General features: G+C 39.8%; 3 protein-coding genes, 1 non-coding gene and 1 pseudogene across 6 annotated transcripts; 3 read left to right on the forward strand and 2 right to left on the reverse strand.

The window, feature by feature from the left end:
- Positions 1-92,200: 92,200 nt before the first annotated feature.
- Positions 92,201-93,057, reverse strand: LOC124606346 (histone-lysine N-methyltransferase, H3 lysine-79 specific-like). Its single transcript, XM_047138329.1, has 2 exons — positions 92,814-93,057; positions 92,201-92,766 (listed from the first exon to the last, which is right to left on the reverse strand). The coding sequence occupies exons 1-2, from the start codon at positions 93,055-93,057 to the stop codon at positions 92,201-92,203; spliced, it is 810 nt and encodes a 269-aa protein (XP_046994285.1).
- Positions 93,058-94,905: 1,848 nt separating this feature from the next.
- On the forward strand, positions 94,906-94,977 carry Trnav-gac. The gene has a single exon. It is a non-coding gene; the product is annotated as a tRNA-Val (tRNA).
- A 72,579-nt stretch (positions 94,978-167,556) lies between these two features.
- Positions 167,557-434,870, forward strand: LOC124605601 (breast cancer type 1 susceptibility protein homolog). Of its 3 annotated transcripts, none has more exons than XR_006978661.1 (16): positions 167,557-167,750; positions 192,480-192,697; positions 217,665-217,962; positions 251,897-252,221; positions 263,842-264,777; positions 306,826-307,739; positions 325,244-325,314; positions 335,551-335,634; positions 336,207-337,007; positions 343,934-344,301; positions 356,768-356,910; positions 362,921-363,421; positions 367,990-368,257; positions 375,696-375,811; positions 385,614-385,734; positions 434,132-434,261. XR_006978661.1 is itself a non-coding variant. In XM_047137393.1 (16 exons), the coding sequence occupies exons 1-16, from the start codon at positions 167,671-167,673 to the stop codon at positions 434,347-434,349; spliced, it is 5,481 nt and encodes a 1,826-aa protein (XP_046993349.1). In that variant the 5' UTR covers positions 167,557-167,670; the 3' UTR covers positions 434,350-434,870. The 3 variants fall into 3 exon arrangements, 2 of the variants coding, with proteins under 2 accessions (XP_046993349.1, XP_046993350.1); XM_047137393.1 differs by having other exon boundaries at positions 375,677-375,811; positions 434,132-434,870; XM_047137394.1 differs by lacking the exon at positions 335,551-335,634 and having other exon boundaries at positions 375,677-375,811; positions 434,132-434,870.
- On the forward strand, positions 383,519-383,636 carry LOC124607934 (annotated as a pseudogene).
- A 30,804-nt stretch (positions 434,871-465,674) lies between the features above and the next one.
- LOC124607123 (THO complex subunit 1) lies at positions 465,675-558,125 on the reverse strand. Its single transcript, XM_047139329.1, has 13 exons — positions 557,958-558,125; positions 555,384-555,460; positions 555,007-555,302; positions 541,309-541,404; positions 541,012-541,138; positions 540,828-540,933; positions 537,050-537,312; positions 517,842-517,971; positions 501,923-502,161; positions 478,602-478,751; positions 471,078-471,225; positions 467,955-468,233; positions 465,675-466,238 (listed from the first exon to the last, which is right to left on the reverse strand). Exons 1-13 carry the CDS (start codon positions 557,991-557,993, stop codon positions 466,071-466,073), a joined length of 2,115 nt encoding a protein of 704 aa, XP_046995285.1. The 5' UTR covers positions 557,994-558,125; the 3' UTR covers positions 465,675-466,070.
- Between the last annotated feature and the right edge of the window lie 18,591 nt (positions 558,126-576,716).

Raw genomic sequence — 576,716 nt, forward strand, 5'->3', positions numbered from 1 at the left:
TTAGTAGTTGCTACAGAGCTGCCCAACCGAAAGCATGGAGTAACATGGAGTGTATCGAGACTACGTGTCAATATCACTTTTGTCTGCATTCTGAAAAATATCTGAATCAATCATGAAAGACTAAATGAGTTTCATAAATAAATACAAACATTTTAACAAAGTACATTTTAGCTTCTACAGTTGGAAGAGGTACAATATCGCCCACTATAAAGTTAAAAAAATTGGTAGCCCTTGACAAGGATGACAGCCTGCATGCATATTCTGAGACTTGTCCAAAGCTTCTGACATTACTAAGAAAGCTAGAAGCAAAAGGTGTAGGTTGAATAGCAAACATGTGGTCTGTCTTACCTGGAAAATGGATGCAAAAATTAGAGAAGTTCAACATCTGCTGACGATAAATTTTTAGTAAAACAACTGTCAGCCAAGGAACATGAAACATAGGTTTGTGTCAAGGTAGTGTATTGCGCCCAGGTCTATTGTTATACTGCTTGTCCACGATAGCTTGATGATTTAACTGGTGCTGATAGAAGTGGAGAAATTCGACACTAGTTGAAAGCTATTAGTTTATTTCTGAGCCTTTTCAATGTTAAGTTGCCCCTAGAAGCGAACTAATACTGTGCATGTTGTTAAGGGTAATCGCGCCAGGACTGTGGCAAGAATCCGACACTGCCTTCCGCTCGCCCTCCCCTTGGCAGTCCTAATGCAGGGGCAAAGCATGCCTCTTGCCATTTCTGACAGCCAACACACGAACTGTCAACTTATTGTGGACAAAGAACACACAAGTGTGCGCGCCTACACATGAGCCCACGCCCCTCCCCACATACACAATATGACTCTCCAGACAGTATAAAAGATGGAGGATTTTTTTTTTTTTTTTTTCAGCTGGGCAGTAACATTGATCATAAAGAAAAACAGTACACACTTCAGCATTAATGAGGGAAAACAATTGAGTCACATTAGGCGTAGATGATAAATCTATAGATTGTGTAACAAACAAAAGGTTTTACAGATGAACAGTGAGTGTCAATTAACATGGAATGAACACACGCAAAGACACTGGCAACAAGAATATCATCAGCACTTTGCACTTTCAGCGTTCTATTATCAATTTGTAACAGCATTTACAAATACATTCATTTCTCTCTGAGATTTTATATGGATGAAAGGTGTAAAAACATGAACATAGTTTCTAAACTGTGGAAAAGGACCACACGAATAATCAACTGGATGTACTAGTTTGGTTCATTGTAAAGAACTATTTAAAAATTGGTGACCCTTACTGAACCGAGTAAATGCATCTTGCATTCCATTCGTCTTATTAAGGTAAACATTATGTCTCCCACTAATATTTCTACATATAATCACAGAAGTCTATCTTCTGTACTCACTTGAGGGAGTGAAAGGGATACAGCATCACATTTGTGGTCCATGATTCATCACCAGATATCCTTAATCGAAAAACACTGTAGAATAGGGACAAACCAAATGAAGCCGTGCTATTGTTAAGACAATGACCTCATCTTCAGGAAGACAGAATTTGCTCTGTCTGGCCATTCTAATTTAGGTTTTCCTAAATAATTTCAGGCAACTGCTAGGATGGTTCCAGGCCACAACTGATCAGGGTAATTTCATGTGAAATCACCCAGTGGCCATTGCCCTTATGTCAGAGATTTTTCTGAAAATGTGGCATAAGAATGTACATAATGAGTTAGGGTTAAAATATTTTTTCTGGAATTTTTTGACCAAAATTGTAATCAGGGGACCATTTTGAAATGTGGGCCCCTTCTACCAACTGGCGTTGAGAAACGAAGTGCCTTGTAAGTTTGTTTAACCACTACAACTTTTTTTATTCATGAATCAATTTTATTCAATTTGGTGTCAATGGAAACTAAAAGAATAGACTTAAAATATAAAAATTATTAAAGTGCTGTGTCTCAGCAACAAATGTTTGAAAATTTGTAACCAATGTAATTTCTCACATTTGATTTAATAGACATGTCAAGCCTGAATCGAGCTGATATTGAATTACTGAAGCTAAGAAACACCTGTGAAAATATTGAGTGTGTTTTCTCTTCTCACAAAAGGCTCTATTTGGTAAAAAGACTGCTATGAAATCTTTGAAACCTATTTCTTTAACCATGGCAAGGAAATAAAAACACTTGGACTTATCCCAGGTACCAAGTTGTGCATAATATACCGTAAGGACGTTTATCTCCTATGGGGGATAACCTTCCAGGGATGGATGAATGTGAAGTTGAAGATCAAGAATATACACCAGATCCATCTACAGCTCTTCAAAAACTTAATGAAAGTTGTGAATTAGGGTCAACAGAAGCGTCCGATCCAACGCGTCGGCTTTGACCCGTGACGTAAGGGTGTTGTCGTGTGTGAAGTCATGACGGCGCGGAGTTTGGTTCGAGTGTGGCTGTCTCCAGTTCTGTTTTATCTTATTTTATTTACTTTTCTGACCTGTTCGTTCTATCTCGTGAGATTATTTTTTTTTAAATTTAAAAACACTTATTACTTATTTTAATTATCTGTTTCCTCGAATTTCTGTTTTAGTTTATTATACTTATCTTTCTGATCTGTTCATTCTATCCCATGAGATTTTTTTTTAAAAAAGACAAAAAACACTAATCAGCTACTGAAGCATCTTTATCTTCTATGGGTTGCAGGGGTTACGACCCCTGGGGAGGTGGGTGGGTATTCATGCATGGCTGTCTTCACTTACACGTTGTAGCTACGCAAGGCGTCTAAATTTGTTTATATTTAGTTTGCCCCCCACCCAAAACACCACATTTCCCGCGCTTGTCCCGTTAGTGTCATTAGGCTTCTTGTGGAAAGTGTGTGTGTTTGTTTTTGTTTCCGCCATATTTGTGACGTCATGGGTCAAAGCAGACGGGTGGGATCGGACGCTTCCGTATTTCCGTGAATTACTTGAAATTTAACCATTTAAGGTTACCAAGAGAGCACAAGACAGGTGTCTGAATACATTTGAACCAAATCTCATCGCTTAGCTTTAAAATTCCAGCAAACAGCATCAGAAGTGCTACATGTTCCAGTAAAAAATGTGTCTGAAGAAACTGGCAGTGCTGAATGTACAGACTGTAATATTTTAATGCAAAAACTTAAAGAGAAATTCAGCAGAAGTTCTGTTAAAGAAAAACTACAAATACTTACCTTAGCACCAGCTTCATGGCGTAAAGAAAAAATCCAAATTTTTTTTAACACTACCAAATACATGGTAAAGAAATCAAGGGTACTGCTACAAGAAGATGGTATTTTGTCAAAAGGGAGTTATAAAGTGGGAAACAGAATAGGTGAGGATGTGGAAAAATGTGTCCAGAATTTTTACTGTAAAGATGATATAAACGTGTGTGTATGCACGTATCACCAAAATGTAAAACTGTTAATGCACACTGCACATGTGAAAGAACCGTGTGCAATCAGGAAAACCAGGAGTGCATGCTGCATCGCTGTTCTCTGTGTCCTGACGAATATGAACTGAGCAAATTTTTAATGGAGCTGGAGTCCTTACAAGATTGTGAAAATGTTGTATTCAAACAATGGATGCAAATTGATCGACCTACACTGGAGACATTAATGAAGATGACTGATGAATTTGTTGAGTATCTCATACAAAAACATCAAAACTTAACACAGCATCATCATGTATCAAAATCTCAGAGTCACTACTTCAAATCAAGCAAAGAAACCCTCCCTGATACTACATGCATCATCACAGTGGATTTTGCAGAGAAGTATACCTGTTTGCTTCTGGATGCTCCACAAGGATTTCACTGGTAGAACATTCAAGTCACCCTTCATCCTTTTGTGGCATACTTTAAAACAGATGATTGCATTAAGTCAATGTCATTGTGATGTATAAGTGACTGTTTGCAGCGTGATACAAACACATTCTATGTTTTCCAGAAAACTGATCTCACTTATGTATTGGAACAATTACCACACATCCAGCATGTTATGTACTTCAGTGATGGCAGTTCTGCACAATATAAAAACTTTAAGAACCTTTCAAATTTGTGCCATCATAAGCAAGATCATGGAGTAACTGCAGAATGGAATTTTTTTGCCACTAGTCAAGGCAAAAATGTACATGATGGAGTTGGTGGTACTATTAAACGTTTAGCAACAAGATCAAGTTTACAGTATCCATATGACAGTACCATTTTAAGTCCAAAATATCTGTTTACATTTGCCAAAACTCATGTTCCAGGAACAGAAACCTCGTATGTTACAACAGAGGAGATAAAGTTCAGAAAAATGTTACAAAAACAATATGAGACTGGTTGTACCATTCCTGGGACAAGTGTGAATCATTTTTTCAAACCACTGAAAGAAAACAAATTGCTGATAAAGTGTGTTTCATCATCTACTAAATTCATTCAAGTTCCTCTTGGAATTCAAAACACTGCCTCTAACACAATTAACGAAGAAACATTTGTCGCAGCTATCTACAATAACCAGTGGTGGCTTGAAAAAATTCTATTCTAGAGATAAGTGAAGAACACAGATATGCAAGAGTCAAGTTCATGACTCCAAGTGGCCCTTCCTCAAGTTATTCATGGCCACTTCACACAGATGTTTGCTGGATACCTTATGAAAACATTTTATTGACTTTGCCTGGTCCTAGTGCAAACACAAGTACTGGTCATTTACATACTTTTGAATCAGACATAATATTGTCTGTTGCAAATGGCTCTGAGCACTATGTGTCTTAACGTCTGAGGTTATCAGTCTCCTAGAACTTAGAACTAATTAAACCTAACTAACCTAAGGACATCACACACATCCATGCCGGAGGCAGGATTCGAACCTGCAACCGTAGCGATCGCTCGGCTCCAGACTGTAGCACCTAGAACAGCACACCCACTTAGGCAGGCTGTCTATTGCAAACATGTTTGAAAGAATGAATGCTTTTTAGAATTTTATGAATGTGTTTTATAAGAACTGATCATCATTTGTGACCACTAGGTAAGAGTCACAAAATGAAACATGTATATTATTATTTATTTTCTTTCTGTTTTAAATGATTAAACAGCACGAACACCCTTCTGATTGTGTTCATGTTGAATTGTATGACAATAGGAATTCTTTGAGACAAAATTAAAAAGGACAATCTGAAAATAACTAATTACAGATTTACACGTATTTATATGCACAGTTGCAACATTTTTATAGTTTAGTGATATAGTTGGTCCTTTTTATCTTTCTAATGACACCAAATTGAATAAATTTGATTTATAAATAAGGGAGTTATAGAAGTTAAAAGCTTTCAACCTACCTTTCGTACTGATGCCACATGAAGAAAATGCTAAACATTTCAAAATGGCCCACTGACTAGTTTTGATCTAAAACAATTCCGAAAAAAATTATTTTATCAATTTCTATTTACGTACTTTCTTATACCAAATTTTCACAAATAGGTCTATCTGTGACATGATGGCAACGAGATTTCTTTATTTTCGGTGATTTTAAATGAAATGAGCCATCACCTGTCCTATCCTCGCAAACACGCGTTTATATTTCTATGTATATGTACATTCGAGTTATTTATTTTCATTGTGCTGTGATGACAAATCCTTTATTGTTGGGAGATGATTCTTGGATGAATGGCCCTAAATGCATCAACAACAGTTGGAGAAACTCCTATTATAAGCTCCACTACACATAAATTTAGAAAATGTAAACCAAGAAGCTTTTCTATGCAGGCTATTTATTACATACCTTATTAATAGATGGTATGCTGTGACACTATGCAAGGCACACCAACACGCACAGGAAACGAGCTAAAGTTCTAACACCTCACACAATAAGCGTATATAGTCAGGAATTTTTTAAAAGATCGTGCACATATGCATAAACGATACTATTTCGTAAACTGTTGGCAAATGAATTTTAAATGTCTTAGATGCAACGTCAATTCTTTTATTTAATCTGAAAATGGACATTAACATTCCTTACTTAACATATCTTACACGATTGATGTAAACAATATTGCTGTTGATAAAATTTACACCAGTATTCTACTTAATTCCAGCAGCAGAACTCTTAACTGAAATAGTGACATAAGTACAAAAGAAAGAACTTACAAAATCTGACATATCAGTCCGTATAAACAACAAATATTACACCCAGCACATTCATCGGCGGGTAAATAATGTCAAATCATGAAGATTTCATGTCTGTCCTTGAGTAACATCTCATAGTTATTCTCATAAACACATTTATCTGGCAAAAATACCCGATAAATACATGAAATAATAAAGATCTTCAAGGAAGATGTGTACCACGACCATTGTATGACATTAGCAAACTTCCTCAATTGCTATTGATAGTACAGTTCCAAGTTCATACCATCGTGAATCTCGTAGTCTTGAAGTTTGATGTGATCTTTGAAGATGGTATACCATTTCTTCAGCACTATTTTGTCCCATCTTGTACCCGTCTGAGCTGCAATAAGTTTTTTAAGGTCGCCTATAGTATCATCCGGATTGCACTTCACTCGAACTTTCTTGCCCAACCGATCATTGCACGTTACTTCCAGCATTTTGTGCAAAACACTAAACCAAATAACAAGTGATCTTCGTTTCACTTGATGTGTTCTGCTGCACAATATGTCAATTTACCTCACTTCAATCGCTTTAGACGGCCAATCAATTCACAAACTACTCACAACTCGCCAATGGTAAGTTTGCAACACCATCACAAACAATAAAAGCAAAGATATCTTCTTTGAAGATAACTTCTGCACAATTTCAGTGCAGTAATGTGTTCACTGAAAATTTGTGTGTGTGTGTGTGTGTGTAAGTATAATCTAACTTCTGCACCATTTCAGTGCAGTAATGTGTTCATTGTAAATAAGTATTACAGTAGTTGTATTACATATTTCTTACCTTATAAATAAATATAAAACTTTTTTATTTTAAATTCAGTGCAATAGTATTTGTAAAATGACTCTTAGTGTTCATTAAAAAATGACGATCATTCCACTTGGGACCTGTGGAATGGTACATTAGCTTATTTGTTTTAGTTTAAATATTTGTCATGTATTGTTGTTTTTCTGACATGTTCCACATCCTGGAGGACCTCCTCACTACGGATCAATTGGAATGAAAGTAAATCTAATCTAATCTAAAAGCACACAAGGATGACAAGTTCATAAAGATGGCTTCCATAGGCAACGAAAACTTGCATATCACAGTCTAATATAACAGTCGCGACACTTCGCCTCGATTTTGTTGCCTACAGCGCCAGCAGCGCCCCAAGCGGCTGGTAGGTTACACTGTGAGTTCGGCGCGATCGTGAAGGAGAATAGTGGTTGTTTATTTTGATTTTTACAATGGCTTTTACTGGCGGGAGCGTTTGTAGCGCAATAAATTGCACCAACAACAGAAAGAAGACACCAAAGCTGTCTTTTTTTTAGGTTTCCTAAGGATCCTGAGAGGTATAACCATCATGTTACTAAACTGTATCGTCAGGATTCACTTGCAAACTATATGTGTATAAATGATGAATGTTTCGTTTTAGGAGCAGAAAATGGCTTGTTAATAGCAGGCGAGAAGACCTCATGAAGAAAGACCCAGTGTACCTGTATAGTAATATTAGGTTTTGTTCGCTACATTTCGAACAAAACCAGTTCATGAACGCAGACGACAACAAACTCGTGTGGAATGCAGTACCCACCCTGTTTGACATTCCAAATAAGCCACCTCAGCTGACGATGAAGAGGAAACTGCCACAAAGATTCGACAGTCAATCTAAAGCAGTAAAACAGTCCTATGACACAGAAGCAGCTGGTTCAGCTCACCATGTATCAGTGCCAGATTCGTGTGAATCGTCAACACAGACCTGCTTTGACGATGAAGTGGTTAGATTAAGTGCAGCTGTTCGTGTCTTGCAAAAGCGTGTGAAGTGTCAGAATGTGCAAATCGCTAGACTTCGAGCGAAACTGCTGTTAATCAAGTTATTTGTTAAAGTGAGACTCGTTTACAGGCTGAAATATTGGAATCAAGACGTAGTTTCTAACAACAAGAAAGCAAATAAGAAACTGAAGAAGTTGGCTCATTTGGGCTGCTGATTTCTTTGGTATGTATTTCGTTCACTTCTGTTGTTAGTCACTTAATTTCCCTTGCTTCTTTCGTGTGATGACATTATTTTGTCAGCACCTTCTTCACTGACAGATTGTTTGAAAATTATACAAATATTTGGTTTTTCGTGAAATGTAGTGTAATCAGCTCATTATAGTGTTTTCAGCATATTCTTCCCACTATTTGGCAGTTGCTTGTCCCACTTAGAATAATAAAAAGATGAAGGTCGTACTTGTGGCAACAGGCGAAAATGACAAACAAACGCAGTAGGCCTACAGAACGATAAACGAGCTGTCGATCGTTTTTGCAAGTAGAGGTACATGTCTGTGCTTCTGACATGTGAATCTGTGTGTTTATATTCTTTTGATATGAACGTGGTAAGCTGCAATTCTGTCCAATGTCACAAGTGTTTCTTCACGAATGTGTTGTAGCTTGCCACTCTATTCATGATTTTTGTCCGTGCTGGCGCTTATTTTAGAATCATTTTTAGAAACATATATGCCTTCTGATACCACACAAACCCTTGGAGGCAAGAAAATAACTCAAATAATGCGGAAATTACGTAGGAAATGGATGTAAACAAACATTATGCTTACGACGCGTCTGACGTTCACCTTACCTACCGCTTGGAGCGCTAGTGTCGCTCCATCTGTCAAACGGCAACAACTTTTACAGCAGTGAGTGTCGCGACTGTTATATTAGACTGTGTTGCATATGCTAACCTCCCCTCCTCCTCCTCCCCCCGCCGACACCAAACACCCCGCGGGATCGCAGTTCACACGTAAAATCCAGTAAATTGTCGGCCTATTGGCCTGGCTTTAAGCCACATTTTCACAGACAACGAAAAATTGCATATAAATGTACAGCGGAGACCAGGAAGTGCTTCCACACGGGGAATTTGACTTTATACTGGATATACCATCAGCTGAAATAAATCGAACGCCCATTGATGTTCATTCAAATTACATTGGGCAGACCGGTAGAAAAATAGGTACATGGTACAAAGAACACCACAGTCTAACATAACAGTCACGACACTTGGCCTCGATTTTGTTGCCTAGCGCACCAGTAGCGCCCCAAGTGGCCAGTAACTTAAACTGTGAGTTCGGCGCGATCGTGAAAGCGAATAGTAGTTGTTTATTTTGATTTCTACAACGGTTTTTACAAGCTGGAGCGTTTGTAGCGCAAGAAATTGCAGCAACAACAAGAAGAAGACACCACAGCTGTCTTTTTTCCTAAGGATCGTGATAGGTATATACCATCATGTTACTAAATTGTATCGTCAGGATTCACTTACATGATTCATATGTTTTAATGATTAATGTTTCGTTTTAGGAGCAGAAAATTGTTAGTTAGTAGCAGACGAGACCTTATGAAAAAAGATCCTGTTTACATGTATAATAATATTAGGTTTTGGTCGCTACATGTCGAACAAAACCAGTTCATGAACGCAGACAATAATAAACTCGTGTAGAATGCAGTACCCACACTGTTTGGCATCCCAAAGAAGCGACCTCAACTGACGATGAAGATGAAACTACCACAAAGATTCGACAATCCATCTAAAGCTGTAAAACAGTCCTATGACACGGAAGCAGCCAGTTCAACTCCCCATGTATCAGTGCCAAATTCGTGTGAATCGCCAACACAGACATGCTTTGACGATGAAGTGGTTAGATTAAGTGGAGTTATTCGTGTCTTACAAAAGCGTTTGGCATGTATTTCATTCACTTCTGTTGTTAGTCACTTAATTTTCCTTGCTTCCTTCGTGTGTTGACATTATTTTGTTAGCACCTTATTCACTGACAGATTGTTTGAAAATAATTCAAATATTTGGTTTTACGTGAAATGTAATGTAATCAACTCATTATAATGTTTTCAACATATTTCTCCCACTATTTGGCAGTTGCATGTCCCACTTAGAATAATATAAAGATGAGGGTCGTACATGTGGCAACAGGCGACAACAATGACAAATACAGTAGGCCTACAGAACGATAATTGAGCTGTCGATCGCTTTTGCGTGTAGAGGTACATGTCTGTGATTCTTACGTGTGAATCTGTGTGTTCATATTCTTTTGATATCAACATGGTAAACTGCAGTTCTATCCAATGTCACAAGTGTTTCTTCACGAATGTGTTGGAGCTTACCACTCGATTCACGGTTTTTGTCCATACTTGCGCTCATTTTAGAATCATTTTTAGAAACATATATGCCTTGTGATACTACACAAACCCTTAGAGGAAAGAAAATAACTCAAATATTTCGTATATTACGTAGGAAATGGATGCAAAACAAACATTATGCTTACGACACGTCTGACGTTCATCTTACTCGCCGCTAGGAGCGCTAGTGTCGCTCCATCTGTCAAACGGTAACAACTTTTACAGCAGTGAGTGTCGCTACTGTTATGTTAGACTGTGGTAAGACCGACAAAAACAATCCAACAATATTTGGTATACATTTAATAGATGAAAAGCATGTGGTAGATAAAATTGATTATTATCTTACGTAAAGGGTTCTAATGTAGATGGATGGATCTGTTAAGCAGTGTGATTAATTGTGATCATTATAATCTTGTGATTTCTATTTGCAGATGCACAATATCTTAATCTTGCGTCTAATGTTTTTATATCTTTGCTGCTTCTGACTGACAGACATCCATTCATTCCTATGGATACTTTTTTGTCTTCCTATCAATGTTAATGGAAATCGTTCTGTACCTTGTGTCTGTAGTGATTTATTCCCCCCAGACTGTAATAACTTGGTAACAGGTTGAGGCAAAACAAGCGCTGTGTCAGTGTAAAGGGTACAGAGGCCAGCGAGTGTACTGGGGCTTACACCAGTTCACTAGTACCAGCCCCACCTCATCATAATGCCCCTGTACTTAATGTATGAAGGACTGCAGCATTATCTAAGAATGTAATTAAAAAATTAAAATAACTTTTCCAAACTCAGTCTGTGTATGCTTAAGTAAATTAACATTGTGAAGTCTCAGACTGATCAGCTGAACATATTAGGCAAAATATATGATCTTATGAAAAAATACGTGGCAGTAAATAATAAAACTAGAAAGCTAAAAATTGGTCAGAATACGCAAAAGTATATCACAGTTAAAACTTACAAGTCTCAACTTGGTCAGAGTAGTAATTTGGTCAGAATTGGTGTTTTTACGAAAAACTGAAGACTCAGGAAGGTGAGAATTCGCATGTAGTCTCAGTTTGATATAAAAATATTAATGAAGTAGCACCAATGAGCTACCTTAATTGGTTTTCAATTTATTTACTAAAAACCAAATTTGGACCGAAAGCACCCTAATTCATGATAGATTAAGTATCATTTCATTTATATTTACAACAAAGAGTTCTAATAACAGCACTTGATTACAAAAATACTATAATACAGCTGTTTCAAGAAGGTATTGCTAATAACTATTAGTACAAGTAATCTTAAAGAGGCAGTTCAGAGGTCATTTTCTACATCAGTTCTGTCCTAAAAATTGTAGCCAGCAAAGGTTAAAGACAGTTGAGCTAAAACTTTTACAATAACTAAAGCAAACTCAACTCAGTTTAATATAAATATTAAGAAGATTGTAAATTGTTAAACCACATAGATACTAATAATTGCGTTTGCGAGTAAGATGCTGCTACCTGTGCCTAGGAGGTTGACAGCAGATGTCCCATTTGGCAATCTGCTGTGCCATATATAAATACGGCCAGAGAAGCTGTAGAAGAGACACCTTGCACCGAGATATCAATCTGTCTATGCTAGTCAAAAGCCTGTGTGCGCTGTGCCTTGGATGACAACAGAACTGGGCAGCTACCAAAAGCGTTTACAGTAAAAGTGGGACTGTACACTGCCATGGATCACTTAGATGTCACAGAAGTAACTGTTCACGTGCCGCTCGCAATGTTGACAAAGTCGAGTGGCAAGTGGCGAGATTATTTTCCCACATTAAAGGTAAACAATTAACTTTTGGTGATTAGAAGACCATTTTACTTGGAACTTCCCATGGATGTCGCCTCTGAACTGTTAATAGTACTGTTACTGAAAGAGATAGTATTATTATTATTATTATTAGGGATTTCATTATATTTTGTACAGTGAACTTTTACAGAATATATCATCAGTTAAAACTCAAAACTTTTATTTGTAGCCATAGTTCGTGACCCTGTTTAGTAAATAGCAGGTAGGAACATTTTCTTTCAGCGAACACAAAGAGTAATGTGGACTTGCTAAATGGGAATTACGGTCAGTATGTTCTCCATCACCTTCTGGCTGACCACAAAAATGGTTTCCAGGCTCTTCTGAACAGCGATGTTAGATGTAAAGCATGCACAGACCATTTAAGTGACATAACGAAAAACACATTTAATTTTTTATCCACCACCCCACAAGGTTATTGGCCCAGAAAACGTTGTAGTGGTTGCATAGTGTTTGTACAGTGTACTGTATCAAGGTGTACAAGTGTGCGAGTTACAAAGTGATTACATGCAGATGTAATATCTTTGGCTTTGGGTTTATTCTTTGCTTGTGATGTGCATTCTAATCCTAGGCCTAAGTCGATAGTTCGAATGGCAGTTTATCACAGCAAATGTGACACATCCCATAATAGGAGCAGACTCTGTCATTTTATGGTCTGCTATCCGATGTCAGATATCGTCGACTACTCGATACCACCACCAATCTCGCCAGACAAGTTAGTGTACGTTTTATAGATGGTACAGCTGTTTGGATGATTGCAGGTGACTCGTCCCACATCGCATTGCTTAGACAGTTCCAAGAGATCACCAGTCAGCTACCAACCCTAGCACCTGTACACCATTAGACAGTGCACTACATCCTCACAAGTCCCAGACTGCCGATCCATCCCCTACCACACTGCTTGGGAGCTGAGAATAGCTAAGCATGAATTCTCTTCCATGCTTGTGCAGGGCGTCTGCAGACTGTCAAGTGGGAATTGGGCATCACCGCCACATGTGATGCCTAGAAGAACAATGGAAGGTGTCCATGCAGTGATTATCATCAGTTAAATGCAAGGACAGTCCGAGATCAATACACATCCCTGTACATTGAGGACTTCCCACTTAATGTCTATGGTAGCACGCCAGTTCCACCTTGGACTTCCTGTATGCATATTATCAGATACCAGTTTCCCCAGAACATATAGCCAAAACCGCTGTCACCACTCTGTTTGGCCTCTTTGAGTTTACAAGAATTCAATTCGGTTGTATAATGCCTCACAAACATTCCAATGTTCCATACGCAACTGGAACAGGAAAGGGAGATAATGACAGTGACACGTAAAGTGCCCTCCGCCACACACCGTTGGGTGGCTTGCGGAGTATAAATGTAGATGTAGAAGTGATGAGAGACCTGGATTTCTGTTATATGTACATTGATGATGTAAAAGTTATGACCAGCTCTGAAGCTGAGCATGTGGAACATTTATGCCAGATATTCACACCTTTGTTGACATGAACTTCTTGCCAACCCCTCTAAACGTGTCTTTGGAGGTTCAGAAGTTCACTTGCTGGACTACACATCAATGTGCTGGGAATCTGCCCATCACAAGACAGGATAGACACCAGTGGCGGCTCGTGACCAAAGAAGATGGTGGAGCACTTTGCTCACGAAGGAAAACATCAACAAAACAGAGAAAACCACTACACTGCTCATGTTTTTGTAATGTCTGATATAAACAGACCGCTCGCTCGTGTCACTCCTGCATCTACTCATAATAAAACCAAAAGATGTACACAGAAAAAAATATTACTTTTGCAGAATAAAAGAAATTGAAATCAACTGCAGCACTATGTACTCAAAAATTTGTAGGTATGCCTTACTAACCTTTATCAGCAGGACTGATATTAACGCCGTTCGATTTTATCTCTGAATTTGGATGTGGTGGTGATCATTTTTACAGGAACTCTATTCTTCTTTCCTTCATATTTGCAAATCTTTCAATCACTCTTTGATTGAAGTCTGCAATTCATGAAACGAGATCTCGTTCAATAGAGAGCATCCCGAGTGCTGATAGTCTTTCTTGGTCCATAGTATTCCGCAAGAAGGTTGTGATGCGTTTCGGAGAAGAAAAACAACGTTCTACTTCTGATGTGGTCATTGTAATTGTAATTATCACTCTCAGGAGCTTCACATATTCGCTCAGTGTACCACAAAGATTATTGTCTGTTATGTAATCCAGAAAGCTCAAAGCTCCACACATGCTTTTGAACTCCTCTCTTCCATAAATAACAGAGTGTTCTGTTCGAAGTTTCTTTGCTTCCAAAAACGAGTAGCATTCAATAGCAGCTCTGAAAGAAGTTTCTGGAAAACTGGAAGAATAAGTTGCGAATTTCACTGGTAAAAAGAGAGAGGCTGCAACTAGGTGTCCAGTGAACTTGAATCTTTCTTTTGCCTCGTAACTTGTGACATCACATACTTCTTTTGCCTCCCACAATAGATTACACATAGCTGCACCATCTTCAGTTTTCCCTCTTTTATCGTACTCTCGTAAACCTGTTCAATTTTCACTCACTCCTTCGCTAATGTTTGCAATTTCACGTTCAAAAGCTGTCAGCTGATTTTGTGCATAAGTTGGGCCAATATCCCTTTTTTGTAGCTGGATATACAATATATGCACATCGATAATGATTTTATGAAAAAATGAAAACCGAAAATGAACATTTAATCCTTCAAAATTGTTACTAAGCCACAAGCTTGCAGGATCGTGGTCCCATTACACAGTTTTCCCCCCTGGCTCATATTATTCATGCACGTGATAGTATCTTCCCTATATTCGAAAACGGTATTGATGCTCCCTGACTGAAAATTCCAACGAGTAGGCACTGAACGTGGCAGTCGTTTTCGTACTGTTTCGTCGAGAACTGCTGTTCTTTGGGGAGATACTGAAAAGAAGTTACAAAGTCCCCGAAGTTTAGTGAAGAACATTCGTACATTTTTACTAATGGAAGCGGCTTTAAGCATAATGAGGTTCAACTGGTGGGCATAACAATGAATGTATGAAGCATTGGGAAACTTTTCCTTAACAACTCCCCCATGTGACGAACCACTCATACTCCTGCACCATTATATGTTTGCACTGTTAGCTTATGTGGACAATTCCCCAAATGATTATTTATCTGTTAGATGATGGACACCATCATATGTTTGCGCTATCAGCTTATGTGGATAATTCCTCAAATGATTATTTATCTGTTAGCTGATGGACTATACCAAAGACTGGGCATCATGCTTTTCTGATACTATGAAGTCCCAAAATCTTTCAACTAGTTTTCACTTAATGATGTACCTATATACTATAACCATTTGGAAAGCACAGGCTATATCACTGCTTTCATCAGCTATTACGGCCAAAAACTCAGCACTATTAATTTGCTTTCTAATTTCCTCTTGGCAGACTTGAAGCATGCACTGGAGGAGATGTTTCTGGATGGTTTTTGAGGTTCCTTTGAAAACTGTAGCTTTCTCTAAATGCGATCTTAATACAGAGTCTAATTCTGTACTAAAATTAATCAATGAACGAAAAACACAAGGACTGGAAGATGATTCAGTCTCATCATGTCCTCTAAGGGCAAGTTCCAACGTTCCACAGAGACGAACACAGTTAATAATTAGATTCAATATGTACCTATTATCGATAACTTTTTAGTTGTGTAATGCCACGGACCTTCTGTATCCACTGTCTAATTGGGTAGCTATATTTACATTGCCTAGACTTTCCATATTCAAAACGTTATTTACATGGACCGAAAAAAGTTGGTGTTTTGTAATTTTGTCATGGAGGTGTTGAATGTCACAGTCTCTGTGTTTAGACCATGAAAGATCTCCCCCAAATAATGAACAAGGAAAACAAAATATGACATTTTTCATGTCACAACCACACAGCCATTCATGCTTGTTGTACAATTCAGAGTTAAATTTCCTATTAAATTGGTTACTTTTCGTTTTAACTGTCTGCAAAATTGTTAAAGGAGGAGTCGGCCTACCTAGCCTCAGATTTCTAATTTTTCTTCAAACTTTCGTGAACTGAACGGTTCAGAGAGCAATGAAATTACCTGATTCATTATTTCACGTATTCACTTGTCATTTTAGCCTCAAAATTCGCTGTAGCACACGCTAAAATGACTAACACAACGCACAGGAAATAGCTAGCTCGCTCGCAGCTACACCTGAACTGGTAAGGTGACACGAGAATCCCACTTTGTTCGAAGATCCGATAGTTCCGTTTCTCTTCGGAAGAATTCAGGCCCTCTTCCGGCGGCTGGCAGGGTGGCGTGGGTGAGGTGTTTGTACACACAAGGCCCGCATAGGAGGACATTGTTGCCAAGCGTTGCCCCCGCACCCCGCACCCCCTCTGAGACACCCACGTCCGCGTTTGCAGCCACAGTGCAAACCCGCTGTCGCTGTCGGCACGTTCCTCCAACTCCGCTGCATTCGGCGTTTGGAGTCCGGGCATTTCAAAAGAGATAAACGGCGCGCTTCTTCTCCACTAGTAGAAAACGCTCAGAAGGCAAACACAGTTGAACAGAATTATTCCTTGGGGGGTAGCGCAAACCTGCAAACCTATACAGGAGCTGCCCCTGGTGGACACAACACTTAATTATCCACAACTGCTGACTGTTCATGTATTGCTCCGTGTTCTAGGCGTCATCGACTTCTATCGCCATTGTGTGCGGAACCATGCACTGTTAGTTGCCCTGCTGAACCACCTACTACATGGTTTGCATAGACCAGGTGACACACTGCAGTGGAATAGTGAAGCTGAGACAGCTTTCAACAATGTAATGTCCGCTAATTCTGAGGCCATTCTGTTGGCACATCCAGTCCCACAGTGCAACTCCACTTGATAGTTGACGCGTCAGGGGTGGCAAGATGGGCTGTGCCCAATAGCAGCTGAGTCATCAGTGGCGTCCTTTGGCATTCTATAGCAAAAAGCTGTTTCCTTCATAACACAAGTGGTCTACTTATGACCGCGAACTGTATGCGACATATGTTTCACTAAAAAAAATTCAGGCACGTGCTCGAAGGCAGACACTTCACTCTTGTAACAGACCACAAACTGCTGACATGCATTTCATCAATGCTCGGACAAACCGTCGCCACACTAACTTCGTTATCTAGACTTCATAGGACAGTTTACAATCAACATTGTCCACGTGGAGGGAGAATGTCCCAGTCGGTGCTCTCTCGCGCATTGAGATGATTTAAAAGGCAGTCGATTACAAGGCGCTAGCTGTGGCACAACATTCCGACAGCAAACTGCGGGATTCCTTGGTCAAGTCACCTAGCCTTCAGCTACATTGCATTCAGGTGCCTCCAGAAAACGTGCTTTTGTATTGTGACGTTTCTGCGTCGAAGCCACAACACTTCATTACTCAAAGTTTTCGACAGGGAGCAGTTGCTTCACTACACAACCTCTCTCACCCTGGTATTCATGCTAGAGCACAATTGTTGAAAAGAACTTTTGTATGGCCTAATATCGTCAGGGACTGTAAGACCTTTGTCCACTAGGGCATGGACTGTCAACATAACAAGAGCACTCGTCAAACTAGTGCAGCCTTCAGCATGTTTGTTCCACCTAATCAATGGTTCAAAGATGTCCACACTGACATCGTAGGACTGTTGCCACCATCAGAAGGATGTACTTACTGTGTGACTATCATAGATCGATTTATTTGCTAGCCAGAGGTATTCCACAAGTCAGATATCACCTCCGAAACTGTCGCCAGTACATTTCTCCAGGGATGGATTGCCCACTTTAGCATACCATTACGCATCACTACAGACCAGAGCAGGCAATTCGAATCTTATCTATTCAAGTCACTTGCCACCCTGTCAGGTATGAAACGCATCCGAAGAGCTGCTTACCACCTGGCAGTGAATGATTTGATAGAACGCTAGAATGCTTACACAGTCTGCTCAGAGCATCTCTTCAGTGTCATGAGTCACAGCGTTGGACTGAGAGACTACCGATTGTGCTGCTGGGCCTCTGCACAGCCATCAAAGACAGTCTGAACACAACCGCAGCTGAGCTGGTCTATGGACAGCCAATTAGACTACATGGCGAGTTCCTGTGCAGCATGCAGGATACTGTCATCAATGCATCTGCAAATTTCGCTCTCAGATTCGACAACTCAGTCCTATTGCAGCAAGAGAGCAAGTGACTCATTGCCCATTCTACTTTGCCAGTTTGATGAGCTGCAAACAAGTATCATTTGGCATGACACAGTACATAAATCTCTACAGCTACAGTGCGATGGACCTTATACTATATTGAGCAGGGAGGGTAAAATGTTTAGAGACAACGTAATGAGAACGCCAACAACAGTTTCCATTGACTGCCTATGGATATGTCTCAACCACCCATTACCCCGCCACATGCCGCTGATAACCAGCTATAGACATCAAATTTTACAACTGACGACTTCACAACAACAACACCAGTCATCATGTGATCCAAATGCCAGGTCAAGTTTAACTAGAGATAACGTTAACAGTTGGGGAGGGTGAGGGGGAGTGATGTAATATGGCATAGTGTCTGTGCAGTGTAGTAGTGCATCTAGGTGTAGAAGTGCTCAAGTTGTAAAGTGATTACATTTAGATGTAATATCTTTGACTCTGGGTTTATTCTTTGTTTCTTTTTGTTTATGTATTTGTCCCCCCCCCCCCCCATGAACCATTGACCTTGCTGTTGGTGGGGAGACTTGCATGCCTCAGTCATACAGATAGCCATACCATAGGTGCATCCACAACAGAGGGGTATCTCTTGAGAGGCCAGACAATCATGTGGTTCCTGAAGAGGGGCAGCAGCCTTTTCAGTAGTTTCAGGGGCAACAGTCTGGATGATTGACTGATCTGGCCTTGGAACACTAACCAAAACGGGCTTGCTGTGCTGGTACTGCAAAAGGCTGAAAGCAAGGGGAAACTACAGCCTTAAATTTTCCCAAGGGCATGCAGGTTTACTGTATGGTTAAATGATGATGGCGTCCGCTTGAGTAAAATATTCCGAAGGTAAAATAGTCCCCCATTCGAATCTCTGGGCTGGGACTACACAAGACGACGTTGTTATCAGGGGAAAGACAACTGGCGTTATAAGGATTGGAGCGTGGTATGTCAGATCCCTTAATCGGGCAGGTAGGTTAGAAAATTTAAAAAGGAAAATAGATAGGTTTAAGTTAGATATAGTGGGAATTAGTGAAGTTCGGTGGCGGGATGGACAAGACTTTTGGTCAGGTGAATACAAGGTTATAAATACAAAATCAAATAGGGGTAATGCAGGAGTAGGTTTAATAATGAATAAAAAAATAGGAGTGCAGGTAAGCTACTACGAATAGCATAGTGAACGCATTATTGTGGCCAAGATAGACATGAAGCCCTTGCCTGCTACAGTAGTGCAAGTTTATATGCCAACTAGCTCTGTAGATGAAGAAATTGAAGAAATGTATGATGAGATAAAAGAAATTATTCAGGTAGTGAAGGGAGACGAAAATTTAATAGTCATTGGTGACTGGGATTCGAGAGTAGTAAATGGGAGAGAAGGAAACATAGTAGGTGAATATGGATTGGGGTTAAGAAATGAAAGAGGAAGCCACCTGGTAGAATTTTACACAGAGCACAACTTAATCATAGCTGGATAAACTGGCTAAACCAGAGGTTGTACACAGTTTCAGGAAGAGCATAAGGGAATAATTGACAGGAATGGAGGAAAGAAACGCAGTAGAAGAAGAATGGGTAGCTTTGAGGGATGAAGAACTGAAGGCAGCAGAGGATCAAGTAGGTAAAAATACGAGTAGAAATCCTTGGGCAACAGAAGAAACACTGAATTTAATTGATGAAAGGAGAAAATATAAAAATTCAGTAAATGAAGCAGGCAAAAAGGGATACAAACGTTCCAAAAATGAGATCGACAGGAAGTGCAAAATGGCTAAGCAGAGATGGCTAGAGGACAAATGTAAGGATGTAGAGGCTTATTTCATGCATGAATATCAAGAGCTCAGATGGAAACCCAGCTCTTAGCAAAGAAGGGAAAGCAGAAAGGTGGAACGAGTACTAGAGGGCCTATACAAGGGAGATGTAATTGAGGGAAATACTATTGAAATGGAAGAGGACGTGGATGAAGATGAAATGGAAGATATGATACTGCGTGAATAGTTTGATAGAGCACTGAAAGACCTAAATCGAAACAAGGCCCTGGGAGTAGACAGCATTCCATTAGAATTACTGATAGCCTTGGGAGAACCAGCCCTGACAAAACTCTACCATCTGGTGAGCAAGATGTGTGAAATACCCTCACATTTCAAGTACAATATAATAATGCCAATCTCAAAGAAAGCAGACGTTTACATGTGTGAAAATTACTTAACTATCAGTTTAATAAGTCACAGCTGCAAAATACTAACGCGAATTCTTTACAGACGAATGGAAAAACTGGTAGAAGCCAACCTCAGGGAAGATCAGTTTGGATTCCGTAGAAATGTTGTAACACGTGAGGCAATACTGACCCTACTTATCTTAGAAGATAGATTAACGAAAGGCAGACCTATGTTTCTAGCGTTTGTAATTTAGAGTAAGCTTTTGACAGTGTTGACTGGAATACTCTCTTTCAAATTCTGAAGGTTTTAGTGGTAAAATACAGGGAGTGAAAGGCTATTTACAATTTGTACAGAAAGCAGATGGCAGTTATACGAGTCGAGGGGTATGATGGGAAGCAGCAGTAGGGAAGGGAGTGGGACAGGGTTGTAGCCTCTCCCCGATGTTATTCAATCTGTATATTGAGTGAGCAGCGAAGGAAACAAAAGAAAAATTTGGAGTTAAATCCATGGAGAAGAAATAAAAACTTTGAGGTTCGCCGATGACATTGTAATTCTGTCAGAGACAGCAAAGGACTTGGAAGAGTAGTTGAACGGAATGGACAGTGTCTTGAAAGGAGGATAAAAGATGAACATCAACAAAAGCAAAACTAGGATAATTGAATGTAGCCGAATTAACTCGGTTGATGCTGGAGGAATTAGATTACGAATTGAGACACTTAAAGTAGTAAAGGAGTTTTGCTATTTGGGGAGCAAAATAACTGGTGATGGTTGAAGTAGAGAGGATATAAAATGTAGACTGGCAATGGCAAGGAAAGCGTTTCTGAAGAAGAGGAATTTGATAACATCGAGTATAGATTTAAGTGTCAGGAAGTCGTTTCTGAAAGTATTTGTATGGAATGTAGCCGTGTATGGAAGTGAAACATGGACGATAAATAGTTTGGACAAGAGAAGAATAGAAGCTTTCGAAATGTGGTGCTACAGAAGAATGCTGAAGATTAGATGGGTGGACTACATAACTAATGAGGAGGTATTGAATAGAATTGGGGAGAAGAGGAGCTTGTGGCACAACTTGACTAGAAGAAGGGATCGGTTGGTAGGACATGTTCTGTGACATCGAGGGATCACCAATTTAGTAATGGAGGGCAGCATGGAGGGTAAAAATCGTAGAGGGCGACCAAGAGATGAATACACCAAGTAGATTCAGAAGGATGTAGGTTGCAGTAGGTACTGGGAGATGAAGAAGCTTGCACAGGATAGAGTAGCATGGAGAGCTGCATCAAGCCAGTCTCAGGACAACAACAACAACAACATGCCTTTGTCGAATTTTGTCGTTTATAGAGTATTTTCAGAATGCATTGCGTGAACATGTCAGATAATAAATGTTGCTCCAAAGTTAATTTCACACTTGGCGCAACAACGTGTTTACTAACTGTGGTAAGTTTTAAGTGTCCCACACATGAGTGATGAATCACTGCAGTCACTCGCATGGATGACCTATCACTTTGTAGATCGTACTCAAGTGGACATATTCCAATGATCAGTCGTTGAGTGCATGGAAATCTCATTCAGTCTGATGGATTGCATGCAATTCGTCCTTGCAAGATGCCTGCCTGGCTGGTTAGCAGCGAAGTGTTGTAATATGGTTGCGACTCATTTCTTTAATTACTAAGCGTGTTTGTACAGTTTTGTTTCATCTCGTTTTGCCCACACCGAATAAGAAGTATACAGTAGAATTCATAGCTATTCAGAGACCATGAGCTATTCTGAGAAGTGGAGGAGCTTGTGCTGTAGAATTTGGGATGTCTGTAGTAACCATGATACAGTGGGCTCCGTCTGATGATTGAGTTATTTCTGAAACAATTACGTGCATTATTAAAGTTTTTAACTTGAAAACAGTATGATGTACCACAAGTGGACATTTTAATGTAGATATTCAGGGCACATCTATTAAACAGCTATATTTAAGCCTATTGTCATGTCAAATAATCTAATTTTTCCTTATACAGTTTATAATAAGTATTATGGTTATCCGTAGTGAAAATTCTTAGTTTAATTAAATTTTTACTTACTTGGGCTGAAATAACTGAGATGGTGAAAATTCTACATCATATGATTCTGAAACTGCTGAGTGAAATTGAATGCAAGTGAATGTTCTTAAACTGGTGACTGAAACTAAACATACTGATCCTACTTTCGCTTTACTCATTCTTATCATTTCAACACTGACCCACAATATCCTAGCACAACGCAATCTGACTGCTCAAAACTGATAACCAGACTTCAAATAATTAATACAAAAGAATAATCCTGAATTAGATGAAATCCTAAAAATAAACCATATGTAAGTTACTTTCCTCACAGAAAATCTTCCTTACATGAGTTACAGCGATACAACCACCAATACTGCTGGCTAAATAAGAGATTCTAACTACTAAAGGCTCTAAATACTAATAGGCATGTGATTAGCATAGGAAAGATTTTGTTGTAGAGCAAGCAATGTATTTAGCAGATTTTACCTTAATCAAGTAACAACCAGTTCAAAAAATACATATAATCATCAGTAATAAATCTGCATGATGGATACAAATTCAGACTGTCCGCTTGCGCTAATACTGCAAACCTCCAACACTGCTAACTATTAACCTCTAACCTCCATCACTGCTGACTACTCACTCCCAACTTCCATCACAGGTGGTTCTTCACCTCCAAGTGCTATCACTGCTGACTATTCACCTCTAACAGCATGTCCGACCAGCCACAGTGTCTTACAGAGTGCACACAGCGCTGTCAGAATTATTAATGCAGAGCGCTACATAATGCTGCCAAAATAAACAGCCTACTTACATTGGCCCCCCTGCTCCTCTCAAAAAATTTTACAGAATACTTCGGGCAGTGCCCAAGACTAATTTGTTAAAAAAAATTCATATTAATAATATCAAATAGATCAAATGCATACAATTAGTAATATAGTCTTGGTCAAAAGCAAAAATTGTCTGTACAGTCCCTAAAGACAGTCCTAATCATTCATCAGAAGAGTAGTCTATAGTTTTATGCACAAAGTCTAAGCAATAAAAGAAAATGCCTGCACAAGTAGTGGACCTCCATGCAGTTTTGAAGTATTGTTGTCCCCCCGACAGAAACACAGTGCTGACTCTTGACATGAAGACTGGTGATGGGCCACAACAGGGCAAACCCGCAGCAGAGTCAGTCGAAGTCTTGAAGAATATTGGTAGGTAGGTCACCACAGAGCACACCCATAGTATGCCTTGTATAAATTATGGTAATAATGGGCCACCAAAGGTGCAGACCCACTGTAGTCCTTGAAGAGATAGCCAGCAGCCATCTGTTGCGACTGTGTGGGTACACAATCACAATTGAAGAGTCTTGCGGATAATATAGCAAGTCCATAAGCCACCATTTGTGCACCCACTAATTTTTTGCAGTATCCTTTCAGACATGCTATACAAATAGTTTGACCAACAGAAGTGTGCAGTAAAATGAATTTCTACCATTTATTTAACTTAAAGAGCTGGTGTCTATACAATTTCAATTTTACAGCATAAGAATACAATTACAAAGCTACAGAAAACATCATTACAGTCAAGAACATGATAATACCGATAACATTTGTAGTAATACAAGCTTTAAAAAACGAACAGACGTAAGTGTATGCATGAGTATTACAGGAATTGTGACATAAGTAAATAAATGAAAAATGAGAATATCCTTTCAGACATTAACATGACACAGAAGCATTAAAGAAAACATAACAGGATAAATAATGTCCAAACATCTTCTCAAAGTAAAGAACATATTTCAAAACAAAATTAGATTTGAGGATAACAGTACTCCTGATCATGGTGAATGCAGCTTAGTATTAGAAAAAAATTCTATCAAATTTATCTTATAGGTAAACATACAGAGACAGGAAGAACACAGACACACAAGGATATCCAAACACATAGCGGAATAACACAAAAGGAAAGACAGGTTCTGTTTTTAGTGTAACATTTAGTACTGCAATACTCGTGGAACCTCATTAGCAAATCAAAATTTTCTTCTTATTTCAACGTTTGTTCCCACAAAAAAGTCTATCTAAGAATGCTTTCTGGAGTTATACTTTCACAAATATTTCTTACCTGATCATTCTTTCCCAAGAAAATCCTTTCTAAACCTGTTGTCATCACACCCTACATATCTCTGTTCATTTCCTCTTTCAAAATAATTGTTCCTCATTACATAATACTCTTTGGCCAAGCCTTTTCCATATAGCTTCTCAATGCATTTCTTACCAGCTCATCATAACTCATTATATAGCATACCCCCTTTTAAACTAAATTTACTGAGCTCAGATACATAAACTAGAGAATGAGGCAATGCAGCTGCACAAAACTATTAACACAAGCAGCAATGACAAAAAATGCAAATTGGCAAAGCAACTAGCAGTATATTTAAATTAGCGAAGCAAATCCAACATTAGAACTATTATAAGGCAATATGCAGCAAACAAGAAAAATAAAGCATTGGTAAAACTGACTTAATACATTTATACAAAGTAAAATTCAGTAGAACAATGCCTGAAAATAGCAGTAGCAAATGCAATAACTTATACCTAAACATGAGAAAGCACAAGCAGAAAAAATATTATAGTAAAGACAGTAATGCAGATAAGGGGAATGTCTATTCACATCTTAATGTCAATGGCACACCTCAACACTAGACTGATGCACCACTACAAATCATTCTACCAAAAGAATTGTCAAGTCCTTGAAAAGAAAATTATGTATGCAATTCCAGTTACTAGTCACTTCCCCTTCTCATAAGTGCTCCCCTTTTCTTAGGAATGTGGATCATAAAATTACTATTTACTGGATCTGTAGACAGAAAGTGTTTACATTAGCATATGTATTTAATTTTATTTTATAAAACCAATGCTACACCGCAGCTAGAAACCAAATATCAAATAAAATAAACAAACATGTATAAAGCAAAGCATAAAAACATCATTCACCAGCCATATGGCTTTTCATAAGTCAGTAAAAATTCTCTCAACTCTCACAGAAAGACACTTGTCATAAACAGGTGTGTAGACATAAAAATATTTCTCATCATTTGATAAGCATTTCAGTAAGTAGCACAAAGTACGAGCTCCAAAGTGTACTCATATGATTCCAAGTAATAATGTGTCATGTTTGTGGTGCATTCTGCAATGAAATGTCAATAGCGAGGTCAATGGCCTCTGTTTTCTGCAGCGGGAGTGCGGCAAGCTTCAAAGTTGCTGAAGAGGCACAAGAAAAGTTGGAAGTCCACACAACAATAGGTATATTTCGAAGCGGGTAACGCACAGCTGGGCGCATTCGAGCGTTACGTCAAGGTCACATACACTTTTTACCAACATATTTACGACAGCAATTTCCTCTACAGTGATAGTTTCATATAAATGTAAAATTTCACAGGTTGAAAATTTACGTTACAAGAGTGTAGAAACGAAATCTCATGAATAACACTGTCCAATAATTTCCGTCATTGTGGTACTCATATTCACATATACACTCACCTTTCATAACTCTTAAAGTGCGATTCTTAGTTTTCAACATTCTTTTTCACAAACCAGAGTCCCTAACCCCTACTCATTATTCATTATACATATACAAATTCGTCGATACTTCTTCAATACTTCATCGTCATAAAGATGTAGCACACTCATATGCCGCATATAGCATCATCTTATTGATCATAAACGTATCTCAACTTCATAATACACATCGTCGTCGTAATAACATCATCATAACATATCAATCAAATCTCAAAATCGTCATAGCTTCTTTCAATAATCTCAAAACCTCGAAAAAAATTCTCTGCTCGTTTCAGTAGTGTCATCCACCTCAAACATACTTAAAAAATCATGATCGCATACAAAATACATCACTAAAATTTCTCACACTATCACAATGATTACGACAATATATGAACAGATACCAAAATGCAGACAAGGTACGATTTCATAAATGCAAACTAATCCAATTGTGTAATTATGTAGACCTGTGTCAGTGACGTAAAGAGAAGTTTATTCCTCTCAGTTAAGTGATCAGATAGCTGTGTAACTCTGTGTTAGAGAAATATGGTACTGATATGTAAAATTGTATAAGCAAATACCATATTAGCTAGGGCTCCTTGCGCTTGCCACACACATGGTACACAAAGTAGGCGTACCCCCATGAAGGAGTTCATTCCTCTCAGTTAAGTGATCAGTTAGCTGTGTAATTCTGTGTTAGTGAAATATGGTACTGACGTGTAAAATTGTATAAGCAAATACCATGTTAGCTAGGGCTCCTTGCGCTTGCCATAGGCACGGTACACAAAGTAGGGGTACCTCCATGAGGGATAATGTAATTATACCCTCAGATATTACAAATTAAACTGCGGAATGAAATGTATCACCAAAAACCTTCTCTGTATGACTGTAATTCAAAAATATTTCTAGAAATGTTCCAAGTACAAAAATTAATCACTCACATCCGTGCCCTGTAGCACTAAACTGTGCTTCTTGCTGTAAGATAATTTCTGTCATTGCTTAACGGTAAAAATGTACCACATGTCGTAGTTATCGTCGTCCATAAGCCAAGTTCTCCAAAAAATCAATGTACTTACTTTGACATATACAATAGTAAAGTGCTATGCATATAAATGTGGTAGTTATTACACTCATTGCTGTGACCTTGAAAGTACTGTACTGTAACGTATTTTTGTGTTATGAAAATAACTGTCTCTCTGTAGCCATCCCACAAAAGCTATCACCAAAACATATTTACTTTCAGGCAAATGCCGGGATGGTTCCTCTGAAAGGGCACGGCCAACTTCCTTCCCCGTCCTTCCCTGATCCGACGAGACCGATGACCTCGCAGTTTGGTCTCTTCCCACAAACAACCCAACCCCATATTTACTTTCCAGAAGAACGTAGAAAAACTGTGCAGACTTAAAACAGATACAGCGCAAAAGAAATAATGTAGACTGTGTCACTCATAAGTAGCATCGTAGTATAATCGCTTGGCTGTCAAACAAACCAAATACTGTGTCATCTTTGATCCCCAGAAAGTACTTTAAATAATTATGTCTTTTCAAGTAAACCAAAATGTAGCACTAAAACCTCATTATCAGTATATGTTCCAACAATGTGGACTTTATAGTCGTGTCGTAATCGTGCAACCAACAAGCAAAAATGTACACACCATGAGACTGTATCATCCGTTTCCTATAAAAGTGAACTCATAAAATAATTTTCTTAATAAATTCCATAGGTTTTTGACTGGATAGTTGACTTCAAAACATCGCTGCATCCGAAATGTGAAAAAGCGTAATAGTAACCTGAAGTGAAAAGTTTAATGGCAAAAAATAAGTCAGAAAGCAAGTTGTTTCTCAATAATCGGTTTTACACAAGAAATGTGGTATAATCTTTTGTATTTTTTTACTTTAATGACCAATTAGGAGGAAAGCAATTAGAAAATTGATGGAGCCAAGTCTGTGAATGTATATCATTACTAGAATTCTTGAATGTTCTGAATTTACACATGTGGTGAAGAGCTTATAGTGAAAGTCATCATGACGACGAATCGCTAATCTGTCATTCTTACGTCTTGCCGGCGGTTCCTTCTCAAGGCTCGCTGCACCTTCCTTGCGGACTCCTTTCAAGATCTCCCAAATACCAAGTGTTATTACTTAGTGACTCTTCTGTATTTCTAAGTCCTTCTTCCCGTGTCGTAACGGAAGTATCCCTGAAATGTGTAGTTCTTGTATCACGTGTACCAACTGATCTTGTACTTCCCGCATTTCACTTTTATGATGCGTATTAATTTGATTCTGATTTTGTTTAATTTTTCTAATTTCCTCATACTCTTCTGTGTCAGTAAAGGCTATCAGTCTTGTATCATTCAAATCATAACCTACCTTCGTAGATATATTTGTTAACTGCTCCGAAAGTTAGGGCCGCTACGGTTGCAAGTTCGAATCCTGCCTCGGACATGGATGTGTGTGATGTCCTTAGGTTAGTTAGATTTAAGTAGTTCTAAGTTCTAGGGGACTGACGACCTTAGAAGTTAAATCCCATAGTGCTCAGAGCCATTTTTGAACCGAAAGTTCGGGTACTTTTTCCGATAATGAGCTAATTTCCTCCCTGTGTTTTTATGAACAAAATATTAGAGTGTCCATTTGTGTCGAAGTTGTATCTACTGTGTCCTTTAAGATTTCCTATTTTTTTGCAAGTTGTGTAACCGTATCAGCAGATGCAACTAAGTCAGTTTTAGCCTGCTAGGTGTCGTGAATTTCGTGAACAATAATCTGCAGTCCTTTGGTGCCAACTTCATGATTCTGTAATGTGTCTTCATCTCGCGTAAAGATAGGCTAAAAATGTTCACAAATTTGTGTTTTTACATCTTCAGAAACTTTTTGATGTTTCGATTCGATTTCAGATGTCTTAGCAGTTAAATCTTCACGTATTTGTTCAACTGGTTGTTAAATTGTGTTAAATTTTTAGAACCATTGTCCCATTTGATTAGCTTTTTGAATTAATAGCAATAACAATGCATGAGTGACTGAGACGTGTCCCAACGCGCTTTTTGGCAATGCATTCACACCGGCAATACTTATGATGTGCAACAATAAAGTAATGAGTGTGATGTGAAAAAAATGTTGCTTACTGTATTAGTCAAGTTCAGTGTTGTCTCCTTCAAAATAGTTCCTTCTGAATGCACACACTTTTCCAGCGCTTCTGCCATTGATGGTAACATTTCTGGAACTCATCTTCTGCAATATCCTCCAAGACCCTCGTCACAGCTTTTTGGACATCTTGTGTTGTTTGAAAATGGTGTTCCTTGACCGCCGTTTTGGCTCTTGGAAATAGAAAAAAGTCGCATGGAGCGATATCTGGTGAATAAGCTGGCTGTGGTAGTACTTAAATTTGTATTGAGGTTAAAAATTGCTGTACTGACAGAGCAGTATGGGATGGCACATTATCGTGATGCAGAATTCAATTATCAGCAATGTTGGCATGGACACGAAGAACTCTTTTACGAAGTCTTTCTAAAATTTGTTTGTAGTAATATTGGTTAACTGTTTGTCCAGGAGGCACCCACTCTTTATGAACAATACCCTTGGAATCAAAGAAGCACACAAGCATGCATTTCACTTTCGACATTGACATGCGAGTATTTTTGGTCCGGGTGATCCCTTTGAGCTCCATTGCGAACTTTTGCATTTTGTCTCTTGATCGCACTGGAACAAAAAGTGCCATCGCCAGTGATAATACAGCTCAACAATTCTGGATTGGTTTCCCATTTGCTCTAAAAGATCGGCTGCCACATTTTTCGGTGTTTCTCGCTGTTGTGGTGTGAGGTTTCTGGGGATCATTTTTGCACAAATCGATGTTCAATTCTTCTGCAATCATTTTCATGGATAATATTCGATCAGATCGTAGAAGTTCACACACCCTGGCCAGGTTGACACCCGTCTGTGAGGCTGATGGTCGTCCACTGCGGTCTTCATCTTCAGCATTCGTTCTGCCCTCACTAAACATTTTGTGCCAACAAAAAACTTGAGATTTTGACGTAACCTCCTCTACAAATGCCTTCTGAAGCTTACCGTAAGTTGTCGTCTCGTTTTCACCCAATTTAACGCATAAAGAAATCACATACTGTTGCGCAATATTATGCGTTTCCATTTCCGTGACGAGAGACACAAACATGTGTTAACTTATCACAGCACAACTCATTACTGAGCAGTTGCATCGATGTGCCACTTGGACTAGAAGTAGCTTATAGACCAAGGCCAAGGATACTGTGCCTATGCAATCCTGCAGGGTTACCACATTTTGCAAAGAAAATCAGTCTCATTACTTTATTGTCGCACCTCATATATATCGAAAAACAGAAAGCATGTCTCGAGTAAATTGAGAAATGGGTAATGACACAAAAGCTAAATCTGTGGAATTTGCAAGATTTCGTTCTGTTATTCTGCATTCCTGAGACGAAGACTACTGATCGACCGATCAACAATACTTCTCTGTTGACTGATTGTTCCCATTTCTACACCATCATTTACTACCTGATCCATGTCCCTATACACAATTACCAAATCATTGTCTTGAACGTTTATCACTTTGTTACTAGATGGTGCTAACAAGCTACACTCGTCATCACTGTCATTTCTCAATTTACTTTCAGCCTAGTATTACATTTGTCACATGTCATGTTTATCACTCTATTTCACACAATAACACACAAAAAACAATTTGAAAGGCAAACATGAGAAGACACACTAAAATAACACTAATAATAATAAATATCTAATATGTTGCAAAAGTGACTGTGAGATACTTATGCAGATCGACATCCATGCCACAACTGCTTTCCTCATTACAACTTATTACAATGCAGTACAACAATCAGAAACTACAGCTACAAAGGAAATTCTCTAAGCAATTAAGCACTAGCAGTAAACATTAATACTTTCCAATCATGCACTAATTATTCAAACTACAAGAAAATCAGAAGATTCCAGTGAAGTGTCCTCAACTAATGGTCGACAGGTGAAAGTTCTTTATTACATTTTTACTTAAACTGCTGAGTGAATGAAACCTGGTAGTGAAGGGGAGGCAGGATTCGGTTGCGATTGTGGACGGGGCCGTAATCAATTACTATTGGTTGCCTTTTGCAGTTTCACACAATTTATTTTAAACCAGTAATTCCAGACTCAACAATAAATAAAAATACCATACATTATTAATGAAGGAATAAACAACTGTGTAAATAATAGTTTTTTCAGTGAGTTACAATTCAGCAAATCACCATTAAATACAGATACAGCAGATAATGTTATAAAAGCAAGCCACTGAGATAGCAGAAGATCTTACACGCCAGGAATGGCAATAAATTAAGAATTGTTTAAAATACGCAGCAACTTACAAATTACAGGTATTGAAATACTAAAGGCAAGTTGCGGCAAACACAGCAGAAGGCATCAGATGCCAGGAATGGCATTAAATAAGGTCTTAAGGCTTACTGCTAAAATAAAAATACCAAATTAAAATTTTAAGACAAATGACCATAATCACAGCTGAAGGCCTTACACGCGAGGAACGGCAATAATACAAAAAATTTAGAAACTTGCTGTAGAACAGCAAATACAATAGCAAAGGTTAATTAAAAAACAAGCAACTGATCACCAAACGGGTGAAATAAGATGATAGTAAACTTTGTAACACAACCCTTAACATCTACTGAACACTACACTGCTAGATTTATTCCAGAAGGCGACCATTAACTAGACACATAAACCGTTAATGTAGGCATTACAAGGTGTTGTAATAAATAATACAATAATAAAACACAAGGACCAGTACATAAGTTCCTTAAAGGGTACTGATGCAGATTATAGCCGCAGAAAGCGTGGGCTGGAGTGTTACACTGAACTACTGGCCATCAGACCTCCTTTTAGAATACACATGTCTTACAAGAACCAAGGGACCACAGACAGTGCTGCAGGAACCGACCTCTGAGAATGTCTGGCAACAAACACTTTCACGAGCGATGAGATAGGCAGCTATGAGTTGCCTTCACTTCACAAGATGGTAACTCAGACTAGTGGCAGTCTAACGAATGACTAATGATAATCTTGCTGAAGCTACCTGACGTCCGATAAACCAAATGCAACGATGGAACAATACGCCAAAGCTGGAACCAGCGGTCTGCACTACGTCTCCAGAATACTGTGTTTAGAGTGCCCGGAACAAGAAAGGAACCACTAATACCATAGTACAAGAATTACCGAACGGCCTACAATCAAGAAAGCTGCCAAAGCTACACGCCTTACTGGACAGCAGCGACAAGGCGAAGAAACATACACTGCCATTACATACATTAACCCCCAGGGCAGGTAACTGGGGCGTTAGCGGCCACCAGGCAAGAAAAATTACCACTGGTTGAACTTAACAAACTGTAACAAGTTGAACGCAGTAAATAGTAATAAGAAGTCGAGGGAAGCTAATTAGATCCGCCTTACCCAAGCACTCCACTCGCTGGTCTTCGCCTCGGCGACACTACGAGCAGCAACACGAAACCAAGTCACTGGAGAATCGCGAGATGTCACAATGGTGGAGGTTCCTCTACTTGAATTGAAGTGCACTCATCTTAAAGCTTGCTGTTGCTATAGGTACACTTTTCTTCATAAGTAAGAGAGACTGTTCGATGAATTTTGCACAGCATACAAACCATACTTATAGGTGATTTGAGACTTTCTCGGCGTATTCCATTCGTGAAATCTTCTCGGGTGATCAGCCGAGTAAAGGCGTCGTCTTCTCGCAACGTTTCTAAGGGTTTCGTACCCATCATCTTCGCTTGAAGATGATGGGTACGAAACCCTTCGAAACGTTGCGAGAAGACGACGCCTTTACTCGGCTGATCACCCGAGAAGATTTCACGCATACTTATAGGTGTCTGAAACTCTAGAATCTATTTAATTTATGAAAAAATGAATGAGCTCTTACGTTTTAAACTTTATGTTTAGAAAAAAATCAAATTTTGTAGATAATTATCTAAATTTTTACCACAGTTTTTAATAGATTTGGAAACTTCTAGAGTTTCATACGCCTGTAAATATGGTTTGTATGCTGCGCCAAATTCGTCAAATAATCTCTGTTACTTGTGAAGAAAAATGTACCTATAGCAACAAATGCAGCCAATAGTTAGCGAAAAAATGATGAAATTTCACATGTAATAAAATTTATTTTGTTATGTTTTTGAACTTCCACTGCTATGAGTGTGAATCCCGAATCCTTCCTGGTCATGTTGACAAAGCTTTATGAATTGACCACAAAAAGGATAGAAGTCAATTTCAGCATAAATTCTGTGAACAAAGAGGATTGTGAGTGCTATTATTGTAAGAAGAATGATCATTATAAGGCTAAGTACAAAAAAGGGCGTTTAAATTGTCAAGAGTAAGTCTAGAAACTCAACATGCAGCTCTGAGTGCAGAAATTAGAAACAGTTTGGTTACTAAGTGTAATAACCTTTGACTTGCTAATAATGATGCATCAAAACTGATGACTTCATACAAGGAATTGTGTTCAACATTTAAACCACTAGGGAATCAGTTCGCTATGCTGACGCTGTTAGATCAGTCAAGTTAAATGTACTAGTAAATGTTAGATGGGAACTTTGGACACTCAAGGATACGTAATATGTACCTGGTTTGAAGAAAAATCTTTTTCAGTGAAACAAACAGGCAATAAGTTATCAGAACTGATAATAGAACAGAGTCTGTTAATGATCAACTTTATAATCACTTCAGTCATGAAACCAGTTCACCATATATACCAGAGCAGAATGGAAACATTCTCTGATATTTCCTCTCGTATTTTAAGTTAATTTTCTGTGGGACATTGTAGTGAAAATAGAAACAAAATGCGTCTGTTGACAACGAGAGAAAATAACTGATATCCGAACCCTAAACAATGATGTACCATAAACGAACTGACTGTATAAGCAAGGGGAAGTCTAACAGCAGTGTGGTGGTGCGTGGCTCTAACGAATATTAGACATAGCTGTTGGTTCTGCATCTTCGAAGTTCAACTGGAGTTTCTTGACCTGTTTATCTTAACTTACCTTACTTGCAGTGCTGCTGCTAATACACTGCACTCGATTATACGAACTAAAGAAAAGTTTTTTATTGACAGTAATACGGGGTGTTCAAAAAGTCTCTCCACAGTGCCATATGATTGCTAGCCGCGCGTGCCATCTGCCGCAGTGAATATACCGAAATGAAACTCAGTGAAATACAAGTTATTAATTGATTGAATATTCATTTTTACTTACAAATTTTCACATTAAATGTTGAAAGTGTCCCCCCTGATGTTGAATACACAATTCAATTCGTCTAATCATGTTTCCAAATACAAGCTGTAACATTTCTCCTGTAACAGAAGTAGTGAAAGTGGATATTGCAGTTTTCAATTCATCAATGGATTTTGGACGGTTCTTATAGACAGTTGCTTTCGCTGCACCCCAGAAGAAAAAGTCAGGTGGTGTTAGGTCAAGCGATCGTGGAGGCCAAAGTCCCTGTGAAATTATGCGATCATCAAAAACATCAGCAAGCAGTGACACTAAAACGCGAGCTGTATGCGTGGTTGCACCATATTGTTGAAAATAACCGTTCAGTATTTCCTTTAACACAAGTTCTCCTACGAATGGGTATAGAATATCAATGCAGTATCGTTGTGCGTTTATTATTTCGTCGAAAAATATGGGACCCACAATCCGACGCCTAGAAATTGCAATTCAAACTCCTATTTTCACAGAATGAAGTGGTTCCTCATGAATACACAATGGATTTGCAGTACTCGACATACGAGAATTTAGCGAGTTCATGTACCCAGATAAATGAAACCACGCCTCATCAGTGAAAAAAGTTTCATTAAGAATATCCCTTCCATTTTGTTGAACGAAATTTTTCAACCAATGACAATAATGCAATCTCTTGCCATGATCAGTATTTTTCAGTTCTTGCATGACTGTCACTTTGTATGGGAAAAGTTTTAATTTTTTCCTTACAGCTATGTGGGCCATTCCAACACTAACATCGATTTCCTGGGCGAGTTTTCTTACTGACTTGTTCGGACTCATGGACATTTTATCGGAAATATCGAGTAGTTTATTCTCAGACAAAACTCTAGGACGACCAGTTTACGGTGCATCTGTCACTGAAACCGTACTTCGAAATTTGTTAATCAGATCTCGCACAGTATCGCGATGTGAGAGTGTTGTCTCCGGGAAAACTGAATTAAATGTTTGACGAACTGAAACTGTGTATTTACCGCCAGCTTTGAGTACTTATTCGACTAAAAACACGCGTTCTTCAATGGTTAGCATTTTAACAGTGCCAAAAACGAAATAAACCAACAAAGGAACTAAACTTAAACGTTCACGTCAACAAGTAACGACACACACCAACGATACTACTTACGCTGGCTGAGATAAACGAAACAGTAGAAAGTTGGGAGAGTCCACTTGAAGGTAAGTAACCCAGGCAGGCGAACAATCATAGGGCACTGCGGAGAGATTTTTTGAACACCCCATATTTTACTGCATGTCTGCTTTACCCATCCACATAATCGCCGTTCACATCTATACACTTTTTGTAATGCTATACCAGATTCTTTAACCTGTCTGCATATAAGTCTGCCGCCTGGGAATTGAACCATTTGGTAACATCAGCCTTGATTTCATCGTCGTTTTGAAATCGTTGTTCACCCAATCATTTTTTCAATTGCAACAAGAGGAATCAGCCGCTTGGTGCAAGTTCAGGACTGTATGGACGGTGATCAAAATTTTACCCAATGGAAATCTTGATTCTTCTCCTTGGTGTTACGGTGTGCGTTGTCGTAAAGGATTATGCTAGAAGACCGTTTCCCGCAGCGTCCATTCTGGATCCCAACTCTCAGTTTGGTTATAGTTTCACAGTATATGTCAGCGGTAATTGTTGACCCATGGTTCATGAAATCAATAAAAAGAGCACCCTTTTCGTCCCAAAAAACGGTAGCCATCATTTTTCAATTTGGAAACGGAGATTTCTTAAACTTTTTTGGTTTTGGTGACGTGAATGGCGCCACTGCATGACTGTTGTTTCGATTCTGTAGCGGAATACGATATCCACGTCTCATCGCCCATAACAACATGGGAAAACAAATCATCTCCATGTTGTCTATAGTGCCCCAAAAACTGCTTAGCACTACGCTTTTTTTGCTCTTTGTGTCGATCAGTGGGTATTTTTGAAGCCAACGTTGCACACAGTTTGTGATCTACTAGCTGTTCAGTGACACTTTTGTAAACTGAGGTTCGAGCAAAATTTTGGAATTCATTAGCCCGAGCACTAATAGTCAATCGCCCATCATTGGTTCACTTGATCAACGATGTCGTTGACCGGAATACCGAGCCAGCCACTCTGTTGTTCATCGTGAACATTTGTTCAGCTATTTTGAAATTCTCGATACCATTTCCGAACACGTTTGTCACTCATTATTTCAGATACATATACTAAAATAGGCACAACTAACGATGGATTTCTGGTGTTGAAGATACTTTTGCCAGCAAAAATGGAATCACACCACGCATTTCACAACTGGCATGACCTGCGATTATCTCAACCATTGTGACCTGCTCTCACCGACTGGCAAACGACTGCTGAATTGAATCAATATTGCAGTCCTTTTCTAAAGAGCCGGTAGAAAGCGCTGCATGTGTGACACATCAGTTAAATATTGGTCACCGGACCTTAGTTTTGGAATTCGCCTCATACATCGTTGTGGACATACATTAAGTTATATCAGTTCCATAGAGTTGCAAGTGCTTTTATCAGAATTCATGGAACTCACCCGGATATGTCTTCCTCTCGACACCATTTTACCAGTGGGGAAGAAGAAGTTAGTCACACATGAATTCACGATTCTCAGTTCCCTCAATTCTGCGACTTGTATGGCATATGGTTTATGCTCTTTGTGATGTGGGCTTCAAACTACAACACCAGGGCAGTTTAGGATATGCTGGCAATTAATAACCTGATATTTTCCAAGAACTCAATAAATTAACCCCACGGCCACTACCAAGTTGTCATCAGCAATGATAAAATCACAACACTGAGACTGTGACACACTGGAATAGTTAAAGCATCCTACTTACCAACACGAGCTGGAGTAATGGTGGCTTGCCTGGCTTAAGCTTGCCCATTATCTACTGTCATCTAAATCTGTGTCGACTGTCATGAATCAAAATATTTCTTTGTCAACATCAAGTAAGTTCAATTCCTATGAGTCTCGAAATAATTACATATTGCTGACTCAATAAGAGCAAAAATAAAGCGTATTACGCCATTACTAAGTAGCTGACATCAGGCAAATGTATGAACTCATTTGACTTTAGCCACATTAACATTTATGAATGACTCATCGCTCCCAGTGCTGCCTGTCCTGGGCATTGGTAGCACTACACCAACCACTTTAAGAATTATTGATGCTTTGAGTATTATAATTGCTTAAAACGATTACTCTAGCAAAAACAATATCAGAATTAGATATTCCATCATTTCTCCTTACGACTACACTCCATAACTTAAGCATGTACTACTTTATGTTTTCCCATTTTCTCTTCCTTGTACTCATCCACCAAGCTTTAGTGAAGGGGTATTGGTCTATGCAAACTTAGTAGTATTATTATCCAAGTTTCTGTTAGTGTTCCTCTGACAGCCTTTGAGACCTTTTGACACCATAGTCTGAATGTCGGTCCCACTGACTGGTATTTTTGTGGGCACCAGTGCCTTTCTCTGAGACAATGGCTGTCTGTACTCGCTGCTGGTTCTCGTGAATTCCGATCATAAAGCCAAATTAAAATTCAAATACCTTCTGATACTTTAAGTGGATTACAATGTAGTTTACACCAAACTTACTCTAACAAAATTTGCCGTATCTCTTCATAATATTCCGTCTAATTATTTCTCTTCTCCATTATGTTAAGGTACAAACTAATTAACGATAAGAATGAGCATGCACAGTGGGGTAACATACCACTGCAATCTTTCACCCTACACCCTTGGTTTTAAAAACTTTCATGAGTTTTGATGAACAGTATTATAGACTCCACTTTCTGTTATTCCTTTGCAGTGTAGATATGAATGGTACAGTCACGTTAATGTGATCTCCTTTGAATAACTTGAATAACCACATTTTGTAGAGTGAGATGTGCAGGAAGAGAGTTAAGTAGCTTCTGGAAGGTAGTGACGGGGATGTGGAACCATCCCGACTCTAGTGCTGTGGCCAGCTTCGCTAGGTTTCTCTGTTGAGTATCCATGGAATGATCAGCCCAGTTGAGGTGGTCGCATATACTCTCGATTGGATTTAAATCTGGAGAGATGGTGGCTAGAGTAGTATGGTGCTCTCTGAATCATGCACATGCAGTGTGAAATGTGTGACAGGTTGCATTGTCCTGGTGGTAGAAGCCATCATGCTGTTGGAAAAACATAACACTCCCTTCTCTGAGTGTGGCTTTTCCAACAATTGTTGCAGTGCCATACATGTCAACAGCCATCCATCTGGTGGAGTATAAAACGTGAGTCATCTGAATGCTTATAGAGAAGACACTGTTGGTGTCTCCTTGGTTCATCTGGGTGTTCAGTTGCTTAACACTTGCACATCTATTCGCTCATACACATCTCAGCAATTATCGGCCGTCCCTGTCATCTATGGTCCATGGTACACCACAGTTGCGTTAGCATCAGTTTTGGACAGCGTCATTTTGCTAAGCACGGTATACTGTAACTATGACAGCACACGAACAGTTTAGAGACTTAGCCATATCAACCCTGGCCCAAAAGCGATTGGTCATGACCTTTTATACATCAAATAAATCACTCTGTTTCCACATTACCGCAATGACTGCACGTTTTCCATGTCCCCCACACATGTTGTATACACCCTCCATCGCTAGTGCTGCCGTCTGCCGTCTATGAGTATTATTGGACATTGGTTTCGAACATACACTGCTGGCCACCGTACATGCAACACCAAGAAAGACAAGAGGTAGCACAACAAAATTTATTTTGTAGATAACATGTTGACCAAGTATCAAATGATTACGCGTTACAGACGTCTGTGACATGTGGTTCCTGCCAGAATCAGTAGCCAGAATAGCCGCCATTGTTGGAGATCACCGCTGCCACACGTCTCGGCATTGAGTCAAAGAGACGTTGGATGTGTTCCTGGGGTACAGCAGCCCAAGCAGCTTCCACACGTTGCCAAAGATCATCTGGTGTGGCAGCTGGGGGTGTAATCTGGGTCACTCGTTGAGCAACCATGGACCACATGTTTTCTATCGGCGAAAGATCCGAAGAGCGAGCCGGCCAGGGAAGCAATTCAATCTGGTTATTGACGAAGAACCTTTGGACAATGCGTGCCACGTGTAGTCGCGCATTATCCTGTTGAAATATGGCTGTGGCCGAGCCCTGAAGGTAAGGAAGGACAACTGGCTCCAGCACCTCGGATATGTAGCGCCGGCTATTTAAAGTACCGGCAATGCGTACTAGAGGCGTGCGAGAGTAATATCCAATACCGCCTCATACCATAATACCCGATGCAAGACCAGTGTGGCGGTGCATAATGCAGCTGTCCAGCATCCTCTCTCCACGGTGTCTCCACACTCGAATACGACCATCGTGGTGCTGCAGACAGAAGCATGCCTCGTCAGTAAAGACAACGTCATTCCATTCTGCCGTCCACATCCGTCTGTCATCACAGTATTGGCGACGGAGACGTCTGTGGTTCTGCGTCAATGGTAGACGAAGCAATGGACGTCTTGCGGACAGACCACTCTGCTGTAAACGGCGTCGAATGGTACGCGCAGACACTGGATGATGCGTTACAGACGCAATGTGCTGTGCTATGGTTCGGGATGTCACTGAGCGATCCGTCACTGCCATGCGCACAATTTGCCTATCAGCACGTGCAGTGGTGCACCGAGGTGAATGCGATCGACCACGTCGGTCCGTCGTACCCTCCTGCATCCAACGGTCACATATCCGCATTACAGTTGTTTGGTTTCGTCCAAGACGACTAGCGATTTCTCTGTATGATAATCCACAATCTCGGTAAGCCACTATCCTTCCTCTGTCGAACTCGGATACTTGATCAAACGATGTTCGCTGTTGTCTACGAGGCATAACTGATCGTCTTGTGAAACAACCACAAGGTAAACATACGTGCCGAACGTACACTCGTCGAAATCGCCAAGCCTTAAATGGCGCTATGAGGTGGCGCCACAGGCGCGCGTGATGTGCGTCTGCGCTGAAATTCTAATCAGTTGCATATCTCATCGCTGCAAACCCATGGTGTAAATTTCACTTGATTCGGATGCTTCCTTCAGGGTGTTGCATTTACGGTGGCCAGCAGTGTAGGTGTGATCACATTAATGAGACTGGACTGTGAATTTCATTTTTAAACACATTCTAGATCATCTCTTTATGCAGTGTAGGTACTGTTTTTGCAGTGTCACACTACTACCTACACACTTACACACTTTCTCAGGCTAGTATTGGTATGGTAAACGAAAAGACAGGGGAAGTGACTCTGATTCTCCACAATGAGGTCAAACAATAGGAACAAGACAAAGGAGGTTATTGCTGCATCCTGCATCTGCGATGAGTCGCCTCCTTTCTTATAAATGTCTCTGTCTTCTACAATCATCACTCCATACCTCTCTTTCTCAACTGTGATCTAGGTTCACAAATCTCAAATGCAAATGCCTTATTGCATAACAACGTTTGTTTTCGACCTAGACCCAGACTCCTCCGTTATACTACTTTGTCTAAATAGCTTCGCAATGTCTTTACTCGTCATTGGAAAAACATTGGAAGGTTACCGTTTTAATTCAATACAGTTTACTGTAGTCAAAGACTTCCACTCACTGCCTCATCTACTTTCATTGGTCAACTACTGTACTGTCCTATTTTAACAGTCTGAATATCACATCTGTTGGTTGCATACGCTATGTTTACTTAATCACTAGATCTTTATGTATATACACGATTTAGCCCATCTTTTCTGGTGCTCATGTCTGCTCAGTATTTATTTCGTCGTAACACTATCCTGAGGCTTGACGTTTATTATTCTGCCGTTCTACTCACTCTCTGTTTCGTTAACCTATTGCATAATATTTGTAGATGAATCACTTGTTTGTGACACAAAGCACTGATCTCCTAGACACCAGACCCTCGCCCTCGTACATAGTCTACATTTGGTACTGCTACCTTAGTTCCAATTACATTTCTTTTATACTTAGTCCACTTCTAACTTTCTTGACTTAAATGACAAAAGCACTACTCATACATAAATATTTCAGAAAATTACTTCCAGTATCCTGGTTCACCTGGAATAATGCTTTGTTTCTACTTCACCTCAACTCAATAATTTTCCTATCTTTAGAATCTTCATTCGCATTGCCCTAAGTTTGGAGCCTTAAAGTTCTCATACTACCTACTCAACAGTCTATATCCACCTTTTATTTACTTCATATATTTGAAAGAAGATTACTGTTAATGAAGTAAAAGATCCACGCAGTGGACACCAAATGAAAAAGCTGCTCCACATGTTTCTGATCTAGACTGCCGTAAAAATGCGAAGGAACTGTTAATCAGAACTCAGGGAGAAGTTGTAGTCTAATTCACAATCGATTTATTGATTTTAAAAATGACAAGACAACAAAATTATTAAAGAAACAACATATAAAAAATATTTGTTTCACAAATGCCTTACTAAAATGGGATCTATGGTGGACAAATTGATCTGCTGGAGATCGCCGCACGACACTAACCAGAAGACTACTCGCTCTATCTCACTTCACACACATGAATCCAAGTTATGGCATCAAACTACGCCACCACCAAGCATCTATATTCTACCATACAAAAAAAGGAAAAATACGGTTCGAAAGAATAGGGTGCTGAGAAATAGATATTATAGGTCTACGTCAAAGCAGCGAATACTTTACCATCCTACTGGTGAAGGCGGCACACTACGATGCGTTCAGCGACTGAAGTCATGGACGGTGGCAATCTGTTATTAAATGCGCGTTCCCGAAAAATGCAAGTACGCGGTCTCGCATTCGGTTAATTCAGAGTGCAGGTACTTCTCTAAGAGCCTCTGAAACTCCGACGGATTCCAGTGTGCAGGTGGACCCGTTTGCTGGTCTGCCAAACCAATTTGACTTCGTGCCACGACTGTGCGTCTGGGAACACGTCAAATGCTTAGACGACCAACTCATGACAAATAAGTACACCCATGCGGCATTCATTGTGAAATATGGCTTTTTACCAATTTACTGCTCTTCCCAGTAGCACCTTCTATCTTTACCCCAACAACTGGCATTTCAACATAATCTTTCCCCACTTTCAATTTCTTGCTTAACCTTTCAGATATTCCTGAGATCTCACTTCCTGTATCAATTAAACATTTACCAATCCATGACCCAATTTGAACTTTTATATAAGGACTGCAAAATTGATCACTTTTCTCAGAACCTGTATCCTCATGTAATAAATCACTTTCAATTTCCCCAAACCTATACTTATCAGAATCATATGGTATATCATTACATGTATTATTTGTCACAGTTATAAAATTTGCACAAGACACAAAATTGTCATGAGTACTCTCTATTATCTCAAATAGCCAAGAATTTTCATCCAAATCACATTGTATACTACTGAAGTACTTATCCTTCAGCTTTTCAAAAATAAAATATCTCATCTTTTTCCACCACTCAGGACATACAGTTTCACATACATTAATAAGCATCTTTCTAAAGTTCTTGTCAAAAGAAATAGTTTCACTGTTCAGCCATATATTCATAAGAAATGTGTGTGTATCATTAGTATCTGTAAAAGTTTCACTTGGGTTAGAAGTTATACATGTGTCATCGTTATTTGTGTAGTCAGATTCTTTACCAACAACATCAAAATTCACACTTTCACATACATCCAGCTTGTGAGCTTTATTCATCCTGGTAACATCCCTGGGAATTTCTATAATATTCTCACTATTTAATCCATTTTCAACCATGTGTATACCCAACTCCCTATTTAAACTAATGAAATACCTTTCCTCAACATCATCATCAATGCCATTACCATCATTATCAACTTTATCAACAACATCATTATCATTACACATATTCAGGTCATACACATTCAAATTATCCCCCAAAATATTATTTCCCCTTTCTAAAGTTATCAGATCCCTTTCACCAACATTTTCATTCTGACAGCATGCATTCTCTCTTTCATTCACACACATCTCTGAACTACTACAAATTACATCATCTGACAAAGTGTTGTTCTTTTCTGCCCAAGTGTAAAACTCTGTTAAATTAAATGAATCACAATTACCTTTATCTACTGTGTGTTCTTGTGTACTGAAAATGTTATCTTTATCATCATTATTTTCCTCTTGAAATTTCTTCAATAAGTAACAACTAATAACCTCATATGATAGCTTAGGTTTGGAACTGACCTGTTTGGGTTTATGATAGTCACATCCATTGGTCCTTTCATCATGCTCACTTTCTGCCTCAACCTTGCGGACCTTCAAGGGGGCGTCTACTCGTTTTTTATTTCCGGTTCCTGTTTGAACTGCTGATTGTGGTTCTGCCAATGTCTCTGATCAACATTTCTGATCCCATTCCTACGCCAAACATTACCTGATTCTTGGTAGTTTCTATTGTACTGACCTCTATCAAAATTTCTGTGATTTTGATCCCTAAACTGTTCTCTATTTTGTTGATTATTAACGCGAAAATGTTGTTCTTGTTTTGGATAAAAATTATGGTCCTTCTTTTCAAAATTGTTATATCCCCCTGAATTTTGACTGACACCATGATAATTGTTTTGTTCCCTTTTTTGAAAGTTATCATTTCCCCAGTTTTGACCATTACCTTTCTGAGTAAACCCATTGTGTGTTCTTGTTGTTACCCTATCCAACTTTTCAATATAATTGAGAAACTGCTCTACATTACTATCAGGACAATGAACTAAACTCAACTGCATTGCTGATGGCAATCTTCTCTTTAAGGTATCAATTTTGATCAAGTCATCCAAAGGTTTTGTTAAATGAATAAGTTTTTGAAGTTCAATTTTGCAAAATTGTTTCATGTTCCCATCTGATTCTCTATAGTTTCGCCCATTCAAAAATTCACTTTCGATTCTAGTTTGTTTAAGATCATCCCAAAATTTTTCCAGAAATTTTGATTCAAATTCTGAAAAGGTCATCCCCAAAGTTACAATCTGGTTTGCCCAAGTCAAAGCTTCCCCTTCCAAGAATTTTTTCACAAATTTAATTTTTATTTCATCTGGTGAGTGAGGTAAAAAACAATCCTTACAATACTGCATAAAATCAACGGGATGTAAGGGTCCATCTACCGAAAAGTGCTTCACTGGAATATTAGATACAAGATTACATGTGTTGACATTGTAATTTTTGCTTTGAATTTCAATGTCAAAACTTTCAATGTTTTCGCTACGTTCTTTGACAGATTTTTTGTTTTCTAAATCATTGCATTCTACTTTTTCTTCTAGAGTAACCAAACGATTGTCAGTTTTTTGTTCTACATTTTTTACTAAAACTTTTGTATTCTCATCCAAATATTTAATTTCCCCTTTTATCTCATTAAAATCAATTAAATTTCTTTCCCTATCTACCAGTAACTCATTTTTTACAGTATTAATTTCACCGCTCAATTTAACATCAATTTCATTTACTTTTGCTTCCACAGATTCAATTTTTTCCTCAACACTGCCAACTCTGTTCGAAAGCTCACCCACTTGGGTATTGACTGCTTGGACTTGCAACAAAATGTTATCAATTTTTTCATCCCAGTAAGTCTTATTGTCGTCAACTGATTGTTTAATTTCTTTCGTGAAATTTACAAGAAAACTTTTTAAATCAAATTGATCGGTTATTTCTGTTTCATTTGACCTGTCCTGATGTTCGAAGTCTATTAATTACTACTTTCTACTTTAGGCACAATACTCCCGAAAATCTCATAAGTCATTGTGAAGAACAAAAATTTATACACAACAATACAAAACAAGATAAAAATATTGTTTTAACAAAATACGAGGGTTTCGTGACTTATCTGGAACACTCTTCTACTGTTGCAAAACCACGTTTTCCATCCATGTGATTGTTGACCAAAATTCTTGAAGTATTTTCTTCTTTCGAAAATTATATTTTTTGCCAAAACATTTCTCCTCCAAAACTTTTACTTCCCGATGAACACAAACACTGTAACACACATTCTGAAGAAACTGGTATTAACACACAAAAATTTTCTTCCTCGTAGCACTGTTGAAGATCTCGTGAACACAATATCCCAGCTACAGTCCCCAGTTGAAATATGGCTTCCCGGCTAAGACACAAGTTGAAAATATGGTCACTATTTTTTTATTTACTTAAACTTGCCATATTTCATGACAGTACCTTTTCCGTTAGACGTTTGCAAGGTGATATTAGTCTTGGTTTCAGTTGTCTAAGTATGATTCCACAATGCATATATGTCAGCTGCAGAAATGATGTGGTTCAATGTGTTTCTCTCATTTTGGTGTTTCAAATACAGTTTCTTCAAATGTAGTTTCTTCTTTTTAGTTAACACAAAAATAATAGTAACATAATTCAAAATTATTTATGACTGCGACCTTCACATGGTTCTTCCGTCAACACACACCAAGAGTTAGCTGCCGACTGACTATAGTCAAAGACGACTCCAACGTCAAATATATTTTACACAATTCACAAGTTTCCACTTGTAATCAGTCTCTTTGCTATTCTTCGATACATTTTCTAATAGTAATCAATATGCTTTTACTCTCAAAAACAGAAGTAAATTAACATATAATAAGACAAATTATAATAAATTCTGACAAAAATATAAGAAAACATTTACAATTCGGTATCGACAAATACGGTAAAAAAATAACATCTCCCAGATCCATTACAATTGTGACCGTGATGATATAAGCAGTACCTCTGATTGTTCAGAAGGTGACTAGCACAGGCTCTAAGTCGCACCCTAGCAAAGGACACAAGTCTCACAGTTTAGGTAGAGATCTTCAGTTCTTTATTGGCGAAGCGCCAGTACAAGAGACTTGTACCAGAGTGCCTATCTCCCTTTCTCTGTGTTGCCTCCTCAACTTGGTTCCAAAAGCTCATTTCTCTTTTTTGACTTGCGCCAATTTCGCACAAGCCAATCACGAGCTGGAGCCCGGCATTCTATACTCAGAGAATGGCCTTTGCACTGCTAACCAATTTGACCAATCAGGGACTTAAAGTTAATTGGCAGAACACGGAAAAAAATCAGTTTTGCAGCCTCTTTTCCACACGTTTGCCATGTCGTTTGCTAACACAATACAGGGTGGAAGCACAGCCCTCCATAAACAGCTTGTTATCTCCCCTGTTGCGTCCATTTCAAAGTTTGCAAAGAACGGCCATAAATTTGCATTGACAAAACACGTTTTGAAACAGGGTTTGCACGTTTGGGCGCCAGTTTTCCTGTCCCACGGACATTTGCAGAGCATTTACATTTCTTTTGGCGGCTTGCTCGCTAACAAGGCCTACAATGCGCTGTCGGCAACTTTTCGGCGCTAGGCCGTATACCTGGACGTCTGGAGCCAAAGCATAATGTGCTTCTGCACAATGCGACTGTGGCACGGCCCTTCTGGAAATGTCTCCTCACCGTTCTCCAGAAAAAAACGCGCTTTGTCGCCCCACCAACGCCATGCTTTTACTGAAGTCGTTTAAGTCAGCACCCTGTACCTTTGAGCACAGGTGAAGCTTACCATATTTCTTTGCCTAGAGCACGCAAACAAGACCATAAACTGCTGCCAACCATTTCATCACAATGTATGAAGTCAAATCGCCGTATGTCGTATTCCCTACACCAAATCAGAAGTGAGAGTGCCCTGCAAACTCTCACGATCTCCCCGTTCCGCTCCAATTTATTCATGGGGAGTGTTGCACTTTAAGAGGTTAGTGTGACACGGAACAGAATGACTTGTAACACTTAGTAGAAACATTATCCAAGAAATGAACATGAATCAATGTTTCTACACCATAAATCTCAGCACAGTGTTATACCCTTTCTTATCCACATTCAACCAGGGGTCATCCATACTCTCTCTGCCGCATGGCCACAAAAATAAATGAAAAACAAAGTGTGATGGGTATACCATCAGGTCATATTCTTGAAGACCCAGATTTAAATAACAACTATTAAACGGTTATAGGGCCATGCAGACATTTATCTACTCATTAATCCTGAATTTGGGGTCAGAGAAGGTTATTCCTTAACTTGGATATAATATTTCGGTCTCGTGGATTCTCTGCCCCTTGGAAAAATTACTACCCCTGCCCAATTATACATATGGCTACATTCATTCCTTGACAGAACATTGATTACACATGCACTCACATTCATCCGAAAAGAAACTATTACTATGTTAAATTTGGCGAGTTATCTGTGCTTCTTATTTATCTAAAATGTGTAAATCTGTTCCTTAAATGCAAAAATATAAGTGTCAACACAACCATACAACATATGAGTGTCATAAAACAAGTGAAACTTTACACCAAATGCCAAAAATAATACATGAGTCCATTAATAAAAATAAAACTTGATAATAAAACATAGAGAAAACATGTAAATGTGTAAGATGGAAACAGTAAGGCACATATCAGACACGTAAAAATAAAAAAAGGAAACATACATAAAGCAACGATCAGAACCAAGCTTCCTACAGCTCCCTTCTCAAAGGTTTTAGGGAGCCCAAAATATTTTTTTTATAAATTTATAATTGTCACACGAAAACACACGTCAGACAACAGATTGTATGAGGCAGCTATGTGGGATGAGTTTGCCAAGGTGAGTTACAGCTTTTTTTGTTTTGTGTCGTACAGTAAAGTACAGGCAGCCCCGCTGTGTAGCAGGACCTTGTCTCTGGCAACAATCATTGGCGCTTCGTTTACTGACCATCTTGGATGACGTGGTGGTCGGCAATGTGTGGCCGCTGTCGAAGACGTTCATGGAAAGACCAGTGCAGCATTTGGACACCAGGTTTGAGGTGAATCACCTCCCGCCGTCGCCGTCGAGCGTGTCTCCAGACATGTAATACCTCTATTCAGTGGACCTCAAGTGCGTCCTGCTGGCTCCGGTCTCGGGCTTCCATTCATTGGGAGGGTCACTCGGGACCTTGTAATGGCACTGGCAGTGAAAGTGCTCCATTGTCGCCCGTGCCAGGCCCCTTTTGACAGCTGGAGGTCCGAAGGGGCTCGCCCACTTAGGACCCTTATTCACGCAGTCGATGACGTCATGTCGAGCAGCTGCTTGCCGGTCGCAAAGTCGGTCACCGCCTGCAGCGTCTGTCATCCTCGCAGAACTGCCGTGTGGCCTTGACCATCCAGCATGTGTGCCAGCCCTTCTGCCCACCGCTCTGCAGTACAGCAACCTCTCCAAAACGCCTCACACATCCCCGTCAACTCAGCCACAAATAGTCTGCACAATCCTTCCAAGGCGATTCAGTGCCTTGTTTTTACAAATGTGTTTACAACATATATACAATGAATTATAATGAAAGATTACACCCAGAATAAAAAGGATTGACAATGCCTAATATATAATCCTATTCTATTACATAAATAATTTGATATTATTACAGCGATAATTTTAAATGATGAAATTTCTTTATAATCTCAAGTAGTGGTGAGGTGTTGTACTGTATGGTAGTGTAGTGTTAATTTCCCATAACCTTTAACGCACAAAAATACTAAGCTGGCTTACACTACACATTCACTTCAGTCATACTCATCCCATCTAAGTCTACTACTTATTCATGCTACCCAATACTACTAAAGGTAAGCAAGTTAGTAAGCTTTCGTTCTTGTGGACGTTAAGGTGGCACTAACGCTGGTGTATGGCATGAATCTGGATGAGAACCGATGTCACCAATCTGCTCGCTGTTCTTTCCTAAAACAGTGGCTGCGAAATTCTCCTTTTTTTTCTTTTGCTGAAACTGACACAAATTTTTCTCAGGTTGGTGTACAACATTTTCTACTCCAGCTCCTGAAACAACATAAAGCACAAGATATTAACGACAATTGACTACCAACCTACCATCTTCCGTTCATCTCTTTCTCACAAATTGATCTATGCCTCGCTCACTCTGCCTAAACATACCAGTGTGACTTGCACATTCCGTACTCACGCCACATAGTACAAACTATCGCCCAAGATCAACCACTCAGGCGTTCGCGAACTTACTCGAAAAAACCTATATGAATATCATCGCACAATAGTGTGGAAACCACATGCGACAACCACAAGCGAAAAAAAATCGCAATGGACCACAACCGCATTAGATGCGAGAGCTCATCTGTGTAATCACACTCGAATAAAATATCCAATTCGCGAGAAACATCCCACCAAAGGCGGCATCAACAGACAGAAACATTCCATAAATACATCGCGCCACTGGCAATAACAATAAAAAGCCCACAGCAAAGACACATTGCACTGGGCACTAGTCACAAACCACAGCGAAACACGCAAGAAAGTCTTCACGCATTTAGCGTGGACATTACACGACCATCCTCCAAAATACCTCCAAGAATCTTGCAAACTAATCTCAACGACGCCCCTCTCACACACAATACTATGAGTTATATACCGGATCGTTCAAGGGCGTGTACTGTGATGCATACACAATGAACAGAAGAAATATGCTAGTAGCTGATCTCTAAGATGTTCTGAGAAGGTTTCCGTCCCCAATACTTTTGCTCTTTTTGTACTCGATCATTGTTGTTGTGACACCTGATTCTGTCGTTCCGTGCAGACTGCAAAACTCCTAAGATAACATATTACTCACGCGAAATAGGGCACAAATAAACAACGAAGTTTCCATCGTGAAATCGCTACACCTCTACTCTCAACAACTCTAATTGATTCAGCTCTGGGATGACCAACTGTACATCTATAAACTTGCTACATGTTACAAAGAAATACTTGTAAAGTGAAATTTTAACAATGCCAACTCTTACACCTAGCAGTAATGGGAGAAGTTTCTATGTTAATTACCATGGTGAATCACAAAAGATCTAAAGAAATGATTGTTATCTTTAAAATTATTATAACTACACAAACTTATGCTACAATGCTCATGTTCGGCTATCCCCGAGCATTAAACTATATGTGGCTTGTCCAGCATGAGATAATTGCCATCGTATGTCCCCCTTTTCTATTTTCGTCTCTACTCCTTCCTCCTGCTGTAACTGCTACTGTCGTGACCGCCAGCTTCATTCAATAAAGGGTTTAATGCGCGAAATGTGATGCACTCCTGCCGATCTTCCAGATATCAGGAACTCCAGCTCATACGCAACCTCGTGCGCGACACGGCGTATCCGAAGCGGTCCATTATATACATTGAAGATCTTTTGGCACTGTCCCTTCTGTTTGTTTGAGAGACTAAACGATTTGACGAGAACCTTCTGTCCAACGTGAAATTCACGGACCCGAGCCTTCTTATGTTCTCGCTCCTTCCTTCTCTTGCCAGCTTCCCGAATCCTTTCCAGCGCCATCCCAATTATTGTTTTCGGGAAATTCCACTAGCTCCCATACTTTCCCTGCTGGATTTCTGTTCTTCAATACAGTTATCGGTGCCAAGAGAGTGGAACCATGTGGAAGTTCATTCACAACATTTTGGAAATCCCGCAACATCACGTCCCATGTGCTGTGCTGTCGATGACAGTAGATACGACACAGATTTCCCAGGTCCTTCATCCATCGTTCGGCGGGGTTCGAACTCGGGTGATATCCCAATATGTAGATGGGTGCCATCCTATATCTCTCCAGAGTGTCCTTCCATCGTTTTGACCTGAACTGAGCCCCGTTATCTGTAATAATTTTGTCCACCCTGCCTACTTGCGCTCGGAAGTCTTTTGTTAATGCTTTGCAAACAGTGACTGCCGTGGCTCGTCGTAACGGAGTAAATGTAGCAAACGTCGATGTTAATTCAACGACTACTAAAATGTATCAGAAACCACGCCGAGTGACCGGGAGCGGTCCCATCAAGTCTGCGGTCACCATGTGTCGCAATTTGTTTGGAACGTTTGGATGGAGGGGTGCCTTCCTTGTCTGGCTGTCAGGTTTTGCCTTCTGACAGGTCTTGCATACTGATAGAACCTGCCGTATGCGTCTTTCCATATGTTTAAAATGACACAGGTCCTTCAATTTTAGGAAGCATTTCCGTGGTCCGAAGTGACAATAACTTAAGTGTGTGTACCAGATTACCTTATTGACTAGCTCGTCCGGTATACAAAGGCTCCATATCGTGCTGGTTGTGTTGCGTCAGTGGAATAAAATCCCCTTCCCTACGAGGTAGAACATTCGTAATTCGACTTCCTGGCGGTCCTTCCAACGTTCTTTCAGCTGCTTCAGTTCCGGATCTTTATCCTGCTCTCTTCTTATATCACGTAATGATGCAGTCATGAAGTTCTCGAAAGCGACTTCCCGCAGATAGAATAGACTAAAGTGACTATCCTCCACATCTTGTCCCTTTTCATCTGGTCTCTCAATCGGTGAACGTGAAAGTGCGTCCGCAATCACATTTGTTTTTCCCGGGACATGTGTGACGCTGAAGTCAAAGTGTTGTAGGAATAAAATCCACTGTGTCAGCCTGTCGTGTCCCAATTTTGCCGACAGCAAAAATTCCAACGCTCTGTGGTCTGTAAAGACATGGGTCTTGTGTCGAAGCAGGAAATATTTGAATTTTTTGAAAGCCCACACGATAGTCAGTGCCTCCAACTCAGTTACTGAATAATTCCTTTCGCATTTTGTAAGGACTCGGCTCCCAAATGCTATGCTCTTGTTTACTAATGTCCCCTCTTCCATGATGTGCTGGAATATTACTACGCCAATACCTGTTTTCGCTGCACCAGTCCACACGCAAAAATCCGCTGTTAGGTCAGGGTGAGCTTGGATAGGTGCCTCCACAAGAGCCTTTTTTAGCGAATTGAATTCATGATCTGCTGCCTCGTCCCATAGCCACGGTGTCTTCTTTCCTGTTAAGGCACAAAGCCTTGGTGCACCATTCTCTTCCGTTCTAATGAATTTCTTATAAATATTTACGACGCCCATGAACCCTCTGAGGTCCTTCCTGGTCCGTGGTCTCGGGAACTGTGCTATAACTGCGAGTTTTTCCGGATTAGGTGCAATTCCTTCTGCTGAAATTACATGCCCAAGAAAATCCACCTTCCTAGTTCCCAAACATGATTTTTCTAAATTAATTGTGACACCATGTTGCCTTAGTGTTCCTAGTAGTTCGCCAAGGACCTTGTTGTGTTCGTCCCAGGAGGGCTTTACGACGAGGATATCATCAACGTAGGACGTGATGTCGTTCTTCAGACTCTCCGACAAAATTCCGTTCAACCCTCTGATAAATGCTGCGGACGATATATTGAGGCCAAAGGGCAACCGCTGGAACTGACAGCAGTGTCCTTCAACTTGGAAAGCCGTGTATTGACGACACGAAGGGTGTAACTCAATTTGCCAGAAACTTGAACGGAGGTCAATGGACGAAAACACTTTGACACCATGAAATCTTTGCAAGAGATCTTCCAGCTTCTCCGGATGGTCTGTTTCCGGCAAGATTATCATATTGATCTGCCTCGAATCAAGCACCAGATGTATCGATCCAATTTGATTTTCATCTACTCGCAATGGGTTATTGTATGTGGACACGCCGGTTTCAATGATTCCTTCTTGCAGCATCCTCCATACTTCTGTTCGGACTCTCTCTCTGTATCCGACTGGAATGGGATAGGGTGGGACGAAGAACTACTGATGTTCTTTGACACAGAATACATACTGGAAATTATTGATCACTCCTGTCTTAGGTCGGAACACTTCCATGTTGTTCAGTAGCACGAACCCTCTCCTCATCGGTAATATTGTCAATACCACAAACTCTCTCTTGTACCGCATGTATCGGTGTCGTCTCGGTCATAGCGGTAATTCCTATCATCTCTCGGCACTGTTTTCCCCTTCACTAAATGCCAGTCATCTGAACCTGTGCAGCTCTTATGGCACCTCGTCGGGACTTGCGCTCGTATTGCCCGATCAATGAAACGAAGCATGATGTTTTTATCCTTATTTAATGTCACTGTACCACGTCCTAGATCCAGTTTTGCATGATACTCGCGTAGAAAATCGGTTCCGATAATCAACTCAGTTGTCAGTTTTGGGACGATCAGGAAGTTTCCCACCAGCAGGTGACCTTGACAAAGAAACTCTAGTGTTGTCTGCATGTTTACTTCAGTTGCCTTCTCCACTATTGCTCCTTTTATTCTTAGTTTCCTTACCGATAGTTCCGCCCAGTCTATAAGTCTCTTCCGCAACGGCCGAAATCTCACTACCACTATCCAGGATTGCTCTAACTTCCTTCCCCCCTATGGTTACCATAACAATTGGATGCACGTCATTTTGAGTGAACTCCGCTCTTTCTTCCAGCAACGTTTCTTCAATATCGTCGTATCTAATAACATTGATGAGGCTGGGTCCGAATTTAGTTGCAGATGCATTTTGCGCCTCTTCTCCATTCTTAACTAGTCATTGACCTTGGTTGTCATTTCCTTGCGCACTTCGACCTGGGTTCGGCCCCCGAACTTCAATTTCCTCGATCTGAACTCTGTTTCCGTTTACTCCGTTGTTCAATTGCGCCCATCTTCAATTGTCATTGAAACTGGAGTCATGGCTCCGCCACCCATTGCTTTGTGGTCAGTAGCCTTCATTCCTCCTTCCATTCCAGCCTCCGTTCCGCAGTACATAGTTATTGCGGTTCCCATTCCAGTCTCTTCGTTGTTCAACTTCGAAATTTCCCGACCATGAATGGTTTCCGTAAGGCGCTCCATTCCGTCCATTTCCGTTCCAGTTATTGAAATGGTAATATTGTGGACGCGACATATGGTCTGCGACGTATCTGTCAGACTTTCCTCTGTGTTCTTTGATGCTCTCTGCTCGGAATGCGTACTTTAATTCTTAAAGTGTGTTACGGTAAGTACTGAGTCCGCATTACACCTGCCAGCTAGTACTTGTTGATATGCTGACGGAAGTTTGGTGTAACAGTGACGAATGATTTCACCGGTAGAGCATGGTACGTCAAGGTGTTGATTCCTGTCAATCATTGCATCGAGGGCTTTTGTAGCCTGAACTCTCGAAATCTTTCCCAACAATCATCTCGTATTTTACGCGCTCTTGCGTCTCCTTGGACCAGTAGATATTTAGGAAGCTGTCCTTGAACTCCTGGTAACTTCTACACGTTGCCGATATTCCGCGCATTTTCTCCGCAACTGACCCTTGCAAGTGTCCGCAAATAAAGCCCAGCTTGTATTTTAATTGCCAATTTGGTGGTAAAGAAATGTCAAATTGTGATATCCAAGTGCGTGGATGAGTAAAATTACCCTCATCTCGGAAAATTTCGAATTTTCGGACTTGTAGTAAGTGTTGAAAATCAAATGGCGTTTCATCAACAACGTCTGTCCTTCGGAAAATATCTGACCTTTGGTTGCCCTCGTTCGACGTACCCTCATTTGTTCTCTTCTCGGTTTCGTCTCACCATATCCTCTGCTTGCCGCTAACGGTATACAGTTATCCGTCCCGACTGAATTTATTTCAGGTGCTGTTGCGTTCGCGCTTGGCCGCATTTGAATTTGTTTCCTTAGCGCCTCCTCCAATTTCTTCTCTATGCGCGTGTTGATCGCTTCCTGTTGCGCTTTGAACGAAAGGAGAGTACGGACCTCTTCGGTCTCGCTTACTGGATTTGCAGTTGTTACCTCCGAACCTGTCCCTAATTTGCGCAGCTCAGATTCTAATTTGTCCGTTGCCGCTGTCGCATGAACATCAGTGGCTTCACGTATTTTTGTGTCGATGCGCTGCTCTGCGTCATTTTGTCGCTTTTCTACGCTTTCGACCTTCTTGTTCAAATTGATCATCGCCTCTCGTCCTTACGACCCTATCCGTTTAATCGCCTTCGATGCTTCAGTTGCTTCCCGCCTTGCGAAACTTGCAACTGTCTTGGCACTCTCTGCCGTCTTCTTAGCATGATGTGCAATCTTTAAATCTTTAATTGGCTTGGTGTTTTCTTTCCGTAGGTCTTCCTGGAGTTTATTTGCCCATGACTTGCGTTCCCCTCGCATCTGATTTACCTGAGCATCGATATTTTTTATGTCCGTCCTCGTCTCGTTAATTTTCTCCTCCATTCCTTTTAGACTATCAAGTTTCTTCTCCATTCCCATTAAAAATGCCACTAGATTGAAGTCCTCTTCGCTTCCCACCGTATCGTGATCACTAGAACTCATACAGGAATTCTCTGGTGTTGTGTCCACATCATTGCGTTCTGATACCTCCCTGTCTTCCCTGTCCAGATTTCTAACAATCACATCTGCCTCGATATGTTGTGGTACGCTAACATCTTCTACCACACGCGATCTGACATTGTCTCCTTGATTTCCTTGTTGTGCGACCTCGTTGTTGCCAATTCCGTTCAACAGCAACGCCTCCCTACGTTCAAACTGTGCCTCAACCGTTTCATTGCGCTATTCCTCCGTTACTTATGCTTTATTTTCCCGCTCACAGTCTACTTGTCTAGCCCTGCTTCTCGTTATCATTCAGAATCTCTGTTAACATCAACTTCACTTATCTGTGCAACACGTGGACAACCTATTATCTAACTCACAAGATATACGCAGTATAATACAATGGCAGTAGTCCCTTAGATTCAGAAAAAACGACCAAATACAATAGTAAACACCACAAAAATAATACGACAACGCCGTTAGAAACGACGGAAAGTCGGTCGAAAAAATGAGACAGAAGTCGCTGACACAAATGCACTATAATAAATCAAGTAAACACATAAACAACATAATCAGAGCATTAAATATCTACAGCATACTAATGTATCATATTTTTCTTAACAATGCGCAACTGATCGGCAAATACGCAAACTGACAGCATCACAGAAGTGCCAAGGACCGAGATCCTAGCAGCGGTTCGCCAAATGAAAGAAGATTACCGTTAATGAAGTAAAAGATCCACGCAGTGGACACCAAATGTAAAAGCCACTCCTTACGTTTCTGATCTAGACTGCCATAAAAATGCGAAGAAACTGTTAATCAGAACTCAGGGAGAAGTTGTAGTCTAATTCACAATCGATTTATTGATTTTAAATAAGACAATACAGCCGCGCGGGATTAGCCGAGCGGTCTAGGCGCTGCAGTCATGGATTGTGCGGCTGGTCCCGGCAGAGGTTCGAGTACTCCCTCAGGGATGGGTGTGTGTGTTTGTCCTTAGGGTAATTTAAGTTAAGTAGTGCGTAAGCTTAGGGACTGATGACCTTAGTAGTTAAGTCCCATAAGATTTCACACACATTTGAACTCATAAGACAATACAACAAAATTATTAAAGAAACATCATACAAAAAATATTTATTTAACAAGAGCCTTACTAAAATGGGATCTATGGTGGACAAAGTGATCTGCTGGGTATCGCCACACGACACTAACCAGAAGACTACTCGCTCTATCTCACTTCAAACACATGAATCCAGGTTATGGCATCAAACTACGCCTCCACCAAGCATCTATATTCTACCATACGAAAAAAAAAAAAAAAAAACGGTTCAGGAGGTGACTAGCACAGGCAAGTTGCACACTAGCAAAGGACACAAGTTGCACCGTTCTTTACTAGCAAAGCGTGTAATGGTATTTGAATTACGTAACCATTATGGTACCTCACCTGAACCTCTCGACACCAGTAATATTCTACTGTGTTCCTGCAAAGTAGCTGACATATTTCTGAGACAACATTCAGATTTGATTTCATTTGTGATACATCGATATGTTTATATTGCAATGATATTATTCTTATGTGTAATCTTTCTTTCGTCACTATGATCTTAGACGTACTTGTAACTCTGATTTTTGGGCGCGTAAACGATTATTAGTTGGTTGTTAACTTGTTAGAAAGTCGGACCTTGAGAAAGTTAAGTCTTGGACGTCAAGTTGGAAAGACGCTTAACGTAGTCAGCTTATAAAATGTGAACTTTAACAGTGACTGTGAGGAAGATGTTTTCAAGTATGTTTTGTATTGTGAAGTGATGGAAGTGTGTCACTTGATATTGCAATAAAAGCAATTAAAAGGAAGAGTAACTTAATTTTGCAGTGCTGATTATTTTTTTACATCACCATTGTCCAGCAAAAGTGTAATCTTCAAGGATGGTTTGTGAAGCGCATCTACATAACTTTTGAATATAGCAGAATAAAGCCTAGGCCTCTTTGCATCCGAGCTTGGAATCATAACCACCTAGATTTTCAACGATTGAACCATGATTTTACGACGAGACCAGCGTGGGAAACACAAAAAGATGAGTGCCTGGTTTTTTGATTATTACATGAAATGACTTTATTAACTGTGCTCTAATGACACCTGCCACATAATATGACTGTTGTTGCCCGAAAATGCAGTATTTAGCAGCGTGAGCAACACCACAATAGTTATTAAAATTTTGACCTTTGTTGTGGTAGGGTTGTTATAAGCGCCAGCACAAGAGACTTGTACCAGAGTGCTGATCTCCCTTTCTCTGTGTTGCCTCTTCAGCTCAGTTCCAAAACCTCATTTCCCTTTTTTGACTTCCCCCAATTTCGCACAAGCCAATCACGAGCTGGAGCCCGGCATTCTAAGCTCAGTGAATGGTCTTTGCACTGCTAACCGATTTAACCAATCAGAGACTTAAAGTTAATTGGCAGAACACGGAAAAAAACGCAGCTTCGCAGCCTCTTTCCCACACGTTTGCCATGTCTTTTGCTAACACAATACAAGGTGGAAGCACAGCCCTCCATAAACAGCTTGTTATCTCCCCTGTTGCGCCCATTTCAAAGTTTGCAAAGAACAGCCATAAATTCGCATTGACAAAACATGTTTTGAAACAGGGTCTGCACGTCAGGGCGCCAGTTTTCCTGTCCCACGGACATTTGCAGAACGTTTACATTTCTTTTGACAGCTTGCTGGCTAACAAGGCCTACAATGCGCTGTCGGCTACTTTTCGGCGCTAGGCCATATACCTCGACGTCTGGCGCCAAGGCTTAATGTGTTTCTGCACAATGCGACTGTGGCATGGCCCTTCTGGAAATTTCTCCTCACCGTTCTCCAGAAAAAAACGCGCTTTGTCGCCCCACCAATGCCGTGCTTTTACTGCAGCCGTTTAAGTCGGCACCCTGTTCCTTTGAACGTAGCTAAAGCGTACTGTATTTCTTTCCCTAGAGCACGCAAACAAGACCATAAACTGCTGCCAACCATTTCATCACAATGTATGAAGTCAAATCGCCGTAGATCATATTCCCTACACCAAATCATAAGTGAGAGTGCCCTGCAATCTCTCATATTCCATTGACATTTCAGTAGCTTCCTAACTAATTACTTCATAAAAATTTCTCTCACACCTACCAGAGATGGAGAGAACAGAGCATGGAAGGGGAGAATTGTTCTGTTCAGTTTACATGCACACAGTTCTCAAGAGTTTGAGAAACCTCCTACACTTTTCCACTAAGAAAACGCTGTTTCCATCATCATCAATTCATTTCACACATCTGTTCCTGGTTCTCTTTCTGTATGATAGTTCTCACCTCCATTTCACGCTATCGTTTGAACTCTAAAATCATATAAACTTATATTTCATACACGTCTTTCGTTATTGATTTGGTCCCTACTCTAAATTTCAGAGGTTCCTATAACTGGTTCCTTCTGCAGAAGAAACAGTACCCCCATTGCCATTCTTTTGACATAGTTTTTATGTAACACAATTCACAATTTACGTCTAGTAATACAAAGTCAAGAAAGCTGCATCCGTAACCATGTTAAACGAGTTCAGAATGATCAAAAACATGTGATCTAGACGAGATACTTAAATTTCACAGGCAGTGTTGCGTCATGCCATATTTTTTTTGAACACCTTCCCTGTAGACTTAAGCTTTTAACATTAGAGACCACCAATACTTCCATGTCTATTTTGCTTGGAAAGTCTGTAAAAAATTCTTGTAAAATCGCTAAAACCTCTGAACAACTGTCTACTAATAACTCATTCTGCATACCACCTACTACTACTGTTACAACAGGATATAGATCAGCTGGAATGTTTACTGGCTCTTCCTCATGTAACAAGTCTTTAATTGTGGCTTTTATATCAAACTCAGGCATAGCTATCGAATTTTCTGTCTTTACTCTTCCTGCATACATACATTTAACTCTCTAAGTATACTTCCAGGAAGCAACAGTTCCCAAAGACTTCGTCCCCCTCGACCTGGTAGTCTAAAAGCATTACACGATCGTTATCCAACGTAAAGGGCAGTTCACATTTGGAATCTCTATCGAATAAAAATTTGTACAGGGTGGTCCCCTGATGATGTTACAAACTATCAGGAGTAATGGAGAACGTTAACTGTATCAATTTGATGTAAGGGGTCCTGGTCTGTAAAGGACCGAGTCGAAAGTCATAAGCATAAGCAAAAATCGTTCTGATATCTCTGACAGTAGAATACATGAACTGAGTTGTTTCTTGGGTTGCAGTGAAGGAAATTTCTAGAGCTGGTAGTATGGACCAAAACACGAAAGAAACCAAACATTGGTCCTAAAATGCATACGTCAAGAGCTATGGTCACTTATTCAATAGAAGAGATGTATTTCCCGGTAGCGAAATAAAAATATGCAAATAGTTTTAGAGCCCATGTTTACTAGAGTTCGTCTGTATAACCACCTCTGAAAGTTACCTGTCCTACAACCTTAGTAGCATGATTACTGGCACAGATACTCATTGTCAGTGGGATCAGAAGATTTCCGCTTACAACTTCCGATTCGATCGTTTCTGGCCCAGGACCGCTTAACTCATATTAATACATTTACCCTTCTCCATTATCTCTGAAATTTTGTAACACCATCACGTAAATACGATGTAGATAACGTCGCTTCCCTCCAGAGGCACTGCTGCACTGTCTAAAGATAATTATAAGTGTTGTGTATGGTTCTTATTTAGTAAGTCTATGTCTTCAAAAGAGTAGATGCTTAGGTGGTCAATATGGCGGCAAGCAGAATGAGCTACTGCAACGTAAGCATTGTGGAAGGCTGGTACACCTTCTCCACAGTCAATGCTGCATGCCAAACCCATGCAACAGCCAACAGAGTAGCAGCCATTGTGACATCAGTGTGTAATGTGACAATGACCGTATTCCACATGACCTCGTTCGAGTTCCCTCACATGCCATTCGTAAGTGCTTGCACCGTTATGTTCTTTAATATGCTGTTTTGGATACCAACGTTTCCACACTTTCCAGCTCAATGAATTGTTATTTTCTATTGTACCTGCTCCATTCGGTTCCTGTCTGTCAAACAGTCACACTATTCTGAAAGTATCAGACAAGAATGTAATGACGGTTAGATCCACTGTGAAGGTAACGCCACACTGCACTCATACTCGGTGCTGCAAGTATGCCTCTTTTCCACTCCTGAGGCTACCGGTCTCCTCTCTCCTACCAAGATCACTAGAACACCCCAGCAACTATCTGACCAAGCTAGTTGTCGAACCTACTGCCCTCACCAACCTCCCCTCTGTGACACCAAAGTCAGCTGTAGAGTCTGCTTTCTACACTCCGTTTATACTCATTACTTGAACATTGTCGGCCAGTTTTCCAATTAGAATTGGGATCTCAGACCTCACTGTCTCTGGCTGATCCTGCACTGAGACATTGGCCAATTTAACAGGTCATGTGGAATACAGTCATTGTCATATTCCACCTGATGTCACAATGGCTGTTACTCTGTTGCCTGTTACATGGGTTTGGCATGCAGCACTGATTGTGCATAAGATGCACCAACCTCCTACCATGCTGACATTGCTGTAGCACATTCTGCTTGCCGCCATATTAACCACCAAGAAATTCTACTCTTTTGAAGAACCTTACATAACACTCATAATTATCTGCCAGTGCTGCAACCAATTCCCAATGAATATACAGCAATAGGTATGTTCTGTATCCATGGCAAACAATTTTGTACCTAAGCCCATGTCCAGGTAGTTAATTTGCTTCCAACAGTATTTTTACAGAACTCTTTCAACGTGCTGTGACATGGATGATACTTGTTTCTGCCCCAGAAATCTACTAGCAATTCTTGCTGAATGTCTGCAGGCCACTACTGTTTCATAAATTTGTCCTCAAATTTGTCCAGGCCTGAAGACAGTTCTACTCTAACCAATGAGATTCCAGGCCGAAGACAAGCCTGGATATGCGCTGGACAGCACTGGAATACCAACCTGACTGTCACCTGCCATACTGCCCAACTACCAGGAGTGGTGGTCTGGGGTGCCATTTCTTTTCATATAAGGACCTCTTTGGTTGTCATCTGCGGCACCCTTACAGCGCAGCGGTGCGTCAAGGGTATTCTGCACCCTGTTTTGTTGCCCTTCAAGAAAACCACCCTAGCCTTACATTTCAGCGAAATAATGGCCAGCCGCTCACGGCGAAAGTCTCTACTGTTTCCCTTCGTGCTTACCAAGCCCTACCTTGGCCAGGGTCTCCGGACCTCTCCCCATGGAGAACGTTTGGATCATTATGGGCTGAACCCATCCAACTAGTACGGGATATATTGACGATCCAACGCACCTACTGCACGGAATTTTGCACGATATGTGTCAGGATGACATACAACAACTGTATCAATCAATGCCAAGCCAAAAAACTGCTTGCGTAACTACCAGAGGCTGACCAAAGCATTATTGACTTGCTCGTTTAGTCAAGCTCTTTCTCTTGAATAAATTATCCAATTTTTCTGAAATTGTAGCCATTTGTTAGTCTGTGCACGTAACTCACAATTACTGTTTTCAGTTACAGTCGGATAATTCCTTCGTGGTGCTTCGTTTTTTTTTTTTTTTTTTTTTTTTTTTTTTTTGTCTTACAGTGTACTACAACAAATTATTTAAGAAGGCAGTTAAAAAAGTAGTTGCTAAGCAATATATTCTAAACATTGAAGATTATTTAGATAATACAGAGCATGCCACTCCCATGAACCATGGACCTTGCCGTTGGTGGGGAGGCTTGCGTGCTTCAGCGATACAGATAGACGTACCGTAGATGCAACCACAATGGAGGGGTATCTCTTGAGAGGCCAGACCAACATGTGGTTCCTGAAGAGGGGCAGCAGCCTTTTCAGTAGTTGCAGGAGCAACAGTCTGGATGATTGACTGATCTGGCCTTGTAACACTACCCAAAACTGCTTTTCTGTGCTGGTGCTGCGAACGGCTGAAAGCAAGGTGAAACTAGAGTCGTAATTTTTCCCAAGGGTGCAATTCCTTCTGCTGAAATTACCCTCTTGGGTAAAATATTCTGGAGGTAAAATAGTCCCCCATTCGGATCACTGGGCTGGGACTACTGAGGAGGACATCGTTATCAGGAGAAAGAAAACTGGCGTTCTACGGATCGGAGCGTGGAATGTCAGATCCCTCAAATGGGCAGGTAGGTTAGAAAATTTAAAAAGGTAAATGGATAGGTTAAAGTTATATATAGTGGGAATTAGTGAAGTTCGGTGGTAGGAGGAACAAGACTTCTGGTCAGGTGAATACAGAGTTATAAATACAAATCAAATAGGGGTAATGCAGAAGTAGGTACAATAATGAATAAAAAATAGGAGCGCGGGTAAGCTACTACAAACAGCAAAGTGAATGCATTATTGTGGCCAAGATAGACACGAAGCCCTTGCCTACTACAGTAGTGCAAGTTTATATGCCAACAAGCTCCACAGATGACGAAGAGATTGATGAAATGTATGATGAGATAAAAGAAATTATACAGATAGTGAACGAAGATGAAAATTTAATAGTCGTGGGTGACTGGAATTCGATAGTAGGAAATGGAAGGGAAGGAAACATAGTAGGTGATTATGGAATGGGGGTAAGAAATGAAAGAGGAAGCTGCCTGGTAGAATTTTGCACAGAGCATAATTTAATCATAGCTAACACTTGGTTCAAGAGTCATAAAACAGGGTTGTATACATGGAAGAGGCCTGGAGATACTCGAAGGTTTCAGATAGGTTATATAATTATAAGACAGAGATTTACGAACCAGGTTTTAAGTTGTAAGACATTTCCAGGTGCAGATGTGGACTTTGACCACAAACTATTGGTTATGAATTGTAGATTAAAACTTAAGAAACTGCAAAAAGGTGGGAATTGAAGGAGATGGGATCTGGATAAACTGACAGAACCAGAGGTTGTAGACAGTATCAGGGAGAGCATTAGGGAACGATTGAGAGGAATGGGGGAAAGAAATAGAGTAGAAGAAGAATGGGTAGCTTTGAGGGACGAAATAGTGAAGGCAGCAGAGGATCAAGTAGGTAAAAAGAAGAGGGCTAGTAGAAATCCTTGGGTAACAGAAGAAATATTGAATTTAATTTATGAAAGGAGAAAATATAAAAATTCAGTAAGCGAAGCAGGCAAAAAGGAATACAAACGTCTCAAAAATGAGATGGACAGGAAGTGCAAAATGGCTAAGCAGGGATAGCTAAAGGACAAATGTAAGGATGTAGAGGCATATCTCACTAGGGGTAAGATAAATACTGCCTACAGGAAAATTAAAGAGACTTTTGAAGAAAAGAGAACCACTTGTATGAATATCAAGAGTTCAGATGGAAACCCAGTTCTAAGCAAAGAAGAAAAAGCAGAATGGCGGAAGGAGTATATAGAGGATCTGTACCAGGGTGATGTGCTTGAGGACAATATTAGAAATGGAAGAGGATGTAGATGAAGATGAAATGGGAGATATGATACTGCATGAAGAGTTTGACAGAGCACTGAAAGACCTAAGGCAAAACAAGGCCCCAGGAATAGACAACATTCCATTAGAACTACTGATAGCCTTGGGAGAGCCAGCACTGACAAGACTCTACCATCTGTTGAACAAGATGTATGAGACAGGCGAAACACCTTCAGACTTCAACAAGAATATAATAGTTCCAATCCCAAAGAAAGCAGGTGTTGACATGTGTGAAAATTACCGAACTATCAGTTTAATAAGCCACGGCTGCAAAATACTAACGAATTCTTTGCAGACGAATGGAAAAACTGGTAGAAGCCGACCTCAGGGAAGATCAATTTGGGTTCCGTAGAAATGTTGGAACACGTGAGGCAATACTGACCCTACGACTTATCTTAGAAAATAGATTAAGGAAAGGCGAACCTCCGTTTCTAGCTTTTGTAGATTTAGAGAAAGCTTTTGATAATGTTGACTGAAATACTCTCTTTCAAATTCTTAAGGTGGCAGGGGTAAAATACAGGGAGCGAAAGGCTATTTACAGTTTGTACAGAAACCAGATGGCAGTTATAAGAGTCGAGGGGCATGAAAGGGAAGCAGTGGTTGGGAAGGGAGTGAGACAGGGTTGTAGACTATCGCTGATGTTATTCAATCTGTATATTGAACAAGCAGTAAAGGAAACAAAAGACGAATTCGGAGGAGGACTTAAAATCCAATGTAGAAGAAATAAAAACTTTGAGGTTCGCCGATGACATTGTAATTCTGTCAGAGACAGCAAAGGACCTGGAAGAGCAGCTGAACGGAATGGACAGTCTCTTGAAAGTAGGAAATAAGATGAACATCAACAAAAGCAAAACGAGGATAATGGAATGTAGTCGAATTAAACCGGGTGATGCTGAGGGCATTAGATTGGGAAATGAAACGCTTAAAGTAGTAAGTGAGTTTTGCTATTTGGGGAGCAAAATAACTGATGATGGTCGAAGTAGAGAGGATATAAAATGTAGACTGGCAATGGTAAGGAAAGTTTTCTGAAGAAGAGAAATTTGTTAACATCGAGTATGGATTTTAGTGTCAGGAAGTCGTTTCTGAAAGTATTTGTATGGAGTGTGGCCATGTATGGAAGTGAAATGCGGACGATAAATAGTTTGGACAAGAAGAGAATAGAAGCTTTCGAAATGTGGTGCTACAGAAGAATGCTGAAGATTAGATGGGTGGACTACATAACTAATGAGGAGGTATTGAATGGAATTGGGGAGAAGAGGAGCTTGTGGCACAACTTGGCTAGAAGAAGGGATCGGTTGGTAGGACATGTTCTGTGACATCGAGGGATCACCAATTTAGTATTGGAGGGCAGCATGGAGGGTAAAAATCGTAGAGGGCGACCAAGAGATGAATACACCAAGCAGGTTCAGAAGGATGTAGGTTGCAGTAGGTACTGGGAGATGAAGAAGCTTGCACAGAATAGAGTATCATGGAGAGTTGCATCAAACCAGTCTCTGGACTGAAGACCACAACAACAACAACAACAGAGTCATAGTTAGTAAAACATACAACGTATGTTTTCTATGCCTGATGTTTGAAGTCCTTTCTTCTTTAGTCAAGTAATAAAACTTATTCACCGTAATCTGTAATAATTTGATTAAATTCTGTGCAATATGATCTCATGGAACAGATAGCTATTTTCCCACATTATGCAAAACAAGTTAATTCTGTTTTGTTTGAACATCTCGAACTGAAAAATAAAATATACATTAAAAAGTTTGGTGATATCTTGTTACAAAGGTGATACAGGTCTTGATGGTCAGTTAATTTGAACTAAATCTGTGGCACTGATGGATAAGTGATGTTTTATGTCAGCAGTTGTTCATGATTCTTCGCCATTTTCTTTTGGGTATTCCAGGGATAGTCGTCGCTAATTGACACTCCATGTAGCTACATAGCTACATGTGCGTGACTCACATTTATTTATAAATATTATGTTTTTATGTATGCAATTCGTGTGTATCAAAAATCTGTAAATTTTGCTTGTATTTTCACCACATTATCCAAACATTCTTTTCAACTGAAATTTTCAGGAATCCATGAGGTGCGTACAACAGGCATTGGCTAATGGTCATTCACCAAAACCAGTCGCACAATAAAGAATAAATCGAACAGCAGCTTAATGTGTTACACGATGTCATTTCTACAATACTATCACAAACATTTAGCCATTTCACATAATGTTATGTACTTCACTTAATACAGAGTCCATTTTTTGGGACTGGGCTAACAATGTATGTGCACTAACTATCTATATGTTACGAGATATGTGTTGTTGAAATTCCTAAAAAGATTTACTTCTTAACCAAGTTCCTTTTATTGTATCTTGAGTACACTGTGTTCTATCACACAATATTTTACAATAGGTTTACACCCAAGGCCATTAGGATATTATGTGTTCCAGCCATAGAGTAGAGATGTCTACAGAGTAGCATTCAGATGTGTAGAACAGAACTTTTGTCACCAACGTACAAATGCATTGTCTCCAAAGTTATATTGCTATAGTACAGTGTAACGTTTGCCCTTAAGTGCTATTCAGATTTTGAATGTCATTACATCGAAGATAGAGACAGACCATATTTAAAAGTACTGTTGAAATTGCATGTGGATTTCAAAGGTATCTTAATAATTTATGCTCTGTATTAGAACTCAACTTTGTTTAAAACTTTACAGAAATAAATAAAGAGCATAACAAATGTCACATCTCAGATGTCGCAAATTTCATTGTTAAAAGAAAAGAATCGATATTCAGCATGATTTTTGGCTTCTGTAAAAAGCCCTTTTAGGAGACATTCATAATTATCTTGTCGTCCAGACCTACTCTACATCCACAGTCTGCAAACTGCTATGAAGTGCACAGCACTTCCCACTGTACCACTTATTAGGGCCTCTTCCCATTCAATCACTTATGGAAAGTGGGAAGAATGACCATTGAAATGACACTGTGTGTGCTGTAAGTAATCTAATCTTTACAGGAGTGACATTAAGGAGTTGTAGTATATTCCTAGAGTTATAATTTAAAGCTGTTCTGGAAACTTTGTAAGTAGGCTTTCTCAGGATATTTTGCAGCTTTCTTCAAGTGCATTTATTCATTTTTTATTTATTTATTTATTGTTCCATGGGACCAAATTAAGGAGAAGTCTCCATGGTCATGGAACGAGTCAATACATGAAATTATAACACGATAGTAGAAACAGATAAAATGCAATACAAGAAATATATTCAGCCAACAATTCATAAGTTTAAATAAAGAAAATCAACAATGTAACACTGGAATTTGCTTAATTTTTCAGCTCTTCCCGGAGCTCCTCGACAGAATAGAAGGAGTAAGCCATGAGGAAACTCGTCAGTTTAGACTTAAAAGTGTTTGGGCTACTGCTAAGATTTTTGAGTTCTTGTGGTAGCTTATTGAAAATGGATGCAGCAGAATACTGCACTCCTTTCTGCACAAGAGTCAAGGAAGTGCATTCCACAAGCAGATTTGATTTCTGCCTAATATTAACTGAGTGAAAGCTGCTAACTCTTGGGAATAAGCTAATATTGCTAACAACAAACGACATTAAAGAAAATATGTACTGTGAGGGCAATGTCAGAATTCCCAGACTATTGAATAGGAGTCGACAAGAGGTTCTCGAACTTACACCACACATAACTCGAACAGCCCGTATTTGAGCCAAAAATACCCTTTTTGAATCAGAAGAATTACCCCAAAAAATAATACCATATGACATAAGCGTATGAAAATATGCAAAGTAGGCTACTTTTCGTGTTGAAATGTCACTTATTTCAGATACTGTTCTAATGGTAAATAAAGCAGCATTTAGTTTCTGAACAAGATCCTGAATATGGGCTTTCCTCAACAGCTTACTATCTATCCGAACGCCTAGGAACTTGAACTGTTCCGTCTCGCTTATAATATGCCCATTCCGTCTGATCAAAATATCAGTTCTTGTTGAATTGTGAGTTAGAAACTGTAAAAACTGAGTCTTACTGTGATTTAGCATCAAATTATTTTCCACAAGCCACGAACTTATTTCATGAACTACATTATTTGATAATGTTTCAATATTACACACAAGATCCTTCACTACCAAGCTGGTGTCATCAGCAAACAGAAATATTTTTGAATCACCTGTAATACTAGAAGGCATATCATTTATATAAATAAGGAACAGCAGTGGCCCCAGTACCGATCCCTGGGGAACGCCCCACTTAACAGTGCCCCATTGGGACTGAACATCACTACCACTCTCAATATTGTGGAAATTACCTTCTGCTTTCTGTTCTTAAAGTAAGAGGTGAACCAATTGTAAGCTACTCCCCTTACTCCATAATGGTCCAACTTATGCAGTAATATTTTGTGGTCAACACAGTCAAAAGCCTTCGTTAAATCAAAGAAAACACCTAGCGTTCGCAACTTTTTATTTAATCCGTCCAAAACCTCACAGAGAAAAGAGAATATAGCATTTTCAGTTGTTAAACCATTTCTAAAACCAAACTGTACATTTGATAGCAAATTATGTGAATTTAAATGCTCCAGTAACCTTGTATATACAACCCTCTCGATAACTTTAGCAAACACCGATGGCATAGAAATAGGTCTATAATTGTCAACATTATCCCTGTCTCCCTTTTTATAAAGTGGCTTCACTACCGAGTACTGTAATCGGTCGGGATACTGTCCACTCCTAAAGGAAAAGTTACAGATATGTCTAAGTACTGGGCTAAAATACATAGAACAATACTTCAGTATTCTGCTAGATACCCCGTCATATCCATGAGAGTTCTTGGTCTTTAGTGATTTAATTATTAACTCAATCTCCCTCTTGTCAGTATCATGGAGGAGCATTTCAGGTAACAGTCTCGGAACACTTTTTTCTGCGAGTCCCTGTTGGGACTAGGTTTCTATTTAGTTCACCTGCTATATTCAGAAAGTGATTATCAAATACTGTACATATATGCGACTTATCAGTAACATGGACATTCCCACTACGCACTGATTCTACATCCTCGACCTGTCTCTGCAGACCAGCCACTTACTTTACGAGTGACCATATGGTTTTAATTTTATCCTGAGACTTAGCTGTTCTATCTGCATACCACATCTTTTTGCCTTCCTAATAACTTTTTTAAGCACCTTACAGCTCTGTTTGTAATGGGTTGCTGCATTTAGATTTTGACTGTTTCTAACGTTTTGATATAATCGCCATGCAGGCCATGTCTAGTGAAACCCGTCCTGCTGATAGACTCCACCAACACCACTGAAATGTGACTCATGCCTTCTGTCATCAGCGCACCCCCAAGTCTCATGTTATTACACCTGACAGCTGGATTAAGATGAGGCCGATCGTGACACTGAAATAGTTCCACGAAATGCACATTTGTGTTGCCAGTCTGAGTGGCTATCTTTTCCAGGTCACCATCTATGTCATACTCCCCATCCCTATCAATACTATTACCAGCCCCACCCACAATCATTATTTGATCCTCTTTAGTAAAACCCTACATAACCCCCCTATGTTAACAGTTACCTGAGCCCATCCTGCATTACGCTTCACAATGCTGGTGACCTGGTACTCACTCCCCAACACTTCCTGCAACTGCAGGCCTACACCTCTACCATGAGAACTACCTAACAGCAGAACCTTCTTCTTTCTCTTAGACTTTGCAACTGTCCTAGCCACCGTAACTGCTGAGGTCTGCTGCATACCTCCTACATCTACAGCTACTAGAGATTCCTCTCCACTAGACTCTGACAGTTGGTCATATCTATTGCAAACACCAATAGTAAAACTTCAGCATCTGTGTCACTTTCTCCCATACATCAAACAAAACTGTGACCATTTGCGCTGTCCTTTACTGTATACATTCATTATACCTTGTTAGTCCTATTTTGTATGGGTCCCCCACATTTGACCAATATTCTAGGATGATGTAATATAAATATTTGTCTATACTACCTGTCGATTTATATAAATAGAATGAAAATGATTACATTGTAGGTTCAAATTAAAATAATCTTGAAGAAATCTGACAAGATTAAGGTTCATAAAATAATGAAATGAATAATCAAAGAATGAGGAATTAGCGTCTTGATTGGTTTCAGTGTTTTGATTGGTTTTATTGCCTAGTATACAAGAATTATACAACACTAGTACTTTGAACATTGACTGTGAAACAGAAAAAGCGTGTGTAGTAATGTCAATTGAATCAGATAAGTGAAATAATAAGATTGTTAATTAATTTATTTATCTCATTACAATATGATGTATGATGGTGCCAATTATGTGTACATCTAGCCTCTCTAACTCAACAAGACAAAATGGGCATTTTTTCAGATAAAATTTACTTTAATGTTTAGCGTTAGGAACGAGTGGAAAAGAAGGCTAACAAAGATTCAAAACTCATGCACAAAGCGTCGGTATATTATTATGAACGCTTTAGCAATTATTACTACTGCAAGATTCTGAGATTCTCCTTGTAAGGATACAATACCCTTACATCTAATGAATGCAATATTATGGCTTCGTCAATAATGCTTTTCAGCTGACTGGGTAACAAAGGGAACAAATGAGCCACTGTATTCTATCATTATTTTTCGTTCTTTTCTTATATATGAGCTATATGTAAACTGAATGAGTTATAGACACCGCCAAAGATAAATTAACGAGTTATTTTGTGGTAAGGATAATGTTTTGATACCTCATTAAATATACATATGAAACAAAGTAAGAAATGCGCTCTTCAGTTTATTAATTCATGTATTTTTACAATTCTTTTTCGAGAAGTGGTGGTGTACAGACGTATGCTTGGGTCCATTATACCAGCATTGTTTAAAATGTGTATTTTAACCGTTCATTAAAAGACTTTTTATAAAAGTTATTAGAAAAGCAATATTTATTCGCATGGTTAAGAGGTCAACTCCTATCTGTTCATCATTTCACTCGTAGCTGAGATCCCATCAAGAGGTTCTATGCAGACAAGAAGGATTGACATGGTATCCAGAGGATCGTTCCTGCATCAAGATTAAACACAATGGAATTAATGTGAAGCATTTCATAATGCAAATCATGTTTATTGAGCTTGTATGTACTGATATTATAGGCCTATTGATATTGGTATCAGTTAAAGTTCACCCAGGGTTGTGCACAGATTCATAAATTACCTTCAAATTTCTTTCAACTTGTAAGAGGTCTGAGCAGATGTAATTTCGATGTATTGCTCATGCGCTGCCTGTGATATGCAAGGAATAAGAAAATCTCTGACCAGAGAGCAGTGTTGACTGCAGTAGGAACTGTGTCGCTGTAGCAGTAAGCTGTTGCTAGTCTGGAGTCTGCTCTGGTCTGGTATGGTGTATGGTGTTGGCTGGCCCGGTCACGGTGCAGCGATGCTGGAGTCTGAGTATTATTGTATAAGGTAAAAAGCAGCCTCGCGCACATGTAGTAATGTTATCTCAAGTCGCGTGTAAATGTTTTAAAACTCTCGTAATAATAATCTTCCTCATAAAAAGTAACTTTTAACAACCATTCATTTCAAATTAAAGAATTTACTAATTTCTCCCATCCATTATCATCCCGATTATTGCAATAGAAAAATCAGTTGCTTCCTTTCATAAATGACAGATAGGTCGGCCAGCATTGCACAGAGCAGTGCCGGAAAAATTTATTGTAAGAGCAGATATATCCGGCGACTTCATTGAGGTAAGAATTTTTCCTTTTTTAATTCAGAATGATCTTACAGGGCCATGACGCAGCACTGCTGTCGTCCAAAATTTACCAGGTTAAATTCACAGTGAATTATTGAAAAGTCGTAAGTGAGTGACAATTTAATTGAGAGGTTAGTTACATTGTTTTATTACCAGGTTACTGAATTTATTTTTTAATTGGGACATTACACTGAATGTGAACGACATAATTATAATTTTTACTGTTGAGAGGTTTAGGAATTTTTCTGTTTTGAGGTTACAGTAAATGTGAATGAATTTTGAGCTTAGATTAAATCAGAAAGAATGTTGTGGGTAGATTAAATGTAAATGAATTTTGTTTTTGAGGTTACACTAAATTAGAATCATACTCATATTATTTATTTTATTTTGTGGGGAGGTTACACTTGGCGACAACTGGCCAGGATCGTATTTCTTTGTGAATTTCTGAGAAGTAGTCATACATCTCTTCTTATTTACTTAAATGTAGTTTGCATCTGGTGCAACGCATTTACTAATTTGTCACTCTCTCTTTCATCGGCAATTTATTGTTCTTTGTTGTAATTGTGTTTGTTCCATTTTTGCTTTGTCTTTGTTTCATTTTTGTGCTTAATTTTGATTTGTGAAAAATGACGCGAAAAACTGTTAACAGTATATCGCGATGTGCAATGAGTAAAATAGCCAACTCGATTAATTTGACCGATAATACTTGCGACACTCAGTGTAATAGCGATAATCCTCCACTTACAATCAGTGCGTACCGATCACTAGTAATGATTTTAATGCTAATGATGAGCAAACAAATTCAATAGTGTCCTCTGTTAATTCAACGACAATTGATGATGTGGCACGTTCCGTTACAATGAACGCTGCCCAGTTTGACACACCTAATTTGCAAAATTCACATAGCGAACAGATAATTGTTTCTAACGAAGGTGAACAAAGTACTCAAAGTACGTCAGATTTATTTGATTCCAGTGTAGTGACCAACAGTGCACATTCAATTGGCAAACCTTTTCAAGAATTACAGAATGACCAAATGGTTACACAAAGCGTGACAAATACAGATACGTCATCAAATAGCACAGAGAATAGAGTAGATAATATTGGCTGGGATCAAGTTATGTCAGTATTGCTACAAATTAAAGAATCGTACAAACAACTTAATGAAAAACTAGACAACAATTATAAACAACTTACTGAATCGTGCAACAATTTAATGAAAGTTTCAAACAGTCGAATGAAAAACACGACAACCTTAATGAACAGAACAAACAACTTAGTGAACAGATTACAGCCGTTACCGTGCAACGTTATGACATTAAAGAACAATTATGTGAGGAAATTAAGGCTTGTGCTAGGAACAGTATTGAAGAAATTAGATCTGTTGCACCAGAATTAAGTAATACGCAAGCAGCCACAACGAAATTACTTAGAGATGAAAGTAGTGCAGTCACTGAACAATGTTCTGAAAAAGCAACACAGTTACGCGACGAGTTTAAACTAATGTCAGCAGAACTTGCACACAGTCTGGATGCGAAAGTTGATAAGAAATTTGAAAAACAGAACAGCCAAATTGACGAATGTTTTAAAGTGACAGAGACGAAAATGTTGCAGCCTCTAACACGGCACAGCATATGCCACGTTCTGAACATTTCTCACGCTCACACAGCCTGTATAATTTAGGTAATTTACAGAGAGTACTTGGCTTGGATTCCGGCAGACACAGACAAACGGATTATCATACAATCCTGAACCAGTTCAGACATTCAGATAAGACAATTTTGATTATAAGCCATTTCTAACCGTGAGAAAATTTAAGGTACTTAATAATGACAAACCATAGAGCCATGCTTTGGACTGGATACTGTAATCTCCCCACGGAAAATTACCCTCTACCACGCAATAATTAATAATGGTCAATCAAATCATCCACATGTATTTACGTTTGAAAAGTATCTGATCAGATTTTCTAGTAATATATGCGCCGACAGCTCGTCGACGCCAAGGTATTTTTCTAGTACGTTTATTCTCTGGAACAACAGAGGTACAGAAATGTATGCTCCATGGTTATTATAGTGGGGGAGAGGAACAGCTTCGGAAGTATCGGTTGGAAGATTGTCGGATTGCTAAAGGCGATTTATTTACTCTTCTTCGCGCTAAAGCGAGCTAGGAAAGTTTGTGCCGCTAGCGTGATAGATAAAAAGAGAAAAAAAAACCCGTAAAAGAAAATTACATGAGACTTGGAACCAACAGAAAACGGAACATGTACGGAAATGGATTCAATATACAATTTTCCTCAGAAATAAGGTTTGTGACCATTTTATTCTAGAGTGAATGACGAATGAGTTCTCTGTCTGAACCATTGATGATTGTCTGGGCCCTGTAATTAATTGGGAAGTTTCAGCTGTGACGAAGAAAGCCTGCAATCTCTGAGTTTTTTGAAATCGTCCAAAAAAGGCTTCGTCCACATCTGAAATTTTAGGTCTGTCGTAAACTGAACGAATTGTTCAAACGATCGATTTTCCCAACTGAATGCAGCGCTTAATAATAATAACAAATGTAAAGATCTTTTCCAGCAAGCCAGCCGCTGAACATTAAGACGAAGTGCTCCACCCGAGATTCTACTAGGCTGATTTCACGTAAATAATATAGTTAAACTGTACACAGATAAAGGACAGAGAGAGAGAGAGAGAGAGAGAGAGAGAGAGAGCGAATGAAATTCGAGAAATTACTCAGAATCCTCCATTAGCATAATTGTTTGTCTGTCTTTTCACGGATCAGCCTAATAAGAAAACACGAAGCCCTGACTTTATTGTACCGATTTATGTGTGAGGGTGGAAGAGCGATAAAGGCGACAGATACACTGCTGTACAGACAAAACATTACACCAAGTTAGCGGCAAGCTGCATTCATATAGACTTTCATCATTTACAGAGTAGAATTCATTATAATGGCCAATCCGTGACAGGACACGTTTCTGGACGTTGTTAAAATAATTTTGTTCTCTGTTTCATGTGAACTACGACAAGACAACTTAACTTGGAAAAGAGAAGAAATACTCGCAGTCATATAAAGTGCATCTACAAATAAAAGCAGCACGCTGGGCGCATTAAACCAAGGCCAAATCTATAATTTTTTATTAAAGCTTGCGAGTATTGAGGGAGTAGACGTAGATTCGAACATTTACTAATTGTGTTCATGCCATATGTAGTTTGATTAAAGCTTGCGAGTATTGAGGGAGTAGACGTAGATTTGAACATTTACTAATTGTGTTCATGCCATATGTAGTTTGATTGACCTGCCCTAGTTGCATTTGCCTGTATAAGTACTATAAGAAAGTAAACACAGAAGTATTCTTGTGTGAAGGGAGAGATATATACACTCCTGGAAATTGAAATAAGAACACCGTGAATTCATTGTCCCAGGAAGGGGAAACTTTATTGACACATTCCTGGGGTCAGATACATCACATGATCACACTGACAGAGCCACAGGCACATAGACACAGGCAACAGAGCATGCACAATGTCGGCACTAGTACAGTGTATATCCACCTTTCGCAGCAATGCAGGCTGCTATTCTCCCATGGAGACGATCGTAGAGATGCTGGATGTAGTCCTGTGGAACGGCTTGCCATGCCATTTCCACCTGGCGCCTCAGTTGGACCAGCGTTCGTGCTGGACGTGCAGACCGCGTGAGACGACGCTTCATCCAGTCCCAAACATGCTCAATGGGGGACAGATCCGGAGATCTTGCTGGTCAGGGTAGTTGACTTACACCTTCTAGAGCACGTTGGGTGGCACGGGATACATGCGGACGTGCATTGTCCTGTTGGAACAGCAAGTTCGCTTGCCGGTCTAGGAATGGTAGAACGATGGGTTCGATGACGGTTTGGATGTACCGTGCACTATTCAGTGTCCCCTCGACGATCACCAGTGGTGTACGGCCAGTGTAGGAGATCGCTCCCCACACCATGATGCCGGGTGTTGGCCCTGTGTGCCTCGGTCGTTTGCAGTCCTGATTGTGGCGCTCACCTGCACGATGCCAAACACGCATACGACCATCATTGGCACCAAGGCAGAAGCGACTCTCATCGCTGAAGACGACACGTCTCCATTCGTCCCTCCATTCACGCCTGTCGCGACACCACTGGAGGCGGGCTGCACGATGTTGGGGCGTGAGCGGAAGATGGCCTAACGGTGTGCGGGACCGTAGGCCAGCTTCATGGAGACGGTTGCGAATGGTCCTCGCCGATACCCCAGGAGCAACAGTGTCCCTAATTTGCTGGGAAGTGGCGGCGCGGTCCCCTACGGCACTGCGTAGGATCCTACGGTCTTGGCGTGTATCCGTGTGCCGCTGCGGTCCGGTCCCAGGTCGACGGGCACGTGCACCTTCCGCCGACCACTGGCGACAACATCGATGTACTGTGGAGACCTCACGCCCCACGTGTTGAGCAATTCGGCGGTACGTCAACCCGGCCTCCCGCATGCCCACTATACGCCCTCGCTCAAAGTCCGTCAACTGCACATACGGTTCACGTCCACGCTGTCGCGGCATGCTACCAGTGTTAAAGACTGCGATGGAGCTCCGTATGCCACGGCAAACTGGCTGACACTGACGGCGGCGGTGCACAAATGCTGCGCAGCTAGCGCCATTCGACGGCCAACACCGCGGTTCCTGGTGTGTCCGCTGTGCCGTGCGTGTGATCATTGCTTGTACAGCCCTCTCGCAGTGTCCGGAGCAAGTATGGTGGGTCTGACACACCGGTGTCAATGTGTTCTGTTTTCCATTTCCAGGAGTGTACATATTGACTGTAGGACATTTATATGGTTTTAACTAGGGCAATGTTTAAGATGAGTCAAGCAGAGCAGAGCAACACGCAACAGCCTTCAGTTGTTAGCACTGATGATAATGATGTAGTAAGAAGTGTTGTAGAACAGCCTTCAGCTGTTAGCACTGATGATAATGATGTAGTAAGAAGTGTTGTAGAACCGATCGCTACAGATAGTGCAATAGAACGCCCGGTAGACACGGCTTTAGATGTAACAGCAGGTATGCAACATGGATTAGATCCATTAGTAATTATCATGAGACAGATGCAAATGATAACCGAGAGTATGAATAATATGAAAACCGACATTAACGCGAAATTAGCCTCAGTTACTGAAGGGCAAAATCATTTGAATACAAAATTAGCCTCAGTTACTGAAGGGCAAGAAAATCTGAAAATTGACATTAATGCGAAGTTAGCCTCAGTTACTGAAGGGCAAAACCATTTGAATACAAAATTAGCCTCAGTTACTGAAGGGCAAGAAAATCTGAAAATTGACATTAATGCGAAGTTAGCCTCAGTTACCGAGGGGCAAAATGATTTGAATTCGAAGTTAGCCTCAGTTACTGAGGGCCAAAATGATTTGAACGCGAAATTAGCCTCAGTTAATGAGGGGCAGGAAAATCTGAAAGCTGAGATTAAGCAGCAGTTACACGACAGTTTTTCCGAATTAGAGCAGCAGATAGAGGCCAAGGCAAAGGAACTTAAAGATCAGGCCGAAGAGACGGAACGAAAATTAACTGCACAAATAGAATTGGTTAAAGCTCAATGTGAGGAATCTACTCAACGCGTACGCGTAGAAATGAAGGAGTATGTGGCTATTAAGATAGATACCGTACAGGAACAGGTGGAAATGGTTCCGCAATTAGTAAAAAAGCAAGATGCCATGTCATGTGCAATTGCGCAACTTCCTGAATTGGCACGTACGCAGACGAACCTAAAGGAAAGTGTTAAACATCTGACAGAACGTCAAGACGTTATAGACCACCAAATTAATGTATTAACGGGTAAATTATCCGAAATCACATTAGAAAACAAATGGCTAATGTGTGAAAACGTTGAGCAAAATGTTAAAGCAGCATTCCAGAGTCTATGCGGCAAACAGGAAGAGAATTTGTTTGCGAAAGGACTTGAGGAAGTACGACAGCAGTTAGGTGCTGATTTCGAGCATTGGAAACAAACGATAGAAGAGTCGATACGCGTTTCACAACAAGTCTCAGAACAAATGAATACCGGCCAGCAGCAGAAGTTGGCAGCGTCTGTAGAGCCAGTTACTGCACATTCGCACACGATACCGACTTGTGTGAGTAACTCGAATATTAAATTGCCACGAGCTAGTTGTTCGCGTTAAGTTTTATCTGACGGAGATTACGAAAGCCTTTGCCATGCCGAAGAAAAAATGATAAAGCATCGGCAATTCCAGATTTTTAACACTGACAAAAGGGGGGTCCATCCGATTGTTTTTATCCGAAGTTTTAGAGGAGTGCTACCCAGAAATTGGTCGGAGTGGCAGAAGATCAGTTTCGTTACGGGGTATATACAAGGTTTGGGGGCGATCTGGGCCTCGGACATGACTTCTGTTTGCTCGACATATGACGATTTTGAGAAAGCGTTTTTAGCAAAATTCTGGTCAGAAGGGGTACAGGAACGCCTAAGGCAGGAGGTGCTCTACCCAGAGCCTTTCTCTTTTTCAAAAGGAAGCCTTAGGAAGTATTTTGAAAAATATATAAATAAAACTAGATATTGGGACAGACCTATGCCTTTGCCAGACATAATAAACATACTTAAGGCAAGATTACCAACTAACATCCGGAATCAATTAATTTACGGCAACGATAAAGACCTGGAGTCGTTCCTCACGACGTTAGATCATATAGACATTATAGAAGAGAACAACCAGAAAGCCCGTAACAACAGATTCCAATATAGGGAGATAGAACCTCCGCCAAATGGTAGGCAAGGGAACGCACAGAGATCGATAAATAGTGGAGAAACCCCTCAAAATCTCAACAATAATACCGGCAATAGTCTTGCGAGGGGCTATCCAAGGAACAACAGGAATGGGAAAAGATACAATCCCGTATGGGGAAACGAAAGGAATTTCAGACCGCAAGCCTGTAACAATAACGGTAATAGAAAGTGGAATCAACCGGGGGGAATAGATTCAAATAACCAACATCAGTGGGGACGGACATCTACGAATCAACCGGTAATTACCGAAGTCACGGACGATGTCAACCACCAGGCGAATCAAAATCCAACAAAATTTTAAGGACCCACTCGTGCCCCGGAGGAGCGGTCAACAATTGGTTGAGGGGCAACAGGATATGTGTACCCATGCTAACGTATAATGATGGACGATTACTGGCAGATGAATTGACCGAGGACTTCGAACTCCAAGATGAGGATAAGGAACACGTGGCAGTAGCCGAAGTGCAAGTCATTTTGGAGACTGTACCTATAGTGGCGGTTTTAGACACAGCTGCAACCACAAATGTTATTTCGGAGGCTCTATTCAACAAGATCAGAAATATAAGACGAGTACCAATTTTTCCAGTTCAAAATTGTAGAATAATAGGCGCCGTTGGGGCTAGATCGGCTAATGTAAAAGTGCAGTCACTACTTAGTGTAGAAGTCGGAAATGTAGCAATATTAAGCACATTCCTTGTTGTGAAAAATTTGGTGGTAGACTGCATTATCGGAGTCGACAGCCTATGTCAATACGGATGCAGAATAGATTTTAAAACAGGAAAAATTTGGTTAAATGTAAATAAACAAGAAATTGAGTTGGACTTGTTGAAAAAGGAAAGCCTTACCAGAAAATATAATAGTGGGATCAGTGTGCAAGTAATCAGGACTGCACAAAATTCTAAACAGCACGTAAATAATGAGTTCCAAGTCAAAGAAGATTTCGGTCAATTAGTGTATGAGAAGTTAAATTAATCCGACTGTATTACTGAAGAACAGAAGAAGCAGCTCAAAGAATTATTATTAGTGTATGAAAACGTGTTTGATGAGAGGCCAGGAGTTATTAAGGGATACATATCCCATCTCTACGTTAAGCCGCACGAAACATATTGTAGAACTTTCTATCCTGTTCCCTGGAGGTTAAAGGCTCAAGTTCAGAAAGAAATAGATCGCATGTTGAAATGGGGTTTGATCGAACCCTCTACAAGCCCATACTGCTCCCCATTGTTGGTCGTGCCAAAAGCAAATGGAACTGTGAGACTGGTACTCGACGCCAGGGAAATAAATAAAATCATAATTCCAGTGAGAACACATCCGGAAAACATAGACGAATTGATACAACGGTTCCAGGATGTCAAATATTTGACGAGCATCGATTTGCGGAGTTCGTATTGGCAGGTCAAGCTGGATGAGTTATCAAGGAAATATACAGCTTTCATTTATGCTGGATGAAGTTACCAATTTACTGTAGTTCCTTTCGGACTCAACATTAGTGCTGGAATCTTTATAGCAGCTCTAGATTATGCACTAGGCCCAGAGCTAAGAAGCAGGATAACAGTATTTGTTGATGATATGCTTATTGCATCGAAGACCTGGGAGGAGCATATTACCTTACTGAGTCGGGTGTTGGACGTGTTCAAAACCATGGGAATAACTGCTAACCTACAGAAATCACATTTTGCACTAAACAGAATCAAGTTCCTGGGGCATATAATTGACGCAAAGGGAATTTTACCAACCAAGGAGAAGCTAATTGCGATTAGTAAGTTTCCAACACCAAGAAATAGGAGGCAATTAAAAGGGTTTATGGGTCTTGCCTCATTTTTTAGAAGATTTATAACGAATCAGGCCATGAATGCAGCAGCTCTAAATAGTTTGCTGAAGAAGGATGTGCCCTGGCTCTGGACATTAGAGTGTCAAGAAGCATTCGAAGAGATAAAGAAGCAACTGGTAAATGCACCGCTTTTGTACCATCCGGACATGCAAGAGGAATTCTACTTGTCAACAGATTCGTCAAATGTGGGTCTTGGAGTGTGCCTTTTCCAAGTACGCAAGATAAATGGACAGCTTACCTTTTGTCCTATTGCGTTTGCTAGCCGTGTTTTGTCCAACTGTGAACGAACGTACACGACGACAGAATTAGAGGCTCTTGCGGTCGTCTGGGGATTTAAAAAATTTCATTATTATTTATATGGGTCGAAGACTATCGTATATTGCGATCACCAATCATTAACGTTTTTACAAACGTGTAAACTGTTACACCCCAGACTGGCTAGATGGATGCTCGCTCTGCAACAATACCAGTTTAAGATCGTACATGTCTCAGGGCAGCAAAACATTATTGCTGACGCTCTATCAAGGTCACCGCAGGGTTTAACAAAAGAGGTTGAAGTAAATAATTCCGCAGAATTCCCTGTATTGCTGTTGCAGGAAAATCCATTTAAGACGTACTACGTCAATTTGTGTGTGCATATGGCCCAGTTACAGAAAAAGGATGCTCAATGGAGAACTGTCATTCAAAGGTTACAACAGCAACCTTCGGATCAGATGGCAAAGTATTACAAGCTGGTTAATGGCGTATTATTTTTCCGCTGTGGAAGGCCAAACAAAGCCCGTTGGTGTGTTTGTATACCTGACGCGCAAATAGAGAAACTTGTATGGTTCACTCATTTAACCTGGGGACATTTCGGTGCGACAAAATGTGCAGACAAAATAAGTGGGTACTGTTATTTTCCCAACATAAAGCGCAGAGTGCATGAGGTCTTAAAGAGATGCATAATATGTCAAAAAACAAAGCCGGATTCAAAAGGGACTAAGCACCGATTATGCTCAATATTAGTACAAGAACCAAAAGAATTAATTTCATGCGATCTGTGTGGACCGTTACCTACTTCAAGAGGTGGTGTTAAATATGTGTTGGCATTTCTCGATGTGTGTACGAAATACGTAAAGCTGTACCCGATAAAGGCGGCTACAGCCAAAGTAATTGTATTGAGATTGATAAGGGATTATCTTCCACATGTTGGTACACCTAAGGCGATCATAACAGACAATGCTAAAATATTCACGGGACTCCGATGGAAGCAGACTTTGTCTCAAGTCGGTGTGAAACACATATTAACATCATTTTACCACCCACAAGGCAATTTGGTTGAGAGGATTTTTAGAGAATTCAATCGATTTATGAGGACGTATTGTCATAATAAGCAAACTGCGTGGGCAAATTATGTGGAAGAGTTTGAGCAAATATACAATAACATGCCCCACTCCTCAACGGGATATACACCTAGTGAATTGATGTTCGAAACAAAAGAGGAAAACTTCTGGACTGACCATATCCCCAAAACTCAGGAAACTGAGATCCCTTGGGAAGAAAAAATAAGACAAGCTATCATAAATATGACGAAAAAGGCTGATCAAAGTAGACAACGATATGACAAATTAATCAAAAGGGTCCAGACATACCATGTCGGAGAGAAGGTACTAATCAAACGACATACCAAATCATCCGTAATAAAGAAAAGTATCAAGAAATGGGAGTTACTATATACTGGACCATACATTATCCTACAAATTCCGAATCCGGGGGCTTATCTGTTAGCATACACGGGATCGAACAAAATAAAAGGGTTATTTTCTCATAACGACTTAAAAAAGTATAATGAAGATTAGAAGATAGGGAGGAATGGTGTTCCGAGTGACAGAAATGAACGCTCGTAAAAAACATAACAATAAAATGTGTGTGTAGTGATAGAAACCTTTAAATTGAAATAGTTAATCAGTGACATAGAGTATAGAAATAGTGACTAACTATTATTATCGAGTGTTGTAAAGAAGATAGTGGAGATCGGCTTCACCTGTGGTTTGGGTGAACATAGAACTTTAGCATTGCTAATGTCATCAAGAATGATTAAGGATCTAACTGACCTTCAAGAAGAATGAACTGTTTCCCGCAAATGACGCGGAATAGTCAAAAGAGGTTCTGAGTGAATATTCATATATAATCTCATGTGAACGCTTAGATGTGTAAACGTGTGAAGGGATGTGTTGTGGCAGTGAATTGTGAGTGACGGTTAACGCTGCAAAGATAATTTCCCGCGCAAAACAGTTGACGTCCGCACGAGAATTAAAATCGATATAGACGATACAGATATGCTTTGTAAAAGACTCGCACCAAACGCGAGGATAAACTGATTCATGTTGAACTCTAAAAGGAATAGGTGTTATAATTAGAAGTTAAGAGTTTTTAATTTATTAATGAATGATTAAAGAAAGTAATATTCATAGATTCAGTAGTAATTTAATGGTTCGTGTTCGTTTGGGAATTTTGTGTGAAAAATCCATTTCCATATATGAGCATGGATGAACGCCGTATGAATCAGAGAGTAAATGAAAGAAGTGAATCCGCATTCCTCAATGCTAATAAATTTTACATTTCAGCACTCAAGCGTAAAAATATATGTATTTAGAATAAAAAGTTTTGAGTATAGCTAAATTATATGACTTATCAAGGAAATATGGATGATGTCTTGGTAGAAAATGAACTACACTTTCCATTATTCGATGATTTGAATCCAAAATCTATAGTAAGTTACATGAATCCTTCAAATTACGAAGAACAAATCATTGATAGAAAATGTGTTAGAACTTTTGGACTTATAAGCACAAGTGGGGAGGCAAAGTCAAAAGGAGTATTCAAAAGGGAGTAAATCGGATGATGCTTTTGGCAACATCATTAGTTAATGGCTGACTTCCTTGAAGTACGTCGTAACAAAAAGGATCCATGAAGCCATAAGGATTTTGCTTTCAAAAAGGAGAATCTTGGACGGTGCAACCTAATCAGTTCTCTTACAGGAAGAGTTTTCGTTTTGGTCATTGCTAATTCTTTTGGAATGAATGTTGCATGTGAATTCGAGTATCCCTATTCCTTCTACTCTTCCCATTGTGGGCCGCGTAGAAGATCAACTCCAAAGGGGGCTGCGTAGAAGACCGACTACAAATGTGGACGTCGGGGACATGCAAGACCCGGGGGAGTTAGCACCGCAAGATATTGTACCAGGAGCAAGATTGTAAAACGAGAATTCACGTTATTTATTGTAAAACGTTTTTTTTTGCTAGAGGCACAAACCACTCTTCTCCAAATCGTGATACAAATTGATCCCTGTCTTTCCGTTAGAGATCTATTTCAAAATTATATTTTTTTCTTCTATAGGCTTTCCTATCTTCTATGTACCGTAGGCTAGGGGTCTAGGCTTAAGAGGTTTTCCAAGGTTTCCCGGCTTAAGAAAGTTCCCGAATGGGTAGACCCTGACATCAGTTCATGAAAGATCATCTTCCTTGGTTGTGCACAGCAAATATAACACCTAGATGCACATAAAAGCAATACAGCCGCGGTACCTGTCTCTTCATTTCTTCTGTCTTCAACATTTCTTTTCTTCGTCTGTCTCAAATATAATATTCTTTTTCAGTCGGAGGACTGACAATCATCACTTCCGGGTTATCCACGCTAATAGATAGCTCGCGAAGTGTGTTCGGTGAATCAAAATTGAGCTCACAAACTTCGCTCGCTGCGAGGGGCATTGTAATCTCCCCACGGAAAATTACCCTCTACCACGCAATAATTAATAATGGTCAATCAAATCATCCACATGTATTTACGTTTGAAAAGTATCTGATCAGATTTTCTAGTAATATATGCGCCGACAGCTCGTCGACGCCAAGGTATTTTTCTAGTACGTTTATTCTCTGGAACAACAGAGGTACAGAAATGTATGCTCCATGGTTATTATAGTGGGGGAGAGGAACAGCTTCGGAAGTATCGGTTGGAAGATTGTCGGATTGCTAAAGGAGATTTATTTACTCTTCTTCGCGCTAAAGCGAGCTAGGAAAGTTTGTGCCGCTAGCGTGATAGATAAAAAGAGAAAAAAAACCCGTAAAAGAAAATTACATGAGACTTGGAACCAACAGAAAACGGAACATGTACGGAAATGGATTCAATATACAATTTTCCTCAGAAATAAGGTTTGTGACCATTTTATTCTAGAGTGAATGACGAATGAGTTCTCTGTCTGAACCATTGATGATTGTCTGGGCCCTGTAATTAATTGGGAAGTTTCAGCTGTGACGAAGAAAGCCTGCAATCTCTGAGTTTTTTGAAATCGTCCAAAAAAGGCTTCGTCCACATCTGAAATTTTAGGTCTGTCGTAAACTGAACGAATTGTTCAAACGATCGATTTTCCCAACTGAATGCAGCGCTTAATAATAATAACAAATGTAAAGATCTTTTCCAGCAAGCCAGCCGCTGAACATTAAGACGAAGTGCTCCACCCGAGATTCTACTAGGCTGATTTCACGTAAATAATATAGTTAAACTGTACACAGATAAAGGACAGAGAGAGAGAGAGAGAGAGAGAGAGAGCGAATGAAATTCGAGAAATTACTCAGAATCCTCCATTAGCATAATTGTTTGTCTGTCTTTTCACGGATCAGCCTAATAAGAAAACACGAAGCCCTGACTTTATTGTACCGATTTATGTGTGAGGGTGGAAGAGCGATAAAGGCGACAGATACACTTCTGTACAGACAAAACATTACACCAAGTTAGCGGCAAGCTGCATTCATATAGACTTTCATCATTTACAGAGTAGAATTCATTATAATACGACAATTTGCTTTTGTATTTTCTCCAGCTTGGCTTGTAGTGCAGAAACTAGAAATGGACTAGATACAACAATTTACTTTTGAATTTTCACCGGCATTGCCTGTAATGAAGAAACTAAAATTTATTTGCAGCATGTAAGTGACCTCAGGGGATTCATTACGCTTTGATGAATATGTGCCGTAGCATGCACAGGGCCCCGAGCCATAGTAGTGCTATTTCATCTTTAGTTTTCTGCACTGCTGCCTTCTCTTTTACTATCCTTTATATCTGTCAAAACAGCTCTTCAACTATCGATCTATCTAGGATTAAGAAAGAGTAAAGAAAACCTGATGTGACAAGTTTTACCAAAAGTGACTTTTCTTTAGACACTCCCAAAATGACAACTATTGGCATAATTTTAATAGCAGATAAAATTGTAATCATCAGTATGTACAACATTTACAGCAATTGTCAAAATTATCAGCAATAGCATTTTGGTAACAATAGAGGCTTTTCCCCGCAACAGCATCAAAACCAGCCGGTTAGCATACCTAACCAACAATGTAATGTGCAAGGTCAACCAAGCTTTAATGCTTCGCCGCCTACACGTATAGCGTCGGCTCTGCCAAATAGTGAGGCACAGCAACAAGGAAATCACTACATACAGAAAACACATCATTTCAACTCATATCGTAATGCACTGTATAGAAATGACTATCATGACAGACGTAAAAGTAATGAGCACATTTTCAGCGTACGTTTAATAACAGTCGGTCTTACCAGCAACAAAATCATCCGCAACAACAAATTATCATGAATGAACCAGACAGTCGGTATCATCCCGAACCTAATGCGTCAGGACGAAATAACAGAACAGCACAAATAGTCGAAATGTCACAGCATCCTCCCGCAAATAATAGCACGTCAGATAGAATTTGACTAGATACAGTACAGGTTGCATCTTCCAGCAACGCAAGCAATACTTCAGATACACAGATCTTGTTCACGAAAATGTTATTTGAAACATGCCTTGTTGAATGCACCTCTTTTATCACACCCAGATCTTACTAGAAATTTTTCCACTGCCACTGACAGTTCTAACACCGCTTTAGGCGTACACATTTTTCAGGAAATTGAAGAAGATGGTACTACAGTTATTAAAAACATCACCTTTGCGAGTCGCATTCTGTCACCTGCTGAACGCAATTATTCTGTTACAGAACTTGAAACATTGTGTGTTGTATGGGCATTTACGAGATTTAGGCATTTTCTTTATGGAAGACACACTACCGTTTACACAGATCATAGAGCTATACAGTTTTTACTTTCCGCTAAATTTACACACGACAGGTTGTAACACCTCCGTTTATTTATCCCGATCTGATCTGATCGAATAGCAGCCCAATAATTATTATTAATGTGACCGTGTACCTAATGGGGCTGGCAATCGGAATTGACTGCTACGGAAGTTGTTACTTTCCAGTTTGTCCTTCTCAACACTGTAATAATGAAATGTCTGGTAACAAGAAAAACACCAACACAGTTTCACTAATTGCGAATCTAAATTCGTCTAAAAAAAAAAAACACAAAAAGGAGGAGACAGCCACTGCCTTCGTCATACATATCTAATTACGGCTAATCTCAGCACAGGCTTCTTCATTTTCCATTATCGTCACACGCTAATCCATCACTGCATCCAACACTGCATTCCAACACTGCAATCCAAAGTGATGGCGGCGCGGTAGACGCGAAACCAAATATCGGCCCTAGAAATGTCACTGATCACTTTCGTAATAATACTTCTTCACTTTCCCGGTATTATTCTAGTAGAAAGGGGTCTAACCACGGCGATGGCGACTCCCTTCAGCGTTAAAGCCTTGCATTACAACAACTGGCCTCCACACACCGCTACCCGCAACATGGCACTGCCTCAACTCCACACTCGCTCTCGCAACACGACACTATCGATTGTTCGCCCTATCGACCTGTGCCAAGTGCAAATTTATAGTAAGAGCCTACGGACCTCTTACATCCCCGCCCTCGAAAACTTCTTTGGAGCCTCTGGCGTAAAAGAATCGGCAGGGAAATTAGATATCATTACATCTGAACAAAACACACAGTGTAAATAATTAATGAAGTTACAATTCACCAAATAATCCCTCGACTCCGGTAGTGGGCTGCCTCCACAATAATATTCTACAAAAGGTTATTACATCTCACCAACATGGCATTGTCCAAATCACAATTTTTTATCAAGCAGCAATAATCAGAAATTATTACGTGAACACATGACATATGAATTATTATATTACAAATTAGTTGTTACAGGTTTTACACCCATTCTCAGGTAATCGTCGATATGAAATATGAAGTTCTAGTTATAATACATCAGAAAATACAATGCAAATAAACATTCCCCTTTTTCAAATGTCCATTTAACAACCAAATGTTCTAAACATGTCTTACCCAACTACATCAAGGAGCTTGAACACTCTCATTTCAGACATTCGCCCCAATCGAGTTCCCCTTCCTCATCTGGGTTATCCCTGTTCTCGTGTGAGTAGTACCTTTTTATGTTTTCCACATGCTCCTTACCATGCACTCTCTTTGTCCGTGAATATTCCAACTCCACCGTGTTAGGATGACCAATTTTTATAATCCTGTATGGTCCATTATAAACGTGGTTGAATTTGTCTATTTCAGAGTTTATTTTCCTTGATTTTGCATGAACCTTTACTAGTACCAAGTCTCCCACTCGGTAAGTTATCGGTTTCACTAGCTTGTCGTGTCTTTCCTGTCTTTTCCTAGCCTTCTCCTTCATACTTAATTCCACTAGCTCTAATTTCCTTTCCCAGGTCAATGAACTTCCTGGTGGGTAGACTAGCAACTCGCGAAAAATACTGTCGGGTTCTTGATTGAGCAATACTTCACATGGTGCAAACCCTGTAGAATTATGTGGGAGGTGATTCCTGACCCGCTCACATTCTTCCAGATATTCTTTCCATGAACCATGCTTCCTATGACAGTATGTTCAGCATAAACGGTTCAATTGCTTCATTGTTCGTTCTGCAGGGTTAGAAGCTGGCCTATGTCTAGAAATGGCAATTTGCTCTATTCTGTGTTCATTTAGCATCTCTGTCCACTCCTTTGACCTAAATTGTTACCCATTATCACTCAAAATTCGCTTAGGAAGACACCTTTCGAAAATAGTCTTTCTCAAACTGGTTAATGATGGCTCTACTAGTGGCTTTCTTTAACGGGTAAAATTTTATGTACTTGGAAACCAGTTCTTCCACTACTAAGATTTGTGTGTAATTCCCTCGTGAGGCAGGAAGTGGCCCAAAGAGATCCACTGCAACTATGTCCTTAATTGCTGTTGGTGCAATTGGATGCATATATCCTTTGTGCTGTACTGTAGTCGTTTAAGATTTTTGACAAGTGTCACATGTACTCAGTATCTTACGTATACGCCTTCCCATGTTGTTGAATGCACAATCTAACTTCAACTTTTCCAGACACTTCTTCGGTCCATAATGCGCATTACTATAGTGCGCACACCAAATTAATTTTTCTACCGCATGCTCAGGCACACAGAGTTTCCAGTTCTCCTCACTCTCCTTGTTTCTTTTATAAAGTATCCTATTATGAATATAATAAAATGTGCGAATTCTTTCCTCTCCTGCACACCTGTATTTGTTTTTAATTGTCTTTAATTTCTCGTCCTCGTTCTGTTCCCTGCGCACATTCTTCAGGAACTTTTTTATGAATTCTTCATACTGTACTCCTTTCATCAGGTTAATTCTAACTCCTTCTCCTTCTGGTCTGCCCACCAACATTCCTCTCGAGTCAGCTGGTAATCTTGACAAGGCATTAGGTATTATATGGGTTGCTCCTGGCTCATAAATTATCTCAAAGTCATAGTCCTGTAATGCCAGGGCCCATCGCATTAGTTTGCTATGCCTCGACTTGCTTGTGGTCATGGTCAGTCACTACTTTCACATGCCTCCCGGCCAAAAAATAACGGAAACACTTAAACCCCCACACAATTGCCAATGCCTCCCTTTCAGTAATCGAATATTTCCTCTCCCAAGCATTTAAACTCCTGCTACCGAACGCTATTGTTCTTACACTCTCACCATTTTCGCTCCTCTCCATTTGATACAAATGTATTCCCAGTCTATAGTCAGAGCTGTCTGCTCCCAAATAAAAATCCTTGGAAAAATCCGGGTGGTACACTATGTCTGCGCTATATAGTGCTTCCTTGATATTCTCAAACTCGGTTTGGTACTCTGCACTCCAATGCCACGTCATCCTCAAAAATGGCTCTGAGCACTATGGGACTCAACTTCTGAGGTCATTAGTCCCCTAGAACTTAGAACTAGTTAAACCTAACTAACCTAAGGACATCACAAACATCCATGCCCGAGGCAGGATTCGAACCTGCGACCGTAGCAGTCTTGCGGTTCCAGACTGCAGCGCCTTTAACCGCACGGCCACTTCGGCCGGCTACGTCATCCTCGCCTTGGTCAATTCCCTCATACTCGGGGCATTAAGTACGGATCCTTTTACAAATTTTCTATAAAACTCACAAACCCCAAAGAATGCTCGCAACTGCTTCTTACTATGGGGGGGTCGGAAAATTTCTAATAGCCTCCATTTTACTAGGATCAGGATAGATACCCTCCTCTGATATTATATGGCCCAGGAATGTTATCTTTGATTTGCCAAATTCCAACTTGTCCAGGTTTACAGTTACCCCTGCGGTTTCAAAAGCTGCCAAGACTGCATACACTCTGTTCAAATGTTCTTCCCATGATTCACTTGCTATCAAGAGGTCATCCACATAGACGGTGACCTTTTTAAGTAACTCCTCGCCCAGTATCTTATCCATCGCTCTTATGAATTCAGACACTGACACATTAAGCCCAAACAGCAACACTCTAAAATGATAGCACCTCCCTCCATAAGTAAATGCTGTATACTGGCGGGACTCTGTGGCCAATGGTATTTGCCAGTAACCAGCAGTTAAGTCGATACTACTAAGTGCCTTCGCTCCTCGGAATTTTTGAATCAGTTCTTCTATAGTCTCAGGCTTGTCCCACTCCAGCTCGATGATCTTGTTCACTGTTCGTGCATCCAAAACTATCCTCACCTTTCCATCCTTCTTATCAAAAACAAATAGGGGGTTGTTACATGACTGTTGGACCTTTCTATAACACCAAGGTCCATCATCCTCTGTATATCTTCATCTACTGCTCTTCTTTTCGCCTGGGGAATGGAATACTGTTTTATATTGAATGGTTTATGGTTCTTTATCTTTAGCTTACACTCCACCTGTTTCATGATACCTGGCCGTTGAGAAAATACCTTATGACACCTGTATAACACTGTGGCTAATTTCCTCTTAATCTCCCCATCTAGGTGTGTCATTTCCTCCAACTTTTTATTGATCTTATCCTCTTTACGTCGATCCTCTCGTGCTAATCTCTCAAGGTATATCAACACTTCTTCTTCTAGTTCCTCTTCCCCGTATCCTATTGTGGGTTCCTCTTCATAACACAAATTTATCCTTTTAAATTCTTCCTCTTCTTTTATTGCACTACCCTCAGCAAACTTTAACCTCTTCTCTTCTCCCTTTCTTCCTTTGACCTTGATAGTGCCTTCATCAAAACTCACTGCTGCATCAACTTCATTCAACCAATCTATTCCTAAAATAATTGATGTGTTCAGTCCAGCCACCACCAAAAATGTTGCTTCGTATTCTTCTCCTTCTATCTCGAAGGTAATCAACACTTGTTCTTTAATAGGTTTACTCCTTGCACCCAACACATTCACAATTCTCACTCCACTCACTGGGAAACTAGGCAAGCTACTGTTTGCTTTCAGTACCTGTTCGTATAACCTCTTGGATATTGCACATGCTTCACTTCCTGTATCGACTAATGCCTCGATATTCAGTCCACATAGTTTGATCCCTATCATGGGTAGTATGGGTTCTTTGGGAATCCTACTTCTTTCCTCCAGTAGCTCTCCTCTTAGATCTCCACCATTGTCGTGTCTTAGTAGGTTTATTCTGGTCCTTGTAGCTCTCACTCCTGACTGGACCTCATCTGGAGTGTCATTCAGTTTTCCGGTCTCTCCGCCTCTTCTATGTGCACTGTGTCATTCATTCGCCTATCCCTTCCTCTCTCATGATCTCTTGGTTCTTAACTCCTTCTCCGATCATTTCTCCATTGCCGTTCACCACCATGGTTCCTATATCTATGGCCACCACCTCTTCCTCTATAATTAGACGAATTATTAAAATGATTCCTTTGGTCACTACTTCCCTCTCGGTTTTGATCATTAGCTAATTGTGTTCCTGTGATCGAACAGATTCCAACTGTTTCAGTATCTCCATCAAGGCCTCCCTATCTTTAATTAGGCTCCCGGATACCGTTTCTTGCATTCTCCGGCTCAATCTTCTTTTTATCGCTGATATCATTATGTCATCACTCAGGGGTTGTTCCAAGGTCTCATTCAATTCCCACAAATGTTTGGCAAACTCTCAGAACGTTCCTCTCCACGTATTAAGTGACTTGCGGTGTAGTAGGTCCTCAATTGCTGCACACTGATGACTTTTGGACCAGTATTTCTTCAAGAATTCCCCTTCAAACTGATCAAAACTAGTAGTCCCTTCCTTCTTCCTGACTCCCCAAGTGAAGGCCTCACCTTCCATCCTATCTATTGCAAATTGAATCTTGTCTGAGTCTTTAAAATGTGCTGGGAAAACTCCTTTTAACCATTTCATAAATATCATTGGGTGCAACCCTCCTTTCGGTTTAAATTTCTGCCCTGTATTATTTTGGACGTACCGATTATCACTGCTTATCAAAGTAACGACTCTACCTTCCCCAACGGTTAAAGTGGCATTGCTAATTCGTTTATCAATTTCTTCGGTTTTGCTCTCCAATTGTTGCACTCCCTGTTGTAAATGCCTGACCTCCATTGCAACCCTCTTGTTATCCTCTTCTCGTTGCACAGCTATAGCATTTCTCAGATTGACAGCGAGTTGGTTTTGCCTATCTCCTATCCCCTTAACCGCATCATTGCATTATTTCTGCATCTGCGTCACCTTGGCGATTCGATGATTGCAATTTGTTTCCACTTCGGTGATCCTTTCTCCCAATTCGGCTTTAGTTTCTTCAATATCGTCTTCTATCTCTTTTGTTAACTTTCCTTCCATCTTCTCCACGTCTCCCTGGACTTGGTCTATATTCTTCTGTAGCTTACTCTCTCTCTCGTTGATGTCCATCTTCAATCGTTCTTGTAACTCCTGCATTTCCTTCTTCAGATTATATTCTATCTTCATTTGCGATGTTTTGATCTCTTGTGCTATAGTTTCCTTAAATGATTTTTCTAAACTTTCTTTAGTTTCTTGTAGATCTTCCTTTAATGATTTGCGGAATACTTCTCCCCTTTCTCTAGTTTCTTGTAAATCTTCCTTTAATGATTCTCTAGTTTCTTGTAAATCTTCCTTTAATGATTCTTTAGTTTCTTGTAAACCTTTCTCTAATGATTTGCGGAATATTTCTTCCCTTTCTCTAGTTTCTTGTAAATCGTTCTCTAATGATTTGCAGAATATTTCTTCCCTTTCTCTAGTTTCTTGTAAAACTTTCTCTAATGATTTGCAGAATATTTCTTCCTTTCTCTAGTTTCTTGTAAACCTTTCTCTAATGCTGCCTTGGTTTCCTTTAGCAAGTCTGCCAACAGCGACCACATATCTGCACCCTCTGAAACTGACTTATTTCTCGTCGTTTGTCCCGGTGTATCGGGATAACTAGTTGAATGTGCTAATGGGCTTTCTAATGACAATCCATAATCACTGATTCCTGAATCATCTCTGTCTTCCTGTCCTATCCCTTTCCTTTCAACTACTGCCTCACAAACCTGCTTATCTTCAGTAGACATGTTTGGTTTATTTTTAATGCACAGGCAAGTAATATAAACTAACCTCTAGTAACCCAAAACACTCCTAATTACCGCGAAACTAATCAAACAGTAAGTGCAGTATCTTCAGTTAATCCCAAAACACAATACATATGAATACTGAACATAACGACTCTCAAAACCTAATAATTTCAAATATCGATTTTCACATACACAGTTTATGTAAAATGTTTTAAATAAGATAAATCACAGCATTCATTAAATCTATAAATGTAAAATCCCCAAAAACAATGAGCATATCTGTATAATCACCATTTAGACAGCGTAGCATGCATCAGTAAGTATGCTATATTTCAGAGTATATTTCGCAAACCTTTCGGAAATTACTGTAATTGGGCACTTTTCCTAAGGTGAAACACAGTTTAAAACTGTTTATTTATCGTGAAGACAGTACACTGCAATTTAATGTTTGCTAACCAGTCGTCTTCACTCACCAATTCACGTTACCCCGAGTCGCGATGTTTTGATGTTTGAAGTGGGCGTGGCGCTGCACTGTCGCCGGAGCCGCGTGAAGTCGCGCTAAAGATCTGTGGCGAGTTGTCGTAGTTCTCAGTCGGCCGCTCCGTTGCGCTGCAGGCGGGCGTAGTTTGTAATTCGGCCGCTAGATGCCGGGTTGGTGCTCGGTGTCTCGAAGTCGCGCTGAAGATCCGTGGCGAGTCGTCGTAGTTCTCAGTTGGCCGCTCCGTGGCGCTGCAGGCGGGCGTAGCTTGTAGTTCGGCCGCTAGATGCCGAGTTGGCGCTCGGTGTCAGTGTAGTGCGTCTGCGCCTGACCTACTCCTTGCACAGGTAGTTGGGATGACGTGTGAAATCACCTCGCGGATCGAAGCTCTTTGGCGCAGCTGCTGCTTGGGTCTGCGTGACGTCCCTCAACAATTGCGTCGCCACATATATTGTCGCCTGCATAGCAGTTTATGGGTCCACTTGAAGTTGCTCGATTTTCACTATTCAAAAAGCAATTTCGGTCATAATATTACTACTAAACACTTCTTTAAAAGCTTCCGTGACGAAATCTTAGTTCGTTTTGCTGTTGTAATGTTCACACGTGTCTTTCTTTGGTGTTCACTTTTCACAGTTTTTCGTGCGGATTTACGCGTTCGCACATTATAACACAATTTATCGACACTATAACTCTTATCTAATATGGCAACAAAAAACAGTTTATTCACAATCGTAAGATGCTATTACTTCGTATTGTTCAAAATGCACTGTTTCTTGTCGCGATTTTAAAGTTTATGGTCTGTCTTGATCCGAAACTGAAACATATTTTCTCGCGTTAAGCAAGATTACATTACCTATTCTTCTTTACGATTCGTCCGAAGATTGCACTTGTCCTTTCACAGTAAGCTAAGGTGTAACACCTCCGTTTATTTATCCCGATCTGATCTGATCGAATAGCAGCCCAATAATTATTATTAATGTGACCGTGTACCTAATGGGGCTGGCAATCGGAATTGACTGCTACGGAAGTTGTTACTTTCCAGTTCGTCCTTCTCAACACTGTAATAATGAAATGTCTGGTAACAAGAAAAACACCAACACAGTTTCACTAATTACGAATCTATATTCGTCTAAAAAAAAACACAAAAAGGAGGAGACAGCCACTGCCTTCGTCATACATATCTAATTACGGCTAATCTCAGCACAGGCTTCTTCATTTTCCATTATCGTCACACACTAATCCATCACTGCATCCAACACTGCATTCCAACACTGCAATCCAAGGTGATGCCGGCGCAGTAGACGCGAAACCAAATATCGTGGTTCCGGTACCGGGAATCGATCCCGAGCCTCCTGGGTGAGAGCCAGGTATCCTCGGTAGTATAGTGGTTAGTATCCCCGCCTGACACGCGGGAGACCCCGGTTCGATTCCCGGCCGGGGAGCTAAGGTGTAACACCTCTGTTTATTTATCCCGACCTGATCTGATCGAATAGCAGCCCAATAATTATTATTAATGTGACCGTGTACCTAATGGGGCTGGCAATTGGAACTGACTGCTATGGAAGTTGTTACTTTCCAGTTCGTCCTTCTCAACACTGTAATAATGAAATGTCTGGTAACAAGAAAAACACCAACACAGTTTCACTAATTACGAATCTATATTCGTCTAAAAAAAACACAAAAAGGAGGAGACAGCCACTGCCTTCGTCATACATATCTAATTACGGCTAATCTCAGCACAGGCTTCTTCATTTTCCATTATCGTCACACGCTAATCCATCACTGCATCCAACACTGCATTCCAACACTGCAATCCAAGGTGATGCCGGCACGGTAGACGCGAAACCAAATATCGGCCCTAGAAATGTCACTGATCACTTTCATAATAATACTTCTTCCCTTTCCCGGTATTATTCCAGTACAAAGGGGTCTAACCACGGCGATGGCGACTCCCTTCAGCGTTAAAGCCTTGCATTACAACAACTGGCCTCCACACACCGCTACCCGCAACATGGCACTGCCTCAACTCCACACTCGCTCTCGCAACACGACACTATCGATTGTTCGCCCTATCGACCTGTGCCGACTGCAAATTTATAGTAAGGGCCTACGGACCCCTTACAAGGTTTAGCAGATGGAAACTTTATTTACAGGAATTTAATTTTACAATTGTTCACATTCCCGGTACACAAAATATTGTAGCAGATGCACTATCCCTGTTCTCTCAGCTACAATCAGCAAGATATCACAACCAACTTCTGCCAATTTCATTTGGGTGTAATTACGAGACATAGCACAAGAGCAGATTAAAGACAACGTATGGAAAGAAATTAAACACCTTTGGCAAGATAGGAATAATGTTACCATTAGAAACCATTACACTGTACGCAATAATATTCTGTTATTTTGCGAACATGGAGAAACGTATACGACGAGTTTTAGCGTCATGTAAAATCTGCCAGAAAGCTAAGTCAGACACGACTTCACATATTCCTCCGTAAAATCCCATTATACCTGTTAAATTGAGACACATGGGCGCTGTAGACATTTTTGGTCCGATCCCCAGATCTAATAGAGGTTTTTGTTACGTCTTTGTCGCTGTTGAACTCACTTCGAAATTTGTTACCTTCGCTCCGTTACGCAAAGCTATTGCTAAATCTGTTTCGAATTCATTTGTAAAACATTTTCTATTTCATGTAGGGCATGTACTGAAAGTAATTTCCGACAATGGACCACAATTTCGATCTGCTATATGGACACGTATGTTACGAGCAAGAAACATTTCTCCGATCTATATATCCAAGTATCACGCTTCTTCGAACCCTTGTGAACGACTAATGAAAGAACTTGGTAAACTATGTAGAATATACTGCTATAAAAAACATATTGATTGGGATACACACATACTGTCATTCCAGGATGTAATTAACTCCATACCAAATGAATCTACTATGTTATATCCGACTGTTATACTGAAAAATGTTGAACCACCCAACAAAATTAAAGAATTAGTATCCTTTTCTACATCTCGTCGACTACGACACCATGAAATAATTGACATTGCGCTGAACAACATCAAACGTGCCGCAGAGCGCCGCAGAAGACAGCAAAAACAGGTTTGTACACGCCGTGACTTTCACATTGGACAGAAGATATTAGTACGCACACATTATTTATCCAACAGAGGAAAGACTAGATGCAGTAAATTTGAGCTTCTATATGCAGGTCCATACAGAATTCGCAGCATTCCTCACCCCAATGTAGTACACGTCGAAACTCTGAGAACCAAAAAAAGGCAATCACCATGTCTCCAATATTAAACCCTTCATTGAACGAACATACTTTATGATTTATCACACTGTAATCCCATTTTCTGATTTTTAAATGACCACTTATGCAATTATATTTATATGAACAATTACTAAGGATTATCATATTTTTTCTTGGCAACTGCCTGGCAAGGTAAGGTTAGCAGGTCACTTTTCTTGTCGTTACACATCAGACCGTGCACATTTTTGCAGATAAACTTACATATTTTATGACCAATTATGCAATTCTGTCTATGTGACTACTTACTGATGATTATCAAATTTTTTCTTGGCACGTGCCCGGCAAGGTAAGGTTAGCAAGTCGCTTTTATTGTCGTTATATATCAGGCCGAGCACATTTTCCATTTTTCGTGTATGTATGATTGTTTTCCTGTTTTGTTTCTATGCACTACGAAATCTTTAAGATATAACAAACACCAGTTGACTTTAACATTTTTCCTTATGATATCTCAACATCGTGACTATTTTACATTTTTTTTGCTACTACATTATGATATTTTGTGTACATTTTTTGCACTTGAAAACTGTCTATGTTCTTGACATAATACGTTTTCTGTCATGCTATGCTGTATGCTTAATTATATCACTAGAAACCAGTTTTTATTTAATGGGTATATGATTTAAATGCAAGATATTAATCCTTATTCATCATTTTCAGAAAGCAATAACGTGTAAAAGGAATAAATTAAGCAAACCACAGTGGATTACTATGAAATGGGAATTTCACCTTCGGAATGAACGAAATAAAATGGAATACCTTGTGATGAAGAGTAATTGGATCAGAATTAACAAGCATTAACAAGAATATACTATATACATCGTATGATAGCAGTCTTAACTAATTATTTTTCTTTCAGAATACGAGGCGATTGATGCAGGCTGTCAGACAGAACTACACATCTTAGTTTTAGTGATGAAATATGGTAGAAATAAGAAACTCTATACTATGAATAGTTGTATGAAGTAAATGGTAATATGAATAATGAATAATGAAGTGTCTTTTTTGTAGATTATAATGAATAATGATGAATAGTTATATGAAGAATATGCTAATATGAATAATGAGGTTTTTCTTTGCAGCTGATGATAGTGACGAAGTTATGGTAATATAATAATGAAATTTTTCTTTGCAGATGAGGATAATGATGAAGTTTATATATTTACTGTTAGTTAAGAAATGCTATGTAGTTATTTAAGTATTTGTTGCAGTTCATTTTGACAGTATGTCTTATATCGCATGGTATAATGACTGAATGTTTTGGAAAGGACAGCTAGAGTACATACATCTTGAGTACACGTTTCAATACCTGTTAATTCGAAGTTCACTACTTTTCAGCATAATATGCATTTCTTCTTTCAGCTGAATAATCCATTTTGTATTTTTTCCAGGAGAAGCTATTCATGAAATTAATGTGCTATAAGCAGTTAGTCATTAAACCTGCTCTAGTACTTGCATTTTCTTTACCCATTTGTGTGTGTCAGTCATGAATGTGATCACATATACTCTACTTGTTTCATAACCTTGCTACAGCTGACTCATGACAAATGACGTTACTAATCCTTATTTGGAGCAATAAGTCAAAAGCAAATATTTTCATGCCCCAGCAACTAATTATCGATCCCAACGCAATGCAAAAAAAATGTATTACCAGTCCCAAATAATGCTACTAGTTTAAGAGATATTTATAGTACTAAATATAATGCAGATTTGTCAGATGTATTGAATCCATTATATCTATGTATTATTGGGCCATGGACCATGAACCATGGACCTTGAGTGATAGTTGCAGTGTGTTGCATTTTGGATGTGTCCTATGTCACTTGAATGATGAGCTCTGAGTAATACTGAATGATGTTTTCTAACCACAGACCTTGAGTAATAGTTACAGTGTGTTAGATTTTAAATATGTCGTATGTCACTTGAATGATGAGTTCTGAGTAATACTGAATGACGTTTTGTAATAATGCATAAATGCTATGCCAATAATTTCTGTAAATAATATTTTTGTTATACTCTATAAATGCTATGCCAATAATTAACTCTCATTTTGAATGATGACTTCTGAATAATACTGAATAATGTTTTATAAAACTATATGGATACTTTGTAACTGGCCAATGAATGCCACTGTTTCTTATATTTTAAATTTGTCTTATGTCACTTACATGATAAAACTATGTGAATACTTTGTAACTGGCCAATGAATGCCACTGTTTCTTATATTTTAAATTTGTCTTATGTCACTTACATGCTATTATATATGAATACCAGTAGCTTGATGCTACACTCATTAACTTGTGTTTTGAATGATGACTTCTGAGCAATGCATAAATATGGTTTGTAACTGGCCAGTGAGTGCCAATATTTAGTGTAATCAGATGACTTATGAATGATCTTCTGTAATACTCCGTACTTAGTACAGAAATGTTTAGTAACTAGGCAATGAGTGCCAACAATTACTCAAATTGGTTAATAGACTAGTGTAATTCTCAATGATGACTAGGATAAGACTTAATGTCCTTCACCTTCTGACCTAATTACCAGAAATTATTGCAATATCCGTTTGTCCTGTCTATCCTCATGATCATGGAGCACTATATTTGGTTTTTGCACTAATTCTACGTTGGTGTACACATCATGCTGTGCACCACCTTGAACGATGGAGATGTTATTATGGTCCCACTGTTTGGTGTACCTAATGTACTACCAGAATGATAACATTGAATATTAATACGACATTTCAGTGTCTTGGCTACACTGATTAATACTTCAGGGTAGAGAACTTCAGATTGTCTCACTTGGTGTTGTGCTTCTGTAGAAAGATATGGACTTTCAGTGCAGCTACGTGCAACCTACTGTGCTACAACCATGATGCAATCCTTCCCTTTCCTTTCCTAGTTCTTATAAAATGGTAAATATATATACAGTGTGTGTGCACTTTATGTCATTTATTAATATGTCATGTACTCATTGTGTATCCTAGTTCTTGTAAAATGGTAAAAAAATGTATACAGTGCATGTGCACTTTATGTCATTTATTAATATGTTTTGTACTCATTGCATATGCTAGTTCTTGTAAAATGGTAAAAAAATGTATACAGTGCGTGTGCACTTTATGTCATTTATTAAAAGGTTTTGTACTCATTGAGTATCCTAGTTCTTGTAAAATTGTAAAAAATATATACAGTGCGTGTGCACTTTATGTCATTTGTTAATGTGTTTTGTACTCATTGTGTATACATTTTGTCATTGCTTGATATGTTCTGTACTCAGTGCATGTGCACTTTATTTCATTTCATGTTCTGCACTTATATATATATATGTATATACGCTGTGTCTGTAAACTTAGTTAATTAAGTAGATTTTAGAAAAAAGTTTTTGCTCATGGCAAGTCCAATTGACTCACCATCGCTGCCAAATTTTTGCCCCCCGCCCCCCCCCCCCCCCCCCCCCCCCCCAGTGGAGGGTTATATAGGAGGTCTGAGGTTACAAACTATTCTTTCCAACCAATTTTTCCAATTATTCAAGCAATTATTATTCAGTGTCCGTTCCGAATATACCTATTCACCACTGTGGTGTGAGTCACTGTCTACATAGACTGCAAAGTCAGTTTTGGGTACACAGAGTGCATTTGTGACACACAGTATTAGCAAAAAATGTGTATTTTGAATTATTTGTACAATGGACAATTGATATACATTAACAAATCTTATTCAAGTTTCACTCAAGTTGAATTTTCGTAATTTACAAGTTTTGACTGGATTGGTTTAACCAGGGAGATAGAAAAAGAAAAAAAGGAAAACCAGCAGTCTTAGCCCTCTGTTGCCTGCACCGAAACAAAGTTTATTGTGTGGTTTCCCCTTCATTCTAGTAAGGCCAGCCAATACTCTTCAAGAGAATTAGGAGGCCCTTTGCTAGGTCTTTGTTAGTCTCAACCTCTTCAGGCATTTCTGACTCAAATATTATGTGTCTTATTTTGCCTCTAGTGCCTCACATTGGGAGATTAAGTGTGGTACGGTTTCATCTCCTACACCGCACAGTCTGAATTTATGAGTTTCTTTCTGTGTACCCTTTGTGTGTCAAGTGTTTCTTAAAGTTTTCATGGCCAGACATTAGGCCTACCATGAGTTTACTCTGCTTCTCTTTGTGCCCAATATTGCAGAACTTACTTTAAAACATAATTTTGGCATCATTAGTTTGCCATGTTTTTGTTTTTGGATTTCAGTTCAGTATTCTATATGCTATCTCCTGACCAAGCTACGTCGTTCCCCAGTGATTAAGACAGGTTCTGGTCCAACAAATGGAATTGTCAACCCTGCCTTGGCCAGCCTATTTGCTTGTTCATTGTCACCGATTCTCGAATGTCTAGGGACCAGTTCGTCTTGTTGCTTTCCCCTACGCTCATCACGGATTCACAGCACTCTACGACGATTGTTTTCCTTGTTGCATGGGCTGATAGAGATTTCAGAGCTAGCTGGCTGCCTGAATGAATATAGATACTGTACCATGAGCCTCGTAGCAACTACATAGATTCTACTCAGCCCACACACTGATAGCGACTACCTCTGCCTGGAATATCATAGCCAACTTCTCTAGAGAGATTTTACTCTCTTGTCTTGGCTGTACAGCACCTGGCTTTGTTTTCATCCCACCAGTAAACCCAACTATGTGTCCTGAACAGTACCATGCTTCATTTTTTTCTCTGGTCCATATTTCCAGTTCTTGCACTGGAAGGGTTGTGAAGCAGATGCAAGCTGTTGTATAGTCAGCCAGCATATCTATATCTACATTATATATCTGCAAGCCATCTTGCCGTGTGTGGTGAAGGGTACTTTGTGTACTATTGTACTTCTCATCCCTCCCTGTTCCAGTAGCGATTAGTTCACAGGGAGAACGACTGCCAGTAAGCCACTGCGTGGACTCGAATGTATATAATTTTATCTTAATTGTCTTTTCGTGACATGTATGTAGGAGGAAGCAATATACTTGATGCCTCATCTAGGAATGTACCCCGGCCTGTGGTGGCCAAGCGGTTCTAGGCGCTACAGTCTGGAACCGCGTGACCGCTACGGTCGCAGGTTCGAATCCTGCCTCGGTCATGGGTTTGTGTGACGCCCTTCGGTTAGTTAGGTTTAAGTAGTTCTAAGTTCTAGGGGACTGATGACCTTAGAAGTTAAGTCCCATAGTGCTCAGAGCCAATTTAGGACTGTACACTCTTGGAACTTTAACAGTAATCCATACCGTGATGCACAGAACGCCTCTCTTGCAGTGTCTGCTACTGCACTTGGTTGATCATCTCTGTGACACTTTGGTGCTTACTAAATGAACCCATAATGAAAAATTTTGCTCTTTTTTGGATCTTCTCTATTTCCTTTATCAATTCTATCTGATAGGGATCTCACACTGAAGAGCAATATTCAAGTACTAGTCGATCGTGTGTTTTGTGAGTTACTTCCTTTGTAGACCACTGCATTTGCTGAGGAGTCTTCCAGTGAATCTCAGTCTGGCATCTGCCTTACTCACGATTCGTCCCATACACATACCCCTCATATTTTGTGGAAGTATCTGCTTCCAGTGATTGTTCTGCAGTTGTGTTATCACACAATAAAGGATCTTTCCGTCTATGTATTTACTATTCGTTACATTTGTTTACGTCGAGGGTCATTTGCTATTTCCTGCACCAAGCGTCGATCCTCTGCGTGTCTTCCTCCATTTCGCAATTTTCTAGCATCATGACTTCTCTGTATGCAACGTCATCTGCGAAAATCTCATGGAACTTCCGACGTTATACACTAGCTTATTCGCAAATATTGTGAAAAGTAACTGTTCTATAACTCTTCCCTGGGGCACACCCGAAGTTTCTTTTATGTCTGAATACTTCTCTCCATTCAGAATGACCTGCTGTGTTCTGCTTGATGGAAAATCTTCAGCAATCACACAGTTGCTCTGATTTACGTACTCTCATATTTTTTTCATTAGGCAACTGTGCGGAACTGTGTCGATTGCATTCCGGAGGTCAAGGAAAACGGCTTCTACCTGAGCGCTTGTATCTACTGATTTCTGGGTCTCGTGGACGAACAAGGCTACCTGAGTTTCACACGATGAATGTCTTTGGAACCCATATTGGTTCTTACGGAAGAGATTTTTGGCCTCCAGAAATGTCATAATAACGATCATAAAACATGTTCCAAAACTCAACAACTGACCGACCTGAGAGGCCTACAGTTTTTGTGCCTGTTCATCTACATCTACATGATTACCTTGCGTTTCACAAGTAAGTGCTTGGCAGAGAGTTCGAAGAACCATTGTCTATCGTTCCACTCTCGAATGGGGCGCTGGAAAAACGAGCACATAAATCTTTCTGTACGAGCTTTGATTTCTCTTATTTTGTCATGATGATCATTTCTTCCTATGTAGATGGTATGAACAGAATATTTTCTCAATTGGAGGAAAAAGCTGATGACTGGAGCTTCACGAGAAGATGCTGCCACAGAGAAAGACGCCTTTGTTTTAATGATTGCCACACCAGTGCCCGTAGCACTCTCTCCCCTACTTCGCGATAAATCCAAATGTGCTGCCCTGACTTGAACTCTTTAAATGTCCTCCATCAGTCCCATCAGATGTGAATCTCACACCACACATCAATACTTCAGAAGAGGATGCACAAGAGTGGTGTAAGCAGTCTCTTTAATAGACCTCTTGCATTTTCTAAGTGTTCTGCCAATAAATCACAGTCTTTGGTTTGCTACACCCACAACATTATCTACGCGATCGTTCGAATTTAAGTTATTTGTAACTGTAATCCCTAAGTATCTAGTTGAATTTACATCATTTAGATTTGTGTGATTTATCATGTAACCGAAATTTATTGGATTTCTTTTCGTACTCATGTATACGATTTCACTCTTTTTATTATTTAAAGCCAGCTGAACTTTTCGCACCATACAGATATCTTGTCTAAATCATTTTCCAATTGGTTTTGATCATATGATAATTTTACAAGACGGTAAATGACAGCAGCATCTGCAAACAATCTAAGAGGGCTGCTCAGATTGGCTCCTATGTCGTTTATGTAGACTAGAGGGCCTACAACACTTCATAGTGGAACGTCAGATGTTACTTCTGTTTTACTCTATGACTTTTCGTCAGTTACTAAGAACTGTGACCTATCTGACAGGAAATCAGGAATCCAGCCGTGCAACTAAGGCAGTACTCTGATTAGAAGATGCTTGTGAGGAACAGTGTCAAAAGCCAAGTTAAAATCTAAAAACAAGGAATTGGTTTAACATCCCCTTGTTGATAGCACTCGTTACTTCATGAGAATAAAGAGCTAGTTGTGTTTGACAAGAACGATAACTCCAGAATCTGTGCTGCCTGTTTGTCAATAAATCGTTGTCTTCGAGGTACAACAATACGGGAATTGTGAGTCCCCCTTGATGCAAAACAATGTGTTATTTGTTTACTTATTTATTCCTCAAACTAGTTTCAGCTACAAATATCCCCATCATAAGTGGGTGCTCAAAATCTTACATATTGTACGTTATGGCAGGTTTTAAGAGTTGTCGCTGAAACTAGTTTGGGGAATAAATAAGTAAACAAATAACAACGTGTGTTGCATCGACGGGGACACACAATTCCCATACTGGAAGAGTTCCAAGATAGAGTTATTCTTTGTGGTAATTCATAATGCTCGAACACAGTACATGTTCCAAAATCCTACCGCAAATCGACGTTAGTGATACATGTCTGTAATTCATCAGATTACTCCTATTTTCTTTTTTGGATATTCGTGTGACCTGTGCAACTTTTCAGTCTTTAGTTATGGGCCTCTCGACGAGCGAGCAGTTGTATATGACTGCTTTGTATGGAGCTATTGCACCAGCATACTCTGAAAGAAAGCTAATTAGTATACAACCTGTACCGGAGGCTTTGCCTTCGCCACAACGAGGATATCTATTGTTCATGTTGGCAATTGTTTTAGATTCGATTTCCGGAACATTTACTTCGTTTTCTTTGGTGAAGAAGTTTCGGAGAACCGTGTTTAGTTACCCATCTTGTGAACTTTTATCATCTTATTTTCAGTTTAATGGTGAACTTTACGAGCAAATTGACGGTGTTGCCATGGGAAGCCCCCTCTCCCTTCTGGTAGCTAATTTATTCATGGAAGACTTCGAGGACAAGGCACTGGACTCAGCATGTTTTAAACCTACGGTCTTCTGGAGGTACGTGGACGACACATTCGTGGTATGGCCCTATGGTATGGATAAATTACATTGATTTATTGAGCATTTGAATTCCATCCATGCTAGCATTAAATTTACAATGGAAATAGAAAAAGACGGCTGCCTCCCCTTTTTGGATGTTGTCGTTCGCCGTAAAAGTTATGGCACATTAGGACATGCCGTATATCGGAAACCAATGCACACAAATCTATATCTTCATGCCAGTAGATGCCATCACCCTTCACAGACCATGGGTATCGTTAAGACCTTAGTGCATCGGGCGCGCTGTATATCCGATAAAGACAATTTGCAAGGAGAGCTAACATACCTCAAGAGCATTTTTAAATCGAATGGATATTCTCCGCAACAAATTCGTAGAACTTTCGATGCAAAACCCAAAAAGCAGGTATGTGATGGGGAAGAAGATAGTAATTTCTTCAGATCTAGTGCGTTTTTGCCCTATGTGGGTGCTCTTTCTTCTAAGATAGGCCGCATTCTTGAGAAACACTGTGTTCAGGCGATTTTCCGGCCCCCCACGAAGATTGCGGCTTTACTCGGCTCTGTGAAGGACGATTTACTGCTTCGTAAGGCGGGTGTGTACCAGATTACTTCCGGAAATTGTGAGCAGTCATACATAGGTCAAACAACACGCACCGTTCATGAGAGGTGTGTGGAGCACCAAAGATACACACGCTTATTACAACCAGACAAATCAGCTGTGGCCGAACATTGTATTGATACGGGTCATTCCATGAATTACAGTGATGTGAAGATTTTAACATCCACCTCTTCTTTTTGGGAATCTATATTCAAGGAAGCTATAGAAATTCGATTAGCCAACAATTTAATAAACAGAGATAATGGTTTTAATTTGAAGAAAGCATGGAACCCGGCTCTTGGAGTAATTAAATTGCAGAGAAGTCCTCATCGTGTCACCACCGCCGATCAAACATCGATAAGCAAATCGAATGTCTGTACGCCTTCGCCACAGGCGACGCATGTGTAAGCGTATGTCTCTGCCGCCGACCAGCATCTGTGACCCGCATGCGCAGTACCGCCGCGGTGGAGCATATAAGGCGGCGCTTGGCACCTTGTCGTCAGTCTTGTGTCTCGCTCTGAAGATGGCCGGACGATACGCGGCCGAAATATCAGTAGAAGAAATTTTATTTGCGCGGCTGCATGCCCGAAATTTAATGGATTATTCATTACGCCGCGAGAAGTTGAAAATGGACATCACCGTAGTTTGCACTCATTGAATATATTGATTGCGTATTGCCTCTGACATACTTTACATATGACCAGAAGTTCTTTTGGTTTACTGCCAGACGTCGAGACAGAATTGTATTGTGGAAATGAAATTAAATTAAAAGCTTCTCGCATTGGAGTTCACGCTAAATTTCGAGTTTCTGTATAATCTCACTAATCTTGGGAATTTTGTGTTCTTTTAAATTTCGGATGCTTTCTTCAGTTGCTTTTGCGACAGTGTTCATAATAGACGTAAAACAGGCTTTGACATCGCGTAAATTACAGTTATCGAGTGTAATAATTAGGATACGAAATTTTTAACATTTTTGTTAAAACTTCATTTTTGAATATTCATGTATCGTGGCCGAAGAGTATATGCCCATTGTTAACAGCGATAGCGAAAACGCAATCAGCCAAGATGGCACAGAATTACGTGATCGAACAGTTGAAGTTCAGGCGCCACGCATGCCTACTGCAGAAGGTTTAAGCAGGTTAGAGATCAGTGTCGCAGTTGTGACAGATGATGGCGACACTCCACAGCAGAATAACCTTGATGACACACTGTTTACCACTGATGAGACAATGTCAGGCATCTCCCAGAGCGACATACCACTCTTGGATGAAACATTTGAGAGCGATTCCAATATGAACTTTGACAACACAATACAAACACCGTTTGGTCACAACACAAACATTAACTTGGAAAGGACAGCTGACAGCAACCAAAGTAGTACAACGAATGCACTGCTATGGCAGTTATTATCTAATATAACACGAAATTAGACAGCATCAATACAAGTTTCAGTGATATGATACAAGATATTAACATGGTAAAACAGCAACAAAACACTATTACACAAGATCTAAATACAATCAAACAGAATAAAAACAAATATTCAAGGATTTGCAAGAAACAATCCCACAGAAGTTCGATGACTTAGCAAAAAATTTTCGCTCTGAAATCGATGAAAAATTGAATGATATGAAAAAAAACAAGTAAAGCATGAAGTACTTTCTGAAGTTAACGGCAATATTACAGAGTTAAAACAGAAGGTAGATTCTTTTAATGACTATCATGATCTAGTAGAGCAACAGATAAAGAAAATCACGGATGCAAACACAAACATTGAAGCCTCGCAAAACCAATTGCGTTTAACAGTAAACAAGGTAACCACTGTAGTTAAAAAACTAAATAAAGACTATGAAGGTGTACCTCTAGCTGTATAAGAGCTTACTTTAAGAGTAGCAACATTAGAAGTTGACTCAGCATGTGCTAAGAAGGCTAGAGAGAAGATCAATGAAAATCTGAGTGATATCATTAGACAAGCTGAACCAGGTACGTTAAATAAGGGTAATACCACTGCAGAGAAGTTAGTAACCGATTGTAAATTATACACAGATGTAGACGGTAGCCTATGTGGATACTTTGAAAAATACCTGAACAAGACACACTACTGGATGAACCCAATATCACAGGCAGACATGTTAAAAATTTTGAAAAGTCGTTTATCATCGCACATTAGAGAAAATTAGTCACAACACCAAAGCACGACACTTAATGTTTTCTGTTAGTGCTTGATTCTATCGACTGAATCTATGAGGAAAGAACTGCACCCAATAGAGCAACAGAAAATCAGGCAAAACAACAACATAGTTATGTAAATCAGTCAATAAAACGTAATCCACGCACACAGTAAGGATGATGTGCACAACAACAAAGTTACATACCCAGAGGTAGTAGTAGGTGTAGTAATAGTGGTAGTAGTTTTATTCATCCGTAGATCTCTTTAACAAGGATATAGGACTGTCAAAGTATTTACAAATTTAGATCAATTTAAATTATGCTAATTCGTTTACACATGTATTTGCAGACTTCTAGTTAGAGACAATCATTAGATTTACTTCTGGTATACAATACTTTTTTTTTTTACAAATAACTTATTAAATAATGTAATGCCACATTGTTCACTCATAAATCACTATTAGTCACTGCACACACACACACACACACACATTGTTTCATAACACTTCACTCTCTCTCTCTCTCTCACACACACACAGACACACACACACACACACACACACACACACACACACACACAAACACACACACACTGGTGATCTCTGGGTCATTTTCTGTACTGCAACATCCCATTTCCTATCCTCAAAAACTGAGTCAGCATCCCATTCTCAGAAAGAGAAAGAGGTGTTAGTATTGTGCTATACATAGCTTGGGAGTAAGTATTTCTAGAAAGGGGTAAGTATTTCTAGAAAGGAAAAAAAAGAAGGAAAAAAACATAAAGTGAAGGTGTTATGTGGAATGTTGGATATTTTATAATCATTATTATTATTATTTATTTGTATAACATTTTTTTATCAAACCCCTTCTCTGTTTTAGCTAAGTAATCCTTCGATGTATAAAATGTATTGCATAACAGGTACTTTTTAGCTGCCTTTTTAAATAATTTTTGCAATTTCTTTAATCACTTTAGGTACTTGATTGTGCAGTTTTATTCCTTCGTAGAAAATGCTGTTTTGAGTTTTACATTTATTTTTTCTTGGTAAATGTAAGTTGAGTCTATCTCTTCTTGCATGATCGTGGACAGAGCTGTTTGTGCAGTAATTACCAATGTCATTTTTTATGTGTACAACTGACTGGTACATGTATTCACATGGAGCAGTTAAAACCCTAGTTTTTTGAACAGATCTTTACAGTGAGCTCGGCTACTGTTTTCGGTTATTACTCTTATAGCTCTTTTCTGGAGTTTGGAAATTGTTCATATTGTGTGCATTTGTTCCCCAAAAAAAGCATGCCTCAGCTAAGAATTGAGTGTACATATGAATAGTATGTAACTAAAAGACACTGCATGTTACACACTGATAATATAATTCTAAGGGCATAACATGCTGATAACATTCTATTTGCAAGTACCTTTGTGTGTTCACATCACTTCAACTGAGAATCAGCATTCATTCCTAGAAATTTTACATTTGTAACACAATCTATAGAGGTGCCATCTACATTTAATTTGACACTATCATTTTCCCTCTTCAAACTGAAAGTTATGGCATTAGTTTTCTTTATGTTCGATATCACTTTATTGCTTATTGATCAATCGTAAACTTCCTTGAGAGTTTCATTTGCTTTCTCTGCAAGGAGTTCTCTTGTTTCCTCAGTGTCTATAATATTGCTGTCATTAGCGAAGAGAATTTTTGCAGCATGAGTAATAATATTGGGAAAGTTATTGATGTATATCAGGAATGGTATTGGCCCTAATATGCTACCTTGCAGAACCCTTATATTAACGTATCTTGGGTCTGAGAAGTGTTTTACCAAATGTTTAGATCTATTTGAAGTTCGTGCTATCGATGCTCTTTGTACCCTATCTGCTACGTGTGATCGAACCCAGTCATTAGCTACCCCTCTTATACCTAATGCTTCTAATTTATTTAATAGAATCTTGTGGTTGACTGTATCAAACACCTTAGAAAGATCAAAAATATGCCTGTGACTCACTCATCTTTATCAGGAGCATCAAGTACAACTTTTCTGAATTCTACTATGGCTGATTCCGTTTTTTTTGGCACTTTGGAAACCAAACTGTGATTCGCTTAAAAGATTGTATTTATTCAGGTAATTCATTAATCTGTCTTTCATAATTGCTTCTATTATTTTTGAGGATGCTGACAACAGGGAAATCGGCTGTAATCTTCTATGTCTTCTGCATTACCTTTATTAAGCAAAGGTACAACTCTTGCCTGTTTTAACTGCTCTGGAAATGTCCCTGAAGTGAAGGATTCATTTATTATATTTGTTAGGGGGCCTTGTATAATCCCTATGCACTGTTTCAGTACACACATTGGTACTTCATCTAAGCCTACTGACTTTTTTTTAGTTTTTGAATTGTTTTACTGACTTCATTCTCTGTGGTTGGAAGTAACATCATTGTAGTTAGTGCAACATTTTTTACAGATGTTATATTTATTTGGGGGAATTTTTGCTGTAACTTCTCTGCAATACTTGAAAAATGCTCGTTTACATAGTTTGCCAAGTGCTGTGGATCATTTATTACTTTATCCCCCTCCCTTAGCAGTATGTTATTCTGTGATAGTTTGCCTCTCCCCATTTCCTTTTTTATATCATCGCAGACTGCTTTGCTTCTATTCTCTGCATTATATATAGTTTTGTCATTAAATGACTTTTTTGCAACGCCTTCCTATAGATCTTTATGTAATTCTGGGTCATTGCGAATATTTTTCATGAAAGTGAGGTGTTTAAGTGTTTGGGAGGACTTCTCAGTACCTGCTGTTATCCATCTGTTTTTGTGAGATGTTGATACTGACATGCATACTTTTGGAAATGCTTTTTCAAAGTTCAATTTAAACAATGTGGAGAATTTAGAGAATTTCATGTTCACATTGGTCTCCTTATACACTTCTTTCCAGCTTTGTTATTCTAGTTATTTTGAAAAATCTTTTATTTTGATTTCTGATAGATGTCGTTTGTAGGCTTGTAGTTTAGGGAATGATTCTATGCCTGACTTTACTGTTGTTATTTGACAGAGATGGTCTGATGGTTAGAGATCTTTTACAGCTACATCACATTTTTCCTTGTCCGTATTTGTTTCCGCATGGTCAATTACTGATGAAGTCGTTATGGTAACCCTTAATGCACTATTGACCAACAGGGACATGCCAAAACTTTGGAGGATGTTTATGAAGATGCTGCTGGATTCATTTATGATGTAGTGTTGATGTTAATGTCCCCACACAGGATTATGTTGACCTTTGTCTATATCTAGACTATATGTAGAACTTCTGTTAATTTATTGAAAAAAGTTTCCACATTACCACTGGGTAATCCAAACACACACAAAATGATTAATTTCTTGGTGATATAAAGCCCTGTTAATTCAATAGCTGATATTTCAAAGTGTTTGTCTTCACTTACTGTACTGAGGTCATGTCTTGATTTGAACTGTGGTCCTTTTCTGATATAAATGCATGATCCTCCACCCCTTGAAGTAGTTCTGCAGTAAGAATTTGCCTTTTCATACGTGATAATACCTCATGTTGGATTTCTGTGTCTTTACACCAGTGCTCAGTAATACAAACTACTGTGCAGTTCAAAGACTGGAGCTCAGCTTCTAATAGTGGTATTTTATTTTTTATTGATTGCATGTTTTGATGGAGGATTGTTAAATCTGTGAAATGTCCCATGTTACTCTTTCCAGTGGTTCGTTTTTCTTTGTGACATCTGGTATATATGATATTTGAGGTGTTAAAATCAGTCTTGTGAGTGATTGTTCCAGTATTTTTTTAAGAGCTGGAGATACTCTCTAGGCAGGGGAACCTGTTATCTGGATTTATCCTAAAAAAGAACTACTTTTCCTACCTATGACAACAGTTATTTGACCATGTATGGCCTGAGATCCACCCCCTATGCTTTCATGAATCAGCTGTACCAATCTTCCCTTCCCAGTCCTGTTTAGGTGTAGGCCATGCCTATGAAACCCCATCTGTTGATAGTCACGACGGGCACCAGAAAAACATGAGCAAAGTTGGCTGTCCTCAGAGCCAGCGCTAACCCCACATTGATTCGCCTCAGAGCTCCATCAATGTGTGATCAGTCATGACGCTGGAACAGCTCAACACTTGTCAAGGTCACCACCTACATCATATACACCATCCCCGTCCAAACTGTTTCCCACCCCACCCACTATCACTAAATGTCCTCTTTTGTAAAGTCCTTACAAAAAGACCCTAGGTCCTCTATCACATGACTTAGCCCTGCATTTGGCTTGAAGATACTGGTGGCCTGGTGCGCTGCCCCTAAACTTTTCTTTAACTGAGGGTCTACACCTCGCCCATGGCTACTACCTAGCAGCAGCACTTTCTTCTTCCTTACACTCTGTACATTCCTAGGCTTCTTGGCCTCGGTTGAAGTGTGCTGCACATTTCCTGCTCTTCGTTCTACCTGAGACTCTTCTCACATTTAACTCTGGCAGTGGTAGATACCTGTTTTTGGTGTTGATGATAAAACTGTCAGATCGCATTCTCTTTCTTCCTATCCTCCTTCCAGCTGCCAGTTCCCGACCACCCTCCTCCCTCCATCTCCCTTGATCCTTACGAGTACGATAACGGGAACAGAAAAAACAAACGGTTTAAAAGATATTTTCAAAACAACAGGAATAATTTCACTGCACGAGCAAATTACAATCCGCCATCACAAGGCCCTATGCCGAACATGAACAGAAACAGTCAGCCGCAGCAGTGGCTGACGTGCGGCAACAATGCCATGCCTTACACTATACTGCAGCTGACCTTTAGCCAGCAAAATAATGCCACAGCAGCTATCGACACGAATTGGCGAAATACCCACACTGTGCATCTAACTGAAATTACTCCAGGCTATTGAGCTCTCTGGGAGTGGGGGCAAAGTAAAACTACAAACATGTTTTATAAGGTTTGACAAACAAAGTGACATCAAGTTAGGTGCAATAGAAAAAATCTGGGAAGAACAAATACAAGCAATCATTAAGGTGCAAATATTTGATATTGACACACAGTTAATTTAAGATACAGGTTCAACAACTGACCTAATGTCAAGTACGTTTTTCTGTGAACTGAATAAGAGAGGCAAATTCCCAACATTACCTGTCCAAAACTGCAACGTACAAACTGCTACAGGCAGTAAGACTAAATTGGTTAAACATCAGGCATTTATTCCATTAAAAACTGAACATTTCACAGTAAAGTGCAATTTTCTCATAATTGATGAACTTATAGTTAATTGTCTTATTAGCATGGACATGTTTAGAACATACAGAACACTATTGGTACAGGTAATGGTAAATGCCACTTTTATGTAAAGGATCAGATTTTTTTCTATTGGTTTAGTCAAAACACCTGATGAAAGTAACAAGAACAAACCAGAGTCAAATCTAAGAGTACAGTATTCCTTTCCAGCTGTATATTTCACAAACAAATTTTATACTGAACAAGAAGCATACACTGAGGTTAGTTACGAAATGGTGGAGTAGAAACTAAGCTAATCACAGATACTAAATGATGTGCAATGTCAAGAACTTTCTAACTCGTTATTTAAGAATGCAAATGTTTTCAGTAGCAAGCCAGAAGTAATCAAAGACTATGTATATAAATTTGAAGTCCATCCACATGAAACATTTTGTGTAATGTCATACCCTATTCCACAGACAAAACAAGAGGGAAGAGATCAATCATATGATTAAATGGTGATTATGCAACCTTCATTTTCACCCTGTTGTAGTCCTATATCACCAGTAAGCAAAACAGACGGTTCTGTACGATTAGTTCTCGATGCTAGAGGTATCAATAAGATTATAGTGGCAGTATGCATAACACCAGACAACTTGGACAAACAGCTTCTAAAGTTTTACAGTACAAAATATTTCAATATACTCGATCTCAATATGTCTTACTGGCAAATAAAGCTTCATGAAGAAAGTTGAAAATATATAGCATTTGTCTGTGGCGGCGGAAGTTACGAATCCCTTGTTCTACCTTTTGGACTGAACATTAGTGCAGGCATGTTTATATCTGCTTTGGACAAGGTTTTAGGACCAGAACTGCTTAGCAAATTTACTGTCTGTGTAGACGACTTGCTAATAGCCACACCCACTTGGTTATAACATATCAGGCTCATTAAACAGGTGCGTCAACGATTTGCAGATTATGGAGTAACAGCCAATTTAAAAAAAAGTCTAGTTTTGGTAGAGAGTAAGTCAAATTTTTAGGACATGTCTGTCAGAACAATGTATATTACCTGATCAAAAAAACGTGATGCCATACGCAATTGTCCAGCTCCAAGGAATGAAATACAACTAAAAGCTTTTTTGGACTAGCATTTTTTTCGTAAATTCGTAACGCAGCAAGTGATGAACATTTTGGCATTGCTCAACTTGTTACGAAAATATAGGCTTTGGTTACAGGATGATAAGTGTCAACAGGACTTAAATACATTAAGCAGGCATTAGTCAATGCAAACATTCTTAGCCACCCTGATATGTCCAAGGATTTTTGTCTATGCACAGGTGCCTCATCTCAGGGGCTGGGGGCACCTTTGTTCCAGATGCGAGAAGAAGGAGGTAAAGAAGTACCCAAGGTCATCAGTTTTGCTAGTTGCACATCAGAAGCATAAGCAGAAAGATCGTACTCTGTGTCAGAATTGGAAAGTTTAGCTGTAATATGGGCATTTAAAAAGGTTGAATATCTTTTGTGGCTTAAGGATACCAACGTTTACTGTGAGCCTCAGTCACTGTCATTTCTCTTAACATCTAAACTATTGCGCCATAAATTAGCTAGGTGGTGTCCATATTTACAAGAATCCAATTTCGAGATCATTTATATTGAAGGAAGTCAGAATGTTATTGCAGATGCTTTGTCTAGGTAATCACAAGGTTTAGAGGAATTTGGTGAATTAAGAGAGCAAGACGCAGAACTCAGAACGTTATTAATGCAAGGTACAACACAACACTCTGATTACCTCAAGTTTTGTAAGCAAATGAAAATTATACAACAGCAAGATCGCAAATGGAGGAAAGTTATGCAAAACTTTAAGCAGGATGAAGGTAGAAAGGTAAGTAAATGATATCAGGAGTAGAAGTGTTTTGTTTCATAGGAAACATGAAAAATCTGATCAATGGTGTGTGTATTCCTGAAGATTATGCCGACGAATTTATAAGACACACACATGAATTATGGGAACATTATGAAGTAGGAAAATGTACTGAAAAAATTACAACACTTTGTTATTTCCAAATTTGAGTAGGCGAGTCCCACAGGTATTAAGAAAATGTGCAATATGTCAAAAATGAAAACAGTCCAGTGTGTCAAAATATACTGAGTTACACCTAATACTCACAAAGATATATACTCTAGATATAGTATCCCTGTATATAGCTAGTCCATGTCCAGAAAGTAAAGGAGGAGTAAGATACGTAGTAGCACTATATATTTTCTCGGAACATATCAGAAAGTATGCCATTAGAAAGGCAACAGCCACAAATATCAGAAGAAGAATTGAGGGAGACTATTTGAGAAGAGTAGGTAACCCAAAGGTACTACTAACTGATAATACTTCATATTTCGTTGGGCAAAAGTGGAAACAGTTTATGACCTCACAGAGCATAAAGCACATATTAGTCAGTAAGACTCAGCACAGCCAGAAGCACATCCGAAGATGTCCAACTTAGCTTTGGACGAAACCTCAGGGATAGAAGAGTTCCAGGGACCACGGCCATGTAACCCAGAAGAACTCCCGGCAGCTGAAACATCCGGTAGTGTAAGCCTTCATTGTATGATATATTAGTAAGCTTTTTTCACCCACAAGCGAGGCCAGTAGAACGAGTCTTTAAAGAATTTCACCGGTTTATTAGGACATACACCCCTCACAAACACATCCGGTGGTTATTACCTTGTGATAGAATGAAGAAAAGCTACCTAGCTTCATCATTCTAAAAGGCTTTTGTATCTTTGTGAGGATGGAGACCCTTGTCTCTCCATGTTTTCACATAGACTAATCTGTTCGTCCCAGGGAATGGTATTTTGGAAATTACATATGGTACTGAATAGAGTAATTGCCACTTTTTGTTCAGTTTGCCAAATTTCGTGCGCACATAAGAGGACTCATTCCCCTTTCAAAAGTTGTGTAACACGTTTCAGTTTCTTATTATAAATTTTCTTTCTACACACGGCCCTGTTTTCTAGTGTAATCATGGCTTGTTTGATTTTGTCTCGTAGTGTCAATTCTGTAGTGGGTACCTTTGGTATGGGCAATTCCCATTCATTCGTTTGTTTTGTCCGGAACATCAATTCGTTAGGTGTGAAACCTGTTGAAGAATGTGGAAGCTTATCATGTTCGTAGTATAAGCTATGGATGGAATGCTACGTATAAGCTATCATGTCATGTATATTGTTGTAACTCAATACTTGTATGAATTTTCATTGGAACTCAAACTCCATATGAAGAAATGAACTTTGAAGGCAAGCAATTTATATTATGTTTTGGACGGCTGTATGTGTCTTTCAACAAGTGGATGGTCAAGTGGGTGACATGAACATGCGTGTGCAATGAATTAATTTCTGAGTATCGTTGCCCACAACACTTGACACATTAACACAGTTGTTCGAGCTGGTACTTACCTCATCGACGGATGCTGATGGTCGGGGTTCTGTCCACTGAAAATGCGAGTACGATGAGTAATAATGACGCCGTGGCCATAAAAATGAGGATCTGACACAGCGTCGGATTTTGAACAATAAGAACACGCCCACTGCACCCAGAATGAAAACAAACGACACGGCAATTCTTCAATATGTGACACTCAGGTGAAAGTGTGACACTCAATGTGAACTAATCGCTAAGAAAACGAGTGCATGCACGTGCGACGGTAGCAGCTAACATGTTGACCGTTGGCGACTAGTTTTTAGCCGCCAAATCTACCCGTGCGCAAGCGTGAAACCCGGCAGCAAGAATGAAGCAAACTGAACATTATTGTTATCGCACTAAATTCAAATATGTAATGGACTATCATATTATGTATATAACCATTTAATTTCTTGTAGAACTCTAACATACATAGGATAAGGTGACATATCCATTCCATTAAACAAAAGAGAAGCCGACAAATAAAGGTTATTGACCCCTGTCGGCAATTTTAAACACTTACAAGCAAAAAACACTGTTGACCTCCATACCAGGTCAACGTACAGTGTGGGGGCAATTGTGTAGGTACATGATGAAAGACCCCATGGATATCGTAAAGTTAAAATTTATTTTAAAAAAAATGAAACACCGATCAGCCATAAGCGTTGGCAAAGAGGTTTATTATGAATGCGCGGTAATTCGCAGACAAATGAAAAAACTATTATTAATTTTTTTGTACACGATTTTGTTTCTCACTCTCTTGTATGTTAAGAAGTGCCGTTCGGAGGATGACAGGCTACGAGTGTTTTGTATCATACATGTTTCGAAATAAGAAAAAACTTTGATACCAGTATTAAGTATTTTTTATCCAAGTGAAGTGAAACCAAGGAAGGAGAATTTACTTAATTGTGACACACACCGGTGTACTTCGAATTCGCTGTCTGCATCTACAATTGCAATGTAAGAGAAGAAGTCCGATAGCCTAAAACATCGTACAAGTGCAGAACACTTCCAATTACGCAATTATATTATCCTTCTAATTGTCTGTCATACGTATATGAATATTATTTTATTTTTTATTTTTAGAACACACTGTGTAGCCGCTTTCTGTGTTTAGGAGTTCGACAACCATTCTTGAAAATGGAAATGACTTGTGTTTTTTTCCAGTCATCACGAACACTTCGCTTCTCCAAAGACCTTGGGCCATTTTGTCATTCGTGTGACGATTTAAAGGCACTCCAATGTGATCTTCCTCTGTCGAACAGTTTTGGAAAAGATGTTTAGTATTTCGACACACTTTTGTCATCTTGTGTTTAAATGCCATTATGGTCACAGAGTTTCTGGACAGATCGCTTTGATCCGTTTATTGACTTAATTTATTTATTTTATTTATTTATTTATTGTTCCGTGGGACCAAATTAAGGTGAAGTCTCCATGGTCATGGAACGAGTCAATACATGAAATTATAACACGATACTAGAAACAGATAAAATGAAATATAAAAAAACACGTAACGTGATACCAAAGCTTTTAAGGATTTTCTGGCAAGTCGTTAAACAGAATTTTGCTTCCGAAATCGTTGAACGCTTCACGTATGGCTCTCCTTAAGCTAACTTTGGCTTCTTTTAATTTTTGTTAATCTGTGAGGCTTTGAGTACTTTTAAACTTCAAGTGAAGCTCTCCTTGCTTTCGTAATAGTTTTCTAACATGGCCTTGGAACCACAGAGGGTCTTTTCCATCCCTCACAACTTTCCTCAGCACATACCTGTATTGTACAATGATCTTGAATTTTGTCCATTGGTACTCTACGTTGTAAACGTTGGAAACGAAAATTTCGTGCTGTCCACCCGGTGTCATAATCTGAACCCTGTATCTTGTCGCTCTAGCAAAGAAGAAAGATCTTCCTGCCTTTCTTTGAATTTTTCGCTGAAATCGTCCACTTACATATTTCAGAGGTTAATATAGGCATTCCCTTGATCAAGTAGTCGTTCAGTACACTGCTCTGAAATTTCATATCTAGATTACTATTGCCAGTGGCTGTTTTTTGCTTCACTTCTGCGTTTCTTATGTAGATGGTGGTGGTTCCAAAAACTGGAAAGCTCACAAGATGGATGTGCGAGATAAATCTCTGTTAAGAGGAATTTACCACTATAAAACTGTAGCAATTTGGCGAATAGCTCATCGGCAGATAGTGAGCCTAGCGTTCTTGACCCCGAGCACGCTCTTTGGAAGGGATGAGGAGAACACATTCCTGCATCAAAGGAGACTTCATATTCTTCACTGAATCACTTTTAGTCAGATCTAGGCAGATGTGATACTCTCTGGCTTTGTGAATGTTCCTTATGTTGCATGGGAATAAAGACCAGTTTAAATTTTAGAACACAGCCTCCCGATTGGCTCACACTGTCATTTTCAGCAGCGCTCATGCGCTGTGCAGATCTTCTCATTTATCCACTTCAGAATCGCATCATGGAGTGGGAGAAACGTTTTGGTTCTAATTCCCTGTTTTTGAACGATTATACGAAATATAATGAGATATAAAAGAGTAGGACATTGTTTAACGTGTTTAAGCATTTTCCAATCATTGGAACTCAGAATCACCATACTAGTAGTGGGACAAGCTATGTTTCAGTCCATTTTGTTAGTGTGGTTTGCCTACATCAGGGACAGGTATGCACTCAGGGACAAACCTATTGTCCTCCTTTGATTGACAGGTACTTAACCTATTGTTCTGTTACGTGGTTTTTCATGTCACCCCCATTTCCTTTTGATTGACAGGCACTTATCCTATTGCCCCCCCCCCCCCGCTCCCTCCCCCAACAGCAGTCGCCCCCCCTCACTGCTACAAGTACACTTTCAGGCTGAGTTATTATAATAGGCCCCCTTCTCACACTTATCAATTTGATTGACTACTTAATTAAATGGATCAATTAATTAACCTGTCACCTACTGATAAATCCCCTCCCATCCTCCTCCCCTTTCCTCCCCCAGAAAATAGTGGGAAGTTCCATCAGGACAGTGCAACATACCATGGCTACCTCCACTAACCTACGAAAATGGCGGGAAAAAAGGGCACTTGGGCTACATCCACTAACCTAAGTCATCTGACCGCCAACTCTTCCTAGGAATTGGCTGGAAAAGGATTCAGTCTGTGCTCGATAGGATGGACATAACTCTTACTTAATCTATTGTTCTGTTAAGTGATTTTCCACGTCATCCCCACTTCCTTTAACTATTGTACCACCTTTGATGCCATATTAAGTAATTTGTAATGACTTACCACCATTTTCTGGTTCACTTTTCGAATTTCACATGCTGTTGAACGCCATTTCTAGCGCATTCTTCTTTGTCACCCATCCCCTTAAAATATTGTACTGCATTTTAAATAAAAATTTTGCAAATTAACCTAGTGCTATGCACTTAACCTGCTGTTCTGTTCCATGTCACCCACTGACACCCCCCCCTCCCCCCTTAACTATTGTACAGCTAACACCACATTGATAAAAAAAAAATTATGCAAATTAATTAAATCGATATTTTTGACATGTTTGGGGTAGTTTCTCTTAATTTTCAACATCCTAATTGCCAGTGAAATCGATGGAATACACTTTAAACAAAAGATCGCTAGTAAACCCCCCCCCCCCACTCGACACCCAACGCCGCCACCGCCGCCACCGCCGTCAGTTGCCAAGTGATATGTAGGGGTCAGTTTGGGTCCCACAAGGATGAGGTGGTGACATCTCTCCCATACATTACACCCGAGAAATTCCTGTCGAGACACGTGTTCACCTAGGTACTGTTGCTGCCACAATGACACATAACTGTGGTGTGGGTCTAGTGCCGAGATAGATGCCCCAATGCTTCCCAGAATAGCACAGGGTGCATTCTTCCTAGCGATTGTCACTGAATCTACCCGTCAAACTGCTGTTGCTGCCGGTGTGGGAGCACTGTCACAAATGACATTAGTTTTTACTGAAGGTGAGTGCTATTAAGAAGATGAAGTTTAAGATGGAAAATAACAAAATATACATAATGGTTGCATGGAATTACGCCTGTCATGCAGAACGAATTGGGTTATGGGAGCAGGGGGCACGTGACTGTGTCCACTTCCAAAGATATTCAGCAGACATGTCTAAAACTATATCTCCTGTACTTGAAGAAAACCACAGACATAGCATGTGGTTAAGAAACTGTACGCTGTCACAGTGGGAGTAGGGTTGAGAAAAAACAACACAGAGGTTGTGAGGTAAAAATTCATTTATTTCTGATCCAACTTAGAAGTAATTTTACATTTTCATAAGCAGACACAGCAACACTTTTTTCATACATGTTCTTGAGTCGATTGAGAAAAGGACATCCGTTGAATTCCACATCTTGAATAGCACAAAACTTAAAGCTTCGACGCATCCATGAGCTCTTCTCCTTCCCCTTCATGTGCACGATGGTATCCGTGTGATCGAATAATTTAAGCGCCATCACCATATCTTTAGAGGGTATGCCAGGATCATTCCAGTGAATTTCATGGCAAAAATGTGTTAACCACTTTGCACATTTCTGTGTTTTAGCACACTTCACGTACTTGAAAGACCTCATTTATGCAATGTTTGCTGAGAATGTCTCTATTATTTCAGCATATTACGTGTACACTTCAAATGCAACATCTTCAAATATGAACTGTCTACGCTCACCATCACAAAAACCCTGAGCATCTGGAATGGTGTTCACACCTTGAGACGCCATTGTTAATTGCTCTAGGTACAGTGCAGCACCTATTCATTCATACAGCTCGTTGCACAACACTGGGGAGCGGGCAGTAGTTGATCACACAGTCATGTAGAACTAGAGCATACACAACCGTGTGTTCTGGGTAATTTTTCGAAGATTCAAATTCAATTCGCTCATCTATAGGTTCAGACTTAATTATCTATTTCTGTTTCGAGCAGTCTATTACGATGGTTGGTGAAAGCTCCTTCAACTTACATGGACACCCTCCTCCCTCTCCTTTGGCAATTTCATAGTAAGAATCATGAAACCTTGCATACATGTCTTAAGCTAGACTATATACATTTTGATTCCAATGCAGACGTAAATTGTCATATGGGTAGAATTCTGAATTGAGGTAAACTTTGGCATTAGTTAGCTTGCAGTTATCGAACACGGTGGAATCATTTGCTATATTACCTCTTCTATCAGTCTGAAATGCAAGTATGATGAATCTAGGTCTCTCTAGCTGCGAAGAGGTTTTAATAGTCCATGTTTGTCTGCTCGCAGTCGGTAGGGTACTCAAAAACCTCCCATGAGCGAAATGTGAGTGACTGAATTGTTCCAGAATTCAGGACTTTTAAAAGCTTCAAATGCTCCTCATCAGATACACTGATATGAGGCATTTTCCATATTATCTTGATGATTGTGATCATATTCTCCCCTTGAGCTCCTTGAATGTATGAGTTATTGTCCGTCGCACACCGCACCAGAATGAGCTCCTGTTTAGCATTCATAATAATCTGTCTCATGTCCTCAAAGTACCCTATAAGCATTTCTAGAGGTGTGCATGCAGTAAATCGCTTGTAGTCTGCAACTGTTCTATCCTCTGGATCGTCTATGAACCATACTGCATTTTCTAAACTATGCAAATCTGCGGGTGATGCAGAGACATATATTTTAAGGGTCGATGTTATGCCGACATTGCGTGTATGGTTGATCTCAGACCCACTGAGTTCATAGCGTACCTCTTGGAACAGGAATGCTAAAGCATTACATGTAAGCTTGGATCCCACTGTATCACTGTCGTCGGTTTTCTAGAATGACCCCTCTAGATGTATGAAACTCTTGCATGGAAGCATGAGTGCATCTTGGTGCTGGATTTCAATCCTAATTTCATCGTTCTTGTTAAATGTGGTTGAAGCATAAGGTTTATGCGAGGAATATTCCTGACGTGTAATTCTCTCATCATACTCGACTGGACTGGTTATAATGCGTGAGGACGTCATTGCACGGTTTCAAGCCAACTGATTTAAAAAACTTGTAGTTCGCACGTGTTATCACTTTGCTGTTCGGTAGCGAAGTGACATACTGTGGATTGTGTGCACTTGTTTTATACCGTTCGCCTATCCCGCCTTAGATGTAATCGCACAATGATCTCCACACCATGAAACTCAACAAGTTGGTTATTCTGGTCCACAATATGCAGCTCCAAATAATCCAGTGTCTGAGCTGTCACTGGATGGTATATTGCATTGGCAGGGGTCTCAACAATCTGATATCCCATTGCAGCTGAGGGGAAGAATCCATTAATAGTATGAATCAGACTACTGTTGAGATAGGAGTTCACTGCAATATTACACTCGACTCGGATCGTGCTGACAGGAAGTATGTCCACAGTCTGATCTGCTTTGTAAAATTTACTTGGATCCTTCTTCAGAAGCTGCCCTTTTGTGAAACCCAGCAGGCGCCCTATTGAACCTTTCTGGTTAAAGTCAATCGATGCATTTACAGTCCTTATTTCAGATTTAAGTCTATTGATGTTTGCACGTAGTTCAATATCTTTTCCAGAACGTTTAAAGACTTAATTTAAATCGTCGATATCGTATGCACCCGGTTGTATTTCCATGACATCTTTTTCACCATTAATATCCAGATGCAGTTTGTTGTTAGTCTCAGTGATATCTGGGATGCTGTTGTACATCTCGAGTCCAATCAATGCAATACTCCATTCACCAACCCTAAAATCAATTAGTGGGAAGTAATTTGCATGCAATAATTATGATTATTCTGTGAACGTTAAAGTGTACGACATTGCATCTGAACCTCAACTGATGAAGGAATGTTTAAAGCTCCTCCTTATATAGCATACTTCTTCTTCTTTACTAAGATCAAGAGAAACATGCCGCATAGATGTCGACAGAGGTATGTGTTGAAGTTCTGATAGCGCCGATAATTTTAGAACACACGTCTTCTGTGAGTGAAGTATCGTTGTAATTCTTCTAGCGGTTGCAGGTCACTAAATGAGTCGAAATAGTAGACAGTATCCGCATTTTTCATAACATATGATACTCAGGGGTGCTGGGGCCTCCAGCTACACCTAAATTCTCAATGCCACATTCACCAGTTTTCCACATAGTCTTCGGTAATGTATCCCACATAAACACACCCAGAACCTTTGTATTTTGAATTTGTTTCTAACAAACTTAAGAAGATCAGTATTTGTGAGTGGCCGATCTGGTAGGACCGGCAATGGGCTTTTTTTATTTATAAATAGACGAATCCCTTTCCTGTACAGTTTCAAGTACAGTCCTTTTCCTATGGCTGCAGCTTCCATCATGCGATTAAATCCTCTTGCCTTTTCTAACTGCACTTGGGTGTTATGCGCGTTCTTGACCGTTCGAGCGATAGCTGCAGCACCACCAGCGAGTGACCCTACTGCTGAGAGTGCGGAGAGGGCCGAGATGAGAAATGGAAGAAAACCGCCAGATGTCTTGGTTACTGGAAGAACTCGAGGTGCTTCAACCGATCCCCTTCTTCTTCTTCTTCTTCCCGCATCTTTCTCCTTCAGTGCGTTTTCAGCTGCATACATCGCTGTCAGGATATAGTTCTTCAAACAGCTCTGCTTCCCGCCTCTGTCCTTCTTCTTGTTTAGTGCACAACGTGCAGAATTAATAACTCGCTTGAAATTCATCACTCCTGAACCAAACTTAATTTTTCCTCGCATGGTTTTATCAACGGCAAATGCTGTGATGCGTCGACCTACACCAATATCCTTTCTTCTCCGTATCCCATTAGCTTTGTCAGCTAAAATCCTATCTGCAATGTGACGATTTGATGGATCTTTGATTGCAGCGTATGCAATGTCACGTTCCATACACGCTTCGTCGAGCAGACTAACCCCCTCATTACCTCATGCCAAGCGTTTCTGGAGTTTTGTCCCAGGTCCACAGTCGTTATACCCAGGGATGTGTAATTTCACTGGCAGTTTGTCTAGAATACCACCACCTCCTCTAATGCGTCTCCTAGCATGCATGTTATGCTACTGTGGTGGTTGTGAATTATGCGCCTCCATTATATAGCAAATCGTTAGCATCAATACAGCACTTTTGTGCAGCAGGAAAACCAAGCCACTTGACTAGTGCAATATTTCCACGACGTCTTATGACTCTCTCCACGAGAAAAACATCCGATTCTGAGCTTTCCAGCAGCTCTTCAGTGTAGAAGCAGTCTGCAATTTCTTCGCCCTTACTATCCTTCAATATATAACTTCTAGGATTCGTTCTTTGCACCTTTGAAACTGCAAATATCTCTGTTGATCAGTTCGGTAGGTATGATTTCTCAAATGCCGTCTTGTTTATTGAGATATGTACCAAATCACCTACAATAAATTTCTGTCTGCGTGGATCCAGCATTTTAATGCTATAGTACACCGTATCCATGACTCCATTATCATGAACATCGATTGATCTCATTTTTATTGTGGTATGTTTGGTTCGATTATACTAACCAATTATTTCTGGGAGAATATCTGTCCACTTGTATGAACCGCGAAGGTTAAAATGCATATACATTCGACCTTCTATTGTTCTGTTCATATGCTCCATGATACTTGCCTTCAGGTGAGTGAATGCTGAGTAGTGATGTATTCTGTACCACTAAATCACGGTCTTGAAATACCTATTGTAGAACTCTCCGCCGTCATCGGTTTGGAGGTTGTCTGGGCATCGATTCGTCCCTGTCTGTAACAAACGCTCAACAATATCCTCGACATTTCTACCCATTTTTGATTTTTGTTTTAACAGGTAATGCCCAATAACCATTAAAATATATTTGAATCCATTATTCTCTTGTGCATATTCCCTCATATCTACAAGATCAGCTTGCCATAAGTCATCCAAACCTTCAATCATAAAATGCCTACGAGGGTACGTTTTGCATGCTGGTTTGTGCAGTTCTCGAACTACTGTCTCCATACTTATTAGATGATACCTCTCTCTCTAAGCTCAGAGATTACTGAAACAACCTCATTCGAATGAGCTCTATTACCTGCAGCAGTTGATGCCATGAGCAGCCATAGTCGATCTATTAGCTCGTTGGGCTCGTCATAATATATATACTGCGGAATTCGATTGTTCACTGGTTTATGCTCAATGTCAGTACCATCACCGCTGCTGCTGCTGCTGTTGTTGTTGTTGCCGTTTTCGCCTTCAAGTATTAATTTTATAATGGTTTTATATTTCTTGTTGCTCAGGCTTTTCGCGATCTCATGTACATTAGTCATGTGCAGTATTATATGGTACGTTTCTATATCATTAACTGAATAATTTATAGCTTTTTCTTAGGTCTTAGGAAAATAAGATTCATTAAATCAGACGTTCTCTCAAACCATCTATCACCAATCTGTATTGTGTCATCAGTTACAGTTATAGGCTGCAAACCCAAGATGTATGGTCTTCCTCTGCTAACGCCAAATGTTCTATCTATCTCACCAGGGGAGGGACGGATAATGAGTTTGTCAGTGTCAACGCCATCGTTATCGTGTGTTTTTGTTTTTGCTGAGAGCTGTCAGAGGGATTCAATAACTGGCTTAAAGGTCTCTCTTAGTGTTTTCTGTCGATCCATATCCCCTAACCTCAGCAACCGTAATTTCTCACGAACTGCTTTCCTCGCTAGAATCACATTCTGCTTCGTTGACATCTTGGTGTATATTAATCAAACATCTCTGCAGCGTTAGGCTTAATATATCCGCTCATTTTCTTCTTCCTCTTACTATCTACCTGTTCTGCCTTCTCAATAACAAGGAACTCTACATCTATTTTCCTCTCAATAGCCTAGACCTTTTCAGTTAAGTCTGCTACTTTCTTACCGAAGTCATTAACTAACTCATTTAATGCATTCACCATTCACAGAATAGTCTGGTAATACGTCTGTAGTTCCCTGCACATACCTCCAACTCTATCCACAATAGCCTGAATTTTCGCATCCATGTACAGGCGAATGTTCTGTCTGTGTGCACCTATTCTCTCGGGTTGAGAGCAAGACATATTAGCGAATTTGTCCATGGTGCAGCATATACTGATGTACTATCCTCTCTTACCATGCTACATATGCAGAAACTCTTGAAAGTTTCATCTGTACCTACCATCACTCAGTTTTCTTGTTTTATCAATAACTAGAAACCCATACAGTGAATGATTCCAGCAATCAGCACGTATCTTTACAAAATCATTGAACGACATAACCACGAGCAAACATTCATATGTTTACCATATTTATTACACTAGTGTGGGATTCTAGATATCGGAAATACTGCCAATTTTTTCCCAGTTTTTAGTCTATATGCCACTGCCTCTGGTGTTAGCCAAAGATGTAATGAGCACATGTCCAGAATGGTCTCTATCCCAGCAGTGGATGTGCTGCCAATTCCATCTGTTATTCCTCTAGCTCCTTGACTGCCACTTTTTGTTTTACCTTATTCTGTCAGACTGTAGCCCTATAAACTAATATAGATTTACACCCAGTATATGTCCTGGGACTTAGCCCCCCAGTTTTTAGCAGATGTCTTCTACTGCAGATGAAAGCATCTTTTGCCTTGTAACTTATATTCCTTACTTGACTAGTCCATGTTTGCTTCGCGTGCAGGGTTACCCAATAGGTATTTCACTACCCTATCTACTGGTAGAATTTCGTCAAAAAGCTCAAGATTCCAGTACATGTTGTGGATACACTTCCCCTTGAACAGAAATACAGTGGTTTTCCTACGACTGTCCCTTAGATCTTGTTTCTAGTAATAGGGCAAAGACAACACGGCCCCATGTTGCACTTTTGCCAAAATTATTCATGACGGAGAATCCACATTGATGGAGATAGATGTGGCAACATCGCTATGACGTTATGGTGGGAACTTCAAATTTTGGTGGTAAAATAGGTCAACTGGCCTATCTCCACTAACTTAACATCCCCCCCTCCCCTAACCATCCCCTCCTACTCCCGCCTATCCCCTTATCTCCCCTCCCCTCCCCAAGAGAAGGGCAGGAAAAATTTGGCGGGAAAAAGGCACTTGCGCTACCTCCAATAACATAAGAAAATGTCGAGACAATTCTGGACAGAAGTGCACATTTTGGTGGGAGAATCAGTTCAAAATGGTTCAAATGGCTTTGAGCACTATGGGACTTAACATCTGAAGTCATCACTCCCCTAGAATTTAGAACTACTTAAACCTAACTAACCTAAAGACATCACACACAGCCATGCCTGAGGCAGGATTCGAACCTGCGACCGTAGCGGTGGCGTGGTTCGAGACTGAAGCGCCTAGAACCACTGGGTCACAGCGGCCGGCCGGAGAATCAGTCAATTGGACTACCTCCACTAACCTAAGTCATCCAACCACCACCTCTTCCTGGGAATTCGTGGAAACAGTCTGTCTCTGTTCAGCTGATGGAGGGGAAGAAATTTACTTTATTTATTTTCAGTTGGGGGACTGCAACAATATGTACAAGGGCTGAATTTCACGTAGTTTATTTATTAAGCTGATACAAAACACTTGCCCTGACGTGCTTCGGGTCACAATACATAGCTTACAAATCTGCAAATTATTGATGCAGTACACTGATATAACGATACGAAAAACTCATAAATTGTCAAATTAATGCATGTAAAACGCTCTTCAAACACTCTCACTAATTGTAAACTGTCGAAATAATGCAATGCACAGCCTACAGACATGTGCACAAAATAAACCAGTACGCTGATGTACAGACACGTTCACCACGTGTAAAATTGTCAAAATAATACGTGTACAACGCCCTGAAAACGCGCTAACAACGCTAAAACAGCCAAAATAACGCAATGCACAATCACTCTTTGCACGTAAAAACTCTTTCGAACTAAAGTTACGAAATTCGACTGCAATGTATCAGCGATCTGTTCCCTACAGAGGCCAAGATGATATGATGACTGGCTGTGTTGGGCATGCACGCCAGTCCAGCCTGTCCCACATGTAAGACGTGTCTGGATGCGCATGCCTGGGGAGAGCGATAACGTGTTTACCTCGCCACCATGAATGGTTCACGGATGTGTCGCCTTTGTACCTGCAGGGCAGCGCAGGCCTAATTGCCAAGCGATACGTTTTCCTAGCTACCCTCTCTCACAGGCGCAGCTAAGAGGTTGTCAGTGTTAGACTGACATCTCACGTCTATGTAAATGACAGCCAAGTTCCCCTCTGGACACGCTGTGGAGGTCTTTTGCACTGCTTTTAGAAACTGATTACGAAAATATCCCAGAATAACGCAGGATGCATTCTTCCTACCAATCCTAATGAGACAGCTCATCCATTGCATATCAACCCTTCCATGAGATTGTAAATTGTCGTAGAAATAGTTAATGATCGCTTTTGTTGTAATAACTTTCATGATGTCTCAACTTCTCTGCATGGAATTTCTTGTTCCGACAGGACAGCCTGTTCAAAATATGGGTCACCACACACTATTAACATCTATGGCGACCTGTCTTCGAGGAACAAAAGCATGGCACAGCTAATAGGTAGTCAGTGTTATGCAGACGTTTCATGTCGATGTAGCTGACAGCCAAATCTCCCTCTGGACAGATGCATACTATAGAAATCTTTTGCACTGCTTTCAGAAACTGTTTACGAAAATATCCCAGAATCACACCAAATGCATTCTTCCTGATGGTGCTAATGAGGCACCCCACTAATCACATGTTACCCTTCCTGAAAATCGTGGCATCCTGCTTTCAATGTACATCTCAGAAACGGTAAACGTTCGCTCTTGTTCTCACCACAAAAAGCCTTCATCATGTCTGTGCATGCTTGCAAAAACACTGTTAGTCATAAAAGCATTCTTGTTGTTTGGAGGGACAGTATCCCTCCAGAGCTGGATGGTCTGCTTGAACATGTCTTTGAACACTGAAATAAAGAAGACATCACATTACTCTGAGAACTTTCCGTAGATACCTTCCCCATCTTGTTCGAACCAATCTGTAGAGCCCCCTATGCCCCACACAAAGGATGTCTTCTGAATGAATTGAGCATTGTGACTGACTCTTACTGAATTTACTTGCCAAACGGCCGATGTGGAAGCACTGTCCACCATTTTTTTCTGCAGACAGACAAATTACGAGACTTTCCACAGCAAAACTATTTTGTACAGATCGAAAAAAAACATACAGCAGTCATACCGCACTGACAGTTAAACCCTGCAAAAGTGATCTACAGATCGTGAAATACAGAAAGATACTTCCTCAATTACAGTGCTCTGCTATTGTCGAGCAAAAATTGAATTTTTTTTTCAGTCTGAAACCAGCCAAGCTGCTGATGCTGAAGACGTGGGATCACTTTCCGCCATTTTCTGCAGACGATACTTTCAGCAGCAAACTATTTTGTACAGATGGCCATATCGAACTAACAGTTAAATCCGGTACAAGTGATCTACAGATCATGAAATTCAGAAAGACACTTGCTCATTTACACTGCTCTGCCTTTGATGACGAAAGCTTGAATATTTCAGCGTGAAACCGATCTCCAACCTGGTTATATATCAGCACATACTATAACAATGTAGTAAACACACAATTTGTATCCTGCATCATACAGAATCATCTCTTCTGCATCCTTCATATAGCTGTCGAACATCAGACACTCATACACATACTGTGAAGACAGGCAGGATAAGCACACGCACCATATATAGTCCTCGCAGCACTAGATATTTCCCGGGAGCTCATGGGTCATCCACCACAAACGATGGTCACAAGTCATCTGCCCCCACACACACACTGGCCCTACGTGTGACCAGAGAACCCTTAGCGGACCAAGGTTCATTTCAGTTTAGAACCTGACACAGACCTCGAAGTCGTGGGGGAAAAAATAAAATGTATGGCAGTGTACAAAGCGTGATACAGCAAAAAAGTATCAAACAACATAAAAGGGGCCCTCTCTCGTAACTGATAGTCTGTGGAATACGGTCGTTCCACAGTATAGGCGATGAAACTTTACACTCGTCTGTGAAAGCGACTTCGATCATTGCTGCTTGCTCCAATGGATCAATACCTGTAGGTTTAATAGGATCGCCACAAATGCTTGGTGACAGCATGCAGACGGTATTTGTTTTCGATATTTCAGAAGAGAGAGATGCGGTAAAAATCTTATCGAGTTCTGTATTGGATGAAGCTAGCGGAGCTTTTATGGTTCATAATTTTTCTCCGTTGGATGGTACAGAATAACAGTGATAGAATGTTGGAGTGGTAGAGGTGAATGGACCCTGAGGGAGGTGGATGCACTTCGGACTGCAGTTCCTGCATAATGTTGAGTCTTCCTAACTTTCCCGATAAAAAACACCACCGTAACTGTTCGTATTGTTTTTTATACTATCTCGTGTTGCAGAAACAAGCTACGTTTGGTACTGGCCTTACACATCATACATGGTTGTTGAAGCTATGACAAAATGTTCCCATTTCCACCCAGCGGTCGAAACGCAGTCCTGTCGCATCAATTCATCTCGTTATGTTTCTACGCGGGTTGCAGAATGTGGTAGATAAAGCTCTCTCCGTCTTCTGCTCAGTTCTCAAGTATATATACTTGAGTATTTCTGGTATCTCAACTGCAGATTATTCAGCGCTCATTTAACTTTAGGACTCTGTATCTCAGAATGAACAAAAATGGACTTGTACCACTATTGGAATAAGCCCATCATATGTAAGCCAACATCCGGAATTTCCGTTGTCTTGCGGAGATTGAAACCAAGTATGTTACACAGATTCACTTTGGAAATTTAGGTGCAAAAAACTTGACGTAAAATTTAAACGTGCTTTACGTGATGATTTTTTTTCAAAACTCGTGTAGGTTCGAGAAGTATGGTGTAATATTAAATCGTCAGCTGTAACTACAACCGGTATAGTATTAAATCGTAAATTGTAAACATAACCTGTACTTTTCAGGTACATGTTATATTGTGTGGGCAATGGCTTTGCCATAGTGGTAACATCAGTTCCCATGAGATCACCGAAGTTACATACTGTCGGGCTTGGCTAGCACTTGGCTGGGTGACCATGAGAGTCTGTCGAGTGCTGTTGGCAAGCGAGGTACACTTAGCCCTTGTGAGTCTAATTAAGGAGCAACCTGACTGGGGAGTACCGATTCCGATAAAGGAAACTGACAACGGGCAGGAGTGCAATGTGTTGACCACAGGCCCCTCCACATCCGTATCCTGTGACGCCTATCGGCTGAGGATGATACGGTGGTAGATCGGTACCATTGGCCCTTCTGAGGCCTGTCCGGACTCAGTTTAGTTTTATTCACATTGTGTAGTGTTATGTAGTCAGCTGTAAGGTTTACTGTGCTCTTCATAAATCTTGGTCATAATCCTCATTTACAACTAACAATTCCCAAAACTTTGAGAAGTTTCGGACGCTTTCGAAGATATTCGCAGTTTACGAATGTTTTGTGTAACATATCTCGTAATAAATCTGTATTTCTGACCTGCAGTTACTGCGAATAAGTAACATATCGTGTCACATGAGTTTTCTCTTTTAATAGGAGTGTATATTGTCTGCATCTATCGTATAATAACCCTAATGTCGAACTTTCTTAGTAACCATAACATGAAAACGCCTCAAAGAAGCAGCAAAACTTTTACAAAGTTTTCTGTTGTAATAGATACGTTGTTTTTGGTTGCAATTTATTTAAATTCCAGAAAGCTGGTGACAATATTTTTAGCATATCAAATTCATAAATTAAAAGAGGATCAGGAAGGTTAGTATAAAGTTCTTTGTTTACTATTCTGATTTATACTGAATCACACACAAATTCTTTTTCTGTCCTGTAAAATATTGCACCAGGCGTAATGCAGCCCCACTGTGTTTGCTGCTTCAGCCAGGGGATAAATATGTTACTATTCATAAGCAGCTGGAAATCGCCCTTACGACTGGCAACTCATTGAAATGTGCTGCGATCGTGTGTTGGGAGGGTTACCAAGAGTTGCGTACTATAGGTACCAAAGGTGCCTAAAGTACTATTCTTCCCTGTGGAAACTGTCTCTTTTGCAGGAAATAAAAGCCCATCATTACCCATCAACTTAGTAGTGTGTCAATGCTGGGTCTTGGCGTCCTGTACAGGGTAGATAGTGACCGAGGAGGACTCATGGTGCTACACCGATCACTCAAACGAACAAGTTCCAGGTGCCGTCTTTCGGTGAAACTGAGCCAGTGGGACTCACTTCACCTGTATTGGAGAAATGTGCTTTGCCCTGTGTCAAGAGGAAAAAAGTAAAAGCGATTAGGGGCCTATTAATAGTCGATAGTTCAAACTTATGGCAAATGGTTATTGTTAGCCAGGGCCATTCTTTTGTAGGGATTACTGAAAGTCAGATTGCGTTCCGCGGAAAATATTGTGTGTCAGTTTAGTGATGATCAAAGAGAAATGTCTGAGTACGTTCAGTTTTGCTCAGCTTTTTGAAAATCAAATAGCGTAAGAGGTTTATCAGCACAGTAATTCATAAATTTTTAAGGAGACGTTACATACGTCGACCCGTAGCCAAGGATACCTCACTGGAATCTTCTGATTTTTTCTTGTAGTTTGTGTAATTAGTGTAGCTACTGTTTATTGCTAGCGCGTAGTTGTAGAGAGAATTTCCTTTTTAGTTGTAGTTTTTCATTGTTGTACAGTAAAACAGTTGTGGCATGCTTGTAGGTTTGCATCAAGTATTTCACAGCTGCGCTTGCAATTAACTACATATTAGTTTCAGTGCTATGTTAATGCGTTTTCTTATTTTACTCTTCAAATTGTGCTTTTCTGTGTTATCGTGTGAAATATTGTGACAATTATGGCGTGTGAAAAACGAAATACTACGCTCCAAAGGCCGGCCGGTGTGGCCGAGCGGTTCTAGGCGTTTCAGTCTGAAACCGTGCGACCACTACGGTCGCAGGTTCGAATCCTGCCTCGGGCATGGATGTGTGTGATATCCTTAGGTTAGTTAGGTTTAAGTAGTTCTAAGTTCTAGCGGACTGATGACCTCAGAAGTTAAGTCCCATAGCGCTCAGAGCCATTTGAACCATATTTTAGGCTCCAAGGTAAACTGAGAAATGACAGTGAAGACGAAAGCAGTGTGTTAGCGCCACCGTGTAATGCATTAACTAATGTTCAACATAGTAATTTGGTAATTGTGCATAGGGAAATGGACCAGGTGGCAAATAATGATGTTGACAGTGAAACAACTAGTGAACAGGGAAGCATTATTGATCGATCGGTCAGCAAAAGCTCGCCTCAGGAATCCGAAATGACAGGACATAATCTTGCAAATACTGTCGATTCAGGTTTAGCGTCCTTACCGTTTTCTCAAATAAGTCAAGACACATTTTCTGCTTTTCAAGATGCGGATATTGTCGGTTGAAATGCACTGCCGAATAGCACTGAGGAACATGTTTCAGACACCAGTGCATTGTTATCACAATTAATACAACAAATGTGACAAAGGCTTCAAAAGTTAGATACAACACTTGAACAAAATCAGAAACAAATGGGACAAAAGTTTCAAAAGTTAGACACTACACTTGAACAAACACGTGAAGGTTTAACTGCTGAGATTCTTAAAATCGAATCGAAATGTCAAAAAGTCTGTAATGACGTAAAAACACAAATTTGCGAGCATTTCCAACCTATTTTTTCGCGTCATGAAATTGCATTACAGAATAACGAAGCAGGCATAAAGGAACTGCAAACTATTGTTCAGGGAAATCACGACACTTTGCAAGCTAAAATTGACTCAGTTGCATCTACCGATTCGGTTACGCAACTTGCAAAAACTCAAGAAAACTTAAAAGGACACAGTAGATACGTTTTCAACACAAATGGACACTCTGAAACTTGGTTCAGAAAAACACACTGAGGAAAACAGTTCATTATCGGAGAAAGTAGCCGAACTTTCGGATCAGTACACTAACTTATCTACAAAGGTAGATGATGATCTTAATGACACAAGACCCGTACCCTTCACTGACACAGAAGAATATGAACAAATTAAGAAATTTAAACAAAATCAAAATCAAATTAATATGCAACACAAAAGAGAAATCCGGGAAGTAAAAGATCAGTTGGCACAAGTAATACAAGAATTACATATTTCAGAAGACACTCGCGCTCCAACACCGGAAGAGGGACTTAGAAATACGGAAAAGCCACAAAATAATAACACAGGGCATTTCGGAAATTATGAAAGAAATTGCAAAGTGCACCGAATTTTGAGATGGAACCGCCGACACGACGTAACAATGGCCGATATGCGACTCGCTGACACGATGACTTTGACTATAAGCTGTTCATTATTACACGTAAATTCAAAACATTTAAGAACTCTGGCAACGACATTCATCCACAAGCGTGGCTTCATCAATTCTCTCATTGTTTTCCTCCCAACTGGTCATTAGAGCACAGATTAGAATTTATGTGTGGCTACTTAGAGAATGAACCAGCTGTAAGAATGCGATCGGTCATTCACGATTGTCACAGTGAAGGAGAATTTACCATGCCCTCCTTCAGCATATTGGTCTCAAGCTACACAAGACCGAGTAAAACATAGCATCATAATGATGAAACATTTCGAACAATCTGAATTTTCCAGTCTTGTGAAATATTTTGGAGACATGCTGCATAAGAATCAGTACCTGTCAAACCCATACAGCCCCTCAGAACTCATCCGCATTTGCTTAATCAAATTGCCTGAACATTTACGACATATTATTTTGGCAGGACGTTGCAAAGACGACATTGAAGCTTTTCAGGGACTGTTAAAGAATTGGAAATTGACACTGACAATCGTGGTACGCGAAAACAAGTACACAACAGTTACAGGTCACATCCGTCACAATTCCACGATGACAGAAATAATAACTGGACACGACAAGGCTATTCGTATCAGGCAAATCGTGACCAAAACAGACACCACCCGTATGACAACCGTTGGCAGAATAATAGTTACAGAGAAAGATCGCATTTCCGTAGTAATGAATATGACAGAGATAACCATAGAAACAGAAAATATGGGAACCAAAACAATTATTATCAAGGGAGACAGAGTAACTTCAGACGCAACAGGTCAGCGCGCAGCTACGATTCAGGGAGAAATTCTCCACCACGTGACCAACAAGAAAAAACTATGGAATCTACGGACATGACGACAGACGATACAATCGTAACGACAGACCTGAATTTCATTAGAACTGGCGGGATTATAACAGGGCAGGGCCTTCTCGACAAGGTGAGTTTGTAGAAGTTAGGTCTCCTAATCCTAATAACGACGCGCGCCAACAAAGAGACATACAATGACTCGCACCGCAGGCAGCCACGTGCGCCAGCTGGCTCAGAGAAAACTAACATAGACGCTAACCTTGAGAAAAATTTTAGCATTCCTTACTGACGTATACAACATGATGATTACTTTGAAGTTGAAACTCTGCGTACTAGGAAGGGTAAAGGATTGTACCACATTTCATATGTAAAACCGTTTATTGAAAGATTATCTGCTTTTTAACTTAAGTCTTTGCCATAATATCTTTAACTTCACGTTACTAGTACGCTTTGTCACACTTCGAAACTGTTAACATGCAACTATGTTTTAAAGTTAACTATCCAGTCAAGAACCTAGGGAACTTATTTAGACAGTAATTACGAATGCATTTTTATAGTGAACAGACGACACAGTGTTATTGTGTGTGTACATTCTTGCTTGTTAGTTGCACAATTATGTAACGACTATAAGGCTCACATACTTAGAATATATACCGGTACTGCTAACGAGATTTTAATGCAACATTTTGGTTTACTTCTGGATTTAAAGTACTTTCTGAGAGATACCAGATGACACATTGGTTAGTTTATTTGACAGCTACACGATTATATCACGATGGTACTAATGAGTGACACAATTTATATTATTACTTTTGCGCTGTATCTGTTTTATATCTGCACACTTTTTCTGAATTCTTCTGGAAAGTAAAACATGTTTTAGTAGTAACTTTTGTCGTATAGCTACAATGAGACAGCCTTTTTCGTAGCACAACAATAGGTTTCAGTATAGTACTTTCTTGATCACAGTACTGTACGTAATAACTACGATATCTATACGCATAGCATTTCACTTTTGTTTATTACGAGGTAAGTACATTGACTTCTACAGAACTTTGCTTAAGGACGACGATAATTACAACACTTAGCACATTTTTTACCCTTATGTAATGGCAGAGATTATCTTACAACAAGACGCACAGTTTAGTGCTACAGTACCCGTATTTGAGTGATTAATTTTGTACTTAAAACATTTATTTTTAAAGATTTTTGAATGACAAATATACAAAGAAGGTTTTCGGTGATACATCTCATTCGATTGCTGTAATCTGTAACATCTGAGGGTATAATTACATTTATCCTCAGGGGGTACACGCCTACTTTGTGTGCTAAGTGTGTAACGAGCGCTGGGAGCCCTAGCTAATATGGTATTTGCTTATACAACTTTACACATCGGTACCATATTTCTCTAACACAGAATTACACAGCTATCTGATTATTTAACAGAGAAACAACATTTTTTTCATATGTCAGTGACAGATGTTTACGCAATTACACAGTTGGCTAACTTCACACTTATGAAATTGTATTTTGTCTGTACTTTGTAAACTGATCATATTTTTTTCGGAACCATTGTGACACTATGAGAGCTTTGAATGTTGTATTTGGCAAGGGATCATGATTTTTGAAGTACGTTTGAGGTAGATGACTTTATAGAAGATTTTGAAGTTATTGAAAGAAGCTGCGACGATTTTGAGATGTGATCGATCTGTTATGATGTTATTATTATGATGACGATGTGTATTATGCTGTTGAGGTGCGTTTCTGATCAATAAGCTGATGCTATATGAGGAATTTGATTATGCTATGTATTTATTATGATGAAATATTGAAGAAGTGTCGACGAATATGTATATGTTTAATAAGGTAAGGAATAATGAGTAGTGGTTAGGGACTCTGATTTGTGAAAAAGGATGTTGGAAACCAAGAATCGTACTTTAAGAATTATGAAATGTGTGTACATATGTGAATGTATCACAACACTGCTATTCATGAGATTTCGTTTCTACACATTTCTACTATAATTTTTCGGCCTGTGAAATCCTATTGGTATCAAACTGTCACTGTAGCGGAGACCGCTGTCGTAAATGTTACAGTAAGGACGTTACATGCACTTGACGTAATGCATTGTGGGCGCCCAGCTGCGCCAGTCACCTGGAGGAAAAGCCATTAGGTGGAGAAAAAAGAGGCCACTAACCTCGCTATTGACATTCATTTTTAGAAAGCATCGCAAATATGACACGCTATTACTTGGAAACATATGATTATACTGTGGAGCTCGTACTTTGTGCTACTTACTGAAATGCTTATGAATTGAGAGTAAATATTCTTACATCTGCACACCTGATTATGACAAGTGTCTTTCTATGAGAGTTGAGAGAATTTCTACTGACTTATGAAATGCCACATGGCTATTGAATGATGTTCTTATGCTTTACTTTGTACATAGTTGCTTACTTCATTTGATATCTGGTTTCCAGCTTTGTTGCAGCATTGGTTTTATAAAATAAAATTAAATGCATTTGCTAATGTGAACACTTTCTGTCAACAGATCTATTAAATAATAGTTTTATGATCCACATTCTTCGAAAAAGGAGCACTTGGAAAGGAAAGAACAATACGATGGGACTAATAACAGTAACTGCATACATAATTTTCTTTTCAAGTACCTGGTAATTTTTTTTTTGTAGAATAAGTTGTTGTGGTGCACCACTTTAATGACATAGACATTAAGATGTGAATAGACATTTCCCTTATCTGCATTATTGTCTTTAGTGTACAAATTTTTTCTGCTTGTGGGTTTGTCATGTTTAGATATAAGTTATTGCATTTTCTGCTGCTGTTTGCCAGGCATAGTGCTACTGAATTTCACTTTGTATTACTCTGTTAAGCCAGTTTTACTACTGATTTATGTTTCTTCTTTGCTGCACATTGCCTTATATTAGTTGTAATATTGCATTTGCTTTGCTAATTTAGATATACTGCTGCATACTTTGCCAATTTGCATTTTTTTGTCATTGCTGTTCGTGTTAATTTTTTTTGCTGCTGCATTGCGTCATCCCTTAGTATATATATATCTGAGCTCAGTAGATTTAAGTTAACTTAAGAGGGGATAGGCTATATAAGAGAATGAGTTATGAAGAATAGGAAAAGAATGCATTGAGAAGTTATATGAAAAAGATTTGGGCCAAAATGAGTATTGTACAATGAGAAATAATTATTTTGAAAGAGGATATGAACAAAACAGTAGGCTTTAGGAACAACAGGTTTGGATAGGATTTTTTTTTTGCTGGAACAAATTTTGAAATCAGAGGAAAGATCTATGGAACGAAGTTTTGGTTTGGACCGCACCACCAAATGTTACACTGAAAACGAACCCTGTCCTTTCCTTTTGTGTTATTCCGCTATGTGTTTGTGTACCCTTGTGTATTTGTGTTTTTCCTGTCTTGGTGTGTTTAGCTAATAAGATTTATCTTGTAGAATTTTTCTAATACTAAGCTAAATTCAGTATGATGAGGAATACTGTTATCCTCAAATATAATTTGTATTAATAATATGTTACTTACTTTGTAAAGATGTTTAGACGTTATTTTCGAAAGCTATTCTGTTCTTTTATGTATTTACTTATGTCATAATTGCTGTAACACTGATGTATATGTTTATTTCTATTCTTTTGTAAAGCCTGTATTACTACAAACGTTATCTGTATTATTATGTTTTTTAATGAATGTAATTGCATTCTCATGTTATAAAATTGTAACTGACACCAGTTCATCAAATTAAGTAACTCGTAAGCATTCATTTCAGTGCACACATTTCTGTTGGTCATAGTATAAGCACAATATGTGAGAAATTGGGACTGTTAGTGTTTGCAGGTGTGTTAATAATTCAGCAAGGGACTGGTTAACAGCATTGCTGGTTCTAAGGACAATTCCAAAAACTTTGTGAGTGCACAAGTGGTGGTTTATGGACTTGCTGTATAGTCTGCAAGACTCTTCGATTGTGATTGTGCACCTGCACAGTCGCAACAGATGGCTGCTGGCCATCTCTGCAAGGACTGCAGTGGCTCTGCACCTTTGATGGTTCACCAATACCATACTCTCTACCAGGACTACAGTGGGTCTGCTCTGTGATGACCTATTTACCAATATTCTTCAAAACTTCGACTGACTCTGTTGTGGGTTTGCTCTGTTGTGGCCCATTACCTGACTACATATCAAGAGACAGCACTGTCTTTCTGTTGGAAGGAAAACACTACTTCTTCAAGACCGCATGGAAATCCACTACTTCTGTGTGCATTTTCTTTTACTGCTCAGACTTTGAGAAAAAAAGGAAAACTGTAATTACTATTGTGATGAATGATCAGGACTGTCTTTATGAGAACCAGTTTTGATTTTGACCAACATTGCATGAATAAGTATGTGCATTTGATATCTTTGTTATTGTAATTATGAAAAATTTTATCAAATCATTATTGGCCACTGTCCACAACAATTTGTAAATTTTTTTGTGGTGAGCATGGGGGCTACGTAAGTAGGCTGTTTAGTTTTTTATGTTGGTAACGCCACATAGCACTCTATATGAAAATCACTGACTGCGCTGTGTGATGTCTGTAGCTGGATAGCATTGTTGGAATATTTGCTATTGTAGTGTAGGGCAGTTGGATGTGAACTGTGCATAGCGTTGTGCAGTTGGAGGTGAGCTGCCAGCAGTGGTGGATGTGGGGAGAGAGATGGCAGAATTTTAAGAGCAGACAATCTGGATGTGTGTCCATCAGAAAGAGTAAATTTGTAATACTGGATACCATGAACTGATATATATATATATATATATATATATATATATATATATATATATATATATATATGATGACTCTTGAACATTATTAAGGTAAAGACACTATTTGTTCTCTATCAAAATCTTTCATTTGCTAACTATGCCTGTCAGTAGTTAATGCCTTCAGTAGTTAGAATCTTTTATTTAGCTGACAGTATTGACACTCACTGTATTGCAGTAGTTCGAGTAACAAAGATTTTTGTGAGGTAAGTGATTCATGAAAGGTATAGGTTATTGTTATCCAGGGCCATTCTTTTGTAGGGATTACTGAAAGTCAGATCGCATTGCGCTAAAAATATTGTTTGTCAGATTACTGTTGATCAGAATAAGTAAAGAGAGAAATGTCTGAGTATGTTCAGTTTTGCTCAGCTGTTTGAATATCAAATAACGTAAGAGGTTTATCAGCATAGTAATTCATAATTTTTTCTAAGGGGACGTTACAACTTTAGGGAAATGGCAGCAAGGAATGGGAAGCAACACCAGATAAACTCAGTATGCTTGCCTGGCGGCTTCATTCCACATGTTTAGTTGACTGTTCTGGCCACCATCAAGGGAACAGGATGCAACTAACTAAATATTGTGATGCACGTGGGAACAAATGATGCATGTCGTCTAGGATCCAAGGTCATATTTGAATCATTTTAGCGAATAGTAGAGAGGGTTAAGATTACCAACCTTGCTCACATAGTTTCAACAAAGCTCGCAATCTGTAGCACTCTCCACAGAGCAGATAGTGGACACCTGGTTCTCAGTTGGGTGGAAAGCTTGAACCAGAAATTCTGAGGGTTCTGTGACAAGCTAGGCTGTGACTTCCTAGACTTTTGCCATGGGGTTGAGAGTCAAGTCAGGTGTCCACTACACGTCAGAGGCAGCTAGCCAAGTAGCTGACTGCATATGGGGGGTACACAAGCGTTTCTTAGACTAGACGACTCTCCATCCAATCCAGATACTGATAGCTGTGGGAAACCGAGAAGTATCAGTGTAAGATCCAAAGAAATGCTTCCTGTAGATGAGAGTATCAACATCCTAGTGGCTAATGGGCGAAGCATACATAACAAAGTGCCAGAGTTCAAACCGCTTCTAGAAAACACCGAAGCTCACATAATATTAGGCACAGAAAGCTGGTTAAAAACCTGAAGTTGAAGGAGTGAGATCTTAAGGGGAATGCATGTGTATTTTTTGGGCAAGATTCAGTATCAAGAGTGGGCAAAGAATTATAATAGGGTCCTTCTACTGACCACCAGATTCTCCTCCTGATGAAACCAGAAACTTCAGAGAAAACCTCAGTTCGCTTGTACATAAGTTACCTGATGATATTATAATCATTGAAGGAGACTTTAATCGCCAACAATCGGTTGGAATATTTATAGTTTTGTTAGTGACACATGTGACGAAACATCCTGTGAGTGCTAGTGACACCAAAGTGTCCAGTCACTAATGGACGAGGCTGGAACAAAATTTGAGAGCAGCAAAACAAATGCAGGAATGTTTAACTCTGTTTTCAAATGTTCCTTTACAAAAGAAAACCCAGGAGTATTGCCCATCTTTGTTCTCGTAACACTGAAAAGATGGGTGAAACAGACATCAGTGTCAGTGGCACTGAGAAATGGCTGAAATCGTTAATTGGTCAAAGCTCCAGGGCCCATTGGAATTCCTGTCAGGTTCTATACCCAATTCGCAGCTGAGTTATCCCCCTCTGTTGACTATAATCTATCGTAGTGTGACACGACAGTCATATGTTGTCATTTGGAGTTAGAAGTTTTATCGCGGGTCGCGCTTAAAGGGCGCACACAGCAGACAGTGAGGCCGTGGAAGGAAGACGACGGCGAGCAAGTGGCCAGCGGCAGATCGCTTCACGTGGACCTATCAGTTTCAAGCGGCTGGAGGTTACGTGAGGTCACGAGGGTTTAACCCATTCCAGTGCACAGCTTTAAGGCAATGTTTTATTCACTTTTGCATTGATTACACACAGACGCAAATCAGTACAGCAAAGTACATTACAATGTCTCGGCTCCTCTTTAATTTGATAATGAAAGAGGAGTTGAGACGAATCAGCTGAGACCCTGATACGATTTGTATGAATTTTACATCAGAGGATATCAAATAAACAGGGCTATAACATGTGCTAATAACTGAATGATTTATATCTTTTGAACCAATGCAGGTACAGAGTAGACCGTGTGCTCATTTTAAAGGTCTTGTCGAAACGCAACGACTGATATGCTTGTATGATTTTCAGGGTTAATATATCACTGGTAAATTACCAATTCTATTCATTGGTTGCTAATAATTGATTAAAACAAATGCCACAAGACAGATACGCCAATAGCAAGGCAATGTATGACAGCGAGCATCGTTATACACATTTCAATATGATATACTGTCTCTGTTTAAAATAATTTTCGCTTAGTTTTGCCCATATTTATTTAATCTTTGTATACACATAAGTTCTGATCAGCGCATCAGAAAGAGCGCTTCAAATCCATATGGAAAGTGGTGGCTTATGAAGAACTGCAATGTTATTTAGTGGTACAAGTGGACAGAAACTATTTACGCACTCTGTAAGGATAATTGCGAAACATTAAATCATTAATTCTGGGCAGACAACTGCAGCTACAAATCAGTGTTATATTGTCGCGAAGGGGTCGCGGATGTGAGTAGAAATGCATAAGACTGCATAAGATGAACCTGTAGGAAAGCAACCTAACGTCAGCCAGGGCGCTGGGAAGCAGGAGATGCTCCGTTTTTGTAGCAAGAAACACTGGAGCTTCGTGACCAGCTACGCCGGAAGGACGACTGAACACGGGAGACGCGCGTGATCGCGGGGGATTGCATCAGACGAGCCTATATAAGCAGGGCCGCTGGTGTAGCTACGAGATTCCTTCGACAGTTGCTTCATACGCTGGACCTGAGTTACTCTGCCCTCAGGATAGGACTTAGTTTCTCGTGGCACTTAGCTGCACAGGGTACAAACAGGATTGCACAAATTACATTCATTGTGTTTGTGCCTCTTGGGGTTCGACAGTGGTCTTATCCTAACTCGTGTTTCGTCTCAGTTATTTCACCAGAAGTACACGTCCTTTATCCCACCGAGTTCCCTAATCTGCAAAGAATTTCGAGCTTGTTTTCCAGCACCATGACTTCGAATTGGACGAGCCACCTCATTACTGGATTTAACGTCTAGCTTCCATCCTGATTCGCTCACAGGAAACTAAGGACGCGACAGACGATCCACACTTTTTGGTGCCAGGTGTGGGGTTGGCACAAATCAGGCATCCCTTCTAATAGGTGTTGGCTTTTTGTGGAAGCCTTAGCCTTACTGTTCTTACACACAGTACCGGGATTAGCAAGGTCACGGATTTGAGGAATAGATGTAGGAGGACTTTAATTTTTGACAGTACTCTGCGCGAAGTCAGGAAAAGACTGACGGCTTTGAGCAATCTAACTGAGACGAGGTGTGTACTCAGGCGAAGAAAGAAGAAGACGACTTTGACAGGCTGGGAAGATCCGTCACGGCGCAGGTTCGACACGCGGGAAGCGGTCGACGGCAAGAAGAAAGAAGAAGACGACTTTGACGGGCTAGGAAGGTCCGTCATGGCGCGGGTTCGACACGCAACAAGTGGTCGACGGCAAGAAGAAAGAAGAAGACGACTTTGACGGGCTGGGAAGGTCTGACACGGCACGGGTTCGACACGCGGGAAGTGGTCGACGGCAAGAAGAAAGAAGAAGACGACTTTGACGGGCTGGGAAGGTCCGTCACAGCACGGGTTCGACACGCTGGAAGCGGTCGACGGCAAGAAGAAAGAAGAAGAGGACTTTGACGGGCTGGGAAGATCCGTCACGGCACGGGTTCGACACGTGTGAAGCAGTCACCGGCGAGGCGTAAACAGTACGCAGCTCCAGAGAGGGAGGCGGCGTTATCGGTCTTCGGGAGGGCCGCAGAGGCCTGTCAGCTGCTGGAAATAGATAACTAGGTTCCTGGCTGCCGAGCGAGGCAGGCGGCAAAGGAGGCGTGGCGGCGAGCCGACGCGAGCGACGAGAAGCGGCGCACAGATCAGCGCAGACCACAAAGACTCTTAGTAAGGCAAGACAGATCTTGTTGGCACAAAATGCCGTAGTCAGGGCTGGTTGACATTTGTACTTGTCGGTCAGCAGCATCGAGAGTATTTTATTTATGCAGCTTAACAGGTGTTAAGCGCACATTTCTGGCAGTAGAAAGGGTGGGAGATCAGCTCCAATGTAGACGACGAGAGCCAGCGAGCAGAATCATCTGCAGTGCATCCCATTCCTCCTACAAAAAACTGTTTCCAGTAGTTGGAAGAAAGCTCAGGTCATACTTCTCTACAAGAAGAGCAGCAGAAGTCGTCCACAAAACTATCTTCCAATATCCTTGACATCCATTTCTTGTAGAACATTAGCACCTATTTTGAGCTCAAAGATAATCAGTGTATGGTATATCGAACAGAATGGCCACTTCCTTCCCAGCCAACATGGCTTTCTAATACATGGATCATGTGAAATCCAACTCTCACTTTACTCTCGTGACATCCTAAAAGCAGTAGATCAAAGCAGTCAAATAGATGCAATATTTCTCTATTTCCGAAAAGCATTTGACTCAGTACCACACCTACAGTTACTATCAAAAGTACGAATACATGGGGTATCAGACGAAATATGTGAGTGCATTGAAAATTTCTTGATAGGGACGATGCAGCACGTTATCTTTGATGGAGAGTCATTGTCAAATGTGTACCCCAGTGAAACATGTTGGGTCCTTTGCTGCTCATGTTGTATATTAATGATCTTGTGGGCAATATTAACAGTAACTTCAGACTTTTCGCAGATGATGGAGTTATCTACAATGAAATACAGTCTGAACGAAGCTGCAAAATATTCAGTCAGATCTTGATAAGATTTCAAAGTGGTGCAGTGGTGATTGGCAACTTTCTTTAAATATTTAAAAATGTATTATTGTACACTTCACAAAACAATAAAACTCAGTTCCTGATTAATATAATATTAGTGAGTCGCAGTTGGACTCTGTAAATCCATACACAGACTTGGGTGTAATACTTAGTAGGGACATGAAGTGAAATGATCACATACACTCAGTCGTTGGTAAAGCATGTAACAGACTTTGTTTTATTGATAGGATACAAGGAAATGAAAACTGTCTACAAAGGAGATTGCTTACAAATCACTCATGTGACCCAGCCTGGAATATTGCTCTTTTGTGTGGGATGGATACCAAATGAGGCTGGCATGGGATGTTGAACTTATACAGAGAAGGACAGCAGGTTTGTTTGACCTTAGGAAGAGTTTGTATGAGATGTTGAAAGGACTGAACTGACAGACTCTTGAAGACAGATGGAATGTATTCTGAGAAAGTCTGCTAACAAAGTTTCAATAACTGGCTTTAAATGACTCTAGGAATACACTACAAACCCCCACATACCGCTCCCACAGGATTGTGAGGATACAACTAGACGAATTATAGCACTCACAGAGTTGCTTAAACAGTGATGCTTCTCACACTCCATACTTGAATGGAATGGAAGAAAGCCCTAAGTTGGATGTACATTCTGCTATGTAATTCACTGTTGTTTTAGAATTGGTGTAGATACAGATGGCGAGGAAAACAATGTGGGTACAAAATGACTATGACTTACTTTCAGGAACCCCCTCCACTCTCCCCCACCCGAACGATAAGCAGATGATTTTCAGTCTTTCTTAGGGTTCTTCTTATTTCCCCAATATTTCTTGATTTTCTCCCCAAAGGTCTTTTTTCGTTCTACAGTTCACTTTGGTCGGAACGGTTTTGGTTCCATCTCTGGAATGAACTTCTACTTATCAATTTTGCTTCTGAATATATCCCTGTCTGATGTGTTTGTTACATCAATTGTTGCTTTTGTCCAATCCTTCTGAACTTCAGTTATCTAAGTACTCATGGTTTAAGGGATGCCATGAAGTCCAATAGACGTTTAGCTATTCTGCTTCCAGGTGATCTGCCTAGGCGTCTGTAGAACTTCATTCGTCACTTTCTGATGTCGATTTCGATGTTTGATACTTTTTCTGTAGTCTTGATGGTGTGCAGTCTGTATCCATCTTGTGTGTATCGAGGTCCCAGAATTTTTCTAAGAACTTTCTGTCTACTTACTTAATTTCTTGTAAATCTAATTTTAGATTCAATGGGAGTGTTTCACTTGCATATGTGACTCTCTGTATTGTAGAGTCTGGTTTTAATCTCTTTTGACAGGCAGTTTTTGTCATAGAAATTTGAAACAAATCTGGACACTTCCTTGATTTTCTGCAATCTGTTTTTTGTGCTAGTTTTTCAGGTCCTGTTGGATCAATATTTTCAACAAGGTACTTAAAGTATTTGTCTTCTGTTGATTTCACCATAATTTGTTCTAAATTTCGGAATATCTAACATGGAACACATGAATTAAGTTTTCTCAAAGGAGATTTGCAGGCCAACCTTCTCCACACATTCTTTGAGGGTTTTGATTTGTTTTATTGCTGTTTCTTCACTATTGGCTAGAATCGCCAACTCATCTGCAAAATCTAAGTGTGGAACGTTCAATTTTCCTTGATCCCTTCTCAGTTCGATTGGCTTCCAAAAGTTTTGTTTTCTTAGTTCCATTTCCCATTCTTTCATTACTTTGTCTAAAACTATGTTGAATAATAGTGGTGAGATCCCATCTCCTTGTCTTACTCCTGTTTTAACTAAGAGTGGTTCAGAAATTTCAGCTATGAATTTAATTTTTTATTTGGTTTCTGACAGGGTTTGTTTGATCAGTTTTCGAGTTTTGGTGTGTAATCCTTATTCTTCTAGAATATTGCATAAAGATTGTCGATATGTAGAAGCGTATGCTTTTTTAAACTCAACAAATGTGTGGACTATTGGTTTTGAACTGATTGCTTTAATTTTTAAAATAGTTTTAAGATTAAATATCTATTCGGGGAATGACCTATTTGGTCGAAAGCCTGCTTGGTAATCTGAAATTCTGTGTTCTAGCTGTTCTTGTGCTCTCTTTAGAAGACACATGGATAAAATTTTGTAAGTGACCAGCAAAAGTGAATTGCCTCGGTAGTTGTTTACATCTGATCTATCTCCCTTTTTGTGCAATGGATGAAATAGCGCACATTTCCAATCCTCTGGAAGTTTTTCTGTCTGCCAAATTTGTTGGATGATTTGACTGATCTCTTTTAAGGAATTTTGACCAAGGCTCTTCAGTAGTTCAGCTACAATTCCATCTTCCTGAGTTGATGGTAGTGAAGTTTCGTTTGTGTGTTCTCGTTGTGATCTGGGAAATCTCGTACTTGCTTGTGAGCAATTTAGAAGCTGTGAGAAAAAGTTGGCTAATTCTCGACAATTTTCTTTGTTAGTTAGTATCTGTTTTCCATTTAGTTTCCTGAAACAGGGATTTCATGGAGTGTATCTCTTGATTTGATTTGCAAACGTTTTGTAAAAGTTGTGTGTTTTGTGGTTCCTAAAGACGTCTTCAATTAAGTTCAGTTGTTCATTAAGATATTTTTTTCGGTTTGTCTAAGTATTTTAGCTGTTTGCTTTTTTTTTACTTTAAAAATTTCTCTTGCGTGGTTTCTGATTTGTCACAGTTATAGTTTAAGAAGGATCATTGTCTCTTTTCTATTGCATTATCACAATTTGAATTCCATCATGGGTGCTTGGATTTTTTCTTTAATGGCATCAGTTCTCTTGCTTTCTGTATAATTTTAGTTTGGAAATCTTTCCAGTTGCTTGTAAGTTGTTTTTATCACATTTCTATAATTTTTGATTCTTGGATTTTTCAAATCAAATTTGGGAATTAGTGTTTTCCTGCGGCATTTCCTTTCTGGTGCGAATTTAATTTTGACTCTGGTAAGGTAGTGGTCAGAATCTGTATTTGCCGCTCTGTGGACTTGAACGTCATGTATTTTTTTTTTTTTTTTGGAAATCATAGGAGATCGCAACATGGTCTATTTGAAATCCATCTAGCTGAAGGATTGGGGATCACCACATTTTTTGCTCCTTAGGCTTTTTTCGAAGTGATGTTGACATGATTGTTAGATTGTTTTGTTGACACAGCTCGATGAACCAGACGCTATTCTCGTTCATTAATTTGTGTGCAGGGTAATTGCTGACTGTTTTTTTTTATATTTCCTCTCTTTGCCAATTTGTGCGTTGAAATCGCCAGGAAGAATGTTTACGTCCTCCTTCGGAATTTTGGACACCTCAGTTTCAAATTTTTCTCGAAAATTTTCTGTCTTCTCTACATCTACATCTACATTGATACTCCGCAAGCCACCCAACGGTGTGTGGCGGAGGGCACTTTACGTGCCACTGTCATTACCTCCCTTTCCTGTTCCAGTCGCGTATGGTTCGCGGGAAGAACGACTGTCTGAAAGCCTCCGTGCGCGCTCTAATCTCTCTAATTTTACATTCGTGATCTCCTCGGGAGGTATAAGTAGGTGGAAGCAATATATTCGATACCTCATCCAGAAACGCACCCTCTCGAAACCTGGCGAGCAAGCTACACCGCGATGCAGAGCGCCTCTCTTGCAGAGTCTGCCACTTGAGTTTATTAAACATCTCCGTAACGCTATCACGGTTACCAAATAACCCAGTGACGAAACGCGCCGCTCTTCTTTGGATCTTCTCTATCTCCTCCGTCAACCCGACCTGGTACGGATCCCACACTGATGAGCAATACTCAAGTATAGGTCGAACGAGTGTTTTGTAAGCCACCTCCTTTGTTGATGGACCACATTTTCTAAGCACTCTCCCAATGAATCTCAACCTGGTACCCGCCTTACCAACAATTAGTTTTATATGATCATTCCACTTCAAATCGTTCCGTACGCATACTCCCAGATATTTTACAGAAGTAACTGCTACCAGTGTTTGTTCCGCTATCATATAATCATACAATAAAGGATCCTTCTTTCTATGTATTCGCAATACATTAGTTCTTTTTTGTTGTCAGTGCTTGTAGGTGCATGAATTTTAATAATTGTATACGTTTTGTTGGTGTGCTTAATTCACATAGTCATTAGTCTGCTGCTGATTTGATTTACTTCTGTAACAGTCAAGGATGGCCTTACTCACAATAAAGGCCATTCCAAATAATGCAGCTCCTTTGCATATTTCCTTGTCTCTTTTGCTTTAAGGATACTGTAGTTGCTGTAGTCCATTGTTTCCGGATCGGTGAATCTAGTCTCTTGAAGTTCCAGGACTTGGATTTTCTGTCTGTTGAGTTCAGTAGTAAGATTCTGTAAATTGCCAGTCTGAATAAGTGTTTGGATGTTAAAAGTGCCAATATATGTGTGAGATTTTCGTGGACGTTTACCACAGAACTCCGACTTTCTCTGTCATACGAGCCCAAGCTCCCCAGAATCCGACAGCTTGGTTGTCGCCACAGAGCGAGTGGAATGACCACCTCAGGTAATTTAAATATTATTTGTACGAAACATTCTAATTGTAATTAGGTTCCAGCTAATGCTGGTTGGATAGAACTGTGGCTTGTTAGTTCCTGGAGCTCAGTGTTCAGCCGCACCTCACATGGTGAACAGATGCTTTATCTTCTTTAGAAAGCTTGACTCTTCTGCCAGTTCCACAGTTCCAATGATCTGCATTTCCACTTTCACTGCCGCTGAGGTCTTCGCCGTTATCCCAGCAAGAAACCATTACAAGGTTCTATCACCTGGGTTAGGCAAACCAAGGTTTTTTAACAAGTGCTACTCCTCCCTCTCCCCCTTTTTCAATCGGGCTTGGTACCAGCTTAGGCAGCGTTATATATCTGTGTGTGTGCATGTGTGTATAAGTGCCTGTATTCATCCAATATCGAAGTACAACAGTTGACTGCATGAGTAGAAAATCTGTAGAAGTGGAACATACAGATGAGATACTCATGTATATTGTCGCTACTATTGGGTTCAACATAATTCAGGTCGATTTTAAGGCCTAAAGAAACCAATTACTTGCAAAATATTATAGAACAGACTGAGTGAAAAAAATTTTTGACAATATGTGTATGTAAAAAAACAATACTTCCTGCAAAACTAAACTTTCTCCCCCACTCCCTCATCCTATCATTCAAATGTTTTATACCTCATTGGAGAGAGCTGAGTTGTCCGAATAAGAGGCATGTGAAAAAATCAAATACCATACTGACTATTGCTATGTACCAAGTGTCATTGTCTGCAGTGTCTCCACCTCTTCAACTGTCGACTGTCGCCATTGCCGCCACCACCACCACCAACCTGCATTGAGCAGTGAGATCCATATGCCTCAGCACATGGAGTGCTACTGAATAGTACTCAGACTCACCACCACGCAGCACTACTATTGCGTTGCTGCCGCAACAAACTTCCGTGGACAGGGTAGGCCTGTGGGTAATTCCTGCCAATCCACCCTGCCAGCCACCTGCCTGACGACCCAAATGCCAGACATAATGCAATGACCACCACCCCAACAAACGTTGCTGGCATTGCCGCCATCACCACCATCACCACTGCTGCCACCACCACCACCACCACCGCCACTGTGCTCACCTCTGCCACAGCCAGCAGGAGCTACCTAAGGCAGCAGAGCTGGCAGAGATGAGAGGTGAAAACACCACACCTGGACAAGAGGAGACAACATTCGCATCATTTCCTTCCTTCAGGAGCAAACAGTATTCAAATGTGAATTAACAGTCTATAAAAAATCTGTAGCCACCATAGCTGAGAGGGTATGGTGCTCCCTGCATAAACAGAAAAATAATCCAAGCCACTTGCTAAGCTGCAGTGACTAATGCAATTTTTTTAGGTTGCTAACCCTGCTGATAATATTATATATATATATATATATATATATATATATATATATATACTTTTGATCACATAGTGTATATATATAATGTGATAAAAAGTATCCGGACACCCCCAGAAACATACATTTTTCATATTAAATGCATTGTGCTGCCACCTACCGCCAGGTACTCCGTATCAGCCACCTCAAAAGTCATAAGACATCATGAGAGAACTGAATGGGGCGCTCCGCAGAACTCACAGACTTCGATCGTGGTCAGGTGATTGGATGTCACTTGTGTCATACATCTGTACGCGAGACTTCCACACTCCTAAACATCCCTAGGTCCACTGTTTCCGATGTGACAGTGAAGTGGAAACGTGAAGGGACATGTACAGGACAAAAGCGTACAGGCCGACCTCATCTGTTGACTGACAGAGAACGCCAACAGTTGAAGAGAGTCGTAATGTGTAATAGGCAGATATCTATCCAGACAATCACGCAGGAATTCCAAACTACATCAGGATCCATTGCAAATACAATGACAGTTAGTCAGGAGGTGAGAAAACTTGAATTGCATGATCGAGCGGCTGCTCATAAGCCACACATCACGCCGGTAAATGCCAAACGACGCCTCACTTGGTGTAAGGAGCTTAAACATTGGATGATTGAACAGTGAAAAAACGTTGTGTGGAGCGACGAATCATGGTACACTATGTGGCGGTCGGATGGCAGGCTATGGGTATGGCGAATGCCTGGTGAACGTCATCTGCCAGTGTGTGTAGTGCCAACTCGGAGGCGGTAATGTTCTGGTGTGATCGTGTTTTTAATGGAGGGGGCTTGCTCCCCTTGTTGTTTTGCCTGGCACTATCATAGCACAGGCCTACACTGATGTTTCAAGTACCTTCTTCCTTCCCACTGTTGAAGAGCAATTCAGGGATGGTGATTGCATCTTTCAACACGATCGAGCAGTTGTTCATAATGCACAGCCCCTGGCGCAGTGGTTACAGGACAGTAACATCCCTGTAATGGAGTGGCCTGATCTGAATCCTATGGAACACCTTTGGTATGTTTTGGAACGCCGACTCCGTGCCAGGCCTCGTGGACCGAAATCGATACCTCTCCTCAGTGCAGCACCCCATGAAGAATGGGCTGCCATTCCCCAAGAAACCTTCCAGCACCTGATTGAACGTATGCCTGCGAGAGTGGAAGCTGTCATCAAGGCTAAGGGTGGGCCAACACCATACTGAATTCCAGCATTACCGATAGAGGGTGCCACGAACTTTTAAGTCGTTTTCAGCCGGGTGTCCAGATACTTTTGATCACATAGTGTAAATATGAATGTTTGATTTGGAACATTTGCTTTGCTTTGTGATGGATGGCGCTGTAGTATTCTCACAAATGTACCAGTGCACCCGATAGCACTGAGTGTAATTCATTACTTAAATTAGGTATGATAACACTTTTGTCCAGTCGTAATAATTACGTGGAGAACATAATCTTGTTAAAATGGAACATTTAACAGTCGTAGAAAAGGTAAATATGGTGTTTATTTATAGCTATTGTGATCAAAATGCCCAACAGCATCCAAGTATTCGGAAGTGTTTAACCAAAGAAGAAGACACAACCAAGAACTGCAACAAATGAAGATGCCCAAATAAGTATTTTAGTTGCACATCAGTAGGAGACAAACTGAGCGGCAATCGAGAATTTCAAAAACGTCGATTTTGAGAATTCTACACCATCATACATTTCATTCTTACCATATTTCTGTGCACCAGGAATTGCATGGCAATTATTTTGAATGTCATGTACATTTTTGCCACTGGGCACAAAATAAATTACTAGACGATAACAGGTTTTTTCAAGACTTCTATTTAGTGACGAAGTGTCATTATATATAGAGGATAATGTAAACCGGCATAATATGCACAATTGGGCAATGGAAAATCTACGATGCCTGCGACAAACAAGTGAAACAACAGCGACTCTGGCGGGTTAATGTATAGTGCAGAATTATGGGAGGGCATTTAATTGGCCCTTATTTTATTGGTGACAGTGTAAATGGTGCAATGTATGCTGATTTCTTAATTAATGTTTTACCTATTCTACTACAAGATGTTTCACTTCATGACACAATGTCAATGTACTTTAAACATGATGGATGTCCGGCACATAGTACGCGTGCAGTTGAAATGGTATTAAATAGAACACTTAATGACAAGTGGATTGGTTGTAGAAGCACCATATAATGTCCTGCACATTCACTGGACCTTACATCTCTGGCCTTCTTTCTTTGGGGAAAATTGAAAGATATTTGTTATCGTGATCCACTGACAATGCCTGAAGACATGCATTACCGCATTGTCAATGCATCTACAACAATTACTGAAGGTAATCTACTCGCTGTTGAGAGGAATTTCGTTACACGTATTGCACGTATTGCCCAATGCATTGAAGATGAAGGACATCATTCTGAGCATTTATTTCATTAATGATCTTATTCTGGTTGCTCACACAGTAACACCATACGTTCCCATAATTTATGATAAGGTCACAAAAGTAAGTATATCACATTGGAATAACAGAAATAAAGTCCAAACGTAACTACTTTTAGTGTTTTAATTTAAAAAACCACATTGTTACCAACTATTCATCTATGAGTAAAATGGGTGAGGCATATTATAAGTGTTAGAATTTTACAGTGCCATCCATCACAAAGCGAAACAAATGTTCCAACTCAAACATTCATATTTATTTATGTACTATACGAATATGTGATAAAAATGGGGGTACCCATTATAAAAAATGGAATTTCTATCAATTTGACATATGGCAGTGCTGTCTAGTGGGCCATCCATAGGGCTATCTGTTTTCCCCCATCACCCTCAGATTTGTTCTTCTTATTTTTTCGTTTGATTCTAATTTCGTGAGTTATTTGGCCCAGTCACTATCAATCGACCAGCCTGTGCCTATATATATATATATATATATATATATATATATATATATATATATATATATATATATATATACATATCTGTGTGTGTGTACAACAGCCAACAATTTATTCATCTAGTCATGTGAAAACTCTCAAAGGGTAAGCATGTCGAAATCTACAGCAAGACAACCTCATATGGGGGGATGCTACCTGAAGTGAAATTAATGCATCACTGTAGGAAAAGATGTCACTTCGTGAGTTATCTCTGGTAGTGGGTGTCGAAAATCCAAAATATAGTGATACTGGGAGCGAAAATTATGTACAGTTTGTATGGAATACAATCATAACAGTTGAGGGACACGAAAGAGAAGTACTGCTTGAGAAGGGAGTGAGACAGTGTTGTGGACTTTCCCTGATGTTATTTAATCTGTATATCAAGCTAGGAATAAACGAAACCAAAGAAAAACTTGGAGAAGAAATTAAAGTTCAAGGAAAGAAATAAAAAATTTGAGATTTGTGAGTGACATTGAAATTGTGTCAGGGACACAAAATACGAGCAGCTGAATGGAATGGACAGTTTTTTTTATATAAAATATAAGCTGAAAATCAAGAAAAGCAAAATAACGTAATGGAATGTAGTCAGATTAAATCAGGCAATGCTGAGGGAATTAGATCAGTAAACTAGACACTAAAAGTAGTAGATGAATTTTTCTATTTGGGCAGTAAAATAACTGATGATGGCAAAAGCGGAAAAAATGTAAAATGTAGTCTGGCAATGCCAAGAAAAGCATTTCTGATGAAGAGAAATTTGTTAACACAGAGTATAGATTTAAGTGTTAGAAAATCTTTTCTGAAGTTGTTTGTCAGGTGTGTACTCATACATAAAAGTAAAAAATGTGCATGATGAACAGTTAAGACAAGAGGAAACAGAAGCATTGGAAATGTGGTACTACAGAAGAATGATGATTAAATGGGTACATCATGTAACTAATGAGGAGGAACTGTATAGAATTAGGGAGAAAAGAAGTTTGTGTCGTAACTTGACTAAAAGAAAGGATAGGTTGATAGGAAACATTCTGTGACATCAAGGGATCACCAGTTCGGTAGGGGAAAGGGAAGGGGGGAGATAGAAATTGTAGAGGGAGACCAGGAGATGAATACTATAAGTAAGTAAGATCCAAAGGATGTAGGATGCAGTGTTTATTTGGAGATGAAAAGGCTTGCACAGGATAGAGTAGTGTGGAGAACTGCATGAAACCAATCTTTGGACACTGAAGACCACAGCAACAACAACAGTGATACCAAAGTTGTGATATCTGTGGATGGGTGGATATGCCTATGCAACACATCAATGTGTAATTGTCTTGTTCCATGGAAATGCCCACTCTCCATCACTGATACTGGGTGATCATGCAATATCTTAAGGGACTTTCTATGAACAATTAAACCGTACAACAAGACAAAATGCACCCATATACATTTTTAAAAATTTAACATATGCCAGTTACATGATCCAGAATGCTCTAGAGTGTCAACCAAGCTGGAAACTGTATGTCTGTCGATTCTAAAAGAGAATATAGAGCAATATGTGGGAGTCAGCACAAAAAACTCCTCACCCATGGGTAGAACTTGTCACGCAACTATATATTACATTTTTGCATCAAAACAAGCCAGTGTATATGTACCAACCAACCAACAGAACTATGCTCATATCCAAGTATGTACATATACCATGCTATACTGAAAGGATTATAAAACTGAAAAGACTGTAACGGCTACATGTGTTACATGTGTCTTCACTGTAAAATCCCCTGTATACTAGTGTAAGTGCATGATCTTCATCATGACTGAATGGACAAAACGCCCTTATCACAGACACTTGCAGCAACTGACTTGTCCTACAATGATACTGAAATCACAAGAAGAAGAGAATGGATCAGTATTCCTAATAAAATACGTGTTTTAATTGTTGGACCATCTGACTGCGGGATGGCCAATGCTGTTTTTACATAGTTAACACAACGTGAGGGAATGTTCCTCAGCCTAAGTACCAGTCGTTACAGGAGATTTTGAGTGGTATCGATCCAGTAACCACTCAGACATTCAGCAAAAGCAGTGATATTGTGCAACTGAGAAATAAAAGCCCAACAGTATTTTCATATTTTAAAATATTGCAGTGGATAACCAGGATCAGCTATGGAAATATTATTGTTTTGACGGTTATATGAAGGTTGATGTCCTTTATTTGAGTCAAACATATTCCAGGACTCCAAAGCAGTTATTATGGGATAATGCAAGGCTTATTGAAGCTTTCAAACAGGACAATATCGATTAAAAACATATTTACCAAGCACATGTAGTACGGACCTGACATTCAATGAATGTATTACCATATGCAGGGATTGCTGGAATCACATGCAGGACGACTTTCTAGTCATTGACAAAACGATAAAACAGAATGATGGACGATGCAGCTGAACCTTCCAGGGCTTTTCCTTTAAACGATAGTGTGCCAATGTGTAACTGTCAGTGTATTATAGGTTCTGGACAAATTCACATGAATGTAATGCACTCATTCCGAGAAGTTGGTGCATGGGCCAAACATTCATTTTTACACTGAAAGAAAAACTGAAGCTTTAACACAAGGTTAATGGAATTGAGTGGCATAATTAGGGCAACGGATACAATAAGCGAGGCATTTGGAGATTGAACAGCTGAATGATGGAATCCAGTGACATGAGGGATGTGTCAAAGCAATCAACATATGGTTAACAAAATTGGACATCATTATCATGGTAACAACTATGAAAGGCGAGATGTATGAATCTAAGACAGAAGAGTACTGGTATATAAGTTATATATCACATCAAAATCTGTTTAGTATACAGCATCACATCCACAAAACGTAAAATAATAGAGGTGCAGAAGGCTATTCGTTGGAAACTACGACTGCTTAAATTACGAGTCATACAGCTGGGGCAAGATCATTTTCTTCGTGAAGTGTATAGATCAGTAATAGTATTTAACAGCTCTCACACACAGTACATGGACGTAGAGCAAAAGAAATGTGACATACAAGTTGAGCCACACATGCTTGGAAAGCATCCTATATGCTTAACCAAGCGTGTATTACATGTTGGTGGCACTAATGTTCTTAAAAAGTAATATTCTTAAAAACTGTAAACCCCACCAAGTGTTTCGCAAAAGAGACAGAAATGTCTGCTGAACTATTATCTATGACTTTTGCACACAGGCGAGACAACATCCCAAAGGGACGAATAAAAGCCCCAAAACGTAGGACTGCATTAGCTAGTGTACATGGTACAGGTGGTGGCATTGGCATTCAGCACAAAAGACTCAACAACCTACCTCTGGAGCATGATTACTATGATTACCCACACAAAATAACAGAATGGCTGCAAATTCTCGCAGCCAAAGGTAATGGGGAAATTTAAAGAATGTGAGGTTGTAAGTAAAGATGTTGGGTTGCTCATTAACAGAAGTTTATATCTTGATCCCACTACAGGGAAGAATTTGTGAACCATTTGAGTTAATCGATTGTTGAGATATGAATTAGTTGTGATATACAACCAACACAAATTGTGCTCACTGGCAGTATATCCACTGCTTGATCTGTCACACAAATTTTCTCAGTATTGTTCTCCAAAACTTGTCTCCACAAGAAACCCACTAGTGCCCCAGTTGAACCTTCCTGACTAAACGATATGGTCTGTTTTGTCGTTTGTATTTCTGTTTTAAACACCTTAATATCTGCAAATAAGTCAATCTCTTTTGCAGATCTTTTTATAACTGCTCTTAAATCGTCAATATCATATGAGCCAAGGGTATTTCCACAACTTCTTTTTTACCACCGGCTTCTAGATGTAGGTAGTTTCTCATTCATTTTGCTGATACTAGGAATGCTCTTCCATGACTCCAGACCGATGAATGCAATATCTAATTTCGTCTTGCTTAGCTTTATTTTCAGAAAATAATTTGCATTTCGCGTTCATTGCATTGCGACTCCTGTTACCTTCATTTTCTGTTGGTATATAGCCTACTGGAATTTTTTCGTGGACAGGTTTCCATCACAAAGTTGTATACGGTGTTTAGTGTACATTTTCATACGCTATGACTAATGTTTTGAGACGAATTTGTTGCATAAAGGGTAGTTTATAACATTATTTGTGGTGTTGTTGTTCTGATACAGAAAGCAATGGCCAGGAGACAGAGAAGTAACTAGAACTAAAAGAAAGGAAAAGAAAAACTGGCTTGCGATCTGACACTTTGTACTTTTATTCCAATTTTTTAACTTTTTAGAGAAATACACTGTTAATAAACGCCACCCTCACTGCCTTGTGACCTCTGTTGACTTCATGTGCCGCAGGTACTGGAATTTCTGCGTACAGTCTTCTTCCATCAGATACACTGACGTCAGTTTCAGGCTCTACATGCGATGCATTGGCAGACTATTATAACTGATGCACGATTTACGTTCAGTCTAAGTCCTCAACTGAAACAGGGAAACTATCCTTTTATTATCCCCAACATGTCTCCACTGCCGATCTTGTTTCCTTGTGGGCACTGTTATAGATTCGCCAAGCCGCCGTTTCTTCATGAAGTACCAGCGTCATCAAATATCTGCAACACTGATAGCCACTGTCTCCCAGAAGTATGGATTTCGGAATTTCTCCTGTTTCGAACTGAGCACGTACACGTGAGTTTCTGGAAATATTGCTGTCATGGGCAATTCTGGCCATGTAACTACGATATTTAAACGTCGCAGCTTAACGTCTGAGATCGCTTGTACATTTAAAGAAAAATCACCAGTGACGATTTCTAAATATATCATCATTGTCGCTTTCAGGCTATTTGATGGGGATATGAGTGCAATCAATAGCGTCTAAAACGCCAGTAACATACGATATATGATAATAATCACGCTGGGTGTCCCTAATGTCTGAAGTAATTTTCTGTCTTCACCTATGTTTAAATGCTTTATACGATCGGTCCTCAGTGTGATAGTGCCTGAAAATTGTCATGCTATCTGTGAGGTGTTCAAAAGCAATTTCTTAAAGGTAATTGCTCAAAGGTAATTGCATTTTTCTAAAAAAAAGTAACAGCTGTATTCGTCCATGATCTCTATTTCATATTTAAATTGTCTTTACACTTTCCTACAAGCTTTAAGAGGAGGCTAATACACTACCATTATGAAGGTCTACTGCAGGAAATATTCCACCTGATGTTAAAGATGTGAGAGAGCGATCTATGAACTATTTTGTTAATGAAGGACAAGTTCCTTGGTAACAAAAATTTGTGCATTAACATATGTAAAAAACAATGTGCAGTGAAACATTGCATACAGAACTAAATGAAAGTATTTTAACTCTAACAGTGCTACTGAAAACAAATATTACTGACAACCTCACGCCTCTGTTTCTTCTAAATTACCAGAAGAGTACTGTTGAGTGCCCTGCTCTTTTAAAAACTGGAACAAATCAAAATACCACAAAACGGGTTAGTGGGTCTCCTCAGTACCAGTCCCTGATTTAAAACTTTGTCTTTTTTTCTTTTCTCTTCTGTAATCAGTTCTTGATGAATTTAGCTTCTACATGACAGAATCTTTTGTTGCTGTTGGATCTAACTGTTGGCACTTCACAAGAAGTGCATCATAGGCAGCGTTCCTCTTCGTTTTATTGTGATAATCCTTGCATTTAATGTTCCACAAATATGGGACGATTTTCATAAAGACTGTAACACGTCACAGTTAACTTTTCTTAGCTGTGACATCGTTATGGAACGAAAGCAAACGAAAAGACAAGATGCTCACGCTATACAGACTGACTCAGGACTGATGATTGTTTGTACAAGCCGCCTTATTTACAAAATTCTCGGATGTCCAGCCAGGTGACGTAATTTTTCCACGATATTTAAGCAAACAGACATGTTGCCATCTTCAAGGAGTCCCTCAACAACGCTGCGCTGCTTCTCTTGGTGTCCTATACACATGCTGGTAATTACACCCTCCACCATCTGTGAAAGGAAAAGGGAAATATATCTTTTCGCAAGAGTAAGTAGGGATCTGCAGTAGTTGCACACTACAAAAAATACTCCAAATTTCTAGGAAAATTCAATGAACATGCACATAATGTCAGAAATCAGTACTTCTGATGACAGACTTATGGCAATATGGAATATAGTAAAGTGAGAGACAGGACAGCTGGCCACAGAACAACACAACAGCACCACAGATCTGAATGGATGGGCTGTAAATGATGAGTCACAAGAAGCAAATGCATTTAATAAACGTTTCTTAAATACAGTAGAAAGCATAGGGGCAAACAGTTCAAGAGAAAAATAAAACCAGTATGTTGAAAATGTAAATCATATGAATGTATCACCAACTTCTCCTTTTGAAATTAAGAAAATTATACATTCTCTCAAAAATAAAATCATAACTGGTTTTGATGGTGTTTCCAATAGAATACTAAAAATTTGGTCCCTTGTAATAAGCTCAGTATTGTATGACATATGTAATGCATCACTAACTCAATCCATTTTTCCAGAGAAACTGAAATATGCCATTGTTAAACCCACCTTTAAGAAACGTGTAAGAGAGAAGTCAATAATTACCGACATGTTTCACTGCAGACATCATTTTCCAAAATTTTTGAAAATATGATTTATTCCAGACTTGTAACACCACTTAGCTAATCATAGTTTATGTTTCCGGAGGATTGCTCTACTGAGAATGCCATTTACATGCTCACTTACCAGATTTTACAAGCATTAAATAATAAAATAGCACCATTTGTTATTTTGTGCATATGGGGTTCCCTAAGGATTAATCTTAACTACAATACTGTCTCTCACATATGTAAATCACCTTCCATCTAGCATGCAACAAGCAGAATTAATTATTTTTGCAGATGAACACTACTATTGTAATCAATCCAAACATATATACAGTAACATCATGTTCAGTTCTGCACATCTAGAGGTAATACACCAATAATAAATGTAACATAAATAGGGTTTAAACTTCAAAATCCTTAGGAGACCATGTTGATAAGAATTTACATTGGAAAAAACACATTTCGGAACTACTAAAGCAACTTGGTTCAACCATATGTGCGATTAGAATCACTACAAATCTTGGAGAGAGACAAATCAGTAAGTTGACATATTTTGTATATTTCCATTCAATAATGTCATATGGAATAATGTTCTGGGATAACTCGTCTTTAAGAAAGAAAATCTTCATTCTGCAAAAACGTGCTGTGAGAATAACACTTGGTACTCACCCACGATCATCTTATAGAGATCTGTTTAAAGAGTTGGGTATTCTGGATACTTCTTCATACCATATTTGTTCTCTCATGGAGTTTGTTGTAAACTACAGTTCAAGCGAAACAATGAAGTGCATAATTACGATACCAGAACGAAAAATGGCATTTAGTACTCCACATTAAGGTTGTTTTTAGCACAAAAAGGCGTGCACGAGGCTGCAACAAAATTTTTTGATCGTTTACTTAGTGATATAAAATGTCTGACAGACAGCAAAGTAAAATTTAATAACAAACTGAGAAAACTTTGACAACTTCATCTACTCTGTAGAAGAATTCCTGTTATTGTAATGTGTAAAAGGTGATGGGTAGGAATTACTAGTTCATATCTGAATATCTATTTTTCTTTTTGTGGAAGACATAGGAATGTTTAGATTGTACCATACGTACAAATTAATTTGCGATGTGAATGTATAATGACATACTGCATATCATTATGATGAATTGTACAAAATGATCCCTGGAACATGTTCCTAACTAACTAACTCTGCTCGCTGTCAGTGCAGTCATCCCAGTGAATGGTGGCGGTGGTGGGGGGAAGTCCTGCTTGAGCATGTGCAGTCACCTTCGGAAACGAAATTCAGTTATCAATTAATCAGCGATATGGCTCCATTTTCCCTGTAATTCATTAGTGTGAGCAAAGTAACTAATTTTTTGTGTTTGAATTTTCTCAATATGTCTTTTTTACCTCTTTCTTCTTACATTTTAAGCCAACATGCTACTCACAATTACGCCAACGATAACTTAAAGTCACTGACCATTTATGTGTATCATTATTTTCTTTCTTTCTTTCTTTCAATATGTAATGATAGTTGATTTCTAAAGTTGTTACTTCTCTTTAAAGACAATCACTGAAAGTGAGCTAACTTGTGAATGCAAAAGTATTCGCGAAATATTAAGATTTTTTATTTCTTATATTTCGTGTTTACTTTTTCTCCTTTTCTTTAATTCAGATCTTTGAAATGATTTTACCAATATATTTCTTTATTTGGAGAAAATAATAAGAAAACAGAACACTAAATTTTCGTTTTTTTCTTTAGTGTCCGTTCTCCCAAACCTATTACTCAATTATAATTATATATTAATACCTTCAGCTGCTGAAGGGCGTTGACGTGCATCAATGGGGACATGTGAAAATGTGTGCCCCGACCGGAACTCGAACCTGGTATCTCCTGCTTACCTGGCAGGTGCTCTATCCATCTGAGCCACCGAGGGCACAGAGGATAGTGCGACTGCAGGGACTATCTCGCGCATTCCTCCTGCAAGACCAACATTCTCACCTTGTATGTCCACACATTACGTTCGTAGTGTCCCACCCCAACACACTCATTACTCATGGAAGACATTCTTACCAAGTCCCGTAAGAGTTTGGAGAATATGTGTGCATCCGTACAGAAGATGAAGGTCATGGTCGGTATTGCCAGAAGTATATACTTATATTGATGTGGTATCCTTTCTTTCAGACATGTCTGAAAGGACAGACACTATTGATGACCTGCAGCCATCTAGAATGGAATTAGAATAATATATAAATAACTTCAGCTGCTGACGGACGTTAATATGTATCAATGGAGACCCATGAAAATACGTGCCCTGATAGGGACTTGAACCCAGGATCTCCTGCTTACATGGCAGACACTATAGCCATCTGAGCCACCAAGGGCACAGAGGAGAGCGTGACTGCAGGAACTATCTCAAGCACCCCTCCCTCGAGACCCACATTCTCACCTTGTATGTCCACACACTACATTTGTAGTGTCGCACCCCAACACACTCATTACTCGTGGAAGACATTCTTACCAAGTCCCGTAAGAGTTCGGTGAACATGTGTGCATCCACACAGAAGAACGTCATGGCCACTATTGCCAGAACTATATACTTATATGGATATGGTGTCTGTTCTTCCAGACATGTCAACAATATTTGAAATGGTTGTGTTCAAGCACCTTCTTAGCATCTGACTGCCAATAAAATATTGTTCGAGTCACAGTTTGGGTTCCTTAAGGGTGTCGATATAGAGAAGGCTAGTTACATGCACTGTTAGAATGTATTTTATCTTTCGTTTACATAATAGAGGCTAGTGGCATTTCGTGCAACCTGTCAAAAACATTTGACTGTGTGGTTCACAGCATTTTATTAGTTAAATTTGAATATCATGGTGTCACTGGCAGTGCTGCAAAATGGTTCGAGTTTTACATAATTAACAGGAAACAGAGGGTGACAAATGATCAGGGAACTGATTTTTATATTCATCAGTTCTATATTTATAATGTTATACTTTCTAACATCTTCCACATCCACAAGACACATCTCACTTTTGGTTCTATTGAACGAAGAGTGAATCTAATCTTACAGAACAGTCACTAATCAGTGACAATAGCAGTACTGTACTTTGCTATTATATTTCCACAGAATTTTAATGAGGGTTAACCAAAATATTGGTGGATTAAAGAAAAAAGTAGATTTTCACAAAAATAAAGTAAAAAATAATGTTACCATTTTTCATTAAACTATTCTGGGATTGAAGAACAAAGTAGATGAGCTCCTGGTTTGTTTAGATGACACTGAATCTGATAATGTAATAGATATACTATACCTGTCTGAGCATCACATTGTGTCTGATATGGAAAAGGTAAATATCAGTGGTTACAAACTAGCTGCACATATGAGTAGAGAGAATAAGGTGAGAGGAGGAGTTGCCATGTATGTCAAAAATTATCACTGTGTAAAAAGCTTTGATACAAAAAGGTTTTGTCTAGAGCAACATATAGAAGCATGTGCCTGTCAACTTAAATTGAAGGAGGGCTCTTTTATAATTGTAACAGTATATAGATCGCCCTTCATTTATTCCTGGGAAACTTGGATCCCTTGTTGTGCTGTCAGATAGGGGAAAGCAAATTATTACTTGTGGGGAATTCAATGTTGATTCACTGAAAGAGTGTAATAGGAAGAATGATCTGGAAGTCTTGCTTAGTTCTTTCAAATTGACATCTGTCATTAATTTTCCCACTCGGGAAGTAAAGGACAGCAGCACATTGATAGATAATACTTTTATAAACCAAGATAAGTTTAAAAACATAAATTCTTGTCCTGTTGAGAATGGCCTTTCTGATCGTGGTGTTCAGCTAGTTACAGTTATGTCATAGCTCCATTCAGTAATTCAAAACTACCCTCCAGAGTTGTGCAGTCAATTAATGACTCAATAATTAGAAATTTCAAAGAAAATTTTCAGCAATTAGACTGGGATGAGATGTACAAGGAACCTGATGCTAATTTAAAATATAACTTATTTCATGACACAGTTGTAAGAGAATTTGAAAACTGTTACCCCAAGAAAGCAGTTAAATCTAATTATAAGAAACCATGCAAAAATCCTTGGCTTTCTAAAGGAATAAAAATATCATGTAACCACAAAAGGGAACCGTATCTCACAACAAGAAAGAGTAATGAACCAGAAACAGCCAAATATTATAAAAACTACATTGCTACATTAAGAAAGGTTATTAAAAAGTCCAGAAGGATCTGCATCATGTCTGAGATTAAATACCTCTGATAACAAAATCAAAACAATTTGGAATATTATTACAAGGGAGACAGGGCAACCAAGAGTACAGGATGACAGCATTACCATCAAAGCGAATGGAAACTTGACAAACAACAAGCTGGAAGTCGAAAACATTTTGAATTATCATTTTTTAAATGTTGTAGAGGAAATAGGATCTAAATGTTAATTAGAAGAAGTAGGGCAGATAATGGAAGAGGCCTTAGCCACACCATTTGAAACAATTGAAATTCCACCCACCTCTTCTTCTGAAATTAGGAAGATAATAAACTCTGTCAAGAATAAAAGCTCACATGGAATTGATGGGATTTCGAGCAGGATAATAAAAGCTTGTTCCCAAGAGATAATTGGGATTCTTAGCCACATATGTAATAGCTTTCTGAAACAGGGTATTTTCCCAGATAGACTGAGGTATGCCATTGTTAAACCACTGCATGAAAAAGGGGATACATCTGATGTCAACAACTACCGTACAATCTCTCTTCTGACTGTCTTATCTAAAATTCTTGAAAAAGTAATGTATTGTAGAGTAGCTTCAAACCTTTGTAAAAATTAAGTTTTAACAAAATGTCAGTTTGGTTTCCAGAAAGGTTTTTCATCGGAAAACTCTATATATTCTTTCGCTAATGAAATATTAAATGCTCTAAGTAACCGGAAGTCACCCTTTGGGATTTTTTGTGATCTCTCAAAGGCTTTTGATTGTGTACATCGTTGAATGCTTCTAGATAAGCTCAAGTACTGTGGTATGAATGGGACAGCGCTCAAATGGTTTAAATCCTACCTAACAGGAAGTGTGCAGAAAGTTGAAATAAGCAGTTCATATAATATGCAAAAAACTGGTGATTTCTCAAACTGGGGAACAATGAAGAATGGGGTGCCACAAGGTTTGGTCTTGGGTCCTCTGCTGTTCTTAATACATATTAATGACTTGCCATTCTATAGTCACGAACATGCAAAGCTGGTACTTTTTGCCGATGATACAAGTATAGCTACCACACCCAGCAGACAAGAATTAACTGGTGAAATTGGAAATGATGTTTTTCAGAAAACATTAAGTGGTTCTCTGCAAATGGGCTCTCATTAAACTTTGACAAAACACAGTACATACAGTTCCACACAGTAAATGGAATGACACCATTAATAAATATAGACTTCGATTAGAAATGGGTAGCTAAGGTAGAATATTCAAAATTTCTAGGTGTATGAATTGATGAGGGGTTGAACTGGAAAAAACACACTGAAGATCTGTTGAAACGTTTGAGTTCAGCTACTTATGCTATTAGGTTCATTGAAAATTTGGTGATATACATCTCACTTACCACGACAATTTTCATTCTCTACTTTCGTATGGCATCATATTCTGGGGTAACTCACCATTGAGTAAAAGAGTGTTCATTGCACAAAAGCGTGTAATCAGAATAACTGCTGGAGCTCATCCAAGATCATCCTGCAGACACTTATTTAAAGAGCTAGAGATCTTCACTGTAGCCTCACAATATATATATTCACTTATGAAATTTTTTTAACAATCCAAACGTATTCAAAAGTAATAGCAGTGTACATCGCTACAACACTAGGAGAAACGATGATCTTCATTACTCAAGGTTAAATGTAACTTTGGCTCAGAAGGGGGCAAATTATGCTGCCACTAAAGTCTTTGATTACTTACCTAATAGCATCAAAAGTCTGGCAGATAGCCATATAGCATTTAAAAGGAAATTAAAAGAATTTCTTAATGGCAACTCCTTCTACTCATTAGATGAATTTTTGGATATAGTAAGTGGAAAATATCCCAATCCCCACAAAAAATTAAAAATATTAAGTGTCATGTAATATTTTGTGTAATGTAATATCTGGTATAGACACCTTTTCTTAACCTGACACGTTCCACATCATTACGAAGTGTCGTATTCATGGTCTATGAAACAAGTACTAATCTAATCTAATCTAGTAGCTTTAAGTCTCTAAGGCCAGGAATGAACTTCCATTTCTTGGTAATGTTTACATTCAAAGACAAAAGCAAAAAATTATTATCAGTATGCTGAAATAAGAGATATCTTTATAGTATCGAGTGTTCTGAGGTAGTAAGAACCTCACCAAGTCCATACTCTCGGTTTAAGTACTGTTTAATCCATTTCGTCGCTCTTATTCTATTGCAGAAAAGTAATTATAAGGAATTACTGAACTCTAGAATGATGTTCCTATCACATTCTTTAGGGACATTTTGCTACTTTCGAAAGTATTTACTTAATTGAACACTAAGCCCATCCCTTTGGTATGAAAGCAATTAATAGCTGTGGAAGCCCGCCTTTGGATGATCCATGGTACCCATTTCTGCTGGGGCTAGACACCGTCATCCTGGATTTTACCTCCACGGCTTCCGTGAACTCTCTATTTACATCTCTGATTATTGTATCTCTGATTGTTTTCGCGCCAAGCTTGTGTGTTAATTGTGCGAGTTTGTGAATGATATGTGAAATTATCGAAGAGACGGCAGTAAAAAAGACAGCTAGCATTCTTTGTGTTAATTTTGCTCACAGAGATTGCTCAAGATGGCTGTTACATTAGATAAGATACAGAAAATATCTTGTACATTAGATAAACTGAGAAAGAATTTACAGTGTGTAATATGGTGAGTTATACCATTGGTCAGCAGCAAGAAATTGTTTGTTGCGTGTTGAAAAGACGCGTTACTAATGAGGTTTCGAGACTAGTTGGAAAAAAAAGCAATGTTATTATCAGTATTGAGTGTTCATACCTAGGTTGTCCTAGGCCTGTTTCCAAATTGTGCTGATGCATGAAATGTGTATTTTGACGTTTAGAGAGATTCTGTTGGAGTAACTGGCCCTCGATTCCTTGTGCCTATTATCTTTCTAAGTATCATTAGTGTTATTGGGGTGCGTACTTTACAGCTGTCTTTTAGTGTTGGAATCTGCTTTCCACGCATAGGCAGCGAGTGTCGCAGATAAGCCTTCGTGGTAACAACCCTACCGGATGAAAGAAATATATGCGAAGAATCACTAGACGTTATGAGGACATGTTTCTCAACACTGACATGATTGTTGCGTGTAATTGATGAATATCATTGTGACATGATACACGCTTCTTAATTATATTGTTCTATTGGAACATGACGTGCCAGAGTGTACTGTGGCACTAATTTTAATAGATAACAGCTTCAGTCGCATACAATAATTTTGTATGTCGACCACTTTTGGTTTGGCAAAACCATTAAGATCCATGAGAGAGTTCCGAGTAATGACCTTGAAGGGCTTAATGTAGCCCCTCTAATTTTGAATTGTAGTTTTAGTTATTGTAAATGAAAAATTGTTAAATATGGAGTGAACGTAGATCTTGGGCTAACCTGTAGATGGATATGTTTTGATGTCACCATCTGTCAACCAAACTTGCACCTTCCGTCTAACACAGACCTCGTGTTCTACTGCAGATCGGTCTATCACCATATCTTTCATTTTGAATGTAGATACTGTCATACTCAATTGTAGTGAGGAATCGCCCTGAATGTATAGCCATGTTATGTTAACCGGGGATCTAGAAACGATGGAGAGGCTCCGTCCCCGCCACAGCCGCAGTGGTCTGCAACCCCTTGACGACTATCGCAGTCCACTTCATGCCTCCGCCGCCCCACGCCAAACCCAGGGTTATTGTGCCGTTCGGCCCCCGGTGGACCCCCGAGGGAACATCTCGCACCAGAAGAGTGTAACCCCTATGTTTGCATGGTAGAGTAATGGTGGTGTACGCGTACGTGGAGAACTTGTTTGCACAGCAATCGCCGACATAGTGTAGCTGAGGCGGAATAAGGGGAACCAGCCCGCATTTGCCAAGGCAGATGGAAAACCTCCTAAAAACCATCCACAGACTGACCGGCTCACTGGACCTCAGCACAAATCCACCGGGCGGATTCGTACCAGGGGCTGGCGCTCCTTCCTGTCCGGAAAGCTGTGCGTTAGACCGCACAGCCAACCGGGCGGGCATGTATAGCCTTTTTCCATGTGTAAGTTCTTGTGTGTGTGTGTGTGTGTGTGTGTGACATTTAATTAAGTTGACTGCTGTGGGTTATTTTCATTGTGTGTCACTTGTTTTAAGTATCTGTTGAAAGTCGGGTTATTGGCTCAGTTTATCAAACATGGGAACAAAATGTTCAACATAGAAGTGAAACTGCAGAGTTATCTATTCCTTCAAGTGTGTGTTAAGTCCACATCCTTAGCTGAGTGGTAAGTGTGGCAATGCCATGCGATGGACCCAGGTTCGATTCCCTGCTGTGTTGGAGATTTTCTCTGGTCGGGGGCCTGTTTATTGTGTTGTCTTCATCACATCAACCTCATCGACAAGCAGGTTTCCGAAGTGGCGTCACTTAAAAAGACTTGCATCAGGTGGCTGTTCTACTTTATGGGAGGCCCTTGTCACATGACATTTCATTTCTTATGTGCCAAAACATTTGTGATGTAGGTGCACAGTGTAGAGGTGTCACTCATTTCAGCAATACTCTAATGAACTACAAGGCTTGCATTAAACTATTAGATTGCCATGTTGTAAATGATTATGATATATAGACAGTATAGGGGCCTACTGAGTTAGATGATGAAGAGCTTAAGACATCAGATAAGTGCCCAATAGGAGCAGGGTTAAAATCCCTGTCTTGACATCAGAGTTTGGATTTTATGTGGTATCATGGCAAAATCAAAGTGCAATTCCACCAATCTGGTTTGACCCGTGATGTCGTCAAGATGACAGACACCCCTGTTTCAAGCGTTTACGATATGGTGACCACGAAGTCACTCATTATACCCCAAACCAAACATCAATACACAGGAAATATTTAACTCTAGCAATAAAATGAAACCAATGGCACAAATGAGGGAAGTAGGGAGTTTTGGGTTGTCACAAGCTAAATATACGATAATAACACCACCATTCCAAAATATGTATTAACAAAAAAATCAAGCACACAGGTTTTTGAAGTTTCAACAAAACCGAAAAAAGAGCAAAAATGATGCCATTGGTATCATAAAATTCACTTGAGCTACATAGCTTAAACGAACCCTTTAATACAAGGAGTCCACATAAAACTTGAAAACCAGGTATTGCAGATGTCACTGGGGCTTTATAATTCAGACGAAGCCACCGAGTGTAGCAGTGCTGTGGTTAGTGCACTGGACTTGCATTTGGGAGGACAACAGATGAAATCCATGTCCGACTGTCCCGATTTAGATTTTCCATGATTCTTTAAATTGATCCAGGCAGATTTTGGGATGATTCCTTTGAAAGGGTGTGATGTTCATTCCTTCTGACAAAGCCCTTGATACCAGGAACACACATACAACTCCAGAACCTGACACTGCAAATTACACTTGACTTCCATGCCAGCTGAAACAAGCCTGCAGTACTGAAAACCAGCACACTCAAATCATCAGATCCATTATTCAAACTTTCACTTACTCTATGTACCTAAAACGAAGTCCACAGTACAACAAACACAACAAACCAGAACTTGTATACTGCAATTAATATAAAAAATATAACCCAACCAGTGATGATAAACTGCTATTCTACCACTGCAATTGCCAGACAAAATTAAGAAAAACTCTAAAATCCATGAAAACGCGAATAGTCACCCATTTCAGTATCGTAAGCAACTGTATACTCACAAACCGTACATATTACTATAAAAGAATAGAACCTCCACCCCCCACCCCAAAAAATAAGCGTGCGCACGCGCGCAAACAAAAACACACACACACACACAAAATCTTAAAATCTTCCACAGTTGGTTCAGATAACTGTAAGAACTTGATCATAGACAACATATCTTTGGCCATTGCAATAAGCAGTAACCTGCTAATAAGTTTCTGTCATATCCATTAATGGCGAATAAAAAAAGAAAATAAAAAATACTTCTATTAAATTTCTGACCATAATAAACTCACAGCCGAGCACAAGCACTAATCCATCACCTGGAGTATGCTAAAACAAATTAACTCACTAGGGAGCATGTAAAAACTCTTGAAATGACACTCATACATTTGCCCAACATCAAGGGACACACTAATGTGCGTGACAAACAACTTTTCAAACAAGAGAGTGCCACCAATTACAACATGTTACCTACACAAGCGGACTTAAAATATAAAAAAATAAAATAAAATGAGTGGGCCTGACATTGTACAACAAAACACTGTTGTCACAAGTTGAAGGATAAATGGAATCGCAACTCAGATTATGCAGGGATCGGGTTAACAGAGTCTGCTGATACCTGGGTGTCAGCTTCATCCCGTAATGTAATGTTAATGTGACAGTGATGCCATATGTGTGCAGAGAACAGTACATTGACAATTTTTTTTTCGGTTGGCTTAGATACTGTAATGCCATTTGTAGTGGAAGTGAGATTTGTTGTGTTGCTCAAGGTCTAAGTTAGGTTTAAAGAGGACAGTTTGGTTATGAGTTGGTGGCGTGGTATGAAATACTTCACTTCACCACCCTTCAATAAAGTGGTATCGAACGTTTCAGTTAATCACCCTTCAGTAGGTCCTGGCTAACCTTTTGCATTATCCTTACAATCAACCTTATGCTCTCCCTCCTGACTATCTCTTTATGGGCAGAACATGAAAGCTGTATCTTCCCTCTGTCCTTCACGACTGTGTTACCTCATGGATGTGAAAGCTAGTATTAGTGGAGTAAGATATTTATTGATGCTTATCTTTTTTCATATATTACCATCAGGGAGATTCTATGGTGACTCACGTTACATTTTGAAATCTGTGTTTTATTATGTTGAATTGTTACAAACTATAAACCCATATTTTCTTTTGTAAATCAGTATAAATTGTGTTATTTAGGCAAAGATTTTGAAGTGTTTTTAAGCAGGGAAGAGCGCTAAAATTAAAGAACAAGAATATAATTATGTTGTACCGTAACTCATGTTACAAATTTGGGACATCCTATTCCTAATGTGCATTTTAGGTCAAAAGTATCCTCAAACTATTAGGAATATGGATTGGGTTTTTATCACAGAAAATGTATATTAGGTTGGCATTTATATGTTAGAGTTACAGATTTCTATACATATTTATACCATGTGAAATATTGTAATATATTGCGAAAAGGTGCGTGACTCAATGTTACGTGGCTCATGTTACTTGCTACTTCTTGTTGAAAAAACTTTTTTCCTGCAAGCAAAGAAATGAAAATATGACATCATGTGCCAAATGAGGTAAACTTAACATTAACATTTCACTTTTCAAACACTATGAAAAATTATAAGAGCATGACATCTGTTGTTGTTGTTGTTGTTGTTGTGTTCTTCAGTCCTGAGACTGGTTTGATGCAGCTCTCCATGCTACTCTATCCTGTGCAAGCTTCTTCATCTCCCAGTACCTACTGCAACCTACATCTTTCTGAATCTGCTTGGTGTATTCATCTCTTGGTCTCTCTCTACGAGCCGGCCGCGGTGGTCTAGCGGTTCTAGGCGCTCAGTCCGGAACCGTGGGACTGCTACGGTCGGAGGTTCGAATCCTGCCTCGGGCATGGATGTGTGTGATGTCCTTAGGTTACTTAGGTTTAAGTAGTTCTAAGTTCTAGGGGACTGATGACCACAGATGTTAAGTCCCATAGTGCTCAGAGCCATTTGAACCAATCTCTCTACGATTTTTACTCTCCACGCTGCCCTCCAATACCTAATTGGCGACCCCTTGATGCCTCAGAACATGTGTCCTACCAACCAATCCCTTCTTCTAGTGAATTTGTGCCACAAACTCCTCTTCTCCCCAATTCTGTTCAATACCTCCTCGTTAGTTATGTGATCTACCCATCTAACCTTCAGCATTCTTCTGTAGCACCACATTTCGAAAGCTTCTGCTCTCTTCTTGTCCAAACTATTTATCTTCCATGTTTCACTTCCATACATGGCTACACTCAATACAAATACTTTCAGAAATGACTTCCTGGTACTTAAATCTATACTTGATGTTAACAAATTTATCTTCTTCAGAAACGCTTTCCTGCCAGTCTACATTTTATATCCTCTACTTCATCAGTTATTTTGCTCCCCAAATAGCAAAACTCCTTTACTACTTTAAGTGTCTCATTACCTAATCTAATACCCTCAGCATCACCCGATTTAATTCGACTACATTCCATTATCCTTGTTTTGCTTTTGTTTATGTTCATCTTATATCCTCCTTTCAAGACACTGTCAACTGCTCTTCCAAATCCGTTGCTGTCTCTGACAGAATTGCATGACATCTAGGAAAATGAATTCTAAATTCAGTTAAAAGTCAGAGAACCGAAAATATCCTCTAGCATTGATGACATGAAGTGGATTAATTTTCTTCATAATTTCATCATACACTCCTGGAAATTGAAATAAGAACACCGTGAATTCATTGTCCCAGGAAGGGGAAACTTTATTGACACATTCCTGGGGTCAGATACATCACATGATCACACTGACAGAACCACAGGCACATAGACACAGGCAACAGAGCATGCACAATGTCGGCACTAGTACAGTGTATATCCACCTTTCGCAGCAATGCAGGCTGCTATTCTCCCATGGAGACGATCATAGAGATGCTGGATGTAGTCCTGTGGAACGGCTTGCCATGCCATTTCCACCTGGCGCCTCAGTTGGACCAGCGTTCGTGCTGGACGTGCAGACCGCGTGAGACGACGCTTCATCCAGTCCCAAACATGCTCAATGGGGGACAGATCCGGAGATCTTGCTGGCCAGGGTAGTTGACTTACACCTTCTAGAGCACGTTGGGTGGCACGGGATACATGCGGACGTGCATTGTCCTGTTGGAACAGCAAGTTCCCTTGCTGGTCTAGGAATGGTAGAACGATGGGTTCGATGACGGTTTGGATGTACCGTGCACTATTCAGTGTCCCCTCGACGATCACCAGTGGTGTACGGCCAGTGTAGGAGATCGCTCCCCACACCATGATGCCGGGTGTTGGCCCTGTGTGCCTCGGTCGTATGCAGTCCTGATTGTGGCGCTCACCTGCACGGCGCCAAACACGCATACGACCATCATTGGCACCAAGGCAGAAGCGACTCTCATCGCTGAAGACGACACGTCTCCATTCGTCCCTCCATTCACGCCTGTCGCGACACCACTGGAGGTGGGCTGCACGATGTTGGGGCGTGAGCGGAAGACGGCCTAACGGTGTGCGGGACCGTAGCCCAGCTTCATGGAGACGGTTGCGAATGGTCCTCGCCGATACCCCAGGAGCAACAGTGTCCCTAATTTGCTGGGAAGTGGCGGTGCGGTCCCCTACGGCACTGCGTAGGATCCTACGGTCTTGGCGTGCATCCGTGCGTCGCTGCGGTCCGGTCCCAGGTCGACGGGCACGTGCACCTTCCGCCGACCACTGGCGACAACATCGATGTACTGTGGAGACCTCACGCCCCACGTGTTGAGCAATTCGGCGGTACGTCCACCCGGCCTCCCGCATGCCCACTATACGCCCTCGCTCAAAGTCCGTCAACTGCACATACAGTTCACGTCCACGCTGTCGCGGCATGCTACCAGTGTTAAAGACTGCGATGGAGCTCCGTATGCCACGGCAAACTGGCTGACACTGACGGCGGCGGTGCACAAATGCTGCGCAGCTAGCGCCATTCGACGGCCAACACCGCGGTTCCTGGTGTGTCCGCTGTGCCGTGCGTGTGATCATTGCTTGTACAGCCCTCTCGCAGTGTCCGGAGCAAGTATGGTGGGTCTGAGACACCGGTGTCAATGTGTTCTTTTTTCCATTTCCAGGAGTGTATTTTACAGGCCATTTCCAATAGTGACCAGCATACTCTATTGCCCTGATTAAGTAAGAATTTCAAAAAACTGCATGTATTTTTCCAGCCTTGAATTTACCGTGATATTCTACTTTGTACCAGTCTCCAATTCTCACACTTTCTATAGTTTTTTCAGTATGATGATCTGCAGCAGCAAAATGCTTGGGAGACAGCAGCTATGTTTGTAGTACTCCTTTCTTGTAGTGAAAGCAGTGAATGCCTTTTTATGTTTGGTATTGACAGTACTGGAGAAAATATTTGAGCCAGATTAAGTTTCACATTGATTCCTTGACTTTCATCTTAGACACATGTAAAACCTGCGTAGTTGTGGTACTTGCAGCTACCTGAGCAAAAGTTGATGAATCGCCTACTATGAATATTCACTTTTTTACTGCATTCCCCATTAGCTGTTCCGCAACTGCACCAATTCCATCTACAGCTCCTTTACCATGGGATGTAACAAATAAGTTCCAACAGATTTCCACATTATGAAATGATTGAAACTGAGGTACAGCAGCAGTAATACATTTGTTTTTAAATTGTGAGGCAGGTCCGTCTGACCAGATTGAAACTACCCTCACATTTTCAGGTATAGTTGACAGTACCTTGCTAATGTAAGCAATTGCAGCACTCGAGTCATGGCTTTATCCAGAGTGTTACATTACATATACTGTGACAAACTTGCTTTACTAGGTTGTTGATCTTCCATCTTATGTTGCGTATGTTTTCAAACTCTCTCTCTATTTTAGCTCTTCTTTCTTCTAATAATAGTGCTTGCTTATGTTGACTCAACTGTAGAAACTTTTGTTTCGGCTTCTGCTGGCTTTTTTGAGCTTCTTCCAGATGCTTCTTCCTAAATTGTTCATATTTTCCTTCACTCTTTAACTTTTCCCATTTCCTGCTCTTGTCTTTCTGCTGCTGCTAAGGGCACCCTCTTCTTCTAATTTTAAAATAATACAACTGTGACTCGGATTACGCAACTCACGTTACACATTTAATTTTCTGTTTTTACGATATTGTTTGAAATTGGGAAACTTTTAGTAGTGATATTAGCTACACATTCACACTAAGAAATAAATTGCTGAACAAGATAAAGTTATATTTAATATCTCTCTTGCTATAAAAACTTAATTACATGAAAGTGACTCATGTTACATGAAAGTTCATGCTGTTGTATTACATTGTTTGCTCCAACCTATAATATACCTACTTCAGTTTTATACTCTTTATGCACTACATTAGGGTATGTAACAGTAATACAACTAATGATATGCTAATTCTTACCTGCCAGTTAGTTGAAATGAAGGTCCAAAATCTCCAATAATTCACACACTCATCACACGAAAAACATATGCCGCTACAAAAATGGCTATGGATTATGAAGATAAGCAATAATGGGCCACAAACCATTGTTGCCATACAGTAAAAAGCCCAGCATTTTAAAAAAAAATATATAAAAAGTACCAAATTTTAAACCTTTAGGCTAAGTATCGTGTCTCCTACTTTACATGGAATATCCCGTCAAGTGCAAACTTATCAAATAGCTGCTGTTGTAACACTATATCATTATAGAAAAAGAATGACGCTCTTAATATCTTCTGTCACCAAATGAAATCTCGTTGCGCTCACCTTTCACTGACTTTTAATGACTTTTTGAATTTGCTCCTTTTGAGTTAAAAAACCCAATTACAGCTGTTACCTTATAATCAAGTTTCACGAAAGGATAAATCTGTATCTCTTCAATAAAGGCAAATTTTCAGAACTTACAGGCTTTAATTACTATTAGCTGAAGCAAAAGATTTTTATCATACATTAACTAAACAATTTTAAAGATTTGCCTTCACTAATGCCCTTGTTTTGAGATCTCTCTCTCAACCATATGTTTCAAGTAGGATTGTTTCAATGTCAGCCCACTAGGAGTCTTCTGATTGGTTGCTCAGCAGTCTTTCCTTATAGCGTCTCCAGAATTTGCCTGCTGGAACAACTAACAAATGATGCTGCTGAAGTATACAGAGTCTTCATTGCCCTGGAGCAGGTGAGATACTTTATGATCTGAGTTCACTCACTCATTGCCTTACAGTCTGTACAAAAAAAGAATCCTGCAGGAAAAAAAAATATTCGAACTGTCCAAGATATATTTTACGGGAGGTCCAGAAATAAAGCAAAGAGTTGATATTTTGCTGGGTATTGGGACACATTGAGATATGAGGAAATGATGCAGTCAACACATCAGCCGAAAAAGCATGTAGAAAAGGCATTGTGATTAAGTGTTCCATATTCCTACATACTATTATCTCAATGTTGGCCAGAAGGATCGTGCATCAGTGGGAAGAAGTAGTGTTACAGGTGTTAAACAACAAACTGCACTCAATCACATTGGCCACCAAAGTGTGGCAAATCTTACACCAGTCACATCAGTGGAAGGAAGTGATGCTCATTTGGTTAAGAATATAATGATGTCCATTGACACATGGTTTCCTTTTCTGGCAGGATTATCCACCAATATGTGAAACCTGTGGAATACCACTTCTGATGCAGAGTATTTTATCTAGATAATTTAAAACTTTTGTGCAGTGTCAGGCTTCCTGCCTAAAGTACTATGGATAGTTAGTCGACAAGTTCTGATTGAATGGCTTGACTCTGGATTTTGTTTAAGTAGTCCACAACCCACATAACATACAGTGTGTATAAGGACATTTTTCAAAATGAGGGAAGGATTTTGATATATACGAACCACATATTTATGTAGCTGGACTTTCTGGGGGTGGAGGGAGGGGGGGATGCTAATGTGTGCTCCTCGGCAGTCGTCAGGGCTTTCACTTGTGAGAACAAACATCGTTCAAACTGCTAGATGTCCAGTTAGGATGCTGATGGCTGTGCTGTTGAATGCCGTAAGTACATCATCATTGTGTCAGAGTACCCCTACATATGCTTGTGGCAGCTCATATGGTAAATGGCATAAAACGTTCATTTTTTGTACTTATTTAAAGTATGTGGTATCATATAAGCTTCTTGTTACTCAGTTTAATATTGCGAATGCCAAATCTTGTAATATGTACAGAAATTAGTATGATGTGAGTTTACTACTGCCATGTTAGTTATAAATCATCATGGTCTATCCAGTGATGATTATATGATTACAACTCAGTGGTAGTTTTGGGTGAAGTGTACAATGTAGTCGAGTATGATTCATATGTCTGAGAGAGGCATTGAGCTTATGGCCCACTTAGTGCTATTCACAAAGAGTAAATTTACTGAACACACTGTGTGTAAGGTCTGGATCGGGGGCAGTGCTCTCACTTACTTCTTTATGGGACAACATTGCCTGCTCTCTGTGAGCTGTGATAGAAATGCAAGAAAACGCATAAGCAGCTGGTTGTTGAGTAACGAATGAGAGAGCAGCAGACAGATGACATATCGTGTGATAATAAATGGAAGAAATTGCGTAAAACTTTGTTATGAAAATAAGATGAAATGCACAGCATATTAAAAAAACAGCAGTTATGATCACAAAAGTTATCAAGATAATTGCATAAAAATTAAAAATAAATTGTGGCACATATAGACAGACAGATGACAATGAAAAGTAATGGGAGACATACATAATACGTGACCACTGATGGTCTTTTGAATAACAGCTTGAACTATTCGATACATGTACTTCTTGTCATATCATAGTCATTGACTTTGAGAACTTACAACCAAATTTTTCACTTTTCAACCTAATCTAGAGCTTGGGCTACGCTATAGATCAGCCACACTCCACAACCTTTGTTCCAGTAAATTGCTTGTTTTCACATCATTGCTCATAACCAAACTGTTGCCTTTAAAACTAACCTAGACGTCATGATACACTGCGATCAGTCTGTCACCAAAATCTTCATTCCAGAAAAAGTTATAAAATGTGTTGAAACTGTGTCAGCAAAAATTTAAGGAAACTAACACTGCGATCAGTCTGTCACCACAACCTTCATTCCAAAAAAGTTATAAAATGTGTTGAAACCGTGTCAGCAAAAATTTAAGGAAACATCCAGTTCTTTCAGTTCAGTCACTCATAACACTTAGCTACTTTTCTCACCTTCCATTGCTTACTTTAAACAGTTGTTCCATTGGCTGCCTGAAACTGATGCATTGCCATATTGTTTGGGCTTGTTCTGGAGTTTAGGCTCCTAGGTGAATGTACTGTTCATACAATTAATCTGCAGAGAATATAATGCAATATTCATATTTGCAAAGGAAAGGTGTCATCGTATTCAAGGAAATGAAAAATCTTTGCAGGTTATTTCTTACTGCATCCACAGCATTCGATAATCCACACGTCCCATGAGTTGTGCCAGATTTGTGAGCACCTCATGGAGCTTGTCTTCATTGGCTGGTTACAGGTTTGACAATACCGTGGGTACTGCACTGGGGCTAGTAAGGACAGTTGTTCATGCTTCGGTGACCATTGTTTGTTGTTGCGGTGGAATGTTCTTTGACACGGTATGAGGATCTTGCTTAAACATCAAAATGATGTATGTGCCAGTGGGTTGGATGGCTGTTGAGACAAAACAGTTGCTAGCTGGCGAATTCTTGGAAACTGCTGCACTTCAGTTGTATGAGGTTTATGCAGGTGAGTAAATTTCTGTCAGGGTGCACTCTTTGTTTCCCCAGCTGCTAGGTAGAAAACCATGATGAACTGTTCCACCAGAAACACTGTGTGAGATGGGTGCAATGTCTGGTACAAAACACTAACTCATAGCCCAGTGAAAACTGCTTAAAACTGAAAAGCTTATGGGTAACAGGACACTTAACATGTCTCAAAATGTGTTTACGATTATTGAAAAGCATATGAAAAAGTATCACCTTTTGTGTACATTAATGAGTGCAATGTATAGCAGGTATACTGAAATCAGTGAGTGCTCGAAGATGGGAACAGCAGCAACACGGCAAGCTGAACTTATATAGATAGCAGAAGTGCTAGGTGACTACCCATTTGTGATGAAATTGCATAATAATACAAACTCGACAACCTCCATGAATATCAACGCCAAACCATAGTACAGGGTCCGGCATAAAAAACTCCCCGATTACAAAGTAACGTGCAGCGGACAGTAGGAGGAGCAGAGTGGTGGGGGGCGCGTCGTTAAGTAGCTGCCTACGTGCCGTTTTCAGTGTACGCCATGGCGTGGTCTGGTGAACATCGTGCCTTCGTAGTGGAAGATTTTATTCAAAATGGCGAATCGCCTATTAATACTCAACGTGCTTTTCGCGTTTGCTTTGCGCTCGGACGACGGGACCCTGTTCCCGATAAGAAAACAATTTATTCTTGGGTTGCTAACTTTCGTGAGACAGGTTCCGCATTAAAAAGGAAACCACCTGGACGACCACGGACTGCAACAGGCCCCGGAAATGTTGATGCAGTTAGAGCTTCAGTTCAACAATCTCCTCGACGATCCGCTAAAAAGCATGCGGCAGCATTACGGATATCTGATCGAAGTGTGAGAAGAATCTTGCGTCGAGATCTTAAAATGCATCCTTACAAAATTGTAACTACGCAGGAACTGAGTGAACGAGACTGTGGTGTCCGTGTAAGTTTGTGCCAAGACCTTCTTCGGAACATTCGTCCCAACGATATTGTGATTTTTTCTGATGAAGCACACTTTCACCTTGCCGGAACAGTGAACAGCCAAAATTGCAGGTACTGGTGTGAACACAATCCCCAAGAACTTCATCAACGACCACTTCATAGCCCTAAAGTAACAGTATGGTGTGCTGTTTACAATTCCGGAGTGATCGGTCCTTACTTTTTCGAAGAAAATGACAGGAATTTAACCGTCAACAGTGAACGCTATTGTGCCATGCTCCGCGACTTTCTCCAACCGCAACTAAGGGAGCTTTTTGGTGAAATAGAGAACGTGTGGTTCCAGCAAGATGGTGCTACTGCCCACACAGCGTGGCAGTCACTGGCATTGGTGAAGGAAATGTTTCCTGGACATGTGATCTCGTTGCGTGGAGACATTGGCTGGCCCCCACGATCGCCGGACTTAACGCCCTGTGATTTCTTTCTTTGGGGCTATTTAAAAGCAAAAGTTTATGAACAACGTCCACAATCTTTACGAGCCCTGAAAGAAGCAATTACACAAGAGGTTGAAGCTATTCCACCTGAAATGACTCAAAGAGTAATGAATAACTTCAGGGAAAGACTCAAACAGTGTGTCGACAGTGCAGGAAGCCATTTAAGGGATGTTTTATTTAAAAAGTAAGACCATAAGAGTATTTTCTAAAATGGCATAATATGTACTTTTATTTAGTATAAATAAAATTGTTCTACCTTATTTGGTTTTGTTTTTATTAGCTTTCCTTAAAGGGGAGGTTTTTCTGCCGGACCTTGTATAAGACAGTGACTCGCCTGATTTTGAGTGATTTTGTCAGTGTAATGGCATTAAATACCGGACAATATGTCCATTACACCAAGCATTCAACACAGAGGTTAAGCAGCTGATCAGGAATTCGAAACTCAGATATGAAAAAGGTACTGATGATGTCTTGTGTGGAAGCATTAATGAGATTCCTCCAAGTTATCGATCCAGCCCACAGCCCAGCAGAGTGTTGCATGGACACAGCCCTGTTTGCTGCTGATTGTTTACATCTGGCACAGAAAATTCAGGGCCAGCACTCTAAGACAGGGTTTCCACATGGTGGGATGGCAGATTAAGCCCTTCACTGTAATGTGTATGAGGCAACATTGTGGGATATAGGGAGCATCAGTTATTCAAAGTCACAGAGGCCCAGAGTCAGCAGGTTTAACATCATAACCACCTGCAGCTGCAAAGCAGGTCAACACTGCGCCCCCTGACGGTCACCACATAAGACCTGTGACAGCCGTGCGCATGGCCAGCCACCATCAATTATACCTGTATCCTTCTCGTATGTAGCATTAAGACCTTCACCATCTACGCTCGCAACTCAGAACTACCAAGTGTCACCCATTTCCTCTCCCCTTTACACAGCTCCACGATCTGCCTCCACTATAACTTGTGGCCAGGTGAACTCGTAGAGATGAGTCGCTCACTAATGCCCATGATTGAGACAAATGTAATGATACGTGTTTAGTTACCAGCAGCACCGGCACCCTTTTGCAACCATGCAAAGCACAGCCTATACCATTTCAGGTCCTGCCTGCCATTTGCAGTGTGGAGGGATATATATCCCAATCCAATAGTGACAAATATAAACTCCTGCCAGATGGGAATAACGACAAAAGCCCACAGGCCATAGTGAGCAGTAGGTTTCATGGGGTAATAGATGCTTCTCTGTAAGTGTTTGCCAATTTAGTGTTTTTCAATATATATGGAACATTCTTATGTGAGTAAAACAAACCCTTGAACACTCCTGACAATCTCTTTGTATACATTCAGTACCCTCTGTAATTCTATTTGGTATGAGTTCCACACACATGAACATATTCTAAGGTAAGACATACAAATGATTTGTAAGTAGTATCCTTTTTATACTGACTACAGTTTTCCGGTACCCAGTATGACAAGGAAACATCACTGACTTTACTACATATTTTAAGGAAGAAAAAAGCCCCAGTAACTGATCCCATGTGAAAATCTGGGCCATAATTTGGAAAGTACAAAATTATGATCCTTTGAACGTACAGCTTTTAAACTTCGCAGGCTCCGACTGCTTGTAAATCACTCTGTCCTGCAAATGTGTAATGCATGAACATAAAGTACCGTACAGTGGAGTGAGTAAGAGCTTAGTGTTCAAAATGTTGATGAACAAACAAGCAACACTGCTTTGTTCATTGTTTCCAAGTGTACTGTTTCTAACCTGTAATTGGCGCCAGAGATCTCTTTGTAGTGAACACTTTCGTGTTGCGATTCACAAATGCAGTGTAAATTAATGAAATAAGTAAGTCATTAAGAAGCAGTGTATCACTATTTAACTATTAACATTGCTGTTGTGCTTTAGTTTCTTTGCATTGAAGAGCTGACACTGTTGAACTGCAGTACTTTTGCAGGAGTTGTGCTATTCTTCAATGTGATTGGTGTGATTAAATTGTAAATAAAAAAAATCATTAGCTCCATTTCATAATAATGCGCATGCATGTGTGTGAAGCTGACAGGAGCTTGACTACTCTTTTTGCATAAAACAATGACCGGCCGGAGTGGCCGAGCGGTTCTAGGCACTTCAGTCTGGAACAGCGCAACCGCTACGGTTGCAGGTTCGAACTCTGCCTCGGGCATGGATGTGTGTGATGTCCTTAGGTTAGTTAGGTTTAAGTAGTTCTAAGTTCTAGGGGACTGATGACTTCAGCTGTTAAGTCCCATAGTGCTCAGAGCCATTTGAACCATAAAACAATGTGTTCTCGGACAAGATTTCAAAACATGTTTGTCGGAAGTGATCCCCTCCTCTTCCCTTATCGTCAACATTCCCTAATAGGATGGCTCTGCTTGTTACTCCACTGTACAGTACTTTGCACTCAAGCATTCAGTGACTGCAGGAGCAAGTAACAAACGACTGGTGCAGGCTAAGTTTAATAGCTCTACTTTCAGAACGGTCATAACTATGTGCTATCATAATTGTGGCCAAAATTTTCATGCAGGATCAATTATGTGGCTGACATCTTGCATTTGTGCTTTTTTGTCCTTAACCCTTTCTAATCTAGTTTTTGTGCTTGCAGTGTTCTCCCCAACTCTTATTTATTTTATGTGGATAGGTATGTAAGAGATTACTGATTATTATGCTATTGTTGTAAAAAAATTAAATGCACTGTGAGGTTACTTACAACTTTATTTCCTTTTACACTAGTTTTTTAAACTACATATGGTGTATTTGTTTGTGGTGATTTCTAATTTTTTTCTGTATGGTGCTTCTCCAACATTCTTCCGGATGATATTCAGGCTTCCTCTTGCATGTTTTGTGGTAGAAAATTGTTTCTCTTCTTCCTCTTTTCTCCTTGTGTTTGCTGCAAACCACACAATCCTTTTTCTTTTACTTTATAAAGTTCATCTTCCCTTTTAGTCACCTCTCGATGGTGTCCTCTCTTCTTTGAATTTGTATTTCTTACCTGATGGACTAGCTGTCTGATTAGATCTCTTGTATAAGAGTGATGAGTTTGTAGCTGTTCTCCATGTGTGTTTTTGTCTGTTGAGTAAAGAACATAACTGTTCACTACAGCAAGTTCAATCAGACAGAAGAATAATTTTTTCCACAACTTGAATGATCATTTCGTAAAACCATAGCAAGCGCAGTAGTGATCAGCCCTGTCCTCTCCTCCCATAAACTTTGTGTATTCCAAAGTAACAGTGGATTTCAGGAACTGCACAGGCTCTTTCTTCGTGTACCCAATGATCAGTTGAGTATGAGGACCGAATAATGTACTCAGCATTGTCACTAGCCTCTTGTCATGGAATGAAAGACATATAATTTTCATCTCACTTTGATAGGCACATAACTTATATGCAGCAATTTTCTTCGTCTACAAATCATGTAGAAAATCGTTTCTGCAAGACATGACTGTACTGCCATAAAAAGTTCTTGGTTTACTCACCGGATCAAATTGGAATAAAATTGCAAGCTTTCGATGATTGCCTCCATCATCATTGTCAGGGGTTAAAATTGATTATTGTGAACTGGCAAGGCTCCCACTTTTATCCTCAAAGAATGCCATCTCTTTGGCTGTATTCCATCATTATGTCGACATGGAAGTGCCCCAGATGTCCATAGATTTTGTTTGTGCTCTCAATCTAGCATTGCTTGCAGTACCGTCCCTCACATCAGGCAGTAAACTGCTAGAAGTCTTGCTCTGCGCTTTTTATTTATCAACTGCCCACTTCCATGCATTGCTAAGTGCATAGCCAATTTGTGTATTGAAGTTGTTTTCACAAAGTCTACTTTCAGCTGCATCCCTGATCGCAGAGACCAAATAGGTTAATGCATGAACAAATATTCTCGTTTGTCCAAACAAAATCTTGTGCTTATTTGGAATAGGCTGTGCTTTGCCACGCCTGATTTATCCAAATACCTGTATTTGAGACGATATTGATGCATGCTGTTTCCTTGCTGTTGTGGATAATCTTGGCCTGAGAGTGTTGGGAATTTATAGTGTTCCTTGCAAGTGTGGTGAGAGTTATGTGGGCCAGTCTCTATGCACTGTCAATCATCACTGCATCGAGCATCAGCATCATTTTAAATACAGATATTTTGATAAATCAGGTGTGTCAGAGGGACAGCCTATTAACAGGCTATACACACAGCATTGCACGGAAGCATGCACTTGATAAATAAAAATCACAGTAGAAGACTTCTCACCGTTGACCACCTGATGCAAGGGATGGTGTTGCAGGCAACACTAGATGGAGAGCTCAAACAAAATCTATGGACATTGAGGGCACCAACTTGGTATGCATCATTTCTGTGTTGTTATCATGATGTAATACAGCAGATTAATGTCATTCTGTTGGTATAAAAAAGTCATCCTCGCCAGTTCACAACAGTCAGTTTTAGCCCCTGATGGTGATGGGGCAGTTGTTGTAGCTCAGAATTTTATCCTAATTTGACATGGCAAGTAAACTGAGAACCTTTTATGCAGGGACTCTGTCATGAAAAACTTTCATGCCCATAACTGTTCTTGTTAATGAAATTTCATTTTGTGCAATTCAAAAGCAAGTTGATGGCTTGTGTGCAACCTTTCAGTAAAGATGTGATAGCCTGAATCACTTGCATAAGCTAGCAACTGCTGTGCCAAATGAACCACTATGTGGATTGCAAAGGTAAATCAGAATGAATTAGACTTCCTGTAGTTGTCTTTCCATAATATGTAAAGTGAGAAAAACAGTTAACCATTTTCTGAATCACACAGACAGAAAACTCAAACCACACTTCATAGGCATCTTTGGATTATAGCAACTGAATTGAATTCTTTCTTTGAATCTCATCTATAGCCTTTTTTTTGTACATAATGTTCTTTGAATTTACTGTCAATATACTCGCTAATGTTCGTCACATTGCTCCCACTCGTAAGTTAACTCCCCTGAGCTGTGACAGGTGGGAAAAATGACTATTAGAGAAAACATCCTTGGAAAATCAAGTTCATTCTAGCCAGTCCTCTGTAAAGTAGTCAGCTAACCCTGCCTTAAAATTCAAGGCCATGTTCAGTATTACACCAAGGAAAGCCTCCAGTTCTTCTATTGAAACATCCCTCTTTGGGTGTGAAATTTGGCCTCTTGTAAGTTGATTTACTTTCTGTATTTTTTTCTTAGCATACAAATTTGTAGCATTGACAGTTTCACTGATGAGATTGTCAGTGAAGAATAGTTGGAAATATTCAAGGTTAAAGTTTGGTCAAACACCGTGAGGTATGATGAAACCTCATTGCGTAACAGAAAAAGGAAACTTTGTGAGATAACCGTTGCCATCATGATAAACCTTCCAGCTTTTTGCTACAGGTTCTCTCTCTTCAGTTTCCATTCTGCCAGTAGATTCTGATTCACTAGAACTGACATACAGCACACAACGGAAGTTTCTTCCTGATCACTTTAATCACTAAATTCTCCTTTGTCCTCAGTGTTGTTGAAAAGTCAGCTGGCAATATCATGACCATTTACACATTTTCTGCTGGCCATTATCCTACTAGAAACGTGCAAATGCAACACGTTTTGAGTGTTTCGATCTTTGTACTAAGTGCTGCCATGTGCCTTACGAGTTCCAACAATGGAATGGACAGAAAGCACAATAATGGAAACTTGTCGGACATTGTCCAACACCGGAGCTGTTGTGGAAAATCATAGTCAGACATAGTCCAACAGTTGATCTGAAAGGGTTAAAATAAGAGGTGGTGTTAGTGACGTTTCATTGTGAGTTTACTATTAATATTGTCTGCCAGATTATTAATATGCAGTATGAACAGCAAGGGTTCCAACACACTTCCCTGGAGCATGCCTGAAATTGCTTTTACTCCTGTTGATGATTCTCCATCCAAGACTAAATGCTGCATCCTCTATACCAACAAATCCTAATCCAGCCACAAGTTTATTTTGATACACCAATAACAGTACTTTTGTTAACAAACATTGATGTAGCCCAGAGTCAAATGCTTTTCAGAAGTCAAGTAATACAGTACTGTGTCCACACTTTATCTATAACTTTAAGGATGTCACGAGACAGAAGTGCAAGTTGGCTGGGCATTCTTTTTTAGATATCTCATTATGTTTCAGCTCAGAATTATTCTATGGTTCTACAATAGTAATGATGTTGAACTGTAGTTTATGGATAACTTCTGCTACCTTTCTTGTAGTTGGGTATGACGGCGTAAGAAGTCAGGCTCATTCTGCCAACGGCCTTGTCAAAGAGGGCGGAGGAGCGGATAGAGGTTCAGGGCACTCTCTTGTCCTAGGGGTGGGAAATTGCCCCTAAAGGCGGAAGAATCAGCAATGATCAATGACATGAGGATGCAGAAGGCAATGGAAACCACTGCATTAAAGACACGTAACGTGTATCCACAGGACATGTGGCCTGTAATTGAAGAAGTGTCATGATGATCTCTCCATTGGAAAAAGATTCCGGAATAGTCCCCCATTCGGATCTCTGGGAGGGGACTGCCAAGGGGGAGGTTACCATGAGAAAAAGATTGAATAATCAACGAAAGGATAACGTTGTACGAGTCGGGGCGTGGAATGTCAGAAGCTTGAACGTGGTAGGGAAACTAGAAAATCTGAAAAGGGAAATGCAAAGGCTCAATCTAGATATAGTAGGGGTCAGTGAAGTGAAGTGGAAGGAAGACAGGGATTTCTGGTCAGATGAGTATCGGGTAATATCAACAGCAGCAGAAAATAGTATAACAGGTGTAGGATTCGTTCTGAATAGGAAGGTAGGGCAGAGGGTGTGTTACTGTGAACAGTTCAGTGACCGGGTTGTTCTAATCAGAATCGACAGCAGACCAACACCGACAACGATAGTTCAAGTATACATGCCGACGTCGCAAGCTTAAGATGAACAGATGGAGAAAGTGTATGAGGATATTGAAAGGGTAATTCAGTATGTAAAGGGGGACGAAAATCTAATAGTCATGGGCGACTGGAATGCAGTTGTAGGGGAAGGAGTAGAAGAAAAGGTTACAGGAGAATATGGGCTTGGGACAAGGAATGAAAGAGGAGAAAGACTAATTGAGTTCTGTAACAAGTTTCAGCTAGTAATAGCGAATACCCTGTTCAAGAATCACAGGAGGAGGAGGTATACTTGGAAAAGGCCGGGAGGTACGGGAAGATTTCAATTAGATTACATCATGGTCAGACAGAGATTCCGAAATCAGATACTGGATTGTAAGGCATACCCAGGAGCAGATATAGACTCAGATCACAATATAGTAGTGATGAAGAGTAGGCTGAAGTTCAAGACATTAGTCAGGAAGAATCAATACGCAAAGAAGTGGGATATGGAAGTACTAAGGAATGAAGAGATACGTTTGAAGTTCTCTAACGCTATAGATACAGCAATAAGGAATAGCGCAGTAGGCAGTACAGTTGAAGAGGAATAGACATCTCTAAAAAGGGCCATCACAGAAGTTGGGAAGGAAAACATAGGTACAAAGAAGGTAGCTGCGAAGAAACCATGGGTAACAGAAGAAATACTTCAGTTGATTGATGAAAGGAGGAAGTATAAACATGTTCCGGGAAAATCAGGAATACAGAAATACAAGTTGCTGACGAATGAAATAAATAGGAAGTGCAAGGAAGCTAAGACGAAATGGGTGCGATGGGGAGGTTCCCTTGTAAGAATATTGCTGATGTCAGCCAGGATCCGGCATTTTGCTACTGCCATGCAACTTCAGAGAAGGGCATGTTGGACTTCAGATCTCACAGTTCTGAGTCTTACAACTGCCAATTCTCCATGGGGTAACTGGAATTGGCATTGTCTGACACTTTTGATACTGCATCCAGTCACGGCAAAATCTGGTACTGCGAGCTTCAGTATTTGCCAGCAGCATCAAAGTAATTCATCCTTGAATGTTTTAATCTTATATGGAAGACAAGCAACTTTCTCAACTCATGGAGAGAGGCAATTCCAGTACCTCTTCTAAAACCGGGAAGGACCCCACATTGTCCCAGAAGTATCGCATTAACGAACTGTGGAGGAAAGACCCTGGGGCAAATAGTTAACCGTTGTGTGCTGTGATTGCTAGAGACCAAGCAACTCCGTAGCTGCTGTCAGTGTGGATTCTGGAGATTTCAGTCCACTGTCAACAACCTGACTGTAGTAGAGGTGGCGATTCATCAGGCTTTCCTAGAAAGCATGTGACACTACTTGAAGACACATTATTCTTGTCCAGCCCCATCTGGGACTTCTATAGTCATCTCCACATCTTCATATGGTCCTTCTTGTCTAAACACGTTTTTAGGTCCCAAGTTGGTGGCGTACTGTTGGAGCATTTTGAGCAGGAGAATGGTGTCCTCAGGGCATTGTTTTGAGTGTTACCTTGTTTGCCATATCCATAAACAGTATCATGTGTACAATAAGGAGTCCTGTACAGTGTTTCTTATGTGTGATTGATTTTGCTGTTTTCTATTCCTCTTCTGCCATTGCAACAGCGACCTGTCAGTGGCAACTTACAGTGTGGAGGTTAGAGGTGGGTAGCAAAGATGGGCTTTCAATTTTCTCCAGATGAGAGAGAGAGAGAGAGAGAGAGAGAGAGAGAGAGTGTTCATTTTAATAGTTTTCATGGTGGTATTTTTGACTTGCATTTGAGGGACACCATTCTACATTTTAGAGATGCAGTGAGATTTCTGAGCCTCATTTTTGATTCAAATTGTCATGGTCACCACACCTGAGAGACCCTGAAGCCAGAACCATGAAGGCACTGAACATCATAGAGTCTGAGCCACAGGTCTTAGAGAGCAGACAAGGGACATCTGGTCTGGTTTAAAGGCTTTCATGCATTCACGGCTAGGTTGTGGATGCACAGGGTATGGATCGGCGAGGCCTTCTTATTTGAAGATCATTGACACTGTCCACCATGAGTGAATTAGGCTGGCCATGGGTGCTTATAGGACCAGGCCCGTACCCAGTCTCTGTGCTGAGGCTGGTGAACTGCCACTTACAATCTGACAGCAACTCCTCATGGTGAGTCAAGCATGTAAGTTTCTCACAGCTCTGAATTCACCTGCGTATGATACTGTTGCTCATCAACCTGTGGTATGCCTTTTCTCCAATCATCCATTAATAACAAGGCTATTTGGGATCGTCACGCGGCGTTTGCTGGAGTCATGACGAGGAGCAAGTACAACCCCAAACCCAGGGTTTTAACCATCTACCACCCAGATTACTGCAGAGGCCCAGAGTAATTTTAGGTGTTGTGCAGTACAGGAGAGATTGTATTCCTGCGTATGTTTTTAATACTTTATTTTCTGCCATCTTAACTGAACATTGCTACTCTACAGCTGTCTTTATGGATGAGTTGAAACAGGGGAACTCTGTTGGTTACTTCATTATATTCCCCGATCTTATCCTCAAGGTCAGACTGCCTCAAGACTTTACTGTCTTTGATGTGGAACTGTATGTGATCTTGCGGGAACTGGAGTGGATGAGACGTGATTCAATTACTAAATTCCCGTCTATTCTTATTCTCTGAGTGCCCTTCACTCTCGACAATGCTTGTATCCATCAGTAAAGTAGTTCAGAGTATCCATAATGCCCTTCTCCAACTACAGTGGCTGGGGAAAGAAATGTCCTTCTGCTGAGCGCCAGGGCACTTGGGTATTGTGGGGAATGAAGGACAGATGTAGCAGCCAAGGAGATGTGTCACGATGCTCAGTTAGCTTGGTGTGCCATCCCCCTGCATGTTGTTGCCTCACTGTTGAGACATAGTCTTGTGTTAATGGGGGGATGGGTGGCTGGAAGTGACAGACAGTATTATCTGTCTAGTAAAGCCCACAACATGGCCGTGAGGTCCTTCCTTCCAGCCATTCACGAGATGAGGTTCTCCTTACTTGTCCCTGCATGGGGCACAGCCCTATGATGCATGGTTTCTTGCTCCAGCAAGAGGAATCTTCAGTGTGTGGTGCTTGTGGCATACAGATAAGTGTGCACCACATTTTGTTAGACTGTGCTTTATTTTCTAACTAGCAGGCAATGGTGGATTTGCCAACGGATCCACCATCTATTTTAGGTAACAATCAAACAAATATGGTGAGAGTTTTAAGGTTTTGTGATTTGTCTAACGTATTTCCGAAAATTTAAGGGAAATGTTTGCAACATGTTAACTGGACGACTGGCTCAACCATTTTTTGTGAGTGGTCAGACAGTCACATTGCCCTTTGCCTCCTCTTCTTCTTTTTTAGCTGCTCTGTTGTGTTATTTCTGTTTTAATCCCATGAATAGCACCTTTTTTCCTTTCTCCATTGGTCTTAGGGTATGTGAGATAGAGTAATTGCGAGGTCAATGCGAATAGAGTAATTGTGAGGTCAATGTGAGTGAGTGTTATTTTATAGGATTCCTCTTCACAGTATAACATTTTTGTAATTTCAGCCACATTCATTTCTTTTAATGTGTGTAAGGGCACTGATAACCTTGCTGTTTGTCTAATCCACCAGTAGTCTACAATGACTTTCCAGTGTAGCCTTTCTGGTGATGACGTCTGCTTTTGTGTGCTGTATTTGCCAGATACTACTCCACAGAGTGGCCCTAATCAATGTCCGTTTCCAGTGGGTGTTTGAACATCCTTGTGTTTTCATTGTTGCTGAGTGGGGATTGCAACTGTCTCCATAAAGATCTACAAATGACTCTGTCACCAGGGCATCCACAGTGGTAGTACATTTTATAGCAAGAATTCCACAAACAGCTCTATCTTGAACCAATTTTATTAAGGCACTATGAGTTTCATGGTCTATAACCACATCATCAAGTGCATATCTAAACAATGAGAAGTAAAAAATGATTACTGAACCCCTATATATGAAGTAATACCAGAACCATAAGCATCCAATTGTGAGAACAGATAAAAACACAAGTAAACTTACAAAAATTAAAACATGTTAAACCGTATGGCAACGAATATAGAAGGCTCAACCATCATTGTTAAAACTATAATATTCATAGGGTGGATAGTAGTCAATTAATAAAAAGTTGAGTGACAGAAAATATCCTATGCTATGTAACAAGAATGTGCCTAAAAACAATGAGCTAATTTGAGATGTTAGACCAAATGCAACATATTACTGAGACGAGAAGCACAAAGCGTACCAGTAAGTAAGCACTGCACAGAACCACCCAGGTGAACCTCTGCAACCACCTGCTGCACTGCATGCACAGAGTGCCTTTGTAGAGTCTGATGCAGGAGTCACCGGCGCAAAGAGTGGTACCATAATGTAGGGCAGGAAAAATCGGAACCATGTCCTCTGTTTGCTAAGCTTTGCTTTGTTACTCTTATTTTATTAAAATTGATCTATCAAATTTCCAACTTTAATATGGTCTTAGTTATGGGTATGAAATATTATGTAATTTGCCATTTAATGAGAAAAATGAAAAGTATTCAGAATGCTATCATATATTGTATGGGTTTTGCAGCTTGGAGCTGCTTAAGGATCCAGTGCAGACACGATGTCGTCATTCCTTTTGTCAAGACTGTGTAAGCACCCTTCTCCAGAAGTCACGTCATCCACAGTGTCCTTTATGTAATACTGCTCTTGGGCGTCGTGGTATCAGTGAGGACCCAAAGAAAGCTGCTCTAGTGGACATCTGTCAGCGTCTTACCATTGCTGTGCAGCTTGATCTTGGCATTGATGGTGAGTATTGAGTTAATGTTTTGTGTTAATAATGATACTATTTTAGACAACTTTTTCCTTTTTAGTCCTCCACCATTAAAATCAGAAGCAATAGAGATTCGTCAGTACCTTATCTAGAACCAGAATAGACTTACTCTGTGCACTATATGGTTACTTGAACTCGTAAAAGTTTGAATGTAGCTAGAATGAGTTGAATTAATATTATTTGAATGAACAATAACAGACTGTGTAATGTGAACAGAAAGTGCCTGGAAGCAAAGAGAGTGAGATACAGAAGAGAATATAAGATATAAAACAGTTGTTCTTAGGTGACTGAGCAACAATTGTGATAAGCTTAAATCAGAGATATTTCTTAAAAGAATGTGATATTCCATGAAACATATGTCATTGCTTTTGTATTCAAGAACTTCTTGGTTTGCAAAGAAAAAGATTTCTCTTTATAAATTGTGTGGTAGATTCAGAATTGATTGAACCTTTGTCTTTTATGGGCAGTATTTTAATCAACTTGACCATCTGAACATAAATCACAATGGAAAATCCAGGATGGAATGTGAAAAGGAAAGTTGCTACCCACCATATAGTGGAGATGATGAGTGGCAGATAGGCACAACAAGAAGACTGTCACAATATAAGCTTTCGGCCCACAAGGCCTTTGTTGAAAACAAACACACACACACACACACACACACACACACACACACACACGTGCACGCACAAACATAACTCACACATATAACTTCAGCCCCTAATGGCTAAAGCCACATTGCGTGTGTGTGTGTGTGTGTGTGTGTGTGTGTGTGTGTCATCTATTTTTGACAAAGGCCTTGTTTCATAATATTGAACATAACTCACAGCTTGGGGTGAACCCCACATGACCAGCATCTTTCTCCTACTTTGCTTGTAGTGTCGTAGTATTTTTCTCGAGAAGGAAATGTATGATAAACAGCATTGCTTGTTACAGTTGCATTTGTATTCCTCAAAATACAACAGTGTGTGTGGCACACAGTGCTTAGTTTGTGGGTATCATTAGTCCTCTTATCTACTTGTGAGTCGTAAGAATAATGGTTGTTCATGAGTTTATGTGACTCTTAAATTTTTCGATTTAAGAATAAGGGTGCACATAGAATGTTAGAACCAGATGTCATTCGAATATTTGATTATTACTTATTTAGCGTATGGCTCGTAACATCACAGTAAAAATTACAGTAACAACACGATTAAAAAAAAAAAAAAAACCACATAGGTATAAACAGAACAATAAATAACAGTTTGTATATCAGGACACCACCAATTGTAAATTTACACTCACAGAAGAGCAATTGATGTTTTGATAAAATTGCATAGCAGTTATTTGTGTATACTGTTGCAAATGACATGCTCACAGCTGAGTTTCAAGATGGAACTTTCTAGTTTTTAAACTACAAGTAATAGCTCACAACTCTTGATAATCAGTTCTTTCTCATGCGAGCTGTTGTCATATTGTAATTCCTTGATGGTACATCTTTCAAAAGTTTACCATAAGCTACTGTAACAGAAAACTGACTTAATCAACTAGTTACCATCCTTAAGTTCATTTGCTGCAGATAGTATCCACAAAGAAAGCTAATCTGACTGAAACGATTCATTCACTTCACGTATCTTGTTATGTGTTTGAAGAAAATTACTGAACCAAATTTTAAAAGCTGTTCTTGGGTACATCCTTACTGGCATACTAATGTAAAATCTGTCACTTTTATGGTGTTTAAAGAGTTGAAAATGTACCCTGCTTTCCTTCATTTCTTTTCTGAGGACATCATTTGAAAACTTGGGGCTGAAATGTCAAAGGGAATGGGGAAAATTTGCAGTGTGAATATTTGATTTCCCAACACCATCTCAATAAATCTGAAAGAAAACAACTGATCATTACTGGGAATTATGAATTGTACTGAATTATACTGATAGCTTAGACAGAAAGCATACCAGAGTGGCGAATCTGGATCAGTATTTTATAATTGCAATTCATAATATTAGCTGTTTCAGGTAAACATCGATTGTTGTTGTTGTTGTTGTTGTTGTGGTCTTCAGTCCTGAGACTGGTTTGATGCAGCTCTCCATGCTACTCTATCCTGTGCAAGCTTCTTCATCTCCCAGTAACTACTGCAGCCTACATCCTTCTGAACCTGTTTAGTGTATTCATCTCTTGCTCTCCCTCTACGATTTTTACCCTCCACGCTGCCCTCCAACACTAAATTGGTGATCCCTCGATGTCTCAGAACATGTCCTACCAACCGATCCCTTCTTCTAGTCAAGTTATGCCACAAGCTCCTCTTCTCCCCAATTCTATTCAATACCTCCTCATTAGTTATGTGATCTACCCATCTAATCTTCAGCATTCTTCTGTAGCACCACATTTCGAAAGCTTCTATTCTCTTCTTGTCTAAAGTATTTATCGTCCACGTTTCACTTCCATACATGGCTACACTCCATACAAATACTTTCAGAAACGACTTCCTGACACTTAACTCTACACTAGATGTTAACAAATTTTGCTTCTTCAGAAACGCTTTCCTTTCCATTGCCAGTCTACATTTTATATCCTCTCTACTTCGACCATCATCCGTTATTTTGCTCCCCAAATAGCAAAACTCCTTTACTACTTTAAGTATCTCATTTCCTAATCTAATTCCCTCAGCATCACCCAACTTAATTAGACTACATTCCATTATCCTAGTTTTGCTTTTGTTGATGTTCATCTTATACCCTCCTTTCAAGACACTGTCCATTTCGTTCAACTGCTTTTCCAAGTCCTTTGCTGTCTCTGACAGAATTATAATGTCATCGGCGAACCTCAAAGTTTTTATTTCTTCTCCATGGATTTTAATTCCTACTCCATACTTTTCTTTTGTTTCCTTTATTGCTTGCTCAATATACAGATTGAATAACATCGGGGATAGGCTACAACCCTGTCTCACTCCCTTCCCAACCACTGCTTCCCTTTCATACCCCTCGACTCTTATAACTGCCATCTGCTTTCTGTACAAATTGTAAATAGACTTTCGCTCCCTGTATTTTACCCCTGCCACCTTCAGAATTTGAAAGAGAGTATTCCAATCAACATTGTCAAAAGCTTTCTCTAAGTCTACAAATGCTAGAAACGTAGGTTTGCCTTTGCTTAATCTATTTTCTAAGATAAGTCGTAAGGTCAGTATTGCCTCACGTGTTCCAACATTTCTACGGAATCAAAACTGATCTTCCGCGAGGTCGGCTTCTATCAGTTTTTCCATTCGTCTGTAAAGAATTCACGTTAGTATTTTGCAGCTGTGACTTATTAAACTGATAGTTCGGTAATTTTCACATCTGTCAACACCTGCTTTCTTTGGGATTGAAGTTATTATATTCTTTGTTAAATCTGAGGGTATTTCGCCTGTCTCATACATCTTGCTCACCAGATGGTAGAGTTTTGTCAGGACTGACTCTCCCAAGGCTGTCAGTAGTTCTAATGGAATGTTGTCTACTCCGGGGGCCTTGTTTCGACTCAGGTCTTTCAGTGCTCTGTCAAACTCTTCACGCAGTATCGTATCTCCCATTTCATCTTCATCTACATCCTCTTCCATTTCCATAATATTGTCGTCAAGTACCTCGCCCTTGTGTAGACCCTCTATATACTCCTTCCACCTTTCTGCTTTCCCTTCTTTGCTTAGAACTGGGTTTCCATCTGAGCTCTTGATATTCATACAAGTCGTTCTCTTTTCTCCAAAGGTCTCTTTAATTTTCCTATACGCAGTATTTATCTTACCCCTTGTGAGATAAGCCTCTACATCCTTACATTTGTCCTCTAGCCATCCCTGCTTAGCCATTTTGCACTTCCTGTCAATCTCATTTTTGAGACTTTTGTATTCCTTTTTGCCTGCTTCATTTACTGCATTTTTATATTTTCTCCTTTCATCAATTAAATTCAATATATCTTCTGTTGCCCAGGAATTTCTACTAGCCCTTGTCTTTTTACCTACTTGTTCCTCTGCTGCCTTCACTACTTCATCCCTCTAAGCTACCCATCCTTCTTCTACTGTATTTCTTTCCCCCATTCGTGTCAACTGTTCCCTTATGCTGTCCCTGAAACTCTGTACAACCTCTGGTTTAGTCAGTTTATCCAGGTCCCATCTCCTTGAATTCCCACCTTTTTGCAGTTTCTTCAGTTTTAATCTACAGTTCATAACCAATAGATTGTGGTCAGAGTCCACATCTGCCCCTGGAAATGTCTTACAATTTAAAACCTGGTTCCTAAATCTCTGTCTTACCATTATATAATCTATCTGATACCTTTTAGTATCTCCAGGGTTCTTCCATGTATACAACCTTCTTTCATGATTCTTAAACCAAGTGTTAGCTATGATTAAGTTATGCTCTGCACAAAATTCTACCAGACGGCTTCCTCTTTCATTTCGTAGCCGTAATCCATATTCACCTACTATGTTTCCTTCTCTCCCTTTTCCTACGCCTTAATTCCAGTCACCCATGACTTTTAAATTTTCGCCTCCCTTCACTATTTGAATAATTTATTTTATCTCCTCATACATTTCATCAATTTCTTCATTATCTGCAGAGCTAGTTGGCATATAAACTTGTACTACTGTAGTAGGCGTGGGCTTCGTGTCTATCTTGACCACAATAATGCGTTCACTATGCTGTTTGTAGTAGCTTACCTGTACTCCTATTTTTTATTCATTATTAAACCTACTCCTCCATCTGGCCTCTCAACAGATACCCCTCCGTTGTGGTTGCACCTAAGGTATGGAAGTGAAACATGAACGATAAATAGTTTAGAGAAGAAGAGAATAGAAGCTTTCGAAATGTGGTGCTACAGAAGAATGCTGAAGATTAGATGGGTAGATCACATAACTAATGAGGAGGTATTGAATAGGATTGGGGAGAAGAGAAGTTTGTGGCACAACTTGACTAGAAGGAGGGATCGATTGGTAGGACATGTTCTGAGGCATCAAGGGATCACCAATTTAGCATTGGAGGGCAGCGTGGAGGGTAAAAATCGTAGAGGGAGACCAAGAGATGAATACACCAAGCAGATTCAGAAGGATGTAGGTTGCAGTAGGTACTGGGAGATGAAGAAGCTTGCACAGGACAGAGTAGCATGGAGAGCTGCATCAAACCAGTCTCAGGACTGAAGACCACAACAACAACAACAACAACAACAACATGCCTACACTCCATACAAATACTTTCAGAAACGACTTCCTGACACTTAAATCTATACTCGATGTTAACAAATTTCTCTTCTTCAGAAACGCTTTCCTTGCCATTGCCAGTCTACATTTTATATCCTCTCTACTTCGACCATCATCAATTATTTTGCTCCCCAAATAGCAAAACTCCTTTACTACTTTAAGTGTCTCATTTCCAAATCTAATTCCCTCAGCATCACCCAACTTAATTAGACTACATTCCATTATCCTTGTTTTGCTTTTGTTGATGTTCATCTTATACCCTCCTTTCAAGACACTGTCCATTCCGTTCAACTGCTCTTCCAAGTCCTTTGCTGTCTCTGACAGAATTACAATGTCATCGGCAAACCTCAAAGTTTTTATTTCTTCTCCATGGATTTTAATACCTACTCCGAACTTTTCTTTTGTTTCCTTTATTGCTTGCTCAATGTACAGATTGAATAACATCGGGAATAGGCTACAACCCTCTCTCACTCCCATCCCAACCACTGCTTCCCTTTCATACCCCTCGACTCTTATAACGGCCATCTGCTTTCTGTACAAATTGTAAATAACCTTTTGCTCCCTGTATTTTACCCCTGCCACCTTCAGAATTTGAAAGAGAGTATGCCAATCAACATTGTCAAAAGCTTTCTCTAAGTCTACAAATGCTAGAAACGTAGGTTTGCCTTTCCTTAATCTTTCTTCTAAGATAAGTCGTAAGGTCAGTATTGCCTCACATGTTCCAACATTTCTACGGAATCCAAACTGATCTTCCTCGAGGTCAGCTTCTACCAGTTTTTCCATTTGTCTGTAAAGAATTCGCATTAGTATTTTGCAGCCGTGACTTATTAAACTGATAGTTCGATAATTTTCACATCTGTCAACACCTTCTTTCTTTGGGATTGGATTCTTCTTGAAGTCTGAGGGTATTTCGCCTGTCTCATACATCTTGCTCACCAGATGGTAGAGTTTTGTCAGGACTGGCTCTCCCAAGGGTGTCAGTAGTTCTAATGGAATGTGGTCTACTCCCGGGGCCTTGTTTCGACTCAGTCTTTCAGTGCTCTGTCAAACTCTTCACGCAATATCATATTTTCCATTTCATCTTCATCTACCCCTTCTTCCATTTCCATAATATTGTCCTCAAGTACATTGCCCTTGTACAAAACACATAATGAGATCATATCCATGTACCAATACACAGTTAACTAGTGAGAAACATGTATTTAATTACACATTATCTAAGGGAGGAAGATCTGTACAATATTTTTTTTGTATATTATGAGTGAATAAAATTGGTGTGATGGTTCCAGCTATTTATTTGTTTCATAACTTCGTACATATTCATGGTTACTCACATTTTAAATCATCTGTGCAGCACAGTGTAGACCAGCCTATTGAGAACTCACAACAAAAGCCAGAAAACCAGTAGTGAGCTACAAACTATGCTACGGTGTTGACAAATCGGATCTATATTTCTTTCTTATTCCCATTCCTGCTGCTTGTGTCTTGAGTGTTCCTGCTGCTGTATTCAGCAAGGCTGTAATAGTAAATACATGGCTATTTCTCCACAAGACCAACAATATTACTATTGAACGTGGAATCATTTCTTATTTTCATGGGTACAGGAAACAACAAAAGCAGGCACTTTCATAAACTGTCACTAGCACAGACATGACATGTGGCAAAAGTGGAGAATGCCACATTCATCTGGCAGTGACGTGGCATGCCACACAAGTCAGCTGTGTTGTGTCAGTTCAGCAGCCACTTCTCCATTGGACTGTGTTTGTTCCAGCTCAAGTTGCAAGCTAGGTGCATACCTTGTGCCTCTCGATGCCCAAGTCCTCTTGCTACCTCCCTCTGGTGGGTGACCTACCTACGAGCAAAGTCGAGAGTTCAGGTCTACTCCTCCTTTTATTTTGTAAACGACATACCATATGTATGCTAAAAGTATCACTCTGATGGAAGTGTGAAGATAAGAACTCGTGGACGTCTGCCCGGCTCAGATTATCATCTACACGAGAGTCTGCTCTTTTTCCACACTTATCACCACTAGCCCCTTGACGTCACTTGACAGTGATGTGTATCTGCCCAGATGATCCCCTATGTTGCTCTTGCTTTGTCAGGTATAATTATTATTGTAGTGTTAGTTCCCCTCTGAAGTAAATTCAATAAACTGAGTGAAGACCATGCAATAATATTAATAGCTACTTAACCATTACTTATTCAGCATACACTGTGAGCAATAATGATGCGTGTAATCTACCATCACAGTTAAAAAAATACGTGGGGGGAAAAAACTAGTGCATGTAACTTCTTGCTGTGGCATATTGGCTCGCAGGTGCAAGCGTGTATGTCTGCCGTGTTTTATTTGGTCCATGTTGAAGTGAAGACCATGCAATAATATTAACAGCTACTTAACCATTACTTATTCAGCATACACTGTGAGCAATAATGATGCGTGTAATCTACCATCACAGTTAAAAAATGCCTGGGGGGGAAAAAACTAGTGCATGTAACTTCTTGCTGTGGCATATTGGCTCGCAGGTGCAAGCGTGTATGTCTGCCGTGTTTTATTTGGGCCATGTTGAAGTTCCACGATGTTTCGATGAACTGTCTCTCGTCACCTTCTGGCAGGCCGAGGATTGCTTCGTCATTGCCACTAACAATGTCTTTTGACTCTTAGCAGATCATTTTGAGCCCAAAACAGAGAAGTTGTTTGAACGTATACTCAGTACAACTTCTTCAGATGTAGTGGGGAATTCTGAACAAGTTGATGGAATAGCCGTGGGTTCACCACTTGCCCCTGGGATTGCCAATATCTTTGTGGATCACTTTGAAAAGATGGCACTAAAAACTGCGCAGCTCGAACATTAATACTTGTTTCATTATTCGGATGACACTTTTATTTTGTGGAAACATGTCAGACTGTTCTGGATGAGTTCCTGGTATTCTAATAAAAAGAAAATCAGACGGTACTGTAGGACACACAGTTTACAGATCTGTACCTACATGCAACAACCTGTTATCATCTGCACCAGTGGTGCACTATTGTAACAACTCTACTTCACAGGACATTGTGACAAAGTCAGTCGCCCAGCTGAACTGCAACACCTTACAGATGTAATTTGCCAAAATGGGTACACTGAAGTGCAGATTAGACGTGCATTCAAGAAAACAATCGACACAGCTGCCTGCAAAGAATGCTTTGTTGTGAAGAAGCTATACAGAGCCTATGGTTCCTTAGCCAGGTTACAAGGCCACTCAATAAATGCATGCTGTGAAAGTGTCTAGCGGCGGCAGTGTAATGACCCACTTTTTAAGAATGTATGGTGTAGCCTTCACCTCGTAGCTGGCTGCAGGTGGTGACTGATACTGCTTGTCTAAACTGGACAGTGTATGTTTGAGCCAAGCTCATCATTGTTTCTGAAACTTCAGCACTTCTGTCTCCTAAGTCACAACAGAACGAGTTGCAAGGCATGGGCATTGGGCAACCACGACATCACTGTCTCGGTGATCCAATCTTTTCTCCGTCAATGATTTCACAGTCCTGGCTGTGCCCTAATGGTGTAGCAATTTTGCCATCCAGAATCTGTGGGCGACTACTACTTCCTTGGTGTCAGCATAATCTGCATATAGCTTCTTACACAAGAACATATAACTGTCCCTGTTACTCAGGTATATTGTGTCACCCATGTTACACCACCACCTGCTAAGGTGGTCATGAGATTTTGCCAGCAGCCACTGCTCCATTGGAGCACCTCAAATTGCAAGCTATTTCTGAGATATAGCAGTGTACCTATGTTTCATCAGTGATCACAAACTGGTACGAAAAATCTTGTTGGTTGCTCTCAACCTGCATTAGACAAGTCCATTCTGATGTGTTTCTGATCCTGTGTTAAAGAGTCACAGCTCCCATATAGAAGATAATTTTCTCATATCCAACTCAACTGTTAAAATGTGATATAGCTGTTCAGATAACACCCGTACAGTTTCAGAAGTTTCTCGCATTTTATCGGTGATCCTCTATGACCATTTTATGTACTTTTGCAATAATTTCCGGGATAATAACACATCTTGTGCAACCACTACGTGGATCATCGTCTAATATACCCTGACCAAATTTAAACACGTTGGTCCACTTGACAACAGTTGAACATGAAGGAACAGATCCCTCAGTGTGTCCTGAAAATCAAAATGAATTTTCTTTGCTTTTGAGTCATCCCATGTCAAATCAGCGCAGGTGCCGACCTGACCCTCTTCAATTTTCATAAAATTTGGTGTGTTTATTGCGTATGACAAGAGAATGAAAAATACCAAATTACAGAATTGTAGTGCAAGTATGACAAGAGTAAAAAATACCAAATTACAGAATTGTAGTGCACGTATGACAAGAGTAATGGCCACTCAAAGTTCTAAAAATGTGTGGAATATTCACAAAAATGGCCATAACTTCTGTTCTAATAAAGCTTTAACTGTGAAACATGTAATTTTGGAAAGGTATTGAAACAAGCTTTCCATTGATATACAAGTTTGTCATATTCGAAGAATGTACACAATTAAGGTCAGTGACCTAGACCTTGAATATCTGAAAACGCCGTCTTCAAAATTGACGAACAAAAGATATTAGCTTCTTTATGTTACATTATACAACACAGTAAAAAATAAAGTTGGAATGATAATGGGATTAGGAGATATAAATTAATATGTATGGCCATGTGCTGTGTTAATGCAAAATAAATTGTGTTCAGATTGCAACAATATGACACAAAGCACTGAAAAACATGTTTATTGCTAAAAACGTTGTGTTGTAACATAGCTTAGTAATTTAGTACAGTCAACAGGCCAATAGCAAGTGTTTATAATATATGCAAGATCACACACCACAGCACCTGGCCTTCAATAATGCAAAAATATGACACAGCGATCACAGTTTAACACAGGTATGGAAGGTGTGGTAAACAGGTTCAGATTTACAGAAACAAATATGATAAATGTATCATCTAGACTTACTATACCTCAATACTGTGAAGCAACATATAACAGTTGTTGTGCATTTTTTGGTGAAAGGAAATACGTTCACCCTGTTGCCGTTCTCACATCAATCTTTGTAAGAATGTCCTCCTTGTACACAGTTAAGATGGCAGGTTTCTCGGGGTGTACATATGAAGGGGAAGGCCCTTGAGGATGTAGGAAGCTAACTGAAACCCATTGGTATCTTCATTAATATTCAAAACACCAGTGACCTCCGTACAGGCATGCAACAAATCCTGTGATATCACCGGCAAATGCTAGTTAGAGATTCATTTCTGATGTCAGGGAAACTGGAGAAAGCTTTCATTTGGATATTGTAATGGCCAGTGGGACTAAACACTGTAACTTGTGGGTACCTGCAATTGTGTGAATTTGTGCAAACTGCTCTTGAAGGAGAGATACTTCTTCATTATACTCAAATTGTTCTTCGTCATACTCACTGTTAGCTGTATAATGAAAGTGATGCGTTGCAATGTTCTTGGGGTACCATTCAAACAACTGTCTGGCTGCCATTATCTTAAGAGTTGTAGTTGCACTGCAGACTGGTACGGACAGCAAGTCTCTTATGATACCAGCAATACCATCACAAGGTTCTCTGCCATGTGATATGCCAAAGAAATGCCACTCTGCAGAGACATTGAAATCAGCCTGATGAAAAGTTATGTTGGCAAAATTATTGTGTTTCTTATAGTGGGCTGCAGCATTATCTGAGAAGTAGTACACATACTAGTGTGTTGTATGGAAATGGGATCTCATAAAACTAACCCAGTGACGTTGAAAAAGTGAATAATCACTCTGTCATGTTTAAGGCATTCTGATATTATAGCAAAGGAAAAGTGATCAATTGTGTGATTTTCTGGATGTTTATAACAAACAACAAATGGATGAATAGTGGCCTGTTCCAATGAAGCCTCTACACCTCTTTTTGCAGGACAAATGCGTAATTTTCTGCAAAATCACTTATTACAATTTATTCATTATTGCCAAGTGTGTCTTTCAGGTGCTGTAGAAATTCAGACTGGTGGGTGACTGTGAAGGATAGCAACAGAAGCTTTTTTCTTTTTTAATTTGTCTGCAAGGTTTTCCAAGAAGTTTTCCACAGATGATAAACATGTCTGTAGAGTTGTTCCATCTGTACATGTGCACAGTTTATATGTTATTTTATCAATTTCATTAATGTCAAACAATTCTTGTAGGTGCGTCATAAACCTGGGCAGTTTTCACATTTTGACATATAGCATTTTGGCTGTGCAAGGTTACAAATGATACGAGCTAGACAGTGTTTGTGGGTGCTAGATTGATAGTCTAACGTGTCAACTCTTTCAGTCTGGAACCTTCTGACATGAGCTTCACATTTTGGTGAATACTGCAAACACACACACACACACACACACACACACACACACACCATGTGTACCAAGCAGATTAAAACTGCGTGCCGAACTGAGATGTGAACTCAGGCCATTTGTCTTTCATGGGTGTTTCATTCTGGAAACATCCCCCGGGCTGTGGCTCAGCCATGTCTCCACGACATCCATTCTTCCAGGAGTGCTAGCTCTGCAAGTTTCACAGGAAAGTCATTCCATGTCGAATCAACACACTTTAAATAAAAATTTTACCTCACCCTCTTAGATTTTGCTGAAAGTTGGTATACTTATAGCGGGTGCTGAAACTAAGAAAAATACCAAATTTCAATTTTTTACCTCAAAACATTCCTGAAATATGGTCATGTAAACTTTTCAAAAACTGGCCAAAAATGTGTGAATGGACTTTTTTTAAATTGCCCTAGGAGCTGCCCTAATTGAGCTAGAGAACTGGGAAAGGTGTCATTTTGCAGCATTTTTCATGCTCTTTCCAGTGATAGACAAAAAACATAGCTTCTAATTAATAACCTTATTCAAAATTGTAATTAATATTTTGATTTAATTTTTTTTACAAAAAGTACATAATTGAAAATTTTCAAAATATTTCCACAACTACTTCATTCTGTTGTAAATCACATGGCAAAATATAAATGTGGGATGATGATGGGTTCATTGTAAAAAAAAATAAATTATTACGGACTCTTTGTTTTTCACTAATGGCCCTTGTTTGACCAAACTGACCTTTACGGTAGTACGTCAGTAGAGGACCGTATACATAGGGCTTGATGTCTGTACAATAATTCAGAAACTGGAGCCATTGTTGAGATGATGTAGTCTGCATTGTTACCTTCTAAGGCTTTGTGTGCCTACAGCATTAATGTGCACTGTGGTTTTAGTGCAAATCAGTTGTTTCCTCTGTTGACCAGTCTGTATCTATTATATTTAATAGTTCATTTTCAAGTAAATCTATACATTGCAGGACGGTTTATAAGTGGTTTTTGTATAAATATGGAACCAAGTAAAAAGTGCAGTACTGTAAGAGTGCAGTGTTGTAATCCATTGAAGAAGTCAAATCATTTTATTAGAGACAGAAAAAGACTGAGAAATGTCACAACATGGATGCCCAAATTATTTCCTCAAATACCATGTGGTGCCAAGATTTGTGATAAATGTAGGAAAGATGTAACCAAATTGAAAAATACACCAGAGCCCATCGGTGATGAAAGTGTTGAAGAAGAATCTTCTGAATCAGAGATAATCATCTGAGACCAAGACCCTGACTTCACTCCAACTTCAGTAGCTGTTAAAACATTTAACACAACACTTCAAGAACTAGGTGAGTCCCCAATTGACAAGAGAAAACTAACGTCTAGGCATTACGCCAAATCAAAAGTGAAGAAAATCTCATTAATGACACGTAAACTTTTTGTTGCTCCTGAAACTACTTCGTCAGATACTGATACTGATGAATCCGTTCTTGAAAATCTTAAAAGAAACTTTAAAAATTCTATAAGTAGAGCAAAAAAACTAATGATTCTTACAAGTTTACCTGAAAAGTGGAGTCAGGAAAATAATGAGGGAATTTAATGCTCCTAATTACATTGTTCGGCAGGCCACAAAAATTTTGAAAGAGAAAGGATTCATGGAAGGTCCAAACTCAAAACCAGGGAAGTGTTTACCAACAGAAACTGTCAAAACTGTACATTCATTTTATGAAAATGATGAAGTTAGCAGGGCAATGCCGGGTATTAAAGATTGTGTGACAATTACAGAAACAAGTGGAAATAAAACAAAAATATCAAAAAGACTTATTTTGTGTAACCTTAAAGAAGGTTACGAGCATTTTAAAGAGAAGTTTCCTAACATAACAATAGGTTTATCTAAATTTGCTGAGTTGAGACCAAAACATTGTGTATTAGCTGGCCGGAGTGGCACACACACTGTCTGCGTGTGCACAACTCACCAAAACATAAAATTAATGATAAAAAATGCCAAACTAAATACAGTAACAAACAGCAGCTTAGACAGTTATAAGCAGTGCATTGCAAAAATGCTTTGCAACCCATCATCAGTTGATTGCAACATGGGAAACTGAATACTGCCCAGGAGAAACTGCCATACGTAAAATTTTAAAAGACTCTTTTCATGAAAACTTAATTGAACAAGTTCAGTTCCGACAGTGGATGTCAGTTGACCAATGTAATCTGGAAATTGTTCAGAAAACTTCTGAAGAATTCATAGATTTATTTTGTAGTAAGATGTCGACTTTGATTCGGCATGACTTCATTGCCAAGCAACAACAAACATTCCTTAACTCCACAAGAGAAAACCTTATGGAATCTGAATTTGTTGTCATATGTGATTTTTCAGAAAATTATAGTATAGTTCTACAGGATGAAGCTCAGAGTTTCCACTGGACAAGACAACAGATTACCATTCATCCTTTTGTCATATATTACAAACAGGGAGACAAAATTGAGCATATGAGCTTTGTCATTGTTTCTGATTGCCTGGAGCACAATACAACTGTGATTTACACCTTTCAAAAGAAGCTAATTTCATATCTAACAGATAAATTTCAAAAGATTCCAAAAAAGATATACTATTATTCTGACCGTTCTGCTGCTCAGTGTAAAAATAAGAAAAACTTCCTGAACCTTTGCCTTTATGAGGAAGACTTCAACATAAAAGCTGAGTGGCACTTTTCAGCCACAGCACATGGGAAAGGGCCTTGTGATGGAGTAGGGGGTTCAGTAAAGAGACTGGCAGCTCGTGCAAATTTCCAAAGGCCATACCAAAGTCAGATCCAAACTGCACGAGGTCTATTTGAGTGGGCAGTAGATAATATCACAAATGTTGACTTTGTATATTCCACTCAAGAAAACTACGCTGCTTCAGAAATATTCTTAAAAAGCCGACTTGAAGAGTCATTGACATTCAAAGGAACACAGCAATTTCACACTTTCATTTCCAACACTACATCAAAATTAATAGTCAAATACTTCTCAGGTGATATGCAGAGTTGGGAGAGGGATGTAACTACATGACCAGATAAACTGAAGTTACAAGATGTATCAGGCTATGTCACCACTGTATATGGCAGAAAGTGGTGGCTTGGGTACATTTTAGAAAAAAATGAAGAACTTGATGAAGTGAAAACAACTTTTCTTCATCCATGTGGACCAGCTAAGTCCTTCTCTTATCCTGCACATGCAGATGTCCTGTGGGTGTAGTTGTGGATGTTCTCACAAAAGTGAATCCATTTACTCTGACAGGGAGAACATACATTCTTAATGAAAGTGATGTAAACCAAACCCAGTCAGCTTTATTAAAATGTAATATGTGAAGTTCCAAGACAATTTATTGGGAAACTACTTTCAACTCAAAACTTAATTTTTGTCTCAGGTTAGTGAATGTATATTTTATTGAAAGTTGTTTCAGAATTATTGTTAGTACCTATTGTGTTAAATTTAGCTATGTACAGATACCTGTTGCTCAAAAACAAGCATTACGTATTTAATTTGTTTAATAGTTTAATTTCAAACATCATGGACCAGAACTATTGTGTATATACTTGTACTTATTCATACTTTATTTCAGTTTGTAGTTAAATGCTCAATTTCTTTTTTTGTTATATCGGTTAATATACTGTTAGTGAAGTTGTATTAATAAGCAATCAACTTAATTATAAAATTTGCTGATTAGTTTTGGTTTAATAAGGTGATGTTTTGATATTTCTAATACTTTTTTTGCTTACCTTTCAGTATATTTTAAAGAAATTCCTGTTTGTTAAAGGTCAATTTGGTCAAACTAGGGCCGTTAGTGAAAAACAAGAGTCCAGAATAATTTTTTTTAACAATGAACCCATCATCATCCCATATTTATATTTTGCCATGTGATTTACAATAGTATGAAGTAGTTATGGAAATATTTTGAAAATTTTCAATTATGTACTTTTTGTAAAAAAATTAAAATTAAATAAAAATATTAATTAGTATTTTGAAAAAGATTATTAATTAGAAGCTATGTTTTGTTTTATATCCCTGGAAAAAGCATGCAAAATGCTGCAAAATGACACCTTTCCCAGTTCTCTAGCTCAATTAGGGCAGCTCCTAGGACAATTTAAAAAAGTCCATTCACACATTTCTGGCTGGTTTTTGAAAAGTTTACATAGCCATATTTCGGGAATGGTTTGAGATAAAAAATTGAAATTTGGTATTTTTCTTAGTCTCAGTGCCCACTATAAGTATACCAACTTTCAGAAAAATCTAATAGGGTGAGGTAAAATAGGTGTGTTGATTTGACATGGAATGACACAGGAGAGCTTCTGTGAAGTTTGGAAGGAAGGAGATACGGTACCGGTGGGATGAAAGCTGTGAGAAGAGCGCGTGAGTTGTCCTTGGGGTAGTTCAGTCGGTAGAGCACTTGCCCGCGAGAGGCAAAGGTCCCATGTTCAAGTCTCAGTCCGTCACGCATTTTAATCTGCCAGGAAGTTTCGTATCAGTAACATTCTGCTGCAGAGTGCAACTTTCACTTTGTGTACCAGTTGCACCAGCCAAAACACAGTTCTTTGGTTACAACTGGCAGAATTTTGATAATCCTATTTTTAGTCCTGGGTGTTCATCTTTAAAAGCCTGATGCAGTTTGTGCTGGTTTCCCAACACTAGTCGTTTTTGTTTATGAGTCGTGGAATCATTTTCCTTCAACAAAATCTTTCTTACCAGGCAAACTGGAGCTTATATTGTCTTTGTTGTTGAATTCTGTTACACCATTCACAATTTGTTCATTTAAGACATGTTTACATTTTGGGCTGGTAGTTGCTAAAATACCACATTCTTTGACTAATTGTTTCGCTTTTCTCACGAAATAGTTAGAGGCTCCAAATTCATTTTCAGTCCTTTGAATGCTGCCACTTTTTGGAAGAAGTGTCAGAATTTGGATCTTCTCACTGTTTGTCATACTGTTACTAAACTTCTTTTTCAATTGCATGATCATTTCAGATTCAACATTTGTTTCATAATCTGCATTTTCTTCCACAACAGGTATGTATTTCCTTCCGAATTCCTCATAAAGTTGTTCAAACTTATTCTGCGGGTCCCCATCTTTTTCACTGAGGACTCGCTAAGAGGTACCAAACTATCATCTAATGCATCTAAAGCAACTTTTAAGGCTACAGAAGTGTCTCAAGCAGCATTTCACGTGGAGTACTTGGATGGTGTCTCTGAACTTTTTTCTTGTTGATGAGGGGTCATAGTTCTCGACTTCATATGTGATGTCTGACAAGTGACAAGATGTATGATACAGACCAAAAAGCTCTATATTAACTTTTCAAATAGTCCAGCATTCTGCACTGGTGCAAAAATCTCTACCAAGTGTTGCGGGCCGTTATCTCACTGACCGCTACTTGGCGTTATAGTGCATTTGGTCCTTCTTCTTGGCATCCACAGTCCATATGTGAGCCAGCTGTTTTGCATCTTTGCTCCTGGTGATCGGATGTTTTACATAGTCATTCTGAGTATTGTTCGGTTGAAACTGGAGAAGTGTATCCATTGTCGTTTTGACCTAGTCACTGGTGTCTTTCTTTGCTATACCCAAATGTCGCAGTGAACAGAATTCTCTATCAATTTCTGTTCAGCATCAACATTCATCCATAGAATATCTTCCTGTGTCTTATTTAAGAGTTCTATAAGGCCATTTGTCTGTGGGTGGTAGGCCGTTGCCACCTGTGGGTGATATCGCAACATGAAATTACCTCTGATACTAGTATGCACTGGAAAACTTTTCCACGATCAGAGATCATTACATAGGGTGCTCTGTATTTCAGAATGATTTCTTCTGCAAGGAAACTTGCAATTTCAATAGCTTTGGTGTGCAGCCCAGCTTTAGTGACATTGTAGCAGGTGAAGTAGTCAGTGCTGGCTATTATCCATTGATTCCCGTTTGTCAACTGTGGTAACTTCCCACAAGAGGTTGATTCAACAGTGGAATGGCACTGCTACAGGCAGAATTGGTATCAGCTGCGTCAAAGGTAATTGCGCCACTTGCTTCAGTTTTTGGCGTTTCTTACAGTGGCTTACAAAGTCTAATGGATTGGTAGAGACCTGGTCAGTGACACCTGCATCTGATTTTGTGTACAGTCTTCACGAATGAGATGATGAGCAACCATCTTTGCCCTATTGGATCATACTTCTTTTATATAATGTTGTGATTATTAATTGGAGTTCTCCTTTGGTTGGTTCCTACTTCAAGGCCTCAGTGGTTTTTAGCAATGCTGGATCTTCCCTCTATTCAGCAGCACTGTCATTTAATGCAGCGGTGACTGACATTTCATTCATACTACTGTGTTCTGCCAAAGGATTCCTCGAAACATAGTCAGTGTCCTTGTGTTTGCATCCACTTTTCTATACTACTGTGGCCTTGTGAACCTGAAGCCTCAGTAGTCATCTTGCCAGTCCCCATTATCAGCCAGCATAGGAGACTTGTGGTCTATAACAACAGTGGATGGTTTGCCAGGTAGATACAGCCACATCTTGTTGATTGTCCAAGAAAAAACGGGACGCTCTTTCTCGGTTGTAGAGTAGTTCCTCTTGGATGGACTCCAGCACCATGAGCTAAGGTGCCCCAGGAGTTTTATTTGATGGGAGCGAAAAGTCACTTTCCAGATTTGGGGGAGAGCTGCTACCTGCATGCACTCCATCATGGTTTCATGTGGCTTAGATGTTGTCCAAAGGTCTTTAAAAATGATGTCATCCAGTTAGTGAAGACATATCATCAATTTGAGGTGGTGAAGCAAGTTGTCCATTGTATGCTCGAAAGTGGCTGGATCATTACATAGTCCAAATGGTGTAATTTAAACTCATAGAGGCCATCAGGTGTTCTGTAGGGAGTCTTTTTTTGCTGGTCAGCCATGATTTACCGCTAGCCTCCTCTTCAACCTCGATTTGCCACTAGCATGTCTGCATGTCCAAAATTGAGAGAAGACTGCTGCTTTCAAGGAGTCTAGGGTTTCATTATTGCATGGGAATAGATGGACATCTTTTTTGTGATTTTGTTCATTTGTTAATAGTTGATGCGGTAAGGCAATATGCCATCCTTCTTCTTCACAAGGACTGCAGGAGAGGACCAAAGACCATCAGTGACATCACCTTCACTTGCTACTTAATTGTGTGTTGTTCACCAGATAACAGCCTGTAAGAGTGCTGGCTAATTGAGATATGATTCCCAGTGTCGATACAGTGTTTTACCATGGTCTGCTTGGCCTGTTCTTTTCTCTCCTTTAGATTTAATAGCATCCAAAAATTGGCACAAAGTGGCTAACACTTGCCAGTGTCATTCCTTGGTCAGACCAGATCCTTTTGGTAGTTTGATAGTAGCTTCCTCCACTGTGTTGTCTATAATGGAAATGTAGCAAAACTCTTTGTTGATGGCACTGAGCTGCACATCCTGGACTGGTCTGGTTGTTCCTATGCATATGCCTTTAGGGGTGCATTGCGACTGCTTGTGACAGTTAGTGATCCAAAGTTTTCCTTGACCACTTGAGGTGCTTATCATCACATGACTACAGTCTATTAAAATGACAAAATCAAAGGACTGTGTTCAGTAATTTATAGTTATTCGTGCAATAGATGTTCCTGTCAGCTGGACACATTTCCCATTTTTGACTTTCAGCTCAATCATTTTGTGTCACTAAATATAGTCTTCTTTAGCTGGTGACGGTAAGCATTCAACATTACACAGGAAAAGAAGCCCCTGAGTCGACTAGTACCAGGACAGGATGGGTGTCAACAGTGATGTTGAATAGAGTCCAGATGTCCTGGTAACTGTCACCCCAGAAAAATTTTCATCTGTGGTGTCTCACCTCCATAGATGGCCACCTTGCTTAGTTTTCCTGCGTTTGGCAGCCAGGCAAGTAGCTGGTATCTCTATATTGTGACAGGAGGGAATGGGTGCAATGTGTTGTGGAGCAAGTGCGTCCAGAGTGTGGCGATGGGCTTCATCCCACAGGTTGATTAATCGTCTGCAGTTTGCTATTGTGAATAGGATTGTTGTGATGGTTCTGGAGAAATGTATTTATTTATTTAAATGTCAAGTTCCGTAGGACCAAATTGAGGAGCAAATCTCCAAGGTCATGGAACGTGTCAGTATGTGAAACTACAATATAAAAGTAATAACAGATAAAAATAAAATGTTTATGAACCCAAAAAAGTCAAGCCATAAGTTTAAGTAAACGCAATCAACAGCATAAGAATTAGCTTAATTTTTCAAGGAACTCCTGAATGGAATTGAAGGAGTGACCCATAAGGAAACTCTTCAGTTTTGATTTGAAAGCATGTGGATTACTGCTAAGATTTTTGAATTCTTGTGATAGCTTATTGAAAATGGATGCAGCAGTATACTGCACACGTTTCTGCACAAGAGTTAAGAAAGTCCGATCCAAATGCAGGTTGGATCTCTGCTGAGTATTAACTGAGTGAAAGCTGCTTATTCTTGGGAATAAGCTGATATTGTTAACAAGCGGCAACAGTAAAGAATATACAACTCAAGAGGCTAATGTCAAAATACCCAGACTTGTGAACAGGGGTTGACAAGAGATTCGCGAACTCACATTACTTATTGCCCGAATCACCTGTTTCTGAGCCAAAAATATCGTTTTAGAATGGCAAGAGTTACCCCAAAATCTAATACCATACAACATAAGTGAATGAAAATAAGCAAAGTAGACTAAGAGTACATATGGCAATACTGACCCTATGACATCGAGGAAGGGGAATCCTAGGTTTATTGCTTATAGATTAGGTTCAAAATTTTCATAGTTCATACTGGACTAAACTCTTCAAAATTCTGAAAGTAGCAGGAATAAAATACAGAGAGCAGAAGGTTATTTGTGTCTTGTACAAAAAGCAGAATGCAAATATGACAGTTGATGGGCATGAATAAGATAAAATAGTTGAGAAGAGAGTGAGACAGGGTTGTAGCCTACTCCCAATGTCATTCAATCTGTACATTGAGCAAGCTGTGAAGGAAACCAAGGGGAAATTTGATAAGATAATTAAAAGTAGGGGACGACGACAACTTTGAGCTTTGCCAATGTCATTGTAATTTTGTCAGTAACTGGAAAGAACTTAGAAAATCAATTGAATGAAATGGATAGTGTCTTGAAAAGAGGTTATAAGTAAAACAAGGGTAATGGTTTGTACTTGAGGTAAATCTATCAATGCCGAAGGCATTAGATTCGGAAATGGGACATTAAAAATAATAGATGGATTTTTACTATTTGGGCACCAAGATAAAAAAGAATAGTGTTCAAAGTAATGGACATATAAAATAGATACTGCTTATGTGAAAAAGAAATTTGTTAACATTGGATATAAAGGAAGTCATTTCTGAAGGTATTTGTCTGGAATGTAGCCTTGTATGTAAGTAAAATTTGGACGATAAACTGGTCAGACGAGAAGAAAATAGGAATTTTTGAAATGTTATACTGAAGATGTATTGGACAGATTAGATAACTAATGGAGGTGTACTCATTCAAACCTGGGAGGTAAGAACATTCTGGTATACTTTATAAAAAGAAGGGGTCATTGATTGGACACATCCTGAGAGATCAAGGGATTGTCAGTTTGCTAATGGAGGGGTGTGTGGGAAAAATTGTAGACGGAGACCAAGGCCTGAGCACAGTATGCTGCTTTATATGTATGTAGGTTGCAGTAGTAATCCAAGATGAAGAGGCTTGCAAAGGTTAGGCTAGTGTGGAGAGCTGCAGTAAAACAGTCTTTGGCCTGAAGATCACAACATATTTTACAAAATATGGAGATGATTGCAAGTCCGAGTTCTGCACCTCTTTCTGCTGAGAGTTTCAAAGACAGAGGTAGCATTGATTGTAAAATTCCAGAAGAGTAGTTCACTGTTCAAAAATTAGGTGAGAAGATGAGAAAGCCAATGACTCATAAATAATGTAGTGTTGCAGTGAATGTTTTCATTTACTCCTGATGTGTACTTATTTTTGTAACAGAGTATCACAGATTTCACTTGACCTACATATAGTCCAGCGATATAAGTTTTTTACGTTATTTAATTTTTTCCAATAAAATGGTTATTTATTTTTGCAATAACCAGTTTGATTTTGTCTTGAAATAGAATTACATTTGTAACTGTAGATACATTCTCTCTTCATTACAGATTTATTTTATTAATCTGTAATTGAATATTGTAGTTTTAACGTGTTTTCTTTCCCCCCTCTCCATTGTGAAAACTGTCAGGTTAATCCAGTTTAAAATATGGGTGAACATTATAGTCACCATTGTAATTACACAATGTGATACATACGTGCTTGTTCACTATTTCACTGGTCAAAGTAGATGCAATGTATTACTGTCTCCAATTTGTCCCATTTCTTGTCACACCATGATAGGAATTGTCCTGCTGAAATGCAGCATTTGAAGTTCCCAGAAGGATTGCATGTGCCTCAAAAAATTGATGGCGTGCATTCTGCCATTCAGGTGGTTCCCAGTAAATAGAAATTCAGACCAAATTACACCCCAAACCATCACTCAAATTATTTTTTATGTGTACACTCAACAGTAAAAGCTGCCAGATTAAGGCCAGCATCATATCTCAGTAGAACTCAAAAACACTGTGTTTGATGCTCAGCCTGGTAGTAACTGTGCGAATGTGCCCATTGATCTGGGACCACTGGACAATGGAAACTGATGTGGTACAATCTAGCTCTCGACAGACGGGATGGTATTTAACTATCGGTGCAGACTGGATCACATCTGTTGCAATGCTTCAGAGTTGAGCTAACACTCGACTAAGATGTATAGCCAAGCTGACAAAGGTAGCACTCATCCTGTACTGTAGCTACATTCATAGTCCTGTACCTTTTAATTGCTATATACGATTTTCTTCAATCATCTGGTTCTGCTGATGGATAACTGTGAAGGCTGGTCAAGTTGAAATGTCATGGTAGGACACCAGTTTCCCAGAGACCAAGCAGTCTGCCTTGGTCAAACTCATTGATATGATGATATTTTGTTCTTTGATGTCAGTGAGGAATATGTTCAGTGACCTTTTTTTCTCTCATTGCATGATGACCCTTGACTCTTCAGGCACTGACCTTACCAAAACATAAATTTCAAAGTCACATAAGAGAGGGCCTGCTGGCCCAAAAGTATACTACCTCTCTGCAGTTAGTAAATATTGAAAATGCTGTGGTAGTATAATGTAATGTCTTACTCTTCACTAACAAGTACCATGATTTTGTTAGGAATGCCTTTCATGCTACATGCTGACAGAAAAAAATCACAATCCGAAAAAATAATTAACCCTTTAATTGCTCTGGACGTGTTAACGCTTGCACACAGGGGTGTGCTCTGAACGTTTTTACGCGTAGACACGTTCAGAGTACCAGGTAGAAGGACTGGTGGTGTGCGTAAACACGTTCAGAGGACACAGGGACAGGTACAAAGGTGCACGCGTTAACACGTCCAGAGCAGTTAAAGGGTTAACATAGAGTAATGGAATTTTGTGAATACATTTTTATGGCGAGTGGGTGAGTGTTATCCTGTTGGAAAGCAGTCCCTGGAATGCTGTTCATGAATGGTTACAGGCCCGAACTGGCCTCGTCCTAACTGACACACGACCATCATTGTCACCATGGCAGAACCAGATTTCGTCATAAAACACAACAGATCTCCACCCTTCCCTGCAATGAGCTCTTGCTTAAGACCATTGAAGTCACATGTGTTGATGGTTTGAGGTCAGTGAAATGCAGCCTACAGTGTGTCTGGCTCGGAGCTGTCCTTGAGGTAACCAATTGTTCATTGTGTCGCTCTGGTGCCAACTGCTGCTTCAATATCTGCTGCAGATGCAGTAAAATTTGCCAGAGCAGTATGCTGAACACAATGGTCTTCCCTCTCACTAGTGCCATGTGCCCATCCAGAGCCCAGTCTTCTTGCGACTACATTCTCATGACCATGGCTTTCAGCAATCTTATACAGTGCCTACATTCCTGCAAGTCTGTCTGCAGTATTATGGAAGGAATATCCAGACTTTTATAGATTCACCAAGGCACGAAAAGTTTACTTTATTGGACAATAACAAGGGAAATAACATCCTAACTGATTTTCTCAAATTGGGAACAGAGCCAAGTAGTCATAAAACTTCTACAGTGCAAAGCTATGGAAAGCCATATTACATGTCCTCGTTTAAACTCAGTGAGGTGTTGATAATGGTGTCTTTGTCATCTTAAAGGTATTTTTGACTCAGCTCACAACATACAATCTCAACTTCACAACAGTTACAATATGTATTTAAAACAATCCTGATTTGCGTACTCATAGCGCTACTAGCGACAGGTGCAAAATCTAAACAGGCATCATCATTCAGAGGTAGGAATACGCCTACCAACTTTTGTTGATAACTCCTTATTGGTGATGCCTTTCCTTTTGCCATCAGTGTACTTTAGAAATGACATTTTATTTATATTCTTCCTTAAAATTCCTTATCCGTGTTATTCACCTCTAAATATATCCGTGTGCTAACTATAGTTAAGTGAGCAGGGCCGTGCAAATAATGATGTAAATGTGGCACACATCTTCCACATTTACAGAAACCAATAAGTCATGGCCCTTAGGAGAGGGTTTGAGTTTTTAAGTATGAAAGCCTCATACATTTTCATCTGGAATACATTCTTGCCAAGAAACATATTTGAAACAAAAGTATAGAGCATTTATATTTTTTCCTAATGTCTTAATGTGAATGGGAATAATTACCAGTATTAACTCTCAGTCCTAATAGTTTCTGTGTGTTGACATTTCCTGTCAAACAGTTTCAATCTTTGTGTTGTTAGTTTTTCTCACAAACATATAGGACAGCTCTTTGTCTAGAATAACAGCAATTGTTAGAAGTTCATGTAAATTGGTAATGCAAGACTAGAAAATGTAGTGAAAAATCATTGGACAAGTGATACATTAGAGTAACAGTCAAATTTGTGGGATAATTTTAGGAGCCTACTTGTATGAGTCTTTCAGTAAACCCACAATCTTTTCCTTCTTCTGTCCTTGTCAAAATCATGCTATTTAAAAATGGCCTTGATGTTGTCATGAAACTCAAATCGAAAGAGGAAATATCCAGTAGGATGGGTAACATATGCATTTTGTGTGTGTGTGTGTGTGTGTGTGTGTGTGTGTGTGTGTGTGCGTGCGTGCGTGCTTGCGTGCCTGTGTAATAATTTTGTAAATTGATTTGAGATTAATTTAGGAAATTGAAAAGTGCATCTTGCCACGAGTGTTGAATACAAGAGTAACTGTTTTATAACTGTTTTACCAGAAGCTGCTTTACAGTGTGTGTGTGTGTGTTGTAATTTGTTCACAGTGGAATCGTACATAGCTGCCAATTCCAGTTCACGTGAGGCTTTTATAGATTCACCAAGGCACAAAAAGTTTGGTTTATCAGACAGTAACAAGGAAAATAACAACCTAAATGATTTTCTCAAATTGGGAACGGAGCCAAGTAGCCATAAAACTTCTACAGTGCAAAGCTCAGTGTCTGCCAGCAAAGTAAATGGGAATGTAGCTTCCAAAAGTAACAGCTGGTCTAAGGTGAAAGAAAGCATTATTAGCAGTGATACACCAGGCCAAGCAGAAGCTGGACAGGATGGTCGAAACACATGGTAACAATATCAAAGTAGTATTTATTTTTTCACCTGCCTTTATAATTTTGTTTGATTTGCATTGTTAAATAGTTTTTAGATAATATTTAAATTAAAAAAATGCTGTATTTAATTTTATTTTATTTGTAATTTTTATTTTCTTCTTCTTCTTCTTGTTTCTTACATGTTTCCAGTTCTCTTCAATAAAAAATTGAAATAAATAAAAATCCATTTATATGGCAGTTTTCTCCGAATTAGTACACACACATATTTACATCAGAATGTAAGAAGTGCAAATGTTTGTATATATATATAGTTTGTTTCGTACCTAGAAAGAAGGGTCCAGATCTCTCAGCCAAGTGAGACACTGAAGTATGGGATGAGACTAAAACCCAGACAACACGCACTGATCAGCCAAAACATTATGACCACTGCCAACCATGGTGTTGGATGCCGTCTGGTGGCGTTACAGTCACGTGACATGGTGACAACAGTATGTAAGGGGAGCAGATATGGATGGGGATCACCCTAGCAAAGATATGGGCTGCAAATGGGAAAATCCATTGACATAAGTGATGTTGACAAAGGCCAGATTATTATTACACAGAACCTGTGAACGAGCTTATAGAAAATGTCGAAGCTGGTCGAATGTTCACATGCTATTGTCGTGAGCATCTATGGGAAGAGGTAGGAGGACGGTGAAACTACTACAAGGCACTGAATTTCTGGATGTCCAGGGCTCTTCACAAAAAGTAGGGTTTGAAGGCTTGTCTGCTCTGTGAAATAGGATAGATGGTGATCTGTGGCATCTTTGCTGAAAGATATCACAATTCTGGTGCAGGCACAAGTGATTCAGAATGCACCGTTCAATGATGTCTCTCCCGACAGCTATGTCATCTTTCAGCAGTATAATTGTCCATGTCTCAGAGCCAGAACCATGCTGCAATGGTTTGAGGAGCATTATAGTGAACTCATGTTGATGTTTCGTCGACCAGATTCACCTGATGTAAATCCTATGGAACCCACCTGGGTTGCTGTCAGGCAGCATCACCACATTCACAAATCAGAGGCCCATCATTTACGTGAATTACACGAACTGTCCGTAGGCATCTAATGCCACCTCCACAAACCTACCAACAAACTGTCAAATCCCTGAAACACAGAATCAACAATGGATTTCATTTTAAATATGGGCAGCTGTGTTATTAAGCAGGTGGTCATAATGTTTCGGCTCTTGAGTGTAAGTCTCACATATTGTGATCCACCGTTAAACTTCATTTCACATGAGACCTAGTCCTGCAAGACATGTAGGAGACATACTGCCTTTAATTTTGTGCTTCCAGGTATTTTGCTGATTCTTTTTTTTTCCCACTTTATGCACACTATTTCAACAACCGACCCAGTCGTTTTCTTCAGTTTCTGTGGGTTGCTGTTATGTGTTCTCGCTGTTTGGATTCCAACCAGACTGTGAACTATTATTGGTCTCACGCCAGTATTTATAACCGAGTTTGACTCTCAATGCCCAATATACTCATTGATGCTCTTGTTTTTTCAGAGCTTGCACTGATATTGTGTGTCTTGCAAATTCTATCAGCGTTTTCCAACTCTAGTGGGTGCGAATGCCGGCAAGATTTTAATAAACTGAGTGCCGGAATTGAGTACTGCAACAGCGTAACTATGCAGGCGCATTTGTCCATGCATAATTTCCTGGAAATGGAGGCCATGCATAGAGTGCATTGCTCCCCTGTTTGGTGGGAATTTTTGCACTTTTTTGTAGACAACAGACAGCTGGGGCCCATAAGTGTTTGAGTGTGAAGTGTGTTGAGTTATGCTGTAAAGCAATTTATGTGCAATAATGTCTGTTGACTTGAGAGGAAGCACATTTAAGTTTATAGACAATTACAGACAAAGGAAAAGTCATTTGGAATGCCGCTTCTGAAGAGCATTTGAATAAAAATTTGAGATGTGTTCTGCTAAGCATCGCATATTAAATAAAAAGTCTCTGATCATATTTCTGTAAAGAATAAGATACCATAAGTTTCGAGGTAGAAGAACTGAAATGAATAAGCCAAAAATTTATGAAAAGTTTATCTGAGAACTGTGGATGAATATTCATGTTATAGCGACTTAAAAGTACAACTGAGGAGCTTGAATCTGAACAAAAGATAAAAATAGAAATGGAGCTCATTGAAAGCTTCCTCCTAATGGATTCTGGTATCTATGAAATTCCCAAATTTGTTGGTTACAAGGATGGTAATCTACGTATCATATTTCATGATCACAATGTTTTGAAAAGGATAGTTGCTACACACCATATAGCAGAGATTGTGAGTCGCAGATAGGCAAACAAAAAAGAACTATCAGAAAGTGAGCTTTTGACCAACAAGCCCTTCATTGGAAATAGTCTTTTTCCAATGGAGGTCTTGTTGGCCGAAAGCTCACTTTCTGATGGTCTTTTTGTTGTGCGTGTCTATAATTCAGCATCTCCGTTATATTGTGAGTAGCAATTATCCTTTTCATAATATTGTTACATTCCATCCTGATTTTCCATATTTCGTGATTAAATACAAATGGCACACTGAAAGTAAATTAACCTTCACGAAACAATTAAGAATGTCCCTTAAGTATTTCTCAGTTTCAGGAATAATCAGTTTCATTTGTATTTAATTGTTCACGTTCCATTGATCCAGTATGCAAGAGAATTGAATGGGTATGGAAACGAGTCATAATTATACATTAGAACTGTACTTACAGATGCTAACAGATACAAATTGTAATATTGTAAAGGAACAAAATATGTTAATAGTTACAAGCTTAGGCAATTCCTACAGTAAAAAGAAGTATAAAACAATCAAATAGAAAATTGTAATCATTCCACATTACAAGTTACAAATTTGGTAGAATTGAAATGCTTTGTTTTGAAATGAAGATAAATAATTTGAATGAGTATATAAGTTTCTAGATAACCAAATTTTATTGCCAGCCTTATCACTGCAATTTCCGAAGCAAAAAATCTAAAATCTCGTTTTGGTCTACTGAAATTTGAGGACAAAATGTTGACATCGCTTTGTATTTCTTATACTTATGTTATTTATATACTTCTTTACGTACAGTTGCTTTTGTGTATTCTTTTTCTGTCATCTTTTCATCACAATAACGCATCACAAGCTCCCGAGCAAAGAAGGGAATTCATAGCAGACTGCTTGTGCAATGAGGCAACGTGTGGACATGAGAATGCACACGCATACATACGATAGTCATTGAAGGCATCACACATTGCTCTCTTGGCAGCCAAATGTGTTTCATTCAGCATCTGACTCATATGCTTCATTTTACACCTGTTATGCAATAATCTCTGTTTCTTTAGAAGTTTCCTTACAGTGGCTGTGTACCATGGAGATTCCCTTCCATTACGAACTGTTCTGCTAGGTACCTATCTATCCGATACAGGATCAACTACTCTTTTAAACTTGATCCGTAGTTCCTCTACATGCTCCAGCCTTGTGCTGAAAGTTTCAGGTTCCTCTTTCAGATATGACACTACTGAATTTTTACCTGCTATAGTGAACATATAAATATATCTTTCAGTTTGTTTTAGTTGTCCTTTGTACTTTGCTAATCACTGTTACCACAACCACATCGTGATCATGATACCACTTTTGATATGGATATCCTCAAAGAAGTCAGGCCTGTCTGTTACCATTAGAACCAATGTACTTTTATCATGAGTGGGGATCATAATTATCTGCTGTAGGTAGTTTTCAGAGAAGGCATTTAATAATGTTTCACAGGATGTCTTATCGTGTCCACCACTGACAAAACTGTAATTTTACCAGTTAATGATTACAGTATGGCTTGGGAACTTAAATACAAATGAACTGAGGTTTTCTATAAAGTTTTCTGTTACATCAGGAGATGAGTCTGGTGGACAATAGAAGGATCCAATTATCATTTTATGCCTACCCATGATACTGAGTCTTGCCTGAACAATCTCACATACAGCTTCAATTTTTGTCTTGGTAGATTTGAGTTTCTTGTCTGCCGTGACAAATACACCACCTCCATTTCCCGCTATCCTATGCATTCTATATACACTCAAATATTCCCCTAAAATCTCACTGCTATCAATTTCAGGTTTCAACCTGGTTTCTGTATCTAGTGTTATGTGAGCTTCACTGTGTTTCAGGAGTGCTTCAAACTTGGGCTCTTAGTTGCAATTGCTTTGGCAGTTAACCATTAGGATTTTAATACAGTCAGTTTACCTGAGTAGTAACCTCTCATGTGTAGTGCACAATTGACCTATTCAGGGGGACCCTACAGTTCTGAACCTTATGACACAGGTCCAGGAAGTCACAGCCTAACTTGGCACAGAACCTTCAAAGTCTCTGGTTGAGTCCTTCCACTTGACTCGGTACCAAAGGGTTGTGATCAGTTCTGGGGATAATGCAAATTGTGAACTTCGTTGAAACTCCATGCACAAGGCTGGACTGCTCAGTCTTCTCTGCCAGTTGCTGGAATGACCCAAGTATGACCTTGGGGCCGGGCCTCAACCTTGTTGCTTAGGGGGATCAGTACAACACCTTAAGTCCTCCCTAGCCCCCATCTGCTCTGCACACGTCATAATTTGTTCCAACGTGCACCACAATCTGCAGTTGGTTGTACCCAGTTTCGTCAGTGGCTGCAGGACTAGCCTCTTTGACATATTGAATGAGGCCCCCATGCATACACACTGAGTGCATCTGGTGTCCATTTCTGTCCCTTGCTGCCATTTCCCTAAGGGGTACCATCATTCACCATGTGTTTGAACTGTCAATGATCAATAGACCCCTAGTCCTTTGTGTTTGCCTCCTGTTGCCAGCAGACAGAACAAGTTTCGCCAAAACAGATGAAGTGAGTCCCACTGGCTCAGTTTCACTTCCAGTGAAAGACAGCACCCAAACTTGTTGGTTAGGGGGATCGGTACCACACCCTAAGTCTTCTCTGGTCCCCATCCACTTGTACAGAATGCCAAGATCTATCATTGGCAAACCAATCATTGTCATTAAGTGGACGAGTAATAACAGAACCTGTACTTTCTGCAGAGGAGATAGGATCCGCAGGAGATGATAGTACTTGAGGTACCTCTGGAACCGGTATCGCAGATACGTAACTCTTGAGAGCTCTTTCAACACACCGATTCGCAGCAGCTGCCAATTGTTTGAGAGTAGTTGGCTCTTGGGAGCTCTTTCGACACACCGATTCGCAGCAGTTGCCAGTTGTTTGAGAGTAGTTGAGGCAACTTCCAGCTGCTAATGAATGTCAACTGACTCATCCTGCGTTTGAGAACAGCATTCACAGTGGGGCTGCATTTTGGCTGGTGCAATATGTAATAAGGCAGTGATCAAGTAACTTTAAATTAAGCCCAGTGATTATCTTTCAGTATGTTGAGCCTTTCAATCCGCCAAGTGTTTCAGTCTGTTGAGCTATAAAGTTGACAGTTCCCTATAAGAATTAAAGAAAATGTACAAAACAAAATTTCTGTTAAGGTAACACACAAACCTGTGGTAGAGATTAGTTTCCTAAAACGATTTAATTATAGTTGTTAGCAAACTCGAAAAGTGTTAATTTATGTTAAATGTAGGTAGTATAGAGGGCTGCTACTCTTTAAGTGAAAACTGGATGTAACACAATATGTTAGATAGAATATCTGATACAGTAATTAAATCGCAAAAACTGATTTACTACAGATTAGTCATAGATTATGCAAAGGACAATGGTAGCTTTCAGAAATTCTCAGAAACACATGTTTTTTTGCATTGATATACAGTGAAATGTTGAGTGATATATTCTTTGACAGTAACACTGAACCACAAACTCTTATATACTGTGAAATAGGTTACGTATCCAAAACACTGGTACCAGCAAATTTTCGAAGTATTCAAAAATTCTTAAAAATAACCAATTTCTCACATAACTACACAATAAAATTAGAGAACAATCATTTTGAACAATGATAGGCCTACTGTCCTCAAAAATTTTGAAAGAACGCTATTAAGTATAAGCCTATAGTTGACAATAACAGTAAGAGTTTATTGCAACATTTGTGAATGTTCGAAGTTTCACAGTATATCACAATATAAATGGGTATTGATACAATAAATAAAAGATTATACAGAAGCAATGCGAACAGTAAAATATGTGAATCTAGAACTTCAAATCGCATATGAATGTGTTACACATGGTCTTACATAAAGGAAAATCCCAAAGTCATCTTTTATATATAAATAAATGTGTATGTTGCATGGATTTTTCACTTAGCTGTTTCTGTGTACATTTCTACGCTGACATTCCCCAAGAATAATTTGCAGCGTGAGTTTATCTCGGTCAAAACCGCTAAAATGTGTGGCACCAACAAAACATGTCTTCTGCCTGTTGCAGCTTACAGTCACCAATATAAGTGATCAAACCGTGGAAAATCTAGCATGGAATGTAACAATCGTACGAAAAGGAAAGTTGCTACTCACCACATATCAGAGCTGCTGAGTTGCAGATAGGCACAACAAAAAGACTGTCACAAATAATAGCTTTCGGACAGTAAGGTCTTCTTCAGAATTGGATGGCAAACACACACATACACACTCATGCAAACGCAACTCTCACACACATGACTGTAATCTCAGGCAGTGGATCATAATAATGACGAAGTACAGCAACTTCACCTTCAGTGAGCTACCTCACTGATAAGATTACATGGTTGATCTTAATCACAAGTAGTGTATTTTTAGCTTAAAATTCTTTAGGCCTAACATTGTTGTCAGACATTTTCACTCTTAGTGTATCTTTCCTCACAGCTTCAATTTTTCTGCTATCAGCCAAAATATATTATCAGCCAAAATATTTTTATCAATAACTGAAAAATTATTTTTCGTTTGGAACCATGTGATTTGTTGCCTTGGGATTCACTATCCAGTGATCACTATTCAAAGTAACTGTGCCACAGGAAGCACTCTTGCTATCAGCACCTCATTACTCTTTCCCTTTTTTAAATTTCAATCTTTTCAGGGCAGTTTCTGGATTTGTGACTGGCTTTGTGACAGTTGTAACAAACAAAAGTACCTTTTCATATTGCTTCTTTCTTCATTTGTTCCTGCCCTGACACATTGTTCTGTAGGTGATGTTTTTTTGACACGTTTGATTACCAGTAGTAATTTTAAAGGACATTGTGTGATGTTTATCTTCATTATATTTATGATATGTAGCATATTCAGCAAGCAGATGCCTTTTAATTTTAGCACACATAAAATCACTGTCTGGCAAATTGCACAAAGCTGCAACTGCTGCCTCCCCTTTGTGTGGAAATCCACATGGAACGGTCATTGCTAGATCTCCATTTTCAGTTTTGTCACCAGCTTTCACTAGATCTGCTACAGTTTTGTTTATCAGTCATAAATAATTTTCCTTAGATTCACAATTTTTCTTTTTTTTTGGTAGTATAATTTTTAAAGTTATTCTCATGTAGTTTTTCTATTTGTCAAATTTTGTATATTCATTTGATACTTTGTTCCATACAGAAAAGTACAGTTTTTGCTAGTACCTTATGTAGGCAAGATATATATGCTTTTCTATCAGCAACAGATGCACCTTCACCAGGTTCTGTATTGCCAGGCTCAGTATAGTCCATAAATCAGCATCTGTTAGCATTGATGTCATTTGGTACAACTAGGAAGTGTAATTCATTCCATTTAGTTTTTCAATGCTGTGCCTGTTCTCAGTCAACTTCATATTTTTCTAATCATATCACTGTTGTTAAGAGAAGATGTCTTCTTTTCCGTGAGATTGACAAAAACAGCTTGGCTTCAGCAAGCTTTTTCTATACGTATTACACAAAAATACTTTTGGTATCGGCATATTTGTTGTCTTTGCCACACCCATGAGTTTTAGATAGGCCAATTGACACTAAATAGTTTCCTGTTTTCATTATTTATTTTTTATTATTATTAGCGCTCCTGGGGCCATAACCATTGTTGCAGTAGAATAAAATGGCCATATCACACACACTAATATTTACTGAGAGAAAAATACAATGTACATCATCAAAGCAGAGAAAAATAAATATATTTTTAGCAGGACAAACTTTGATTGCTTTTTAACAAACATCTTGTCACAAAAACGAAATTAATAAAGGTGATCTTGTCCATCTTGTTAACTCTGTTTAATTGAAACAGCCAGCTAAAGATTCCTGTTCCTTTTTCCTGTCAGGGTATTTTAGGAAGTCTTCACTGAAATCTCCATAAACTACAGTTTTTTTTCCCCAACAGATAGCTTAGTAATGCATCTACATTTCTCACATACAGCTGAAGGTTTCCTAAAGAGGGTCTGTAGACTGTTACAATTACAAGAGAGGTATTCTGCAATAACCTTCTAGGTTTTGATCTTCACAAAAATTGCGTTTCATTATTTTTGACGTGGTGTCCCACTTTTAGGTATATTGCAATTCCACCTTTCTCCATATTAATTCTACATGGAATTGATGGTAGTCTATAATGCCGTATATTTAACTTCCCTATTCCTGTGGTTAAGTGGTGTTCAGAGAAGCACAGATCCCCTGTCACTTCAGAATTTTACACATCTTCTAGATGTACAAGAAGCTCCTAATCTACCTTTTTTTCTGGAACACTCATGTTCTGATGCAACAAACTAATTTTACTTTTCTGAAGACTGGACTGGCTGCCACACCTACTAACTGCCAGCTCTCTTGAGAACTTATGATCATATGTGTCATTTACTGAAACATTACAGGAATTATTCAAAGCCATAAATTTGAAAGTTGATTATCCCAAATGTTTGATTTTAGTCATCTCTGCCAAATCTGGTGACAAATGATATTGCTCCCTTTGTTTGAATGACTTTTCAGATTTATTGTTTGTGCCATCACATTTATTATTAAAGCTTTCATGGCTGTTGTTCAAGCTTTAGGACAAGTTCTAATTGCAAACAGTTAATGTGTTGTCTCATGTTTGATAGATTTCCATCTTTGTGGTCAAATCTAACAACCACCTCACCAATATAAGGCATACAGCATCACACACTTACTCCACTAATGATGATTTAAAAATTGTGTTTCATTATTTTTGATGTGGTGTCCCACTTTTAGGTATATTGCAATTCCACATTTCTCCACCTTTCCTGGGCAAACCCTTCAATCACACCTAAGCCAGCCAGCTACCAAGAGAGACAAATTCCAACAATCAGGAATATATAAACTTGAATGTCAAAGTTGTGATGCAGTATACATAGGCATGACATGCAGGAATTTTCAAACAAGATACAAAGAACATATCAGGAAGTATGAAACAAACCATTCCACATTTGCAGAGCATTTAAAACACTGTAACCATCATCCTACAAACATGGAACAAGAAATGAAAATAATGAGAATAAGCAACCATGACAGACATCTTATACAAATCCAAGAAAACTTCCACATCCAGAAAGCCATAGCAGAAAACAAACGTGATAAATGAACAAACACCCATCACTTCACTTTTGAAGCCCAGACATACCAACAATTAAAGGGAACAGCCATGGGTACCAGGATGGCCCCCTCGTACACCAACCTATTCATGGGTCGCTTAGAGGATGCCTTCTTGGTTACCCAAGCCTGCCAACCCAAAGTTTGGTACAGATTTATTGATGACATCTCCATGATCTGGACTCACAGTGAAGAAGAACTCCAGATTTTCCTCTCCAACCTCAGCTCCTTTGGTTCCATCAGATTCACCTGGTCCTACTCCAAATCCCATGCCACTTTCCTTGATGTTGACCTCCATCTGTCCAATGGCCAGCTTCACACATCCGTCCACATCAAACCCACCAACAAGCAACAGTACCTCCATTATGACAGCTGCCACCCATTCCACATCAAACGGTCCCTTCCCTACAGCCTAGGTCTTCGTGGCAAACGAATCTGCTCCAGTCCGGAATCCCTGAACCATTACACCAACAACCTGACAACAGCTTTCGCATCCCGCAACTACCCTCTCGACCTGGTACAGAAGCAAATAACCAGAGCCACTTCCTCATCCTCTCAAACCCAGAACCTCCCACAGAAGAAACACAAAAGTGCCCCACTTGTGACAGGATACTTTCCGGGACTGGATCAGACTCTGAATGTGGCTCTCCAGCAGGGATACGACTTCCTCAAATCCTGCCCTGAAATGAGATCCATCCTTCATGAAATCCTCCCCACTCCACCAAGAGTGTCTTTCCGCCGTCCACCTAACCTTCGTAACCTCTTAGTTCATCCCTATGAAATCCCCAAACCACCTTCCCTACCCTCTGGCTCCTACCCTTGTAACCGCCCCCGGTGTAAAACCTGTCCCATGCACCCTCCCACCACCACCTACTCCAGTCCTGTAACCCGGAAGGTGTACACGATCAAAGGCAGAGCCACGTGTGAAAGCACCCAAGTGATTTACCAACTGACCTGCCTACACTGTGATGCATTCTATGTGGGAATGACCAGCAACAAACTGCCCATTCGCATGAATGGACACAGGCAGACAGTGTTTGTTGGTAATGAGGATCACCCTGTGGCTAAACATGCCTTGGTGCACGGCCAGCACATCTTGGCACAGTGTTACACCGTCCGGGTTATCTGGATACTTCCCACTAACATCAACCTATCCGAACTCCGGAGATGGGAACTTGCTCTTCAATATATATTCTCTCTTCCCATTATCCACCAGGCCTCAATCTCCGCTAATTTCAAGTTGCCGCCACTCATACCTCACCTGTCATTCAACATCATCTTTCCCTCTGCACTTCCAACTCGACTGACATCTCTGCCCAAACTCTTTGCCTTTACAAATGTCTGCTTGTGTCTGTGTATGTGCGGATGGATATGAGTGTGTGTGCGAGTGTATACCTCTCCTTTTTTCCCCCTAAGGTAAGTCTTTCCGCTCCCAGGATTGGAATGACTCCTTACCCTCTCCCTTAAAACCCACATCCTTTCGTCTTTCCCTCTCCTTCCCTCTTTCCTGATGAGGCAACAGTTTGTTGCGAAAGCTTGAATTTTGTGTGTATGTTTGTGTTTGTTTGTGTGTCTATCGACGTGCCAGCGCTTTTGTTTGGTAAGTCACATCATCTTTGTTTTTAGGTATATATTTATATATATATATATAATAGAGGGAAACATTCCACGCGGGAAAAATATATTTAAAAACAAAGATGATGTGACTTACCATACGAAAGCATTGGCAGGTCGATAGAAACACAAACATACACACAAAATTCAAGCTTTCGCAACAAACTGTTGCCTCATCAGGAAAGAGGGAAGGAGAGGGAAAGACTAAAGGAAGTGGGTTTAAGGGAGAGGGTAAGGAGTCATTCCAATCCCGGGAGCGGAAAGACTTACCTTAGGGGGAAAAAGGACGGGTATACACTCGCGCGCGCGCGCGCACACACACACACACACACACACAAATGCATACACGAAAAGACCACAGATACTTCAATAGTTACACTCATAAGTTTGGCAATAACATTTGATCTTCGGCAAAAACATTTGACAGTCGGCAACAGAAACCAAAACATTGCTTTAAAACAAGCGTTCAGTGCATAGTGTTGTGGAATGGGGAAAAAAACCGCAAATTGGCGTTCATAAGAAGAAGAACAACACCAAAAATGAAACAGGAGCGTAATATGTAGGAAATTGTCCGCGCAACCTGTAAGTACAGTTCAAAACATTACTACTTAATAGGAAATACCAACCACCAGAACTGTTTATAACCTATAGGCACAATGACAAAAATGTAAATAAAATAGCTAACATATGTACATATTCCAGGCCACTGATGATGCCTTGCAGAAAATAAAGGCGAAACGCGTATGGCACTAAAATTGTGTTTTATTCAGTTGCTGTCAGACGGTCCATAAGTAAAAAATTATTAATATACCGTAATGATTTAAAAACATTAAACTTATCCTTGCACTGGCTCATATAGTCTCTTTGACATACCAACTGTGTTTCTTCTGCCATACACCATTGTCTTTTTGATCCTGTGGCAACTGCTGCAATAGAACCTGATATGTCTGCATTGAAGCCACTGCCAACATATAAGTCCACTATAGTGTGTCTTCACTATTGTAAGCACTGTACAGGCACTCCGACTCATCATTGCGCTGTGGAGCATCAACAGAGTTCATTAACAAGAATCAACCTCTATTTTATACTGATTCGACAAAAGTCATAGGATAGCGACACGCACAAATACAGAGGGTGGTAGCTTCGCATACACAAGGTACAAAAGGGCAGTGCATTGAAAGAGCCGGCATTTGTACTCAGGTGATTCATGTGAAAAGGTTTCCGATGTGACTATGGCCACACAACGGCAATTAACAGACTTTGAATGTGGAATGGTAATTGGAGCTAGACCCCTGAGACACTCCACGTCAGAAATCGTTAGACAAGTCAGCATTCCACAATCCACAGTGTCGAGTGTGCCAAGAATACCAAATTTCAGGCATTACCTCTCACTACGGACAACGCAGTGCCAATGGCCTTCACTTAACATCCTAAAACAGTGGCATTTACACAGAGTTGTCAGTGCTAACAGACAAGCAATAACACATGAAATATCTGTAGAAATCAATGTGGGATGTACAATGAACGTATCAGTTAGCATAGTGTGGTGAAATTTGGCATTAATTGGCTATGGCAGCCAGTGACCGATGCGAGTGCCTTTGCTAACAGCACGAAATGCCTGCAGCATCTCTCCTGGGCTCGTGACCATGTCAGTTGGACCCCAGATGGCTGGAAAACCATGGCCTGGTCAACTGAGTCTCAATTTCATTTGGTAAGAGCTTATGGTAGGGTTCAAGTGTGGCAGAGACCCCATGATACCATGGGCCCAAGTTGTCAGCAAGGCACTGTGCGAGTTGGTAGTGGCTGCATAATGGTGTGGGCTGTGTTTACATGGAATAGACTGTATCCCCTGGTCCAGCTGAACTACTTGGAGACTATTTGCAGCCATTCATGGACTTCATGTTCCCAAAAGACGATAGAATTTCTATGGATGACAATGCACGATGTCACCATGCCATAGTTGTTCAAGATTGGTTTGAAGAACATTCTAGGCAATTGGAGTGAATGATTTGGCCAACCAGATCACCTGATATGAAGCTGATTGAACATTTATGGATGTAATTTGAGAGGTCAGTTCATGCTCAAAAACCTGCACCGGTCACACTTTTGGAATTATGGATGGCTATAGAGGCAGCATATATCAATATTTCGCACAGGGGCTTCCGACAACTTGTTGGGTCCATGTAGTGTCAAGTTGGTGCCCTACGCTGGGCAGAAGGAGGTTCAACAATATATTAGGAAGTATCCCATTTATTTTGTCAACTCAATTCAATAATTTTGTGTGGTTAGATTTTGGTTCACAATAACACCCACCTCATAAACTTGGTCACAGTTTACCTCCTAACAATTTTACTGAATTGCAGTAGCAAAAAGAAGTGTTGGTTGTTTTGACGGAATTGTGACGTCATAGACTGCAGTAGAAGACTTAAAGTTTAACTTTAGTTTCCAAATTTGTATACAAGTCTCTTTTGTATTTTATATGTTTCTTTATATTAATGTTATTTTTACAAGGTCTCATAAACCTTTTGGGGCGAAAATTATACAGGTGGTAGAGAATGATAATTTGAGGATTTAAACTAAAGACTCACTGGTAGGAAAAAAATATATCAGTGGTACGAGGCCTTGAAATAGCAATGTCTGTGAGGCTTATGTTTGTAACTGCTCATGTTTGTAAAAAACAACTACCCTCTGCGTTGACATTGGTCATACTGCCTTGAGAAACGGTATGAAATCATCTGTGATGTGTCCATGCTGGAGTGTACCAACATTTAAATTCGTGTCAGATTGTTGACCATGAAGAAATTTGTTCTTGACAGAGAATCGTTCACACTGTGATTTATTTGTGGGAAAAAGAGTCATTAAGCAACCACCAACTTGCCCATGGAACGCTCACATCAGAGAATACTGTGTGCAGACAATTGGTGGACCAGCAGTTACACTCTTGTCACAAACAACATAAACAAAGGACCAAATGATTTGATCCTAAATTTCAGTTTTAGCCATGACGGAATGTAACAATACCAGAGAAGGAAAGTTGCTACTCACCATATAGCGGAGATGCTAAGTTGCGATAGGCACAATAAAAAGATTCACACAATCATAGCTTTCGGCCATTAAGACCTTTGTCAGCACTAGACACACACACACACACACACACACGCAAACACTCATGCAAACGCAACTTGCACACATGTCTGCAGTCTTAGAGAGCTGAAACTACACTGTGAGCAGCAGCACCAGTGCATGAGGGGAGTGGCGACTGGGTGGGGGTAAGGAGGAGGCTGGGGCAGGGAGGGGCAGGGATAGTATGGCGGGAGTGGCTGACAGTGAAGTGTTGCGGATTAGATGGAGGGCAGGAGAGAAGGTGCAGAGGGGGGAAGGGGTAAGTAGCGGAAAGGAGAGAAATAAAAAGAAATTAAAAGGCTGGATGTAGAGGTGAAATGACACTGTGTAGTGCTGGAATGGGAACAGGGAGGGGGCTGGATGGGTGAGGACAGTGACTAACGAAGTTTGAGGCCAGGAGGGTTACAGGAACGTAGGATGTGTTGCAGGGAAAGTTCCCGCCTGCGCAATTCAGAAAGGCTGATGTTGGTGGGAATGATCCATATGGCACAGGCCGTGAAGCACTCATTGAGATGAGGGGTATTATGTTTGGCAGCGTGTTCAGCAACAGGGTTGTCCACTGGTTTTTTATTGTGCCTATCGCAACTCAGCATCTCTGCTATATGGTGAGTAGCAACTTTCCTTCTCTGGTATTGTTACATTGAATCCTGGATTTTCCATTGTTTGATTTTTGCCTGACAGCTTTTCTTCGATCCTAACCCTGTGCTGTTTTCCTTTGTAACTATTTTCTTTTGCATCACTATAGCCTGTGTCCATCCATCTTTCTTTTCTTTCCTGTGTTTCTCCTGTTGCCTTACGAACCGCACTGCATGCTCTACTAATGAGTCACACTGTATCAACGACTCGGCCACGCGCAACAGACGGCCTCAAGACCCTGCTGATTGTTGGTGCAGCAGCTTATGTCCCACATTACTCCCGCCGATATAATTAAGCTTATACCTTCTAACTGATCATGCTCCCTGTGTCAGTTCCCGTATTTTTGCCTGTTATCTCCCGCATTTTTCCGGTGCCACATGATCTTACATCTCTAACTACGAACCCCTCCCCACCCCCCACACTTTCTCCGTTCTATCCCTGTTCGCATCCACTAAATCCACCTCGTCCAGTCACATTTGCCATCCTCCTCCTTTATGCTTATCCACCCTCAAACCTGCGATCCACAGTAATATATATATTGGTCTTTAAATATGTCTGCTTGTGTCTGTATATGTGTGGATGGATATGTGTGTGTGTGCGAGTGTATACCCGTCCTTTTTTCCCCCTAAGGTAAGTCTTTCCGCTCCCGGGATTGGAATGACTCCTTACCCTCTCCCTTAAAACCCACATCCTTTCGTCTTTCCCTCTCCTTCCTTCTTTCCTGATGAGGCAACAGTTTGTTGCGAAAGCTTGAATTTTGTGTGTATGTTTGTGTTTGTTTGTGTATCTGTCGACCTGCCAGCACTTTCATTTGGTAAGTCACATCATCTTTGTTTTTAGATATATTTTTCCTACGTGGAATGTTTCCCTCTATTATATATATACACTCCTGGAAATTGAAATAAGAACACCGTGAATTCATTGTCCCAGGAAGGGGAAACTTTATTGACACATTCCTGGGGTCAGATACATCACATGATCACACTGACAGAACCACAGGCACATGGACACAGGCAACAGAGCATGCACAATGTCGGCACTAGTACAGTGTATATCCACCTTTCGCAGCAATGCAGGCTGCTATTCTCCCATGGAGACGGTCGTAGAGATGCTGGATGTAGTCCTGTGGAACGGCTTGCCATGCCATTTCCACCTGGCGCCTCAGTTGGACCAGCGTTCGTGCTGGGCATGCAGACCGTGTGAGACGACGCTTCATCCAGTCCCAAACATGCTCAATGGGGGACAGATCCGGAGATCTTGCTGGCCAGGGTAGTTGACGTACACCTTCTAGAGCACGTTGGATGGCACGGGATACATGTGGACGTGCATTGTCCTGTTGGAACAGCAAGTTCCCTTCCCGGTCTAGGAATGGTAGAACGATGGGTTCGATGACGGTTTGGATGTACCGTGCACTATTCAGTGTCCCCTCGACGATCACCAGTGGTGTACGGCCAGTGTAGGAGATCGCTCCCCACACCATGATGCCGGGTGTTGGCCCTGTGTGCCTCGGTCGTATGCAGTCCTGATTGTGGCGCTCACCTGCACGGCGCCAAACACGCATATGACCATCATTGGCGCCAAGGCAGAAGCGACTCTCATCGCTGAAGACGACACGTCTCCATTCGTCCCTCCATTCACCCCTGTCGCGACACCACTGGAGGCGGGCTGCACGATGTTGGGGCGTGAGCGGAAGACGGCCTAACGGTGTGCGGGACCGTAGCCCAGCTTCATGGAGACGGTTGCGAATGGTCCTCGCCGATACCCCAGGAGCAACAGTGTCCCTAATTTGCTGGGAAGTGGCGGTGCGGTCCCCTATGGCACTGCGTAGGATCCTACGGTCTTGGCGTGCATCCGTGCGTCGCTGCGGTCCGGTCCCAGGTTGACGGGCACGTGCACCTTCCCCTGACCACTGGCGACAACATCGATGTACTGTGGAGACCTCACGCCCCACGTGTTGAGCAATTCGGTGGTACGTCAACCCGGCCTCCCGCATGCCCACTATACGCCCTCGCTCAAAGTCCGTCAACTGCACATACGGTTCACGTCCACGCTGTCGCGGCATGCTACCAGTGTTAAAGACTGCGATGGAGCTCCGTATGCCACGGCAAACTGGCTGACACTGACGGCGGCGGTGCACAAATGCTGCGCAGCTAGCGCCATTCGACGGCCAACACCGCGGTTCCTGGTGTGTCCGCTGTGCCGTGCGTGTGATCATTGCTTGTACAGCCCTCTCGCAGTGTCCGGAGCAAGTATGGTGGGTCTGACACACCGGTGTCAATGTGTTCTTTTTTCCATGATTAGTTATTCACTACTTTGACCCTTGTGACTTCTCGCCAATTTTAGTGAGTTTTCGTCTTCCACTATCGTCATGAAATCCCCGTTAATGGCCTTACCATCAAATTACCCATCTCTGGTTGCCACCCCTCCTTCCACAATGACCTCCACCTGTTCAGATTCCACCAATCCTTAGTGCTCACCAACATAGTTCTGCAAAACCATATCAACCAAGCCTAATCCTCCTTGCAGTACCTTATCTCCATCCGCAAAATTCTCCTGCTATGTAATCCCAAATTCTTGGAGCTCATAACACACATTGAAACTCTTGCCCTGCAGGAACTTGAGCAACATGCACAACGCCACCTCAAAAAGCTCTCCATCCTGCTCACTTCCTACTCCTGCCTCAGATTACCACTGTCCACCACTTCTACAACAACCTCCAAACCTCCCCCACGCCCCCTCATAGCTGACAAACCCTGTCTCGCAGGCCTACTATGCTTACCCCACCCTCCAAAACTCCCTCCCACCACCACACAGATCCTAAAACCTAAACAGACCTGCAACACAGCCATGAACTTTTCCTCCAGAAGCCTTAGTCCCACAGAAATATTAGTCCTTTCCAAAGGCCTCACCTTTTGCCCCACTCCCAAATTCAACCATGCAGGACTAGTTAATGACCTTCTCTCCTTCTCACAGTCCCTACAGTGGAAACACTTTTTCGCCACCAACCCAACCAATCAGACTCAACCAAAAACCAATATTGAACCTTGCCTAACTCAGTTCACTCCTCCATCCAACCGTGATCCACCCCCACTGCCTCCAAACCACCACCTGTTAACTTTCCAGAATTTCTTATCCTCAAACATTGCCTCACCGTCATTCCCCAAGTCCCTCAACATGCATACTAACCTTACATCCGCAGAAAGAACCGCAGTCCACCATCTAAAAACTGATCCTGATCTTAGAATTCTACCTGCAGACAAAGGCTCTACCACTGTTGTTTTGAAACGCAGGGATTACATGGCAGAAGGACTCTGTCAGCTGTCAGATACTTCCACCTACAAACCATGCCACAGTGATCCCATTCCAGCAATCCAGCAGGATCTCCAGTCACTACTCAAATCCTTAGGCCCATCCCAGAACCTCTCCCCAGAGTCCATCTCTCTACTTACTCCTACCACTCCCCACACTCCCACCTTCTACATGCTTCCTAAAGTCCATAATCCCAACCACCCAGGACGCCCCATTGTGGCCGGTTACTGTGCCTCCACTGAGAGAATCTCTGCTCTCATAGACCAACACCTTCAACCTATTACCCAGAACCTATCGTCCTATATAAAAGATACCAACCATTTCCTCGACCAACTCTCCACAGTTCGTTTTCCTTTACCACATGGTGCCCTGCCCGTCACTATTGATTCCACCTCCCTGTACACTAACATTCCTAATGCCCATGCCCTTACTGCTATCGAACACTACCTTTCCAGACGTCCTATGAATTCCACACCAACAGCCTCCTTCCTAGTCTCCATGACCAACTATATCCTCACCCACAATTACTTCTCCTTTGAAGGGATTACCTACAAACAAATCCACGGTACTGCTAAGGTCACCTGCATGGCACCATCATATGCTAACCTATTCATGGGCCATTTAGAGGAATCCTTCCTAAAAACCCAGAATCCTAAACCCCTCACCTGGTTCAGATTCATTGATGACATCTTTGCTATCTGGATTGAAGGTGATGACACCTTATTCACATTCCTCCAGAACCTCAACAACTTCTCCCCCATTTGCTTCACCTGGTCCTACTCATCCCAACAAGCGACCTTCCTAGATGTTGACCTCCACCTCAGAGATGGCTGCATCAGTACCTCCGTCCATATCAAACCTACTAACCACCAGCAATACCTCCACTTCGACAGCTGCCACCAAGAAGTCCCTTCCGTACAGCCTAGCCACCCATGGTCATCGAATCTGCAATGAGGAGCAGTCCTTCTCTAAATATACCGAGGGCCTCATTGAAGACTTCACTGACCGTAATTATCCTCCCATCCTTGTACAAAAACAAGTCTCCCATGCCTTGTCTTTCCAGTCTCCCACCACCTCCCAAAGTCCCACAGTCCGGCCACAACGGAGCATTCCCCTCATAACTCAGTACCATTCGGGACTGGAGCAACTGAATTACATTCTCTGTCAGGGTTTCGATTACCTCTCGTCGTGCTCTGAAATGAGAAATGTCCTACCCACTATCCTTCCCACCCCTCCTACCGTGGTATTCCGCCGTCCACCGAACCTATACAATATACTCGTCTATCCTTACACAACCCCTGCTCCCAGTCCCTTACCTCATGGCTCATACCCCTGTAATAAACCTAGTTGCAAGACCTGTCCCATACATCCTACCTCCACCACCTACTCCAGTCCGGTCACTAACATCACCTATCCCTTCAAAGGCCGGGCTACCTGTGAAACCAGTCATGTGATTTACAAGCTAAGCTGCAACCACTGTGCTGCATTCTATGTAGGCATGACAACGAACAAGCTGTCTGTCCGCATGAACGGCCACCGACAAACTGTGGCCAAAAAACAAGTGGACAACCCTGTTGCTGAACATGCTGCCAAACATAATACCCCTCATCTCATCAAAGGCCAGGCTACCTGTGAAACCAGTCATGTGATTTACAAGCTAAGCTGCAACCACTGTGCTGCATTCTATGTAGGCATGACAATGAACAAGCTGTCTGTCCGCATGAACGGCCACCGACAAACTGTGGCCAAAAAACAAGTGGACAACCCTGTTGCTGAACATGCTGCCAAACATAATACCCCTCATCTCAATGACTGCTTCACAGCCTGTGCCATATGGATTCTTCCCACCAACACCAGCTTTTCTGCATTGCGCAAGTGGGAACTTTCCCTGCAATACATCCTACGTTCCCGTAACCCTCTTGGCCTCAACCTTCGTTAGTCACTGTCCTCACCCATCCAGCCCCCTCCCTGTTCCCATTCCAGCACTACACAGCCGTCATTTCACCCCTACATCCAGCCTTTTAATTTCTTTTTATTTCTCTCCTTTCCGCTACTTACCCCTTCCCCCCTCCGCACCTTCGCTCCTGCCCTCCGTCTAAACTGCAACACTTCACTGTCCGCCACTCCCACCATACTATCCCCCCCCCCCCCCCCCCTTCCTGACCCAGCCTCCTCTTTACCCCCACCCAGTCGCCACTCCCCTGATGCACTGGTGCTGCTGCTCACAGTGTAGTTTCAGCTCTCTAAGACTGCAAGTGTGTGTGTGTGTGTGTGTGTGTGTGTGTGTGTGTGTGTACTGCTGACAAAGGCCTTAATGGCTAAAAGCTATGATTGTGTGAATCTTTTTATTGTGCCTATCACGACTCAGCATTTCCGCTATATGGTGAGCGGCAGCTTCCCTTCTCTGGTATTGTTACATTCCATCCTGGACTTTCCATTGTTTGATTCAGTTTTAGCCATGATGTACCCAGTACTTTGCAGCAGTGCCATTCTTCCTTAGTCTTCATAAATGATGCTTCTTGCAATCATTGTGGTGTGTACAGCTGCCGCAGTAACCATACCAAAAATGATAAAAGTTTGTTTGCCACAATTGTCTCAGATAACAGTGATTCCCTATTTAAGTTGGGGCTGGAACTGTACAAGATCAGCTATAAAGATCTGTTTTGTGCCACCTCGTTTGAATGGTGCATATCACCTGTGTTTCTTTGAGATGCATTGCCACATTTGTTTGAGAGTGTACGTCTTACGTGTTAGAAATGTTGTTTCAGCTTGATTGTGCACCACTCCAATTTCATCACACAAGTTGCAGATATTCTCAATGTTGGAATGGAGAGAGTGGTCCTGTGCCATGGCCAGAGTGATTACCAGATTCCAGTCCTCTAAATTATTTCCTGTGGGGTACATAAAATCCTTTCCATATGTACCACTTGTAGGGTGTTAGCTGTATTCCTCTTTTTATAACAGACAGCAGGGATATTTGAGAAATTGACACAAAATTTTATGTGCCATGTTAATAAGCGTGTTGAGACTGGCAGTTGTAGCTTCTAACAATTACTGTGAGCTTGCAGGTTAGCTATAAGGTGTAAGTCAATTATGTCAATAAAAAACTAAACATTCATTTAAAGTGTTTAGTTCCTTATCTCAAAATACTCATAATTAATGCCATGTCTTAGGAACCATCTGTTATAATGAAGAAACAATCACTGCCCAGAGCACAACTTTTTATTACCGACGACCTATTCCAATCTGTGCCACAGGTCATCTTCAGGTCTGGTGCAGTGAAGTGCAGTTAGTCAACAGTGATGTAAAGATCACCTGCAGCAATTCAGACTGTGTTTATTTATTACAATCAAGGTACTCACTTCAAAATCCTGTATCGACAGAACAATGTGGACACTAAAGGCTTTAGATGATGATGTCTATTGAGAAGCACTCACACTGAATTAGGTAATGAAATATTAAAGGTAATATTTCATTATCTTCTGTCAGTGTGAGTGTTTCTCAGTTCAACACCGAAAATAACTTTTTCCAAATAAAATAACAATCAAGTCTGATACATCAAGTCAACAGATTGTATTTACAGTGTGTGTTTATAGAAAAAATCACAACTTCCCCCAAATGTTGTTGCACCCATACAACTTTACAAAAAACACTACATCTCTGGCAAAAATACAAAAGTGAGTTGTAAACTGCAGCAAAAGATTTTAATATGCTATCTTCGGGTATGAAACAAGCTGTTTATAATTTAATAGCTTTGTGACCATGACACTCCCACACAAAAAATATTAAGCCATAAGCTAGTCCAATGTATCAATTACTATGAGCAGAAAAAATTGACTAAAATCTAAGGTAAAGTTAATACTTATTAAAGTATGATAATCATAGACAAAGTTAGTATATATGCATCACATGCAGCTAAGTGAGGGCTTACATAATATGTGGCGTATACTATTAATGATTTTATTTATATTATTACTGTTTAGTCAAGACATATCAAGATCCTGGGCAGTGAACTTGGTGGCAGGCAGGGCAAAGAGGCTACCGGTAAACCAACCTAGAGATGGCACACTGGAGACTGATCTCTGATTGGTCTTACACCGTAAAGTTTTCGAGATCGGGGATACTGAATAGTGCACCCTCAGTATACTAAATAAACTACCTGTTGTCAAGGAGACAATGAATGTGTGAAGGTCATCCTTGTGAGCCACTTGCAGGGACTCTATTTTCCTTTGCTGGCTCCACATCGTCATTACATAGCTGTCTCACAGTCACCTCCTACGTCGTGAGGACCCACCTCAGTGTCGCTGTGATTCCCACTTGATCACATCATGTAGGACTCCCCAGTGTTAGCTGCCCTGAGGTGGACTTTTAACCTTCCCGCCACACTGCCAACAGTGTTAGGCGACAGTGCCTCAATGGCTGATTTAGTTTTACGTTTTCTTACATATCGGTTTTATCGTTTAATCTCGTTCAATTTAAGTGTCGGCATCAGGCCTTCTCTCCCAGGCCTTCACCCTCCATCTTTTTTAATGTTCCTCACTCTTTCTTTGCTGTTTGTTTGCCTTGATGTTCGTCTTTTCCCTATTTGTGATACTCTAGCCTTGTGTTTTTTGACTGGAGATTGTAATGTGGCTGGCTCATCCTTCTTTATTTTGCAGTTAGCGAGCTCAGGCCATCTGCTATATTATTTTAATATCTTCCCAACTTTTTCCTTTTAGTGTACATTTTCCCCTCTTGGTTACCTTTTTTTACTTCCTTCTGGGAATGGTTTTAACCCGAGACCGTTTTTCATGAGGGAAGAGACTGATGACCCTGTAGTTAGGCCTCTCTACTCACCAAGCCACCCAACCTTATATGTGGTACTGGATTCACACAAAAAGGAATCAAAATTAAGGATAAATAACTATTTATGGATAAATAACTATATAATTTGCAGTGGAAGTGTGTCTCAGTGGTTCAGTGCTGGACTACAAATTCAAAAATCTGGTGTCCGGTCTCTACTCAGTGCTAGGAACAGCTTATGATGATAATATAATACAAATTGTTGTTGTTGTTGTTGTTGTAGTGGTGGTGGTCTTCAGTCCTGAGACTGATTTGATGCAGCTCTCCAAGCTACTCTATCCTGTGCAAGCGTCTTCATCTCCCAGTACCTACTGCAACCTACATCCTTCTGAATCTGCTTAGTGTATTCATCTCTTGGTTTCCCTCTACAGTTTTTACTCTCCACGCTGCCCTCCAATACTAAATTGGTGATCCCTTGATGCCTCAGAATATGTCCTACCAAGCGATCCCTTCTTCTAGTCAAGTTGTGCCACAATCACCTCTTCTCCCCAATTCTATTCAATACCTCCTCATTAGTTATGTGATCTACCCATCTAATCTTCAGCATTCTTCTGTAGCACCACATTTTGAAAGCTCCTATTCTTTTCTTGTCTAAAGTATTTATCGTCCACATTTCACTTCCATACATGTCTACACTCCACACAAATACTTTCAGAAACAACTTCCTGACATTTAAATCTATACTCGATGTTAACAACTTCCTCTTCTTCAGAAACACTTTCCTTGCCATTGCCAGCCTACATTTTACATCCTCTCTACTTCGACCGTCATCAGTTATTTTGCTCCCCAAATAGCAAAACTCATTTACTACTTTAAGCATCTCATTTCCTAATCTAATTCCCTCTGCATCACCTGATTTAATTCGACTACATTCCATTATCTTCATTTTGCTTTTGTTGATGTTCATCTTATATCCTCCTTTCAAGACACTGTTCATTTCATTCAACTGCTCTTCCAAGTCCTTTGCTGTCTCTGTCAGATTAAGATAATGAAATTTACTAACATACCCACACTCTTTATACATACACTTAATCTTATACAATAAAGTCAGTGTGTTGGCTGATTGACTCCCTCACTGATTCATTGCCTAGCGCAAACCACTAAGGACAGAAAGTTGAAACTTGCAGTGGGTGTCGATCTTATTGTGTAGGTGTCACTTTAGAAAGGATTTGATGTTCCATCCCTAAGAGGTGAAATATGGGATGAGAGGCTTAGTGAAAATAAACTATGTGATCAAAAGTATTTGGACATGTGGCTGAAAATGACTTTCAAGTTTGTGGCGCCCTCTGTCGGTAATGCTGGAATTCAATATGGTGTTGGCACACCCTTAGCCTTGATGACAGCTTCCACTCTCCTAGGCATGTGTTCAGTCAGGTGCTGGAAGGTTTTTTGGGGAATGGCAGCCCATTCTTCACGGAGTGATGCACTGAGGAGAGGTATCGATGTCGATCGGTGAGCCCTGACATGAAGTCGGTGTTCCAAAACACCATAAAGGTATTCTACAGGATTCAGGTCAGGACTCTGTACATGCCAGTCCATTACAGGGACGTTATTGTCGTGTAACCACTCCGCCACAGGCCATGCATTATGAACAGGTGCTTGATTATGTTGAAAGATGCAGCCGCCATCCCCGAATTGCAAGAAGGTGCTTAAAACATCAGTGTAGGCCTGTGCTGTGATAGTGCCATGCAAAACAACAAGGGGTGCAAGCCCCCTCCATGAAAAACGCGACCACACCAGAACACCCATGCCTCCTAATTTTACTGTTTGCACTACACACACTGGCAGATGACGTTCACCTGGCATTCACCATACCCACACCCTGCCATTGGATCGCCACATTGTGTACTGTGATTCTTCATTCCACACAATGTTTTTCCACTGTTCAGTCATCCAATGTTTCTACGCTCCTTACACCAAGTGAGGCGTCGTTTGGCATTTATTGGTGTGACGTTTGGCTTACAAGCAGCCGCTTAACCATGAAATCCAAGTTTTCTCACCTCCCGCCTAACTGTCATAGTATTTGCAATGGATCCTGGTGCAGTTTGGAATTCTTGTGTGATGGTCTGGACAGAAGTCTGCCTATTACACATTACGACCCTCTTCAACTGTTGGTGGTCTCTGTCAGTCAGCAGATGAGGTTGGCCTGTACGCTTTTGTGCTGTACGCATCCCTTCTTGTTTCCACTTCACTATCACATTGGAAACGGTGGACCTAGGGATGTTTAGGAGTGTGGAAGTCTCGCGTACAGATGTATGACACAAGTGACATCCAATCACCTGACCACGATCGAAGTCTGTGAGTTCTGCGGAGCGCCCCATTCTGCTCTCTCATGATGTCTAATGACTACTGAGGTTACTGATATGGAGTACCTGGTGGTAGGTGCAGCACAATGCACCTAATATGAAAAACATATGTTTCTGGGGGTGTCCGGATACTTTTGATCACATAGTGTATGTTGCTATTAAGGTTATTTTTGAAGCTAGAATAACAATAATTGGTATTTCATCTCTTGCTCAGAAATAAAAAATAAGCATTTTGGCATGGAAATTCAGCCCCTTAGGAGCGAAATAAGAGATCAAAAGTTTTACAAAATTATTTTATTATGAAAACATTTTCAGGGACAGATATATGAAAATTTGTATTCAGTTTCTCTGTTACAATTTTTTTTTAAATTGTTTCACTGTTTTCACAAATTCAACCCCTAAGTGGTGAAATAGGCATTGACAATGCTTCAGAAAATAATTCGTTCTATTAAAAAAAAATTAAAGCTAAATCTATGAAAATTGGTATTTCACTTCTTGGTTACATATTAAGAAATATGTGTGTGTGTGCGAGTGTATACCCGTCCTTTTTTCCCCCTAAGGTAAGTCTTTCCGCGCCTGAGATTGGAATGACTCCTTACCCTCTCCCTTAAAACCCACATCCTTTTGTCTTTCCCTCTCCTTCCCTCTTCCCTGATGAAGCAACGGTTGGTTGGGAAAGCTAGAATTTTGTGTGTATTTTTGTGTTTGTTTGTGTGTCTATCGACGTGCCAGCGCTTTCATTTGGTAAGTCACATCATCTTTGTTTTTAGATATATTTTTCCCATGTGGAATGTTTCTCTCTATTATATTCATATCATTAATTTGAACCCAACAATTACGTTTGTTATTGTCACTGTTGCATTTCGAAATCTTTTCTGTCGTCTTATTTTCTCTTTCTGTTTTTGCCAGTAGTTTCACTTTGTATTCACCTTCTCCTTTTTACCGTAATCTACTATACAATTTTATTCCGCCTATATATACTCAATAATACGTCACCCACTTCCAAACCATAACCAAAAAAAATTTTTTTCCGCTTTCAACACTACCGCTGCTATAAAATCCAACGTTTCTAGTTCACAAACAGTTCCTGTCATCTATTAAACAACCATTTTGGCTAATTCTGATAACTTTCACTTTATTTCCATTTCCGTTTTTCCCACATCACTGATAATTTTAAGCCGCTTCCCATAGGTTTTAACGTCATTATTTCTTCGCCAGACAATTGTTAACCTCATTTTCATAATCTGCCACCACAAAACCACTCCTTTTAATACATTTACACACAGTTTTTTCGAAATTTTCCCGAATTTCTCCATCCTTTAACGTGTTTTGGCGGCAACACAACCACCTAACCTTTGTGCACATCGTTGTCTACCAACCCAAGTTCACCACAGGATCAACACAACCCAGCTTTAACCAACACTTTTTCGCCTTTTTTCACAACAGATCTCCAGTTACTTTCTAGTTCACCTTTATCTCTCCCCATATATTTTTATTTTCATTTTCATTTCAGCCTCATGTTACACTTTCCACCTTCTAATACCATGCCACCCTCACAACACCCCCACAACGACCCCATTAAGTTTTATTTACATTCCCTCCACAAACATGCCTTCACCCTAGCCAGATTACGCTCGCATATTTTATTTTCTCAGGCTTGTCTGACATTTGGCATTACCCCCAAAGGCCTCACACTTAAAGTTCCCATCTCTGGCTGCAACCCTTCTTTCCATCAGTCCCTATACCAGTTCCAAACTGAACAACCCATTGCCCTCACCCACCTAATCCTTCACCTACACATCAACTCAGCCAATGAACACACCCGTCAACTCCTATCCTTAATAAAAGTCCTCAATCTTTCCTCTCCCACATCCACACCAGCTGTTCAGAGCATCCTCCTACAGGCCAACCGCAAATTAGAACAGCATGCCACCCTCCACCTTAAAAAACTATCCAATCTCCTGGTTTCCCACCTCCGGAAAGGCAACTCACTCACCCTTCACAACCTTTCCAGCAAACCTCAACCTCCTCTTATTGCACACAAACCCAGTCTATCCCATCTACTCAATCTCCCACTTCCAGCTCCACTCCCTCCAAAACCTCAAAATTCCAGTCAACACAATCTGGAACCACAACACCCTAATTCAGTAGTTAACCTTTCCTCAAAACCTCTCTCCCAATCCGAAACCTCTGTCCTATCCAAAGGCCTCACCTTCAGCCCCACTCCCAGATTCAACCAAACAGCCCTCGTCAAAGATTTACTGTCCTACACTCGTACTCTCTGCTGGAAATATCACTTTGCCATGAAGAAAAATGATCCTAATCCTACTCTTAATGATCCAACTCCCCAAGACACTATCCAAATTGAACCCTGCCTGGAACAGTTCCGTCCTCCGTCACAGCGGGACCCACCTCCTCTTCCTCAAAGTCACCCTCTTCAAACCTTCCAGGAATTTCTGTCTTCCAGCCTTGCCTCTCAATCCTTCTTAAAAAACCTTAATCCTACTCCCAACATCACCACTGCTGAAGCCCAGGCTATCCGTGATCTGAAGGCTGACCGATCCATCGTCATTCTTCCAGCGGACAAGGGTTCCACGACCGTGATACTTGATCGTCGGGAGTATGTGGCTGAGGGACTGCGTCAGCTTTCAGACAACACCACATACAAAGTTTGCCAAGGTAATCCCATTCCTGATGTCCAGGCGGAGCTTCAAGGAATCCTCAGAACCTTAGGCCCCCTACAAAACCTTTCACCTGACTCCATCAACCTCCTGACCCCACCGACACCCCGCATCCCTACCTTCTACCTTCTTCCTAAAATTCACAAACCCAATCATCCCGGCTGCCCCATTGTAGCTGGTTACCAAGCCCCCACAGAACGTATCTCTGCCTACGCAGATCAACACCTTCAACCCATTACATGCAGTCTCCCATCCTTCATCAAAGACACCAACCACTTTCTCGAACGCCTGGAATCCTTACCCAATCTTTTACCCCCGGAAACCATCCTTGTAACCATTGATGCCACTTCCTTATACACAAAAGTCCCGCACGTCCAGGGCCTCGCTGCGACGGAGCACTTCTCTTCACGCCGATCACTTGCCACCCTACCTAAAACCTCTTTCCTCATTACCTTAGCCAGCTTTATCCTGACCCACAACTTCTTCACTTTTGAAGGCCAGACATACCAACAATTAAAGGGAACAGCCATGGGTACCAGGATGGCCCCCTCGTATGCCAACCTATTCATGGGTCGCTTAGAGGAAGCCTTCTTGGTTATCCAGGCCTGCCAACCCAAAGTTTGGTACAGATTTATTGATGACATCTTCATGATCTGGACTCACAGTGAAGAAGAACTCCAGATTTTCCTCTCCAACCTCAACTCCTTTGGTTCCATCAGATTCACCTGGTCCTACTCCAAGATTGACCTCCACCTGTCGAATGGCCAGCTTCACACGTCCGTCAACATCAAACCCACCAACAAGCAACAGTACCTCCATTATGACAGCTGCCACCCATTCCACATCAAACGGCCCCTTCCCTACAGCCTAGGTCTTCGTGGCAGCAAATCTACTCCAGTCCGGACAACAGCTTTCGCATCCCGCAACTACCCTCCCGACCTGGTACAGAAGCAAATAACCAGAGCCACTTCCTCATCCCCTCAAACCCAGAACCTCCCACAGAAGAACCCCAAAAGTGCCCCACTTGTGACAGGATACTTTCCGGGACTGGATCAGACTCTGAATGTGGCTCTCCAGCAGGGATACAACTTCCTCAAATCCTGCCCTGAAATGAGATCCATCCTTCATGAAATCCTCCCCACTCCACCAAGAGTGTCTTTCCGCCGTCCACCTAACCTTCGTTACCTCTTAGTTCATCCCTATGAAATCCCCAAACCACCTTCCCTACCCTCTGGCTCCTACCCTTGTAACCGCCCCCGGTGTAAAACCTGTCCCATGCACCCTCCCACCACCACCTACTCCAGTCCTGTAACCCAGAAGGTGTACACGATCAAGGGCAGAGCCACGTGTGAAAGCACCCAAGTGATTTACCAACTGACCTGCCTACACTGTGATGCATTCTATGTGGGGAATGACCAGCAACAAACTGTCCATTCGCATGAATGGACACAGGCAGACAGTGTTTGTTGGTAATGAGGATCACCCTGTGGCTAAACATGCCTTGGTGCACGGCCAGCACATCTTGGCACAGTGTTACACCGTCCGGGTTATCTGGATACTTCCCACTAACACCAACCCATCCGAACTCCGGAGATGGGAACTTGCTCTTCAATATATATTCTCTCTTCCCATTATCCACCAGGCTTCAATCTCCGCTAATTTCAAGTTGCCGCCACTCATACCTCACGTGTCATTCAACAACATCTTTGCCTCTGCACTTCCGCCTCGACTGACATCTCTGCCCAAACTCTTTGCCTTTGAATATGTCTGCTTGTGTCTGTATATGTGTGTATGGATATGTGTGTGTGCAAGTGTATACCCGTCCTTTTTTCCCCCTATGGTAAGTCTTTCCGCTCCCGGGATTGGAATGACTCCTTACCCTCTCCCTTAAAACCCACATCCTTTCGTCTTTCCCTCTCCTTCCCTCTTTCCTGACGAAGCAACTGTTGGTTGCGAAAGCTAGAATTTTGTGTGTATGTTTGTGTTTGTTTGTGTGTCTATCGACGTGCCAGCGCTTTCGTTTGGTAAGTCACATCATCTTTGTTTTTAGATATATTAAGAAATATGTGTTAGAGATAAACATGAAAATGTCATCCTAATAATTCAAAATGCATGATTGGTAAAAGTCTGGGATTACAGATACCAGAATCACTTTTTGGTCAGATGTACATTCAGAAAAGACAATGCTTCTGTGGCCTTAATTTGTATGAAAAGTTTGGAAGGTGTTGCAGTTTGTTAACAATTTAAAAATTCAGTGAAATAAAAACAAAAGAAATCTGTGCAGACCATACAGTTTACGTGAGCAAAGCAATGGATGCTAAGCTACTGTTACATTTATGGATGAGTTGTGCGCTACTGGACATCTAAACTAAGAAATCTATAAATATCCTACTTGGTACACCACTACAGGTGTCTAGGTGCATCACAACTGCTGTCTGGAAGCATCACTACCCTTAAATACCTATCCTGTCCCAAATGGACCGCCTCCCCCTCCCAGTCAACTCTGGTATGGTTATCTTTCCCATCTGCCACATCCTCCGAAACTAGTTTCCGTCCTTATGCCAGGAAATTCTATGTAATCACATAGTTTCAGCCCTGTCCACCTATCCAGAGGCCTTACCTGTAGCCCCACACCAAAGTTCAACCATGCTGGACCCTCAAAGACCTATTTTTCTTTGCCCAATCCCTGCTGTGGAAACACTTCTTTGCTACTGATCCCTTCAACTGAAACCAACATAACCCCTGAACTGAACCTTGCCTCCCAGTTCATACTACCATCCAATCTTGACCCTCCTTGCCACCTTCTAAGAATTTCTGATCTTTAACTTGCCCTCACCATCCTTCCTCAGTCCTTCCCAAGAATATACAGTAAACCTTTCAGCAGAAGAAAGAACAGCTCATTTGCAGCCTAAGGGCAGACTTTGATTTAATCATACTCAGTGCAGTCTGACTCCACTGCTGTTGGGATGAATCACAGTAACTAGCTGACAGGAGACCCTACTACAAGCTCTGCCATGGTGATACAATCCGAGAAGCCCAACATGGCCTGCAATTCCTACTCAAATCCTTAGGCCCATCATGGAAGATCTTGCCTCTATCCATCTCTCATCAACATTCCATGGTGACATGGTCAATGGCTTTCTTAAGCAAATGTTGCTGATCTGTAATTATGGATCTGTAACTTACGGATGTGACCTTGTGGCCCATTTTTTGCAACTACACAGTCTAGTTCAAAATGGTTTGTAGTGATGTGTGCAGTACTTGGATTCTTACAACATATTTCCATTGTGTATCAACCTGACTTTTAAATATTTTCTCTCCTAATCACTGTGAAATTTCTTCCTTCTGTTTATTTCAATTAGAAATTTTATCCCTCTTTTTTAAATGATAGCTGATACTATCCATGGTAATGACTTATCCCTTCTGTAAGCTATAAATCAGGGGGAATTGAATGAAAACCTTGAGAATGTGATAAACATTTGACTTCTCATGCCACTGTTCTATAATTTGGTAATACAATTATCATCATTTTGAAGAATGTCCAATGTATGAAATCAATTGAAATATGTCGACCATTGAAAGTTCTGTGTGATGCGGTATGTTTATTACTGCAGCAAGTGTACAAGTGGATGAAGTAGATCTAAAATAGCATAGCAGATGCTTCCAATCCAGGTTAGGCACACCATGATGTAACATCAGAGTCTGTAGCAGCATGCAAAGCCATTGTCATGGACTATTTTTTGTGACAGTGAATGAAACAGCTACAAATCTGGACATTAATTGTGGCTCAGTACCTCACATTAGTAGGTTTCACAAAGTGTCTTCAAGGTGGGTGCCTTAGCATTTCATTCCAGAATTTTAAGAGTGATGTATTGATATCTGTGAAGAACTTTTGCAATACTTTGAAGCAGAAGCTGGTGGCTTCCTTGCGAGAATTATTACAGAAGATGAAACCTGGGTCCACGTCTACTAATCGAAACCAAGATTCCTTTTCACCAAAACGCAAGAAGCTCCAGGCTCAGCCATGTGCAGGGAAAGGTTATGCTGACACTTTTTTGAGATGACATAGTTAGCAGCCATGTGCAGGGAAAGGTTATGCTGACACTTTTTTGAGATGACATACTTAGGGCAAACACTATCACTAGCACATCTTACTCAGAATTGTTGAAAAGTCATCTTTGGCATGCAGTCTGATCAAATTGATGTGGACGTCTGACTGCAGCTGTCATTTTGCAACAAGGAATGCCTGACCTCATACTGCCCGGTGCCACATTTACAACCATCACTGATCTTCACTTTGATACTGTTATATACCCAGTGTACTCAGTACACACATGACCTTGTGCCAAGTGGTGCAATATGATTGCACAATTCAAAGAGCTGACTGGAAGAAAGAAATTTCAGTCTGGTGCAGATGTATGAGGCGGTGCACAAATGACTTCACACACAACTGCAAGAACTTTTTTCCAGTGAAACCTGTACACCTTCTCTTGGCCAGAGATTTTGTCAAAAAATGACACACTTGTGTTCAATAATTCACATATAAAAAAAGTGTTTAAGGTTTTCGTTTGGTTTACTGAAGTATATCCAACAATATTAACTAAACATGTTACTATTTACATACTCATGATGATTGGTAGATTTGTTGGATAGAATATTAACATTGAAATTTTCATCTGGCATTATTTCAATGTGAAAGACAAAAATAAGTGTCCTTTTATAGTTTTCACTTTCTAGCTGCTAATACCCTCATGTCCTTTCAGATGTATACCTGTCTCTTTTTGGTTGAGCTAGATCTTGTACAAATAAGTTTAATAACTGGCGGACAATGATTTTCTTCCTTGGTCTCCCCCCTCCATACCTTGGAATAGTTTACCTACGTGCTCTTTGCAGTTTTTGTTATCTGAATGCAAAAAATCTGCACATGTTCTCTTTGCTGTTCAAAATGTGCAGTGCACAGGGTTTTGTTTTTTTCTGATATTATCATAAAGATAACAAAGAAATCCGTATACTCTGTGTACGACTCCTTTCATTTGGTCTCGTGTGTCTTAGAACTGAGCCACAAACACAAATAGAAGATTACTTTAGGAAAATCAAAAGGCTATCAGCAAACAGCATTTTCCAATTGCAAAGACATGGGTAACCACTAGATCAAAATTGAATGTTAAACCTGGGCCTGCAGCACCTTGTAAGTAATAGGTTTCTGTTCGCATCTAATAAAACAATATGGATGGTAGCCATGGGAGAAATGATACTGTTACAGTCACTTCTCATTGGTGGTTAGAGAAGAAGGGAACTTAAGAGGTGGGAGAACAGATGTTTTCTTCTGGGCTGTCAGATTTGTTGCTCAGTTGTAGAGTAATCATCTGCAAGCAACGCTGTCTCTACTAATGACAAGAGGTGTGGTAAATTAGATACAAAAGTGTCAATGTATGTGTGTCAAGGTATGTGTCACACAAAATATTATTTGTTATCTTTACTGGTGAAATTTACACTTAAACAGCTGCAAATTTCATTGTAAAAACACCATCATTTGCAAGCCATGTGCACTGTAATCATCCATTATGTAATATACTGTCACATATCACAAAAGAATGTTTTATTTTGTCATCATTCCATATCCTGTAAGGTTCTTCCTGATGGTACACTCATAGAAAAGTTAATAATAATTTGCTAGAATATGTTGATGACAAACACAGCTTTGAAATTATGACTTACAAGTAACAATATCATGGCAAATGTTATACTCACTGAGATGAGATATCATCTTTCAAATGAAGCCTTAACTATAAGTTGTTTTGAAATACATTTAAGGCCTTCATATTCACTCTCAGTGGATTTGTTTTTGCAAATGTATGTGTGAATTTTTTGACTTCATGTTTTTATTTTCTATTTGTGAGCTCAGAGCTTAATAAATGTGCTCCTTTTCTTAGGAAAAATTCTCCCTGTGATCAGCCCTCATCTTCAAGATCGAACAACAAAGTCTACAAGAATAAAAAGGAAAATTCAAAAAAGCTGGATAATTTTTTATTGCCTGCCCCAGTTGACAGACCTAAGGGACAGGATGCCGGCCATCTAGGCAGAAACAGATTATCTATGACACGTGGAGTCCAGAGTGGAGGAAGTGATGATAAATGCTTTAGCAGTGCTGTAGTAGAACAGACATCCAGTGAGGCTGCTACTGCTGGACAAAGCTCTGGTGGAACCAGTGAGAAATATTGTAAGAGCTATAAGGGACCAAAGACAGCAAACAGTAAGGTATATCTTGGCAAAGATTATTTAAATTTTCTGTTTGGCCAATGTTTGTACTAGTGAAATGAGACTACAAACAGACTTTACAAGTCATGTCCTTAAATAAATTTGTGTAATAGAATAATTTAAGTCTAAAAATTGCATTATGCAATGAAATGTTGTGCTGATGAACTGAGTGTTTTTCTTGTGACATTATTAATGGTGTGAAGGCATCGGTGTTATTTATTGATCACTGTTTTCCTCCAAAGGTGTGAGGTCACCTTCGTGTTACGGTAGTTGACTGTGCTAGCTACTCACACAGAGGTCTGGAAAAGGATCCAGTTAGCTTCATGAGCCTGAGTCTGCAGCTCGTGGTCTAGTGGCTAGCATTGCTACCTCTGGATCACAGGCTCCTGGGTTCAGTTCCCTGCTGGATTCAGGATCTTCTCTGCCTGGGGACTGTGTGTTTGTGTTGTCCGTAGTGGCTAGATTGGATTGTGTACAGATTGCGAATTTGTACAGGCGCTGATGACTGCGCAGTTGAGCGCCCCACAAACCAATTGTCATCTCCATGAGCTTAAATGTGAAGTACTGAAATAAATAAGTAGTGAAATTGACATGCAAGCCCTTGAAGTGCCATGACATTTTATTTATTTTTTCATTAGGTGCCTATCATTTCTCCATTATCTCCACAACAATCACAGGGTTGTGATAGCTAGCAATTGACTTAGTCTTGGAGTGTGGAATGATGTGTTAATGTTAATCCAAGCACAAATTTGTGATTGTGAATACACACTGTTATGATAATGAAAATTCTAGGATGATTATTTACGCGCATCATTTTACGTGAAATTCTTAAACGAGATAAATAAGTGCATCTCAGTAAGATATGTCTAACTAACGGAATGTATTTCAGTGAACTTCTATTGTTGGAAAATAACCTACTTATTTTGATAACAAGCTACGAGTTCCTAATGTAGAAATATTTGACTTATACAATTCATACATTTATTGTTATGTAGAGTCAGTTCAGTACACCTACGTACAGAATTATGATTTCGAATGTAACGAGTCTGTGAGGACAGAAAAAAAAGTATGAGGTTCATTAAACCTTTGTTATTAGGGGATATTTGTTGTGAGTTGTAGCTTTGGTTCTCAGCTCACCAGCTTGTCCCCTTGTATTCTAATACTTCCGAGCATGTTTGACTCTTCCTTCTCACAATGGAATATTTGCAGTAGAAAATAGATCTTGTAAGGTCTTTTACTTTCTCTAATAACTACTAAAAATATTTATTAGTTCATTACTTATGAAGGGATGATTAAAGATGCTGCATTAGCACATTTACATTTTTGTTGCCCATTTGCTGGAACATGCCATTTTTTAGTTGTAATTATGAGAAACAAGATGTGCACAGCTCTTATAAAAGAAAGAAGCATAAGTTCACTGTATTTGAGAGGCGAAAGTCAAAATTTGGAAAAGGTCTATTTAGGCCACTGTTGCTTTGAACACTTTGTTTTTCCCTTTGCCTGTAGGTATTGAGCTACATGCCTTTTCAGTTTAGCCGTGTATTGCAAATATTTTTAGTGAGACAGATAATTTATGTAATTCATTCCTATCTGGACTTATACTCATTAATGATTATAAAAAAAAGAGTGGGCCAAGCTTATAATATATTTAATTCATAGCAGTTGTGGTGTCAGCTGTTTCTCGCAATGCTCCAAGAAGCTGCATAAGATTTTTAACTTGTTTATTAATCCCTTGACTGTGTTGGACTGCAATAGCAATTCATTACTGACTTGTCAATCATTTTTCATTCATTTGTATATTGTGTCCTGCAAATCCCAATATAAGATGCGCCTGCATGGATATGAAACAAGTCAAGCTAAACATTAACAGCAGGATCAAACATGGCGTGCTACCTTTGTAAAGCATACTAACAAGTTGTGACCAGCCTGTTACATACTTTTGCACCAGAGTGTAAAACTCCATTCTGAACTTCTGAACCCCAGTTAGTCTAACTGTAAATGATAGTTAGTTCTAGTATTGTTGGTTTTGAGTTGCACAGTTCATCCTTAATTCACCCTTGTTATTAAGTGGAAATACCATCAGGAAGTACTTCTGTTGGCATGTTAAGTGGAAGAATTTCTGGTCCCCTGAAGAAGTTTCTGCAAGATGTTCATTACAAACTCTTACTGTACACTTTTGTAGAACAAATACTTCTTTGACCCTAGCTGCATGACCACAGAAGATTATACCCTAGCACATTATTGACTGAAAGCATGCGAAAGTTTACTAATATTCTCATCTGTAGAGCAACACAATGAGGGAGATTTCTAAGTGCAAAAAAGCCAGAATGAAGCTTTTTCGTTAACTTATCAAAATATTGGTGCAGTTTATTATCCATCTGGATGCCCACGAACTTCACACATGGAGTCTTCCAGTGTGCAGCCTTTGAACTGTGCTTCTGGTATCTGGAGGTAATTTTTAATTGTTTGAGATGGAATAATATGAGCTTTGCAAGATCAGGGGTTAAAGTTTTGACTGTGAATCACTTGTAAGACTGCTTTGTCCGTTATTGACCTTGTGTGTATGTGTTTGGGGGGCAGGGGGGGGGGGGGCAGTTATCAACATAATTGTGTCATCGGGAAACACAACAGTTTTCGGAGACTCCTCCAGTTTCATGGGTAAATAGTTTAGTTTCAGCAAGAACACGAGTGGACCATGTACCAAATCTTGCAGCACCCAATATTTTCACAGTCTAAATTTAAATTTATTTTTGTTGTATCATTAGTTAATATGACCCTCTGTTTTCTATTCCAAAGACATTTATACATAGTAAAGGCTTTTGTGGCATGCTGTTTTGGTCTCCCTTGTAGAAATGGTAATCTACTGAATCACGTTTTGGTCTCCCTTGTGGAAATGGTAATCTACGGAAACAAAATGTCTCAGCAAAATAACAGAAAATGCCAAGGGGGAATTTTTCTTGTTCAGCTGTGCCATAACTGAGTTCTGTGTATATCTTAAGTCGTATCTGGTATCATTCGTGTTGACATGGCTGGTACATACATGTAAACATGAAATGTAGGAAGGAGAAGGAAAGGAAAAGAATGGATGGGAAATCGTGCAATTTCCTTAACTGCTTCGGTCATCAGGACATAGTCCCTGACTGGCTAAAATTTCCAACTTATTGCACGCTGCAATGCAGCATCCCTGATCCATGAAACTTGCTACTCGCAAATTCTGATTATCTTAGGAGTTCGTACAATATTTGTGCATCTGCACTGAAACAAATGTGGCAGAGCCATTACCCTTTTTTTTTGTTTCAGAAATGTTTATTGGAGCGTGAGTGAAAATCTGTGTCATACTGAAAAATTTCATTTTTGTTCTAAGTGTACATATCGTATCGTATAAGGCCTCAAAATTTGAAATTGCTGAGGTGTATACCTGTTCCAAGGTTAGCTGTACCACTGCTGCTGCAAAATATTGTGTTGTCACCATAATCCAAAGTCCAGGTCTCCTTCCACATAATCTCCTGTATTGCTGTTATTCCTATTTGGTACTTTCTGAATGCCCCTACTCTGTTAAGACTCATTACATTCCAAGTAGCCATTTTTAGTTCACCCATGTTGTTTCTAGGTTGTCATAGAGGGTGTGTTGTTTCCACATGCGCTCGACATTTTCGTGTCTAGATTGACAATGGAAGAGTTCAATGCAACAACACATCAACTGTGTGTGGATTATAAAGCAGTTTATGGCAGTGTCAACAGAAATCGTCTTTTTAAGCCATTACGGGAGCTGGTGATACTACCAAAGCTAAAAAGACTCTTATAAACGACCCTCAACAACACTAATTACAAAATAAAACTTAATGGTAAATATTCCAATAATTTTCCGGTCTTTCAAGGACTAAAGCGAGGAGATTCTGTATAACTGACATTATGTAAATTGGCTCTGAAGGCAGTCATGCGAAAACTGTAAAGTGAAACGGATATTACTATTTCCAACAAGATAATTAAGCCTATTGGCATTTGCAAACAACATAGCCGTGCTTGCGAGACATAGAGAGTATTTGCTGGAAAACTATGTAGCTTTGGAACACAAAGTGGCTTCACTGAGCTTGGTCACAAGTAAGGAAAAAACTAAGTATATGATCAAAACCAGAAACAAAACAAGGTGGAGAGGTATTGTCCTGTTTGAAGGGTTTGAAAGAGTAAAGCGGTTTAAATATTTGGGAGGTATGATTATGGAAGATACTATGGTACCAACAGAGATAAAGGCAATAGTAACTGCAGATAACAGGGCGGATACAACTTCCTTAACATTTTGCAATCCTCCAGGATTTCAAGACAGCTGAAGATGACAGTTTGCAAAACAATTATAAGACCAGTTTTTAAGTATGGATCTGAAATGTGGACAATAACACAACAGGTCAGAAATGCTTCAGATGCATGGGAACAGGAAGTACTGCACAAGATATAAGGAGGAGTATGTAAAAATGGTGCTTGGATAATTCAGACCAATGCAGAACTGTATGAACTCTTTATAAAATCCTCCAATCACAATGGAATGAATTCTATAAAAATCCACCAATCTCCGTAGATATAAAGGCACGAAGGTTACCGTGGTGTAATAGCAAAAGAAAATACCTTACTTTTGATGAACTCCATTCCTGTAACAGTTTTAGTCATTGATGTTACATTTACTGGTACTTTTGCACAGTGTATCATATAAGATGTGATGCATTTTGAAGATATGTTTATTTTGGTACACCAGCTAAACTGCATACTTTCGTAGTACACAAGTATAAATACAGAAACTGCCAAGCATGGCATCGCTTTAGTTTTGCAGACATGTAAATCAACATGGTATCTCTTCAGTTTACTTGTATCAGTCAATCTCAGAACAGGACATACAACATCATGCAAACATCACAGTCATCACATATGACAGACAGAAGAATTTAAATCATCCAGAGGGAGATTTTCACTCTGCAGCGGAGTGTGCACTCATATGAAACTTCCGAGCAGATTAAAACTGTGAGCTGAACTGAGACTCAAACTTGGGACCTTTGTCTTTCGCGTTCAAGTGCTCTACCATTTGAGCTACCGAAGTACGACTCACGCCCTGTCCCCACAGCTTTACTTCTGACAGTAACTCGTCTCCTACCTTCCAAACTTTACAGAAGCTTTCCTACGAAACTTGCTGAACTAGCACTCCTGGAAGGAAGGATTTGCAGAGACATGGCTTAGACACAGCCTGGGGGATGTTTACTCTGCAGTGGAGTGTGTGGTGATATGAAACTTCCTGGCAGATTAAAACTGTGGGCTGGACCGAGACTCAAACTCAGGACCTTTGCCTTTCGCAGGCAAGTGCTCTACCATCTGAGCTACCCAGGCACGAATCACACCGCATCATCACAGCTTTACTTCTGCCAGTTCTTGTCTTGTACCTTCCTAGAGCACTTGGCCGTGAAAGGCAAAGGTCTCAAGTTTGAGTCCCGGTCCAGCACACAGTTTTAATCTGCCAGGAAGTTTCAATTTAAATCATGATGCACTATTAGTGTGATTGACAGCTTGGGCTCATGTTCATTGGTTTCATCAACTGACAACGAATGTATCACTTTCAACATAATGTAAACATCAGACTATGCAACGCTGTCACCACAAACGGCATTCACAAAATAGTAAAAATAATATTGAATAAATATTGAAGTAAACATTCTCAATAATTCGTCTTACTACTGGAAACACATTTTCTTGGCAGTTGTGTCTTGTGCTGTGGTTCATTGGTAGAAAGAACTGAGCAGCACCACGTTGATTTACATTTTCGTGGAACTAAAGTGCTCTATTTGGTGGTTATCAGTTTTAAACTTGCATACTATGAAAATATTTAGTTTTATTGATGCATGACATTAATGAGCTCTCCAAACAGTGTCTTTATGGTATGATTTGTTTCGCAAAAATATTGGGAAATGTGCTGTCGTCAAAAAAAACTATTACCTCTTTTCCAAATTAAAAGATCCCTTCATTATTGTGGGAAAAGAAATGTTTGGTGACAAAACCAGTGAATTGTTGAAAGATGTTGTAGGACAAATATTTTAGACATAAGTGAAGGAACAAACTGAAGTGCACTGGATTGCACCTTCAAACTAGGCTAGCAACTCTTATGGCCACAGATCCATTTCAAACCTGTGTACACAGCTGTAGTTTTTTGTTTCAATCATGCTATGATAATCATAATGCTGGCATGGCAAAGAAGTCATTCAGTGTATCTGGAATAGCAGGTCTCAGCCATTTATATATTCTAAACAGATACAAATTCCTTCATAAACGAGAGGAACGGCAACATTTCACACCAGCGGTAAATGGGGTAGTTGTGGATTGTCCTGTGTTTTGCCGAAGGCTGATGTTGAATGCAGGTGGCTGTCTCCACGCTATAGTCAAGGCTGGGGCACCAAGTGATGTCATGGATGGTATAGAGCTCAAATTTATGGAGATGAATCAACTGGAAATATTTAACACAATGCAAAAGTTAAAGAACAAGCATTCATCTGGATGGGATGGTATCTCAAGTGTGGTGTTACAGAAATGTGCCAATGAAGTAACTATAAACCCCTTACCTATCTTATCAACTGTAGTATTAACGAAAACATATACCCAAATGCCTTAAAAAATAAGTGTAATTCAGCCAATCCATGAGAAGGGAAGTAAAGAAGTAGTTTCAAGTTATAGACCGATGTCACTAATCTCTATCTTCATTTTTCTCAAGACACAAAATGCTTACTGAATCACAGCATGGATTTAGGAAAGACTTAAGCACGACGACTGCTGTTACCAGTTTCTTCCATGAAGTATATAGCAGTAGAGAATGGGGTATACACACAGCCGGAATACGCCTTGACCTGAGCAAAGCTTTTGGCTCAATAAACCATGAGCTAATCTTAAAAAAACTGCCGGCATACAATATCAGTGATGCATCAATAAAACTTCTATCCACCTATCTGGTGAATCGGAAACAGTGTACCAAACTTACACATCAAATTGACAATAAGATCTTAACCTTTAAATCCACAAGTGAAACAGTGACACAGGGAGTCCCTCAATTCTTGGACCTTTCCACTTTTTAGCATATATTAATGATGATGTACACCCCATTAACTTTCACATTGTAAATTATGCTGATGACACTTCAGTTTTGTGTGTGTTGGGGTTTATGGGTGCTCAACATCGAGGTCATCAGCGCCCTGACACTTCAGTTTTATTTCATGGTAAAGATTGTGAGGAACTGAAATTCTCAGCAAGAAATGGGATACTAGAATTAAGTTCATATTTTCATGCACAAGGATTCAAGGTCAATGTAAATAAATCCCAGATGTTTATTTACAACTGGCAGCCCACACAACTCATGCATAAATGAGGTATGTGGCATATTGGCAGAGGAAGCAAACGAGTGTAAATTTCTAGGGGTCCATCTGGACTCAAACCTGTGGTGGATTAACCATATTAACGCTGTATGTAAAAAAGTATCTTCTTAGCCCACTTTCCAAAATGGTGCCCACTCACACGCTTAAAACTGTGTATTATGGAACAGTCTGTCCCCATCTTAGCTACTGTGTAGAAATATGAGGTTGTGCTGCAGACATTCACCTTAACAGAGTACTATTGCGACAAAAAAGAGGGTTAAGGATTATACATGGACTAGGCTATAAAGACTCTTGCCATGATGTTTTCAGACACCATATACTCCTTGTATCTTCGTAAATTAATTACTTTTGTCTCTCACAGAAAACTGAAGTAACTAAATGTAGTAATATACATGACCACAACACCAGGTTCAAAGAGAATTACTACCGACAAAGAACAAGATTAAAAATGATGGACCAGAGCCCATATACTAATGGACCGATATGGTATGATAAACTGCCAGAGTCCATGAAAAACAGTAATAAAAATCAATTCAAATCAAAACTAAAGAATTCTTAATTGAAAAGTGTCTCTATTCACTCAACAAGTTTTAAATGGTTAAGTTTAAGAGCTGTAAAGTAATGTTGTTGTTGTTGTTATTATTGTTGTTGTTTTGGTCTTCAGTCCAGAGACTGATTTGATGCAGCTCTCCATGCTACTCAATCCTGTGCAAGCTTCTTCATCTCCCAGTGCCTGCTGCAACCTACATCTTTCTGAATCTGTTTAGCGTATTCATCTCTTGGTCTCCCTCTATGATTTTTACCCTCCACGCTGCCCTCCAATACTAAACTGATGATCCCTTGATGCCTCAGAATATGTCCTACCAAGCGATACCTTCTTTTAGTCAAGTTGTGCCACAATCGCCTCATCTCCCCAATTCTATTCAATACCTCCTCATTAGTTATGTGATCTACCCATCTAATCTTCAGCATTCTTCTGTAGCACCACATTTTGAAAGCTCCTATTCTCTTCTTGTCTAAAGTATTTATTGTCCACATTTCACTTCCATACATGTCTACACTCCACACAAATACTTTCAGAAACAACTTCCTGACACTTAAATGTATACTCGATGTTAACAAATTTCTCTCCTTCAGAAACACTTTCCTTGCCATTGCCAGCCTCCATTTTACATCCTCTCTACTTCGACCGTCATCAGTTATTTTGCTCCCCAAATAGCAAAACTCATTTACTACTTTAAGCATCTCATTTCCTAATCTAATTCCCTCTGCATCACCCGATTTAATTCGACTACATTCCATTATCTTCATTTTGATTTTGTTGATGTTCATCTTATATCCTCCTTTCAAGACTCCGTCCATTCCGTTCAGCTGCTCTTCCAGGTCCTTTGCTGTCTCTGACAGAATTACAGTGTCATCGGTGAACCTCAAAGTTTATATTTCTTCTCCTTGGATTTTATTTCCTACTCTGAATTTTTCTTTTATTTCCTTTACTGCTTGCTCAATATACAGATTGAATAACATCGGGGATAGGCTACAACCCTGTCTCACTCCCTTCCCAACCACTGCTTCCCTTTCATGCCCCTTGACTCTGCCATCTGGTTTCTGTACAAATTGTAAATAGCCTTTCACTCTGTGTATTTTACCCCTGCCACCTTCAGAATTTGAAAGAGAGTATTCCAGTCAACATTGTCAAAAGCTTTCTCTAACTCTACATATGCTAGAAACGTAGGTTTGCCTTTCCTTAATCTATTTTCTAAGATAAGTCGTAGGGTTAGTATTGCCTCACGTGTTCCAACATTTCTACGGAATTCAAACTGATCTTCCTCGAGGTCGGCTTCTACCAGTTTTTCCATTCGTCTGTAAAGAATTCGTGTTCTTTCTTTCTTTCCACTCCGTCGTCAGGCCACGAATGGCCTACCGGGACCATCCGACCGCCGTGTCATCCTCCGAGGAGGATGCGGATAGGAGGGGCGTGGGGTCAGCACACCGCTCTCCCGGTCGTTAAGATGGTTTTCTTTGACCGGAGCCGCTACTATTCGGTCGAGTAGCTCCTCAATTGGCATCACGAGGCTGAGTGCACCCCGAAAAATGGCAACAGCGCATGGCGGCTGGATGGTCACCCATCCAAGAGCCGGCCACACCCAACAGCGCTTAACTTCGGTGATCTCACGGGAACCGGTGTATCCACTGCGGCAAGGCCGTTGCCAAAGAATTCGTGTTAGCATAATAAATAGTAAAATAGTGTATAAAATTAATTGGCTGTATTAATGTGTGTAAGATGTAAGGTATTTTGACAAGCATCAATTTACTGTTTAATTACTACCTGTAAAGCTAAGATTTAATGTAGTTTAAGTTTGTAACTGTACTTGACATTTGCAAAAGCCATTATATTGATGACTCCATGGAAAATAATTTAAATAAATAAGTAAGTTGACATATCAGCAGCGTAAGTTTCAGAAGAGAACTTTCACATTATATTAGTGCTTTCTTTTGGAAAACTTTGTTGGTGGTTGGTTGCTGATTTATTTTTCATTTAAATGAGTTCTTCTTTCCGGTAATTCCAATGAATGTGATCTGTGATGTCAAGAAATACAATGTAATTGATACAATCATTTAATTGGATAGATGAAAAATCTACTCACTAAGTGACAACAGAACACACATATAAAATACTGTTGTAATTGGCAAGCTTTCAGAGCCAGTGGCTTCCTCTGCAGGCAGAAGAGTTGAAGGGGAAGGAAAAAGGGCGAAGGAAAAGAACTGGAGAGGTCTAGGAAAATGGTAGCTTTTGGGAAAGTCACCCAGAACCATGGGTCAGGGGAGGCTTACCGTACGGGATGAGAAGGAAAGACTCCTTATTGGGGATTACATTGGGTGAGGTTTGAAAACCTAAGAACTTACAAGCTGGAAGACAGGGTAATATGTAGACTGAAATTACTGATTAGACATCATGCATGAGTTAATAAGAGTGAAAAGCCAAATGCATTGTACGTAACAGAGATGGGCGGTGGAAAATAGATCGGATAGAGAATGAAATATATAGAAAACTAAAATGGAGTGAAGCAAAGAGTAATTACAGTGAAGAAATGCTGAGGTGGAAAAAATGAACATAAATAAGGCCAGGTGGGTGGCAACAACCATGGACATATTGTTGTGCTAGTTCCCACATGCAGAGTTCTGAGAAACTGGTGTCTGGGAAAACAATCCAGAGGGCGCTTATGGTGGAGCAGGTGCCGAGGTCACGAATGTCATGTTGTAGAACATGCCCTGCAACAGGATATTGTGAACTGCCAGTATACACCCTCTGCCTATGCCCATTCATCCTAACTGATAATTTGGTGGTAGTCATGCTGATGAAGGAGGCCAAACAGTGTTTACATAATAGCTGGTGTATGATATGTGTCATTTCACAGATAGCTCTCCCTTTGATTGTATATGTTTTGGCAGTCACAGGGCTACTATAGGTGGTGGTAGGAGGGTGCATAGGGCAAGTGTTGCGTCGGGCACTGTCACAGGGGTAGGAGTCATAGGGTAGGGAGATGGGTGCAGGAGGAGTGTGGGGTCTGATAAGAATATTGCAGAGATTGAGAAGGTGATGGAAACATATACTTTCCTTTTTAACACATCACTGTAAAGCAAGACAAAAAATAAGGAACATACAGGAACATAAATAAGAAATCAGAACCTTATTCAGGAATTGGTGGAAAATAGTAGCCGTTCTGAAAGCACACACTCACACTCTGATCTTACGCAACATGAAACTTGTGAAGATTTTATACAAGGAAGAAGCTTTCTGGACACCGCTATTTTACTGTGTGCAAATACAATATCACCTAAGAAAATGTTTGTCTTTACAATGAAAAAACACAATAAATAACAGTGAATAGCTACATTACTTAAAGAATACGTAATTAACGTATTGTTTGTATTTTTTCTTGTACCACACATTTTGAATTGTACTTATATGCTCAGGGGCATTATGAGATACAGTTTTATACTGATTTTGTTTACATTGTAGGTGTTCTTGTGTTCATACCCAGCAACATTTTATAAAGTCATAAGCTTCTAGTGAATTAACAAGAACTTGCCAGACTGTTTAATAATATATATACATATAATAGTGTTGTTTGTTAGTCAAGTTGAGTGTCTGCTCCAGGCAGTATTATTCTAATGTCTTTGAAGATTGTGAAGACTGATTGTGTAAATTTGTATGTCTGCAGGTGGTACCTGGCGCTCTGGTGACAATAGACCGTGTGTCATCCTCTACGAAAGTTGAAAAATGGCTGGAAAAGAATATTTGTGAAGCTGCATTAGAAGAGTCATTGCATCCACCTACACCTCCAACAAGATCACGTTCATCATCTACCTCTTCATTTTCATCAAATGATGATTTGCCCTTGCTGTCAGTGTCTCAAAGGCCAGAAGGAGGTGGTATTTTTCCACAGACCTCTCGTGAAATGTATAATACAAACAGTCCTGCCGATCCATATGAGTTTGTATCCAGTCAAGATGTTAGAAAACCAGTAAAATATAGGAAACCTGGGACTAAACCAATAGGAGATGAAACACTTTCACAATTACTGCCTCCCCCATCAAGTAACCCTATTTCTCAGGATGTGTCTGATATTTGTAATTTAACAGTGAATAACACCTTTGATCGTCTGCTGCTTAGTAGCAAGGAAATTCAGAAGCATAAACAGCCTCCACAGAAAAAAATTTCAGAGAAAGAGTGTACTCTATTTACTTCTCCTCCTTCAGACAATGATGATGACAACCAACAGTCTGACTATCAGTCTTTCATCGCCACAACTACAGCTGTCACCACATTTGCAACTGTTGTCACAACTGCAACCACTGCTATCAGTGCTGCATGCACTACCTTTGCCAATTCACCATGCAGATCAGACATTGAGTCACAGCACTTCAAACCTCATGTGTCATCAACTCAAGCAGGCAATGACGCCTCTGCAAGTGACAACAGCATGAAGACTGTGCTCCATGTACAGCTGCCCCAGAAATCCAGGGAATCAGAGGCCAACAATGATAAGACAGTTAGAGATTCACAGCTCCTTTGTCAATCAAGAAGTGAGTTGCAAAATGGTAATGATCCGGCATCGTCACAGCACAATTCATCACAGACTGTGAATGACAAAGAGGTAATTATTTTGTGGTTAATTTTGTGGTTACTGACAAACAAACCAATTAGTACTACATAATATAAGGTCTATTTTGCTGTTGACATGCCTCACTCTCTGCCCTCAAAGAAGTCATACATTTTATACATGCCTTACTTTTAAAATTACTTAAATGCCTTGCTTGTTTATTCAAAAGTGAAATTTGAAGCGTATAATGGTTTTCAACTGGAAAATAAGGTACTTCGAAGCTGCAAGGTAAAAATGTAATCACTTGATGACTATGTCAAAAGCATGAGTTCACGAGCTCTTGTAGCTTATGAGTATTTTGTTTTACCAATTGAAGATGCATTCCTTTTATGCCATGTTGCAAATGTCTGTCAGAAATGACACTAAAGGTTTTTATCACAACAAGTTTCACACTGCAGTGTACAGGTTAAACTGCTCATTGCATATAATGTGAGAAAAATGTGTTAGATAATAGATGTTATTTATCTTTATTGCTGTAATTGTGACTATCTACGAAGTACATGCAGTGGTATTTATAATTTTTTATGTCTGCCAAAACTGAACTTGCTTAATATTACAATTACCCCATTAAGAAATATGTGAGTAATATTTTCAAAGCCCCATCCGAAGGAGTTCACTATCATATTAATTATTTGGCACTAGCAGCTTGTTGCTAGTAGTTCATTTTACTGGACTAGTTCGGGCATTGTCTGTCATCAGCAGTATTTGTATTACACAAAGGACATATATTTCTTAAGCACTGTCAGTCACATTAATGCGACCACCTCCCAAAAGCTTAAATAATTATCTTTTGCAGTGCAGGCCACTGTGAGACATGCAGGAAGAGTGTCAGTGAGGTTCTTGAAGGTACCGACAGGGATGTGGGGCCATGCCAGCTTCAGTGCCTTGACCAGCTGTGCTAGTATTGATTAAAATTACTTGATAGTTGACATGTCACGTGTTATAGTTGACACATCAATTAGTATACTTTTAATTCCTTGTCCAGTGTTCTTTCTTTGTGTGTTTGGATCCCGAATCCTGGGTCTGACCCTTTTATTTCATATTTCATCACATGTAATAGCCACAAAAAACACACACACAGAGACACACACACACACACACACACACACACACACACACACACACGTACGTACGTACGTGTACATGCACGTGAAATGCTGCTAACGAGATACACACATTTCATACACAACACCAACCAGACACCAATGTATCCTCCTGCACAAGACACAATTCAGTGTCATTTATACGTTATTATTGTCATTACAGAGATCGGGTTATAGTAGGCAACCTTTGCACGACATTGCATGAAGCCAAATTTTTGAAGGCTATTAATTAATCATCGCAACTGTGAATCCAGAATCGTGAATACAACAGCGTTTTGCAGTGTAATGGCGTAGTGTCGTGGTTAGCATACAAATATGACATGTAGAAGGTCGAAGGTTGGAATCTCATCAAATGCAGTGATTTTTTTTATTTTTATAAACCTAATCAAAAGACTTTGATTATAATTTTTTCATTTAAATGGTTTAAATGTATTTATTTTTATTTTTAGTATGTTGCCGTGTCATTTTCAGTATCATATTGACTTCTCTTAGTTTCCTTCCTATCATTTTTTTTCTCGTTTAGAGTCTCTCTCTCTCTCTCTCTCTCTCTCTCTCTCTCTCTCTCTCTCTCTCTCTCTGTCTGTGTGTGTGTGTGTGTATGTGTGTGTGTGTGTGTGTGTGTGAACTATAATATGCAACCAAATGCCAACCAGGATTTTTCATCTGTTGATAATGCACCATCGTGCACCAGTGAGGATAGTTTCAGGTAACCAATGACAGTGAGCTGCTAAAACTGAAATTTTGCTGCAGAAGATGGCTACGCAAACAAACATGTTATGAAATTTTTCTGTTTTGTGTTTGCTCATAAAGATTAGCCTTAAATACCATGAACAAAGCAATTGTGATTTTAGTTCTGCTGCAGATTGTTGATCACAGTTTCCTTGAATACATTGCACATCATGAAGCTGTGGTTAGGTTGGGACATCAGCTTAAATTCAGGGCTACAAAACTCGTCATCTGTCAAGTTCAGTCATTGGCCACTTAAAACCAACTGTTGACAGTGGACCTCGCATTTCCGTCATATCTCATGGTGGCCACTTCCAACATTGCTCAGCATTACCCATTAACAAAATTTGTGAAGTGATCTGTCATGTTTGTGTATTGTCTATAACTGAGCTGTAGCCCATGGATGTGACAGCAGTGTAATGACAAGTGATAGATGTCAGCTATCAAGTAATTTTAATCAGGCTGTAGGTTTCTTGGTTGAGGTTCCATGACACAAACAGCCCGATTGAGGTGGTCCCACAGATTCTCAATTGGCCTTAAATCCAGGAAATTTGGTGGCCAGGAGTGTACAATAAACTCATCCTAGTGCTCTTTGGACCACATGTGTAAACTGCGAGCTGTGTGACATGTTGCTTTGTTCTACTGGTAGATACCATCATGTCAAGGAAAAACAAACTGCATGTAGGGTTGGACATAGTTCCCAAGAATAGACACATACTTGTGCCTTCCAGAATGATGAGATCACCTGGAAAATTCCCTCTGGCCTGGACCCTTTTGATGAGTGTTGCAGGGTTTTGCTTTCAGACATTTCATGCCTTACATGCCAATGACCATCTGTCCGATGAAGAATAAAATATGATTCATCTGAAATGGCCACCTGTTGCCACTGGGTGGATCTCCAGTAGCAATATTGGCGTGCAGATTCCAGCTTTCGACTCTGATAAACAGCAGTCAGCATAGGAGCTTAAACCACATGCCTGCTGTGGAGGCCAATATGCAGCAACGTTCACTGAGTGGTCATTGAGGAAGTACTGTTGGTTGCCCCTTAATTCATCCGGACTGTCAATTGACTAATAGTTACAAGTCATTCATACTAACACATCTCTGTAGCCTCATTCACCCTTGTCATCTATGGCCTGTGATGCACTGACTTTGCCTCAGTGCCATTTTGCCAGACTAGGTATACAGGATGTGTAAAAGAAAATCATCCAGTTTAAAAAAAAATCATAACTATTATGTTACCAGAGGTACGTGGCTGATCAACCTACTCTTAGAAAGAGCAAACTCTTCGGTTTTACATGGTTTCCGCTAGGTAGCGGCAGTGTGCGCCCGCTTCAGTTCTAGTAAAAATGGTGTTGGGACAACAGAAAGCATTTTGTGTTCTATGTTTTGCACAGCGCGGTTCAGTAATAACTCTTCAGTGTGATTTTTGTACTAGGTATGGTGTGGATTCTCATACAGCACAGAGCATTAGACGATGGCTTGAACAATTCCTAGAACTAGATTGTTTGTGTAAAGGCAAATCACCGGGCCATCCACAAGTGTCCGACACAGACGTCCTGGTTTCACAAGGAGTTCGCAGAATACCATTCGCCATGAGCTCAATACGTCCACCGATGTCCATTTGGTGTGTGTTGTGTTGACGTTTACACATGAAACCATACAAAATTCAGCTACTGCAAGCTCTTTGTGAAGGTGACAAACAACAATGTGTGGAGTTCCATAATTTCGTTCTTGGCAAGATGGAGGATGACAATTTTCGTCCAAATATAGTGTTTAGTGATGAGGCAACATTCCATTTAAATGGAAAGGTGAACCATCATAATGTGAGAATATGGGGTACAGAACAACCACATGAAGTTGTACAGCATGAGAGGGAATCTCCAAAATTTAATGTGTTTTGTGCAGTTTCACGGGAAAAGGTGTATGGTCCATTTTTCTTTGCCGAGAACACTGTTACCGGAAGCACATATCTTGATATGCTTGAGAACTTACTTTTCCTACTTTTGGAGACTGATTCGAATGACTTTATTTACCAACAGGATGGGGCACCGCCACAGTGGCATCTGGAAGTGCGGGAAGTTTTAAATGAAACTATTACTGAACGATGGATCGGTAGTACTGGAACAAATGATTCAGCCGTACATTACTGGCCTCCAAAATCACCATACCTGACTGTATGTGATTATTTTTTGTGGGGGTTTATAAACGACTCTGTTTATGTGCCTCTGTTACCAACAATAATGGATGAACTGAGTCATCGCATAACAGCAGCTCTGCAAGTTGTAACTCAAGACAGGCTCACTGCAGCATGGGGACAATTTGAGTACCACATTGACATATGCCATGCATCTCAAGGGGGGGCATATTGAACACCTATGGAAAGGTATGAAAAAAGAAACTTTTGGAGTTTCCTGTTCATCAAAACACAAAATTCATTGTATATGTTTGTTATTTTCCGAAATATAGACATGCCAAATGGGATGATTCTTTTTGATACATCCTGCAATTTAACCATGACGACATGCAAACTGTTTGCAAACTAATTGTTTCAGAAATGCTTCCACCCTTGTCGTGAAAGTCAGTGATCATGCTGTATTGGATGTCAGGTAAATCAGTCAGTTTCTATGTTAAAAAAATGACTGCGCTGTTTTCCATGTCCCCCAACACATTTTATATACTCTTCACAGCTAGTGCTGCCACCGCTGTCTGGGAGTGGTTATTACACCTTGATGTCGAACATGAGAGGTGGTCACGTTAATGTGACTGGATCATGTAACACAGTATTTACAGTGTGAATAGTGGTGTTTTATGCTTGTATGAGTTTTCAATTCATTGTAATGTGACTATCCCTACAGTAATATCCTCTTGCGTATGCCAATGGCAATATTTCGTAATATTCATGTAATAATATGATCATATGAGTTATATATACATATACATATATGTAGTGAAAATAATCAAATTTTGACAATATAATGTAGTTGGGCAGATAAAAAACTCTACTCACCAAGCAGTGGCAGAAGAACATATAATAAAAGGTTTTATGTATACAAGCTTTTGCAGCCAGTGGTTCCTTCTTCTGGCAGAAGGGTTGAAGGGAAAGGAAGGGGGGTGAGAATCCCACAGGTCAGGGGAGATTTACCAGACAGGATGAGAAGGAAAGGCTGACTGTTGGGGATTGTACTGGACGAGATTTGAAAACCTGAAAGTGTAAAGCTGGAAGACAGGGTAATATACAAGACAGATATTACTGCTAAAACGTGCACGAGTTAATAAGAATGAAAAGCTAAGTGAATTGTATGTAATAGAGATTGGAGAGAGATTATGAAAAATAGACAGGTCAGAAAATGAAAGATGTATGAAACTAAAATGGAGTGAAGAAAGGAGTAGTTACTGTGAAGAAATGCTGAGATGGAAGAAATTAACATAAATTAGGGGTAGGTGGGTGGCTAGAACCAAGGACATGTTGTAGCACTAGTTCCTACCTGCAAAGTTCTGAAAAACTGGTGTCCTTGGGAAGAATCCAGATGACGTGTCATGTTGTAGAGCATGCTCTGCAACAGGATATTGTGTATGTTGCTGGTATTCTCAGCCTCTCGTCTAATGAACTTGCCTCTGAGTTATCTGTATTATCCAGGGGTCTCACTGTCACCCCTAAACCTGCATTTAGTCATGCTGCTTTGCTGAAGGATCTACTCTCCTTCGTGCATAATGCCAACTGAAAATATCACTTTGCCAACCCAATCGTAAAACCTTTCCAACAGCAAACTTTGACTTGAACAGTTACGACAAGGATCTTAACTCGATTCATCACTATTACTTCAAAATCATCCCTTCTAAGCCTTCCAAGAATTCCTCACATTCAGCATTGCTTCAAAAGCCTTCCTTAGGTCCCTACAACATGACCCTAATCTGTTCTCTGCAAACTCCAGGCTCTGCATTCTCTAAAAGCTGATAACTCCTTCATTATCCTCCCAGCAGACAAAGGATCTACCACTGTCGTACTTGTGACAGGAGTATGTTGGTGAAGGTCTATGCCAGCTGTCTAACACTTCTGCATACATTATCTGCCATCAAGATCCCATCTGTGTGATTCAAATTGATCTGCAGTCCCTCCTTAAAACCTCAGGCGCCTCACAAGGACTAACACCTCAATCCCTAGAATTCCTTCTCCCCCTCCCACCTCAACCATGCTCCCCATCTTTTTTCTTCCTAAGATCCACACACCCAATCATCCTGGCCATCCTATTGTTGCTGGCTTTAAAGCACCCACAGAACATATGCCTGCCTTAGTTGATCAACACCTGCAACCCATAATACAAAGACTTCCCTTCTATATTAAAGACACCAACACTTTCCAAGATTGCCTGTAAACTGTGCATGTCCCGCTCCAACCACATGTGTGGCTTGTCACCATTGATGCCACCTTCCTCTATTCCAGCATCCCCCATATACATTGCCTGTCTGCTGCTGAACCTTTCCCCAGTCATCACCCACCTGATTCCAAGCCTATCACATCCTTCTTGCTTGCCTTAATCAACTTTATACCTACCAACTACTACTTCACCTTTGAGGGGCAGTCATACAGATGGATCAGTGGTATGGCCTTGGGAACCAGAGTAGCTGCTTCCTGTGCCACCTTTTCATGGTTCGCTTGAAGGAAGCATTCCTGGGATCCATAATCCTTCAGCCTCTGGTTTGGTTTAGATACATTGATGACATCTTTGATATATGAACTAATGGTGAGGCTGACCTGTGAAAATTCCTGGAATCTCTAAATACTTTCTCCTAATTAAATTCCACATGGTCCTATTCCATATCCCATGCCACTGTCCTTGGTGTTGATCTCTTCCTCACTGAAGGCCAAATACACACTTTCGTCCACATTAAACGTACTAGCAAACAGCAGTATTTACATTTTGACAGTTGTCATCCTTTCCATGTCAAACATTCCGTCCCATACAGGCTTGGCATTTGAGGCAAACATATTTGTTCAGATGCAACAAATCACCACGAATCTCACCTATCCTTCGCAGAATGTAATTACCCCACCAGCCTAGCTCAAAAGCAGATTTTCTGGGGCATCATATCCAATCTTGGTACTGCTGGACGCTCCAAAAAGCAACTTCGAAGCACACCGTTTGTCACTCAGCATTATCCTGCTCTTGAATGTATTAATGAGCTACTTCAACAACTCCGTGACTTCCTGAAATCATGCCATGAAATGAGATCTATTCAGTCAGATTTTGCCCACCATACCTAATCTCCAAATCTCTGGAATGTCCTTGTCAGAACCTATGCTACTTCTGTACCCGTCTCCCTACCCAACGGCTCCTCACCCTGTGACTGACTTGGCCTATGCACCCTCCTACCACCACTTATACCAGCCCTGTAACCAGCAAAACATATGCTATCAAAGGGAGAGCCACCTGTGAAATGACGTGTCATATACCAGCTGTTAATGATAACACTGTTCGCCCTTTTACATTGGCATGACTACTGCCAAGTTGGCAGTTAGGATGATTGGGCATAGACAGAGGGTGTATACTGTTAACACAAGATATCATATTGCAGAACATACTCTACAAAATGACAGTTGTAACCTTGGTGCCTATTTCACCACATGTGCTATCTGGACTTTTCTCTCAGAACTCTGCTGGTTGGAATGAGCGCTACATCACATCCTTGGTTCTCGCCACCCACCTGGCCTTAATTTACATTGATTTCTAACATTTCTTCACAGTAACTACTCCTTTCTTCACTCCGTTTTTGTTTTCTACATCTTTCATTTTCTGACTTGTCTATTTTTTGCCATCCCACTCCTGCCTCTATTACATGCATTGCGCTTAGCTTTTCATTCTTATTAACTCGTGCACAGTGTTTTAGTAGTAATGTCACTCTTGCATATTACCCTGTCTTCCACCTTTAAGCTCTCAGGTTTTCAAATCTCGTCCAGTGCAGTGCCCAATAATCAGTCTTTCCTTCTCATACTGTGTGGTAAATCTCTCTTGACCTGGGGCTCTGGGTGACTATTCCGAACTCTACCCCATTTCATAACTTCTCCAGTTCTTTTGCCTCATGCCACTTCTTCCCCTTCAACCTTCTGCCAGGAGGAGGAGCTACTGGCTCCAAAGCACCTAGCATCCAGCGCACGTCAGTCTATCGATTATTCATATGATTTTGAAACACTCCCCTGCTGGTTTTTGAACACATTCTAAGTTGATTTCTGAATGAATTATAAGTTCATTTTTGAATGCGTGCATACTGTACGTGATGTCTCTGCCAGGGGAATCCTCGTCACATCTAGACATAAACTTTCCTGCAAAGGCCTATTTTGTTTTATCCAGCACACAGTGACAAAATAGACGTTATCAGATCAAGAAACCACACTAGTTTTGGGTACTATTTGCATTAACAGCTTTTTCAGTATTAGACAATGACATTTCTATTTTTCATGTAGCAAAACATTTGACGAACTTTGATAAGGTAATAGTTCTTTCACAGAAAGGAAAGCACACCATGTAAAACTGTAGCAAGATTAGATAGAAAAATCGCTAGGACCTAAGGATTGAAGAAATGTGTACTGTCTTGCCTGTCTCTTGTCTTTACTCGTTTTAGGTATCCTATATTTAATTTTGTCACACAGAAGAGCAAGTTATTAGCTAATAGGCAATAAAGAGTCCAGATTTTCTGAAGAGTTCTTGTTCTCATGGTTACAAATAATCCTATCCAGTATTAGTTGCGAGTTTTCTTTTTCTTTCTTTCCTTCCTTTTTTAAGTAAGGGGCAAGACGTCAAATTGGGAGCAGGAGAGGCACTACAGGACTTTTTAATTTCCACTGTCCTGAAATAGTTTGATGGCATCCGTTACAAAATATACATGTTTGAGTTCCACAGAGTGAAATAAAGTGACGTGCAGTATAAGAATGTTGTTTGAAGATGCATGGCACTGCACTACACACTTAAGACCAAATGACGTGTCTTTTATTTCCTTGAAGATGTATGTTTTATGTATCAGACTCTTCAGAAAGATGTGCGCTACAAAATGAACTTATTTTTTGAAAAATCTTTTCTTTTAATTTTTGACATTCTGATGCGCAGAGCAGTCTGAGTTATGAGGGTGGGGGGGTAGTCTCCACGTGACCTGTGTTTACATTTAGTGATTTTTGTGTTTCCTCTTCGTTGACTGCTCTCACGTCAAATGAAAACAAGACGGATTTCTGTGGCTGGGAGCTATCAAGTTAATTAAAATACATTCACATAATTACAGAAGGCTAAAATATGTTACTAGTTTCAGATTTTATTTTATTTCCACCTTTCTGACAGTCAAGCATTAATCGCCGTGCGGAACAATAAAGTTATTTTTGTCGGTTTGCAAAGAAATTTGGCTTTTATTAATCTTTCCTGCTGAGGCAGTCAATTTATCTGAAATTAAGTGTTTATCTCCAGAGTATTGGCTAATTTCATCTGTTCGCTGCGTTTCAAGAGCACGTTTTCATCTTCTAGCATGTATGGCATTATGCCATAATAAAGAACAAAACATGAGATAATACAGTACCGGTATTCCAAGAAAATTTACGTCCCGAAAACCACGTTGAAAGCTTCATATCAGGTCGAGGCCTACCTCATTGGGAATCTGGACATACGAATGTGCACTGTAAGGCGAACTATGCATTTTAGTATGGTTCACGAAATTCCGACACTTTTGGAGTATCCTCTGATGTCATGCTTCTTTTATGACATAATGTAAGATCTTTTAATGTTTTACACGTACTAACTTGCGGGCTTCCTATGTCACCGTAGCTGCGCAAGCGCGGTGACGCCTCTTATCTGGCAACTGCTGAAATGAATCTATTTCTAACAGGTCGCGGGAAAATATTGCGAATTGTTGTCCGAAAAGTGTTATTTTCAAAGTAAATTTCCTTTCACGCAAGATGAACTATGTGCGAGAGTGTAGGATCAATTTATTAAATCACAGAGCGTTTGCTCTCTCTAAATCGACTCTTTGATGACAAGCCATTTAGAAGAATTTCGAGCCCAGAAGATCAGAGATTTATGTGGGTATCAAAAATTTTACTGGCGTATTTGTGTGACGTATCGTAAAGTGTAACATGTGCTAAACAGATCAACATTATATGTGAAAGCTTAGCTTCTCTTGTAGCTTATTAATCTTTGAGACAGATATTATATACTAAAGCTCTGCTTTTCTTGTAGCAACACTATGTATATTAATTTAAACCATAAACGTTTCCTGTTGGTGGAATTCGAATTTATACTTTCGTAATACGAAAATATGAAGCGTACATGTTGGTGCACATCAAAGATCTTTCCAAAACGTGGATTTTCTCCCTGAGTTTCGTTTTCTAAAGTGCCGGGAAATTCTACGCTGCTGTATAAAACCACATCCCTTCAAAGGATAAGTTTTACAGTTCCGAGGGAAAGTATACTGTCATTTAACACGGAAAAAGTGTATTTTCACCCGGGAGAAATGTATCTTTAACCAGGAGATCCGGGAAAAATCCGGGGATGTTTTTTCCTTGTCCACGTATACACCCTGGACTAGGCAAGCTAACCTCGTATCCACAGAAAGAACCACAATCTACCCCCTAAAATCTGATCCCAACCTTATTATCCTATCTGCTGACAAAGGCTCTACCATTGTTTTGAACCGCGAGGACTATCTGGCAGAAGGACTCTCAGCTGTAAGCTGTGACTCAACACCTCTGCTGTATGGTGAGTAGCAATCTATCATTTTCATAATATTGTTATCTAATCATATTATTACATGAATAATACTAAGTATTGTCATTGGCATAAACTAGAGTGTGTGCTAGAGAACATATTAAATATAAGGCATTTGTCTTTTGTGTAATAAAAATACTGCTGATGATGGACAGTACCTGAAACTAATCCAGTAAAAGAAAATAGTAGCAATGAGCAGCTTATATCAAACAACGAATTTACATTACTGGACTGCTAGTGGTAGCCAATGTTCAGTCATACAATGAAGTATTTCGTGGCTGGTATTTACATCCTTGGCAAGTTTTGTGTGAAGGGCATCAGGCCTTGCTCCAGGGCGTATTTCTCCGATACTATGACTTCATCAAGATTCAGTCGTGATATGCTATCATGTAGAGAGAGACCATAGGAATTCAAAAGCACAATAACAACTTTTAACAGAAAAGGAGGGGGATTGAAACTACGCAATTTGTGGACCTTAGTGCTAAATACAGCAAACATTATCTGCTCTCCCTCCCCCATCCCCCCTCTCCCCCCTTTCCCACTCCTCCCCTCCCACCCCCTACAGGCTCCATAACACACATTGGAGCTAAATACAGCAAACATTATCTGCTCTCCCTCCCCCATCCCCCCTCTCCCCCCTTCCCCCCTCCTCCCCTCCCACCCCCTACAGGCTCCATAACACACATTGGACTGTGCAATCTTGGGCAATGGTCTGATCATCTCATGAAAGGACCATTGGATGGACACATACAAATAGTTTGGCTTGCTGAGCTTGTTTGAAGTTGTTACTAATTTTGGAGTCGTTGCCTCTTAGGATGTCTCTGGCATTAGAAGATGAAACATTGGGCAGAACAATATGCTGTGGCCCATGGCCTTATGCCCAGTGTGTCGTCCCATACTGAACTCGCCAATCTGCCTTGGTGTCCACTGTCTCTTTCTCAGTGGAGAGCAGAGGGTGAAGGCTTCTCGTGTAGTGATGACACCGACTGTGGATGAACAGGAGTCCAGTCCATGTAAATGTGGGACCTGGGGCTAACAGTGACAACAATTGGTGCGAATAATGCTGCTAGTGAGAGCTCCCTCGCCTAAAGAGGGATTTGGTGGCAGTGATGAAGACCCTCTAGGCTGCCACTGGGTTGACTCTGTGCAGCAGTAACTGTGGCCCTAACCCAGCCTGGGCTTCAGCTAAAAGTCTGCATATAGAAACAGGCTTTGACAGCAATGTTCTTGCGGTTCTATTAGTATTGGTGTGACTATGTCAAGAAACTGAGCAGCATCCTTGTCCATGGAAACATTCATGGACTGCAACTGGCACTGATGGCGAAACAAAGCAGCCACTTACGCTGAGTGCTGGAGTGTTCAAAAAATATGGTGAAGTCAACTGACACGTTTGGAAGCTGTTGTCTTCGAGGAGGCCTTCAATAGCATCAGTATGCTGGTGCTCCACCAACTTCTTTTAAATAACACCCCAACAACATTTTGGTGCATGGAACTGAATACGGTGTCATTCTTAGTATGCAGCTGAGGACGGTGGACATGGAATGCAACCTATAGTTTCAGGAAAATTACACCCAAAGACAGGGGCTCTTAGTGGAGAGACACTTACTTGGACAGGCTGTGCTGTACCTAAAAGGACACTCCTAACAAAAACTGATCATGCTGGTTTCTCTTTCAACCAATGATACGATAATAAAAAACTTATGATTACATGGCACTTGTCCTCATCCCACTGGAAACAAATGACTTCCATGGAATCAAAAACTTATGAAATGACCATGACGAGAAAATCAGAGAAATTAGAGCTCTTATGGACTTTACCAACAATTATTGTTCCCATGCAGCATTTGCAAATAAAGCAGGGATGGGGCCAGAAGTATGCTCCTCAACACACTGAGAGGTGGCTCAGAGAATAGAGGTAGATATACGATGTTTTTGAGAAAAGTACTGAGACTGATTTTTATCAACCAAAGTTTTTATTATTTATTTTTCAGACAATAATACTGTCCACTTCAAAGTAGTTCTCTTCAGCAGCTGTACGTTGGCGAAGTTGTTGTTCCCAGTCTTGGCGGCAGTGCTGAACAGCTTCAACTGGTAGGGCCTTTAACATGTCAATCACATGATTTTGAATATTCTCCTGGGACCCAGAATAACAGTCTTTTAAACATTTTTTCAAAGAAAAAAGTCACAAGGACTCAGATCAGATGAATAGGAGGGCTGTGGAACAACAGGAATGCCTTTTGAGTTCAAAAATTCCCTGATGGAAATGGCTTTGTGAGTGGGGCGTTTCATGATGCAACTTGCCTGCAATGTGCAAAGTGCAAAGTGCCGTCAATATTTGATGTAAAGTGAAAGTGTTTAACAGGTCACCCATCATCCTTATTGGTAAACATTGGTCTGATATCACAAGAGCATGTACACATTTGATGTTTTCTTCGGTTTTCGAAGTGTAAAGATTCATCTTCAATGTGCTCTCGGCCTTCCAAAACCGAAAAATATTTTGTGCTCTAGATAAAGAATGTTCCCCATAGGCCTGTTTCACATTTTCAAAGCTCACAGTTGTGGATTCCTGAAGTTTAACACAAAAGTTGAGGGCTTAACATTGCTCTAAATTCTGCTGTTCCATTTTCTTAACATACAACAAGAACACATCTTCACTGGCGGCACTTTCAAAAATCACATGATGGCTGTACGCAGATGAAACACCACTTTCAAAAATCACATGATGGCTGTACATAGATGAAACATGGACTGGCTTCTGGAAGCGAGGAACACACTGGTGTACACAAGCAGAACAACACAACGTTGGCAGATAGTTTGCAGTGTTGTCAGTCTCATTACTTTTCTCACACACATTGTTTATGTAACCTATCCTTTCAGACACTCAAAAAGGTTACGATTGGAACTCCTATTTAGTTTTGCAAACTAGTTCCTTCGCTGTACATCCAATCATTATCTCCAACTGTGATCAATACGAAAACATCTACTGGGTGTACAAGTAAGACTTCATTGTTAATATTTACTGTTTCCTTTTTGCTGTGTAAAGTATTTATTATCATAATTGTACTATGTAGACACAACACACCTATAAAGTTGCCCTCATATTGCCATGGAATATAACTAGTTTCACATGCATGGAGAATGTGTAACTACTAGCTCAGAGAAGGCCATTATGCATATGTTTCATTTATTTATTATGGTTTTTATGTACTTCTACACTACAAGCTACCGTAGTCAGTTTTTAACTTTGTTGTTATTATTAAGATTCACAGTACAATCCTTCTTTTATCATTTACTGTACAGTTCTGAAACAAATCACCTCATTGCACTACTTAACTATTTTTAAGATGTAAATGAAATGTCAGTGATGTAGGAAATGACAGAGAGAGGGAAAGGAGGTATTAAAAATGAGATTGTGGCATGGAGTTGAGAGAAAGGCAAATGAATACCTGATTACAAAAATATGTAACATAATAAGAGGTGGCTGCCAGTAGAAGTTAAAAAAAGAAATTAGCAGTAATTGTTCGTATGGAAGGCAGTCCACCAGTCACATTTGGCGATTCCTTCTATGGAACACTGCAGCAACCCCAGCAGTTGGCGTCAATCTTGGAAAATGTGGCTTCCTTCATTTTGGCAGAAATGAGGCAGTGCTCCCAATATAGCCTGGGAACATCATGTGTTCCATGCCATATGTTGACATCAGTCATAATTTCTTAACCTTTTCTCCTTTGGTGCCATGTTTTCAGCAGACACAGTGTTGTTAGTCATTTCTTAGCTTCATGCTCTCTTCTTCTCTAAAGACCTGTTATTTTTATAGAGCTCCTTGTGTGTATCCGACAGTGTGTTCAGAATATTCATGCTTTTCTGTCACATATTTAATTCTAAGTACTACAACCTCTAAAACTGCATCAACTGTGAGCATTAGTTGAGACACTATCATTACATTTACATCTTCATACATATTCTGCAAACCACTGTGAACAGCATTGCAGAGAGTTCTTTGCATGGCATGACATACTGACATTTCATCCCTTTCCAGTTGCGTATGGAGCCTGGGAAAAATGACTGCTTAAATGTCTCTGTGCATCCTGCAATTATTCTGAGTTTCCCCACCCATCTTCAAGGGTCTGCCAAGTCAGGTTTTTCAACACACGAGGGAGGTTTGAAAAGTTCTCGGAGCGGAATAGAAAAAAAGTACTTACATCACTGAAACTTTTTTATTTTTCAATGTAGTCTCCTTGTAGATTAATGCACTTGGTCCAACGACGTTTCAGTGCCTTGATCCCATCTCAAAAATGAATTTCCTCCAGGCCTTCCAAATAATTGTCAACTCCAGCTATCAGTTCTTCATTTGAAATGAATCTTCATCCACCAAGAAAAATTTTCAGTGTTGGGAAGAGATGGAAGTCTGACAGAGCCATATCAGGTGAATAATGCAGGGTGGCAACAATTCACACCTTAGTTTGTGTAATTTTGCCATGGCGACGGCACTTGTGTGCGGGCGTCTATTAAGAGTTGGGGCACCCATCTCGCAGATAAATTTTTCATTTCTATTTCTTCAGTTAAAATGTGATATATCCTTTCAGATGACATCTGACAGGTGTGAGCAATTTCATGCACTTTCAATCGGTGAGCCTCCATGAACATTTTGTCCACTTTTGCAATGATTTCTGTAGTAGTGACTCATCTTGGCCGACCACAGCACGGATCATCATGTAAGCTCTCCTGATCAACTTTAAATTCATTTGTCCACTCGGCAACAGTTGAATATGAAGGAACAAAGGTGAAATCCTCACATGAACAAACTAAGGAACAGATAGATCACTACTTAGCATCAGCATGACACCTTAAGTTGCAAACAGGCACAATTTAAAGAGAGTTACACGTCAGCTTTTGTCAGAAAAAGAAGAAGAGCACACACACAATTAATTCACAAGTACAAGCACACTTCATGCGTACATGATCGCCATCTCCAGCTATTCAGACCAGAGCTGGTGCAGATGGCAGTCATGTGGGCATGAGGTGTGCTGGCTTGTGTGAATGAGTGGTATGCACTTCTCTTGCTTTTTCTGATGAAGACTGTGGCTGAAGGCTGATGTGTAAGTGTCTTTTAATTGTGCCTGTCTGCGACTTAATGTGTTATCTTCACAATAAGTAGCAATCTACCTTCTCCTAACAATTTTGATATTCCAAACAAAAGTTTCCATTGCTTGCTTAACCTTTCCCATGAATCCAACAAACCTGTGACAATACATGTCACACTTTTTTGCATAATTCAGTTTCTTCTGTTAGTCATTTTTGTTGTTGTTCCAACAAATTTGAGTGGTATTGTAAGATGGGATACACCAAAGATTTAGAAGCAGTCTCGTTTGTAGTCTCGTTTGTAGACGGTAACCTGCCAGTGGAACAAGATCTTCCACTTGCCTTATCTACGATTGAGACCATGTGATCATCCAGTTTCATATCATATCAATATAAATTTTTACTCCCAGACATTTTTTTGAGTCAACTGATTCTAATTGTGATTCATTGATACCATAATTATAGGATATTACCTTTTTTGTTTAGTGAAATGCATAACTTTACACTACTGTATACTTAAAGCAAATTGCCAGTCTTTTAACCACTTCAGAATTTTATTAAGATCTGGTTGAATATTTCTGTAGCTTTTTTCAGACAATACTTTGTTATAGGTAACTGCATCATCTGTGTATAGTCAGTAGTTGCTATTAATATTATATGCGGAGTCATTCATATACAATATGAGCAACAAGCATCCCACACATTTCCATGGTGCACACCTGAAGTTACTTCTACTTTTGTCGATGATTCTTCATCCAAGATAAGATGCCTCAGGCTGCTTATCAAGAAATCCTCATACCAATCACAAATTGTGTTTGATACATCTATCACTTTTGTTAATAATTGTTGTCATGCTTTTCGAAAGTCAAGAAATACACCATGTACCTGAGTAAAAAATTCTCAGATTTCCAGCTGCATCAACAAGTGGTATGACTACCAGAGGGCTGCTGGTACATCCCTTTTGTTCACTAGCTGCCGGCTGTGATGTCCTGGTGCCCACAACATTGCCATATAAGGGCATATGTTGACATGGCATTCAATGCACCTGCTTTAACTGCACAATTGCTGGATCCCACGCTGTGCTAAGGTGCAGGCCACTGTCTCTATTTAGAGTGTTATCAGTGATTTTTGTTGCAATGGCTTCTTTAATTACACAGCCCCAGAAGCCAATTGTGTGAGCCATGATGGATGGTTCGTCAGTTTAAAGCGTTGTTCATTTTCTAAATCATGCTCACCTAAAGCAGATTTCTCAGGGTAGCATAGGCGATTAAATCTCTTGTGCTCCTACCTTTTTGGAACACCTCAACGGCATTAACAGTAACATCCAGTCTACCATGGAGGTAGAAAAAGATGATGCGTTGCCCCTCCTCGACATCCTCGTCTGCCGCAAATGAAATGTCTGCCGTAAATGAAACTGATGCTTCAGCCACAGCATCTATAGAAAGCCCACCCACACTTATTTGTACTTGCACACTGTCAGCCGTCATCACCTGACACAGAAGCACACTGTTTTATGAGCATTGGTGCATCATACAAGAATGATATCAGATGCTGATAACCTGCCCCATGAGCTGAGCTACCAACAAAAGGTCTTCAGGAACAACAGCTGTAATTGTCCATCAAATAAATGAAGTGATGTCAAACAAGATTTAAAACAAGACCACCGACGAGAAACTGTAAAAGAATCTCGCGTTCTTGCCATTCTGTGGCTCCATGGCGGGCAAGGTAATAAGCCGCCTGCTGAAATTAAATAAGATTAAATCCATGTTCAGGCCTCCAACAAGAATCCGCCAGTTACTGAGACCAGTTAAAAATGCAACAGGTATCGGAACACCAGGGGTGTACAAGATACTTTGTGAGTGTGACCAGACTGTGTTGGACAAACAGTACATACTGTGGAACAATGCAGGAAGGAGCATGAAATGTTTTACTGCCTTTGCTACCCCAAGAAATCTGCTTTAGCAAATGGACACCAGATAAAATTTGATGAAACATCCGTTGTGGCTCACACAACTGCTTCTGGGATTGTGTAATTAAAGAAGCCATTGAAATAAAAATCACTGATAACACCCTAAATAGAGACTGTGGCCTGCAGTAATTGCTTAGCAATTGCACCGTTGAAGCGGGTGGATCAAATGCCAAGCCAAAGTATGCCCGAATATGGCGATGCTGCAGGCACCAGTGATGTCAGAACCAGCAGCTAGTGTATATATGGGGCATACCAGCAGCCCATTGGCAGTCATACCAGTTGACAATGACCAAGGAGTGCTTGACTGAAAGTTGGTGAAATTTTAATCAGTTGACGCAGCTGGAAACTGGAGAAGTTTCTATTTGATGTTACAGCCACGAGACTCTACATTCTTACATTACGTTCCTCTGTTGTTATTGTGGTCTTCAGTCCAGAGACTCGTTTGATGCAGCTTTCCATGCACATACAGTAAAGCTGCATGCCCTCCGGAAAAATTACGGCTGTAGTTTCCCCTTGCTTTCAGCCGTTTGCAGTACCAGCATAGCAAGGCCATTTCGGTTAATGTTACAAGGCCAGATCAGTCAGTCATCCAGACTGTTGCCCCTGCAACTACTGAAAAGGCTGCTGCCCCTCTTCAGAAACCACATGTTTGTCTGGCCTCTCAACAGATACCCCTCCATTGTGGTTGCACCTACGGTATGGCTATCTGTATCGCTGAGGCACGCAAGCCTCCCCACCAACGGCAAGGTCCATGGTTCTTGGCGGGGGGGGGGGGGGGGGGGGGGGGGGGGGGTTTCTTCTATGGAGAGAAATTGCAGTGCAGCATTAAATATCTGGTTAAGCTCCATGCCAAGAAAGCTAATTTATTGACTTTGATAGCTGCTGTGACAAGATTATTTGATGATTTGCTATGGTATCCATTATATCAACACAGTTGCCGCCAGAAGGGTATTTCGTGTGCTAGTTTCACACTACTACGATAAAGAATACGCAGCACCAGGTAACAGCTGGATTCATCTGCATCTGTCAAGGACACTCCAAGTTGATGTCACTTTGAGGCAGTATGCAGATATTGCATTATGCTAACTCAGAATTGTACACAGAATCCTGTACACAATATCTGACTTTAATCTCTTGCCCCTGTTGAAGAATCAAGCCAGGTGAGGACACGCGCCCCACATATAATACGAATCAATTCAATAAAAATACAAAAATAATCCCACAAAAGAATGACTGGGTTGTGGGAACTGGTGGTCAATTTTAACTGAAAGTCAGAAATACTGAGTTGAATGACACAAATTTTTATTACCATTGGGTTTTTACATTAACATCTAAAAATGCATGGTGAGGTGAAGCCTCCTAATTAATTATGACACAGTTTGCATAAATAAAAATGACAACTATCACAAAGTACTATTTTGTATCAGTTTTTAATACTGATTGGCAGCTCTCCTGTTACTGGTAGAGTGCAAAGATTCTAGTTGGTTTACCTATCAGCATGAAGGTTATTGACATACAGAAGCAAGCTGCACTTTGAGCACACACTGCACTTCATATGTGGCCTACAACTAGCCCTTCTGTACCTATTTCGGAAAGAGCGATTTGAATGCAGCCTGAGCTGCCGACATTTACCGTGTGATGTACTCTGCAATGTTGAAACCACAGCAGGCAGCCCTCTCATGGTGTGGGGATGTGGATCAGCATCTTGTTGCAGCTGCGAGTGCCCCATGCAGTCGTGCATGTGCAAAATTAATAACTGGGTTGCCAGACAAGATATAAAACTTCATCACTCTGTTGCACAGACCAGAACAAAAGTGACTACTCTTCGAAGCCAACACGCAAGTGCTTAATTTCTGTAGCTATCACATGGACTTTGTGCTCCTTGCCAGGGCCCATCCAGTAGTAACAATTTTCTTATGAACTACCCTCTCCCTGTCATTCCTAGCTGTCTGGATTCCCAGCAGCTGCCCGGTCAGCATTGGTTTTGGGAGGCATTCATTCTCTGAGTCACTGGCCGGAGTGCCACAACAGTGCCGTTTTCAGAATTCACAGAAGGTCCCTCTGCTGTCTGATGGCGGTAGTCATTTTCTGGTGTGGGCATCTGGTCTAGGTAAGACCAAAGGGATGCTTCCACACAGGATGCCATCTTGGGTGGCCCTATGTGGGTGTTATAAAGTTCTTCATAATACATGAGTTTTACTTCAATGCACCTTGTGCTCATTGTGCATTTATTAGGCCTGTGGTAGCTATGATTATGCATGTGGAACCATTAACTTGATCTCCAAACTTTGCTGGTTGCCATGGCAACCCTCAGTTTAGTAATAAAAATGCAAGTTGGAAGATAATGTGGGCCTTGCACTAGACAAAAAATACTTGCCAGTCCCGAACAACAGAGCAATACAAAAATGTGTGGGGTGCCAACCCACATATCGTGACAGCATAAACATATCCTAAATAATATACACCAAATAAATACTTAACTAAAGACTAAAGGTACTACACATAAATGTGTTTCAGTTGCAGTTTAAATATCATTGTGGCAGTGGAGACAATGTCATCTCTTGTCAACTTAGACAGACTAAACATGTCCAGAATTGATGCTACATAGAAATGTATTACTATTGCAGATGTACAAATGGTTTGTGAAACAAGTGAAGAGAGAAGAAAATAGAAAAAAAAAATGTGAACATACAATACGAACATTTGCGTCCAGAAGTATATGAGAACAGTTAGTATAAGTAGAATCACAGTAATGAGGAACACGTGTACTTAATAATACATGATTGTGGAAAAGAATCTGAAATAGTCTTAATGAGTATGACCAATTAATAATAATCTCTTAAAAAAAGTAGTACATGTCTGTTGACGGACACAAGCACTAAAAGTCGATGAAGGATTGTTTCACTGTGTTTTTGTTCCCTTATCATTCAAAGATTGGCACCACATAGCTTCAACACTTGCTTAGTGGTTCACACATGTGAGGTTGTGTTGTTGCACATGATTTATGGCAGGGGGGTGCTGGGTGTAGTGTCAGAGGGGCAATGGCATGGGGCAGTTGCTGGCTCTGGCATGGCGTGCACATCTCGCTTACATCCACCATCTGGAGATGCTATAGCCACTTTCGAAGACCAGTTGGTAGGAGCCGGCTGGCCAGTTGAGCCATGTGTGCAGCCATGCATCTGTCAGTGCATGCACAATGGCCTGAGCATCCTGTGACACCAGCTGTGCCCCAGTGCGGTGTATAGCTGGTTTTACCCACTGGTGGCTCATCAGTGGGGCAGTGGCTCATGGCGAGCCCCAAGGAATGGCTCTAAGCAGGTAGTCAATCAAAGCTGGTGCTGCATGTAGCTCTAAGGCTGCTTGTTAGCCTCTCACACAGCAGAATGGTGGGTTCTTAGCAGGGCCGGCTTTCTTCCTTCATGCGGTGCCCATACTCTTTCAGCTTCCTGTGACTTTTGTGGAATCAGCTGTGGCAGCATGCAAGTTCTATGAATAAAATATCTCATATAATCCACAATCCTTTTCTAAATGACTTGTGCCCTTGTAATTTGTTATAAAGAAACAGAAGTTACATCTAGTTATCCTTAACATGTATTTTACAAAAGACAGTGTCTATAATAATGTGGACATGTGCAGACATCAAGTCAGAAAGATACTATTATTACTATTACGTTAATATATGTAGTAGTGTATCATTACCATCGGGAACTTCAATTACTTACCAAATTTATGGGTGAAATGAGAGTATTAGTAGAAGACAATACCTGGGTAAATTTAGACTACATACTCGTAATATATCGTCATCATCATGAAGATCAGTTATTTACAAAAACCCTCTGGCTTAAATGAGAAAGTTAGAACAGTACAATGTATGAATAAATTTAGGTTACATACTCATATCATCATCATCATCATCATCATCATAAAGAGCAATTATTTACAAAAACCCTATGTATTAAACGATAATATTAGAACAATATATGAATTAATTTGGAGTATGTACTCTTGACATCAGTGGTGACAGAAAGATGAGAAAATAACTTATGCTGGGAAGCTGGGATAGGACATGTGTATTGTGACTGTGCAGAAATTCTTATGACAGTGTGATTATGTCCAAAGCAATGGAAGAAACGTGATCAACAGGAAGTGGCTGGTCCACTGAATTAATAAACATGCAACTTTGACATTGAATTAGGCATGCCCTTCCTTAAAGTAAAATACAAGCTTATCTTAGTAGGCAGAGAGTAATTCTAACATGATGGTGCTTATTGTAGGACACCTGTAGTAATCTTATCATGCAAATTATGGCTAAAGTTAACTATTGATAAGATTAAAGGAGTGAGTGTCCTGTTCTCCCAAATCCATCTTGGAACCAAATGACACTCCACAGTAAAAGGCCAGTGGAAGGAGAAAGTGTTCTCATCAGTCTGGGCAAATGTGGTGCCATCATTTTCTTCCTGTATTGTGTAATAAGTTGACAATCTGAAATTTGCAGATGGGCATTAGTAATTGTGCAACTAGAAACAGGTTACCAACAATTCTAATGAATGCAGTTAATTAGCTTATTGTGAGACTAGTTATTGTGCTTCTGAGTGAATATCACGGGGAAATGTGCTTAAGGCAGTTTGTGTAGAATTGGTATCAGCCACAGTCTGTTATTGTCAAACAAGTGATGAGTTTTGAAGAACAGCACTCCACCCATATGCAATATGTGCTTGGAGTGCTGCCAGAGCAGAGACAATTAGTGGACAGGGCGTGGCTCTCCGCATAGCAGCTAGGCATCAGCACTATAGCAAACTGTGTGTACTTCAGTCATGGGGGTCATTGGTAAAGATGCGCCAGCACAATTCCAAAGTAATACAAAAAAGTGTCAGTTCCCGATGCTATGTGCATAAGGAGAAACTGTTCAGTAGCTCCATAGACACAAACCTGGTACCAGTAGGAATTAGCCAACCTTCTGCACGTATTTTTCTACGTCATATTTCCCTGTTTCATTGCCTGAATACATGGTGATTTCACAGTGTTCGTGAGAATTACGTACCGAACAAGGTATGAAATTATTGCCAACGTAGATTAATTATGAGCAGTAAGTGCTGTAACTGTCCTACTGCCTGTGGCAACTCGCCCAGTGGTAGAGTTTGGTGTTCAATCCATATTCAAACTAACCGGAGCTAACAACAGCAAGTGACTGGATAAGAACATAAAACCTTAAACTCCTAGCAACATTGAAAGAAAGAGAAAGAAAAATCAAGAGTAAAAATGCATGAATCTAGTCTAAAAATAATTCTGAAAGTACTGAAAAACTGGAATCTAACGTACTGTGTACTCTGAGAGGAAAGACGTCAAGCCAGATGTGTTACAATTTTTGTGGTGCAGGCAATGGACACTGTTCGTTTCCTAAAATGCTTCACATGGGAGACATGATGTAGTCCTATTGACTTGTGGGACTTGATGTATTCCAGTTCCAGGGAGGAAAGTTGACAATTTTTCTAATCAGATCTACAGGTTGTTTATTCTCGAGGACCTGAACAGGGGCAAGATCGGTAATGCCAGGTGGTGTTTCATTAATCACGCCCTGGAAATCCGTAAGCATACATCCCAGGTTGCATGCTGTTTTGTGCAATTTGTTCAACATAGATTCCCCAGATCCTCCATAAAGCATTCAGAAGGGTTTGAACTCGGGTGATGTGACAATATGTGGACTGGCTTTACCTTGTGTTTGAGCAACGTTTCCTTCCATAGGTAGGAATGGAACGGTGAACCATTGTCTGTAATCAATTTTCTACATGACCTACTTGAGCCAAGAAGTCACATTTGACACGATTACTGCCATAACGTGTTTCAGTTGTGTCAGAGTGACAAATTTAAAAGTCAGCTCCAGAAATATCAGTATGTGGCAGTACTCTCTTTTGGTGCGAAGGAGGAATCCCATGAAGTCTGCTGTGGCTGTGGATACAAAGGTGTGTGCAGGCTCTTGGTAATATGTCTGGATTTCTGGTATGATTTGCATACTGGAAGTATGCCTCTAATCTGCCTCTCCATGTCATTGAAATGAACAAGGGTTCTCAGCTTAAGAAAGCACTTCCTTGCTCCAAAGTGGCCATAGCTGAGGTGGGTGTACCAAATGACTTGATCAACTAGCTGTTCGGGAATGCACAGCATCCATGTTGCATTATCAGTGCACCCGTGGTGGAAAAGAATTCCTTTCCTCAGTAGCTAGTACTAGCGCACTTCTGCCTCTCATGTATCTTCGTACTTTTTTCAAGGTTGCCGTCCTGATGGCAGCGGATGTCTTTCACGTTCGCTATTACCTTTTCCTCATATACACTACTGGCCATTAAAATTGCTACACCACAAAGACAACGTGCTGCAGACGCGAAATTTAACCGACAGGAAGAAGATGCTGTGATATGCAAATGATTAGCTTTTCAGAGCATTCATGCGAGGTTGGCTCCGGTGGCGACACCTACAACGTGCTGGCATGAGCGAAGTTTCCAACCGATTTCTCATACACAAACAGCACTTGACCGGCGTTGCCTGGTGAAACGTTGTTGTGATGCCTCGTGTAAGGAGGAGAAATGCGTACCATCACGTATCAGACTTTGAATAAGGTCGGATTGTATCGTATCGCGATATTGCTGCTTGCGTTGGTCGAGATCCAATGACTGTTAGCAGAATATGGAATCGGTGGGTTCGGAATGGTAATACGGAATGTTGTGCTGGATCCCAACGGCCTCGTATCACTAGCAGTCGAGATGACAGTCATCTTATCCGCATGACTGTAATGGATAGTGCAACCATGTCTCAATCCCTGAGTTTAACAGATTGGTACGTTTGCAAGACAACAACCATCTGCACGAACAGTTCAATGACATTTGCAGTAGCATGGACTATCAGCTCGGAGACTATGGCTGCGGTTACCCTTGACACTGCATCACAGACAGGAGCGCCTGCGATGGTGTACTCAATGACAAACTTGGGTGCACGAACGGCAAAATATCATTTTTTCGGATGAATCTAGTTTCTGTTTACAGCATCATGATGGTCGCATCCGTGTTTGGCGACATCGTGGTGAACGCACATTGGAAGCATCTATTTGTCATCGCCATACTGGCGTATCACCCGGCGTGATGGTATGGGGTGCCATTGGTTACACGTCTCGGTCACTTCTTGTTCGCATTGACGGCACTTTGAACAGTGGACATTACATTTTAGATGTGTTACGACCCGTGGCTACCTTTCATTCGATCCTTGCGATACTCTACATTTCAGCAGGATAATGCACGACCACATGTTGCAAGTCCTGTATGGGCCTTTGTGGATACAGAAAATGTTCGACTGCTGCCCTGGCCAGCACATTCTCCAGATCTCTCACCAATTGAAAACATCTGGTCAATGGTGGCCGAGCAACTGGCTCGTCACAATACACCTGTCACTATTCTTGATGAACTGTGGTATCGTGTTTAAGCTGCAAGGGCAGCTGTACCTGTATATGCCATCCAAGCTCTGTTTGACTCAATGCCCAGGTGTATCAAGGTGGTTGTTCTGGGTACTGATTTCTCAGGATCTGTGCACCCAAATTGCGAGAAAATGTAATCAGTGTCAGTTCTAGTATAATATATTTGTCCAATGAATACCCGTTTATCATCTGCATTTCTTCTTGGTGTAGCAATTCTAATGGCCAGTAGTGTACTATGTTCTTCGTGTAGTAGAGGCTAAAGTGGCCCTCTTCAACATTATTTTTGATGGTTTCTTGTAAGCATATTGGGGACCAAGATAGGGCATCTGCTATTGTGTTGTCGCTTATTTTTATACGTACAATTTGAAAAGAGTACTCTTGTAACAGTAGCACCTATTGGAAAAGATGTCTGTGGGTGAGTTTTGCTGTCAGCAAAAAATCAAGCACGTTGTGGTCTGTGTATGCTATTGTCTGCCTGCCGTAAAGGAAGTGTCGGAACTTTTAAAAAGGCCACACCCGACGAGTGCCTCCAACTCTGTCACTGGCTATGCTCACTTTTTGTGAATACCCGACTCCCAAACACCATAGTCTTTCTGATTAATGTCCCATTCTCTTTACAATTCTGGAAAACCATAACAGCTAGACTTGTTAATAAACTGTCTATTATGACACAAAAGTATCGGCACGTTGATAATGCTTCTTTGAGAACTAAAAACTGACCCTGTGCATCCTGGGTCCATTGCCATGTGGTACTCTGCCCGTGAGGGTATTGAGGCATGGGCTGCCAAAGGAGGAAGTGTGCAGAAGTTTTCGGTAAAAAATTAAGATTCCTCAGAAGCCACACAACTGGCGCTTGTTTGTGGGACGTGGGAGTTGGGTAATTGCTGCAATCTTGTTGTGATTGGGAGAAATTCCGTGCCTAGTAATTACGTGCCCCAGGAAGTGCACTGGTGTAGTACCAAAACATGACTTTTCAATGTTCACAGTGACCTTGTGGTGTTTGAACACCGAAGTGGTTCTTGGAGCACAAAGTTACAGTCTTCCTATGACGTTTCTGCTATCAAAAGGTCATCAGTGTATTTTGTAACTCTCCCCTGGAGAAACTTACAGAGGATATTGTGTAGACCGCGAATGAATGCAGGTGACAAGATGTTAAGGCTGAAGCGAAGTGGTCGAAACTGATAGCACTTCCCAAAGGTTTAAAAGGCTGTATATTTCATGCATTCCGAGTGAGCTCTATTTGCCAGAAGCCGCTGCAGAGGTCGCTATGTGTAAATATTGACACACCATGAAAGTTCTGCAGCAATTCCTCAAATTCTTCTGGTCTATCAGTTTCGGTATCAGTAATTGTGTTTAACTGACATGAACCTAACACCAGCCTGATAGAACTGTACCTTCTCTCCACGTCTTTTATTGAGTTGTTGTAGGTGGAATTGGTGGGTTCAATAGCTGCGTCGGCCAACGTACGTGCAATTTTGTTTGCCACTTTGTCCCGGTATATGTGCGGAATGACATATGGTACCAAGAAGAATTTGTTGTGAGATTTTACCTCAAATTTGTACGTGAAGTTTTTAATAGTGCCCAGTTTAGGCAAGAAGGCTTAATTTTATCCGGAAGGATAGCGTGCAACTGTTCCCAGTCCTGGCCGTATGTGTGCTGAGGTGTGTTCAGCTATTGTGTGATTACCTGGTGTAATACGGACGATTACTATTGTCTTTGCTGGACTTCTCGGAAGTCTGTGGTGTCAGTTCAGGTATGTCATCCATGTGGCACAGTTTTATGCTGTATGTGGACAGCTGTGATTTAATGGCCTGGTCTTCAAGTCAGATTGTGATTTTGTGATCTTTTCTTAGAGTAACAATACCTCTGCCTGCGTATTATCAGGGCCAGGTGGTCACATAAGAAGTTCATTCCCTATGACCATTTGCAATGAGAGAGTAGATTCCACTAGGAAATTTGCTTCCATTTGATGCCCCTGACGGAGGACAGTCTGACAATCACACCTTTGATGTGTGATTTTTTCATGGCCAATGTAGGTCAAGCTTTGTCCATTTTACACAACCGAAAAGTGCTTTCTGAGATGGCAGTAATGTGGCTGCCGCTGTCGACAATAGTGCATGATTGAACAGAGCCAACTGTGATTGAGATGACGGTATGTATGGAAGGATTACTGTCCTCCTCCCCCTCACCTAGGAGCACATTCCATACATACTCATAGACGATGAGATTTATTGTCTCCTACTGTTGTTTGTTGTGTCGGGAATTACGGGATGGTCTCGCACACCTTTGGCATCATGGGTGGTTGTTGACGTTGTCAAAATTCGGGGTCAGGTTAGGACCCTGCAATTCGATGAGCTCACTATTTCGTTCAATGAAGCGCTGGCCGTTAGTATTGTTGTTCAGTTGTGGACTTTGTCGCTGGTCATGCCGATTTGTGTTTGTCCTGTCGTCTTGCTGACTATTGTGGTAACTACCGTTGTTATTGTGGTTACTGTTGTTGTTGTTGTTGTTGTTGTTGTTGTACTTTAATTATTTTTTGAGTGGTTACCTTACTGCCCATTGTTTCTGTGTGACTTAGTGTTATCCTGTCCGTTATGTTTGTTGCCTACACTTTTCTTGTGACAGTCAATCACCATGGCTACCTCTTGTGAGAGGTTCCGGAACATGTCAATATCTTGATGGCAATGCTGTACCAAGGCCTGTTGACAGGTGAAAGGCAGTTTCGATTTTTCCGTATTAGTGATTCTAGCATCTTAATGGGAGACTTCTATTGGCAAGTTTCTAGGTCGGAGCACATCATAATATTGTTTTTTACTCATGATTGTTCTGCTGGTAGCCAGTACAGTGCCTCGGACTTTTCTATGAATGACCTGTATGAATCGCAGTACTCTGCTGTGTGATGCATCTTATCAGCAGCATTCCCATCCATATACATGTACAATGGTGTATAACGGCCAGGGCATGGGGATGCATTGTGGAACTGCCTTTGCTATGTGACTGGATGTAATAGACCATTCTCTTTGAATGTTGCGAATTTCCTAGTAGGTAGGAAGTCAAATCAACATCCACTGATGCATTCTGTAATTGTGCCTGTTGTTGGAAGTGTGTGTTTTCAAGCTGGCTGTGGTTGTGTGATGGCTATGACTTCCCACTGGAATAGTGCTGTCGCTGAAATTCACTTGTAGTGCATCTAGAGTATTTGCCATTGGCTGCAGTGAGGGAGCACTTGACAGTGTTTGTTGGGCTAGTTAGTGTTCACCGGTGCGAAAGTACACAGTGACAGTGGTGTATGATTAATTGCCGAGTCGTTGATGCACAGACTTTTGAGTGTTGTTCGTCTGTTCCAAGTCTTTGATCCTACGATCAATTAACTCAAATTTTTGCTTATTGTTTTCTTGATGCTTATTGTTTTCTTGATGAGTGGAGATTTGTTCAGAAATTTTCTGCTCTCCTGCAGCAAACCTGTTGTTAATTGCCTTAGATGTCATCGTGACTGTCAAACCTTCAAGTTCACTTTTTGTGTGCCAACAAGTGATGCTTTTCTAGTAGTGGGAGCATCCACTCTTGCTAGACAGCGACTCCTTTGGCAGAAGTGGCCTTTTGTTTTACTTCCGCACATAGTGTATCTATTTTTTGTATCTGTTTACGTAAGTATCGTTAACAGTGGCGATTTGGGCTTCTATGTTTCTGTCGGCATTTTGTAACTTATCAAATTAAGGCTGGAGTTCTGCTTCTACTGTATTACATTTTTGTGCTTTTTCTAACAGTTCCTGTTTGCATTTTCTTCACGTCTTCTGCCCGTTCTTGTTTGCACATTTCTTGGATGCATTTCCAGAATGCACTCCTTCTGTCATCGTCTGTGTCATGTTGTTCACTGAGCATGGATGGTGAATTTACTCACAATTTTGGTATGCTATGAACAACATGTGAGTGTTGCTCACTGTTTTGTGCCAATTCATATTCAGTATTGTCAGAGATGGAGTTTGAAATATGCGACTGGACTTTCCTAATTATCATGCTGTTGTGTTGTTGGGCTTGTACACCTAAGATTTGCACCTCCCCCTTGTTTGAATGACTGTGAGTGACATCGGTGGCACCATTTTGAAAAATCACACTGTTGTGCGACTGTACTGACTGTGTATTGATTGACACTGATTCTGAAATCATGTCATCTATAAATTCTGTCTCGCTATTTAATGGCCTTCCCTATACTATCATTCTCCTGAGTGTCTGTGATGTCTACTAGATTATTCTGACACAATAGGTTGGCATGGCTGCGCGTCATGCGTAACATTGGAACATCGTATCATGGATTATAATATGCAAATGACCCTAATGAAGTAATACTTTCACGTTTAAACCGATCAACATCTTGTGAACAACGCTGGTGTGCTACCGCACTCACAGACGTGACACAGAGGTCACAAAAATCACCAGTTACTGTAGAAGGTAACACCTATTAGGTAAAAAATACGAAGGCTTTGTAAATATGCGCTAGCTGTGACCAAAATGCGGAACTTCTCATAGTCCACTACATGAATTTCTTTAACTGCTGACTAGTAGAGCGCTGATAAAAACAATTTTAATATTGGGAAGATGTATAAAACTGAGTATCTTGATATATTTACCTGAAGATAGCAATGTACTTGTCTAAAAGCAGGGTCGCCAATTATGTGATGCTTCCTCTGAGCTGATCTCATCGTGAGACGATATGCAGATTGTGCATTACGCTAACTCGGAATTGTACAAAGAATCCCCCTGACATGACTCCTATACGCAATGTCTGACTTTTAATCTCTTGCCCCTGTTGAAGACTCACGCCAGGTGAGGACACAAGCCGCACATATAATAAGAATCAGTTTAATAAAAACACAAAAATAATCCCCCCCCAAAAAATGACTGGGTTGTGAGAACTGGCAGGTAATTTTAACTGAGAGCCAGAAATACTGAGCAGAATGAAACAAATTTTTATTAGTACTGGGTTTTTACATTAACATCTATAAAAGCATGGTGAAACGAAGCCGTGTGATTAATTATAGCACAGTAAGCTTAAATAAAAATGACAACTAAATCAAAAGTACTATTTTTTATCAGTTTTCAATACGGATTGGCACCTCTTCTATTACTGACAGAGTGCACAAGACTGTAGTTGGTTTACCTATCAACGTGAAGGTTATTGACATACAGAAGAAATCATCACTTTGAGCATAAACTGAACTTCAAATATCGTCCACACTAGCTCTTGTGTACCTACCTTGGCAAGAGCGATTTGAATATGGCCGGTGCTGCAGATATTTACTTTGTGATGTTCTCTGCAACGTCGAAACCACAGCACGTGGTCCCCTCGTGGTGTCTGGATGTGGAACAGCGCCTTGTTGCAGCTGTGACTGCCCCATGCAGTTGCGTATGTGCTAAACTAATGTCCGGGCTGAAATAGAAAACTTCACTATTACTCCATTGCACTTACTGGAGAAAAAGCAACTTCTTCTTTTCAAAGCCAAAACACAATTTTATGATTTCTGTAGCTATCAGAAGGACTTGGCTCTGTGCGCCAGGTCCTTTCCAGTAGTAACAATTTTCTTATGAACTACCCTATCACTGTAATTCCCACTTGATATCTGGATGCCCAGCGGCTGTCCAGTCAGTGTTGCTTTTGCGAGGTGCCCATTGTCTGAAGTCACTGGTCTGAGTGCCACACTGATGCCATATTCAGTATTCACAAAAGGTCCCTCTGCTGCATGGCAACGGTGCCGCCTATGTCTGGTACAAGCATCTAGTGTAGGGTAAGATCAAACAGACACTTCCGCTCAGAAACACTGTGGAGCAATGCAGGAAGGACCATGAGATGTTTTATCGCATACTCTACCCAAAGAAATCTGCTTTAGGTAAGCATGCTTTAGAAAACAAACACCAGATAAAATTTGGCGACACATCCATCGTGGCTCACACAGATGGCTTCTAGGATTGTATAATTAAAGAAGCCATTGGGAGGGGGGGAAATCACAGATAACACACTAACTAGAGACGGTGGCCTGCAGCTCAGCGCAGCGTGGAATCCAACAATTGTGCAGTTAAAGTGGGTGCATTGAATGCCAAGTCAATACCAAGCCCACATATGGCAATGCCGTGGGCACCAGTGACATCACAGCCAGCAGCTGTTTTATCTGAGGGGTGTACCAGCAACCCAATGGCAGTCACACCACATGACAATGACCAAGGAATGCTTGGCTGAAAAGTGGAAAAATTTTAATCAGTTAACATGGCTGGAAACCCGAGAACGTTTTATTCAATGTTAGCGCCGCAAGACTCTACATTCTTACAGTGCATGTACCTGATTTCCTTGATCTGATCAACAGCTTTCAGGATGTCATTTGAGAAAAGTGCAGTTTGGTTTTGCATGGTCAGTGTTTCAAAATCCGTACTCACTTGTGTGGAGGAAGTCATTCTCTTCAAGATACTTCATTATGTTTGAGTTCATATGTTTTAGGGTTCTGCAACAGGTGGATGTCAGTGAGATTGAGATTGGACACTAGGTTTGGGGATCACTTCTGTTGATCTTTTTGTAGATGGACCCGAGAACGTTTTATTCAATGTTAGCGCCGCAAGACTCTACATTCTTACAGTGCATGTACCTGATTTCCTTGATCTGATCAACAGCTTTCAGGATGTCATTTGAGAAAAGTGCAGTTTGGTTTTGCATGGTCAGTGTTTCAAAATCCGTACTCACTTGTGTGGAGGAAGTCATTCTCTTCAAGATACTTCATTATGTTTGAGTTCATATGTTTTAGGGTTCTGCAACAGGTGGATGTCAGTGAGATTGAGATTGGACACTAGGTTTGGGGATCACTTCTGTTGATCTTTTTGTAGATGGATGTGACCTGTGCTTTTTACCAATCACTGAACTTAAATTTTTGTTTAAGAGATGTAGGTATATTATGGTAAAAGTGAGATCTAACTTGACCACAAATTATGTATAGAATTTGACAGGGATGCCATTGGGTATTAGAGCCTTGTTTAATTTTAGCTGTTTCTCAATGCCACTGCCACTAATATCCTTGTCACCCATCTTTGCAGTGGTGTGAGAAGTAAATTGGGATGCTAAATTTGTATCTTTTTTTAGAAAAGGAAAATTTTAAAATGGAGTTCAGTATTTATGATTTTGCTTTTCTGCCCTTGATTCCAGTTCTTTTGTCATCCACAAGAGTTTGGATATTAACTTTGGTGTGACTTGCAGCCTTTACGTATGACTGGAATTTCTTTGGGTTCTGTAAGAACTTTTTGATAAGATTCTATTGAAATTTTGCAATGCATTTGTCATTGTGTCTTATATGAAATCTACAGGCATAATTAGGACATGGTCCATGGCACATCAGTATGTGGATTATCCTGTCTGATGAAATTAAACTACTCATTTTTGGATGTTCTTGAATGACTGGTAGGATGCTATCACTTTCCACTCTTTATGGGTACTCCGACAGATTCATCGCCATTCGTCTACCATGCATGCTTATGGCAGTCTACTAATTGTTGTCTCTACACCAGAGCTGCTGTACTCTTTTGCTCTCGCTGAACTTGAAAATTTCTATTAACCCCTCAAATTAACTTTTTTTTCAGATTATGTTCCAAAAAATAATATTTTTTATTAGAAAAAAAACTTCCTATGATGAATGAGATTACGTATAGACATACAAAGACAGCTTTTAAAACTCAAAATAATGAATAACAAAATTTTTAAAACCACCAGTAATAAAATACAGAGTATGCTCGTGCACTGGAACAACTAAACCTTGAAGTCATTTGTCGTTTTTTAGTTTCTGTGTAGCTGTGAAATCTAACTATGTATTTCACAAGTTTCCTGTGAACATAAATCTTGGAGAAGCTGGCTATAGCACAATGGATGTATTTATCTCGTACCAGTGGCGACTACTTGTCATTCAACTGATGAAATGTTGTCACTTTCAGTGTGTAATGAAATAATATCATGTTCTTCTTCACTTCCTGAGACACTAAATTAACTATTAGTGCTGAAAGAGAGATAAGAGGGGTTTTGTTTTTTTGAAGGCCTTTTAGTAAGTTGCCTGAGCATACTCTAGATTTTACGTTTCTGTACAAATAATAAAAACAAGAAAACTCGGGATTTTAAGTTAAGGGATTAACTGCAATGACCAGGGTTGCCACAAGTTCTGGAAATCAGAGAATTTCAAATGTATGAGCAAAATCAGGGAAATTTGGAAAAAAAACACTGAAAAATCTCGTTTTCATCTCAGTATATGAAATGGTTTGTTCATGAGATGTCAAGCATCGTCATTGGCTTTCCTTCTCCATCATTCTTACTGCTTCTCCCCTTCCTACCACTCCCCTCAGCTTGCAGTCAGCGCTGCCACCACTTCTTGCCGGTAGCCTAGTAGCTTCTGTTGAAATTCAGGGAGGCATGCATCACCTGAAGGAATCTTATGGTATCTTAAGGAGGTTGCCAGAAGTTGTCTCTTTGCTTCAAAAAATGTTGCAAATGTAGAATGAGGTACAGTACTTCTTGATCTGCCTTACACAGGTGTTAAAGTTTCTTTTCAGTTTCCACTTTTATAGGTGGGATAATCAATTTGGAGGTTATGTGAACTGTTGTTTCAGGCTGTTCGTTTTATTGATGTGGTGTTATCTTATTAGTATTTATTTTGTGCACTTTTGTGAGTTTGGTACCCCAGGGAATCTTAACATCTCTGCTTCCAAAATTATCTATGCTTACTGGCAAAACTGTACCTTTTTCCATTGCACTCATTCGGGATAAACTGCTCTTCGCATGCATCTGTTTACTGCCTAAAACTTTGTATCTTGTTAATGGATCCCCTAATATTATATCTCCTCTTAAAAAACCTTCATTTTCTCTATACTGTCTTATATTTTCTTTGATTTCTTTAACTTCAGTGCTGTGGTATGTGGTTGTTAGAACATGGCATTCGTTGTTAATTCCTTCCCACTCTTATTGTGGAAACGCTACAAAAATGGTGGACATTTCCACCAATTGGGGCTTCTTGTGTTCAGAAGTTAACTATGCCTTGAAAATAGAGCAGGAAATCATTGCCAAAAATGGCATCGAAATTGTGGTCATGCTTTCAAACCACTTCAGATGTGAACTGGTACTTGCGTATGTCTATTTCCACTTCCAGATTTTGCGAACCCATTAGGTAAATTACCTTTCTTCCCAATCCAGTTAGTCTACGAAGTGGAGATTTTAACTCTTGACAGTGAGTAGATTTAATGAACAAAACACTTACTTGTTGTCCTGTATCAATGCTAAAGTGAGTCCTGCCTCTCTGATTGGATTTGCTTTGTAGAAGTGAAATGAGGGGCAGCGCAGAACTGCACACAGTTGCATTTCCTGTATTCGTGCCCTTATGAGAATCTTGGAAACCTATTTGGTTAGCTGACTGATGCTGTAGAGACAGACAGTTTACCCTAGTGTCCAATCTTTTTACATCAGGCACATGCTGTTCGCCTTGTGACCTGGGCATTTGAAATGAGTGCGGTGCCTTTTGGAATGAATGCACATCTAGTGGGGGCTTAACCCGGTGGAATATTGTACAAATTGTTGGGACTCCTCATGTAGAAACATGAGTCGTACAGCCTCCCTTAGTGTGCTGAGCAAAGCAGACTTCACCTCAGCACCTACGTGTGGGTCAGTCCTGCAAACAAATACATTTACAAAGCAGGCCTCTGCTTTGCTGAGTAGGCACTTATTCCTTTCGTTACTTTCCCTTATTACGTATGTATGACTTGACAAATGCTTATTTGATTACTAAAGCGCTTTAAATCCTCTCCGGATTTTTGACGTAGGGTGGAAAGTTTATTGCTATAGTAGCTAACACTATGGTTATCTCTATATTTATCTGCCAGCCCTTTTACGAGGACCAAATGGCTTGGTATTTCTGAGCCCTTCCATGGAATTTGTGAGCAGAAGACACTCTTAACAACTTTAGGTTGACGACTCCTACCATCCATTTGCCACTCCATATGGATGGTTTCCCTACATCTCTTAAATTTTTTATGAAAGTGTGGACATTTTTTCCTGATTTACCTGCAAAGATTGGAACCAGCATTGCAACATCAGTTTAAGGCCAGGATGGAACTGGTTGTGGGAACTCTGGAAATGGGGAAATGAAGCTAGCTGTGGGCGCAATACTGCTTTGTGGCATCGCATTTACTGATGCCTCATTAACTCGCCTTTGCAGATCTTCATCCTCCACCCAGAGATGATCCAACCTTGTCTGCATTGCAGGAACTGTCTCCAGCTGTCCATAAGACCTGGTGGTGGACTTCCCTTTAAACTTTACACATCAAAACAAAAACAAAAAATTCGATGGCAGTTCTCCGTGATGTCTCTAATGGCGTCAAATGCTGACAGCATCTTATCCCTAAAAGCAAAACTTGCGATATACATTTGTCGATTGATGAATGGCATTGCACCATCGGGCAGTAACATGACGATAGCACCCAACGCCAGTGTGGCACTCAGTCATCTTACTCATGACGTGACCCTGTGTGAAGGCAGTGGCGAGGTCAGATGGCCTCGTGCAGCTTCAGCAGTGGTGGCAGCTCTGGGAAGATTGCAATGGGCAGCTAGCACTGACTGCACTAAGCACTCATCTGTTACAACACAGCATGGAGCCAAAGGGACCTGCATAATGGTTTCACACCACCACTCATGGCTTAGCAATTTGTATGTGGCACCTCAAAGCCCAAAAAAAAAGGGGGGGGGGGTGAATTCAGCGTCCTGCTCCTGACGCCAGTTTTTACACCCCTTTACCCCTTTGGGGGTGTAGTCAGGATTAGAAAGTGGTGCGGGCTTGGAATTAATATATGGCCTTCAAGTTTAAAGAAACTATGTTAGCTTATTTGTTCATTGGGATTACATGACAAGGATTGTCAGGGGGTCAGAGAGGATAACTCCAGTAGCCCAAGACCCATCTCTGAGGAGGAGGAGGGAACTTGCCAAGAGAAAGGAATGGAGCCCTTTAGTGTCTGCTCTAGGTGGATGCTCAGAACAGAAGAGGGAGACATTTTTCGGTTGTGGCTCCAAGAGCCCTCAGTCTCACGAGTCTTCTGATCCTGCTGCGTGATTTGATTGGAAAGACCGCTTGACTGACATTGATTAGGCCTATTCCATCATTAACCAGTTGATTGTTTTTGCATCAGCTGAAAGGCGATGGACCAAAAGATGGACTCTTTGTAAAAATAAAAATTACTCATGGTCTAGGCCTGGGGGCCACCTTGTACATTAAAGTGCAAGGCAACATATCTGCTGCACATGACTTGTTTGACTGAATACCCAAATGTGCCTGTGCAACAAGCACCTTTCAGCTGTAACTGATGTTGCCCTTATACTGAAAGTTCTAGTGAGTGGGCACGGAATGAAAGGACCAATCAATCAAATGTTGTATATCACACTGTCATTGAAAGGTAGCATGTTGGTGTAACAGTAGTTGTACAGAGAACCATTGTGATCTGTTTGCCAGCATGAAGAGATGTGTTGCCATGCATTTTAGATTTGACATGGTTACTTTGACGTACTGAAGTGCGGGCTGAGTCCCTGAAACCTGGTAGTTTAAAATCTTCAGTCATAAAATGACTGTACAGCTGCAGCAGATGTTTTAATCATGATATTTTTAAAGGCATTATCACCTTGCTGATAAGAGGCTTCATCGGGGAGAGGTTAAATGTAGTTTAGTTGTCTATGTTAACAAAACACATCACACCTCTGATATCTTCCTCTATGGAGCTCTGTTACCATAACGATTTACCACATCCTAACCTGTCAGCTGAGTGTTGTGTACTGCATCGTGACTCTGAGTATGGAGAGATGGAGAAGATTTCAGATGGAAGGAACATAACAGAAATAGAAATGCACTGTTTGCTACATAGAAGAGTTATAGCAAAAGTTTTAGTAAATCCAAGTGTTCAGTATCCTGACATTTAACTCAGGATACGAGGAGTGGCAGCTCCCCGTAGCAGAAGATCCAGTCATTATACTGCATTTCCATACGGAAAGCTGTATCAAGTACAGAGTATTATCATTAAAATAAGTAAATAAAGCCGTCATCATTCTGAAGATAGGTTTGAACATCGGAGTGCTTTACTAGACATAGTACTGTTGGAGACAGTATGCTGTTGACTTTCTCTGACCTTCAAACTGTTGGAGACAGTATGCTGTTGACTTTCTCTGACCTTCAAACTGGCTTACCTACCGAGTTATAGGTGTAATGGTAAAGTGCCAGTCTATGGATCCAAAGGTCTTGAGTTTGATCCTAAGTCAGTCCTAGGATTTTTATCTTTCTTTTATCATCATCTTTCACCTCAGGCAGTGTTTGTTGATGTGAAAAATGCCAAGCTAAAACACGATTCAGAGTCCATACAAAATTGGAATGCCTGTAGCTTCATTCTCTTTGCTGCACTCTTCTACATAATCTCTTAAACCTTCCAGTTGCTCTTTCTACTTTTAGGCTGACAGGCAGTACAACTTTTCTTGAATTTCTTGTGGTGTTCTTTTTAGATGTCGATTTTCCTGTTCCCACTGTCAAAATTTAATACTCTTGCCCCATATGTTGTTCATGACTGTGATTCCATTAATGTAAAGTTTTTGAATTTTTAAAATTATGGGGAGACAGTATGGCTGCCCAGCAATTCTCTTCAGGAAGTGAAATTCCAGCATTTCCAATAGGTATTTAAAATTAAAGAAAATCGTTTGTAGCTTTCAGAAATGTTGTACTTCATTTAAAACAACATTGTGATTTATATTTCAGTGACTGGTGCTTAAGATCCAGGCATCAGCCAATGGTAGCTCTTTGTCAAGGCACACACAGTTGCTGTGTTGCCTATTTTGTAGATTTGTGCAAACAGTGGCAGATTTAAAAATTTCATGAATACTGTTTGTAGTCTGCTGAGTTGATTCAATAAAGCTGAAGCCTCGTTTCACACAAGTGGTTTTTCAAACGTATTATTGGCAACATGTGTGAGGGCGTTGATAATACCCTCCGAGTTTTCATATAAACGTACACACGCTTCTTCTCTTGCTGACCAATGCGTTTTTGATAAACTTTTTACCGGTTTGCTTCCTGGTTTGATGAAAGAAAGAAGTTTATTCCAGCGCTGTGTAGAAACAGAGAAAAAATTATAAAGGTTTTGCACTACATTGAGAAATGAACATGCTTACCGACAACAGCTTGCAGCACTAGTGCCTACTAAATTCAAAGAATGTGCTGGACAAGCCACATAATACGCTTTTGGATTTTGTTCTTTAATGCGTGCCTGCAAACCAGTGTAGGTTCCTGACCTATTGCTTGCATTGTCATATGACTGGCCTCTACAGTCAATAATATCAACGGAATTTGTGGACAGGACCTTTAGTACGCCCTAGCCAAGTTTTCGGGCTTGTGTCCCCGGTTTGGTAAAAATAGAGGGGAACGTTCAACAGGTTCATCTTTCTTGTTCACATATCTTAATATGAAAGATAATTGATGAACATGTGAAATGTCTGCAGTAGAGTCGACTATTATAGAGAAATATTCGACCTGTTTTATTTCACTTATGATAATTCTTTTGATTCATTCAGAAAGAAGCTCTATTATTTCAACACAGATTGTTGAAGAAAGATAACTTGTATGTCACTGCCCTGGATTTCCATATCGTTCAATGTGCTCTGCGAGAAAAGGATCAAACTCGGCTACAAGTTCAAGAGACATCATAAATTGACTATTAGGTAATGAATGGCATCTTTCAACGTGTCCATGTAGTGGAAGTCCATGACTTATCAGCTTCTTCACTAAGGCAAACACCCTTTTCAACACACTGTGCCAGTACATTTTTTCTGTCTCAACATATGACTCGAAATTGTTATCTATTGTTCTAAGTGACTTTTATCTTGTTACGTGTCATAACTCAGAATTTTTGTGTTTAAGTGAATTCTCATGATGAGATAAAATATTAGAAATATTTTCCCAATCTGCAATACCATTAGTATGAATCACAGCCTTACTTACGAACAACTTACATGGTGCACAAAAAACAGCACCGGTACTACAGGAGTATACTAGAAAATCATGCAAAGGTGATTCACCATTTAAAAGTTTACAGTAAAATACATTTTTGTTCAAATATCTGGTTTTATCGCCTATTAATCTTCTTGTATTAGAAACATCACCATTACTGTTTTGATTAATGCCACATTATAAGAGAATGTCGATTGTTGATTCATTGACACACCATTATGCAGGATCATCACTAACGAGGTTATTTCTTTGTGCAGTGTCTGACTCGACACTTAGTTTTTCGTGAAACTTGAATTGGGAACAATTTGCTTTTCTTCACTTCTTTTACAACAGCTGCAGTGCTAGAAGTATCATACGTACTACTTGAACTCTTTAAGTCAAACCAGCAACATTTTATGCGAAAGATTCATCTACTCTGCCAAGCATTTTTAGAACATTAGTTTCTCGTTCTGACCTTTCCTTCAATTATTTCTGAAATGCCGCCCCACTTAATTTTGCACGATTGCTTTTGTCACTGTTATTCATGTTAAGGCACTTACAAAATTGTCAACCAATACTCAAAACAAGAGAAAAAAATTTGTAAAAGGAAAGAAAGAAAGAAAGACTGTATCCAGTTTCGATCGTACTACACCGCACATGAGCGTTAAGCTTTTTACTTTAAACATGCCACACGAGCACAAAGATTTTTCCTTTGAACATGGAGCAATGAACTGACCAACTCTGATTACTTGATGTAACTGTGCTATGAAAGAATGACAATGCAGAATAATTTAATTCCATTGTTGCCTGTTTCTCTGTTGCCAGCACACCTGCCAGCTGGAATTTGTCTCGTAAAGAAAACGAGACAGTCTCTTTTTTGGCTTCTGTTTCCTACTTTCTGAATGTTCCTGACCCCGTCTTTCTAATTTAAAAAGCAAATAATTTTTGCAGTTTCCTGCAGTGACGTGTGCTGGATCGAATCTTATCCCTTATAACATTTTAGCAGTTTCTGTGGGCAGAGAAGACAGACTACAAACTTTAAGTAGTCTTGTTGGCAGTTGATGTGGTGTGTTGTCGATTGTGTGAACAATGCTGTTATGTCTACACGCAAATGCACCCTTTGTTTCAACATAAAATAAAAATAACCTTTCCTCGAAGAAATAAAGCTTAGTTAAGAAGTTTAATATTAAATTTGCTATACCATGTGCTATTTGATTGCACATAGTGGGAACTTTGATATCATGCAGGCTCCAGCACAATAAATGAGACAAACAAAAGTTGGTTTCTTTTTCTTTTTTGCCAAAAAAAGTAACTAAGTAAATAAATAAAATTTTTAAACTGTTGTGAAGTGTATTTCACACATTATTAGATATTCTGCTTATGTTCTTTTCGGATAAACATGTGTTTCAAAATCTAAAACATTCCTTGTATCGACATGTTTTGTTAAACAGGTGTCATTAAATCAAGCTCAGATATTAAAGACCACAGAGCTTTCACATTAATTACAGTGATGAAGGGTTGACTTCATACTTCCCAATAATTTCTACAAGAAATTTAAGTAGAGTCGGGTTTTACATACTAAGGCCCTCACATGTTACAGTATTTAAGAAACTGCTGATTAGTTTATCAATCACAGCTTTTCAGAGGTCCCAGTATTTTCATGGGGAAAATATGGTAGAGTTAGGTAGAAGCCGAAAACATTCTCGGAATTATAATGTTTCAAACATTACATTGTAGATTGCGATCCTGACAGCTTACTTCAAAATATTTTTAACAATCATGAAGATGATGCCAGCCAGAAACCCATTGTTAAATTTCCATTCAGCCACCAAGTAAACTGTATATTTCCAAGCTTTTATTGTCAAATTTCGTTCTTGAGGCATATTTAAACTAGCAAGTTGTTTGACCATATTAAAAATTTTTGTCGTTTGTAAGTGCAGTTATTTTAAAACGTAAAAGATTAAAGTGAGTACAGAGCAAAAAATGCCACCCCGCTTAATGTGCCGCCCTGAGGCCCGTGCCTCGTGGGTCTATATGGGGGGGGGGGGGGGGGGGGGGGGTAGCTGCGTAGTAGCTGATAAAGTAAGATCACACAAAACTGAAGTGAAATTTGAAATCACACACACATACATTTAGTTTAGCATGTGCTCCCTAACCCTGTCATCAGTCATTAACTTCACAATTTTTACAGTGACATTACTGCCAGCCAACTTTTTTAGCAACTTGTGCTCCCTAATTCAGATGATGTAGTTACTAAGGACTCCGGCTCATTGCTCATTGAAAAGTATATGTGCACTATTTGTAGTTTATGTTCCAGATGTAGTATCCTGTTGCAGGTTGATTCATTATTCATACATTTTGTTCGTAGTTTAATATGAGATTAAAACAGACATGAAACAGAATTGTGGTACACTCCAAGAAAAGCGTGCTGTGTCAGGTGAAAGAAATTGCCTGGAAATGCGAAATGAACAGCTGTTCACAGGGTCTGCTGTTAAATCCAGAGACAACTTTTTTAGCATCTGCTCTGAAATTCTCACGAATGTGTGATATTGTTTAAATTTTTAGAATGTATTATGTGAGAGTAATGGTGTTGAAGTATAATGTATTTGTACTTAAGTAACATGCTTTGGAGTCTATGTAAGAGATGACCATTTCGACATCATAAGAAAAGACCATTTCTGAATCATCCATAAAATAAATATAACATTTTGGTTTTCCTGTAAAGCATACAAAGTAGTCTAGACATATGACTTTAAATTTTTCAGAAGTATGTGAGCTCTTGTTTTCGTAACCCTTATAAAATCTGAGACAGTCTCCACAATAAGGGCATTATGAATGGTATTTTTATATTCTCTGTGTAATATGCCAATATCGATTCTTCCTAATTGCCGCTATGTCTTCTATGCTTATTATAGACATCTCACTTACATTTCTTTTTTGACAGATCACCTCACCATCATCAGAAAATGATCCTTATGATCGAAAGACGGTGCTGTTTCCACGAATTCCGCCTGTGCTGCGCACGCCAGATAGTCGAAGTTCACGCCTAGCAGCTCAAGCACCCGACACGCCATCATCTGCAGAGCCATTCACACATTTTGAAAGTCCAGTTCAGGATACCTCAGCTCTTGAGAGACTGATTCAGGGTAGTGATTTAGAATCCATTCCTGATGGAACTATAGTACTTGATTCACAGAGAAATTTAGGAAATTTTTATGGACTGAATCAGTCCAACACGAGAATGGAACCAGTGGAGGCTGCACGTTCTCCACTTCAGTTAACACCAGAAGAGCCTTCTAAAGCTTCAGAACTTCATCGTTCAACCCAGTGTTTGACGTCGATGCAATCTTTGGCTCCAGTGCTTGCAGCTCCAGTGGCTCCCACCGCAGTTTCAGACCCTGCTCCACAGCCAACCTCCATTGTATCTCCAACATCAGCCATAGGAAAACAAGTCTCTGCAATCAGTTCTGTTACAGCTAAAGAAAATAAGGGTAAATTTGGAAAAATTGACTGTGATTTGGAAAATGTAGATTCAAGAATAGGGTGTGATGAAGCTGTATCCAGTAAATTGTCTCCTGCTGCAGCTGTTCCCTCTAGTTTGCAACTAGGAAACACAGGCAAAGTAGCACCAGTTTCTCTTGCAATGGATGTATGGATTGGTTTAAATAACAATGGAACTATGCCACCAAAAAAACCATGTGTCACATTCACCCTAGACACGGAAAGTAACTCATGTTGGTCTAAACCCGTCAGTTTGCAAGGGCATGTGGATGTAAGTTCAGCAGAGGCAAGTGGACGTCGCCGAATTTCCATTGCTCTTACTTTGGACTTTGAAGGATCTGAGGCTCCACAGACAAGGTAAGTCTGCAGAGATATTTTTACTGACAGTAATTAGCTTTTAGTACCTCATCTTCTGTTTACAAGATGTAGAAAAAATTATGTCACTTGCTGTGGCTTAGCATTTATGCAACATACGTAATATCTGTAAATAATAATAAGTTGCTGAATGCTCAACATTGTAACTTATTTTACTATAGTATGAAATCAAAATAATTTGACGTTTAAACATAAAAGCACAGTATACAAATTACAAAGTAAAATCTTCTGTATCCGTTATGATATTAAGCTTTATAACTAAAATTTTGGTTAATTTTCCCTCAAGAAGGAAAAATAAATAAATTCTTCATTGAATCCACCTTAAGTGAGTGATGTAGAGCTGTCTGTGAGAGAAAATGATCATCTTAAATCCACTTCACAGTATCTAATAGAGGACTCCAGTTTCCAAAACATTCTGCAGAATATGATATACTAAATTTGGACTTGCACATCTACATCTACATTTATACTCCGCAAGCCACCCAACGGTGTGTGGCGGAGCGCACTTTAGGTGCCACTGTCATTACCTCCCTTTTCTGTTCCAGTCGCATATGGTTCGCGGGAAGAATGACTGTCTGAAAGCTTCCGTGCGCGCTCGAATCTCTCTAATTTTACATTCGTGATCTCCTCGGGAGGTATAAGTAGGGGCAAGCAATATATTCGATACCTCATCCAGAAACGCACCCTCTCGAAACTTGGCAAGCAAGCTACACCGCGATGCAGAGCGCCTCTCTTGCAGAGTCTGCCACTTGAGTTTGCTAAACATCTCCGTAACGCTATCACGGTTACCAAATAACCCTGTGACAAAACGCGCCGCTCTTCTTTAGATCTTCTCTATCTCCTCCGTCAACCTGATCTGGTACGGATCCCATACTGATGAGCAATACTCAAGTATAGGTCGAACGAGTGTTTTGTAAGCCACCTCCTTTGTTCATGGACTACATTTTCTAAGGACTCTCACAATGAATCTCAATCTGGTACTCGCCTTACCAAAAATTAATTTTATATGATAATTCCACTTCAAATCGTTCTGCACGCATACTCCCAGATATTTTACAGCAGTAACTGCTACCAGTGTTTGTTCCGCTATCATATAATCATACAATAAAGGATCCTTCTTTCTATGTATTCGCAATACATTACATTTGTCTATGTTAATGGTCAGTTGCCACTCCCTGCACCAAGTGCCTATCCGCCGCAGATCTTCCTGCATTTCGCTACAATTTTCTAATGCTGCAACTTCTCTGTATACTACAGCATCATCCGCGAAAAGCCGCATGGAACTTCCGATACTATCTACTAGCTCATTTATATATATTGTGAAAAGCAATGGTCCCATAACACTCCCCTGTGGCACGCCAGAGGTTACTTTAACGTCTGTAGACGTCTCTCCATTGATAACAATATGCTGTATTCTGTTTGTTAAAAACTCTTCAATCCAGCCACACAGCTGGTCTGATATTCCGTAGGCTCTTACTTTGTTTATCAGGCGACAGTGCAGAACTGTATCGAACGCCTTCCGGAAGTCAAGGAAAAGAGCATCTACCTGGGAGCCTGTATCTAATATTTTCTGGGTCTCGTGAACAAATAAGGCGAGTTGGGTCTCACACGATTGCTGTTTCCGGAATCCATGTTGATTCCTACAGAGCAGATTCTGGGTTTCCAAAAACGACGACATACCCGAGCAAAAAACATGTTCTAAAATTCTACAACAGATCGACGTCAGAGATATAGGTCTATAGTTTTGCGCATCTGCTCGACGACCCTTCTTGAAGACTGGGGCTACCTGTGCTCTTTTCCAATCATTTGGAACCTTCCGTTCCTCTAGAGACTTGCGGTACACGGCTGTTAGAAGGGGGGCAAGTTCTTTCGCGTACTCTGTGTAGAATCGAATTGGTATCTCGTCGGGTCCAGTGGACTTTCCTCTGTTGAGTGATTCCAGTTGCTTTTCTATTCCTTGGACACTTATTTCGATGTCGGCCATTTTTTCGTTTGTGTGAGGATTTAGAGAAGGAACTGCAGTGCGGTCTTCCTCTGTGAAACAGCTTTGAAAAAAGGTGTTTAGTATTTCAGCTTTACGCATGTCATCCTCTGTTTCAGTGCCATCATCATCATCCCGGAGTGTCTGGATATGCTGTTTCGAGTCACTTACTGATTTAACGTAAGACCAGAACTTCCTAGGATTTTCTGTCAAGTCGGTACATAGAATTTTACTTTCGAATTCATGGAACGCTTCACGCATAGCCCTCCTTACGCTAACTTTGACATCATTTAGCTTCTGTTTGTCTGAGAGGTTTTGGCTGTGTTTAAACTTGGAGTGAAGCTCTCTTTGCTTTCGCAGTAGTTTCCTAACTTTGTTGTTGAACCACGGTGGGTTTTTCCCGTCCCTCACAGTTTTACTCGGCACATACCTGTCTAAAACGCATTTTACGATTGCCTTGAACTTTTTCCATGAACACTCAACATTGTCAGTGTCGGAACAGAAATTTTCGTTTTGATCTGTTAGGTAGTCTGAAATCTGCCTCCTATTACTCTTGGTAAACAGATAAACCTTCCTCCCTTTTTTTATATTCCTATTAACTTCAATATTCAGGGATGCTGCAACGGCCTTATGATCACTGATTCCCTGTTCTGTACATACAGAGTTGAAAAGTTCGGGTCTGTTTGTTATCAGTAGGTCCAAGATATTATCTCCACGAGTCGGTTCTCTGTTTAATTGCTCGAGGTAGTTTTCGGATAGTGCATTCAGTATAATGTCACTCGATGCTCTTTCTCTACCACCCATCCTAAACATCTGAGTGTCCCAGTCTATATCTGGTAAATTGAAATCTCCACCTAAGACTATAACATGCTGAGAAAATTTATGTGAAATGTATTCCAAATTTCCTCTCAGTTGTTCTGCCACTAATGCTGCTGAGTCGGGAGGTCAGTAAAATGAGCCAATTATTAACCTAGCTCGGTTGTTGAGTGTAACCTCCACCCATAATAATTCACAGGAACTATCCACTTCTACTTCACTACAGGATAAACTACTACTAACAGCGACAAACACGCCACCACCGGTTGCATGCAATCTATTCTTTCTAAACACTGTCTGTGCCTTTGTAAAAATTTCGGCAGAATTTATCTCTGGCTTCAGCCAGCTTTCTGTACCTATAGCGATTTCAGCTTCGGTGCTTTCTATCAGCGCTTGAAGTTCCGGTACTTTACCAATGCAGCTTCGACAGTTTACAATTACAATACCGATTGCTGCTTGGTCCCCGCATGTCCTGACCTTGCCCCGCGCCGTTTGAGGCTGTTGCCCTTTCTGTACTTGCCCGAGGCCATCTAACCTAAAAAACTGCCCAGTCCACGCCACACAACCCCTGCTACACGTGTAGCCGCTTCCTGCGTGTAGTGGACTCCTGACCTATCCAGCGGAACCCGAAACCCCACCACACTATGGTGCAAGTCGAGGAATCTGCAGCCCATACGGTCGCAGAACCTCCACTCGGCTCTGTACCAAAGGTCCGCAGTCAGTCCTGTCGACGATGCTGCAGATGTTGAGCTCTGCTTTCATCCCGCCAGCGAGACTGGCAGGCTTCACCAGATCAGATAGCCACCGGAAGCCAGAGAGGATTTCCTCCGATCCATAGCGACACACATCATTGGTGCCGACATGAGCGACCACCTGCAGATGGGTGCACCCTGTACCCTTCATGGCATCCAGAAGGACCCTTTCCACATCTGGAATGACTCCCCCCGGTATGCACACGGAGTGCACATTGGTTTTCTTCCCCTCTCTTGCTGCCATAGCATACTCCCAGATATCCAGTCATCCAGACTATTGCCAGTAAACCTGAAAGCAGTGGATTAAACTCGAATTTCAGTCATTTTTCATTATGTTTAAGTAGCAACCTGTAGCCACATGACCCTGCACTTTTTTCACATAGTAAGTCATTTGTGTTTGGCTGTAATTTCTCCAGACTTTCCAAAGTTTGTCTGGTATATACATACAACCATGGTCTGGTAATGCCATGTGGTTTGACAAAGATGTTACAGGGGTTAGGAGGATGGCAGAAGATGACCATGAATGGTGTGGGTAGTATATCAGGGAGAAATCTCATATCAGGGCTTGATTTGGGAAACTCGAATCCTTGACAGAGTGTTGTATTGAGCCAGTCAAGATCTCAGGAGGGGTGGGGGGCATTTCTGAGCTTTTTGGAAGTGAGAGGTTTTCATTGACAGGATAGGAGAAGGGAACTGCCTGGGAGATTTGTTTGTGAATAAGATATAGTGTGGTTTTGGGTGAGACAAGCCTGAGATTTTTGTTGGTGTTGAGGGTTTCAGTAGTGAAGCAGATATGTTTGTCTCTGATTTATAAGCTGTAAGAAAGGAGTATTTGATGTGGAAGGAAAGGTAGCTGTCAGTGTGTAGATATTGTTTTGTATATACTGCACTTTGGATGTCTGCTTCTGTGAGCTGGAGGTCAATGGCAAGAAAGGTGGGTTAGTAGAACCAGGTGAATTTGAGTTGAGGAAAATGAGTTAAGCTGTTGCACAAAGTGGAGGAACTCTTGTGGTTATTAGTGCAGACTACAAAGATGTTATTAAATATTTAGGTTTTTAAGATGCTTTCTTCCTTGCAGCCCATGGAAGTGCTTGCATAGGATGGAGCAATTTGTTTCCCAATGTAATCCCCTTGATTTGTTTGTAGGTCTGACCTTCAAAGGTAAAATGTTTATGGGTAAGAATGAAATTGGCTAGGACAATAATAAATGACATTTTAGGAATACATGCTGATGGGTATTGGGAGGAGTTGTGTTGTTGGGCAAAGGACCATTTAATTACATGTGGATTTTGTGTTGAGAAATATTGCATTGATAGTCATGGGGTCCCCCCCCCCCCCCCCCCCCCCCCCCATGAACCATAGGGGTAATGCAGGAGTTGGTTTAATAATGAATAGGAAAATAGGAATGCGGGTAAGCCACTACAAACAGCATAGTGAACGCATTATTGTGGCCAAGATAGATACGAAGCCCACACCTACTACAGTAGTACGAGTTTATATGCCAACTAGCTCTGCAGATGACGAAGAAATTGAAGAAATGTATGATGAAATAAAAGAAATTATTCAGATTGTGAAGGGAGACGAAAATTTAATAGTCATTGGTGACTGGAATTCGAGTGTAGGAAAAGGGAGAGAAGGAAACATAGTAGGTGAATATGGATTGGGGGACAGAAATGAAAGAGGAAGCCGCCTGGTAGAATTTTGCACAGAGCACAACATAATCATAACTAACACTTGGTTTAAGAATCATGAAAGAAGGTTGTATACATGGAAGAACCCTGGAGATACTAAAAGGTATCAGATAGATTATATAATGGTAAGACAGAGATTTAGGAACCAGGTTTTAAATTGTAAGACATTTCCAGGGGCAGATGTGGACTCTGACCACAATCTATTGGTTATGACCTGTAGATTAAAACTGAAGAAACTGCAAAAAGGTGGGAATTTAAGAAGATGGGACCTGGATAAACTAAAAGAACCAGAGGTTGTACAGAGATTCAGGGAGAGCATAAGGGAGCAATTGACAGGAATGGGGGAAACAAATACAGTAGAAGAAGAATGGGTAGCTTTGAGGGATGAAGTAGTGAAGGCAGCAGAGGATCAAGTAGGTAAAAAGACGAGGGCTAGTAGACATCCTTGGGTAACAGAAGAAATATTGAATTTAATTGATGAAAGGAGAAAATATAAAAATGCAGTAAGTGAAACAGGCAAAAAGGAATACAAACGTCTCAAAAATGAGATCGACAGGAAGTGCAAAATGGCTAAGCAGGGATGGCTAGAGGACAAATGTAAGGATGTAGAGGCCCATCTCACTAGGGGTAAGATAGATACCGCCTACAGGAAAATTAAAGAGACCTTTGGAGATAAGAGAACGACTTGTATGAATATCAAGAGCTCAGATGGAAACCCAGTTGTAAGCAAAGAAGGGAAAGCAGAAAGGTGGAAGGAGTATATAGAGGGTCTATACAAGGGCGATGTACTTGAGGACAATATTATGGAAATGGAAGAGGATGTAGATGAAGATGAAATGGGAGATATGATACTGCGTGAAGAGTTTGACAGAGCACTGAAAGACCTGAGTCGAAACAAGGCCCCCGGAGTAGACAATATTCCATCGGAACTACTGACGGCAGTGGGAGAGCCAGTCGTGACAAAACTCTACCATCTGGTGAGCAAGATGTATGAAACAGGCGAAGTACCCTCAGACTTCAAGAAGAATATAATAATTCCAATCCCAAAGAAAGCAGGTGTTGACAGATGTGAAAATTACCGAACTATCAGCCTAATAAGTCACAGCTGCAAAATACTAACACGAATTCTTTACAGACGAATGGAAAAACTAGTAGAAGCCAACCTCGGGGAAGATCAGTTTGGATTCCGTAGAAACACTGGAACACGTGAGGCAATACTGACCTTATGACTTATCTTAGAAGAAAGATTAAGGAAAGGCAAACCTACGTTTCTAGCATTTGTAGACTTAGAGAAAGCTTTTGACAATGTTGACTGGAATACTCTCTTTCAAATTCTAAAGGTGGCAGGGGTAAAATACAGGGAGCGAAAGGCTATTTACAATTTGTACAGAAACCAGATGGCAGTTATAAGAGTCGAGGGACATGAAAGGGAAGCAGTGGTTGGGAAGGGAGTAAGACAGGGTTGTAGCCTCTCCCCGATGTTGTTCAATCTGTATATTGAGCAAGCAGTAAAGGAAACAAAAGAAAAATTCGGAGTAGGTATTAAAATTCATGGAGAAGAAATAAAAACTTTGAGGTTCGCCGATGACATTGTAATTCTGTCAGAGACAGCAAAGGACTTGGAAGAGCAGTTGAATGGTATGGACAGTGTCTTGAAAGGAGGATATAAGATGAACATCAACAAAAGCAAAACAAGGATAATGGAATGTAGTCTAATTAAGTCGGGTGATGCTGAGGGAATTAGATTAGGAAATGAGGCACTTGAAGTAGTAAAGGAGTTTTGCTATTTGGGGAGCAAAATAACTGATGATGGTCGAAGTAGAGAGGATATAAAATGTAGGCTGGCAATGGCAAGGAAAGCATTTCTGAAGAAGAGGAATTTGTTAACATCCAGTATTGATTTAAGTGTCAGGAAGTCATTTCTGAAAGTATTCGTATGGAGTGTAGCCATGTATGGAAGTGAAACATGGACGATAAATAGTTTGGACAAGAAGAGAATAGAAGCTTTTGAAATGTGGTGCTACAGAAGAATGCTGAAGATTAGATGGGTGGATCACATAACTAATGAGGAAGTATTGAATAGGATTGGGGAGAAGAGAAGTTTGTGGCACAACTTGACCAGAAGAAGGGATCGGTTGGTAGGACATGTTCTGAGGCATCAAGGGATCACCAATTTAGTATTGGAGGGCAGCGTGGAGGGTAAAAATCGTAGAGGGAGACCAAGAGATGAATACACTAAGCAGATTCAGAAGGATGTAGGTTGCAGTAGGTACTGGGAGATGAAAAAGCTTGCACAGGATAGAGTAGCATGGAGAGCTGCATCAAACCAGTCTCAGGACTGAAGACCACAACAACAACAGTCATGGGGGTTCGGATGGGAGAGGATGGGAATGGATCTGAGATGTTACTGGAAGTGGTTGGTATATTAGGTGTAGGATGGAAGGCTCTTTGTGATGATTGGGGGGTTCTGGTCAGCCAAGGTTGAAATCCACACAGTGGCAACTTTGAAACCAGTTTCTATGTGGTGGCTAACATGTAGCTTTTCAGCAACGTTAATCTGCATCCACACTCTGCAAACCACTGTGTAGTGCGTAGCAGAGTGTACATCTCATTGTACCAATTATTAGTGTTTCTCCTCGTTCCATCACATATCGAGCATTGGAAGAATAATGGTTCAAATGCCTCTTTGTGTTATGTAATTAACCTACTCTTGTCCTCACAATCACTGTTTGAACCATAACTAGGGATTGTGGTATTTCCCTAGAATCATCATTTACAGCCAGTTCCTGAAACTTTGTAAGTAGCCTTTTTTGGAATAGTTTTCATCTATCTTCAAGAGCCCATCAGTTCACTTTCTCCTGTATCTCTGTGATGCTCTCCCATCAGTCAAACAAACCAGCAGCCATTTGTGCTGTCGTTGTCTGTGTACATTCAACAGCACCTGTTAGTCCTATTTGGTTCAGGGCTCACACACTGGTGCAATATTCTAGAATGGGTTACACAAGTGATTTGTAAGCAATCTTGTATGTAGACTGATCACATTTCCCCAGTATTCTACCATTACACTGAAACTATCACCTGCTTTACCTACGACTGAGTCCATTTGATAATTCCATTTCATATCCCTACAAAATGTTACATCCAGGTATTTGCATGAATTTGTGTAATCCCAACAGTGACTCATTGACAGTATACTATGTTCATTTTGTGAAGCGCACAGTCTTACAATGTTGAACTTTTAAAGCAAGTTGTCAGTTTATACATCACTTTGCAATTTTATTAAGATCTGATGGAATACTCTTTCAGACAGTGCTTCATTGTAGATCGTGGCACCATCTGCAAAATGTCTGAGATTACTATTAATATTTTCTCAAGATCATTAATGTACAACATGAACAGCAAGGCTCCCAACATACTTCCCTGGGACACAGCCGAAGTTGCTGCTACATCTGACAAGGACTCTCCATCCAAGATAATATACTGTGTCCTCCCTAGCAAAAAGTCCTCAATCCAGTCACAAATTTCTCTTGTTATCCGTATGAGTGTAGTTTTGACAAGGAAATCAAGAAATGCTGCATCTACCTGACTGCCTTGCTCCAAAGCTTTCAATATGTCATGTGAGAAAAATGTAAATTCAGATTCAGAAGATCGATATTTTCGGAGCTGGGTGCCATGGAGAAAGCCATTCTGTCTGAGGTACCTCATTATGTTGGAGCTCAGAATATGTTCTAATATTTTGCAATAAATCTGTGTCGGTGATATTGGATGGTAGTTTTGTTGTTCTCTTCGACTACCCTAATAGAGTGTAGTTACAAGAGGACTCAACTCTGCTGCAGATTAGATTAGATTAGATTAGATTTACTTTCATTCCAATTGATCCGTAGTGAGGAGGTCTTCCAGGATGTAGAACATTCAGAATAGAATCTGATAGAGATTCCATCAGGACCTGGAGCTTTGTTCAGTTTTATTCAGGTGTTTCTTGACACCACTGATACTAATTATCATTTTGCTCATCTTTTCAGTAATATGAGTATTCTCCTGGGTTTTCCTTTGTAAAGAAACACTTGAAAACAGAGTTAAGAATTTCAGCTTTTGCTTTGTTACTCTCAGTTTCAGTTCCTCTCTCATTCGTAAATGGCTGGGCACTAACTTTATTGCCACTAACTGCCTTTACAGATGACCAGAATTTCTTTGTATTCTCTACACAGTTGACACGATCAAAGATTGGAAAAGAGATAGAACACCATCAGGCATAAATATTGGGAGGAATAAACATATTAACATGATGTTATCCGTGGTTGATCAAATTATCATACAAGACAGTGAAGATAAATTACTAATGGCATAAATAAAACTAAAATCATGGCATTTCTAGGTATTCACCCAATATGAACAAAAATAGTCCTGAATAATAAACTGATGGAACAGGTAGCCTATTTCAAGTATTTAGTATGTGACATATTGCACGACCAAGATATGAATATACAGAAAAAACAAATACTTACCAGTGTAGATGTTGCACAATAAAGAGAACACTTAAGGGTAAAACGAGGAAAGAGAGAGAACTGAAATTTTGTATAGTCCTGGCAGTTCTCACTTTATTGTATGCGGCAGTAAATTGAATGCTGAAAAATAAAGATTTATGGCAACTGAAACATCATAAATGAAATTTCTAAGATCTGTGAAAGGCTGGACAAGGAAAAGACAAAATTAGAAACTAAGTAGTAAGGAGGAATCAGGGATGCAACCAGTAACTCAAAATGCAACACAATACAAAGAAAAATGGAGAGAACATGTGCAGTAGACCCCCCAGTAATTTGAGCTAATTGGGGCTGAGCTACCTTTAATTACAAAAAATGTGGATAATGTGGAAATATCCCTAAATCAATGGGTAAATCATGAATAAATGTTTAATTAACACAATTATGATTAAAACAATAAATAAAAAACAATATAAACATACCTGCATTATATGTACATATATGGGCACACATTTCCAACTTGCAAAAGTATAAGTTACATTTTAAAGAAACTGTCCATAGTCCTTTGTTTTACATTAGAACATGGTGTTTTTTTTTTTTTTTAGCAAGAATGTCATGCCATCTTCAAGAAGCATGGTCTCAATTGGAGTAACTTCTGCATGCAGCTTGAGGTAATGCAGTGCCACATTTAGCTGTGCCAAACCTTTGGTGTGAGTGACCACTGGTACAGTTTCTTCAGACATTTCCTTGCCTTCAGTCACTAACACTTTAAACAATTGCAAGATAGGACACTTCAAACTGATCATCCATCCTGAAACATCACTCTCATTCACATTTCCACATCCGTCATTCTTTTTCATCAGTTCTGCCAACATTAGGTCACCTTCGTCTGTACTGTATATATTCGTTTCATTTTGTACAATTTGGTTCCAAGACTTTTTTAGTGTCTTTGCCTTTATTTCAGACCATGAATCGGCTGTCCAGTAAACTACATCTTTTATCATAGTCTTTTTAGAAATTTTTTGATGGTTCTTTCAACTTCTGTTCTTTGTAGAAAAATCTGAAGCAAATGGCGAAATTACTTTTTTTCAAGCATTGTAAAATGTTTTGGTCCATAGACTGTATTAAACTCGTCACATTAGGGGGTAAGAACAAAGCACGAATACTGTCACATTATAATTCTTCCTCATCAGGTGTGAACCAGCATCATCAAGCATTAAGATTGCTTTGAAAGGCAAGCACTTTTTCTTTAGATATCTTTGGTCTCTGGAACAAAGTCTTCAAAAAACCCTTTTTTAAAAATATATTTTGACCATCCAAGCAGATTTTTGATGGACAGTGCAGAAGCAGTGATATTTTTTAAAGCTCTGGGCTTAGCAGACTTCCCTATTATCAGCAGCTTCAGTTTATGATCTCCACTTGCATGCAAGGCAGCAAGAACTGTTAACCCCTTTTTACATTTTTTTGTAACCCAGGGGAGCCTTTTCCTCTTTTGAGGCTGCAGTTTTAGGTGGAAGCATTTTATAATTTAGCCCTGTTTCAGCTCAGTTATACAGTTGATCAAAATCTTCCTGTGTAGTTTTTCTAAATTTTTCAAAAAATTGATTAACAGTTTGAAATCCACAGACTGTATTGCTTCTTCCATTAATCTAATCATGCTGAAATTGCAGTAAAATTGTCGTCTCATTCCTTTTACTCATTTCTAAAAAATATGAGTCTTTCTTGTGGAATAGGCCCTAAAATTGGATTTCCTTTCTGTCTTTGTTGAGCAAACGAAACGAACAAAGCTTCACTCATTTTTTCATCCTCAGATTTTTTCGTAGATTTCTGTTCAAATGATAAAATAGAACTCATGTTTCATGCAAACTTCTCAATTTTGTCTCTGCTTCTATGCCCATATCCAACTGCATTACAGATGTTACAATGCAACCAACTACAGTACACCCAAAAATGGTCAGCCAATGTTGTAAAATGTTTACTGTATTAGTACTTAGGTGTACTGTATTGCTGAGTATGCACAATAGTAGGGGTAACAACAAGCACGGTATGCACTGTACAACTGATTGTCAGGTGGTCCCAGTTAGTGAAGATTTGCCAGACAAAGAGCAAGTGCACTCCTCAAAACCTAATGATACCTGTCCACATGTAATTTAAATGCATTAGCAGTCTGAGGCCAAAATTATTTGTGTGTATTATGAACAAAAGCCTTAAGTGAGACAGTTTCATGTGTACATCTACATCTACATCTACATTGATACTCCGCAAGCCACCCAACGGTGTGTGGCGGAGGGCACTTTACGTGCCACTGTCATTACCTCCCTTTCCTGTTCCAGTCGCGTATGGTTCGCGGGAAGAACGACTGTCTGAAAGCCTCCGTGCGCGCTCTAATCTCTCTAATTTTACATTCGTGATCTCCTCAGGAAGTATAAGTAGGGGGAAGCAATATATTCGATACCTCATCCAGAAACGCACCCTCTCGAAACCTGGCGAGCAAGCTACACCGCGATGCAGAGCGCCTCTCTTGCAGAGTCTGCCACTTGAGTTTATTAAACATCTCCGTAACGCTATCACGGTTACCAAATAACCCAGTGACGAAACGCGCCGCTCTTCTTTGGATCTTCTCTATCTCCTCCGTCAACCCGACCTGGTACGGATCCCACACTGATGAGCAATACTCAAGTATAGGTCGAACGAGTGTTTTGTAAGCCACCTCCTTTGTTGATGGACTACATTTTCTAAGCACTCTCCCAATGAATCTCAATCTGGTACCCGCCTTACCAACAATTAGTTTTATATGATCATTCCACTTCAAATCGTTCCGTACGCATACTCCCAGATATTTTACAGAAGTAACTGCTACCAGTGTTTGTTCCGCTATCATATAATCATACAATAAAGGATCCTTCTTTCTATGTATTCGCAATACATTACATTTGTCTATGTTAAGGGTCAGTTGCCACTCCCTGCACCAAGTGCCTATCCGCTGCAGATCTTCCTGTATTTCGCTACAATTTTCTAATGCAGCAACTTCTCTGTATACTACAGCATCATCCGCGAAAAGCCGCATGGAACTTCCGACACTATCTACTAAGTCATTTATATATATTGTGAAAAGCAATGGTCCCATAACACTCCCCTGTGGCACGCCAGAGGTTACTTTAACGTCTGTAGACGTCTCTCCATTGATAACAACATGCTGTGTTCTGTTTGCTAAAAACTCTTCAATCCAGCCACACAGCTGGTCTGATATTCCGTAGGCTCTTACTTTGTTTATCAGGCGACAGTGCGGAACTGTATCGAACGCCTTCCGGAAGTCAAGAAAAATAGCATCTACCTGGGAGCCTGTATCTAATATTTTCTGGGTCTCATGAACAAATAAGGCGAGTTGGGTCTCACACGATCGCTGTTTCCGGAATCCATGTTGATTCCTACATAGTAGATTCTGGGTTTCCAGAAATGACATGATACGCGAGCAAAAAACATGTTCTAAAATTCTACAAGAGATCGACGTAAGAGATATAGGTCTATAGTTTTGCGCATCTGCTCGACGACCCTTCTTGAAGACTGGGACTATCTGTGCTCTTTTCCAATCATTTGGAACCCTCCGTTCCTCTAGAGACTTGCGGTACACGGCTGTTAGAAGGGGGGCAAGTTCTTTCGCGTACTCTGTGTAGAATCGAATTGGTATCCCGTCAGGTCCAGTGGACTTTCCTCTATTGAGTGATTCCAGTTGCTTTTACTGTACTTAGAAAACTGAGAGAAAGTTCAAAATGAAAGTCATTTGAAAGAGCCTAAAATGTACATGCAGAAAAGTATGAAAATGTGTTTTTACTCTAGTTTTAAGTAAAATTTCAAGTTTCCTGAGACCAGCTTGAATTACATGGAACCTCGAAATACCGGGGCTCTGCTGTACTTTGTTCATCACAAAGTCATCCTGAACTAGCAATGGTTTATATAACCATGGAAAGACAAAGGATGGGATGGTGGGACCAGAATGGGCCATAGACCTAACCCTGGAGTGGCAGAAGAAAAAGAAGAAGAAATGATAGCTATGTTTCCATTGTGAAAGGTCTTATTACACAGCCAAAAAATCATGGGGTGTAGAACGTCATTTCCGTATAATTTGGGAGCCATAAGCGATGAGCAGTGTGAATGCTTCACCAAGTTATTGATGTGATGGAACACTTATCAAGGTCACTGAAACACTTCGGTGATAGATGTGTACTGCTGGGGTCTTGTTAGGGAGAGTGATGAAATGACAAACAAAAGAAGAACATTGTTGTCACATCCATGTGGTAGAAATTAAATAGTATTTACTGAAGACCTGAATATGTACCAGTACTGTTTTTGATTCAGCTGTATAGCTTGGAAATGTGATGCGTTGAAGAAAAACTGATTTTACGAGTCAGTTCAGCACTTCAAAATTAGGTAAATCCACCCATTTACAAACCAGATGCAGAAAAAGGCTTAAATTTGTTGACTAGTTTATTAATGGATGTGACAGATTTAAGCAGAATGGTCCCAGCATCACTAACCAACACTGATGAGTGTTCTGAGACTTGCAGCAGCATTGAATCTTGAAACAAAATATTTCTACAAATGAGAGTAAAAACAAATTTCATGTTCCACAAATCCAATAAAACATTAGTACTTTTTATTTATGTTGAATTGGTTGACTTTTTCTGTTAGACACATTCTTTACAATAATTGGCATAATTCCAACATTGTGTTTACAATTATGTTTACTATCTTGAGCAAGTCACTAGCCAGTATTATTGTTTTCAAACCATTGACTGCTTTTGTTCAAGGCATTTGCTCACATCTGTCTGAAGGTGCCCAGCTGCCCTTGAGCAGTCACTGCTGCTGTAAACTGTCACATGACACTGATTTGAAACTTCTCTGCAGATTAAAACTGTTTGCTAAGCTGGAACTCTAACCCAGAACCTTTGCTTTTCACTGGCAGGTGCTCTACAAGTTGAATTACCCAGGCAAATTTAAGTCAGAAAAACTGCCACCTTTCTTCTACTTTTCACACTTCACAGAAGTTCTCCTGCAAACCTTGCAGAACTTGGGTTCATGGAAGAATGGATACCTTACAAAGTTACATTATGTACTGTTTTAGTCATGGCATCAGGCATATTGTCTAGGCACATTTCTAATGTAATTATAGGCAGACCATCATAGCCTCTTGATTTTGAGCTTTTTTGTGACTGTGCTATGCGCTTTTTCTCTTTGCTGCATTTAACTGGAATATCCTCATACCTATTATGAAGATTGTTAAATTGGTCACTGATGGATTTTCCAACAGAAGAAAAATACTCGTTAAAAACATTTGCAGTCAGATATAGAGATTTTATTATAATCCCTTTATGGTTGATGGTAAGGTTACTAAAGTGATTTGTCCTTGCAATCTCGAAAACTGTGTATAACTTTCCAAACTGCTATGCTAGTATTCCTTGAGTTCTTTCTAAGCATTACGGTTACATATTTACTTTTAGTTTCGAACTTCAAATCTTTATAACAATCATGAGAGTTCTTAAATTCTATGTTTCATCACTGATTATTGAAATACTTCAGCAATGCATACCAAAGTTCAATGTGTTATTTTTTGTGTGTGGCCCTAATCTGAGTTCTTTGCTTTCCATATTTTAAGAGGTGGTAGTAGGGACCAAAACAAGAAAAAATTTTCAGCAGAAATGATCTCTAAAATGCATACCCTACAAGCTATGAGCACTACTTATTCATCTTTGCTACTGTGAAACACATCTCATCAACTAAACAAGTGCTCACAGCTCGTAACATATGCACTTTAGCTCCATTGTTTAATGGACATTTTTTCTTGTTTTTGTCCATATTATCATCTCTCAAAATATGGAAAGCAAAAAACTTGCAGTAGAAGACATTTGTTTCACAGAATCGAAAATGGAGTGCTAGTAGCACTTAAGGTATTCATTTTAGAAACCATGTTTACTAGAGAGTTTTTCCTCGTTTTGGTTCACACTACAACCTTTGAGCGTTTGTTGATGGTGTTCTGGTTCACCCTCTTTGTCCTGTGGGATATGAGTTTTGAATCACCCTGTAAATACTACTTGAAAGTTGATAAAAAGTTTCTCCTCTTCTGTTGCACATAGCATTAATATTTATTATTTACTTCTAGACTTTGAAGAAAAATAAATAAGTCTAAGCCTGTGGCTGTTCTACCTTTCCACTGAGACTGAAGTTTACAAAGCTGTTCATCCTAATATAGTCTGTCGACAGGAACCATCATAAACGTATGGCAAAGTGAGGCCTATTTTTATTAAAAGTAGTGTGTATCTTAAGTCTTAATATTTGGACAATAACTTCACCGTTAGAGCCTTCTGCTGGTTATTAAAATAAAAGAATGCCTAAACTTGATTAATTCAGAACTCAAAGATGTTTAGCCTGTCTTATAGCTGCAGTACTTCATAGATGGATAATACAACTTTTAATGTGTTTTCAGAGGTATTTTGTGCTATTTACTGCGCAGAGCAAGTCTCTCTTCTGTCAGTAATGATGAAGAAAGGCATATAGTGGGTATTCTCTACCCTAAGAAAGATTTTTTGATGATGATACAAGTTGGTGATCGGATGGGCCAGCAGTAGTGTTTGAGTTCATCTGCATGTTTGTCGTGCCAAACAGAGTTTCCTGCAAAAAGGAATAGAGCCAGTGAAGTGTATGAAGGTTACGTGCTAGTTGAGAACACCATGTGTGTCGTCAAATACCAACATAAACCTTGTGCACTGTTTTTCTTTGGAGAGTAGCAATAGGATGAACAGAATGTGATTCAAATGTGACACTTAAGTCCCAGAACGACATTCAGTATTTGCTAGTAAGAGTCATACGATTTGGTAAATTAGCTTTCAGTGCTATGTCCCCAAAATAGATCTTATATGTATTTAGAAAATAGGTGAAGAATGGCTCACTGCACCATTTTACTCTCTTCCCTTCATTATTAATCCATCTTTAGTTTTGCCTTCATGAACAGTTGTGTTCCACAATGTTTGGTAACATTATGTGTATTGTTCCATAAGTCCTCTTTCCCCTGGCTACCTTCCCACATATTGTGGGAAGAGAATGTCCAAGTGTGTGAAGTGTCTGTACAAATCTGAATCTTTTTTTGCCTGAAACAGATGACAGATATTCAGTGGCATAATGCAGCATGAAGATGAAAACACTAAGCAAATAAACATACAGTGCTTGATCTGTTATCAAAGACACTAACCTAAAAGTTGCAGTCACAGTGTGCACATACAAAACAGTGTCAATTACTGATGTTCTGCTGCAAGTTGCTAAAGGAGAAACAGGAAAGAAGGAAAGGTAGAGAGAAATTACTCTGTTTAGGACAGCAGTTGATAGACATGCACAGAAATTCTAGTGCCATTCCTTTTAGCTGTTTGCATATTCTGTGTCATCTCATATAGAGATTTCCGAGTGATGTTACACATGATGTGCCACTAATAGTTTTCCATAGGTTCCGTTGCCCATGCTTTTTCTTTCAGCTTCTATCAAAAGAATCCTCATTTTCAAAATACGGTAATTAACATTTATCAAAGACTGCCCCAAGGTTAACTATAATGTTTGGTCACACGGGGAAATAGGACTTGTGTATAGGTAAGAGCATAATTTATCAAAGAGTATCTTTGTAATACTGCTCAGGCAAAGATATTATATAAAAAACTATGAAGCATTTAGATTGTTTCAAAAAATCTTAAACCTTAATTATACACATGCATTATCTTTTCAGCCTAGAAGCCAACTCTGAGGAAATTTCTGTTGATGTTCCTGTGAGGTTGAAACCCACACCTACACAAGAAGGTATGTATTGTTACACATGCTTCACATAACACACCTGATATTAAATGCTTGTTTGTAGCTTTTGTCAAATCTCCTGTAACTCTTAAACAGGGTGTATATGATCCAGGACAACCGGGAGATCCAGGAAAAACCCGGGAATTTTTTCATCCGGGAGAAAACCGGGAAAACCCGGGAATTTTTTAGAATTTCGGGTATTTTTCATTGTTTTTGTTTTCAGTTAAATATTTGTAATTTTGACTGGTAAGAACCGATACTCTAACAAAGGATGTTACTGTATCCCACTACTGCAGAATAATACAGCAATAAAACACGAACAAGAGAAAAAACGAAAATAAAACTTAAATTGCAAAGAAAATGCGCCATATACAGCAACAAAACACAGTGCTCAAACAAGCGTCTGCCAACAGCAAAATATGTCAACGGCTTTATGAAGATTGTGCAATGCTTCGTGACAACAAATTGCCTCCGATGAGCGTGCCGACACAACTGTTTACATTAGATTCGTTTTAGCAGTTAAGAGCGGGATCATGCGCATGTGCAGTTGAGTAGTATCTTTTACCGCTTCCGGCTACAGAAATGTGGCTGTTGGCAGTGTAAGCAGTCGCAGCAAGCAGCTAGATGCTACCGGGGAAAAATTTTACTGTAGTGCCCAAGCAGCCAGATTCATGCATGTGCAGCAGGCCCGGATCTGGGGGGGGGGGGGGGAAATTCATATTCTTGAGGGAAAAACCTCGTTTCACAAAGCGACTAGCATCCAGCACACATTAGTCTATCGATTATTCATATGACTTTGACATGCATCCCTGTCGGTTTTTTAACATTTTTGAACACATTCTAAGTTGATTTCTGAATGAATCGTAAGTTGATTTGTGACTGCATGCATAGTGTACATGATGGCTCTGTCAGGGGAATCCTCGTTGCATGTAGAAACAAACTTTCCTACAGACAAAAGGGGCTATATGAGCTGAGCGGAGTAAGGCCGAACGGATGAATGCCAACCGCTGTCTGATTGGGTGGTTGATTGGGTTTCCGAATGATGAGCGTCGTTATAGTTACTAGCGAAATCCATAGATTCAGACTACAGGAGTGGAAATAAACGAATAACAGGTAAGAAAGATTACGTACTACCTTCTTGGTGTATCCAAGAAAATGAAATTTTAACAGAAAATTTTTGGCCAGATCGCTACACTAGTAAGGGCCAGTTGTACAGTCCCCAGCTAGCAGCCGCTTTAAGTTCTATTCTGGAAGAAACGTGGAAAACTCTTTGTACGAACATGTATCAATGCGTAACTGGAGAATAATCACGGGGTAACTAAACCGGTGATTCTGGCAGAGTTAGTGAAGTTAACCTGCGAATAAGCTTTGACATTGGCAGGAACAGTTACAGAATTAGTGATAACAAGACTATTTGTTAGAACGACGAAAGAGAGGAAACGGGGACATCACACAAATTATGAAACAATATGACGATTCCAAGTTTGTATAAAATTTTTGTACTACTACTTTTCGATATCATGCTTGAGAAACTGGAGCATATGAATGAAGTGTGAAACTATTTCCTAACGTAAAGCATTTTGCTTGTAGTAGACCTAATAGGCATTTGATATTGGCAGGTACTTGGTGAATTATATTCTGTCATTACAAAAAAGACCGTTTGTGCCAAAACAGTCTCGTTTATTTGGTGTGTGTTACAATTGTTGCAGTATTAGAAAGTCCTATTTTGTTTTATCTAGCAGACAGTGACAAAATAGATGTAATCAGATCAGGAAACCACACCAGTCTTGGGGTCCTATTTGTGTTAACAGCTTTTTCAGTATTAGACAACGACATTTCGATTTTTCACGTAGCAAAACGTTTGACGAACTTTGATGAGGTAATAGATTCTTCCGCAGAAAGGAAAGCATGCCATGTAAAACTGCAGCAAGATTAGCGAGAAAAAAATTCTAGGAGCTTGTGATTGAAGAAATGTGTATTGTCTTGCTCGTCTCATGTCTTTACTGGGTTTATGTATCCTAAATTTAATTTTATGTCACACAAAGCAGCAAGTTGTTAGCTGATAGGTAATAAAGAGTGCAAATTTTCTGAAAAGTTCTTCCCCCCCCCACCCCCCCCCCTCCCCCCCCAAAAAAAAAGGGTGGGGGGAGGAGGGACAGGATGTCAAACCGGCCGACTGTAAGCGGGAGAGGCACCACAGGACATTTTAATTTCTACTGTCCTGAATATGGTTTGATGGCATCCATTACAAAATATACGTGTATCAATTCCACAGAGCGAAATACAGTGACATGCGATAAAAGCATGCTGTGTGAGGACACGAGGCAATGCACTTTGACTCACTTACAACCAAATAACATGTCGTACATTTCCTCGAACACATACGTCTTATGCATTAGACTCTTCAGAAAGATTCGCTTTACAAAATGAACATATTTTTGAAAATTCCATTTTTAAAAATTTTTTGACGTCCTATCTCAAATGCTCGAGGGAGTGGCGGGGTATTGTTCGGTTTGGCAATATCGTAGATCCAGGGCTGATGTGCAGAGCAGTCAGAGTTACAGTGGGGAAGTGGGTAGGCACCACGTGACCCGTGTTTACATTTAGTGATTTTGCTGTTTCTTTCTGCGTTTACTGCTCTCACGTCAAATGAAAACAAAACAGATTTCTGTGGCCAAGAGCTATAAAGTGAATGAAAATACATTCACATAATTACAGAAGGCTAAAATGTGTTGTTAGTTGCAGATTTTATTTTATTTTCACCTTTCTGAGAGTCAAGCATTAATTGCCTTGCAGAAAAATGAAGTTATTTTTGTCAGTTTGCTAAATAAATTTTCTTTTTTTAATCTTTTCTGCTGAGGCAGACAATATATTTGAAACACATTCTACACACTGTTCGCTGCATTTCAAGTGCACGTTTTCAACTTCTAGCACGTATGGCATTATGCAGTAACACAGAATTGGTACTCCAAGAAAATTTACATCCCGAAACCAAATTGAAAAGCTTAATATCAGGTCGTGGCCTACTTCACTGGGAATCTGGACATACGAATGTGCACTTTAAATGTGCATATTTTAGTATGGGCCACGAAATTCCGATGCTCTTGGAGTATCCTCTGATGTCTTGTTTCTTTTATGACATAATGTAAGATCTTTCAATGTTCTACACGTACGAACGTACAGGCTCCCTAAGATATCGTAGCTGCGCAAGCGGGGTTACGCCTGTCATCTAGCGCTCTCTAGCAACTGCAGAAACAAACCTATTTCTAACAGGTCATGGGAAAATATTTTGAATGGTGGTTTGAAAAGCGTTACCATCAAAGCAAATTTCCTTTTACACCAGTTGAACTATGTGCGAGAATGTACGATGAATTTCTTAAATCACAGAGCGTTCGACTCTCCTTTGAAAATCAACTCTTTGATGACGAGCCATTTAGATGAATTTCGAGCCCAAAAGATCAGACATTAAAAAAATTTTCTGGCACATTTGTGTGATATATCTTAAATTGTAATATGAACATAAAAGACCAACATTATATGTGAAAGCTTAGCTTCTCTTGCAGTGTATTAATCTTATAGACCAACATTATATGTGAAAGCTTTGCATTTCGTGTAGCGACACTATGTATATTAATTTAAACCATTAACTTTTTCTGTTTGTGTGTTAGCGCTACTTAACATTGATGTCGCTATTGGCTGACTACATCACGTGTCCTAAGCTCTGAATACCCGCTGTCATCGGCTGGCGAGATCATATGACATGAGCTAAAACTGGCTTACAAAAGCGTATCGCAATCTCGATTTCATTGCTTCGGAAAGTAACAAGCGGTGTTTGGTGGAAATCGAATTTATACTTTCGTAATACGAAAATATGCAACGTACATGTTACTGCACGTCAAAGATTTTTCCAAAATGTGGTTCTTTTTCCCCCGTGTTTCATTTTCTAAAGCGCCAGGAAATTCTACGCCCGTGTATAAAACCATAATCATTCAAAGGACCGAGAGAAAATATGCTGTCAGTTAACAGGGTATGTTTTCACCTGGGAGAAAGTGTATTTTTAACCAGGAAATCCGGGAATTTTTTTTCCTTGTCCACCATACACCCTGCTCTTATTCTATTTGTTTATTGTCTTAATTGTGGAGACTGAGGATATGCTTCCGCCTATTTGTCTCTCTGGAAATTACCTATAAATAGCTACCTTCTTTAGCTGTTTTATTATTATTATTATTATTATTATTATTATTATTTGATCAACAGAATGCAAATGACTGTTTTTGTATTTATGTGTGACACTTTAGTTAGCTCAGTAGAGATTCTTAAACATGTGTGGAAGAGGCCTACCCCATTCCTGCTTGCATAATGTGTGAGGGAAGATCAGAGAGTAACAGAATAATTTTATCACCAAAAAGTTTAATTTGTAACAAAACAAAAAAATCACAAATGAACTTACATGTTTTACATTTCTATATAGTCACCAACATTATCAACAAATTTTTCCCGTTGTGGTACCAGTTTCAGTATGTCCTATTTGTAGAAGTCTGTCTGGTTGAGGTATAACATCTGTGGACAGCTGATTTCACTTTTACTTCTGTCACAAAGCGTTGACTGACCAGCAATTTCTTCATGGGACCAAACACATGAGTCTGACGGTGCAAGGTCTGGACCATATGGTGGATGCTGGAGCACCTACCACCCAAATTTGGCAATTTCCTCATGCACAAAAGCAGCAACATGGAGGTTAGCATTTACATAAAGAAGCTTGACACCATCAGTATTAATGCTTGTCACGAAGGGCAAGACACAACTTCACCGAAGTTTTAATGTAGGCTACACAGCATTCACAGTGGTCCTGTGTTCGGCAAAGTCCACCAATTGACAACAGTGTCACAAGCACTTTCCTAGAGGATTGAGTCACTGAATTTTTTTCATACTGGGTAACCAGCATGTTTCCACTCCATAGAGGCCTCCTTGGCTTCAGGCACGTAGTAGTATGCCTATGACTCATTACCAGTGACGATTCCTTTCAAATAATCGTGGCCTTCTGCGACATAATGTGTTAAGTGATCCAAGCTTGGCATCATTCGCTGGCCCTTGTGCTTATCTATCAGGTTCTTAGGTGCCCAGCAAATCCCACCCTTTCAAAATTTCAGTGTGTCATGAAGATTGTCATACACCACACCACAGGAAACATTAAACTGCTGTGATAAGGTTTGCAGTTGCACACACCGGTCATTCAAAATTACTGCCTCAGTGTGTCTGACATTTTGTGGGTTTCAACTATTACTGGCCATCCGAAGCATGGCGAATCACAGCTTCCCTGTGACTTTCACTCTGTTTATACTCTTCGGCCCACATATATTGAATTACACTTTGCTGCTCCTCACAAGTTGATGGCAGTAATATACGTGCAATGTTTGTTTCGTGGTTCAGGCCTCTGTTACTAGAGCTCCACATGAAAACAAAATACTGCCTGTAGCGCAAACTCCAGATTATATTGTTGTGAAATTTTAACATTCCAGCTGCAGTACCAGGGTAGCAAAAATTATTGTGTGTTACTTTCCAATCCTCCCTTACATGTATGCTCGTCTGTTTGTCTATGTCAAATTATTGATGTCACCTGTTAAGAAACATTTAGCTGTTTTCATGGGTAATATCTCCCCCAATGCATTTTGTTGTAAGAATTAGAAAGAAAATGTTTGAACAATAATGGAGGCTTTCCTCACAATGTAAATTAAGTAGTATTTTATATGCAAAATATAGTCATTACAGATTATCGTCTATCTCCCCCTATCCCCATGCCACATCCTAGGCATTGATAATGGTGCTGCTAACTGCTCCAATTTCTTTAATGGAAAGGCATGGTAGTGTGGCCTGACTCGAGGTTTCTCCTCACGATATTCATACTCGGATACATGTGACGGACACGTACAGCTTCCAGAAAGAGCAATCTGAATGAATCCAAATTTGGAGGATGTGTACAGACAAGTACAGCTGAGCAACGTTTCGGGACAGTTTTTGATGTATGCATAACTGAAGGCTAGAGTGCCCAAAGAATTTAGTGAATCCAGTATAAATGAAACCACGTAATTTGATAAACTCTCTCCTGAAAATGAATGTATAACTTCTGTAAAAAGTATAGAGTATGTTGTTGTTGTGGTCTTCAGTCCTGAGACTGGTTTGATGCAGCTCTCCATGCTACTCTATCCTGTGCAAGCCTCTTCATCTCCCAGTACCTACTGCAACCTACATCCTTCTGCATCTGCTTAGTGTATTCATCTCTTGGTCTCCCTCTACGATTTTTACCCTCCACGCTGCCCTCCAATACTAAATTGGTGATCCCTTGATGCCTCAGAACATGTCCTACCAACCGATCCCTTCTTCTGGTCAAGTTGTGCCACAAACTTCTCTTCTCCCCAATCCTATTCAGTACTTTCTCATTAGTTATGTGGTCTACCCATCTAATCTTCAGCATTCTTCTGTAGCACCACATTTCGAAAGCTTCTATTCTCTTCTTGTCCAAACTATTTATCGTCCATGTTTCACTTCCATACATGGCTACACTCCATACAAATACTTTCAGAAATGACTTCCTGACACTTAAATCTATACTCGATGTTAACAAATTTCTCTTCTTCAGAAACGCTTTCCTTGCCATTACCAGCCTACATTTTAAATCCTCTCTACTTCGACCATCATCAGTTATTTTGCTCCCCAAATAGCAAAACTCCTTTACTACTTTAAGTGTCTCATTTCCTAATCTAATTCCCTCAGCATCACCCAACTTAATTCGACTACATTCCATTATCCTCACTTTGCTTTTGTTGATGTTCATCTTATATCCTCCTTTCAAGACACTGTCCATTCCATTCAACTGCTCTTCCAAGTCCTTTGCTGTCTCTGACAGAATCACAATGTCATCGGCGAACCTCAAAGTTTTTATTTCTTCTCCATGGATTTTAATACCTACTCCGAATTTTTCTTTTGTTTCCTTTACTGCTTGCTCAATATACAGATTGAATAACATCAGGGAGAGGCTACAACCCTGTCTTACTCCCTTCCCAAGCACAGCTTCCCTTTCATGTCCCTCGACTCTTATAACTGCCATCTGGTTTCTGTACAAATTGTAAATAGCCTTCCGCTCCCTGTATTTTACCCCTGCCACCTTTAGAGTTTGAAAGAGAGTATTCCAGTCAACATTGTCAAAAGCTTTCTCTAAGTCTACAAATGCTAGAAACGTAGGTTTGCCTTTCCTTAATCTTTCTTCTAAGATAAGTCGTAAGGTCAGTATTGCCTCACGTGTTCCAGTGTTTCTACGGAATCCAAACTGATCTTCCCCGAGGTCGGCTTCTACTAGTTTTTCCATTCGTCTGTATAGAATTCGTGTTAGTATTTTGCAGCTGTGGCTTATTAAACTGATTGTTCGGTAATTTTCACATCTGTCAACACCTGCTTTCTTTGGGATTGGAATTATTATATTCTTCTTGAAGTCTGAGGGTATTTCGCCTGTTTCATATATCAGTATAGAGTATAGCTAAAATAATATTCTCTTTGAGATCAGTGTTTTCAGGTTGCAGTCAGGAAATTATTATTAAACCAAATACACTAAAGCTGCATAATTATGAGCAGCTGATTATGAGCAGCCTTGAAATATCAGTGAAAGTCACTACTTAACAGGATGTTAAACTATAATCATTGTTTCTTCTGTACTGTTTTGTGAATAAAACTGTCTTGATTGCTTAATAAATTTCTGTTACACCGTTCCAGCTACTGCTGTCATTGGGTATCCGCAATTAAGATTAAAGAAACATAATGAGCGACAGGCATTTGTTGTATAACATCAAGTTACAAAAGACGAAAAATTAAGAAGTTAAAAAATACTTTAACAGTTCTCTCACCAAAAACTTAGAATTTCTGTACACTAGAGACGGCACTGCTGTTATACATTATTATGTTACTCAGCAACATTCATGAGTGTGACAACACCCATAATTCAGTCAAAATAAATGATAATCTTGAAAATTTGTCCATTTATTGATTTATTTATTTTAATTAAATGATAAATTGCCAGTCCATTTGGTTCATTACCCTTTAAAGATTATAATTCTGGTGTCAGACATGTTCATTCCCGATAAAGAAGATTTTCCACACAGTTTTAACTGCACAAAACACCAACATATATTAGACTAACATATAACATTTTGATTAACAATAATAATAATAATCAGTATCTTGTGTACATGTAATAGAACATACAAAGAAACACTATATAGGTGAGACGTCAAACTTTAAAACACTGTCCTTCCTCAGGGCTGAATAACAAAAACTTGTTATTACTTGTCTTCAATATCCAGAGGAATCAGAATGACAATGCATTAACATTTAATTTGTTTTGAGTCCAGTCATAACCACTGCGAGAGCTATATATTCTCCGAAGGCATCGCACTTCTCCAAAATAGGCTGCTGACGTTATGAACTTTCATGTTATGCATCCATGCAGATATTTCCTCTCGCAAAGCTATTCCAGTTGCCATCCCATTCTGAAGACACACATCCTTGCTTAGCATGGTTCTCCACATGGAAATAAAATAACAAATCCACGGAATGTTTGTGATAACGTTGTTTTATGGTCTTCGTTCATAAGTATCATTCACTAATAAGAAAATTCGGGGATACACATTACTTTAGAGTGGTATGTAACGCCACAGTCTTGTCTTACAAAAAAACTAACCTTTTACAAATTAGGAGAGCCCAGGCTACCAAAATCTTTGTTGAAGAGTTCAAGTGCTCTGCAAAAGCGACAGATAGCACAATATGAGGAAGTCCCAAGTTTTTCTAGAACTGACAGTTGAAAATGGAATGGAAAGAATTGAGGGAATTATAACCTGTGTATATTGGGTACTTCTGTACCTGTTTCATGTGTATTCAATTAGAATGTTCAAATGCTGCCCTATAGGGTGTGGACACTGCTGAGCGCCCCTCAGCTTGCTCACAGGCAGGTGCAACTGAAGTAGGCTAGGTGCCAGGCTTTTAACCAGCATATAGCAACGAGTAACTTGTACTTACAAGAGAACAGTTGGATCAAAGATATTTTATGTGCATTTATAGACCTCCATTGAAACTTTACCAGTGGCATTAATCACTAAGGTCTTCCCTCCCTGTGCTTCAATTATATTGTGTTCTTCATGCACATTAACATCATTTCTTTGATGAACCCATGAGTGCTATGCCACAATGCTTGGCATTGGGCTCACATTAGGATGTGATTCCCCATTCAGCCATTTAGATTTTGGTTTTCTGTGTTTTCACTAGATGGGTTTTAACAAATTGAGATCCGGCGAATATGGTGGATGTTCAAGTTGCACCACCCCTTTATTGTCAGGAACTGTTTGATGATATTGGCCGTGTGTGGGTGAGTGTTGTTGCGAACAAAAAACCAGGAACCTTGTTGTGCTTACTGGGATTGTACCCTGCGCTTACTGGGATTGTACCCTGCATAGACATTGCATGAAACGGATCAAAATTTCAACGAACCATGCAGCATTAAACATTGTTCCCTCAGGTAGAAATTCCTTGTGGATAATGCCTTGACTATCAAAAAAGGTGATGAACTTCGTTTTGATGCATGATATTTTTGGCTCTGACCTTTTTCCGGCAAGGTGATGTCGGAGAACACCATTCTGTGCTTTGCTGTTTCATTTCGGAATCGTACCAGAGACACCAGGTTTCATCCTTGGTGACAGTACGGTTCAAGAAATTGGATGTCGTATTCACCGTTTCAGCAAAATCCTCTGAAGCCTCTAAACGTGCCTGTTTCTGATCATCAGTCAGTGATGTAGCGCAAGACTTCAACACGTTTTCCTCTTCCCTAACTCCCGGGTAAGGATTTGTCGCACAGATTCATGGTTCATCTGCAGTTCATCCGCTATCATGCACACAGTTAATCTACGGTCGTTCATGATTAATGTCCTCACTTCCTCAATGTTTTTGTCGCTGATGATGGATGCTGCTCGTCCATGACGGGGATTGGCAGAAACACTTTCCTGGCCTCCTTGATAACGGGCAAACGACTCATACACACACTTCATGGACAGTGCTTGATCCCCATAAATATGTACCAGCATTGCCTGCATTTCTTTTTGTGTCTTTCCAAGCTTAAAACAAAGCTTTAAATTGATCTTTTGCTTGTTCATTGTCCTTTCTCAGTTCAGAACCAACGCACTAAACAAGCACTTCGTCCAACAGGTCTAACGCGGAACACCCACGATGCTCAATTAAACTACGGTGCGTGCAGGTTGTCAACACTGGCCGCTACACAGGTGCAGCATTGTGAGTACCCAGCATTGCTGATCGACCATCCTGGCTTCATTCCTTGTCAGAGGTTGTATGTTAGATTTCCTTTCTGTCTCTAATGACCGTGTCATTGATGAAACATTTAACCCTAATCTTTCCTTTATAAAGCTTTCTAGTGTGTTGTATGCATTACAGCCCCACTCTTGGAAGTGCTTCAACTGTGTAATGTGGATAACCATGCATCTTGATCTTATAACCCATCTGGAAAAGGAAGGCATATGTTCCTCTATTTTCATATAGCTGTATTATTTTATTGTCTGTTACCATGTTGCTATATCCATTTGTAATGTGAGTTTCTGTTTCTGTAATTAGTTTCTGCTCTGTATGCCAAAATCGTAAATTTAACCGGAAAAGGATTTGGCCAATATTAATTTAGTAACATCCTAGAATAACATCTCCTGAATATGTTCAACGTACAGAGTTAATAAATCTCATAAATAACAAACTGTAGCTTTATTCATTGTGATTACTTACCAATAAAACTAAAAGCATACTGAAATAGTATTTTTGTATATTTATACGTGCTAAAACAGAAATTTGTGTTGCAGTGCCATCTACCCGTGAGGAGAAGACCAGTTGGGCCCCTTCTGAGAAAAGTCAAACGCAGAGCCAGCATAGCCAGTGTTTGAGTCAGCCACCTTCTAAAATGAAAGTGGATGACTCAGCTGCCAAGCCAAGTGTCAAATACGTTCACAGTGATAATCCAAAAGTGTCAGATACACTGGACAGAACCCCAATGCAAACTCAGAGCCAGAGAAACACTCCATCTGCATCAGTTACCATAGACAGACCTCTCACACAAATGCAAAATTCTTCTTCTCAGGCTAGCTTTTCAAAAAAGACCAGTCAGGAGAAATCTGCTGTTCAGACAAAACATTTGAAAGGTAACTCCCCCTCTGGTGAAACACATCCCAAGAACAGCAATACTTTACAAAGTAATTTGTCCAGGACCCCACAAGCTGTCGTTGACAGTGAAGGAGTTTGCTCTCAGTTCCAACAGAGTGACTCAGCAGATAAACAAGGGGTGTCTGTCAGTGAGTCCCAATCACAAAAATCAGGTGAGATGGCATTGGTAGTATCTGGCTGCAGACAAAAACTATCAACGTCTCCTTCAGTACGTGGCACAGAGGGCTCAGTCAGTAGGTCCAGCTCACAGAAATCATGTGCGGTGGCATTGCCAGCATCTGGTAATACACTAAGACTGTCAGCATCTCCTGCAGTGCGTGACACTGTTGGTACTCCTGTGACGAAAGAGTTAATGACTACAGAGAATGGGAATTATTTTCCATCTTCTCTTCCACAAGGTGACGTTAGTAGTCATGATACACTACGTGAAAATGGTGTAGTAGGTGAGTGATAGCAGTAATTACTTTCATTTATCACGTGTAAAACATACTGTTCAGTTTCTGATGTATGAAAACTTTTTGTGGCTTAACATACTAAATTCATAAATGTGGAAAAAATATTTCCATCACATATTGAGGTTAATGCTGCTTATTTGAAGAAATATGTATTCCTTATTACATTTAGTGAGAATCTTCATATGTGACGGAAGTTTTTATTATTTCAGGCTTTATGTTATACATGTACATCTACATTTCTGCAAACCACCTTGAAGTGCATGGGAGAGAGTACGTCCCATTGTATTAGTTATTAGGGTTTCTTCCCATTCTATTCGTATATGGAATGTGGGAAGAATGATTGTTTGAAAGCCTGTTTGTGCTTTAATTGTTCTAATCTTGTACTCATGATCCCTATGTGAGTGACACGTAGTGGGTTGTAATATATTCATAGAATCATCATTTAAAGCTGGTTTTTGAAATTTCGTTAATGGACTTTCATCTATCTTCAAGAGTCTGCCAGTTCAATTTCTTCAGTATCTCTGTAACACTTCCCCATGGATCAAACAAGCCTGTGGCCATTCATTCTGCCCTTCTCCATATACATTCAGTATCCCATGTTAATCCTATTTGGTACAGGTCCCACACACTCGAGCAATATTCTAGAATGGCTCTCGCAAGTGACTTGTAAACAGTCTACAAAGACTGATTGCACTTCTCAGTATGCTACCAATAATTATAAGTCTACCACCTGCTTTACTCACAGCTGAACCTATCTGATCATTCCGTTTCATATTTCTACTAAGTGTTTCACCCAGGTCTTTGTATGAGTTGGCTGATTACAACTGTGACTCATTGATGTTATAGTCATAGGATACAATGTTTTTTTTCATTTTGTGAAGTGCAAAATTTTACATTTCTGAACATTTAATGCAAGTTGTCAATTTTTGCACAACTTTGAAATCTTATCAAGATCTGTCTGAATATTTATGCAGTACTTCATAATAGACCACTGCATCATCTGCAAAGAGTGTGAGATTACTATTAATATTGTCCTTAACATCGTTAATGTACAGCATGAATAGCTACGGTCCCACCACACTTACATGGGGCACACCCAAAGTTAACTTCTACATCTGACGAGGACTACCCATGCTGTGTCCTCCATACTGAAAGGTTCTCAATCCAGTCCCAAATTTCACTTAATACAGCATATGATCGAACTTTTGACAATAAGCGTAGGTATGGTACTGAGTCAGATGCTTTTCAGAAATACTGCAGCTACCTGACTGGAATGATCTGAAGCTTGTGAAAACCAGTCTGCTTGTGTCTGTATATGTGTGGATGGATATGTGTGTGTGTGCGAGTGTATACCCGTCCTTTTTTCCCCCTAAGGTAAGTCTTTCCGCTCCCGGGATTGGAATGACTCCTTACCCTCACCCCTTAAAACCCACATCCTTTCGTCTTTCCCTCTCCTTCCCTCTTTCCTGATGAGGCAACAGTTTGTTGCGAAAGCTTGAATTTTGTGTGTATGTTTGTGTTTGTTTGTGTGTCTGTCGACCTGCCAGCACTTTCATTTGGTAAGTCACATCATCTTTGTTTTTTATATATATATATATATATATATATATATATATATATATATATATATATATATATATAATCTTTCTGCTTGTTTTAGTTGTCCTTTGTACTTTATTAATCATTGTTGTCACACTTGCATCATGGTCACTGATACCACTTTCAATGTGGACATCGTCAAAGAGGTCTGATCTCTTTGGCACAATTAGATCCAATATATTTCCATTGTGAGTGGGGCTCCGAACTATCTGTTCTAGGTAGTTTTCAGAGAAGGGAATTAACAATATTTCATGAGATATCTTATCATGCCCACCACTAACAAACTGTAATTTTCCCAGTTGATTGTTGGATGATTTAAGTCTCCACCAGTGATACAGTATGACAGGGAATTTACGTGCAAGTGAACTGAGGTTTTCTCTGAAGTTTTCGGTTACATCAGGAGATGGCTCTTGTGGGAAATAGAAAGATCCAATTACCATTTTATGTCTGTCCCTGACACTGAATATTACCCAGACAATCTCACAAGCAGTTTCAGTTTCAGCCTGGGTGGATTTGCCTTCCTTGTCTACTACGACAAATATACCACTTTCATTTCCCTTTAGCCTATCCTTTTGATATACAATTATTTTCCCCCAAAAAATCTCACTGGTATCAATTTCAGGTTTCAATCAGCATTCTGTACGTGGTATTATGTGAACTTCACTAATTTTATCTGTGGGAGACATTTCTTTTGATCTTACACTGATACTTCTGGGTTCCTACAACTATCTGTAAGATAAAGTGAAATGGGATGTCAGGATGTTTGTTTAATCAACTTCTTTATTCTGGCGCTCGACCCTAGCAAATTAGGAACTGCTTGATGGAGGCATCCAGTTGCCTCTCATGTGAAACAGTAAACGTCCACCATTGCTGACAGTGCAAAGAGTGGGCCCAAGTGTGGTGTCACTCGAATGTCACTGTCAGTTATGTCTCTGGCTGCAACCATAATGACAGCATGCCAGCGCAGCTGATGATTCTGCGCGGGGAGAGGGGGGGGGGGGGGGGGGCAGTGAGCAGGTGGCTCTCTGCTCAGGCAGTGGCTGCTTTAGTGACTCATGGTTGAACAGTGGACGGCGTACTGCATTCCAGGATGTCGCTCCATGTGTCACAAGCTTGTGGTGTAGGATGTGATACTGAGACAAGAATATTTTAGCACACAAATGGCTGAGTACTTGTACGCTCCAGACTATGTTTGTTTAGTGCTCAAGACATGTACTCGGAACATTTCCGTGGTGACAAGTGAGGAAAGGCTTCCATCCTTCCTCTAGTGTACTGTAGTGTTGGCTGTTGCCATACTGCGCCCAGCTGGCTCTGCTTCGCAATGTCTGTTGGCTGTGTTTTGCTTTGCAATTCATAACACTCTGCCTACCAGCATCTAGCTATGTTGCAACTCACTTTCTCTCTTGTATACTTTTTGACCAAATACTGTTTATGTGCTGCCTGTCGTTATCTGTATTGCAATCAGTGTTGCAACAACTTGCGTGCACCCCATACACATTCAGCTACATGGGTAGCAGCCTCTGATGTGTAATGAACACCTGACCCGTTTAGGGGGACCCTAAACCTCTGAAGTATCTGGTTCAATCTTTCCACAATCAGTTCTGGTGACAATGTTGCAAATTGTGAGCTGTGTTGAAACTCAGAGTGCGGAGCTGGTCTTCTCAACCTTCTCTGCCAGTCACTGGAATGATCCAAGTATGACCTCGTAGCCCAGATGACAGTCATCATTTGTTCCAATGTGTGCCACAGTCTGCAGCTAGTTGCTCCCTTTTCCCTCAGTGGCTGCCAGAATAGCCTCTAAGGCATGTTGAGTGATGTCCCCAGGTGTACACACTGAGCGCATCTGGTGTCCTTTCTCGTTCTCTTACTGCCATTTCTGTGAGTGGTAGAATCATTGACCGCACGTTTGAACTGCCAACGATTTGTAGACCCCTACCATTTTGCATTTGCCTCCTCTTGGCACTGGACAAAACAGGTTTCCCCAAAATGGGTGAAGTGAGTTCCTCTGGCTCAGTTTCAATTTCTGTGGAAGACAGCACCCTGAGTTCTCCCTGGTCCCCGTGCACCTTAAACAAGACTGCTAGATGTACCAGCGTAAAACCGCTTGGCATAAGTGCGTGAGTAACGACAGATCCTGTACTTTCTGTAGAGGAGACAGGATGGACAGGAGAGGATAATACCTGGGATTTCTTTGGTACCAGTACCACAAGTACATGACTCTCGGGAGCTTTTCCAACACACTGATTCAATGCAGCTGCCAGTCTTTCGACAGCAGACAGAGTGATTTCCAGCTGCTTATGAATGTCAACCAACTCATCCTGTGTTTGAGATTAGCATTCACAGTGGGGCTGCATTTTGGCTGGTGCAGTGTATTACAGGAAGTTAACTAATAACTGTAAACTAAGCATGCTGATTATCTTTTAATCTGTTGAACAAAAAAAGTACTAGTTCTCTATAAGGACTGAAGAAAATACACGAAATGAGATTTGTAATGAGACAACAGAAAACCCTGTGATAAAAAATACTAGTTTCCTAAAATGCTTTGAGGTTAATTAAAATCGCTAACAAACTCAAAAATAAAGTTAAATTACCATATATGCAAATAATATGTACTCCTCTTTAAGGGAAAGTTAGATGTAATACGATATGGTAGTTATAATATCTGCTACATTAAATAAATCACAAGTGCTGATGTACTAGGAATTAGATTATGCACAGGACAATGGTAACTTTTAATTCTTAAAAATTTTTAAATTCTTAAAACTGCTCTTTTATTTGCTTTGATATAGATTGAAATTCAGGGTGGTCTATTCTTTGACAGTAACTTTGATTCACAAATGCTGACTTGCTAAGTTGTCTAAAGGACTTGTACCAGCAACTTATGAAAATGTAGTTTTGTAACTCTCCAAAAATTCTCAAAAATAACCTACTTCTCAATAATTATACAGTGAAATTAGAGAAAGATTGTTTTGAACAAGGATTGGTCTACTGTACTAAAAAATTTTACAAGAGCACAAGTAAGTTTAAACCTACAATTGAAGAGACAGAACAGCATGAGTTTACTGCAGCACTCACTAATGTTCGAAATTTAACAGTAAAAATGGGTAATGGGTATTGACACAATCAATGAAAGATTATGCAGAAATGACAAAAACAGTAAAATATCTGAATCTAGAATTTCAGATCAGCACACGACTCTGCACACATGGTCTAATACGAGGTGCATTCAAGTTCTAAGGCCTCCGATTTTTTTTCTAATTAACTGCTCACACGAAATCGATGATACTGGCGTTACTTCTCGACGTAATCGCCATGCAGACGTACACATTTTTCACAACGCTGACCCCATGATTCCATGGCAGCGGCGAAGGCTTCTTTAGGAGTTTGTTTTGACCACTGGAAAATCGTTGAGGCAATAGCAGCACGGCTGGTGAATGTGCGGCCACGGAGAGTGTCTTTCACTGTTGGAAAAAGCCAAAAGTCACTAGGAGAGGTGAGTAGGGAGCATGAGGAATCACTTCAAAGTTGTTATCACGAAGAAACTGTTGCGTAACGTTAGCTCGATGTGCGGGTGCGTTGTCTTCGTAAAACAGCACACGCGCAGCCCTTCCCGGACGTTTTTGTTGCAGTGCAGGAAGGAATTTGTTCTTCAAAACATTTTCGTAGGATGCACCTGTTACCGTAGTGCCCTTTGGAATGCAATGGGTAAGGCTTACGCCCTCGCTGTCCCAGAACATGGACACCATCATTTTTTCAGCACTGGCGGTTACCCGAAATTTTTTTTGGTGGCGGTGAATCTGTGTGCTTCCATTGAGCTGACTGGTGCTTTGTTACTGGATTGAAAAATGGCATCCACGTCTCATCCATTGTCACAACCGACAAAAAGAAAGTCCCTTTCATGCTGTCGTTGCGTGTCAACATTGCTTGGCAACATGCCACACGGGCAACCATGTGGTCGTCCGTCAGCATTTGTGGCACCCACCTGAATGACACTTTTCGCATTTTCAGGTTGTCATGCAGGATTGTGTGCACAGAACCCACAGAAGTGCCAACTCTGGAGGCGATCTGTTCAACAGTCATTCGGCGATCCCCCAAAACAATTCTCTCCACTTTCTCGATCATGTCGTCAGACCGGCTTGTGCGAGCCTGAGGTTGTTTCAGTTTGTTGTCACACGATGTTCTGCCTTCATTAAACTGTCGCACCCACGAACGCACTTTCGACACATCCATAACTCCATCACCACATGTGTCCTTCAACTGTCGATGAATTTCAATTGGTTTCACACCACGCAAATTCAGAAAACGAATGATTGCACGCTGTTCAAGTAAGGAAAACGTCGCCATTTTAAGTATTTAAAACAGTTCTCATTCTCGCCGCTGGCAGTAAAATTCCATCTGCCGTACGGTGCTGCCATCTCTGGGACGTATTGACAATGAACGCGGCCTCATTTTAAAACCTTGCGCATGTTTCTATCTCTTTCCAGTCTGGAGAAAAAAAATCGGAGGCCTTAGAACTTGAATGCACCTCGTACAAAGGAAAATTCAAAAGTCGGCTTTTACTTGTAAATAAATCCCTTAAAACTAAGAGTGAAACCAGTCCTAATGACACAATTCCACAGAGTATCATTTTCTTAGTTTTGCTCTATGAAGTGTGGAACAGACAGTCCTGTTTCATCACTTATGAACTAAAGTCGTAAGAGCTTAAATGAACCTCTCACTTGTAAGCATTGCACTTTTCATGGAAGTAGCAGCAGGATTAACTAGTTGGAGTTCACACTTTAAGAATTATAGACTTCAATTATCGATAAAAACGATAATATTTACCTGTTCTGCACTCTGTGAAGTGAGAAAGCCTGATGAAATTGTTTGTTTCTCCTAGTACACTATTTCTTAATGACCTCTGACTTTGATGCAAATTTGGAAAACCAGTTGAGGGATTTTTTTTTTAATGCTTCTACTTGATGGAAAAACTATAGGAATCTATGTAGACCGTTAAACTACCGTAAAAATGAATGAACTCTGCTAGACAGTCCATCACCTAAAATGATACCACATACTAAGCTTTTGGTGCAACACAATGGACATTGTCACTTATTTCACCATGCATGTCACTGGAATGTTTCCAACCAATATCAGCACTTTAAGTGTTATTGCTATACGGAAAGAAACCGATCACTACAATCCAACATTCTATGTATGCAGACTTCATTGCTCATCTCGTTTCTCCATTTACGAGAAATTAAACTTTAGTGTGCAAAAGTTAAAGTGCTTGTATGCTGAACATCAGTCACTTGTTTTTCTCATTTTCTTTATAGGAACCCAAAATGGAATCAATGCAGAAGACAAATATGCACCAAGTGCTACACTCTTCAGTTCTGATGAGGCTGCTGAGGAAGACTATGGACTGGGAAACAGTCAGTCACAATGCAGGAAGAGAAAAGCACCTGAAACTACACCACCATCAAGCAACAAGAAAACCAGAAGAAGAAGTAATACTGAGTTGGATTCTGAACCTATTGATTCAGAAGAGCTTATGTGTCGAGTAATGGATGCTGTTGATAGAGAACTTGGATTACCTCCCAGAAAAGGGGAATCCAAGCAAGAGACCCAGAAATCTAAGCCATCTACACTGGAAATAACACCTGGTACGCAGTTGTGCTCCCAGGAAAGATTAAATATGCAGGTAATATTTACTTCTGCTCGATCAATATTTATTCTGCTGCAGCTGTTCGTATGTAAGAACCTTTGTTACCTTTCTCAGCCAGAGATCTGATTTTATTCTCATATCCAGTTCATGTGAATTAATTCATTAAAGTCCAATTGCGACTCATATGCTGACCACACTCATTAGTGCAGAAACAAGAGAAAAGATAACATCAACATAAACCAACAAATGACTTTTTGCAGATTGTGTTAGATTAATAATAAATGAAAAGCACCAGTTTGCTTTTGTTCTACAATATTATTTTTTTTGCTAACTGGTTTTCGGCTTACAAGGCCATCTTCAGACATTTACATTTTTAATAGCAAAGACAAGATCCAGTTATTAGCCAACAGTGGGGTATACAAAATCACCTGTTCTGATTGTGACAAATTTTACATTGGTCAGTCAGGCAGAGACATATCAACTAGGCTGGCTGAACATGAACGCAGCTGGAGGTTGCAGAATTCAGACTCTGCATTTGGTGAGCATGTACTGAGTGAGGGTCACAACTACCAGCCAGTGTCCCATGTACTTCACTTAGCAAACAAAGGCCATAAACTCAACCTGCTGGAAGCCCTGGAAATTAACAAACATCTTGCTCACAGTCCAGATCTCATCCTAAATGACCAGACACAACTCAACACTTCCCCTCTCCTAAACTTCATATAATCATCTTTGTTGTTGATTACTTCCCACACTCTCTCTTCCTACATATTCCCATTTTCCTGTAGTCATTAAGTTGTTTTATTTGTTGCAGTTGTCTTTGTATTCCACATATGCTGTAGTTTCAATAGTTAAGGGTTTGCTTTTAACTTGTACTTGCATTACTGTCCATGTTTAAATCCCCTTGTAGTTTTCTCATCAAATACTGTTCATATTTTACTTTGCTCATTTATTTAATGTAAACTGGTATACAGCCACTGCTTTGATTATAATATTAATGTTAAAATGCAGTACCACCACACTCTCAAACTGTAGGTTCCCTCAAACACCTCAATTTTCCTGCATTTACTAATTTCTGTTTATCTTATTGATATTGCTTAAGTTCCTCGTGTATTCGGTATTTACATTGACAACTGTCTCTTCTTTTTTAATTGGTTGTGTATCACTCTCCATGTTTCATACCTCTTGATGCAGCCTTGTCTAGTACTAATTTTATCTTATTTTATTAATTTTGTTTATTAATAGAAACTGTTATGTAGACATGCTATTCTTATTTTGTGCTAAAGGTTTTCCTGTCAACTCGATTGTTATTTATGTACTGTTCAGTTTTTACTATTTCATTGCAAAGATGTTACTCACTGTATGTTTCTACTTCACTCTAGATGTGTTACTTCTCTTCCAATGTTGTCTGCTAACATTTAACTCCTTTGGTGATAATACTCAGTAAATGTCTGAAGATGGCCTTGTAAGCCGAAAACCGGTTATCATATAAGTAAATGTCTGAAGATGGTCTTGTAAGCCCAAAACCGGTTAGCAATAAAAATAATATTGTAGAACAAAAGCAAACTGGTACTTTTCATTTATTATTATAATGTTGTTCTACCAAGAACCGACGGAAGATTCTGTTAATGTGTTAGATTACTTTGTCAGTGATAGAGAAAAAAAGGATGGACTAGGAAAATGTCATAATCAAGCAATGGAAACCTCAGGTAGGAATATCAACAATGTAGGAAGAGACAGATTGCTACTTACTGTAAAGAAGACACGTCAAGTTGCAGACAGGCACAATTAAAAGACAGTCACATAAAGTTTTCGATCATAGCCTTTGTTAATAAAAGAGAGATGCACAAACCATTCACACACATGAAAGCAAGTACATCTCGTGCACACATGACCGCCAACTCCAGTATCTCCGACTGGAATGCAACATCATGTGGGATGCAAGAAGAAATCTGGAGGGGACAGGGAAGGGACAGTTGTGTATGGGTGGGCAGAGAGACAAATGCCATCTGGTGGAATGTGCAGAGACTAGGCTGCCAACAGGTGCAACATAAGGAAGCAATGGGGCAGGGAGGTGCGGGAAAAAAGAAGCAAAAATTGATAAGAGCGGGGAAAGACAGGCGGAGGGGCTGCAAATAAAAAGGATGGGAGATGAGAATGGGGAGGAGATGATAGGACAGAGAGGGTGGAAACTGTTGGGTGGAGGGTGTAGGGACACTATGTTACCGTAGATTGAGGCTGGGATACTTATAGAAGCGGAGAATATGTTGTGAGGCTAACTCCCATCTGAGCAGTTCAGAAAAGCTTGCGGTGGGGGAAGGATCCAGATGGCTCAAGTAGTAAAGCAGCCATTAACATCAATTGTGTTATGTCCAGCTGCATGTTGTGGCACAGGGTGGTCTACTTTGCTCTTGGGCAGTTTGGAGGTGGCTGTTCATCCTGGTGGACAGCTGGTAAATGACATTGCGGCTTCCACAGGTGGCCTGGCCCTTGATGGGGTAGGATAAAGTTGTGACAGGACTGGAAGGGGAAGTGTAGGGTGGGTGGATTGGGCAGGTCTAGCACCTGGGTGTTCCACAGGGATATGATCCTTGTGGCATTGGCTTGGGATTGTGAATGGTGTAGGGATGGACTAGGATGTTGTGGAGGTTGGGTGGGTGACAGAACACCACTTCAGGAGAGTTGGGTAGTATCTCGGATAGGATGTCTCTCATTTCAAGGCACAGTGATAGGTAATCGAAGTCCTGGCGAAAGATGTGGTTCTGTAGTTCCAGTCTGGAGTAGTGCTGGGTGATGAAGGGGACACTTCCTCGTGGATAGTTCTTAGCAGTGGTAGGGGGATTGGGGGTGTGAGGGGAAATGGTATGGGAGATCCGTTCGTGGACTAGGTGTGGGGGATAGTGCCTGTCTGTGAAGGCCTTGGTGAGACTCAGCACAATGAGCAAGAGAGTTTTTATCACTTGAGATACGCTGTCCTCAGGTGGCCAGGTTATATGGGAGGGTTTTTTTGGTGTGAAAAGGATGACAGCTGTTAAAATGCAGGTACTTTTGGTTGGTGGGCTCTCAGATGCCGCCTAAGCCATGGAATCCCCTGAAATGGCCTAACTGTGAAGATTCCTTTCTCTGGATCCCACTCTTTCTTTCACAGTGACCTACACCTTTTCAGATTCCCGCCAATACCTGGCCCTCACAAACCTGGTACTGCAAAAACACATTGTCATGGCACAGGCATCCCTGAACCATCTCTGCTCCATCCTAAAGATAACTACTACCAACAGTCCCTGCTCCATACATCCCTTGGTCTCCCAACACCTGGAGGAGCATTCCAGACACCACCTCCACTAGTTATCCAACCTGCTGACATCCGACTGCCATCTTGGGGCACCACTATCCAACCCCTATCATACCCTCAATGTTCCTCTCCGTCCATCCCTCACAGCAGCTAAACCCTGCCCAGCTGACCATTTTAACTTGCGCCATTCCCCAGAACTCTCTACCAACTCTCCACCAAATCCAGAGCCAAAACATTCCTGTAACACTGTTGTTAAACTTCACACAAAAAGCCCTCACTCCACAGAAGTTTCAGTCCTATCCAAAGGCCTCACCTTTAGTCCTATACCCAAATTTAACCTTGCTGGACTTGTCATAGACCTACTCTTCTTCTCCTGATCCCTGCAGTGGAAGCACTTCTTGCCACCAATCCCTCCAACCAAAAACACACTAATTTCAACATTGAACCCTGCCTCTTCCAGTTCATAGCACTATCCAACCATGATACTCCCCACCTTCCACCTAACTACCCGCTAGTCACCTTTCAGGAATTCCTTACCGCCAACTTAACCTCACCATCCTTCCCCAGGTCCATTCCTCAGAGCTCCAATCTTTCAGTAGAAGAAAGAACAGCCATACACAACCTCAAAACAAATTCTGACCTAATCATTATACTTGCAGACAAAGGTTCCACCAGTGTTGCTATAAATCACAGTGAATATCGGCAGAAGGCCTCCCGCCAATTATTTTGTCTTGTCCGCCTACAAACTCTGCCACAGTGATCCGATCCCAGAGCTCCAGCACAAACTCCAGTCCCTGCTTAAAGCCTTAGGTCTTTCCCAGAACATCTCCCCTGAGTCCATTTCCCTCCTCACTTATATGACACCCCACACATCCACCTTCTACTTGCTCCCTAAAACCCACAAATTGAAGAATCCTGGACACCCCATTGTGGCTGGTTATTGAGCCCCTACCTCCAACCAGTTGCTTGTAGTCTAGCCTCCCACGTCAAAGACACCAACCGCTTCCTTCACCAATTCTCCATCATTTCCACCCTTTTACCTCCTGGATCCCTACTTGTCACTGTTGATGCCATCTTCCTATACACCAAAATCCCTCATGTCCTTGGTCTTACCACTATTGCACACTATCTTTCCCAACGTCTTTCATACTTCAAACCCACCACCCCATTCCTCAAACTTTATCCTAACGCACAACAACTTCTCGTTTGAGGGGAAGATACATTAACAAAGCTGTGGCATAGCCATGGGCACCCACGTGGCACACTCCTAGCCAACCTTTATTTGGACCATCTAGAGGAGATGTTCCTACCCTCCCAAAACACCAAACCCCTAATCTGGTTCAGGTTCATTGATGATATCTTCAAGATCTGGACTCAGGGCATTAAGACGCACTATCTCTCTTCCTTCACAACCTCAACACCTTCCCTCCCCTCCCAATTGCTTCACGTGGCAACATTGTGTGTGTGTGTGTGTGTGTGTGTGTGTGTGTGTGTGTGTTAAAGGGATCTTGTTACAGGGATGAACAGTTGTTTCTATGATTCATAAGTTTGAGAATACCCATACCTGTTTAAAAATTCATAAGTTTTAAAGCGTCTATTTCCTAACTGCAAATGCCACACATTTTTTTTCCTGAGGTACTAGGTGTGGTATACATCAGCTGTGAAACATACTACTAAGGAGACTCCCATGCAAGTTCTTAGAGATGGGTGCCAGTTCTGTTCTGAGAGTATACTAAAACTTGTTTGCATTTACAGAAATCGCCTCTTCTATTCTTTGAGTGCGAATTGTATTTTCTACTGCACTGGCTACTGCGGGGTGTGTGTACCAGCTTTTAAGTGCAAGAGAATTTATCAAGTATTGTGAGAAAATATTGCTATGGAAGTAGAATAATTCATAATTATTTAATAATACAAACCTTATGCCATTGTTTCACATGCTTCAAAATTGTGATAATCATCTTCAAGAAATGTTTTCAGTTAATCTTCATGGCTGACAATGATGAAATGGGATGAGTAGCATTGCATTGGATACTCTTCCTCTTCTAACCTTTATATGTTGTTGAAAAAGGCATCAAAATATTTGACTGTTTTCTGGTGTCACATGTTTATCATGGGAATATGGCAGTCGGCCTCATAAATGATATACCAGGGGTGTTGAAGGACTCCTCAAAAAGACGCCTATACCAGACACAAGCAGGAGAAGAATGTGGAACAGATTTACAAGTGGTTCACTGCCAAAAGCTTAACCCTTAATTGTATTAAAACTTATGTTCTTACTTAAGGATACTAGAAGTAGAGATCAGCGAGCACACACTGGACGAGGTTCATCATGTGTAGAAGCTCTTGGGCATCTTACGAATAATAAACTGAAGTGGCATTTGGTTTGGGATAAGTTGATAAAAAAGCTCAGTTTGGCCTGATTTGCACTCAAGAGATCTTTCTCATTGTAGTGATCTGCAGACAGTATTACTAGCTTACTTTATACTGTTCCATAGCTTAATCTTCTGAAGCGATGTAGGTAGGATTGAAAAAGTATTTATTTTACAGAAGTGTGCAACAAGAATGTTGTGTAATGTTGAGAACCAAACATTTTGCAGCAGCCTCTTCAGGGACCCAGAAATTCTTACACATACATTGGAATTTACTAATATGATGTGTGAATGGAAAGTAACCTCAGACTTTTCACAGGTAATGCAGGTATCTGTAATGAAGCTGCGCAAATATTCAGGGGTGCAAAGATTCTGTTCCAAAATATAGAATTGTGCACTTCACAAAATGAAAAAAGTGTAGTATCCTGTGACTGTATTACCAATAAGTCACAGTTGGAATCTGTCAAGTCATACAAATACCTGGGTGTAATAATCTGTAGGGATATGAAATGGAATGATCACATAGTCTCTCTCTCTCATGGGTAAAGTGTGCGGCAGCTGCAGTTCATTGGTAGAATATTAGGAAAATACAATCAGTCTACAAAGAAGTTTTCGAACAAAAGAGATGTGCGATCCATCCTATAATATTACTCAAATGTGTGGGATCTATACCAAACAGGACTAACAGGGGATATTGAACAGATACAAAGAAGGGAAGCGTGAATAGTAACAGGCTCTATTTGACCCAAGGGAGAGTCTCATGAAGGTGCTAAATGACCTGAACTGGTGGACACTTGAAGTTAGACGCAATCTACCCCATGAAAACCTACTTAGAATGTTTGTAGAAACAACTTTTAAGTTATAAATCTAGGAATATACTATGACCCCCTCTGTAGTGGTGGCCAGTTATTTTGTGCTAACATGCTACAGTCAACTGTAAGTATTGCGTTAACATTACGCCATTTCTCTTCAAAGGCATGCAGGTGTGCAAATAAAATGGACAGAAACAGATTCTGTAGTGCTCTCCCCATCATAAAGCTGTGTTGAGTGTGGAAATGCTGGTCAGTTCCACTACATTCAACTCAGAGAAGGGGCACAGCTGTCTCTGTGTGACAGCACATGGTATGTTATCCTTTCTGGCAATGTGAGTGCTACATTACTCACAGTGCCAGATCAATATTTTTCTTTGAAACTGTGTGTAGTGTATTGTACAAATATACAAGTATAAAGATAAAGGATTTTTGAGTTGCCATTGTTGCATTGGTGCCGTGAGTGAGTGGTCTTGTGCAAGGATGGTTCTTGTGATTACTACCCTTGTAAATCAAAAGGTTGTAGACAAGATGGTGGAAAAAATAGCAAGTATATGAGGAAATTTAGTATGAAAGTGTTTTCTGCAGATTATCTGGTATAAAGAGGTCCTTTTCTAGCAGATCTTTGAAGAGAAAGTGAGATTTGAAGAGTTTGAAGATCTACTTCAAATGTAAATCTAACAACAGAGGAGCATGGGACGAGGCTCACTGATTTGGCTTACGTAACACTGAAAATTTTGAAATACTTGCTAAGTATTTTGATGAGCTTCTTAATTGTGCAGAACCAATCCATAATCTTGAATACTCAAATGCTCGTGATAAACTAGAAGATGATTTACTCCCAACTACTAAAAAAATTGGAGTTATTAAAACTCTATAAAGCTTATGGTGAAGACTCTATTAGAACAGAACTTTCATAATGATCTATTCCAAAAATAAAAAAAGAGCTAAAATTAAGGTTTGAGATAACCTAGAAAACAAAACTCCCAGGGGAGTGGATGGTGGCTTTGATACATCTACTACATAATAAAGGCAATTACAAGGTGTTAACAACTACAGATTAATTTATTTGCAACAAGTTGCATATTACATATTTTCTATTATTACACTAAACAGAGTAGAAACAATGCTGGAGAGTCATTTAGGTTAATATTAAGATGGTTTTAGAGAGGGCAGAACATGTTCTGAACAAATATTTTTTCTGAAGTCAGTCATTTGCCACATATTACTCAATTCAAAAGATGTTTGTTCGTTTCCAAACAGCCACTGATTCCATTGACAGAAGCTATAGATATAATAAAACTATGTGAGGAGAAACAGGTTAAAGCCCTTTCAAGTTTCTAGAATATTTCGCCTTAGTGAGCCATAGAAAAAGATAAAACACTCTCGAGAAAATTTGTGTGTGTAGTATGAGATATTTATGAATTGCAGCTCATGTAATTGTACAACAGCCCAGTGATCAAGAGTATTGACTGACAATTTGTTGGCTTGGATTCGAATCCATCTGCCTCCACATTTTTTTATTATTATTTTTATTTTTTAATTGCAATGTTAAACAGTTCAATTTATATACTTAATTTCACTTTAGTTGAGACTATGTCCCTCAAAGTCAAAAGGCTATAAGCCACCACATTATAGTACATAGGTAAAATTTTGTACAAGCCACCACTGCCTCTACGTGTCACTCCCTCAGGAATTGTGGACATGAGATTAAACCAAGTATTAGTGGCATGTGTGAATATGGCTTCACCTACTGACTATGGTGCTCAAAAATAAGGAACATCCTATCCACAATCTTCACCTCATCCAAACTGGTATTCTGTCACCAACCAACTTGCAAAATATCTTGGTCCATCCTTTCCCACACTGACTCCAAATCTCTTGCCACATGGGTCACACCCCTACGGAAAAGCCATGTACCCATCCAGCATATTGTATTCCAGCCCTGTCACAATGGTAGCCTTCCCTATAAGAAGCAGGGCCAACTGTGATACTGTGATAGCTGTCGAATCATATGATGGGGTACTCACAGAAAACCGGAATAATATTGCCGTGGGCGGAGTGTGTGTAGTATGCATTTCTGCTTGTTTTCATCTGCAGTGATTGTTTTTTCTAATGCTGTTTTGTTCTTCCTTTATTTCTTATGATGGGAAGTTTAAGTGAACAACACACTGCTGTGAAATTTTGTTTTCTACTCAGTAAAAATGCCAATGGAACTGTTTTGATGTTGAAAACAACTTACCGAGATGACACTATGAGGAAACTCAAATTTATGAGTGGTTTGCTCGATTTAAAAATGGCGACATATTGATTGATGACAAATCTCATTTTGTTCGTCAATCAACTGCCAGAATAAATGAAAATATTGAAAAAATTTGAGAGCTTGTGCTCACAGACAGTCGGCAGGCAATTGATCGACTGTCATAGATTAGTGAGTTATCTTGGAGCTCGGTTCAGCGAATTTTAACACGAGATTTGAGCAGACTGGAGACTGGTCCTTCCACCAAGACAAAGCACCTGCACACGTGCCATCTCTGTTAGACAGTTTTTGGCCAAAAGTGGCATTATTCCGCTGCCCCACAAACCTTACTCACCTGATTTGGTTCCGTGCGACTTTTTCTTATGAAAAGGGGCGTGAAAGGACAGCAATGTGACATTGTTGAAGAAGTCAAGAAACAATGAGGGAGGAACTGGAAGCCATTCCTAAAGATGAGTACAAAAAATGTTTTTAGCAGTGGAAGTGGCAGTGGTACAAATGTAAATAATTGCTTTTTTTTAACGCCACGTTTGCTATAACTTCTGTACAGCTTTTTATGTGGACATGACCGCCAAGCAGCTCTCTAAGTGGCTGGCCAGTGCTAAACTGTGACCAAGAGTAGAGTTGACCACCCAGTGGTGTAACATGCTCAGCTTCAGTGGCTGTTTCATAACCTTGCCTTCTGAATCTCGCCCTATCCTCCCCCCCCCCCCATCCCCCCCCTCTACCCCCCTCTCCCCCCCCCCTCTCCCCCCCCCCCCCCTCTGCCCCCTTCTAACTTCTTTGACCTAAGTACTTGGGAATCAGCCATAAAACCCGTTCTTTGATTGTGTAACCCTCTTGGCTTTAATCTTTGGTAGCTTTCCACTAGCCCCTGTCCGGAGACTGACTTTAAGACATGTCCATATGCTTCCCCACATCATTCTATACTCATATCCCCCCTAACTGCTGTCTCCTTCGTCTACTCAGTCCTCCCACCTCACCCACTCCTCCAAGTCATTGTGGAAACACACACACACACACACACACACACACACACACACACACACACTTTTGTGTGTGAGAGGAATTTCACCAGTGCACATCACTATTTGATGGGCCTGCTGTCTGTCTGTTCCCATCATCCTTCCCTCCAACCATCTCTCCTACTCCCTGCTTTCTCCATTGCCCACTCCACATAATACTGAATACAACCCCTCAACCCCAGTCAACCTCCAGGACTAGTCAATGTAGTTATTTTGTACAACTGTGCAGATTTGGTGTTCTGTAAATAATGAAGAAGGCAATGTACTAATATGCAAGGTCAGCTGCAACTCAGAGTACTAGATTCAGTCAATCAGGCAGTTGGACTAACCACAGAGGCTCATATAACTGGTTTCATTTCCAACCAGTGCAGATATGAAAGAGCTGCAATGATAAACATCCAACAACTGTCATGTTGAAGCATGCTATGCTTATAAGATCTTATTGCTTAAAATCATCTGCTTGCTGTATAACGTCTTGTCCACTCTTGGAATTGCTTTTATACAGTTTCTCTACACAGTTTCTCGTGGGCCACTAAGGTCTGTGACAAAGTTGAGCCCAGCAGAGTTATGCTTGGCACAAATTAACATTGTTGGCCAGGGTTAAACAGATTGCTCTGCAGTGTAGTTCTGAAACTTTGTTTTGTAGTATTTTAAACAAGTAGTTTTAATCCAAATTTATTTACCCAATGGCTTCAACATATGATAGCCCAGCTGGTCAGTTGTTCTTTTGCATGCAATTGGTGCTACAAATAAATTTCAGTTCTGTATATCCCTGTGTAACCCTGATAGCACTGAAAAAATTCTCGATACTTCACATGGTGTGTGGCATAGTTGTCCTGATTCTCAATTTTCCCTGCTGCATAGGAACCCAAGAAAAGTTACTCAAAGCTCTTATACTCCCTTGAAAGCATGGGAAAACAGTTACCTTATGCTTTCTTGTTTCTTGGAAAAAAGGTTCTTCTTGCTGTTGCATATAATCCTTTCAAATTATGTTTGTGAGTCTTGGATGAAATAATATTTCTTAATTTGATGGTCATAGGTTCCTACATTTGGTACTTGAAACAATTTCATGAAAAAAGGTTTTAAACAACTGGAGAGAGTTGATATAATTTTAGTATTAGTATGGACTGAACATTTCAGTAGCCCTTAGCAAATGGGAAAACATTGTCAAATACGTATGTAGCAGTTCTTGTTAATAAAGCCATCAAAATTGCTTAATATCAGATGCATTGAAATTAATATCGGGGTTTTAAGGCTTTGTAGCATTTATTACATTCAACTTACAATTACAGAGGATATTTCATATGGAAAAGCAAGTCAACCAGTTTTGTTTCTATAGTTGTTACAAGCTCTAAAGCTTACCGATTACAGTTTACATGGCCAACTTTACTAACAAAACATTACTACAAGACAATAAATATTTTCTGGATCATGTCATCTTCAATCATGAATCGACATTTCACCTATGTGAAAATATGAACACGCATAATGTGCACATCTGGGAGGCAGAAAATCTGCACGAGATGCTGGAATTGCAACAGGACTCCCCTAAATTGAATATGTGTTTGTACTGTACCCCGGCTGAAAAATTTATCGGTCTTTCTTTTACTGTGAAGCAACTGTAACCTGTGTTTCTTATCTTGATGCATTAGACTTATGGCTCTTTCCACAATTTGAGAAGCTGAACCACAGAACTTTATTTGGCAGCAAAATGATGTAGCTCGGTAAGCGATTAGTTAAATGACGTATTCGACTGCTGAATTGGCTGCAAGTGGCTTGTATCACATGGCCACCACATTCATCCGATCTGTTGCCATCCAGTTTTTATCTTTGTGGGTTCATAAAGGTTCATGTATGTGGCTCTACTACCACCTTATCTACCCAACTTAAGAAACAGTATTGAAGCAGCTGTTGTAACAATTATTCCAGACACACTGGTCAAGACCCTGGAAGAACTTGCCTATCAACTCAGTGTGCGCTGTGTGACGAATGGTGCTCATGTTGAATACTTGTAAGAAAAACTGTTGAGTTGCTCTTTCATCTTATGTTTTATTTTTAATAAAGTGTTGTACATTATCAGGCTACAAAAGATGAAACATTATAAAGAAAATAAAAAATCTCACTCAGCAAACTTAATTACAGATCTGATGCTTTTAGTAGCCAAAACAGTGTTACAAATAAACTAATCCATTAAGTGATCTAGATTGCTGTATCCACAAAATGTGTACATACTTGAATAATATCCCTCTGGAGAACAAGTATTCGTTACACTAGGAACATTTATTTTTCCAGTAGCCTGTTGTTGAAGGTATTGTATCAGCAACTTAATTTTAGTGTATGGTATGAGTAGTATTAACTGATAATATTGCCTAGATCTATGTCCAAGGCGGTGTAGTCTCATTTGGTCTCAGTTTGAAAATAATTTTGAGATAACGACTGTTTCCACAATTACATAAAGACAAAATGGAAAATGTCGGAGCATAATGCAGTTACAATGCGCTTCCCTGAAAACATTCTTCATGGGCGACAATTGTGCTTCCACTCCAGCCTAATTTTAGTTTAGTTTACAATGAAGTATTTTTTTACGTGGTTTTTTTATGGCATACTGCCTACACCCTGTGTTCATAGGATGTACCATTTAATACCTAAATGGAATTTTAAGACTAGATTGTTTTATAAAAATAATAGTGTGAGCTCATTTAATGTGTTAATAACTGCAAGTAATATATTGCAGTGTCTTACTTTCACAGTATAAATTTGATGCCAAAAATTGTGGGCCACCATCATATCAGCAGACTCCACCACCACCATCATTGAGTGTCGCAGTGTTGGAAAGTGATGATGATGACGACGATGTAGTAGAGGCTACTCCAAGAGATGTCTCTGCCCACAGGTATTACTCTGAAATTGCTGAGTTACAGTTATCCTGATATTTTAAAAGTTACTACTGAATTTAAACTGTTATGTGTGTACATATCTATACTAGAAATTAAGTGGAAAATGGTACCAATCAAACTGGGATTGGGAACTGTAAGACTAATAAAGCACTTCATTGCTGATAATTAAACAATTCCAAACTTTTAATGATATTTGATCAAATAATTTTCAGTAGTTGATAACTCCACATAATGGAAACAGTTATTAGCTTCACTGAAGAAATAAAAAATAAATAAATCAGCACACTAATAAAACTTCTTGAACACAAACTTCTATCTGATAATGAGACAATAGGATGATACAAGCATGCTAGACATACATAAAGAAAATAAAGATCTAATAATGGGTAGTCCTTTCATCTTCTCAGTACATGTTCCATAGAAATTTTCTGTTACCTGAAAACTCTCCCAAGCAATTCTATTTAAGATGGTTGATGCATCAGGGAGCAGCATGACAGTTGTTTGCAAAATGGGAAAGACACTTTATGACTATATTTTGTAAGAGACAGATCTGGAGACCAGTGAATGGGACTCCAGCTGTATCAAGGGTGTACCATGAATACCTCATTTTGGATAAATGACCAGTACCAGTGGCAGCTGATGTGAGCATCTCACTATGGAGTACAGAAGCCATCACCCTACATGTGTACTTTAGCGTAATGCACATCACAGGGCTCAGAGATTAGCACATGTGTAGTAACTACGCTGTTTGATACTTGAAACATAAAAAAAACTGTGCCTTAGCTGAGGAGTTGTGATAGAGCTTGGATGAACTTCATTGTGAAATGCTTTTAATAGTATCCACAATAAAACACTGTCTTGAAATCTGGCAGAAAATCCATGTAAAGTATACTAGCAGAAACACACAATCTATACCTTCACTGTGTAGTGGCTATGTTAATGTTACTGATGACAGCACTGCTAATGCAGAGTACTAAGCATGGTTTTCTGAAATTCTTCCATTAAAGATGATGTAGCAAATATTCCAGAATTCAAATTAAGAACATCTGCCAATGCGAGGAACTTAGAAGTAAATAACTGTGGTATAATGAAGCGACTTACATTACTTAATAAATGCAAGTTTATATAGGAATTAGATTCTTTTCAGAGTATACTGATGTAATAGCTACATTTGTAACACTCGTGTACTGCTCACTCAATGAAAGTTCCATACCTAAGGACTGAAAAGTTGCACAGGTGATACCAGTACACAAGAAGGGAAATAGAAGTAATCTGTTGAATTATAGACCCATGTCACAGACATCAATTTGCAGTAAGATTTTGGAATGTATATTGTTTTTGAACATAATAAAATATTAGATCTGTTGCACATAGTCAGTTCAGATTCAGAAAATATTGTTCTTGTGAAACAATACTGGCCCTTTTTTCCACAGAAAGTAATGAATGCTATTTGTGCCAGATCTCAAGTTCATTCCATATGTGCAGATTTCCAGAAGACTTTCAACACCCCTCCTCACGAGTGGCTTCTGATAAGATTGTGTGGCTATGGAGTATCATTTGAGTCATGTGACTGGAAACTGATTTCCTGTTGGAAAGAAAATAGTTTGCAGTAATTGATGAGAAGACATTGAATGAAACAGAAGCTATATCTGGCTTTCGCCAAGAAAATGCGATATTTCCTCTGCTATTTCTAATCTATATAAACGATTTAGCGAGACAATATGATCAGTGATTTACTATCTAAGAAAGTCATCAGTAGATCAATACAAATTACATAATGATTTAGACAAGATGTGTGTATTTGTATGGTGCAGAAAATGGCAATTGACCGTGAGCAAGAAAAAGTATGAGGGTCTCCACAGAAGTACTAAAAAGAACCCATTAAAATTTGGTTCCTTGGTAAATAACACAAATTTAAAGGTTGTCAATTCAGATAATTCCCTAGAGAGTACAGTTACAAACAAGTTAAATGAGAAGCATCACATAATAAAGGTCCATCTTTTGATATGCAGCTCCTTGTATTGGCTGTGTTTGCAGTTAAAATGTTTTGATGTGAAGTCCACCAGTTATGCAAAACACCGTTTTTCTCAGTACCCAAACATGTTTCAGCACCACTGTGCCATCATCAGTGGGTTTTCATTTTTTTTTATTTATTCTGCAATGTGAACATTTTGTTAAATGATTATAAAATTACGTGCATTTTTACTTCAAACAACAGATCATTTCTTTTTGTAAATACCTTTACATTTGGTGTGCATGAACTTTCTGGATCACTGTTGTGTTAATTACTACAGGTAGCTTGTCATCTGCAACCAAATGATGATGATGAGAATGTTTTTTTGCTGGGAGTTAACCTATCCTCTAGAATGTAATTTAGTTTTTCGCAATGTTTTCACGCCTATTTTCGTATTTACTTACGTTTTCGTGTGGCAAGTGCTTCCATTCTCCACATCATGCTGAGATGTTGTGATGCATCCGTAACTATAACAAGTATTTATTTGTGGAAAATACACATCGTCTGGTTGCAGATGACAAGCTACCTGTAGTAAATAACACAAAAGTGATCCAGAAAGTTCATGCACACCAAATGTAAAGGTATTTACAAAAAGAAATGATCTGTTGTTTGAAGCAAAAATGCACATAATTTTATAATCATTTAACAAAATGTTCACATTGCAGAATAAATAAAAAAAAAATAAAAAAAACGAAAACCCAGAGCACTTATAAGATGCAAGAAATCTTCTGAAAGAGGCTGCCGACACTACGCTTGTCCATCATTCCATCATTTGCTAGAATATTGCTGTGCAATATGAGATCCTTACCATATGGGATTGATGGAGGACACCTAAAAAGTTCAAAGAAGAGCAGCATGTTTTGTATTATCGCTAAATTGGAGAGAAAGTGTAATGGGATATTATACAAGAGCTAGAGTGGTAATCATTAAAACAAATGTGCTTTTCATTGCAGCTAGAATTTTTTACAAAATATCAATCACCACCTCCCTTTGAAATGTGAAAATATTTTCTTGACCCCCAACTACATAGGGAGAAATAGCCATCGTAATAAAATGAGAGAAATCAGAGCTCGTATGGAAAAAATTAGGTGTTCATTTTTCCCGTCATGCTATCCAAGAGCAAATTGGTCAAGAAATAGTCTGAAAGTGGTTCTGTGAACCCTCTGCCAAGCACTTGGGTGTGAATTACAGAGTAGTGACACAGATCTACATGTAGCTTGGTACATATTGAAGGCAAGTTGTGCTAGGTGTAGCTTGGCACATATTGAAGGCAAGTTGTGAGTATACCGAAACGCGCGAGTCAATACATCTTTCTTACCAATAGGGTACATTGAGGAATGTGATGGAGGTATTCTCTTGTGAGAAATGTTTTATGTGACATGAAATAGGGCCCTGTTGAGCATTAATTGGCTGCCATTGGATGAGATGTGACCACCTTGGACCCAGCTCCAGCCAGAGGCCACGAGTCATGGGTGACAGTTAACCAATCATCAGTCAGGATTACTCCCCAAAATTTTTGGTGTAATGACAAATCTATGCTGTGATGTTTTAATCCATCTTAGGAATGAAAGGGGGCGTAAGTAGGTGTGTGTAATTGATTTGGTCTTGGGTGTGTAATCACAGAGTGAATATTTAATGTTGTAAGATGAAAAACTACCTTCAAGTTAAAATTGAGCAATTGCTGTAATCATAACATAATCTTGAATTATTTTTTTAATGTGTTTATTGAAGTTTTCTGGGCACATTGAATATTTTATCATGTTTGTGATGTGCATCCAGCATATTTTCAGTACCCATGCAACAGCATGCGCTGCTTAATATTTCCCAAAATGTTGCACATAAAAACAGGATTTTTATGGGACTTATACCTCAGGTTCTAGTGATTATAGAAAATTACAGTCAAGTGTTTTGTATACCCTTGGGCTAGGGACCAGAAGAATCATCTTAATGTAATTATTATTATCTTAATTAGTGTAATTATCCTAAAATATAGGGTCAGTTTATGAATATGAAACAATTCCTCCGACTTAGGCAAATGGAGTGGAGCAAATTGTGTTCTTTTTGCATTATATTTGGTGTGTGGTACACTTTAAGGGGCTTATGGAGGGGCCATTTAATTTGTTGGAAGTTCCTGAGAAAACCAGAAAAATGCCACGGACTCAGGTGGGCTATTCACATCAAAAGGCTGAAATTATTACAACATATTCCTAAGATCCGACCCTGAATATTTTCTTAATATGTTAATCTCTTTTCAAGATACAGAGGTTCAGAGTTACCCTGCATGCACACATAAAATATGCAAGTAATATCTGGTTTGAGGTGAAATTGTGGTTTATAAAATGATTTAGCACAGAGAAATATGCTGTAAAGTGTCTTCCTTTCACATAACAAGGGTTCTAGGAATCCCATATTGTAGTATTGAAGCACATGCAAAATTTTTGTGAGCGTAAAATCCAGTTTGAGATGTAAAATTAGTTATGCATTATTTTGATTTTGTATAAGTAAACTATCAAAATTTTACTGACCCCTAAAGTTCTTTTCATGTAAATAACATGCCCTGCTGCCACATGGAAAAGAAGGGGACCAATGGAAAAATGCTCCTATTGATGCACAAAAACTGGCTTATATACTCCTATTATAAGAGACTCTGACTGAAAAGTGGGGTACCAGCTGCCTCATTTGCCTTTTTCAACACCTTTAAAAATTTTCTCAAAAATTTTGACGTGTGAATATATTCAGGCTTTTTTTATGCTGAGAGAGAAGAAGACAGTGGCAGAGGGAAAGATACAGAAAAGTAATAAATACTGGAGTATAGTAAACACTGGTTGTGGTATACAAAGAGCAAAGGAGACAATGCCAGTGTGAGAGAGAGAGACACAGTGACAGTAGAACATAGTTGACAGTGACACAACAGTGCTAGGAAAAGACAGAAGGAGACAGTGCCAGTGACTGAGGAATAAACAGAAGGATAATGTAGAAGTGGGTGAGAGCCAATTATAATGACAAGACAGTCTGTGACAGCGACAGTGAGGAAGAGAGAGATGGTGACAATGAGAATAAACAGCAGCAGTGGAGAGAAATGAATGAGGTAGTAGCAGTAAGAGAGCAAGAGGGAGATACTGACATTGAGAGGGGACAATAATAGTAGAACAGAACAAACGAGGCTGTGGCTGCTAGACAGGAGACAGTGACAGTTGAAGAGACACAAAGAGATAATGACAATGAGTTGGGCTGAACGAGTGAGTGAGATTGTGCAAGTGGGAGTGGATGGGTAGGAGTGACTTACAGCAATCCACTAGCGGGTGTGAGCGAGTCATATCTAGGGGAGCTTCTGGGAGTGACACAAGAGTTGCATGTTAAAAAGAGCATGAAAGAACAAGTGGGAGTGGATGGGTGTGAGTGACTTACACAGCGATGGACTTGCGAGTATGAATAAGTTACAGTTGAGGGAGAGGGGGTGACAGGTAAGTTGCATGTTAAAAAGTTCGTGAATATATTCGCATGCCAAAATTTTTGGGAAAACTTTTAATGGTGCTGAGTAAGGTAGAATGAGACAGCTACTACCCCACTTTCCATTCAGAATTCTGTAAAACAGGAGCATATTAACCTTTTTGTTCTCCAATAAGAGCATTTTTATGCTGGTTAATTTATGTTCCACATGCCTGTTTACTCCAAAGTGTGTAAAGTGATTTAAAAACTTGCAAGTTACTCATTTTGAGAATGGCTGAAAGTATGTCAGCTGAAATATCGAAATGTGAACTAAAAAATTCTGGGTGCATGCCCGAAGAAGAGGGAATATTTTTTAATGTGTTGTAATCAGTTACAACCAGCTGTATAGCAGATTATAATTAGCATTATTTGTCTACATCAGATTTCCCCTAATCTGACCTTCGATTGCCTACACTGTGTGCTTAAAAGTATTGTGTTTTGATGTTTTATAAATGTGAAATTCTCTTTTTTGTAGATAAAAGAGTCAGAACTTTATGTTGCAGCATCAACTCCAGTAAGCACACAACTGTGCACAAAACACCTCAGAAACCAACAGCATTAGTCCCAGGGCAAAAAACAATAGCTACTAGAAAATCTGCTTCACAAAGTACCCCACCGTCTGGTGTAAGAAAAGCACAAAGAGATATTTCAGTAATGTCTCCAAAGCAGACAGAGTCATGTGCCAACTTTCAGAAGAAAGAATATATGAATGCAGATCATCAGAGAAGAACTGTTACATCATCTCCTAGTGCTAATAAAATTGTTGTTATGCGTAATGTGGAAGATGGTTCCTGCACTCCTCAAAAAAGGCAGTTAGTTTCTCATTCAGCTTGCACTGGGACCCCACCAAGACGAGGAACTTCACCAGAAGTTGGAACACCTCGGAAGTCAGCTCCTGGTACACCACATAGAAAACCAGTACAAAACAAAACGGGTGCTGGCACCCCTAAGGTCAGCCTGTCCCTTACTAGTGGCATCCGAGAGAATAGATCTGCACAGCAGAGGTAAAACAGTTTTTTTTTCCTTGAATTAATGTTGTTAAATTTGTTAGAAATTAATATTCCAGAGAGGTGTAACAACTGTTTTATTAATGTTTCTATGGATTATGGAGCTCACAGACAATAACTACTATAAACATTGCAAAACTCGATCTAAACAGAAGCTATGGCAGAATAATACAAATAGAACTTGTACATGAAATGTGTAATACCTATAGATATCTTTCAATTAATACTTAAATTATTTGAATAGCTTCAGTCTCAGGACTGAAGACCACAACAACAACAATAACTCGGTGGTGGGTCTCTTTTTAAAAAAATACATAAATATCTAGTGTATTCTAAGCTAATTGTGTATTATTTTATTGACTTGTAATTCACATTTTACTGACACTTAGTTCAGTTACTGTATCATTAAAGTGTAGTCCTTTTTCCTAACTAATAATTGCAAGGATAACAAGCGAAGTGACATATGAATTGATATGTGAGCCATTACAGTTTACTTACGCATCATAAACTGTGCACAATTGTACCGCTACTATGCTGGTGACTGGCATAAATAATATTATTAACTTTTATTTCTGTCTCCAGTGTCCCTTGGGTGAAAATGTTAAATGTTTGGGCAAACCTAGTGCTAGCAAGGCTTATTTTAAACTTACATTTGATCAAAATATGCATACTGACTGCAAATCTTTCTTTTGTCATGTAAATTTTCCCGACTTCAAGCGAAGACAAAATCAACTGCAGAGTCAGACTTATAATTTTAGTCTGTCTAATTGTTTATCAATTTCAACCAGATATTTTTCTTTACCTTTTTTCCTGTTAAGAAAATTACTGTCAGATACTTCCTTTATCTGTGCTAACAGTGCTAATTAATTATTTTCCACCTATTTTTATACCAAATAGCGTTTAAAAGATTATTATCACGTAGATGGACATAGTGTATGTAAATTGTTTATCTGAAATCTCACGTCTGTATCTTTCTAATGTTGCTAACAGAAAATAAGAAGTTCAGAACTTTATTTTGTCATTAATCAAAGTTTTATTTGATCTATATTGCTTATCAGGATATAGTCACCTGTGAATGAGCACAAGCAAAGCTAATTCTCCAAACAACAATGACTTTGAATCGTAATAAAAATACAAACAAAACACTTAGGTGTCACCACAACTGTAGGCCCTGAAGTTAAACAATTAAATCAAAATTCTACCTCTTCTGGTGCTGGTCAATGGGACCCACTTAACGTTTATTTAATGAGTGGTCACTCGCCATGATAATTCTGCACAAAGCTCACATTAATGGTTCCTTTAAGGTACAAGTGTTTAATAATACAGGGAAAGAGCTCTGTGAATTTATGGACAGCACATGCTGTATGACCAAAACGAAGTTCCTTTTTAAAATTTCTAGTGTCAGTTGTACAAAAATCCTGCGACTGAATCAATAACTCGCTCAGTGCAGAATACCAAACCAATCTCCAATACACGTAAAGGAAGCACTCAATTATCTTAGAGGATGCTAAATCCTGACACAAATACAGAACCACTCATTTACTTTAGGAGGTGCCAAACAGTTCCAGTTTGTCAAGGTAGCCTTTAACTAAATATCTAATATCAAATTTAGTGAAGGGAAATCCCCCAATGTGCAGCCCTCAAGATTCCTTGCTTCAACATTTCTTCTTCTTCTTTATTTAGCACTGGCTGTCCTCCCATTTTTTTCGGATGTGCTTCCTGCACTTTATTTTGTAGGGTTGATTTAGGTATGCCATACAAATCACACACTTTTCTGTACGATAATTGACCACTCTGAATATCACGAACAGCTTTATCTAAAAGTTCCGGGTCATAATTACACCGTACTGTAGCACCTCTTCTGCACTTATACATTCTGGGCACTGTCCGAAATCAGCCCACACAATACACAGTTTTACAGAAACCCGCCGTTATTTTATAACCTTGCATGAGAAACTTGACAAACTTGTACAGAAATTGTCTCAATGTTGTTAGCTACTGAACATGTTGACAATTACGGTTACAATAACTTTCCGCTCGGCGCAACAGTAGAAAGTTTCCACTATACAATAATGCATGGATTTTTAACACTGAGACAGTTCATCGGTTATTCACTTAGAGAAACAATTGACGCAAAATAAAAGTTGTGGAAAGCGATAAATGCAATCTTGTGCTTAAAGTAACTGGTGCACAGATGTTAAAATAAGTAACTCTTTGTTTCTATGCAGTGGCAAAGAGCAAATAAGCCATACTGTCCGAATTTGCCCCAGTTTCTGCAATCCAGATTTTTGTTAGGGCTGTAAGGATGTTCGAACTGTATCACTGGCATATTTTTCCACATTTTTGCAAAAACTTGGTCTTCTCCAGATGCCTTATAATTTTTCATCTCCTTGAGGGCTGTTTCCACCTCTTGGATTATTGGAGGATTTATGAGATCAGGTGGAGTCTTGATGGGTGTGTCTGTATTAATTGCTACAAGTTCCTGGGGTTCTTCACAATTCAAAAGTATAATAAAAGCTTTTGCTGTGATTTCGGCATTTTCCTTGTCATTATGTGCCATTTTTCCATCTACCCTTTTCAACATTAAGTTGGGAAGGGCAAATTTTTGTAATTGTCTTCCAAACATTTTGTAAAAGTCTCTGGAACTGGTTTTATGATAATTTTCTTCTATTGAGTCGATTAGATCTTTTTGCAATTGTTTCTTGGTTTGCTTGATAATTTGTGTGAATGTTTTCCTGATATTTTGGAGGTTGGTTGCATTTTCTTCTGTTTTGTGTGTTTGAAATTTTAACGATGCATGATGTCTTTCTTCATGAATTTTGTCACATTCTGAGATCCACCAGACATGTCGTTTACATACATGGGTTCAATGGGGCTAAATTTTCAGCTTGTTGCCTGAGAATTTGAACCAGTTCTTCTAAATTATCTGTCAGTTTTATGTTTTGTGTGACTTCTCTATATTTATCAATTCTAATTAATTGGTGGGGATTGAAGTTCCTCTTTCGTTTATTGCATTTTGGTTTCTTTTTTAGTGGTGTGAACTTAATGTTGATTTTGACATTGTAATGACCTGAACCTGTATCTACCCCTCTTATACTTTAACATTGTAGATTTCTTTGTGGAAGAATTTGTCCATAAATACAGGTCCAGCTGCCATTCTCCTTTTCTCCAATCAGGATGTTTCCAAGTTTTTAGTTTGTTTGACCTCCTTTTGAAGTATGTGGACTTTGAGTTCAGTTTGTGTTCCCTACATAGTCCAACAAGTCTTTGGCCATTCTTATTTGTTTGTTTATGTGGAGCCCATTTCCCAATGGTATCCCGGTATTTCTTTTCTCTTCCAAGTTGGGCATTGAAGTCCCCTAACAGGATCTTAACATTGGTTTATTGTTTGGTCAAGGAGATCACAAAACTCAGTTACTGCAGATAATAAAAAATTTACTCTAATTTGTAATTGAAATAGCAGTTACAATTTATCATCCAGTGTCCCACATTTCTGACATTGGCATAACCGGACAGCAACTTGTGTATCCTTGTGCACTAGGTTGCTGTCATCATCATGACAAAGTTCTGAAATATCACATTTGTCAGAATATTTGTGTCAGCATTCAGGAAAATCATTATCTTCTTCTTCTTCTACTGTAACTGAAACCGACTCACAGCAGCACAGTTCAGTACAGTCCGAGGGTTTCAGCATTCCAGATAGCAATGAACATGTGCATGGCCTGTAAATTTTTTGTTCTCGTAAGCAGTTCTGTATGCAGTCTACTTTATACCTATTGTATTTCTTCTTGACATCCCAAATTCTTCAAGAATTAAGGTTACTACACCTCAAAAAAATAATGTTATGTGTGTGCTCTGCCCTGTCTTAACTCTGCTCAGAATGTACATTTATCTACAAAAAATCACACAATAACAAAGCACTGTATTCCTCTCTTTCTTTGTCTCATTTTTGTGGTCTGAGCTACAGATTAAAAGATTTCTCTGCACACAGTTATTAAGAATCAAAAGCACTCAACTTCTTTTATATATTTAATAAGTGGATCAGCACAAACACACGTCCCCCAAGATGGCCATTGTTAGAGCAGCTTACATAAACACCGAGGCAGGGATTTCTTTAGTGTAAAGGTGAAGACAAAAATGAAATAGTGAAACTTTTTTGCAAGTATTGTTTTAAAACAACTAGCCTTAAAATTTAAAGTTCAACCTGTATAAGCATCAAGTTTTTCATTGTGGTTTTGTTGTATAAAATGTTAGCAGTTTTGTGTCCAATCTGTTTAAAAATCTGATGTGCAAAAATTTCTGACATTATCATCATTATCATCATTAGGGGGCAACAAAGCACCATTTACGTTTATTGAATTTCATCACCTCTTTTACAGTAAGTTGCTTCCTGTCAAAGACTATAATGAATATTGTTAAAAGAGTAGAAATTTTTAGAGATGTATGACAAATGTACGAAAAACATTTTATATATTCAGACTATATGTTCAGCATACTATATGATTATCATAAATTGCTGTTTTATTTTCCAGTACTGTTCGTGATTCTACTTTATTGCATTACAGCATACCGGTACCAAGAACTCAACTGTTTGTGGCATGTACAGGCTTTCCAAGGCCACTTGCAGCAAAAATTAAGCAATTGCTCACATCACTTGGCATAAAATATTGTGATCGTGTTGGCCCAGAAACGACACATGTTGTTGTTCGGCCAAATTCATCTGGTCTTCCAGAAAAAACTTTGAAGTATTTGCAAGCAGTTGCTGCAGGGAAGTGGGTTGTTGGCCCTGGTTGGATTGACCAGACATGTAAGAACCGCTGTCCTGCTCCAGAGGTATGCCATTCTGTAATATGAGTTTACATTTTGCATATATCTTTCTATTTCTTTCTCATCGATATTCACAGCTTGCATCCACACAGAAAGCCACCAAATGTGTGACCAACAATTTGTAATGTATATGTTTGTAAGCAAAGACAAGAAAGTCTGATGCTACATGACACAGCAACACCAGGTGGCCATTAATTATTAACTCCTGAACAGTGTATTGTCTACAGTACTGTTCGTACAGAATTATGAAAACATTATGTTTTGAAACCATACTGCCTAAATACATCACCTAACGTTCTGGGCCACTGGTGGGCAGCATTCTGTGTGCAAGTGTCTTATGTGCTGAGAACTGTATTGTCACAATCCAAAATATTCATAACTTATTTGTAGAATATAGTGTAGCTCTCAAACATGTTGTTGTTGTGGTCTTCAGTCCTGAGACTGGTTTGATGCAGCTCTCCACGCTACTCTATCCTATGCGAGCTTCTTCATCTCCCAGTACATACTGCAGCCTACATCCCTCTGAATCTGCTTAGTGTATTCATCTCTTGGTCTCCCTCTACGATTTTTACCCTCTACACTGCCCTCCAATACTAAATTGGTGATCCCTCGATGTCTCAGAACATGTCCTACCAACCGATCCCTTCTTCTAGTCAAGTTGTGCCACAAACTCCTCTTCTCCCCAATCCTATTCAGTACCTCGTCATTAGTTATGTGATCTACCCATCTAATCTTCAGCATTCTTCTGTAGCACCACATTTCGAAAGCTTCTATTCTCTTCTTGTCCAAACTAGTTATCGTCCATGTTTCACTTCCATACATGGCTACACTCCATACATATACTTTCAGAAACGACTTCCTGACACTTAAATCTATACTCAAGGTTAACAAATTTCTCTTCTTCAGAAACGCTTTCCTTGCCATTGCCAGTCTACATTTTATATCCTCTCTACTTCGACCATCATCCGTTATTTTGCTCCCCAAATAGCAAAACTCCTTTACTACTTTAAGTGTCTCATTTCCTAATCTAATTCCCTCAGCATCACCCGACTTAATTCGACTACATTCCATTATCCTCGTTTTGCTTTTGTTGATGTTCATCTTATATCCTCCTTTCAAGATACTGCCCATTCCGTTCAACTGCTCTTCCAAGCCCTTTGCTGTCTCTGACAGAATTACAATGTCATCGGCGAACCTCAAAGTTTTCATTTCTTCTCCATGGATTTTAATACCTACTCCGAATTTTTCTTTTGTTTCCTTTACTGCTTGCTCAATATACAGATTGAACAACATCGGGGAGAGGCTACAACCCTGTCTCACTCCCTTCCCAACCACTGCTTCCCTTTCATGTCCCTCGACTCTAATAACTGCCATCTGGTTTCTGTACAAATTGTAAATAGCCTTTCGCTCCCTGTATTTTACCCCTGCCACCTTTAGAGTTTGAAAGAGAGTATTCCAGTCAACATTGTCAAAAGCTTTCTCTAAGTCTACAAATGTTAGAAACGTAGGTTTGCCTTTTCTTAATCTAGCTCTCAAACATAACTACATATAATTATGTTTTATGAAGAAAGCTTTGATGTTGTTTGAGTACAGGATACTAAATTCAGCCACCTTTATCAAATAGATTTATTTGGAAAAAGAAAAATGAAAAGGGGGAGTGGTGTGGAACGTGCACCATGAAAAAACTGGTGCAGTAATGTGACACTGGACTTTTGCAGGTGCGTAACAACTAGAACCTTGTACCTTTTGACATTACTAACCTATAAACCAACATCCCAATCCAGGGAACAATAGGTGTCATAGAACAAAACCTACTCAACTACAAAAGAATCTCAGTACAAGGCACTACAGAAATTTTGCAACTAACAAAACTTGTCTTGCACCAAAATTACTCCGAGTTTGATAATAAAAGATGGAGTTACAATGGGATGTAGTATTGCTGGAACCATAGCTGACATATTCCGTAACAGCCTGAAAGTAAAAATTTTTGAAACAAAAAAACACAGCTAATCAAAAAATCATATACTATTACAGATATGTAGACGACACGTTAATGCTTATAGGAGGTAACTTAACTGACATAGACGAAATACATAAAGCCCTCAATCAATTACACCCCAAAATGAAATTCACCATAGAACACAAAACTAACATAACAATTAACTTCCTCGACCTAACTGTTAAGAACACTAACAACAGACATTGTTACCAAATTTACAGAAAGCCTACCACAACAGACTGTATTATCAATGCACACTCATGCCATCCAAAAGCCCACAAACTTGCATTTTTCCACACAGTGCTGAACAGATTATTAAACTTACCACTAGAAGACGAAGCAATCCAGAGGGAAATAAAACTCTTAGAATACATAGCCCAGCAAAACGATTATGACCCCAAAATTGTAACACAATTATACCACAATAAAACACAACCTGAAAGTCACAATATACATAAAGAAATAACACTAAGCATACACACAATGAAAAAGAAGAAAACAAAATACGTAACCACAACCTATCTAGGAAACATCTCGAACAAAATTAACGAATTATTCAACAAAACCGACATTGCATTTGCATTTCAAAACACTCACTTAGCCTCAAACACAAAATTCACAAAGGCAGCTCGAAAATTCCCATACACAACAATCCCCGCGTTTACAAAATTTCGTGTAACACATGTCAAAAATCCTACGTGGGGCAAACTGGTAGAAACTTCAAAATTAGTTATAAAGAGCACACCAGAGAAAGTGGAAACAACCCATCTACATTTTTTCAACATTTACAAGCAGAGAAAAACTATGTAAAACCCATAAACGAAGCACTAGAAATCCTCCATATTATGCAAAAGGGAACATTGTTGAACATCCTTGAGGAAATAGAGATATATTCACATGCATACAGCAACCCAGCAAATTTACTGAACAACCAAACCAACCAACCTAAAGCACAAAAAGTATATAGAAAACTTTATACACATTACAAATCGGGAAAACAGGTAAAATAATAATATCAGAGACTCTAAACAACACATATCCATAGCAACAGTGATAACGTGAGTAGTGTAAAACAGTGACAGAACACCAACATAAATCATAGACATCAACAGTTATTACGAAAAATTAAAAAGGTAAAAAAAAATAAAACCAGTTTTAGGCAAAAACATAGATAAGATTAGGTTAGGTTGGATTAGATTCAGTTTTCGTTCCATAGTCCCAAAAAATGAGATGATTCTCGTGGGTGTGGAACATGTCAGAAAGTATGACAAAACAACATAAAACATTTGAATATAATACTTACTACCCTAATCATTTGTCAGGAGATAGCCAAAAATAAGTTAATACAATGCAGTAAATTGGGACAGCTAATATTTACAGAATTAACACACTGTTATCCACTATTAATAAATTTATCATACGCAAAATACCTAATCTTGACTGTTGTGTCCAAGTGTTGTCAAAACTAAAATCTAACAGATATTTTTACTTAAGCTGACTTGACAGTCTCTGTTAAGATATTCGTCTATGGCGTAGAGGGATTTGCCTATCAAAAAGTCTTTCAAACTCTGTTTAAACCGTGCTTTATCTGAAACCAAGTTTTTAATGGTTGCTGGCAATTTATTAAAAATGTGTGTTCCTGAATATTGGACCCCTTTTTGGACCAAAGTAAGTGATTTTAGGCCTTTATGTAGATTCTCCTTATTCTTAGTATTGATACTGTGTACTGAGCTATTGGTTGGAAATAGAGATGTATTACTTGCAACAAATTTCATTAAGGAATAAATATACTGAGAAGCAGTGGTTAGAATACAAAGTTCCTCGAACATGTTTCTATGAGATGTTCTTGAATTTACACCACAAATGATGCTTATCACACACTTTTGCACCCTAAAAACTTTTGCTCGGTTTGATGAGTTGCCCCAGAATATGATCCCATACGACATAATAGAATGAAAGTAAGAAAAGTATGCAAATTTTTTTATGTTTATACTTCCTACATCTGACATCATTCTCACGGCAAATACAGACTTGTTTTACGTGCTTAAGCAAAGAAACCTATATGAAAAAAATAACAATAAACAACTGAATTTCACACATCATTTATTTATAATGGTAACTATGTAAACATGTAACATCGCTGACCCACTGTCATCCAATTGTCAGAAAAGTAGCATATTTGGAAAACTAGTAACAACTGATATACATCTCCATTCTACACCTGAGAGAAAGTAATAATTCCAAAACAGACAGGGCATGACAGCAATGATGTTACGTGTAAGGTAAAACACTTAATGATATACCGGGTGATCAAAAAGTCAGTATAAATTTGAAAACTGAATAAATCATGGAATAATGTAGCTAGAGAGGTACAAATTGACACACATGCTTGGAATGACATGGGATTTTATTAGAACCAGAAAAATACAAAAGTCCAAAAAATGTCCGACAGATGGCGCTTCATCTGATTAGAATAGCAATAATTAGCATAACAAAGTAAGACAAAGCAGAGATGATGTTCTTTACAAGAAATGCTCAATATGCCCACCATCGTTCCTCAACAATAGCTGTAGCTGAGGAATAATGTTGTGAACAGCACTGTGAAGCATGTCGGGAGTTATGGTGAGGCATTGGCGTCGGATGTTGTCTTTCAGCATCCCTAGAGATGTCGGTCGATCACGATGCACTTGCGACTTCAGGTAACCCCAAAGCCAATAATCGCACGGACTGAGGTCTGGGGACCTGGGAGGCCAAGCATGACAAAAGCGGCGACTGAGCACACGATCATCACCAAATGACGCGCGCAAGAGATCTTTCACGCGTCTAATAAAACTCCATGTCATTCCAAGCATGTGTGTCAATTTTTCCCCTCTATCTACAGTATTCCGTGGTTTATTAAGTTTTCAAATTTATACAGACTTTTTTGATCACCCGGTATTATAAATTTTCATATCATAGTTACAAAATCATTATATTAAGACCATCGCTTATATATATATTTATAGAGCTCCTGACGATGGCAGTTTGCTGAAATGGGCTCATTGTGAATGAGATAAAATATAAAAAAAACTTACATAGCAGTGTAACTGGATATTATTCTTAAATAATCATGTCATCAAAAGACATATTTTGCACTACGGGCCCCAAAGAACAAAAGATATTCAAGCATTTACGGTATAAGAAATTACTAGAAGCTGGAGCCAAGAAGTTAAAAAGAGAGTTTGAAAGAGGATGTATTTTCATAACAAAAATGTTAGAAATACGAGAATTCTACGGTAGAATCTCTAATGGAACAGGTGTGAAATTGTCCAAGGAAAGAAACAAGACAAGCTGTAATAATATTGAAGGAAAATAAACAGCCAATGAAAAGGAATTTAACTTGGCACATGATCCCTATAGCTAGCCACAATGAAAAGTAAGAAGTAGATGATATGTCTAATTGTTGTTTTGATTTAATTTGGAAATTGCTGTATTTTTGCGCAGTTACAATCTTGTGATAAAAGTGTTTGACATGTTGGCACATCGTCTAGTTTAATGCATAATAAAAATACCTGTGGGATAAATCTACCACAGTCATTGTGCATGTTTGATGGGCAGTGATTTTTGGCATTCCATTACTGGTTCAATGTGCATGTTCATTGCACTTGGAATTATATTGCTAGAGTGCTTTACGGCAGCTGCAGATCAATGAGCACCGTTCAATGCATATTGAAAATGTAAACTTTTTGAAGAAGTTATCAAGCAGCAAATACTGTTTGCCCCAAGCCTTTAGATCAAAGTTTTACATTTAGTAGACTGTAAACTGAGGAGTATTTTAATATAAGGAACCAAAGGTTGGAAAGGAATATTTCAGGCAGGACAGATCTTTATGATCAGTGCCTGTGAGGCACATGTTTGTAAACTGCTTATGTTTAATAATAAAAAGCCGCTTGCTTGATTGATGCCAGTGGCACTATCTTAAAAAACAATACACACACTACTGTTGAACGTGCATGGTGAAGTTTACTGTTTACCACTGTGTGTAGTTCATGATTGGTTGTCAAAGCTGAAACATGTTGTTTACATGAAAATGCAGATGAGCATTTAATGTATAATGCAGCAGGATTTAGCAAAAGTCAAACAAACATTCAGAGAAAAATTTTGCAACAGATGTTATCCTAATAGGAAGAAACTTATCAGTGTGGATAGAATTTCTGCAGGAAACTGGGTCATTCAGACAGTGAGAGCTGACCAAATTATTGACAAAGAGTTGTTCACATGGTAGAAATTGGGGTGATAACATTGTATCATGTGAGTGATGATTAATCAGTAAACATATGCAATGAAATTTACCCTATGAAGAATGCAGTGCAAAACTTCCTATTGTTTGTTTTATTCACTGATCATTTTTTAAACATAATACTGTTCACAACTGCCATTTTAACCATATGTGGATGGAGTGGTGGAAATCCATGTGCCACACTTGTCTCATATTACCACCAATGAATCCCCATGAACTTATGGGATGGAGTTATTGTACAAGATTCAGTAGTAGGATCTTGACTGCTGACAAAGGTATTGGGACCACATCTCTTATTGGTGATGGTGGTATTTCAACCCAGTCCCAATTCCAAAATATATATCTGTAGGCACCTGAACAGTACCCTCATAGTTAGACTAAAAGGGGGAGGCTCTGTGCCAAATCCATTTCCTGTGGAATTTCACGAAGTTGTTTGTTTATGAAACTCCAATAGACACTGAAGATGAACTGGTTGTTAGGATCCTCCCTGTCTTTTTCAATGTGTAATATACAACAGGAGCATTTTTGAAAAGGACAGCAAAATTTTGTGCACCATTATAATGAATGCATGCATTGACAGTGGCAGTTGTCACTTTGAATAGTTGCTATGAGCTTAAATTTTTTTCTGAGGTATTGGATTTCTCCAACAGTTTGTATTTTTGATCCTAAATATTTGGGACATCTTGCGTATAAAGTTAATCTGTTTATCTGTTGTACTGTAATAAATTGAAACGACACTTTTTGCAGATGTTTGATATGATAGCTAACTCACTCAAATGAATTCATTGTCTGAGGATGATAATATTGTTTTTGGAATAAATTCTCCCACTATCTCACATTCGGCAGTATACCATATTTCACTTATTGTAGTTCTGTTTGTGTAACTACTGTTCGTTGCATAGCCAAAACTAGATTAAAGGAAAGTGTTTATACAAAAACTACAAGGCCAGTGTGCATTGATGAGCAGTTTAAGGTATTCTCAATTACATCATTGTATTGGTTCTTTTTAGAAGATGAAATTCATTTCTAACACTTATTGTGGCATTGAGATAGATTACCTATTATAAATTGTGTACCAGAGAACAACGTACAGATGGAAACAGCAGGTATTTTATTTCCATAAATTACACTTTCCTGATGTTTGTAGGAACCATACGAACTTCCAGATTGCCTTGGAGGCAGCGGACCACGTAAGTCACGGCTGGCATCCACTCCACTCTTCCATGATTTTGTTTTCTGCTGTGTTGGACCATTCAGTGCTACTGCTGTTGATGACCTTAAGGTAAAATTTTATCATGTTTCTTCACATTATCTAATAGTCATACTTTCATCCTGGCAGTGCGATATTGACAGTTATTATCTCCTGAAGAGTAACAACCTGGCTCTAATTGCTGGAGTTTGTTGAAAATTTACCAATGGCACTGCAGCTAGGTAAAATCGAAGTAGCTGAAATAGATTAATCATTATCTGTTATACACAAATGGCTGAAAGTCGTGGTCTGTTATTGTTGACTGTAGCTATAATCTCTGCCCTTACTTATACTGTGTCTCTAGTCAGCAAATACCTCTAAAGCCTAGTATTGACAGCATAAAAGATTATACTGAAAATATTCTTTATAACGTAGATATTAATTTCCTTTCTGAAATTCTCAAACTTTTTTTACTTAATGGTTGATATATAAGTACAATTTTGGTAAACATTTTTGGAAAGCAGTGATCAATAAATTGTTATATTTTGACTAAAGTTCAGTCTTGATCACGTCATGTATGTTTTAATGATACAGGTGACCGGTTTCGGTTCTTTTTACAAAACCATCATCAGACCCTGGCTCCTTTAGGATGGTAGGCGGAGTCAGTTGACTGCGTAGCAGCGAGGAGAGCTCCGCCTACCATCCTAAAGGAGCCAGGGTCTGATGATGGTTTTGTAAAAAGAACCGAAACCGGTCACCTGTATCATTAAAACATACATGATGTGATCAAGACTGAACTTTAGTCAAAATATATGATATATAAGTCTCCATACTTGAGTTCCAGATGGCATTAAGTATATTTTAATAATATACTAAATGATTTATATGAAATTCATTTTAGGACCTAGCATTAGTCGTGCTGATGGTTTTAGGCTAGTGATTGTGTCCTGGTCTGTTATTTTACCTGCATGTAGTAAATGAATTATATGAATTTCTGTTTTAGGACCTAGTTTTAGTTCTGCTGATGATTTTAGGCTTGTGATGATGATGTCCTAATGTACTACTTTACCTCTTCCTTAGTCTCCCCAAACATATTTCACTTGGGTCATTTCAATGGACAAGTATCAAAATGTTTTCCATGGAGTTGTTCCTTCAATCTGGGAAACAAATCAAAGTCTGGTGGGTGGCAAAGTATTTCCCATTCATATTTGTTGAGTGTTTCTCTGACATTGCCCATCTTGCATTAACGTGCAAAATGAGGATGCCAGCTGCAAGAATGTCAGATCTCCTTCAACAAAACATTTTGGGTGCAAAACATTTTGCAAAAACAGCTTGTAGTACACGCCTGTTACAGATGTCCTCTGGAACTCTTTTTATTTGTAGCTATGACTTCATTTATGTTCTACACAAAGATCATCATAAGTTTCACCTTTGATTGTTGGTGGCAAAATTTTTTCGGGTGCAGAGAATCAGAACTTTTCCATTGTGGTGACTGAGATATCATTTCTTGCTCAAAATCTCAATCTATGTTTCATCAAATGCAAAACTCCTTTTCAGAAACTATTTGATAATATTGAAGCATTTCTTCTGTAATTCTTTTGTGACCTGCTTTCTGCATGTCACTCAGATCGTGCAGAACCCATCTGATCACAGTTTTTCTCATCTTTAATATTTCAGTTACAATTCTGTTAACAGAATTGACAGGTGTCCCCGCCTCATATACAATGTCTTCACATGTTTTTCATTGATTGTCTCTCAGAATTTCATTAAATTAACTGGTAGGTGTAGTCTGTTCCACTTCATGGGTTGTCCTCTGTGCTAACCTGACCTTCACTTACATGGGCAGACCACTGTGTTACTCTGATAAGATCCACTGCTCTATTCCCACACACCACATTGTGATGCAGCCTTGGCCTGCATCACAATATTCTGCCATTCTATCCGTTCCATGGCTTTCCGTCTCCATCCTCTGACACCCAGCTTTTTCATGTCTTCTTCAATTCCGTCCGCCCATCTCTTTCTGGGACATCCCTTCTGTTGTCTGCCTCCAGCCTTGCCATAAAAAAATCATCTTACATGTTCTGTCTTCCTCTATTCTGACCATGTGTCCTGCCCATCGCAGTCTTCTTATTTTAATGGTAGTGACAATGTCAGGCTCTTCAAAAAGTTGTTCTAATTCTGCATTCGTATGGATGTACCAAACTTCTTGATCGTGTATTGGGCCATACATTTTACGCAGAACCTTTCTTTCCCAAATGCTAAGGATCCTTTCCTCATTTGCAGTCATGGTCCATGTCTTGGCACCATACATAACAGCGGGTCTTGTAATTGTTTTGTAAATGAGGATTTTAGATTTTCGTGATAGAAGTGAGCTCCTAAGCATGGGCAGCGTGGCAAAGTAGCATCTGTTGCCTGCTGCTGTTCTAGCTTTCACCTCGCTGCTGATGTCATTTGTCTCTGCGATAGTCGATCCGAGGTACTTGAAATCTCTTACCCTTTTAAAACATCATGTCAGCTATCCTGAGATTTGGTAGGTTTTGCTGGTTGGTCATTGCCATATATTTGGTCATTTCAACATTGACTACCAGGCCAAGTTCTCTCGCACCTCTCTCCAGTTGTTGATAGGCATCAGCCAGCACAGCGGTGTTTCGTGCGAGTAATGCCACATCATCTGCGTAGGCCAGGTACTGCAGTGTATGTTTAAAAATGGTTCCTTTGCTATTTATCTCTATGCGAGTTAAAACTTTTTCTAGGCGGAGGTTGAATAGCAGTGAGGAGATATTGTCACCCTGTCTCAGTCCCTTCTTCACTTCAACTTCTCTGGAGATTTCGCCCTTTATTTTTACTTTTACAGTTGGTTTCACTGAGGGTCATCATAGTAAGTTTAATGAGCTTCTTAGGTATTACTGCCTCTTCCATCACATTCCGCTATATCACTCTTTAGATACTATCATAGGCTTGTTTAAAATCATTATAAAGCTGATGTATTTTTATTTGATGTTCATAACATTTTTCAAGTAGTATGCGTAATGTGAATATTTGGTCAGTTGTTGACCTATTTCTTCTAAAGCCACTCTGATAGTCTCTAATTCTCCCTTCCACGTAGGAGGTAAGCCTCCTAGTTAGGATCTTGGAGAACACTTTGTTTGTAATATTTAGCAGGGATATTTCTTGGTAATTCTGGCAGGTAAATTTATCTCCTTTTTTGTGTGTGGGGCACATAATAGCCGTTTTCCACTCCATTGGCATGCTCTCCTGCTAGATGTTCACTATTACTTTATGTATTGCTGTCCACAATGCTTCCCCACCATATTTGAGAAGTTCTGCCTGGATCTGAGCGTCTTCAGGTGTCCTATTATTTTTTAAGGTCTTAATGGCTTGAATCACTTCATCCAATGTCTGTTCTGGTGTTAAGGCCTCTGGTCCATAATAAGTTATTTCCACCAGTTCTCCTTGTTCTAATTCTTCTACTTCTGGGTTCAGTAACTCTTGGAAGTATTCTGACCATCTGTTGAGTATTTTGTTACTCACCCCTATCAAATCCCTTTCTTTATTTGTACATATATTTGTTCTGGTTTGAAATCCAGCCTTTCCTTCTTTAATCGTTTGGTACATTTCAAGTACGTGCTTCTTTTCTCCTAGCTGTTCAATTTCTTCTTTTCTAGTGTTCCTTTCTTCTTTCTGCAAACCCTCTTAGCTACATGGCACTTCTCATTATAATCATTCATTTTTGCTCTAGTTCTTCTCTTAAATAATTTCATTCATGCTATGTTATGTTCCTCAGTTCTTCTCATACATTCTTCATGAAATCAATTTGCCTTCCTTTGAGTCCGTACCTGTCCCAAAACCTCCCCAGCTGCCTCGAGGATTGCAGTCTTACATTGTTTCCAAATTATTCTATATGTTCATTTAATGTGTCTGTATCGTTCTTAATCCTCTCTTCTGTTTTTGCCTGATATGCTCTCCATATTTCTTCTGACTTTAGTTTCTTAATATCAAAACTTTTCTGTTTGTGGCCTTTTTGTTTTCTCGGTAGTGAGATCCTTTGCCTGTACTTAATTCTCACTAGATGATGGTCTGAATTGCAGTCAGCAGCACGTTGGCTCCTAACATCCATTATGTCTGATCCGTGCCTCCTGTCAATATGGTCTATCTGATTTCTAGTTTGTCCATCTGGTGACAGCCATGTTTCTTTGTGTATATTTTTGTGTGGAAACTACACTCCTGGAAATTGAAATAAGAACACCGTGAATTCATTGTCCCAGGAAGGGGAAACTTTATTGACACATTCCTGGGGTCAGATACATCACATGATCACAATGACAGAACCACAGGCACATAGACACAGGCAACAGAGCATGCACAATGTCGGCACTAGTACAGTGTATATCCACCTTTCGCAGCAATGCAGGCTGCTATTCTCCCATGGAGACGATCGTAGAGATGCTGGATGTAGTCCTGTGGAACGGCTTGCCATACCATTTCCACCTGGTGCCTCAGTTGGACCAGTGTTCGTGCTGGACGTGCAGACCGCGTGAGACGACGCTTCATCCAGTCCCAAACATGCTCAATGGGGGACAGATCCGGAGATCTTGCTGGCCAGGGTAGTTGACTTACACCTTCTAGAGCACGTTGGGTGGCACGGGATACATGCGGACGTGCATTGTCCTGTTGGAACAGCAAGTTCCCTTGCCGGTCTAGGAATGGTAGAACGATGGGTTCGATGACGGTTTGGATGTACCGTGCACTATTCAGTGTCCCCTCGACGATCACCAGTGGTGTACGGCCAGTGTAGGAGATCGCTCCCCACACCATGATGCCGGGTGTTGGCCCTGTGTGCCTCGGTCGTATGCAGTCCTGATTGTGGCGCTCACCTGCACGGCGCCAAACACGCATACGACCATCATTGGCACCAAGGCAGAAGCGACTCTCATCGCTGAAGACGACACGTCTCCATTCGTCCCTCCATTCACGCCTGTCGCGACACCACTGGAGGCGGGCTGCACAATGTTGGGGCGTGAGCGGAAGACGGCCTAACGGTGTGCGGGACCGTAGCCCAGCTTCATGGAGACGGTTGCGAATGGTCCTTGCCGATACCCCAGGAGCAACAGTGTCCCTAATTTGCTGGGAAGTGGCGGTGCGGTCCCCTACGGCACTGCGTAGGATCCTACGGTCTTGGCGTGCATCCGTGCGTCGCTGCGGTCCGGTCCCAGGTCGACGGGCACGTGCACCTTCCGCCGACCACTGGCGACAACATCGATGTACTGTGGAGACCTCACGCCCCACGTGTTGAGCAATTCGGCGGTACGTCCACCCGGCCTCCCGCATGCCCACTATACGCCCTCACTCAAAGTCCGTCAACTGCACATACGGTTCACGTCCACGCTGTCGCGGCATGCTACCAGTGTTAAAGACTGCGATGGAGCTCCGTATGCCACGGCAAACTGGCTGACACTGACGGCGGCGGTCCACATATGCTGCGCAGCTAGCGCCATTCGACGGCCAACACCTTGGTTCCTGTTGTGTCCGCTGTGCCGTGCGTGTGATCATTGTTTGTACAGCCCTCTCGCAGTGTCCGGAGCAAGTATGGTGGGTCTGACACACCGGTGTCAATGTGTTCTTTTTTCCATTTCCAGGAGTGTATGTACTTCCGACAGTCATGTTTTTACTTACATCAAAATCTTCAACCCTAATTCTATTGTCATTTGATATTTCATGGAGGCTATGTCTTCCTATAGCTGGCTGATAAGCCTCTTTTCCTATTTTTATTGAAGTCTCCTATTAAGATCTTAACATCATGTTTAAGAGCCTGATCATACAACTGCTCAACTTCATTATAAAACTCATCCTTCTGTTGTTCATCTGCCTCCTCTGCGGGTGCATGTAGATTTATAATTGTTATGTTGAAAGATGTTCCCCTTAATCTTAAAATGGACATCCGTTCATTGATTGGTTCGAAGCGCATTACAGCATGTTTCAGTCCTTTAACGACCACAAAACCTGTACCAAAGGTATTCGTCTTCCTGCCACTATAGAAATTGTGAAATTTGCTGAGTCCATTACGTCACCTCCCTTCCACCTAATTTCCTGGAGAGTCAATAGTTTTATACTGTAGTTGTGTACTTGCATTAGCAGCTGCAGTAGGGGTCCAGCTTGGTATAAGCTCCGCAGATCCCACGTTCCTATGTACGTATCTCTTATCCTTTTTTTGTTTGCAGGGGTCATCATCAAAATATCTGTCTGGCTTATTCCTTTGTTAGCATTCGTTTTCTGCATTCTTGAGTTCAGGAAAAGTGAGTTGTGAATTGCCATGTAGTGGACATTTCCTACCAAATTCGGTATTCAACCACCAAATCGCAAAATCATTAGCTGTTGGCTTAAGCAATTTAAACAGACTGGGACTGTGTACAAAGGAAAAAGCACAGGCCGATCGCGTGTGTCAGAGGATGATCTCCAATGGATTCAAGAAAGTTTTGTGCCCAGTCCCAGTAAGTCCACCAATAGAGCCAGTCTAGAACTTGGAATACCCAAACCAAATGTATGGAAAGTTCTGAGATGGCGTTTGCTGTTCTAGCCCTACCGATTACAACTTGTGCAGGCTCTCAACCCCAATGACAAAGAGAGGTGTCTCGCATTTTGTGGTTGTGTGCTAGCAAAGATGGAGGATGATGCATTTCTACAGCGTGTAATTTTTAGCGATGAAGCAATGTTCCACCTTAGTGGAAAAGTCAGCAAACACAATGTTCACATATGGGGTTTGCAAAATCCACCATTGCAACATGAAAGAGACCCAACGAAGATCAACCTGTTCTGTTCCGTATTTGAAGGTTTTCTTTGCAGAAGGAACTGTAACGGAAATCACATACCTGGAATGTTGGAACAATGGCTATTCCCTCAAGTTATGGAAGATTCCCAGGACTTCATTTTCCAGCCCCATTGGCACCGTGATGTATGAAGCTTTTGGAATGACTCCCTTCCTCAGTGCTGGATCGGTCACAGAGGACTTGAGGACCTGGCTCTGCACTTCTGGCTACCAAGATCTCCTGATCTCACACCCTGTGACTATTTCTTATGGGGCTATGTGAAGGAAGCCGTTTACGTGCCGCCTCTACCAACCTCTCTGAATGATCTGCAGAACTGGATCACTGCTGCCATGCACTCAGTAACAGTAGATATGCTTTTGCATGTGTGGGACAACTTTGGCTACCGCATTGATGTCTGCCGTACAGCCAACAGTGGCCACATTAGACATTTATAACCCTTATCATTATTAAATAATTATTTAAAACTAATTAATTACAAATTATTGAATTTATTAAATTGATATCAAACATTATGAAAAAGCGTTTGAAACTTCCTCTTTTCATTGGTATAAAACTTGTTCATTTTGGATTTGTACTTGAATAAATACGAAGTTTTGAAAATGGGTCCATCATTTACACTTTGATGTATTATTTATCAAGACATGAAGAGGTTGTAATTTTGAAGTAAGTCCTCCCTATCTCAATTTCTCTTTCAGAATTTTTCAAATGGCTAATAAACTGATCTAGCACAAGAAGAGAATTCATCTTCAGTAAAGCACTTTTCCTTCTCTCCCATGTTTTGTTAATCCATAATTTCATACTAACCTCATCCGTCCAACCCTTGTCATGAACATGAACACCACCACCTGACGACATTTCAGAAGGTTTCGGCATTGTTTTGCACTTGAAAATGATCATTGCATTAAGTATCGTATCTCAGCACAACATGAAAGGACAACAGTGTAGTGCATTTTTTCATGTTAACTTGTTTGTATAGGCCAGTGGCCTTGCCACACTGGTAACACCGGTTCCCGTCAGATCACCGAAGTTAAGCGCTGTCGGGCTGGGCTAGCACTTGGATGGGTGACCATCCGGTCTGCCCGGTGCTGTTGGCAAGCAGTGTGCACTCAGACCTTGTGAGGCAAACTGAGGAGCTACTTGATTGAGAAGTAGCAGCTCCGGTCTCGTAAACTGACGTATGGCTGGGAGAGCGGTGTGCTGACCACATGCCCCTCCATATCTGCATCCAGTGACGCCTGTGGGCTGAGGATGACACAGCGGCCAGTTGGTATAGTTGAGCCCTCGTGGCCTGTGTGGACGGAGTTACTTGTTTGTATAATTACATTTTCAGCAACTTTCTTGGGAACAGTACTGTTTTTCGGCACATCAGATGTTGGAGGAGTTTCACATATATTCGCTATTTGGCTTAGTTCCACACTGATTTTCTTTCTCTTCATCGTCTTGTGGCATTTTCCAAGATATTTTGGTTTTGGTTCGCTTGTTAAGTGCTTGATGCTTCATAAACCTGTAGCACTAACAAACTCTACCCTTAAAATCTATTAAGTTCCACTTAAGCACTAGACTACGAGTGTCTATTTGAATCATTTTTGTAGTAATTCCAAAACCATTTTGACAATGTCCTTGAATACATTTCAGTACGCTATCTTCTAGTTTTGGCCATTTTGTATTCAGTGCTCTATTTGCACATTTAGTCTTCCTCACTTTTTTCAGTTCTTCTTTACTAGCCTGTCAGTCGTGAATGGTTTTTTTCTGTTGGTGGTGGGCCGAAATGCTGCTCTGTTTCCTTGTTCTTCTACATTGATAATACTGTCAATTTATTGCCCTTGTCATATGAATACCTGTTATTTTTTTTCCATTACAAAACCAGCTACTAACAAAAATATTGTACTGTTACCGATAACACAAATCACTTTCAGTTCAAGTTCACTGGCATCGTAGATTACAATGATGCATCATAGGCTAGACAGTGTTCTGTGTTTGTGATGGCGTGACAGGAGGAGGACAGTGATAGCAAGCTTGCAAATCCCAGTAACTCATGTTCGTCTCATTGGTGCACTTTTGTTGCCAGTTGAATCCAGTGTTCCCAGATAGAGGCAGGTTTTCTGCAGCATCGAATATGTTGCCATTTTTAAGACTGGTGAGAATTTAAAACAAACTCTTGAAATTTCTGTATTAATTTTGAGTATTAAGATGCTCCTGAATTTTGGGAGCAACTTTTTGAAGAAAGAAATGTGTGTCATACTCTGTAAAATACGGTGCCTTAGACATGATTTGAGATGTGTCATAGTATGTTTTCAGTACTACTAACACTGTACCATTTTCAGTACTACTAACACTGTACCAAACACTTTCGTCTCATACCATTGCATTATGCTCAAATTATTCCTGTATCAGGTAAGCAAGCCAACCAGCCTGTTTTTTACTTGTTGTTGACAACACTTTTAATGTCATTCATTTTCCAAATGCATGATATTCGTTCAGTTGCAAATGATGTTCAAAATAGCTCTGGTACCGCGCGCTACGGAATTTGAATCCGCGCCAGACGTCATGGACGTCGAAGAACCCTAAGGTCCCTGCACCATCGCACTGTGAGCTGTGGCGGCATGCACCTCCTGGCTCGCTTTTAGTGTGAGGGCACCACAGTGGAACACGTGGTTCCAGCCGCCAATAGCAGCACCTCCGAAAGCGTGCTTAAGCACATGCCTCTCGCTCAGCCAGCCAGTCTAATCTCGCGTACATCTGTGGACAGATCGCCTCGCGTTAGACAGCTTACTTACTTTCTTGTTCTGTGTACGAGTGGACGTGTTTGTTAGGTTTCCTTGTGACTCTGTTCTTCGATCTTGTTGTTGTTCGTTCTGTCCTTCGTTGGTCGTGTCCGTCCTCTCCCATTGTGTTGTTGTTCACTGGTCTCTCCGCGGGTCCCGCCGTGCTTGCTGTCATTTCAACCCCACGACCGTCCCGTTCGCAGTTACAACAATAGCTACAGTTTCTAAGCCATGAGGATAACATATCATTCCAGTTTGTGTCGACAGAATAATAGTTGGCTCATAATGGTAATTTTCTACTTGCAGGAGTTGCTGTCATTGACTGGTGCATTAGTGGTAGAGAGCCCTCATCAAATGAAGACCCGGCCTCAGTCACGGCACGTCATCTTGGCTGAGGAAGACCCAGCAAGAGAAGGCTTCTTTGCAGGTGAGCGGAATACTTTTTATATTTTGTAGAGATCCTGTCCTGTTTTTATTTGTCAAATTGTTGAAACACAAGGTGCAGTTGAGGCAATATTGTCCCTCTTTTTGCTCAAACAATTTACCATCAGCTAATTGCAGATACTAGAGAGGGGTTTAAGGGCATTACAGGCAGCAAATTCATCATTAGAAAAACAATACAGGGTATTCACATACTAAGCTATTGCTGATGATGTCAATATATTTACATTGTTGAATAGATTAATGTAGTGGTCATGTTACATTTACAGATGACGCCTTTCACTGTTGAGGTCACATGCAGCTTTATTTTGAGGAATTTGGAAGGCTAGGGCTGGACAAATGATGCTCACATTTGAATAGGCTCAAATTTTCCCTCTTCACTAGAGTGCTCAATATAGTATAGATCTTGCTTGAATAGTCGGTTGACATTTGACTCATGCAGTGCTAGTGCAACGACAAACTGTGAACTAGCTACTACAACAGTCTACTGCTCTGCCTAAAATTTGGCAAAGTGTGAAGCACAGGAGAAAATAACATTAAATTCTATTGTCTTACAAACTCTGGTTTGTAGAGTAATTGAAGAGGTTTGCAATAAAAGTTCTCATACATGTATGGGTACCATAGACAAATATTTACGCAGCTTTTTAAGTGAAGGTAACATTTGGAGGTGAAAATGTAGTCCATCAAGAAACATTACTTGATTCTGAGAGACTGTAATGGTTTACCACATAGTTTACAAATGAGAAATTCAATCACTGTTCACATCTTAGAACATTGGGTAAAAACATTCTGAGTTTTTAATTGGCTTTGGTAGCACAGGATGGTGACACTCAGATGAAACAAGGGAAAAAAATCCAGAATTAAATGTCAAACAAACTAAGTAAATTATATTAAACTCACTGTAATTGTTATTGTGAGAATAAATTACAGTGCTAAGACCCATCATGGAGGTAGTACCAACAGACATCACTAGATTGTGGGCTGAGCGAAAGTTTCAGAACTGGACTAAATCATGAATGCGGAATTTCATTTATGTATTAGTTGCTGGTGTTACATATGACCTGCAGCATAGAAGATATTGCAGTCTGTGTTTCACAGTTGTTCAGGCACTATGGAAGGAGTGGAGGGGAAACAGTCACACCAGCTTGGCTGAGAACTAAGATGAATATGGTTTGGGGAGTGGAGAGCGAGCAGCAAATTTCATAATGGTGCCAACTATGGGAATCTATACTGCACACTTTGGCTTTTGTGGACATCGAACACCTTTAAACTGCAGTTTGTCTGAATCCATTTGTAGTCTGAACTGAATTGACTTCAAAATTGGACAAATTCTCAACAGTGGTGTACATTTCGGCAGAAGACTGTAGAAGTCTAGATAGTGGCCAGTGTGTACTTATCTGTTTCTTGGAGCAAAGTAATCAGTGCTCACTGGGAGGTATAATAAAGGAAATGTGTCAGCTGGTGCAGCCGATGCAGCAGCAGCGGTCAGACGATATGTATGGAAACAAGAGACATAGTAACATTCTCCCATAAGTATAGAAGCAACAATCTCAGAAACAGCAAATCAAGAAACAATCAAATAATTGTGACAAAAAAGATATAATTTTCACATCTGTGCCTTTAGGTTAATGGTAATGATGATGATTAAAAATAATATTATTGCAAATGAAAGGCTTAGTAAAAATGTAGCGAAGATAAAAATTAATGTAAACCATTTCTTTTTGTTTATTTTATTTCTTCTCATGCTATTAAGATGCAGACGATCAATAAGGGGCATAAGTTTAGTAATTTTGATTAGTCAGAATATGCTAAAAAAAATTTTTTTCAAGGAACCTCTTAAAGAAGGTGGAAGGGTTGTCTTATTCTTGGATAAATACTGTAATGGCCTGTGACCATGGAGCACATGAACTGCCAGTTGTTGACATTGGTAGCCAAAACCACAAATACGTGTGCAAATTCCAGTTCTTGATAACATTGTGACATCAAGAAACTAATTTGACAGTGAACTTTGTAGCCACATTGACACAATAGTTGCTGTGTCCTGTAATCTGTATGGGGCTGTCTTCCATACTCGTAGTTGCATCTGCAAACAAACCCTTGTGTGTTCAAGGCCATCTTCCTGGTTGTTCTTCTGCATGCTTCTCTCCCAGCTTTTGTGCATTCTTCAGGAACTGTACCTCATCAGAAGAAAATAAAAGAAACTGTGTGACCTCAACTTCAAATATTTGAGGTCTGTTCTGCATGTAAAGAAAATGGGTAACTGAGAAATTATGTATTAAGGAGGACAAAGTTTCCAGTGTTCAATCAGACATGTTGGAATGCCACCTTAATGTGGTCCAAATACAAAATGATTACCCGCTGAGAAAGATGTTCTGTGACGATGTACGGAATTGTAGAGAGAATGTTGGAAAAGAAAGGCTCCACTTTAAGGACAAAGTCAAGTATAAGATGAAACATTATAGGGCCATTCTATGCCATATGCTCCAATTTCAGAAAAAGTGCCCACTTGACCATCACGGATTTTGCTGAAATTTTGTGTGAACATTTGCACGTGTTACCAGTAAACACTGGCAAAGTTTGACTTTCGCCAATTTAATACTTGCAGAGATATAGTCATTTGTTTGACTCAATAGTGCAGCTATAATAATGCAGCTATGAGTTTTTGGCAACTTTGAGACATAATATCTCTAGCAATATTTTATTGAAAGAAACAAAACTAGGCCATCTTGTACAACTTTTTGCGCACTCTTAAGTGAAATTTATACATAAAAAAAGATTTCCTGGGCATTTTTCACGTGGATAATTTCAAGCAAGATTGGCCAAAAAAAAAAAAAAAAAAAAAAGAGCCTGGAAAGAAATATGTAGTTCAGCTTTTTATTTCTCCAGAAGTAATTATGTGATAAACCTGAAACTTTGCACATAATAACTTACCAATACAAGATCATGGACTGTAAAATTTCATTCTCGTATTTCTTTCCAATAGTTTGCAAATTTAGGGAAAAGGTGACAATTTTTCCAAAAACGACAAAAAATGACTATTTTGGCCCATATTTACCAAAGAAGTGTCTTCTACAAACTCTTTTGAACTGTTTTCATTAGAAAGACACTTTTCTAAACACCTAAAAAACTATATTTGGTTTTGCATTGCTAGCATATAAGGCCTTAAAAAATGACAACAAGATTCAGCAAAGTCAGCTGAAAAAGTAGATGTTTGAAAAAATTGGAATTTAAGTTTTTTGTGTATTTGAAGGTAACAGCATGATAAACCTAAACTTTGAATATATAAACCTGCCAGTACAAGGTCTTAGAATATAAAATTTCATTCTACTATTGCTGTTCAATAGTTTTACAAGTTGAGGGCAAAGATGACTTTTTTTCTAAAAATGCAAAAATGGCCATTTTCAGCCCCTTTTTTTTTTTAGAAAAAAAAAGTTGTCTTCTTCAAACTCCTGTAGACCACCTAAAATGAGCCCTAAAAAAATAACGAGAACGTGGAGGTGCATTGAAGATTGGCCCATATTCCACGGATACTGAAATTAAATCAAATGTCTTTTATTATGTTCTACAATCAGTGACAGATGATAATAAAAATCCTAACGACTATGAAATGAGCTTGAGTCAGAAAAACTGCAAATAAGTAGTCCTTTTTTTTAATATATATAACCACCTCTACAGCATTCAGCTCTACAAAAGTCTTTTCATAAAAAATGAAATTGAATAAGGAATCCTTATGGGTATTCCATAAGACTGCTGAAGTCCCAGGCGAAGACTACCTCATTATCACTGGTGACATGAATGTACATGGCGGACAAATACAAGAAGATCCTGACGCTCACAGGGGACATTGATATGTAGAGAAGAACGATGATGGCCAGCAAATCCTGGATTGTGCAGAAACTCATGAGCTGGTTGTCACAAACATTTGTTTAGGAAAGCATGGAACTCATCTAATCACGTACTGTAGTGGATCAAATGCAACTTGGATTGACTTTGTCCTAGTAAGAGGTGTAACCTGAAAGGTGTGTTAGACTTGGAAGTCGTTCCATATGAAAACTCGCAGTGCGATACCAACTGGTCGTCTGTAAGCTCAGAATAAATCCACCAAGATCTGGGTGCTCTGGTAGAAATGGACCATCAAGAATCAAATGGTGGCGCTTCAAGGCCACAGTCGAAGATAGCTGGACTAAATTGAAGATCTCTGTTCACGAAGCTGCACACTCTATTCTCGGAACAATGAAACCAGTATGACGAAGGATCAGCAAAGACAGGTGGCTTTGCAGTGACAGTGTTTCTTGCAGGCAGAACACTATCCTATTGGAATGCCTACAAACAAGCCCTTAGAAATGTGCAGAACATAATTGCTGTTACAAAAGTAGACAAGTATTCAAATCTCTATGTGCAACTAGACACATACAAAGGGGAGCAGGAGTTTTATTGACTAGTCAGATTGAAACTTCGGAAAACAGAAGACATCAAACAATTGTATTGCATCAGTGACAGAATGGGTGAGCTGCTGAACAACCGGAAGAAAGCAAGGACACAATGGTAGAGCTACTTTGAGAGAATTTCATCTGAGGATCTTCTCTATCCATCAGTACCAACCATGTCAGCAGTTGAAGGACCAGTCAAGGAAATTAATGTTGCTGAAATCAAGGGTGCTGTGAAGGAGATGAAGAAGCCGTGCTTAGTGTTCTAATTACTGCCTGACCAGATTTCTGAGCCACATGATGAAGATCCTTGAACACGTTCTCCACAAATGATTCACGAGATAGCTCAGATCACAAGGAACTAAGCCAGATTTGTGAAAAATTGTGGTACAACAGGTGCAATCCATGCTGCACTGGTTGAAAAATACCATCAAAAGAAGAAGCCACTGCACCTTGTCTTTCTAGCCCATGAAAAGGCTTTTGATCGGGTACCACTTGGTCTAATCTGGTCAGAACTTTTGAGACCATGATGGCATTCCAGAGTACCTCATTAACTGGCTACGACTTCTGTGTGTAGAACCAAAGAGCTATGTGCAAGCGGCTGCAGAAGCTTCAAATGACATTCACATCACAGTAGGAGTCCACCAAGGCTTGGCCGTAGCATCACTGCTATTTATTCTTGTGATCGACACTGTCACATCATAGCTGCACGTGTCACTACCAAAGACATTTTTCTGTGCTGACGATGTCATGTTGACTGTGAAGAACAAGATTGATCTCCAGCACCAAACACAAGTGTGGAATGACTGACTAATGTGATATGGCCTGTGGATCAACAAATAGAAAACTGAGTATGTGGCATCAGATCCGCAAGAAGTTTGGCCATCGACATTGACAGAAAAGATTTATCAAGAGTATAAATATCTAAGTATATCGGTTCTACAATCTCTAGTGATGGCGAAGTTACAGACGAGGTCAGTGCAAGGACGCAGGCAGCCTGGGTGAAGTGGTGAACAACAACTGACATCACCAACGATTGTTGGATTATGGAACATCTGAAGTCAAAGAGGCAGAACAGTGATTGGAGGTGATGGAGACTAAGATGCTTAGATAAAGAGGTCATATTACTCAGCAGGATCACATTTCAAAGACACTATCAGGAAATATTTTGGAGTTGTACTGACTCAGAAGAAAATGCAAGAAAGTTGCCTGTGCTGGTTTGGCATGTTATGTGCACAGAGGACAATACCATTGCAAAGGCAGCATACACAGTGGAAGTCATTGGGAAGAGATCCAAGGAACGACCTAGACATTGATGGGCTGACACTCTTTGCAACAACCTGAAAAGTGTAATTTTTTAGGTTCTATCTTGTCAAAATTTCTTCCCAAACAGTGCCATCAGTGATATCATCTGGCCAGCAGTATAGTTTTCCATATGACATTCTACATCAGAGTAATTGAAACCTGTAAAAAAAATTGAAGTAGCTTGAAGTAAGCACCTTGGACTGTAAAAGAGACCTCTTCTAGCTTTGACCTCTGGCACTTACAGAATGTGTCATCAGGCTTGGGGTCATACGTAAAGAAACCATTTTCAGGCTTGGGGACCTGTGGTAATGACTCCCACATGTGGCTGCTTTTGCACAGCTATCAGACGATGAAGGTGCTGGTTTTCTCACTTTAAAAGGAGCCAGTAGTGGTTAAGTCACCATGGACCATAGCATGACACACAATTTTTCATCGATACATTAATGTTCCACATAAACCACAAACTATGCTGATACAAAGTATGCCACACCTTAAACCTAAATTAAACTAGCACATCAATAGAATTGTACTACAAAAAGACATACTAATAATTCTCTGTAATATGAATACATTCCAAAGGATGTAAGGAAGACTGTGAACTTCACAAAAATTTACACAATGTGACATTGGCGTAAGGCCTGAAGGCTATTTATATTATTTGTGCTGCAGGTGTTATGCAACAATTTTACTACTATGATCTCCTCTGGTTTGGTAATGCACAGTTAAATTGTGAAGTTTATACCCAGTTTGATTCTGTAGTAATAGCCGAGAAACAGGATGAAATTAGCAGAGAAACAGGCTGAAATGTGTCATGATGAGTTGTGACAAAAGAAACCCCTTTTGGAAGTTTTTTGAGTTATTCTGACTTTATATCACTTCCTAGTCATCAAGGCTTGTGATATTTCCTTCCCCAGGCAGTACAAAATAGTTGTAGAACATAATCACATATGTCATATTTAACTGAGTGTAGCAGGATATGGGGCCATTTTCAATGCACCTTCACCTTCTCACCGAGTTTTAGGTCGTTATTTGCGTGCATTGCAAAACCAAATCTAGTTTTTAAGTCATTTTGAATATCTCCTTTCTAATGAAACTGGTTTAAAAGAGTTTTGCAAAAGACACTTTTTTTGTAAAAGTTGGTAAAAAATAGCCATTTTTGCATTTTTAGAAGTACTATCAACTTTGCCTTCATTTGTAAACTATTGGAAAGCAATAGGAAAACGAAAAATGGCTTCAAATGGCTCTGAGCACTATGGGACTTAACATCTATGGTCATCAGTCAGGAAAACGAAATTTAATATTCTAAGACCTTGTATTACTAAGTGGAAGTTTCTGGTTTATCAAGCAGTTTCTTCTGGAGATATAAAAGCTAAACTACGCTCCCTTCTCCAAGTGCCTAACTTCGCTTCTACTCATCGTTGGGACTGATGACCTTAGAAGTTAAGTCCCATAGTGCTCAGAGCCATTTGAACTCATCGTTTTTTAGGATTCTATTTGCTTGCATTGCAAAAAAGATTGATCTGGTATCCACACATGTCACCTGTATCAGTTGGTGGTTTCTGGGTGTGAATTTTCTATAGGTGCTGCTTCTTAAAGTGTATGGACATTATAGTTCGCATCATGTTGGAGGGCGGACCTATTTTCAGCCGTCCTGCACATCCCCCACCAGTAACTGCTAGCAGCCAATAAGATTCATTCTCTTTCCAAGTGGGTAGCCACGAGGTACAAACTAGACTGTGATAATCACTCTCCCACATGCTGCGTTGTTGCTGTATTTTGTGACAATGCAGTTTCGTTCTGTGAATGAATTATTCATTCAAATGTCGATGTTACTTTCTGGTGGAAGTATAGCTGCGAATGTGTATATGTTAACGTTTTAGTCTGACTTCCAAATGAAAATGTTATGCGATGGCAATAAACTTGAAATTCCTCATAAGCAACTATAATTAAATTGTGTGCCTATGGAGTATCGTCTTAGTTGTGCAACTAGATTTGTTATTTCCTGTCAGAAAGATCACTGTTTGTTGTAATTGACGGAAAATCATCGAGTTAAACAGAAGTGATTTCTGCCATTTGCAAGGAAGTGTTGTAGGTACTCCTCTGTTCTTGATGTAATAAACAATTTAGGAGACAATCTGACCACCCCTCTTAGACTGTTTGCAGATGATTCTGTGATTTACCATCTTATGAAGCCATCAGAGATTAAAGCAAATTAGAAAACTACTTAGACAAGACATCTGTACGGTGAGGAAAGTGGCAATTGACTCTATATAATGAAAAGTCTGAAGTCATCCACATGAGTATAAAAGAAATCTGCTAAATTCATTTTACAGGATAAAACACACGCTTCTAAAGGCTGTAAATTCAACTAAATACTTACGGATTACAATAACGAATAACTTAAAATGCGACCATCACGTGGATAACTGCGAATTATTGGTAGAACATGTAGAAAACACAACAGGTATTATGTGTTTCTGCCCTGTTCTGGATTATTGCTGTCAGGTGTAGGATCCGCAGCTGATAGGATTGATCAAAAAAGTTCAAAGAAGGGCAGCTCATTTTGTATTTTCCCGAAATGACTGCCACAGGTATGATACACGAATTGAGGTGGCAATCATCAAAACAAAAGCATTTTTCGTTGTGGCAGGATTTTCCCATGAAATTTCAGTCCCCAACTTTCTCCTCGGAGTGTGAAAATACTTTGCTGGCACCCACCTACATAGGGAGGAAGGATCATCATAATAAAATAAGAGAAAGTAGAGCTCACACAGAAAGATTAAAGTGTTTGTGTTCCCTGCGTGCTGTTTGAGAGAGGAATGGTAGAGAAACAGCTTGAAGGTGGTTCTGTGAATGCTCTGCCAGATACTTAATTGTAAATTGCAGAGTAATCATGTAGATATAGATGTAATGTAGACCCTTCACAAGCAGTCAAGGAGGCTGATGTTCCGCATTCGTAACTTTTTCAAATGTGAATCTGAAAGTGTACTTCAATTTTTGACATTTTGAAGACTCAAGAACAAACTGCAGAAGAAGCACTTGTCAGCACAAGAACTGTATAGAGAGTAGTAAACGAAAGTGTCGCAGCTGTAGAAACATCAGGCAATTTTGTTTTCATGTCGTCTGAATATCATCAAAATCGCAAAAAATCTGTTACACAATCAGATGGTTTTGACAAAGATGTTTTAAAACACTCCATGTTTGAAACATATATAAGAGGGGAATACCCAACATCACATAAACTTGTTACAATTATGCCTGAGCAAACTGGCTTCAAAGGTAGCGCTTCATCAATGCAAAGAATTTTAAAATACATTGATTTCAAATATTTTACAAAGAAAGTTTTTAATTGAAAGAAGTGACATAGAAGCAGTATGAACCACACCCATTATAAAGATGCACAATACAAGAGGAGTAGGAGGAGGTAGTTCTGCAGTGTATTACCTTGATGAAACATGGATGAATGAGAAACATTCAATGAATACTTGCTGGAAAATGGGTGATGGTACTGTTAGTTTGAAAGCTCCCCTAGGAAAAGGTTCTCGGATAGTTATTCTGCATGCTGGCTCCTCTTCTGATTTGGTTCCTGAGGGTAAACTTTTATTTAGGCATAAGAAAAATAGTAGTGACTGCTTTTCAGAAATGAATGCTGTCACTTTCGAGAAACGATTCACTGAACAATTCTTCATCATCTAGCTTTGAAGTTGGTCATTGTAATTACCATGCCAGTTATCATTCAACTGTTACAGAGGGATAACCAAGGACGAGCACCAGGAAGGGGATATTGTGCTCTGGCTGAAAAATAAAAATATCCTGGACAATATAAGCCAGACTCCTGCTGAACTCCTGTGGCTCATTAATTTATAAAAGTCACACGACATGATGTAAAAATGTGACTTTCTTGCATGTGAATGTGGCCACACAGTTTAATGTTCAGTCACGCATTACTGTTAGTATAATCCAATAAAATTAATTTGTACACAGGTTACAAGCTATGTGGACAAAAAAAAAAAAAAAAAATTCATTCCAGATAACAGACATTTAAAGACTTGTGAATGAAGCAATAGCCAGCATCCCTCTTCAGCATGGATACACTGTGTGTGTCACAATGAAAAGTTTCAGAAGTAAGGCTTTCATAGGGAGGTGAAGATGGATAAAAGCCTTGAATGTATCATCCTAAATTTACAATCGAATGTTTCAGACATGTATGCAGATGGTATTATGATATAGACTTTGAAACAAAGTGAGGTAATGATCTTTCTTGGTTTTAAAGACTCACGGTTTAAAAACGTTTTTGTCAGCATATCGATTGCATACACTTGTCATGAGAATTTCCTAGTTTTTATTGATTAGGAATATGTAGCCTGTGAAGTATTCAGGCTATAATGTTCAACACATTGCCTAAGGAGAAGTTAAGCTTTTCCCAGCCTGTTGTATTATTCGCGAGAATGTGGCTGGATAAATTTGTCAAAAACTTAAGTATTTCAACACACAAACCCCTGTAACGAATTGGAATGTGACTAAAAATGAAAGGGAGGGTTACCTGTTGAAATATCAGTGGTTTTCGATGTTATCGGGCAGCAATCCATTGAGTTATTCACAGAAGATGGTTAATTATTAGCTTGTTCAGTGGATCATAAATGGTTTCTCCCACTGTAATGTCGAACAAGCTACTTTAAACTCATAATGCCTGTTGACACCAAAAAAAAAAAAAAAAAAAAAAGTCCCCCTGCGGGTTCGGGGGTTAGAATAGGCCCGCGGTATTCCTGCCTGTCATAAGAGGCGACTAAAAGGAGTCTCAAACGTTTCGGCCTTATGTGATGGTCCCCTCTCGGGTTTGACCTCCATCTATCCAAATTATTCCAAAGAGCGAGCCAATTGGGGAAGGGCACCTTACATGGTGCACTGTATCCTTCGTGCAATTAGACCTATTGCCGTCTTTCTCGTCGTTGCGATGGTGTCCCGCTCGTTTTCGATCTCATGGGCGATTACCACGCTGCACTCTGCAGTGTTTCTTTTAACTGTGACGACGACCTTGGCCATTTTTGCACCTAAGATCCAGCACGGTAGCCAGTCCGTTGTGGTGGGGTCGCCATGTACCCTCTTGGTTGTAGCCCCCTGACAACACAGGGATCGCTCTACTGATGCCTGCGCCGTTCACTCCCCACGTATGCCAAGGAGTAGATGCCCATCTCCCTGGGGCATCGGGACTCCCGGCAATGGCCATCCTGCCAGGTGGCCTTTGCTGTGGCTGGGTGGCGCCCGTGGGGAGGGCCCTTGGTCGGAGTAGGTGGCATCAGGGCGGATGACCCGCAATGAAGCGTGGTACATCATCTCTTGCTGGCGGCCAGCCGTCAGCAGTCTCTAAGCGTTCCAAGGCTCAATTCAAGGCTAATGTGTATGACCCCAAATCGTTCCCCTCCCTGGCCACACCATGGGAGGAACGAAGGGCTATGAATGAGAGCGAAAGATACTCGCCCCGGTATCTCGTCTGTACCAGAGCTGACGGGGAATCTTTTATGTCCGTGAAGCCTCAGTTCTTTGTAGAGCATTTAGAGGACAAGTTTGGGGAGGTGGAGGGCTTGTCTAAAATGCGCTCTGGGTCAGTACTGATACAAACGGCATCCTCCGCCCAGTCCCGCAGGTTACTTGCTTGTGACAAGTTGGGGGATGTTAACGTTTCTATTACGCCACATAAGAGTTTAAATATGGTCCAGGGTGTTATTTTCCATAGGGATCTCCTTTTGCAGTCTGATGACGAGCTGCGCGCCAACTTAGAACGTAGAGGTGTTCATTTCGTCCGGCGCGTTCATCGGGGTCCGAGGGACAATCAGGTTGCTACCGGTGCCTTCATCTTGGCCTTCGAGGGTGATACGTTACCGGAAAAGGTCAAGGTGATGGTCTACCGATGTGACGTCAAGCCCTATATCCCTCCCCCGATGCGGTGCTTCAAGTGCTGGAAGTTCGGCCATATGTCTTCCCGCTGCACTTCCAGCCTCACATGTCGAGATTGCGGACGCCCGTCTCATCCCGATACTCCATGTGCCCCGCCTCCCATCTGCGTCAACTGCGGGGAGCACCATTCACCTTGCTCGCCTGACTGCACAGTCTTTCAGAAAGAGCGCAAAATCATGGAATATAAGACCCTGACCTATACTGAGGCCAAACGGAAATATGACAGACTCCATCCTGTGAGAATGACATCTTCGTATGCAGCTGCTACAACAACTGTGCTAGCTCCATCAGTTGCGAGACTTCCAGCCAGCTCGATAAGCAGTACGACTCCTTCTGCCCCCTTGCCCGTGGGGGGCTCTCCCCAACCGGTTGCTCCTGCACCACCTACCTCAGGAGCAACCTCCTCCCACCCGTCGGGGACGTCCGTCCCCGCTTCTCAGCCGGAGAAGCGCCTAACTTCTTCGGCTACTCTCGCCCGTAAGAGTTCCCTTGGGACGCTCCCTTCCCAGGGTTCCCCCAGCGGGAAGGATGACGGCCACCAGTGGCATAAGTCCTCACCAGCAGCCGGGCGTAGGGCTTCACGATCCTCCTCTGTCCCGGAGACTGAATCGGTGAAGCCTTCCCAGCCGGTGAAACCCAAGGTTCAGCGAGAGAAGTCCAAGAGAAAGACCTCTAAGGCTAAAGAACTTGCGGTGGCACCAACCCCACCGCACCTTTCGCGCTCTGCGTCTGAGGATGAAGTCGAGATTCTAGCGTCCGCTGAGGACCTTGATCTCGCTGGTCCCTCAGACGCCATGGATGCCTCTCGTCCGGGTACTGAATCGGTGGCAGTGAGTGAACAAGCGGCGTAAATTGCCTTCCCAGTCCTTTCACGCCTTTCTCAGCCATGGACAATACCATCCTCCAGTGGAACTGCGGCGGTTTTTTCCACCATTTAGCTGAGCTCCGCCAACTTCTCAGCCTTCGCCCTTTCTTCTGCATTGCTCTCCAGGAAACTTGGTTTCCGGCGATGCGAACCCCCGCCCTCCGTGGCTATCGGGGTTATTACAAGAACCGAGCAGCTTATGAAAGGGTGTCTGGTGGCGTCTGCATTTATGTCCTTCACACTCTGCACAGCGAGTCTGTCCCTCTCCAGACGCCTTTAGAGGCTGTCGCTGTACGCGTGTGGACGCCACAGGCTGTTACCGTCTGCAGTCTTTACATTCCACCGGATGGTGATGTCTCGCAGCATGTCCTGGCTGCACTGGTCGCCCAATTGCCGCCACCTTTCTTGCTATTGGGCGACTTCAACGCTCATAACCCTCTGTGGGGTGGGTCAGTGGCAACAGGTCGAGGCGCCATCATTGAGCATTTATTGTCGCAGCTCGATCTCTCGCTGTTAAATGATGGTGCCTTCACACACTTCAGTGTGGCGCATGGCACCTACTCCGCCATTGACCTTTCAATCTGTAGCCATAGCCTCTTACCGTCTGTCCAATGGAGTGTGAATGACGACCTGTGTGGTAGTGACCATTTTCCGATCTTTTTGTCACTACCACAGCGCCACTCTTCTGGGCGCCCTAGCAGATGGGCTATGAATAAGGCTGACTGGGACTTGTTCTCCTCCACTGCCGCTTTTGAGCCTCTCTCTACCGATGACATTGATGCGGTGGTTCAATCGGTCACCACCGGCATCGTTACTGCCGCCGAATCTGCCATTCCCCATTCCTGTGGGTCCCCTCGGCGGAAGGCTGTGCCTTGGTGGTCGCCTGAGATCGCTGAAGCGATTAAAGATCGCCGGCGGGCGCTCCAGCGTCACAAGCGACACCCCTCCCTCGACCACCTTATCGCCTTCAAACGGCTGCGTGCGCAGGCCCGCCTCCTTATCCGCCAAGGCAAGAAGGAGTGCTGGGAGCGGTATGTGTCCACCATTGGCCTCCATGTCACTCCCTCGCAGGTCTGGGCCAAGATTCGACGCGTCTACGGCTATCGGCCACCTGCCAGCGTCCCTGCGCTCTCACTGAATGGAGCAGTTTGTACTGACTCCGACGTCATTGCCAATCGCTTAGCAGAGCATTTTGCTATGAGTTCCGCTTCTGCGAATTACCCCCAGGCCTTCCGCTCCATTAAAGAGCGGATGGAACGTCGGAGCCTTTCGTTTCGCACCAACCACCCAGAATCTTACAATGCTCCATTTAGTGAGTGGGAATTTCGCAGTGCCCTCGCTGCTTGCCCTGATACCGCTCCTGGGCCAGATGGCATCCACTGTCAGATGCTGAAACACCTTTCAGTGGACTGCCAGCGGCGCCTTCTCGATCTTTACAACCGTCTTTGGGTCGAGGGGGAGTTTCCGTCGCAATGGCGGGAAGGCATTGTCATCCCCGTTTTGAAACCTGGAAAGCACCCTCTGGAGGTGGACAGCTACCGTCCCATTAGCCTCACCAACGTTCTTTGCAAGTTGCTTGAACGGATGGTGAGCCGGCGCTTGCATTGGGTACTGGAGTCTCGAGGCCTTCTGGCTCCATCTCAGGGTGGGTTCCGTAAAGGCCGCTCCGCCGCCGACAATCTGGTGAGCCTGGAGTCGGCCATCCGTACTGCCTTTTCCCGCCGTCAGCACCTGGTCGCTGTCTTTTTTGACATACGGAAGGCGTACGATACGTCGTGGCGTCATCACATTCTTTCTACGCTCCATGGATGGGGTCTTCGGGGTCCTCTGCCGATTTTTATCCGCAATTTTCTGTCGTGCCGTACCTTCCGCGTGCAAGTCGCGGCCTCGTATAGTTCCTCCCACGTCCAGGAGAACGGTGTGCCACAGGGCTCTGTTTTAAGTGTCTGTCTGTTTTTAATAGCCATTAACGGTCTTGCTGCGGCCGTGGGAAATTCTGTCTCCGCTTCCCTGTATGCTGACGACTTCTGCCTTTATTACAGCTCTACTGGCATTGCAGCTGTTGAACGTCAGCTACAGGGCGCTATCCGTAAGGCGCCGTCTTGGGCTGTAGCGCATGGGTTTCAGTTTTCGGCAGCCAAGACCTGCGTTATGCATTTCTGCCGGTGCCGAACAGTCCATCCTGAGCCGCGGCTTTATCTTGCCGACGAACTCCTTGCTGTGGTGGAGACCCACAGGTTTTTGGGGGTGGTTTTCGATGCCCGGTTGACTTGGCTGCCTCATATCCGGCAGCTGAAACAGACGTGTTGGCGGCATCTAAACGCTCTGCGATGCTTGAGCAACACCCACTGGGGCGCCGACCGCTCTACACTGTTGCGGCTCTACCAGGCGTTAATCCAGTCCCGTCTGGATTATGGGAGCCTGGCTTATGGCTCAGCATCCCCATCTGCGTTACGGGTGCTGGACCCGATTCTCCACAGCGGGATACGCCTTGCCACTGGTGCTTTCCGCACCAGCCCTGTGGACAGCGTACTAGTGGAGGCAGGTGTACCTCCGCTGCGGTTCCGACGCCAACGTTTGCTGGCCGCTTATGCTGCCCATGTTCTAAGCTCGCCCGGGCATCCAAACTATCGTCTCCTGTTCCCGCGGTCGGTCGTCCGTATGCCAGAACGTCGGCCCCGGTCTGGTTGTACAATAGCGGTCCGCGTCAAGGAGCTTCTCTCTGGGCTCCAGGGTTTCACTGTTCCACCTCCTTTCCGGGCTCCTTTGCATACACCCCCATGGTGTGTTCGTCGCCCTAGCCTTCGGCTCGACTTGGCACAGGGCCCTAAGGACTCAGTCCCTCCAGAGGCCTTCCGCCGCCGCTTTTATTCTATCCTGGCCACGTATCAGGGCTCTGGTGTTGTTTACACTGACGGTTCGATGGTTGCTGGTCGTGTCGGATATGCGCTCACTCTAGGGGACCTTTCCGAACAACGTTCCTTGCCGGATGGCTGCAGCGTTTACACTGCTGAACTGGTCGCCATCTTTCGTGCCCTAGAGTATATCCGCTCCTGCTCAGGCGAGTCCTTCGTTATCTGTAGCGATTCCCTGAGCGGTTTACGAGCTCTCGACCAGTGTTTCCCTCGTTCTCGTTTGGTAATGGCTATCCACGAGTCTCTGCATACTCTCGCCTGTTGCGGCCGCTCTGTGGTCTTTGTGTGGACCCCCGGTCATGTCGGTATCCCGGGTAACGAACATGTTGACCGCCTGGCGAAAGAGGCCACCAGTCAGCCATCTCTGGACGTTGGCCTCCCAGAGACTGATTTGCGGGCAGTCTTCTGCCGCAAAATCTTGGCGCTATGGGACGATGAATGGCGCGAACTGCCAATGCGCAATAAACTCCGTGCTGTCAAGGAGACGACGGCTGTGTGGCGGTCATCCCTGCGAGCCACTCGCAGGGACTCGGTAGTTCTTTGCCGGCTCCGCATTGGCCACTCCCGGCTGACACACAGTTATTTACTGCGCAGGGAGGACCCTCCTGTATGTCGCTGCGGGGCGGCTTTGACAGTGGCCCACATTCTGTTGGCCTGCCCCCTTTTAGCTGTGGTCAGGCAGACATTTGCGCTGCCTGCTACGCTCCCTGCCCTTTTAACAGACGACTCCACTATGGCTGACTTAGTTTTACGTTTTATTCGGGCAGGGGGATTTTATCATTTACTCTGAGTGTTTCTGTTTTATTTTATCGTTTTGTGTTGATTCTGGCCTTTGGCCTATGATTTTCCACTGATTTTTTAATGTGTTTCTAAGTGGTTGGCTTTTCCTTATTTCTTTCTATGGTCGGCCAACCACCGTCACACTCTGTGTGGTTTTCGTTCGTTTTGTCTTGTCCTTGTCTGTTTCTCTTGTTCTGTATCGTCTGTGATCTCTTCTGTTCCTCGTTTTTATTCTCTGTGGGTGTTCTTTGTCTTTGGAACAAGGGACCGATGACCGTAGCAGTCTGGTCCCTTTCATCCCCCCAAACCAACCAACCAAAAAAATATGATAAAATACTGCCAATTTTTACGATAGTCTTTTGCACTAGTGTTTTCTACCAGTAATTCCTTTTTACTCATAGTGATTTACATTGAACTGCATTGAAGCACACCCACATACGTGCAGTAAATACATTTAAAAAATTATATGGAGTAGAAGCAGTTGTTAAACAAATGGAATGATTTCAGTTTGAGTTTGAAGTTTATTTTTTTACGTATTACGTTTTTACTTATAAAATAGTCCATATTGCAATAAATGGCAATTATTGCAACTGCTTTGAATGATTTTGTCTTTAAAAAAATTGTTGTTTTGAGAAAAATTGTACTTGATGTCTTCACAAAGCTGTATCAGCTGTTCTCGCCTTCCGATGTCACACAGACAGTTGCTGTGCAGCAGTGGGCACAACCTCAAGACTCATAAGTAATATTTCTCTCTTGTAGTCGAATCATTAAAATCAGTTTTAAAATGTATTATTCTCCCCTAAATTTAAACATGTAATGCAATGTACCAAATGCAAATGTACCTGATTGTTGACAGCAGCAACACAGTTCAGCAACACAGACTTCATTTGCCTGCTCTCTGCCGCCATGCATGTGAAAACCTCATCCCCTCTGTGCTTCCCTATCGCTCCACCTCTATGCGTGCAAGCACCATCCTACGGGAAGCGGGGTGTAGTTGAAGGTTGATGAGAAATAATCTGATAATGTGCCCATATTCTCATAAGGTGCCAATTTGCTCATTAAAATCTCCAAGTAGGATCTGAACATGTTTCTCAAAGATCTTGGAGGGTGTTGATGCAATACATAGCTAGAACTTGTAAGCTTTGTTCACAGGTCCATGTGTGTTAATCAGTGTTTAATATTATTGGCACATTTAACTGTAAGAAGAAAGAGCTGCTCTGAATGTCATGAGAACAAACACACCTTGAATATTTTCCCTTGGAACATAAATTACACTGCCTACAGAATTCATCCACTGGTTGTGAAGGGACAAACTTTGAAAATGAGTTTCTATTAATTGAACTTGAAATCCGTACATATAATAAAATTATGTGTATGTATGTAAGTATATATGAATGTTTCATATCTCCTCATAAACCACTTTATTGTTTTCAGCCAAACTTGGTACACATATCACTTACTGTCTGGAAAGAACCACTACAGGGGTAAGAACCACGTACCTCTCAAAGGAGTGGAAGTGGGCATTGAAAAAGTAGCATGGCTCACAGCACACAAATAGCCATACGATATTCACCCAGTATTTGAGAATGAGAGCACTTAGTGACTTGCAATAAATTTAACACACAACTTCAAACCCTTACAAGACTTTTTCTCATTGACATTCCCCACAAAATGATGAAAGGAAAAAGGTTTATCACTAACTACATTTTCGCTGTTCATGCAGTAAAACTGCCACATCAGGCATGAACTATTAATTTATTACTTCTTTACTACTAACTCTTTATTTCCAACATGTTTTACAGACAGTATTCACATATATCACTGAATGAACTTGCAAAAGTATATGAGAGTACTACACACAGTTCAGGAGATATGACATCATAAAACTGAGATGTGTAAAAACCTGCTGCATCATGAATGACATTTTAATTTATTACAACTTTAGTACTAATTCTATTAACAACACGTTAAGCAGGCACTATCCACATAAACCACATTATGTACCTGCAAGATTATAATTTTGTATGAACTTAATTCAGGAGATATGATGTCGCAAACACTGAGCTGTGTGAAAATGGAACTGCAGTGCAAAATTCGCTAGAGATACAGATGAATTATTTGACAAATATGTGTGAAAAATGTTAAATATATGTTACAATGGATGTTTGCAACAAAGCCACAGGTAAAAAACTCCGCCTAAGCCCCTGAATCGATTTCATCTGAACTTGGTACACATATTACTTATTTGGAAAATAAGTACTATGGGGGAAAAGGATCAGCAACTTCCTATTGGTATGGGGGTGATAACGTGGAGAGAGGAGGAGGGAGGAATATGGGAATATGAGGACAGACAGAGGGAGAAGGAAGAGATGGACATAGATGGGGGGGTGGGGGGGTGGACAGTGAGACGGGGGAAGAGTAGATGGACAGAGATCAATGGTTAACAGCTTGTAACCGTAAGTTTTTATCTCTGAACCATTTGCAGCATAAAGGCTGATGTCAGAGGATTGAATTTTCTTGCCTTTTGAAAGTGGTATAACAGACAAATTTGCACCGCTATCTACCAGAAAGTATCTCTCACTATTCTGATCTTCAACAAACAGTCAATATTGGTGGCTTGGTGTGGGTATTGGAGTAGAACACTCAGCTACTGTTGTGTCTACCATTTCTAGTTTTCCGTATTTGGCCACTGACAAGGTTGAGCACATTTTTCAGGCTTGCAGTGTGTGCCAAAAAAAGATAATAGCAGTATTTTCCGTTTCTATTGAAGGTTGCTGTGCATCTACTTCTATTGCACGATCTTTGCCTACTTAAGTATTTTTATCTCGTTTTCCAAACCTTCAATTCTTAAGAGAAGATCTTGGACTGACATGGACACCGATGGTGACAGAACGGACTGAACTGATGCAATTTGAGCCTCCTCAACAGAGTGCATTTGCATCATACAATCTATCATTTGAGCAGTCTTATCCACTGTTTCGTCAGATATGACTAAAATACTTCAAATGATACTAAGAAGTTTGCCAAGCAAAAATATTTTCAAGATCTTGTCTGACACATTATTACCAGCATAGCCTCACATTTTTCTTAGTAATTTGTAGGCTTCATATCACGCAATTCTAAACCACTCGAGTATTTTCATTTAGTGGTCTTCACTTTATTTAAATATAGTTAAAAGTCATTCTTTTGCAAACGAATATTGTTCTCGCCATTTGTAATTAGATCCCAGATATTTTCAGTAAATTTTGGTTCCAGCTGAGCGAGCAAATAGTTAAATTTTGACACCTCAATGGCTATACCAGGATTGTAAACTGCACTTCGACTTGACTAAACTACTGTTCAAAACTGCAGTAACTTAACGTTTACCTTATTAATTTCCAGCTTGCATTCAGGATTATTACCTTCAGGTCCATTTACTGTTGGCATTTTGCGTATTTTTTAAAGACAGTATATGACGAATTCAAATTAAAAAATTGCGTGAAAATTTCGCAGCAGTTACTTTGCAAATGTCGTTCTCACCAATTTGTTGCTCTTTACATTCATTAAGAACTCAATTTAACTAGATATTCAAATTCTTTTCTTTTCTGTTTGTGCACACAAAGAAACTTTAATTAGAACCCCTGTGGATTAACAAACTTTAATTTGTTTTGTTCCAAAGAATAATATTATGCCAACATACTCATGGCAAACACTTTTCGACACATTAAGAATACAAATAGTAATTTGTCATGTTCCCACACTTTCCTCCATAAATCACACCACATTTCTGCACAATATTGATTTCATGTTAGCACGCTATTACATGAACTATGCTCATGCACTGCCTGTTGGCTCCTGGTGTCCAATGCTGTGTGCCTGCCACACACCTTGCCACAAGAAAATGCCCCCAAAGAACAGAAAAACAAGATAATAGGTGTACCTTTCAGTGACTGTTTCTACTATGGTCAGCCTGCTGCGCACTATTCTCAAATAAAGAGCATTCCAGATACAGAAAAACTAGGAAAAAACATTGCAGTTAATAGGCATTCTGGATCCCCTGGTTCACTTGTTGAATAAAACACCCTTTTCTTTACAATAGATTATTCTTTTCTCAGGAAGAGACAGATTATTCACAGTTTGGATTGTTGAAAATAACTGTATACATAAAAAACATATAATGCAATAAATTGCTAAGAGCTAAATGCTTATACAGCAGCCTTATGTCTTTGCTTTCCCAACACCAACATATTGGTATTGTTGATAATAAGTTGTCTGTTTTACAAGCATTACTTTACAGAAAAGTAAATGGATGGTGTTCCTTTATCCCTGACAACTTTTCTTCTCCTTCTTCCACGTCTTTCCTGGAAAAGTGAAGTGCTGGGAAGTACGTATAGTTACATTTCCCCTCTCTTCCTTTATTCTTATTATTGTGTAATTGGAATAGCTAGTGGTTCCTGCAACACTGTCAAGAATGATTTTAATGCTGTTTAATTCACCATTTTTGTGCTGCATGATGTCAAAATTGGGAAAAAAATCAATCACAACAATTTTTCAACCATTTTGTAACTGCAATAATTATCTAACAAAGTATCATGGTGGTCTTTAATAGTTCTGTAGAGGAGTTACTTATCTGTTCTGCTGTACTATGACAGTTATTTGTGAGTACTCTAGAAGTTATCAATAGGTAAACATGACATAAAATTGCTTGTATCAAATTAACTATCTCTCACCTATAGACGATTTGGTCATATGTCCGTTAAGCACTAATAACATCCACACAGGCTCATTTCCACACACTTTGACTAATGTGCATTGCAGATTTACTTGTTAGTGGCAGTCACCAACAATTAGCACTCTAAAGGCGAGCCTGCTTCCAAGAATGAAAACAGCACTTGTAAACCAATGTGCTTCTGGTTACGACAGTGGGTGCCTGTGTCTAGTACTTGAAGTATATTTCTACGATCTACTTGAAGTATATTTCTACGATCATCTATGAGTGAGTGGCAAATTATTCTGCTTATTAAGCTATTTCCATCATGGATTTTCATTATCATAATACTTTCTTGGTTATGTTAAGGCATAGATAAAAAGTAAAATTATTTGCAAATGTATAAAATTACAGCAAGTAAAAACATGAAACATAACAACAGTTATGAGTATTTGTTTGTTATTTTCAAGCTCATTTCTTTAATATTATGATGATGGCCCCCAGAACAGAATCTTTTGCAGAACAGACACACCTGCTGTTTGTAATGAAACAAAAATAGAGAAAATAAGAGATGATAATATTTAGCAATGTAACATGAAAGGAAGGACAAATTTGAGAAATAAGATTGATGTTACATTTACGTATCAAGAACATTTAGAATACTCACAAATAACTGCTGCTGCAATTGATGCTATTGATAAAATTCACATTCTCTGCAGGTCTGCTAAAGGGTACTCAGTATACTTTGACAGAAAATTATTGTAGTCATGAAAGGCTGAAAAATTGTCATGACTGATTTTCCCCAACTTGGACCTCACGTAGAATGAAAATGCGAATGAAGCACCCCACATGTAATTCAAATATCTGCCTTACGTTACTGCTGATTTCAGTTTACGCTGTTTTAAATTTGGTCAAAAATATCACGAGCCTCACAGGTTATTTTGTAGCTCTCCACTTAAAGCCTCCTAAAACTTCGAATTTTTTGTATCTTAAACTCAGACTTTATACAGCTCAGTTTTATTCAGTAAGGAATATCTGCAAAATCTCATTCAGATTGATGGATAGCTGGAAGACCTCTGGGTTACTTGATGTTCTGCTTTAAAGTAGCTCTAGAAAGTACTAATCCTTGGTATCCTAAACATACGATATCTGTAGTTTGTGGAGCATATATTTAAATACAGAAGTACTAAAAATTAGAAGCTATCATTATTTTATGTTTGTAGCAATACATCAGTTGTAAAATCAGCGCGGTCCTGCAGTGTTTGTATTTAATGATGTCAAGTAGATTGAAGAATTAGTCATGAAAGTTGTATTAAAAGGAAAATTCACAACTGGAAACTATAAAATGATGAGTTACCTACCAGACAGTGAAATTCTAAGAACTGCCAATATACACATACAAAAGTGGAGAAAACTATTGTAGCTTTTGGAATATTGAAACTCTCTTACCAACAGAAACATAAAGGCATATATGCTCCTATATGATTTTATAATGGAGGGTCAAGTAATAATGTAGAAAAGGAGGGTTTTTTAAAAACTTCTTTTCATTATAGTTGTGGACAGCCACAAAACACATGGTCAAGATCCATCTCCCTCAAATGGATGTCCAATTGTGTGGAAGGACAGGTAGAAAATCTTACCTGCAGAGAGTGTCCAGTCACCGTTGCACTCCTGGAAGGGCGCCTAGCATCAGTTCAGAACATTCCACCCACCTAATTTGTATAAATTACACAAATACAAATAATCAGAGACAGCACAAGTTAGGTCGGACAAACAAAGGCAGAAAATTGCTAAAGGAATCATTCCACTGTACATAAAAGGAACACAAATTCTCTTAGTAAATGAAAAGTTAGGAGCACTACAATCTGTTTCGTGTGGAACAACACAGATCTTAAACAGAACTTGTCTATAAGTTCCAATGCTGTGCCTATTGAATCAACTTGCAGCAAACATCAGGACCAGGATGTTTGCAAACAGGGCACCAGTCAGCCACATGAAGTGTGATATGTTGCATTCCTTCTGGAGAACTTATGTACCTGGCTGAAGATTGTCTTTCATTGATAACCTCTTAGTTCACTGCTGCCAGTGTGACAGGTAGTCATTTGACCACCATTTTCACACTGCTATTTACACTTCTGGATGAGCTGCTATATCGACAACCTGGATGATGGCTGTGAAAGCAAGCCTGGCTCCGAGGCTATTGTCAAGGGTTCACCGATAAGAAAATTGCTTGGAGTAAAGTATAGAATTTATTTGGGTTTTCAGGAAGGTATGCAGTGGGCTGGAAATTCAAACATGCTTCAGCCTTAGTTAAAGGACTACATAATTCTTCAAACGCCAACACTTAGTTTCCCACAACTCTGTTTATATGTCTCTTGATGGATTTTATACACACTTCCTGTAGACCATCAGAACACAGCATTTGAAGTGGGATATGCTACTGTATCCCACTCTGTGATGTGCTGTTCTGATTTGTGTTGCGTGTAACTGAGAACTGAACAGTTTGTGCAGTTCATGCAACTCATTCCTTGTTCTCATGAGTTTCTTTCTATTGCCATTGTAAACTTTTGTCTCTGTATGCCTCGTTGTGAAATAAATCTTCGAAGAGCAGCAATGATAGCTTGAGAGGACGATCGGTGACATGAATTATTTGCCTAATTACAGATCTCACATTGGGTACCCAGTTCCTTTGTCTGAGGGTTGCTAACAGGAGTTGAGATCCTTTGTGCAACAAACGAAGGTGCTTGCCTGTGACTTTAAATTTAATAACATGATGCCTTTGTAGGAAGAATCATGGGGTGCTTCTGACTGTAAAAAGACTTGAGCTGTTCCAGTCTGCTACCCACTGTAAACAATAGTTCCTCATCAAGAAATGACAGGTAAATTTGCTGTTTTTGGATATTATTTGGCCATGCTATAGTTCTTTGATAGTCTTTCCATTGTATTATACGAACAGTGCCTTTGCTGCTTGTGAAGTTCTCCTGTGGTCTGGTTTCCTCCGAATTGTTTTGCAAAATGCCCATCACAAAATTGACCTCCTTCCATTTGCACAGAAACAGTCTTCATTTCTTCTTCTTGCCAGCCGTTTGACGTGAATGTCAAGGTGGTTGTTGCATGTGAAGCATTGACCATACCCTTGGTGCTTGGACTTGGTTTAGTTAGGAGAGATCTTTGCTGACACAGTCCAACCAAATGTTGTGTCCTGCAAGGTTGTGTGGTTGTCTCTCTTTAGCTGACCAGGTTTCAAAATGTCAGATCAGTGTGCCAAGCAGAAAATCAATCTCACTGTTTTATTGAATGATGGATCTGCAAATATTATTTGCTTAGAATTTGGCAGAAATCTTGAAAAGTTCTTGACCTGTATACTTTGTTCATTTGCTTGGGACTGTCATGTAAATTCAGAGCTTTTGTAAAGATAAATGTTTAATTGTGTAATAACAATTAATGAGGCAATATTATACCATAAATAAATAAATTAGTAGTGCCTGTAAGCTATCTATTGAAGGTTTCACTTGTATTTGCATTTTTGTGGAAAAAGAAAACATTTAATAGGCCCAGGTTTTGTTTACCATATGTTACGTGACTATTTCAGTAAAGTATATTCTGTGTTGTTAGTGTATTCTTACACCATATCCATCTGATTCTCTAGTAAGTAGCCAAAGTGAAAAAAATTGGAAATAAGTTAAAAGCTCATAAAGTGTAGGCTCAGTTCTTTGTTTACTTTTGTTTTGTTGCATAAACAATACAGATTTAATAATTTCTATTTCTCCAGAGGTTTTGAATTAGTTTCCAAACTTTAGGCCTAAACTTTCTAAGAAATTTAATATATTAATTGTGTACTCTAGGAAGTAGTTCTTGTTTCTTTTATACTAAAGTTAAAATTTGTTTGCCATGAGTGAGAAGTGTGTGACTTGCCTTGGGATTATTAGATCTGAGGTGTGGTGTGAGGATTGTTGCAGTTTCTTTCACGTGGGTGACTGTAGTGGTGTGGGAATGTGGAAATAAAGAAGGTTCTTTGGTCTTGTAGGATTTGCTGTAGCGATAAGAAGATAGTGTGAGCAGGGAGAGGAGATTGCTGCCCTTCAGGTGGAACTAGGTAAAGTAAAACAAGATATGTAGAGATTTTTTTTTTTTTTTGGGGGGGGGGGGGGGGGGGGGTGAGAATTGACAACAGCTTATAGAAGAAGTAGGAATAGGACTCTCTCAGACAGTTTTGTTGTTAATGTGGAAAACCGATTTGATCTGTTGTTGCAGTTGGAAACTGATGAGTCAAAAATAGATGTAAGAGTGGGCAGGATGACAACAAACTTTCAAAAAGTGTTTGAGAAGTAAGAAGTCAGAAAAATTTGTGAAGAAAAATAAAGTTCTGTTGTTAGGTAGTTCGCTTGATAAATGTGTTGACCAACTGTTGCAGGAAGAACTAAGCTAAGGTTACCAGGTCACAAGTTTTTTTTAAAACCTATAAGCAAGTCTCGATCAGGTGACAGAGGAAGTAGGTTCACTTTGCAGTCTTCACAAAGGAAGACACTGTGTTAATAATTGGGGGGGGGGGGGGGGGGGGGGTGAGAGGTGAGACACTCTCGACACTCTCACATGGTAAAGTAACAATGGTTATAAGTGGCAGAACAGCTGGTTTTTTATGGTAGGGTGGGCAGAAACAAAAGACAGGTTGAAAAATGACATTCGCATTGATAAAACAGGCAGCAAGAAAGCAAGTTTTAATATGCACAGTTCACGCAGAAATTGACAGGAAAATTAGGTAATTCAGCCAGTGCACATAATCTGTTACCCTTATTGCATCAGAATATCCGAGGACTGAGGGGTAAGCTTAATGAATTGCTTATTTGTGTTGAAGAATTGGAGTTGAGCAAAACAAATCTGCCTCTCTGAACATCGTCTGACATCTGGTATAGATATGTTAAATGTTGCATGATTTAAGTTAGCCTCTTTTACTCTGTAGAGAAAAATACGGAGAAAGGAGGAGTTGCCACATTTGTCAGAAACTGTTGTAATTTCAAGAATACGTATATTAATAAATTTTGCTCAGCTCAGCACTGAGAAGTTGATGCAATGGAAGTAGTATTTCATAAGAAGTCCTTTATAATAGCAACTATTTACAGAGCTCCTTCAGGAAACTTTAACTTCATCGTAAAAATATGGAAGCTCTGTTGTCCCATCTCATAGTAAAAGCAAGGAAATAGTGGTTGCTGATGATTTTAATGTATGTTTATTTAAAGGCTCTGCCAGTTATTGTAATCGGTAACACTGTCATTCAATCTAATTCCTACTGTGAACTTTGTAACTAGGGTATGTAAATGTTCTGAGACTGCTGCTGATAATGTTTTTGTAGACAAATCTGGGGGGAAAAAATTGTATCACAAAACTAATAGTAAATGGGCTATCTGATCATGACATGCAGCATCTTACGTTAAAGGTTGAAACTTCTCAGGATATAAAGTGTATTAAATCTGACTACGGGAGGGTAATAAATCAGTCAAAAATTGAGAATTTTAGGAGATTGCTCAAAGACATGAACTGGAGAGATGTTCACAACACCACTGACTCAAATAGAAAATACAAAGCACTTGTTAATAAAGTTACTTCCTCATCTGAAAACTGTGTTCCCCTAGAAGTAACTCAAATCAACAGGAGTCTAAAAATAACCAAGAATTGCACAAAGAACAAAGGTATCGTGTGGAACAAAAACGAAACTGTACCTAATATCTAGGAATAGCTCTGATGTTAGCATTGTAGTGCATCACAAAGAACACTGCAAAATACTGAAGCAAATAATCCAGAAATCTAAGCAGTTGAAAACAGCTTTCGCATCCCGCAACTACCCTCCCGACCTGGTACAGAAGCAAATAACCAGAGCCACTTCCTCGTCCCCTCAAACCCAGAATCTCCCACAGAAGAACCACAAAAGTGCCCCACTTGTGACAGGATACTTTCCGGGACTGGACCAGACTCTGAATGTGGCTCTCCAGCAGGGATACGACTTCCTCAAATCCTGCCCTGAAATGAGATCCATCCTTCATGAAATCCTCCCCACTCCGCCAAGAGTGTCTTTTCGCCGTCCACCTAACCTTCGTAACCTGTTAGTTCATCCCTATGAAATCCCCAAACCACCTTCCCTACCCTCTGGCTCCTATCCTTGTAACCGCCCCCGATGCAAAACCTGTCCCATGCACCCTCCCACCACCACCTACTCCAGTCCTGTAACCCGGAAGGTGTACACGATCAAAGGCAGAGCCACGTGTGAAAGCACCCACGTGATTTACCAACTGACCTGCCTACACTGTGACGCATTCTATGTGGGAATGACCAGCAACAAACTGTCCATTCGCATGAATGGACACAGGCAGACAGTGTTTGTTGGTAATGAGGATCACCCTGTGGCTAAACATGCCTTGGTGCACGGCCAGCACATCTTGGCACAGTGTTACACCGTCCGGGTTATCTGGATACTTCCCACCAACACCAACCTATCCGAACTCCGGAGATGGGAACTTGCCCTTCAGTATATCCTCTCTTCTCGTCATCCGCCAGGCCTCAATCTCCGTAATTTCAAGTTGCCGCCACTCATACCTCACCTGTCTTTCAACAACTTCTTTGCCTCTACACTTCTGCCTCGACTGACATCTCTGCCCAAACTCTTTGTCTTTAAATATGTCTGCTTGTGTCTGTATGTGTGGATGGATATGTGCGTGTGTGCGAGTGTATACCTGTCCTTTTTTCCCCCTAAGGTAAGTCTTTCCGCTCCCGGTATTGGAATGACTCCTTACCCTCTCCTTTAAAACCCACTTCCTTTCGTCTTCCCCTCTCCTTCCCTCTTTCCTGATGAGGCAACAGTTTGTTGCGAAAGCTTGAATTTTGTGTGTATGTTTGTGTTTGTTTGTGTGTCTATCGACCTGCCAGCGCTTTTGTTCGGTAAGTCACCTCATCTTTGTTTTTATATACAGTTTTATTATGAGAAAGAGATAATTACATCAGGTAACAAAATAGAAACAGTATGATACATAGTGACAGGGTATATACAATCGGGACAACCAGGTGATCTGGGAACTTTTTCATCCAGGAAAAAACCAGGAAAGACCCAGGAACTTTTTAGAATTCTGGAAGTTTTTCATTTCTTTAGTTTTCAGTTAAATTTGTGTTATTATGACTGGTAGGAATCAATACTCTAACAAAGGATATTACTGTATCTTGCTACTGCAGAATAATACTGCAGCAATAAAACGTGAACGAGAGAAAGAAAAAATGAAAATAAAACTAAAGTTGCAAAGGAAATGCACCATGTACAGCAACAAAACACAGTGCTCATACAAGCATCTGCCAACAGCAAAATGTGTTAAAGGCTGTAGGAAGACTATGCAGTGCTTCATAACAACAAATTGCCATCATTGAGCATGACATCACAACTATTTACATTATAATCGTTTGAGCAGTTGTGAGAGAACTCATTCACATGTGCAGCTTAGTCATGAGTGAGGAGTAGTACCTTCTCTGGCTACAGAAGTGTGGCTGTTAGCTGTGTAAGCAGTAGCAGCTAGATGCTACGCAGAAAATTTTACTGGCGCGCCCAACCTGCCAGATTCACGCTTGCGCACCAGGCCTGGCTCTAGGGGGCGGCAATTTCAGGGGGAGGGCACCAAATTCATATTCTTGAGGAAAAAACCTTGTTTCACAAAGCGCACAGCATCCAGTGTACATTGGTGTATCTATTATTAATTTGATTTTGAAAGGGATCCCTGTTGGTTTTTGAACATTTTTGAACACAATCTGAATGAATCGTAAGTTGATTTTTGAATGCGTGCATACTGTACGTGATGTCTCTACCAGGGGAATTGCCATTGCATCTAGAAATAAACTTTCCTTCAGACATAAGGGGACGGGGCTATATAAGTTAGGTGAAATAAAGCCGAATGGGTGAAGGCCAATCGCTGCCATATGGTTGATTGGTTTTGTGAATGATCGGTGTCATTATAATTATTAGTGAAATCCATAGATTCATACTACCAGACTGGAAATAAACGACTAATAGGAATAACAGGTAAGAAATATTACACATTGTCTTCTTGGTGTATCCAAGTAAATGAAACTTTGACACAAAATATTTGGCCAGATCACTACAGTAGTAAGGGCCAGTTGTACAGTCCCTGGCTAGCAAAATGTTCAAATGTGTGTGAATTCCTAGGGGACCAAACTGCTGATGTCATCAGTCCCTGGACTTACACACTACTTAAACCAACTTACGCTAAGAACAACACACACACCCGCGCCTGAGGGAGGACTCGAACCTCTGGCGGGAGGGGCCGCGCAATCTGTGACATGGTGAATCAAACCCCGGCTAGGAGCTGCTCAAGTTCTATTCTGGGAGTAGTGCGGAAAACCTGTTGTATGAACACATAATAGCGCCTAACCAGAGAAGAAACATGGAAAAACCAAACTGGTGATTGTGGCAGGGTTAGTGAAGTTAACTGGAGAATAAGTTTTGGCACTGGCAGGAATAGTTACAGAATTAGTGATGACAAGATTGTTTGTTAGAATGAGGAAGGAGAACAAACGGGGACATCACACAAGTTATGGAAGAATATGAAGATTACAAATTTATATAAAAATTTCTTACTACTACTTTTCGATCTTGTGCTTGAGAAGCAGGAGCGCATGAATGAAATGTGGAACCATTTCCTAACATAAAGCTCTTTGCTTGTAGTAGGCCTAATAGGCATTTGATATTGGTACTTCATGAATTATATTCTGTCGTGTTATAAAAGATTGTATGTTAGAATGAGGAAGGAGAACAAACGGGGACATCACACAAGTTATGGAAGAATATGAAGATTACAAATTTATATAAAAATTTCTTACTACTACTTTTCGATCTCGTGCTTGAGAAGCAGGAGCGCATGAATGAAATGTGGAACTATTTCCTAACATAAAGCTCTTTGCTTGTAGTAGGCCTAATAGGCATTTAATATTGGTACTTCATGAATTATGTTCTGTCGTGTTATAAAAATGACCATTTGTGCCAAAACGGTCTTTTCTATTTGGTGTGTGCTACAATTGCTGCAATATTAGACAGACCTATTTTGTTTTATCTAGCAGACAGTGACAAAATACACGTAATCAGATCGAGAAACCACACCAGTCTTGGATACTGTTTGTATTAACAGCTTTTCAGTGTTAGACAACGACATTTCATTTCTGTAGCAAAACATTTGACGAACTTTGATGAGGTAATAAATCCTTTCCCAGAAAGGAAAAAACACTATGTAAAGCTGTAGCAAGGTTAGAGCGAAAAAAATGCTGGAACTTACGGATAGAAGAAATGTGTACTGTCTTGCTTGTCTCTTGTCTTTACTGGTTTTATGTATCCTTTATTTAATTTTATGTCACACAAAACAGCAATTTATTATTAGCTAATACGCAATAAAGAGTGCAAATTTTCTGAAAAGTTCTTGTTCTCCCGGTTATAAATAATCCCATCCAGTATTAACTGTGAGATTTTTTTAAGAGGGGCAGGATGTAAAACTGGCAGGGAGCAGGAGAGGCACCACAGGACATTTTAATTTCCACTGTCCTGAATATAGTTTGATGTCATCCATTACAAAATTACACGTTTGAATTCCACAGAGGGAAATACAGTGATGTATGATAGAAGAATGCTGTGTGAAGAGGCGTGGCACTGCACTTTGGCACACTTAAGCCAAATAACATGCCTTACATTTCCTTGAACACATATGTGACTCTTCAGAGAGATGGGCGCTACAAAATGAACATATTTTTGAAAAGTCGATTTTTTTTTTTTTTTTAAATTTTGGCTTCCTACCTCACCTCAAACACTGCGTGTGTGTGTGGAGGGGGGGGGGGGGCTGTCCAGTATTGTCCCAGTTTGGAAATATCGTAGATCTGGGGCTGATGTGCTCAGAGCAGTCTGAGTTGTAGTGGTGAGGTGGGTAGTTTCCATGTGCCCCGTGTTTACGTTTAGTGATTTTGCTGTTTCCTATTCATTTATTGCTTTCACGTCAAATGAAAACAAAATGAATTTCTGTGGCCGGGAGGTATCAAGTGAATTAAAATACATTCACATAATTACGGAAGGCTAAAATATGTTATTAGTTCCAGATTTTATTTTGTTTCCACCTTTCTGACAGTCAAGCATTAACTGTGTTGTGGGTAGTTATTTTTGTCGATTTACAAAATAAATGTGGCTTTTACTCATCTTTTCCGCTGAAACAATCAATTTATTTGAAACGGAGTGTTTAATTCCACACTATTGCCTAGTTTCAACAGTTTGTTGCATTTCAAGTGCACGTTTTCATCTTCTAGCGTGCATGGCATTATGCCATAATAAAGAACCAAACGTGAGATAATAGTGTACGGGTACTCCAAGAAAATATACATCTGAATCTGAACATAAGAATATACACTTTAAGCTGAATTATGCATTTTAGTGTGGTTCATGAAATTGTGATGCTCTTGGAATATCCTCTATGGTCTTGCTTCTTTTATGACATAATGTAAGATCTTTTAATGTTTTATACGCACGAACATACTGGCTTCCTGCATCGTTTTAGCTGCGCAAGCGCGGTGATGCCTGTTACCTGGTGCTCTCAGGCAACTGCTGAAATGAACCTATTTCTAGCAGTCCCGAGTTCGACTCTCGGTCTGGCACACAGTTTTAATCTACCAGGAAATTTCATATCAGTGCACACTCTGTTGTAGAGTGAAAATTTCATTCTATTGTGAATGGTTGTTTGAAAAGCGTTACTTTCAAAGCAAATTTTCTTTTACGCAAGATGAACCGTGTGCGAGAATGTACGATAAATTTCTTAAATCACAGAGCATTTAACTCTCATTTAAAAATCAACTTTTGAGGACAACTGTTTAGAAGAAACTCTCCTTTAAGAATCAACTTTTGAGGACAACTGTTTAGAAGAATTTTGAGCCCACAAGATCAGACATTTATGTCGTCGTTAAAAATTTTACTGGCATATTTGTGTGATGCTGCATCTTAAAGCATAAAATAACCAATAAAAGATCAATATTGTATGTGAAAGCTTTTCTTTTCTTGTAGCAACACTTATGTATATTGATTTAACTTTTCCTATTTGTGTGTTGGCACTGCTTAACAGTGATGTTGCTATTGGCTGACTACATCACGTGTTCTATGCTACGAATGTCCGCTGTGATCGGCTGAGCTGTGACTGGTGTACAAAAGCACATTGCAATCATGATTTCAATGCTTCAGAAAGTAACGTGCAGTGTTTGGTGGAATTCAAATTTATACTTTCATAATACAAAAATATGCAGTGTACGAGGGTTATTCCAAAAGTAAGGTCCGGTTATAAAAAAAAAAATCAAAACTAAAATGTTTTTTCAAAACAATTGTTTTATTTACATTCCTTACATCTTTATCTATTTTTCTACATAACTTCCATACTTATTTAAACATTTGTCACATCGTTCAACAAGCTGTTGAATGCCCATGTTATAGAAATCGGCCGCCTGTGACGATAACCAGTCCTTAACTGCTTCTTTCACTTCATCATCTGTGTCGAAGCGCTTGCCGCCGAGAAACTCCTTTAAGTAACGGAACAGGTGGAAATCACTTGGCGCCAGGTCCGGACTGTAAGGAGGATGGTCCATCTGTTCCCATCCAAATTTCTTGATCAGAGCTTGCGTTTCATTTGCAGTGTGGGGTCTGGCATTGTCATGCAACAACAAGATTCCAGACGACAAAAGACCACGTCGCTTATTCTGGATTGCACGTCGAAGTTTAGTCAGGGTAGCGCAGTAGGCGGCTTTATTAATCGTTGTTCCTCTCTCCATAAAGTTGACTAACAATACTCCACGTCTATCCCAGAACACAGTCGCCATAACCTTACGTGTTGAGATTGTCTGCTTTGCCTTGACCTTGACTGGCGATGACGTGTGACGCCATTGCATTGACTGACGTTTAGACTCTGGAGTGATGTGAGAAACCCATGTCTCATCCCCTGTGACAACATTGTCTAAAAGACTGTCACCTTCCTTATGATATCGCTCCAAAAAATCAAGAGCAAAAGCCATTCTTTTCATTCGTTGGGGCTCAGTAAGCAGCCTGGGAACCCAACGGGCACACAATTTGTGAAACTTCAAATGTTCAGACACAATTCTGTACAAAGTTGTTCTACTCACATTCGGAAAATGCATGTCTACGTCTGTAATAGTGAATCGGCGATCTTCACGAATTTTTTTGTCAACCGCATTGACCAAATCGTCTGAAATCACTGATGGTCGGCCACACCGTGGTTCATCGTGCACATTATCCCGTCCTTCATTAAAAGCTCGCACCCACTTGCGCACTTTACTGTCGCTCATTATGTTAGGACCGTACACTTCAGTAATCTGCCGATGGATTTCCGCCGCTGAATTGTTTCTTGCAGACAAAAACCGTATCACTGCCCTTACTTCACAATCGGCGGGCTGATCAATTGTCTTAAACATTGTAAAGTGACACTGTGAACTACACTCAGCAACAGTAACAAAGCGAATGGCGGCGTTTGACGCGCAAGGCTTGCCGGGAGTCGGCGCGCATGCTTGTTTTGTCATTGGCGCCAAATTTCAATAGTTACGGCGAATCGGACCTTACTTTTGGAATAACCCTCGTACATGTTGTACATCAAAGATCTTTCCGAAATGTGTTTTTTTCCCTGAGTTTCGTTTTCTAAAGTGCCGGGAAATTCTACGCCGGTGTATAAAACCATAATCATTCAAAGGATTGATATATTTTACAGTTCCGAGGAAAAGTATACTGCCACTTAACATGGAAAAAGTGTATTTTCATCCAGGAGAAAGTGTCATTTTAACTGGGAAATCCGGTAATTTTTTTTTTTCTAATCTGCGTATACACCCTGAGTGGAAGATAAACAGATATCCCTAAAACGAAATGAGATGTTGGTAACAAGTGATGTAGTGATGCAAACCTCTTATACATATACTTTGTTTCTGTTACTGACAACTTGTGTTTATCAGGTTCAGTGAACACTGCAGTGGAATATCTGAGACCAGTCTCTACAAAACTTCAGTAAAATGGAAACGACACTCAGTAGCATCCATCATAAAATCCTTAAAATCAAAGTATTGTAGTGGCTATGATAACATATCAATGAAGTTAATCAAAGAGTGTTCATGTATGTTGAGTTCTGTTTTAAGTTGTTTGTGTAATCAGTCTCTTATCGGCAGAACATTTCCAGACAGGCCGAAATATGCTGAAGTTGAGCCTCTTTACAAAATGGGAGATAAAGAGATACCTTGACATTTTCAATAATGTTTGAAAAGGTTGTGTTCAAGCACGTTCTTAAGCATCTGACTGCAAATAATATATTGTCCAAGCTACAGTTTGGGTTCTTTAGGGGTTCCTATACAGAGAAGGCTATTTACACGTACATTGAGAATGTTCTTAATTCATTAGATAACAAATTAGAGGCTACTGGCATATCCTGTGACCTGTCATTCGAATACTATGGTGTCACTGCAGTGGTTCAATATGGTCTGAGTCTTGCATAACTAAGAGGAAACAAAGGGTGTCATTGAGAAATACCTGTGGAGTAAGCAGTCTCTCTTCATGTGATGGGAATTAATTACATGTGGTGTTGCTCAAGGTTCCATCTTGAATCTGTTGCTCTTTCTTATGTACATTAATGACCTCCCATCTGTTATATTGTCAGATGCTAAGTTTGTTTTGTTTGCAGATGATACAAACATTACAATAAATAGCAAGTCTAGTACAGCTTTAGAAATGGCTGCTAATCAAATTTTCACTGACATTAATAAATGGTGTGAAGCTAATTCACTGTCATTAAACTTTGGAAAGACTCACTACATGCACTTTAGAACATGTAAAAGATTTCCTTCCAGCATATATATAATAAATGAAGACATGCAGATAGCAGAGGTTGACAGTGATAAGTTTCTGAGATTACAACTCAATAACAAATTTCTTTGGGAAGGGCATACAATGGGATAGACAAAGCGCTTAAACTAGTCTGTATTTGTAATGCAAATGATGATAGATGTAAGAGATACAAGTAGTAAAAGAAAAAACTTGCATACCTTTCTGACTTTCATTCTATTATGTCATGTGGTATTATATTCTGGGGTAACTCGTCAAACCGAGCAAAAGATTTTAGAGTGCAAAATCATGTAATAGGACTCATTTGTGGTGTAATGTGTGTCTATTTTCAACGAATAGCTCAATACATAGTATCAGTACTAGGTCTGTGTCCGGCCATCCTAATTTAGATTTTCCGTGATTTCCCTAAATCGCTTCAGGGAACTGCCGAGATGGTTCCTTTAAAAGAGCACGGCCGACTTCCGCCCCATCCTTCCCTAATCCGGTGAAACCGATGACCTCGCTGTTCGATCCCCTTCTCCAAAAACCAACCAACCAATTGTGATGGTTGCCTTCTTTTTTTCTTCATTTGTTGTCCTTGCATTGTGATATTGGCTGAAAACTGGGGTGTGGAAGTACAACATTGACTACTTTAAATAATGTAGCTGACAGGTGCACAGTTGCGTTTCACAGTAGTTTAATTTCACTGTTCACAACCCCCCAATAATACACAGTTATATATGGCCAGTGCACTATTGTTTTAACTTTCTGTAAACCTCATTAATAGTGTGCAGGCAAACCTCCACAAACTTCCAAATATCCTTACAGTAATAGGTACTGAAACTACACATTGTTCAAAGTTAAATTTACAGAAATTACAATTAAAACTTAACTCATTAAATTGACTGAAAGGGCCAACCTTTCTCTATTATGAAAAAGCAGATTATACTCACATATGTTAATAGTAATTAGTCAAAAATGGAAAAAAAATTAAGGAGGCAGATGACAAAACAACAAAACAAGAGGGGAAGTAAAAATATCCCAGCTTGCCTTGTCACACAATCAGCACTAGGAATAACAACGATCTACATGAAGACCTTAAATCATGTACCTTGATCCAAAAAAGGAATGCAATACTTGTTACATTTTAAATAGAGTTTGAAAGACTTTTGATAGGCAACTGCAGCTACTCTATAGGGATTGTTAGACCAGTTTAAGTAAAAACTTTTGTTAGATTTCAGTTTTGACGGCACTTGGTAACAACAGTCAAAATTAGATAGTTTGTGTATGATAGAGTTATTAAAAGAGCATAACTATTTTTCATTTGGGCAATGTATTAATTCTATAAATATTAGCAGTTACAGTTTACTGTGATATATTCACATATCTTGTCAAACTCCTGACAAATGATCAGGGAACTGAGTATTGTATTCAGATGTTCTGTTTTTAATGTTATACTTTCTGACATATTCCACACCCGCAAGAATCATCTCAATTTTTTGTCTACGGAATGAAAACTGAACTTAATCTAATCCAATCCTGCCAAGTGGAGATTTCAGTGTTAATGCACTATCCGCTTTCTATTGCCACTATGACTAGCTTGTTCCTTGTGCAGTAACATATTATAATGCTTGTCAAAGAAGTGACAGCTGCTGGCACAGCATCCCTTCTGCCTATGATTTGTGCTGAGACAGTTAAAACGTGGCTTTTGTTTGTTGACAAAGTCTATTCTGCTGTCAGTAGTGCTCTCTTTCGTCTTAGGACATCAAATTAGTCTGTGTCTGAAATTACAGAACTCGCATTCAGTGCAGTGTTAAGTAAAGTTCGTCGAGAATTGTATCCTTATTCGTTACTGTGCTTGGCAGCTGGCTGCTGGGAATGGTGCAGTATTTTGGCTGGATGAATAATCTCTGACGTCTGACATCTCGTTTCTAGAAATGTCACCAGCTGTGATGTCAGCTGTTATAGATTCCCACGTTTCCTCAGATTCACACTAATGTGATGCAGCAAAATGTGCGACAGTGATACCTCGTGCAATTGAATGACAACTTGCGTGATTTTGATCGCATTCAGATTCCTCATTAGCTGGTAGATGAAAATCTGTAGGTTAGCATATTCCATTTTGGCATTGGGCAGACCCAGGAGTTCTTGTGTGTGCAAGTCAACCATTAACTTGGAATTGTTGTATGTTTGAGCAATAAGATCATATGCAATCTTGAAGTTACTTTCTGTAACTAGTAAGTTCTAATCAGCTTACGCAGTTCATCAAAGACACATGACAACAAATAATAATACGACTGGAAATCAGTTAAGGCCTCATTGTCGATTACCAGTACCTTAAAGACATAAAAAAAAATGCTGAATTCTACAATGCTACCATTGAATTTTGGCACTGAAATTGCTTGGAGCTTTATTTCACGTGCACTACCTGAACTTGTTGAAAGAGGAGGTTAAGACCATGTTTGACTGACGTAATGTCATTATTTTTGATTCAGTATACAAACATAATTTTTCAAATAATTCCTTGTTTGCATAATGAAATTCTTCCTCCTCATTAATCTCTGACTCAGGTTGGATGCCGTCGTAATTAGCTTTACTTCTATTTATCAGTGACTGCCATACTCCAATGTCATTGTGACTTGATCCTTCCAGAAAGCTATTAACGAATGTGTAGAGTCTTGTGACTTCATCACTGCCCTTTTCTTCATTAAACTTTTATTTTTCAGCAGGATGATTAAGGATATTAGAACACAGGATAATTGAGTATAGAAATAGAGTCAGGCTGCTTACAGAGCCAGTGGAACTCTCACTGGCCTGCAGCTGTTGCAGCGTTGGTGAGGGATGGCGCTGCTCAGGGGCATAACGTGTGCTCATTTTGGAGAGTCACAAGCAAAGACACGGTAACTGGATACTCGTAATACAACTCAAAGCACATGGATGTTTGTGCTGGAACACTTTTGAATAGTTTTATGTACCAGGAGGACCAAAATGCAGGTAGCCGCAAAATCCGCGGTAATTCTGCCCTACCTTGTTCTTTTCACAGTCCAGGCAAATGCATACACTTCTTGCAAAGGAAAGACAGTTGAAAATAAGAGTACATGGTTAGTAAAAGCACAGTTACATTGAGCACTACACTGTGAGACACAGTTACAGGTATGTCTGTACGGTTTGGCAATCAAAATCTGTCTCCCCTACTTCTGGCCTCGTCTGGCCATCCTATTGCGTGAAAGGCCAGGTAGACATCTTTACCTGCAGTGACTGTCTGGCTGCTGCTGCGTCCTTGCAAGGGCACCTTGCACCAATATAGGACAATAATATAATAAATGTGTTAATTCTCTTAGCTCGTTGACTTAAGTTCAGTGTAAATTGATCTGACAGATAATTTTTTGTGATTCTGAGGCTGGCTGTGTGGGTGTGCCCAAAAGCCGTTAATAAATTTAACAAAAAGTATTAGTTACTTACCAAGGGAGGAAAGGGGGAAAGATTAGAAAGGACGTGGCCTATCACTCAGACTTTAGGTTGAGACAGACCCCACCTAATATGATGCCTCCCTTTGTTCTCACAATTGTTCACAGCAAACAAATTAAGCATTAATCTAACAAAGACTATTAGATTTCAAACAAACAAAACTGTTCTGCTAGCACCAGGAGTAGACATTAATAATAGTGTGCTAATAGAAACAACGTATGCAAAATTTCTTGGGGTCCAGTTGTTCTTGTTGTGGTCTTCACTCCTATGACTGGTTGGATGCAACTCTCCATCGGTCCTGTGCAAGTGTCTTCACTGTGCATATTGTTGCAACCAACATCCACTTGAACCAGCTTACTGTAGTCAAGTCTCAGTCTCCGTCTACACTTCTTCTCTAAAGGTTGGTTATTTGTTAGTACTTCAGAGTTTATCCAGTCAATCAATCCCTTCTTTTAGACAATTTGTGCCATAAACTCTTTTGCCCCCAGTTTTGTTCTGTACCTCATCATTAATAATCAGATCTACCCATGTAATCTCCAGTTTTCCTCTGTAGCAGCACATTTCAGAACCATATATTCTTGTCAATATTTTTTTATCTTCCAGGTTGTGTACATACAAGCCTCTACTGTAAACAAGTACTCCAGAAAACTCTTCCTAACCCTTCCAATTTGTATGACATTTTAATTTTTTTATTTTCCAAAAACTTTTTTCGTGGTATTGCCAGTCTACATTGCATATCCACTGTACTTTGACCGCCATCTGTTTGCTGTTTTGTTGCTTTCTAAATAGCAGAAATTGTGAACTAGTTGTGGTGTGTTATTTCCCAGTCTCATTCCTCAGTGTCGCCTGATTTAATTTTTCTATACTCCATTATCCTTGTTTTACTTTTCTAGATGTCCAAGATCTCAAAGCTTTTATTTTTTCTCTCTGGACTTAAGTTTCCTTTTCAAATTTCTCCTTGCTCAGAGTACAGATTGAATAACATTTGGGATAGGCTACAACAATGTCTCACTCCCTCTCAACTACTGCCTCCTTCGTATATCCTTTGACTCTAATGACTGGTTGCTCTTTTTACTGTAGATAACCCATCACTCCCTGTATTTTATTCTTGCTACCTTCAGAATATCAAAGAGCATATTCCCATCAATTTTACCAAAAGGTTACATAAATCTACATATGTCAGTACTAGCTGTGCAGACTGTCGTTAAATTATTAGAACCTACTTGTACTTAATTTGATGGAACCAGACTACACGAAGACTCCCTCAAACAACTAACATTAGCTTTATTCACCACAGCTACAAGACATGTGTTATCTCATAAGTATGCACAAACTCTTCTATGTGCATGGAAGATACAGAAAATCAGAGACTAACAAAATGAAACACACAGATACAAGACACAGCACCTCTGGTGTGTGGTGCAAAATGTTTGGTGGCACAGTGTTTGTAAACACACGCACAAGGCATGTGCAATGCAACACTAAGCAATGTCGAGATGTCACCACATCAGCCCCCAAGGTGGAAGTGGAGTGCTATTCCAAATAGCAGGCTGGAAACTAGATGTGGTTACCGGATCTTGAGGTACATGTTGACAGGTCTGCGGATGTTGTAATCTGTGCCACTGGCTGTGAAGGCAGTGATGAGGTGGTTGTTGGTTGAGGCCATAATCTTAGATGCTGTGGCATTGTTGCTTCTTGGAAGACATAAGCTGGTTTAACCCTTTCTACAGAAAAAGTGGTCACGTTTACATTAATTGAAATGTCAATTGTCTTGTCTCCCTTGCAACTATGTGGTAGGGTCCTGAGTATTGCGTCTACAATGACGGTTTGATGCCTTCCGTGCATAACATGACGTGTAAACAGGTTTTAAAGTCTTGATGCATGGAAGTAGCAGCTGTACCTTGTCCGTGAGGCTAGTGTGGGTAGATTCGGGCCACGTGCTCTTGCAGTCGGCATAGGAATTCTGTTTAATCGTCCCTCGGCTGTGACAAAGCATTCAATTCCGCGAATTGTCCTGGAAGCCTCAACTTGTTGCTGTACACTAGGTCCACTGAAGAAGTGTCTAGATCTGAAACTTCCTGGCAGATTAAAATTGTGTGCCGGACCGAGACTTAAACTTGGGACCTCTGCTTTTCGCAGGCAAGTGCTCTACCATCTGAGCTACCCAAGCATGACTCACGCCCTGTCCTCACAGCTTTACTTCTGCCAGTGTCTCGTCTCCTACCGTTCAAACTTTACAGAAGCTCTCCTGCGAAACTTGCAGAACTAGCACTCCTGATAGAAAGGATATAGCAGAGACATGGCTTAGCCACAGCAAAGGTCCCAAGTTCGGGTCTCGGTCCGGCACACAGTTTTAATCTGCCAGGAAGTTTCATATCAACGCACACTCCGCTGCAGAGTGAAAATCTCATTCTGGAAACATCCCCCAGGCTGTGGCAAAGCCCCATCTCCGCAATATCCTTTCTTTCAGGAGTGCTAGTTCTGCAAGGTTTGCAGGAGACCTTCTGTAAAGTTTGGAAAGTAGGAGACGAGATACTGGCAGAAGTAAAGCTGTGAGGACGGGGCGTGAGTCTTGCTTGGACAGCTCAGATGGTAAAGCACTTGCCCGCGAAAGGCAATGGTTCCGAGTTCGAGTCTCGGTCCGGCACACAGTTTTAATCTGCCAGGAACTTTCATATCAGCGCACACTGCGCTGCAGAGAGAAAATCTCATTCTGTCTAGATCTGATTTGAAAGTCTTTCTGCGGCCAAGTAATACTGTGGAAAGGGCCTTGGTCCACTCAGTGTCATGGCACGTGAGTGCTGTTTAAATGAGCGGTGCCATTTCTCGATCATTCTATTGCTGGCCGGGTAACAACTCATCATTTTGTGGTGAGTTGTGCCACAAAACTTTGAGTTGCCTGAAAAAGTCTGATTCAAATTGTCATCCTCTATCTGTTGTGATGTGTAACACAGCCAAAGCACAACACTCAGCATGACATGAAAGCAAAAGCCAGAGTTTCTGTTGTATCGTTGTTCACTGGTGCAGCTTCCTGTGAATGGGTGTAACGATCTATCATTGTGAGTATGTAATGTTTACAATCAGATGAAGGCACTGGACCAATAACGTCGATGTAGATGCGATTGCAATGGGTCGTTGTGATTGGAAAGTTTCCTGTTGGTGCTTGCACGTGGCAGTGTATCTTGTAGTGTTGTCATTTAAGACACCACCTCACCCATTCATGGCAGTCTTTCTGTATTCCCAGCCACACATAACGATTTGTCACTTGAGTCATCGGCAAATACTGGGGTGACATTGGTCGTGTAGCATATTGGTGATGTCCCTTCTGAAGGCAGTAGGTAGGAACAACCGCAGTTTTTATGTGGTCATGTCACAATACAGTGTGACACTACTCCCTGGAATCTGGATAAGTTGGAGATCCAACGCCAATGTTTCTGTTGCTGAAAGTCCGTGTAGTTTCTGTGGTGTCACCGCCAGACACCACACTTGCTAGGTGGTAGCTTTAAATCGGCCGCGGTCCATTAGTACATGTCGGACCCGCGTGTCGCCACTGTGTGATCACAGACCGAGCGCCACCACAAGGCAGGTCTCGAGATACGGACTAGCACTCGCCCCAGTTGTACGGACGACTTTGCTAGCGACTACATGGACGAAGCATTGCTCATTAGCCGAGCCAATAGTTAGAATAGCATTCAGCTAAGTCAATGGCTACGACCTAGCAAGGCGCCATTAGTAACATTGCATGTATCTAAAGAGTCTCACTTGTATCGCCACAATCTCCAGATGTACCAAAAGGATGGATTAAAGTTAAGTATTCCAGAAGCTACGTACTTTTCTTTATAGCATTCATTACGTATCCTGTTTCAGACCTCACGACATCCTGCTTTAGCTTAGCGCGTGCCTTTCGGCTTCCTCTCATTGTGTCTAGGCTGTCTTGTCTAGACACAACAGTTTCTTGATCTGATTGTTGAGCTGCAGCAAGTTTGGTGCAGCCAATCCTGCTAGTTATACTTCCGACCTGATACAAACAATCGGCCACCACATGTGCCGTCCATCCATTCCAAATTGCAAGGTGAACATTAGCTGACTGTGTTGCCTAGGTGAACAGTTCGTATTGTTCTGGTGAAAGGCGTAAGTTAGCAGGTTAGTTGGTATAGATAATAAAGCTTCTAGGTGAGGCCTTGAAGTATTTGATGAGGTCATAAATGGCCAGAAGTTCTGTCTATGCACTCCACAGCTTTTGTGAGAGCGATTAATTACGCCAGAAAAATCCGAGTGGTTGCCATGTGTCATTATGTTGTTATAACGCTGCACCAATCGCCATCTGGCCAGCGTCAGCTACTACTGCCAGAGGTGTGGTAGGCTCAGGGTGCGCCACTAGTCCAGCATCAGGGATGCTCTGTTTGACTGCTTCAAATGCCACACACTTGCAATCAGTCCGTGCTATAGGCAAGTTACACTTGTTCTTTGGGCTGGCGAGCACTGCTCCTGTAACTCGGCATTGTGTGGCAAGTGACGGCGATAAAAAATTAACATGTTGAGGTATCAATGCAATTTCTTGGCCGTATTTGGGCTTGAGACCCGTAAGATGCCTTCCACCTTCTCTGGCAGTGGTAGCAATCCTGCTGCTGTTATTCTATGCCCTGGGAAATTCACTTGGGACTGACAAAAGACACACTTAGCAGTGTTTAGACTACGCCGTGGTGTTCCAACTACTTGAACACTTCCAGTAAATGCTGTCGATGTTAATCTGTCACTGACAAAATAACTAAAATATCATCCATGTAAGCAAAAGAAAAAGTTAGTCCCTGTAGCACTGAGCCAATGAAACATTCCATGTTTGAGCAACACTTCGGGGTTCAAAAGTCATAAATTTCCTCTCAAACTGGCCAAAAATAGTGATGATTGCTCTCATGGGACTGTCTCATTCATCTATGCTAAAAATAACTGCACCACTCAACACACAATTATAGTTGTGTAACAATGACACTGGAAATCTGTCTGGTATTGTTCTGACATTCAGGGATTTGTAGTCACCACAAGGCTGCCATGCACCACCCTTTTTTGAGACCAATGTAGCGCAGTGAGGACCAGGGACTGTTGGAAGGCCACATTCCACATTCACAAGTCATACTGTGGAGCTCTACCTTCACAGTTTTAAGATGATGTGGAGCCAAACATCATCATCTGCAATATATGAGGGAACCATCAGTCATCTTTATGGAGTAGACAGTGTTTTGCCTTACCTCCTTAGGTGCTCCAAAGGTTCATGTTAGAGCCAGAAATACATGCAGCAGCTCTCCATACTAGTTGTCTGCTGCCCGAATTACTTTCTCGGTATGAATGGTTGCACCCCACCAAAACCTAGGTGCTGTTAAACATGTTGTGTTGTCAAATAGGTGTGAGTTCTTCACATCCGGCAGCAGATTGTAATGGACGAGGAAGTTCGCTCTGATGATAGGCAATGTCTGCAAAGATAAAATTTCACACGAAGGCTCATCTTAAATCCAGGTCTAGTTCCAAGTGCCGTGTGCCAAACGTTGTTATGACCGAGTTTTTTTGCAGTGATCAGATAGAATAATGTGGGTGGTGAGGGTGGTGACTTCTGTGGATAAATTGACAAATCGGATCCAGTTCTATTAAATATTTTCAGCTGGAGCGCCTGTCACTAGCAAAAAAGGCATGGAGACACTGATCGGCAATCGGAGGAGCCGCCTACTTATGACTGCTGCTGCTATTTGGGTAAATGCAGCGAGTTGTGCATCTGCATGCTTGCTCCCTGAATTTCGCGTGATACCAGCAGAAACCTTGCTGCTCAGAATCAGTAGCGGAGGAGGTCGTTGATTATCTGCTGCGCAGTCATTGGCAGTATTCATTCTGCCCTCAGTCATTGCTCTAGTCACTTTGAGATAGCAGTTCGCCGATCTGATGTGTCAGTAGATCCACCTTGGTTGCCAAGGCATACTAATCCGTGAGCAGTACAGTTGTCATCATGTTGTGGATTTTATCTGCCGACTCCACTACAATGTCCAAGGGTGTGTCAAACTGTGATGCTGTGATTGCTTTGACAGGTAGTGCCAATGACTGTTCCATATTGTGCACAGTAAGCTGCTCAGAATAGTTTCCACATCTACATTGCTTCCTGGATGCGGCAATTAGTGCAAAGGCTTTCTGTCTCTAATACACTCCTGAATGAGAACCTGACGGATTTGGTTCTCCTGCAGAGCTGCCACTCGCCAGACCAATTCTGCTTTAAGCCGATCATAGAAGTTAAACTTTGGTGCCAAGGTAATTATATCTTGCACTTCTGTAATGTACAAGCTGGCTTACTACCAATGTGAACTTGGTAGCATCTGCTGAAATTCCGTGACAGAAAAAACTGGCTTCCACCTGCACATTAGAAGAATAACAAAATGTTTGACGGCATGGTGTTTGTAAAACCACACACACGGCGCACGCTATACAACACTACATAATTGAGTGATATCATCATACTGTACATGTAGTTTTGCCTTTGTTCAGGCATACCGTCTAACTTAAGTCACAGGGTCAGTATTGTCTCGTGCGTTCTTCACTTGTCTGGAGACCAAACTGATATTCCCCGCAGTCGGCTTCTACCAATATTTCTCTTCTGTAAACAATACGTGATAGTATTTTGCAACCATGACTTTTAAATTGATAATTGGGTAATGTTCTGATATTCACAGGGTTATATTCACAAATGTCAGCACCTGCCTTCTTTGGAATTGGAATTATTACATTCTTTCTTAAGTTTGAGTGTATTTTGTTTGTCTCATATATCTTGTACACCAAGTGGAATAATTATGTCATGACTGGCTTTCTTTCCAAAGGATCTCAACAATTCTGAGGGATTCAAAGTGCTTTTTTTCGTCTTAGGTCTTTCAATGCTCCATCAAATTCTTTTGTCAGAATCACATCGCCACTTTCACCTGCTTCATCTTCTACTTCCCCAGTATTGTCTTGAAGTTTCTTTCCTTTTTACAGTCTTTCTGTATAGTTCCTCCACCTGTCAGCCTTCCTTTCTTTGCTTCGTACTGCCTTTCCATCTAAGCTCTTGATATTCATACAACAGCTTCTGTCTCTGAAGTTTACTTTAATTTTCCTGTTGGCAACATGTATCTTTCCTACAGACATATGTACTTCTACTAGTTTTGCATTTCTCTGCTAGCCATTCCTGCCCTTCCATTTTCCAATTCGTCAGTCTCACTCCATCTTGTTCAAAACAAATATTTTATTGTTTCATTAGTTAAATCCACTACCATGTATGTTATCCAAAGACTTCTACTGAGCATTATCTTTTTGCCAGTTTGATCCTCTGCTGCCTTCACAATTTCATCTATCAAAGATACCTATTCATCTTCTATTCTATTCCTTCCCCCTGTTTTAGTCAGTGGTTGCCTAATGCTCCCTTTGAAACTTGTAATCACCAGAGGTTCTTGCAATTTATCCAGGTCCCATCTGTTGAATTTCTGTGGTTTTTTTTCCCCCCAATTCATAACTAAACAATTGTGGTCCAAGTCAATATCTGCTCTTGGGAATGTTTTGCAGTTTAAAATCAGGTTTCTAAACCTCTGTTTCGCCATTGCATAACACAACTAAACCTTATTTCACAATTCCTAAATCAAGTGTTTGTAATGATTAAATTGTATCCTTGGCAAAATTTTATCATGTGACTTCCCCTTCATTCCCTCCCCCCCCCCCCCCCCCCCCCCCCCCAGCTCTCTCCTTCTTCTTCTTCTTTTCCCCAAAACTGAGTAATTTATTTTATTTCTTCATGTACATTTTCAGTCTCTAGGATGTAACTCATACTACTGTGGCAATTCTTTGCTTTGTGTGAGTTTTGATTATTATAATGCGTTCACTTGCATTTCTGTTTTCTTATTCATTATTAGTCCTAGTCCTGCATTACCCATATTTGGTCTTCCATTGACAACTCCATACTGATATGACCAGAAATCCTATGCTTTAAGCCACCACACTTCACTAATTCCAGCTACAGTAAAAAAAACCTTTTTACAGTTTTCAGTGGACTGACCCTAACAAGTGTAAACTGCAGAAAAGTGTAAAATACAGGAGAGCATAGGAAACACAACAAGCAAAAATGAATAAATTGCTCTTACTGTCTTTCTCTTTGTATTGTTCAGAATATGAAATTAATATAATTTAAATTTTGCCTGTTTAAAAAATCTGAAATAATTAATTGTTTTTGTTTCTTTCTAACATCAATAGCTTCACTTTTCTCTCCACAGTATACATAGCATCAAACACGTTATTACCAACTGATGCACTATCAGCGTACATCCTGAAAATGTTAATAGCACCCATAGCTTCTCTAGTGCTTGGCACAACTGGGTCTTGGTCATCATCCTCATCATTCTTTTCACCAATCACCTCTCTCTTCCCTTCTTTAAAAGGATTGATAAGGATGCTATCTGCTGTTTGTACCTCCGAAGTGATTGCTGAAGCGTCAACACTGGCATACTCTTGAAATGTAGACAACCTGCCTTCTGTAGCCTTAGACAAGTCTTCCAATGGTTCCTGTTTGTTTTCTGTGAATATAAATCCTGCTTTCATGAAACAGTTAGAAATGGTTAAAGGAAGCTCATCCATCCATCCATCCTTTGGCTACATAATGCATAGCTTCCAAAAGTGACATGGTCATAGATTTTGGGTCTGTGCCATTATCGTGAATAAATACAGCCTTTTAGATCAGCATTTTTCTATGTTTCCATTTAAATGAATGGATGATTCCTAGATCTAACAATTGAAGCTTTGTACAGTTAGGGGGCAGGAACATTAACTTAATATTTCTGAGCTGCAGATTGTCGGAGTGTGCTGGAGACCTGTCAAATAGCAGCATTATTTCCTATTTTTTGTTCCCATTTTAGTATACTCTGCGTGCATGATGGAAGTGAAGATGAAACTAGTCATCTGTGCAGTGCTGCTGAAATCATAATTAGTGGCTAGAGTGCTCACATTTTTCAAACACCTAGGCTTTTTCAATTTACCAACTACGTAAGGAGGTAATTTTTCAGACCCATCAGTCTTTTTCCATAAGTAAAACGGTTATCCTCTGCTTACTCAGTTTCTCACCAAGGCATTTCTCACCTTTAAAACATAAGGTCTTGTTAATATGTTAAAAAAGACCAGTTTCAACAATATTAAAAATATTTTTCTAGGTCGTAGTCTTTAAAGAAAGATATTTTGCTGTTCTTTTTTCCATTTATCCACAGTTCAACTATCAGCACTTACACTTTCATCATACAGCTGGTTATAAACACTGTTGTGATGACTTTTAAATCAGTCGATCCAAACATTTGATGCTGTGGAGTTGGTGATCCCCATTTTTGCAGGTAACTCGTGCACCTTTTCTCTCAGAATGTAGCCATAAAGTGGAATTCCTGATTCTCTTGTGCTAACAAACTTTTCATATGCTGATGGCCCAGTCTATTTACGTGTTTTTGCCATGGATCCAGATTGTGTTGCACTTGTTTTGACAATGGGCCAATTTCTCACAATCGTGTTGAGGCCAGAAACAGTAAGTCCTAAGTCCTTTGCTAATTGAACTCTCAGTCCACTCTTCGAGAACCGCTATGTGAACGTACTCACCATTGGGGAATCTGATTCCCCAGGTGTTCTTTCAGCTTGCCGAGAAGATGTAAATTGCAGATGCAAGATATGCGCTTCCTGATCCCCATTACCCACATCTGCTTGGCCTTGGTCAAATTGTTGACACCATTTCGCTGTGCCTTGACGCGACATTGCATTTGGTGTATGTACCCCAGATTTCACGATGAATCTGTGTGCAGTTCAGATTTTTTACCCACAAGAATCATACTATCCCACATACTTCAACTTTGTAGTGTATTTCCAGTTGCCATACCATTTTAAACACACTTTGTGGTGCACCTGTTATACATTCCATAGCAGGACTGTCTGCAGGAAACCAGGGCAACACGTTGCTCTTGTTGCATAATGGTCTTAGCGTGGAATGATGTGAATCTTATTTTCTGAAGTCCCTGCGTATATCAGTTGTGTGTAAAGCATTTATAATAATTTGTGACATACAATCTTGTTCCAGAACTCTTCAGACAGTATGGTATAGCACCAGTTTCACTGGATTGGGCCCTAGAGTGCATCTCCTGCCACAGCCTCATATCAGTACTTGGATCACTGCTTGCACCTGTAACTCGTGAACAGCTGGCAGGCCCTCCGATACGTTTTCCGCCAGAATGTCTACTCAGTGAAGAAGAGGAGGATGATGATGAAGAGGAAGAATGTGATGATAACAACAGGTAGCAGAACTGAAGTCATATATTGAGTTTGTCATATGAATTTACAGGCTCACGAATTTCTACAAAACTGTGCAATTGCATTATGTTGCCTGGTGTGAATATAGATTTATATAAATATTTTTTTAATACTGTAAATAATGTTTTATTGGCATTAAAGGTACAAAATACTGTGTGTTTTCTTGTGAATAACGGGAGTACCTTTTTATTACATTATTAGGTGACCACAGTAGCAATAAAAATATGGACTCTTGGTCTGTATTTGTTTCATTTATGTGATATTTGTTTAGTTGTAAACTGGTCTAGAACATTAGAATCTTGTGATGTAACTTGGATAGAAATGAACCGAATCATGATTACTTCAATTTGCATTGTCATCCTTTCCAAAAGAGAATCAGTATGTGTTTTTAAGTTCCTGTTTGAACTGCAATGTTTATAATGTTCATTGCAATACTGTATATCTGTACATAGGAATGACATAAATTTGTATAGTATATTTTCTGCGTGCAACTCTGAGGAATGGAGTAATAAAACTGGAAAATTATCAAACATCTTTCTTATTGGTTACATGTAAATGCCACAAAAGCAATGAAATTTTGGAAGAAAATTACTTTCATGCATATTATTAAAGTGCAAGAAAAGAATTTATTTCCACTTCATACAAGCTCTATAGAGAAGGAAATCATTTTAATACCATTTCACAATATCTTCATATGTTCAAAGATTTGCATTTTTTCTGTTTTGTTGAGTAAGAATTTGCTCGGCGTTTTTCTCTATTTTTCTGACTTTTACTAAGCTACGTATATCAAGTATTGTTGCTGTATTAAGCATGTGCCTGATGCATATCAGTACTGTTGCCATTTTTCACCTTATTAAAAGGAGTGTGTGTTTTATACAACTTTTAAAAAGTCAGTTTCCGTTGTGCCATAGTTCACTGCTTTGCTGAAAGAATTGTTAAATGTACTGCATTAGCTGTACCAATCATCTGTTGTTCATATGTAAGACAAAAATATAACATAGCTGTGTCAAAAGGAAACTTCAGTTGAGAAAATTCTTAATTACAACAAAACAGAATTGGTTGGCCTGTACTTAAAAGAACGGAAATTTTAAGTATTGTCAATAGAAAGACTTAAAAGTAGAAATTACTATTCTTTGCTTTCAGAATATGTATGTTTCTTCCTTAGCGAAGAGGGAGGAATTGATTTAGAGGGTTGGAAGGGAGGGGCAAGCTACTCGTATCCTAGATTGAGAAAGACCAACATGATGTGAGATTCAGATGTGCCAAAGGGTAGGAGACTACAGGTAGTGTCATTTGTAAGCATTATGCCAGCCTTAGCTCCAAGATGATAGAAGGGACAGTGTGGGAAAAGATGGATTAAAGAAGAAGTGGAATGTGTAATAAATTAAGAAATAGGCAGAAATGGAAAAGAGAATGGGAGGAGGATAGGAAATACGTAATTTAGTAAATAATAAAATTTTGCCATTCGGTAAAAAGGGGGAGAGGGTGTTGAACACAATCCATTGGTGGTGCTGGCATTAGGAATAAATTGTGGGTGCATGGAGCATATTTTACAGCAAAAATGATTACATGTGTAGAGACAATTGTCTGGAACTGTTATAGACATTGCCTGACAAAACAAAGTGAAGCACCCAGAAGAGGAGGAGGAAACAAACTGAATTTACACAGACTGAAAAGGTATGTAATGTTATTTCAGTGATTGCAACAGTCTGATTTACAAGGATCTTGGCAGCATGAGCCTACTTAATAGTATGACATTGCACATCCTCTGGCCTGGATGCATGCACTGATTCAGTTGGGAATGGTGTCGGAAGGCTGTTGTGTCCTCTCCTAAGGTAAGCTGGCCCGCTGCTGGTGCAACTGGCCCTTAACCCTAGAGTGCTAAAGGACGGAAAATGTTGTTTTGCTACTAAGCCACCGTAAATTTTTCTGTTCCAAATTGTATTCAAAAGAAGTCGTAATGTATAGGTTATGCACTAGTTAATTGCAAATATTAGCTCTCCAGTGGTATGTTACATACAAAATAAGTACAAACTGTCCTGTTTCATACCCTATGACAATTTTCTGCTCAAAATGTTATTGAGAAAGTAATCATAATTTATGTTTTCTTCTCGTTACAAATTATTATTATTACTATAATTCCAATAGTATTTTACACACACACAGTGAGTACAGAGCCTTCTCCTTTAGACACTGCTATTACAGTCTAAGAAAGAGGAGCTCAGTCTTTGTTGGTCATCCAAAAATTATTCCTCTGATTCCTTGATTTCCTCATTTGTTGCTTCAAAGTCTGGGTCTCCATCACTGTTGTAAACACAACGTTAACTTCTTCAAGAAAATCTTCTTCTTCGCTAAATTCTCCATGGTTTGTGTCTTTATCAACTTCTTCAAGTAAAATCACACAGTATGTTAGTGTCAAAATCAAACTCCATATTGTTCTGACTTCAGTTACAAAAGATAAGATTAGCACTGAAAGGGTCTATGTGATACAAACTAATACTCTTCTAACTGTGACAGCTTTACATTTCGCCTAAGATGGCACACTAAGATAAATTCTAAGCATCAAAACAAATATACTAACTATTAGAACATAATCACACTGCCACTAAACGTTCGTTATGTTTATGACACACGCTTCAGCAAACTGCTGAAGTCAGAAAATAAATAATTCGGCCGTTATTAAAAACAACATTTGCCATGAAAGTACTCAAGAGCATGTGTTGTTCCTGTATCCAGATTGGTGGGAACAGCAAAGGGGCTACCAGATGTAAGTTAATTTTACGAGTGTTTAGTAATCTAAGGTTAATATCCTGGATACTGCCAGCAGGTTGGAATTGACATCCAAACTGGTTCTACACATGTTCCATTGGAGAACTTATATGGAGATCCTAATGGTCACAGGAGAACCTCAACATAATGCATGCTGTTAAGAAACACATGCTTGTTGGAAAATTGTACCACAACATTGTTGAGTGATAGATAACACTTTGAGAACATAGGATGCCTGTTTTTGTACCAACATAGGATGCCTGTTTTTGTACCATCAGAAGTTCCTTCAGTCACTACCAGCTATGACCTGATGTCATACCCAATGGCTCTCCCACCTTGACACCAGAAGTAACACCGCTGTGCCTGTCCAAAACACTGGAAAAATAGGACTTCTTCCTGTTTCACACTTCTTCCTGTTTCACCATCATACTCACTGGCAGTGGCCATTTGGAATAGTGCAGAACCGTGATTCCTCACTGAACACTGTACGATGTGATTCTCACCAGTCCATGCGTCCAAGTAATGTCACCACTTGCCATTTGTGTTGTGGCGTTAACGGCAGCCTACACATGGTATAATAATTCCCTAGTCTGTCAGCTGCCTGTCCAACCAATGGTACAGGATGGCACAGAATGTAGCAGGGACTCCATTATTTTTTCGTGGACAGTAGTCAGAGGTGTGAAGGGGTTACGATGTTCACAGTAACGGTGATCCTCCCATGTGGTCAGTTGGAACCTTGGAGACAAGTGTGTTCGTTCTGACGTACCAATACAGTCCAACATCGGGCCAGTGTTACATCCGAATGCCCCACAGATCTAGATACTGCATGATTCAACCAGCTAACCACCTGCAGACCTGCAAACTCTGTCAGGTGCAGAGACTGCCATCTCACACAAATATGTGTCTTTGACAATGATCACTCATCATCTGACATTATTCATGCTACTTATACATACAGAGTGTTTTTTTAAAAAAAAAAAAAAAAAAAAAAAAAAAAAAAAAAAAAAAAGGAGGAGTATTTTGAGTGGTGGTAGTACCCACCAAAACAAGGAAAACTTGTCCAGTAAATGTGGGCTCTAAAATGATAACCTTTGGAGCTATGATCACTTTTTCATCTTCAGTACTGTGGAACACATCTTTTCTACCGCAACAATGATAACAACAACAGCAAAAACTGTGGCCGTTCTACCTGTCAGAGGGAATTGCAGCTCATAACCATTTTCGTACCTGCCAATGGTGTGTGTGTGTGTGGTGTGTGTGTGTGTGTGTGTGTGTGTGTGTGTGTGTGTGTGTGTGTGTGTCTCTGTGTCTGTGTGTCTGTGTGTACAAAGTTGGATTGACACCCAACCATGTCTCCTGGGTGCTTCACTTTTTTTGTTAGGCAATGCAGTTTGCCAAGGATGTTGCTTGGTTTGGGAGGATGATAGTAGGTACAAGTCTGTGTGGATACATAAATGCTATCCACATCAACAAGACCCTTTTCGACATTCACAAGTTCCATGTCGGCATCTGCAGAGATATGAATGTAACCGTGACAAAAAACTCATCAGTCTTGTCAGCAAAGACATTTTACCTTTCAGAGTTGCTTGTGGAAATGAGCTTCTTAAGATGGCATAGTTCCTTAATGTTGTGACCACCAAGTAAGGTGCTGCGAGGTTCATGGATCAGGAGCTCTCCGGAGCACACAGTGCAGCAGGTTGGACACTGTGGTGTGGGCAGTATGAATAGGTGGTCAGCAATTGTTTAAGGCATGCCGACAGATCACTAGGCTCAACTTGCCATCTCATTTCATTGTTCACAGAGAGCAACAATGCTCCAAAAGCTGGAGCAGCATGTTAGAAGAACAGCATTACTGTCATCCAAGTTAAAAGCTTAGGTAGGCACTTAACAGATCATCAGTATTTAGCTTCATAGTATTTCACAAATCTGATTTTGAAGTTAAATGTTGCTAATAGCAAAAATCTCTTTAGGACGCTATTTTTAAATAGTGTCATAAAGCTTAACATATTTTTTGTCAACATAGTCAATTAAATTGTCTTGATTTATCTCAGACAAAATTCCTAGAACTTTAAACCACTACAAGTTAATTGGCTCAGACATGTCTAGTTTGCTGTCCCATTGTGTGTCCATATCTCCTTCAGCAACTCCTGTAGGCAGTTCTGAAGATATTTCACAAAAGGGTTGTGACAGCTCAACAAGAATTTATTAGTAGCTGTATGTCAATCTTCTTATCATTGATATCTTGTGGTGTTGTTCCAGCACAGTATTGATATTGTTTGCTGAGCAGGAGAAAGTCTTATATTGCCGAAGTGCTGCTGTAATGTTTAGACCTCAGTTGTCAACAGGCTCGATCACCTCTCCAGAAACAGCTTGTTGCAGACAAGTTGCGAAATGGTGGTTGGATGAGGTGACAATTTCTTGGCACTTGCTGCACCATACTGGGACCCCATATCAATAAGAAACTGCGCCATGTTGAGAAATTCATTTCCTCATGAAACTTTGAAAGGTAAAATGTGTTACTTATGAGACTGATGAGTTTATTTTTTAACCCAGCTGTCTTCAAATTCCGTAGGATTTTAGAAACTTCTTCATCTCTTACTAGGTAGATGTTCCAACTGTACGAGTCTTATTTGGGTGAAATATAACATACTTGGCTGGTTGTGTCTCACCGATTGCAGTGGTGTAGTCACTTGTTGAGGAATGCCCAGTTTCCGAGTTATAAAGATATGTGGCTTGTGAACTGTATGTCCATGTCGCATGCAGCTCCACCACTTCACTGCGTGCTGTGTGGTATTGTGATTGGGGCCTTTATAGTACATTCATTCAGGCATTCCCCACTACTGTTGTCATGCAGCAGGAACTAACTATAGAGCAGTATGTGTGTTTGCACATCCTAGATCATTCTGGCATCATGCTGTTAAATATTCAGGTATGTTAGGAGTGTAGTAGCGATGTATTTGCAACTGTACTGTTACTAAATTTTTTCTTAAAGTTTTCGCACTAATATTATAAACTTTTTCAGCCAGCATGCATCACATCAATGCAAATCATGTTGTAGATATTTTACGAAACCATGTGGTACAGTCAGCAGTGTATCATAATGCAACTGATGAAGGAACTGAAGACCTTTCTTTTGCAGATACGCTATTCGATCTCATTAATGATAAGTTCTTTTGAGGCATATATCTTATGGTAAATGATGACAAGAATACTTTTGAGGATGAATGTATTTTTGGGGCCACAGCAATTGTAGGAACGATAAACGTTATTCTACAAGCGAGTATGATTCATCACCAGACAGAGGTAAATGAAGTGAACTGACAGAAACTACTGCAGAGAGAGCTAAGAAAATGTATGCGTATGCAGAAAAGTTAAAGCAGAAGTGTAATAGAATATGTGCGTCAGCCACTGCAAAGAGGTTTAACTGTGCAACAGTGGAGGTAATAAAGCAGTACGATTTTGAAAAACCCCTCCAAAATCACATTAGCATTCTTCAATAAAAATGGAAATATTTAAAAATTTAAAGAATACAGGCGTCGTGGTCTGATTGTCCACGATTACAATTTAAGACCTTGTGCTATTATTGCTGCGCCCGCATCTCGTGGTCGTGCGGTAGCGTTCTCGCTTCCCACGCCCGGGTTCCCGGGTTCGATTCCCGGCGGGGTCAGGGATTTTCTCTGCCTCGTGATGGCTGGGTGTTGTGTGATGTCCTTAGGTTAGTTAGGTTTAAGTAGTTCTAAGTTCTAGGGGACTGATGACCATAGAAGTTAAGTCCCATAGTGCTCAGAGCCATTTGAACCATATTATTGCTGCCAAAAAACACTATTGTAAATGACTTGTGTTGAAAACTTATGTAGACAAATTTAAAAGAGAAAACTACATTTGTTGGCGAAAAATAACATGTTTTGTTTCTATGAAAGAAATTAAGGACAAAAAAGACACAATGGAGTCTGCTGCAGAATTTGTACGCAAAGCCAACACCTTAATCACAGATGAAGGATTAAGTGGAAACAGTATTTTTAATACAGAGCAGTCACAATTTGAATATGAAATGGCAATGGACGTACTTTATCAAATAAACTAGAAAAAACACACACATTTTTGTATTGTCCAACTTCATATGTCATCTGTTCAATCTCTTGGTACAAATACGTACATTTAAAATGCAGCTTTACTGTATGATTAAATGATGATGGCGTCCTCTTGGGTAAAATATTCCGGAGGTAAAATAGTCCCCCATTCGGATCTCCGGGCGGGGACTACTCAAGAGGACGTCGTTATCAGGAGAAAGAAAACTGGCGTTCTATGGATCGGAGTGTGGAATGTCAGATCCCTTAATCTGGCAGATAGGTTAGAAAATTTAAAAAGGGAAAGGGATAGGTTAAAGTTAGATATAGTGGGAATTAGTGAAGTTCGGTGGCAGGAGGAACAAGACTTTTGGTCAGGTGAATACAGGGTTATAAATACAAAATCAAATAGGGTAATGCAGGAGTAAGCTTAATAATGAATAAAAAAATAAGAATGCGGGTAAGCTACTACAAACAACATAGTGAACGCATTATTGTGGCCAAGATAGATACAAAGCCCACACCTACCACAGTAGTTCAAGTTTATATTCTGACTAGCTCCACAGATGACGAAGAGATTTCATCATGATGAGACAAAAGAAATTATTCAGATAGTGAAGGGAGACAAAAATTTAATAGTCATGGGTGACTGGAATTCGACAGTAGGAAAAGGAATAGAAGGAAACATAGTAGGTGATAATGGATTGGGGTTAAGAAATGCAAGAGGAAGCCGCCTGGTAGAATTTTGCACAGAGCATAACTTAATCATAGCTAACACTTGGTTCAAGAATCATAAAAGAAGGTTGTATACATGGAAGAACCCTGGAGATACTAGAAGGTTTCAGATAGATTATATAATGGTAAGACAGAGATTTAGGAATCAGATTTTAAATTGTAAGACATTTCCAGGGGCAGATGTGGCCTCTGACCACAATCTATTGGTTATGAATTGTAGATTAAAACTGAAGAAACTGCAAAAAGGTGGGAATTTAAGGAGATGGGACCTGGATAAACTGAAAGAACCAGAGGTTGTACAGAGTTTCAGGGAGAGCATAAGGGAACAATTGACAGGAATGACAGGAATGGGGGAAAGAAATACAGTAGAAGAAGAATGGGTAGCTGTGAGGGATGAAGTAGTGAAGGCACCAGAGGATCAAGTAGGTAAAAAGACGAGGGCTAGTAGAAATCCTTGGATAACAGAAGAGATACTGAATTTAATTGATGAAAGGAGAAAGTACAAGAAATGCAGTAAGTGAAGCAGGCAAAAAGGAATACAAACGTGTCAAAAATGAGATCGACAGGAAGTGCAAAATGGCTAAGCAGGGATGGCTAGAGGACAAATGTAAGGATGTAGAGGCCTGTCTCACAAGGGGTAAGATAGATACTGCCTACAGGAAAATTAAAGAGACCTTTGGAGAGAAGAGAACCACTTGCATGAATATCAAGAGCTCAGATGGAAACCCAGTTCTAAGCAAAGAAGGGAAAGCAGAAAGGTGGAAGGAGTATATAGAGGGTCTATACAGGGGCAATGTTCTTGAGGACAATATTATGGAAATGGAAGATGATGTAGATGAAGATGAAATGGGAGATATGATACTGCGTGAAGAGTTTGACAAAGCACTGAAAGACCTAAGTCGAAACAAGGCCCCGGGAGTAGACAACATTCCATTGGAACTACTGACACCCTTGGGAGAGCCAGTCCTGACAAAACTCTACCATCTGGTGAGCAAGATGTATGAGACAGGCGAAATTCCCTCAGACTTCAAGAAAAATATAATAATTTCAATCCCAAAGAATAGCAGGTGTTGACAGGTGTGAAAATTACCGAACTATCAGTTTAATAAGTCACAGCTGCAAAATACTAACGCGAATTCTTTAGAGACGAATGGAAAAACTGGTAGAAGCCGACCTCGGAGAAGATCAGTTTGGATTCCATAGAAATGTTGCAACACGTGAGGCAATACTGACCCTATGACTTATCTTAGAAGAAAGATTAAGGAAAGGCAAACCTACATTTCTAGCATTTGTAGACTTAGAGAAAGCTTTTGACAATGTTGACTGGAATACTCTTTCAAATTCTGAAGGTGGCAGGGGTAAAATACAGGGAGCGAAAGGCTATTTACAATTTGCACAGAAAGCAGATGGCAGTTATAAGAGTCGAGGGACATGAAAGGGAAGCAGTGGCTGGGAAGGGAGTGAGACAGGGTTGCAGCCTCTCCCCGATGTTATTTAATCTGTAAATTGAGCAAGCAGTAAAGGAAACAAAAGAAAAGTTCGGAGTAGGTATTAAAATCCATGGAGAAGGAATAAAAGCTTTGAGGTTTGCCGATGACATTGTAATTCTATCAGAGACAGCAAAGGACTTGAAGAGCAGTTGAACGGAATGGACAGTGTCTTGAAAGGAGGGTCTAAGATGAACATCAACAAAAGCAAAACAAGGATAATGGAATGTAGTCGAATTAAGTCGGGTGATGCTGAGGGAATTAGATTAGGAAATGAGACACTTAAAGTAGTAAAGGAGTTTTGCTATTTGGGGAGCAAAATAGCTGATGGAGGTCGAAGTAGAGAGGATATAAAATGTAACGCAATGGCTCTGAGAAATGGGTACCCCCAGCTGGAAGTAGTTCTGAAAGATAGACCAAAGACCACTTTCACGGTCCGTTGGGGGCATTATCAGAATAAAAGAATACTGTTTGGACTGAAAAACGAGCCAGCTATGCTCCAAAGGTTCTATGGGGGTTAAAGCCAAAAACTTGCAAGGTGTATTTGGACAATATTGTCATATTTTCAAAGAATATGCCAGACTATGTGGAACACTTAAAAAAATGTGTTCAGCATGTTACAATCTGCACATCTGATGCTTAGCATAGATAAGTGCCATTTTGTGCAGAAGCAGATAAATTACCTTCAGCATGTTGCTACTGGGAATGGTGTTCAAACCGATCCTTGCGAAAAGAGACAGTTCAAACTTCACAGTGCTTCAAATGATGACACAACTACAGTCATTTCTGAGTTTATGCAATTACGATTGCAAATTTTGTAAAAGATTTTGCACAGATTGCAGAATCCATGAATAATTTGTGGAGGAAGGTGTGAAATTTCTCTGGTCAGCCGAATGTCTTAACAGCACGCAGAATATTGAAGGCAGTGTTAATTTGTGATGTAGTACTAGTTCTTCCTGATTTAAAGATTGAGTTTATCCTCTCCTGTGATACTATCCATAGGGCAGTTGGTTGTGATTTAAGCTGGAACATCCAGAAGCATATGCAGCAAGGCAATTGCATAAAGTGAAGCAGAACTACTACACCATGGAAAACAATATGTTAGCAATAATATATGGGCTAGCATAACATTGTTATTTATACGGACATAATTTGATGATCATCACAGATCACACTTCATTGAAATGGTAGTTAGAACTAAAAGATCTGTCAAGTAGGTTAACAAGATGGGCCATCAAAATAAACTCAGTGAGTCCGATTATGAGGTAGTCCACAAACCTGGCAGGAAACACACAAATGCGGATACCCTAAATAGGAAAATAGTGGTGTTAGAGGCATTACGCAAGAGTTTAGCAGAGTGGCAGAGTGCAAGTGACCAACAAGGACTGTCAAGTATTCAGGTTATAGCCACAATTCATGATGCATGAGGGCTTTCTCTACAGAGTGATGAAGTACGGATGGGACATAGTGGTTCCAGCAACATTAGAGAACGAAGTGCTACGTCAAGCGCATGACCATGTGTTGTCATGTCATGGAGGATGCTGAGCAACAGACAGACATGTAGCAGAAAGATTTTCGTGGCGAAATTGGAAACACAATGTTCAACAATATGTGAAGGACAATGTGCCTTGTGCACAAAGAGCTGATCTTAGTCATCAAATTCCCTTTACAAAGATTACCAGAAGTGTTTAAACTTTTTCAGATGATTAGACTTGATGTTTTGGAATCTTTTAATACAACACTCACTGGGAATAAATATGTTCTCACACTCGTAGATCATTTTTCAAGGTTCTTAGCAACAGTGGCAGTTACTGATCAGGATGCTAATCTAGTAGCCCAGGCTTTGGTGAACTATTAGATATGTAAATTTGGAATACCTGATACCTTAGGTATGGATCAGGGCACAAATTTTGTGTTGAGTTTGATGAAAAAGTTGTAATAAGCTATGTATCCAAAAATTACGAACAAGCTGGCTCCATGGCAGAACAGAGCAAGTGCATAAGTGAGTTTCTAAAATGTTGAGTTGCTATGTTGGCAGCAGTTATGCACACTGGAATACATATTTGCAATACCTGATTTGCTTGTACAACTCATTTGCATAAAAGCTTTGGAACAGCAGAAGCAGTCCACACAGCAAGTAAAATTACTGCAGTATGGAATGGTCAGTGAGGAAAACAAAGAAATTTTTGACGAAGCATCATGGTTTTTATCAGTTCTTCGAGATGACTTCTCTACTAAAAGTGAAATTACAGTTTCCAATGAAAACATCTATCATTCATGTGAGTCAAATTATGCCATTTACAGGAATGGTGGACACATTGCCATAACTCCCAATGACAATGGAGTTGTGAGGCATGGGAATAACTAGGAATATTTGGTAGCATATACCAGCAAACAGGTGGGATGCACGAAGTGGACCCTACACAAAAAAAGGTCATCTGACAGGTCTTTCATCTAGGATCTGTTCTACGTGACCTCCCACCACCACCTACTCCAGTTCAATCACAGGCTTTCTCCTATCCCATCAAAGGCAGGGCTACCTGTGAAATCAGTCATGTGATCTACAAACTGACCTGAACCCACCGTACTGGTTTCTATGTAAGTGTGACAGACGAACAGGCTGTCTGTCCACATGAATGGTCACTGACAAATTGTGGCCAAGAGACAGTTGCACTACTCAGTTGCTGAAAATGCTGCCCAACACTTCAATGACTGCTTCACAGCCTGTGACATCTGGATCCTTCCTACCAACACCAGCTTTTCTGAACTGTGCTGGGGGGAACTATCCCTGCACGTGTCCTACATTCCCGTAACACCACTGGCCTAAACCTTCGGAAGTCCCCATTCCCTTACCTATCCCCTTTCCTGTTCCCACTCCAGCACAACACAGCCTTCTACTTCACAAGCGCACCCATTACTCCTTTTTCCTGTCTCTGCCCCTCTCCTTCCCTCCACTCTCCCACAAACAGCACTACACCTGCTCCACCTTAACCCACTATTCCCTCACCCCACCTTATGCCGCCACAAAAGCTAAAACGCACAGCAGTCTTTTCATTGTACCTGTCTGCGATTCATTGTCTCTTCTATATGGGGAGTAGCAATCTTATCTTTTTCATAATATTGTTGTTATTTCGTCCTGGACTTTCCATTCTTTGAGTCAACGAAAAAAAGAAATTTGTTTACATCAAACATAAATTTAGGTGTTAAGAAGTCTTTTCTAAAGGGTTTTGTGTGGAGTATAGTCTTTTCCAGAAGTGAAGTGTGGATAACAAGCAGCTCAGACAATAACAGAGGGAGATTTTCAAATGTGATGCTTCAGAAGAATGCTGAAGAATAGATGAGCAGATTGAATAACTAATGAGAAGGTACTGAAACAAATTGGACAACAAAAAACTATATCGCACAAACTGACTAAAGGAAAGTACCAGTTGATAAGACACATCCTGAGGCATCAAAGAATTGTGAATTTGGTAATCAAATGAAGGGCAGTGAAAGGGAGAGGGGGATTTTAGATGGAGAGCAAGTGATGAATTGCACAGTGCAGTAGGTATGTAGAGATTATGAGGCTTTCACAGTATAGCCTGGAGTGGATAGCTGCATCAAACCAGTCTTTGGACTGAAGGCAACAGCAAGAACAAGTCATTTTACCGACTATAAGATGCTACAGACTACAAGACGCACCCTAATTTTTAAAAAGTAATATTTCTACCATTTTTATTATTAGACTGCAAATCCAGACTAAAAAAAAAAATTCTTAGTGTATAGAACCGAACTGACCTTTAAAATACCTCTAAATCATCAAATGGACTTCCTTCTTTTTCTTCTTCCTCTTCCTCCTCCTCCTCTTCCTTGTCATCGTTATCTTCTTCATATATAAGATGGTCTGCACTGCCATCAAGAGCATTACTTATGTCATACTTCTTGAAAGATCTAACAATAATGTCTTCTCACACTCCAAACCGTGACTGTTTTATCCAGTGATTGTTTTGATTATAGGTCATTTTAAAGCTCCCTTTGGCACAAATTCATGTGGGATTTTATCCGTCATCCATTTGTTCCATTCCTCTCTCGTATACACTTTGAATGGTGTATTTATCGAGACGTCAAGAGGTTGCAATTGTGAAGTAAGTCCTCCTGGAATAATAGCAAGCTCTATTTTCCCTGTCTCAATTCCTCTTTCACAGAATTTTTCAAATGACTATTAAACTGATCCAGTATAAGAAGAGAACTCTTCTTCAATAAAGCACCTTTCCTTCTCTGCTGCCCTACGCTAATCCATAATTTCATACCAGGCTCGTCCATCCATGTCCACAGCTTGTGGTCTAGTGGCTAGCATTGCTGCCTCCGGATCAGGGGGTCCCGCGTTCGATTCCCGGGAGGGTTGGGGATTTTCTCTGCCCAGAGACTGGGTGTTTGTGTTGTCCTCATCATTTCATCATCATCATTTGTGACAGTGGCTACAATAGAGTGTGAAAAAATTGGACTGTGTAAAAATTGGGACTTTGTACAGGTGCTGATGACTGCGCAGTTGAGCATCCCACAAACCAAATGTCATCATCGTCCATCCAACTCGTTGTCACATACGTGAACACCACCACCTGCCAGTATTTCAGAAGGTTTTGGCATTGTTTCGCATGTGAAAATGCTCATTGTATTAAGTTTAGTACTGTCAACACAACATGAAAACACAATGGTGTAGTGCATTTTTTTCATGTCCACTTGTTTGTATAGTTAAGTTTTAGCACCTTTCATGGCAACAATTCTGTTATTTGGCACATCAGATGTCAGAGGAGTTTCGTCCATATTCGCTGTTTGGCCTAGTTCCACACTGGTTTTCTTTTGATGTTGGATAAAAAAGCAATTTGAAGATAATACTTTCTCTTCACACTTTTGTGGCATATTCTGATATATTTGGGTTTTGGTTCGCATGCTAAGTGCATGACGCTTCATACCCCTGTAGCACCAACCAACTCCACCCTAAAAGTCTGTTAAGTTCCACAGTAGCACTAGGCTTATGAGTGTGTGTTTGAATCACTTTTATATTAATTCTAGTGCCATTTGAACGGTGTGCTTGAATCCATTTAAATATGTCATCTTCTAGTTCTGTCCGTTTTGCATTCAGTCCTCCATTTGCACATTTAGTCTTACTCAATTTTTTCTGTTCTTCCTTACTAGCTCACCAGTCGCGAATGGTTTTTTTCTGTTGGTGGTGGGCTGAAACGCCGCTTAGCTGCTCTGTTTTCATGTTCTTCTGCATCTGCATGTGCTATTACTTTCAATCTACAGCCTGCATCATAAAAATACCTCTTTTTACGAAACTAGCTACTAACAAAAATATTAAACTGTTACCGATAACACAAATCACTTTCAATTCAAGTTCACTGGCACTGTAGACTGAAGTGACACACCATAGGCTGTTCTGGGTTTGTGATGGCAGCGTGGGAGAGAGACAGTGTTACCAAGCTTGTTAATCCTGCAACTCTTGTCGAATTGGTGCACTGCTGCTGCCTGTGAATCCATTGTTGCCACACAGAGGTACTGCAGCATCAAATATATGACCATTTTTAAGACTGGTGGGAATTTTAAATCAAACACTGGGCATTTTAATATTAATTTCAAGTATAAGATGCACCTGAATTTTGGAGGCTGTTTTTCGAACAACCAATTGCATCTTATTGTCCATAAAATACGGTAATTCAAGCAACAGTCCCCACTGCATACAGCATGCCAGTTTGGTACTGTAACATCACAATCTTATGGCCAGAGACCAATATATTTCGATAACAAGTCATACCAATCTACTGTGTACATGGCATGTCGAGATACTGGTGGTTTCTTTGCTCAGCTACCGTCATAATACATTCAAGCCTTAATATTCCACCCCTATCAAGTTGAATTTACAGTGCAAATGGTGGCCCTTTTCCCTATTATTTTGTTGCAGATGAAGTGTTGCCTACTTAATGAGACCATTCTCAAAAATGTTTTGGATAATTTGAAAAGAAAAGAAAAGAAAAATTACATTAAGCAGGAGAAGAAAAATGGGTGAATGTACATTTGGGGACACTTTCTGTAACTGCCAGCAACATTTGATCTTGTGGAAATAATGAATTACAATCTCTAGTGCTGTTTATAAGTGATAATGTTATAAGCATGACAACTGGCAATTTCTAGAATTTTCTCAAAATCGAAGTGAATATGTAATTACGTACTTGCAATTTCAGATTCTTCAAAATCAGAACCAAAACTGGATTAACAGTTATTGACCTGTGATCCTGAATCACGAAACAGTTCTTTCTACATTTCCAGATTGGCATTTGGGCTGCTCCAGAATATCAACAGAGATCAGTTGAAAAGCACTTTGCCCGCATCTCGTGGTCGTGCGGTAGCGTTCTCGCTTCCTACGCCCGGGTTCACGGGTTCGATTCCCGGCGGGGTCAGGGATTTTCTCTGCCTCGTGATGGCTGGGTGTTGTGTGCTGTCCTTAGGTTAGTTAGGTTTAATTAGTTCTAAGTTCTAGGCGACTGATGACCTCAGCAGTTGAGTCGCATAGTGCTCAGAGCCAAAAGCACTTTAAAAGACACACTGGAATGAAGAAACCATGCACTTGACACTGCAGCTGTCAAGATTCTCCTCTGTTCTTATGTAGTGACGACTATGTAAAAAGGAAGATCAGGACTTAACATTCTCGTCAATCACAAAATCTTTAGAGACTGAATACAAGTCTGGATAGGGGAAATAAGTTGGCTGTGTCGTTTCCAAAGGACCACCCCAGTATTTGCCTCAGTGACTTAAGGAAACCGAGGAAAACCTTAATGTGGATGACTAGATAAATATTTGAACAACTGTCCACTTAACTGATAGTCAAGAGTCTTAACAACTGTGTTACCTTGCTCCATACCAGTATGCAGTGCCTACATTTCCAGAAAGGCTGCAGTATGTCCCACTCATATTGACAAAGCACCTGCTTGAATCTGACCATGGTGTTACCTACAATGAGTTAAACAAAGTGGTTCAGTGCTACTGCAGGCACAGAACTACCTATATACACATGAATTCATCCAGTTTGAATAATGAAACTTCCAATCAACCTTGCTTAACATGGCTTTTACAGGATATTCTAAATTTAACTTGTTTTAGGTTATCATTCACACTATCTGATACAATGTTTAAGAATCTCAGTAACATTAATTAAGTTGAGAACAACAGATAATTCCAGTGGCCTGCATTCATGAGCATTCCTTTTCTTTAGGTTAAGCCCCCTGGTCTAAATAACTGCTTATGTTATTACAGATGATGAACAAACAAAACACAGGCCATTGCTAAATTCAGTCACACTGTTTCACTGTAACAGTGTGTTGTAGTAAAACAATAAATAAATATTATTAAATAGGCATATGAAAACACTTTTTAAATTGATATAACATGATTGTGTTATTAGAAATGTTCTGTAGGCTAGCGGACTTTGTTTCTTACTTCTTCAATTGTAGCTACAGGCAGTGGACTACAAGTACACCGGCGCTTGTCATAATTAACCCTTTAACTGCTCTGGACGTGTTAATGTATGTGCCTTTGTACCTGTCCCTGTGTGTTCAGAATGTGTTTACGCGCACCACCAGTCCTTCTACCTGGTACTCTGAACGTGTCTACGCGTAGACACATTCAGAGCACACAGAGACATGTACAAAGGCGCGTGCGTTAACACGTCCAGAGCAGTTGAAGGGTTCAGAAAATCCTCCTTACTTGGTTTAACTTCACTTGAATTAGAAATCCTTAATACTGGTATCAAATTTCTTTCTTATTTCAAATGTGTGAAACAAAATACTTGCAGCCCGTCATCCACCCGCACGGCACTACTTAACAGAACTTCTGCATACAAGAGAATGTTGTAAAGTGTGAAAAAACAAAAATGTACAAAAAATTGAACAAATGTGCCCCCCCCTCCTTCAGTGCCTTACCGCGCATTGATAATTAATGTCTTTCCCAACGCTTATGATCGAATGATGTTTCTTTTTTTTATATAAATCTTAATTTTACAATATCCTGGGGGTCTTTCACCATGAACTTATACAGCAGCTAGGGGACCAATGGTTCAGAATTAGCTTAAGTTATGCAGAACTACATAACACAAGAACGATTGTCCAAGCCTAACTCTATTTATGTCATCAGTTGGAATAAGCATGAAGCCTGACTTTATATGTACAGGAATAATTATTTTTACCTGACCACATCTTCAATGCTTAGTAGTTTAGTTAGAGGCATCTGCTTGTTAACTCATTTATCCCTCAATAAGATATGCTATACTTCACAGTCCTAATGAGCTGCTATATTTTTGCTGGGAGCTGAAGGTTGTTGTAATGTTGTGTTTCCTTAGGAGCCAATTAAAATTTCTTTTGATTTGAGTCATGTAAAACAATAACACAAACTTCTTCAGCGGTGTTCCACTAGTGCATTGCCCCAAAATGGCCTGCAAAATCCGTAACTGTTTCCATGAATTTTTTTGTACATGTTTCTGTACACACTGTGGGTGACACATCAACTGGATTTTTGGTGAACAATTGCTTTAAGGCACCATTTTTCTCCACCTCCAATGTGAACTTGATGTACCACTACAGACATGCCCAAGACCTTTCCAAGTTTTTACATGTGTTGGGCCAGATAACAAATGTGTCATCAATTTAATAGAGGTTTTGCGGAATTTGTATTACAGGTCTCATATGCTTCATTAATAGGTTAACTATGGAAATATATAATAGACTTCCCATGCCATCACCCCATCTGGTCAAAATACTGTTTGCCCTATAAAAATACAACACAGTCAAGGAGTGCTAGAATGGTTCAGCAAGTGTATGGCTCAACAGCTCTGTAAAGTAGTCTAGCTGGTAGCAGTTTAAAATTATGTGGATTAAAAGGTTTTTTATATTTGTGCCATAGTCAAAATCTTTCAATCCTTCAAGATTGCTGAGGAAGACATCAGATACTGGCTCTTCAACCCAAAGGTTGGTTTGAAAATTTCAAGCACTGCAGAATGGCCGTGCAGTTTGAGGTGCCCTGTCACGGATTGTGCAGCCACTCCCCCCAGAGGTTCGAGTCCTCCCTCGGACATGAGTGTGTGCATTGTTCTTAGCATAAGTTAGTTTAAGTAGTGTGTAAATCTAGTGACCAATGACCTCAGCAGTTTGGTCCCTTAGGAATTCACACACATTTGAACATTTGAAAATCTCAGTGATTTACTAAACAAATTCTTGTAGGAGGTGGTACACACCAGCTATCCTGGACATTTGAACGATTAATCCACCCAGTTATGGGGTGACACACAGTTTAATGTTGGTTTTGAAGTGTGGTTCAACTTAGCAATTTTCACATTAACAAATCATTGCCAGAGGTGAAAGACACGGTAAGTATGATGCTAGGGGAGAATGCCAACTGAAAACTGTTGCTGGACACAATATTGAGTAGTGCAACAGAGGCTGGCTACAGCTAATCAGATGCTTCCAAAACAATAGTAGTGTTGCATTTGTTAGTTGGCAGGTCCATGATGAGAAAATTAAAGCAGATAATTATTAGTACACTGCACTCACTCCCACTCGTGTTAAGTGCCAGTGGTTTGGATTCATCACAAATCCAGCTAATTTTTTAGAATATTTAAATTGCACTTTCACTGGACATCTTGTAATCTGCTATTTTTCTGTGACACATGGAAATCAGTAAAGGGGCCAATGCAAAAGTATGTCGTGCATCTCCTCGGAAAGATGTAAATATTTTCAGTAAAAAGAAATTGTGTGCAAATTGTAAGGATGAAATGTTGAAACTAAACGAATGTGTGTGTCCAGTCTACAGTTTATTATTAGTACACTAAAAATGGAAATATCTAAACTTCAAACACCGAAATGTGAACCACAGACAAAGAAAAGTGCGCCGAAAATTCCTTCAGAAACACCACCCTTTTCTGATGAGTGGTCTAAAGAGATCAAGAACGAAGTTAAAAAAGTGTTGCAAGAAGAAAACAGTGTTATGAAGATAAAAATCAAGAATCCAGAAGCACTAATACCTCATTGTGAACAAGGTGCAGTGAAAAATCCTTATCATGTTTCATGTGAAAACTCGTGATCTGTTACGTCTCAAACAACTGCTACAAAAGGAGAAAAAGTGCTTGTTTTAAGTGACAGTCATGGCAAATTAGGTAAAAAAATTTAGTGTGGAAAGTATTAAAAAACCTGGTGCACCAATTAAGGAAGTTGTGAAACTCTGTTAACAATACATTAATTGTTATTGGTGGCACAAATGACACTGAAAAACCTCTGGAAGAATTTCGGACAGACATGGTAGATTCTTTGGAATATATACAGGGTGTCCCAGCTATCTTGTCCACCCAAAATATCTCTGGAACAATAACAGCTATTGGAAAACGACTTTCACCAGTATCAATGTAGGGCTGGGGCCCATGAATGTACATATTTGGAAACATTCTAAAACGAAAGCATATGTGTTTTTAACACAAACTTACGTTTTTTTAAATGGACCTCCTATATTTTTTCTTCAGCAATCCATAAGATGACAAAGCACATACACAATGGCGTTGATTGCATCGCAATATTCCCATTACATCCCGAGATATTAAGACGCGAAGTTGACGCTTGAAACACCCGACATACGCTGCTAGCGCACGTCGTGAGGCTCAGGCGTGAACCCCATGCTGCCCGTAATCGCGATGTGATTGACATGCGTAATCACACTTCCATACTTATCAAGAGGTCCGAAACGAATAATACGGTCTGCTGCCATCCTGCATTAACGTCGTACATTCCAGCAGGTATTTATCCCATAGGCTAGGGGTGATGCGGTTCTGTAACATGTCTGTGTACCCCAACGTTAGTCACAAAGTTAACTTGGCTTATCGTTAATCCGTTACTAAAAAGGTAATGCCGTTCAACGTTATAACTTTACTTTACTGTTGATCTAGCGCAAGTGACAGTTAATCATTCACTCGTAATAGTAAAATTCATGTTGATGGTTTTAGTGAAACGAGCAAGTGGACTAAAAGTTTTACCGTTGTTTAGGTAAAAATGTTTTGATTTGGGAAGTTCAGGTAGGACATAGAAGATGAATTTAAACATGTTTAACCAATTAGTTTTATTATCACATAATTATCAATGTTATGTTTATCTAATGCGTTAAATGACAAATTGTTGCAAACAAATGTTTCTTAACATCACTGGGTAAAATGGCCCTTTGTAGAAACTTGCACTGTGATACAAGCACTACATACTAAACATAGCGTTCACATCTCATGCTCAAAGCGATGCCCATTGGCTTGCATACATAGGGTCACTCTGCGGATGAAGGATGCCCTACTTCGTGCTACTGTTTCCTCTTTGATGGCTGTACAAACATCAATAATGCGTTGCTTCATGTCACCCGGTGTTGTTGGTTCATGTTGGTAAACAGCATCCTTCACTACTCCCCAAAGAAAATAATCCAGCGATGTAAGGTCCGGAGATCGGGCAGGCCACCTAACTGGGCAACCTCGTCCAATCCACCTACCAGGGAACTTACGGTTCAGAAGTCGTCGTGCTCGTAAGGCGTTATGTGCAGGGCATCTGTCATGCTGATACCACATGACCATTCTCCGGTTCAGAGGTACGGTGTCCAAGAGAACAGGAAGATTGTGTCGTATAAATCTGGAGTATTGTCTGCCATTTTGGATGCCATTTATAAAGAAAGGTCCGATAATGGTATCTCCAATAATACCACACCAAACATTAACTTTCCATGGACGTTGATGCTCTACCTGACTGAGCCATTTTGGATTGTCTATGGACCAATAATGCATATTCCTCATACTGACATTTTCTTTGTTGGAGAATGATGCCTTGTTGGTAAAGAGAACACCTGCAAAAAAATTTGGATTAGTCAGAAGTTTTTGCCGAGCCCACCAAAAAAATGTTACCCTATTGCGGAAGTCATTTCCATGAAGATCCTGGTGTAAATGAACATGGTAAGGATGAAATTTATGAGATTTAAGAATACGCTGTGCACTTGATTTCGACACACCAACTTCACGTTCAATTTGACGTGTGCTGATTTGAGGATTCACAGCTATGGTAGCGAGCACAGCAACTTCAGCACGTTCATCTGTGCGTGTTCTAGGACGATGTCGAGGTCTTGGATTTAAGCTTCCCGTTTCATGTAGATGTGAGACGACCAAACATCCGGCGCAAAGGCGACGGCTTGTCACGGAATCGTCTTCTGTACAGTCGTTCTGCCTGAACAGCATTTCGTCCACCTACAACAGGGTACAGTACAGGTATGTAGAGTAGGGTAGAAAACAGACATATTAACTTAATAATAATAATGTTCGCTAACAGAACTATCAACAAACAAGCAATCTCATTACGTATTTCCCGTCAACGTACATTCTCCATAGATCAGCAGCATTTCTACCATATCTTCATGTGTGCACATTATACTGTACAGTATAAGTTCCACAACACAACATTTATTCACAATGTGTACTACCTCTGTGCCGTCACTAGATTACTCTGATGCACGACTACACTGGCAAGCGGTGTACTGCACGCCAAAGCAACAACAAATGGGATGCTTGGAGGTTGGTGGAGTACAGGAGTTTGCATGGGTCGCAAATCATAAACAAGGCGAAGTGGTAACTGTGGCAGTAGTGGGAACTACGTTGGACACTTGACTAGGTAGAGCTAGGCCCTGCGCTACAGGCACAATGGGTCATATAACGCATTAGATAAACCTTATTTTGGGTGTGCAGGATAAATAAGACAACCTGACGAGTGTAGGTACGTAAAGCGTGCAAGAGGGAAACCATTATGTGCTTATGAGAGTTGATGGCAGCAGACCGAATTATTCGTTTCGGACCTCTTGATAAGTGTGGAGGTGTGATTACACATGTCAATCACATCACGATTACGGGCAGCATGGGGTTCAAGCCTGAGCCTCAGGATGTGCGCTAGCAGCGCATGTCAGGTGTTTCAAGCGTCAACTTCGTGTCTCAATATCTCGGGATGTAATGGGAATATTGCGATGCAATCAACGCCATTGTGTATGTGCTTTGTCATCCTATGGATTGCTGAAGAAAAAATATATGAGGTCCATTTAAAAAAACATAAGTTTGTGTTAAAAAACACATATGCTTTTGTTTTAGAATGTTTCCAAATATGTACATTCATGGGCCCCAGCCCTACATTGATACCAGTGAAAGTCGTTTTCAAATAGCTGTTATTGTTCCAGAGATATTTTGGGTGGACAAGATAGCTGGGACACCCTGTATACTTAAAACCATGCACAAAACAAATGTAATAATTCATCCTATACCACTTAGAGTGGACACACAAGGTCTAAATGAAAAGAATCCGATCTGTAAATCGCATTACGTTAGAAAAAATCAACACTACCAAAGGCATATGTAGGAAGGGATTATCTGTGAATTTCGAGATTGAACACCTGAAAAGAAATTAATATACTACTCATGGTTTACAGCTAAACAAACAAGGAAAGATTCGCATTTGTAATAGGTTTGCTTCTTTCGTACACATGGTGGAAAATGAAAAACCAAGTAACGGTACAGGGAAAAAGCATACACAAAGGACAAACAGTTAAAAGTGCCAGTCTCGAAGTGAAAGTGCCACCCACAAAGAAACAGATAGTTATGGACCAATATACAACAAAAAATAAGCTCAAAGAAAGTCACAACACACTTACTGGGTTAAATTTCAAGCCATCTAATGCAGAAACAAGGCAGACATTAATGGACAGATGGGTGAAAAAGGATGGAAAAAAAGTTGAAATTAACATTTCAGCAGAAGAAAGACTAGAAACCACATACATCAGCAAGCCATACATGAAACACCATGAATACCATCCCTGGAAAACATGAGGATTGTTTTCCCACTAAGTACGCTAGCTCAAATAGTGAGGTAAGTGGTGAAGCTAGAAATGATTTATTCCCCATGCCTAATTTTAAATTACTCCATTAAAATGTTCAATTACTCTCAAATAAACTAAACGAAATAGAAATAATGTTAAATGACTTAAATGATATTTCTGTACTATGCTTTACAGAACACTGGTTCAAACAAGATATGTTGGAGCAAACATACATTCCTCAGTTCAAACTTGCAAGCATGTTTTGTAGGAAAATATCGAGTCACGTCAATAGTGTAACTAAACATTTTAAATTGTTTTGTGAAAAAGATAAAGAAATCTCTATAGCTGAACTTGTAGTGACTCGAGAATTTCGGGGTAAATTCTAGAGACACTCGGTCTTCCACAGTCTCAAACGCTCAATATTTTAAGTATAAGTGTGGGAGAGTGGAGATGTGTCTACCACGTCACTGGTTGTTGTGTGTGCAGGCAGGACGTGTACCGGGAGAATACTGCAATCATAGCAGTCGATCGGCACAGACAAGTATTTGTCACTTGCACCATAGAAGCTGTATGTGACATACAAGGAGCAAACACGTGTTATTCCTTGACAGAGTAATGATTGCAATTGTTATGAACAAATGAAATATGATTTGACTAGAGACTTTTAATTCGGGTGTTAGACTTGCTAGAAGCGAGAACTGTCTTTGAATTTCTGGTGGTCATTAAACTCACTACATTGTAAATATACTTAATTGTATCTAACGCTTAAAGATGCAATTGACTTGCAAGAATTTGTGTATACTTATGTGAGACTTGTGGCAATGGAAATATACCAGAACTGAACTTAAAGTATTATGAGAGTACCTAGTTATTTCAAGAGCAGAGAGAGAGAGAGAGAGTTTCCTTTTTTAATCCCTCCAACGAGCATTATTTCTTCGGAGAAGAAGTTGTAGAGATTGACGCAGCCACATATCCAGAGAGGAGGATCAGCTGAACGTTTCAAGTAAGTCAGTTGTAATAAGAGTAAAGGAAAGTGCGCAATCCAGTTTTGCACCACCAAACCGTTAGAAACTACCAAAGCAAAATACAGTTATTATTTGTGTATACAGGCCACCTGATGGAGACAAAAAAAGTGTTTTACAATTGCATGCAGGAACTCTTGGAAGAAATCCACTCTCCAGAAAAATATAATTATATATGGTGACTTTAATATTTCTTGAAATCCAATAAATTCAGAGATGACATTATAAATCTACTACAATCGGTCAACATTTGTACAATGGTAACTGAACCAACTCGAGAAACACCAACCTCTTCATCTATTATTGATCAGATCTTGATAAATATGTGCAAATATGCCTATAACATGCAAGTTGTAAACACGGGTTTTAGTGATCACAATGCTCAAATTCTTGCAATGAATATTCCAGGACACTCAATTCCCAGTAGAATACAACACACAGTACGGAACTTCAGTACAAAAAATGTGGAATATTTTTGATCTCTCTTAAAAGGTGAAAGCTGGAAAGATGTATATGACTGTAATGATACCAATGAGAAATATGATAAGTTTATGGCTACATTCAAACATTTTTTTGAATTGGCTTTTCCCAAGTAAATAACAATGTTTGACACTACTCAAACAACAAACAAGTGGATTACAAAAGGGATAAGGATATCATGTCAAAATAACAGGAGATTGTATGAGTACCCCTAGCAAAATACTAATCCTGACTTTATTACATATTTCAAAAGATACAAAAGAATACTGACATGAGTTATTTCGAAAAAGAAAACTAGAAAATGACAAAATATTGTGTAATTCCAAGAATAAAACTAAAGCAACCTGGCAAATTATAAGGAAAGAAATCACAGTAATATAGAGCTGATTATGAATAAAAGTACACTAACTGACCCCAAACATGTGGCTAGTGCTTTCAACAATTATTTCTCTAATATTGCACAGCAGTTAATAAATACACACCTTGACAAACAGCCAGCCAGTCTCTCAGATCAAAAAATTCATCCAAACACATTCATGTGTCTAGCAACGCCTTGAGAAACTGTCAAGAATCCTAAAAGAATTACTTAATAAATATTCAAAGGATGTAGATGAGATACCAGATGCTATTATCAAAGTTAGTGCAACATTTATTGTGGAACCACTAACAGAGTGGCGTGTTTCCAAATAATCAAAAGTGCAAAAGTAACACCTTTGCATAAGAAGGGTGCAAAAAATGATATTACTAATTATAGACTAGTTTCAGTATTGTCAGGCTTCAGCAAAATTATGGAAAAAATATTCCTTAGAAGATTAACTGTTTTCTTAAGCAGAGAGAGGCTGGTAAGTGACTCCCATCATGGGTTCAGAGCTGGAAAGGCAACTCAGACAGCAAATTTTATCTTCTTAAATGAAGTATTAAAAGCAGTGGATGATAAGCAACATGTATCTGGGATATTTCTGGATCTAAGTAAAGCCTTTGATGTTATTGCTCATGGCATTCTTTTGCGTACATTAAGTAATTATGGAACTGGAGGCTAATCTGAAAGATGGCTCCAGTCGCACCTCAGTAATCACCAGCAGATTACAGAAATAAAACACAAAGATAGTTTTGTGGCGGTGTTCATAGCGACAAGCAATTCGCTGTAGAAACGGCTTACAAAGTCACCGCCACACTTTTAATAGCGGGCCGACCGGTCCGCTGGAACAGTGAACAGAAAGATGAAAACCCAAACACTCTGATTAAATAAAAGTCGGTACTTATCTTTATTAACGAAGATACAGAAACACAGTAGTGACTCCGTGTCTACAGAGATCTGTCTAGTTCGAGTCGGAGCGGCTAGGTCAGCGTCGGCTGACGACAAACAACAACTCTGCTGCGATGAACACACAACTGACTAGCAAGTACACAATTCGGTGGCGAGTGTACAACTGAGCGGCGAATACAGAACTGTCCTAGCGCTCGCGACTCCAGCGCTTAAGAAACCAGAAGCCAGCGGTGGCGCGCGCAGACTTGCGGCGATTTCCTGTCTCGCTGGTGCTGCTTATGCGGACGGCGTCCGGACTTTGATGCTGCCAACCTTTTGGCAGCGGGCTCGGGTGGCATTACTGGCTAGGATATAACAGATAGTAAAACACCAAAAATTGTTTTTGCAGTGATGAAGATAAAATCAAGTACAGAGCCCCACAAGGACCAGCTCTGGGACCTTTCCTATTTCCGCTGTATATAAATGACTTTGATAGTAAAATACATGATGGAACCACTGTGCTCTTTCCAAATGACACTAATACTCTAATTAAATCAGAGAATGAGGAAAATCTAAAGGAGGCTGCAAAATCAGTTACGCATACCTTAATGCACTGGTTCAGGACCAATAGGCTCATCATAAATTACGAAAAAACTGTGGCAGTTAACTTCCACACCACAGAAAACCTCCATCCTGCAAACCCTGTTTTCACTATTGGAGGAAAAAATGTGTCGAAGGTCAGTCATACAAAATTTCTAGGCATTCACGTTTAGGCAGATCTGAACTGGGAGGTGCACCTAAACAATTTAAATAAGAGACTGAATTCACTAGCATAAGCTGTTAGGATCCTCACTCAGAATACAAGCTGCTCATCTATGTACAATTGTAGTATACAGTCACAACGTATGTATGAAATAATTTTATGGGAGAATTCCACAAATTCTACAAAAACATTTAAAATACAGAAAAAGATTATCAGGGTGATAAAAAAAGCTAAATGCAAGAGCTCCTTTAGACCCCTTTCTAAAACTCTCAAAATATTGCCGCTGCCTTGCTTGTGTATGTACGAAATACTAATTTTCACAAAAGGGATCATCTTAAAAAAGGAAAATCTCTTCAGACACGACTATGATATACACATATTGAAACTAGGCAGAAGATGAACCTACACATGAACACAGTAAGTACAAACTTTTGAGGAGTGTATCACAATGAAGCTATATTATATAACCATTTGCCTTCTTGCCTAAAATCCATACCAACATTAAAAGCATTTAAAATAAAGTTAAAACAGTTCTTGCTTGACCACTGCTTCTATTCTTTGTCTGAATTTACGGAACATCATAATAAGTAAACCTCATTTACCAAATTTTACTAATTGTCAATTCATAATATAGTTTACAATGTACTTATCATGTCATCTCCCTTAATAACTGCTATTATCACATGTAGAAGCAATGTAGTACAACAATGTACATTATTATTCATTCTGATTATGTCAACAATGTAGTCAAAATGATTACTGTATTGTAAATTAACTAGGTTTACCACAGTTCTGTATCACATGTACAAATAATGTACTAAAATGTTTCTTGGACAAATAAGCCGTAAAAAATATTTCACAGAACCACTCCATGGCTCAGACACAATGAATACATTTGTAAGTATTAACTTCATTTGCAGAATGTTGTTGTTACAAAAGGCATTTAATTTCTTTCTCTGCTTTTCTAAAGATCTTTTGTTAATTCATATTGCTGATAGATTATGCAATTCCAAGTATCAGCCTAACCTGTGGAATAATTACACTTATATGTATGGCTTTTTTTAAAAAATAATTATGTTGTGTGTTTTTGTTCAAATGGGTTTAGTGGAATACCATGCAGTGATATAATTCTGTTTTGGATGATTTACCACCAATAGAAATTTATCCAAACTTATGAAATGGGCAGCTAAATCTGAATGTTGCCATAGGGGAGAGTGGGACTAGTGTGGATGTGGGGTAAGAGTGGTTGGAATTTTTGTATGTTAAGTTGGTAGTTCTGTAGGATGTAGTAAACAATCAAATAAAATTTGGTGCCAGTCTGGTTACTGTTGCAAGCAAGAGAAGTGAAAATTAGATTTCTGTACTTTCTATTCAATTTTTGTCGTAAACAAATTTCAAGATTATTCCAAAAGGTTAGTACTGAACATACTATCACTTGTGGTTTCTAAATTTATAAAGATTTCCCTAACTTTTGCTTGTGTAATATTTCATCAAAATACAACACATTTGCTACAGTTTGATCTCATATCTAAAATGGCCCCATGGGGCAAGTGTGGATGGTGTCCACTATTACCCCTGTCCTGATTCAGAACAGAGGCCAACTTTTAGTTTCATAATTTTACGTTTATAAATGATTTTAGTAAAACATCTGTACTGTAGATGGTGAGGACATATATCCGGAAAACTGACAGGGCTAATATTGACCAAAAAAAAAAAAAGTTTAGAAAGCGGTAAAAGAAGTTTTGTTCAAAAAGTGGAGTATTGGACGAATTGCAATTTGGATTAAAGAAGTCTATGCTACAGAAACGCGTCACCACAGTTAAGAAATATGCTGCTGAAAGCATTCAGATCCTACCAGGTAAGTTTCCGAACAACTATGCTACAGAAACGCGTCACCACAGTTAAGAAATATGCTGCTGAAAGCATTCAGATCCTTCCAGGTAAGTTTCTAAACAACTATGCCACCATCTAATAATTCTGTTGTTCTTTGTAAACCAACTGTCTTAGACAAATAACAGATACAGTTGTGTAACTGCAACAATTCTTTTCTATTCCGTACATATGCATGCTAAAAAACTGCAAAAGAGAAATTACCCTGGGAGCTGGGATGCAAGGTGTATGGCAGGAAAGGACTGGTTGTATGGATTTTTACATAGGCGACAGAAACTACTTCTCTGTAGACATGAAGATAGCTTTGCAAGGGATGCAGCATTTAACAAAGTAAATGTTAACCTTTTTTTGACAATTTTTTGAGTGTATTGGACAAATTTAAGTTCACTCCAGACAGGATAATGAACTTGGATGAATGTGGCATTCCCACCATAATGCAGTCTTCTAAAGTTATTGCAGAGCGTGGTAAGAAGCAAGTGGGAATGGTACCATCACAAGAGAGAGGGGAAAATGTCACCATGTGTGCTTTCTGTTCAGCCTCAGGGATGGCCATATCACCAGTGTTCATTTTTCCATGAGTCCATATGAAAGATAAATTTCTGGATGGAGCGCCAAATGTTAGTATCAGATTTGCCAACAAATTTGTATACATAACAAACAAATCGTTCCTCGGCATTTTGAAGCATGTAGCTAAGCGGATGCGCTGTTCGAAAGACAATCACCTACTCATACTTCTGGACAATCATGCAAGTCACCTCAGCATTGATGTTATCAGTATGGCCATAGATGCTGAAATCACTCTGCTGACATTCCCCCCACATTGTTCCCACAAGATGCAGCCACTAGATGTCACTGTATTTGGGCCACTTAAGGGATATCTAAGAATAGCATTGGCTGACTGGATGAGAACGCATCCTGGTCGCTCAGTCACTATTTCAGAGATCGCTATGTTTTGTGGAAAGCATCTCCAGTTTCGTTTACCCAAAAAAAATTCGCATCTGGCTCCAAGGTGCCTGGGTAGTGGCCACTTAGTAGGTTGGCATTCACACCAGACAATTTTAGGCCATTGGAGGTAACTGAGCAGCCAGCCGTCTATGTCAAGTTGTGACACACCTTCTCCTGTGGAACCTGCAAGTTTGTGTGATGCTTCACCTTCCGCTTCAGATGCAATCCTAACTGAAATTCGAACTACTGAAGGCTGTCAACCTTTCCCAAAGCCCACAAGGCGAGAAGGAAAATCGGGGCAAAATAAATCCGCAGTTTACACTAGTACTCCAATCAGAGACGAATTGGAAGCAGCAGTGGTGGGTGCAATGAGATCAGCTTTAAAGAAGACTTTGTTCCAGAGCAAGAAGCACCTGAAGGTCTCTGCAAAAAATAAAATCAATGATGATACACACAATGAATTGAAAACCCTTTCATCCACTATGCTGGAATCTGAGGATGAGGGGTGATGTGAAAGAGATGACTATGAAGCCCAAACCTTACAAATGTTGACAGATAATGCAGAAGTGAGGTCTGGTGATTTTGTTTTGGTTCGTTTTGCCACCAAGAAGACTCAAATATTACGTTGGGTAAGTTGAGAATACCGATGGGAAAGTGGAAGTGTACGTTTCCTATCTGTGGAAAAAAAAGGATCTGGATCTGTATTCCCCTTCATCCCAGATGAGTCAATAGTGGAGAGATCTGATACTATTTGTCTCCTACCTTCTGCAAAAACAACCTTTACACAAAGGCACAGGAGGATGCTGCAGTTTAATGTTAATTTTGGGAAGTACAATATTTGTTAAAAAAAAGCAAAAAAATATTCTTTAAGTTGATACTGATGTTTGACATTTATCAACTTGGCTTTATTAATATCAAAAACATACTGTCCACTTTTACCTCATGCAGTTTAAGTCAACGACCACATTCAGAGATCGCTATGTTTGGTGGGACAGCAGTTACCAATAAAATATCACATCTGGCTTCAAGGTACCTGAATTGCAGACAGTTTGAAATAATCAACAAAATAACTTTGCACTATGAAGATGGTTCTTTCAACACTTTTAGAACAGAATGACAACTCAAACTTCATTATAATATGTGGTGGTGCAAGTGACGTTGCACACAACGATGGTTTGCATGCTGTTAATGCCTTAAAATCTGCTCTAAACCACCTAAATGACTCAAACATCATTGTTCTCGATATTTCATACAGGTATGACTTGCCTCAGCTCTTGTGTGTTAACAGGGCAGTAGCATATACAAACAGTCAATATGCAGAAATTGGCAATGGTTATGCAAATGTACAAATGGTTAACATGCAAAATTTTAGCAGTCACGGCCTTCACCTCAATCGGCGCGGAAAAAGTCACTTAGCATCCATTGTTTGTGGTATTGTTGTAAATGCTAGGAACAATGTATACTCAAAACACACACACATTCGAAGAATGAGTGCTCCACAACACAACTGTTGGTTGTGAAAGCTTGAATTTTGTGTGTGTGTTTGTGTGTCTATCAACATGCCAACGCTTTCGTTTCATAAGTTACATCATCTTTGTTTTTAGATATAAAATAAAATAAATAAACAGACCCTCAAGAATTTTGGTGATCCCTCGTCATGTCAATTTATTTCAGTATAATGTATCAGATTGGTGTAATTTCCTATTTTCAAATGAATCAGTCCTTAATCTACTCCACTATTCAATAATGAAGTTCATTGTGCAATTTACTGGCTGAAGAGTGAATTACACATATTTTTCTTCAATTAGTCTTGCATGTTATGAAATTGTATAATGGGTGTGTGATTATTAGAATTACACTTATTGTTAATCTAGATGTCCTCTACTGTATGTACAGCACCAGATTGTCAATTCTCATTTCTGAGACCTCCAATCTGGTAAATAACCTTCTTGGAATGAGGTCACTTTGATTTTTGGGGGAACCAGGGCCTTGATATCTAAATAAATTGTAGATTCGCCATTTTGGTCACACTTTATTTTATTTGAACAGATAACCAGTTTGAGCTTTAAAGCCATCATCAGATCTCATGAGGCAGTGACACAGAGTACACTTGTTCATTAACTATTAGCTATAGCGTTTATACAAGATAAAATGTGACCAAGACTATGAATTCTGTGATTCAGATAAATATCCTTCTCATTGTCATGGTTACACTTTTCTTTCCAGCGACAGTTTGAGACTCATGCTATTCACATAAAATCATGTATTATACATTGACTTTATTTAAAGAAAATTAGAAATCTGGTTGTATTCCACAAATTCAACACATAAAATAAACATTTTCAATTGTTTCCTAAATGCACTGTCACTTCACTGCAGACAGTTTGAAATAACCAACAAAACAACTTTGCACTATGGAGATGGTTCTTTCAACACTTTTGCAGCAGAATGACAACCCAGACCCTCAAGAACATATGCTAGGAACTCAGGATTTGCACCATCATCTTCTTCAGCCCATATCTGCAGCATATGCTTTGCACGCTCTGCATCTGTTGGATGCTCACTTTCGAAGAACTCAACCTGTGGACACATAGCCTTTTCTGTCAAAACAATAAAAATAACAATCTGAGAGGATTTTTTATGCTTAAAAGGTATTGAAAACATACTTCTGTAATTTATAAATAATAATAATACTGACAATAACATGTAAAAATGAGAACATTTAGAAGTGAACAACCAATAACATTTGAGACTTTTGAATTGACAGTTCCTGTATTAGAAGCAAAGTTTAAACAAAACGACAAAAGATGAAGATGAAAGAGTCATATAGATATAGAAGTGAGGAAATGGCTGCAATAAATAATGCAGTAAAAATTATCACATTATCAAAGGGTAGATATGACTACAAAATAATGGAATCATTGTGTTGATTTCAACATCGGTATTGAACTATTTGTATTGAACCATTTGTGGAAGGCATAAGAAACTCTGATAAGCTTGTCCTGATTTTGTGAAGATCATAGGTTTAAAAACTGGAACTGATAATTCAGAAGGTTATTGAGAGACTGGATTAGTTAGTTGAGCTGTGTAAATGGCAGAGAAAGTTGATGATAATATATAACATTTCTCCAAATAACTTATTAAGAATGTCATGTGGAATAATTTGCCAAACCCACAGTATGATTTTACCTTTCTGCTAATACTGTAGAAGTGGAAGGAGTGAATAACTGTTGTGATCGATTCTGTATCCAACAGATCATTATTTTTCACAATATTCAAATTAAATAAGTTGTAAATAACTCAAGGAAGAAAGTTCTCTACAAAATATACAAAATATAATCAATATTTGTAAAGAAAAGGATAATCCAATCTATAACCTCATATACACACTTTCTAGTTTAGTGTGCAAGAATATGCATAACAAATAGATAAACTAAATATGCTAGTGGAAATTTCTGGTTGAATATAAATAATTTAGAAGTAAATGCTACTGACATTAAAGGGACACACAACACCCATAGAGGAAGAACTATTAGATGAAAGACCTGTAAAACAAATTGCACACCACCTTCACAAGCGCAAGTTAATCAATAAGGAGTAGACAAACAGGAGAAAGCTGTTCAGGATACATATACAAAAGTATGAACTGCCTTCACACATGTGTATAAGATTGTTGCTGTACAAGGGCAGAACATGCACTCAGAAGTGCTCCGTATCTGTTGAATTTCTCAAGATTTGGTACTCTGCTGTTACTTGCTTCTCCTAATCTGAAGCAAAGGCTCGGTGAACGAAGATTCACGTCCATGAAGTTCAAGCTGATATATGTTTATTTTCCAAAATTGGGCAAATCTAATTTTAATAAGGCTTTAAAAATTCATAAAGTTGTTGGACTAAACATACTGACTTGATTTCTCAAAATGAAATTATTCACAGGTTTGTGCATCCGGCTCTGCACAAGAAGGGAACCTCATCAGTAAAAAACACGACCATCACATCAATCAAACAATCAAACAGCTGCAGATTCCTTGTGATACACATTGCATGGGTGCTTGCGAGACAGATTTGCTGAATTTCCCAGCCATCAGAAGTTATTAAGTGTACATAGGCAACCTAACAAAAAGTACTAACTAGTTTTTGCAGTTACTCAGCAACCAAGTTTCCAAAAACACTTCCATCAAGGCAACAATTAACTAACTTTCCATGGACACACATTATAATACATAAAGATGAAGATATAATGATTTTTCAAGAAATTTTAATGAAACATAATAAGTGGAGCATAAAAACACACAGCACCTCACTGGAGAAGTCAAGTCTGTATGCCAGTTTTTTCCAGTCCTCTCCCAGTAGTGAGGCAACAGCAGACAGTTGTGCCTGTGTCGGTTTCCGAGGTGGTGGTGTAGGATGACGATCATGTGAATCATGCATATGATGATCACTTTCGCCTTCTTCTGGCTCTGTTTCTTCCTCCTTCACTTCTGTTTTTAACAGCTCTTCTTCTTCTTCCTTGTTTTCTGCTTCAAGAACTTCAACTCCTCCACGTGTCTCATCTACTGCCGTAGCAGATGCCGACATCTATCCATAAACAGAACAGTAATGACATGACTGAATTAAAAATGGTGAAACAATCATTAATGTAGAAGAAAACAATGAAGGATTAGGAGCAAGAGAAAATGTGGCAGGAACAAGGGGTAAAACATCTAGACAATGCAATACTAATAAATAATGGAATGTGTAAAAGTAACAACTCATCAAATAGTTCAGGCACTGAGTGGTCAATAGGCACAAAGACAGAAAACATTACTAAGCTTTTAGACAATGTCCTTTTCTGGGCCAACAGAATCATGCACATAAACATACATCCAATCACATATACCTGCCTGGGTACATTGTCCTAGCTGACTACATTGTGCAGGCAATGCAGCAATCAAGCTACAGCAATGGTACAACAAAGCTGGCTGAGAAAATGTCACTGTGCAGGTGCATGTGTCTGTGCTTTTTTTTTTAGGTTAGCATCATTTTATCTCCAGAATATAAATCAGGATGCTATTGACTACTCAGTGCCTCGACTAAATGGTGAAAAATTGTGAAAAGGATAGATTGCTACTCACCATACAGGGGAGATGTTGAGTCGCAGACAGGCACAACAAAAAGATTGCCAAACATTTAAGCTTTTACTCATAAGGTGAACACAGCTCACACCCACATGTGATTAGTTAGCTTTACTCCTCTATGAAGTTAAATGTACTGAACTTTCAGGATAATATTTCAAGTCTTATTAACATGGAAATTACATAACAATGTTGATTTGGTAATGGGAAATCCTAATTGGAATGTAAATAATGAAGGAGTAAAGATTATACTATCATATGAAGTCCATTCTGGGAAAAATTATCTTTTTCATTATGTGCAAGGACTGAAACACCTTCACTGCATTCCTGTCACAGTAAAGATCAGAGTTTCAGTCATACTTTTTCATGTTCAACAAAATCAGTGAGTGATTAAAAGTGAACTAAATTACAGCTTGACCAATAATGCACATTAAAAATTCCCATGATGAAAATGGATTATCAAAATGTTTATGCAGTGCCCTTCAATTCTTGCAGTTCATAAAATCTGTGGACCAAAACAGCTCTACCATGAAGAGACATACTGACAGCAGCACAGTTCACTCTTTTGTCATCATTAATTCGCAACTGGCACTTCAGACAGTGCCCATGTGTAAGGAAGCCCATGTGCTGGTGATAGAGTTGTAGATGCACCAACAAAAAATTCACGAGGTGACTGAAATTATTCAGCAGCCAGACAATGTCAATAGAGAGGACAGCTAAAAACCTCCGGCATCCTGCTACCAGCTATCGCAGTCCAATGGGCCACAAGTGGTCACGGGCAAAAAGCCTTGCCAGACACAGGTGCAACAGACTAAACAAACAGCTACAGGAGAACAGTTGGTGCATTTCTGATAAACCAGGAGGAAAATGTGTCCACCAAAAGCCATGTGCTGATTTGCAGACTGTCACCAATCAGTAACAAGCCAGGTAGCCCACCAATAGCTTCCTCCCTACCTTTCCCCTTTCTGTCATGACTATCCTATTATATTCGAAGGCCAATAAAGTTTGAAAAATATGACATATTGACACCAATCATCTCAACAAATAGAGCTACATTCCCTCCACTAAAACCAGTCTTGTCCTGAGGAAGGCTGTTGTAATATGGTCAAAGCATTAGTTGAAAGTTTATAATGAAAGTATTACATACAATGACGCGGTACAACACCCAAAAGAATTTTAATCATCAAGATCAGAGTGACTTAATGTATAAATTTCTATATGTTTCAATCTCTCTCTCTCTCTCTCTCTCTCTCTCTCTCTCTCTCTCTCTCTCTCTCTCTCTCACACACACACACACACACACACACACACACACACAAACTGATGTATATGCATGACATGACAACAAGTGTCGTGCGTGGATTAGGTTTGCTTCTTGATTACAAAAGAGAGAGTCTGTGGTCTCTTTGGGAATTTAGAAATGAAACAGCCAAATGATGCTGGGAGGAATAGGAAACAGAGAAATTTTCTCAATGAGGACAGGCAAGGCAGTACAAGACTCAGCTGAGGTGCTTCCTATCACTGCAAATGTAAAGTAGTAGTATCTATGCATGTATGAAGAAACTTGAAAAAATGTGAATAATAGGCTGAATTACTCATTTGGAAATCAAGGAAGGAGACTAAGAACATAGGGTGGAGAAGACAGACTATATGTACGGTATGAATAGAAATGAAAATGGCAACATAACAGAATTGGCACAAATATTTAAATTCTTTCTTAAGTTAGAATGTGCTGTAATTTAACTGTCTTCACTTTCCTATTTTTTTCAGATACTGATAAAACAACTTTCTAGAAAGCTCGATGTTCCTCTGATACCAACCAACCCTGCATGCTCTTGTAATGTTCTTGTAAGGATGGACATTTCATACGTATTACATTCACTATTACCATAAACTTGAATCTGAGGATTCCCCTTTCCTCTCTCTACACACATGATAAGTTATCACTGCAAGATAGTCTTTTCAAACTCCTAACTTCTATGAAGGCTCAAATAAGTAAAAAACAAAAAAAAAGGATACACTATTTAATAACAAAATTTGCAAGAGCTTTCTTACCTAAAAAAAAACACAAAATAAAAAAAAACTACAACTTATAATCACAGACATGTTTACACACAGAATACTATTCAATAACCCATAACTTTCTTTAAGCAACAAATCACTTTAAGAAAAAGAGGACAAAAAAACAACTCATATAAATTCTTTACTGTAACAGATTCCTTAACCAACTACAGAGTCAGATGCGCTTATTAACAAAGATGTTCAAATAAAGTTTGATTTAATTTAAAAGATAAACAGGAACTCTTACTGGTCTGTCCCTGGCAACTTTCTTGATCATTGTTTCAAGATAATCAGACAGCTTGTGGATCGGATTGTTGCTATGTGTGAAAAAATGTGGACTCCTGCGTGCCAGCAGGCGCAGTGCCCGCCATCCAAAATTTGCATCAAATACTTTCCTGGGGAAAGACATCCAGATTATATTATTAGTGCATTAGTTTTGCAGTTTCACACAGCAATGATTATTCAAATATTTATGAGTATAATGCAACACCCATGAAACTAATAAGTAAGGATGCACAGCAACATTTATTAAACCATAGTTAAATGATTCTATTACAAGGCTGTCAACTTAGATCTAAAATCATTGCAAATCAGTTTTAAAACCATGTGAAATAAGGAGATAGTGCCATATAATTTTTGTAGCTGTTGTCCTTTCTGGAATCATGTAGTTCAATCAGAGAGGCCATTTTCTCTCTCTCTCTCTCTCTCTCTCTCTCTCTCTCTCTCTCTCTCTCCCCCTCTCCCTCTCTCTCTTGGGAATGCACTGCCATAATGAAATATTATAATAAAAATAATAATTATTATTGTTATTAACTGTATTGGCCTCATTGTGCCACTTCAATTGTTCCAAATTAAATTTTTCTTTGAGGGTTGTACTGATTGGTTCTTGTGTGCCATCCAATACCATTATATTCTTTACAACCGCAATTTTCTCAGTTTTACTGAAATCTCTATAGCCTCTCTATGTCTCGTTTCTGCTGAAAATTTGTGGTTCTTAAGAAGAGTACTATTTTATCTTTGTTCTCTGCATCTGTTATCCTGAGTCCAACAGCTATAAGTTCTTGCTGAAATTCTTGAATCCATTGTCCTCCAGTCTTTTTTCTAAGATTTCTCACCAGCAGTTGTAAAATCCTGTTTCCTTGCATTAACAGGATGTGAAAGAAATAAAAGAGTCTTTTCGTCTTCATATGCCAGCGACTGGGTCAATCTATCAACGGACCATTTCGTCAGGGAGAATTCTCCAGATTTCCACACTACTTCAACATGGTATTTTTTATTTATGCAAGTTCTGATGATTATTCTTTCGATTTTGAGCAGCTAATCAGTTTGTCTTCCTTAATTCTGAAGAGGGTTTCGAAAAAATAAGTATCTTCCAGGAGAATCATGGTTTTATAGTGTCAATTGACAAGCATTTCTTAATACATGTTGACAGGTTAGAAATTGAGGTTTTTTTTCATTTTATTGCTTCTATTTATCAATGTTTTGTTCCCATTTAAGTTGTACTGGACAATTTTTCCAAAATACAGGGTTATTATAATTCAAATTTTGCTACTTCTCAGGGCCCCCGTGACAAACGAGTGTTTGTAGGAAATGAAACTTCGTGTAAACACTGTAAGAACTTGCAGAAGAAAAGTAATGAACTAACCATTGAAAGAAAAACATTTTAATTTCCACATGAGAGGATAACATTTGTTAACTGCGTACCATGTTTACGTAACGAGTTACAAATTTTGCTCTATGTGACGACTGTCTGCATCCATGACAGTCTGGAACAGCACTGGACATTGCCTTACTACTGCCCAAAACAATGGTGGACCACGGAATGTTCAGCTGTCGTGCACTGCTCGATGACTGCACATTGCGTCCACCATTCTCAGCCACGTCAATGGTCACAAATGGCTGTTGGCCTCTCCTAGGAGCAATTTCCAAATCACCAGTTAATTTGAACTTTTGAATCATGTTTTCATTGATACTCATGAAGAGCAGCAGCAGTGTTGCTGCTGTTTCAATAAAATAGCTTTACAAGTGAAGGCCTGCTCACCTTGATCAGACCCATGTTGACTGACTGCAAATGTAATGCAGAATGATGCTTGTGTTTCAACCAAACATTTCCTTACCATTACCGCCACCTAATAGCAAGTCGTGACACTAACACCACCAACAATGTAAAATTTAGGTAAATAATTTTCCATCTACACTGATTCAAGTAACAAAGGTTTAATTATAACCACCCTGTATTTAAACTGTAGAACTATGTTAATTTTTTTCTGATTGTTTATAAAGATTTTGCCAAAACTTCATGATGTAATCAAGGGCTACATTGAAGAGCAGTGTGGACAATCCATCATCTTGTCTAAGACTGGTTTTTATTGTGGAAGCTTTTGAAATTTCTTCCCTGGACTTTATCTTGGACTTTCTGTTGGTTAAAGTTAATCCGATGATTTTTATTAATCTGAGGTGAAGACCAAATAATCTAAGGATTTTTACAAGTGTAGTTCTATGGATACTATCATACGCCCTTTTTCTTTTAATATATGAATGAAATAAAGAGAAGTTTATTTCTGTACTTGAAATATCCCATTGTTACTTTCAGGTGGAGAATTTAGTCTGGGCAGCTTTTTGTATAGGTTAAATTCTCCTTGGTATTCTCCAAGTTGCACTTCCAGAGTGCTTTCGATCTTGTTGTAAATTTATTGCAGAAACTTTTCTATGTGCAGTCCAGAAAGGTTTTATTTCCTTTTGTAAATAGTGGGTGGATTATTTAAGTGGTACAGTGCTCTATGATTCACACTTCGACTATGTACTGGTGGAAATTTATGGCTATTCGTTTTCCTGTGTGTTCCCAGATTTCTGCATAAATTAGGTCTTTACTACTTCCCTTGAAAGTTTTTAGTTCTTTGATTTTGAGTTCTACCTCATTAACGGCTAGAGGATCTATATCACTAATCAGTTATCCTAGAACCTATTACTATTTGCAGGTCACCTATTTAATTTAATTTTCAAAATTTTGCATAGTTATTGACCAAATTTAAAAATTTAAAATTCTGTCATAATCTACTTGTTAAGAAGCGTACTCTTACGTTAAAAGTTTAACACAATAAGACAAGTATTTCAGTTAGAAACTGTATGTTTGTCTTGAGGCACCATAACTGATGGTGCGCAAATATCCGAACTTTATTCATCCAGTATTTTAGAATGAGAGCACTTAGCAACTTCCACAAACTTTGCACATAATGTCAAATATTTATGAAACTTTTTCTCAACTGGCACCCACACAAATTAATGAAAGGAAAAACTTTATTGTTTACTATATCTTCGCTGTTCATGCAATAAAACTTCAGCATCAGACTTGACATTTTAATTTCTTACTTCTTAACTACTAACTCTATTTGCAAAACACTATGCAGGCAGCATCTACATATATCACTGAATGTACCTGCAATATTATATCACAGTACAACACACACATCAGGAGATATGACGTCATAAGCACTGAGACATGTAATAAGTTGTTTCTGCATAAAATGGTGTGCAAATTACCTAGAATATATTCATTCAGTGTTTCATAATGAGAGCCCTTGACAATTTCCAACAAACTTAAAGCATAGTTTCAAAACTTTTCTAAATTTTTTCTCGGTTATGTAATCAACGTCAAATATTAACTCATTTGTACAGTAATCAGACATTGGAAGCTGTTTTATACATGGGAATTCGATTCTTTAAAGAAGTGGGAGTTTACTGAACAATTAGCTCGAGTGGTTAAAATACACCTGTCCATGTTTAACTTGAAATAACCTGCTCCAATGGGCCATTGCAGTTTAAAAGTTTGTAGAATGTCTCTGAGAGGATCTCTTCATTTTCTTGGTTACAATGAGGTAATTTTCCTGATTTATCTCTCAGTATTAATTTTAAGGGATCATAACAAAAATAACATCAAACTCTTAAAATCCACATGCAACATTACATTAGAAAAACTATATATGCATAGTATATAGCTTATTAAAACACATACAAATTTTTTTTAAAAAGGCATACCAAAGTGTAATCAGTTTTCTGATAGTTCAACTCATTCCATTATGTAACACACACTGAGCAGCCAGAACATTATGAACACCTACCTAATAGCTGTTTTGTCCACCTTCAGCACGGATAACGGCAGCGACACATCATGGCATGGAAGCAATGAGGCCTTGGTAGGTTGCTGGAGGGAGTTGGCACCACACATGCACACACAAGTCACCTAATTTCCATAAATTCTGGGGAGGGGGACGATGAGCTCTGACGCCACATTCTATCACATCCCAGATGTGTTCGATAGGGTTCACATCTAGCGAGTTGGGGGGCCAGCACATCAATTGGAAGTTCTCATTGTTTCTCCAACCACTCCATCACACTTCTGGCCTTGTGACAGGGCACATTACCTTGCTGAAAAATGCCACTGCCATCGGGAAACATGACAGTCATGAAAGGGTGTACATGTGGTCTGCAACCAGAGTACATTATTCCTTGGCCATCATTGTGCCTTGCACGAGCTTCACTGGGCCCACAGATGCCAACATGAATGTTTCCAAGAGCATAATGGAGCTGCCATCAGCTTGCCTCCATCCCACAGCACGAGTGTCAAGGAGCTGTTCCGCTGGGAGTCATGGATTTGTACCCTCCCACTGGCATGGTGAGGAAAGTATCGGAATTCGTCAGGCAATGCAACACTCAACCACCGCGCCAACATCCAGTGCCAATGGTCATGTCTCCATTTCAGTCGTAGCTGCCAACGTCGCGGTGTTAACATTGGCACATGCATGGGTCATTGGCTACAGAGGCCCATCATTTGGAGTGTTTGGTGCACTGTGTGTTCATACACACTTGAACTTTGCCGACCATTAAAGTCAGATGTTAGTTCCACCACAGTTGGTCGTCTTGGTTTCACCATTTGTTGAAGACACTCACCACAGCACACCTTGAACACCTGACAAGTCGTGCAGTTTCCAAAATGGTCGTGTCAAGCCTATGGGCCATCACAAACTGCCCTCCGTCAAACTCAGTTAGAACATGTGCCTTCCTCATTCTACACACAGAGAGCACAATCATTGATACTGCATGCACCATTGCTACCACCTGGATCGGTTACTATCGATAGCAGGTTAATGGTCATAATGCTCTGGCTGATAAGTGTATATGTCTTTATACATATACTGGAGAAAATGAACAAGACTGCTTGCATTACTAAGAAACTATATGCCATCCAATCACATGGAAAACAACAGGCAGAAATATCTGTAGCAGAGAAAAGAAGGAATTCAGGTGTGTGGTCTCTAATAGACCCTATTTTGAGTGTGACCAGACTTCCCATAAGTATGGTCCAGCAGAGTAAAAGAACACACTTTAAGTAAACTGCTAACTCACTGTCCGAGTTGATCAATTTTGATGAAAATTGTCACAACACAATGACAAAAAATAATCCTGCACTAATGTGTTATAACAAACAGTTATTTAATCTAGGAGCACTCATGCTATGAGCATTTTGTGCACTGAAATTTTAAAATATTTGGCATTTTGTCAAGACTGGCTACATGGCTCTCGTTCGCTCAGTAACTAGGTTTTATACATTCCCCAACCTGCAAAAAGTGTTGTCGTCATGTCAGCATATGGGTGTTGCTCAAAGAGGTCAGTTGGCTGTGCCAGTGATTGCCATGCAGCATTTAGTTCACTATGCAAGTGTCAACATAAGTATATATATATTGTAAGTATATATTTCGCTATTCATATTTTTTCAAATGCCATTTTATGTGTATTGCACTTGGTTGATTGTTTCTATATTATTTATGATGGCTAAGTGTATATGAAATGAGTAAACTAACATTTATTTTGTATTATTATAGATGAACAGACAAGAAGGAAGTTATCCTGGACAGTAAGTTATAAAACAATTTTCAACGAATTGAAGTTTCAGACACTGAGAAATCCAGTGGCATGTGTCAAGACTAGCCAAGAGACAAAAACCAGAAGATAAAAAATGCATGTAATCATTGTCAACAAATTTTGTGCAATGAACATGCTGTAACATTATGTGGTTTGTGCATATGATGAAGATCAAGTCACAAAAGCTAAATAACAAGAAATTCTTGTTATGTTTTTATTACTGCTTCACAATACTGGTGATACTGATTGTCCTAAGATTATTATCAACAATATAGACTTATAAATTATAGAGCGCAGCAATCAGTCGTCCTTTTCTCTTTTTGCTTTTCTTTTATTTTTCTTTCTTTCTTCCCTTCTTTTTTTTTTTTACGCGTAATAAAACCTACAAAAAAAGAGGCAGACTGATTGCTGTGCTCTATAATTTATAAATCACATAACAGTCGCTGAGTGCACCCACTTTCCTAATGGAAGGTAACCTGAACAATATAGATATACTAATTGTTTTGTATTGCAAGTAAAAATTTTAAATAGTAAAATATGAGCATTTTATTATAAAAATAACAAGACACATACTAGTTTACACATATTAGGTACATTTCAGACTGCTTGTTGAATGTGAGACAATGCTTGGCATGCAACTGATCGCATAACTTTTAAAGACGTGAGTTCTCACGGGTTAATAATGTGAACAGTTTAGTACATCTTACATAAGTAAGAATTCGCAGTTCTAATTTCTCCTTCATAGGGAATTAAAAGGAAATACCTTCACCATTTGCCACATCTTTAACTATTGTTTGAATTTTGAAGACAACAGTTTTGGCTTTCTGCGACTCTTCGTGATATAAAGTCATAAACTAATACTTGGTCTGGTCATCATATAGTTGTGGTGCCCAGTTCAGCACCCACAATAATCACATTTATCAGAGATTATTGTTTTCAAAGACACTCTGATGTCCTTCTTTTCTATCTATATGCACAATCATCAGAAAATGAATGTGAGACACTGCAGGAAATAATATTTTACTTGCACATATATTTACTTGTTACATGACAAATCATCGTTTGATTAAAGGAAATTTAAGCAACGCCCATCTTCAGAAGCACACTACCATCTTCTTGTTTCGGTTTAAAATAAGATCTAGTATTCTACTTCTTTGACAATGCTCATCTACCAATATTGGCAACTAATAACAGTTTCGGGGAATGAAATGAATGTCTCTACTAATAATCATTAGCTGCCTTTTATTTACAGTCTCTGAGGATATTTTCAAATAATGTCTGTATTGTGTAGGTGTGAATAATACGAGATCTCAGTAACAAACAAACAATGCTGTATGGAACACGTTTTACACTATCTTTGCAGTAATTATGTACAGCATACTGTGTCACTGGTGGAGACAGTGATTATCCTTCATGATTTGCTGTCATGCTCAACTAGTATCTTTGAACTAGCCACTAACCAAGATTAACCTGAGGTTGTTATATCAATTACGTAGATAACAACATTTTGTTTACAATGGGTAACAAAATGACTAAACTGTTCACAATAGGCAAACCTCAGTGTAGTCATTGTTTACTCTTATTTCACTAAACATTGAAGAAAAAGCATTTGATAAGCCTTAGGTGACACAATTGGAGCAATGAGAAAATAATTTTTGCTGTTGAACTTGCCTTATTCCAAAACCAAAGCACAAATAATAGCCACTGCAAATTAGGCTACACATTAATGACCAATTGGAAATTAAAACTAAATATTTATAATGTAAAAATGAAGGTAACATTGAACAGAATACCAATATTTACAAAGGAAGAAAAGACTAAGAAGTTCACAAGAATAATAAAGATGGCTTACTTGTATTCATCTTCCACTTGAGCAGCTGGATCTAGTTGTTCAATTGCCTCCTGGAAATAGCTCTCTAAAGTTGGAAGGAAATCTCTATCTTTTGATCTGCATGCATCCATATTATTTGGATAGACATTCCACAGCTTTGTAAGCTCTGTGCTGGTATTGAAAGTATGACAAAAGTTATTAATCTGTTAGTTAATGCATAATGTGCATCATTCTGGAACTGAAGATATTTTATAGAATGCCATATAAACACAAAAACACAACACTAGTCAATAAAACACTGTTTCCAACACCTAATGAATTATACAAAGACACTTCCTCAAGGAAAACACAGTATATCAAACATAGACTTCATTTACTTCCGGTACAATGGACGTGGAAGAATTATGGGCAAAGTTTAAACACATTGTAAATCACGCATTGGACAAGTATGTGCCGAAAAAGTGGGTTACGGACGGAAAATACCCACCGTGGTTTAACAGTGCAATTCGGAGAATGCTCAGGAAGCAAAGGCAGTTGCACTCATGGTACAAGAAAGATCGGGAGAATGAGGACAGGCAAAAGTTAGTAGAGATTCGTGCTGCTGTAAAAAGAGCGATGTGCGAAGCATTCAACCACTACCACCGTCTTACCTTAGGAAAAGATCTTGCTGAAAACCCAAGGAAATTCTGGTCTTACGTAAAATCGGTAAGCAGGTCAAAGGCTTCCATCCAGTCACTCACTGATCAGTCTGGCCTGGCAATGGAAGAAAGCAAAACGAAAGCTGAAATTTTACATTTAGCATTTGAGAGGATCCTACAGACGTACCGTCGTTTGAGTCTCGTACAGATTCCCGTATGGAGGACATAGTGATAGACGTCCGTGGTGTTGTGAAGCAGCTGAATGGGTTGAAAATAAATAAATCGCCAGGTCCTGATGGGATTCCAATTCGGTTTTACAGAGAGTACTCTACTGCATTGGCTCCTTACTTAGCTAGCATTTATCGCGAATCTCTTGCCCAACGTAAAGTCCCAAGCGACTGGAAAAAAATGCAGGTGACGCCTGTATATAAGAAGGGTAGAAGGACAGATCCTCAAAATTACAGACCAATATCCTTAACATCGGTTTGTTGCAGGATTCTCGAACATATTCTCAGTTTGAATATAATGAATTTGCTTGAGACAGAGAAGTTGCTGTCCATTCATTAGCACGGCTTTAAAAAGCATCGCTCCTGCAAAAAGCAACTCGCCCTTTTTTCACATGATATCTTGCGAACTATGGATGAAGGGTATCAGACGGATGCCATATTCCTTGACTTCCGGAAAGCATTTGACTCGGTGCCCCAATGCAGACTCCTAACTGAGGTACGAGCATATGGGATTGGTTCCCAAGTATGTGTGTGGCTCGAAGACTTCTTAAGTAATAGAACCCAGTACGTTGTCCTTGATGGTGAGTGTTCATCGGAGGTGAGGGTATCATCTGGAGTGCCCCAGGGAAGTGTGGTAGGTCCGCTGTTGTTTTCTATCTACAGAAATGATGTTTTGGATAGGGTGGATAGCAATGTGCGGCTGTTTGCTGATGATGCTGTGGTGTACGGGAAGGTGTCGTCGTTGAGTGACTGTAGGAGGATACAAAATGACTTGGACAGGATTTGTGATTGGTGTAAAGAATGGCAGCTAACTCTAAATATAGATAAATGTACATTAATGCAGATGAATAGGAAAAAGAATCTTGTAATGTTTGAATGCTCCATTAGTAGTGTAGCACTTGACACAGTCACGTCGATTAAATATTTGGGCGTAACATTGCAGAGCGATATGAAGCGGGACAAGCATGTAATGGCAGTTGCGGGGAAGACGAGTAGTCGTCTTTGGTTCATTGGTAGAATTGTGGGAAGATGTGGTTCATCTGTAAAGGAGACCGCTTATAAAACACTAATACGACCTATTCCTGAGTACTGCTCGAGCATTTGGGATCCCTATCAGGTCAGATTGAGGGAGGACATAGAAGCAATTCAGAGGCGGGCTGCTAGATTTGTTACTGGTAGGTTTGATCATCACACGAGTGTTATGGAAATGCTTCAGGAACTTGGGTGGGAGTCTCTAGAGGAAAGGAGGCATTCTTGTCATGAATCGCTACTGAGGAAATTTAGAGAACCAGCATTTGAGGCTGACTGCAGTACAATTTTAGTGCCGCCAACTTACATTTCGCGGAAAGACCATAAAGATAAGATAAGAGAGATTAGAGCTCGTACAGAGGCATATAGACAGTCATTTTTCCCTCATTCTGTTTGGCAGTGGAACAGGGAGAGAAGATGCTAGTTGTGGTACGAGGTACCCCTCCGCCACGCACCGTATTGTGGATTGCAGAGTATGTATGTAGATGTAGATGTAGATCTTCAATAATGTAGAAACACCTGCTTCTCCACCCCACCACCCCCCGGCAGACGCACAATAAAGCTCACCCCAAACATTCAAAATTACTGCTGCACTGGATAAAACTACAAACCAAAATTAGAAACAAGTAAGTGATGACAATAACATAGTATCCCTTGACAAATATGGTGACCTAAGTTCACTTCCATGTCTCATTCTGTGTATTAAAATGAGAGATGGCAGGTAAGGGTGAAGTGTAGAATGTGTATAAAACAACGAAATACACAAGATATGCGCAACAAGATGGGAAATAAAAGAACAGGACATACACCACTGCTGCTCTTGAAAATGTTTTTAAAAATTAAAAACTCTCTAAGCAAGTTCTTCTGACTACTTTGCAGATAAAAAAGAATAAATGCAAGTCGACCTGTACAAATCCACTTTCACGATTAATACGAGGGCGGTTCAGAAAGTAACCTCCGATTGGTCACAGTGCGGGTTGTGGGGGGAGTAGCGACGCCATCTGTGCGTTCACGCACTCAACAGGTCAGTCGGCATCAAGCCGTGGTCGAGTGAACGTCGTACCTGCGCTAGTTTAGTTTTTGTGGCAGTTTGAAATGTGTGCTGCAATAGAAAACCCCGCTAAATGTGAAGTGCATGCTGTCATAAGGTTTTTTACAGCCAAAGGATATTCTGCAGCAGCTATTCATCGTGAGCTTTGTGCTGTGTACGGACCAAGAGTTATGAGTGAAGGAGTTGTCCGTGAATGGGTACGTTTATTTAAAAGTGGACAAGAAAACGTTCATGATGAAGAGAGGAGTGGTAGACCATCATTGGTGACTGACGAACTCGTTTAGACAGTTGATGCAAAAGTTCGTGAAAATCGACGTTTCTCAATGTCGGAGTTGTCTACTGGTTTTCCACAGATTTCTAAGACTCTCTTGTACGAGATAGTGACAGCAAGATTGGGTTACCGTAAGTTCTGTGCACGATGGGTGCCCAAAATTCTTACCGACCACCACAAAACTCAAAGAATGGCCTCTGCATTAGACTTTCTGTCACGTTATGAGGACGAAGGAGAACCATTGTTAAACAGAATCGTGACTGGTGACAAAACCTGGATTAAGTACGTGAACCATGAGACAAAAGAACAATCAAAGATGTGGGCACATTCAAATTCGCCTACCAAACCAAGAAAAGCCTTGCAAGATTTTTCTGCCAGAAAACTGATGGCAACGGTGTTTTGGGATGCCAAAGGGGTGTTGTTGGTTGAATTCATGGAACGTGGTACGACCATTAATCAAGACGTGTACTGTGAAACAATAAAAAAGTTACGACGGGCTATACAGAACAAACGCCGTGGTATGCTGACTTCCGGTGTCGTTTTTTTGCACGATAACGCCCGTCCTCACTCTGCTCGCAGAACAACGGCCCTTCTTGAGTCCTTCAAGTGGGACGTTATCAACCATCCACCTTACAGCCCAGACCTGGCGCCAAGTGATTATCACCTCTTCATGCATTTGAAGAAATGGCTCGGGTCACAGCGGTTTGATGACGACGAAGAGCTCAAAGATGCGGTCACAGGCTGGCTCCAGGCACAAGCGGGTGATTTTTATGCAGAAGGAATTTCAAAGCTTGTGAAGAGATATGATAAGTGCCTCAATCGCTATGGAGACTATGTAGAAAAATAGTGCAAAGATGTAGTTGTAAGATGTATAAATTAAAATATTTTTATTTAACTTGGTGTATTTTTTTAAATCAACCGGTGGTTACTTTCTGAACGGCCCTCGTACAATCTCAGGTGAGCAATCAAAACAGAATAAAAATACACATATAATTTTTATGCTTACAATAAAAAAGCAACTATGAACTTTCTCTAATATTAAACAATGGAAAATCCACGGTGGATTGTCTAATATTTTTATGGAAATGAATAAAGATGACATATAGGTGGTGAAACATGTTTGGGGAAATAGAAATACTCTGCATTTTGCAGAAGGCAGAGTTTAAAAACCAAAATTTAAATCACAAACATGGACAAAATACCAGCACAAGCTTCTCATGTTAGCAAGATGATTAAAAGAAAGAGCAGTTCCTTTAGGGGAGACAGGTAGAATGACAAGAAAATAGTTTTTGGCACCAGACTTTTGAAATTACTGCAAGTAATTATTCCAAAATCACATGACACACAATTGTTAATGTGGCTTTCAGTCCAAAGACTGTTGTAATGCAGCTTTCCACACTAGTCATCCTGTGTAAGCCTCATCATCTCTGCATAAATACTGCAAATTACATCCATTGGAACCTGCTTATACTGTGGTCAAACTCCATCTACAATTTGAACCCCCCAAACATCCCTCCAACACATAAAAGATGAGTTCTTGATGCCTCAGAATGTGGTCTATTAATCAATCCCTACTTTTGGGCAAGATTGCCATAAATTTCTTTCCTCCCCCAGTCGTTTCAGCACCCCTTCATTAGTTATGCAATCTGCCCATTGAATCCTCGTCATTCTTCTGCATAACATACCACAAGCTTCTATTCTCTTCTTGTATGAACTGTTCCTTTTCCACATTTCACTTCAGTATAAGGCTACTCTCCAGAGAAGTCTTCCCAACACTTAACCTCAAAGTCTTTTTTTTCTTTTGCTCTCACAACCTTAAATTCACTTATCAAATTTCCTCTGGTTTCCTCTACTGCCAGCTCAATGTACGGAATGAATAACACTGGAGATATGTTCCAATCCTGTCTCACTCACTTCTCAACCATTTCCGTCTAGTTTCTGTACATGTGGTAGATAAATTTTTGCTCCATATCTACAGAATTTCAACGAGTATATTTCAGTCAATATTCTCAAAAGCTTTTTCTATGTCTACAAGTGTTATAAACATACAATGGCTTTCTTCAATCTATCTTCCACGGTGAGTCATAGTGTGCCTTATACTTTTCCACATTTCTCCAGAGGCCAAGCTGATCTTCATACAAATTAGCTTCTATCAGTTGTTCTATCCTTCTGTAGATAATTTGTGATAGCAGTTTGCAACAATGCTTATGGAATGTTGGTTCAGTAATATATCTGTTACTTGCTTATCTTTTACTGGGATTACTATATCATTCTTAAAGTTTGGAGGGATTTCGCCTTTCTCATATGTATCGCATACAAGGTGGAACAGTTCTGTTACTGTATGATCTCCTTGGGAGTCTCATAATTCAGAGAGAATGTTGTTCACTGTAAGTGCCTTGCTCAGACTTAAGGTCTTTCATTAGTCTGTCACATTCTCCTTGCACTATTGTATCTCCCAAATCATCTTCAGTTACAACCTCTTACCTTCCTATGATACTGTCTTCAGGTTCGTTTCCTTCATATAACCCTTCTATACAGTGTGATTCACAATTTCTGTGACACAGTTATAGGTGTTGTAGAGGGGACTCAAGGCAACATTATTTGGCAATAAATCCATGTCCATAAATGTGCTGACTGGAAGATAACATGACTTTGAAAGAACATCACAAAATATGCTGCATATGTATCAACCAACTCACACTTGTGTGAACTACAACATATGCTCGAAATAGCGACCAAGAGTTTCGTTGCACAAAGTGTACCAGTGACCAATGTTCACAGACATTGGTAAAAATTCTTGGAGTGTCCTGAATGACCTCAGCTGCAGCCATTACACAAGTAAGGAGATCATCCTGTGATTCCACAGAGTCTCATGAACAACACTCTTCAAGTAGCTGCACAGGAAAAAGTCCAGAGGTGTTAAATGGGGTGATTATGATGGCCAACGAATCGATCCACTCGGACCTACCCACCCGTCCCCTAATGTTTGGTGAAGCTGCTGACGGATGTCATGTGAAAATAGGTTGGTGTGACATCATGCTGAAACCATATCGCCTGATGAATCATACTGCCCGACAGATATGCAATGGCTCATCCTCCAAATGCTGCACCAGTACGTCTTCCAGCAAGGCCAAGACCCTGTGACCCATTAGACACACTAGTAGAATACATGGGCCAATCAGATGGCCCTGCGTATCATCACCCCACACATTAACACCTAAACTACGCTGAAATCCATCTGGATGTGTGGCATTAAGGATTCCCTCATCCCAAATGTAGCTGTTGGAATGGTTGCCCAGACCATTGTTTGTAAAATGTGTTTCATCTATAAAAAGAATGATCTGGGGAAAGTCTGGAACATCAAAACAGCAATGTAGGAACCATGTACAGTAATTGGCATGTGGCACAAAATCAGCTGGACCCAATGCCTGTGCCCTCTGGAAGTTCATGGAGAACTCAGCAGACACAGATCTGGGATATATCCACAGTTGTTGTGGGTATTCATTAACAGGTTCCTCTTCCACAACAATAGCGAGATGTTTCCAGCCATACCAACAACCACCCCTATTAGCCTTGAAGCCATTGTTCCTAACTTATGGAAATGGCATGTGATGCTAGGGCATAACCCAGAAATCGTTTGTGATTCAGGAGTTGTGCTAATCGACCATTTCATCCACTTTTTACCGTAGATGAGCAACATGAAGGGATACTTGAAAATGTGTACTCTGCCATTCTTGTACTGCACCATCCTTCTTGATCACTCAGTGGCAACTGATGTACAAGCACTCCAATTCATTGGGTTGTTCTCTGATGAGATGTCACACAAGGCACCAACCTCCAGTGCCTTCCATCATTCAAAGTCATTATCTTCCAAATGGCACATTTCTGGACATGGATTTATTACTAAATATTGTTGTCCTGAGTCCCCTCAAAAACACCTATAAATGTGTAATAGGAGTTCTGAATCGCCCTGTACATTCCTTTTACCTTTTGGCTTTCTTTCCTTGCTTAGTACTGGCTTGCCTTTTCATCTCTTGATATTCGTACAGCTGCTTCCCTTTTCTCCAAAGATGTCCTTATTTGTCCTGTTATGGCACATCAGGTGTGCTTCTACAGCTTTGAATTTCAGCTCTAACCATTCACGCTTTTCTATTTTGCACTTTCTGTTGATCTCAATTTTTTTTATAGAAACATTCCTTTTTGCCTGCATCACCTGTATATTTCTTCCTTTTGTCAGTGAAATACAATATCTTGAATGATACTGAAGGATTTCTACTTAGAATTGTCTTTCTGCCTATTTCATCTTCTGCTGTTTTCACTACTCTCTCTCTCTCTCTCCCTCTCTCTCTCTCTCTCTCTCTCTCTCACACAGCTACCCATTCATCTTCTATTACATTTCTTTCTGATGTTCCAATCAATCATTGCCTAATGCTCCCTTTGAAATTCTCAAGGACCTCTGGTCCTTTCAACTTATCCACATCACATTTCTCTAATTCCCTACTTTTCACAGTTTTTTAGGTTTAGTCTGCATTTCATAACCAATGAACAGATAGCCATACCATAGGTGCAACCACAACTGAAGGGTATCTGTGGAGAGGCCAGAAAACAAACGATTCGTGGAGAGGAGAGGTAGTGTTTTCAATAGCTGCAGGGGCAACAGTCTGGATGACTGACTGATCTGGCTTTGTAACATTAGCCAACATAACCTTGCTGTGTTGGTACTGTGAACAGATGAAAGTAAGGAGAAACTACTACAGTCATTATTTTTTCCGAGAGCATGCAGCTCTACTGTACAGTTAAATTATGATGGTTTTCTCTTGGGTAAAATAGCACCTTTTGGGTCTCTTGTTGGTGGCAGGATGTTGTCGATAAGAAGGGGGGGGAGGGGGGGGGGGACTGGCACTCTACAGGTCAGAAAATGGAATGTTAGGTCCCTCAACCAGTCAGGTTGGATAGGAAATTTAAAAAGTGAAAAGGGTAGTTTGGGAATTAGTGAAGTTAGGTGACAAGAGGAACACGATTTCTTGCAACTGAGTACAAGGTTTCAAATACAAAACCAAACAACGGTGCTGCAGGAGTATGTCTATGAATAAGAAAATAGGAATGCAGATAAGCTATTACGAACAGCATAGTGAACGCATTATCGTAGCCAAGATAGACATAAAGCCAACATTTACCACAGTAGTACGAGTCACACAGCAACTACTACCAAAGATGAAGAAGAGATTGAAAGAATGTGTGACGGAATGAAATAAATTATTCAGACAGTTACAGGAGATGAAAATTTAATTGTGATTGGAACTGGGTTCAATAGTATGATAAAGAAGATTGGGAAAGAAGATTATAAATGAGGAAGAGACCTGGACACATAAAGGTTTTAGGCTGATTATATTATGATAAGACAGAGGTACTGGATCCAGATTTTTAAACTCAAAAACATTTCCAGGGACATACGTGGAATCTGACCACAATTTATTGGTGATGAACTTTACAGTAAAACTACAGAAACTGCAAAAAGGTAGGACATTAATGAGATTGTGACCAGGATAGGATGAAAGAACCAGAGGTTCCTGAGAATTTCAGAGGGAGTAATAGGCAACAACCGACTGAAACACAGGAAAGGAATATGGCAGAACATGACTGTGTAGCTTTGAGAGATGATATAGTGAAGGCAGCAGAGGACCAAATAAGTAAAATGACTAGGCCTAGCAGAAATCCTTGGTTTTCACAGGAGATACTGAATTTTAACTGAAGACAGAAGAAAACAAAAATTAAGCCTGCAAACGGGAATATGGGCATCTAAACAGTGAGACTGGTGCAAAATAGCTAAGCAGGAAGGTCTAGAGGTCAAATGCAAGGTATTAGAAGCATACATAACTAGGAGGAAGGTAGACACCGCCTATAGTAAAATTAAAGAGGCCTTTTGAGAAAAGAGAAGTAGCTGTTTGAACATAAAGATTTCGGTTGGAAAACCAGTACTATGCAAAGAAGGGAAGGCTGAAAGCTGGAAGGAGTATATAAAGGGGCTATATAAGGGAAATGAATTTGAAGGCAATGTTATATAAAGGGAAAGGGAAGTAGATGAAGATGAGATACAGATGTGATATTGCAAGGAGAATTTCACAGAGTGCTAAAAGACCTAAGTCGAGACAAGGCCCCTGGAGTAGATGCAATTCCTCAGAACTACTAATCTCCTTGGGAGAACCAACTGGGAACAAAACTATTCTATCTGATGTACCAGATTTATGAGACAGACAAAAATACATCTATATCTATGTCTATATTCTGCAAACCACCATGAGGCACATGGCAGAGGGTATATCCTATTGCACAAGTTATTAGGGTTTCTTCCTGTTTCGTTCATGTACAGATCATGGGAAAAAAGACTGTTTGAATGCCTTTGTGCTTGCAGTAATTATTCTAATCCTATCCTCATAATCGCCATGTAAGCAAACGTAGGGGGTTGTAGTATCCTCGAGAGATCATTTAAGGCCAGTTCTTGAAACTTTGTTAATAGACTTTCTTGGTATAGTTTACGTATCTCTTCAAAAGTCTGCCAGTTCAGTCCCTTAGTATCTCTGTGACACTCTCCCATGGATTAAACAAACCTGAGACCATTCATGCTGCCCTTCCCTGTATATGTTCAATTTCCCTATCTGGAAAAGGTCCCATGCATTTGAGCAATCTTATTTGTTACAATACCACACAAGTGATTTGTAGGCAATCTCTTTTGTATACTGATTGCACTTCCCCAGTATTCTAACAATAAACTGAAGCCTACTACCTGCTTCACTGAGCCTATGTGATCATCTCATTTCATATTCCTACAGAGTGCTTGCTGATTCTAACAAAGCCTGATTTTACTACTAATATTGTATGCAAGGTCATTAATATACATGAACAGTAAGGGCCTGAAAACACTTCCCTGGGGCACACCCAAAGTAACTTCAACATCTGACAAGGACTCTCCATCGAAGAAAACATGCTGCGTCCTCCCTGCCAAAAAGTCCTCAATCCAGTCACAAATTTCACTTGATGATTGTACTTTTGACAATAAACGTAACGCAGTACTGAGTCAAATGTTTTTCAGAAATCAAGAAACACTGCCTTGATCCAACGTTTTCAGTATGTCATGAGAAAACTGCGAGTTAGGTTTCACTTGATCAATGTTTTTGAAATCCATGCTGATTAGTACTGAAGATGTCATTCTGTTCAGGATACCTCATTATGTTTAAGCTCAGAACATGTCGATGTCTAGGGTCTTGGACGGTAGTTTTGTGGATCACTTCTACTACCCTTCTTGCAGATGGGTGTGACCTGTGCTTTTTTCCAATAACTGGGCAAGGTTTTTTGTTTGAGGGATCTATAATAGATTATAGTTAGAAAGGGGGCTAACTCAGCAGCAAATTCAGGATGTAATCTGACATGGATTCCAATGGGGCTTGAAGCTTTGTTCAATTGCAGCTGTTTCTCAACACCACTGACACTAATACTTATTTCATTCATCATTTCAGTGGTTTGACGATTAAATTGGGCAAGTCTCCTGAGTTTTCCTTTGTAAAGGAACATTTGGAAATGGAGTTAAGCATTTCATGTTTTGCTTAGCTACCCTCAATTTCAGTTACTGTCTCATTTGCTAGGAACTGGACACTAACTTTGGTGCCACTAACAGCCTTTACAACCAACCAGAATTTCTTTGGGTTCTGTGAAAGACCACTTGACAATATTCTGCTATGGTAGTTGTTGAAGGAATAACACACTGCTCTTTAGACAGCCAAATGCATTTCATTCCGCATCTCTCTATCTATAATCATATGCTTCAATTTACACCTATTATGCAGTAATTTCTGTTTCTTATAAGTTTCTTTACAGTGACTGTATACCATGGAGGTACCCTTCCATTATGAACTGTTCCACGGGGGTACATATTTACCTAGTGCAGGGTCAATTATTCTTTTAAACTTGATCCAGAGTTCCTCTACATGCTCCTGACCTGTGCTGAAAGTTTCAAGTTCTCCACTGAGATATGACACAGCCAATTTTTTATCTAGTTTAGTGAACATATTTATCTTTCTGCTTGTTTTAGTTAACCTTTGTACTTTGGTAATCATTGTTGCCACAACCATGGCATTGTCACTGATACCAGTTTCAATGTGGATATCCTCAAAGAAGTCAGGTCTGTTTGTTGCCGTTAGATCCAACATATTTCCATCATGAGTGGGGTTCCTAACTATCTGTAGTTTTCAGAGAAGGCAATTAGTAAAGTTTCACACCAAGTCTGGCTTCAGTTGCCAGAGACTGTGGTCACATGTGTGTGAGAGAGTCTTGTGTGTGTGTGTGTGTGTGTGTGTGTGTGTGTGTGTGTGTGTGTTTTTTTTTTTTTTTTTTTTTTTTTTTTTTTTTTTTTTTTTTTTTTAACAAAGGCCTTGTTGGCTGAAAGTTTATAGTGTGTCCGTCTTTTTGTTGTGCCTATCTGCGTCTCAGCATCTCTGCCATATGGTGAGTAGCAACTATCCTATTTATATCGGGTTTTCCATTGTTATATTTTGACTTTTGTTCTTTTAACCAACACTCTGGCATTTTTAGCATTTAAATATTATGATAGATAAATAAAAATAATTAAAATCACATTCATAAAGATTCCAAATGGAAAAAGAATGATAGGAAGAAAAAAATAAGAGTAAATAACAAAGTTAATTTGATAATTAAAATGATGTGATAAAAGGATTAAAAATTAAAAAGTACAAGTAACTGAAGAAAAATAATGATTAAAGTTATTCTGATAAAGATTTTTAAATAAAAATTTTGGTATCTCAAAGGATCTGAATCGGCAACCTGTTGGACTTGACTGTATACCAAGAGGCCACAGGGTCAAATCGCAGTCAGACCTTGGATTTTTCAGTCTGTGTTTTCACCCACCCTTTACCTCTCAATGGTATGAGAAGGTGCCAGATATGACACTACACATTAAACCAGATGTCCCTTTTCCCCTGTTGGATAACTAGGGTAGATTAGGGACACACAAGTTGCCAAAGTGGTGTCCAATTGAAAGACATGCAACAACAAGCCAGAGAGTCACAAGAAATTATTATTATTAAGTGACACCCATAATAATGTCAGAAATGCATCTTGACTGTGGACAACATTATTGATTTTAATGCTCTCAAGAATCAAACAATTTTTTTTCTTTTTTTTCCAATTACTTGCAAACGAGGGACCACTTTGATCATTGTGATACCCAGAACCCTAACCTACACCACAGTATAGGTGGTTTCAAAACGTTGATCCCACCCATGGAGACCACCTCTTGTGAAAGAAAATGAGGAAACAAAGGGCACTAGTGAATAAAAGAAGGTTACAGATCAATAATTTGTTGTCATAAGATCACTAGATATGGAGCATCAGTTTATTTGTACTAGGAGGAAATCAGCTCTGGCCTCTTTATTGAAACCATCTAGACAGTTGCCACAGGTGATTTACAGAAACTATGGAAAGCTTAACTCAGTATGGCTGAATGACAATATGGATCCTATTTCTTTTGAACATCAGTCCAGTATTTTAACCACTGCATCATGTCATTTTGCACTACCATTGAAATATTGCACACCACGTGAAACAGCAAAAGGAAAGAAATGTTACTTAAATTAGTGAACTCAACAATAGCTTTGACCAAGTGCAAAATCATAAAACTGGAGAAATATCAATACAAAATATTAGGGAAATCTTCAATGAGAAATGTGTATGCAAAATAGATTTCTGTAAATACTAAGTATGAAAAGAATGCAAAGCTGTGTTAATGTTTGCCAGAACTTGGTTAGAATGTGTGTGTTTGTGGTTTTAAAAAAATGGGCAATCAATGGCAAGGTCATCAGCACCCTTAAAACATCAGTAGGAACAAATGTAGTTAAAATGGCATAAAACAAGAAAGACCATGTCTTAACAAATCATTGAATTATTCTCAACTCACTCACTGGCAGCCACACAATCACGCAGCTCACATCCTTTAAGATGATGTAAAAACAGACAGATGTTCTAAAACTGGTTACTGAAACGCAAGTAATGTAAGAGGAGAGCTAAAATAATTGCAAAGCAAAATGTGACTGACTGATCACTTACAAAAAACATAGATGAACCGACCAACCTGATAACATATTAAAAACATCTTCCTAAAATTTTAAGGGATGTGTTGGACAGTTAACACATTTAAAAATCGTACAGCATTCATTTGGCTGTCTGTTAAAATAGAGGGCAAGTCTGTAGGCACAAGAGCTGCTGCCCTCTGGTCGGGGAGGAGGGGGGGGGGGGGGGGGGACACAATTTACAAAAATGTGGTGCACCATGATCTGTATGCCACAAGCACCTCATATTGGAGAGTCCTCTCACCGAAGCAAGAAGCTATGCATCATAGGGGTGTGTCCAGTGTGAAGGCAAATGAGGAGGACCTCATCCTGTCTGTGTGGCTGGAAGGAGCTATGCCATAACCAAGATGTTGATTTTACTGGACACAGCTTATTAACTATCACTTCCAGTCACTCTCCTTCCCATCGACACGTGACTCTGTACCTCAATAGTGAAGTGATAGCACATTGAGGGGTGGCACACTGAACTATCTGTGGACTGCAACACACATCCTTGGCTGCTACAGCCATCATTCCATTTTCTGTAATCCCCATGTGCCCTGGAATCAAACAGAAAGTCACCTCCTTTCCCAGCCTTTGTAGGTGGAAAGGGCATCCTGGATACTCTGGGCTAGTTTATCTGCTAGGTACAACTATTGTAGAGAGAGAAGGGCACTCAGGGAGTCAGATCACATGAGGAATTTAACAGCCACAACACATTTCACCTGTTCAAGTGTCTGCAAGATTGCGTGTAATCTCACATCGAGGAAAGTGTAGTCTTGAAAGCAGCAGATATCGAAGACACAATCAGGAAAAACAACAGAGCAACAAATGGAGTCCTGTTTAGACTCATCCACGAATACAGCCATTCAGTTGTGATGCTCATTCAGAATATCACACTATAGTGTATTAAAAAATAGAGCAGAGTCAGGAGTGCAGCCTCTCCAGTACTTCATTAAATCTAAAATTACTCTGGGCCCCTGCAGCAACCTGGATGACAGTTGATTAAAGCCCTGGATGTAGGTTTGTACTTGCCTCACACTAAGTGACCCCAGACCATGCTTCATGTGGGTTCCAATTGAACTTGATGCTCGTAGAAGATGGGAGGACAGGTGTTTCATAACTGGATGAGTGACAGTATGCTGGTGAATTGAGAGCAGCAACGAACTTACATGCTTGATTGTTACAGGCAGTTTCCCAGCCTCAGCACAGACTGGCAATGGGGCTGGTCCTAAAGGCCCCCATGGTCAGCCTGACCCTCTCAAGATGGATGGCATCAATGCTCTTACAGCAAACTTGAGCAAACACACCCTGTTTACTCCTCAAGACCTGTAGGTAAGGCATTTTGAAATGATTGCTTTCTGGATCCTTGTCTTAATGTTCTTTAGGTGTGGTAATCACAAAATTTTTGAATACAAAGTGAGGCTCAGGAATCTCACAGAGTCTTTAAAATGTACACTGGTGCCCTTCATAAACAAGTCCGATAAATTAAAGATACAACAAGACTAATTAAAATGAAATATCTACATAAAAATGAAAATCTGTCTTTGTAGCTCACTCCTCCAACCCCTTCACTGAAAGTTGTAACTGACAAGTTCCACAAATAGGGGTTCCTCATCACAGACATTACACTGTTAATGGCTATGAATGAGACAATGACATTTAAAACACTTTCATGAGGAACAACATTCTCCTGCTCAAGACTATCTGACAGCATGTCACCAATTCAGTACCGAAGAAAGCATTGTGATAAGAAGGACTGGATGAATAGGGGGAAGTGGTCATGAAAGCTACATTGGTGGAGCTGTCTCAAAACACTGTGACTCTAAGTAGCATTTTATGCCTTACTGATGCCAAAGAAGATTCCTATACAACAATGTTCACACAGAAAAGCTTGCTGGATAGCCACCTCTACCAGGGTCAGGTTGCCGGCAGTGGATCAACATCTGAATCCACACTGAGTGTGGCTAAGTAGCTGTCAGGTCTCTAATATTCAGACCAGATGACATCTGACCATTCCTTCCAAAGTCTTTCCTAGAAGCCCATTAAGGCAACACTCCAGTAACTCATGGAACATGTTTGGACCTTTCCTAGTTTGCAGAGATAGCGATTAAAATTAGCTCCCTCCAAAAGTTGGGAAATTGTCCTGTCTGCCATAATGAATTAAAACAGTTCAAGCAAACTTCCTTTGATGCTATCTGCAAGTTTTGCAGTGTGCTGTATCGGACTTGGTCATGACAGGGCGCAATATTACAAGCCCCAGACAGTGCCAAATCCAGCGCTCCCACAGGAAGGAAAGTTAGTTGGAGGACTGAGAAATGTTGGCCCTGAAGTCCAACACACCCCTCTCTATGGGGGCATAAAAGAAGTGGACACTACATCATGATTGGCAGTGGAAGGAGTCACTGCAAAATGTTCTGCATTGTCTGGGCATGTCTGCGGGTGCTGGTTGGAGATACCCCTATTAGATAGCTAACCCAAAGCCTAGATCCCTGTTTTCCAGTGATACACAGCTTTCTACCACAGTGCTGCACAGTGACCATTGAAACATGCACAGAGCTTACGATTACAGAGGACTGGTGGCACTCACTGGCCCCACCTTAGAAAACTGAGTTCGCAAAGCTTGTACCCAATAAATGAATGCTGAGCTCCCTTATGTGCTTGCCTTTAGAAAGGCCTGAAGGGCATCCATAAAACTATGAATGCAATGAGCATCCCCCCCCCCCCACGCCCCCTCCTACCTCATTTGGTTAGAAAATACATCTACTACCATAACTAACCATGTCTACCATTGTTTTTGCCCTACAATTTTTTTCCGTTCTATCTGCCACTGAGATACAATGTAATTGAAAGAAATAGATTATAATCAGTAATAACATCAGTTTTTGTCTGCCACATTCCACATGGCACTCCGTCACCCCCTGGGCCACAGGCTGACCCGCTGTTTCCTTGGGCACTGCAAAGGCCACTGTGGTGCAATCTCTGTTGTTGTCTCCCAGTTCCCTGGTTGCAAGGAACAGCTTCCCTGTTCTGAGAGAGCATCATTGCTGCCATTAAGGAGTGCAGTCACATGACAGCCCACATCACCACGGTTCTACTTCATTTGCTGTCAAATCATGGCCCACTGCCGCACTTCCACTCTGGTGTCGTTGTTATGATATCTACGTATGTGCTGTCGGCTGTTTGTTTGCCATAACTGTCATTGCTATGTTGCTCCTCAATCTTTCATTGCAGCCTTCGTACAGCATTGGACAGGCATTGATCCATAAGATGAGGCACTACCCAAGCCTTTCTTGAAATTGTGTCAGCAATAATATCTAGGATCTTTCATGCTGTCTCACAATGCAGTATCTCCTTGACATCGAGTTGTGACAGTTCGCTTTCTTTGTTTCTTCGTCTGTTGTCCTTGGTGTCGATGTACTGGCTGAAAAAAATATGGGGTGGAAGTGCAATACTGTCTACTGTAAATGATGTAGCCAACAGGTGCACATTTGCATTTCACAGTTGTTTACTTTCACTTTTCACAACCCCCTAAACACACATTATATATGGCCAGTGCACTACTGTTTGACTTTTGATAAGCCTCATTAATAGTTTTCAGGTGAACATCCACATACTGCTACATAGTTTACTGTTGAATATCTATGAGCAGTAAAAACATCATCATCATTTAAGACTGATTATGCCTTTCAGTGTTCAGTCTGGAGCATAGTCCCCCTTATAAAATTCCTCCATGATCCCCTATTCAGTGCCCATATTGGTGCCTCTTCTGATGTTAAGCCTATTACTTCAAAATCATTCTTAACCGAATTCAGGTACCTTCTCCTTGGTCTGCCCCGACTCCTCCTACCCTCTACTGCTGAACCCATGAGTCTCTTGGGTAACCTTGCTTCTCCCATGCATGTAACATGACCCCACCATCTAAGCCTGTTCGTCCTGACTGCTACATCTATACAGTTCATTCCCAGTTTTTCTTTGATTTCCTCATTGTGGACACCCTCCTGCCATTGTTCCCATCTACTAGTACCTGCAATCATCCTAGCTACTTTCATATCCGTAACCTCAACCTTATTGATAAGGTAACCTGAATCCACCCAGCTTTCGCTCCCATACAACAAAGTTGGTCGAAAGATTGAACGGTGCACAGATAACTTAGTCTTGGTACTGACTTCCTTCTTGCAGAAGAGAGTAGATCGTAGCTGAGCACTCACTGCATTAGCTTTACTACACCTCACTTCCAGTTCTTTCACTATGTCGCCATCCTGTGAGAATATGCATCCTAAGTACTTGAAACCGTCCACCTGTTCTAACTTTGTTCCTCCTATTTGGCACTCAATCCGTTTATATCTCTTTCCCATTGACATTACTTTCGTTTTGGAGATGCTAATCTTCATACCATAGTCCTTACATTTCTGATCTAGCTCTGAAATATTACTTTGCAAACTTTCAATCGAATCTGCCATCACAACTAAGTCATCTGCATATGCAAGACTGCTTATTTTGTGTTCACATATCTTAATCTCACCCAGCCAGTTTATTGTTTTCAACATAAGATCCATAAATAATATGAACAACAGGTTGCAGCCTTGTCTCACCCCTGAAACTACTCCGAACCATGAACTCAAATACCGTCAACTCTAACTGCTGCCTGTCTATCCATGCAAAGACCTTTAATTGCTTGCAAAAGTTTGCCTCCTATTCCATAATCTTGTAGAACAGACAATAACTTCCTCCTAGGAACCCGGTCATATGCCTTTTCTAGATCTATAAAGCATAGATACAATTCCCTGTTCCACTCATAACACTTCTCCATTATTTGCCGTAAGCTAAAGATCTGGTCCTGACAACCTCTAAGAGGCCTAAACCCACACTCATTTTCATCCAATTGGTCCTCAACTAATACTCGCACTTTCCTTTCAACAATACCTGAGGAGATTTTACCCACAAAGCTGATTAAAGAGATACCTCTGTAGTTATTACAATCTTTTCTGTTTCCATGTTTAAAGATTGGTGTGATTACTGCTTTTGTCCAGTCTGATGGAACCTGTCCCAACTCCCAGGCCATTTCAATTATCCTGTGTAGCCATTTAAGACCTGACATTCCACTGTATTTGATAAGTTCCGACTTAATTTCATCCACCCCAGCTGCTTTATTGCACTGCAATCTATTGACCATTTTCTCCACTTCCTCAAATGTGATCCTATTTCCATCATCATTCCTGTCCCATTGTCCATCGAAATCTGAAACATTACTGATTGTATTTTCACCTACATTGAGCAACTCTTCAAAATATTCCCTCCATCTGCCCAAGGAATCCACAGGATTCACCAGCAGTTTTCCCGACCTGTCCAAAATACTTGTCATTTCCTTCTTACCTCCCTTTCGAAGACTGCTAATTACACTCCAGAATGGTTTTCCAGCAACTTTACCCAAAGTCTCCAACCTGTTTCCAAAGTCTTCCCAAGTAAAAACATAATCACATAATTCACAGTTCTTTCGGAATAATCAGGTACGTATGGAACAGACATTGTCATTGTTTTAACACATGGCCTAATTGTGTTACACTTAGTTCACAGTTACATTGATGCATTGATGTTGTTCTAATCACCACAGGTTTCTCGTCTGAAACTCGGCAGTGAACTGACTGTCTCATGACCAAAAATCGGGCCCTTATATATCCTCACAATAATAGCCACTGAAAATACACATTGTTCGAAGTTTAAGTTACAGAAATTACAATTAAAACTTGACTCATTAAATTAACTGAATATGTAATTGGTTCTTTTTAACAGTTTCTTCTACCAGAAGGGTTAAGCCGAATTATTTGTTTAAATGATGATATTAACATATATAATTACGTAAACAAAACTTTTGACAAATCTGATAATTACTTTGGAATTAATTATGGGCTGACTTTGCTAACATGTTTTCGAATAGAGACAAATAAATCTGTTAAGAATACTATTAGTTGTTTCTCCAAATGTTTATGATTAGTACAGAATTTATATTTTTTTATATGTCAACAATAGAATTTAAGTTATAAAAGAATTACTGATTTCACCCTATAACAAAAGATACGAACTAGGAATAGTTGAAATAACTTAGAAAATCAATTACATACATAAAACTAAGCACAGAATCAGATCTGGTGTCATATTCTTTAAAACTGAGGGCCGAACTTTCTCTTTCATGAAAATGCAGATTACTACTCACATATGTTAATGGCAATTAATTTAAAAGTGAGAAAATAAATTTTAAGGAAGCAGATGGGAAAACGAGAGGGGAAGTAAAAATTATCCCAGCTTGCTTCGTCACAGAGTCTTTTGGGCTGCCCATCAGTATCAGCAATATCAGCATTCAGCAGACATCCCCAGATACTGTGTTCTGGCATTATGCCTTCTTCACAATAGGCACATTTGGAGGTTTGTCTTCACCCATGTCGATACCAGTAGTTGGCATATGGCCTATCCCTGTCAAAAAGTGTCAGTTTCCTTGAGGGAATCAAAAGTCTCATTCCCAGTCACTGTTTTATGCCTGGGAGAAACCTATTGGTGTGTCTCACTGTTTGGGTGTCACCCCATTGTTTCTGCCATAACAGGAGGATCTGATTGTGAATTTGCTGCTTGCTTGTGGTCTGGATTCCTATTAAATTCTGCACTTCATGACATTCTGTTTTCTCCAATACACCATCACTTTCTTGCATTTGGAGACTGAGTGGGCACACCCCTAGTATTACCTGCAATGCCTCTACTGACGATGGTGATGATGATGATGATGATGATGATCTTTGGTTTGTGGGACACTCAACAGCACAGTCATCAGCGCCCGTACACATTTCCAATCTGTACACAGTCCAATCTAGCCATTTTCAAGAATGATGATGGAATGATGAGGACAACACAAACACCCAGTCCCCGAGCAGAGAAAATCCCCAACCCGGCCAGGAATCGAACCCAGGACCCGGACGTAGCAATGCTAGTCACTAGACCAAGAGCTGCGGACATGCCTCTACCGACGCAATACCGAAAGTTCCCATCAATTGAAGAACTATCCATGTTGCACCATGTTAAATATCTGTGCTAGTGTTCTGAGCAGAAGTCTGTGTGCTCAAGCACTTCTTATTGTTTGCAATGGTAGTTTACAATCGTACCTGACAAGACTAATAATTTTGTTCATCATGTTCCACACCCTCCTGATAATTTCTTCAAAATATGCACTATAATTTTGTCATTTGTCCAGAAAGAACCCTCGGTATCTGGTGGTGGATCTTCTGCTTATTTTCATAGTTGGGTCCCTTAAAAGGTCTCCTTTTAATAACATGCATGTGGTCTTTTCAGATGCAATAAACAATTTAACTCCATGGCACTACTGATGTAATTCTTGAAAGACCATGTTACATCTGTCTTCCAGATTACTTCTGGAGCACCCCTTCACAAAGATAATCATGTTGTCAACATACACCGATATTCCTAAAACCCCTTCCTTGTGCTGCAGCTTCCCTAATAGTGGGCATAGTATCAGAGCCTAGAATATTACACTTATGAATCCATGTGGGCAGCTTTACAAATTGTTTTTGTAAGGCTCTCTCCTGGGTACGCCAGGGTTGCTTCTCTGTTTAGCCAACAGTTCTTAAAATAATTGTATAATGCTCTTGGCAGTCCAAGTCCCTCAGGCAGTCAAAAAGTTGTGACCAGCAATCAAATGTCACAGAAATGCCTACCACTGTGGCTACAACGTATTTATGCTGATTAGTTTTTGCAAGTCTTATCACCTCTTCTGTTGACTTCCACTTCTGAATCCATATTGTTGGGAGTTCATTTCATAAAGAAGTCTTCTCTCCTGTAGACTTACTTCATATCAGCTTATCTAGTACATTCCATAAGGTGCATACTGGTCTACAAGTTTTCTGAGCTAGTGATACTTGTATATGATATTTTTCAAGACAATGAAATTATGTTCTTCCACATATCTAGTATTTTTTCTGCAATAAATATGCATTATAGAGTTGTGCATATGAAGGGCATGCAGAGCTTCAGCAGAGATGCTGTCAGGACTAGGTGATCTGGTCCTTTCCAGTTTCAGGACTTTTTTCCTTACCTCCCCTTCTGAAGATGGGAAAATGAGCCAGTCTCCATCGTATACTTCTCTATTTTTGTTCTGTTGCTCTCTGCCTTGACAAAATTTGTTGTTTGTCATGTCATCTAGAAAGAGTGTGTCCATCATTAACTGTGAGGTTAGCTGCCTGTTTTCTATCTTGCTGCCATTTGCTTGTTTTTCAGATGATAAATTTGTTGAAGAGTTATCTTTTGACAAATGATTTTATACTTAGTTAGAGATGAGAGGTAATGATGCCACTGGTAAAGAAATAACTTAAGTATCTTGAAACTCTGTGACTGGGAGACTTGCGCCCACTATCCTGTCTTTTTTGGGCAGTGCTCTTACCAACTGAGCTACCTGGCACAACTCATGACCTAATCTAACAGCTTTCATTCTGCCTCTACTCTCTAATACTTTCCAGACTTCACAGAACTTCTCTTACATAACTTGCTGGATTAGCATTCCTAGAAGAAAAGATATTGTGAAGAAATGGCCTAGGCTTAGCCTCAGATTTGTTTCCAGAATGAATTTTTCACTTTGTAGCAAAGGATATTCAAGTTCTGGTCAGACACTGGGTTTTAATCTGTCAGGAAATTTAAAAACTGTGTGCACTACACTGCTGAGTGAAAGATTCAGTCTGGAACATATGTATCAATGCTATTCTAAAACAAAGCTTCAAAACTGCATAATACAAGTTAGCCGAGACTCAGTGATGTTAAATGAGCACAAATCAAAAACAAACAGTGTTCCTAATACTTTTCAACAGCAAAGTGATTGTCACTCATTGCAAATTTTTACATTTGGATAAATCATTAACTGAATTTACTATTCAGGAGCCCTACAAATGCTGTGTGAAGGTGAGAAACTGCATGGAGATGACCCAAACTCTTAAGAGTACCCCAATGATATACAAGGAGAGAAATTTAAATTTTGGTCCTCATTTTCCTTTGCTTTAATAATTATTTCAACAAGCTGCAAACTGACAGCATAAATCTTTTCAATTTATCAGTACTTCTAATAGCAGTGCTAAAATCAGACTATGGCACCTCTTCTTAACACAAGGAGGTAATGGAAACTATAGAGAATGGTGCACAGGAAATATATATTTCTCACAAAGCAAAACAAGTTACAGTTCATTGAAGGAGACAAGCAAAAATATCAAAGTTCCTTGAACAGGAATTACAATATCAGGGATGTCAATAGCAGTGAAACACACTAAGCGCCTATCTTAAGAGCAGTTACAAATCACTTTGGATGAAATTAGTACCACAATGAACACTAGCTATGCATGACACATTTCATATTCCATGACAGGCTAAAACTTGATACGGTGTGTAAGATGTGACTCAAAGCAACTCATGGAGAATCAAAAACCACACATTTGCACATACACTGAGAAAAGCTGCAAGAGCGCAACAATAAATATCATTACAATAAACAAAATATTGGTTCATTACAATGTGCTAAGAGACCAAAAGCTAGAGTTTGCAATAGATTACAAAAGCATTTCACAAAAATACAAAATTTAGAAATGTACTGCATCATCCATATAGATCTGACCTCGTGCCTTCTGATTTTGGCTCACTCTAAAGGTGCACACTCAGATACAACAGAGAAGTGGAAAACTTAGTTCCTGTGTTTTCTAAAGCCTTTATCTCTGAAGGAATGAACTGAACAATAATACTGCTGTACTTTAAACTTTTTGAAGAAATGGTCATTTATTGACTCAAAACAGGTTTCACTCATGAGCTGCATTGTTCCCCCACACTATTTCATTTGCAGAATACACATCAATATAATATCATCACCGTCATCATCATCATCATCAGCAGCAGCAGCAGCAGCAGCAGCAACAACAACAACAACAACAGCCATTTGGCATCTAATGCTGAATAAACACCAGTACTTACTTGCCCATAAAAAATTTATTGTGATTAGTTGCATCACGGAGTGTATCACCAAGTTTCTTCTTTACCCTTTTCTTCGGTGTAGGCTGCTTCTTCCTATCAGCTGACACTACTGCAGGGCCAGTAGCTATTGTTAACCCATCTGAACCAGTAGTACTTCCACCTGCTTCATCAGATGCTGCTGAGGGTTTCTGGAAAGAAGGGCAGCCCTCATTCTTCCACGAATTCCAGTGCTCCTCCCTCTGCAAAAAATGCATTTACCATCTCAAGCACAAGAAGTAGATGCATAGGCTGATACAAAATGCATTCTATGTACTGAAATAAACCAGAATAAAAGCCAAAATATTTTTATTTGAACATGTGTGGATTTCAAATATCTTTTTGCTTGTTTTAATCTAGAATTGTAAATCTCTTTACCTATTGAAAATAGTTGTTCCTTCTTCAAAACAAACAACTTTATTCCTGAATTTTGTTATGTATAATCACATCCTGGATATACTTACAGAACTTACTGCAAAACTATGTAGTTTTTTTCTCAAACCAGTGATTCTCTTATGTGTAGGAATACTATCTTTCACAATGTGAGTGGGTTTAACTAGAAGAGCAATTTCAGGATTTCTTTTCAAATGTTTTATGCAAAGTCTATCTTCTCTTTCCTAGTATTGTACCATGTCAAACGGTTCACTCAATTATTTAATGGTTTCATAGTTCTGTTTTTCACACTTTGTAGTTGGTTGCCTTTCCTGCTGCTATGATTTCAATACACCTAATGCAGAAAAGTCATACACATTATCTGTCTGTGAACTATATAAACTTTGTACTGTATGTTGCCGTATCTCAACTGTTTGTGTATTGTGTTTTATGCATGGTGACTGGGGAACAGTCCAGCATTTGCCCTGTGGTGTTGTCGCCCATAGAACAAGGTGCCAAGGCAAGGTTGGTACCTCACGACAGAACCACAAGTAAACATAGTCACTGCCAGAGGTAATGATGGATAAGAGACCATGGCAAAGACATGCCCACAGGAGTTCCCATACGCCACTGCATCAGCTCACTTGCTCACATCTGAGCACAGTGCCATTCAGCCCAATCAGCAATCACTGCTGAAGATGACAGCATCGTCTCTCTACAGAGCCAGCAGTACAGCAAATGTATTAGACAGAACTCTACATAAAAGTTTATAGTCAATTTATTTTGTGAGAAGAGACTAGTATCTTGTTCTGTATCAAGCAATACATTAATGTTCACTGACAATACAAATGCTTATGACATTCCTGTGGTCATGGATAGTTACAAAGTTAAGTATTTCATTTAGGTCAAGTTGTAACAAAGTGATCTGAGGTTTTATATGCTGTAGTACCATCTCGGCCCTTGCCATGATTAAAGCTATGAACCTACCACTGTACCGTCGAGTGTTATTTCATCTGGTACAACATGCCTAAACAAGTGTGGGAAACTGTCTCAAAAATTCATTTGGGCTAGCCAGTGTACCAGACCAATGGTAGTTAACCTGGTGTGTGGAATCAAGCCACATCTGCCTCACATTCCTTTCTAATAAGGTAGCACACTGCACATTAAGTTCTCAATATATGTTGTTGTCGTTGTGGTCTTCAGTCCTGAGACTGGTTTGATGCAGCTCTCCATGCTACTCTATCATGTGCAAGCTTCTTCATCTCCCAGTACCTACTGCAACCTACATCCTTCTGAATCTGCTTAGTGTATTCATCTCTTGGTCTCCCTCTACGATTTTTACCCTCCACGCTGTCCTCCAATGCTAAATTTGTGATCCCTTGATGCCTCAAAACATGTCCTACCAACCGATCCCTTCTTCTAGTCAAGTTGTGCCACAAACTTCTCTTCTCCCCAATCCTATTCAGTACCTCCTCATTAGTTACGTGATCTACCCACCTTATCTTCAGCATTCTTCTGTAGCACCACATTTCGAAAGCTTCTATTCTCTTCTTGTCCAAACTAGTTATCGTCCATGTTTCACTTCCATACATGGCTACACTCCATACAAATACTTTCAGAAACGACTTCCTGACACTTAAATCTATACTCAATGTTAACAAAGTTCTCTTCTTCAGAAACGATTTCCTTGCCATTGCCAGTCTACATTTTATATCCTCTCTACTTCGACCATCATCAGTTATTTTACTCCCTAAATAGCAAAACTCCTTTACTACTTTAAGTGTCTCATTTCCTAATCTAATTCCCTCAGCATCACCCGATTAAATTTGACTACATTCCATTATCCTTGTTTTGCTTTTGTTGATGTTCATCTTATATCCTCCTTTCAAGACACTGTCCATTCCGTTCAACTGCTCTTCCAAGTCCTTTGCTGTCTCTGATAGAATTACAATGTCATCGGCAAACCTCAAAGTTTTTATTTCTTCTCCATGAATTTTAATACCTACTCCGAATTTTTCTTTTGTTTCCTTTACTGCTTGCTCAATATACAGATTGAATAACATCGGGGAGAGGCTACAACCCTTCTCACTCCTTTCCCAATCACTGCTTCCCTTTCATGTCCCTCGAGTCTTATAACTGCCATCTGGTTTCTGTACAAATTGTAAATAGCCTTCCGCTCCCTGTATTTTACCCCTGCCACCTTCAGAATTTGAAAGAGAGTATTCCAGTTATCATTGTCAAAAGCTTTCTCTACAAATGCTAGAAACGTAGGTTTGCCTTTTCTTAATCTTTCTTCTAAGATAAGTCGTAAGGTTAGTATTGCCTCACATGTTCAAACATTTCTACGGAATCCAAACTGATCTTCCCCGAGGTCCGCTTCTACCAGTTTTTCCATTCGTCTGTAAAGAATTTGCGTTAGTATTTTGCAACTGTGACTTATTAAACTGATAGTTCGGTAATTTTCACATCTGTCAACACCTGCTTTCTTTGGGATTGGAATTATTATATTCTTCTTGAAGTCTGAGGGTATTTCGCCTGTCTCATACATCTTGCTCACCAGATGTTAGAGTTTTGTCATGACTGGCTCTCCCAAGGCCATCAGTAGTTCTAATGGAATGTTGTCTACTCCCGGGGCCTTGTTTCGACTCAGGTCTTTCAGTGCTCTGTCAAACTCTTCAAGCAGTATCTTATCTCCCATTTTGTCTTCATCTACATCCTCTTCCATTTCCATAATATTGTCCTCAAGTACATCGCCCTTGTATAAACCCTCTATATACTCCTTCCACCTTTCTGCCTTCCCTTCTTTGCTTAGAACTGGGTTGCCATCTGAGCTCTTGATATTCATACAAGTGGTTCTCTTCTCTCCAAAGGTCTCTTTAATTTTCCTGTAGGCAGTATCTATCTTACCCCTTGTGAGACAGGCCTCTACATCCTTACATCTGTCCTCTAGCCATCCCTGCTTAGCCATTTTGCACTTCCTGTCGATCTCATTTTTGAGACGTTTGTATTCCTTTTTGCCTGCTTCATTTACTGCATTTTTATATTTTCTCCTTTCATCACTTAAATTCAATATTTCTTCTGTTACCCAAGGATTTCTATTAGCCCTCGTCTTTTTACCTACTTGATCGTCTGCTGCCTTCACTACTTCATCCCTCAGAGCTACCCATTCTTCTTCTACTGTATTTCTTTCCCCCATTCCTGTCAATTGTTCCCTTATGCTCTCCCTGAAACTCTCTACAACTTCTGGTTCTTTCAGTTTATCCAGGTCCCATCTCCTTAAATTCTCACCTTTTTGGAGTTTCTTCAGTTTCAATCTGCAGTTCATAACCAATAGATTGTGGTCAGAATCCACATCTGCCCCTGGAAATGTCTTACAATTTAAAACCTGGTTCCTAAAATTCTGCCTTACCATTATATAATCTGGTATACAACCTTCTTTTATGATTCTTGAACCAAGTGTTAGCTATGATTAAGTTATGCTCTGTGCAAAATTCTACAAGGTGGCTTCCTCTTTCATTTCTTCCCCCCAATCCATATTCACCTACTATGTTTCCTTCTCTCCCTTTTCCTACTGACGAATTCCAATCACCCATGACTATTAAATTTTCGTCTCCCTTCACTACCTGAATAATTTCTTTTATCTCGTCATACATTTCATCAATTTCTTTATCATCTGCAGAGCTAGTTGGCATATAAACTTGTACTACTGTAGTAGGCATGGGCTTTGTGTCTATCTTGGCCACAATAATGCGTTCACTATGCTGTTTGTAGTAGCTAACCTGCACTCCTATTTTTTTATTCATTATTAAACCTACTCCTGCATTACCCCTATTTGATTTTGTATTTATAACCCTGTAATCACCTGACCAAAAGTCTTGTTCCTCCTGCCACCGAACTTCACTAATTCCCACTATATCTAACTTTAACCTATCCATTTCCCTTTTTAGATTTTCTAATCTACCTGCCCGATTAAGGGATCTGACATTCCATGCTCCGATCCGTAGAACGCCAATATATATAATCTACTATCTACAACATCACATGTAAATGATCTGTGGCAAGAAAATTTCAATAGTTCAGTAGATTCTTAGCTAAAATAATTAGAATTCTAGAGAATAAGAAGTATAAAAAAGGCCAGTATGTGGTAACTTTCATCCTAAAATTAAGGTGGTTCAACTTTTAATCAGTAATTACCTGATTGACACAATCAGCAACTCCCACAAAATACAGGGATCTTGATTCAACTTCCAGTCCAGTACATCATTAACCTGTCACAAATATTCTATCCATCAAGTACACATCCAAATTTTATGAACTTTCATTTAGCTATTCTTATAATCACCATGCCTGTATATGTCAGAACTAATATATGTCTGCTTGTGTCTGTGTATGTGCGGATGGATATGTGTGTGTATGCGAGTGTATACCTGTCCTTTTTTCCCCCTAAGGTAAGTCTTTCCGCTCCCGGGATTGGAATGACTCCTTACCCTCTCCCTTAAAGCCCACATCCTTTCGTCTTTCCCTCTCCTTCCCTCTTTCCTGATGAAGCAACCGTTGGTTGCGAAAGCTTGAATGTTGTGTGTATGTTTGTGTTTGTTTGTGTCTCTATCAACCTGCCAGCGCTTTCGTTTGGTAAGCAAGATTCTGTAACTTACCAAATGAAAGCGTTGGTACGTTGATAGAAACAATAACAAACACAAACACACACACAAATTTCAAGCTTTCGCAACCCACGGTTGCTTCACCAGGAAAGAGGGAAGGAGAGGGAAAGATGAAAGGATGTGGGTTTTAAGGGAGAGGGTAAGGAGTCATTCCAATCCTGGGAGCGGAAAGACCTTGTTGGGGGGGAAAAATTGACTATATATATATTTATGAGGAGGTCATAATAGATGAAGCACAAAGGTACCATTCTTGCATTTGCCTCAAATGTTTCATGGAAACCATGAAAAACTGACATCCACCAGGGCAGTCAAATGAAAATGAGACAGATGGAAAAAAGAAAGTAAACTGTTTACTATTTCAAACGTCATAATTGTTAATACATTTATCCCACTGTGAAACAAACAGTCAGCGCCTTCACAGAGAAATGTTTGCAGTCACCTACAGAACTATGGTTGCACTAGGCATGCATCTCTTTGTCCAAAGGAAATCAATGGCCACAAGTGTCTTTCTTCAGAGCTCCAAAAATATGGAAATAGCATGGGGAGAGATCAGGATTTTGGTGGATGCTTGAGTAGAAAAGTGGGCCATATTTGTTTTGCCATTTATGAGTTAGGCATTGCTTTTTATAGCCAAGATAGAAAAGCATCAGAGAAAAGCCAGACCATGTCCTGTATTGTGTCTTTCCATGCCAGCTGTTCGATGATTTTGTACTCCTACAAAAGGAGACCTCATTATTCATTAATGTAACAGACTAAGTCCATCGATGTTGAACATAGTGACATGTAATTTGAAGTTTCATACTGAAGTAATTCTGGAAATGATAAAAGAAAAGAAAATCATAACAATATGTTACATATACTTGTATACTCCAGTTTTTTTAAGTTAATTTTGTGTAGTGAGATACGAGATTAATTCACTATTAGCAAGATTCTCTACATATTACTTAATACTGAAATAACAACGTTAAAGGATACAATCCACAGTCACATTGAAATATGTGAAATTGGGTTTATCCAGTGTTAATGAGACACTAGAAATACAGGGGTTGGACAAAAATATGAAAACATCCCGAGAAACACATGCTTGAACATAAATGCAGTTGCTACCCAAGCCTGCAGGTTGTGTTGTTATATTCGACCATGAATGAAACCTGTGCAATGTCCTCAATACATTACAAGTGTCAGTTGTGGCCAAGACAATCTTCTGTGACATTGTGAATGAATTCTGTCAGAGTTAAGCAAATTTGAATGTGGGCAAATTGTTGATGCTTGTATAGCAGGTGGTACTATAACCAAGGGAGTCAAAGTGTCTGGTGTTTCAAGAGGCACCATACCGAAGATTTATATCACATACAGGGAAAGTGGAAAAACATCATCCACAAAGTCACAACACAGACGAAATAGTGTGCTGAGCAATCACAACAGACAGTCATTGAAGAGGATTGTAATGAAAAATAAGAGAGGACGACAGCCGCAAAAGTCACTGCAGAACTGAATGTTACATTTGCATACCCTCTCAGCACCAAAACAACATGAAGGGAGCCTCACAATCTGCGAACTGCAGGATAAGCTGGAATTCCAACACCACTAATCAGTGATGCAAATGTTCGTAACAAGAAAACGTGGTGCTGAAGCCATTAAACGTGGACTACAAAAGTTTTTTGATTGGATGTGCCTTGCTGCACAATGCCCATGCTTGTGTTCCAGTAGCGAAACATGGCTGGGGTTCGGTGAAGATTTTGGCAGCTATGTCCTGGTACTCTATGGCATTACAGCCAAGGATAGTACAAATATTTTGGCTGGTCAAGTCCATCCCATGGTATGCTTTTCCCCCAGCAGTGATGCTGTGTTCCAAGATGACATGGCCCATGTTCACATAGCTTTCACCATCCAGCATTGGTTTTGTGAACACAACCATGAATTGTCTCATTTCCCCTGGCCACCACAGTCAGCAGATCACAATATTATTGAACCTTTGTGGTTTATTTTGGAGGGACGGGTGCATGATCACTATTCACCTCTATCATCATTACCTGAATTAGCCACTATTTTTCACAAAGAAAGATCCCTTTGAAAACCATACGGAATCGTATTTAACCATTCCAAGGCAACTGGAATCTGTTTTGAATGCCAATCATTTTCCTACATCATATGGCTTGGTAATTTGTTGGTGTTTCTATATTTTTGCCCTCCCCCTGTAGTAGATGAGTTTTGTTACATGGGCAGCAAAATAACTATGATGGCCAAAGTAGAGAGGATATAAAATACAGATTTGGAACTGCAACAACAGTATTTATGAAAAAGTCACATACAGGTGTGCAGCCTATAATGAATCTGTATCATAAGTACCTCTATTCACTAGTAGTTGATGAGATTTCCAATTCCATTCATTCTTCAAATATGTTTTTTCAAAAACTACAAATCTGATGTTCAAAAATGGAGCTTTTGGGATCAGTATATTGTTTGGGAACTTTCAGTTGAAATTTCATTCTTTTCAATATTTTCTGTCATATTTTTGAAATCCATTTTCATCTTTGACTTCTAAGAATGTCAACTATCCTAAAAATGCCAGTTGTTTCTTTCATCAGTAACTGGCAGATATTTCAGCATTTTGCATTATTTAGTTGCAAAAATTAGATTCCAAATTTATGTTCAAAAATATATAATGATTCTATTACTGTAAATTTTGTTTATGTCCTGAATATTGTTTTCTTTGTGAATGTTAACTCAGGCTTGCAGTTAAAAATATATCGCCGGTGCTCAGCACCGATGAGTTGTCCTATCTTTGTTTGCTTTTCATATAACATACTCTTTTATCAGTATTCAAGTATGATAAGTTGGTCTTGGACTTGCTTTCATGTAAGATGAAGTGGAGTTTCATTTGTTGAATTGGTCACTGTGAACATCATGCATAACATGAATGCCATTTTTTTTTTTATATATAATTCTAAAACTATGAAAAGCAATGAAATCTCATTACTGAAATCAGTGTCTATTTAAAAGTAACTCTCTTTAGCCAGTTTCCAAAAATTTAAAACAATAAGTTGTGGCACAGATTCTTTGAAAAATTAAGATGAATATTAAAATGATTTTTTGTTACAGTAACAACCAATACTTAAGATGAAAACCATTCCTTACGATGAAATTCTACAATGTTGCTTCCTATCACATACAGTTGTACATTTACCTGTCATATAGCTGTGACAATTAAATGTGGAAGCTTTGATTACATCATTGAAATATTTTCTTGTCGACTGGACTGTGGGGATGGGACTGTTGGAACCCTTATATGGAACTTAAGTGTGGATGATAAACAGTTCAGACAAGAATAGATGCTTTTGAAATGTATGTTACAGACAAATGCTGAACATTAGACAGATAGATTGAAAGCTAATGAGAAGGTACTGAATCAAACAGGGAAGAAAAGAAGTTCATGGCACAACTTAACTAAAGGAGAAGATTGGTTGGTAGGACATACCCTGCAACATCAAGGAATCATCAGTTTGGCAATGGAGGGAAATGAGGGGGTTGAAAACTGTAAAGGAAGACTAATATTCAAATACAGTAAGGAAGTTCAAATGGATGTAGATTTCAGCGGTTATGCAGAAATGAAGAGGTGTGCACAGGACAGGTTAACACAGAGAGCTACATCAATCCAGTCTTTGGGCTGACGACCATGGCAACCAAAATGCCAATAATAAGTAAATCGCATCTAGTTTCCTTAGAAATGTCACAGAAACTCGTGCTTTCTTGAATAACTATGATATTTTCATTATAAATCCACATAATACTTGTATAGGAATAATAATACTGTTACATTTCTTTTTTCCTTTTGCTAGAGGCAAGTGATATAATAATCTACAGCTACATCTATATCTACATCTACATACATACTCCACAAGCCACTGCACAATGCGTGGTGGAGGGTATCCTATACCACAACTAGTCATTTCCTTTCTGTTTCATTCGCAGGTAGAGTGAGGGAAAAACAACTATCTGTATGCCTATATATGAGACCTAATTTCTCGTATCTTATCTTCATGGTCCCTATGCGAAATGTATATTGGCAGCAGTAGGATCATTCTGAAGTCAGCTTCAAATGCCAGTTCTCCAAACTTTCTCAGTAGTGTTCTTCACAATTAATGTCTTCTTCCCTCCAAGGATTTCCAAGTGAGCTTCCAAAGCATATCCATAACACTTGCATGCTGATCGAACCTGCCAGTAACAAATCTAGCAGCTCACTTCTGAATTTCTTCGAATTGCTGAATTGCTTTCAATCTTACCTGGTGTGGATCCCAAACACTCGAGCACTACTTAGGAATAGGTTGTAATAGTGTCTTATAAGCAATCTCCTTTCCAGATGAACTGCACTTTTCTAAAATTCTCCCAATAAACCAAAGTCAACCATTTGCCTCCCTAACACAATTCTCACATGCTCGTTCCATTTCAGATCACTTCAGAATATTTAAACGTGACTGTGTCAAGCAGGACACTACTAATGCTGTATCCATACATTAAGGGTTTGTTTTTCCTACTCATCCACAGTAACTTACATTTTTCTACATTAAGAGCCAGCTGCCATTCATCTCACCAACTAAAAATTTTGTCTACGTCACCTTGTATCGGCCTACAGTCACTTATCTTCAACACCTTCCTGTACACCACAGCACCATCAGTGAACAACTGCAGACTGCTGCCTACCCTGTCTGCCAGATCATTTATGTATATAGAAAATAGCAACAGTCCTATCACACTTCCCTGGGGCACTTCTGATGTTACCCCTGTCTCCGTTGAACACTTGCCATCGAGGACAACATACTGGGTTCCATTACTTATGTAGTCAGAGAGCTAGTCAATATCCAGCAGCCTACTCCATATGCACGTATCTTCGTTAATAGTCAACAGTGGAGTACCATGGCAAATGGTTTTCAGAAATCTAGAAATATGGAATCTGCTGTTGCCCTTCATGCTTGGTTCACAGTATATCATGTGAGAAAAGAGCAAGCTGGGTTTTACACGAGTTATGCTTTCTAAAGCCATGCTGATTTTCAAACTCGGAATATGCTCTAGAATTCTGCAGCAAACCAATGTTATGTATATCTTTTACCCTTCTTATACACAAGAGTCACTTGTGCTATTTTCCAGTCACTTGGCGTTTTGCGTTGGACAACAGATTTGCGATAAATGCGGCCAAAGTAAGCTTGAACAAACTGTCAGAGGCAGAAAACGTAAAAGAAACCCATTTAAGCCCAGCAACTACAGGGCAGACTTTAGATTTACAATTACCTGTAGTTCACTGCTATTAAAACACAGTTGATCTACAAACTTTCTTACTTGAAGAAAGAATGGACCATATAGGTGAGCTGTGGGAACTGAAGAACTTACAACTTAAAACTACATCTAACAATATTATCTCCACTGAACTGTGTAGTACTGTGCCTTGTTATCCAATAACACAGTGCTTTCAACATTGCCTGTCTCCAGTTGCCAACCAAAGCTTTTAGCACAGTGTTTCAGTATTACAATTATATAAAAGTGATGAGGGAAATGTCTCAATTCTTAAAGGTAGTGCACCTGATTTTTCTTGCAACCTTTTTTTATTCAACCTTGCCCCACCGGGATGATTCACAACACTGTATGAGTTCGTTCACCACTCAACTGACACGTGGCATTCTCAATTTGTCAACAGAATATGGCCAACTGCATAATGGTATCACCAATATAATGTCAATGCCCCTGAGGAATTTTATTTTGTGTTCAGATGTCAGGTGCTTAAGTGCAACTCTTGTGCATACTCTGAAAAAATTGAGCTTCTGGCTGACAATTTGTCAACTGTGTTGGATGTCTACTAGAAGAATGTATTCAATTCAATGGCATGTCAGCCACTTTCATTCAGTTTTGACATAAACAGTCATCATGCAACACAGCACAGTGAGTCAGATTTCACTCAATAGTCTACATCATCTTCCGGTTACTCTCTCACTCACGATTTTCACTCCTTCCATGTCATACTATACACAAATGGGTACTGCCAGACTCTGCTACAGATTGAAAAAGAAACTTTTCATAGAATATGCTTTGCAATTGATGGCACAATGTGTAAAAACTTTTCTCTCTCTTGTGAGTTTGTCCTAAATAACTACATTCACAGTATTGAGAGAGTACCAGATGAAAACTACTAATTCTTTCTAATTTCTTCTGCATATATGTTCCAGTGTTGACATCCGTTAACACTGTCAGAACTTAGTTTCTGGGCATGGATTGTACAATAACACTATATTCCATCATTGCTTCCTAAGCAGTGATTAACTGTAAAATGTGCTGCAGTTATTGTCACTTACAATGTCTGCAACTTTTTTATGCATAACTTACAATAAGTAATGGAAGAAATTTGTGATACTATATGAGAAGCATTGGCACATTATGACTGTCGTGTAAAAACATCATGTCAGGCTTGTAAGTAACAGTTTGGAGATTCTGGGAATACTGTGTATTAAAATATTGTCTAATAGAATGTGAAGAAGTTGAATGAGACTATTAGTGTAATGTTAGAAGTAGCACATGCAGAAGCAAACACACATGTGCCAAATGATGCAAGAACTGTTTTCGGAGAATTAAAACTCTTAATAAAAAGCCATATGGAATTTTCAAATGGAAAATTACGAGGGTAAGTTTAGCCTTCTAATTATAAAGGTTTTTTTTCCTTTGTGCACAATGGCACCTTGCTTCACATAGTATGACACCTGTGTCCTAATTATATCTATTAAGTGTAAATGACACATCAGACGGATCACCATTAACTGTGCCACATGCTCTCCACTCAGTGAAACAACAAGGGAAGGTTTGGAATTTAAATGATGATGATGGTGCAAAGTCTGGTGATAACTAACTTTATGCCACTTCATCTCTTTCCCTTCCAGTCAATTACTGGTAGTTAAAATTTTGCCACAATATCACATTCTAGCAAGAAGTATACATACTGTTCCATCTCCTTCCCATTTCATAATCAACTATTAAACAACACAAAAAGCTAACTCCAAGGTAAGATCTACAAGTAGCATATTTATCTGCTGATGTCACATTTCGTAACACCCTATCACAACAAATCAAACTAAAAGATGCATCTTGGAGAGATTTTTAATGCAGAGTATCTACATCTACATACATACTCCGCAACTCACCCTATGGTGTATGGCGGAGGGTACATGTACCTCTACTAGACATCTCCTTTCCTATTCCAATCACAAATGGAGCAAGGGAAAAACGACTGCTATATGCCTCTGTATGAGCTCTAATTTCTCTATCCCGTCTTCACATTTCTTCCATGAAATGTATGTTGACAGCAGTTGAATTGTTCTGCAACCAACTACAAATGCCTCTTCTTTAAATTTTCTCAATAGTGCTTCACGAATAGAATATTGTCTATGCTACTGGAATTCCCATTTGCATTGCTTCTCAGTGCCAGGGATGCCTTTTTAAATGTTCTTCATATGGCAGTCTGTGCAACGGGCAAACAATGGTATATCTATGCGATCCTCTTACAGGAATGATTTTGTAAATGTGAAATTTGAAACATCAGCTATCGTTTTGCTGTTTTCTATTGCCACACCAGACTGGATGATGAGCGACTGGACAGAAGCCTTCGACCCACTTATTGATTTTACAAAAGACCAGAATTTTCTTGGGTAGTTGGCAAGGTCCTTCAGTAAGGCAGTATGGTGGAACTTGTTGCATACTTCACACATTGTCCTTTTAACAGTCACACAAATTTCTACTATCTTTTGCCCATCAACCTTTTCATATTCTTTTTTAATATGAGAGCACAAAAATCTCTGGTTTCTCAGCATTTGCCAAATTTTGCTGTTAAACCACGATGGTTCTTTTCCGGCCTTAATTCACATACTCGACATATACTTTCTAGAGCACAAATTATAATCAGTTTAAACTTTGCCCATAATTCCTTTGAAGTGCATCATACTAAATGACATTTTTCACTGTCTAAGTAGGATGCTAACAATGCTACACTGCATACTTACTGTTTTTTGAGTTTTCAGTTCTAAACTTGAGATATTTAATGTTTTGTGTGTTCAATCCACAGTGTTTATGAGTTTGCAAGACAAAACAGTGATGTTTCCATGACATCACAGGTTTTGTATTGTGACTGCCTGATGGAAGCAGGCTGAACAGTCACCATGTTGATTTAAGTGTTCATGAAACTTGCATTCCGTATTTGTTGGTTTGCTTATTTATACTTGTGTATTAAGAAAAGATATAGTTTAAGCGATAAACTGCAACAAAGCATACAGAGATATCTAGAGACAGGGATGGATTCAATGTCGGAGTTTCAGCCGCTCTGTTCATGCCCTTTTGATGTATGCAGTGGAACTTGAATATTGTCGGGAAGTTGGTAGGACACCCATAGGCCCTGCTAGCCTAGTCTTCAGAAGGCCCATACAAGCTGCACTCAGCAGAAATCAAGCCCCCACGCCTCTACTGCATAGAGGTAATTGGCATTTCAAGCTGCAATCTTAAGATCAGCTACTACCCATTCAAAAAAAACATCAATCAATATAAACATTCCCAAAAACACTCATTTCCAACATTCCTGTGTGAAATGTTTGAAATGTGCCATGACAATTTAAATCCTGTACTATATTACTGATAAATACATGTTAATATCTGTTTTGGGGCAGCTCTGCCTCAAATCCCTGAACAGTGACCTGCACCTGATTATAGTCATAATTACGAGGGGCGTTCAGAAAGTAAGCTCCGATCGGTCGCGAAATGGAAACGACTATGAAAATCCGATAAAGCTTTGCACAGATGTGTTGGGTAGTGTCTCTAGTATAACCCCAGTTAGCATCACGTCGCTCTTCTCATTTCTGAGCTCGCAGTGAGTGCGTGAAGATGTCTAGAAAATAGTGTCTGCCGCCAAGTACGAGGGCCTGGTGAGAAATTTCGCCTGAAGCTATGCAGCTAACATTACATAACTGTCGTGCTGTTTCGTCTTCACGACAATTCTCAGCCGCATTCTGCAGGGGAAATGAAGATGCTCCTGCATCGTTTTCAAATGGAAATGTTAGATTACCCACAATACAGTCAGCAATTGTCTCCCCCTGAGTTTCATCTCTGGTCACATGAACCGCTGTCTTTGAAGACAACATTTTGACACAGACAACGAGGTGTAGGCCAGCGTGGAGAATTGGCGGAAAGCACTGGCGGCTGCCTTCTATGATGAGGCTATTGAAAAGTTGGTACAACGCTATGACGAAAGTCTAAGTCAGAACGGCGACTACGTAGAGAAGTAGCTGAAAGGTGTAGCTAATTGTTACAAGTAAAACATTTCTGATGTTCACTGTGGTTTCAATTTGGCAATCAATCGGAGCTTACTTTCTGAACAGGCCTCGTACATCTACTACACCAGCCCATTCTCTGATTAATTTGTTTGTTCCCTGTCTCTCCTACCAATTCCCAACATGCGATGCTCCAGTGTTCACTGAATAACTATCAATTTCTGAATTGTTTACTCAATAAAGGTCCATGTCTCACTGCCATAAGTCTAAAGCGGCAGCACACAAAAATTGCAAACTTTCCTTTTTGGACATATTGCAAGCTTGATTTTCTTCTGTTTGCTTACTTTCCTGTCCATCCAGCTTTTGTCTTCAGCTACCCTAGTTTCCTTATGCAGTGCAATATTTTGTGTATCTGATTTGCTCGTATATATATGGACATAGTTGTAGTCTTTCTAAGAACAGGATATAGAAATGTTTATCTTCTGCAATTGATTATCATATTTCATCATACTCAGACAACATACAGTAACACTGATCTTTTAGTTTTATTTACAGTTCCATTGTAGCAAATTATTCAGTTGTACAAAGTAAAGTTATATATACACACAACTGTATGTGATACCATTAAATTTTGTGATTGTATTTAAATTATTAACTTATACACAGCAACATAACTATTTGCTACATTGGAACTGTAAATAAAATTAAAAGATAAAGGTTACTGTATTTTATATTTTATCTGAGTATGACTCCCTCTCCCTCTCTCTCTCCCTCTCCCTCTCCCTCTCCCTCTCTCTCTCTCTCTCTCTCTCTCTCTCTCTCTCTCTCACCACGCATGGGGGTGCGCGCGCGCTCACACACACACACACACACACACACACACATTGCTGAAAATTTAGTCAGAACATATTTAAACACATAATAACGAAACACCAAGTGAAGCAAAAAAAAAATTGTTGTTAGAATGTTATAACAGAATAATGTGCACAAAAATGGTGGCAAGAAGGAGAGTTTATTAAATAACTGGACCCTTCATCTAGAAAAAAAGAGTAAACACGCAGAAGAAACAGAATTACCCAAAAACTTACAGAAGTTACCCAATAATCTATGTCACAGGATAAATAATGGGACAGGATGAGAGGGAATCCAACAACTGAACCCTGCTAACAGACAACATTAGAAAATCTGATAAGGCAGTTTCAATCTGAGGATATAGAAAGAGGAGCCCAATATAGTTTAAATGATCAAAGTGGTCAGTTTTAGATAATGGAAATAATAAGCAAAAAAATGGAGTTGGCGAAGAAGGAAATAACTGAAGAAGAACAAAAACAAAGAACGGAAAATGCAGAAGAAAGGGAAAAATAAAAAAACTCCATTATAATACATAATTGTCCAATTCCATTTCTTTTGCTAGATGATGAAATCTAATGTTTAAGATAATTTTTTGGTTACATTTATTATACTGCTGCCACCTGAAACAAGGGACTTTTATTTTTACCTTATTTAGCCTGAAATTTTTAAAATTTTTCTTTTCTTAATAAAAACAAACATACATACCTTAAGTATATGTTTCACTGCCCTCACAAATGAAGGACCATCTGGTGGTGTTTCTGCCAAGAGATTGTAAACCATGTCTGTGGTTTCTTTGACCCACTCTACTTGATCTGTCTTCAGTTCGTGGCTCTCACTGGAACATAATTATGTAATCAAGTAACTGGTATACAAGGGAATGTTGCCATTACAAACATTACAACAGAGGGAGGGGGTGGGCAGTTACACTAAAACAAGTTAACATACTATACAGAATCCAATTCTGAAATTTTGTACTCACTTGCCAGTCTATTGTCCACAATCTCCTAGACTGAAAAGGTCAGTATACTATACTGGTTCTAGTATTCAAATACAAACTACATGCACTTCTCATAACCAACAGCAGTTTGCAAAATGATGGTAAAAATTGCATTTCAGCATGGTGGAATCATTAATCTTACTTTTAAGGCATTTCTTTTTCAGTGAGAAATGCAGTTTTTCGTAATAGTCTGCCAATACACTCTGGACATGAAGATAATAATAGAGAACAAAACAGGTCATGTGGCTGTTTGTGCTGAATCCATACGCACAACACAGTGTGAGTAGAAGGAAGTAATAATTCTATTGGTTTAATTTTGTACTTACTAATAGATACACTATAATTATACAAAAAATGGGAAAAGTTAATACATTTTTGTATGAACAATGTAAGTAGATTTTAAAATGTTTTGGAAGTTGAGAAGGCAATTCAAGTCCAGTGGCAATGAAGAAGAGAATGAGATACAGCACCATGTTACAGGAGACAATTACAAATCTAATTCGACACTTATGTATTGTCTGGGATCTAAACAAAAGACAGTGAAAGACATAACTGTAATGTCTGCTCTGTACATCCAACCAGTGTCACACACTTCAGGCGCAACACTGGTGAAATATTCATCATCAAGATAAAGCTGACCAATCACCATACACATGTGGTCTCCCATCTGTCCTGAAATTTACGCTTGACTCTTCATAAGGGCATGATCACAACCTGTCAGCCAGAACGAGTGGTCACTTGCAAATCGTCTATAGTATTTGACATGCAACTTGCTACTGGGAATGGTTTTTAAATATAAGAACAGAAGTTAAGTAACAATTTACCTGCACAAATTTTATGAATCCACGCTCCCTTCATCAGTACTTTCAAATTAAATGAATGAGAAGTGATATCCAAACTCACACTGGATGTCAAGGATAAACAAAAACAATGATATGGAATGGATAACTCTTGAAATTAAAGTAATTTGTGCTAGAAAAATGAGTTGCATCTAATTCAGAAAACAAGCAGTGTCAAGAGTTGAAACTTCATTAATATCGGATTTGTAAAATCCTTCAATCTGTGCTGTGATAGTGCCATGCAAAACAACAAAGGATGCAAGTCCCCTCCATGGAAAACACGACCACACCATACCACCACCATATCTGAATTTTACTGTTGGCACTACACATGCAGGCAGATGACATTCACCGGGCATTTGCCATACCCACACCCTGCCATCGGATCGCCGTGATTCGTCACTCCACACAATGTTTTTCCATGGTTCAATTGTCCAATGTTTAGGCTCCTTACACCAAGTGAGGCATCATTTAGTATTTACTGGCATGCTGTGTGGCTTATTAGCACCCAATCGACCATGAAATCCAAGTTTCCTCACCTCCTGCCTGACTGTCATAGTACTTGCAGCGGATCCTGATGCAGTTTGGAATTCCTGTGTGATGGTCTGGATAGATGTTTGCCTACTACACATTACAACCCTCTTCAAGTGTCGGCGGTCACTCTCAGTCAACAGAAGAGGACAGACTGTAAGCTTTTGTGCAGTAAGCATCCCTTCACGTTTCCACTTCATTATCACATCAAAAACAGTGGAATTAGGGATGTTTAGTAGTGTGGAAATCTCGCATACAGACACATGACACAAGTGACACCCAATCACGTGACCACATTAGAAGTCCGTGAGTTCCACGGAGTGCCCCATTCTGCTCTCCCATGATGTCTAATGACTACTCATGTCACTGATATGGAGTACCTGGCAGTAGGTGGCAGCACAATGTGCATAATATGAAAAAGTATGTTTTGGGGGGTGTCCGGATACTTTTGATCACATATGTACAAATCTACATCTGAATACGTACTCCACAAGCTGCTGTATGCTTCATGGCAAAGAGTACCACACAACACTACCAGTTATTTCCTGCCTTCAAAGGAGAAGTAATTGTGGGTGAGGATATAGTTGGTCATGGTGACTAGGAAGGAGGTTGTTGGTTTTGAATCCGCCTGGTGTTGGGAAAGGTAGTGTTCAATAGCGGTAAGGCCATGAGCATTAGGAATGTTAGTGTACAGGGAGGTGGCATCAATAGTGATGAGCAGAACACCGTGTGATAAAGGGACAGGAACTGTGGAGAGTCGGTGGAGGAAATGGTTGGTATCTTTTATATAGGAGGGTAGGTTCCGGTTAATAGGTTGAAGGTGTTGGTGTATGAGAGCAGAGATTCTGTCAGTGGGGGCACAGTAATCGACCAGAATGGGGCATCTTGGGTGGTTAGGTTTATGGACTTTAGGAAGCATGTAGAAGGTAGGAGTGCGGGAGTGGTAGGGGTAGAGAAATGGACTCTGGGGAGAGGTTGTGGGATGGGCCTGAGTAGCAATACCTCCACTTTGACAGCTGCCACCCATTCCATATCAAGAAGTCACTTCTGTGGAGCCTAGCCAACGGTGGTCGTCGCATCTGCAGTGACGAGCAGTCCCTCTCGCTGAAGCCTTCACTGACCATAATTATCCTCCCAACCTTGTACAAAAACAAATCTCCTGTGCCTTATCTTTCCAGTCTCCCACCACCTCCCAAAATCCCACCATATGGCCACAGAGGAGCATCCCCCCTCGTAACTCAGTACCACGCAGAACTGGAGCAACTGAATTACATTCTTCACCACAGTTTTGATTACCTATCGCTGCACCCTGAAATGAGAAATGTCCTGCCCACTATCCTTTCCAGCCCTCCCACAGTGGTATTCCGCCGTCCACCAAACCTACACAATATACTCGTCCTCCTTACACAACCCCTGCACCCAATCCCTTACCTCGTGGCTCATTCCCCTGTAATACATTCTCCCACCACCACCGATTCCAGTCTGGTCACTAACATCACCTATCCATCAAAGGCAGGGCTACCTGTGAAACCAGTCATGTGGTCCACAAGCTAAGCTGCAACCACTGGCTGCATTCTATGTAGGCATGACAACCAACAAGCTTTCTGTCCGCATGAATGGCCACCGACAAACTGTGGCCAAGAAACAAGTGGACCACCCTGTTGCTGAACATGCTGCCAAAAAGGATATCATTTCAATGACTGCTTCACAGCCTGTGCCATATGGATCCTTCCCATCAACACTAGCTTTTCTGAATTGTGCAGGTGGAAACTTTCCCTGCAATACAGCCTACGTTCCTGTAACTCTCCTAGCCTCAACCTTTGTTAGTCGCTGTCCTCACCCATCCAGCCCCTTCTCTGCTCCCATTCCAACACTACACAGGCGTCATTCCACCACCACACCCAATCCTTTTTTTATTTATTTTATTTTTTTTAAATTTATTTCTCTCCTTTTCTGATACTACCCCCGCCCTCCCCTCTGCCTGCCACCCAACCTGCAGCACTTCACTGTCCGCCATCCCCACCATACTATCCCTCCTCCTCCCCGCCCTAGCCTCCTCCTTTCCAACAACCCAGTCACCACTCCCATCACGCACTGGTGCTGCTGCTCGCAGTGTGGTATCAGTTGCCTGAGAGTGCAGTCTTGTGTGTGAGTTATGTTTGCATGAGTGTGTGTGTGCGTATGTGCATCTATTGTCGACAAAGGCCTTTGGCTGAAAGCTTTAAGTGTGAAAACCTTTTTGTTTTGCCTATCTGCGACTCAGCATCTCCACTAGATGGTAAATAAAAATAGCCCTTAGAAATGTTCATTATGTAACCATATGTACAAATTAATTTGCAATTTTAATTTAAAATGACTCATTCCACATCATTACATCGTGCAAAGTGATCCGTGGAACATGTAGCTAACTAACTACCACCTCCTTTACTCACAATTGAGCATTTGTGATCATTCTATTTCACATCCCTACAAAGTGTTACTCCCAGGTGAAAAACATAGTTTTACATTTCCGTACTTTTAAAACAAGTTGCCAATCTTTACACTGTTTTCAAATCTTTTCAAGATCTGACTGAATATTTATGCAGGTTCTTTCAGATAGTACTTCATTATAGACAACTGCATCATCTGCAAAAAGTCTGAGGTTACTATTACTATTGCCAGCAATGTCACTAATACACAATATGAACATAAACATGAACACTTCCAAGGGGCAGACTAAAAGTTACTTGTACATCTGACGATGACTCTCTATTCCAGATAACATGCTGTGTCCTCCCTACCACGAAGTCCTCAATCCAATCACAAATTTCACTTGATACCCCATATGATTGTACTTGTCACAATAAGCATAGGGGAGGTACTGAGTCAAATGCTTTTTGGAAATCAAGAAGTACTGCATCTACTGAAGTGAGAAAAGTGCGAGTTGGGTTTCACATGATAAACGTTTTTGGGATCCATCCAGGTTGGCACTGAGGTCATTCCGTTCAAGATACTTCAGTATATTTGAGCTCAGAATAAATTCTAAGATTCTACAATAAATCAATGTTAAGGACAATGGACGATAGTTTTGTAGATCACTTCTACTACCCTTCTTATAGAAAGGTGTGACATGTACTTTTTTCAAAGAAATGGGCATGATTTTTGTTCAAGGAATCTATGACAGATTACAGTTACAAGAGGGACTAACTCAGCCCCAAATTTAGTATAGAATCTGACAGGGATTCTATTGGGCCCTGGAGCTTTGCTCAGATTCGCAACACTGCTGACACAAATTCTTATTTCATTCATCTTTCCTGTGGTACGAGGATTAAATCTGGGCAATTCTCCTGGGTTTCAATTTGTATAGGAACATTTGAAAACAGAGTTAAGCACATCAGCTTTTGCTTTGCTATCCTCAGTTTTGGCTCCTGTCTCTTTCATTAGGGACTGGGCAGTAACTTAGGTGCCACTAACAGCGTTTTCATCTATGACCAGAATTTCTTTGGGTTTTGTGAAATATCATTTCTGCTATGGTAATCACTGAAGGCATCACACATCGCTCTCTTGACAGCCAATGTGTTTCATTCACATTTCTCTCTCTATATAACCCTACACTTTGTTTAACACCTATTATGCAGTACTCTCTGCTTCTTTAGAAATTTCTTTACAGTGGCTATATACCAAGGAGGTTCCCTTCCATTCTGAACTGTTCTACTGGATACATATCAATCTACAAGCTACAGTTTCTCTCCGTGCTTCTGTGCTATGCTGAAAGTTTCAAGTTCCTTGTTGAATTGTGTCGCAACTGATTTTTTTATCTACTTTACTGAACATATATGTCTTTCTGCTTGTTGTAGACATCCTTTGTACATTGGTAATCATTGTTACGACAACCGCATCATGGTCACTAATACCAGTTTCAATGTGGAAATCCTTAAGGCAGTCAAGTGTATTTGTTGCCGTTAGATCCCGTATGTTTCTGAACTGTCTGTTCTAGATGGTTTTCAGAGAAGGCATTCAGTAATGTTTCACAGGATGTCTTATCACACTCACCACTAACAAAACTGTAATTTTCCCAGTTAATTGTTGGATGACTGAAGTCTCCACCAACAATTACAGTATGACTGGGGAATTTATGTACAAATGAACTGAGGTTTTCTCTAAGCCTTTTGGGTGAATCACTAGCTGTCTGGTGGGTGACAGACGGATCCAATTATCATTCTATGCCCGCCCCTGGTACTGAGTCTTGCCCAAACAATCTTCAATTTCTATGTTGGTGGATTTGAGTTTCTTGTCTACTGCTAAAAATACACCACGTCCATTTCCCACTTGCCTATCCTTTCAATATACACTTAAATTTTCCCCAAAAATCTCACTGCTATAAATTTCACATTTCAATGAGCTTTCTGTACCTAGAAATCATTTGATCTTCACTACTTTTCATTGGTGCTTCGAACTCAGGCATTTTGTTGTGAATGCTTCAGCAGTTTAACATTAGAATTTTAATACTCTCACCTGTGGGAGGCATCTCTTTCGATCTTACATTGATACTTCTGGGTTTCCTTCAGCTATCGTTATCTGAATTGGCTGGAGAGTCGCCAAATCTAAAAAAACTCTTGTGTGCACCCCACACACAGTCAGCTACCTGAGTAGCAGCCTCTGATGGGTAGTGCACACCTGACCCATTTAGGGGGACCCTACAGTTCTTGACCCTATGGCACAAGTACATGAATCACAGCCTACCTTGCCACTGAAACATTCAGTCTCTGGTTCCGTCCTCCCACTCAACACAGAACCTAAGGGCCACGATCAGTTCTGGGGACAATACCGCAAGTTGTCAGCTTTGTTGAAACTCCATGCACAAGGCTGGTCTTCTCAAACTTCGCTGCCAGTCACTGGGATGACCCAAATATGACCTAAGAGCCCGGATGACAGGCATCATTTTTTCCAACGTCTGCCATAACCTGCAGTTGGTTGCACACTGTTCCCTCAATGGCAGCTGGAATAGCCTCTTCAACATGTTGAATGAGGCTCCCAGGCATACATGCTAAGTGCACCTGCTGTCCTTTCCCATCCTTTGCTGCCATTTCCCTGACAGGTATCATCATTTGACATATATTTGAACTGCCGATGATTAATAGAGCCCTACCCTTAGGAATTTTCCTTCTCTTGACACCGGATGAAACATGTTCCCCAAAAACAGGTGAAGCTGATCCCACTGCCTCAGTTTCACTGAAAGACAGCACCTCAAACTTCTTGGTTAGGGGGATCAGTTCAATACCCTGAGTCCTCCCTGGCCCCGACTACCCTGTAAAGGACACAGGACACCTAGATCTAGCATTGACTCGCTACTCGCAGAGTGTACTTTCTGCAGAGGAAGCAGGAACCACAGATGAGGATAGCCTTGAGATAGCTCTGCACAGGTACTACAGGTACATGACTCTCAGGAGCTCTTGCAACCCACTGACTTGCAGCAGCAGCCAATTGTTTGACAGTAGTCAAGGCGATTTTCTGCTCTTTATGAATGTCAACCAACGCATCCTGTGTTTGAGAACAGCCTTCACAGTGGGCTGCATTTTGGTCAGTGCAACGTATTACAAGGCAGTGAACAAGCAACTTTAAAGTAAGTCCACTTATTGTCTTTCAATTTGTAGAGCTAAAAAGTTGCTAATCCTCTATACGAATTCAAGCAAATACACAAAATGAGATTTCTATTATGGCAACACAAAAACCTGTGGTGAAAGTTAGTGGTTTCCTAAAACGTTTTGACATTAATTACAGTTGTTAGTAAACTTGAAAATGAAGTTAATTTACAACAAATGCACATAATATACAAGGCTACTCCTCTTTAAGGGAAAATTATGCATAACACAAAATGTTAGTTAGAACATCTGCTACACCAACTAAATAACAAACACCAATTTACTACAAATTGCTTGCAGATTTCACAAAGGGCAATGGCGGCCTCTGAAAATTCTCTAAAACACATGTTTATTTGTGTTGACATACAATAAGATAGAATGTTTTCTTTAGCAGAACTGTGAACCACAAACGCTGATTTGCAAGGAAATAAGATGTTTATGCAAAACACTCATATCGGTAAATTACGAAAATATAGTTTTGTAACTGTCTGAAAATTCTCAAAAATAACCTATTTCTCACATAATTGTACAATAATATTAGAGAACAAATTGTTCTGAACAAGAGTAGGCCTACCATTGTAAAAATTTTGAAAGAGCACAATTACATTTAAGCCTATAATTGACGATGACTCGTGAATGTTCAAAATTTCACAATATATCACAATACAAACAGGTATTGGTACAATCAATTAAAGTTTATTCAGAAGTGATGCAAACAGTAAAGTATGCAATCTCATGCAAAGGAAAATTCTGAAGTCGACTTTCTTATATAAATAAACACACTTATTACACAGATTTTTCACTTAGCTGTTCCTGTGCACACTTCTACACTGATGTGTTGAAGAAGAACACTGCAGTGAGAGTTTACCTCAGTCAAAATCACTAAAATGTACAGCACCAACAAAGTGTCTTCTGTCTCTTGCAACTATGTCATGTACGCCAGTATGGGTTTAGGTTGGCACTAGGTGCCTTGGTTGGTCGTGCTTCTCGGCCATGAGGCGACATCTCGTGGGGTCATGGGACATCAGGAGGAGAGAGAGTCCTCGTGGTGGCAACAGAAGGAAGTGAATGGCGGATGCAGTGGAGTGCTGGAGTCTTGTGGAGGAGCAAATGACATAATGGAATGTTGGACATGAGTATAGCTCGCCAGCTGGACGTAAAGATTGCTTCTGTATGATGCAGTGTCCCTGCTGCAATCTGTTCAGCCAACGTTATCACCCGGCCTGTTCTCTGTTCATTCATCTGCAGTGAGCCGCTTATTAGTAGTGAGGTATGGGTTGTTACCTCTCTGCGTAATCCCGTTCCTGAATGTTTGGAGAATGTTAATTTAATGTAACTGGAAGGTATTTGTTCCTTACGTATTGTTTTGGTTCAGTTTAAAGTCAAAATATGATAACTAAAGTTTCCAGATACCATTTCTGGTCTGTTATGATAAATCCCTGTACTGGTCAGGACAAAGCATAGTGGTTAATAATTTTATTAATGTGTTATGTTTGTTCTAAGGTGTGTGGCCTGATATTATTACCTTGTAAATTTTTGGGGGTAATTACTGATAAAATGGCCAATGGAGCTCCAATCAATATTTTGCAGAAATTGAAGTAAGTGTTATTAAGATTACTAAGGGAATCCCAACTTCTGATTTCATGTATGAGAAGGGTCTTATATTTCTTTGGTGGCTTGTGTACATGGTAGCTTACTTTTGAAATAAAATTTATTTTGACATATGTCATTGAACTCAGGTGAATGTTCCATTCGCATTCCTATCCGATGTTTCCATTAATGTGCTTCATTAGTGGGAGCAGAGCAAGTTCGATCGAGTACAGTGATATGTTGTAGGTAACTTGCTCATGTGTGTTGTACAGTGATTTGTTTCAGTTAAGTTGCTTACATAGGTTGCATTTTTTCAGAATGCCTGCTGAAGTCAGGGAAGTGGCTTATTTGAGATGGAGCGAACTGATCTATGAGTTACGTAGGCGTAAGCCCAAGCCAAAAGGTACCATGTGGGAATTAACTGAATAGGTTCACCAAAACAGCCATTTACCAGTACATCAGATTACCAACCCCACAAAGGTAAGTCTGGCCACTGCCGCTATTGTTGGCACTTTCGAGGAAATGTTGGAGTTCATGCAGGGTGTCATTGTTTGCACTCAAGAGTCAAGTGAGTAGGTTGCAACCATGGTTTAACGATTACTTAGACGGTATGAATGACCTGGTAGGTGTGGACAAGGCACAGGGGCAATTTTTAATAACCTGCAGTAAGAGTATTCAGGAATAGTTGGAGGACCAGACTACGAATTATGGGGAAAGGACACGTGAATGTAGTCAAGCTGCTGCTGATGCAGGGGCAGGACAACTGTCCTTGACATGTTTTCAAAATTGCAAATCTCGTTGCAAGACAATTGGAATTTGTCACTAGATTCGGTTGATAGTATAATTGAGTTCTTTAATTTTTCTGTAGAATTTCAGAGGCAAGCAGTGGATATGCAATTTGATGATTTGGATGTCTCGAAGTTCTTGGGCAGGGCACTACTGCTATGGGAAGGGCGCATGCTGAACTAGTGAGATCATTAGAAGTAACATGCACTTGGAAACAACTAAGAGAAAGGATTTGTAGGTTAGTTCCTCCGAGGGCCCAATAAGAGCTGAGTAACCAATAATAATGGTATGAGTAAGGTATGTTCAAGCCACTAGTAGAGTATGTAGAGCGAGTAAAGAAAAGTGTGACAGCCCTAGAGTTAGTGTGTACTGAGGAGCAGACGGTCCGACAGATTTTGGTTGGTTTGAATGTAGAGACTAGACAGAGGGCAATATTTTGTGGGACTCCTGTCACTTATGAACAGTTAGAAGTAACGATCAGGCACGTGCAGACCGCGGAGCTCATGGACACCCAATGGAGAGCATGGACCTGAGACAGGACTTGTGAGGACCGTCGGTGAAGAAGGCTCCCGAAGTAGGCAGTCCAGGTGATGGGCAATTACACCAGCAAGGAGGAAGGTGAGTCTCCGAAATAATGTGTTGGCAGACGGGGACATGTGAGAAGGGAGTGTATGGGCATGGACAATAGGGAACATAAATTACGACAACTATTGCAAGGTGAAGGGAAGTTAATTAGTTCTGTCAGAAAAGGAAGGTCACTGCAGTGAATAATGGTCTGGTTTGCACATTACTTGATTTGGGATGTTTGATACTGGACATTAATGAGAAGTGGTTCTGAGAACATGAGGCAGTGTGTAGATGGGGAAGTTTAGGAATTAAAATGGTTCAAATGGCTCTGAGCGCTATGGGACTTAACATCTGTGGTCATCAGTCCCCTAGAACTTAGAACTACTTAAACCTAACTAACCTAAGGACATCACACACATCCATGCCCGAGGCAGGATTCGAACCTGCGACCGTAGCAGTCGCGCGGTTCCGGACTGCGCGCCTAGAACCGCTAGACCACCGCGGCCGGCGTTTAGGAATTAATTCTGAAGGCTATTTGGTGGTGGACAGATTAAGTTCGGGCATGAAAGGGGTTTTGCGTGTTAAGGTCATGGTGAGAGATTATTTGTGGAAGATAAATATAAGAGTGATTGAGAACTTGGCAACAGAATGCATATTGAGAGACGATTTTATTGATAAGACAGGCCTTATCCCTGGCTGGGCAAGGAAGCAGTTTTAATCCTCAACTTCTGCTTGGGTATTGTCAGCATGAGAAAAGGGGATTAATCACTATGAGTGGTGACACTCAGACTCTGGAAGTGGAAGGAGAAGCCCAAACTTCATTGGCCGGCCTACTGCATCACCTTGATAGTTTTCTTCGAGATGGCAATCAAGGCAGTATGTAAGGAATTCCCTGACGTGTTGACTGAAGAGACCTGATAAACTGAATATCACATTAAGCTGAGTGATCAGGTTCCAGTTAAGAAAGTGCCATATTGGTTTTTGCCCCAAAAAATGAAACAGTTAGAAGGAACATGTTGACAGGATTTTAGACAAGAGGATGATACGGGCATCTAAGTCACCATATGCTGCCCTGATTAGTTTTGGTACCATAATGCCAACAGTGAGTTTCACCCGATTATGGACTACCGTGATCTTAACAAGGGCGATGGGATCACTCACTGACCTGGTTGTCGATGGTGTTTAGCACCACCTGCCTTGAGAGCCATTAGTCTACACCTGCCAGCTTGCTTCTGGAATATCAGTTGGCCACTCCACTGTGCAATTTATCATCCATTGAGGGCTTTTTACCTGAAGGGAAGGATGTACAGCAGGTAGTTGCACAGTGGACGCATGCCACGAGGTGTATCCAGGAGGTGCATAGAAAGCCAGCCATGCGGTGCAGTAAGTGGCAGCGGCCCAACTCTTATAAGGTCGGGGACACAGTCTGGGTCCATAATTTTCAAGGGGTGAGTAAGGCCTCAGACAAGATTGCCAATAAATTGCTACCCCGATTTAATGGGCCTTTTGAGACCCGGGAGTTCCTGATACCAGTTACCATCCGTCTAAAGAAACATGAAATAGGTAAAGAGGTTCGGGTATGTTTGTCACAGATAAAGCCAGGTCCTGAGGGCTAAAAGATGACTTCCTTCCCTTCATTGGGCTCGGCGGGTCGCCGAAAGAGAGGGGGGGGGGGCGGGGGGGAAGAGTATGTGCTGTGTACGGCACTATGGGTTTAGGTTGTCACTAGCCGCCTAGGTTGGTCTTGCTTCCTCTCGGCAGTGAGGCGACCTCTCGTGGGTTCATGGGACATTAGGAAGAGAGAGTCCCGCTGGTGGCGCAAGGAGGAAGTGAGCGGTGGATGCAAAGGGGTGCTGGACTAGTGTTGTAGACGAGCAAGTGGTGTACCGGAATGATGGACTTGAGTATAAGTCACCGCCTTGAAGTGAGGATTTCTTCTGAATGACGCAGTGTCACTGAACACTGTGTCCAGTCAATGTTACCACCTGCCCTACTTTATGTTCATTCGACTGCAGTGTGCCACTTATGGATGACAGATTTGTTTCCTGTGGGACTCGAATTATGTACCCAAAGGCAAACTGGTTTTCAGGGTGCTTATTAACGAACAAGAATAAAGTTGTTGTATGAGGAGGTCATGTGTGGATATTGATACTAACTACTATTCACAAACTGGCTTTCTGCACTATCACTGTTTATAGAAGTACATGTGTTTATGTGTTGTGTGTTGCTGGTGTCTACTAGTGCCCTGTTGCAAGTGCAATTTGAGATGTTGTTGTTGTCTTTTTTTTTTTTTTTTTTTTTTAATATGGCTGGTACGATCCATATTCGAGGTTTGGGTGAAAGGGGAGTGCCGCCAGGGATCCAAACCTACATACTAGCATATATCGAGGTATGGGTTGTTAGCTCTTTGTGTAATCCTGTTCCTGAATGTTTGGAGTATGTTAATTTAATGTCCCTGGAAGGTATTTGTTTCTTACGTATAGTGTTGGTTTAATTTAAAGTCAAAATATTTCCAGGTATCAAGTCTTGTTGGTTATGATAAATCCCTAAACCGGAGAGGATGAAGCATAGTGGTTAATAATTTTATTTATATGTTGTGTTTGTTCTAAGGCATGTGGCCTGCTATTCTTAATCTGTATATTTTCTGGGAGTAATTACTGATAAAACGACCAATGGAGCTCCAATCAATATTTTGTGCAACTGAAGTACATGTTACTAAGATTATTATGGGAACCCCTCCTCTTGATTTCATATATGAGAAGCGTCATATGTTGTCTTTCATGTATTGTGTACATAGTAGCTTACTTATGTAACAAAATTTATTTTGACATATGTCACTGAACTCAATCAAATGCTCCATTCGCTCCTGTCCAATGTTTCCATTAATGCACTTCACAACTAACAATGCTCAACAATATCTGTCGAAACTTCAGAAACTATAGTGACCTGAAGTGACAATATTCCATAGTTTCCCACAGCAAATTCTGCATTTCTTCAACCAAAATTGGCTGTGGAAGAAATGTGTTGCATTACTTATTGAACATCCCTCTTGTATAGAGAGTAAGGGCAGTCCCATCACACTCCCTCACACATTCCTGATGATACCGCTGTCTCTGATGAACACTTTATGTTGAGGACAACATACTGAGTTCTATTACTTAAGAAGCCTTTGAGCCACTCATATGTCTGGGAACCACACACAAGCGATACTTTCTTAATCTTCGCTGATTTGTGGACAGAAGCTTTTCTCTTTTTTGTTATATTCAGACCCAGAATGTTCAAGTATTCTGCAGCAAGTATTCTGCAGCAAACTGATGTCAGTGACATTGGTCTGTAATTATGTGGGTTCATCATTTTATCTTTCTTATATACAAGAGTCTCTACACTTTTTCCAGTCACTTGGGACTTTGCGCTGGGCAAGAAATTCGTGGTAAATGCAAGCTCAGTAAGGGGTAAATGCCTCACAGTACTTGCTGTAAAACCAAACTGGGACTCCATCTGCATGTGATGACTTACTTTCAACTCTTTCAGTTGCTTCTCTACACCAGGGAAACCTATTATTATGTCCTCCATGCAACAGTCAAACAACTGTATGTTTGCATGATCCTGCTGGATGAATGATTTCTTAAATGTGAAATCTGAAACTTCAGCGTTCCTTTTGCTGTCTTCTATTACCACCCCAAACAGGTCAACAAGTGACTGGATGGAAGACTTTGACATCTCAATGAGTTTACATATGACCAGAACTTTCTTAGGTTCTTGGCAATATCTTTCACTAAGATATAACAGCTGATCATCTAATGGATGCATGAATTTCTACTAAATGTTGGCTGTCAACATTTTTTATTTATTTATTTATTTTTTTTTAATGAGAGTGCAACAATCTCTGTTTCCTCAGCATTTTCTGAATTTAATTATTAAACCATGGTGAGTCTTTTCCATTCTCAATCCACTTACATGGCACATGTGTCTCCAGGGCACAATTTACAATTTTTTAACTTGGGCCATAATTCCTCTGCATCAATTATAATGGAACTAAATGATGTCCATTCATTGTCTAAGTAGGACGCTAACAACTGCTTATCAGAATTTTCTACCAACAATACTCTCCTAGCCTTCTTTATGTATTTATTAACTTCAATACCCATTCCTGTGTCTATACTGACACAGTTGATAAGGTCAGGCCTGTTTATAACTACACATTCTAAAATATGAGGGTGGTTTGAAAAGTTCTCAGAATGGAATAGAAAAAAGTACTTACATCACTGAAACTTTTTCTCTAAAGTTTTCAGTTATATCTAAAGTTTTCAGTTATATCAGGAGATGAGTCTGGTGAGTGATACAAAGATCTCATTACCATTTTATGCCCACCCCTTATACAGAGTCTTGCTGAAACAATCTCACATGCAGCTTCAGTTTCAGTTTTGATGGGTCTGAGGTTTTTTGTCTACTGCAATTGCACCACCTTAATTCCCCATTAGCTTATCCTTTCAATAAACACTTAAATTTTACCCAAAACTCTCACTGCTGTTAATTTCAGGATTCAACCAACTTTCTGTTTTTAGTATCACATGAACTTCACTCTTCGGGAGCACTTCAGACTCTGATATTTTGTCGCAAATGCTTCGGCAGTTCACTTACAGGATTTTAATATTCTTGCCTTGGGGGGGGGGGGGGGGGGGGCATTATTTTGGATCTTACATTTATACTTTAGGGTCTCCCATTGCTGCCATTATCTGGAATGGATGGAGAGTCACCAAATGTAAAAAAAAAATTTAAAAAAACCTTGAGTGCGCCCCACACACAGTCACGTGCCTGGGTAGCAGCCATGGATGTGTAGTGCATTCCTGACTCAATTAGGGGACCCTACAGTTCTGAACACTATGGCGCAAGTCCAGGAAGTCACAGTCTAGCTTGTCACAGAAACTTCGAAGTCTCTGGTACAGTCCTTCCATTTGACTCAGCACCACAGGGCCACGAGCACTTCTGAGGACAATGCTACAAGTTTTCGGCTTCACTGAAACTCCATATACAAGGCTGGTCTTTTCAAACTACTCTGTCAGTCACTGGAATGACCCAAGTATGACCTTAGAGCCCAGACAACAGGCATCATTTGTTCCAACATGCACTACAATCCGCAGTTGGTTGCACCTTATTCCCTCAGTGGCTGCTGGAATAGCCTCTTCAACATGTTGAATGAGGTCCCAAGCTTACACACAGAGTGCATGTGGTGTCCTTTCCTGTCACTTGCTGCCTTTTCCATGAGGGGTACCATCATTTACCATGAATTTAAACTGCTGACAATTAATAGACTCTTACCCTTAGACATTTGCTTCTTCTTGAAACAGGACAAAACAGGTTTCCCCAAAGCAGGTGAAGTGAGTACCACTGGCTCAGTTTCATCAATAGACAGCACCTCGAACTTGTTGATTAGGGGAATTGGAATAACACCCTGAGTCCTACCCTTTACTGGAAGCCTACATCTACCATTGACACACCACTTGCAGTCAAGTGGATGAGTAATGACAGATCCCATACTTATACGTAAGTTCCCTTATCACACTGTAGTCATTGGTGGAGACTTTAAACATCCAACAATCAATTGGGAAAATAACAATTTTGCTAGTGGGGGGAGGGGGGAGGGGGGGCGGGGAGGGGGCATGATAAGACATCCCTAATGAATTCTAAAATGGAATGTACCACACATCTGGCTCCAACTACCATCCTGCGTTCCAAGCCTGTTAATTCTTGTTTTGTGGCCACAATCACGTCGGAAACCTATTCACATGAATCACCCAAGTACAAATGAACTGCCTTTTTGTACCTTGTGTACGCAACACTACTCTCATCTGTGTATGTACATATCACTGTCACATGACTTTTGTCATCTCATAGTATATGAGACAAGAAATATACCCCCAGACTTCAGAAAGAATGCAATAATTCCAATTCCAGAGAAGGCAGGTGCTGACAGATGTGAATACCACAGAACCATCACCTTAATAAGCCATGTCTGCAAAACATTGACATGAAATATTTGCAGAAGAATGGAAAAACTGATAGAAGTCAACCTCTGGGGAGACCCATTTGTATTCCACAAAAATGTAGGAACACACAAGGCAATACAAATCCTACATCTTATCTTAGACAATCAACTAAAGAAAAGCAAACCCACATTTATTACTTCATAGATTTGAAAAAAGCATTTGAAAATGTAGACTGGAATACTCACTTTGAAATTCTAAATAGCAGTGATAAAATACAAGGAGCAAAATGCTATTTACAATTTGCACAGAAACCAGATTACAACTGTAAGAGTTGAAGGACATGAGAGGGAAGTCATAAATGAGGAGGGGGTATTACAGGGTTGTAGCCTATCATTGATGTTATTCAATCTATACACTAAGCAAGCTGTGGAGGAAACCAAGGTGATATTTGGAAAGGGAATTAAAGCTCACAAAAAAGGAGATATAATTTTCACGGTTTGCTGATGACAATGTAACTCTGTTGGAGATGGCCAAGAACTTGGAAGAACAGTTGAATGGAATGGATAATTGTACGATATACTTATCAAAAATGCCTTCTGAAGCCCGCTAAGGAGCTATTTGGTTCAAATGAGGCGCAAACTGAATGCTTCAAGAGGACAATGATCCGAAACATCACAGTCGTTTTCTGTACAGTTTGGAAACAAAACAATGAGGTGTCCACGATGAATTGGCCTGCAATGTCTCTGGATGCAAATACAATCGAAAATATTTGGTTGTGTATTAAAATGAAGCTTAAAGGAAAGCCAATATGTATACTTTAAAGCAGCTGTCATGTCAGATCAGGACGATACGGAGATTGTTACCAAGAGAGTACACAGAAAATCTCATGAAAAGCATGCCAAAAAGGTACCAAGCTATAATCAATAATGGCGGCAATAACTATTAAGTAGTTGTGCAATTAGTAATATGTATTTTCATGTAAACGTATAATCATAATAGTGTCTTTCAATTATAACAGTGTCGTTTATTTCATACAGATAACAGCGTACAATTTCTTTTGGAACTGACTGTATGTATGTGAAATGTGAGTAATAATCAGTTCAGGCAAGAAGAGAATAGAAGCTTTTGAAATATGCTACAGAATAATGCTGAACGTTAGATGAACAGATCGAATAACAAGTGAGGAGGTACTGAACTGATTTGGAGAAAAAGAAATTCATGGCACAACGTGACTGAGATAAGTGATTAGTTTATAGGACACATCCTCAGGCATCAAGGAATTGTCAGTTTGGTAATGGAAGGATATGTGGGGTGGGTAAAAACAGTAGAGGGAGATCAAGGCTTGAATACAGTAAGCAGGTTCAGAGGGATGAAATCTTGGTAGTTACGCAGAGATAGAGAGATAAACTGAAGTCAACCCCCTGCCTTCCCTACAACAACCTTACGTGCTCTATCCATATGATTCTATCCATGTCATCTTGTAATCTCCTACAGTCACCCAACAATGACACTTTTCCATACACTAAACTGACATCATCAAACAGTCGAAAATTGCTGCTCACCCTATCCATCAGACAGTTAAGTACACAGAGAATAAGAATGATTCTGTCGTACTACCCTGGAGCTCTCCTGACAAAATCCTCCTCTCTGATGAACACTTGCCATCCTGCACAACACACTGGGCTCCATTACTGAAAAAAATCTTTACGCCACACTCGTTTCTATGAAACTATTCTGTATGCTTGGACCTCTGTTAACAGAGCTGTGGACAGCTGGTTGGTTGTCGTACTGACATAAAAAGTTGTGCTGTGATTACAGCAGAGTTGATATACGACATGGCTGCTTTCAGAGTTGGTTCTGCAAGAATGAATGACCACGGTCAAACTGTGGCAAAGAACAAAGTAGATCAACTGGTGGCACAACATGCAGCTGAGCACTACATGCTCAATTTCAATGGCTGCTCCACAACCTGGGCCACCTGACCCCTCCCCTCCACTACCTGTTTCTCTGAGCTGCACAGATGGAAGTGACCCTTGCAACACAGCCTTTGCTCCCATAATTGTCATCGCTTCAATCTCTCGTAACCCACTGCCCCCATACCCTCCAGCCAATAGTTTCCCCTACCTCTGTCCTATCGCGCCCTCCCAGTTCGCATATCCAAGTCACTTACAATGAGTACCACTCCCCATGAGCCTCTACAAACATGCACCACATGCCTAGTCCATACACCGAGCCACTAGCTACCCATCCCCAACCCCTCATCCTGCCTCCTGCCTCACTCCCCCTCCACCCTTATACACCCCCACCCCATACATGAGGGTGGAGGAAGGGAGGGAGGGGGGAGGGGAGGGTTCTCTCTATAGCTCGAGGAAGCAGTCATAGTGAAAAGTACCTCAGCATCATTTTTCAGTCTTTAAGAACACAATGTATTACTAGAAAAAATTTAATGTCCTGTCATCTAAATTTATGCGAAGAGCTGCACTTGTAAAAGGCCTTTTACTTTCCTTGTGAGTTATGGAAGATGGAAAATCAAGAAGGGAAAAAATAAACATCCAACACATTCTTCTTTCTAAATTTAACACAGGAGCAAACTCAGCACTGTCAGTTTACAACAACTAGCTATGCACAAGGAGGATTACACCAGAAAAAAGCATAACATTAAAATAGTTTGTGGTTTAAAACAGGGTCATGTTAATGTGAGTAAACCACCAAGTTCAAAAAGATAATTAGGCTTTGATGAAAATGTCCTGAATTCTCTAACCTACGACAATCCATGTCCATCAAACTAAGGAGCTACAGATGCAATGAACTGTTACCAGTCAATCATTGGTGACATTTACGTTTCATGGGCAATGATGAAAAATTTATATACGACTAAGACAAACATTAACTGAAATTAGTGAATGTCCATTTGTGCAGTTTTCAGCACAATATCAGTATAGGTATGAAATTCAACCCATATTCTAAATAATTTCTAGATATGAAAATAACTTACGACTTAAATTTAACTGGTGATTCCAGGTACTGAAAGACAATAAGAAATTGCACAAGGACATAACGGCGAAAGTTTGAATCACTCAGCTGCAATTCAAGCAATTTCTGATTGGTCAGAAATTTGGCAAAATAATTTGGTGTCTTGTCAGAATTTATATCTGCTCCCAATGCTGCAGGTACTGCTTGATAGCTGCGTCTGTTCTTCTTCCCCTGGTTGTCATCTAGTTTGAAACTGCTAAATGCCAACAGAACATTTGTGGCATGCTGTCAACAAAAGAAAATAGTAATTACTATTTATATAACGCCCACTGAAATTATCGTAGGCACATTCTGAAACAATAACAACCAAGTACACAAGAGAATTTACTACTTTTTGTTTTTTGTTTTCTTGAAACATTATAAATTCTCCCTTCCTTTCTACTTTCTTAACTATTAAATAAGTCTCTCTCTCTCTCTCTCTCTCTCTCTCTCTCTCTCCTCTCTCTCTCTCTCTCTCACACACACACACACACACACACACACACACACACACACACACACACACACACACACACCTTTACCGATTTGCTTCGAGTTAATCTACAGGGGGTGCTGATAAGTTCTTAGCTTCTCCTAGTTAAAACTGATGTAGATTAATTCAGATATTTTAGTGTTAAACGTCTTCCTTTACATTACTTGTGATAGATGATTGGATAGCAGTAACATTGGTTATTATTTTTCTGGTTTTTTCTGTACTCTGAAACATCATTAGCAAAATTCATGAAAGGTTCTTCACTGATTTACTTTACATTTTTACATGATACACTAATAAACAATTGGATAGACAGAACTGGACAATCCAAAAAAAAATGCACTATTTTGGAGAGTCAAGAAAGTTAAGCTAAAATGGAGACAGTGCATACCAAAAACAGTGGAGTTCAATTTAATTAATTTGACTCACAGAGGGTATTAACATTTTGAAGTACGCAAATGTATAAAACAAATGATTAACTTTTACTATTTTAAAATCTTAGGTCGAAAAGTATTATCAATAATAAGATCTTGTGAAACATGTCAAATGATGAAAGGCAATAATGAAGCAGTGTAGTGTAAGTTGTACTCGATAATGCCCAAGGGACTGCACGGGTCACCGCACTGGATTTTTTTGGTCAACTACCCACCAGTGGGGGAGGAATGACATATTTTGTGCTAGTAGTTTGTTGGTCAGCATACATTAAGCTCTATCAAATCAAACACACTAAAACTGAAACAGTAATTAAGTGTTTAAAGGAATATTTCAACAATATAGGATACTGACAGACAATGGACCACAGATTACCAGTCAAACCATTAAAGAATTTTTAGAATGGGAAAAAATTAAACACATTGCTATTTCAAAACACCACCTGTAAAGTAACTCTTGTGAACAACTAATGAAGGAAATTGCTCAACTTTGTAGAACCTATTTTTGAAGCAACATACAGATTGGGCACAACTGATGCAGAGTCTCAAATGATTATTAACAAACTGCCACATCTAACTTCAGTCTTATCACCTACAGAAATAATGGAGAGACAGTTTATAGAAGAACTTTTGTTAAAATTCTTTAGTTGGCCAAAACACGAAACCTCGCCAATAGAAGAAACACAACGACAAGTAACAAAATACTTAATAGACAGTGCAGATTTATAAGTCCAACGATACAATGAGCAAGCCACCGTTTAATATTGGAGACCTAGTTTAATCAATGATCACCACTTAAGCTCAAATATTAAGAAAGAGGCCAGTAAATTTTTTTCTGAGTATGTTGGACCCTACAGAGTTGAGGGAGTTCCCCGTCCAAAAGCATTATTTCTAGTAGAGCCAACCATGGGAAAAGAAAAAGGATTATACACTGTAGAGATGGTAAAGAGAGTTAAACAACAGAGCATCTGACAGGAAACACAGTCAAGAATTGTTTTTTTATTGTGAACAATGTGAATTAGGTAATTTTTTTAACTTTTATATTTCATGAATGTATTGTGGGTGTGTTTGTGTTCATTTTATAGGGGAGGTGTGGGATTTGCAGGCGTTAAAAGCCACACATACACATTTAACACAGCACTATTCTTTATTCTCTACAGGCATTCCACAGCAGGGTGCTGGACTTACCTTTCGGGGCCTGCTCAGGTGAAGTTGGGACATTACCATACTGTAGGGCATGTCGCCCACTATGCGTCCTCCGGCGTCCCAATGAAGAACCTAGCAGGGAGGGTGTCCTGAGGTACAGGGGTGGGAAGGGATTCTGTTTTTGTGGGCTATCTGCTTTCCTTCTTTGGGTACGGCATTCTGATTCTGTTTTTTCACTTATTCACAGAGAAGAATAAGTGGGCCAGGTGTCAAAATAACCCAAAGGTAGGAGTGGCAAGCTAACATGTAGAAGGAAAAAGGTTTTGGAGGAGAGTAGCGATAAGAACAACAGCCAGGCAGGAGAACTGTCTGGAGAAAATCAAGAGTCTGTAGGAATCTGGTGGGGATGCAGAGATGGGAAAAAGAAAAACACAAAGGAGAAGTACTGCAGTACTCAAAATAATAGTAAAGAAACTATATGATACACTTTATGGAAGTTTATGGATAAGTTACCCCAGAAAAGGGAACTTATATCAGGTTTGGGTGACCTCAAGGAAGGGAGGACCCCAACCAGTATGTAGGAGTTTATGGGTAAGTTGCCCCAGAGAAGGAAACTTATACTAGATTCAGGTGGACCCAAGGATGGGAGGACCCCATCCACTTTATGGGCAGAGAGGTGCATCACATTAGTGAGGGTATGAAGTTAGAGGAAAGAGTACTTAATCCCTGGAGGGGCTGTGTTGAGAAATGTTTATGAGTATTATTATTAGCACAGGGGTAAATACTGTGGATAAGACTGTTTCCTCCAGACTTATTAAGTAAAATAATTAAAGTTAAGTAATTTACCTGTCTCCAAGGACATAATGTAATCTCATAAGTGCTCTGACATATGATCCTAGAATTACAGCTAATATTCACCTTCTCCATGAAAGAAAGAGATTTTTGTGATAAGGTGTAATGAAGTATGTGTTAATGGTGAAATCAAACACAAAGAAATATTTACTGCAATGATAAACTTAAAGAAAACCTGGAAGTGATAGTGATGGTATCGTGTCTATTTGTGTAACACTTCTATAACAATTAAAGTTGAATGGGTGGTGAATTACGTCCTTAAGTACATAGGTTGTAGAAAAGATTTTTGTGACAGACAGTAGTTGATAAGTGGTGAGCACACCACTGTTGGAAGGTGTTTTAAATCATATGTGCTGATACCAGAGCTAACAATACAGTGATGTACAGAAGTGGCTAGCAGTCAGACACTACCTGCTGAGGTGGAGATAGCAGTTCCATGGAGTGGACAGTGCCGAAGAAAGTGCTCCATGAAATCTAAGGATGTGAAATGTCAAAAATAATAAACATACTGTAACTGTTAATTATCAAGTTGAATTTCAGATCTGTTATGTACATAGTACAGGGAAGCAATACACGAGTTATAGCTGTCCTAATTTATCACATACTGAGTTGTAATTCTGAAGATAATATAAGAAGGTGAATTGAATCTCACTTCTTGTTTATGTGGTGGATTGAATGAGAAAGAGATATTAATTTTCAGCAGCTTTATATGCAGCCTGTAAGGAGGTGAAGTCTGAGCCAAGTTGGAGGAAGAAGGCACACAGATTAAGGGCACAGACTAGTTGGACCTTGATTAATAATACTTATTTCATGAATTTTAACAAATAAGATATACTTACAGCAGAAAATGTCTTCCAATGAACTTTGTTATAACATTGGTTTGGATTGCGAAAGAAGTCCTGCAAGGCCCAAAACTTGCAGTATAGGTTATAATCAATTTTGAATCTGAAAATAAAAAGATTTTAAATTTAGTCTCGCAAAAATATTTAGTAAAAGAATTGACAAAATTTATAACTGAAATACTTTGCATCAGGTTTCGATTCCTCTTCTCCAGCTGCATCATCATCAAGGATGTCCTTTAAGTCTGATGTTCTCTCTCCACCAAATTCAGTTATATTGTCCAAGTTAAATTCACTCACAATATTTAAACCTGTATTGCAAATACAAAAAAGTCTGTATTACACTATTATTCAAGCACTGTAAAAATTCCATAGACTACATACAGAGAATTTTAACTTTGCCTTTGTGAACATGTGGCTAACATTATATCTCACAAGTGTGACAGTGTTTAATATAAATCTATATGATGTTATGACTTACCAGATCGCTCTGAAAATGGGAAGAATTTGGCAAGGAACAGCAATATCCGCCCACAAAACACTGTGTTCTGAGACCGGGAGAGTCTTCGCAGAAGATCTGAAAATATACATACAATACAAAGTTCAGTCTGTTTAGTTATTTAGTTTCTATCAGGAAAATAGATCTCTGTTCACCACTATATTATTGGAGACTACCTCAAAAATTCTATAAGTAAACACACACTTAGGATTTTTTCTGATATGAGGTGGAGGAACCAACAAGACTTCATGACCAATATACCAATGCAAGCTTGAAACAACATGATGACAGTCTTAACAACATCTTGCTTCATCATAGTTCTTAAGCATCAGTACTATAAACTGGCTCAAGAGGTTCCTTTCTATACAGACACCTCTGATGCACCAACATCAGTACCTCCACAGGAAATACAAAATTCTAAAAGACACTGCTGTACTAGTGAAAAATTATAAACTGGGCTAGATGTGCTTTAATAAATATAATAACTAGTATGCTGATTAAGTGTAACTGGCAAAAATAATTATCTTGCCTGCTCCACCAGGAAATAATAACAACCATCAGATACAAAAAAAGATAAGTAGGGCAAAGCCCTATTATGACAAACAAACAAATAAAAACACGTGCACACACACACACACACACACACACACACACACACACACACACACACACACACACACACACACAGATTGGAGGAAAAGTATGGTGTTTTAATCTGACTGAGACATGCACATATGTTCCATACCATAATGAGTTTCAACCAGATGATGATTGTTCTATCAAAACTAGTTGTTTTATAAAGTAAAGTCACACTGCAACTTTTAGGCCTCCTTGTCCTCATTTCTCAAATAATGAGTTTCAGCAAACTATACACTTTGCTTGTTTAATAGTACACTAATTCAGTCGCTGGGCTATAACATTGAGCTTTACTTTCCTCCATTTCACAGTACCTTTGTACGTTTCTGGCATATGGGGCAAATAGGTCATAACATTGCTCTCTCACACAGTGTGCATACGTGACAACTCTCTACACAAATCCACTGACTGTAAAGCAGCAATTATTGTACCTGCAAAAATGATAGTGTTTCTGATAAAATTAAATTCATAGAAGTTGGACAGCAAGTTCCCAGGTGTTCAACTGAAAATCAGAACAGTTTCTACAACTTTCAAAAGAGAGCAGAGGTTGTGAATCATCATGCAGATGCTACTTGACAGGCGGAAGAAGCTACTAACAGCACAACACACTTAATACACCTCTTATTTGGCTTTCAGACAGAACAAGCTATTGCATATTTAGAAATAAGTAAAATGATGGCTACAATATTATGAAAGAAAGAATATATATATAGGATACAAGAAAGATTTGAAAATCTGTTAATACACAAGTGGTTTGAAAAGTCCTCGGATCACCACGAGAGATCAGCGCTAGCAAAACGAGTTGATCATGTGATATTCACTGGACTGTTGCCTGTAAACATATGCAACATCAGTGCTCTTGAAAGAGAGTTGTGGCTGTGACATGGCTCAGTTAGGTCTGAAAGCAAAGGACATTCATGCCGATTTCCAGGATGTACTGGAGGACTCTGCTTCTTCATATTCAACTGTTGCCAAGTGGACAAATGAATTTAAATTTGGTCAGGAGAGTGTAGATGATGATCCGCACAGTGGTCAGCCAAGCTGTCACACCACTTCAGAAATCATTACAAAAGTGCACAAAATGGTCATGGAGGATCACTGATTGAAAGTGCGTGAAACTGTTCACGCTTGCCAGATGTCATCTGAAAGGGTATATCACATTTTAACTGAAGAATTATAAATTAAAATATTATCTGCAAGATGTTTGTCGTGACTCTTGAGACTGGATCAAAAACGCATGAGAATGGAGATATTGAAACAATGTTTGGCCCGTTTTAGGAGAAACGAACAAGATTTTTTGTGCCAATTTGTGACCACAGATGAAATTTGGGTGCACTATTACACCCCAGAGACAAAACAACAGTCAAAGCAGTGAAAACATGCTGATTCTTCACCACCGAAGAAAGCAAAGACAGTTCCTTCCTCGGGGAAAGTCATGGCATCAGTGTTCTGGGATACGAAGAGGATGCACCCCACTGGGCAAACAATTACTGGAGAATACTACACTAACATCCCGGACAAATTGCAATGAAAGATACGCAAAAAAATGCAAGGTTTAGCAAGGAAGAAAGTCATCTTCCATCAAGACAATGCGCGCCCACACACGTGCCATCGCCATGGCAAAATTACACGAATTAAGGTATGAACTGTTGCCACACCCGCCTTATTCACCTGACACGGCTCCATCAGACTTCCATCTCTTCCCAAAAATTGAAAATTTTTCTTGGTGGATGAAGATTCACTTCAAACGAAGAACTGACAGCTGGAGTTGACAACTATTTAGCAGGCCTGGAGGTAACTCATTTTCGAGATGGGATTAAGGCACCGGAACATCTTTGGACCAATTACATTAATCTACAAGGAGACTAGTTTCAGTGATGTATATAGTTTTTTCTATTCCGTTCTGAGAACTTTTCAAACCACCCTCGTACAAAACAAGATAACAACAATAATTGTGAAAGAGAAATGAAAACTGAAATACAGCAACAATACAAATTCTTTTAAATATACAAAAGAGGAGTTAAGATCAATCAGCCAACTTCTCCAAGAGGGATGCACGTGGCAGAGAGTGCCTGTGTAGGTACAGGGGGTGGGTAATAATATGGAAACACCAAAATCACAACACATTATCATGTCTAATATGGCATAGGAAAGCCGTTGGCATTCAAAACAGCTCCCAGTCATCAGGAATGGATAAATACAGGTCATGCATGGTTTCCAAGGGAGTCGTATACTATTCTTCCTGCAAAATAGTGGCAAGTTCATGTAACGATGATGGAGGTGGATAGCGATCACGCATCCTTCTCTCCAAAGTAGTACACACAATCTCAGTGCACCCTTCTCTCCAAAGTAGTCCACACAGGCCCAATAATATTTAGATCCAGTGACTATGTGGCCAGGGGAGGTGCAACAATTCATTCTCATGCTCAAAAAACAAGTAGTGGATGATGGAAGCTATGTTAAAGGGTCTTGTTACCATGGAACACAGCATCATTTTTGAGGAACAAATGTTATATCACAGGGTGGACCTGTTCAGCCAAAATGGTTACATTATCTTTGGCAGTAATGCGACCTCGTAGAGTAATCACGGGGCCCGTGGAATAACATGATATGGCCGCCCAAATCATCAAGGAACCTCCGCCGTGTTTCACTCTTGGGACATAACTTATCCAGAAGTTGCAAGCAGTGTAAACAAGACACATCTGACCTAATTACTTTCTTCCACTGCTCCTTAGACCAGGTTCTATGACTTTAGCATGATGTTTTCCTGTTTTGAGCTTATGCATCACTCTTGAGTGTTTCTGGAACTCCAGCTCGCACTTCAATTCCCAGCTTGTGGAGCTCCCTTTGCGCCATTTTTTCATGCTGGCATTGTTCGCATGTGTGCCACTCCTTCAGCCCCCCCCCCCCCCCAAAAAAAAATCACAATCCTCTTCACTAGCTGTCTGTCATAATCACTCAACACACACTTTCATCCATGTTGTAACTTAGTAGATGATGTTTTTCCACTTTCTATATGGTGTCTCTTCAAACTCCAAATGCTTTCACTGCCTTAATTATGGAAGCACCCACCATATGGCACCAACAATTTGCCCACGTTTGAATTCTTTTGGCTCCCGTATAATGCACTCACAACTACAAAGAACACTGTTCTGACCACAGCTAACACTTGCAACATATTGATGGCACTGCTCAAGTATTGTACATCATCAAATACAATTGTACCACCTGCAGACTTGGCTAACATCTGTATTTACGTTCAAACAAACATTTCCTGTGGTGTTTCCCCACGTTTGGTCAACCCCTGTACGTGCAACATCAATGCTTTGTTCATCATCATATTTTAATGTCGAAGATCTGTACTGGAATGTTTTATTTAGTCTCCTGCCTCCCTTTTTAATTGCCTGATATGTTTCTATATCAATGTATTCTTCAGTTGTTTGAAGAACTGTTTCCTAGCTCTACCATGGCCCCTTTTAGAAAATATTTTCCCTTCAAAACTATTTGTGAGCCATCTGTTAAATCTCAGTGTCTGCCTGCTTAGCTGGATGGTAATGTGCTTGCCTCCCGTGCAGCAGGCCAAGGTTCAATTCTCGGCTGGGTTGGAGATTTTCTCCACTCATGGACTGGGTGTTGTGTTGTCCTCATCATCATTTCATCCTCATCACCGGCACACAAGTCGATCAATGTGGCGTTGACAGAAATAAGACCTGCGCTTGGCGGCCAAACTTCCCCGGATGGAGCCTCCCAAACAACGATGCCATATACTCATTTCCATGTTTTTATATCTCAGTGCACTGCCCACAAGCTTTATCTTCCTCTTTTCTATTTCTTTGAGAAGTTTATTCATTTACTCCTTTTAGGGCCACATTATTTTTTTCTGGTTCCAACCTGTACCAGTAACTTTTTCTATATCCACATTTCTATCATTATCTTTTTCAATCAATGTCCAGCTCTCATTTCCAGAGACTAGCCAACCAAAGCCTTTGCTAAGAGGTAACACCATGGCATTAGCCAGAGAAAATGGGATAGCACCACCAGTTGTTACTAGTAAAAGCAGGGAAGGAAAATTGAGGTTTAATGTCCCATCAATGATGGGATCATTATAGGTACAACATAATACTGAACTGCTCAAGGATGCAGAAATAAATTGGCTGTAGGCTTTTCAAAGGAACACTGACTACAGGAAATTATGGGAAAATACAGAAGCCTGGATGGAGACTTTAACCGAATCTTCCTGAATGCAACCTAACTACAGCACTACCTCGGTTGGAGTTACTGCTAAGGAAAAATACTACAGAAGAATAGTGAACATTTCTGATACAACACAAAATCTTTTTGCTTTTTTGGAAACTTTTCAGATCATTCAAGAACTCTGTAAAACTGAGCATTCAAAAATATCTATAAAATGTTAGTATGAGGGGCATTCAATAAGTAATGCAACACATTTTTTTTTTCTGGAAGCAGGTTGGTTTTATTCACGATTCCAATACATCATATTATTCCCCACTCTTTTGGCTACAAAATCCTATTTTTCAACATAATCTACATTCAATGTGACGGCCTTACACCACATTACTGGGAGGGCCTGTATGCCTGCATGGCACCACTCTACTGGTTGACGTCAGAACCATCATCTTGCCGCATTAATAAGCTCCCCATCAACCACACACTGCTTCCCACTTCATTGTATCAGACAGATGGAAGTAGGAAGGTGAGATCCAGGCTGTAGGATGGATGAGGAAGAGCAGTCCAAAGAAGTTTTGTGAGCTCGTCTAGGGTGCACAGACTTGCATTCTCATGGAGAAGGAGAGTTTATTTGCATTTTTGTGGTGATGAACATGCTGATGTGATTTCTTCAATTTCCTGAGGGTAGCACAGCTGTGTATAGCCAGCTGGCACATGGGAGATTGGACAGATTTGTGTGACCTTTCTGTAATAACAGACGCCATGCCCAACGACTTAGCATGGTTTTGTTCAGTGCCAGGTTACCGCTGACATTCTGCAAACACCTGTGAATATCTGCGATGCACTGGTTTTCCACCAAAATAAACTCAATGACAGCTCTCTGACTGGATCTACCTCCATTACAGACTCCGTTTTGAAGGTTAATTATAGCGCCACCACCTTTCGGAACTTCATGAAACTGTAAGAGTTGAAGCAGGAATATTTCACGATGTTCCACAACAAATTAGATATTTTTCAACCAACACTGGCCAAGAATAAAAATGTGTTGCATTACTTACTGAACACCTTTCATAGTTCATGCTCACAAATACTCTTACATACTTACTCATGAATTCACTTATGCATTGAACTATACTTATTTCAAATTTAAATGGTAAGTGGATCTTAAGAATGATGTATTCCTGTGATACATTGTGATCCTTCTCTTCTCTGTAGCATAATTATGTCATGACATGTGTACTCACTGACCACAATTACAATGGAAATTTCACTGATTTGAGGTTCACTAAATTGATGTTCATGTTCTCAAACAGGTCTTTTTTCAGCTCAAATCACAAATGTATACTCACTTGTTACCATGATCCACTGCTGCTTTGAATAAGTGAACCAATCAATTGTACTTAATAGAAAACACAGGGTTGAATTGATGTTGGTCACTGCTCACAGAAGTAGCACCAAATGATAAGTCATTTGAATATAAGCATTGTACACTCTCATATTTTGCAGAAAATGTTTTAGTCAGAGAGTTTCTTCAGTCATGTAATGAACTAATTCTGGTGGGGGAATTTCCAATGGAACAAATCAAATTTATCCACTCATGTGACACACTGCTTGTGTTTCTCTATCGGATTTCTTGGCACAGCAGAACTGACACACTTGATACATTTAGCCAATGACAACGTGTTTGTGTTTGTTGTACTCTTTAGTGGAATCATAACAGAATTCTTTGCTTGCCAAACTGTAATCTCTGCTTCTACAGAAATATTTTTTTTGTTCATGCATTTGTGATCATTGTCTCCCACAAACTTCACTCATTGTAACTCTACTTAGTTCATTCTGTAATCTTGTTTCTTCAGCAGCACCATAGAAGGATCATTCTGGGCAGTATCTGTCACTTGAGCATTCAATTCCTAGCTGTGCACCATTTCACCTAAGAAATCTGTTGATGCAATGCTGTTGTTAGACACCCATAACTTTGAATCTAATCACTGCGGTTCCAAATCAAAACCTTCTTCATGGTTGCTCGATGGAGAGCTACCATAAAATATAATCCCAGGGAACTGCAGCCTTGGGTTACATGGTTACATTCAAGGACAAACCACCCTTACATTTATTACAAATACTGATTTGAAAAACAGGATGCATAAAGATACACTAGACCTCTTAAGTAATACCTCATTTCGTTTGAATGAGGAGTCAGAATTACTCCCTTATATAGGTGATCCAAGTATTGCTGTCAAGCCAAAAAAATTGCATTAACTGGGAAAATAGTAAATAATGTTTTTTATAAAGTTTTAATAGGTATTGCACAAATGTACTGGATTCTGGATTGAAAACTTTGGAAAAACACAGCTCATTCAGTTTTGTACTGTCAAAAATAATCCACACGCTACTAATCTTATGAACCAACAAAAAACAATAAACAGGGTAGAGTATTCAGAGTTCTTCAGTGTACATATTGATGAAAACACATCTGCTGTAGACCTGTAAAAATATTTAGATTCAGTTAAGGATATGTTCATCTTCACTGCTGTAAAACACATCTCCTCCACTGCAAGCTCTCTGCTATTATGAATGACCTACAGAACGCAATAAACAAAGTAGGACACATTCCTCTGTTGTTGTCCATTGATACAGCAATCATCAAACATCTGTTGGTATTGTTACTCTAAATTGCATTCACAGTTCTGCAAAAGTGCAGTTCATATACTAGTTTTAATGAAACCAGTTTGCACTTTGATAAGTTTGTAAAATGCTTTTACAGTGCTATTCTATCTGCGCACTTGTCAGCGTAATGGAAGCCTGTTACTCCACTTCGGAAATGGCAGTCATGATCTCTGTCATAGTCTAGCAAACTGAAGCCATTGTTGAATCACCGTTCTGTGTGCCAAAAAATGTCCAGAACACAGGACACAATCAGCTTAATTTTTCAGCCATCTTTTCCGGAGACTGGTAGACTCTGGCTCCAACAATGGCAGACCTCATACCATTCCTACCCTGCTGTGAAGGCCCAAGTACTGTAATGAGATGAGGAAAATCCTGGAATCAGTCTCGTTGAATTTCAGCATCTATCAGAGTAAGTCATCTTCTAGTCTGGGTGATGTTGCATGAACAGTTGCTACACCCACAAAATGTACAGCATGTCCAAGTCCCTCAGCCGCACAATAAGTCCGTCAGAATGCAGTTCTCCAAATGGCAGTTGTGAAGAAGCAGTGAAGCTCCACTTTTCACAACAAAGATACTGTTACATACGAGACTGATTTCTTGTGAATTGGAATTGTCAATTTTCATAACCATGCGTAGGCTGATGCAAATACAGATGCCATTGAAGAAGCAAGGCATCGGTACCAACTTTCAGTTAATGTATCTACATCTACATGATTAGTCTGCCCCCCACAATAAAGTGCCTGGCAGAGGGTTCAATGAACCACTTTCAAGCTGCCTCTCTACCGTTCCATTCTCGAATGGCGCGCAGGAAAAACGAGCACTTAAATTTTCTGTGCGAGCCCTGATTTCTCTTATTTTATCCTGATTATCATTTCTCACTATGTAGGTGGGTGCCAACAGAATGTTTTCACAATCGGAGGAGAAAACCGTATTTGAAATTTCATGAGAAGATCCCATCATAACGAGAAACGCCTTTGTTTTAATAATTTCCACTCCAATTCACGTATTATGTCTGTGCCGTTATCTCCCCTATTCCGCGATAATACAAAATGAGCTGCCTTTCTTTGTACTTTCTTGATGTCATCCATCAGTCCTACCTGATCCGGATCTCACACTGCACAGCAATACTACAGAATAGGGCAGAAAAGCGTGGTGTAAGCAGTCTCTTTAGTACACCTGTTGCACCTTCTGCTAATGAATCGCAGTCTTTGGTTTGCTCTATCCATAATATTATCACCACATGCGATTGCTCCAATTTCAGTTATTTGTAGTTGTAATCCCTAAGTATTTAGTTGAATTTACAGCCTTCAGATTTGTGTGACTTATTGCGTAATCGAAATTTAGCGGATTTCTTTTAGTACTCATGTGAATAACTTTACACTTTTCTTTACTCAGGGTCAATTGCCACTTTTTGCACCATACAGATACCTTATCTAAATCATTTTGCTCATCTGATGTCTTTACAAGACAGTAAATGACAGCAGCATCTGCAAACAATCTAAGATGGCTACTCAGATTGTCTCTTATATTGTTAATTGTATGGGCAGAAATTATTGGCAATAGACTAATAGAACCTTAAATACTTCCAAACAGGTTGACTGATGCAAGGTATTCTCAGTTCCTCTCAAACAACTTGCCTGTCCTGCTATACAAGGTACCATTTTAGCAACAGCTGCAATTGTGGTTCACATATAATGGAGCTCCAGCCCATTTTCTCCTAGATGTTTGAGAATATTTCACAAAGACATTTAATGAATGATGGATCAGTCAGCGAGATCATTGGCTAGTTTGTTATCCTGATATTAATGGCTTGGATTTTTAGTTGTGGTGACACTTGAAGACTTTGGTGCAGGCAAGCCCCACTAATGATGCATACACACTACAGAACACGTCATTAATGCCTGCCGGGCTATAAGTGACCAGTCTGAAGTTTTTCAGAGAGTGTGTGGTTCCCTATGTTGTAACACTGTCAAAGTTTCAAGAAATGGATTTAAATGATGACTCTAAGAATATATTACAACCCCCCATGTATCACTCACATAGGGACTATGAGGACAAGATTAGATTAATTGCAGCAAGTGCAGAGGCATTAAAACAACCATTCTGCCTGCACTCCATAAGTGAATGGAACAGGAAGAAACCCTAAAAAACTGGTACAATGGGACATATCCCCTGCCATGCACTTCATTCTGGTTTGCAGAGTATGGATGTAGCTGTAGATGTATTTTGTCTGTCTCACAAATCTGTGTAAATACAGACACAGACATCAGACAGGAGCATGCCTTACTATGGATGGACATCATATTGAACACCTCCTTTAGCGATGGCTCAGTAGTGTAGGTTGTATGTAACAGCAAGCAGATTACATCGGAAGCTCTGCTGTTTCACAGTAACACAATAATATGCCCTCATTTGTTTATTGCAGTCTGCAGGTCATTAATAATAGCAAGAACTTGCAACAGAAAAGACGTGTTTAACATTAGCGAAGATGAACACGTGCTCATAACCCTTAAGGTATGGATTTAGAACCAATGTTTACTGGAATTCTTTCTTGTTTTGGTCCATAGTACAACCACTAAAAACAAGGAATACTTCTTTTTCAGAACCGTGTACCAGGTGGTTAGAATTACACTGATGGTGGTGTGAGTGCTGCAGTGAGGGCTATATAGATCACAGGACTCTGAAACATAGTAGGTATGTTCATTAACCAGTGCACTCACAAAATATGCTGAGACAAATAATAGTTTCATTTTGTGCCACCAGGTGAAAATATGGTGCTGTAAGCAGTCTGAATGTGAAATGTTGCCTGTTTTGACATCAGTAAGTTGTTTGTCACTTGGCGATGCGTGTTGATTTCTTTTGAGAAGCGACTATTGATATAACAAGTTAAGAAGGTTGAAGTTTTTGCAATGAAATGCAATGCTTTTGAGACGAAATTAGGTGGTGCAGGAGGAAGAGGGAGATTTTCCATTCCCATATCAGTTGCTACAGCTATAGCCTACCATGCAGCAAATGCCTCAAATTCTGCAGCCAGTGCTCAAACTGTATCATGGGAATTTTCTCCCCTGGTCAATAGTTAAAAAGGTCTTGTGGCACATTTTACACTGTTAGCCCTAAACGATTCAGAAAGTGCACCAAATGAAGTACCAAGATAGGATTCTTTTCTGGCTCACATGGGTGCTACACATGATTCCAGCTTCGCAAGAATGTGACTGTGTCCACACCACTAATTTCACACAAGATGGGATGACACCACAAGTCGCGGGCCAGGTTAAAGATTTGCTTTGAGAAACCTTTGGTAAGGACTGCAGCATCTCTAGGCAATTTCAAGATGTGTGGCCTCCCAGATCCCCCCCATATAAACCCATGTGACACCTGGCTGTGGGGATATCTGAAAAACAGTGTCTATCAGGGATGTATCTGTACTCTTTATGATCTGAAGGATAGCTTATGATGACCTATTGCTCTGATTACACTGGATATGTTGCTAGCAACTCTCAACCATGCCTTGTTATGGATGCAGCATGTTGCCGAGTAAGAAGATCATAGTTAACACATATTGTAACTTTTAAGCATATCCTAATAAACATGCAAGAACCGTGTTATCATGTTTGATACACACCACCATATTCTGACTGCTTACAGAGCCTTATTTTCACCTAGTATTAGAAAGTGGAACTATTATTTTTTTCAACATACTCCGCGAGCACACCAATTAAGAAACATACATACACTGTTTAAGCATCCTGTAATGCATGAAGCCCACACTGCAGTGCTGTGAACACAGCCAGTTTTATTATAGCCACCCAGTATATATGAAAATATGAATGAATGATGAAAAATGCAAGATATGTTACCTTTTTGATGCCAAAAGTAAATTCTACGATACAAAACTGTAAATTTTTTCCCATTCCAGTATCGTGTTTCTGGATATCGATATTACACTAAACAGATTTAACCTTGGCAGAGAGGGTTGGGTTGGGTTGTTTGGGGAAGACCAGACAGCGAGGTCATCGGTCTCATTGGATTAGGGAAGGATGGGGAAGGAAGTCGGCCGTGCCCTTTCAAAGGAACCATCCCGGCATTTGCCTGGAGCGATTTAGGGAAATCACGGAAAACCTAAATCAGGATGGCCGGACGCGGGATTGAACCGACGTCCTCCCGAATGCGAGTCCAGTGTGCCAACCACTGCACCACCTCGCTCGGTCCTTGGCAGAGAAAGAAGTGAAATACACAGCTATAAAACTGCTCGGCCAACTGCTTATGGAGACAGGATGGCTGACAGACAGCAAAAGCGTTTTCAAATGTAGATTAAAACTTTTCTCTTAAAAATTCCTTCTTGAATAGAAATAAGTAATCAATTACAAACATGTAAATAGCCAACATCTGGTCATATAAATACATATTTTTGTAACTTCATTTCAAATCTTTCGTTTAACTGAAATGCTCCACATCATAGCATTTACTGTGAATATGCACTATGGAACAAAGAACAAACTTAAAGCTACCAAACACACACACACACACACACACACACACACACACACACACACACACACACACATAATGGGAATTATCAACTTGTATACTTTATTTTATTCATTCACTGGAGGGTGGTACAAAGGAAATACACTACTGGCGATCAAAATTGCTACACCATGAAAAATGACATGCCACAGACGTGAAATTTAACCGACAGGAAGAAGATGCTGTGATATGCAAATGATTAGCTTTTCAGAGCATTCACACAAGGTTGGCGCCAGTGGCAACACCTACAACGTGCTGACATGAGAAAGATTCCAACCGATTACTCATACACAAACAGCAGTTGACCGGCGTTGCCTGGTGAAACGTTGTTGTGATGCCTTGTGTAAAGAGGAGAAATGCGTATCATCACGTTTCCGACTTTGATAAAGGTCGGATTGTAGCCTATGACGATTGCGGTTTATCGTATCGCGGCATTGCTGCTTGCGTTGGTCGAGATCCAATGACTGTTAGCAGAATATGGAATCGGTGGGTTCAGGAGAGTAAAACGGAACGCCGTGCCAGATCTCAACGGCCTCGTATCCCTAGCAGTCGAGATGACAGGCATCTTATCCACATGGCTATAACGGATCGTGCAGCCACGTCTTGATCGCTGAGTCAACAGATGGGGACGTTTGCAAGACAACAATCATCTGCACGAACAGTTTGATGACGTTTGCAGCAGCATGGACTATCAGCTCGGAGACCATGGCTGCAGTTACCCTTGACGCTGCATCACAGACAGGAGTGCCTGCGATGGTGTACTCAACGACGAACCTGGCTGCACGAATCGCAAAATGTCATTTTTTTGGATGAATCCAGGTTCTGTTTACAGCATCGTGATGGTTGCACCTGTGTTTGGCGACATCGCGGTGAACGTACATTGGAAGCGTGTATTCGTCATTGCCATACTGGCTTATCGCCCGGCGTGATAGTATGGGGTGCCATTGGTTACACATCTCGGTCACCTCTTGTTCGCATTGATGGCATTTTGAACAGTGGACATAACATTTCACATGTGTTAAGACCCTTGGCTCCACCCTTCATTCAATCCCGGTGAAACCACATTTCAGCAGGATAATGCACAGCCGCATGTTGCAGGTCCTGTATGGGCCTTTCTGGATACAGCAAATGTTCGACTGCTGGCCTGACCAGCACATTCTCCAGATCTCTCACCAATTGAAAAGGTCAGGTCAATGGTGGCCGAGCAACTGGCCCGTCACAATACATCAGTCACAACTCTTGATGAACTGTGGTATCGTGTTGAAGCTGCATGGGCAGCTGTACCTATACCCGCCATCCAAGCTCTGTTTGACTCAATGCCCAGGCATATCAAGGCTGTTATTACGGCCAGAGGTGGTTGTTCTGGGTACTGATTTCTCAGGATCTATGCACCCAAATTGCATGAAAATGTAATCACATGTCAGTTCTAGTATAATATATTTGTTCAATGAATACCTGTTTATCATCTGCATTTCTTCTTGGTGTAGCAATTTTAATGGCCAGTACTGTATTTATGGATAATATAATACTCACACTCCTGTTGCATATAGTGCCAAGAAAGTGTTACTGCCTGCCACATTATAAGTCTTTACTAAGCAAATTTTCATATATTCATATTACATACAAAATTATCACCTATTTATGAAGGACACAATAACTTACCATTACACATTCGAAGCAAGTTGTTTTTACATGCACTAAAAAACAGTTCCTCCTTCCAAACAGAAACACCATTTTCAACAAAGGCAAATAATGTTTCACATCTATCCAGTGTCAGTGCATCAAATATATCGCCAAGAACTACGACTGGCATTGTTGGTGTGCACATGTCTAAGCGACAAGCTTGTATACAGAACTTCACATACTGCTCCAAAACGGTTACATCACTATCTTCACACAGCAGGCTTAGTAAGTGCTCTCGTACAGCTTGATCCAAAGCAGAATGTTTATCGGCATCACTGAGACAATGAAGATTAAAGGACACTCATTATATATTTAATGTGCAATTATTCATCGCAAAATACTGAAATCAAACTCACTTTGCCTGGAACATATCATAGTTCCTTTTTAGTACATCCAAGGCCTGCCGATCAAAGCCTTGGGTGTTGAGTATTTCCTGAAATTAATTTAGCAACTATTAGTGACAGTATTTTTGGCATGGTTGTTCAAAATGTTTACTCTTACAATCAGAGATGGACAAAGAGAATTAAAACACCTGTCTGATACAAAAGGAAATGGCTAGATTTTAAATAATTACATATCAGTCTTATAGTCAGAATATACCTATGCCAATATCACTTTTGATCATATAAGGTACCAAAGTGAGATGGTGTAAACATTTAACAATTTGGAAGAAATCTATGAATCAGTGAAACTAGAGGAAATACATATGCTGACTGTGGCAATTACGTCTGCCATATTACTTTTCCAGTGCAAAAAAATGACCAGACAAATTTGCTCAGTGGAAAATATTACAACATCTAATGACTGCTATGTCAGAGACAGTTATTTCACACAGTAACAAGACTGCAAAATGACAAAAGAAAATCGGAGTTTGCTGCAGTCAAAAAAGATAGATCAACCTGATGTGATGAATAGGCAGGTCTAGGAGCAGCCATCCAGATGGAGATAAACAAATCTATTCCTGTAGTGGGCAATGGGATATACTAAAATGTAGTAGTAATGCTTTCACTTACGTTAACATACACACTCTGTAAACCACTGTAAAATGCATGGCAGAGGATACTTACCATGGTACTACAAGTTAGTTCTCATTCGAATCATGTATGGAGAGCAGGAAGGATGCCAGCTTAAAGACCTCTATGCACACTTAAATAGTTGCCTCTATTTAGGAGGTTGCAGTATATTTCTAAATTTGTCACTTAACACTAGTTAATGAAACTTTATGTGTGAGTTTTTACAGAATGAGTTGTGCATCTTCAAGCACCAGGAATGTAAATTTTTTCAGTATTTCAACGATACTTTCCCATAAGTAAAACAAACCTGTAACCATTTGTTCTGCCTTTCTTTGAATACATTCTGTTACTCCACCCCCCCCCCCCCGTTTTTGATATGGGTCCCACACACTTGAGCAATATTCTAAGATGTGATGCACAAGTGCTTGCAAGCAGTCTTCTGTGAAGACTGCATTTTCCAAATATCTTAGCGATGAAGCAATGTCTGATGTAGGGGCCTATGCTTTACTTATGACTGAACATATGGTTTCATCCCAATTCATATCCACACAATTTGTTATACCTAGTCATTTGTATGGGTTGACTTATTCTAACTCTGACTCACTGATACTGTTGTCATTACGTGCTACTTAATTCTGGGTTTTGTAATGTGCATAATTTTACATTTCTACCTTACAAGAATTTAATTTGAGAAAAAGGCAGAGGTGGTACTGAAAGAGACTTGAAGTGGAGAACATATCATATTAGAAGAGATTTTAAAATACAATTTTTGGGAGTACCCCATAAAATTATAAAAATGAAATAAAATCATGTTACATTACATTCATATTAAAGAAGGAATTTTAATAACTGACAACTTACTAAAAACCCACAGCCAGTATGTTAATGAAGTCACTACTATTTAATCCACAATCATGATGGAAATACACAAAACAGTAGCAAGAATTGTATGCTGCAATGATGAAACAGTTGAAAAAGAATTACTTACTTCTGAACAGAAAGAATGTAGATATCATAGAAGTATACCAGGAGCTAAAAAGTTAGTGGTTCCCAAGACTACTGCATGTAGTACACTGCAACAGCTGGGATTAAAAGCAGAGGATGCAAGGAGTTGTCTATTGTACAGTTTGAATTGTTTCTGTAGTAATGCCAGGGCAAGTGTATCATACAAGTGTAAATAAAGTGAAAATGTAAGAAAGCAAAATACCATCCTAATAATTAACAACGTCAATGTTGAAGAAAACTTGGTAGACGACAAGTTTTGAGCTCCTTAGCCCAGTCCAGTTCTTGCTTTTAGTGATGGTCATTTACAAGTGAGTGTTGAACAGCAAATTGTCAACCACTGGGATGTATCAACCAGCGCCTCACAGAACTTACTATGAACGTCATAATGAACCAAATACCTGAGCACTACGAAAGTTTCAGTAGCCAATTGAATGCCCGCATTGCGACCATTGGAAGCTTTATCGATAGTAAAATTATTCATGATAATTTGTCCGTAACTGAATTTTCCAGTGCTTATTATCATATAAAGCGGAAAAATAAACCTTTGACTGCGAAGCACCATTGCTTCCAACAACTCACTATAAGCGTAAGTATTCCTAACAGTAACAGTCCACGGCAGACCGTTTATATGCAAACCTTTCTCTAACCTCAGTGTTGTCCGTAAAATGCCTCGACGGTTACATGGGACAACAGTCAATAACATTCTTCGAAAATATGTACAAGGTGACAAAGCAGACATCATTCTGTTACACAGCTACTGAACATAAATCTATAGATGGCAAAACAAAAGGAAATAAACAAAGAAAGAAAAGTTAGTACTAAAACGCTTGCTAGTACAATACGCAAACTAAAGTCACGACAGAAGAAGATGAAAACAAATTGGAGATTTGTATGTAATGGCTGTTACTACACCTTAAATTGCGCCCGCATCAAATCAAATCCGTGCATTTTGAATATGTTCTGTATTTTTAAATGTCAAACAATACCGGCAACTATTTTCACAACAAACCACTGCACACGTTATTTGTAAACATATGTTTCAAAGATCACAACTACCATAGACTACACCGCAGATACGAGTACAATTTGTTCATGGCACAGACACTTGTATGCCTGTGGTTCATAGTTACAATGGCTTTGATAACAATGTAACCAATGATGTTCACGACACTGAACTACAACCATCATTACTTCAGGGGGTGTTGCCTCAACAGTAGCTGGTAACAAGAAAATCAGTATGGTCGATTAGTTTATCCAGTTCAAGATATGTTTTTGTACTGTGCCGTCCTCAATGGTGCCAGCTACCAGTGATTGTGATACAATTAGTCTTTTTATTGCTATCATTCATATATATATATATATGACTTTCTCCTCCCTCCCCTGACTGAATTCCCTACAGAGCGAAATACCACGCCGCTGTGAGGTGGCTTGTGCCTCAGCGATTAAGATATCTACTCCATATGTAGGTCCTTCCACATGTGTCGGAGGACAAGGCAGACTAACAAGTGGTTCCTGAAGAGATGCAGCAGCTTTTTCAGTAATTTTAGAGGCAGCCGACTAAATGATTGACTGATCTGGCTTCGTGACACTAGTGAACATGGTTTTGCTATGTTGATTTTATTGCAAGTGGCTGAAAGCAAGGAAAAACTACAGCTATTAGATATCCCGAGGACATGTAGCTCTACTATGTCGTTTAATGATAATGGAGTCCTCTAAGAGGACTCCCCCCTTGTGAAATTATTCCCACCTAAAAATAGTCCCCCTTTTGGACGTCTTGGTGGGGACTGCTGAAAAGGATGGATCATAACATAAATTTGATGTTCAGTAAGAACATTAAATATTAAATCGTTTTGTTGGGTAGATTAGAGAATTTAAAGAAAGAAATGGACAGATTGAAGTATCAAATACAGGTAACACAGGAATAAAAGTAACAACAAATAGGAACAAGATAGTGAATGCATTATTGTGACCAATATAACCACACAACCAAGACCTGTCAAGGTACTAGGAGAGTATATGCCTTCTAGCTCATCATATGCTAAAGAGATTGAAAACACTTGTGAAATTATTCAGACAGTTAAGAGAGGCGAAAATTTAATTGTGATGAGGAACTGAGATTCGATAGTAGGGAAAGTAAGAGAAGGAAAATTAGTGTAGTCTGTTCACAAAGAAATGAATGAGGGCTCCCCAGTTCTGGTTTGGTAAAAGTCATTCGATTTAAGCCCATTCCTGTTTTGTATCCAGTTGTTGCTAACCTCAGTAATCTAATGTAGCACCTTGCGCTTAAACTACTGTATAGTGATTCTTGTGTTTGTGTTGTATCGCAAATTAATGCATCTCTTGATGAGCGACGAAACTGTTCCTGGCCGGTCATGGACAACACCAGATACTCTTTCCACTTCTCAGAGAAGAGCAAAGGGGAGTACTTTACAGAGTGGATCTAGAAAAATGATTAATAATGTCGTTGAATGTTCGAGGACGAGCGTAAAAATAAAGAGCTGCTCGACCCTCCCTCTCAGCCAATAAGATGAACAGTGATGTCCACAGGAGCAAGCTTCAGATTTATGAGAAGAATTCGTGATATTCGCAAAGATAATCCTGGAGAATCAACAGAAACTCCCAGCGAAAAGAGTAAATTTCAATTCAAATTCTTCAGTTTGACAGTGCTTCGAAATTTCCATCCTCTTCGACCAAATCACTTTAAAATGGTGTTTTTACGTGTGTATGTAAAAGTACTGTGGGGACTTCTGGTACTGCTTCCCTTACAAGAAGAAGTATCCAATGTTCTGATCGAATTTTGGAAACCACATATGCAACTGAGCAAGTTAGGGTCTCAGGTATTATATCAGGTTATTCTCATAGGTCATCTTTTGTGAATAATCAACAAAAAAGAATTTCCTGTGATCCGATACATGACTAGAACTACAGTAACAACTTCAGAGTTTGAAATCCCACTATAGTGTACTGATTAAGCTAAGTGGTTGGTATGCTGAACGTAGAGGGTGTGAATCTTGTAACGTATCATTTTCTATTACATCTTTACAGAACCGACTATCATAAATTTTTTTCAGTTATTTGTTGCTGCATGGTGTGATACCTGAGACTATAACCTACACAACCACATAGGTGGTTTCAAAAAGTTAATACCACATCTGGGGACCTGCTATTGCTAGTTGCAACCAGTGGCGTAGCTTGCCTTAGATGGGCCCTGTAGCAAAATTTGCTATGGGGCCCTTTTATCCGACTGTGGCGAAGCTCAAATGGAGTGCGAAGATTTTTCACAAAATGAAACAAAAACTCTTATTTTGAATAAAATAAATATTTATTGATTAATCATAGGTTACATTAGGTTACATAAGCACGTAATTATTTACAATTAATGCTCCTAGGAGCCAAGTTGGATGGAGAACTGCATCAAACCAGTCTCAGGACTGAAGACCACAACAACAACAGGAGCCAAGTTAGGCAAACAATTCAAATATATACTTTTCTCGCCTTTTTTCGGCAAATGTACTTATTAAATCGTCCATAGCAGATGATGATTTTAGTTTTTCGAGATGTCCTGCCTCTATAGACAGCAATGACAGGTCTGAAAGCCATCCTTGGCTCACAAAAGTCCTAAGGTAGTTCTCAATCAGTTTTAATTTCGAAAAACTTATTTCAGCTTTTGCAGTTGCTACGGGAAGGGTCAAAAATAGGAAACATGCTGTTATTATCTCTGGAAAACTGGGAGCAAGTCTACTGAAATTAATCAGTAATAATTCTGTGAGTTCCTTAATGGAATGGATTACCTGAATTTCAGTTTTTAAGCACATTTTCAAAGAAATTAATTGTTCATAGAAATCAAATGACATGTCTTCATTGTACAGATGGTCCAAAAAGTAAAAATTATCAATATACCATAATAATGTATTTACTCTATTTAGCAGTCAGTTATCCTGCTTCCTTCTTATTATTTCATTTGAAAATGATAAGAGTTCCTCCATTTGTAACACTTCGACTGTATTACTAAGGTCACAGAGGCTTTGAAATCTTAGTTTAGTTTAAGAAATTAATATGTCTCAACAGAAATGATACACTAATTTTGAAGTACGATTCCAGGCCTGAAATTTTCTCATCTTCAAAACACATCGAAATATCACTTCGTCATCTTCGATATTTTATTTTTGAAATGTCATCTTCCCTCTTTTATTTTTGAAAACAGTTGTTAAGCCCACTCTTTTGCTAGGTCTCTGGACTCACTTAACAAACCATGGACGAATTTTGATTTCTTATTACGCTCTGTCTATTAAAAGCATTATTTCGCAAAATACTAGCTTTCTCCGAGTCATTATTTTCATGCTGTAAAGCCTTAGAAACTGGATTAATGGTTTGAAATAACGAATTAAAAAAGGAGACCAGCACTATAAAATCGTAGTTCTCTAAAATATAAATTATACTTTTATATTCTTCACGCTCGTCTTTTTTAGTGGAAATCAAATTTAACTGGTACAAATTTTTTATTATTAATGAATAATTTTTCTTTATAGCCAATAAAACATCATGTCTTGAAGACCATCTAGTAGGGCATACCTTCTTCAGGGTAATTTTATATTTTAAAAACACTGAAGTGCCAAAGAAACTCGTATAGGCATGTATACTCAAATACAGAGATATGTAAACAGGCAGAACAGAGCGCTGCAGTAGGCAACGCCTGTATACACATCAAGTGTCTGGCCCAGTTCTTAGATCGCTTACTGCTGCTACAATGGCAGGTTATCAACATTTAAGTGAGTTTGAACGAGGTTCTATAGTCGGCGCATGGGCGATGGGACACAGAATCTCCAAGGTAGCTATGAAGTGCGGATTTTCTTATACGACCATTTCACGAGTGAACTGTGAATATCAGGCATCCCATAAAACATCAAATCCCTGATATCGCTGCGGCCGGAAAAAGACCCTGCAAGAATGGGACCAACGACGACTGAAGAGAATCGTTCAACGTGATAGAAGTGCAACCCTTCAAAAGACTGCTGCAGATTTCAATGGTGGGCCATCAACAAGTGTCACTGTGCGAACCATTCAACGAAACATCATCGATAAGGGGTTTCAGAGCTGAAGGTCCACACATGTACCCTTGATGACTGCACAACACAAAGCTCTACACCTCGCCTGGGCCTATCAACACCGACATTGGACTGTTGATGACTCACAAAATGTTGCCTTGTTGGACGAGTCTCGTTTCAAATTGTGTTGAGCAGATGGACGTGTACAGGTATGGGGACAAACTCATGAATCCATGGACCCTGCATGTTAGCAGTGGACTGTTCAAGCTGGTGGAGTCTCTGTAATGGTGTGGTGTATGTGCAATTGGAGTGATATGGGACCCCTGATATGTCTAGATATGACTCTGTCAGGTGATACGTACCTAAGCATCCTGTCTGATTGCCTGCATCCATTCTTGTCCATTGTGCATTACGACGGACTTGGGCAGTTCCAGCAGGACAATGCAACATCTCACACATCTACAATTGCTATATAGGGGCTCTAGGAACACCCTTCTGGGTTTAAGCAGTTTCGCTGTTCACCAAATTCTCCAGACATGAACATTATTGAGGACATCTGGGATGCCTTGCAACGTGCTGTTCAGAAGAGATCTCCACCACCTCATATTCTTACAGATAAAAGGACAGGCCTGCGGGATTGATGGTGTCAGTTCCCTCCAGCACTAATTCAGACATGAGTCGAGTCCATGCCACGTCGTGTTGCAGCACTTCCGTGCACTCTTGGGGTCTTCACACAATATTAGGCACGTGTACCAGTTTCTTTGGCTCTTCAGCATATTTATCGATACTCAACATTGATCAGCGTTTATACAACTGACAAAAAAGGTAAATATTTTTTCGAAATTACTGAAAAACTTGACACTTTAGGAAAACGTTTCACATCTTGTGCCACATAATGAATATAATCTGCATTTGGCACATGTTTTTTATATGGGCTTGTAATCCGCCATACACATCTGACATAACATTTGCTCCATCGTAGCTCTGTCCTCTACATTTGGATAAATCAGTGCTATGGGCAATAAGGTTTGTTTAAAAAATTAGAATAACATAGCCAGGGCGTGGAAATTTTTAACCAGCCTTATTGAAATATGATAATGATAGGCTGAAAAACATCGCTTTGTTTCTGGATCCTTTGGAAACGGTTCTGGTGGTTTGAATAGGCCCAATTTAAAAATTATTTTTCTTTCGCATTCAGTAAGGCTATCAGCAAAATATCCTCTATCTGATGAAGATATATTGTGAAATTCCTCAGCCCTATTAAGATCTTCGGTATAGGTGTCTTCTATTTCCTAAACCTCTGGCAGAAAATGTGTTGCGATGAATTTAAAAATGAAATTAAGTAAAATTAATATTGAGAATTTTTGGAAATTATTCAAAATTGGAGCATTAAAAATGTTCATTAAGCAAATCTTTCAATTTTTAAATTAATCTTTAAACCTGGCCCGATGAACCATGATGGCATTCAATGTCAGAGGAGGCCATATTTTACCGTTCGATCGCTGTGGTGTGGGGGATCCGAGATGCAGAAGGCCGATGAACAATGGTGTGGTGGAAGGAGTGAAATAAATAGGCCTAATTCGCGCCATGGTATTCAGTGGAAGCAAAACACACACACATACTTCATTTTCCTGTTGTGCCACAAGACTGCTATGCTGGAGAATCGATGAATACAAGTGATATTTTTTGGAAGCACTTTTTTACAGAGTCATTGATATTCATATGTGGTACATTTTTCTACCAAAGAATATGACATTAAGGCAAGAAGGTTGTGGCACTGATATTTCATGAGTAAGGGATGACTGACATTTAAAATATGGTACTTATTAGCCTTATACAATCCTGTTACATGCCCCTGAGGTTTTGAAAAAGTAACAGATAATGTACCAGGAAAACTTTCCCACGTGTATAGTAAGATAAGAAATTCAACTTAGGGCTCAACAAAGCGATAATAACTACAATAAAACATACATGGCGTAACTCATACTGCAACGCAACACAAATGATCACTGCATAGACTGGCTGATGTTTCAAAGCAGCATGAAAAGTTCAAAGCATCACGGGCTGGATTCCTTTAGAACATAACAGGATCATCAAAATGTGGATAAAATAGTGGAGTACAGGGCTTAATGTGGGTAGGAACACGCCGGAACGGCGTTTCGGCACCTCCAAGGGAAGATTTTTTTGGAACACGCCGGAACGGCGTTTCGGCACCTCCAAGGGAAGTTTCTTTTGGTACCGAATGGGCTAAGTCCGCTCTGGGGATTGAAAGCAGTACACTTATTTTAAAACGTAATGTAAAATAGAATTCGCCACTGCATAACAGTGATTGGTCTATGTGATACGAAAGAGCGTTAAAGATTTGTTTTTGCAATAAACGTTCCACACGAATATCAAAAGCCGCAAAACTGCATTGTGCGTTGACTGAGCTCTCTCTACTTGTGCTCTTCCCACCTGTAATCCTCTGAGAGTTTCGTGTATATCGCAAGATATTTCTGTTCGTTCATGTTATACTTCTTCATAGTGTTACTTCCTGTTCTTTTTCGATATAAAATGTGCCTTTCTTTTCTTTGGCGATCTATTTTTTCATACTCTCCATTTGTGATAAATGAATGTTGAAATAAATACTACGCAAGCATATTGACCTATGATGTTTCCCAAAATGCATCAAGATTAGAAACAAATATTTGTAGCGGCTCTAAGACGAAATTAAAAATCTTGGGGAATATGTAACCAGGAAAGTCAACACATCGAACATACCATACTGGAATTTATATCCCTGATTCAGATGTTTTCGTCTACTCTATAAGCCGTAAATTCATCGACCTTACTCGAAAAATTCGATTATCATCCTTACTGATAAAGAATTTTCCAGTTCACCCAAGGAACTATTTTTGTGCTATTGGATGTATCATCTCTTATTTTGTTTTCTTTATGCGTGACAAAGCACAAATATCTGTAAAACATTTATAATCTTTGGTTAAATGTACCGTACACAATGGCAATCGCAGCTCCCAAGCTACAATACATTAAAAACGAGTCAGCAATGCGTCGTTAGCTCTGTAGTTACATTTGTTGCATTCATTTCGGAAAAGAATTTATTGTAACATTGGTAGCTTGTGTTAAAATGAAATTTAATTGCGCTTGGGTCTGAAAAACATTTCATAATTCGCCTTAGCCGAAATTCGTGTTATGCGATAAAATTTACTGTTAGGACAAATGTATTCCTGCCAGGACCAAACTTTTTTTGCATCAACCACGAGTTCGTCTTCATCGATTTCGCGCTTGCGAGGTTAAACAGCAATGCCATACTATATTGATTAAAATCTTATTTTATTATATGTGTACTTAATAAAATCTACATTGACTGATTTTATTTTGCATCTTCCTGAAACAAACACACTGTCGTAAACAAATTTAATGTATCATCATCTTGTTAACAGTGTACAATAAAAAATTAAGACTCCTTTGTTACACAGTCTAGAACGCTACATTATGTGACCTAAATTATAAACAAGAAGTATTTTTTCCATGGAGATAGGCCAGTTTTTAGTACTTACCAATGCAAAGATATCGCTCACAGAATGTGATTGCTGAAAAATTAAAGAAATTTGCAAAACATGAGCAAATAAACAAAATTGTTGTGAAAATAACAATCAATAAGTTCACAAAATTAACCAAGTATGATAAATTTGTTGCTGGAGTTCATGAAACCATTTTCATGGCTCTAGAATTCTCTTCAATGTTCTTCAGCACCTCTGATGGGTAATTGTATCTCCGACCTGTGGAATTAGCACTTGGAGCTGGCAAACTGCAGGTTATGTGCTGCCCTGGGATTCAGTAGGTGTCCTTCCTTAGGGGCCAATGGAAGGAATTAGTTGGACCATGTGGGCACATGAAACTGACTAAGGCATCACGTTCTTCCAATGATGTGTTACAGATGTTTCCAATCCAACATTTGCTGTCATAAATGCATGCTATGTATTGCCAGGATTGGATGCTGTCAATTGAAACACTCGAGAAGTTTGCTGATTGGCCAACACTTGCAAAAAATGACACTGTGTCATCGGAAACTCTTCTAATTTGTAAGTGTTTTTCATCGACTGGTCTGAAGCAATGGTTTTCTCTGGTCCCTGCAACCATGCAACCATTTTTAAATTTCCTGTCTTGCAAAGGTCTTGCAGCATCGATTCCTTCCTTTGTTATAAAAAGGAATTTGATTCTGTGAACTTATTCATCACAAAATCTGCATAGATCATTTGGTATTAGAATTTGATCTGAAGTTGGCCTCTTGAGACTTGATCTTGCTGCTAATTGTTTCATTGTGCCCTCAGTACCATCACATGGATACTTTCCATACTGCACTGATACTAAAGTCATTGTAGTGCTGACATAGATTCATGAAGTTACTGAAATTTTTGAACTGGACATCTGATCAATTTCTGAAATATATGATGTGCTTCAGCACTGGAAGGTGGGTTCGCAGGTGATGAATGAGCTTAGAGTAGTAAACATGAACTGCAACTGTATCATGTAGCAAGCAATCACTGATGACGCAGAAGCTAAGACTCTATCTTTCCAGTCAAAGACTTGTAATAAGTAACAAAGGGATGTAATGTGGCCTGACTATTTTCCCAATGGAAGCCTTGTACAGCGCCCTGTGCAATAAATGAAAAAGTTTCTGCAAAATCCATCAGAACAACCAGCTTTCCACATTCTAGATTTTCTTTGGTTTCTTTTAGGTAGTTGTTTTGCTGCTTTGCTGTTTAATGATGGGGTGAGAGATTCACAATTTTTGGTCACAATGTTTTGGATAAATTCTTCAGTCGTTGACTGCTTTGTGTCCAGAGTAACTCGGTCAGTGTGTATCCATTCTTCATATTCAATTGATTCATCAATGTCGTTCCCTTCAAATGTAGATTCTACAAATCAAGACTTCTAATCCAGGGCATTGGTCACATCGTTGGAGCATGCAATCTTTTGAATCAATATTGCAAACCCTTTTGACTAACAAACTCTTGTAGTCATCCTTAATTGGAGTCGCTGCTAGCATCAACTTGACATTTTGATGAGCTGTACAAACACAAACTGAGTGTGTTCCTGCTGAACCAACTGTGATGCACCACTTTGGCCAGAGCTCGCAAAATTTGGAAAAGTCAACTTCTGGTAAATTTTGTCTGCAATATTATTGATAGGCTTCTTTCAAGATACAAAGCAGCAGACGTTCCTGCATATTAACTTTTGGGCGAGCTGGTGTCCTTATGGCAACAAAGTCCTTTTTTCCAAGGAAGATTCACCTGACTTCGTAATTGTCATAGAATGTTGCTATACTTTCGTTAATATCTTCTTGCAAAGCCTTTCCTCGCTTTGGATCTGGTTTTGCTAATATGCTTTTCTCTTCCTTCAGCTTTCTGGCAGTTTTTACCATTCACTCAGACACGTTCAATTCTTCCATCGTTTTTTTAATGCTCCAACTGCTAGTGGCCAAAGTTAAAATATGAATTTTCTCTGAAGCTGAGTCACCTCAAGCTTTGCCTTCAGCTCATTGATGAGCATTTTGTACAAAGAGCAATTGTGGCGTTTTTGACTGGCTTGTGGTTCTATGACATCATCTGCTTTAAGCCCACCAAATTCAGCAATTTTTCTAGCCACAACCATTTGAACTTGCTTTATCTTTCGTTTTGCATATCCACTAGAATCCCAGTTTGAAATGCACAGGAATTTTAGGGGTGACACACAAATTGCTGTCAAGCTAGCGTTAGAGCTGTCTGAAGCAACTGTAGCATCATCTTCATCAGACTCTGGTGACAGCAATGCCTTGGCTTTTTTTGGATTGATTTCAACTCTACAAGCAGAACAAGGCTTCTGTCCAGGCTTAACATCAACTGTTGTAAGTTGTTTCAAAAAGTCGGCTGTTGCAACAGTAATAGATGCAGACCTTTGTTGGACACATGATACTTGTTTTGAAATGGATTGCAGCATGATTTCTGCAGATATTGAAACCTGGTCATGATATTAACATATTTTGGCATCGGAATCAAGCTGAAATCCAGCTCATCAAATCAGCAAATTCTGATCCTCCTCAGAGAGGCCACTAATTGATTTCAGAAGGTGTTTGTCCTTGGTGAACGTAGTTAGATGACACCCAGACTTGTTGATTTGTCGAATGGTGCACTGCTCAGGTCCGTATTTCCATTGTTTGAAGCCATAACAAGTTGTAACTTTGGCAATGATTCAACAATGGACTGAAGGAATCAACCAAGCTGCAAGGTAAACATTCACAGGTAATAACCACAAATGATATAATGATTGAAACTTACATACAAACATGAATGATACCCAAACCAAACTACATCTTATATAGTGTGAATGTATGACATGAGAATACTGGAGAACATTCCAGAACACAATAGAAAATTCTGTAAGTTTCTAGTGCCTTGTTATAAAACTGTTGTACCTGAATGTAAGTTTCTGGAATGCATGCCTTTTTTTATAAAACAGTCATACCTGCATATCAAATATCCAGAAATTTCCAGAACCCATGCCCTGTTATAAAATAGTCGTACCTGCATATCAAATTTCCAGATGTTTCTGTAATCTGTTATAAAACAGTCATACCAGCATATCGAATTTCCAGAAGTTTCTGGAATCCATACCCTGTCTTATAAAATAGCAATATCTGCATCTCAATTTACAGAAATTTCTGGAACCCATGCACTGTGTTATAAAACAGTCATACCTGCATATCTAATTTCCAGAAGTTTCTGGAACCCATATATGAAACAGTTGTACCTGCACATCAGAGGAACAAAAGTGTCAAGCTGCAAATAGATTATACTAACAAATCACATCACAAGTGCCTTGACATTACCCAGCACAACAGCTGCCAACACAGTAATATGTGTAGTAAGCTTAACAGCTTAGATTTTTTAAAATCTACTTTAAGCGCCTTATATGGGAAATAACCATTCTATTTTTTCAAGTCCCATGTAGCAAAAAATGTCCTCTTTTCAGTGGTGTCAATAAAAAGATGTTCAGAGTTGATAGCAATATAGAAAACTGATCCTGAAAAATGCCAGAAATTTTCAATTTTCAATTTGACACTTGAGACAAGGGTCAATAAAACCATAACTATTTACTCATAAATGCTAACACTGGTGTAGTATAAAGGTCCCAGCTGCCTTTCTCCTATAGTAAAGGATGGTTAAAGTAGGGCTTAAATCTTTCGCGATATATTTTTCAAAGCACTTTCAGACCCAGTAGCATAATGGATAGTCATTTATAAGGTGTTTGAATTCTTTAGCTGCATTCAGCAACAAAAGTTGTACTAGGATACAAAATAAGAGTGATAGATATCACAGAAGATGCACAAAGTTATAACAAAGTTAACAGAATTTTGCACACCTCGCACTTTGTGACTTGGTACGGGTGCACTAAGGTGGCCCTAACTCTGGAACCACTCTAACAATTGAGCCAAAATTTTGCACATTGACCTACCACATATATATGTATACAAAAACAACTTTTGAACCGAATCTGAGATGGTCATGTGGGGACCATTTTTTATTCTAGGACACTTGACATGGAATGACCCTTTTACGAATTTTTGCTGACACATGTCAGGGCCCCTGTAGCCTGGGGGTCCTATGTCATTGATATGGCTGATACGGCAGTAGCTACGCCCCTGGTTCTGGTTGTATCTGTACAGTCCACATAAACGCAATCATAGCTTCCATTTTTTTTTAAATTCTCTTTCAATAAGGCCGAAGATCTACTGGGAAAATCCTTTTGGAGAACTTCGGCATGATGGTCATGTGGTAAACAATCAATAACTTTGACTTGTGCAGAAGATTGCTCTCAGTCTGCCGAAACTTCGAACAATGCTTGAGGAAAAGATTGGCTGGATTTGGGATGTTCTATTTCTGACGAATGTTTTGTTGTCCATGGAAAACAGAACAGAAAAGAGGTCTTTAGCGCTACTGTGTGGAGATATTATTAATTGCCAGTAAGTTTCGTTACTGAAATGAAATGTATTTGGGAAGCAACTACAGAAATACTCTTTCTCAATCAAATTTGGATAGATAGTAGTATTACAGTCGGGAACCATAGGCGTTATGGGTGGTGAACCTCCTCCAAAAGACTTATTACTGGAAGTGTTAGATCACGGAAGTGGTTTGTCAGGCAAGCCCTACTAAACTACAGGACTAAACCCATAAAAACTGCTAGCATGGTCAGACGAATTTCGAAAACTCTTAGAGGTCATTTGCAAATAAGGTTCTTCTAAATCTTCTTCAGGCGTTGTCACAATGGACAGCACTCTATATCATTAACAGAAAGGTGGACAAAAACTCCTACATGCTATGATACCATAGTGAGGATGGTGCAATGGCTGCAAAAGAGGTCTAGCAATGAGAATATAAGGAAGTAGATTCCATTCTCTTTAATTCAAGTACATATATGTGCTAAAAAGTCTTATAAAATGGCTAAGGGGAAAGATCACATGGTTGTCTGCTTGTCATCCGATAACTGTAATTTAAGTGTAGTGGAGCTGGAACATGGAAAAGTGAAAAGGTTGTTTAGGGAATGCACCATTTCACGGAAAATGTCTGTACAGCCTCCCACAAGAAGGGGGAAGGGGTTCATAGGAGGCAGTTGCCTCTAGTGAAAATTCACTTAGTTTGTGAATATAGAAAAGGATGTATAACTAAAGGATTTGGATTTTTATGACCTAAAATATGTGGAAAAGTATCAATAAAATCATCTAAAAATATTGATAAAATTATGTACAAATGACGTAAAACGTTTCTAAAGTGATTTATAAAATGAACTAGAGTACAAAAAAACTTTATCGGAGGTTGAAACTGAAATTACAAAAAGGATAATTCATTTAAAATCCCTATGTTTTTCCATAAGAAATCTCAGTCTTCCAAGATCTACAAAAATAGGTGTATAACCACCGTAGAGCTGTTGTACTGTATGACAGCTATCGATCAGAAATGGAGCGAGTACAAGTCTAATACGAAAGTTTATATACATTAGCAATCAAGAGGTTGCTTTTACATCAGCGCTTTCCTTTCTAACTGTTGTAGTTCTATGAGCCTGACGAGCGTGAGAATGGTGATGTTGCAGCTGCTGCCTATCTGTAGACTCATTCCCTTTTACTGAAGCATGTGGCAGTTGTGAGCATATAGAAGATGAGTGCACCGACCTGCTGCTAAGTAGCACTTACAGGGCGATTATAAACAATTGTCAGTATCAGATGGCCTACAATGAATAAGTGAAAATTAAGTGCTCCAGTTTATATGACTGAATATGTGCTCCCCCATATGAAGAATGAAAGTGAAAAAGGTTCAAAGCGCAAAATCTCACATTTACCAGAAGAATCAAAAATCAGTGTGCCGCTTTTTGGATGTACCTTATTTGTATACAAAAAACTGAGAAGGTATATTGATACTACAAAATTACGCCGTCTACATCATCACTGTAAGAAAATGAGACCATTTAGGAAATATATAATACACAGTTCAAAAAAGTTTTGCATCACCTAAGTTCCGAGAGTTCCGGAACCTGTACAGAAAATTGGAATAGAGGTCAACATAAATATCATTCCCGCCCTTTTTATTGCGCATGTAAACCACACATTGCATGTCATACCACCATACAGAGAGAGCTTCAGAGGTGGTGGTCCAGATTGCTGTACACACCAGTACCTCTAATACACAGTAGCATTGATACGTGCCTATATCTGTCGTGGCATACTGTCCACAAATTCATCAAGGCACTGTTGGTCCAGATTGTTCCACCCCTCTATGGCGATACGGTGCAGATCCCTCAGAGTGGTTGATGGGTCACGTCGTCCATAAACAGCCCTTTTCAATCCATCCCAGGCATGTTCGATAGCGTTCGTGTCTGGAGAACATGCTGGCCACTCTAGTCGAGCGATGTCGTTATCCTGAAGGAAGTCATTCACAAGATGTGCACGATGGGGGCGCGAATTGTCATCCATGAAGACGAACGCCTCGCCAATATGCTGCCAATATGGCTGCAATATCTGTTGGAGGATGGAATTCACGTACCGTACAGCCATTACGGCGTCTTCCATGACCACCAGCGGCGTAGGTCGGCCCCACATAATGCCACCCCAAAACAGCAGGGAACCTCCACCTTGCTGCACTCGCTGGACAGTGTGTCTAAGGCGTTCAGTCTGACCGTGTTGCCTCCAAACACAGCCCGACGATTGTCTGGTTGACACTGATCAGTGAAGAGAACGTGATGCCAGTCCTGAGCGGTCCACTCGGTGTGTTGTTGGAGCGATCTGTACCGCGCTGCATGGTGTCGTGGTTGCAAAGATGAACCTCGCCATGGACGTCGGGAGAGAAGTTGCGCATCATGCAGCCTGTTACGTACAGTTTGAATCGTAACACGACGTCCTGTGGCTGCACGATAAGCATTATTCAACATGGTGACGTTGCTGTCAGAGTTCCTCCCAGCCATAATCCGTAGGTAGCGGTCGTCCACTGCAGTAGTAGCCCTTTGGCGTCCTGAGCGAGGCATGTTATCGACAGTTCCTGTCTCTCTGTATCTCCTGCATGTCCGAGCAACATAGCTTTGGTTCACTCTGAGACATCTGGACACTTCCCTTGTTGAGAGCCCTTCCTGGCACAAAGCAACGATGAAGACACGATCGAACCGCGGTACTGATCGTCTAGGCATGGTTGAGTTACAGACAATACAAGCCGTATACCTCCTTCCTCGTGGAATGACTTTGAACAGATCGGCTGTCGGACCCCCTCCGACTAACAGGTTCTGCTCATACATGGTTGTTTACATCTTTGGGCGAGTTTAGTGACATCTCTGAACAGTCAAAGGGACTGTGTCTGTGATACAATATTCACAGTCAACGTCTCTTTTCTGGAGTTCTGGGAACTGGGGTGATGCAAAATTTTTTTGATGTGTGTATTTTATTAAGAATGTTCTAGGTGTTGTAACAGGAAATTGACTGATTCTTCTAAATGCCACTAAGAACGGTTTTGTTCCAAGTGCTATTGATACAGAGGTACTACGCTTTTGTTTGTGGTAACACATGTACAGAAATAGAGTGATAATACACAGAGGTGACAAAAGTCATCGGATACCGCCTAATATCGTGGCGGACCTCCTTTTACCTGCATAGTGCAACAACTCGAAGTGACATAGACTCAACATGTCTTTGGAAGCCCCCTACAGAAATATGGAGCCATGTTACCTTTGTAGCTGTCCATAATTGCAAAAATGTTGCCAGTGCAAGATTTTGTGCATGAACTGTTCTCTCGATTCTGTTGCATAAATGTTTGATGGGATTCATGCCGGGCAATCTGGGTGTCCGAATCATTCGCTCGAACTGTCTAGAATGTTCTTCAAATCAGAAGGTGCACTGTCATCCATAAAAATTCTATTGTTGTTTGGGAACATGAAGTCCGCGAATGGCTGCAGATGGTCTCCAGGTAACTGAACATAACAATGTACAGTCAATCAAAGCTTCAATAAACATAGTCCACACCATTATGTAGTCACTGTCAGCGTGCACAGTGCCTTGTTGACAACTTGGGCCAATGGCTTCGTGGGTTCTGCGCCGCACTAGAACCCTATCACAGCTCTTACCAACTGAAATCGGGGCTCATCTGACCAGGTCACGGTTTTCCAGTCATCTAGAGTCCAACTGATATAGTCACAAGCCCAGGACAACCGGTATCGTGTTGTTACCTAAGGAACTCACGTCGGTCGACTGCTGCCACAGCCCATATCGCTAAATTTCGCCGCACTGTCATAACGGATATGTTCGTCGTACGTCTCACATTGATTTCTGCTGTTATTTCAGGCAATGTTGCTCATCTGTTAGGAATGACAGCTCTACAGAAACGCCACTACTCTCAGCCGTTAACTGAAGGCCGTAGGCCACTGTGTTATCCATGGTGACAGGCAATGCCTGATATCTGGTACTCCTGGCATGTCTTAACTCTGTGGATCTCAAAATATTTAATTTCCTAGAGATTTCCGAAACAGAATGTCCCATACTTCTAGCTCCAACTATTATTTTGCGTTCAAAGTCTGTTAATAGCCGTTGTGCGACCATAACCACGTCGGAAACCGTTCCACATGAATAAACTGAGTACAAATGACAGATCTGCCAATGCACTTCTCTTTTATTCCATTTGTATGCGGTACTACCATCATGTGTATATGTGGATATTGCTATCTCATGACTTTTGTCACCTCAGTGCATCGTAAATAGTAGAATTGTCGTCAGCGAGAACTACTACTTTTACATTTTTTTACAGTAGAACAACAAAATTTAAATCACGGAAGAATGTCCGTCAGCACTGCGTTCTGTTTCTTACACAACCCCGTTCTTGGGATCAGATGTTTTAAAGTTTACTGTTACTCTCTTGTACTGTTAAGGAAGAAATGGCGACATCATCAACAGGTCTTTTGTTTGGCCACTAATAAACAAGGCCGCTCTTTCAGATGAAGTATAGCATGGCATACATTTGCCATTGTCTTTCCTCTTTTCTCTTTTAAATACAGTGACATTTGTCCACTCATCTGTGCCAGAGTAAGAATTTGTAATAGCTATTTGAGGTGGATGAGTATGAGACACTTTGATCATATTGCATTTGGAGAGCTTACATGCCTGCATTGACAATAATGCTTCAGCAGCGTCTTTAAAATCAAAGAGTCGGTTGTATGCATTGGAATTATGTGAGGTGGGTTCATAGCTTTAACTGACTCAATAATCCTGTGTAACCCTTGCTGTACAAGTATTTTGACACATGCCGTGTGGGTCTCCTGAGGAAAGCACTGTTTCACACAAAGACCATGCACCTTCTAGTACTGATGTTGGAAACATTTTGGAACAAGGCTAGGGACATGCAACAGACTACCAAGAACACAATAGCACCGAAAACTCAGTTTTTAACGAATGACATTTACAATGGGTTCCATTCCTACTCTCCACATCCGCTTTGCTAAACGAAAACAGGACACAGAGCAGTCTCACTATTATGTCCTTGCGACCCAAAAAATCGATAGCTGTGTTTTCTTTTGGCCATGGTAATTTGTATTTATCGAACGATTGCTACTTATGTAAGTTTTTTGAAGACTGCTATAAATTTAGTTTCATAAATAACCACCACTTAGTGAATACAGGTCATCCTCTTGTACTGTCGTCATAGACGTGGTAACGTGTAGAATCTGCGCGTATGTCAATGTAATTGTTAAACATCCTCTGAATAGGGACTGAATATTTGAATAAATTTACAGCAGTTGTTGAAACATTTCTGTACACACACACACACACACACACACACACACACACACACACACACACACACACACACACACACATACATGTAGTGTGTATACATATGAAACAATATTCAGTGCTAACTGAACAGTCATTGCATTGGTATATAATAATCCTCACATCCAATGGTTGTGAATCTAGTAGCAGTGGTGCAAGTTCTTGGTTATACTCCCTCATTTGTGTATTTATTTTCCTTTCTAATCTGGTATCATCCAGTTGTATTCAACAACAGACTAAAAAGACGAGTTTTCAGGTAAATGGGCAACTACAGAGACTGACTAGTCTAATCTCTGAGTGTAAGGAGCTGTCGAAATCGGAGATGACTTCGTAACACCGCTGGCGAGTTTAATGCGAGTACACAGAGCTCTTTCCTGATCTCCGTGTGCAGAGGTTCTTGAAAATGAGGGTATGCCTGTTGTAAGACAATAGATGCCTCTAATTAGATAATCTTTAAACACTTGCTGAAACAACAGGCGTCTGCATTTCCATATTTTCCTTTAGTTTCAAAAATGAATCTAAAAAATCGATACACGAACGTCGATATTTCACACATGGACATTAAGGCCCGTCCACACGCAACGATCTCTCTGCACAAATGCCTGCGCACATCACATCTGCGCAGACAGATCGTTGCGTGTGGACAGAAGATTTGCACCAACCTGAGGTGTGTGCAAACCTGGAAGTTGGAGCTGGAGGTTTGAGTGAAACCTCTCAAATCTGTGGGTTCAAACCACATCTGCGCAGACAAGTTGGAGCGTGTGGACAGGAGATCGTCGCAAATCTGGCGCGAAACAGCTGTTAGCTCAATCTAGTGTTTGTATTTGAGCGCACAGGGCATTAAAATGGCTGATACTCGTTAGTGTTCTCGAGAGTTTGTAAGTGAATTCATTGAAATAAATAGAAACCACCCATGTTTGTGGAAGATTAAGAGTAAAGAATATAGTGACTGAGACAAAAAGACAGCAGCATACAATGTTCTAATTGAAAAATTGTGGGCAGTTGACGCCTCGGCAAACAGAGAAACAGTAATAATAAAAAAAATTCGTTGCGATCTGTTTACCGAAAAGAGTCATCCAAAATTCAGAAATCTAGAAGATCTGGTGTAGGAGTACATCAAGTATACCAGCCAACGTTATAGTATTTTGATCTGCCTGGCTTTCTTAGTGATCAAGAAACGCCAAGACCAAGCAGGAGTACAATTGAAGATGAAACTGGAGTGTCAATATGCGAGGAAATGGAACACGAGGTAATGTAAAACAATATATTTCACATACGTTTATCAAA

Source organism: Schistocerca americana, chromosome 3 (genome assembly GCF_021461395.2).
Source record: "Schistocerca americana isolate TAMUIC-IGC-003095 chromosome 3, iqSchAmer2.1, whole genome shotgun sequence".
Classification (NCBI taxonomy): Eukaryota; Metazoa; Arthropoda; class Insecta; order Orthoptera; family Acrididae; genus Schistocerca; species Schistocerca americana.

Bases quoted from the DNA above. Each gene is read 5' to 3' on its own strand.
- LOC124606346 (XM_047138329.1), bottom strand. From the start codon at position 93,057: ATGTCTACTGAAGATAAGCAGGTTTGTGAGGCAGTAGTTGAAAGGAAA. The intron at 92,767-92,813 runs GTTTACAAGAAA...GCAAATCATTAG, and splicing joins CAAGGCAGCATTAGAGAAAG to AGAAAGTTTTACAAGAAACT.
- LOC124605601 (XM_047137393.1), top strand. From the start codon at position 167,671: ATGGCTGTTACATTAGATAAGATACAGAAAATATCTTGTACATTAGAT. The intron at 375,812-385,613 runs GTAAAATTTTAT...TTCTACTTGCAG, and splicing joins CTGCTGTTGATGACCTTAAG to GAGTTGCTGTCATTGACTGG. The intron at 385,735-434,131 runs GTGAGCGGAATA...ATCTTGTTCCAG, and splicing joins AAGAGAAGGCTTCTTTGCAG to AACTCTTCAGACAGTATGGT.
- LOC124607123 (XM_047139329.1), bottom strand. From the start codon at position 557,993: ATGCACGGATTTGATTTGATGCGGGCGCAATTTAAG. The intron at 541,139-541,308 runs GTAAGTCATAAC...TTTGCAATACAG, and splicing joins CCCATTTTCAGAGCGATCTG to GTTTAAATATTGTGAGTGAA. The intron at 537,313-540,827 runs GTAAGTATATCT...TTTTGTTGACAG, and splicing joins ATTGGAAGACATTTTCTGCT to CATGCCACAAATGTTCTGTT.